This window comes from Gymnodraco acuticeps, unplaced genomic scaffold (genome assembly GCF_902827175.1).
Source record: "Gymnodraco acuticeps unplaced genomic scaffold, fGymAcu1.1, whole genome shotgun sequence".
Classification (NCBI taxonomy): Eukaryota; Metazoa; Chordata; class Actinopteri; order Perciformes; family Bathydraconidae; genus Gymnodraco; species Gymnodraco acuticeps.
In genome coordinates this window covers 384592-852453 of record NW_022991588.1, presented here as the reverse complement: position 1 = coordinate 852453, position 467862 = coordinate 384592, and the positions used below count along the sequence as shown (strand labels likewise).

Here is a 467862-nt window from a genome sequence, read left to right as displayed (position 1 = left end):
ACTACATGCTAAATAATAATATAAATTGCAATTAATGACCTTGACTATATTTATTTTTATGTATTAAAGGTTTAAAGATTAGTTATTGGTCCCTAATAAGAAACATAGTTTGGTTGCCAGTAGAGCAAAAACAAACTAGAGAATGCAATTCCTGAAGAAATTGCTGTGGGAATGCTTTATGCTGAAAAGCTGACGCTGAATTATTATGCTGAAATGTAATTTGTAAGAAGAAAGTGAAGAATTTAGATTGAAATGATACATGAACACTGGGGGCTTGAATGTGTGATGAGAGAAGAAAAGAAAGTAAAAAAGCTTGGAAAATCAGCAGAATATTTGAACTGCAAACTATTGAACTAACTTGATGGCGAATGAGTTGTCGCCATGGCAACTGTATTTGATGACACCCCATAATACGCTTAGATATGTTGATGCATCGTTACCAAACATGTGAAGTTTTTGGCTGTTTGGAGCATTAATTAATTAATAGTATTTGGTAACTTATTATTTTTATTATAAGTATTAATAGTAGTAGTCGTAGTATTAGTAGTATCAGTATTATCATTATAGCCATGATTACAAAGTTTATTTTTATTTAAGAGCTCCATTGTTTTTACCATTGTGTCCATAGCCAAGAGGTCATTGGTCATTTACCAATCATGTGTTGTGTTTTTCTTTAACTACTTATTAAAATACATTTGTAAAATGTTCCCTAAGAAAAATCAGTATTACCAAGTATTATTGCAATGTTTAATTTTAAGGCTGAATTACAGCAGTGTGTTGATTTTTTTGATAACAGACGGTTTTAGCAGGTATATTGTTTTTCAGTCATTTCATCCACAATACTTTTAATGATTTTCAGAAATTATTTTGTGAACGCAACAACTGTTTTTGAGGCATCTGGTCAAAAATGTTATGAGATTTTTGTCTTCTCGCCCAGCCTTAATGAATAACGTGATTATTCAAAAGAAGTTTCAAAGCTTTTATTAAGAGTCCTTGGAAACAGTTGTGTTGGAAAATCTATTTATTTAGTTTACTTTATTGATTCAATCTTTGTTTTTCCTAAATACAGTGAAAGTGGGGTGTGAATAATATTTAAATCAGCCTTCAAAAGCTATCAATTGTAATTTCTTTGTAACTGTAAAATGGACACTCCTCGAGGATAGTATGATGTGTCTTAATGATACATATAAAATGCTGATAAACTCAAATTGTAAATGCTTTTTACAATAAAAATCATTTTGCAATCATGAATTGTTAGGGGTTTTAGTTTTTTTCGTCATATTATATTTCCAGAAGATACAGATTACAGATAACAGACTTTAATACAGTTTAATTTGTAATTTTAAATACATACTTCTCATTTATCTTGTTAACATCAGTGTTGCCTTACAAAAGAACAGCTTGTTTTGCTTTTATCAAAATCATTCCAAAGAGATAACAACACGATAGCAAAAAGCCCAAAAAATGCTAAAGAAAACCCACAGTCATCAACTCTATACTTTAAAAAAATGCTGCTACAGTATGAGTCAAATACTCGGCCGAACTCCCTCGCCTCTCCAATGACCACAGAGAGCCTTATGCAACACACTTTTATTAAGGCTTTAAAGTGAATGGTGCCTGACAGAACAACAATGCAAAGTGAAGAGAAAGTTGTTTGCTCGAACAGGGTGGAACTGAAGCATCTGGCAGCCTGAGACGGCGGTCTGCCTTTGATTTTTTCACGGTTGGCCAGCATGCACATGCAAAGGGCCAAAATTAAGCAAACCCAAATCAATCTGCTGGCTGAAAATGCATTGTGGTCCAATCCTGCACATTTCCTGCAACCCATCCTTCTACAGCATTTCCTTCCACAAATACCACCTTAGGGTGTGTGGCCCCAAAAATGTTCAGACTTTCCTCCTTCCTCTTTTTTTTTTTAACACCCATCTACTAAGAATTGAATAACAGCGTAAGGGGGGTAGATGGGTTAATGGCACTGTCGGGGAGAGCAGGGAGGTCTGAGTGGCGTTTGTGCTTGGGCATCATAGATAGGCAGAGTGTGACTCAGCTAGTGACTCATGCATATAAATGGCCTCCAAAATATACGGTAGTGTTTTATTCAGTGTGCATTGGAGTTGAAAGCTGATGTAGCTTGTTTGTTTTTTTAACTTTAGGGTTATCTTTTTATTATAGCCTTACACTTAGTTCATTAATTAAAAAGCTTAACTTGAGATATCATTTTCAATTAGTCTGTAGAAAACTATACAATTATATACTTTTGAAAAATGTGTTGTGTTTTTTAACTTTGGGCTACAGTCCTATTTAAATTACTCTCGTCTTTTTCTCTTGCAGTGTAACATCGACATGCCTTAATCTTTTTCATAAAAAATGAATTTTCCTACTGATGGTGTCTCCTAAGAGCCTTCAACTCCATTTATGTTCAACTGAATCAGCTGTCAGTTTGTGGTAAAGCACACATAACATCCCCCTTTATCTACCTAAATCACCCATGAATCCCTTTAAAAAATGAATCAGTTACAGCTATAACACTAGTACACGTAGTAGAATGTACATACTGATGAATTCTATCAGATTGGATAAGCTTAGTTTAGATCAGATATGATTAAACATACTTTATTGAACCACAATATGGGATATATTTGTCACATGCAAAAGCATGTTAACAAGGTATTGCATGCAAGTTCAAAATTGAACAAACATTTAAAATAGAAGAAATTAAAATAAATATATTAAAAGCAAAAACATAAACACATATACAACCCTTAAGCTTAAAACACACGTTCCAGACACACCAATCCGTTTTGTGTTCCCCGTCACTCTGTTTCTCTTTACAGCTCATTTCTCCCCCTCTTTCTCCAGCCTCCTCTCATACTGTTTCAGCCATCACCACACATGAATACTCTTTCACGCCTACATGCACATACACACGTGAAGTACATTACCATGTATTTATGACAACATTACTACTACAGTATAATTCATCCTCTTTTCTCTATTAAGTCAGAATATAATTTCAGTTCAGAGTCTAATGTATACTGGCCATACTGTCAGCATAGTTCCTAGTGAGAGGATGCTTGTGGACATCCGCCACTGGAGGAGGTTTTTAAATAGCTCCTCTCCTCCTCCACTTCTCTAACAGAAGGCAACATACAGTACTATTATGTACATTGGTTTCCAGGTCATGGGAGAAAAAGTAGAGGTCATTTGTGCAGGGAAGGGTATGCATAATCATGTTCAGTGCATAGTAGTGTGACTCAGAGGTGAGCTAATGGTTAGCATTGCTGAGAAGACCCTCCCCCTCTCACTGACTCGTGCAGTGTATGTTACATAATGAATTATTGCAAAAGAAAAATCAAACAAAACACAATGTGGTGCATCAACTGGACAGTGGAAATGCAGCATCATGGTTTGAAAACCTGAATATTTAAATCTATATTTTGCATATCTCATTTTCTCTTTAAAAGATAAAAACAGAATATTGCTGTATTAATTCATTTATTTTTAAATGACCCCACTTAAATACAAAAGTCACAAGCAGAGCCACAAGTGTCAAAGAGACTTTGGTTCGATATCCTGCAGTCGAGATGAATGACTTGGTGACAAGCTTTGAGAAATCTTGGAGCACGGCACTCTCATTCAATTATCACCTTTGGTGTTGAAAGACTTAAGCTTTCTATAATCTCAGGACTAAGGGGTGCATATCAGTTAGCTTGAGGGGGAGATGGTGTTGTCAGACAGTGGTTTCATTGTCCTGAGAGTCTGTCCTGCAAGGCACACAGGGCTCCTTTGTAGACTGCAGATATTAATCTGCGTAGGCAGAGATCTGGAGGAGTCTGACTAAGCTCACATACAACCACACACATCAGCACACACAGAGACACACAGACTCCACCATATGCATATTCATTATGTAACAGCAAAAAGAGAGGGTGCAGTGTCCAATACATCATAAAGATGCATTCTTTTGCTGTGATTTATTCAGACAGGCTGTGGTTTGTTGTCACCGCTGTAAACGTAAGGTGTCATTGCCAGATGTCACTGTAATGCTCCACATTTCATTATAAGCACAAAGAAGGCTTAGTTCCACTGACAGTTCAGTGTATTCCTGCCAGACCAGTGACAACACTTCACCTCTGCCTCATCAGCATAACCCAGCACGCATGAAAACTGCTCTGTGACCACACAATTACAGAGTCAACAGAGTCACACAAAGAATTTAAATGAATATGGTAAAATGTAAAATACCGAAGCTATCTTGGTGGTAAAATGTTTGGACAGCAACCCCCACTGTTTGTTTCTTAATAATCTTCTTTTAACGAAGAACAAAGGTCAACCACACACAATTTCAGGACTGAACTGTAATTGCTTGATAAAATAAGGTAACCCAAAACAAGAAATTCACTAAAAACTCAAAGATTGAATTACGCTTGAATCAACACCACTCTCTGACACTGTCTTCACGTAATTCAAAACTACATTATTTCTTTTGTTAAATGAGTGCTTCGTAAATTCAATCAAATTATCCATCTGTATACTTGCCTGCAATAGCCAACACGTGTGTTTTTGTAATGCAATATGTCCTAATACAAACTGTACATTAGTTTACATGTAATTTGGGTGGTGCATTTATCCAAAGCACCTTACATGCACTTCATTACTATAAACCTACAGGAGTAGTAGGAGCATCTTGCCCAAGGACACTTCAAAATGTTGACTACAGAGGCTGAGGATTGGACTACTGACGCTCTGACGATGCCCATTTACCCCATAATCCATAGCGGAGTGTGTGCATTTATCCGTAAAAAGTTCATATTTAAAATTAAATTAATAGATGGATTGCATCAGGGAAGAATAACCATGGGCAAACCGAGTAACAAAACCAACCAAAGGATTTGATACTATAAAGATATCTTAAATATCTGCTGCCACCTAGTGATACAAAAGGTTTTACACTACAGCCTGGAAATGGAGCTTAAAATAAGATTTCAAAACATCCATAATAAGCACTTTGCATGTAATATGGTCTGTCCTACATGTGGGGGCAGCAAAACTCTTCTTTAAATAGGACGCGTTTCTCCTTGCTGTTTAATTCATGCATGGACAGTGTACAAATGTAATTAAGAATTTATAAGAACACATCTTGATCACTTTATACTGTAAAAGTGGTGTAATTTGGAAAATAGAGGGTAATAGATTCTCATCATGTGCCCATGGTGTCTGTTTGACTCTGACCCAACACTCCAGCTGGAGAGGAGGTTTAGCACACAGGCCAATGCAACAGCGGGGATATTTATTAAATCTGATTTGTTTTCTTCATTCTCTTATGTTGTTTTTAGGCAAATTAACTACATTTTTAAAACTCTCATCTAGAAAAAGCATCATTCACACATCATTTGCATCTTGGCTTTCACACTGTACAGAAACATACATCTCAACTGGCAGGAGTGTTCATAAGGCAGTTTACATTTATACAGTATATAATTGAGACTAAATCACTATATCAAATTAAAGTAGCTGTCTAATCCCAGTTCTTCAGGGAGTTGTTCTGTTCTTCTATCTGAATTACAATTAAATGTACCATTATCAATCACGGGTATGTCCTTCTCTTGTGTTTTAATTAGTTATTGTTATTAAATCCAAATTCCATTGCCAGAAAACAATGAAGCAATCTACTCTGATTGTGTTTTGTACTTTTGTTAAATAAATTATATTTGACAATGGTACCAGTAAATACAAATCCACTCTACTTTAAGTACCTTAGACATAATTTGATATGCCTTAAAACAGCCCTGATTGTCTTCACAATGACACAACTGATTGTTACTATGCCTTAAAAACAGACACATTAATGTAATTTATTCTTTCAAAAAATACTTAAATATTCTGATGATGACATGAAATGAGTTCAGATGTTACATCTGCACAGGTGGCAAGTGTTAAAAGGCATAACAATCAAACAACACAATCAAGCATCCTCCTCTCCAAATGCACTTGTAGTTATTTATAAAAGAGTATTTCCAATGAGAGTATCAGATTAATTGTAAGACTTTTACTGCAGACTACTCCAACACCCTATACACCAGGCTTAGTATGCCCCAGCTTCTGTAATGTGCACTGACAGTTCGCATCAGATCCTCGGTCTTTCAAGAAGCCTGTCACTTTGGATATCACTCAAAATGTATGACAGGCCTCTAACATACTCAAACCCCATTTCAAACCCTATGCAAAACAACACTCTGAGCCATCCAACTGCTTTCAACATACTCTCTGCAAAACTGAAACACCAAAGAGCATTAGAGCTAAAAAGACGGGATATGCATGAAATGTGAGATTGATCAAAAGGTTCATCCTTTACATCTATAGTATGAGAACAACAAAATGAACACACAAACTATGGCTGACTTAGTATATGCCAACAGGTCACAGGCTATATAAATGTATGACTTGAACTAATATAGGTCATTGATTTGATATGTGTTCCCTGCATTTTAGTGCTACACCTTCTAAGCAATGTGTTAGAAGGTGGAGCTACTTTGGGGCCATTGGTGTTATTGTCGCCCAGTAGGAGCCGACAAATAAAATCCAAGCTCAGTGTGTTTGTTCATTCAGTCTTACCGTAAAAGGTTTTTCAGTGCAGTGTTTATGTGAATAATGTTAAGGCCTCGACAAGCCTCTCGAGTCCAGTGGGGCTATTTTCCTGCAAGCCAACCTGGAAGTTAACTGCCACGGTTCGTTGGCTGCAGACCTCGATATAACTTCAGTGGGGGTTTGAATGTGCCTTTATATTAGTGGTGAAAATAAGGTGTGTCTGACTGGTAGAAATACAACTGATGATGCATTTGTATTGCGGAAACTCCAAGCAGAGAAACAGCACTATAAAAACCCTTTTTCTTATCAAAAATATATGAACATATTCAAATTTGGAGGTGTAACACAGAACATCCATTAAAAAGAGTTTACATTTTAAATTCAAAGGATTAAAAAAAATTATAATGTTGCACAACTTGCATTTGATTATAGCAACAAATAGTGATGTAACAAATTGCACAATAAGTCATATATATGTGTCATCCATACAAAAAACATTTAAAATGGTAAATGTGCTCTCATTCTTACTTGAAAGAATACAAATGAATCATTCTGAGACCCTAGATTAGAAGATACATTTATTTTATAACAATTGTTTTTCATGATAATTTAAAAGATAATTCCTTCATTCGCTAATACAATATTGCATTACTCTAGCTTCTAGTCCAACAGGAGCTAGGGGCATGAATATAATATAATATGCCCCCTCCGGCATTACGTAGATTTGAAAAATATATGGACTTCAAACAGCAGAAGATGGACTTTGAAGGGCAGGTATTCATTTTTTCTCCTCTTTTTACTTCTATTGATTTTGAGAGAGAGATAAGAACAAAGACATTTTGCCTGTTGCTCATTTCCTTTGACCCCACTTGCAATCCACAGGCTTTCAATCATGCCTTGGGTTTGCTTTTCATCTGAAAGTAAGTAACAACTCTGCTCCGACAATTCAGGTCAGAAATGTAATGTGTGTTTTCTTCATTTCTAACATCTTTGGAACCATGTTGGAAATGTGTGTTTTCACTTTAACATATTTGTCTATCTGATATTCCGTAAAATAAATAAATCGATGATTCGTTTGAGTTCAATAACACATTTTAACGTAGTGTTGCATTTTAAATTCACACTCAAACACTATGCAACTGGATTTCTTCTTTCATTTTATACTAGATGTTAAAAGGACTATGCAGGAAACATTTCGGTAACAACCAGAAAAAAGGGAAATCTGGCGTTTATGGAATAAAAAGGATGAAGTCCTACAAAGAAGATTCGACTTAAATGTTGATATATAGAAATCCCGTCGATCTAAGAAACTTTTGAAATCATGAAAGGACTTGCCATCTTTCAAGTGATTCCATGAATGTTTCATGCCATTCTTCATTTCACCCTCTATCATGTGGTAAGAGAGATGTCTGCTTGGCAAAAGCCTTTACTCTATTATTTATTTTGCACTTTGAAGTGATCATGTTATATTTTTCTCGATGTGTGAATGAGAGACAAGATCGTTAGCATCAATGTATTTCTGATTTTCAATTTAATCACAAGTGTCATGTGTTCAACGGCTGTTTTTGAGTGTCTGTGGGCCTGGCAATTTATCAGATTCTTTGTTAGTGTAAGTGTTACAAAAGCTATGCATATGATTTGGTATTACAGGGGTGATGGTGACTCATTGCAGACGCTGCGATAGGGAATGGGATAATCTGTGAAATCGAAATACCGAAAACTTCCAACCCAATATTGTGCAAAGAGAGGAATCTACACATATGAATATAGTAAGTAGAAGAGGATGGATGACATCAATCTCAGATAGAATGAGAAAGTCTTCATATATCCCCGACAGCCTGACCTTAGTTAAATGATAGCAGAGAAGGATCTTACAGTGCCTGTAGCAGAGATGGAAAAGGAGTGATCCCGAAGCAAACACTCGACCCAATCCTCCTCTGCTATGTGGAGATATAAATCATCCTCCCGTGGTGTTTCAATAGTGTGAAGCGAGATAGGATTTAATGAGTGGATGTGAGACTTTTCAAAACAGAGAATCATAGTGGGCAGTGGGGTGAAGAAGTGGTCAAGACTGGTAGTTGGTATTCAACAAGTCCACCAACTCATACGACCAAATAGGTTGATTGTTCAAGCGCTTAATACGACCTATAATCACGTTTTAAAGTTTTCGACCTCTAGTGCTCCTGTTGACTGCAAACGCTCCGGAGGGTCGTATTTCAGAAATAACCCTCTCTGGAAAATCCTAAATTGTAGAATAGTTTGGCCATTAAAATGCATTTTGATTAGATTTCTAGCGAGAAGTGTATATTGTACTTTTATAATCCACGTCCAGTGGATGTGTAGGATCTATAGTTTGATAGATATTACGAAGATGATTTGAGGTCTCGCCAGGAGAACGTGTAACGGCAGCGCCCATGTAAAGTTAGCGTCAACCCTCACGGGGTGAAAACAGTATTTCTGGTCTCGAAGTTTTCATAATAAAACCGTATTCCCCTCACTGTCAAATGATTTTAAAGCTATATCTGCAGTACTCATCCACTAAAAACATCGGTTTATCCTTACTTAATTACACGACATTCATTGGTTTAAATTGTGTACACTGCTTTTGTGTTTTTCCCATAGGTTATTCCCTTTAGATTCTGAGAGACACATTTCTTTTTTCAGAGGTTTTGAAAAACATCGAACTACCCATAATCCTCAGCTATCGTTGAAGCTCGGTGATTGGATGTTTTAGCCGCAATGCACGTTGGGATATGGTGTTTATGCGTTATGAAATCCGAAAACATTTTTAAAAAAAATGTATATTGAAATTCATCACATAACGGCATTGTAATACACGGTTCGGCTGCATTAAATATTACACATCTGCCGTAGTTCTCTATTTATAGAGCCCTGATTAGAAGACGTTTGGACAAACTGGAAGAAATGCCGCCGAAACTGAATACGTGACGTGGATCATAAATATATCAGCAATTAAACAACATCTTCAATTTCTCTTCACACAATACGTCTCCTTGCAGTATCAATACTAATTCGGCTGACTTTTATATTTGATCCAATTGGTAGATAGGCTGTATTTACACCATAACGGTGCACAGCTGATAGAAAAGGACTTGTAGTTTTTAAAGATATTAGATAGATTGAACTTATTGTCATTACACAGTACAGGTACCATGTAACGAAACGGTTTCTCTGCATTTGACCCATCCCAGTGTGCTGCCATTATGTACGGCACCCGGGGAGCAGTGTAAGGAACGGTGCCTTGCTCAGGGACACCTCGGTAGCACTTGGTCTTTCCGGGACTTGAACTGGTGACCTTCCAGTTGCCAAGCCAAGTCCCTATGGACTTTGCCACCACATATTACTGATTTTCTTTGAATTAAAGAGTGTAAATAGTGAGTTGAGAGAATAGTCAGGGGATTTGGATGATGGGAGACACATCTATGGAATCAGAATTTCAATAGCTTACCATTAAATGACGGATATACCTTTTTGTCTATGATGTTTTACAAATCAGATATTAACGTGTAGAACTACAATATGTGAAATATTATAGCAATATCCTGTACAATTATGTGAAAACATGAATAAAACTACACATCTTCAGATGTTATACATACATACATACAGTGCCCTATACTAATAATACAAAGTTATTATGGCATTGTATGCTGTGTGTTATTTGTAACATCTTCAGAAACTACCTTTCCAACTCCTCATGCAGTTGACTGTTACAGGTCTATACAGGTTCATGGTAAAATATATAAGCTTCACATTGAGAGACTGAAACTGTATTTTTCTTTACCGTTCTGTTTTAATTTCACAATAAAGTTAATAGTAATATTATGTTTGATATTATTATGTTTTATTAACTAGACCACTGGGTCATGTTTGGTGTTATAAATATCAAAACAATATATGTGTGGATAACTAAATAAATCTGTCATAAACTAAACTGGAAATCATACTGGAAAGTATAATTTATTGTGTTAACACTGTAAACTTGACAGTTTTTTAACCCGCACCGCCTAGTGGTTAAAGCACGTTATTGAATTTTTTTGTTGTTGAATATGTCATATTTGATGAAAAAATGGAAATATTAAGAGTAGCCTACATACAAAAGGTCAATGATATAAATATAGAATAGAAAATATCAAGAAGATACTGTGATCTCTACAATAAAACAGCTACTGTAGTGGAGGACGTCCAAAGATATTAATAGGAGGATGTGCAAAACAGACAAACTAATAAGGCTTTATTTAAACATTAAATAATACTTTAAGTTTAGGTCTTCTTTTGATTGAGAAAAAAACTTTGGGGGAATCTACAGATAAATATCAAGTCTGACATTATTTATTTATTTTGGCACTTGACAATCACCTTCCCTGAATTTTACTCAGGTGTAACTAAAGTCTGATTTAAGGGTTGTTTATATTTCACATCATTAATCAGAATCTAAATAAATGTAGTGGAGTAAAAATACCAGGTTAACCTCTAAATTGTAGTGGAGTAGAACAAAGTAGTATACTGCTGTAACAAAAACATTTCCCAACTTGGGATCAATAAAGTATATCTTATCTTATCTTATCTTATGATTGATAGCTACTGCCATATTTGCAAAATGTGCCTCCGAACAAGTGCATTTTTCAGGCTTATCAATTAACAACAGGAGGGGTCACAGACGTTAGACCAGCTGTTAAATAAAGCTGGGGGGCTGGGCTGGACAAGTTCGAGTCCAGTTTTGGATAGTCTGCCATGGATTCATTCCATTTCAAAGAGCTCGGCGTAACTTTGGCGCACTGCCACTCCAACATCCAATCACAGAGCTTGAGGAGTAATCACGGGGTTTGTCAATCAAGGCGGATGTTGTAGTCCCAAATGATAGTTGAGGATTATAGGTAGTGTAGTGTCTTCGGCCATCCTAAACTCCGAAAAAACGATTTGTTTCTCCGAATCGAAGGTTAAAAACACAAAAGCATTGTACACAATTTAAACCAATCAATATTGTGTAATTAACAAGGATAAACTGATGTTTTTAGTGGATGAGTAATGCAGATATCACTGTGTAATCATTTGATAGTGAGGGGAATACTTCCGCTTTTATTATGAAAACTTCGAGACCGGAAATACAGTTTTCACCCCGTGAGGGTTGACGCCAACTTTACATGGACGCTGCAGAAAGATGCACGTTCTCCTTGCGAGACCTCAAATCATCTAGGTCAGGGGTGGCCAACCAGTCAGAGGTTAAGAGCCACATTTGTTCTATGTTACTGCAAAGAGCCACATCAAACACACAGTCACTGATACCGCTTGTTTCAGTGTTTTGTTTTCTGGAGACAAGATTTCAACCACGTCACTGATGCATTTTTGTGGCATTGGGATATATTTTTTTTAAATCCTCTGGAGCAGAGAGGAGCTGTGGATTATTGTTATTGATTAATGCATCAGTGTTTCTTAGGGTCAAAAACACTAAACTCACAACTTCAAATGAAAGCGTTTAGTTTATTTAATAAAAGAGCACATGTTCAATGTGAAAAGTGACAGTAGTTATAGATTATTTGCAATTTGGTGCGATATATATATATATATTTTAATTATATATTTTTTTTAAACACCTTGAATTTCAGGGGGGGGGCGCGGGGCTCCGTTGGCGGGGTGCAGCGCCCTTCCAAGACAATGGTAGGGGAAACACTGGATAGTAGTGTTTAATCAACGATAGGTTTTCCCCCCCTCAAAAAGTGATTGGTTCACTGCATCGCAGGTATTATTGTGATTGGCTCTTGGGCCACATCAAAATGAGACGCGCTGTCATCCTCTCATACTGACACCTGACACCACACATACACACGTAGGGAGAGCCGGGACAAAAGTAACACGGGACGAAAGTAACACGGAACGAAAGTAACGGAGCAATTTTATCCGAGCCCAAACAACTTTGACCGGCCAAATTACGTCAGAATTATCAGCATTCAATACTTAACAGACCTACTAAATATCAGGTTTAACTGTCGTGTTGTCACGATACCAACATTTTGGTTTCGATACCAAGTCAAGAATTGCGATTCCGATTATTTTTCGATACTTTTCTTAAAAAAAGGGAAACAGTCTTAAATGTAATTATTGTGCTTTATTTCAGACCAGAACCAGAACCATAACACAACCTTTAAACAATGAGAACAATACATACAATAAATGACAATAATTCGTATTAAATAAAATTAATACATTTCTTACAGACAGGCCTCGTGGTGTCCGTAGGCTTGCCCTCACTGTCAGAGATATAGCTAAAATACTTCCACATTTCGCTTCTGGCGTCTTTTTTGTCAACAAGCCGAGGGGCAGCGGCAGTTGCACTCCCACTTGCAGCCATGCTTCTCGTTTTCTCACATGCTCTGGCAGCTAGCGCGTGCACGAGAGCGGGGAGGCACTTGAGCGTGCTTTAGAGGGGCGGGACTGCAGGCACGGCTGCAGTGCAGGGAGTGGAAGCAGAGCGCTGAACACACACAGCTCTTATTTAAACGGCGCTTTCTCACCGGAGTACTTTCCGCCGTCATTCTTAAACGGAGGAATCGTAACGTTTTTAACGGCAGGGTATCGCGGTATACCTTTCAAGTATCGGTACACCGTGCACCACTAGTCAGGAGTCAGTGTCTCTCCCCCGAACTCACACATATAAAATTCAATATGAACTGAAGAGCCGCATGAAACTAGGCAAAGAGCCGCATGCGGCTCGAGAGCCGCAGGTTGGCCACCCCTGATCTAGGTAATATCTATCAAACTATAGATCCTACACATTCACTGGACGTGGATTCTAAAAGTACAATACACTTCTCGCTAGAAATCAAATCAAAAAGCATTTTAATGGCCAAATTATCCTACAATTTAGGATTTTCCAGAGAGGGTTATTTCTGAAATACGACCCTCCGGAGCGTTTGCAATCAACGGGAGCATATGCCGCAAATCGTTGTTTCTTACACGACCACTAGAGGTGCTAAACTTTAAAACGTGGCTATACAGTAGGTCGTGATAAGCTGCTGAACAATCGACCTATTTGGTAGTTTTTGGAAGAGGACAGGCTGTTGGTATTTTAGGGAAATTAGGGTTAACATTCAAATAGGGAGTATCTGAGGAGGTGGCATTAGGGAAGACTAACCCATTTTAAAGGCTGGTAATAATACCACTAGCATGACAAGGCAGCTATAGTAAAACACATAAACTGGAAACAGGGAGAAACAACTAGCCAGGCTCTGTCAAACAGTTAACAAAATCAGTCTTCAAGCACCTCTAAAGCTCAATAATAACCACGTTAACTGCTACTTATTATTGTCTAGAACCATTACAATTATACCTGCTATAACATAACGATCATATTCCCTTATATTTGTACCTATTTCACAGAGCAAAATGTCCTTGTGAAGCGGTTAAACTCATGTTAGACAGAAAAGAAACGGCAATGCAAATGCTGTGAGATAATTAATTACACTGTGTGATACTGTAGCTCTGCTGCCCGGACATATACACCTGGCCCATTAACTTTTAATTCAGGGAGAATAATTTTCCACACCATTTACACAATTAAAAATGTCAGGAAATATAATTCTCAATTCATTATGCTGACAATTCTTCAACTTGATTACCCTCAAAGCTATGAATTTGTTTTCAACTAACAAACTTTAATAACCCCTGTAATATTTTGTCAATACTGTGTTTGTTTGCTAAGCTTGTTTGATGATGCTGTGAGTTGAAATTAGTCAACATCAATTCAATAATTTCCCCCAACTTCTATCTGAGCTGAAACTGTGCATGTCACTTCTGCCTAATTCAATTCATCACAAGTGGAAAAGACAGAACTATCACATTGGAAGCCTCCTGACGGATACACATATTTCAGTCATGGTTAAAACACAACCGAACAAATAGTGACATGAAATATGTCAAGTTGAAAATAGGCCCACTGACGGGACTACAGTTAGCCGTTGCATAGTTTTGTGCTGCCCATCACTCACACTGTTTCAAGAATGAAAAGGCCAACCTGATGTAGCCTTTGCAACATTACATGAGCTGTCATGTTAGGGTTGTGGGCAACATCCAATAGCAAGATCACCACCCACGTCAAAAATGTCCACTGTGCAAAGTGGTCAAACTGACATCCATTATAAATAGGAAGAAAACTAAAACAACTCTACTGTGTATTGCCCATACCGAGAAAATACAATAACACACTGGAAAAAATGCTGCTCCAAAAAGAAGTTGTTTTCACTTGAAATAAGTACAAACATCTGCCAATAGTGAACATTTGCTTGGTAAGATTTCTTGAAATAAGAAGGGATATTTAGATAAATCAGATCTTGTAATTAGCTGGGAGAACTTATTTTGAACTATATTTTACCAGGATTAGGAAATGCTCTAAAGTGTTCTGTTTCCTGATGTTAGGGATTTTCCAATAAATATGTAAAATAAAATAAATTAATCTGAGATGCAACTCAAAATAGGATTATTTGACTTTGGCATTGTCTAAAAACAAGACCCGATATCTCACTGCAGTGTTACCTCTGAAGTTATTATGTCTTTTAGCAAGTGTAAATACATATTCTGACTAGATATTAGACAAATAGACTGGGCAAGATTTCAAGTTGTTGTAGTGCAGTTGGTCATTGCTAGACCCAGTTTACGTTTGGAACTTCTCTGTTCATGTGTGTGCATCATGTCACCACATTTTGGGAGCACACATTCAATTTACCTTAATCACGTCCATGAGCCGTGAGTCACAGCCATTGCTGACCTTATTCCCAACTGCGAACCGGATCAGCGGTCCAGACGACAATAAATAACTTCCTGTTTGTGGAACATCTTCAACTGACCCTTTCACCTTTCGCCTTACAAGTATCCTAAGGATAAAGGGAACCACAATCTTTCTACCCACTCCTTTGGGTGGATGCTGTCATTTCCCATCAGCTACTGTTGTGTGAATAAGCCTTTAATGCACGAGAATGTCAGAGCATTGGGGCTACATAATAGATTGATCACAAGCCGATCGGCCTAAATCTTGGCATTTCATAGCTGATTTGACCCCTCAATGGCATTTTTTATTATTTCATTTAATTAATCCGTGTCTTCCCAACCTTGCATATTGTTTGGTTCTATTATCAGCTGTTCAATTATAGTATGTTGAAAATGTTTGTTTTGAAATTCTTATGAGCATTCCCTCTGTGAATTAGCAACCTAATGGTTTGTTGTAGTAACATGAACATTTCTAAATATACAGGAAAGAAATCCCAGATTTATTGAGCTCTTTATTACAGAAGGCTATGTAGTTGGTATGCAAGTCCATTCACCTTTAGCTAAGTGCAGTGAAGCTTAATTAGCATAAATGAACATTATGCAGCGTCTTGTTTTTTGCAAATGTTTCACCAACAGCCCCAGGACTTGAAGGGCTTTGAGTCAATTTTAGTATTTATTGCTTAGGATAACAAAACACAATAAGTAGAACATAAACACACAATTCAACCCCTAATTGTCTTTGTTATGCTTGTGCATGAGTAGTTATCAGTGCCCAGAGTTAGACAATGACTGGCAGCGCTATGCAAGCACAGACTTCTTCTTCATACATTTTCTGATTAATACAGACTGTGTTGTAATCTGGAAGAGCATCCTGGCATGAAGGATGAGGATTATATATTTTTCACCTCAGAAACTAATTGAAAAGGCCCTTGATTGTGCTGTTATCACTCATGTCCCCAGCTGAGTTATGGCCAGGGTGAGATATGACTGACAGAAAAAAGGGAGACTTAATGAACAGCATGTGATTGTTAAATAGGCAGGTGCTGGATTGTAGACCTGGACATGTTTTAATAAATATATCTGATCTGATTCACTATTCAGCCATTCTGATTAGGTGATAATACCTCTAGTCTCCTCCAAGCTCCTTTGTAATGGATGAATATGCAGACAATCATTCTTTTCTGATAATACATGAAATATAACTTCAGATCAGTTACCTGTGCAGCAGAAGGAAGTGTTATTTAAATAAATCATACATTCATGCTGGAAAAAGTTATTTAACCTAATATGACAATGAAGAATATAACAGTTTAAGTAATATTATTTGGATGGTGTGACATTTATCTAAGATAGTTCAATGATATGGTACAGGCAGCAATATCATTTATATATTGTTGATATGTTTTTTGTATGTGTAGATGGACTTGACATTTTGCCAGATCCCCCCTGCAATCACTGCCCATTGTGTTCAGAAAAAAAGAGAATATCGATACCCTCACATTGAAAATGAGCCAGCTCTTAGTGGTTAGTGGTTAGCTTAAACTTATTTTACACAAACAAGATATATTGTGTTGATTTATGAGATTGTGGGGTCCTCATAGTCAAAACATGTTTAACCTTTGGATAGCTGCAAGCTAGCTCTTTCTCCCCTTTTGTGCTTTTTGTGCTAAGATATGCTAAATGACTGGACTTCAGTATTGCTTACGGTTTTATTTACTCCATAGATAAGGATGGTGTGAAGTGTATACACTAGGGATGTGCATCTCCATCACTGAGGCCGATGCGATGCGCATCTCGATACGTTGCCACGATACGATACATTAACGATACATTTGAAACACCAGGCGATGCGATACGATACGATTTACCCCTGTTGCGATACAGTTCGATACGATTTGATTCAACATTATGCGATTCGGTGCGATACGATGCGATTCAACACGATGCAAAAATAATGATACTTCAATATGGTACGACAGAGGATTTTTGTTTTATTCCACAGCAGCAAATCATACATTAACAAAAAAGTGCTTTACATATTTGGTACTGCACATCCCTTCATGCCGTTTTTTTACCTTTAAAAGCTCTCCAGAGTACAATTGTATAACACCTCAAAACAATGTAAGGATGCATTGCTCATGATTAACAATATGCAAATAACAGCTACCATAGTGCAATGCCCATACAGCTGCCAGCCTGATGTGCTTAACACTCATTCATAGGCTAACTCACCAGTGAGCAGAAAGCAGTGGGTTCTATATGAACAATAAAGAATACAAATAATCTTTCACAAACAGGTATTTCATAACTGCTTACAGTAAGGAAGACATTTAAATTATTATTGGCCGTCACAGGCTGCTGTAAACTAAACACCACTCTCTCTGACAGAACACCTCACTGAGTGATTTAACTCATATGTCTAACTTTCAGGTTTCTCTTTTCAGCCGCAGACCCCATGTCGCCTCTTTATGTGCGTCGCTAAGTTCCTCGTACTACTTGTGTACTTTAAAGCGGCTCGGCATCGTTAACAATTTGCGAGAGATTTTTCAAGTTGACCGTCTCTAGTATATAGGGCCGCGCACATATACCATCAGGACGTTACTGATGGGGTGCGGCTGCGGAGTGATACTGTGTGTATGCAAGCCCGCATCTAGGACGGATCTATGTATCATGGCTGTAGACCTGTTAAGTAATAAAGATACCTCATACAAAGGTCTACGGATACCTTATTACTCTCCATGACCTGCGGTCAACTATATAGCCTAGCATAAAGGACTATTACACCGTCTTTCTTGAACAATCCGAAGTGTTGGCAAACGTTTGATTTGTAGGTATTTTTCGGTGCGCTGTGTTTCTCTTTCTCCTCAACTTCCGTGTGTGTTGATAGCTGACTCTCGGCCTCCGTAGTGGCGAAGCAAATATCAAAGATCTGAGCGCTGAGCTCACAAGATGAGGGGATTTTATATGAATGAATCGGTTTTTTACCGATGCAAAGACGCTACGCCATCGATGCATCGCGAGTTCAACCCGGTTCAACCCAAACTGTAGCCGATGTGCACTCTTTCAACCGGTGCACTCGCATCTTGAACGTTTATGCCGGTGCACCGATGCGAATCGGTGAATCTTAACATCTCTAGTATACACTCATAATTAATTCATTGCGCATAGAGCAATATAAACATTTAACTCTCACACCACAGCGTTTTCCCTTGATATGGACATGAGTTATCAGAAAGCTACCAGTATTTCTCAAGAAAAAGGAAGGAAATTAGGGAAAAGTTTATAGAAATAAGCATAATTGTGTGAAACAAAAATACTTATCTTTCTTTACTGTTACTCTTGGATTGATCTCATCTAATACAACTACAGCTTAATTGTAAACTAATTTGAAGTATTGAAGGTCACCTATTATGCAAAATCCAATTTTTCATGTCCTTTATAAACATTTATTACATGGCTTAGTTGAATACTCGATTCTGATTGGTCAGTTCAGAACACGTGACACGTTGTTAATCCAGAACAGACAGACCGCTGTCAAGAATTTATTGACCGTTGTTAAGGACGCTCACATCTGCACAAATAAGTCTGTTCGATTTAACTGTATACAGTTTGGTTGAAAAGCAAACTGCATGCAGCTTCATGCCGATCTAGATCCCTCCGCTTCGCGTTGGGCTCCTGATCAGCCTGTCGGTGTTCTTTTCCCCATAATCACCGCGTCGCTGCACATTATCCCTTACGTGTCCCCTCTGTGTAAAGAGATTCTGAAAGTTTCTGGAGAAAAGATTCACTCACTTTTTGTCCTGATCCATTTATATAAAAACCTGTCTGAAAATGAGCTGATCAGAATTTGGCCACTTTATGATGTCATAACGATTTTTTGTCTTGTTTAACCATTTGCCAATAAACATCTTTGACTTGATGCTGAGATCACTGCCACATAAATAGCTGCAGTGACTATTACACAGCAGTATTTAAATGTAAGATCTCAGGCAGGCATTTAGTATTCGGTGAATCAACACTGATGAGGAGACAGTACAGCAAGTGTTGGTTTCATCATTATTTCTCACAGTGACCTGTTATCGCACACTGAGGAAATATAAAGCAGAATGCATCCCCAGCTGAACATTCATTGATGGGGTGTGAGCTGCAGTGCTTGGTTTTATTAAGTTCCACTGATGAGGGAAGAGCATATTTAATTCAATTCCATTCTTCACTGAGTGTAGATTAGAGTAGGTTAGCTCATTAAGTCCTTGTCAGATAGAGAGGCATGAACCTCATAGGCCAATTGTTGGTTCAATAATGACAAGAACAAAGCTTCTGTCTTCATTTTGAATCTGAAGACCAGAAAAGACACTGTGCATGTGAACTTGTACACACTCTAAAAATTGTTACAATTTGAAATGTTAATGAAGTTGAGCACTGCTGTGTCAAAGAGGCTGTAGTATCTAAACAGCACATATTCCTTGTTTGCTTGTATTTTGCTTATAACTCTTACAAACAAAAAAACCTCAACATGTCAACCAATTCCTTTAAAATGAATTCTTAGTTGTGAGAAAGTATTCAGTATTTCTCAAGAAAAAGGCTAACAATTGCAGAAAACTATCATTATGTCGAATAAAATTACTTATTCTCCTTTCACTTCTTGCTACTAAATGGTAAATTCAACCCAAATAAGCATTATTTTTCTGGCAATTTAGAATACAGTTAAGGTCCTTACTTCTGGTCGGTTGTGATGTTCTTCTTTCAATACAGCAGCAGACGTCATACATAGATTTGAGATCATGGTGACTTACGTTGAGCCTAACCAAAACAGCATGTTGATGGAGTCTATCTTTGCACTTCATCAGTATTAACCTACTGAAGCAATTGATAAAGCCCAACCATGTGATATGTATTAATGGAATGACTGTGATAAACCTCGATCCTAGCATTGCAAGTAGAGCTTTAGAAGACCTAGTTTTCACAGAAAAAAGTCAATTAATGTCTGCCAGCCATGTCCAGTATTTTATCTCTCCTTTAAAGCCTGCCACTGGACATCCAGCTGCAAGACATCAAACCAAAGGTCAGGTCGAGGATGAGTACGGGAGTATCTGGAGGCCAGGCAGGGGAGGAGAGGGATGAGCAGAGGCCAGCGGGCTCCCCATATCAATCCTAAAGACCTCCACTGATTTTAACTTTTTATGTTCCGCAAGGAAACGTTTTGGAAAATATTCTACGGTAAATTGTCGCTCACAAACACAGAAAAAACATAAAGAGTTTAGCAGGTTAGATTGTTGTGTGTCAAAACTATGCAAAGATTAATATTGAGAGCAAAAAAACAACAACAAAGAAACATTTTTATGTTCGTGGATAACTTGTTTTACAAAGCAGAAATTAATATGAATTAGAGCCTGGTTTCATCCTTTTGAGCTGAAGTAATAATTGATAAAGTGAGCAGAATAATTATTTTGATATTGAAATTTGTAAAAGATTCAGGCTTGTTTTTGTGACAATTATGACCAACTTACAGTAGAAAAGGGTAGTTTTGTTTTCTGTAGTAACCAGAACAATTTGAAGTGAGGTGATTACTCCCAGGCAGATGTACTTTATCTCAAATTGATTCAAACTCTTGTTATATAAATACAAATGCACAATCTTTGCTATATAGAAGCATCTAAAAAAATATGGGTAAAGTATTTGTTAATACTGTGCAATATCTGTTTATTTAGCTAATTACTTACCTATTACATTTTACTTTTAGATAAATTGACCAACACATGTACATTATTTGTGATTGTGTTTAAGGTGAGAAGCGGGAGAGAAGAATATTCTTTGGAGGTTTAAAATATGTTATTATTCATGTTTTCATTATAGCCACATGATGTCTGCATACCAGGGGGATTATGCTCAAACTGCTGAGCTTTGGGATATATCCAAATATGTGAATGCAATTTTAAAATTCCTTAATTAATGTGTGCTCAGTCAAACACTACATGATGTTATTCTGATAGGCCTCACAAGTGTTAATTCTGCCGACATGACAGACATGATGAGGCCAACATACCAGGACAGGGCATGTTGCTAATGAAGTGTTTGATAATTAGGGTCACTGTATAAACACAAGCCATCATTCTCCCCTGCTTGTGATTTGAATAATGCAGTGTGCAAATTAGTTAATTAAACCAAATGCATTGTCTCATCATCCTGTATCTCATGGCCTCTTTTAATTTACAATGAGTAAATCATTCATAAGTAAAGGTAAACAAATATTTGTATCAAAATGTAATTAAAGTATTAAACGTAAAAGTCATCATTATGTAGAATGTCTCCTTAAACATTGTTGTTGTCAGATGATATACTGAATGTATGTTGTTTATCAGTAATGAGCACATAACACTATTTTAATGTTGTAGTTAATCAATATAGAGGCATTGGTATATACCACAATTCACACTGCCCAGTATACTGTATGAAATAATGGCAAACACTGCTCTAATGCCCTGTTGTTACACATTACAACAATAATACAGTCAGGTAGACTGTCTCAACATCGGGCTGTTCTCACTTTGAGCCGGTTACTTGTGTTTTTTTCTTTGCTTACAGTGTGTGTCAGCTGCCTTTTTGCAAAGTGTTACGGTGTGTGAAGCAGGCAGGACCCAAAACTAGGGCAACCAGGGTGGGTGGAGGGGTCTGGAGGACGGGTTTTGGGCTGACAGCCCAGGAGCACAGCGGAGGACCCGGAAGGGATCTCGGGCGGACGGCCCGACGGCAAGGCAGAAGCCGAGAAGGGGGACTCGGGCGGACGGCCCGGGGGCAAGGCAGAGTCCAAGGTGGGGCGAAGAACACAGCGGGCGAACTCAGGGGGCCGAGCATGAGGGCGAAGGCAGCGGCAGGAAGAGTCAGGGGGCCGGGCTCGAGGGCGAAGGCAGCGGCCGGAAGAGTCAGGGGGCCGGGCTCGAGGGCGAAGACCAGACAGCTCCAGAGGCGGGGCAGGAAAGCGTTGACGGGACAGCTCCGGAGGCCGGGCAGGACCCAGTGTCGGCCGGACAGGAACCGGAGCCGGTGGGACAGGCTTCGGCGGGATCCCCCACGGAAGAGGACCAGGAGTTGGCAGGACCCCCGGCGAGACAGGTGATGGCGGGGCCTCCAATGGAACAGGACAAGGGGTTGGCAGGACCCCCGGCAGAAGAGTTGACGGCGGGACCCCCAGAGGAACAGGACATAGGATTGGCAGGACCCCCGGCAGGAGAGTAGTCGGCGGGACCTCCAACGGCACAGGACATAGGGTTGGCAGGACCCCCGGCAGGAGAGTCGGCGGCGGGACCCCCAACGGGACAGGACATAGAGTTGGCAGGACCCCCAGCGGAACCTCCAACGGCACAGGACATAGGGTTGGCAGGACCTCCAGCGGAACCTCCAACGGCACGGACATAGGGTTGGCAGGACCTCCAGCGGAACCTCCAACGGCACAGACATAGGGTTGGCAAGACCCCCGGCAGAGGAGTAGTCGGCAGGGCCTCCAACGGGACAGGACATGGAGTTGGCAGGACCCCCAGCGGAACCTCCAACGGACCAGGACATTGGGTAGGGACTTGAGACGGGAACTCGAGAGGGGAACTCGAGGGTGGGACTAGAGGTGGGACTTGGGAAGGGACTTGGGAAGGGACTTGAGAGGGGACCCGAGAGGGGACTCGAGAAGGGACCCGAGAGGGGACTCGAGAGGGGACCCGAGAGGGGACTCGAGAGGTGACTCGAGAGGGGACTCGAGAGGGAACTCGAGAGGAGACTTGAGAGGGAACTGGAGAGATGACTCGAGAGGGGACTGGAGGGGTGACTTGAGAGGGGACTGGAGGGGTGACTTGAGAGGGGACTCTAGAGGGAACTCGAGAGGGAACTCAAGAGGGAACTTGCGAAGTGTCTTGAAAGGGGACTCGAGAGGGAACTTGAGAGGAGACTGGAGAGGGGACTGGAGAGGGGACTCGTAAGGGAACTCGAGAGGGGACTCGAGAGGGGACTGGAGAGGGGACTGGTACGCCGACAGGACACGGGGAGCTGGCGGCCGGAGACGAGGGGCTGGAGTCGAAACCATGGCTGCTGGGGCCAGGACTGAGGCTGAAACCATGGCTGCTGGGGCCAGAACTGGAGCCGGAACCATGGCTGCTGGGGCCTGTACTGGAGCTGGAACCATGGCTGCCGGGGCCTGAACTGGGGCCGGAATGGCTGCTGGGGCCTGTACTGGAGCCGGAAACTCGGCTGCTGGGGCCAGAACTGGGGCCTGAAACATGGCTGCTGGGGCCAGAACCGGGGCCGGAACCATGGCTGCTGGGGCTGGAACCATGGCCGCTGGGGCCAGACCCAGGGCCGGAACCATGGCTGCTGGGGCCGGGACCAGGGCCGGGGCCGGAACCATGGCCGCTGGGGCCAGAACTGGGGCCGGGACCATGGATCTTTGGGCTCGGGCTGCTAACCTGGCCTTGCGACTCCTTCCTTTAGGAGCCGTTTGGAGGCTCCGTGGACCTCCAAAGGCCAGACGAGTTCCAGAGAACGGCTCCTGGACAGGAGCAGGCAATGGGGCAGAAGCCAGGGTTGACTCCAAACGGACCACACCGATGCGTGTGGTGTCATAACGGGAGTTGGGATGCCTGGGGCTGTCAGGCAGGGAATAACACACCATGAGCAAAGCCAAAATCCCGCCCGGTAAGAATGTAACCAAGCCTGGTTTCTCCATCGTAATCTGGCGTGCTTCTGCCAGAACAGCCTCTCGCTGCTGAACCCTGGACGCTCCCAACCATCGACTAGAGCAGCCAGCCAAAGCAAAGGAAAACTCCAATATCTCCTGCTCAAAAGGATCTGCTGGGCCCATATCAGGGTTGGTTCGTTCTGTTACGGTGTGTGAAGCAGGCAGGACCCAAATGCAGATTTAAACTGAAAATTCCTTTATTTCAAGGCTACCGGATACTAATAAAGACAAAACAGAACACTCACCGGAGACTTAGTCACAAACAAAAGACGAACCAAAACTGAACACAGGACGAGACAAGACTAAATACAGGGAGGGGTAATCACAAGACGAGAAACAGCCAGGCAGGGGAGGAGAAACACAAGGGCAACAGGTGAACACAATCAGACAATTAGACACACCAGGGAAACTAACGACAGGGGAAAAACACAGGAAGAAGGACCAGACAATATACAAGGAGGACAATACCCATAACCAGACATACAAAACTATAAACGTGACATAACATGAAAATCCTGACACAAAGCACTGCAAGCCTTATGACACAGTGGACTGCTGAGATCTGCCTATAGAGAAGTTTTCTCCTTCATTCCTGCTCTGGTATTGTTTGGCTATGTTTAAACCTTTAGAGTGGACGCAAGCATTTGAATGAATTCATTATTATGAACCATGTCTGACACTGTCCATTGCATTTGCTATAAATGTATATTCACAATGAACTAGAGAAGATTTTAATTGAAGACACACCACCTCATATTGAATAGGTATGAAATGATGCGTAAGAATACAAATCCAACAAAGGTCTGGCCTTGGTGGAGGCCATGTAATTAAAAAACAATTATTTAGGCTGTGAAAAGGATTGATTAGTACACAGGCTTTGTATTGAGCATCTTTAAAAATGAACATGCCTACTTACATGATGCATACTCGCAAATGTTTTACTAAACTCAGTGAAACCTGCCTAATGTATCCTTTATCCCAAAAGAATAATAGAGCAAAATAAAATGAGACCCAATTAAACCTGGGTAAAACACTGCTTTTCACACCTGATGAATTCCTGTCTGTTTGTATCAAGATCCCCTTTCATTTATTAAATAAGGGAACTTTTTTAAACACAGGGGAGGAAAACTAATCTGTAATGCTAAGACTGTTGCTCGATGAGCTGTGTCCTCCACACAGCGGCTGATTTAAAAAGTGAATAACAGTAGACTTTTAGGACTGTGTGAATTACTGAAACTGGATGTATTGTTATTTTTCTTTTTTAGCAAATTTCCCAGGAATAATACAGACAAGGTTGGACAAACGGGAAAACAAATGCAACCATTGTCATTTATATAGGGCATCTAACTGAAGCTAATTTGATGCCCTGGTTAGGGTATGAAACTGACGGTAAATCAACATACTGTGAACATGTAAGGCGCATGTGTGCTTACGTGTTGTACATGACTCATAAAATATACAAGAACATTTACAGAAAAATCTCAATAAATATCTGTGCTATCTGTTTTGAAAAGCATAAGAGTTAATAGTCACACAAGCCACCCAATAGTCACATTCAAGACTGCAAGTTCAATAAAAAAAACAATATTCTCTCAAATAAAACAATATCCACACATTTCAACAGAAAAGCAAATACAATAGAGAATAATCCAGTAATTGTGGTTATCTTTTAGCCTGCTGGGCATAACAGAGAATGCACAAGACATTGTAGTGTAATATTAAAATAACAATGCATTTCTATATGGAAATTAGGACATTATAAAGCTGTTTACAGGCCAGTAACCGGGCCAGTATCTAATTAAACCTTCAAATTAAAGCTGAAATAAAAACTCATATAGGCCTATACTGCTTCTATAATGCCTACTTAGCAAGACATACAAAAAACAAGAAAGCAACAGGATTCAAGCTAATTTCATCAAGTGTTGTATTACAATTAGATATAGCATTATTGTTTTCTTGTCAGATGTTATCTTCAGTTAAGGGTACTGCCGTGCAAATGCTCCCATCACCTTTGTCTGTAATCTGAGCCGGAGATTTCCTGAGGGCTTTCTGGATCTGAGAGTTCAATTAAAGCTGTAATGTAATCTGGGGTCAAACAGTCAGTGCTTCAATAGCAATCAATGACATCTATTTGAAATCAACAACAGTGGAGAAGATAACATCATGGAATCCCTCTTATTAATTACAATTGAAGGCCTTTTGTTTCTTCAAGTGTACGATAGATAAGAGATATGCTCTGCTGAAAAACGATAGTTTCTTAGGAATGATGACTATCCAGGAGGTTTGGTCTGCTTTGAACATCTGTCTAGTAAACCGCCTCTCTAAAAGGGGTTGAAATATATTAACCTTTTAATTAACCTGTTTTTCAAAACATTTTCAGTCAGGGTTGAAAACAAATATTAAGAGGTGATTTGATAAGCCATATTATTGTGTCTTTGATTTCAGTCATTGTAATTTTGATGTGTGAAAGCATAGTCTTAGAGACTAATTTGTGTATCCAATTGGATTACAGAGGATTGCTGCATGCACTGTCAAGGTTAAATCATTTTTATTGGATTTTCTGAGGTTTGATTCCTACTCAGTTGGTCTTTGGTGTGTATTCTGCACTGTTTTCATTTCAATTAAACAGGACAGACCTGGGGGGAAATATGGGCTTAAGTTGTTCTGTACAAAGTGAAAACCAGTATATTAATGAATTAATAGTGATGTTTAGTGTTTTACAAGTTAAATGAACTACACAAGCAGATCAAGAATTGTAATCCGGATGTTGACATGGGTTTGACACGGTACTGTACTGCAGGTCTTCAGAATAAAGAGGCCTCTATAAGTGATAAGCTAATTTGGCACTGGTGTCAAATCATTCCTTTGGATTTTGGGAGATACATACTGAGTTTACGAGATCTTTCTGCCTAATTAGAATGAAACTGTGTCTTAGTCCTTACTTTGAGTTAACGCTATTCAAAGGAAGGGCAGTAATGACTTTAAACTGACATCTGGAACAGTGTCCGTGTCTGCTTTAGTGCTTTGGAGCACCGCTAGTTGGAAGTTCCCTTGTTTTGTCTGGTTTTTTATGTTGTCTTCAAATTAATGTGTGTTTAGCTATTTCTGAGCTTTAATTTCACTCTTAACCTTTTTTTATATTCGTTCACTAACTTGCACCATGTACACAATTTGACACTCAAAGCAACACCTATTGTTATTTATTTAGGAAACAGAAAATGTCACAGAAAGATAACAGGGGACAGCATGGGAAAATAAAAATAATTTAATGAAAAATAGTAATTCATTATTTTAAAAAAAAGCCAAAAGAAAAGGAGAAGGTGAAAAGAACAGGTTTCGTTTAGTATTGTTTCAAATGTCTGTTTATATAATACACACGTACACACTAATACACAAACATGGCTCATGCCTAAATGTACTTGTTATATTTATTTATATTTATTACACTCTTAACCTAATGTGGAACATTATGGGCAAGGTGTTGTTCATTAGGTAGCCACCAGCCGTTTTGCTCCCAGCTGTGAGAGTCATGGACAGTTTGATGCTAATGACCCTGACCCTGCATGATGCTGTTCTGTCTGCTGCATGTATTTTCTGCCAGGTGTTCCAACTGTGCTTATCATTCCAGTAAAGCGTGACAATTGCAATACATGTACTGGTTTTATTTTTCAATATGAAATCATAAAGCTCCGTCCTTTTATTATTCTCACAATTCCTGTTGAGACAATTCTTCATTGTGATTTTGAGTGTGTATCTGTATGTATGATGATAGGAGTATTTTATGTTAATGGTGTATCATCCCAGGTGGGAATGACCCGTTTAAAGGTCTGTAATACATCCTACAGAAACCTGCAGGTCCGCTACAACTCTGACTACTTTTAAATCCAGGCTGAAGACTTTTCTTTTTGTCGCTGCTTTTAATTGAACTATTCATATCTTAGACTGCACTGTAACTTTTATCCATGTACTTTTTTTCTTTTAATGTTTAATTGACTGCACTGTAACTTTTATCCATGTATTTTTTCTTTTAATGTTTATTTTATTAGCTTTTCTTTTTAATGACTGATTTTAAATGCCATTTTCTTAATCTCTTTCATTTTTTGTAAAGCACTTTGAATTGCCTTGTGTTGAAAAGTGCTATATAAATAAACTTGCCTTGCCTTGCCTTGCCTTGCCTTGCCTTGCCTTGCCTTGCCTTGCCTTGCCTTGCCTTGCCTTGCCTTGCCTTGCCTTGCCTTGCCTTGCCTTGCCTTGCCTTGCCTTGCCTTGCCTTGCCTTGCCTTGCCTTGCCTTGCCTTGCCTGATTGGCTGGTGATCTTGACGTCAACATCAGGGAATCCACCCACCATTTAAGTAGCTTGCGCTACGACGTAGCGCCATTCAAAATAAGCACCTCTTCTCACTTCGCCTTAGCAAGAAGGGCCGTCTGGTGAGACATCTCACTTCATGTTGCTCTGAGAACTGGGGTTACGTAAGTAACCTATAATTCTCATTCATAACACTCCGTTCGATGTCTCACTATGGGATATTGAAACTCCCGTATTGCTAGACATGCTTATCTCGAAAATCACCAAAAACAACCAGAACTTAACAGGTCGAACTCTGTCTCAACACGGGACCCAGCACTGCGCGGGCCACACTTGGAGCAGAGACATCTAGCCTGTAAAAGCCAACAAAAGTGAGCGGTGAGGACCAGCTCGCTGCTGCACAAATGTCTTGGATGGAAACACCCTTGAACAAAGCCCAGGATGTAGCCAGTCCACGAGTAGAATGAGCACGCAGGCCCGTTGGTGCCTGCAAACCGTGACTCGTATAAGCCAGAGCAATCGCTTCCACAATCCAGTGGGAGAGCCGTTGCCTGGTAACGGGCTTGCCCTTCTGAGGGTTAGCCCAGGATATAAAGAGTTGGTCATTACAACGAAACTCTTTTGACCTGTCCATATAGATGCGTAAAGCACAAACTGGACACAGCAAATTCGGCCGCTGTTCCTCAGAGGAACACAGCGGCGGAGGAAATGCCACAATGTCAATGGGGGTACATGAGCCAACCACCTTAGGTATAAAGGCAGGGTTGGGCTTCAGCAACACTCTCGTTTGCCCCGGGACAAACTGAGTGCATGAAGGATGTACAGAGAGCGCATGAATGTCACTGACTCGCTTGGCAGATGCCAGAGCCAGTAACAGCACTGTCTTCAGTGACAGGAGTTCTCATTCATAACACTCCGTTCGATGTCTCACTATGGGATGCGCCTCATCGCGGAGCAAACAGAAGCATCAATCTCATTACGCCAATCCTGATTGGCTGGTGATCTTGACGTCAGTGTCAGGGAATCACCCCCTATAAGTAGCTTGCGCCACGACGCATGCATCATTCAAACACCTCTTCTCGCTTCAGAGCACATCTCTATAGTAGCCGGACAAGCTTAACGGTCCACAGACTGAACCCAAATATAACCATTTCGGTCGACGGGCGCTCGCCGGTTACTCCTTCTGCTTCGCAAGAAGACGGTAATACTAACGCCAGTTAGTATTAAAATCGACCTCGCCGTTCTTTCCCCGGAAAGTAAGGTAAGGTTTTGATTTTTCTCAAGCTAGCTACGCACCCGTTGCTAGCTAGCTTCCCCTTACTACCGACACCACGGTAGCGAGGACGCTTTTCTTTTTCTCTCTCACCGAGGAGAAAAGGATTAGAAGTATATTGACACACCAGTCAATATTCTTTGAGAACAAAGGACCCACACCGTCCCCTTTTTTCTCCGGATTAAGGATGGGTTGGTAACACTTTTTCTCTCATCGACGTACCTGTTACGAGCGGGTCCTCTCCACGCCACGAGGCGAACAAGATGGACGCCTCTCCCCCTCACACCAGAGGAGTCAGGGACTCGAAGGCTCGGTCATGCGGCTGCGGGTTGAAGATAGCAGGCACAGACTCACACCAGGTCTGCCCGTCCTGCCTCGGGCTGAAACACGCCCAGGAGGCTATCGACAACCCCGGCTCGTGCGAGCATTGCGCCCTTTTCACCCGAAAGAGCCTCCACCGACGGCTAGCACACCAAGCTAGCTTGTTGGAACAGGACTCCCTCATGTCCACTGATTCGCCGTTTGGCAATCAAGACACGGGGGTGTCTGCTGCAGAGACTGAGCCCCTCACTATGTCGGTCTGGGGCTCACTAACAGCGGCAGCTGCGGAACCGGGATCCCACGCCGTGTCAGGCCGGGACCCGGTGGCGGCAAGAGACGCGGGAACGGAGCCCCACGCCTCACCAGGCGGGAGCTCCCGGCGAGACCTTACCATGGTCTCACCCGCGGGGAATGTCCTGGAATTAGACTACATGGGGGACAAAGAGGACACCTCTGAGTCCCTCCTGTCTGATTCGGATGAGCAAGAAGAATATATCTTCATGTCATCGGCTCAAACGGCAAAGCCGGGAGCGATGGCTGCTCTCCCGGGCGATAGCACACCAGCTTCGCCCTGTCTGAGCAGGGACCTGCAGGCCGCGTGTCAGCGCGCTGCGTCCAGGCTAGACATCCCGTGGCCCGAAGGGGCCAAGGAGACCGCCAGGTCCCGTTACGAGGGGAAACATTCTCCCCAAGCCACGAGGACAAGGAGGGAACTCCTCCCGGTCTTCCCGGAGATGTTGGATGAGGTGTCGGTCTCGTGGAGGGACCGACCCTTTACCAACAAGGCCCCAATCCAGGGTGCCTCCTCCCTAGACTGCGACGGTATGGAGAGGCTCGGCCTGCTCCGCATACTGCCGATGGAACTGCTGGTGGCAACCCACCTCCTACCGAGGATGGGCCCGTCACCAAGCAGGAACCCAACACTGCCAGCGAAGGTGGACCGTTTCCAGTCAACCATGACGGAACAGTCCTACAGAGCCGCAGCATTGTCCGCCAGGGCTCTGAACGTTTCCTCACTGCTAACCGCATACCAAGCGGAGCTCTGTGAGGATATGTCGAGTAATCCTGGACCGGCCATTCTGGACGAGTTGGCCGCGGTCACAGACATTTGTCTCTGTGTCCAACGCTGCGCCGTCCAGGCCACGGGCAAAACAATGGGGATCATGGTGGTGCAGGAAAGAGCTAGATGGCTCAACCTCACCAATCTCCCAGACCGGGAAAAGGGGGATGTGCTTGACATGCCCATCGTTCCCGAGGGGATTTTCGGCTCCGCTCTTGCCTCCATGCAAAGCAGATGCGAGTCAAAAAAGAAGGAGGACGAGGCCCTCCACCTCTGCCTCCCTCGAAGGGCCCAGCCGCTGCCTTCGCAGCGGCAGCCCTTCGTCCAAGCTGCGAACCCTGCTCGGTTAAAAATACCGAAAGCGCAGAGGTCGCAGTCCGCCCCGAGTCCCCAGCCCAGGCAGGGGACGAGGGCGAGCTGGCCTAGAAAATCTCCGGTTCCGGCTGCAGCCCAGGCGCAGCCAACCCAGAATTTCGGCCAGCAGTCGAGGAAGAAGAAGCGAGCGGCGCGACAGCCCCTCCTTCTCCCCTCTGTGACAGAGCTGGAAGTCTACGGTTCCCCAGCTCTAAATGTGTTCCCGCCGCCTCGAGAGATGCCTCAACACCATCCTCAAGTCCGCATAAACACATGTCACACACTTATTGATTTTTCTGTCACAAATCATTTTCCGCTGATGCATCCAGGCTTCGAGCCAAGGGCGCAGCTCGGAAAAATGAAAAGAAAAACAATAAACAGTCCGTCAACTGTTCCCCTTCTGAGAGCAGCTACGGCCTCTCTCAAAGGGCGGACAATTGACGGGTCTGTGAAGGCACCACCGTCACGCGCATGCGCAGTGCCGGCTGGGGCTGTAAAGGCACCACCGTCACGCGCATGCGCAGTGCCGACTGGGGTCGTGAAGACACCACCGTCACGCGCATGCACAGTCCCGGCTGGAGCTGTAAAGGCACCACCGTCACGCGCATGCGCAGTGCCGGCTGGGGTTGTGAAGGCACCATCGCCACGCGCATGCGCAGTGCCGGCTGGAGCCGTAAGGGCACCACCGCCACACGCATGCGCTGTGTCGGTGGGGATTGTCGAAATGGGGCACCACAGTGCTCAGACACTGGAGGGCCCCATAACACAACAAATAGAGACTCAGAGGGGAAGAGACGTGACATCTCAGCTGGCTCTAAGGAGCATACAGCGGGAGATGCTCACGACATCTGCTTGGGTTTCTCAAGACGGTTACACGGAGCTACAGACTCCAAGTCACCGTCACCCCCCCCTCGCCTCTCGGGCTATCTGTATTCACAAGCCCGGGGGGAGTCAACCCATATTCTGGAAAGAGAGATTCTCTCTCTCCTAGAAAGGAGGGTTTTATCTATAATGCCCGCCGAGCAGAGTCAGATTACGCAGACAAATGTCCTCGTAAAGCACCTGCTCAACATGGGTCTCATAATAAAACCAAACCCCGCGCGCCACGGCGTGCGGAGAGTATTGGTTATTATGAAATGCGTAGTGGCACTACGCCACTGGCCGCACCCGACTTTTCTAGTACGGGGCGCGCCTACGGGTGCCGTCCTTTCACGGAAGGTGGCCACCACGGACACATGTCTGACAGGCTGATAGGGTATTTACGAAGGTCGCCCGGTGAGGGGTCTCTGGAGCAGAGACCTCCAGCGGGCGCACGTAAATCACCCGGAGCTTTTAGCGGTGTTCCCCACCCTAAAACGCTCTCTGCCTTCTCTCAGAGGACACCATGTCCTCGTGAGGACAGACAACACGACCACAGTATCGTGTATGAACCGCCAAGGGAGGTTGCGTTGTCTCCAGTCACACACACTGGCACACAAACTTATCCCTTGGAGCGGCAGACGTCTCCTCTCTCTGAGAGTGACGCATGTACCAGGAGTGATGAACCTCGGGACAGAACTACTGTCCAGAGGGGCACCACTCTATGCAGACTGGACTCCACGTCCAAGGATCGTGAGTCCGCTGTGGGTGCGTTATGGCAGAGCCGCGTTAAATCTGTTCGCATAAAGAGAAAATGCTCAATGACAGCTGTTCTCTTTAATGCACGATTTAAATGCACCGTTAGGCGTGGACGCACTCGTACACGATTGACCTCCGGCTCTTCCGTACGCGTTCCCACCCCTGGCTCTGATACCCCCAACTCTGGCCAGAGTGAAGGAGCAACGCCACACACTTATCCTGATGGCTCCGCCTTAGCCTGCAACGTACGGGCTGGCGGAGGTATATCGGCTGTTGTGCGGGCAGCCATGGCAGCCCCCTCTACGCAGGGACAGATTGTCTCAGACGGGGGGGGCGATCCTTCATCCACGCCCAGAGTGCGGGGCACTATGGGCCTGACCCGTGAGTGGTACAATCTGAATACAGTGGGACTCCCTCAGAAGGTGATAAACACTATTCAGAGTGCGAGAGCTTCCTCCACCAGGTCTCTTTATGACTGTAAGTGGAGGGTGTTTGAGGAGTGGTGCCTTCAAGAAGGACACATTTCCTTTCAATGTCCTGTCGGGGTGATTTTATCATTTCTACAGGACTTGATCGATAAACACAGAGCTTTCTCCACGATCAAGGTGTACCTGGCTGCTATCGCTGCATGCCATGTGGGCTTTGAGGGTAAGACGGCTAGCCAACATCCTTTGGTCTGCCGTTTTATGAAGGGAGCTCGCAGGCTCCTCCCTGTCTCCAGGTCACTGGTGCCCTTATGGGACTTGGCAGTGGTTTTAAATGGGCTCAGAATGACCCCATTTGAACCCCTGGAAGGAGCTGACATGAAACATCTGTCACTCAAGACAGTGCTGTTACTGGCCCTGGCATCCGCCAAACGGGTCAGTGATATTCATGCGCTGTCTGTACATCCTTCATGCACTCAGTTCGCCCCAGGGCAAACGAGAGTGTTGTTGAAGCCCAACCCTGCCTTTACACCAAAGGTGGTTGGTTCGTGTACCCCAATTGACATTGAGGCATTTCCTCCGCCGCTGGTTTCCTCCGGGGAACAGCAGCAGGGTCTGTTGTGTCCAGTCCGTGCTTTACGCACATATATGGACAGATCAAAGGAGCTTCGTCTTAATGACCAACTCTTTGTGTCCTGGGCTAACCCTCATAAGGGCAAGCCTGTTACTAAGCAACGGCTCTCCCACTGGATTGTGGAAGCAATTGCTTTGGCCTATACGAGTCAGAGTTTGCAAGCACTGGTCTGCGGGCTCACTCGACTCGGGGCCTGGCTACATCCTGGGCTTTGTTCAAGGGTGTTTCCATCCAAGACATCTGTGCAGCGGCGAGCTGGTCCTCGCCGCTCACTTTTGTCCGCTTTTACAGGCTAGACGTCTCCGCTCCAAGCGTGGCCCGAGCAGTGCTGGGCACCTTGTTGAGTCGGGACTATACCTGTTAAGGTTCTGTTTGGTTGGTGATTTTCGAGATAAGCTCGTCTGGCAATACGGGAGCTACAATTTCCCATAGTGAGACATCAAACGGAGTGTTATGAATGAGAACTATAGGTTACTTACGTAACCCCAGTTCTCAGAGTAACATGAAGTGAGATGTCTCACCAGACGGCCCTCCTTGCTATGGTGAAGCGAGAAGAGGTGCTTATTTTGAATGATGCATGCGTCGTGGCGCAAGCTACTTATAGGGGGTGATTCCCTGACGCTGACGTCAAGATCACCAGCCAATCAGGATTGGCGTAATGAGATTGATGCTTCTGTTTGCTCCGCGATGAGGCGCATCCCATAGTGAGACATCTCACTTCATGTTACTCTGAGAACTGGGGTTACGTAAGTAACCTATAGTTTTATGTCAGCTTCTTCCAGGGGTTTAAATGGAGGTCTAGTGAGCCCATCTAAAACCACTGCCAAGTCCCATAAGGGCACCAGTGACCTGGAAAAAGGGAGGAGCCTGCGAGCCCCTTTCATAAAACGGCAGACCAAAGGATGTTGGCTAGCCGTCTTTCCCTCAAAGCCCACATGGCATAGCAATAGCAGCCAGGTACACTTTGATCGTAGAGAAAGCTCTGTGTTTATCAATTAAGTCCTGTAGAAATGATAAAATCACCCCGACAGGACATTGAAAAGAGATGTGTCCTTTTTTGAAGGCACCACTCCTCAAACACCCTCCACTTACAGTCATAGAGAGACCTGGTGGAGGAAGCTCTTGCACTCTGAATAGTGTTTATCACCTTCTGAGGGAGCCCCACTGTATTCAGATTGTACCACTCACGGGCCAGGACCATAGTGCCAAGCGCTCTGGGTGTGGGTGAAAGATCGTCCCCCCCGCCTGAGACAGTATGTCCCTGCGTAGTGGGAGCTGCCACGGCTGCCCGCACAGCAGCTGATATATCTCCGCCAGCCAGTACATTGCAGGCCAGTGCGGAGCTATCAGGATAAGTGTGTGGCGTTGTTCTCTCACTCTGGCCAGAGTTGGGGGTATCAGAGCCAGGGGTGGGAACGCGTACAGAAGAACCGGAGGCCAAACGTGCGCGAGCGCGTCCACGCCTAACTGTGCGTTTAAATCGCGCATTGAAAAGAACAGCTGACATTGAGCATTTTCTTTTGATGCGAACAGATCTACCGCGGCTCGGCCGTAACGCACCCACAGCTGACTCACAATTATTGGATGTAGAGTCCAGTCTACATATAGCCTAGTGGTGCACCTCTGGACAGCAGACTACTACTACTGCTTGACCTTTCATCTAGAACCCACCTCACCTCTGCCCACTTTGACAACCTAGGATGGCTTAGAGTAGACGACAGAGTACAGCTACTTGCAATGGGCCTGGTCTACAAGATCCACTACACCTCTATGGTACCCATGTACATGTCAAAATTCTTCCCAAAGGTCAAGGAATACCATGATCATAACACCAGAGGGAGCTCCACAAATCATGTGAAAACCCAGATTTGGCACAAAAAAGGGGGAATACACGTTTCGCAATTATGCCACATCAAGGTGGAACGCTCTTCCCACAACTGTAAAGGAAAGTAAAACTATACTTACCTTCAAAACCTCTCTTAAAGAGCACCTTCGGGGGAGAGCATTGCAAAACTGGCCCCGGTAATGGTACAAATCTCAACCTGTCGTTCAATGGACAGCTTCCCCCCCCCCCCCCCCCATCTATGTATATACTCGCATTTTAGATTCTGTTACTAACTGTATATCTGTAGACTTGGTATGTCTTAAATGTCAGGTTAGGATGTATTAGAACGAAATCTAAAATGAAAATTGTAAACAAGCAATCTGTATGTAAAAAAAAACACCTGTATGTAAATTGTAAATAAGCCATCTGTATGTCAAATATGTCTTATATGTCTTAAATGACATGATGAATTGGAAATGGACCCTGATGTAAACAAGACGAAAGTCTTTCTCTGGTCTGCATCCCCTTAACAATTGTATGTTTTGAGCTGTACTGTACTGTACCCAATATACAAGCTGTTAATACACTTTTCAATCAATCAATCAATCAAGATCTGCCCCGAGGTTCATCACTCCTGGTACGTGCGTCGCTCTCAGAGAGAGGAGACGTCCGCAGCTCCATAAAATCAGTTTGCGTGCCAGCATGTGTAACTGGAGAGAACGCAAACCCCCTTGGCGGTTTATATACGATATTGTGGTCGTGTTGTCAGTCCTCACGAGCACATGATGTCCTCTGAGAAAAGGCCGAAAGCGTTTCAGGGTGAGGAACACCGCTAAAAGCTCCAGATAATTTATGTGTGGCCGTTGGAGGTCTCTGCTCCAGAGACCCCTCACAGGTCGACCTTCGTATATACCCCCCCAGCCCGTCAGACATGCGTCTGTGGTGACCACTTTCCGCGATAGGACAGCACCCATAGGCACGCCCCGTACTAGAAAAGTCGGGTGTAGCCAGTGGCGCAGTGCCATTACGCATTTCATAGTGACCATCACTCTTCGCGCGCCATGAGGCGCGGGGAAGAGTACAGTCTGGGCTGGGGACAACATGCTATTTTCTGTGTTTATTACGAAAACCCAGGTCGAGCAGGTGTTTTACGAGGACATTCGTCTGCGTAATAGCCTCTTGCTCCGACTGTGCGAGAAGGAGCCAATCGTCCAGATAAGTTGCCAGGCGAATACCCTGTTGTCTTAACAGGGCTATCGCGGCTTCCGTACACCGTACAAACACTCGCGGGCTGAGAGACAGACCGAAGGGAAGTATATGGAAGCAAACAAGAGACAGAAGTATTTGAATTTTATTAGACACCGAATTTATAGCATTGAAAATAATTACTTTGAAAATCATGAATCTGAATTTTTTTTGCTCCGAATTTATCTATGTGAAATAAAAATGTAAAAATTCAAGTTAAAAAATTCGAATGTTCAAATTCAGATCCCAAAAATTCAAGTGAAAAAAATTCGACGTCAAATATTTCGGTGTTTAAAATTCGATGTAAAAAAATTCGGTGTGTAAAATTCGACATCAAAAATTGCGATGCAGCCTCATCCGGGCTACTCAGACAGGATAAGCAATCGAGCCCTAATGCAATCAAACCGACTTCTGGCCTATCAGAGCCAAGCGGCAAACCCCGGGACAGTGCGGTGAAGCCCAATGCTGCAAACTGTAGGCGATGGATGCAGATGGGAGCAATTCCCGTAGACCCTTTGTTAAAATGTCCAACTTAACATCAGAAAATGAACATGTTTCTAGCCTGGATCTACAAAAATATATTCTGTATATAGTTAGATTCCCCCTTCATGACAACGGGGCTGCTGCTCCTAGCTCCTCTCTGCTAGCTCCGTGATGCTACAGCGGCTCAGCTCATGAGGAGAACACTACTTGAACTCGGCAGTGTTTGTTGTGTTGGTTCCTGGTGGACTATTCGTCCTGCAAATATAGGATTTATCTGCCGTTGAAACAGACCGTCCATGAATGCAGTTTCTTCGGTAAGTCAACCCTGCGTACTTTATGTTATGTTACTGGTGTTTTTATTAAGCTAACGTTAATGAATGTTTAGAGTTGGGTTAGCATTTGAGCAATCGTAGCTCCATCTGTGCTAACGATGCTATGCGTAGCATCCAAGAGTGTAAAACATTAAGTGGGATGCTACTGTATACCAAAAGGCTTCTGTGCGAGGTTGCTAAAATAAGGTCATCTTTGTACGTTAGATAGTTAGTTTGCTATTTAGGTTACTGTATGCATTGTTAAGGTTCATTTAAATTCGCTATGCTCTACTATAGCATAACATAGACTAGCTAACGTCAACGTATTGTTGAAGAGAGGCTTAGTGTATATTAAATCAACCTCACAATGAAATGTGTGTATCTTTAAAATATGAACGTCACATTTCAAGATAATAACGCTCCCTTAGATATTGTAATATGGTTTGTTGAACTGGAGTTATTTATTGCAGCTAACCGCCTATCCGACGAACGACCCAAACATTGTTGTTTTTAATATTATTACCAATGCCTCTTTTAATTGTATTATCATCACACTTGAGAAACAGCCTCATCGTGGCTGTAGAACAGAACATGTAACTTAATTCCTGCATTTAAGGACGATGAATAGCGTAGTCAATGCTTTAGTGACAAGGAAATGATTTGTTTAAATATTATATATGACGTTATCTGTGACTTCAGTGGAAATTAAGCTTATCCATTGCATTGCATTTGTTCAATAGGTTTGTGTCTTACCCCTATGTGTGTGATACATATGAATATGGCATATGAAAACAAATTAATTTGACTGACTCATGAAAACCTCATCCAAAGTAACAGTAAAATAAAAAGGACCTACACAATAATACTCAATCAAACTGATACAGTATAAGGACTGTGATATCCAGCCATTTCTTAAGTATAACAATAAGATTATGACCTGTTTTTAAAAGAAGATAAAAAGTTGTTTGCATGGAAAGAAGTCTGTAACCCATGCATGTAACTTTACATCTGTTTGTTCAAAGTCTCCTTAAGGTGATCCAGACAGGCTGGACCAGAGGAGGAGAGACAGATCTGGACCAGAGGAGGAGAGACAGACCTGGACCAGAGGAGGAGAGACAGATCTGGACCAGAGGAGGAGAGACAGACCTGGACCAGAGGAGGAGAGACAGACCTGGACCAGAGGAGGAGAGACAGATCTGGAGTCCTAGCAGCAGAGAACTTCAGCACGGATTCCAAGGTACACCTTTTTCATGCTTTACAAAGAATGCATAAAGTAATGACTCCAATACACTGATAGACATGCCATTAAACATGACTGAAAACTAGATCTCCTACACATCAGTGATGTTGAGTGGACTTTCTTAGCAAAAGGTTACATTTACATTTTACCAAGCAACATCACATAGTGAGAGCTGCGACCCTTTGTCTTTCAGTGAGACAACCGGACAGAGCAAGCTTCTACAGTTGCACTAAGTTTTGATAACAGTTAAATATTATTTTAATAATACATTTATTTTAATGTTGATGAATTTAGAATGGTTTATTCATAATCTGATTATCTTTGTAGTACACTGTTGGATTTAAAAAACACATTCAAATAAGAAAATCATTATATTTATGAACAAACAAACAGACCTCTTTCTTAAATAACACACTTGCTCTGCAATAATATGTTTTTTGATATTTCTGTTAGGAAAGGACACGCCTGAGAGACAGGACTGCTTCACCATGTTCTCTTTCTCTGAGGGTCCAGAAGAACATCCAAGAGGGAAAGGAGAAGCTGATGTGATGAGATTTAAGAGCAGTACAGGACATTCACTAAGAGACACTTGTATTGTAACACAAAGACCTGCACACTGACTAGTTTTGTAGTCTAACAGGAACTTCATTTGTGTTGTTTTGTGTTTTACGTTGCACAGAGACAGTGTGATTACTGTCAGGCCTATAAAGTTTGGCAAAAAAAAAAGTCAGCTGATCAAATGCATTTGCACTTTGAGCTTCACATCACTTGTGCCGCCGAGTTTGGAACGTCATAAATAAATGGTACCAATCTTCAGTCAGATGTGAATGTGTAATCTAACATTTTCAGTAAGGATAACGGACAAAAGGAGTGCAAATACAATTTATTGAAATGTGAACTAAAAGTTATCAAGCATGAACCATCACCATTTAAAAAAAATAAATAAAAACGAAATAATATACATAAGTTACACTAAATGTTAATCTGTTAATTGACAGGCTAGGCCTGTGCAGGTGGTAACAGCTATGCCCAGCATGGGCTAAGTTCTGTAGGTGCAGCTGGTGTAAGTCCTCCTCCATCAGGCCTGGTCCTCCTCCCTCAGGCCTGCAGGGTCTTTCCCTGCGAGGAGGACTCCTCGCAGGGAAAGACCCTCAGCCCTCTCCGGTCAAAGCAACAGACAGGACGTTCATAAAGCTGAGGTCTCCCCCAAAGTCTCTAATCATCCATCCTGTGAATATGAGAGGGGAACAAATAGTGTAATAGATGCTTTGGACAATAAGAAATATAAAGTTAACTGTTGAGTTGCTCAGTTTTTTAGATTGACAGGGTTTAATAACACAAACAAAAGGAGAGAAATAAAGATTGGTCTTTCAATAAATTGTGTTGATTTTGTCTTTTGAATTGTTTGTGTGAAGTCAAGTAGCTAGAACTGTTACTTATAGTTTGAATGATACAGTCTGGTTATAATGTTTGGAGGAGGCATCACAGGTAAGAGCACCATGTGTTGTGTTCCATCCACAACAAATTGATGTGTGTGTATTTATTTATCTACTATTTCTTGAATCATTACTGTCAGTCCAAAACAAGAGATTTTGTTTTGGTAACATTTAAAAAAAAAAACATTATCTCTTTTCCACTACACTATCTTGAATACTTTAGTTTTTACGTCACTACATTTATCCAACAGCTTTAACATTGTAAAGGTGTCACTTCGGACTCTGGGTAATTATGACAGCATGTCCTACTCAGAGCCCTAGAGTCTCTCGGGCTCTGGTCCTACTATTTTGAGAGTTTGAACAAACCAGACCTTCATCTATTAATGTAGAAAATAGTCGGCACATTACACCATTATGAAAGTAATAATTAGTTAGCTCATTGTTCAAATGAGCTCCAACTACAACAGTTAAGTCAACTCGTGCATCGGTAATAACAATAAATCAAATGATATAATATAATAGAATAACTTGTGTCTACTTTAAATACTCTAACAACACTTGTTGCTAATTATACTAGCATACTTTTACTAAAGTAACATTAACATGTTTAAATGCAGGGCTTTTGTAAGAGAGTATTTCGTATAGTGTAGCAAGTGATCGTTACGTTACTTTGCAAACCGTCACCCCCCCCCCCCCCCCCCCCCCCCACCCACACACACAAAAGGACACGGTAACGTTGTGATTCACTTCAATTAATGATAACTACGGAGCTTGCTAACAGCAAGGCACAAGGCTACTTCACTCATTTAGCTAATGTAAGATACAAATGCTGTCGAGCCCTCACTGCTTGTAAGATAAAGAGCACAAACTGACTACTTACCCGAGCGGCGAGCCCCGCTGTTCTCCGTCATTTTTCTCCCGGGTTGTTTGTGATCACATGACTGACAAAGCCGTGCTCTGATAGGCCAAGTCAGTTTGATTGCATTAGGGCTCGATTGCTTATCCTGTCTGAGTAGCCCGGATGATGCTGCATCGCAATTTTTGACATCGAATTTTATACACCGAATTTTTGACATCGAATTTTTTGACGTCGAATTTTTGGGATCTGAATTTGAACATTCGAATTTTTTTCACTTGAATTTTTACATTTTTATTTCACATAGGTAAATTCGGAGCAAAAACATTCAGATACATGATTTTCAAAGTAATTATTTTCAATGCTATAAATTCGGTGTCTAATACAATTCGAATACTTCTGTCTCTTGTTTGCTTCCATAGAAGTACTCTGTATCGTACCAGACACCCTGAAAGGCGAACCTCAGATATTTCCTGTGTGGGTAATATACTGGGATGTGGAAATACGCATCTTTCAGGTCGACTGATGTGAACCAGTCGTTTTGGCGCACGAGACGCAACAGAGATGTGTGAGTGAGCATTCTGAATTTGTATCTTTTGAGATATTTGTTCAGAGCTCTCAAATCTAGTATGGGCCGAATTCCGTTCCCTCCCCGTTTGGGAACGAGGAAATACATGGAATAAAAGCCGCTCTGACTCTGTTCGGCGGGTATTATCAATATAGCCTTCTTTTCTAGTAGCGAGAAAATCTCTTGCTCCAGAATATGGGCCGACTCTCCCCGGGCCTGTGAATACAGAATGCCCGAGAGGGTGAGGGGGGGGGGGGGGGGTGACAGCGAATTGGAGCCGGTAGCCCCGTGTTACTGTCTTGAAAACCCAAACAGAATCTGTGAGCATCCTCCACTTTTCGCTTCTCAAAGCGAGCGGAGATGTCACAGCTCTGTCGTCTGCCCTCAGTGTCTTTATTTGTTGTGTTATGGGGCCCTCTAGTGTCTGAACACGGTGGTACCCCAGGTTGACAACCCCGGCCGACACTGCGCATGCGCGTGGTGGTGGTGGTGCCTTCACAATCCCGTCTATTGTCCGCCTTTTGAGAGAGGCCGTAGCGGCTCTCAAAAGAGGGGCAGACGACAGACTTGTTTTTCTTTTCATTTTTATTGACTGCGCCCTTGGCTTCAAGCCTGGAAACGACAGTGGAAAATGATTTATTAGGAAACAACAATGATGACATGTGTTTGTGTGACTTAAACAGGCAGCGGAACTTGCTGTCTTTGATGTTAAGTCCATTTCCCTGATGGCGCGAACTTGAGGATGACGTTCTGGCATCACTCGAGGCGGCGGGAAGATGGGGGCATGGTGGCACCCCGAAAACACATGAGCATCTAACACTGGAACGTGCTCTGGAGCTGGGGAACAGGGAACTTCCAGCTCCTTCGTCGAGGAGAGGAGAGGAGGCTGTCAGGCCGCCCGCTTCTTCTTCCTCGCCTGGTGGCTGAAAACCTGGGTCGGCTGCGCCTGAGCGGCAGCTGCCGGACCCGGAGATTTTCTTGGCCAGCTCCCCCTCGCCTCGTGCCTGGGCTGGGGACCCGGGACGGGCTGTGGTCTCTGCTGCTTCGGTATCTTGAACCGGGCAGGACGCGAGGCAGCTTGAGTGAAGGCCTGCCGCGGGACCATTGAAGGTGGCGGCTAGACCCTTCGGGGGAGACAGAGCAGGAGAGCCTCGTCTCCCTTCCTTTTTGATTGGCATCTCAGCTGCATCGAAGCTAGAGCGGAGCCAAATATGCCCTCGGGAACAATAGGCATGTCCAGAACATCCTCTTTTTCCCGGTCTGGAAGGTTCGTCAGGTTGAGCCACCTGGCTCTCTCCTGTACCACCATAATTCCCAGTGCTTTGCCCGTGGCTTGTGTAGATCAGTGGTTCCCAAACTTTTTGTGCCCAAGGCACACCAAAGGACAAGTAAAAATCTCAAGGCACACCTATTGTGCAAAAATAGTCCTTATAACACGTGTTATCACTCATATCATGTAAAATATCTGTAAATGTGCATAATTATTTACTAATGCCAAATAAAATGTGACAAAGACAACTATATTACTCATGAAATATTTATTAACGAAATATTTCAGAAATTAATTTGAAACGTTATCAAATTAGGTTTCATCAAAGCAGCAACCCACTCATTTAAACCAGACAGGTCACACAATTAACATTTCAGCAATCAGCATTGAAACATGTGCTATTGTAAATATTTTGCCGTCTTACAAATTAGTGAGATACATGTGCCTGTCGGGGCGTGCAGATTTTTTTTTATCCTTGGTGGCACTGAGGAGAGGGCCACTCGCAAGTCCTGTTCAACAGAGAGCCGTGAGTCCCGTGACTTCCTGTTGTTCTTCATGTAAATCAGAGTAGAGAACGCCAACTCCAGAGATGGGGCCGTTACTAATTTTTTTTAATATATTACATATTACTTTAAAAAAAGTAATATATTACACTACTTCGTTACTATCTACATAAAGTAACTCGTTACTTTACTCGCCGAGCACGTACGAACTTGCGCATGCCTGAGTGGCAATAACTTCCCTTACCAGCAGGCGGCGGTAGTGTGTATTTGTCATTCAAAACAGGCAACAACCGGAAAACAGAGAAGAAGAATAGACGGCGTGATATAAACAAACAACAAATAGCGTGTGCGGTAGCTTCACCTTAGCATGTGTTCTTTACAGGTGTTTGTTGAGGTTTGACGTGGTGTTTACAGCAGTGGATAACAGCTTCTGGCCTGGACACAGTTTGCACCTCACCGTCACATTCCTGTCTATTCTTCGGACGAACTCAAAAATAATGGGCATACCTCCACCCCTCGAAAGTTATCGCTGACTCAGCCATGTATATGCAGCACTGCACGTGGAGATGTGGACGCGCAAGTCGCGCAGATTACGTACATATAAACTTACAAAGTACTGATATTATAGTAAATAAAAAAATTATTATTTTTGTGTAGTTGTATATTGCAATAATAACGTATGGTTGTCACAAAATCCCACGGCACACCCGGACTTGCCTCACGGCACACCAGTGTGCCGCGGCACACCGTTTGGGAACCACTGGTGTAGATCATTCTCATATAATTAAGTTTGTTCTTTGCAGGCCACCGTAGCTGGTGCGCCACACGGTGACGTGTTAAGGTAATAGGCATTCAGTTGTTAGTCGGCATGCAACATAGGCCTACATGTTCACTGTACATGCTGTGGTCATAAATAAAGCCACCACTTGCCTATGCATTGTGTATTCCTTGTACATACACACATGCATGTATTAAGAAGTATTGACAACTTCTACATGGTGTCAGCATCTCTAACTGTAATAATTGCGGAGGCAGCCATGCAGTAATGCGAGAAAAGTGTCCAGCTTTCGGGCAAAAGTGCCATAACTGTGAAAAAGTGAATCACTACAAAAAATGCTGCAAGTCTAAACCACGCAGCTACAGTCATTCAAATAGAAATAATTGTAAACAGTCTGTACATGAAGTAACAGTGGAAGAGCCCACAACACACAGAGAAGACACGTTCTACGTGGATGGCGTAGATATCGAAAGACGTGTTGATAGTGTTAATCCTCAAGCTAAAGACAAAGAAGAAGGATTTGTTACAATTCACATTAATGGCATATCAACTGAAATGAAAGTTGACACAGGAGCTAAATGCAATGTGTTGTCTCAAGAAACGTTCACACAAGTGACCAATGGCGAGCAACTTGTGAAGCAAGAGACTGCTATAAACCTTGTGGCTTATGGAGGAAGCAGGATTGAGACCAAAGGCCTGGTCACACTGCCTTGCTGCTTAAAGGAGCAGCACCATTCGTTGCCTTTCTTCATAGTGAACAAAGATGTGCAGCCACTACTGGGATTTCGGGCATGCGTGGACATGGGAATTGTCACATTGAGCAAAGATGTCCACCAGATCACTACGGAAAGCAACACAGATTTCACCACACAGACACTCATGCAGTACAAAGACCTGTTTGATGATGAACTTGGAGAACTACCAATCACTTACTCCATGACAGTTGATCCTAGTGTACAACCTGTGGTGAGACCTGCCCACCGCATTCCTATTGCAATGCAAGACAGAGTTAAAGCTGAACTTAACCGCATGCAAAACATAGGTGTCATTATACCAGTTACTGAGCCCACAGATTGGTTCTCATCAATGGTGGCAGCACACAAAAAAGACAAGCAGGAAATAAGACTGTGTATCAATCCACAAGACCTCAACACAGCGCTGAAAATACCACATCACCCTATGAGAACAGTAGAAGAAGTTGCAGCACAGATGTCAGGAGCAAAAGTGTTTTCTGTGCTAGATGCTAAAAGCTCTTTCTGGCAGATACGTCTCGACAAGAAATCCTCCATGTTGACAACCTTCAGTACTCCATTTGGGCGGTACAGATTCCTACGGATGCCCTTCGGCATTAGCTCTGCTAGTGAGGTATTTCAACGCTCAATGGAACAGCTGTTTGCAGGTTACCCATGTTCTGTCATCGTTGACGACATCATCATTGGTGGCCGCAGAGTTGCTGAGCATGATGCCAACCTCAAGAAGGTGCTGGAACGAGTGAGAGAAGTCAACCTGAAGCTGAATCCAGCCAAGTGCAAGTTTCGCCTGGATCATGTAGGATATGTAGGTCACATTTTCACAAGTGAAGGCCTAAAGGCAGACCCTTCTAAGACAGATGCAATCACTAACATGCCAGTCCCCACAGACGTTGTCTCACTACAGCGTTTCCTCGGTATGGTTAACTACCTCGGCAAGTTCATCCCGAACTTCAGCGACATCGCAGCACCACTGAGAAAACTCATCCACAAGGACACTGCATGGTGTTGGTTCCAGCAGCATCAAGATGCATTTGACCTTCTTAGATCATGCTTATCAAGTCCACCTGTTCTGTCATACTATGATGTCAAAAGACCAGTCACGCTCACCTGTGTAATATGTTACGTCCCCAGCTCGCTTAGGGTAAAAGGGAAGCAACACGAAACCAGGTGTTCTTGGTAAGAGGTTGATTTTAATAATAAACTCAAAATAAAGATGATATAACAAAACTTCAGGCTCTTAAAACCAGCTGTCTGTTCAAAATAACGCTACACAAAACGAAGGCCACAGATTATCACAGTCATGGGCACTTACGGCTAAAATAGTGAGGCGCCTCGCACAAGTTCGACGCCGTCACAAATCACAGAATACACACATCCTAACTAACCACTATATCAGAACTAGCACAGAGCTACACAGAACATAAGGAGAGCACAGAGAGACGTCTGACACAGATTCAGACCTCTCCCGTCTAACTGAGATGCACACACTCTTGTAAGAGTCCCCGGAAGGTGTGGGCAGGGATTGGTGAGTCGGGCCCGACCTGCTCCAATCCAGATCTTCGGTCACGCCTACCGGAGGAGGGACAGGAAACTGGCATCCAATGGCGTCCGGGCAACGGCGCATCTCATATACATATTACATACACAGCTGAAAACAATCCTAGACAGGTTAACGAGCAGACAGCAGCAGCAGCCGTGACATGCGTCATGCTACGGACTTGGAGCAGCGTGCATGCAAGATGGCAGGCCAGTAGCGTTTGCATCACGCACCCTCACTGACACCGAGACGAGGTATGCACAAATTGAAAAATAACTGCTAGCTGTCGTGTTTGCCTGTACAAAATTCAAAGACTATGTGTATGGAAAGCCTGTAGTGGTGGAGACTGACCACCAACCTTTAGTGACTATCTTAAAAAAGCCCATCCCCCGTTAACAGGTCACTGTCTAGCACTGGCTTCGTAGTGCACTGTTCTCTACCGTCCACCAGGCGCCTTGGGGGACTTCTTGGAGGAATTAGATAATCTCCTCTCACTCATCCCTGAAACTGGCCCTCCCGCTGTACTTCTCGGAGACTTCAACCTCCAGACGGGGAAGATAGACGAACTAACATCTCTGTTAACCGCCTTTGCTTTCTCACTGTCTCCGTCCCCACCGACTCATAAAGCTGGCAATGTCCTTGATCTCATATTCTCAAGGAACTGCGCTACTTCTAACCTCTCTGTAAACCCGCTCCACACATCCGATCACTTCTTCATTTCATTCTCTCTATCCCTTTCCAAACATAACAAACTAATCTCTTCTCATCCTGCACTTGTCCGCCGTAACCTTCGCTCCCTCTCCCCCTCTAGCTTTGCCTCGTCGGTGCTCTCAGCCCTCCCTTCCTCTGATTCGTTCCATCTCCTGCCTCCAAACTCTGCTGCAGAAACTCTCCTCTCTACTCTCTCATCCACTCTGGACTCGCTCTGTCCTCTCACATCTCGGCAGGCTCGTCAGTCCCCTCCTGCTCCCTGGCTAAATGATGCACTGCGTGCTAATAGAACCGTCCTTAGGGCAGCAGAGCGGAAATGGTGGAAATCCAAACACCGTGACGACCTCCTAACCTGTCAGGCTCTCCTCTCCTCTTTCTCTGCTTCGATCTCTCAGGCAAAAAGCACTTTCTTTCAAGATAAGATCCAATCTTCCTATTCCAATCCTAAAAAACTATTTTCCATCTTCTCCACCCTCTTGGACCCTCCAAAAGCTCCTCCCCCCTCCTCACTTCTGTCAAGCGACTTTGTTACCCACTTTGAAAAAAAAGGTTGATGATATTCGCTCTTCTTTTTCTGACTCACCTTTACTCACCGCTGGGTCACCAGACCCTCCTTCCACCAACACACTTACCTCCTTTTCCCCTCTCTCTCCAAGTGAGGTTCTTACCCTCATTACCTCTGCCCGCCCTACCACCTGTCCTCTGGACCCTATCCCTTCAAACCTCCTTCAGACTATCGCTCCTGATATTCTACCGTTTCTCACCCATTTCATCAACACTTCTCTAACTTCTGGTCACTTTCCAAACAGTCTCAAGGAGGCAAGAGTAAACCCTCTCCTAAAGAAACCCACTCTCAACCCGTCTGATGTTATAAACTACAGGCCTGTCTCTCTCCTCCCGTTCCTGTCTAAATCACTTGAACGCGCTGTCTTTAAACAACTCTCCTGTTATCTCAATCAGAACAACCTTCTGGATCCGCACCAGTCTGGTTTCAAGGCAGGTCACTCCACAGAAACTGCTCTCATTGCTGTCACGGAGGAACTGCACACTGCCAAAACTGCATCCCTCTCCTCTGTCATTATCCTATTGGACCTGTCTGCTGCATTCGACACGGTGAATCATCAGATCCTCCTTCGCACTCTCCAAAAACTTGGAGTTTCAGGCTCTGCACTTTCCCTCCTCACCTCATACCTGAAAGACCGTACCTACAGGGTGACTTGGAGAGGGTCTGAGTCCGACCCTTGTCAATTAACTACGGGGGTCCCTCAGGGCTCTGTTCTTGGTCCCCTCCTCTTCTCCCTGTACACAAACTCGCTCGGATCAGTCATTAGCCCGCATGGTTTTTCTTACCACTGCTACGCTGATGACACCCAATTAATTCTGTCCTTTCCCCGCTCAGAGACCCAGGTCGTTGCACGCATCTCTGCGTGTCTAGCTGACATCTCTCAGTGGATGTCTGCTCACCACCTCAAGCTCAACCTTGACAAGACTGAGCTGCTCTTCCTCCCGGGAAAAGATTGTCCCACTCTTGACCTAACAATCAACATCGGCACCTCAGTTTTTTCCCCGACTCAGACTGCAAGGAATCTGGGTGTGACCCTAGATAACAACCTGTCCTTCACTGCAAACATCGCTGCTACAACCCGTTGCTGCAGATACACGCTTTACAACATCAGGAAGATACGTCCCCAGCTGACTCAGAAAGCGACTCAGGTTCTGGTCCAGGCTCTCGTCATCTCACGCCTAGACTACTGCAACTCCCTCCTGGCTGGTCTACCTGCATGTGCCATCCGACCTCTGCAGCTCATCCAGAATGCAGCGGCTCGTCTGGTCTTCAACCTTCCTAATTCTCCCACACCACTCCGCTCCTCCGCTCCCTTCACTGGCTTCCGGTAACTGCTAGAATCCACTTCAAGACACTGGTACTTGCTTACCATGCTGCGAATGGATCTGGCCCTTCCTACATCCAGGACATGGTTAAACCGTACACCCCCAGCGCGTGCACTACGCTCTGCATCAGCCAAACGGACTCGTTGCGCCCTCGCTGCGAGGGGGACCCAAGTTCCCATCGGCGAAAACACGTGGGTTTGCTGTCCTGGCTCCAAGATGGTGGAATGAGCTCCCCATTGACATCAGGACGGCAGATAGCTTGCACATCTTCCGGCGCAAACTGAAAACTCATCTCTTTCGACTCCACTTCGAGCGTTAGAACTATTAACGAAGCACTTATATACTAATAAAGGACTGGCTTACCTAAAGCCAGTTGAGTAGCACTTGAAATGTTTGGCTCTATGAAACCTGATGTACTTATATGATTCTGTTTTCTTCAAGGTTGTGTCTTCCTGGTCGAATGTACTTATTGTAAGTCGCTTTGGATAAAAGCGTCAGCTAAATGCAATGTAATGTAATCGATTAGGCTAAGCTAACCTGTAGCTGCTCCCTCCACACTCACAACAACTTCATACAGACATAAATAAAGCAGCTGTATTCGCCATACAGGAAACACACATTTAAAACGGTGTTGCCTGTCGTTTTTGTGTACACAAGCATTCATCAATGGTTTGGAAAGTGGCGCTGTACCTTAATAATATAAAGGCTTGTATTTGCGTGCATTTCCTGTTCGGAAAGTGGCGCTGTACTGAGAGTGGAGGGTGTCCTGAGATTAGCGCCTGCAGGCAGGCTCCATGGAGCTGTTAGCTCCGGACTGCGCAAAATGCGTACATGAAGCGCTACGTCATGAACGCAAGAAATCTACCCTCTTGGGGGTTGCTCATGTGATTAGCTTAGAATTGAGGAGACATCTGATTGGCTATAGATAGAAATAATTACAAGTACGAATTGGCTGACCGTCAGGGATTGATTGATTGATTGAAAAGTTTATTAACAGCTTGTATATGGGGTACAGTACAGTACAGCTCAAAACATACAATTGTTAAGGGGATGCAGACCAGAGAAAGACTTTCGTCTTGTTTACATCAGGGTCCCCCATTTCCAATTCATCATATCATTTAAGACATATTTGACATACAGATGGCTTATTTACAATTTACATACAGGTGGTTTTTTACATACAGATTGCTTATTTACAATTTTCATTTTAGATTTCGTTCTAATACATCCTAACCGGACATTTAAGACATACCAAGTCTACAGATATACAGTTAGTAACAGAGTCTAAAATGCGAGTATATACATAGATGGGGGGGGGAAGCTGTCCATTGAACGACAGGTTGAGATTTGTACCATTACCGGGGCCAGTTTTGCAATGCTCTCCCCCGAAGGTGCTCTTTAAGAGAGGTTTTGAAGGTAAGTATAGTTTTACTTTCCTTTACAGTTGTGGGAAGAGCGTTCCACCTTGATGTGGCATAATTGCGAAACGTGTATTCCCCCTTTTTTGTGCCAAATCTGGGTTTCACATGATTTGTGGAGCTCCCTCTGGTGTTATGATCATGGTATTCCTTGACCTTTGGGAAGAATTTTGACATGTACATGGGTACCATAGAGGTGTAGTGGATCTTGTAGACCAGGCCCATTGCAAGTAGCTGTACTCTGTCGTCTACTCTAAGCCATCCTAGGTTGTCAAAGTGGGCAGAGGTGAGGTGGGTTCTAGATGAAAGGTCAAGCAGTAGTCTGACCAGTTTATTTTGCGATGTTTGAAGTTTTATTTTTAGCGCCTTGGAGGTGCTATGGTACCATGACGTGCAAGCATAGTCATAGTACCCTTGAATGAGTGCTCCTGCCAGAGTTTTCAGGGTGTTTTTGTTTACCAGAGAGGAGATCCGGTATAGGAATCTAGTTCTTTGATTGACTTTTTTTATTACATTGGATGCCATTTTGTCACAGGAGAGGTTTGCCTCAAGAATAGATCCTAGGTATGTAATTTCCTTCTTACTTGTGACAATAATGTCACCCACTGCAACTGAGAAGTCGTCGGATTTGCTGAGATTATGTTTCGAACCGAATAGAATGGACTCTGTTTTACCCAGGTGTAATGATCATTTATTATCGGCGAGCCAGGTGCAGATTCTGCCGAGCTCGGAGCTGAGGGTTTTTTCAACATGCAATCTGCTCCTGTCAGAGACCAGCAGGGCTGAGTCGTCCGCGAACAGGAACAAGTTGCAGTCACATGCTGATGACATGTCATTTACATAAATTAGGAACAGTAACGGACCTAATATGCTTCCTTGTGGAACACCACAGCTCACTGGGAGGGGGGGGGACAGAGTACCGTTTACCTCCACCATCTGTTCTCTCCCCTCCAGGTAGGATTGCATCCAGCTCACCGATAGTTTATCAAAAACCAATTGCTTTTAGCTTGTCAATCAGAATGGGGTGATTGACAGTGTCGAAAGCCTTTTGTAGGTCCAGCATCACCATGCCGCAGTACTTGCCCTCGTCCACCTCTTGTTTGATGTGGTCGCTCAAATAAAGAAGGCATGTGTCAGTGGAGTGGGGAGTCTCAAAAAACCCACACACGAATGCACAGCGATCCGTGCACAGAAAGCTGTTTGTGTTTGCAGGTTCAGAGGTTTTAAACGGAAAACAAATATGTGAGGATCAAAAATACATATGTAAAACTTTTTTCTGTATTTGGATTTTATTTACATGTATATGAAACGGAATACATTTGTGTGTGCATTGAAAAACACAAGTGTGGATCCGGAAATACAAGTGTGAATCCTTTTGCGATCATGAAATACAAGTGTGAATCCTTCTGTGCGCATGTGTGTATTATGAGACTGTTCTGAGCCCATATCCAACAGCTTAGTTGGAATTGGGTCTAACATACACGTTGATGGTTTAGAAGAGAGAATCATTGAATTTAATTGTTCAAGGTTTATGGCTGAAAAGCATTCTAGTTTACTATCTAGTGTAATATTAGAACTTACGTTTCCGGGAGCTGTTGATAACACTATACTGGTCAAAGGCAAGAGGTCATTAATTTTGTTTCTAAGAGTAACAATTTTATCGTTAAAAAAGCACATAAAATCATTACTACTGAGTTCTATGGGAATAGAAGGCTCAATCGAGCTATGGCTCTCTGTCAGCCTGGCTACAGTGCTGAAAAGAAATCTTGCATTATTCTTATTCTCATCTATTAATGAAGAGTAGTAGGCTGCTCTCGCTTTACACAGTGCTTTCTTATATTCATTGAGAGTAATATGCAAAATTAAACGAGATTCTTCAAGTTTAGTGGAACGCCATATCCTTTCAAGTTGTCTCGACTTTTGCTTTAATTTGCGGGTTTCGGCATTATGCCATGGAGCTAATCTATGTTGTTTTATTTTCTTCTTTTTCAAAGGAGCAACATAGTCTAATTTTATTCACAGCGCATCTGTAGAACTATCAACAACATGATCAATTTGGGGTGGTGTACATTTTGTATAAGTTTCCTCCCTTACATGCAGACATGCTATCGAGTTAAGTATTGGTGGAATCTCTTCCTTAAATTTGGCTATAGCACTAACAGATAGGTTTCTGCTGCAGGAGCTTTTGACTAATGCTTTGTAGTCTCGTAACAGTACTTCAAAAGTTACTAAGAAATGGTCGGATAAAGCAGGATTATACGATTCGACTAATAGTTGCTCAATTTCAATACCATAAATCAGAACAAGGTCAAGAGTGTGATTATAGCAGTGGGTTGGTTTATTTACACTCTGACGAAAACCAACAGAATCTAATATAGACTTAAATGCAACAGTAATACATGCATACATGTTTACATATGTTAAATTAGAGACCTCTTGAAACAGATACAAGATGTAAGTAGGTCAATAACATCCTCTCAAGCTCTTGGGAGGGTTGAAGTGGCCACAACATTTAGTTAGCAACAAGTCCTCCAACTCATACGACCAAATGGGTCGATTGTTTAAGCCCTTATTACGACCAAATATGTCGTTTGTTCAAGCGCTTAATACGACCTATAATTACGTTTTAAAGTTGTCGGCCTCTAGTGCTCCCGTTGAATGCAAACGTTACAGATGGTCGTTTATTCACAAATAACCCTCTCTGTAAAATCCTAAATTGTAGGATAGTTTGGCCATTAAAACGCTTTATGATTAGATTTCTAGCGAGAAGTATATATTGTACCTTTAGAATCCACGTCCAGTCGTTATGTAGGATCTATAGTTTGATAGATATTACGAAGATGATTTGAGGTTTCGTCAGGAGAACGTGTATATGCGGCAAGCTTCCATGTAAAGTTACGAGTTGAAAACAGTATTTCCGGTCTCGACGTTTTCATAATAATACCAATGATCAAATGATTTAACAGTGATATCTGCAGTACTCATCCACTAAAAAACATCAGTTTATCCTAGTTAATTATACGACATTAATTGGTTTAAATTGTGTACAATGCTTTTGTGTTTTTCCCATAGGGTTTTCTCTTTCGATTCTGAGAGACACATTTCTTTTTTCAGAGGTTTTGATAGGCTAAAATCACGCCGCAATGCACGTCGGGATATGGTGTTTATGTGATATGAAATCGGAAAACATTTAAAAATAAATAAATAATACTTTATTCCGAGTGTTCTTGCTTTTCTCTTTGAAAGTCATCACATAACGGCATTGTAATACACGGTTCTGCTGCATTAAATATTACATATCTGCCGTAGATAGCCTATGTATTTATAGAGCCCTGATCAGAAGACCTTTTGACAAACTGGAAGAGATTCCGCCAAAACTGAATACGTGACGTGGACCATAAAATATCAACAATTAAACAACATCTTCCATTTCTTTTCACACAATACGTCTCCTTGCAGTATCAACACTAATTCGGCTGACTTTTATATTTGATCCAATAAGTAGATAGTCTGTATTTACACCATAACGGTGCACAGCTGATAGAAAGGGATTTTTTTGTAGTTTTTAAAGATATTACTGATTTTCTGAACTACCTTTCCAACTCCTCATGCAGTTGACTGTTACAGGTCTATACAAGTTTATGGTACAATGCATAAGCTTCACATTGAGAGACTGAAACTGTATTTTCCTTTACCGTTCTGTTTTAATTTCACAATAAAGTGAATAGTCATATTATGTTTGATATTATTATGTTTTATTAACTAGACCACTGGTCTAAACCGTACCTCCTAGTGGTTAAAGCACGTTATTGAATTTAGTTGTTGAATAAGTTTAATTTTTATGAAAACATTTAAATATTAAGAGTAGCCTACATACAAAATAGGGGTCAATGATAGAAATATAGAATAGAAAATATCAAGAAGATACTGTAGTGATCTCTACAATAAAACAGTTTAGTGCAGGACGTCCAAAGATATTAACAGGTGGATGTGCAAAACAGACAAACTGATAAGGCTGAATTTTACTCAGGTGTAACGAAAGTCTGATTTAAGGGTTGTTTATATTTCACATCATCAATCAGAATCTGCAAAGTAACAAAAATAAATGTAATAGAGTAAAAATACCAGGTTGACCTCTGAATTGTAGTGGAGTAGAACAAAGTAGTACATGCTGCTGTAACAAAAACATTTCCCAACTTGGGATCAATAAAGTATCTTATCTTAAGATGATCGATGGCTACTGCCATATTTGCTAAATGTGCATCTGAACCTTGACAAGTGCATGTTTCAGGCTTATCAATTAACAACAGGAGGGGTCACAGACATAAGACCAGCTGTTAAATAAAGCTCTTCTGACCTTAGCTGTCATGTGGGTATATTAATGCTGCCCATTATGGGCACAAGCAATTTTCACCCATGTATTAATTATATGTTTTAAATGTGATAACACCAATGTGTTTCGTATCCCCTAAACCTCCAGGGATGTATACAGTTTAATACTGGCAACTTCTAATTGTGGGAAATACGAAAACGTCTTATAAAACTACAATTCCCAGTAGAGACGTGGGATAGAACATATTGCGAAACACACAATAGCCAGCATGTGTAATTCTGGGGGGGAGGGCTGGGCTGGACCCGTCCAAGTCCAGTTTTGGATAGTCTGGCGTGGTTCCATTCCATTTCAAAGAGCTGTTTGACATTCGGTGTAACCTTGTCGCACTGCCACTCCAACATCCAATCACAGAGCTTGAGGGCTAATCACGGGGTTTGTAAAGCAAGGCGGATGTTGTAGTCCCAAACGATAGCTGGGGATTCTGGGTCTGATTCTGTCTTCGGAAACTCTGTAGTGTCTAAACTCCGAAAAAACTATTTGTTTCTCCGAATCGAAGGTTAAAAACACAAAAGCATTGTACACAATTTAAACCAATCAATATTGTGTAATTAACAAGGATAAACTGATGTTTTTTAGTGGATGAGTAATGGAGATCATTTGACAGTGTGGGGAATACTTCCGGTTTTATTATGAAAACTTCGAGACCGGAAATACTGTTTTCACCCATGCTAACTTTACATGGAAGCTGCCCCATATACAGTACATGTTCTCCTGGCGAGACCTCAAATGATCTTCGTATATCTATCAAACTGTAGATCCTACACATCCACTGGACGTAGATTATAAAAGTACAATATACACTTCTCGCTAGAAATCTAATAAAAAAGCATTTTAATGGCCAAACTATTCCACAATTTAGGATTTTCCAGAGGGTAATTTGTGAATAAACGACCCTCCGGAGCGTTTGCAATCGACAGGAGCATGTTGTTTCTTACACGACCACTAGAGGTGCTACACTTTAAAACGTGACTCTGGGTCGTATTTAGCTGCTGAACAATCGACCTATATGGTCGTTTTTTGTAGGAGGACAGGCTGTTAGTTAGACAGCTTTTCAGTGTACAGACCAATACAAATAGGAGGACTGAAACAATATGTATCTTCCACACATATAGAGACAAGAAAGGCACACGCAGGCCCATCCAGAAAACTTGACATACATTATACCCTGACAAATGTATTACCTTTAAGCCTCTGTAAGGTACCATGTGACTCATGATTTATTACAATCACCTGCTGTATGTCTCTGTATTTGGTCGGATGCAAAATTGCATCTGCATGCATTGGCTGATAAAATGTGAAGCATGTGTCTAACAATTAGGTATATGCGTGTTGTTTGCTGGGGAAAAGACGGAGAATGATGAAAGTCATTACAATATGCCAATTAAATACATTACATGTATTGATGTTTAAAAATAATCTTGTTGCTTCAAATAAACGGAGGCACAAAATGTATGGATGTGTGCATGCAGGTGTGTTTGCAGTTTACCCAAACAAGCTTTCTGAATTCACAATGAAATTATGGTTTTGATGACATATCATACACTCAATGTATTGTAACCTACTTTTAAAATTATTAACAAATATCATGTCAAAATTCTCCTGTACATTTTGCAAAAATAAGATTTCCTTTCTCAAGACATAATACATTAATGTGATTTACAAGTGGGTCCTTCATGTAACAAAAAACAACAACAATTGAGTGCACATGATTCATCCCTTGAAGGTATAAATAAATAATTGATGACATGTGGTGATATATTTGGAATATAATATCCTGTAATAATTTGCTAAGGGAGGGGAAAAAGGTATACATCTACGAGCACTATTCTTCTTTATAAATGCTGTTGTGCAAAAAATAATTCTTAAAAAAATCGGACTTTTGTGGATCTGGACAGGGCAGAGACTTGCTAACACACATTTCCGAATACATACAGTTCATTATACTGCACTCTGTTCTCTCCTTCTATATAACATTTCATACACGTGTGAGTCTGTGTACATATTATGTGTGGTAAATTGAATTTAACATACCTCTGCCTGTTCACTTGTGTGGTCTAAGGATAAGAGAATCTACATTTCATTTCAATAAGCCTTGTTCTTGCTCAGCTATTCAGGGTAACTTACAAGGGTCTGATTCAATTATTCTTTCGTTTACAACAGGAGGAAAACATTTTCATGGTGAATGGTTTGCCTAAGTAGATTACCATCTCAAATAATTCAATTTCCGTTAATTTGATTGATTTCATACCAAGGGAGAAAGAAATCTTAATTTAAAACCATCGCATTTCTAATTAAACATTAACTGAGAAAGAGGCCTTGGTGAAAATCTTTTACCACTTTCCCTACTAATTTAAATAAAAAAATACAGATGGCTGCCCTCTGAAATGGCACCACCAGTAGTCTGCTCATAGGCAACATTTTCAAAATAAACTACTTAACCTCTTGCAAGCTGCATGACCATTCCTTGCATGATACGCAGAGTGAGCATACACTCCGTACACATAACATGGGGGGAACTATGCATGGCATTACTACAGAGTATCCAAATGAAGCAGTTCAGTCATCGGATCCATTCCCATCCATTATTCATCCTGCTTGTGGAGACAGAGACGCTGGGCTTCTCTTCTCAGAAAGACCCAGGAACCCAATCTATTCTCATGAGCAAAGGAATCCCATGCAGACAAGTGGTGAATCACCAGAGAGTGAAAACAAAAGTTGGGAGTAGTGTGGGATGTCGTGGCTGCACATGAACTTATATGTAACATCAGGCGTACTGTAAACGAATTATTACAAATCCAAGAAAAATACAAAATGTGAAAATATAACTTAGTGAGCACATATCCACCAGGTGCAGACTGATACACCAATGATATGCTGTTGGAAAATAAAGCAGACCGGCCTAAGCTGTGAGCAGAAAACACCTTGTGGAGACGTAGTGTGAGTGGCAGGCAGAACTGGCAAGCTGCCACAGATAATAACATCTGAAATAAATTTGATGTGTGGAATTCAATCTGTAGTGATAGGGACGGCTGCAGCATTAGAGTGCAGCTCTAAATGCTATCTACTCATCCATGGAATGAGGACTGACACACAGTCTCAGAGAATAGATTGTGCAATTAGCAGCCTTTGTGCTGTCTTGACACAATGAAAAAGGGAAATGAAATTCAACGTTGTCATGCATGGTTTTCTGTAGCACCGTGATTCCCACAAGATATTCCAAATTTGCTGTTTCAGGTGAGAATGTGTTGGGGAGGGCTGAAACACTAAAGCACACAAACACACAGAGAGATGAGTTGAATTGGTCACACTTATTAATAATCTACTACAGAGTTTCATTTCCATTCAAGCAGTACCATTATAAATTGTGAAATGTGATTTTGTTATCCAATTTTGAGAAGTGTGCCACCTCTTCTGCACTAAGTATCAGTTTCAAGTATAAATGTGATAGGCAGTTTAAAGGAAGCCGGGAACTCTTTGAGTAAGAACTGGAAAGAGTGAAGTTTCACCATACAGTACATTACATTAAAACACATCATCTTGTTTATTTTTAAACTGTGAATCTGGCAGATCCCTTTCAATATTTTGCACATTTCTGTTCAAACACCTTGAAACACTTAAAAGTATTTTTTTACAATAGTACTATTTTCTCTTATTTTCCATTCCTACAACTTCATTCCTCTTACTGTGTTTATGCATGCACAGTTTACAGTAAAACAAATCCCTTATGTATATACCAACATGGCAATCAACCCAATTCTCATTCTCATTCTGATTTAATCTATATTGGTTTGTACATGAACGTGCATCAACATTGCTGTCCATTAAGCACACACACATGTTCATTTATTTATCTACACTTCAGTGAGTACATAAAACATTTACAAATACTAACTGTCAGGGACCAAACAGTAAGGCAACAGGACACAGGAGTTGCTTAAATAAACTGGGTTTTTTATTTACCCAAAAATCCACAGAAAACATTATACACCAAGAATCTCTAATAACCGGAGGCCTGTACGACGATTTTCGCTTAGCGAGCTAACTTCAGGGAAAACTCTGGGTTTCCGGTCCTACGACGCTGGTTCACTTCTTAGTGGGCTAGATCGCCATGGTAACTTATGCTGAACGGCTAGCCTGGTCCGGAGCAGGTTAGGTTCCAGGATAAGAGATCTACTCAGTGAAAGCACCTCCTGCTGACCAATCAGAGCTCCGTGTGCGGAGTTTAAAGCTATCAAGTCAAATTACAGGATAGAGGAAATTCAGAAAAACTGCCGTTGCAGGAAAGACGGTCAGCAAAAATCAACTGACTGTGTGACTGTGAACGTGAACATTTATAGAATTTCACCTCCCATCTTCAGAGCAATCTGACTATTATAACATTAGCGTTAAGAAAGCTTACTTAAATATCTGCCACAAGTTAACATAAGTAACCGGATCAAAGTAACATTACGTACAGTCCGCGGCACTGTGAGTGCAGATGTCGATGTGTCCCATTATCATTCATATCACATCATATCACATCATAATGTATCATATATTTCCTTATCTGTCAGCTTCTTGAGCCGTATCTGGCCGTGCAACACTTACAGCGTCACAGCCATACTGTATACAGTATGCAGAAGTATTATTTTAAGCAACACATTAAGTTGACGAAACACTCGAGTCAAATGTAATTAAAGTCAGATCGTGTTTTAGACGGGGCAGTGATATCATAAACCTGTTAATGTACGCATTCAAACACTTTTTCTTTTACCAGCTGTATTCACCTTGCAGGTGCAGCTATGTGGCTTTGATCCTGGATAAAGTGTTTAAGTCATGGATGTTTAAAGTTGAACGTCTTCATATTTGTCTAATTGCAGTTGACTTTTCATTCAGGAAGTATGACGCGCTGCTCTGTCAGTACGCTTGTCCATGTTTGTGATTGGTCGAATGCTCCAAATACAACCCCTTTTATGTGAAGGCGCACCTTACTAGATACAGTAGGGCCAAGCTGGCTTGAGTTAACGAGTTGATAACCAGCGTCGTAGGACAGTTTAGCGAGAGCGCGTTTGTTTTGGATTAGGTAAACCGGGTAACTCAAACATATCCAGGTTAGGTTGAACCGGCTTTGTAGTACAGGCCTCGGGCCTATAAAAGAGGTCAACAGAAAATACCTCAACTAAACATGACAACGACTTAACAGATGTTAACTCAACAAACTGACCTCCTAAAATTCTTCTTCTTCTTCTCTTGCTTTTGGCGGATTGCAAACAACTTAAAACTAGTGATGTTACGTATTGCGCCGAGGCTTCGGAGCGTGTGTCGAGTAATCCCCGAAGCTTTTTGTGAAGCATGTATCGAGGCTTGTATCGTTTTGGGCCAGTGACGTCATCGATGACAAACGAAGCCTCGCTGCCTGTCGATACCATGTGACTGCTTCAGGAAGCGATTCAGATCGGTTGAACCGTTGAACCACAACGCTCATAATACCCATGGATGTATAACAAGAACCATATTACCCCTCCTGTACCCGGCGGGCCCGGTGACACGATGGAATCAAGAGAGCTCAGACCCTCACTTATAGAGGTCAGAACACGTCATAATAAATAGATACAAGCATAAATAAATGTAGGAATAAAAACATCAATAAATACAGGAATACATATCTTGCAGTGTTTTCAGGGAGCTTTAGTGTGTGTGCTGTGGCTCAGCTGGAAAGCAGTTGACTCATGACCGCAGGGTCCCTGGTTCAACGACTGAACTATACGTCTTTTTTGTTGTTTATAAAAGCTACAGCTAAATGAGATAATGTAGTTAATAAATGTATTCTTTGATATGGTTTAGCCTTTCTCAGGCTACAACATGGTTAAGTTTATGAATATTATCAAGGAATACAAATCCCTCTTTGCAATGTTTACCAGCCTCCTTAGGCTTTTCAATCACAATCATTCAACTGGAATAAATACAATATTGTTAACATGAAAATATGATTTTATGTTCGTTGTTTAGAGGTATTCTAAGGCTTTACTCAATGGGAACTCGGTATGAGATGGTATGAGCACACTGTTGAGATGTCCAACCTGCCTGTTTTACACACTTTGACCAACAGGGGGGTTTGTGTTCAAATGAAGCCCATGATGAAGCCTCATGAGATGAACCCTTTTGCGAACCAATTGGCTGGAAAGCTTCAAAGCTTCATAAGGCTTCATCTCGCCATCACTACTAAAAGGTGCATACCGCCACCTACTGTACATGAGTATGAATCATCACATAATTCCAACTCTTTAACTTATGCTCTAATCAAAATAAAATTAAAATCAATCAATCAATCAAACCATGAAATAAATAAAACAAAAAACAAATCTATGTTCTTTCCTGCCACAGTTTCACTCAAGAATTTAAACAGTGCCTTTCTGGTAGCTCTTACTCCCTCTCCTTTTGTTCCCAAATACCTCCTAAAATGACCAACCAAGGAATATATATAGTGGCCAGGGGCGGATCTAGACAAATATTCATGGGGTGGCAAGAGGGTGGCAGGAGATTTTGAGGGGTGGCATCCCCTGGCAGAAGTATATGCTGATTTAAATCGCAATCATATCAATCAATTAGGGGTGTAACGGTACACGTACCCGTACTGAAATTATTCGGTACGGGCCCTTCGGTTTGGTACACGTGTGTACCGAACGAATATAGCGTTAAACGTAAAAAATTGACAACATGAACAACTTTCTGGAAGTAATCTCAGGTATATATCATAGAGCGACCAAGTCATTTCATTGGACGAGAGGCATACTATGAGAGCTGGTCACAGGGATGCGTTCAAATGTAGTCAGTAATTTGAGGAACTGTCGAAATGGCGAACGCAGATAAAGTTGAGCTCGAAAATCCTCCAGCATCATTGAAGTCTCCGGTTTGGGAACATTTTGGTTTCGCAGTTACGTACAAGGATGACGGACAAAGACAGGTGGACCGAACCAAAGCTGTTTGTCGGCATTGTTCAACTAACATTGGTTACGCGGCTGGCAATACATCAAACTTGCACTCATATGAAAAGGCATCACCCGAACGTGAATATCACCGGTACCAAAAGAAAAAAGACTGAAGTGCAAACCCAACTCCCACTAGCATTTAAGCCTCCACCACTCGCAAAAAGTTCAGACCGAGCCAAAGCTATTACAAACGCCAAATATCCTTATGTTGCCATGTTAGCAAAGCGCTACCTGGCTGTATCTGCTACCTCTGTCCCTAGCGAGGGTGTTCTCCACAGCAGGAGACATTATTAGTGCCAGCAGATCTGCCCTTTCGGCAAGCAATGTGGACAAGTTCATTTCTCTTTAAAAAAACATGAAAATACAATGACAAGCAAGTCCTAATGTCAAACTGGCTGCTTAGGTACTAGTACAGTTCAAATACAGATTATTTCAGTTCATCGAAATGCTGCACCTTAATGTTTATTTTATTATATTTTGTATTTATTTGAATACATTATTCACAGTTTAATAATAATTAACAAATATATATTTAATGTTTTGTGATAATTTTTTCTGCTGTACCGAAAACGTACCGAACCGAACCGTGACCTAAAAACCGAGGTACGTACCGAACCGAAATGTTTGTGAACCGTTACACCCCTACAATCAATATTAACTTGGAAAGGCACAATATTAATATTTTAACTCAATGACATAGGTGATATTATTGTGGCACATCAGTAAAGCCTTACATATGCATATATAAGGTGGCAGACGTAATTTAATGAATTTTAACTGAATGAGTTGGTTTCACTCTTAGACCAGCAGGGGTACCAAATCTATGAAGACTGCTGCAATAAGTATATTAATTAACTGTCTCATCGATGTTTGTCTGAATGAATATGATACTATTAACAATCATATTATTCCTATCAGCTGTCAATCACTGTTAATAAATAATAATAATAATAATAATAATAGATTTAATTTGTTAGCGCTTTTACAGGTGCTCAAAGACGCTTTACAGATATAGTGAAGAACTGTTATGATTCACATATTCACTTATTATTGAATAAACTATATTTTTTGGAGGAGTTAATGATGAATGTTCATCAAGATGCTTGCTCACCCTCCTTCAAATTTGAAAAAACAAGTAATTATATCATTATTGATATACAGTTACAACCTTGACTTTGCATCAGAAAGAACAAATATTAAAGAAGTGACTAACTGCATCAGTTGGGGTTAAAAAAACGTGTATTCAGCTAAAACATATACATCGCTGCAGTAAGTTATTGTCCAGTGGAAAGTTCTTACCTACTGGCCTAGTTAAATCAAAGTGGTTACTTTTTTTTGTCTGGGCAGTGTAGTTTTACACACCGTCTTATTTTACTTTCTCAGGACTTAAAACAGTTTTTTGGGGGCAGACCTCCACAAATAAAAAAATATATACACGCATACAATGTCATCATCTTAACAGTTTTTTATGCTCATCGAGTCATCCGTGAGCAGAGCATGAAGTTGGCATGCCTATTACAGCTGAATGCGGCGATTACCATGTTGTTCAGCAAAACGCCTCACAAACTTATTAAGATCTAAAGCTTTAGTGCGTTTTGATTCAATGCTGAGTGCAGCCAAACTTCACAGTCTCTTCTCTGTCATTGTAGACCGCAACTACCTCATTCCTTCCGTCTACTTGAGTCCGAAAGGCTTCTCGTTTTGCGCCGTCCCCCGTTCAAGTGAATTCGCCACCAATCATATTTCCACTCTCGCGCCAGGGACGGGGGAGGGGTTACAAGACTCGCGTCTTGTGCTGCATTCACTTGCACTCGGACATTAGAGATTTTCTCTCATAAATGTCCGATGAGCCACAACTTTTCTTTCAAAACAAAGATGCCAACTGGGGTGGCAGCTGGGGTGGCAAGGCTATTGTTTAGGGTGGCAGTTGCCACCCCATGCCACCCCGGTAGATCCGCCCCTGATAGTGGCTTGGCCCAACCAAATTGAAACTAGGGGGTAATTAAGATTAACAGAATACAAAAAGAACACTGACAAAACCCAAATCCCCCCTTCGACATGGAAGCAGATGGTTTGTCCCAATTTGTTCCAATTGGCTGCTTGCAGTATTTATGAGTGCTCAGCGCTCAGCCACGCCTTTTGCTGAACTAGGAAATAACCTCCCCCAACGGCCACGGTAACTCAAAGACAAAGAAAAGTAATCAATACAAACAAACACTTAGCTGTGCTAAAATGTTTGAAAATTAACTAAGAAATGTCAGATGGTAAAGAGTTTACCTAAATCAAATGTCTGGTGTTAATAATTGGCATGATTGACTGCATCTGAACTGAAGCAGAACTACTGATGGTGAAGTGTAATTGTTTCACCCTGTGGCTGTGGCCATCACAATAACATACACACAAATCTTCCCTTCCAAAAAAATGAAACTGGGCAGAAACTCGGCTGTGGATTCCTCTCGAAAGTGTTATTTCATCCATGGTATAGATTTGTTTATTACAAATATTAAAATAAGGTTGTTCTTTGAACATAACAAACATACAAAAGAGGATACATTGTCAAAGTTTTAAAGTTGTGGCCATGGAGATTGTTATAAGCATGTTTTGCCTTCAAATAATAAAGGAAATGCTTTAATTCATTGCTGAATTCATGAGGAAAAGCAAATGCATTAAAGAAAAATATGATAAAGGAATGAATACATTTTTAACTCAACATTTTAAAGTTGGTTTTAAATGATAATAAAAATGTCGCACAAATGTGTGTGTCAAATCTGCATCCTCAAAGTGTCCTCAAGCAGAGTAGAAGACACTTTGTTAAACAAACAGCAGCGTACACTGCTATTGAGCTGTCTACTGTACTGTATAAAAAACATAAACTAAATGCTGTTCTCCTTTTTTCTCATTTGTGCTTCAGCTATAAAACCTAGGCGCAGCCAGATGAGTAGGTTGCTCTTACTCACCCACGTGAAATAACAGACTATAACCGTAAAAGAAAATTACTATAATATTCCAATAAAGAGTCTGTGCTTCTCGGTGGTGAGTTTATAGTTACCTCACCACACTCCATTGTATTTCACACTTCCCATGGTATTACTTTAATATCCCTTCCATTTTCCTATTGGGAATTAGAGCAGTAATCTATACGCTGAGTTTTCATATTTTATTTAAGATATGACTGTAATATTCCTATATTATTGTATAGGCTTAGATGTCATTGCAACATAATGCAGCCCAATATGAGAGCAGGCTCCCTGCTTGAGCCCTCCCTCCGCCTCTCGTGTCTACATTTCCATCCCATGGCCGTCTCTAGGTGATTTAGCGCCGCCAGTCTCAAGCAGGTGTCCAACATGGCGATCACGGGAAGCGGATCTCTCCCTATTCCTCTCTTTGTTTTCGTGATTTCAGTGGCGTTTCTTTCAAAAGGTAAGTTTTGAGGTGTTTTGTGTGTCTGTGATGCAGAATCCCCCGCTTTACACAGCTAAAGACATAGGAGTACCGGGGAGAAGTTGTGGTGCGTTTGCGCGCAAGATGCGCACAAGCTTCCTCTGAAATCTCAGCATCACTTTATATCATTTTGATTCCGCCGTGGACTCCAACATATCCACGCTGTGTTGGGCTACTTATCTCGTAATTTGAGCGCTAATTGTACAGGGTGTTGTCCTGAGTTGTACTGCAATAGGCTACTACAGAGGAGTGCTGTAAAAAGTACTATAGTGCTGCACAATTACTAGACGGAGACAAAGTATGATAATCGGGTGAAATGCGTGTACAGTATTAAGTCCTGTAGGGCAAGTTGGAGGCAACGCACAGTGAATCGTGGCTCTTTTATTGTGGAATGAGAGCGATTCTCAGGCAAAAAACATGACTCAAACGCACTTGTATCTTAAGTCATACCGCATCATCCTCCATAGTCTCAACTCAACCTATACAAATCTCTCAAGTGTGTGCTTCAGGTGCGCTTTGGAAGAAAAACACGCATTGCAGCTCTGGTCTCGTACAGTGTCCTCTGGCCGCACAACTGCATCCTGATGCCAGCCTGTGTTCCCGCAGTCCTTACTTCTGCTGCTGGCAGGGAGGCTACAAATGTAAATATACTATGTCGCTGTAAGGGCTTTTTTATTTACATTCTTATTTTTTACAGCGTACAACCGCATGAACAGTGACTCCTAAATGTGGGCAACTAGTGTAGTCCCACAGTCCGATCATTTCCCCCGTTTTCCCACCGTGGTTGCATCAGAGATGCATGCGTCAGAGTTTTTTTTCCTGGAAAACCTATCTGCTGACAATACTGACTGCTTGAGAAGCGGTTAAAATGTCAGCCTACAGTCGCCTTATATCCCTCCCAGAGGTAGAATGGACATGTTGTGTTGTCAATCCGCGGGTTCTTAAAATGGCAAGCAACAGTTGCGAGATTTACACTTGAAGTCCACTTGAGAGACTTCTTATCGATTCCCTTAATGTGTCTGAAATTGCCATTAGTGGTTACATACATTCGTATCTGCATCACCCATCAACAGGTTTGCAGAAACTCATAAAAGCCTGTGTTGTTTGTGTGTGTATGCGTGAGAGAGACTGAGAGGGAGAGAGAGAGAGAGAGAGATTGGCAACCTGCTCCTAAATTGAGGTTACTAAAGGAAATGTCTTTAACAGTGGGATTTTCCCCCTCCCTCACTGCTTACAAGGCTTACATTTCACAGTTGTTGAATTTATTACGGCCAGTGTTGAATAGCAGTTGAATGTCATTTATAGCACTGTGTATCTTCTCCTTGTCACATTAAGTTAATTAACCTCTCAGTCAAATAAAATAATGCATCATGAATGAGCAATAACCTCGAGCTCAATACTCCGAAGGTTGCAGCAACAGGAAAATGATAGCACGGTCTCATGGTTCAGGTAAAATCCCGAGCCAGAGAAAGTCTGATCTGACCTCAGGTTTTTCATTTGTTTGATTGTCTTTGTGCCAGCTGCTGGGAGCAAAAATACCGCCCAAGCTTTTGCTTTGTGAAGTGCTGACAGTCTGCTTTTTTGACAGCTTCCAATTTTCCTTTGTTAATAATCCAGAATGAGTGGATTTGAACTTTGTCCTGATATGTGGTGAGAGGAGAACATGCCCGCTAACTGGATGCTGCTTGTCACAATAGGTGTTCAGTTTGTTAGAAAGAAACCATGGAAAGAGTGCTGATTAAAGAGAGGCTAGGGCACCATAACAGGAAGTTGTTCCCAGTACAGTGCGACTGGCAAATCTAAAAACATGCCACTGGTGAGCATCTGGTTAGGAAATGCTATAACAAGAAACCATTTTACCAGTATTTCTTCCCCTGCGACTCCTGGGCCTGTTGTAGCATATCAGATGGTTGAATTTCAGAAGGTTGCATAATCCCATTTATTGCCAGTTTAAAGTCATTCGTCAGGGCTGAGTGATGGTGAAGTGGATCAATACGAGCTGTCATAAAGCCTCAAGGCACCGCTGAGAGACGGGATCACAGAAAAACAAAAGGAAACATACAGTTGTTACAGTACTCTTGGTTGCCAGTTGGCACGTGACAGGGTGAGTAATTGAAGATGTCCGTCTCTTGCTGCTTATGGCGGGGTTTGGCTTTGAAACAGATCTGCTGAAAATCTGCTAGCAGTATGCTGCTCTGCCCTCAATCTGTGTTTGCTTACAGTGTGTGTGTGCTGGTGGTTTGCTAGTTTTTTTTGTTTTTCAGTTACCAAACAAGTGTTGATCTCCTTATGTGTTTTCTTCTTCTCTTTCAGTGGTACGTATTGCGGCTTACAGAGAGTACATCCATACCTGTTTGCATTTTCAAGGGTTATCTAGAGCCAGTAGAAGTATTCAGATCCTGAATTTAAGTAATAGTAAAAATACTTCAGTACAGCACAAATATAATAGAATAGAAAACTCCAAGGTGGTCTCTTTTTACACAAGTAGTGAATGCTTTTATGGAATATTTATGTTAGACGTAAAATAATTCTGATGTGTCAGTTTCTTTAAAGAGAGTGCCTTGGAGTATTTGTAAGGTTTTGCATCTAAATGTATACAATACATATCCAGAAAAAAACCCTCTACCAAGAATGTGTCCTACCCAACCATTAGTACACTTCAGCCCTTCATTCAACATTTAGCTTTATAATAATATCTAACTATAAAACATCAAAAATATACTTAGGGTATCAGAATACTATTTACGCAGAAACATTCACCCTATTTGTGTTGGCTAAATTCTCCTTTTTCACACAATAGGTTTAAAATACATTTTCTTCAATAGCCAGGGAATGGGTTTGGGTCTAAAGATGTTCTGTAAAGTGACTGCAGATATCAAATAAACATTCTGTATTTGCCTTGAATGAAGTAAAGAAGAATTAAAGTAACACAAAACAGAAATATTAAATTGCAAATACATTCAAATTGCACTTAAGTATAGCACTGGAGTAAGTACTTTAGTTAATAGACACCTCTAACTAGGACCATAACTAAATCATCTTCATTATAGATTTATCTGTCAATTACTTCCTCAATTATTTAATTTATCCTTCGATCTATAATAATTCAAACATTATAAAAAGCTTTTTAAAGCTGAGGTTATGCCTTCCAGTTACTTGTTAAGATGAAAAGCAGCAGAACTTCATTATTGTGAAGCTGAATCCTAAGAATGTTTGCTATTTTCACTAATTTAATCTTCTACTTGTTATGAATACAATATAACCGCCATACATCAGTGCTATCTCTGTAGCCAACTGAGGTCGCCTTCTCGTCACAAACGGTATGAAATAGCACTTACAGTATAGTACCATGTTTCAGGATGAATTTAATACCGCACTTAATGGCCCATTGATATGTGCCCGCTTGTGAAGTAGTTCATCGCCGGTACGTTCGAGATCACCACAGTACATCATTTGTAACAATAATAAACTCTTCTATTTAAAGAAATTGAATTTATTGCTCATTAAATTTACATTAAACTCTGCTTAATAAGCCTCACTCTAATTGCTAGATAATGCATGGCACTACTTTATGCAGTGGCAGCTAATCTTCCTGTTAGAAAGGGAGGGTCTGGCTGAGAATTGGCAGCAAATGCATGTAAGGAATTTAGCCACCGGTAACAAAGTATGTCTTGTGGGCTCAGCTGTTATCATTCAGAAAAGACATCCCACCTCCAGGCTGTGTTTCTCTGCTGTAGCTGCTTTGAATGTTGCTGCTGTGTGTGTGAAGTGAAGTTCCCCTCTGTAAATGGAATGTTTTTAACCACCTTGTCCAAGCATGGCAAGTGTGTGAATGTGCGTCGGTGATCGATCTTCGTGCTCCCTTTTGAGATTGCTTTTTTGAATAGGATCTTTAAAATTCACTTTAGTATTGGTCCTTCCAAGTCAGAGTTTGGAGAAAGTCAGCTACAGAATGAAGTTGGTTATGGAGGTGCATGTTAGAAGATAAAGAAGTCATCTTTTCCTATCCTTGGTTTTGTGGAGTTTCTGAAAGAACACGATCTCTTACTTAAAAACATAACCTTGGGTGCTGGGAACAAGGGTTTTTGAACACATGCGTAACAGTTGGAACTTCAAGTAAATACTGTATGAGGTTGTAATGTCAAGGTCACATAAGTGGCTCTAAAGACATTCTATCACTATGACTCATGCAGTAACTAGAAACTGGGGACATTTCTATGCAAGGGATTTGCACTGTGGTGTCAAATTGAATGACAAACTGAGGACGATGGAAAATATGTCTGTCTCTGTTGAAATGTAGTAAACAGTCAATTAGGAGAAACAGACAGATGACAGGTCCTTTCATGATTGTGGGGACAGAAGCTTCCATTCATGACTGTGCTGTGGTAATGAGGAGGAGAGCTGATGTCTCTGCTTATGAATATGACATTGTTCTTGCTGTTCCCTGGATCTGAGAGACCTCACTCTATTGGCTGCGATGCTCAGACAGTGACAATCAGGCCCACAATGAGAAATAAAGGAAATGCAATGTTTTTGTTTTGAAAGGGGCATAGAGTGCACATTAGTATGGGTGATGGAGCAATTACAAGCCACCATTAAGGCCGTGAAGCAGTCAAAGCACAGTAGGCTACTTTCTCTGGGCAAATATCCTCCATTAACCTGCACCGTTACTGTACCGTAATTCAAAACAAAATTATTAAGAAATACATTTCCAGTTCAGAATAATTATACTTAAAAAAAGGACATAATCTGTCCATTCATCTGTCTCTCACACATAACACCACAGAGGCCAGTAATTGTGTTTTCACAAAGGCTGGATGTGATTCAAACTTTCATAACTTTAAACCTTCCCTATTTTATTACAGTGTGCTGTATTGGCAAATACTTTTCAAATAAAGTTGTTCAGGGACTGCAGGAAGAAACCATCTGCTGTTAAAGGCTGAATTCACTATATTCAGTATTTGCTGGATTGTCTCTTGTCAAGTTATAATTTCAATAGATACACTTCATATACAGTATGTGCAATTAGGATAATCCCTCATGACTTTGTGGATTCTTTGACTTTCCCTCTTGCATCAAAATGAGGTATTGACAATGTTTAGACTCAACAACGATTGCATTGACGACTGTAGCACAACCAATTTGGTCCACACGTTATTTTCCCCTCAGGATCAATTGAAATATTTTTGAATGTTTTCTCAACCTCTAATGTAGAGCCACAATTATTATTGAAAAAAGGAGATACCTAAAGAATATACAAAAAAGAAAAATCCCATTCCCATCGACCTCAGTACTAAATGTTGAGTGCTACCTAGCAGCTATGCCAACATGGTAAACAGCTGAACAGGTTAACATTCTGATGCCAGCATTAAGCACACACTACAGACCCAGAGAGCTGCTCTCTAGTCTCTTTGTCTTGTGTATCTGTAACCATGAGTTTTTCTACATTCATGTCAATAACAGCCATTTGAAGTAGGCCCTGTTTTCATGAAAATCAAGATTTTCAACAATAGATTATGATAAGTGTTTATTTCTGTCATTTGACATTATGAAAAAAACCTCTATTAAAAAAAAGCTTAGTTAGTGTAAGACTTGAATGACTCTGATTCAGCGATCGTAGGCATTATATCTGTTATATTTTTGATTTTAAGTTTTCAATTGAACTCATTGCTCCGTTGTGGGATTAATCAGATTGCACTGACTGGGCTAAAGAGGGGTTTTGTTAAATTTTGTCAGAAGTTGGAAAAATACATCCTAAAAAATGTACACTGATCAACTCGAAAGGGCCCTTTACATATTTTGCTTACTCATCCTTGCGTCCTATGCAATATGTAAACACCACTGATCTGATTCTCACAAATATTACATAACATATTTCATCAGAGCAATACATCATATCAAATTACACTGCGCCTGAAAGAGAATCACAATTACAGCCAACAAAAAAAGAAAAGCTTATTTCTTATTGATGATGATTGCAAGCAGTGAACTTACCCTTTACTCACTGTGACCTTGTTTCTTTAACATATTGTGGACCATCCAAAGTCTATAGATTATTTTTTTAATAAACTATGCTGTGTTCAGATCAGTAACAGCTTAAGGGTATTCAAGAAAAAGAGAAGCCTCGAGAGTGGATGAGTCTTAGACCAGAAGTCACAACATTAGGACTAAATAACTGCTGATCAATGTGGAGGAGAAAGGACTTTGTGAGAGAGAGACTCTGATCAATACCTTCAGTTATCGAGCTCCCGCTAAGCCACTGCTTCAGTTGGAAGGAGAAAGGTTTGGGTGCTTTAATCACCAGCTGCAGAGTGTTGGGCTTTGTTGGGCCAGCCTTATCATCACATAGTTTACTATTTTTAGCGACAATTAGACATTAATAAATTCACAATGTACACTGTGTTATCACGCCAGGCCATTTGCTTCTATTGTAATCTGACGGCGACAGCTTTTGTCTATCTGGCAGAGCTCAGTTGCTGCACCTTGCATCTCAGACAACAGGAGAGGAGCAGCTCTGTCTCCTCTCTGTGTTTGTTTGGGCAGATCTGAGACTGATAAAAGAACCCACTGTGTACCTAGACTCCTCTGTAAGCAAGGAAGTCATGCAACTCCTCTGGAAAATAATCACAAGTTAACGTAAAGGTACTATGCAGTATGCACAAGTGAGTGCCAACAGAAAACTAATCAATAAAACTTGCATTGCTAATAGAAAAACAATGTGCTGCTGATGCCGTGCTTTATTCTGAGATAAGAGTAGAAACAAATCTAATTATTGCTTATATACGGAGATATTGCGACAGGCAGTTAACTCTCCTAACAGCATCCCCTGGAATCAGTCCCTCCCTTTATGTAGGAGTGCGGTTTGCAAAAATGCATTTATGCAGACTGAATGAAATATTATTCCCTGACACAGCAGGATGTAGCTAGACTTGGGGACAACAGTAGAAAAGTCAGGTCCTTCCAACTTCCTGGATTTCTTTCAGCAGTGCCTCCGTTACACCCTAATGTTCTAATTGTATTTGAACAACACACTCAGGGTTGCCAGCTGGAAAGAACAAATAAGTATTAAAAAATAACATTAAATATGCCTAAAACGAAAGCGAAACTGTAGTTTTTTTCAACTGTCTCATTATTTAGGATGCAAAATCTTCCTACTAGCGCCTACAACCCAGCAACATTCAATTTATACATTATAAAAGAGGCATATCTTCGCATTAGAGAACCTTTACTACAGAGTTGGTGATGTTTGACTAATTGGTTAATCTACAAATCATTTCAGCACTACTGCTACTGTACAGGTAGATGTGCAGATTTGAAGAAAGTTGATATGCTTTCTTAATGAGAGCGAGATGATAAGAATTATACCACTATTTTAAATAATTACCAGGAGCCTTTGAGCTTAAGTTAGCATTAAGACTGGAAACAGTAAGCAACTACTCTTCAGAGAGATAAACAAATGCTGATATCGACATCCCTAAACTCTAAATCCTTAACATGTCAATTCTTGTTTCTTTAATCTAAAATAAAATCAAGGTTGCTTGGACCAGTTGCTTAGCAACCATTAGAAACCAAGAAATAATTTGATAAATAACTCCATGTTAAATAGCAAATTGGATTTGCTAAACTACATCTTTCTTATATGAAAACAACCAAAACATTATTGGTTCATTTCATTTGATGTTATGGTTTGGAAACATCAGAGTGGTATCAACGTTCTTCTCTTTAACTATTGGCAAGAAAGAGAATGTTTGTATTTCCTATTCATTTGAGTCTGTTAAACAGTGATTATCATTAAAGGGTTGGGTAGATGTTATTAATATATAGACCATTTTGATGGCATTCATTATGATTTAAATAATTGTGTTTTTTACATCTTCATTGAGCATCTACAATGATGTTTAAAAACGGATAATCTTAAAAGAGTTTACAGTGAATGCCGCACGACTTCCTACCCCCTCTCAAGGTGATGCATAAGAAAATGTTGATGCTGTTTACACAGGAGAGCTGTTGTCTGACAGGTTGGTGCTGCATGCCTCGGGGGCATCATGCTCTTGAGTCATCAGCGTGACGATAGACCCATCTTAATTACTCTCAGATACAGCGCCATAATCTGTCATTGTCAAGCTGATCAAGACTGTGCAAACCAAGCACTGAGACTCATTCAGCCAAACCAGAAGCCTATTGATCACTTATCATACTTGAGTCATTGCACTGCGCAGAGACATGGTAGGCAATAGAGCTAATGGAAGAGGGAAACTCAAAGTCACATTGTTTACATCTGAGATGACAGGTAAATGTATTTGGAAGGAAATATGGGCTCAATCCATTGCTCTCAAATAGCAGTCGGCCTGTAGCTAACAAGCAAAGTAAAGCTGCCAAACAATCAACTGGCCAGCAGTTCAATACTGAGCACATCAAATCAAATCCAGCTTTGTGCTAAGCAAACTGAACATTTGGATTTGTGAGTCTTTATATTTATTTACAAAAGGCAACTCCACAGTCCTCACACATAAACCTTTCATCAAAATTATATGTCATGATGTTTCTATCTAAGCAAATCTTATGACTTGTGTTTCATAAGCTATTGCTCTTTTCTTATTCTCACTTACTGTAAACAGTGCTACAAAATAACATGTATTCTGTTTAGTATATATGAAAATCAGAATACTGAAATATTTTAACAATTAATATTTTTCAACTTCAGAATTTGCCAAATTGTATTATCCAAAACGGGATAGGATTTACAGTATAGCATTGTTTTTTAGTGATTTCATTCCATATTTGTTGTCATTTAAGAAGGACTTTGTGGACGTATTTGTCCACAAATATTCAATCAAACTAACAAAAGTAAACTGTAAATGCTGTGTTGTGTACACACTTCAAATACTTCAAACACCATACCAGTTCATATAGCGTAGCAAAGAAAAGCAAAAATGAATTAAATATATAACAATTAAATGTTTTGGTAATTTATTTGTAAATCCTTAAGAAATTTAGCAAATTACAATTAGATTTTTGGGTACCACTTTACAATAGGACTATATCCTTATAAAGGATTCATAAAGGGTTTATAATTAGGTTATTAATTAGGTTGTAAACACTTTTAATCATCAAGAACCATTTATAAACCAGTTCTCACAGTTTTCATACATCAACACAGGCTCACTATTTAGCAAGATGACTAAGCCTTACTGTATATTGGCTACCTAGCTTACTTCGTCTTCTTCATCAGCCAGCATCCTTGGTATCTGTTGTTCACCATGTTGATTCCCCCCTTCCATCTTGATGTTTCTTGGCATCTCTTTATGACCATTTATTTACGAGTTACTAACATTTATAGTTGCCAAAAGGGAGCCTTGTTGTAAAGTGTAAAACACATTCCCATTTATTAATGAGTTACTACCATTTCTAATAAGGCTTAGCAGTACAGATACATGTGGGCTCACTATTTGGCAAGCAACCGGTCACAGTTGCCCTGTTTATCTCATGTCTTTATATAAAGTGTTCACAACCTAATTAATAAATGAATTACAAACTATTCGTAAACCCTTTATAAGGGTAGTGTTATTGTAAAGCGGTTCCAATTTTTGCTTATATTGAAGTAGTTCACCTTTCGTCTTTAAAGCAAAATCAGATATTAGAACTTTTGCAACCAATTCAATTGCAAACCGTGTATCTTCTCTTAACACGTTTTATTCATTATACTCATTTATTTGTATTTACTGTTTTTGCTTTCATATGTGTAGATGTATTTTGTTTATGTTTGCTTCCATTTGGCTTTCATATGGGTGTTAAAGGCTGTTTTGTTTAGTTTCTGTTGAGTCTCCTTTAATGAGCTTCGGGCCTTTAATGGAGTAAACAGTGCACATTTTTTCTTTATCATTATGTGTAGATGTTTATTTTCTTTGGCTTCTTTTTCTTTTCAACACCTTATATAACTTTCTTATTAAAAGTATTGTACAACTTACATAGTACAAACTAGTTTTAGTGCTAAACCATGGATGGATGTGGCAGACCTTCATTAATGCTATTCATTTGTCAAGATAAGCCGATTCCACTTGTCAGATTTCCACTTCACAAGTTAATTCTTTCATCTGTCCTCTGTTCTTTGTTCCACCAGTGTCTGGAAAGAAACAAATAGAAGAGCAGTTGTACTTGCATATATAAATCTTCTCAAAAGTGTACTATTTTTAATGTTGCTTCGGGAAACTGCTCTGAAGTTTTGTGGCTTCTTTTGGGAGTACGCACCCATTGACACTCGACAAATGTACAACTCTAACAAATGATCTTCCTTTTTATTTACAAGTTAACAGACACAGTCAGGTTAACACATTCATGCATGCCAACCTCACATCCAGCTTCAACATAACTGTTAACTTAGCGCTGAAGGCCAAACCATTGTTTTCATATACACAAACAGGATGTAGGGAACTTACATATTTGAATGTAGACTGGAAGCTACAGAGCCACATTGTTTTTCACGACAAACTTGTACGAATACAGTAGGTAAGATGTGTTTAGTTCTCCGACAGAATGACAAGTGGCAGCTCAGCTCACTCGGGTACTTGGAGCAGGTGTGTGACAGCTCCTGAGAAAGAGGGACCTTTGTCTTTGTAGACGCCGTTGTAGCTCACAAGCAGAAATCCATGCTTTAGTGTGCAGTGAAACCTTGAGGGACAACCAACGTTCATCGCTCCTTATTGTTCTCCACACTCTTTCCTGCAATCGGTTTTGACAGTCCCTGATGCTCTCATACATTTAATTGGTCATTGTCAAATCTGTGCCTTCTCTAAAACTGGTTCAATTGGTTTTCTGCTATCCTCCGAGGCAGAACACATACCGGCACTCATTAGCACAGAGCTTAGTTTCACCTATTTTCTTTGACTTCTTTAAATGTGCTTTTATGTTGCTGCATATTAATGATGCGGTTTTAGAAGAAGGGGTTTAACAATAAATGGAGAAATGTATGGACACAACCTGAACCTTTATGCGCTGGGACTGAAATATGATAAATCCGTCATTTCTGGCTAAGAACTTATATGGATATTATTTTTCTTGGAAGCAGTCATTTTGTTTACATAAAAAGCTCCTGCTATTGTGAGAGCTGTCAGTCCATTTACAGTGGTATACGTTGCATGTATGTAAGCACCATTTACTTGCAAGGGCTATATTTTCATGCGAGGAAATGCCACAAAACACATTTTGCACTCTTATTTTCTTGAGGCGCAGCAGCTCAGTAACGGTATCATTATTTCTGAGTTGTAAACAGGATAATTACTGGAATTGTCAGTTAATGCAGCCATAGACACCGTTTCAGTTTTGGAAGTAGACACTTTCAAGTACATCTTATGAAATAGTCCATAATAAGAATTGAGTTTGAAAATGGAAATAAAACCAGACAATATATTTGTGCTCATTATTATTTAATTATATAACAATTATACAATTATTTATCGTGTTCAACTTTAAATCAAACTGAACATCTGGATAAAGTTTGCATCATGTCTCAGAGAAAATATTGCCTTTCAAATAAAAATGTAAAGGATATATAGATCTCATGTTATTAAATTGTATTCGGAATGGACATACAGAAACAGATGTTATCCGGCACTTTCAATAAAACTAATAAAACAAAACCATAAAGTGGTTCACAGTTGTCTTTTATCGGTTTTCAACTATAAAATAAATGTAGTCTTTAAATAAATGTAGTCTCTCCGAAAAACGGATCTCTGAGAAATATGTGAGCGAAACTCTGCGGTCTCAACTCTCCAAATGAAAAGTATTGTTTAGTCAGCATAAGTCAAACTTAGCTCTGTATAGGAAGACAAAGTGGCTTCTTTCTAAAAGTAGATATCAATAAATGTAAACAGCGCTGGCCTAGGGATGTCATTAAAAAGAATAGCATGTCTAAACCACATAAAACCAAAACATATTGTTATTTGGAAGCAGCAGGAGCTATTGCCTGTGAGCACTAAGTTGACATCCATCAATTTAGGGTTTTATTGGAAAATGTAGATAGGCTGCTTGGGATATGTAAATGATTTACTTAGCATAAAGCTTTGCTTGAACAGGCAGGGAGATAGTGTAGTTAGTGAGGGCAGGGAAGTATGTGTGTGACAAAAGCGATATTGAAGCAAAAGCTGATTTCCCAAGCCTGAAAGAACCACGATCTGTGCATGAATAAATAGGCTGGACCTGCACAATGCGGATTATTCTGCTTCAAATATTAGTAGACTTAAGGGTTGTCAAATGGCATACATTTGTAATAGGGTTGTTGTACATGATTTCATTTGTGTCACTTGTACCCAAATGTCACATCTTCTGAGGTCTGCGCTGATTGTTTCTCTCTCTGTGCACAAATTGGTGTTTTATTCCCTCTGCCTTTTTATATTGTACGTTCTGGCCAATTTAACTGAACCTCTTCACATTTAAAGCTTTTCTCATTGAATTTCTAATAATATGATGGCAAATGGAAACTTTGTCTGTGGTAACATAATAGATCTCATACAATTCACTATTATTACTTCCTGTCGGTGGAATATGACAATATGCAATATGCAGTGTGACAGCCACCAGAATAAAAGAAATTAACATTGAAAAACAATTTATATTTGCTACATGGAAGTTTGTAAAAATCCACCGCACATTTTTGAAATGTCACAGCTTCAAAGCAGCGAGCATTTGCATGCAGTTGTGTATCATTTTGACACGTTGGCCTCATCTTTCAGTAAATCTCAAATCTACATTTATTCAAATGTGTTCAGTGCGCTGAAGGTTGACACTGCATAATCCATCAAAATGTTTCATTTGAAGAGAGGGGCTGGAATTATTTGAATCATCAGAAAGCAGCCTTGCTTGTGGTGAAGCAATAGAAGCTCAAGAAAGTTTTTGCAGGTAACAAAAGATGATCTTAAAAGCCATTTATACACACAGCGTGGCATAGGAGCCTTTTCTCTCTGTCTGACCTCGTCTTCTCTTTTGTACTACTGTGTTCGAAAACATAAAACAATAAATAATGTCTTTCATGTGATTTGTAGTGTGATATAAAAAAGGGTTTAGGTTATAAATAATAAAGAGTTTATAATGACCATGTAGGAATTAACATTTTTGATGGTTTTGATTTGAGGACAGTCCTTGTGAATTAGTATAAACATCGTCAATATATTATTTGATTGTATTCTTTTTAAGGTTGCTAAGAGCTAGCTCCTCCCTGATCATGCTTTGACATTTTAAGTGACGAGAAGGCATGGTGATATCTTTGACAGTTATCACATTTCCTCAACTTTAAGATTCATAAACACCTTATTATCTATCACCTCTAGTGCCGCATGTATTTTCTGGTGGAAGTTGTTTGTAACTTAATGTTTGTGTTACTGTGAGATGTTCTCTCTCTTGATGTACTTTGTTTATAATTGAGGATTCATCTTCATAATTATTTCCTGATCCTCTCTGCCTTTACCTACGTCTTTGATTGGTGTTGTGGTTGTTTTAGTCATGATTTCTAGAAGGAAAAGGAACAACTCAAATCTAATATTGCTTTATCCAAATACCCGATACAAAGAAATGTCATGCCATTGCATGAGACATATAGGATAGTTTATTATTGCTTTTGATTTATAACGAGGAAGAATGGATGTGGATGAGGCTACTATCCTATTACTAACGTGCCTAAAGTGTCTTTTTTATATTTTTTATTCAATTATGCTGGTTTTAAATTCCGTACTTGTAGTAACATTCTATGTGTGATCTTTATTTGTCCTAGTGTGCAAGACTAGTGTAGAACCGAACAAAGATGTGTTTCAATAGATGTCTTTTCAGCGACTTCAGTCAAGGTTGCACTTCAGTCCAAGGTATTACGTGAGGCTTTCATTTACACTGATCTCGCCTCCCCGCTACATATGTGTATGGCTGAGCTGCAGCTTTTTGTCCCCTTTGTCCAGTCTCAAGGTTGGAATGTGTGTTAAGGGACCGATGTGTAGAAAAATGAATTTAGCAGCATCTTGCTGTGCCTCAATCACGGTTATAACTGTACGCTTAATACAAGACACATACAGTGTTTTTTTGTCAATCAAAAAGGAATAAGAGAAGAGAAGGCAAACTTACATGTCAAATATGGGATAAAGGTCATTTCAGCCTTTTATTCAGTATCTGGAGAGGGAATGTTGTGCATTTCTGTGTCAGAAACAGCAGGAAAGTTAACAATGAAAAAGTATAAAGAGCAGCATTAAAGTCCTTTATACATTCTGCAAACATCCATCCCGCAAAATGAAGAGATACTCGTTGTCTCTTCAAGTTGATAACTTGTTGATTAGCAGCACAGGAAGATAAAAAGAGAGCAGAGGGAACTTTCATGGTCGACACAAAGAGCCCATGGCTGAGGAAGTGTTGAATGACAGTTGCCTGGGCCTTCAGGGACGCACCCGTCAATCAAAAGATATTGTCAATGTAAGTGACATTATTAGGAAAATGCTGTCACCTGGTGCTTATGCACCACCTAAAGTTTGAAATGATGTATTCGTAGAAAACAAGCTGTTAGTGTGATGGGTGACATGTGTAATGATGTTTAATACTTCCCTAGACGCTCAAGCAGGCAAACTAACTGCATGTTTGTTTTTGTCTGCGGCCATCGCTCTTTGTGTTGAGTAGGTCACTTCGGAATATTCATCACCTCTTATGTCATCAACGCTGACGCAATATGCGGCAAAACATCTCACTCTTCACACCGTGGCCGCGTATTACCAACATGGACCAGACACGCCCTCAGGCATCCACAATGGCATAATTATGGAGTATTAAACCGTCACAATGACATATCAGTCAGACAAGATATGCAAAAAGCATAGTTCGTTTACCCTATCTCTTGTCAGAATGGCCTGCAAAATGGAGATTTGTTTGCTTGTGGATCATAATTACAACTGGTATTTATGAGACCCATCAAGCCTTCAAGAGGAGCTGCGTTTGAAGGTGACTCTGGGATGCGTCACATCAGACTGCGGACACAGTGAAACAAGGCTTTCAGACGTGCTGTCTCCTCTCACCAGGCCTTTTAAATCATCATCACTCTAGCCAGCTATATGATGGTTCACATGATATATCATCTGTTGGAGCTGCAGCATACGCACCACCAGCAGACAGTGACAATGAGTCTGGCAGCGAGCCGTCACCCGTCCAAACAGCCGCAGTCGTTTGATGCTTCTGTTTCCCGTTATTAAGTTATCGCTTCCATGCTGTTGTGTTAAGCGTCACTTAAACTGCCAATTGTGTTTAGGGGATGTTTCTTTAGGCCTTTTTTTGTCGTAGTTTCAGTTCAATTCTTCATTCATTCGATCAGCTCCAAGCAGCTTGTTAGACTGAAGATCCGGACAGCGCTGTCATTCTGCTGCTGTATGTCCAAATGGCTTCGGCTAAAGCTTAGCTGTCTACACTTGAACAGGCCGAGTCAACTGACTATTCTTCAAACTTAAGTTAAGCAAAAATCTAGGCCTTATTTACGTAGTTGTGGCTACCACTTATTTTATTTCTATTTGGAAACTTTATTTATAGGCATTATTGTAGATTAAAATGTACACAAAAACACTGATGTAGGATTGTATTCTTCTTTAATAGTCAACAAAAGAGAGATAGGAGGAGTCATGTTAAAGTAAAACTAAAGGTTAAATATTATCTTGTTATATTTGATTACATCTTAGTCATACTGTGTCTTAGTATTTAGCCACACGTTTATTTTCTCTGTTTATACCAAGGATCCTGAGGAGGCTAAAATATATTTTTTGCATCAAATATATAATTCTGTTTGCCAATCTAAGAAACGTAATTGTTTCCGTGGCAACATGGCAGTTTTGGATGTGTTCACAGTGGTTTTCACCTTTTTTAAAATACTTTTTGATGTGATTAAAAGAAGTTGAAAATAGCCTCCAACAAGTTAACAATGTACAAATGAAACAACATATTGGTGATCCGTTTCATTTAAGATTTACATTTTAAGTAGGAACAGATGGGCTTGTGGGTGAGAGCCACAGACAGGTTAGGATAAAGCGTTAAGTTGGGCAGTATTGACAGACTGAATGGAATGGTGTTATAAAGACTTGAATTTGGTTAAAAGATTTTGGATATATATCCAAGCGCTAAAGCCCCATACTTTGAGGCGGAATTCAGATTAAGCTTTTTACATTTGTCATTCCAACAATGACTATAACAGTAAGGATAAACCAATTAGTAGAAATCACATCCTGCCAATTGAATAAAACAAAAAACTATGAAAGCTATCGTTGCCACATGAAACAAAAATCTCAATAGTAACAGCTAAGAACTGCCAAATATTTCCTCTTTTTTTAAACTAAAAACAACACCTTGTTTCTCATTCTTGGAGTGTGAATTTAAGAAGGTTATTCTAAGAAAATTATGGCAGCTACATGATAAAGTACTACCAGAACAGTGGGATCTCCAGGTCCTGTAAAAGTAGCTGCTGTGTCCATGCAGGGATGTCCTTGTTTTTTTCCCTCTCCCCCATTCCTTTGTTTCCTCTCTCATTCCTCTTGATGCGCCACAGTCACTTATTACAGTTAGAGGGCAGGTGTGAGTCCGGCCTCAGCTGGGCATTATCCTGTCCCAGATTGTCCTTGGACCATGTCTGTTTTATAACCTCGGCTGCAGGCGAGGTTACATCACCGGCGATTCTCAAAGCATCCCTTAACCGTTGATTAATCCACTTTAATCTGAATCGGATATGATTAAAGGCAAAGCATCAAAGCATTTTATCGAGGTAATTACTCACTCATTAGCCATATGTTTGACAAGTATGCTCTCCTGGCATTAGAAGCGACTCTATTAATCATAAACACAGATCTGACAAAAGCCATTGATGAAATGATGAAATAAATATCCTGACTCAGAATCAGTAAGATTATATTGTTGATGGATTACAGAGTGCGCTGTCAGAAAAAAAAGCATAGTTTTTTCTTGGCAGAATTGATGTACGACTGCCCAGAATATATTTTGGGTCATCTTCAGCCGCCACCATATTTCTTCACACAGACCATGTCATCATTATCAGTCTGGCCTGCAATTTCTCTCCCCCCATCGAGACACAGATGTCAGCACATACAGCTTGTTATAACAGAAACAATCTAAACAAATGATCGCACCGGCCACCTAAACATGTTTTCCCCCACCTGATATGAAGATGATACTCCACTCCCATCTCTGAGCCACCCACTCTCCGTCTCCTGTCTTCCTGGGCGATCTCCCCAGGCAGCGAGGACACGACAGGACAGGAGAGGATAAATTACAGCCTCAGAGCCGCGGCTATCTCTCATGCTTTCATTTGCACCAGCAATTAATCAGCCATCACTGGAGAGCTCTTGCATGTCAGGCTGAGGATTTATTAGGGATGTCCTTTATGGGCCTTAATGAGACTTATGTCTTCCTTGAGTATTTAATTTGCTGCACATAGCCTGGCTGATAGTAACCTTGGGGTGAGGAGCTTTTTTCTCTTCCCACAACAGTAAAGCTTGGCAGAGCTTTGTTTCTCACCTCTCAATGATCTTGACTTGATTTGCTCTTTCATCCTGCCTCCCTCACTGTTACAAACCCTCCTGTCTTGCTGTTATCTAATTTTACATACAATTAGGCCTGATTTGTTTTGTTTATTCTGACATCTCTGACAATCCAGCACTAAGTGAGTTATTGGAAATGTGGCAAATCACCTCCTGTTCAGTGAAACGCAGACGTACACAGTTGTGCATCTCAATAACGGCTTCATCATGATTCAAAATCGTTTTTTAGAGCTTTAACACACAGATTTTTATAAATGTCTAAAAGCAGATTTAGGGCCACTAGTTTTTCTCTTCAAAACAAATATCACATAAATGACTCAAGTCTAATTACAAACCAGTGCTTATTCTGTATATTTTCTGAAGAACATACAGGGCAACAAATGCAAAATTATCCTTTTCTTTGGGCTTTTTTTTATCCTTTTATCCTTGTGTCATTGCATTTGAGGCTGGTTGCGCTGTTTAGTGTGTGCCCAAACTGCACCAGCTTCAATCACAGTGAAAATACTCGAGTGGGCGTTTCTCAGTTAACCCATAACCACAGACTCAGCCAGTAAGAGGATACGGAGGCCATCTGGTAGCATTTTTACAGTATGGTGTGGCGGTTTGCCCATGTGTGCTACAGGAAGGGTCGTATGACGGTCATGAAAGACAGAGTCTCTGGAGGAAGCAGACATGAATATTCTCAGTCCAATTTTCCTGGTTGGAAGTAAGCTGGACCAAAGTACACGACCTGATCACATCTGTCCTCAGTTTGTGCTGCGTGAATGATCAAACTGTATGACCTTAGAAAACTTAAATGATATCTTAGCAGTTCTTTAAGCTGCCTTAATATGTGGTGAAATCATTTGGGAAAAGAGTTTTTTTTAATTACAGTGACTGTCCACTGTTTTCCACTGACACCATATGCTAATAAGTAGAAGACTTTACTGCGCTGCTACAAACATCGGAAAGGGTTTCGAAGAACTGAACTAAAACTACAAAGTGAATATCATTACTATGTACATTTCAAGAAAAACAATCATTATAAGATCAAGGTTATTTTGAACAGCACTCAAGTACTGTATATAAGTACAATTTAGTTAATTGCATGGTAATTTTACTCAAGCAATTATTTTCTAAGCAGCATTTAAATTAAACTATTTCAGGGGAACATATTTTAGAGATCTACAGCTTTATTGTGAAATACTTTATCAGTACTGTTAATTAGAAAAACAATATTCCTATTTATTTATATTTAAAACCTCACTTTCTATTCCCAGCATAACCCAGATTCAGGAGGGTCAACTACAATGAAAATAGGTTTGGTTAGACAAGACAATTCTGAAGGAAAGTACAAAAGCAAAACTCCCACATGGAAATCAATATCAATGTTCTTCAACCCTATGCTTTCACTTAAGTATGCATTATAGAAATATATATATTTCAATGGAAAAAACACTTTGTTTTACATGCTGTGTACATTCCTTAATTTGAGGGAGGCTGTCTAGCATTTTCCAGTTCCTGAGAATAATTTACTGTCTAATAATTATCTCCATCTGATTGTGGAAATAGCAGATGTATTGTACTTTCTAACTAACCATTTTATATTTCAGCTGCAGTTTCTAGTAACTGAGAACATAAAGATTGTATTTACTCTTCATTGTGTCGTCTTTCCCCTTAACCAACAATACGTATTCCGCATGAAAATCATTTTTACTTCAGTCACATAAAGAGTGTTTTAATTACCTTTACTTCACTTTACTTATCTAGACATATCTAGAGATTCCTCCACCACAGACTTCCAAAAAATGTTGACATCCGTTTTCTTTCCTTTTTTGTTTAGTCATACTGTAGTTGCCTTAAATAATTTACATGCTCAGAAATAAACGGACAAGATAAAAAAACACATCAGGCCATGCACATATTTGTGTACTGACTTAATTTAGCATAATATGAATATTGTAACAAAAAGTAGTTACAATTCAGTCAAACCTATCACACACACACACCCACACACACACACCGGTGTCCAGCTGTGTTCTCAGTTGACAGCCAGGTGGTTTAGACTTTGCAGCGCAGCCGCTTCAGTTAATTAAGGTTACCCTTTTAGATCTTGTCAATGGCTAATTTGCAGATGAAAAATATTTGAAACTTTTTTTCTTATACAGCAGCCTAAGCATTTTTTCTTGTCGTGCCTAATGGCTCGGGCCTGTCAAGTGGAACAGGACCGAACAGTGCATGCAGCCAAGTGTTCAAATGCATACATGGATAAACTATACTCTGAGAACTGCTGTAGCCCAAAATCAATATTGAGCTGAGACAAGCTATGATGATGTTTGACAGAGGCTGATCCAGCGTGTGTGGTTTGAAGAAATCACTGCCCAAAGTATGCAACTTCCAAATGACTATAGCTGCATTGACAACACTTCAGATGATAAGTTATTGTTTAATGATTTTCTGATTTAAAGCTAAATAGCAAACCCTTCTCTGGTTCCAGTTTCTCCTATGTGAGAATACAGTGCTTTTTCTTAAACTTAAACATATTTGTGTGTTGATAGGAACAATTTGAAAAGATCCTCTCGACCTGTGGGAAATTAAAACAGGTATTTGACATAATAAAATATGTTGAAAATAAGTGTTATTTACAGCACTAGAGACTATACTGATCAGAATAATTTAATTTAATTAAAAATGATTCCCTTCTTTATGTTTACTTTGATAGTTGCTCCTTCGACCTGTTTCCCTCCTTACAGGGAATAATACTTAACAAAAAGAAAATATGCAGCTTCTCAGATAGAGAATGATTGAAATGGACAATTCTATCCATAGTTATGAAACGACAGAATATAATCACATTATTAAATCTGGACCTGTCTGTAAAGACTCTGTGAACCCATACTGTAGAATAATTTATATTCTCACACAAGCCTCTGTGATATGTATTGCAATGAACCAGTTAAATATTCCCTTACCCCTTGAGACTCTTCCTAAAATGCCCTCGCACATACAGAATATATTTCACAATTAATAATCCACGGAGAACAGCCACATTTCTGCTGCCTGGAGAATTTAAGTTTTAAGTACATGTAAATACACTCTTTAACAGGCCTGAGTATCAAACAGCTGTGGACTAACTAAACAAAGCAAGAGACACTTAAATTATGATTTTTGATTTACCAGGACTGAGTTTAAAGCATGGGCAAAATCTTGAGTGCAGCCTTTTTTGGTGTTGCATTTTCAACCCAATTAATTAGTAGTTTGAGGTGTGACAGCAGAAAGAAGCACAAGTGAAGGAGCAGAATAATCAAATGACTGGGATTTAATAAACCAGAAAGTGCTAATTTCACCTTTGATTGCGTGTAGTATTTAATGTCTAAAAAAAAGCATATCTAACTTCTTATCATACGCCCAGTGTGCCTACTGTTTTGTGCTGCATGCATTATACTGCACAGTGCCTTTGGCAGCAGAGAAAAGAGACAAACAATGGTGAGACATTGATCTTCACCACACAAAGCATGGAAGCCTCCGCAAATATTTCTGTTGTACAGGACACTAAAGACCATAGCGGTAAACTGTTTAATAGTTTAGTGATAAAAATTGATATTCTTCTCACAAGTTACACCTTTAGAGACTGAAGTAGCGTGTAGGGTGGGTGTACCTTATTAAAATATTTTAAATAAACATGAACAGTTGATATAAATGTTGCAATAATGCACCTCCTTTAAGTTGGCTAAGCCTCTCAAAAAGGTTTCAAATAGAGCATGAGCATGGCACTGAGCTTGTTTGCGACATGACAAAGGGAAATGTCTGCAGTGATTGAACAGCTACACACATTTTTGGGTGTGTTAAAATGCGAACATCTGAGTGTTTGACTCAGGTATTTAATTCCAACACATTTAAAGCAACACTCGGTGAGTAAAAAAGAGTAATTGGCTTTAAAGTGTCTCATTAATGTCAGCTACACACTGTTCACTCTTTTAAATTTGCTAACAACCCTGAGCTACTGGTCACACTGGAGCAAGCCTGTAGCAGCGAAAGTGTGTCTTGAATAGAGCAAGAGTGTGTTTATTGCACATGAGAGGAAAACTGTGTAGCTTTAAGCTATCGATGCAACAAACAATTATTTATTCAAGCAACTCATCAATTTTCTTGGTTAATCACAGTTTTCCTAATTGGTCTTTCAAATTGATTGTTTTGTCAGTTCAATAACTCAATTAATACAGTCTACTATTTGACAAAGATATCAGAAAATCCTCACATTTCAGAAAATGTAACCTCCAGATATTACTCAAATGATTCATCATCAAAATCATTGTCAATGATACTAATGAAATAATAGCCTAGTCATTAAGCTCGTATTTAAACACATCCTTTTCATCATGTTGCAGTCAGTAGCCCAACGTCTTATTGCTACATTGAACACTAACCATATAGCTACGACTGCACCAAACAATAAAGTCTATTGAAAATCCATTTACATGATTTTTTTCATTCACAGCTGCAAACAACTTGGAGCCATCACTCAACTTGTAAAAGGAATTTACATCTTAACGAACAGAGCCATACATATAAAACTGAAACGCACAGGGCCTTACAAGTTTCAGGGTGCAAATAGAGGAGGCAGACTGAGCGACTTTTCAGCAGAGCCGCCCACCAGCTGCCGGAACATAAATAGTAATGTATCATTATGGCTGCACTGAAGGAAAACACCCTGTGTTTTAGTTCTTTGCGGAGGTCATGTGGCAATTGGTGGGTGTGTTCATGCAGCTCTCGCTTAGAAAAACAAGCTAAATTAGACCTTTATGATGCAGCCACGTCGACCCTCAGAGACTCACAATGACAGTTATGGAGATTTCAGTTTTTACTTCTTCTTACTTTAACAGTGTTTCGCTGCCATTAATTGCACTGACACTGGAGGTTGATGGAATTGACCCTGAAATAAATTAGATTTGCCTACTTCTTATTTGTGTCCTATAAATATCATGCAGTAGACTTTTTTTCGTCTTTTTTGGTTTTAAATGAGGTGACGGGGGTGTTAAAAAAGATCAATACATCGTTTTGTTTCGCTGCACATGCTGCAGGAAGATGACACTGTGGTGTGCCCCCACATGATGCAATGCACCGCAAGTTCATATTCCTTTGAACTTTCATGGCTTTCATGGTATTCTGCCACATATACTTATTTTTGTTATTGTTTTGTTGCCTTTCTTTTGTACTGAAATTGGGCTATTGCCACAAATATACTGTCGATAGATCCAAGTTTGAGAAGTATCATTTTCCCCGCTTTGCTTTTCTTATTAGGATTCTTATGTTTTTCTGATATTAAGAGAAGATAAAATCCTACAAAATGTTTATATAAGTGCAGATAATTGTAATGCACTCAGAGACAACACAGTTTATTTTTATGTTATCTTGCTCGTTGTTCTTTATTCTTAACATCTAGGCGAGGAGAGAGCGGCTGATTATACAGCTTAACAAAGCAAAGAGAAGTGATATTAAAAAAAAAAGAACATTGCATTCATGGTGGTCTGGGGATTACGGGTTGTTGGTTTATTCTTTGAATATAACATTTGGATGAACTGCTCCACAACTTCTAAATGATTTTTTTCCAAGAATTATATTATTTTGATTCATCGTGTCACGAGCATAGAGTATCATCAGTGTGCCCTATTTCCATACAGCCTTTTTTTCCGGCCAGTGTATTTCTAAAGTAGAAAGAGTTGGTGCCATGTTCACTGACAGAGTGCTGATGAATTCCTGGAATGAGTTCCATGAAGTGGCCTGTTTTCCCCCAAGTGAGAGCATCTGTTAAATATGCATGGCTAAAAAATAAATGAAGCCGCCCTCTAAGGATATCTTGATGTTTGTGAGGGACGAACGTATGATTTATAAGTCTGTTTTATTTGGTACTTTCATTTTGATGAAGCGTGAGTGAGTCTCTGAGGTGTCAGCCTCTCACAAAATGGAAGCTTTGCCTGTGTGGGCAGATAGTTTTATCTTACCAGACTTTGGATGTGATAAAGTATAGATTTATGTATCGATGAGGCTGTTTCTGGTCGACAGAGGTGATGGGATGCAGACAGCGATTTGTCCTTGTTTCCCTGCCAGGGCTAGTGATTTTCTCTTTACACTTTTGATTTTCCAAAGAAGGTTGGAGCAGGTTTAATTACTTGTTTTGGCTCGTTCCTCAAATCTGTGTGATGTGGTGCACCACAGTTTTACTCAAAGTGACCCATTCGTTTAGCATATTCACAATGTGCATGTCATCTCTCTGCAGCTCTACAGTATCTATAAACCAACACAAACCTAAGCATTCAACATTTCCAAAGATATATTTCACTGCGATAGCAATAGGTTTTTGTGTTGTTAATTGCAGTGTAATTTTGTGGTAATCATTTTGATTTGAAAAGAAAAGAATCAAGCGCTCAATGGGTGATAATAGGGCTTAACAATTTCACACTCAATGTCCAGATCCTGGGTGAACTTCTGTCAGCGGTATCGTCTGATAAAGATCCAGATTGATAATCTGAGAGGTTAACATATCCAGTAATAACCCTCTCAAACAAGTGTGCACGTTTGCAGACTTATTGGGGAGCTTTAATACATTTTAAACATGTTTGTTATTAGGAGGTAAAATCTGGATGATTACATAGTACTTTCAGAGCGCTAACACAATAAACCATCAGTGAGACGAGCTGGAGTATCTGACAGTGTTGCCAAGCAACTGTTAACATTCTAATCTTTGTAATGTACCGTAATTGTGTTAGCATTATTATTTCATCATTCAGTTTGAACACTGTTGCTTCTTAGTTCATCCTCAGAAATGATGCCTTTTCTTTAGTGAGTGATTATAATGCTCTTTGTGATCATGTCTGCTTGCATCCACTTGGACATCAGACTCGTTTGGATTAAGTGTAATTTGGACCGAGCCCAACAAAAAAGAAAAGTCCAAAGTCTGTATGAGTAGGCAGTGACAAGGATCTAGGTAAAGGCAAATTGGACAATCTCAATGCTGGGTGCGCAGAGAGAATATCAAATCTGTTTTACAAGTGCTGCAAATGTACCCGGAGGATGGAGTCCACTTTTCTCCCCCTTTATTTTTGTAGGCAAGGGCCCCGTTCATTGCTCTTATTAAATGTTTTATTGATTCCCACCGACACTTTCAAAGGCTAACATTCAGTAGCTTGACAATTGTGATGAGAAATAGCAACATTAGTTTTTACACATTTCCATCCCAGTTCACAGCTGTCAGAAATAAAGACATCCAAAGAGCCATAGTTTTGGACATATTCACCCTTAAAGAATACTTGGAAGAGCTAAAGATCAACTCACACTCACTTTGCACCTTGACTATCCCACCGAGGGTAAAGTCTCTACATGGAAAGTGTTTTTGGATGTTTTTTTACAAGTAGTTTTTTTTTCTCCTCTGATATTCTGAGTGCTGTGTGTCCACAATGTAATTTACAAGAGACTAGATCTGATTTGTGCCTGCTTGGACATTATAATCATGTTCTGTTACAACGCCAACGTGTGTGTGTGTGTGTGTGTGTGTGTGTGTGTGTGTGTGTGTGTGTGTGTGTGTGTGTGTGTGTGTGTGTGTGTGTGTGTGTGTGTGTGTGTGTGTGTGTGTGTGTGTGTGTGTGTGTGTGTGGTGTGTGTGTGTGTGTGTGTGTGTGTGTGTGTGTGTGTGTGTGTGTGTGTGTGTGTGTGTGTGTGTGTGTGTGTGTGTGTGTGTGTGTGTGTGTGTGTGTGTGTGTGTGTGTGTGTGTGTGTGTGTGTGTGTGTGTGTGTGTGTGTGTGTGTGTGTGTGTGTGTGTGTGTGTGTGTGTGTATGTGTGTGTATGTGTGTGTGTGTGTGTGTGTGTGTGTGTGTGTGTGTGTGTGTGTGTGTGTGTGTGTGTGTGTGTGTGTGTGTGTGTGTGTGTGTGTGTGTGTGTGTGTGTGTGTGTGTGTGTGGTTTCTGACCACACATGCTGCTTTTTAAATATATAGGTGCTGCTCAAATGCAACATTAGGATGCACAAGTATACACTGAAGACATGAGCATACACATCACCATTCAATAACCTCGTAGCACAGTAATTATGACGGATTATTTGCATTAATCAAATATGCAACCTTTTGCACAGCTTGTTTATTTTTTTAGACTATAAGTGTCAGGCCTGTCCCTTATAGTTATCATTATAGTCATGTAGTTATTACAGTCTCCCAGAGCCAAAGGTGATAAAACAAGTTCCAAGATGCACTTAAAGTCCAAGTCTACTCAGTTTTCAGTTATAAAAGAGTGTGAAAACCAGCAAATGGTCAGGTTTAAGTAGATAGTTTAATAATTATCTAAATTGTTGCCGGTTAATTATATGCCAGTTGACCTTTTCATTCATTATTAATTCAGCAGCTCGTGTTGCCCTTTTAGAGAATTTGAACACTTGACAGACATTAAAACCTTAAATAAATATCTGTTGATCATTGATGGAATTCTATCATAACAAAATCTGACCATGGCGATGTCTATAATCACTCATTTATACCTTGCGTTATATTTACATCCACAAACTGTTATCTATGATATCAACATTTCCTATAAAGGACCAAAACAAGTTAGTGATATTGAGCAAAGCATATGACTTTTCAAAACTTTGAGCTGCCTTTAAGACCTGAAGAGTTCAAGTCAAAGTCAACTTTATTGTCAATCTTCTAGTTTGTGTGTAGACAGAGAGATCGAAATACCGTTTCCCACAATCCCGAATATAAAAACAAATGTATATAAAAATATGTGTGCAAATATGTGTATATAACTATATATATATATATATATATACTTTTTTTTACAGACCTAAATACAAACACAACAATCAATATATACAAAATAACATAATAACAGTCACTTCAATATTTTGAGAATGTACATTAGTTTGTACTGAAAACAAGGTTTGGATATAAGAGACCTGGATTTAACGGACCCTAATTGGAGACGATGCTTCCAAAATGAAGCCATAGAAAAATATGGGTGTTTTATTCCAAAATATATTAATATTCATTGTGTGTATGAAAATGTAAATGCAACATGTTATCAAGTTTTGAGGACCTCACACTGTGACAGATTTCTCGCAGCATGTGTTATCATTTATTTACACGGTGAGCCACAGTATCTCCATATGAGCATTTCTTCAGTGAGACGATTAAGAGTAATATTGAAATATTGCCTATTTTTATCTTAACGCTTTCATTTCATCTTATTTATTGTAGAACACCGTTTTTTTTGTATCTGGCGGTACAGGACACTGGTTGATGTTGACGAGAACGGACGCTCTGTGCCTTTTAAAAACGTTCTCTTTCTGAATCCTCTCATCTGATATTCTCCCTATTCCCTCCCTCCTGGATTATGAATAACATAATCATTGTTTGCTCTATGACATTTCTACCCCATTTCTCTCTGCTGATGATTATCTTGTTTAAAGTATATCAGCTGGAAAATATACTGTAATTTGAATGCCAATGATTCCAGCAAATATGTTTTGGGCAGAAACATAACATTGTGAGCTCTTATTGCTTTTTTATCTTTAGAAAAGCCTTTGCAGTTTCCATTCAGAGGCTCAAGATTGTATAAATGTGCAATTAGACAATCCTTGCACCAGTGAATATGACCTTTGTAGTGTGAGAATGGAATCTGACACTGAGCATATCCTATCATTGTTTCCTGTTAAAAAGAAAGAAAGGTGTGAGTTTGTGAATAAGTGTTTTGTATGTGAGCCTCACATGTGTGGTTAGCCTTGCTCTACTTGAGCACTGGCCTATAGCTCTCTTTGCTCTACCAGAGGCTTTAAAGAAGATGGCGAGGAGTGAGGGTCAGCCACCCCCTCTCCTCAGAGCTCACAAAAGCTTTTGCCAACCATTATGTTCCTCAAGGGCTCTATTTTGTAAACACATATTACTGTGCGTGTGTGTGTGTCGCTGGCAACATGTGTGTGTGAGGAGGGCTTCGGTTTAGGTGCAGCCGGGTCAATGGATATGTGAATTGAATGACTGTCAGGTTTCAAACTCCAGCCTCTCCTGCTAATGCTCTGCCATCTGGCCGTTAAGCAGGAGCGTGGTATTGAATTATTTTGAAATGTTTTTCTAGAGTTTTGCAGACATGTGAGAGAGAGAAAGAGAGATACTAACTGTAAACGCTCCCTCTTTTCTTCCTCGCCCATTAACAATGAGCTCTGCAAAATGCTCCGGCAAGCATTTCCATCAGCACAGTTTGGGCTGATATTCCCCCCTAAAGGATAATTAAGTAATATTAATATTCAATTGTGATAACGTTATGTCTATCTAGTTCCTGCTGCAAAGATATGCCTCATAACTACAGTGGCATAGGAGTGCAAATTAATAATATATCCCTTTTCCTGCTGGCTTGAATTTCTGGAGTGAGTTAGACAGATGGTTATAGCTGGGATTTCAAAGTGATGGAGTAAAACTAACGTTGCCTGCCTTCGCCAACTCTAATTCTTTCATCCCAGTGAGTTGCACTTAACGAAAGCAGTCCCTTGTTGCCTAAATGAAAGTGCACAACAAAGCAGATCTGCTGACTGTCACTACTCAGCACATCAGCCTGCTTGGGTGCCATACTGAGCGAAGCATAGCGAAGCAGCTTTCTGCACTCGACTGCTTCTTCCTTCAGGCTGGTGGAGCCCAGAGTCCTGAGAGGTAAATGGATGAATGGAGGCTTTATGGAGATGAGGAAGTGTAATGGTACTCTCTTCTCAATCCCGGCGGCTGGAACAGTAGCTCTCTGTGTCTTTTATCATAGACATGAAAGGAGGACAATAAGCCTCTCTGCTATCAACAATATGGTGTCATTTGAAGCAGATTATCCCTCTGTTGAAGTATAGGGAAATAAAAGACTAGGGGACAATGGACAGAGTTAGGAGCCAACGTTTCTCCTCCCATGTAGAAATCCTCCATGGTGCTTTGTTTTATTTCAAAAATCTAATCTCTCAAAGTGCCCACTCATTGTCATGTGTGAAAACGTTTCGCACTTATTCTCCTTGTATAAATGCCACATTTAAAGTTTTTTAGGCACACAGGAGGATTTAAGGCACTCTCATTTGTCTTCAATCTGAGTGAGTGTTAAATGGCTTTCTAATATCCAACTAATGTTATCCCTGTGCCTGCTGATACTACTGTCCTACATAATTTTGTTGCTTAGCTGTTGACAGATGGAATGCAGTAATGCAGGGAAGATAATGACTTGACTGGAGACTAAACAAAAAATCACACTCAACAAAATTCAAATTAGAGCAGCAACAGAGATAACTCGGCAACATGACTCGACTTACGGTGTGTGTTAGATTTGACCTAATTTGGCATCAAACAATATACACAACTTCTAAAGTGGTATACCAAGTTAAATAAGTCAATATTATATACTGTAGAATGTCCTCACAGATTTAGCCGGGAATGCCTTTTTTTAGGCTCTCTGAATCACTGCTTTACTAAAGTGTGTTATAAGAAAGCTCTAAAAACTTAAATTACCTTCTCATGTATGAACAACATTGAAACATGCAGACAATTTTGAATTAGGCACCATTCACATAATGAAACTCTTTTCTGTTATTGATGTGTTGTGATGAACTGCCAATGACTAATGAAAAAAGTGCTGCCTACTCTGTGACCGTGTGCCAAGAGTGCACTTTTTTGAGGGGGAGATTTTCTTCCATAATAGAGGGTTTAAGGGCGGTGGGTGTACATATTATAAAGCCCCTTGAGGCAAATTTGTGATATTGGGCTTTATAAATATAATTGAGTTGATATTCCCTTATCAATCAGAAATTAAAAGGAGTTTTAAAATTGTGTGTTTGACCCACGTGTTTGTGTAATGTTTATTTTCAGTATAACAGAAGTTCCTATTTAAAAAGTGAATGAAACACCAACACAGTATACCCTGCTGTGATATTATTTTTGCCAAATGCTTGTTTTTATGTCCTTTTTCTACTTGTTTTGTCTATTAAAACCTCTTACTATCTTTAATAATAGTAATAATAATTAGTTATTTCTTGTGAGCTCTTTGTGCAACCCAGTCTCACGGCATTTCGTGTTAAAGCCACGACATTGAATCTATTGATTCGTGTTCACCAACACGATTGTCCCCTTTTTTTCGTGTCACACAGAACGATTTTAACACTAGAACCGCCAACGGGTACATTTGACCCGCAGCTGTTTTTCGATTGTATGTAACTTTTTTTCAATAACATATTAAAGTCTCCCAGTCCGTGACTTTTCCTGAAAGTGTGTTATATAGCACCCTCAGTTGTTAACAATTGTCAATTTGAAGTCAGATTGAAAAAATCGCCAAAAAAATGCCATTATACCTATATCCGCCAGCGGGTCATATTTACCTCATAGAAAATGCAGCGTAAACATAATGTGTTGCTATAGCAACACCTTTTATCAACTGCGGTTCCTTATAGATAGAGAGATAGATTGAGAGAGAGAAATAGATAGATTGATAGATGAATAGAGAGAGATAGACAGATAGTTATAGATAGTGTAACATCTTGGAGAATATAAGATCTTGGATGACTGAGCTCACGTTGAGGATGTAATGCATGTGTGCAGGTTACATGCCAGTTGAATAAAGATGGACACTCGGAATGAGAGAAGTAGTCTGTCTCGTCTGTTTATGTAGACAATTATATGTCCATAGAACAGAACATTACAGATAGATCGATAGATAGTTATAGATAGATAGAGAGATAGAGAGATTTGTACCTAAACAAAACACAAGTCTAACACCAAGCGTTTAAATCAGCACTCTTAGCGATATTTTATACTTCATGCTATCTGCACAAACGATATCATATGAAGAGCTGAGAGTCTACAGCTTATATTGGTATAAATTTCATCCCTGTGCGATCAAAACTCACTGTTCTGTATGATAAATAAAAGAACATTGTACCTTGAAAATCAATAACGGGTACAATGTACCCGTTGGCGGTTTTAGGTATACAGCGACCTCTCGCGGTTCTAGTGTTAAAAGCAATGTATTTCTATTGGTAGTGTGTTTCGTGCCTGCAACACGTCTTTTTGTCCAGTCGTGTCTTGGAAGACCGGAAGCTGTGTGTTTCATAAAAACAAGTTCTTACTCAATATCAAGCCACGATTATTGTTTTTATTTTAAATCGTATAATATCAGACTTTTTTTGCTGTCCGCAAGGAAAATAAATGGGGCTCAGAGCCTCAGCATACTGAAATCTGTATTTTTTCAATATTTTTTTCCTTCTAATTTGTTATTCTTTTCTAAATAACACACTGTTATTTACTCACCAATAACACACAATTATCCTTTTTTAAATTTATTTGTTTAATTCCATAATCTCGGGCTTTTTTGGCATCCGTCAGGAACTGAATTTCAAAATAATTTAACCGGAAACAGACGTAGGCCTATATGGGACATTTCGAGCATCATTGCGATACACACCCACTGAACTGATTACCCAAGATCCTCAGCTAATCCGAAAAACATTTAGGAGTTCAGGATGGCCGAAGACACTACACTACCCATAATCCTCAGCTATCGTTTGGGACTACAGTCCCTTTGCTTGTAGGTTACGCCGAGCCTCAAACAGCTCTTTGAAATGGAACGAAACCACGGCAGACTATCCAAAACTGGACTCGAACGGGACCACCCCCCCCCCCCCCCCCCCCAGAACTACACATGGCTGGCTATTGTGTTTCGCAAAATGTTCTATGGGACGTCTCTACTGAACGTTTTCGTTTTTCCCACAATTAGAAGTTGCCAGTATTAAACACATGGTGTTATCAAATGTAAAACATATAATTAATAAATGGGTGAAAATTGCTTGTGTCCATAACGGTCAGCATTAATATATACCCACATGACAGCTCATTGTTACTTTGTTATTCTACTCCACTACAATTCAGAGGTTAACCTGGTATTTTTACTCCACTAGATTTATTTTAGTTACTTTGCAGATTCTGATTAATGATGTGAAATATAAACAACCCTTAAAGCAGACTTTAGTTACACCTGAGTAAAATTCAGGGAAGGTGATTGTCAAGTGCCAACAATCAGGAGAGATATTTGATAGGTGGTGCTTGAGAAGACGAAACATTTATCTGCAGATCCCTATAAAGTATATTCATTACTCGTTATTCTCTTCTAATAGTTCAATCAATCAATCAATCAATCAATCAATGTTTATTTATATAGCCCAATATCACAAATGTTACATTTGTCTCAGTGGACTTCACAGTTTGTACAGAATATCAGTATGACAATACGGCACCCTCTGACCTTAGACCCTCACATCGTACAAAGAAAAACTTCCAGAGAAAAACCCCACAGTTTAAAGGGGAAAATGGGAGAAACCTCAGGGAGAGCAACAGAGGAGGGATCTCTCTCCCAGGACAGACAGACGTGCAATAGATGCCGTGTGTAAATCGAAGAGATAATACATTTTACAGCGTAGGTAGACCAAATGTTTGGAAATGCATGTTAGCATGCATAATAGTTAATTAAAGACTGTATATAATGGCTATTTTGCACATCCGTTTCAAGATTTTCAAAGGTTTATTGACATATCATATACTGTACACAACTACGGTGTAGTTATGCAATTAATGAACAACTTGGGTCGCAGCTTCCTCAACAGTGCATTACAAGACATCTATCAATATGTGTACACCTCCACCATTAAACTGTCATATTCTGCACATTTCTTATACTATCTACATGCATCTTATAAGAGTATAATTCATATGTATAATATCAGTTAAAATAAGTGCTTCAACATAGTTAACATTGCAGGAAAGCAATATATTAGACGTTAAGTACTTTGTCAGGCTTAATATTTATCTTTTGATACCCCCAAAGCTTTTTTCTTATTTAAAAGAAGACCTTAACCTAAATTATTCTTTCATGTTTAAATAAAGGTTAATTCGTTTTTTCTGTTTTGCACCTCCTCCTATTAATATCTTTGTACATCCAGCACTGTAGAGATCACTTATAGTATCTTCTTGATTTTTTATATTCTATATTTCTATCATTGACCTTCTACTTTCCCCCTTTGAAAGTATGTACTCTTAATATTTTTTTCATCAAATCAGCTGTGCACCGTTATGGGGTGAATATAACCTATCTACTAATTGGATCAAATATAAAAGTCAGCTGAATTAGTGTTGATACTGCAAGGACGCATTGTATGAAGAGAAATTGAAAATGTTGTTTAATTGCTGATATATTTATGATCTAGGTCACGTATTCAGTTTTGGCGGCATTTCTTCCAGTTTGTCCAAAGGTCTTCTAATCAGGGCTCTATAAATAAATAACTACGGCAGATGTGTAATATTTAATGCGGCCGAACCGTGTATTACAATGCCGTTATGTATGTGATGACTTTCAAAGAGAAAAGCAAGCACACTCGGAATAAAGTATTTTCTTTTTTTAAAAATGTTTTTCGGATTTCATATCGCATTAACACCATATCCCAACGTGCATTGCGGCTAAACAATCCAATCACCGAGCTTCAACGATAGCTGAGGATTATGGGTAGGGTTGCAAAGGGGCGGAAGATTTCCGGTACATTTCCGGAAAGATTCCGGTATAAATAAATACATTTAAGTTTTCCGCACTCTCGCAGGAATATCTCCGCAAGCGAGCTTAAGTTTAACTTTTGAATGCATGATATAGCCCAGCGCAACACCTTCGTAACACATGTTGCCACTTGTTTGTACCATTTTCAGGCGATTTGTAATCTGTTCTAGAAAAACGATGTGTTATGGATATTTGGGGAGTTAGGTGGTCCGCGAGTGTTTTTTATTGGTTAAGTGGTCCTTGGTATGAAAAAGTTTGAGAAACACTGTACTAGGTGAATACATTTGTATGTGATATTTGCAATTTAAACATTAAATAAATATATTACCCCATAATATCATCAAAACTTACTTCACTTTGTGTAGTCCACAGGCTCAAATGTGTGGCTTCATTTGTCTTGTGCTTTGGGCTCAAAAGTGTCTCCATCCAGTCTTCTAGAAATCATCTGTGCATGTGATTAAGGAATGCGCAGTGCCTGTAGTGGTCTCAATAGCCATGCAGTAAGCAGTGTGCTATGTGCATGTGATTGAGGAATGGCATGGATATTCAAGTGTACTTGAATGGCATATGTTTGTTTTAGTCAAGATTATGCTAAAATATACTTTCCCCAACTATATGTAAGTTCCCTATGAAGAGCCAACCTTCAATTTAGAAAATGTCCAGTTTATTCCCGTTAATTCCCATGGAAAGTTTCCATCTTTGAAAATTCCCAGAATTTTTCAACCCTAATTATGGATAATCAGTTCAGTGGGTGTGTATCTGTTTCCGGTTATTTTATTTTGAAATTCAGTTCCTGACGGACGCCAAAAAAGCCAGAGATTATAGAATTATACAAATAATTAAAAACAAGGATAATTGTGTGTTATTGTTGAGTAAATAACATTGTGTTATTTAGAAAAGAATAACAAATTAGAAGGAAAAAAAGATTTAAAAAATACAGATTTCAGTATTCTGAGGCTCTGAGCCCCATTTATTTTCCTCACGGACGGCAAAAAAGGTCAGACATTATACGATTTAAAATAAAAACAATAATTGTGGCTTGATATTGAGTAAGAACATGTTTTTATTAACCACACAGCTTCCGGTCTTCCAAGACCCGACCGGACAAAAATACGTGTTGCAGGCACGAAACACACTACCAATAGAAATACATTGCTTTTAAAATCGTTCTGTGTGACACGGAAAAAAGGGGGAAATCGTGTTGGTGAACACGAATCAATAGATTAAATGTTGTGACTATAACACGAAATACCGTGAGACTGGGTTGCTTTGTGACACCAGAAAATATTAATGAACACTTTAACATTAAAGTGTTGCATCCCCTGCTGTCAGTAATTTAATTTGTCTTCCTCATGTGGCTCCATTAAGTGCTGATGATAGATAAACTGTCCAATCAATCAGTGGGCCATGTGACATCTTGCCTACAGATCTTTGTAAAAAGTCAATGTAAAGAGCTGGGCCAAGCTAAACGGCTACAATGGAAGTGTTTTCAAATAATCCAAACTAAAGGTTTGTCTAAGTGCCCTTAGACGTGTGTGTGTATTGCGTTTTGGTAATTTTCACGTGTGCAGTTTAAATGAACAATAACTGTGAAGCAGAGATGGGGACTCGAGTCTGTGACTCGGACTCGAATCGCACTTAAGTCGCACACACAGAGACTTCAGACTTGACTTGGACTCCTGCTCAAAAGACTTCGGACTCGACTTGGACTCGTGTTTTGGGACTCGTGAACAATCATTGTGTTTTCTATTTTTGGCGTAACATTAACATTAACATCATGGTAACACCATGGCGACCGGCGGCACACCTGCAGCTGTACCGCTTGTAATTAGGTTCAACTATAAAAACTTCGAACAAAACGCCGGCGGCACCAACAAAAGGAGCGCACACTGCAAAGTCTGCAATATTAAAATCAAGGATGCTGGTGCAACAACGTCAAATGTCATCAGGCACTTGAAAACTCACCCGGAGAGGTCAGTCACATTAACGCATATGGACGGTTAGCAAACATGTTTAGCTCAGCATCAGCTATGTAATGTGAACTTAGCTTGCAACTAGCTTTGTAATTGAATATTTGAAAAGATGAGTGAATGTTTGCTTGTCACACTTGTTTGCGTTGAGTGGCGTTGACATCCAACTCTTGACATGACATAAAAAAAGGTCGGTAACGTTAATCATTACGTTCCGCTGCCACCATCTACTGGCTAACGTTAAACGTAGAAAAATACATAGTTACACACATAAATACATCTGTCGGTTTATAGGCAGGTTACAGGTTTATTGTTGACCAGGTAACGTTAATGTTACAGGTTTATCAGGTTACCATTACACTGGGTTTGAGTGAGAGGATAGAGGAATATGTTTATTTATAGTAGACATAAAAGATGTAATTAGAGACCCAGTGTAATTAAACAATACGGTTGCAGAGGTCAAATTTTAACATTTTTGTCCACTGGCCAAATGGTTAGCCTAGTGAATGTTGAAATGTTACCAGCCACTCAATAGATTGCCATTGTTATTTTTGGCTGGTGCGTGCAACATACAGTACCAGCCACTTGCATGATTTACCAGCATTTGGCTGGTAAATGGTGTTAATGGTAGATATCTCTTTTGGAACAGGTCATGTTTTAATATCACCAGTTCAGTATATTTCAGATAATATTGCAGCAATAGTTTTTTAGTTGCAAATGGCACAGAACAAATGTTTACTTTTAAGTACTTTTAACACAGTTTCCCTGCGGGGGATTAATAAAGTATTTGTGATACTGATTTCTGATTCTGAAGTGTTTTGCTTATAAGTTGTTTGCATTTAGCTAAAGTGTGATGTTTTTCCTCACATTGCATTGCAATAGCCTGTTTAAAGTGATCATATAACAAACAACTAATCAGTACTGATACTGTATGCTAATAGATATAGGAGTGATAATAATACAGTACATGCTTTGAATTTCTTAGATATAGCTGTGCAGTATTCTTAACAGACTGGATAGCAGCAGACAATATAAGGCTTATTACAACCAGAAGAGATATGAGACTTTGATTTTTTAGAGACTTGAGACTTGATCAAGTCTCACCCCACAAAGACTTGAGACTTGACTTGGACTTGCAAAAAAAGACTTGTGAACATCTCTGCTGTGAAGGCAGCATGTGTTTAGATTATACCCTTGTTGAATAACAGGCCTGTTTTATGTGGAAGAATGTTGTTCATATAGACTTTAATCACTGATAGCTTGTGCTGCAGGAGAGGCCATTTAATCACTAAACAAACACTCATCTAGTTTAAAATGTCATAATATATAATACTTCACCCCTACACAAATCACAAACTCATCCCTCTCCCAAATTGACCATCAAAAAAAAGTACTCCAAAAGCACATCTGAACCTTCAAGTTGATAAGTGAACTTTAATCTTGCCTTCACATGAATGTCAGGACAGCCTGCCTTCGCACAGTTAACACTGTTCTGTTTTCCTTTGGTTCAAATATAAAGTTCAACCATCTATCATCCCATTCTTCTTCCTCCAAAAGATAAGCTGTAGAGAGGCTGCTACGACCTCTTCCTTCACTGCTTTGAAACAAGCCTCTGGCTTTCAAAGGTGTCGCTCTCTCACTGTCCAAATTGAGACTGAATGCTGTTGAGTGGCACAGTTAAAACTAGGTACCATTATTTATCCCGATGGTCACTTTCTAGCTTGGAAAACAGGTACCTTGATGATACTCTGATGTTTGCTTCACCCCCAGTAAACAGTTAAGCATATTACCCCATTTTTGAAAGTATCACATCAGTCAATTATCCAGTTTGTCAATTTCTCACATTAGTTTGACAAAAAAAGTCATCACACCAAGTGTTCTTGGTTCATTTATGTATTTGTTGTTTTTATCATGCACAATGGGAATTAATGAACCCTTTTGTGCGTTTAAACCTCTATATGTATGGGGACAGTCTCCTCTCCACTGCTGTATGTGTACAAATACTACTGACGGAAAAGGTTGTCCAAACATTTCTATTTCTGACCCCGACAAAAGCCCAAAACTATTAAAGTGAAAACCCTTACCTTTAACAATTATCATAGAGCATTGTTATTAAAGAAATAATGAAATATTTTATGGTATGTATTTTACAATATTAATTAACCAATGTAAATAACTTTGCTTAATCAAAACAGACATTACTGATATAAAACAACTTCTTTCACAGAAAGAAGATTTATATGGTATTTGGGAGTAAAATGCTGCGTAAAACTGTCAATACCGATCACAGATAAAGAGCAGCACGTCCATTAATTCACCTGTCTCTTACAGCTCAGGGTCAGGTTCTTAGCTGTCAAAACCGTGACATACCAAGGAAATATCACAATGTAAACTGTGTTATTTCAGCTGTTAAAGACGGTATCCAGGACCCCAAACAGAGCATTAGGGTTATAAGAAAACTTGAAATAATTTAACATGGATGAGATGAGTTGAATTGATGTGTGATTTTTAAAGTATGACAGCGATTGTAATCAAATAAGTTCTGTGCTGTCGAGGGAATATGTGCATGAGGAAAAGGGAGATTTTCTTCTGAAACTAGGAGAGGTAGAAAAAGAGATGAAGACTGCAGAGAACAAATTATTGGGATCAAGCCAGATGCTTCGGGTCTCCATAGAAACTCCCCACACTTCACACTCTTCTCTATTTTCCCTCCATTTCTTTATTTATTTTGTCGTCAGCAGTTCCAGAATAACTTAATTAAAGCCAAGGCAGGCTAGCATGCTGTGTGAGATGACGGGAGGTCTGAGATGATTAGTGATGGATTACTGCATTTGATCTTCCCTTTATTTACTCGGTAGAAACGCACTGAAGCTTGTTATAATTCCAAATGAATGTGTGATAAACTGTTTTTTTGTGTTTTCTCCGAATGATTTAACAAACACGTCCAAGCAAATATAGATCAGACTTTTTTTCTCCCTTTACTTTAAACAGTCACTGTTTTTCTTTTGAACTGCTGTCTGTGCAGATAAAAGAGGTGGCAGCAGCAGTTGGTACCTGTAACAAACTCTGCTTCAGAGCTCCAGTGATAAACACAACTCTTAATTGGACATCCTGGCGGGAGTAAAAACACACCATCTTTACTTGAACGGATTAACTTGCAAAGTTTGTTTTTCTGTTTATTTTCTGTTTATATAACGTTCCTGCCAATCACTTGTTACAAGGTCACAGAGATGTCTGGATACACAAATTAGCATCAGTGATACATTTCATGTTTGGCATAGAACGTTAGCATGGTTTTAATATGGATAAACAAGCGGTATACATCTTAAAACCTTCAAGGTTAGGTCCTCCAGGCAGAAAATATGATTTTCTTTTTAACCACCTACACATCTTTCTGAAATCCAAAATATAGACCTAGTTTCAGTCAGCTTTCATGAAAAAAATAAACTTTAACTTGACTGATATCAAATACTGACTGAGCTGTCACACACTGTCAATCAAGCTACTCTATCAAGAGCTCCGTCAATCACAGTTGAGAAGTTTTTATTTGCTATTTCGGGGCTAAACTATTGAACATGTCTTGGGTTTTCCGTGATTGAAGCTTCAAAATAAGGAGTAGAGAGGACACACTTTAGTCGACTCTTATTCTCTGATTGTTGCCCCAATGTCAGAATAATACTTCCACTGTTGAGTCTAGAGTTACTTTTCTTTAATGGCTGCTGAGCTGTGCGGCAGGAGAGAGGAAACTCTCTGCAGGCCTGGAGTTCAATAATCTGAACTATGAGAGCTACTGGGATGGTTAACCGGGGTGGACATTTGTTCCAAAACATTGTTTTTTTCTTCAGTAATGTAATATACAGAGCTGCCACAACCTCCACATTGCACTTAAGACAGTGGAACTGGGCTCTGGCTCTGTGGTTTTCTCTTCCTACTAATGGACTCTCTTCAGCCAGGGGTGCTATCCATCACATGCACTACCTGAAGTCTGGAGCCTCTATAAAGATTAGGATTGTTAAGAGAAGATGGATGGCCCTTGTCTCCGCCAAGCTTCATCCCCAAATGCCTAAATTAAATCTAGAAATTCTCATGGGGAGTTTAGATTAGCCCAGTAATATCAGACACAAGGCAGGGCTAGCCTCGCCCGGGCTATCATTACAGTAGCGAATCTTGAAATATTTATGAAAATCACCTTAAAGAGCCGTTTTAAGGTTAGTTAAAGAGCCGGGAGAGCATCTCACCCTGGTTAAATTCTCAGTGGGATCGTTGTTGTGTAAGACGTATTCTCAATAGGCAGGAAAAGCACCTAAATAGCTCTTTCCTCATTCCCTCCCTTCTTTTGCCGCTGGGAATTAGTCAAAGAGCAAAACAATCGTTAAAGGAGTCCATATTAGATTGACCTTTGTTGCTCAGCTTACACCTCTTTTGGTCTTTTTAAAAGGTGTGTTGGTCCTGTGGCCTTTTAAAGCCAATGGTTATGGATTTGTTTCCTCTCATTGAGATGGTTGACGTAGGTGGTACAGTTTTAATTCGACTTTGGAGGCCCTTTGAAAAATAACAAGGGCCCTACCTGGTTTTATCGACACAAAAGCTTCCTGCTCTGTAGCAGTATTTCAAAGAGGAGGCAGGTATATACATAAGTGTTGTGTCATCTGTTGATATTGATGCCTTTTTACCACAGGGCATACACTGCGAATCAGTAAATATATGAATGAACGAGTGAATTAACAAATGTTTTGATCCATGGTCATTTTTGAATGACATAACTTTTTCTGTGTTTATTTATAGGGTACAGTACATATAATAGAGGGTTATAAATCATGTATCTAAATCATAAGATCTTCCATAAAGACATTGATACTAGTGAGCATTAAGTATTCTTACAAAAGTATTCACATGCTGTTCTTTGTTCCTTCAGTCCTTAAATATCCCCATCGTATTTCAAAGTAATAGAAGTATCTTTTATTTAGATATTCTGCTATCTTTTATAGAAAAAATGAAACTGGCACTTTAGTTTCCCACCTGACTTCTGCAGACCCACTGTGCTAAATTGTGCTGAATAAGACCACAGGCTTCCAATTTAAGTGCATTTGTATTCTCTTTAACCCATTCACAGTGTATTCCCTTCATTTCGATAGTCCTACCTTTTCTTTATTAAAAGGAAACACTGGAGGCATGGTCAACTGATATGCTTTGTGTAAAAACCTTTTAAGTGGACATGTAAAAAATAAAGAAAACACATTGCTTCAGAATGTTTGTCTGGTTATTATTTTGGCCAACAGCATCTTTGATAGTCTCTCTTTAAAAAAGACAGTACTCCAGCTCTACTTGGCCAAGCGGGGAGTCGCTGCCAGTCATTTCCAGTTTGAAGTGTAATGAACTGCCACCAATCTTCTCTTCACAGATTCTACTCTAACATTTAAATCTAGCATCAAGGATATCACACTGCTGCCACTGCAGTTGATGGCAAGTGTCTCTCCTCCCCTTAAGACTTAAGTCAATGTATCATGAACGTTTTTTTGTAATTTTTCCACCTCCTGCTAGCAATGTGGAGCCCCATGTGTATCATGTCTAAGTGCTGCAAGGGTGGGAAAGAGTAGCTTTTCTCATTTCCTCTAACTGTTTTGGAACTGAATCACATTAGCACAGTGACAGGGAGTATGCCTAGACCATAAAACATCCCGCTTTGCCTCTGTCCAAATGAGAGATGTGTCTGCTCAACACTGCAGGTGCTCGCAGGAGCTGAATGATGCAACAAGAATATTGAAAATTACTCACTGTGGCATTTTTTTATTTTAGACCACCCTTACTGCTGCCTCTTACTCTCGGGTGGTTCCCATTTACCAGCTTTATCAGATTTCAAACCATCATTACGCACCGAGCACTTGCTGTTTTTAATGCTTGGTACGAGGCTGTAGTGCATCAACTCTTTGGGATATGAGACAGAGTTGAGCAGGCCCAGCAGACCTGGGCAGTGCCAGTTGTGGGTAACAGGCCAAGATGTGTCAGGGGAGCAGACTGTTATTATCTGCGATGAAAATCCATGCTATCCTGACGGCTCAAATTAGTGTCAGCTGGGGTATTGAGTCTTTAAAAAAGGACTCCTGGCCTTTTGGCTCCCAGCCTGTCTGGCTATAGATGTCTCTAATGAGTCATTAGCCGCATGGCCTCTCCTCTCATGAGTCCACCCCATAATGGCACACCTTTCATCTATTTAACAGAGGGGCTGTCGTCGGTCATTAGTACAGCTCTGAAGTCCTATTACCTTTACGTCCATGATGAATGAATAAAATGTGCCTGCCAAGAACAATATCTCTTCATATCCGGTGGTCAGCCATGACTCTTTTTTAATTCAATTTCTCCTCCAGCATTAAGTGTAATTGATAATTGATGTGATCTCATTGCCAGAAGATCTTGCATTTTTTAACTAAAAGCACAGGATGGTACTTCATTGCTGAACGTTTACTGGAGGAGCGTTTTGCCGTCTTACGGAGCGACAGATTTCTGTTGCAGATGATGACTTGACACTGATACAATCCACAGGGAGCTGCAGGTCTGGGAAAGAAGCCTTCTGAAATAATGAAGCTGCTTCTAGAGGTTTAAAATGCTGCACAATGACTCAAACACAGTCTTGCCTAGCCCTCTCGGTATTTGCTGCGTGCCCTCATCTCTGAATTATGCAGCTTCGGATTGTTATTTTCTCTTCATGTCTTTGTTTTTGACACCGGAGCAAATTGTAAGTGTGTGCTGTGGATTGACAACCCTGGGCGAGCTCAAAGTCTTGAGTTAAAAAATGAGGGCAGTATCGATAGGGTTCAGAGGAAGGATTTGCATAAACTGCCTGAGGAAAAATCCCAACAAGCACTTTTTTGTTTTTGTTTCAGTTACAGTGTATACAGATCTGCACGTGTGGTTTCACACAAACACAAACATATCGTATTAATTGAAGAGCACACGACTACCATTAAATGGAGCATGAACAGAGCTAGATGTTCTTTCTGAAGTAATTGCTTTAGACTAAAGGTTAATTTAATTTAATTAGCTGCTTTATTGGTAATCAATGGTCTAAGCTGACAAACCTGGCTGTTTAATCCAATAGTCATTCAGCGTTTTGCATTAATTATCTGGAGATGAAACTATTTACAAGTATCTGACACCACAGAATTGTTCATATTGATTTGTGGATGTCAGTGCAATTTGTAAATGTACGCAACTGCTTAACAACAGAACTGACTTTTATTTATCTTTGTTATTTCTAGAAAAATGTATTAAAATATGAATTATTAAGGGAATCTTCAAGCCTTTTTAACCAACCCTACCTTTCATTTTAAATTGTATAGATCTTCTATGTATGGATTAAACTGACTTTTCATCTCAATATGTTGACCTTTTATCTAATAATTGGTTTTTATTAGATTTTAAACCTTCCAATAATTAATAGTTTTTATGAATTGCAATCTCTCTCGAGGACATGATGACATTTTTGTAAACTTTTGTTAATGGCCCAGAGATATTAGATTGAAGGCTACCACAGTTTAAAAAGCTGACATTAGACAATAGCATTAGAAACTACTATCTAACATTATAAATGATCATATCACTGAACCCTATCACACATCATTAGTATATCAATTTTCCTTAGTATCCTGTATCGTAACAGCGTCTGCAGATAACATCTCTTTATCTGCACTTGTGTCACTTTTTAAAAGTTATAACCTTGGCTGTCAATTCAGCTCTGCAATTGCAAAATCATGGCCCAGAGCTCTTTGTGACGGAAACAATCTTTGCACTTAAGGCTGCTCAAGGCTGAAATATTTGAGTCCGTCCTTCTTTTTGGTTGTTTCACCAAGGCCACAGAACAACAGCGATGAAGCTGTGAGTTGTTGACATCAGAAAAATATAGTTGGAAGCACTGCATGAACAGTGAAGAGCGGAGATAACTTTACTGCTAAATAGAGAAAGGTTTTCGAGCCGAAGTCGCTGGATGGATATCCCATTATTTCTGGGTAAATGAAATGTGGAAAGCTGGCTTCCTCTGGAGATATAGGCTGTGTCTTTTCAGGGCTCACAGAAAGCCGATGCTAATTCTATCAAATGGGCAGTGACCAGCTCCCAACGAGGGAGACACACTCAGGTGGACAACCTTGAACTCTCCCCAACCATTGACCCACCGCTGCATTTTGACTGATTATCAGGAGCAGTCTAGACAGTGCGCTTTGGCCGAGTGTCTCCCAGGCATTGTGTAGGCCGGTCTGCGTGAGTCGATCTCTGTCCTGCTCTATGGGCTGTCACAGCTCAGCCAATTTAAAATAAGTAAAACAAACATCATCAATGAAGCACCTGCCGTCCACAGTCAAATATAAATAAGATTGGAGGCTTTTTTTAAATGATTAACTCGGCAAACTGGATTCCAGTTTAACTTGACTCTACTCCGACTCATAGAGCAGAGCTAACATCAATGTTTGTAACGTTTTGTTTTTCTGAGGTTTCTCTGTTAGTTTTGTTTTAAATGTTGGACTTTTGCTCGTAAGTCTTATGGCTACTTAAATCAAATTTGAATAGTTATTGCAGCATTGTTTATAACCCAATATAATGTAGAAAAGACAAATTGGACATTTAACAAATGCTGGTTGACATAAAATACAAAATAAAGGTAATCTATAAACAGAAGAGAATGCTAAAAACTGAGGGTAAAGGGAAATGTTCCCCCTTGTGTCAAAGGATTGCATAATTCATGGCCTCAAATGGCAAAATCCTGTTTCACAGTCATGTCTTTTAAGCATATTAACCACTTGTGCTTTCCTAGTTTATTTTGTCTCTACTTCAATATGTCAACAGCAGGTACTTGATTGATCAAGATCCCATTTACTTAAGTCCTCCACACACACCAGATGCATCTCCGTTTATTTTCTCTCAGTAGTCGTGTAGCATCATTCCTCCTATTGTTCATTAAGCCTCGTTTGTGAGGCTGCTTGGCTTGATGGAGAGGTTGTGAGGTCCTTGGACTTAAATGGGTACAAATAAGCCGAGAAATGGATGTGAGAGAGTGTAAAGAATCAAGCTGTGTGATGTAACATCCGGCATTGGAAGGCATCCTTGTCTTTTGATCAAGCCGAGTGAAAAACACTTCACACAGGAATGTGGACTGAATACAGGTCTCATTCCCCACAATCTGCTTTTATTCATTTGAATACCCCTCCTTTGTAGTTTCTGTCCTGTGCACAACAAGAAATAAAGGAACAGACCGACAATTTTTGTAAAAACTTTCATTATGTTTGAACTGTTGCATGAGAAACACACACGTGTTTATACATATATGTTTCTGCCTATCTTCCTAGCACCAGCATTCATAGAATAATCTCCCTTCTCATTTCAAGTGAAGCAAGAGAGGGTTAAATCTCGGTGGCAGTGCACAGTGCAGAGGAGAGATTGGCTAATCTGCGAAAGCGAGTCCGCAGCTCACTAGAATATTATGCTCACTGATTTAATGTCCTCTCTGTCTTTTTCTCCTAGGTAAGCACTTTCTCGCTGCTGTGTCGGGGATGGGGGTCGGGTCGGTAGTCGTGGCGACTGCCTACAAGGGCTGGGATGACTGATTGAGGTGATGTACTGCAGTGTGTCCGCTCACAACAGAATAGCTGGTAGCGTTGATTCCTCAACATACTGACAAGCGAGGACTCGGGGCCCTGGAAATGTAAAGCTCTGGGAAGGTCTACACTGCTCACAGCCAGCCAAATAATATATCCAGTAAGGGTTCTTAAAGGGACATTATAGTTTCTTATAACCTGGGTTTGAATTGTGCTATTTTGACAATAATTCAAAAGTCCAACATGAACATGAGCCATTGTCGAGACAAGTTTTAAACGAAACCACATAACGGACAAATTGTAAAACTATTACCCAAATGATTGCAGTAAGACCAAAGATAGAAATTAAACGGGCTGGAAAAAATAACAAAATAACAATAAAATACATTAATAAGTAAAACACATGGCTTCACCTAAGGCTGGGTTTCTTTAATCATATTATCATATTAAAAGTGGGTCATTACAGAGCATCTTATCGTTTTTTACCTCTATCATTGTCACCACTTTCCTTTGATGCATTTTCAGCTGTAGAAGTCATCTTTTTTCAGGGAAAATACTCTGATTAACCCACTGTACTTTACCTGACTGCCTGATGAACACAGCTGAGCAATTAGCAGCTAAAGAACAAGATATTTCTGTCAGCAGTTTGTGGAGACCAAAACCAGACCAGAGAGAGAGAGAGAGAATATATAACTTAGATCAATCAGGTGGACACAAACACAACCCCAATGAATCTCGCTCTGTATCGGCTGGATGTAAATATGCAAATGAAGCTAACTCCATGTTAACTTAAAAGGCGATATGTCAGTGTTATGCTGAGGGATTCCACAGCACTTGGCTGACTAGAACATTTCATATGATATATATTATTCAGTTTTAAAGTGTACAGACTGTCTTCCTTGCTCAACTTTGCCCTTCTGTAAATATTATGTGCAGTGAAGAATCATAATTTTGAGTGTGCAGCCTGTTACATTTATCTAAGCTGGATAACCTGTTGGCTTGTTTACAGCCTGTCTCACAATGTGACTCATGTTTCCTGCTTTGTTGGCCTTTGTTGTGGCATATTCTTAGAAATCATAGTTCCCTAGAGTATAATGCTAATATGAATGAGGGCAACAACTACAGTATGGAAACAAGACATCATTTGTTATAAACCAGAAGATATTTTGTTAAGACTGAGTCAAATAATAATCAATGGTCAAGTAACACTTTGAATGAATGGCTCTGTTTAATCACAGTCATATCAAATGCTGCTCATAGCACAATATAGTCCCTGAGCAGCTGCTAATATTCCAGTAACTCTGCAGTATTGACACTGTGATGGAACTCCTTCCACATCAGTGCAGCAGTCCGGTTGTGGTGTGGTCTGCCGAGCCTCCATTATGCATGAGGCCTGACCACCCTTCACCAGCTGTCACCGAGCTGACCACTGAATCCCATCTGGACCCTGGGGGACGTCACCGTGGTCCATCAGGGCGGCTGTAAGATGAGCCCACTGACACAGAAACTCCCATCCGGATCCCACTTACTGCAGCCCTGCCTCTCCCCTCGGTCAATACAAACCCCCCCGTCTCTCTGAGGCTCGGTTTCTCTCGCTCCGAGGTTCAAAGGTTGGACTGCTGCTCTGATCTAACAGCTCCAAAGCCATTTTTCTCTCTCCAGGCACCGGTTGTTTCTAGCTTGAGTTAATATGAGGCTGTGGCTTTAACCACATCATGGGTTTTCAATACTTTAATATATTCTTGTTAGGAAACAATGGTTTGAACTTTGACCTTTCCCTTGTACTATTAATTATAATAACAATAACCTTTTGCAGCTTGCAACTTTGCCAAAAAAAACGTAATCTTGAACATTTAACTAACAAATGAACACATTACAATGTTCCAAATAGAAACATTAAAATACAAATAAAGTGGAAGAATTATTGAAATGTAAAGTAACATGATTGCTAAACCATTCAAAGTCATGAGACAATGCAAACACGATGACATTAGGATGATGTGCTCTCACTGGCAGATCGATTTTGTAAAAGCAAAACTCTTTTCAATATTTTTTTGTTAAGCGGTAATCCATTCAAAAGAGCATTGTAGTAGTCCAGTGGATTGAAAAGCAAAATAGGAATCAAGATCTTTGCATCAGACAAAACAAGATGGTCTGACTTTGCAATATGTTTGAGGTTGAATACATTCACAGTGTTTCACTTGCTTTCTCACACATTTCCCCTATTTTTTAGCACAGTCTAGGTGTAAATGTATTTAATTTGATATGGACACTTTGCTATCAAATAAGTGTCGCTTGAAAAAGATTGAACCGAGTATTGAACCCTTTGGGAAACCATATAGAGAATAATGCTAATTTAAAGAATGCTAATTAAAATGTAAACAAAGTGTTCTCCCTGTTAAATATGGTATAATAAATGTGATGCCTATACTGTAGATAGGGGAGGAATGATATGAAGGCATTGCCAACATTAACATTGTGTCTGTGTCTTTTAGGACTTTTGCTGTAATACAAGTTTTTCACAATCCAGATGAAATTTGTCATGTATGCTAAACTGCTCCGGATTATAGTACAGAAGTTGTTTAAGGGTAGCCGTGAAAGACAGATCCTCATGTACTGTATAAGACAGGTTTGAGGTCAGTTATCTCTTAAACTGTTAATAGTCTGTCTGTACTGATGATGTCATGGCTCTGATAATCACGTATGTGTTTGCGAGAACAGTATATGTCGGTTCAGCATGTCTAAAAGTGGCCCTTTGGAGCAGATGGTGCTGGAGGCAGGGGATCAACCCTTCTCTCACCTCAATCTGAATAACAGGGCTCATCTCTCCCAGTCCGGATGGGAGGCAAAAGAGTTTGCTCAAGGCAAAACAAGAGGCAGCAACCTTGTGAGAACAGCAGGATTTTGTGAAACCATGCTTCCTTTGTGGATAAGTAAAACTGGAGAAAAAAAGTACACTTTACATAACCGTCATCTGTGGGTGGCCGTTATTCGAGAGGAAGTAAAGTGTTTCCCCCCTGGATATTTTTTCAGGGTGCCATATGCCAAATGAGACACCAATCTAATGTCCTCAGGAAGTCCATAGATTAGTGTTAATAAGCACATACCATACTGCAAATACACATTACGCACAGCCTGTCACCATTGAAACGTCTTAGGAATAATCCTTATCAGACTGCCTTTGTATTCTAACATCTGATTAAGGATAATTGAAGGGACTCTTTTATCTGTACTCCACTGCAGCTGTGCAGCTAATTAGAAATGTAACCAGAAAAAAAAACAGTCTCAATTACATTTTGAACGTTTAGCACCATAAAACTCTATTGTTGGGGAGGTTCGCTGATTAACAGGTAAAGTATTTAGGTAGTATTTATTTCACTTTGAAGCATTTCAGAAATACGGTCCTCTTTACACTTTTATCTGCATGCTGTGTTGTCCTGCCAGCTTACTTTGCAGAATAGGATTTTACATGCTGAGCGTTTGATGAGCTCATAAAATGTGATGCATTGTTAGAGTTTAAGCCAGCCAGGAGTGCATTGATTGGTGAGGCTACCTGCAAATGATCTGGGGCCTCATTTATAACGCCGTGCGTAGGATTCACGTGGGAAGGTTGCTTACGTAGTAGAAATCTGAAAAATAGGTACATACATTTTCCGACATTTTCCGATTCACCAAACATTGCGTACCGGCGAGGAAAGTGCGTACAGCACTTCCTACGCCGGTTTCCCTTTATAAATCACAATCGACTCGAAATGCGGTGCAGCTTTTGCGGGCTTCCCGTAACGCCCATATTTGCCTATAAATAGTCAAAGAAACGCCCATTCATTCATTCATTCTGACTGACTTTATGAAGAAGATCGCAGGAAATGACGACAGAACAGCTAAAAAATACATCTCACACCGTGTCAGATTTTAGTTATTTTGGGGAGGTCGAGATAAATCATATTGTTTGGTGGATGCCGTTTGAACCAGAGCAGCAGCATGGAGGTCGGATCGTCACCAAAATAAATAAATAAGTGGTCCGAAAAAGGTTCATGACAAAAAAAATACACATAGCCTTCCTCAGGCATTGTGTTTGTACCGGGGACAGGAGACACCCCCTTGATGAGAGACTGTAAGAAATGATCGGGGAATCCCTCCGGAGTGGAGTCATGACGACTGGATCTGAATTATGTTTTTGTATTTGGTGGTTTGTGTCCCAGCTGTCGATCAGCTGTGCTCAGCGTCTCCACTGCAGCAACTCTATATCCACCAGTTAAAGGAAATACAACTAATGTGTTGTGTTATATTAGCTGTACAATTTACCACATATGGTGTTCTTAGCTTCCATACCTCCTGTGTTTTATGAGCGACTTATCAAGTCTTAGCAAACGGCATAAAACATGATTAAACATGGTAGTATATAAAACCATGCTCGTACAACCTATAGAAATGCAAAACCGCATCATTTATGAGAAAACATTTCATAACATTAACACAACATATTCGAGGTGGTTTTAAATAACATATCCGTATTTATTTATTTCTCCAAGTTATGTTTTTGTGTGCACTGAGGAGTCTCAAACAGGCGTTTGTTTATTCATTTTAAGATTGGCTTTAATCAATGTTTGAAAATGAATTCTTCATATATGATAAATGAGAGGTAACATTTTGTTTATGGTATTATTTCCACATATTTCTCTCCATTCTTCCTTCTGCCAACGCGGTGTCGCAGTTTCTCGTCTCTCCCGTTTTTGTGCTTAGTGCGTACGCATGGGTTAGAGTTTGCGTGGAGGACCGCACGTTTTCCCGTCAAGTTAGTATTTTATATAAATCGCAAACATTGCGTAGAAACTGGCGTACGCCATTTTTTGAGCTTATATCCCTTTTATAAATGAGGCCCCTGAGCTTTAGACACCTCTGAATTGCAGGCAGAGTTAATGCAAAGAGCTCAGCTTAATGCAGATACAATATGTCAGAATATTTAGCACAATATACAGTAGGGGCAACACGTCTCAAAGTTAGGTTTAAGGTAAGCAAATCAATATTATATTAATACTATACCTATATAAACTTAAAATGACTTTTTTTATTTTAGCCCCTTTGTCACATTGATATATTTCAACAAGTCAGCATCAAACAATGTTAAAGTTCCAGTTAAAGGCCAAATGACTATTACTTTCAAAGCTGTTTCCAATGTCATTAAGAAATCTGATTACATCTACATGTAATCCTGAATCAAAATCTGCATCAATATCAAATAAGCTGTCACCCATAAATGTTGTTTTGCAAGGTTATGTTATTTTTTATATCAACCTTAATAAATGACATAGATAAAAACAACCATACTCAGTTTCCACTTCTGAAGAACCCTACATTATATCATCATTTCAAATGTTATGTACACATACTGTACCTGCCTGTATTGTTAGCAAAGCTCAAGCTTTCAGACTGTTTCTTTTCAGTTGTGGAATCAGTGAATCACTCTGTGAACTTTGCGCTAGAGTACTGTATATCTTTCACATTGTGTCTTTTGAGATGACATACAGTATGTGAACTCATTATCATCCCTCATCTCTACATTTGTCTTCCTTTGTTAAGTCAGCTACACGTCTTTGTTTCTCAAACATAATACTATCCATTAACCCTGTAGGTTATTGTCGAGGGAAAGACTATATCACGTGTTTGCCAGGTATTGAATTCAAATCTCATTTATAATTTTGTTTCTAATATTAAAGGTTACATTAGCATTTTTGCGTTGATAAGCAGTTGGTATGTGGGACCTGGAGCCCCCCGTGTCTCTGCTGTTGCCGGGTAAATCAAAGTGTGGTTTGTTGCTGAGGAGAGGAATAAGAGAATCACGTTGTAAATTATAGGAAAATGTGCTTGTGTTCAATTTAATACCATAATATGCTGTATGTAATATGTATTAGTTTAAACTCTACAAATAGGCCTGTGTGATTAATTTACAATTCACATCCGCAACAAAAATGTTACATGTTACTGATCCTAAAATTAATAAATCATTCAGTTGTATAGGTCCATTAAACATTAGTCGAAAAGGTCTTATTTTTGTATTACTGTTCCCAAATCCTGAAAAATAGTTTTCAGATGTACAGGTACATTTTAATTAAATCAATAACTTGGATAATGCATGGGGATGACAGATCTGCACCTCATACAGGTCAGTAGTCCATCACGGTGGTAAAACATATGAACAGATAAATCATTCATCACTTGTGTTTTTCATTTTATAGTTAGATGCGTGAGTAACATGAGACCTATGTAGGAGTTTAGTGTTTGGCAGTAATTATGTAGGCATGGTGTAGGTATAACTGTATGTAACTGGGTGGAAGAAAACATTTCAGTTATAGTACTGATAAAATGAAAGCAGTTTTTAAGAAAAAGCAATGAACCTATTCACATAAAAAATATACAATACGTAGTCTGATCCGCGTGTAAACTGTACAATGACAAAGCAGTTATTCACACAAAAAGCTTTTATTCTAGACATGTATGTTAATTACACAAGACTAATTAAAAACACAGAAACTCTGTGGGCAGTTTAAAGTCTCCAGTTTGCATCACCTGAATAGCCTTGTATTGTCGGAGGAAACCTTTGTTTGAGACGACAGTAAGTGCCACCCACAAAGACATTATAACCAATATATTAACACAACACAAAAGCTGATTTTTAGATTGACTGCCTAAAGTGGCCCACTGCACATCCTTCTTGCCGCTCAATGTTTCATACTTTGCCGGTTAGCACTTTATTGGAACAACTGTGCTGTGCATATCTAGTTTTACTGCAATAATGTCTCTGTGTTTTATTGAATGTGGGTGTTTGCACTCAAGAATTATGTGTCTGCAGTGTATGTACGTGTGCTTGTGTTCGTGTCAGCTTTCTCACTATTTTGTGTCAGTGCATCGAGCATCTGTGTTTTTTTCCATAAATCCATTTTCGTTGGTTGTCAGCACTAACACTACTGTCAGCATCATTTGATGGAGCTCCACTCTGCTGTAAGACTCTCTGATCTATCAGCTGTGACGTAATGCTCTACTCAATCACCAGCCCTGGGAACAGTAAATCAGAGTGCTGCTGCTCTGCATGGTGCTAATGTTGCATCCCTGCTCCCTGCTCAACCACTGAGCGTATCTACAGTCCAAACAGCGAGAGAACACCAGGATGATTGCTGGATATTCTAATCACTATAATGATCTCACTTATCAAGATCCTATTATAGGCATTAACAGTCAAGAACTGTTAAAAATCTACATAAAACAGAGACCTCCACTAAAGAACCTCCTGCGGTCCGTCTATAGAGCATTGATATAGCGGCAAACATCTGGTTTCTATGTAAAAATATAGTATAGAGTTATATTATACTGAACAGATAATGAGTCACATTTCGTCTGTCCACATTGTAATCTGAATTTCTCTGTTTGTTGTTCTGGAGCCGGGTTAAATCCATGTTAGTGCATGTCAGTGAGTGCATGTGGCTAGCTATAGCCGCGGCTCTGTACTGCGCTCACGCGGCTGTTACCATTTGTAACCGATCTGACACATTTCAGCGAAAACATTTTCCCTCCCATTCCCATCATGTTACAATTTATTTTAAGATATGCTCTGTAGTCCGTATAAAGAATCTTTCATTATACTTGTTGTTACCATTTTTGTCAAAGGCAAGGTTGAACTCCAAGCAAAGATGATGCAGCGGATGTAACCAAGACTGAAGAGCATCAAAATAAGGGTTGGACTTATGTCAGAGTATAGCGTTAATACAGGCCCGCCCCTCCCTACACGCAGATCACGCAGACTGCATGGGGCCTCACCTCGCGGAGGTAGCCTCATCTGATGCGCAAATGCGGCGCATTTAAGCGCGCCACAGTTTCGAGCTGCGCCACAGAGGGCCTCATCACATAACTTTGCGTGGGGCCACAAGTTGGCCAAGGCCAGCCCTGCGTTAATATTATAGGAAAATGTATGTCGCTGCAGATCCATGCATTATAGTGTTCAATTAAATAAACTGGAAATACGTCTTTAGTAACAGCAGGACCATTTGTCTTTGTCTTCCAAAAATATTAAATAATCACGTTTACCTTCTTACAAACAAAGACTTCTTTAAAAGAACATGTGCATTTGTTAAGTTACTACTTTGTCAAGTTTAACGGACCTCAACCATCATGTTAAACAGAGATGACTTGGTTGGGGAACAACTCCCTGTATGCATGCGGTGAGACATCAGCTGTCTCTGGTTTCTATATGTGACTTGTAGTTTCCCTCTTCAACCTCCCTGACCCCCAGGGTCTGTAGCCTTTGTGGCTTCTTGTGCTCCTGAGGGACAAGTCTCTGTTGAACAGTGTAAGCATGGAAACCATCAATCAGACAGACTGTGGTGGACAGTTTGAGTCATGGCAGTTTGTTCGATACATCTTAAAAAGTAAATTAAACAATGAATAAAGAGGCCAAACCTTTACCTTTTAACCATTTACATATGTACAACAATACCATGCTGCCCCCTCCTCTTTGTCAATAACAGGTAACGTTTTGTAACCAAGAAGCTAACCTTAAATCTGATTGTTTGGCTTTGGTTTAACGGTCCTTTTCAAAGGTGACATTAGGATGAAACTTGGAGACCCATTCAGTCACCTCCAGGATAGTTATTTCCCATCAGCAGGGGACAAAAAAGTAACAGACCCTTCAGAGATTGGTGATCATTGGCAGTAAAACACAGACAGAGGTCAGCAGATGTAACTTTGTAGGTCATGGTGGAACAAGCTGCATCATTTATTTCATGAAGAGAGGCGACCATCAGCATTGTCACGAGGAGTCTGAGTTAACAAAAGGACAAAGATTAGATTTAGAGAGTGTCCTCAATTGAGGAACAGAGAACAAACACGTTTGGAGGATTGTTGCAGGGGTCAGGTTTCCACATTTGTTTTTTTCAATAAAGGGCACCTCCCTGCCTCCTGACAGCTATCACAGTCAGGAGGCAGGGAGGTGACACCAGGCTGCTGGCCATAAAACAGAACTGACACTGCAAAGGCTGTGTTTGATAACTGCATGAAGAATTATATCCATCTGGCTTGACAAAAATTCAATTAAATATGCTGGATGCTGAATCCTTTAATTATCCATCCACATTTATAAAATGCTTTTTAAAAAATCTTATTCCATTCAGTGTCTCCCATCCAAGCAGCTATAGTTTGCCGTATTCATAGCCCCTATATGCTGATGGACATCAAGTGGAAGAACTTGGGACTAGGCTGGAGTTTTTCCTATATGGGTTTGCGCTTGCTCTTAACAGCAATATAAAGTGACGTGAAGTGAATTTGTATGGGCCCTGAGGAAGATCAATGCTTGAGCTCAAGTAACACTCTGCCATGGACGTCCAGGTGAATGATGGGGAGCAGGAAGGTTGAGAATTTGTTGAGAGAAATTGCAATACAATGAAAAACTTGAAGCAATGCTGCTACTACTGCTGTTGACCTGGACATGATCAATCTTAAGTGAGCTCTCAGGTTTGCTTTCAAAGAAAGATTTGTTCACATTGTTACAAACCCCTTTGTTCAGTTCAGCAACTGGACAGGCATTACAAGCTTGCTCATGCTATACGTGCTGTGTTATGTGACATGGGTTCATGCTAAAGTTATGATCCAGTCCTTTCCTGGAGACCCCATCTCCTTCAAATGAACCTTCTGATGTCCATATTTGGGAACACATTTGTTTAACATTTCAAAATATATAACCCAATCAGCATAGTCACTTTACAAAGCAATACGCCATGTGTAAGGAGGTGAGAATAAATATATGGAGATTTTTTTTTACTTCTTTCTCAAACTTCTTTTTTTTGGTCTTCACACTGCTACTGTACCTTTATCTATCTCGAGTGTGGCGGATTAAAACAAGTACACACATGTTTACTTTAAGACATTAGATGCCACTTGGTAGAGATTTTTCTTTTCATGCATTCCCTTAAACATCTCTGTGTGAAATAATAAAAGCAAGATGTTATATATATATATATATATATATATTGTATGTGCCAGGAAGGGACCAGCAGATGCAGAAAATTAGAGAAATATGGTACTGTATGAGCTGATAGGCAGTAGGAGAGCTGGATGTGCAGGTGCATTTCACTTTGTCCCTCAGTGAGATAACAAAGGGAGAAATGCAGGAACTATAGGAAAGAGGATGCAGAGAGAGACGGTATTCACACTTGTTATTCCAGAAATAATTTATATTGTTGCCTTCCTTTTGTCAGGCATGGCGTGTGTTACAACAGTCCCATTCTTGAATCGAAGCAGCTGAGGTGTGCATGATAGTGTGACCACGAATGTAGCCAACTACTGTATTGTCATGGTCATGACACTAGAACAGCCGTTGAACATTTCAGCAGCACCACATGTTATTATGTATTTAAATCATTTAAAGGTTAATTTAAGGGTTCTCGCAAAACACACCATTATATTGCCAGGCTACACAAAAGAGAATCATTACATTTCTAGCCACCACATATTGTACCATCCCCAGCACAGCACTCTGCACATGTTGGCTGATCTGTAACACAGAAGCTCCGGAGCAAAAGTTAATGCTATGAAGCACGATTCTGAGGTTTATCAACATTTCCTCAGGGCAGCAAGGTCAGATGAATCTTCACAATCCACAAGATAAATGGATCAGGTTTCCACGCCACATGCAGTTCAGGCCCCAGTCGGCCAGCAGCCATATAAACATAGGCTTTCGGCCTTAAACACAGGGTGCTCGGTCTAGTGAGGCTTGTCAAAACACAAAATGTCCCCTGGCTGAAGGAGTGGTTTGACATGATCGATGGACACTGAAGGGGATATTATTGTGGATTCACTCGAGTGACCTGCAGTTTTTCTCTTCCTTTGATTAGTTGGATAAATGAAACACTAAAATGCTGAGGATAAAGAATTAGAGTAAGTCGGATTAGATAAAAATGCAACATGTGGTAGTTCTGGTTTAAAAGGTAGCAGTATTTACACACAGAGGTGTTAACAGGGTGAAAAAGACTGTTTCCACTTACCAAGTTGCATATATTTGGACACCAGTGAGTGATTTCAAATGGGATAGGCTACCATATCAGACGGTTTATTTTCCCTGCCCCTGATCTAAAAGGATATTGGCAAGTGAATACCCCTCATGTGTCTGTATCTATTTGACTTGTTGTTATTGCAACAGGTGTTACCCACAGATAATATGTGGAGTGAGAAATATGATTTTCGGTTGAAGGATAGACATTTCTTATCTAAGATGTAACCACTTTACTTCTGTCATAACCTGTCTCTGCCCCGGAGTTCAGCTGGTAGAAAAAAGGTGTGTGTGTGTGTATATTTGTCAGAAATGCATATACTCTGGTTGCATTTGTGTGTGGATGATTTGTTTTGTGTTACACTGTGAATTCGGACTCCTCTTGTTTTATTTTTTTAACAACAGCTGTTGCCACCAATGGCTTGGATTCACAACTTTTCTGCGAACAGGTTAGCTTCGCAATCACTTTGTGCTCCAAGCCACCGAGGCTTGGAAGAGATTTGCTCACAAGATCTCAAAATCAAGCGAGGAGCAAAAGAGAACATAAAGACGAAGTAACCCCTCAGCAAGATATTTGTTGAGGCATGATCCTACAGGCTGGACTGTTGGTGCTACTTATAGAAATATTGGCATCGGTTCCTCTCTATTTAAAAAGCTGGCGGGCCTGGAGCATGGGGTAGGGACTGGAGATCTCAGATATTTGGCAAAGGCGACAGCAGTAACAGGAGGATACTTCATCATAGTCACAGTCACTGTCAGGTACCTGAGACCTTGCCAGCTTTTTCAATTTTTCCTGGCCTCCTAGCAATTTGCCAAGCAGAGAAATAGCAGTTGAATTGCAATCCGAGCGTAATTTTATTTGTATATCACAGATGAGGGAGTGACCTAAATGTGGCTGAAGGACACCCGTAGAGATATAACCAATAATACAGTCTGAGGCGCTATTTCGCTCGGCTGCCACTAAAGAAATGTCTCATAGCTGCTTTGAGGAGGTCACCAGATGGCATGAAAGTCACCAGCCTTTAGCCCTGACAAACTGGAGCCTATTTAGTGGAGACGGTTTCCTTTCTAGTGTGAAAGTGTTTGTATAAGTAAGCACAACTAACAAACCATCTGTATGGCACAATATCACCGGAGGCATTTTAAACAGGTTTAAACAGTTTTCTGATATGGTTTTAACTTGTTTCCCAAATTGTTCATCACCTCAGACTGACAATACAGTCGACTATCTCAGATGGAAGCATGACAGGATGAGTGCAGTTCAATCGGAGCATGTCAAACAGCAGCATTGGGCTAATGGATTTCCTGTGTGTCCATGTGGGATGTTTCACAATCGACTGGAGAGTGGCTCAGGTCCTGCCATTCACAAACCTTGAAGCTGATAACATGGGGAAGGAGAGCGGACAAACCTGTCACTCGGGCTCCCGTTCCAAATGGCTGCTGTTGATTTAACTGATTGGAGACAGGCCCACTTAAACAAAACAGAGCGCGTCCGTCCCGCTGAGAGTGTTACAGAGACAAAACACGTTGGTATAACGCACCTCTTGTTTACTCTAACACGGCAGACATGACCTTTCCTGAGCATTTCTAAAAACCAGTGGGACCTGACAGAGACGAAGTTGGGCTTGGGAGAGGAGGTATCTGCTAGCGCTGACATTACCGGCCATCTGCTTTTACAGGTCGCCTGGGAGAGCAGCTCAGAGGCAGATCCTTAAAACGGTGCAAGCAGCTTTACGATTTATATTTAGTCATATGGGCGTCACTGAAAATATATGAATAATCACTTAAAATGATTTAATTCTTAACTTTATTCATATGATACCACTGTTTTTTCTCAATTTAACTATTAACTGTTTGGTCTGTACAATGTCAGTAAATAGTAAAACTGTCCTAAAGCCTCTAATTTCTTAAACTCATCAGTCTGTGGTGCCAAAATAATAACACTGGTTAAAGGTTTGGTTCACCCAGACCGCAAAAGACACTTTTATAACAGAGTTGCTCAATCCAATCCAATCCACTTTATTTATATAGCACAGTTTAAAAACACAGGGTTTGCCAAAGTGCTTCACAATGAACATAACATTATAATAAAATATAATATTACACAAATAGATAAAAAGCACACATTAGAAAAGATAAAAAAGCACACATAAGAATAAATACAAGGCACATAAAGGCTATGGACAGACAGTAAAAGCATACAAATAGGTAAGACATAGCTCAGACTGACTGGTAAGCGAGGGAAAAGAGGTGGGTTTTTAGGCAGGACTTAAAAACTTCAAGAGTGGGCGACAATTTAACCTGAGGGGGCAGGTCGTTCCAGAGCCTGGGGGCTACCGATGAGAACGCTCGGTCTCCCCTGGTCTTTTGTTTTGTTTTTGGGACTACAAGCAGCAGCTGATCAGCCAACCTCAAAGCCCTTGAGGGGGTGTACACCTGTAAGAGGTCGGAGATGTACTCTGGGGCCAGCCCATTAAGAGATTTAAAAACAAACAATAAAATCTTAAAATGGACTCTAAAATGGACAGGAAGCCAGTGGAGCGAAGCCAGAACTGGTGTGATGTGGTCAAACTTGCGGGTTTCTGTAAGCAGCCGCGCCGCAGCGTTTTGTACAAGCTGCAGGCGGGCCAGCGAAATCTTATTTAGGCCGGCATAAAGTGCATTACAATAATCTAAACGAGTTGAAACAAAGGCATGAATTACACGCTCAAAGTTTAAAAAGGATAAAAACCGGTTTAATTTTGGACAGGAGCCTCAAGTGATAAAAACTGGATTTAACCACAGAGTTGATCTGTTTATCTAATTTAAAAGCACTGTCGATTTTGACACCCAGATTTGTGACCATGGGTTTTGCAAACTGTTGCAGGGAACCCAGGTCAATGGAAGGGACATCACCATTTGGTCCAAACACAATTACCTCCGTTTTGCTCTCATTTATATTTAAAAAGTTTAGCGCCATCCAGGCCTTTATGTCATTAAGACAGTCAACCAGGGGCATCAGAGAGCTAGTGTTTTTTCTTAGGGGTAGATATAATTGGGAGTCGTCCGCATAAAGGTGGTAGGAGACGCCATATTTTCTAAAAATCAGTCCAAGGGGGAGAAGGTATAAGGAAAATAAAATAGGCCCCAAAATAGAACCTTGGGGAATTCCACAGGATAAGGGGGCAGAAGAGGATGTAAAGTCACCAAGCGTAACAGAGAAAGATCTCTTGGACAGATAGGACCTGAACCACTCTAAGGCAGTGCCCCTGATACCCACACTGTGCTCTAGACGAGAGATAAGGATGGAGTGGTCAATCGTATCAAAAGCAGCTGTGAGGTCTAAAGGCCCTGACACACCAAGCAGTCACCAGAGGACTCGCCGACGCTGACGTCGGCTGTTGCCTGGCCGTGTTCTCCTGCGTCCTGGCCATGTGTCGCACGGGAACACACCGCAAAGACTTCAGTGCGTGAGTGGCAATAACTCTCCTTACCAGCAGGCGGCGGTAGTGTATATTCGTCATTCAAAAGAGGCAACAACCGGAAGACAGAGAAGAAGAACAGACCGTGATATAAACAACAACAAATAGCTTGTGCGTTCCATTTTCCCTCTCGTCCATCTAAAACATGTTTCGTGCGGCACTGGAGCTATCAGCCATTGCAGTGTTACTTGTGGAAGACATTCTCAAGCAACAGTCTCTCAAGAAGCGGAAGCGAAGAATTAGGAGAAACCGCACTAAATGGGTGAAGTCATGGATACTACAGCGAGAAGCTCACGGTGCTTTCCCGAACCTGTGTCGAGAGCTGGAATTCAATGAAGTGCCAGATTTCAGAAATTTCGCTCGGCTTTTTCCTGTGCAGTTCCACACGTTGGAGGAACTCATCACTCCAATCACCCAGAGGGAAAACACCAACTACCCGGATTGCATCTCCGTGGGGACACGTCTGATGGTTACGCTGCGATTTTTGGCAACAGGTATGCAAGCTAAAGATGTTGCTATATTTAAATATGAATAGCAGTCTGTGTGTGCCTTCTTCTTAAATCGTTTGTTTACGTCCCTCACTTCCGTATCGCTTCTCATGCACTGATTCGCTAGCTGAACAGCCAATCAGAGTGATTGTTTGGTCCGACTGCCAGACCCGATCCATGGCCGATTCAACATGTTGAATCGGCCATGGATCGGGTCAGGCAGTCCAAATAAGGCGTGTCACGGTCGACTGTTCGGGACACACCAAATTGAGTTTGGGCGACAGGACACGCTTCGTCTCCCGACTTACGAGAACAGCCGATATCGGCTTGGTGTGTCAGGGCCTTAAGAGCATAAGGATGGCAGAGTCACCAGAGTCTGTAGTGACCAGGAGGTCATTGAATACTCTTAGAAGGGCAGACTCAGTACTGTGAAGCGCTTTAAAACCGGATTGAAAAATATCGAAAATATTGTGTGCATGTATAAAAGACTGCAGCTGTAAGAGTACGGTTTTCTCCAATATCTTTGAAATAAAAGGAAGCTTCGAGATGGGTCTGTAATTTGAGAAGACAGAAGTGTCCAGATTAGTTTTCTTTATCAGGGGTGCCACAACCGCTTGTTTGAAATAAACTGGCACAGAACCGGACTCTAGGCTGCTATTTATAATGTTATGGACATTAGGTCCAATAGTGTCCCATACCTCTTTAAAAAGTCGAGGAGGGACTGGGTCTGTGGGACAAGATGAGGGTTTTAATTTAGCAACAATGTCACTGAGAGATGACAACGACACAGGTCCAAACTGCTGGAAGACAGCAGTGCATGTGAAGTCAAGTGCATAAGCGTCATAATGCGCACATCGCGGGTGTTGCAGAATTATTCTCTCCATGCTACTGCTCAGGACCCGCCCCCCCCGTCAACGCTTGCAACACATAAGGGGGGCCTCATGAAACACCTTTGCGTGGGGCCACAAGTTGGCCAGGGGCAGCCCTGCTACTGCTGTTAGTTGACTTTTTTTCTATATGACTATATTTTCCAGTGCAATGCTCAATGCGATGCTCAGTCACTTCTTCTTACATTAGCACTCTATCATCGAAGATTCGGTGACCCCTGCTCATTTGCCATGGTTTTTTTTCTAGGGCTACATCTTATAATTATTTTCATGATTGATTACTCTGCTAAATATGTTCTTAACATTGTTAGCTAAATGTCAGAGAATAGTGAAAAATGCCCATGAAACCCCCTTAAGCCAAAAGGGAAATCTTTGAATAATTGTTTGGGTCTGAAGAAAATTCAAAACCCCCAAATTATTTATCTTAATTTGACACAAGACAACTTACCATTGATTTGTATATTTTCTAATACAGCTCTAGTGTACATACAGGTGATTATATGTTCTTACGAATTCTTGGCACATTTTCCTTTATTTGATAGCAGACAGTAAACTAGGCAAGAGAGATAGACATCCACTGGCCTGGTATCTGTTATTCTGGCAGATATAGAATTCACTAATAAAGTTAAAATCAAGCATTTTGCATAGAATATTATTAGCTGTATGTGCGCTGCTGATTGTTCATGTTTGTCACATTTAACCTAAGACTCACCATCTCAGTAAACTATGTGTTCAATGTTCACTAACAACTACAAAAAAACAAATGCAGTTTTGTGACAGTCAGATAATCAGATGTGGTGTAACCTTTGCTGCTGTTTGAATGTGAGGAAAGACAGATTGCAGCTTTAAGATGTGTTTTTACGATTGCATTGGATTTCCCAGAGTTTAATTGCACATATTTGCTGTGTGTAATCAGACTGCTGTCCTTCTCTGGGTAAATAATAGATGTGATTTCACGAGGTGCTACTGTATCCTTGTGGCTTTGTTCTAATATGTCCTTTGGCCAGAGAGCATGAACCAGCGGCAGAATAAATGACTGCATATCCCATTACCCCCAGTGCTGGGTTTGCATTTTGTCCTCTCTCTTGGAGCTAAACTGAAGGGTATTTAGGGGGGAAAAAAGCCTGGAGTATCTTTAAAGAATGGAAGGAAGGAAATAGTGTGAAATGTCTTTCCCTTAACACCCTGCGGTTTTAGGCCTCTCCTTATTGTTAAACTAGAATGAAAGCTTGTAAAATGATGGTTATTGCATGTTGTTTAGCTGGCAGCAGGAATAATGCAACATTGTTAAGATTCAGAGTGAAGAATTGGGACCAGCAGGGTAGCAGATTGACCTCTGCCCGGCTAAGTGATGGTTTCAGCTCGGCTCCATCTGCCCATTGTGTTTGCCCTTGGCAACCCAACATAGTTGCTGGTGTTGGTGAGTTAATGAGGACTGCGGAAAGGTTAAGTAAACAGGAGGGGCCAGCCTAACAGGAAAATGACTACTGCCATCATCACAGACCGTAGCTGAGCCGAGCTCGGGCTGCTCTCATCATTATGTCATTTATCAACTCTGATTTTAATGAGGCGTGGGTAATATTGAACTGTAGATTACACTAGCATGCCAGTACTACATATTGGCACCCCTAGCAGCTCAAATGCTTTCAAATATAATTGAAGACTACATTGTCGAGAAAGGTGGGGAAGTCAGCCCTACTTTTTTTTTGTCTTTTGAAGAATACACTCTGTGCAGCAGAGTGAGGGGAAAGTGGCCATCTTCAGTCTTGCTATCCCTCATGGTTGGGAAGAGCTGCTTGGAGCTGCTCCTCTGGATGAACACAGCCTGCCGACTCCTACATACCATGATGGATGATGGGATTGTTATTCAGCATTCCTAGGCTCCGCTCGGCTGCCAAGCTGCTGTCTCCTCCGATGGCCATTGTTCTCCGGTCGGCTGGAAGAGTCACCTTTATCCGATTGAAATAAATGAGATATACTCAAACTGAGACATTAATTACAAAGTTTATCTCCCGGCTAAAGTACACTAATAAAGGTCTCTAATAAGGCATCCATCATAGCTAGACTGTGTGGATGTGGCTAAGGGCACCGGCCAGAGGTCACCCAATTTGATGAATGGCAGTCACGTTTGATGCAACAAAAGATATTAGAAATATGTCCCTCCACACCCATTACTAAAGTTGTACAAACAAGCAAACACATATGCTTTTTGTGGCTCCTTGACAGATATTTTGCTTCATGATTTCCGCAGACACAAACCATGAATTTCATTCAACCATTTCTTTTTAGGTCAAATACTGCACACCATGTTTCTCTAGCTTCTTGTATTCACGGTTCAGCTGTCCATTCCTGCCTAACTTAATACTTCTAGCATATCGTAGACCTGGTTGTGTTCAGCCAAGACATGTTTACTTGTCAATGCAGAAAACCTGCACAACCACTGTAAGTACTATTTTTGTGTGTTTGCTTTCAGACAATTATGACAAATGTGCAGTCTGCACTGCGGGCACTCTGCTGACGGCTGCAGGCCAGACATCACTTCTGCTGGCTCAAAGATAACCTCAAGGGAACATCTACCACCAACAACTGATTTAGCTTTTCTGTAGGCTAACCCTTTGGCATACCCGTCCAGTTCAGTTATTGAGTTGACTTTAATACCTGAGTCCAACCATAACATTATATCATTAAACATCACTTTTGATCACACGAACCATTACTGTCCACAACAGACTTTGAGCTATGATATCTCCGGCCATTAGTGACTAGACAAGATGGCCGAGAGATATCCAATTTTTTTTGCATCCTGTTTTGTATCATCTCACCCCCAAAGGAGGACCTTGTGAAAACCTGGGGCTGTGTTTGTACATCACTGCTTCCTGCCAGATGATGCATTTAATCCAAAGCCGGCAGACATTTTCTTTGTGTGTTTTCACACACGTACCACAAAGTGCCACTTTAAACATTTGCTAATGGCTGTTATTCATATACACCCTCCTGATGCCAAGAATAACACAGAGGTGGTGATCATTCAAGATAGCATCCAGTCATGCTTTAGTGCCTCTAAACCACATGTTTTTTAGATGAATGCATGAGTGGGACCTCATGTTCAGGAACTCGTATCACAGGTGAAGTTCAAGGTGATTGCAAGTTTACCACTAGAGTATGGGCTCAGAACAGTCTCATAATACACACATGCACACAGAAGGATTCACACTTGTACTTCATGATCCACAACAGGATTCACACTTGTATTTCCGGATCCACACTTGTGTTTTTCAATGCACACCATGTGTTCCGTTTCATATACATGTAAATAAAATCCAAACACAGAAAACAGTTTTACATATGTATTTTTGATCCTCACATATTTGTTTTCCATTTAAAACCTCTGCACCTGCAAACACAAACCGCTTTCTGTGCATGGATCGCTGTGCATTCGTGTGTGGGTTTTTTGAGACTCCCCTGACGGTCAGCCGATTCGTACTTGTAATTTCTCTCATCTATAGCCAATCAGATGTCTCCTCCAGTCTAAACCAATCACATGAGCGCGCCCCCACGAGGGTAGGATTTCTTGCGTTCATGACACTTCATATACGCATTTTGCGCTGTCCGGTCAGCTCGCTAAACCGAGGGCGGAGCATCAGGTGATCATGCAGAGCTGCGAGTCTCCGTCAGACTCAGCAGCTGATCTGATCTCTCTCTCACGTCCGGTTATACTTCACTCGCGTTTATGTCCATATCGATCAGATCCAGCTCTCCTGATCGGCCTTTATAGAGAGCACCGATCAAACTATTTAGAGTGAATATCGGCCGATAATGACCGGCGGGGCTCCCCCCGTTAACAGTTCACTGTCAAGCACTGGCTTCGTAGTGCACTGATCGATTCTAAGCTAACCTGTAGCTGCTCCCTCCACACTCACAACAACTTCATACAGACATAAATAAAGCATGCTGTATTCGCCATTCTTTCACACACACATACTGGTTTTGGGCCGAGGGCGACACCGTACTTCCGGTATCCACCATTTCACACGAGGTGCAAGCAGAATATCATAGTCTATTGCCTTAATCAATATCTAGTCAACTCTAAAATACCACATATATGCATTGGCATGATAATATTATTGTGACAAGTGGGGTATTCACCTGGTGTTTCTAGAAGATAGACGTAGATGCTGCCAAAATCGACCGAAGGCCACTTTCGAGAGTCGTTTTTCCATAGATCTGCAGGCAGTCTGTAAGGGCAATCCGACAACCCACACAGCTCTAGTTTACGCTGGTAACGACCTAGAGCACACCCCTCAAGTCCAGAGATGTAATCCGAAGACATGCAGCGATTTCTTCGGTCGTTAATTCAGAAAAAAAACCTAGTGCGCTCTGCCTGGCTACATTACCTAGCTGTTTATATTAGCACCTCCAGGATATTAGCACCTCCAGGAAAATGGCGTATTTCTATATAGATATATGGCGCGCGTTGCATTGTGGGTAGCTCGTGACGTCACTGTGTGTAAAAGAATACAGGAAACACACATTTAAAACGGTTTTGCCTGCCGTTTTTGCGTACACAAGCATTCATTAATGGTTCGGAAAGTGGCGCTATACCTTAATAATATAAAGGCTTGTATTTGCGTGCATTTCCTGTTCGAAAACTGAGGGTGGAGGTGTCCTGAGATTAGCGCCTGCAGTGCAGGCAGGCTCCATGGACCTGTCAGCTCCGGACTGCGCAAAATGCATACATGAAGCGCTACGTCATGAACGCAATAAATCTACCCTCGTGGGGGCGCGCTCATGTGATTGGCTTAGAATTGAGGAGACATTTGATTGGCTATAGATAGAAAAAATTACAAGTACGAATCGGCTGACCGTCAGGGGAGTCTCAAAAAACCCACACACGAATGCACAGAGATCCGTGCACAGAAAGCGGTTTGTGTTTGCAGGTGCAGCGGTTTTAAATGGAAAACAAATATGTGAGGATCAAAAATACATATGTAAAACTTTTTTCTGTATTTGGATTTGATTTACATGTATATGAAACGGAACACATTTGTGTGTGCATTGAAAAACACAAGTGTGGATCCGGAAATACAAGTTTGAATCCTTTTGCGGATCATGAAGTACAAGTGTGAATCCTTCTGTGTGCATGTGTGTATTATGAGACTGTTCTGAGCCCATAGTATGGGCTCTTGCACTAGAGCTCTTGATGCTGTTAAAATCTAAAAAAACTAAATAAAAACACACAAGGGTCATCCACTTAGCCAAGCTTAGGAAAATATATTTTTCAAATGCAAGGCTATTCAAATAACTGTTTTTACGCTCTACTAAGTTTTCAAGAACATTTTCTTTTCTTGTACAGAGAAGCAAATTGTCCATGCAGTGCAATTTTAGTGACCATATTGTGGCTTTTGGCAGCGACTCAGAATGACTGTCTGACATCTCCACTGCTGCTCTGCTCTGCTCTGCTCTGCTAAGATTGCACCAGCTGTCTCCCGTTTGCTTTCTAATGTCTTCTTTGTTAACATTTTATCAGCCGTCTGATGACGGCATAACTGGAGGGCAAACTCCCTCCAGCACTGGACTACAATGACACGAAGGATGCATGACAAATATCTACTGTATTCACGAGTCAAAGTAGAACAGTTAGGAGACAATAAAATGCTAATTCTACTGGTGATCAGTGCATTAATAGATACTCAACAATAGAACATTTGTTACATTTAATTCAGGTAACAGTATGTCAGCACAAGTACATACAGTATATTCCCATTGGTGTCTTTCTTGTCTAATACTAATTGATACAACATGAAATAATTACAGATGGGGCATGAAATGTTACTAAGTGACATAAGAACATCTTTTTAACACTGATCAAAGCAAAATGTTTGTGTCTTTTAATAATGAAACAGGTGTCCTCATGCACGTAGAATATCATACAAACATAAAAGTGCATTAATCAGTGAAAGAAAATGACCAGCATCCTCAAGTGTACTACTTACAATATGCAAAATAGCAGCTTCCCCTCATATGCAAAACAGCCCTTTTACTCCTCAAGATCTATTATTCACTTTCTTGCTTGCATATCCAATTACTAAATGAGCTTTGCCTCATTCCAACAACTCTAAAAGGGAAAAAAAGACCTTTGATATAGTAATTATTAACACCGGAGGGTGACATGGCTTGTATATTTGTTGCTCTCACTGTCTTTCTTTGGTGTCATTAATCAGTGAATCTGTGGACTGTGATGTGTGTTGATCATCCAGTAACATTTAAACATGTCTCCATCAACGAGCAGAACAAGGAACATATGCGTACAATTTACTATACAGGTGACAACTTCTTGCACAGGGAAATGTGTCCAATGCTTCTTGTGATAAACAGTTGCCAGTTAAGGTCTATGTTTTTGGGCAAAGAATCAGACAAGATGAGCTGCCTGTATCGTAATGATCTCATGCTGTTCAGTTGCACATAATGCAAGTTGTGGCTGGCGGTGGGTCTGAAAGTCCAGTGCCATATTGTAGAAAGGAAATGATGTTACAGGAGCTTGTTTCTCCCCCTCACTGCAGCAGAAGTTCAGCCCTGCAGGCTGACCAAAGCTCCGTGGTTTTCCCAGGGCAAGCTGTCTTGCTCCTGCCTCTGCGGCTCATCTGTCATTGGTCAGACCTCAAGCTGCTGGATCTTTGCCTGAAGACTTTTCAAACTCTCTGGCGAGAGGTCATACATTGAATTAGAAAATCAGTGGGGGGAAATATTGTGGTGCCCGAGCAAAAGCAAGTATTAAACTGCCTTTTTTTTGTGGCAGCAGTGCCTTAAGCGTTGCTCGCTCTGTCAGTCTGAGCCGGCCAGTCATGTGAAGCTGCGGTTTATTTTCAGGGAGAAGACATTTAAATATCAGGGTTGAGTTCACTGCAGTTGACCTAGCAAATTTGGTATTGATTTTGTGCTTTCAACAACTATTCTCATTCATTCTATATATACATGCATATAAACGGTAACTACTGTACATTATGTATTGTATGTTCATGTGCTGTTTAGTGTTGGATGAAGTATCCAGATGCTTTACTTTAAGATGTACTGAGGAGTATTCTTATAAACAAACATAAGTTATTTTTGCATTCGGCGTTTGCATACTTTTTTTTAAATCCAGCATTGTCTATATTCATGCTAAGATTCTTCTTCCTCCCAACCTTTACTGACTAATTGCTGTGTATATTATGATATTAAAACATCATACTATGGCATCAGAGTGCAAGGAGCATTTTGATGTTTATAACATTTTATATACTATTTAGTAATTAACCTATAACTCACCATCATACAGTATTTTAGTATGCACTTCATATGTTTATGTTAAGTTCATGATGTTCGAAAGGGCACAACAGAATAATAAAGACAACTAACCAGCAACTGAAATGTGGGAAAGCACAGACAGCTCTTCCCCAGCAGCATCGCTCCACTTCAAGAGCTCAAGTGTTAGTCATTGAGCTTTATAAGGTGGCCTCAGCTGGGAAAAACACACCAGCCACCTCAGGGATGGAGAGCTCGGGTCGGGATCCTGGAGGGTTCGTGACTTAATTTTTCACATCGACAGTAAATAGATAGGCACATGAGTGGAGTTGTTGGACAAAAGCTTTTCTGCAGAGGGTTGTGTGGACTTCCTCAGCGTGCTACTAAACAGACAGGAGATGTCAACAATTCTTGTGAGATATAAAGAATTAACATGTTCAGTAGATGCTCAGTACATACAAAATCTACAAGACTACAACTATAAATAAAACAAAGGACAAAAAGTGTGGTTACACTTCAGTAGCAGAGGAAAACTCCAATTGAATTATTCCTCTTTATCACTGAATTTAAGTTATGCTTGAATAAATCATTTGATAAAGGAGGACAATAAGTCAAAGGAAACTACTGTAAGTTCATCAATAATTAAAACAGATCTCCACTTAAAATTACGACAACGATGTGGGGGTCAGTAGAGTACATGGTTCAAACCTTCAGTTCTGTTGACTAAACCTGAAGTTCACCCTCTCTTTTGAATCGCCTGCAGAACACGTCAGAAATGAATTTCTCTCGCTGAGTTCAAAGCCTCTGTACGAGATGAATCCTGTGGGATGTATTGTTTTGCATAAGTTGTTATCTCCTAGGTTGTGGCACTGCGCTCCCCTCTCTCTCTGTCTCTCTCTGTGTTTTTGCGGCTATGAGATTGTTTATGTAATATATGATAATGCATTATTTGTCTGAAGCTTCATATGTGATGCCGTCTTGCCCACATCTGGCTCACAAAAATAATTTTTGATCTCATAAAAAATAAATGAAAGGATGTTAGGAAAAAATTAAGATATTTCCTGGTGATAGTCCAGTGAGGCTCTTAGTGCCAAACGTTCTATCCAGGAGCCCACACTGACAGCCAGTTGTTTCATGCTCTACCAGAATTCACAGGGTACGATCTGCACAGGCATCAGGATTCAGTTCACTTCAGATGAAAGGACCATATCAAGCTGATGTTGATATAGAGGGGCATTTCATACACATGACCCTCGATAGATGTATGTGGATCCCAGAACAAAGTAACAGTGCTGTCTCATGTGAGGGAACCGGCATAAGAGAAAACTCATCCTATGTGAAGGGAGGTCAAGTGAAAAAATAGTCACTACAAAGCAGGCATGCCATTATGGTATGGAAAATTATCATATGCTGGAAAATGTGTATTACACCGATTGAACACTGCTCCCCTATACAATTGTCCGACGTTTGATAGACAGTTTTAAAAGAAAAGGATCCACATTCAATGCAAAAAATGTTTGTTGCAACAGATATTGTTTTGGCGATATTGTTTTTTTTTGGATAAAGTTATGCCTTCTGGCCCACGCAATTTTGTTTTCAGACCATTAATGGTAAACTGGAATAACTGAGAATTCTGGCCAAAACAGGCTTGTTTGTAATATACTCACTGGAAAAACAATCAACACCTACAGTAGGAGTGTATTTTAGCACAACCACACGCTGAACCACGCCCTACTTCCCTTAGCAAGCCATGAATGGATGAGTAGGCAATTTACTAAGTAAACACCATTCTGAATTAAAGAAGACTTGAAATGAGTGATTGAAAACTTAAATCCATAAAAAATGTGTTAACTGAGGTACTACATTAAGTGAAATAAAGGGCAATTTTTTCATAGATTTCTATACAATATGGAACTTCCACTTCCACTCAACTTTTCAAACATGGAGGTTGCCTCTTTTTCAAAACGTGGTGTTTAATTTACGCCCAAATACATCTCTGACTGCATGGTACGGTCAGAGATTGGGTGTGTTGTGCCGCAGCAAATAAGGCCTTGTAGGAGTGAAATATCTGGTACCAATTACAATTAAATTGAGATAAATATTTAGTAAGTTGTGTTAAGCTATTAACATAACGTATTATAGATTTACATAAATATGTCCATACAAAACTGCTTTTTATTATAAATGTTCAATTTATGTTGAAAATTAAATCCTTCTCACTAGTGCTGGGGGGAAACGATTATTTTGAAAACGATTAATCGGGCGATTATTTGATCGATTAGTCGACTAATCTAACGATTATTTTTCTGTTGTTCAATTCATAAAAAACGTAATGTAAAAATTTTTTTTCACGATACTGTGTCTCAGGGGATCTTAATATTTAAGAACCTATTAATGTGTTATACCAGATTAACGGAAATAATCTCAGCTAATTGACGATACAAACCATGTTTACCAAAACAAAACACAAGTCTCATAAGAAGCATCTAAATGACCCCTGAGCGAAAAATGCTAACGGACATTGGCACAGAACTCAAGATAAAAGTACCCTTATTACTTATCGTAGCTGCACATACAATATATCCGATTAAAACTGAGACTCCACAGATTATGTCGGTATATAGTATCATCACTGAGTGACCCGGACTCGCGACAGGGGAAGCAAATACAGTCATCACAACACGTACCTTCACAGAGCTTCTAGGGAGATCGTCTCACCACCGTAGCTGTCAATATGATCAAAAGAGTGTTCAATGGCATTAAAATGAGAAAAAACGCGGCTGAATCGGTTAATCCATAGGTTTTTAACGTCTATGTATAAAAAAATGATTGAATTTATAATCCATAATTCCATTTTATGTAAAAATTCGGAGAGCAAATGCTAGCTGCTAATGGTAGCCACCACAGCTAGATGCTGCTTCTGCTAGGCTATGCAGCAGTCTCAGTGAGATATAAATATATAAATATCTTTGCGTTTTGGACTAACTTTAAAATATTCCCATGCTTTTGAAGACCTAGGGCGAGATGTTTTCGTTTGGGGGCTTCGTGCGCAATCCTGTGAGGAGGAGGTGGTAGCCGTTTCAGTCTCCATTGTGTTTGAAGTGCGATTGCGAACTGCTTGTTGCTTTGGGTGACCCACGTGTGTGTAGCGACGCGTCGACGCGGAAATATGTCGTCGACGATATTTTGAAGTCGTCGACGCGTCGCTACAGCACTACTTCTCACATGTATATTCCTCATTATAATGCATTTGCAAACTTCACAATACTACGAGTTTAGCGGATTAAAACATTCTATTTTTTTACAATACTTATTAACGGTTAATGATACCAAAAAAGTAAAAGGTTGATTTTCATTTAATGATCTAATAAAAGCACTTTCTCAAGACAGAATGTGTATGGCAGCCACATCCTTTTAGATCTCAACAGTTGCATCCGTCATTGAATGCTACTTAAATACATGTTGTGCCATTTGTTTTTCTTCTGAACAGTGGGAGGAGGAGGTTGACAGGACAAATATGGAAAGAGGGGAAGAGAGAGCAGGGAATGACATGCATAAAAGGTTTTATGAACCCGTGATGTTATGGTTAATGGTGTCTGTCTCCGACCGGGCCAGCAGAATGCCCTGTGAGCAGCTTATCTCACATCTGACGAGTAATGCAGAGTAACTTTTTGACATGAGAAATAGCATGCAGTGAAATTCGAATGGCATCACAATCACGAGAAAGTCGTTCATACTGGAGATGTTGACAAGACAAATGTTTGTTCATTGCAATAATCTGTAATCAGAGCACAGCAAATGTGTTTTCCATCAGACTGTTTTGTAGTGCAGATATATTTGACAAATTGCCTTAGGACTGTGATCAAACACTGGATTCACATCATCTTCAACAGCCAGTATTAGAACATTTTGTAAACAGTCTTTATCTGTAATCGCTGTCAGCATCGTAGCTTTTTATTTTCTTCCTGGGTGGAGGTTAGCATTTAAAGCAGAGATGAGTCAGTGCTACGTTTTATTAAAATACTGTTGACTTTAGAAATCAGACCTTTGAGAGGAAGTAGTTCCGTAGCTGTAGAGATGGGCAGTGTTTCCCCAGAGTGAAGGTGTGTCCTACTTTGCAAAAGAGTAAGAGAGGCAATATGAATTATCTGATGTGCAATGCAATCTCTGCTACTGAGAGTTGGAGCTAGATGAGTCCAGCATTGAATCTAGGAATTGCAAATTAAAGTTATATAAAAAACATGATTTATTTTATGTAATATTATTGGAAGACATTGTGAAATTAGTTGTATTTAATATTCAAATCTCTATCGTTTTAATGCCAACCAGTGTGTTTTTCCTCCAAATGGCTTTAAGTGTCAACAACACACAATCATGCATTCATGAACGTTCCCTACTAGTTTAGGGTGAAGTAACAAAACAGTAAATAACCGGGAGAAAAAACAAAGAGGAAACCGATTTGCCAAAAATTAAAGATATTGTTTAATTAATAAAAAATAAAGAGGGCTCAAAAGCCAAGTGACAAAATAAAACACATTTCTTACAAAAGAAAGTGAAAACAATAAACAGTATGAAAGACAATGGAGCATATCTCCTAACACTATACAACACACTACACAGGCTGCTCTGGCCCCACGCTGACGATCATGCTGCCCCGAGGAGAAGGACAACAGTCTGCAGTCTTCCTCAGGCCTTTTGTACAGGTCTTGACAGGGGATTGGGATCACCTTAGGGAGCTGCAGAGAGAGAGGGGGGGGAGGACACACACACACACACACACACACACACACACACACACACACACACACACACACACACAACACACACACACACACACACACACACACACACACACACACACACACACACACACACACACACACACACACACAGAGACACCCACTACGGCACATAACAGATAGTACAAATCTGTGAGCTTGGATCTATTAACAATGAAATTGAATGGATTAGAAATTGAATATTCATAACTATGTTTTCATTATTTTATATTCACGTGAAACTAAGTATGATTGTGTTTTGTTATCATACAATGAGCCATCAAATATATATCTTTTTATCTACAAAGGGATATCTTTCACTTACCTGAAGGCCACCATAGTTTTTTGCAACCTCTGGAAGGCAAACCTCACCGCTAGATGCGACTAAATCCTACTCACTAGACATTTATAGAAAGTTCACAATGTACCAACAGTATATATTATATGAAGATGTATCTTAAAATAGCTCCAACTCAACCAGCGTTATCAATCAAACGTTTACTTTTCATATTAAATGTGAAGCTGAGTGTGTTTTCTGTGCAACTGAAGTACTGAAAGTTATCTTTAACATCACCCTATACTTAAAAAATAAATACAAAATTAAAGTCTTTAGATAAAAGAAGAAGCCTTGAATTTTCTTGGTGATGTTTAGTTCTACAGCAAGACAGAGCTTGTTTGCAGGCGAACCATTTCCAGTGAGAAGAGAGTACATTACATTAATCTGACTAATGAGCTATCACATTGAATAAATAAATCTACAGGAACAATAATGTATTTTAATAAGAAATGCTAAAGGCCACTCCGATGAAAAATTACCTCTCAAAAGTCTAAGCCTATAGAATAAATCTGACTTCCCCATTTTGTTGACACGCACGGGCCATGTGAAGTTGATTTTAATAATTGATTACCAGAAAGTGCTGGGAGAGAGCTTTGCTGATAAGCAAAAGAAAAGGTTTTTGTGTTTGAATCACAACATCCTATCGATTCCTCTTTGAATAACGCTTAGTGGAAGAGTCACAGACTTAGGGATTATTTATGGATCCCTGTTGACCTTAGCAACACCCAGGGAGACTCTGTTTAAGGCTATGAAATTGACTGCCAAATCTGCACACATAAATCTAAAGCGACAGCAATAATCAGAGTGGAGAGATTAGTAGTTTTCAGCTTTATTTTTTAAGCCTACAAAGACATACATCATCATCATCAGCCTCACCTGCACTGAGGTCGCTTTTAGCCCGTGGTTTTCGAGGCACCATTCTAGTTTGTCACTTTTAATCTGTCAACAATTTGCTTAAAACAGAGACAACACTGGAATATTATGCAGATAGATTTTGTGATGTTACGGCCACCTCTGTGTCCTGAATGTAATGTTAAATAAAGTATTACATTTTAGTGCAGAAAACCAACCGTGCTGAAGCCTCAGGGCGTTTTAGAGGCTCTTAGCAAAATAAAACTAATTAAAAAGCAAAAATATTTTAGGCATCGACATATTTGTCCTCTGTTTTCCTGTATCTGGTCCACTAGGAAACTGACCATGTCGTTATTTTGTCTTTCCGTTGCTTGCTACACTTGTCTTTTCGCACGATCTGTTGATTTTAAGTGAAGATGCCCAGAAACGTAATGGTTTAAAGATTTGTTTTGTAGAGTGGACTCTATCTGCACAGTGCGGCTAACTAATACGCAGCAGTTTGAGAGAGCAATCAAATGGAAATGGACATTTGAGCTTATGAGTGTTCTGCCAAAATGTGTGATTCTCTTTTTAACTGCGACTGTTCGGAGAGTATGCTGGCTGATGTTCACAGCCTCCTTCTGTTTTACATTGTTTGCTCTTTACTGTGCCTGATGCCTGAGATTACTACAGAACAATAGTGCTAGTGTTTCTTTGCCGTTTATTCAAAACAACAACAAATATATTTGAATACATCTTTCAAATAAGTCATCCTGCTACAAAAGGTTTACAAGTTTCAATTAATATCTTACCATTTAATAAGTAACTTATTTAAGATGTATAGATGGTTACAAACAACAGACCATCCTCTCAACAATTATCTGATCATACATGATGACAAATTACGTTATGATTAAAAGCTGTTTATTAAAAAGTGCATATATGACAACTCTCATTAATGCTTAAGTAGATTAAGCTCAGTGGGGTAAAGTAACCAAGTACATTGACTATAAGTACTTTACTTGAGTATTTCCATTGTATGCTACTTTGTACTTCTACTCCACTACATTTAAGATGTACCTTTAGTTACTTTACAGACATTGATTCATGATAAACAGCATTATCAACACTTACATACAGTATGACTATAGTTAAACCTGGATTAATGCTACCCAGCAGTAAATGAAGTAATGAGAATGAGCTCCACCTTTAAAAACATACATGCATTAATAATTATAGTCAAAACATATAATACATATGATTGTGAAATGGGCCAATTTGCATAATGAGTACTTTTATTACTTTATTTTTATGCTTTTTATACTTTTACTTGAGTAGAATTTTGAAAGCAGGACTTTTAATTGTGACAAAGTATTCCTACACTCTGGTACTTTTACTCAAGTACAAGATCTGATTACTTCTCCCACCTCCGATTAAGCTTATACATCTAGAGCATTTAATAAGCCACCATTTTCTACATATCATACGTTACTTAACCTAAAGTTACTTTCAAAAGTCTAAGGTCTACTTTTACTTTGGTCATAAATACTTATTTAAGCTTGTTTGTGCTGCAATTCTGTTCTTTTAACATAACGTTCAACTTCTGTTCTGTGTGGGCAACCTTTGAAGGTACAGTTTCTTCCTTGGTTGATTTAGAAGTGAGGTAGTTTCCCCTTCTAAAACCATGGCATTCAACGGAACCGACTGAGGCAACCAATTCAAAGAATGTGGAGGCAGACACAAAGGGCTGAAGTGATGAAAGAACGTGACACAGGGAAGAAAAGAGACGTACGGGATAGTTGTCACTTTGAAACAGCCGCTGATCTGTAATGACACTGATATATTCACGAGATAATCCGCATATATGTGGAGATCCTTCTTCTTGACATGCTGAATCATTGCGGACTGAAGAAGCTATACAACTACACAAATATCCACGTGATACATTATTGCAGCTGCACATTTAGTTGGCGTTGAGTATTAATGAATTACGCAGTGCCAGTGTGTATAAGTGTGTATATTCATCCAGGGCGTGAATGTTAATATGCAGTTGCGAGGACCGAGTATTAGCAGTGGATTACAGGTGACTAGCAGCCTTTTGAATCTCTTTCCTGTGATACCCTTTGAATGTGTTCACTGCCTTTGAAGTGATGTCAGTTTTAAAATATCTCAACCCTTTTATGTTTAACTATGGGTGTTTGCGTTGAAGGATTCTTCTTCTTTTTTTTTGGAGGGAGGGAGGGAGGGGAGATGAAAGCATCACAACAGACAGCATCCATCAAAGAGCCAAAGAGTCTGGGAAAAGTCCCGCACATAACGAAGCATGACTTGTTAAAACACAACATGAGGCTGTTGTGTCTGCGCCGCTGGTTGGGGCGCAGCAGTGGGTTGAAGAGTCGAATGACAGGCAGATCCTGACAGAGCTCTGAATCTGATCAACTGATTGTGTGTTTTGTGGCAGTAACAAGCTTTACAGTATGTGTGTAATGTGCCAGGAGCTGATTCGTACGCTGGATGAGCTAGCTAATTGTTCACAGTGCACGTTCCCCCAGTCCCACAGCTCCTCTAATTTTGATTCATTTAGCCTTTATTTTACCTCATTATACAGGCCCATGTTATTGCCAGGTTGTATGTGAGGTATTTTGCAGTGACGAAATTGACTCTGGTAATTTAATTAAAAAAATCAACTGTAGAAACCTCTTAAATACAAAACAGAGTGGGAAGGGGAGCATTCACACTCATCTGTTTTGAAAGGTGAACTATATTTGAGTGTTTTTCGAACTTGAATTGCGAGAGAAAAACATCCTCTTTTCATTTTTATTTATTGCTCTCAACAAGCTGCAAAAAACAGCTTTATTAATTTCCTCATATTGCAACAAAAAGCAAAAGTCCCAGGCTGTAAACCATGCTTCTTTATACCCTGCACACATATCATATGTGAGCAGCCGTTGAGGGGCCGTTTTTTATTTCAAGGCGTAAGGCAGCTAAGAGCAGTAAGGCCAGGAAGAGGATACAGAGCTGCAGTTCAGTCAGTCTGTAAGCCAGGGGATGAAAATGTGCTCTGATGCTGATCCTGCGGTTGCTGCAGCACAGAGAACTGACAAAACCAGATATTTACTCTGGCATTGCATCGGCAGTCTCTTCTCTGCCGATACCCTATGCATGGCCATGATCTTACTTGAAAACAGTGTTTGGAGTTTTAGCACACAAACAAATAAAATTCCCTCAGATGCCATTTTCTGGATCATCAAAGCTCTGTCAGTCAAAGCTGCTGTATTCACACTATGGTTATATCATAGTTTGCATTTAAGTTTGAACGAAAGGAACTCCTGCTGTGGAGATTCCACAACGGTGTGGACGTTCAGACTCTTTGGGTTAAGATTTCCCTGAATTGTCCTTGTTAATTATCACAGTTGATTCGTCTCTAGCTCTCTCAGTGTGACTGTGGGAGTCCATTTATGTGTGTGTGTTTGAGTGTGTGTGTGTGTGTGCGTGTGCATGCGCAGCAGCTTGGCAGTCTACCATTGTGTGGGCAATGCACCCCTGAGGGTAGTACCCCACAAAGCAAGTAATGGCGCTAAGCATGCTGATAGAGGACTGATTTAGACTGAGAGGCGTCTCTAATCTTACGAGGTGTCAGCAGTAGTGCAATAGATTAGCCGACTCTTTCTCTTTTATTTCCTCTGCGATCATCATCTCCTCTGTGTTCAGCACCTCCTCCAGCAAGGACCGCTGTGAACCACCCTAAATTCAAATTGCATTATTGTTATTAATAGTCGTGATAACAGGCTGGATTTTGTTGTGTTTAGTAGCGGATGCATTCGAATATTTCTTGGGTGGCAGGATGCTGTATAAAACAAAGATAACTTGGTAAAGACTACCCAGCTAGAAATGTTTGGTTCGTTTAAAGGAACGTTTTATAAATAAACTTTCTGTCATCTCAGGCCTCAATAACATCCTCAAAACATCCTCTGAATGTTGCAGTTAAAACGTTATGTCTTACGGCCCGTCCACACTACAGCGTCGACAGTGTCGACAGCTTCAATCTGCCCATTCACTTTGAATGGGGTGACGTCACGTTGCCGCTTTTTTTCGCCGAACTGAATTGTGGGTAGCATAGTGGTCCGTCTCCGCCGTCTCCGGCGTCAGAAGTTGAACGAGTAGCCAGCGCCAGCCAATTAAATCCCGTTTCGGAAAATCTGACAGCTCAAGCCGTAGCCAATCAAACCGCGTCTAAGCTGGGAGAGATATCCCGCCGTTCATTTCTATATTTCAAAAAAAGATGGAGGAGAAACTAATTATCGCCGTAGCAAATCACCCGGTTTTGTATGACCAGACCCTCTTCACCTACCGGGATACAAACCGGAGGAACCAGGCATGGAGGGAGGTGGCAGAGACAGTGGGTGAAACTGGTAGGTTTTCGCCTGTTTGGGGATTTTATATCCAGTTTACTTCGTTTTAACATTGCTATTGCTTTGTATGTCGGGGGCGGGAGATTCATGTGATTGGTTGTTGGTCGCGTTGCTTGAATAACATCCCCAAGCTTCAGACACGCCCAGCTCCAAGCTTTTTTTGAAGCTGTAGTGTGGACGCTCCGTTAGTTAACCTTAAACCTTATAGGAACATTATTTGAAAAAATAAACATCCTAAAAAGGTTCTTTGAACATCAGATTAAAACGTTTCTTTAAAACCTTATTAGAACCAATAGGTAACGTTAGCCAAAGTTGTGAGAACGTTCCCCGCTAGCTGGGTATAGGCCACTACATCATTTTAATATTTGTGTTGGTAACAAACTAAATCTACAGTATATGTCCTACGGAGGTTTCAAAACGGTCAAGTACTTTAAACTGGCATCGAAAACCTGGTCAGATTAATAAGCTTGCTAACTCATTCTTTGGCCTGAGTTTTTGTTCACAATTTTAAAAAACTTTCCAATTACACATTATATATTCTTTTAGGCTAAATTCCTGTATGACTGCTGGTGTTGTTTCAACTACATACAAGGTATTTCTAAAACAATACCAAGCCCTAGCCTTTAATTGGACACATTCCTGCCGTGGCAGGAAGTTTCTTAGAGTTTTAACACTTCTAATACATTTCAAGTATTTTACTTCACTATAATTAATATTAAAGTCTAAAAAAAGCATTTCAATTTGATATATTGTCTTACATTGAATTAAATACAAATATGTAAAAAAGCATCCACAACCTCAATGAACCACAACATTACACTAACAGGGGTCTGGATAGATCCTCCTCCGCTGTGCACAACACGAATCATTGCATTATGTATTCAGATAAGGTGTTTGAATTTACATTCTTTATGTTAAATGATGTTCTAAATGTGCACTGATAAGTGAGGCAGTGACGGATACGTCTTCTTTATCTGAGGTGAGAAGTGCAGAGGGAGATAGCGCTGTGTGATGTGATCTTATTAGTATGTTTGCTGACTTGAAGGTACAGATGCAGTGTGCCGCACAGATGCAATAAGCTCCCGTGAATATGTGTGAGTCAGTTGGACTCTGGTTTGCTTGGCGTAAGGAGTCTTTGATGTTGTGCTGCGAGACCTGGCGCTCTGATCTGGAGCATGACATTATGTGCGACTGCATCAGGAGTTTTTGCATGATATACAATATAATGTGTTTCCACACAACATCAAAGCTTCTTGTTACCTCTGTCCTCATTTTCTCATTCTACTCTCCAAACAAGTTGACTCCTTCACATTAGAATAAGCTGCAAACATTAGTGTTCAATTGACAGTACAATATATGCTAATGGAGTCAGGGTTGTGGTTGCGCAGTGTATCCCCAAAGTAGTTACAGAGGTGTCTTAGCTGTTTCTGAGAAAGATGTGGAAAAGCCATTACAACTTTAACTGTGCAAATTGCTGCGACCAAATGTGACCACCCGTGGCTGGTAACAATGGACGCCTGAAATAGAAACACAGCCAACACGTATATAAATGTGTGTCCTGCTGCATTATATTGTGCATTGTTGACACTTTGTACCAGTTGGAGGCACATAAAGATTAAAGACGTAACTTTAACTTGTGAAATCAGTAAACAGCGGTGGCAGAAAAATAAAGTGTATAAAGGCAACAGGGATGGTGGTGAAAAAGCATCAAACGCAGCAGAGGGAATGAAAGGTTAGAACTGCTTTGATTAATCATTGAGGTGCAGATATCCCCCTAACAAGCTTAGCAAACTGAGCCTCTGAAGTCTTCCTTTTGAACCTGTTCACAAACTGTTCTTAACCCACACATACTGTACAAAGGCAAAACAGACAATAAGGATACACTGTATTAGCAAACATGTTGAAAGTCTAGCATCAGGAGTTGGTTCAAAAAGTTTCAGTCAGAAAAGCCAGCAGGTGTTCACATGATTGGAGGCTGAAGCCAGTGTTCCTGCAGTTCTTTGTAGAAGTAGCTTTAAAGGTGAGGTCGTCCAAATGACAAACAAATAAGCATTTTCTTACCTGTAGTGGTTTCTAGCCATTTAGTTAGTTTTAGTATTACAGATTTAAGGCCAGTGTCAAAGTCGATAACATCTTGTTTGTAGAGTAGTGTCAGTGATGAAAGATAATATTTACAACTCTCCGATGTTAAACTATTGTTTGGCCAATCATTTCATAGAAGTAATTCAAGTACACATTTCAGGATCTACTGTTAATTCAATCCATATTGGTCATGTTCAGAAAGTAGGGATCTTTTTTTGTATCAGGCGTTTCCAACCATATTCCTTCAGGGAGCCTTTTCTGTCATTGATTAAACTGAGCGTAACTTAGTGCCATGATTAATGGATATATTACATTAGATTTATTGACTCACAATTCCATAAAAGAACAACTGAACTGAATAAGCAAGATATTCCACAGAGCTCGCTGTGAACCGTTTCATGTAGAAACACCATCAACGATATCAAAGCACAGGCAGCGTGGATCTCCTCAGAGGCTCGTGCTCATGAAACCTCAGGAGGCTGTCCAAACATATTTTTCATGTTTCTAGACGTTTCACTTAGTTTTGGGATATCTACTGTTAGTCACACAAATACACTTGGAAAAGCTCATTTGATTTTGACTCACTTCTTCAAGAAACATGCTGAGTTCCTGCTTGCTTTCTCTAACATAAACTAAATGACTAAATTGCCTGTTATACAGTCTATGGTTGGTACATAATGCGGACCCCCAGCAAGCCTCACAGTCACTGGGGCTAATTGGAATCCAAATATAGAATATTAACCCCGTACTTTGCCCACACCACTGGTCGTCATTGTTACATCCCCTCTGGGACGAGTTTGAATGCTGGCACCATTCAAGCTCGTAGCTGTGCCGCCTTTTCTCTCGATATGTTTGAGTTTGCGAGTGTGTTTCTGGCCTGTCAGAGCAGCGCATCAGCAGTCGTAACAGGCAGTCCCTGTGGAGGGCAGACTGACAGGTAGGTAATGATCAAAGAGGCCGTTTCCTGTGTTTCATGTCGAGCTCCGAGAGAGGCACATCTGTACTGCCGGTGCCTTTTCCTTTTCATGGGCTCCGAATGCAGATAGCACTCACTCTGCTCGCATGTCCACGCATACATGTGCATTCAAAAACTTTAGTCATTTTGAGCATCCTCACATTAACAGCTACTAACGCATTTCTCAGATTCAGCCTCAGTCTCGACTGCGCCGAACTCCCTCCCTTCTAAAAAAATAACTGAACTCTTCCTGCCTGCAGTCATCTCAAACTGTCATCTGAACTGTATCGCACATCCATAAAATATTCACCTGAAGGGAAAACACAGGCAAAGCCAGCCACACAGTCTGACCTCCCCCCCTCCCTTTCCCAAGTAAGCAGGACTATCTCTCTGACTCAGGTGCCAGGCCACTCACAGATATCTTACCCTCAATCTTGTGTCCACAGTTGCCAGTGGCCGTGTGGACGGTTTATACTCGGCTCGGCTCTGTTCAGCCTGCCAGTTTCTGTTTAATCAATTGGAGCAATTCAGATTGTATTTGAGAAAGGCCAAATCTCATCTCAGGTTGGATGTTGTTGGAAATGAAGTGCATCCTTGAGGATGGGAGTAAAACCAGCTTCACTTTATCTTAAAGATTAAAACTTCAGGGTCACGGTAATCTGTCTTAATGAAACTGTCAAGCAATCCGAGAATCTGTAAACTGTGTGTCACCCTGGTTTTCCTGCACTTACTTGTTTGCACATGTGTTTTAGCTTACTGAATGTATACATGATTTTTATTATTTTTAAATGACTGATTGGCAGACGAGAGGGTTATGTGATTGCAATTAGAGGTAAATTAACCAGCAATTAACCAATGTTAAGCTAATTACGTAGCCAATCAAATACAACGACTCAAAGCAGGTAGGGGATGCATGAAAAGCTATTTTAATTGTCTATTATTTATCCCCAGAGCTCCATGCTGATAAAAAGCCCATGTTGGTCGCAATCTAAGCTTTCACTATTTCATCTAAAAGAACTTTTCCTTTACGCAGGTTTGATCTCTTAGCCTTTTGAATTTTGCAGGAAACATCATTTATACAGAAGGCCCTCTATTACTTTTCAATCTTCACACCTTTGCACCAGCGGCCTTGGCATGGCAAGACTCAATAGGCCTTTTCTTCATACAGACTTAACAACAACCTGAACTATGCCCCTTCCCCTGATAGTACACATGTACGTAGGCTGCTATTTGATGAGCACCTATTGATCTATGCTGAACAACATAGCTTTCATTAAAAGACATCTGCAGAACCTTTTATTTCTGGATTGATTTGAAGATAGATGATGTCGATGCATCAATACATCTCTTAAAAATGTTCTTGTTTCAACTATTCATTTAAACCACACTGATTAAAGGTTAATTTTATACATACAAAATATTCTTCACTTTGTGTGCATTATTGTATATTTGTTGCCGCCTAATCTTACCAGACTATTTGCCAGTATTTGGGGCATTTGGAACCTCTGGAACTGTTACACTTAGATTTTTAAAGTTTAGATTGCAATCTCTGTCAGACTGGTGTTTTTTAAGGCATTTTATATCATCATTATCATCATATCAGGTCAAAAGAAAACACAATCATTCATAATAAAATACATAAGTCACAGTCCTATCCATTTTAAATCTTGCAGTGAAAACTGACATCTTCTTATTATTAATGAGGTTAATTAGAGTTTAAAAATGCACTGTTGCCTCAAAAAAGTGTATTGTAATATGTAATAAACTATCATTTAAGCCTGCATTGGACATAATGATTGAAAAAGTTGAGGAAGTAAAACTTAAATAATAAAAATAATGAAAAAATAAGCAACAATATTTACTATACAAGCAGCATAGTGGCAGCAATGTCAGCAGTAAATGAATACACTATACTAATATAAAATGCTTCGTATGTGTTTCTCTTCCTCTTCCACAGAGGGCGTGTCAATAAACAGCAGTGAACTCGAGGCTGACCCTTTTTCTTACCTGAGGCAGGCAACTGATCCCTCTGGAAACCAACTGAAGCTCTGTAAAAGGGGAATGGGATATGTGTAGCTGGCAAGCAAGGAAGGCTTCAAATGATTGATAGCCATTTGTTTTGCCTGCTTAATACAACATAAACTCTCCAGCGATTCATCACCGGAGTGAGGGGTTTCAACAGTGCCTCTGCAGAGCCCACTGAAAATAATTCATTTTCTGCGAGCTACGAGCCAGGCACTAATGTTAAATATTCATGCGGGTCCAGTCTAAATGATGTGGCCATTGGCACACAGTTAGAGCACACTCTGCGGAAGGGAGGAAATGTCAAGCTGTGAATAAATGAAAGCAGTGAAGCCGTATATTACCCTGCCATTGTGAATTTACTATAGTTGCCATTTTCTATGGCCACTTCAGATAGACCTTTTTTCATAATCAATACACTCAGTGAAATATCGACCATATTGCTACGTTGGCAATAATCTGGAACTGTGTTTGCTCGTCCTTTATTCACCGTTTGTTGCCTAATTTGTGCCTCATGAATGTTAACAGGTGCTATTACTGTAGTAAGAGTGGGCATGTTCAGTGAAACACACCATCAAAGCGACAAAGTTGACTCTCTTCAAATATGTCGATGCACTGCGAGCGCTTCTTGTCACATGAGATCAATATGGCTTGTGCCTATGCAGCTGTTACGGTTTGATTCCTATTGACTGCCACATCAGTCAACCGCATTCATTTCTGAGACGTTTTCACAACATGGGCACGCTGATACGGAAAAGATGTTGTCATGTTTGCACATCAATTGTTTTTCAGACGTTATAGGTCATCTTCTGCAATGATATCAGTAAGCACAGTGGAGGTAAAGGGCAGAATATAATAGAACATACTGGGTTGAGTATCCATTTTGGGGAGAACTCAAATAGAGAGCATAATGTCCGCTGTGCATCATTTGGATGGAATGGGGGTTGTTAAATGACCTCATATTGACAGACACACTCTACCAGTATTCATTTCTATCACACACATATGCGTTCACATTCACACACACATTTCCTCCCGCAGTCTCTGACTAATGAGGCCTAGGGCTGGAGACGGTTCCATCAAGGAACTTCCCCCTCTGTCTCGCTCTCTAACACGTATACACACACACACACACACACGCACACACACGCTCTCTCTCCTCTCAAACATGCACCTGATTGATAGCAGTGATTTGACTGAGAAAAGGGAAATGGGAAATTGAAAAATGGTGGAAGAAGATTGGAAACAACGTGCTGATTATAAACTCTGTGAGGAAACAAAAGGCCTTCCCTCTCCTTTTTCCTTAGCACAGAGGTAGCAGGTGTGGTTCTGACAGGTGCCTGATTGAGGCGCACAAAAGACATTACATCTGCAAACAAATGGACGTGTTTAGCGTCCCCGGATGCAGTTAACGTTTTGGGCTGATAGATGTGATTATGAGTGTATGAGCAGTGGCAGCCAGAGCACAGGTGTTGGGAAGAGTGGGAAAGAAAAGAGGCGTGTTATTGTTGTGGTAATAATAATCCATCCATACAATTAATGGTATGCCATCACCAAGGTCATCAGCCTTTTGGAATGTATTTAATATGCCTCATATTGTGATAATAGAGCCTCCCTCTGCTGGGGACAGGCGAGACCATACCGATTCATCATCATGAGAGAAAAAAAACTGAGAGCACCAATCATACCGTTCTAAATTCGCTGATTTACAAAATAACCTCAATTACATCGATGCCATCGCTATCTATTTTGGTCTTTCCATGTTTATGCTCTCATGTTTCAGGCTAATAAACGATAATACTTTTATAACAGTGGGAATAAATTAGTCACTACCTCCTTGTTAAACAGCTTTGTGTATTCCATAAATGAGGGAGCTTCTTGGCCGAGGCCCCAGTGGTTTAATATTCTCTGAGAGCTTCCAGACAGTGAGTGGTGGTGCAGCAGCTGTCTCCTGACCCTGCCGGACCCCCACTTACCCCTCTGACCACCTCCTTTCCACTGGGCATGCTGTGGAGATGACAAGCCTGTCAGAAGCTTCTCCTAATGTCCTAATTACCCCTCACACACACACACACGCGCGCGCGCGCACACACACACACACACACACACTATTATATGCAAGTATTGTGCAGATGTATGTGCATTCACAGTGAGTAAGCAGATATGCTGGCAGACAGAGAGCACCCATACATTACATTACATTACATTACATTGCATTTAGCTGACGCTTTTATCCAAAGCTACTTACAATAAGTGCGTTCGACCAACAAAATACAAACTTGAAGAAAACAGAATCATATAAGTACATCAGGTTTCATAGAGCCAAACATTTCAAGTGCTACTCAACTGGCTTTAGGTAAGCCAGTCCTTTATTAGTATAAAAGTGCTTCGTTAATAGTTCTATCGCTCGAAGTGGAGTCGAAAGAGATGAGTTTTCAGTCTGCGCCGGAAGATGTGCAAGCTATCTGCTGTCCTGATGTCAATGGGGAGCTCATTCCACCATCCTGGAGCCAGGACAGCAAACCCACGTGTTTTCGCCGATGGGAACTTGGGTCCCCCTTGCAGCGAGGGTGCATCGAGTCGTTTGGCTGATGCAGAACGTAGTGCACGCGCTGGGGTGTACGGTTTAACCATGTCCTGGATGTAGGAAGGGCCAGATCCATTCGCAGCATGGTAAGCAAGTACCAGTGTCTTGAAGTGGATTCTAGCAGTTACCGGAAGCCAGTGAAGGGAGCGGAGGAGCGGCGTGGTGTGGGAGAATTTAGGAAGGTTGAAGACCAGACGAGCCGCTGCATTCTGGATGAGCTGCAGAGGTCGGATGGCACATGCAGGTAGACCAGCCAGGAGGGAGTTGCAGTAGTCTAGGCGTGAGATGACGAGAGCCTGGACCAGAACCTGAGTCGCTTTCTGAGTCAGCTGGGGACGTATCTTCCTGATGTTGTAAAGCGTGTATCTGCAGCAACGGGTTGTAGCAGCGATGTTTGCAGTGAAGGACAGGTTGTTATCTAGGGTCACACCCAGATTCCTAGCAGTCTGAGTCGGGGAAACAACTGAGGTGCCGATGTTGATTGTTAGGTCAAGAGTGGGACAATCTTTTCCCGGAAGGAAGAGCAGCTCAGTCTTGTCAAGGTTGAGCTTGAGGTGGTGAGCAGACATCCACTGAGAGATGTCAGCTAGACAAGCAGAGATGCGTGCAACGACCTGGGTCTCTGAGCGGGGAGAGGACAGAATTAATTGGGTGTCATCAGCGTAGCAGTGGTAAGAAAAACCATGCGGGCTAATGACTGATCCGAGCGAGTTTGTGTACAGGGAGAAGAGGAGGGGACCAAGAACAGAGCCCTGAGGGACCCCTGTAGTTAATTGACAAGGGTCGGACTCAGACCCTCTCCAAGTCACCCTGTAGGTACGGTCTTTGAGGTATGAGGTGAGGAGGGAAAGTGCAGAGCCTGAAACTCCCAAGTTTTTGGAGAGTGCGAAGGAGGATCTGATGATTCATACATACATACATGTATACATAGCTTCCGTGAAGATTGCTCATGTGAGCTTTGCTGGCAATAAATCATACTATAGGCAGTGGCGACGGGTCATTAGGGGCAGGTGGGGCACAGCCCCACCTAGTGTCAGCAGAAAGTATTAAAAGTAATGATTACAAAAAATGCAAAAAATAAATTATAAAATATATATTTTAAGATCATGTTTAATCATCTGATTCGTCTGTACATTGCTGTTTTAGTCTGTGTTCTTCTAATTAGTGTCTACAGTGTGTGCCTATTGAGCTGTTTAGAGCCATGTGGGACAAAACCCGATCCTGCCCCTCCCTCTCCCTGTTTAAGTCAATGGTGACTGTAAAAACTACACTGCGCATGCTCAGAGTATTGTCCTATTTAATGTGTGTGGCAAAAAAATAATGACCATAGGGGCATAGTGCTGCCATCCCCACCATACGTCATCTCACATAATTCAGAGCTGATTGGCTGTAAGTACGTGTGCCGCGAAAAGTGTGGTGTGTGAAGAGGAGGAGAGAGAGGTGCAGTGAGGCGTCCTAAAACCCGGAAATAAACTGCGCATGGCTTCCCTCCACAAAAAAGCAATGATATTTCTCCATAGGATTTTAGAAAATAGCTCCAAATAAGATCTGTGGGAAACAAACCTGTTAGATAAATGCACGTTTTGTTCAGCCGGATAATATCCACATGTCTACCCTACTTTTATAATTTTCGAATCATAAATCTATTGATTAGATCAGATTTATGATAGACTTTTGAAACTACAAGAACATAAGGAGGACTTTTACAAAAAAGTAATAGAGATGTTTTGTCCAGAAGGATAGGCAAATGGACTTCATCTTCATGTCAAGGTAAGACTGCAATTTGATTGAAAATGGGATCTTACTAAGAGAGAACAATTCAATATTTAAATGATAAAATTACATTTTTTGGGTATCCTTTTGTTGAACTGTCTGTTTAAAATTAATTGAAGCATCAGACAAAAAAAGCTTTTGAAAATAATATTATATTTTGATTTAGGTCAAAATATAATATTTGTAAACCTGAAGAGTCAGAGCCTCACCAGCCATGAACCTCAGAAGCTTATATATAGACATCTAAGTTTTTTGTGCCCCACCACTTTTGTACATATAAAAACGCCACTGACTATAGGTGAGGCATTACATTACACAATAGCAACAATCTCTCCCTCAAGACTCTTAGGAGGCTTTGATTCGAAAGTTCTGCGAGTGTTTTGATCCGGGCAGGGCTGCGCTTTGATTCAGAGCTCCGGTTTCTCTCCTGTGATAACGAATGAAACGCTCCTGCCACAACTGTCCTCTAAAAGAAAAATAAAGTCAGAACAGGGCTGGAAAGATGCTCTATAGCAGTGCCTGATCCTTCTGAGGAGAAGAACAGAAAAAGATGCAGTGTCACCCGAAATAGACAATCCAAATGAGATGTGATGTGTCACTTTGCCGGAGGTTAAGCTTTGCTTCGGCTTTAAGCGCGAGTGTCTCTGCTGCATTGGTTTTTGGGTGCAGAGCACACTGCCGCTGCTGCTCTTAAGTCCATGCTCAGTCAACCAGTCTTGTTAACATAACAGAGTGAATGATTGTGCCTCGTAGGAAAAGGGAACTCATTGTACCTCCCAGCGATTGCACTTGCTTTGTGATTTATCGACATCTGAAGTTACAGCATTTGTCAAAATCAGCATGACTTAATAGTCTGTTAGTATAATATTTCTCCTGCCTTATTTCATGTTGATTTGAGATATCGGGCCTCATAGAAGTCTTGTTTTATTATGCCAAATTACCTTTCGATAGATGTGTCACCGTGATATTAAGCAACCGCTGTCTTATTATATTTTTGCATTTTGAAGCCTGTTTATTTGAATAACAGAGAGAGCTTGGTGTTTGTCATGGGTGGCTGTGTGGCACTGCAGGCTGGCATCTACAGTAGTCAGAAATGTGTTAGCACTCTCTTTTTTCTTGACACGACTGTGAGAGCAGAACGCTACCTGAGTTGTCATTAAAGCGGCTCGTTGCTGTTTGGGGTTTCTTTTTATGTGCGTGTCAGCCGCAGAGACACTTTCATGTGTGATGTGAGTGACAGGACACACACCTTTGAGGTAACACTTTTTCTTTGGTGTTCAAAGACATTACTGATGCTGACATGTCTGATAATAAGCCTTTATTCATAGGAAACATGCAACTATCATTGTTTATGTGCTATTGTAGATGCCCCTTTACTAATAGGAGGCAGGGCACTTAATTGAATATATCTGCTTTTTATCTGCCAGCATTTCTGAAGGATTATCCCTTAATCTCTCAGAGTAAAAGCTGTCTTCAACAGTATGTGTCCTCTTGGCTTTCCATGAGAACAACATTCAGGTCATAGATTGGACATTTACAAAGCATATCCCATTAACAGTAAGCAATTAACAACCTCTGTGGGGATACAGGCAAAATCTCCTTATTACAGTTTATCGTGCAGGAACATGCTTTGCGTCTCCGGTAAACCAACCTGATTAATTTTTTTTGTTGACTCCGGAGAGAATTAATCTAAGTATTCCCCTAAGTCTTTGCAGGTGAGTGATTTTCAATATACTGACAGGTTGGGCTGGATTAAGTTGTACCTGAGAGCTGAAAATAATAGATGCAGGTTGCAGATACAAATAAATTACTGAATTATGCACACAATAAAATGTTTCTTACTGAATAATGTATGCTGTTTAAATTAAAGCGTCCTTAGCTGTACATTTGTGGGCTTTTTCTTTAGTCTAAACTCAAGTTCCCCTTCCAGAGCTTTTAATTGTATGACACCATTTTGAACTCTATGATTTCTTCACAAGCATAGGAAGTATGCGATACATATTAATTTTTATCCTCAATTAATCATCTTTCTCAATTACCCGTTATGTATTTAAATGTTAAATGGCTTAATCCCAAATGTTCACACGAAAAATTGCTTATTTTGTCAAATAAAACCCTAAGGTATTCTGTTTTCTCTCATAAAAAACAAGGAAATAGTTAAACGTAGTCATATCTTTTTCTATCCATAGATCAATCCTTTTAGCTCTTGTATGGAGTTTTCACAGTTGCCATGTAGCTGGATATGTTGAAATGTAATTATTGCATCTGCAGATAAAGATCAAGTGATGAGGTTGAAAGCTCTGTGAAATGATGCTATCAAATGAACCTTGAGATGAGATTGTTTTGTCAAATCTCCAGTAACAGTTTGCGTATACAAGGGCATTTATGTATCTACACAACCCAGTCTCATGGCATTTCGTGTTCACCAACACGATTTTTAATCTATTGATTCCAACACGATTTTCCCCTTTTTCCCCTTTTTTTCGTGTTGCACAGCACGATTTTAAAAGCAATGTATTTCTACTGGTAATGACGCAACCCAGTCTCACGGCATTTCGTGTTCACCAACACGATTTTTAATCTATTGATTCGTGTTCACCAACACGATTTGCCCCTTTTTTTCGAGTTGCACAGCACGATTTTAAAAGCAATGTATTTCTACTGCCTGCAGCACGTCTTTTTCTCCGGTCGGGTCGTGGGAGACCGGAAGCTGTGTGGTTCATAAAAACATGTTCTTACTCAATATCAAGCCACAATTATTGCTTTTATTTTAAATCGTATAATTTGGGACTTTTGTTGCCGTCTGTGAGGAAAATGAATGGGGCTCAGAGCCTCAGAATACGGAAATCTGTATTTTTAAATCTTTTTTTCCTTCTAATTTGTTATTCTTTTCAAAATAACACACTGTTATTTACTCACCAATAACACACAATTATCCTTGCTTTTATTTATTGGTTTAATTCCATAATCTCGGGCTTTTTTGGCGTCCGTCAGGAACTGAATTTCAAAATAAAAATAACCGGAAACAGACGTAGGCCTATAAGGGACATTTCGAGCATCATTGCGATTGTCAACGTTTCTGAGTTTAGAATGGCCGAAGACACTACACTACCCATAATCCCCAGCTATCGTTTAGGACTACAGTCCCCGTAAGGTTACGCAGAGCGTCAAACAGCTGTGTGAAATGGAACGAAACCACCCACGCCAGACTATCCAAAACTGGAATCGAACGCCCCCCCAGAACTACACATGCTGGCTATTGTGTTTCGCAAAATGTTCTATGGGACGTCTCTACTGAACGTTTTCGTTTTTCCCACAATTAGAAGTTGCCAGTATTAAACACATTGGTGTTATCAAATGTAAAACATATAATTAATAAATGGGTGAAAATCGCTTGTGTCCATAATGCGCAGCATTAATACCCACATGACAGCTCATTGTTACTTTGTAATTCTACTCCACTACAATTCAGAGGTTAACCTGGTATTTTTACTCCACTGCATTTATTTGAGTTACTTTGCAGATTCTGATTAATTATGTGAAATATGAACAACCCTTAAATCAGACTTTAGTTATACCTGAGTAAAATTCAGGTAAGGTGATTGTCAAGTGCCAACAATCAGGAGAGATATTTGATAGTTGGTGCTTGAGAAGACTAACCATTTATCTGCAATTGACATGAATGGAAACGAGTAATAAAGTATATTCATTACTCGTTATTCTCTACTAATAGTTAATTAAAGACTGTATATTATGGCTATTTTGCACATCCCTTTCAAGTTTTTCAAAGGTTTATTGACATATCATATACACAACTAAGGTGTAGTTATGCAATTAATGAAACACTTGGGTCACAGGTTCCTCAACAGTGCATTACAAGACATCTATCAATATGTGTGTACCTCCACCATTAAACTGTCATATTCTGCACATGTCTTATTCTATCTACATAAGAGTATAATTAATGTGTATAATATCAGTTAAAATAAGTGCTTCAACATAGTTAACATTGCAGGTAAGCTATATATTAGACGTTAAGTACTTTGTCAGGCTTGATATTTATCTGTAGATAGATACCCCCCAAAAAAAATTCTTATTTAAAAGAAGACCTTAATGTTTGTCTGTTATTTAATGTTTAAATAAAGGTTAATTCGTTTTTCTGTTTTGCACCTCCTCCTATTAATATCTTTGTACATTCTGCACTAAACTGTTTTATTGTAGAGATCACTTATAGTATCTTCTTGATTTTGTATATTCTATATTTATACTTTCCCCCTATGAAAGTATGTACTCTTAATATTTTTTTAATCAAATAAAACACAATAATTCAATAACGTGCTTTAACCACTAGGAGGTGCACACAAGGTACACACAGCCATAATAACTTTGTATTATTAGTGTAGGACACTTGTGTTTTCGTACAACATCTGAAGATGTGTAGTTTTATGCATGCTTTCACATAATTTTACAGCATATTGCTTTACTATTTCAGACTCAGTATTTACATTCTTACATTCAAAGAAAATCAGTAATATCTTTAAAAACTACAGTCCTTTTATATCAGCTGTGCACCGTTATGGTGTAAATATAACCTATCTGTGAATTAGATCAAATGTAAAAGTCAGCCGAATTAGTGTTGATACTGCAAGGAGACGTATTGTGTGAAGAGAAATTGAAGATGTTGTTTAATTGTTGAATATATTTATGATCCACGTCAAGTATTCAGTTTCGGCGGCATTTTCTCAGTTTTTCCAAAGGTCTTCTCATCAGGGCTCTATAAATAAAGAACTACGGCAGATCTGTAATATACAATGCAGCCGAACCGTGTATTACAATGCCGTTATGTGATGACTTTCAAAGAGAAAAGCAAGAGCGCTCGGAATTAAGTATTCTTTTAAAATGTTTTCCGGATTTCATATCATATAAACACCAAATCCCAGCATGCATTGCGGCTAAAACATCCAATAAGCGAGCTTAAAACCATAGCTGAGGATCTTGGGTAATCGCTCAAAATGCCTACGTCTGTTTCCGGTTATTTTTATTTTGAAATTCAGTTCCTGACGGACGCCAAAAAAGCCCGAGATTATGGAATTAAACCAATAAATAAAAGCAAGGATAATTGTGTGTTATTGGTGAGTAAATAACAGTGTGTTATTTTGAAAAGAATAACAAATTAGAAGGAAAAAAAGATTTTAAAAAATACAGATTTCAGTATCCTGAGGCTCTGAGCCCCATTTATTTTCCTCACAGACGGCAACAAAAGTCCGAAATTATACGATTTCAAATAAAAGCAATAACTGTGGCTTGATATTGAGTAAGAACATGTTTTTATGAACCACACAGCTTCCGGTCTTCCTCGACCCGACCGGAGAAAAATATGTGCTGCAGGCAGTAGAAATATATTGCTTTTAAAATCGTGCTGTGCAACACGAAAAAAAAGGGGCAAATCGTGTTGGTGAACACGAATCAATAGATTTAAAATCGTGTTGGTGAACACGAAATGCCGTGAGACTGGGTTGAATGACACTCATGGAAGCACGGCATTCGTTTGTGTCGGCTGCCCTTAAAGGAAATGTGAGCGTCCATTCTCATTGGATAACAGAGAATTGTACACCCGGAAGTAAGTATTCCCCTTAATGTCGATTGATTTTACAGTGATATCTGCACTACTCATCGACTAAAAAACACCAGATTATCCTTGTTAAAGGAATGCTCCACTCATTAGATAATTAATCAAAACTTCAGTATTTAGTGAAACATTATGTTTAAACCATACCCTGAAGAAATCAGCGATATTCCCTGGTAAATAATGATTTTATAGCTCTTTTTTATCAAAACCTGTATATTCCGTCAGGCCGCTGCCATTTTGCCCATTTTCAGTAGTCACGTGATGGTCGTGACGTCATCCATGCGTTCACTTTGTAAACACACGAAAACATGGAGTATTTGAGTTCGGACTCGTCAGCCGAGGAAGAAGTTTTGAGCAATATGAAGAGATTGGATGGGGGAATTCAGCCATACAGGTTCGAGCCTACTTAGTACTACTTAGTAGATACAATGATTTTGATTACTAGATATGTATGCATGTAGTACCACCCTTGCTAGCGATTCCCTCTCTAGTTTAGCATACTCAGCCTCGTTGTCTCTGGCCCTAGAACCACGATTTTATGGGGCCTGAAAAACTGGGGGAAAATACCCACTAGCCGGTACTACGCTATATGGAAAGGCCACCAAAAACTGGCCTGGCCTGGACGATAAAGGACGTTTAAACGGGGCTACCCGCTGCAATGGAAATGCGTTATAACATACCTTATTCTTACTCCGAGCACTACTTCTGGTCCTCCGTCGCTTCACACTTGCAGAGGGCGATTTCTCAACTGGCCGAACTGGTGTCCTGGTCGGTGATGACACCAGAAAGACCGATGGTACTGCATCTCCATTAAGTAATGGTTGTTCAATAAATCCCATGTTATGTTTTATCATACTCTCAGAGTAGTCGTCCGGAAACTTGAAATGTTCGCTGCATACATGCGCCTGTGGAGCTTTCGGTTCGGGCCGGCCACATTTCGCTAGCCACTGCCTCCGAACGTACTTCCTACGCTTACCTTTTGGCAACAGATGGAACCGAGCATTCCGTGGATTGTTCCTATCAGAATTGTGGCAATGTTTCGCGATACAATGAGGCATATTTGAAGAGAGTAACCACAGTAAATAACATGAACATCAACGTGTCCTCGAAACCAACGCATGGTTTACGTCACGTCCAGTAAAATGGCCCCGCCCACAGTGTTGATGTTATTTCGGTAATTAATCAGTTTAAAATCACTGATAATGTCATCGGATAAATACAAAAAAAAGAAAGACTGGCAGAGACTTGTCTGTTTTATCGGATGATAATTATTTAAAAATGAGTGTCATGAGCATACCATTCCTTTAATTACACAACATTGATTGGTTTAAATTGTGTGCAATGATTTTGTATTTTTCCCCTTCGATTCGGAGAAACAAATATTTTTTCGGAGTAAAGGATGGCAGAAGACACTACACTACCCAGAATCCCCAGCTATCGTTTGGACTACACCATGTGCTCTGTTTGACAAACCCGTTTTTTTTCACCATTCATTCCAATGGCTGGCGTCTATGTCACGTGATCTTAACATTTCTCCCTGCAGAAAAAAAAAACATGGCCGAACTTCGTTTTATTCTCGGTGGAAAATGCCTATTTTAATATGTTAGTTTGGCCATTAAAATGCGTTTTGATGTCATTTGATGCGAGAAATATGAGTTGTTATTTCAGATTATGTGTGCAGTGGATGTACATGATCTTTAGTTTTTTTCATTCATTTCATATCGACATTATTTCTGTTATGTTGTGTAACTGTTTAATGGTGTTATCTTTATTTCTACCCCCTTCCCCGTCAATGTATAGTGTTGGTCCACAGCGCAAACATATTAGTTTAACAAAATCCGCATCTAAAGATAGCCTACGTTAAAACTAAAAACGTGACGTGGATCATACATATATCAGCCATTAAACAACATCTTACATTTCTTTTCACACAATACGTCTCCTTGCAGTATCAACACTAATTCGGCTGACTTTTATATTTGATTCAATTGGTAGATAGGCTGTATTTACACCATAAAGGTGCACAGCTGATATAAAGGGACACCTAGTGGTTAAAGCATGTTATTGAATTTCATTATTTTATTATTAGATATTAATAGGATCCCTATAAAGTATATTCATTACTCGTTATTCTCTACTAATAGTTAATTAAAGACTGTATATAATGACTATTTTGCACATCCCTTTCAAGATTTTCTAAGGTTTATTGACATATCATATAGGCCCACACAACTATGGTGTAGTTCTGCATTGAATGAAAAACTTGGGTCGCAGGTTCCTCAATAGTGCATTACAAGACATCTATCAATATTTGTGCATACCTCCAGCAATGTTAACTATGTTGAAGCACTTATTTTAACTGATATTATACATAATGTATTATACTCTTATAAGATGTATGTAGATATTTCATCTCCGGCCTTGTCAGGTATTGAACAATCAATAAATAAAGAACACAGAATTGTTAAATATAAAACACAGAATTTGTGTGATTATACTAAATGATTTACAAATAAACACCACTGCATATTTAACTGTTACACATGCTGATGTAACGCAAATGTTCCAACTTGGGATCAATAAAGTACATATTATCTTAAGCTGATCGATGGCTACTGCCATATTTGCAAAATTTGCCTCTGAACCTTAACAAGTGCATGTTTCAGGCTTATCAATTAATGTAATGTAATGTTATCAATTAACAACAGGGGTCACAAACATAAGACCAGCTGTTAAATAAAGCTCTTCTGACCTTAGCTGGCATGTGTGTATATATATTAATGCTGCCCATTATGGGCACAAGCAATTTTTACCCATTTATTAATTATATGTTTTAAATGTGAGTGTTTCCTATCCCCTAAATCTCCAGGGATGTACACAGTTTAATACTGGCAACTTCTTATTATGGGAAATACGAAAACGTCTTTTAAAACTACAACTCCCAGTAGAGACGTGCCATAGATAGAGAACATGTTGCGAAACAGAATAGCCAGCATGTGTAGTTCTGGGGACGGGGTGGGGGAAGGGGGGACGCGGTGGACCCGTTCAAATCCAGTTTTGGACAGTCTGCCGTGGTTCCATCCCATTTCAAGTGCTGTTCGAGGCTCGGCGTAACCCTCGGAGCACACTCTCCAATCACAGAGCTTGAGGACTATCACGGGGTTTGTCAAACAGAGCACATGGTGTAGTCCTAAACGATAGCTGGGGATTCTGGGTAGTGTAGTGTCTTCTGCTATCCTTTACTCCGAAAAAATATTTGTTTCTCCGAATCGAAGGGGAAAAATACAAAAGCATTGCACACAATTTAAACCAATCAATGTTGTGTAATTAACAAGGATAATCTGGTGTTTTTTAGTCGATGAGTAGTGCAGATAACACTGTAAACTCAATCGACAGTAAGGGGAATACTTACTTCCGGGTGTACAATTCTCCGTTATCCAATGAGAATGGACGCTCACATTGCCTTTAAGGGCAGCCGACACAAACGAATGCCGTGCTTCCATGAGCGTCATTACCAGTAGAAATACATTGCTTTTAAAATCGTGCTGTGCAACACGAAAAAAAGGGGAAAATCGTGTTGGTGAACACGAATCAATAGATTAAAAATCGTGTTGGTGAACACGAAATGCCATGAGACTGGGTTGATCTACAGTATAGGTAATGAATGAATTATTTAATGTGCATTTACAACTGAATATGGAAACAACAAATTCCAGGGGGTATCGGGCACCATTTTTTATCTTTTTGCGAGGACAGCCGAAACTCTTTGATGGGTTTCTTTTGTGAAAATCCTGACCTTACAAGTCGTCCGTGTTTACTGGGTCCACTCTGCAGGAGCTCACTGCTTCATCCGATTTCCTTGAAGAGAAAAAAGTTTGAAGCCTACCTCTGAACCCTCTAATTAAATGAAAACACAGTGGGCTCCACACAGTGAGACAGCATCATTACACACACACACACACACACACACACACACACACACACACACACACACACACACACACACACACACACACACACACACACACACACACACACACACACACACACACACACACACACACACACAATGGCAGCCCATGTGGATCTCTACGGGGAAGTACACAGAGTTCCAGCACGCAGCTCTGTTATGTCCTCTTATGCAGTGCGATCACACACTAGTTTGACATGCAACACGCTGCAGATCATGAGCATAAATAAGCAAGGGAATGTTTTACCTGAAAGGAAGAACATTAATTCAAAGGCATCACACTAGTACCGAGAAGAAATGTTGCCTCATTAGTGTTACCCCACTGCTTTTACTGAGCAGCAGCCACAGAGAGAGAGACATGGGGGGAAGACTATATGCCACTTTTACCACACAGGCGGCCTGTCTCCTGAGATCTTAGTTTGCCTCAGTGACTCAAAAAGTGCAGTTTATTCTGAATTTGTTGGGGTGGCAACGGGTTAAACACAGATGCCTGAATGACGGAGCACCTGGATCCTGCGTCTTACAGAAAACATAATGTAGTGCAAAAATACACCCTTTCAAATGTTCACAATGAGAGTGTTTCCAGCAGGAAATGTAACATCAATCTAGGAGGAGAGCGGGGAAATGTTCCACTTTTTCTGTTTTCTAACATAACGCTCGGGATGAAAAGGAGAAGAGGCGAGGAGACAAGGACAGAGATTATTTGGAGGATGGTTGGCCTGCCTGCTCTGCTCCAGCGTGATTGACAGATTGGTGCAACGGCAGCACCCGCACGAATGCCATCACACGCATTTCTCTAGAAATCTGTCTATCAGCACTGTCTAAGCAGAGCGACAGCCATGACATCTAATCACAAGCGAGCTGGCACCTCATAACTTCTATCTAATGTGCTGCAGGTACAGAGGAGCGAAGGCGAGTGCGGCAGACACACCACAACGCTATGTATAGCCCCTTCAGAGGCCACCAGCAGGAAGTGGATCATCCTGAAGGGTTAGGAAGGTGTCACCGCACTACATCACAAGTCTCTCGGTTAAGATATAGGTCTCTGTTGACAGGGTGATGCATTTTTCTGGGTTACTCTCTTGTAAAGTAAAATGAGGGCAGATATACTACACATACAAGGTGATAATGAGTCATTTACATAATGTTGCTACAACATTATAATTACCTGGCAATTAAAGCAGCTCAAAAGCCTCATTATGGGCTGTCCTGAGGGCTGGTTAGACCGGGACGCATACGGTGTGCTCATTCAAGCTCGAGTTTGAGTCTGGCTATCACGCTCGCGGCCTCGTTTTGTTCAGATCACTCTCAGCTGAAGCAGAATTGCCCCAGAAGCCTCATTATGCTGAAGTATCGCATAATAAAGACAACATTTTGAATGACACCTGAAGTTTTTCACAGTGGCATGGCCTCCTGGACAATGTTCGCGAAAATGTCCTCATCATGTAAGATTTGTCACTCAAACCTCTTTTGTCCTGGGGGAATTGCTGACACATTGAGAATGCACAAAGGAGTATAATAAGGACATGTGTCATACCTTACACCCTTATTAAGCCGGCAATGACAAGTGAGACAAGTATTCACTTTAACATACTGTACGCTTTTCACCAGAGCCCCCATTGCTCAGAGTAAAGAAGCTGCAAAGTGTGTGTGAAATGTCAATAAAATAGAATATGGTGTGCAAACTATAATTCTTTTTTTTAGATATGGATGTACAGCAGAGGGCAAGGATGTGTGTGAACGAGAGAAAGAGAGAGGATGGGTGTTGCTTATGAATAGCAGACAATGAATGATGGAAGCTCTCCCGAGGGTGCAGGCCCTGAGCACTGCTGCGGGGACTTGGGAACACGCCAGTCTCCCATGCCCTGTGAGATGCCAGTTTGGGTGGGCACCGTTCCGAATGGGTGCTCTCTTCTCCAGGATACACGGCAGGGTCCTGGGGGAGCCAGTGGCTGCTCCAGGGAGGCATGGCTGGAATCTCAATAAGAGACACAAGGGGGGGGGGAGAAACAAAAGGTTCATATATCCCCTCTTTTCCTCCATATTAATATAGCGCTGGATGAATGGACGCAAAATCGCTCATTGTGTCTGGGATTGTTAACACCTGTGGAAAAATAGAACTTAAAATAAATACTCATTATGATCCCTTTTGTATTTCTCTTTACAGGTGATAAATAGAAAAAAAATGATATGAAGCTTTGATACAATTTAACAGCGGTATTTATCACCAATGAAAAAGTATTTTACCAGTGTAATATAACTCTCTGCTCACAACTTCTTTTCTGTTTTCTCCTCTTCTCTTCCACACTCATCCTCTTCCTGTGCTGCACCAGGAGCTGCTGAAACCGTGACAGGTACTCTTTCTTTTTACTGCTACCTGCTGTTCATTGGATGTGTGTGTGTGTGTGTGTGTGTGTGTGTGTGTGTGTGTGTGTGTGTGTGTGTGTGTGTGTGTGTGTGTGTGTGTGTGTGTGTGTGTGTGTGTGTGTGTGTGTGTGTGTGTGTGTGTGTGTGTGTGTGTGTGTGTGGTGTGTGTGTGTGTGTGTGTGTGTGTGTGTGTGTGTGTGTGTGTGTGGGTGTGTGTGTGTGTGTGTGTGTATTGGCTGTCCATTGCAGTCTGTTTGTCTGTGAATATTGACATGAGTGGTTTGTTATGGTCGTGTTTTCTTTTCAGGCGAGGAGGAGAGAGCCATGCACTCACAATGCAGATCCACTCCTTTTATTCTTAATTCTCAAATCAACATTTCGCCACATGTAACGGCAGATTTCCATTTGTTTCAGACCACTTGGTTGCCACTTAAGTTGGTCTGTTTTTTAATGAACTTTTTACTGAGATCTGCAATGCTCGGAGGTGCACTTTACCAAATGAAATTATATCAACACCGAAAATAAAACACAACTGGTGAAAACGATCTCGAAAACAAGACTTTCCATGTTAGCAGCTCTGTGAACATGAAATCAGAGCTTTGAGCTAAATGTTTATGCTAACACACAGTGACAATGTGTACAAGTAAGTTGCAGGTTTTATGTTTAATATATTCACTACCATAAGCATTTTCAATAAATATAGAGAAAATAAGTAAATATGTATAATAATAATAATTGTTCAGTAGAAAAAACGCTTGGACAAATGTAAGTACAGAAATGTAGACATGTTTGTCCATTAATATACATGTATACACTATACAGTATGTGCAACACATGTTTTCCTCCTCAGGAACATGAGTTGTGAGTTATGCAGCTCTCTCCTCTTTTCTGTGATTGTCCAGCTACAAACTAACTCCCTTGTAGAAGAGCTGGGCTAAGCCTTCAGCTTTTCATGTTATCTTGGTTCCAACATGATGTAAGGTATCAGTGAGTTATTGACAGCAGTTCCCTGGTTTAAGCTGGTTTCACTGAAGCCCAAAAAACACATAGCAACAACCATTTTCTAACAAATAATCAATGATAACAACACTTTATCTTACCTGTCCAGATGCTACAGTAAGTCCAACATGACACTTTTAACTGCCCTGCCCTGAAATATTTTTACTTTATTGATTAGGGGTTTGTAAGGTTAATTCATCTGTACCAGACAAATGTCAGCTTGAAACCTTTCCTAATGCAACTAAGTAAAACATTGAAAAGGGAGACCGTGTAGTGAGTCTGATACCAATTTCTAAAAGTCACAAACTTTAAATGTATCCTTTATTTTAGACCTCGGAAAGCAAAGTGAACATGGCTTTTAATTAATTCATGAAGCTTTAGAAAATGATTCAGTTAGGATTTGCAAACACTTGATAAAGGATGCCACAATATAAAGTGGTACTCAATAATTAAAGTGTATCAATACTTTCATTTACTTAGAACATTGACATATATACCTCTTCATATGTCACCACAGCCTTATTTTCAAGTCATGTTGCAGCATCATTATACAATCAGTTCCACTGAGCTTCTAAGAGATCTTTTCTTTGGTAATAAAATAAAGATGGTCAAATTAGTGGATTTGAAATTTCTGAAACCTTCCCATGCAAAGGGTCTAGGAGGAATGGCACAGCACTAATTATACACTGAGACTGAGTACTTCTCACTTGTGAATATTCTTAAAACAGCATTTCATCATGAGGATCAGGGTTTAATGACTGAGCTGGGTAAAGGCATGCTGCATCAGAGGAGCAGAGGCAGAACTTGTTATTGTTAATGACTGGCTATAGTTCTGGTTGTTCTTTGAAAGGTCACGACTGCTGCAGACAGCGGTGACTCAAGAGAGAGGAATTGGATGCTGGCTGTCCAGCTTTTTGCTACCCCTTTCATGTCTTTTGATGCGAAAACAAGAGAGAAAAGTTCAAAGAGGGAGCCAGCTTCATTCTAAGGTACCCTTCTCTGAACTTCTGCCGGTCTGCTAATATTTCCTGATTTTCGTGTACTTCATACATTTGGTTGGGGATAGTTGCTGTTTTGCATTTTGAGTGCGGCTGATGAGGTGAGCCTCCATGCCAGACTATTGATGCCAGATTGTACAGCCCCTCAGAGAGAGCAGAGACTTTTGAAGGTCTGTATTTCACTCTGACTGTTTCATTCAGTATGTTGTGATGCGGGAACAGGAGGGCAGCCATGTGTAGAGATACAGGCACTTTACTCTTCCAGACAGCTGCTGGAATGAGTGTGAATGTATCAGCCAGTCATCTGTGCCATGCCTCTGCCCACTCCCCTCCATCCCCACCCACTACCCAGAATTAATGACTGCCTCTCCTCATTTGTACCCAATCATGACCAGGATGCAGAGGCAATTGAAAATGTTTACTCCAATTGCAAAAACCCTCCATGTTCCACAAAGTGCCCCGTTTTCTCTTTGATGGGATTGCTAATCACAGCGACGTTATTTATGTGTGTTTTGAATTGGAGATGAGCCTAGGCCAGGATATTGGAGGGGGACCAACCTTGCTTGGGGCGGCTAAACCTTATGGAGAATTTATCTATTACATTCCCTTTCTCTCAGTCCAACAGATTGGTAGCAGAATAACCTTGCTTTGAGGCTGCTCAATGTTGCTGTTTTGACTGCCAAGTATATTACTTTTACAGCAATGAAATAAAATAGACATCAAAACACTTCACATTGCTTTCGCCTCATCCTCTGCAGCACTTAGCACATGAGCAGAGGAGCTCCAGCACACTTGATATCATTCCAAACTTACACACTTCAACTCTCCACATGAAAAATATTTTTATTTGAATTGATGCCCATGGTTAATCTCTATTTATTCATTCTTTTTATGAAGCAAGGAAGTAACTAATCACTCCCTCTTCTCATTCCTACATCCATTTACTAATTTGGTGTTTCATAAACAAGTTCTAGGCCATGCTAATACCTGACCATGAGGAAATGGTATGATTCGGAGAAAAAGCTGAACGACTAATATATGGTTTAAAAGCCTATACTATATGCATTTATAACATAGCAAAGTTTGTAAATTATTATGTTTGCTTCCCTCATTATTCCCTCTAAATCTCAGATGAACAGAAAACTGATTTTGAAGTCAAATGACTTACCATATTAAACGATACATCTTAAGATTTACAGTCAAACCCACAATCGGAAATATTGTGCCCCATATATCAATCTTAAAGTACGGTAATGTAACTTGAGTTCATGTCCTGTCACAGACCTCCAATTAATGTTCACCATTGTATTAACTGTAACTTCAATCTTTCCCTTAACCTTGAATGTTTTATTTTCAATCATTATTCTATTTATCGGGTATCCACAGTGCTCTGGCCAAATGGCATATTACCCTAGATGCAAGTACAGTGTCTATGAAAAGTAAATGAGGGTCACCCTCAATAATATTGAATTCAATAATTTACTAACTGTGACACTGATGAAGTCCGGATGGATGAAAACATGTTGTGGATTACCAGAAAGGTTATCAAGTAAACTTGCCTAATCCCAAAAAGGAAAAAAGTTTGATATTTTGGGAAGTTTTGCTCTCTTAAAAAGGGTTGGATAAATAAAAATGTGATATTGGTGTACATGTAGGCTACTGTAGCTACAGTGGAGCGAGCAGATGGTTAGATTAGCATAGGGGGATACAGTTAGCAGGCTCTGTTCAAAGGTATAACAAAGCTGCCCACCAGCTCATTTTACACATTATATGTTATTTGCCCTATTTGAACAAACACTGAAGTGTAAAAAGGAACAGCCGGCTGAAAAATAGGCTGAACACAAGGCTGCTTTGCCTATTTATGGGGGGCCAGCAGCCGTTAGCTTAGTCAAGTAGCTAAACCAACTGGCTGGTGGCTGTAGGCGACAAATATATTCAACAAAGAGATATGAAAGTGTTATTGCTCTTGTTATCCAACACTCTGCATTGAATGATGAATTAGTGTTTTAAAATAAATCAGCCATTATCATACTTTATCCCTAACCTTAACTATTGTTTGCCATAAACATTTGTTTTAAAAAGCAAGAAAAAGTTGTCATTGGAAGTATAATGAGTTTTATGAAATGACGAAGAATCAGTATTCTTAACTGGCATTAGTGATGCTGTAAGTCCGTCGTTTCAAAATTCTCAGAATGTATCTGGTACTGGTAAGATTTACAAGTATTGCCTTTTTCATGCACCAGCTCTATTTCATGCACCATCTCGCCATTGAATGGGTTGGTTGATTACAAAAATGGGTTGTTCTCCCCCAACCATACAATCATTCACCTTTAGAAGCTTAAAGTTTACTATAGCGTTCTGTAGTAGGCCTACTATTTAATTTGTTTTATGTCTGTATCCTATTTCACAATTAAACATTACATTATGTTAATGCCTATCGTAAATATAAACTGCATTACAATTGTTTAATGGACTTTTATAACATAATCTGTTTTAAATGACTTTACTCTTGTCCTGAACCTGATCCCTGTCAGCAGCGTGGAATACAATGGGTAGTTCATTACATCAGACAGGTCTGAGGAGCTTTTTCTCCACAGGAGGTTAATTTCTTATAGCTTGGCGTTCATTTTGAATCATATTAGTTTGCCTGTCTTTTCCAGTTATTTTTTCTCTTCCACTTTGTAAATGTCAGAATGCAATGCAGGTGTCTGACAAGTCGGGCATGCAAATGTGCTTTTGATGTTTTCTTGGGGTCGTGGCTGGGAGTGCTGTTCCTCCGCTGGTGGGAACCTGAGGCATCAAATCGTATTCACCGTTATACTTATGCTATTTTAGCTCCTGCGAGATAAATGTAAAACAAGGTGACTTTTGATTATGTCCCTGTTGAAAGCTGAGTGGGGATCAAAGCCAGGCTCTTTGTGTGAGGTATAAGTTACAACAACAAGGTCGAAGGACTGTCTGTGGTGTCTTGAGTGACTCAGATGCTTACAGCACTTTTATTCCTAGAGATACAGAACAGCTGAGCACACGGAGCACACATTGGTCACATAGATCCTCAGATGGAGGGCTCTGATAAAGCTCATCCATAAACAGCATCCAGCCCGGCTCCTCTCTCTCTCTCTCGCTCTCTCTTTAAGTCCCCCTCTCTTCCTCCCCTCCTCCTCTCGGCCCATATCTACAAGTTGCCACACTCTTTCTTTGTTTATTTTCCTTCCTACCCTCTCCTCTCTCGCTACCTTCGTGGGCAGCAGAGCTTACAGCCCATCTGGCACTGACTCACAGGGCGCACTCTGAGCTTGGGGAGATCAATAGTGACAAACATTGCACATGGCTCTTATATTAAAAGGATTAGACATGGCCGTAACCAAACAGTCTATGTGGCCTATTCACATATCTCAACAATTTGTGTTTGTGTGTACATCAATCCCTCAGCCTGTCCTCTGAGGGGTCTGCTGAACAATCGACCAAATAGGCAGCGTCCATGTAAAGTTGGCGACGTTGGTGAGGGTGACGCTAACTTTACATAGGGGGAAAGGCATACACGTTCTCCTGGCGAGACCTAAAATAATCTTCGTAATATCTATCAAACTATAGATCCTACACATCCACTGGACGTGGATTCTAAAAGTACAAAATACACTTCTCGCTAGAAATCTAATCAAAAAGCATTTTAATGGCCAAACTATTCTACGATTTAGGATTTTCCAGAGGGTTATTTGGGAATCAGCCTGTCCTCCTACAAAAAACGACCATATAGGTCGATTGTTCAGCAGCTAAATACGACCCAGAGTCACGTTTTAAAGTGTAGCACCTCTAGTGGTCGTGTAAGAAACAACATGCTCCTTCTCGATTGCAAACGCTCCGGAGGGTCGTTTATTCACAAATTACCCTCTGGAAAATCCTAAATTGTGGAATAGTTAGGCCATTAAAATGCTTTTTTATTAGATTTCTAGCGAGAAGTGTATATTGTACTTTTATAATCTACGTCCAGTGGATGTGTAGGATCTACAGTTTGATAGATATACGAAGATAATTTGAGGTCTCGCCAGGATAACGTGTACTGTATATGGGGCAGCTTCCATGTAAAGTTAGCATGGGTGAAAACAGTATTTCCGGTCTCGAAGTTTTCATAATAAAACCGGAAGTATTCCCCACACTGTCAAATGATCTCCATTACTCATCCACTTAAAAACATCAGTTTATCCTTGTTAATTACACAATATTGATTGGTTTAAATTGTGTACAATGCTTTTGTGTTTTTAACCTTCGATTCGGAGAAACAAATAGTTTTTTCGGAGTTTAGACACTACAGAGTTTCCGAAGACACTACACTACCCAGAATCCCCAGCTATCGTTTGGGACTACAACATCCGCCTTGCTTTACAAACCCCGTGATTAGCCCTCAAGCTCTGATGTTGGAGTGGCAGTGCGACAAGGTTACACCGAATGTCAAACAGCTCTTTGAAATGGAATGGAACCACGCCAGACTATCCAAAACTGGACTTGGACGGGTCCAGCCCAGCCCTCCCCCCCAGAATTACACATGCTGGCTATTGTGTGTTTCGCAATATGTTCTATGGCACGTCTCTACTGGGAATTGTAGTTTTATAAGACGTTTTCGTATTTCCCACAATTAGAAGTTGCCAGTATTAAACTGTATACATCCCTGGAGGTTTAGGGGATACGAAACACATTGGTGTTATCAAATTTAAAACATATAATTAATACATGGGTGAAAATTGCTTGTGCCCATAATGGGCAGCATTAATATACCCACATGACAGCTAAGGTCAGAAGAGCTTTATTTAACAGCTGGTCTTATGTCTGTGACCCCTCCTGTTGTTAATTGATAAGCCTGAAACATGCACTTGTCAAGGTTCAGATGCACATTTAGCAAATATGGCAGTAGCCATCGATCATCTTAAGATAAGATACTTTATTGATCCCAAGTTGGGAAATGTTTTTGTTACAGCAGCATGTACTACTTTGTTCTACTCCACTACAATTCAGAGGTCAACCTGGTATTTTTACTCTACTACATTTATTTTTGTTACTTTACAGATTCTGATTAATGATGTGAAATATAAACAACCCTTAAATCAGACTTTCGTTACACCTGAGTAAAATTCAGCCTTATCAGTTTGTCTGTTTTGCACATCCACCTGTTAATATCTTTGGACGTCCTGCACTAAACTGTTTTATTGTAGAGATCACTACAGTATCTTCTTGATATTTTCTATTCTATATTTCTATCATTGACCCCTATTTTGTATGTAGGCTACTCTTAATATTTAAATGTTTTCATAAAAATTAAACTTATTCAACAACTAAATTCAATAACGTGCTTTAACCACTAGGAGGTACGGTTTAGACCAGTGGTCTAGTTAATAAAACATAATAATATCAAACATAATATGACTATTCACTTTATTGTGAAATTAAAACAGAACGGTAAAGGAAAATACAGTTTCAGTCTCTCAATGTGAAGCTTATGCATTGTACCATAAACTTGTATAGACCTGTAACAGTCAACTGCATGAGGAGTTGGAAAGGTAGTTCAGAAAATCAGTAATATCTTTAAAAACTACAAAAAAAATCCCTTTCTATCAGCTGTGCACCGTTATGGTGTAAATACAGACTATCTACTTATTGGATCAAATATAAAAGTCAGCCGAATTAGTGTTGATACTGCAAGGAGACGTATTGTGTGAAAAGAAATGGAAGATGTTGTTTAATTGTTGATATTTTATGGTCCACGTCACGTATTCAGTTTTGGCGGCATCTCTTCCAGTTTGTCAAAAGGTCTTCTGATCAGGGCTCTATAATCAATCAATCAATGTTTATTTATATAGCCCAATATCACAAATGTTACATTTGTCTCAGTGGACTTTACAGTAAATAAATACATATCTACGGCAGATATGTAATATTTAATGCAGCCGAACCGTGTATTACAATGCCGTTATGTGATGACTTTCAAAGAGAAAAGCAAGAACACTCGGAATAAAGTATTATTTTATTTTTTTTAAATGTTTTCCGATTTCATATCACATAAACACCATATCCCGACGTGCATTGCGGCGTGATTTTAGCCTACCAAAACCTCTGAAAAAAGAAATGTGTCTCTCAGAATCGAATGAGAAAACCCTATGGGAAAAACACAAAAGCATTGTACACAATTTAAACCAATTAATGTCGTATAATTAACTAGGATAAACTGATGTTTTTTAGTGGATGAGTACTGCAGATATCACTGTTAAATCATTTGATCATTGGTTTTATTATGAAAACGTCGAGACCGGAAATACTGTTTTCAACCCGTAACTTTACATGGAAGCTTGCCGCATATACACGTTCTCCTGACGAAACCTCAAATCATCTTCGTAATATCTATCAAACTATAGATCCTACATAACGACTGGACGTGGATTCTAAAAGTACAATATATACTTCTCGCTAGAAATCTAATCATAAAGCGTTTTAATGGCCAAACTATCCTACAATTTAGGATTTTACAGAGAGGGTTATTTGTGAATAAACGAACATCTGTAACGTTTGCATTCAACGGGAGCACTAGAGGCCGACAACTTTCAAACGTAATTATAGGTCGTATTAAGCGCTTGAACAAACGACATATTTGGTCGTAATAAGGGCTTAAACAATCGACCCATTTGGTCGTATGAGTTGGAGGACTTGTTGCAGCGAATATACGACCCTCGGGAGCGTTTGCAATTGCTGCAAATTGTTGTTTCTAACACTAAGCTGCTGAACAATCAACCTATTTGGTCGTTTGAGTTGGAGGACATGTTGCGATCCCTGTTGTAAGAACTGTAAATATTTGATAGGATATTCATATGCAAAAAGGAACGTTTGCCTCATCTGAAATAACATTTTTCTGTCTGTGTTGTGAAGTCGATGGTCAGAACCTGGCAACCGACAACGTGTCGGTGATCGAGGGGGAAACAGCCACTATAAGCTGCAGAGTGAAGAACAACGACGACTCCGTTATCCAGCTGCTCAATCCCAACAGACAAACCATCTACTTCAGAGAAGTTCGACGTAAGTGCTGCTGCCTCAGACACAATGTTAACCATGTCTTCTGGAATCTGTGAAGTCAGCATGAATTATGCAAACACACTGGGATTGCTTAAGAAGAAAAGCATTTGGCTCTAATTCTTACTACTTATTTTTGTATTCTGCTTCACACCAATAATTCTGCAGCCGCAGTTGAATGCATATTGTAGACATTGTTTCTTTCACTTCCTCATACACACTGTCATTTAAGGTATAATTTTATTTGTATTTAACCTTTATTTAACCAGATAAAAAGCATTGAGATAAAATCTCATTTACAATGCTGACCTGGTCAACAAGGCAGCAACGTTACACATTATTACACATAACACAGACATATAAAATACAGAGAACACAACTAAGTAAACAAAAAGACAAAAAGCAGGAAACAAATAGATGACATGTGATGACCAACATTTAAAAATAATAGAGAAAATCAAGTAATTAACCGAAGTGCATGTCAAAGTCTTGTTGACGTTGTAGAGCCATTTAATCATTAACGGTATACATAGAACAAGTTTGCACAAACATGTAATTTATTTGTTCATATTTATAAAATAATCAGTCGCCATTAAAGCTACATGCACTGCCTTTTATGCATATACACTAAATCTATACTGACAATTACATTTCAATATTCATTGTTCTTATATTAGTTTGAATTTTAAATAAAACTTCTCCGCCCATTGACCGCAAAAATACTCGACTATATTAGTAGTTTTCCTTTAAGTCCCTTGAGGAGACAAAAAGACAGTTTCTGTCCTCAGATTCGTGTTTTTGTCAGTTACCCATTTCAGGACATCCTGTATACTAACCTCTTTTGACATTTGAAGTGAAGGTATCTGACATCACAAGGAGATCAGCTTTTGCTTTAAGTATCACGTGATTCCATCTGTCCTTGACTTCTTGGCTTTTACACAAGTCATTAAGCTCAGAAAGTGGCAAGATTAACATGAGATAATACACTGTGCTACCATAATGGGAATACTTTTGTGTCCTTGTCAGTGTTCGATTGTACGATAATCTCTTAGATTAGGATATTGAATATTATGATTATGCATGAGCATATGGGCTACTCCTACTTCTACCAAGTTTTGTCTCTGCTTTTTTACGTGTTTATATCTGGGATGTGAGCCAAGATTCAAGGTGAATGAGAAACACTCTTCATTTCAGTCTATATTGCATCCCAGCTGTTATTTCACAAGTCTAGGTAGCGAGACGTGTGTTCCTTTCTCTCTTGTGAAGAGCATCAGGGGAGACAGGGTAAACATTTGTTGTCATATTTGTACAAAATACCCAAAGCTACTTGAGAATATGACGATAAAGAATGGATTTATATAAAGCATAGGTCATGTTGCGCTCTACATCTTAGACATATTTGTATTCTGACACGACTGAGTAGAAAGACACTTGTAACGTTTACAAAACCAACAATGAATAATAAGCTCTGGGTAACAATCAATATTAACTCTGTACTGTTAAGGAAATATTTCCCAAGGTTAAGACAACCCTTTTCCTCTCTGCTGGTAAGCTGCTTGACATGTAGTTTTCTCCGACTTAGTCAATGTTGTTCTATTCACAATTTCACGACATAAAAGGTTTCGTAAAGGTGCTAATTAGATCTGAAAATATGTGAGATCTATAACGGACGGCGGTGTTGTTAGGTGGCTGCTGTGTGTTTGTGTTCCTCATAAAGAGGTCTAATAAACCCCATAGCAGCACTACTCGACTCCGCTCCTAAAGGACTGCCGGTCCTGTGTGGACCCCCCTCAGCCTGTGGCTTTGTTACCTGTCAACAGGGCCGCTCGAAACAGTGGCAGATCTTTAAATACAGCAAAGTAAACGGCAGCGACATAAAGACACAACAGGCGCTACAAGAACAGCAGCGGCAAGCGAAGAGGCAGAAACAGATGCATAAGTGCCGTACAAAATAATAACAGCTTTACAATGTCGGTGAAGGCCAAATAAACACATTTCTATTGCAGCAAATAAAGATGAATTATGCCAGGTATATAGGCTGAGCGAGTATTGTTGGTATGAGAAATGTATTCTGCATGATATTCATTCAAAATGACAAGCAATTTTGCAGAATTGTCATCTGAAATGGGAAAAATTAGCTTTTATCAGCCATGGTGGACCTCTATGGATTGTGATGCAATATTACACCATTATTTATTCACTGCATCCTTTCACAGAAGATGCCTTGTGTTTCAAAGGTTTAATGTTTAAACCTTTTTTCCAGCATCAGACAATAAAGGCAACAAATTCCTATAAACAGGTTTTTGAATATTTATTATTTCTCAAAAACATTAATCGTCACGACTAATTAAGCAACACCAAAGTTAAAAATCAATCTTCAGTGTTATTTAGTAAGAGTTAACCCAAAACTCATCTGAGCGGATATAATTGACAGTGGCGCTGCAATATAAACAACGGGAACCAATACAAAAAGAAAAACACTGAAATAAACCCGTAATTGCAATGAGATGCTGATTGAGAAAATAGCTTTTCAGGGTCTTCAGTTTATTCTGAAAACTTCCTTTATGAATAAAGTTAAAAGCTTCTCCATGGAAGAATAGCTGTTCAGTCCATGTTGAATTGATTTGGTTATAATGGACTCCCATAATGACAAGTTTAAAGAGTTATTACTTCTCCCCTTTAAGATGAACAATATTTTTCAGTCGTTCTTTTACATACATATAAATCACAAGACTATCTATGCAGTCAAATAAGTGTTGTTTCCATAAATGTGTTTAGATACAGTATATTTCTTGCATGGTATTTTCATAGCTTGGTTTTCAACACAAAAACTGTTGAAAAATGTTGTCGATTTAACAATTACTGGACATTTAAGAACAATTTGAATTCAATTTTAACTAATCAATTAATTTTGTATGTTTTTTTTTTTAATTAAAAAGTACCAGATTCACTAATTTCTGAAATTTTTATTGACTGAATTGTTAATAACAATCCAAAGAATATCCCTAAAGGCACGGACACACCAGGCCGATTATCAGCGTCAGGCCGACGATAAGTGTCGACACGCCCTACTCAGATTGGTGTGTCCCGCACCGTCGGGGCTTTTCAACCTTGCCGACGCCTTTTCGGCCAAAGGCAGTCGGCAAAACAAATCACTCTGATTGGCTGTTCAGCTAGTGAATCAGTGCATGAGAAGTGAAATGGAAGTGAGGGACCCAAACAAACTATTAAGAAGGCAAATTTGAGATTTCATTTAACTCCAGCTCTCGACACAGGGTCGGGAAAGCCCCATGAGCTTCTCGTTGTAGAGTGAAAATGGAACGCACATACTATTGTTTGTTTATATCACGCAGTCTGTTCTTCTTCTCTCGGTTATCACGCAGTCTGTCTTCCGGTTGTTGCCTCTTTTGAATGATGAGTACACACTACCGCCGCCTGCTGGTAAGGAGAGTTATTGCCACTCACGCATGCGCAGTTCGTATGTGCTTCTTGGCCAACGGCTGAAGTCTTTGCGGTGTGTTCCAGTGCGACACATGGCCAAAATGCAGAGACGCGAGGCGACACAACAGTCGGTGTCCGTCTGTGTCAGTTCTTTGTTGTCAGATTGGTGTGTCCGGGCCTTAATATAAGTAATCACTACATTTGGTTGCAACCCTTATATGTATAAATATCTTGAACAATATGCCTTAACCCTGACTAATGAATACCAGACTATGCTCTTATGTAAGCATTCAGCCGATTATAAAACTGCCACGTATAAACTTGATCGAGCGTCCCCGAAGTGAAGGGTTTCCCTCCTTAGCAGGTGCTCTGGCTCTCAAAGTGCATCAGTGTCATTGTTTCCCTTTGAGGAGAGACTTCCAAAGAGCTCTCAAATTATACCGGGATGAGGTTTCATGTTGACACTGGCCCGATACCTTGGGTAATGATGATGATGATGCTAAGTGTAAAGCCTTAGGGGAATAACAACCTCCCTGTGCTTTAAACAGGGCCTGAATACAGTTTGTTAGCTTAAAGATGTGACGAGGACTTGATAAAGAAGGCAGGTCAAAACATCAAAAGAGCTCCAAATCAAATCAACCAGAGCTGTTTATGTAAAAGAGTGCTTGGAGATGAAGGCTGACTCAATTGAAAAGCAGAGTAAAATATCTGAAAGAGATGGCTAACCTAGTTTTACCACATTACAATACAATTCAGCCAATCTATATCGGCATTAGTATACAGATTCCCAGCTACTTCTGATTTAAAGTTTCAAGCATCCAACCCTCTCTACCTCGGCTCTGTGATTTAATTCATTATGTATGTTTGAATGCTCCCTGTTTTCTGGAATATGTGAGTTTGCTGCATTCATCCATGACCAGCAGCAGCCCACTTTAAGAGATCCTAGCTTGTTAGGAGTCCTCATGAGCACTCTTCACACTTTCCTGTCTTAGCGAGTGCTCTGTGAACTGTAAAGCTTCTTTATAAATCAACTTGTATGAATCATTTTGAAGTTCACTTTTCTTTTACTCAATTAAAGAGAAAGCCCACAAAAGGCTCTCTTGCCCCCTTCTCCCCCCTCTCCATATCTCATTCTCCTCTTTCATCTCCTTTGTCTCTCTCCATCCAATCTTTCATTCTCACCCCCTCTTCCTTTCTCACCACATGTCTCACGTCTGTGTCCCTGTACTCTGTATCCTCACTGTCTCTGTCTCACATGTATCCCCACAGCTCTGAAGGACAGCCGGTTCCAGCTGGTGAATTTCTCTGACAATGAACTGCGGGTGTCTCTGTCCAATGTGTCACTCTCGGATGAGGGACGCTATGTGTGCCAGCTCTACACAGATCCTCCTCAGGAAGCCTACGCAGACATCACTGTCCTGGGTAGGTGTGAGGTTTCATAAGTGAACCTCACAAGCACCCATCACCCAGCTCATCACACACATTTGTAATGTATTTCGCTATGCTACTGTATAGAGCGGGGACATGAAATAATAGTAATCTTTTATCCTGTTATCTTTAGCAACTGAAACAAAATGTCAGCCAATTAGGCTCTTGCGGGGCTCAACAGCATAACGAAAAGGAGCAGATGCTGAAACCGATGGCTCAGACCACGTTGGTTTTGGCAGCTGTGTTGACTCTGTGAATCCCGGTGAATGTTGACTTGGCTGCTCCAAACGAGTCCCTATTGAGAGTCAGCTGTGCCACACTTTGATGCTTTGGAGTGAAAATACTCTAGTTAAGCTTTATTATACATGCAGACATCCTGGGGGATTGAAAGGAATTAAAAGCACTTTAAAGTAATTACTCTAGTTGTACAATTGAAGCCTAGCTACATTTTGTGAACCAAGGGTTGCATTAAAGAGTCCTTGAAATGAGCACCCCGCTGACTTTTTGCTTTCAAGTAACTGGAGTTCAGCTAGTTTGTTGCAATGACTGATGTAAGGGACAATTGTGCCTTATCCTACTTTCTGTATATTTAATATTGAACCCTTGCAGGATGTAATCACATGTACTTACACAAAATAACTTTGGCTCAGAGTGTTGGGTAACAGATTCTAATAAGGGTTCAACTCATATTGATTAAATCTATTGATTGAATGTTTGTATTATGAATTTGTTTAGCTCAACAATGAGAAAGTGAGTTTGTCATAATTGTGAGATGTGGTCTGTCGATCCACCACTTTGATCCAAACTGAGTTAGAGAGCTTCTTTGCCTTTTTCTTGGATGGACAGCTGAAGATAGACAGGAAAACAGCAGAAAAGAGAAGGGACGACATGCAGCAAAAAGGCCAAAGTCGGGACCAGAACTCAGCTAACTTAACTCTTGAGTTAACTAAATGTTGAGACAGGAAAATAATTGCAAAGTCACTTCATTACACTTTGAATTGATCCTGGTCCGGTAGGAAATTACAATTCCAGACGACCCATGCATCTGATCAGTCTCTCTGAAATCAGAACAGTACTCTCAAAGATACATGTTGCGTTACCCAGCGCCAGCGGCCCTTGTTTGTGTCTCAAGAAAATCCAGCAGTAGCCAGTTCACACTAACTATCCAATACTTTTACTGTTTAGCGTAATTAAGACAAACATGAGATCACCAATTCTCGCAAGTTACCTGCACTTGTGTTTCTTCAAGCAATGTCATATCATTCATGAAAATTACCATTATTATTTGTAAAACTCAGTAAAGGTATTTCTCAAAGAGGTGTTGAGAGTTCGTTGTGAGTTCATCATTTGTTGATGCAGGAATCCACACATTACTTAAACAATCATCAAAAGCCACCAAATGTGTGTGTCTATAAATGTTGTCCTGCTGTTTGTAATTCTGACTTTTGCCGTGGGTCAGTCCCTCCAGGCAACCCAATCATCGAGAGCCGGGAAGATGTGGTCAGCGAGGGGAACGAGACGGAGCTCACCTGCACAGCCATGGGCAGCAAGCCAGCTGCCTCCATCAGATGGATGAAAGGGGAGGAAGAACTGACAGGTCAGTAGAATAACAGCCTCCCCCAGTTTGCTTCACAAGCTCCAGGCCTGTCCACTTCCCTCCATGTCCCGTTCTCTTGAGACGCTTCCTCTGTGAACAAAATGGAGTTTTCCTCTAAAACATTAATGTGTGTTGTACTGATTGTATTACCGGTTTGTGTAGGAAATACCTCGGAAACTAATCATGCTTGGCATGTACTGCTTTCTCTCTCTCTTTATTTACTTTTACCCATGTGTACCTTGCTACTTGCTCAGCTATGGTCTGTACAGTAATGATCAAACTCTGCATCCACAACTGCAGAAGCTGCAATCCAGGCCTATATTATGTTTCATATACATTTTACAAACATGTTTTCCCAAAAGGCACTCATTTTGATTTCAAAGTTTTTAGCTTGGATTTAAATATGCTTGAATATTTCTAGTAAACATTTGGTATTGATTGCTGATTTATTTATATGTTTAAAGACAACCCTAAGTCCTTCCTATTTAAAATGTTCATTTAATATAAACGGAAAAGATGGTTGTGAAGTATTTTGTGTATTTTGTGAAGTATTTAATCTTCATTTCAGAGCCGTCAGTCGGCTGTAAACTGTTACAAAGAGTGGTATATAATCTGGGGTGGTAAAAAAATCCTTATTATCTCTCAGTTATGATTAGGGAGTCATCAATAATTCATCATATACTTATTGTACAGTAATGGGGGATATTCATTTTAGTCCTATCGTATTTACACAGAGTGGATGTATCTGGGCTTGTTGTCAAATTATATATGTATTAGAATGGAGTGGATTCATTTGGCTTGTTGAGAGATGAAATATTTATACAAGAGTGAATCTGAAGCTAAATGCCATCTGTGCCTCCAGTGTTCCCTACAGCAGTCGAAGTCAATTTCTGTTTATGAGTTGTCGAGTGTTGTGCGGGAGGAGGGAGAGACAACAGGATGGTTAGATCCGTGAAATGCCACTGACATGCTGAGCGGGGCTAATCCATAGTGGCAGTGGATACATAAAGAGAGCCAGAGAGTCACGTCCTCCTGTACCCCAGGAAACACAAATCACTACTCATTATAGACGTGCTAAACAATTCATTAGCTCCAACACGCATTGAGATTAAAAGGAATACATCACACTGGTTTTATAGAAACTTTGAGGTCAAGTTTGTCTTACGTCCGTGTGCCGGCAAGACAGCCATAATAGCATTAAAGACATTTGCAGGCTGATTTAAACACACTTTCAAATTGAGTGAATTGGTTTTGCAACCATTTGTCATGCTGGCAGGTAGGGGACTTTTGGGCTCCAGCCTGAGAGAGACCCAACACAGAAGGTGGCAAAATGCTTGTTAGCATATTTGACAGCTGCAATATTATTTAAATGTAGTGGAGCCTGGTGCTCTGCGGCTACTGCTGCTCCAGAGCATGAGGAGGTTGCTTCAAATCTGTACACGTGGAACTGCATGCAGGAGATTATTAAATCAGAATTTTTTATTTTAACTTAGTTTTTACGTAGTGAAAATGTCACTTTTACAAATGTCCATTAATAAAATGCACTCCACATTTTAAGTTGCCTAAAATTCGATGCACATACTGTACTCTATAATTTAAGTTTTATTTTACACTCAATTATAAGAAACATATTTTACATATTGAAACAATTGTGGTCACAGACCGAGGGGCGAGTTTAGCATCTACACCGATATTTCTTGATGTTGAAGCTAATTTTAAGTAGCTTGATCAGTGGCTGCTTTACGGTGCGTTGGCAGGCAGATGAGTCGATATGAAACTGACTGAAAGAAAATGTCACCCTGACAAGAGGCTACGCTTGATTGCGCTGGGATTGATCACTGGTTGATGCTCACAAGAGCGTTTGATTTGACATCTCTGCTGCACCACTCAAATCTCCTCTGCATTCAGATTCGAGTCCTTGCGCGACCTGATCCACAGTTGTTTTCCTCATCTTGGCTTGGATGACACTGATAATTGACAAGTGTTGGTTAGCCTGAACACTGTAAATGGCTCTGTCCGTATGAGTCTGATCTTCGAAACAATACTTAGGACTTTCAAAGGTTTTCAAAAGTTTTTTATATTCAAAAAAAAGAATCATGACCCAAAATAATTGACACTAGAGGAAGTCAAATTGAAGAATCCTTTTTCATAGCACCGCGGAGACGAGTGGAGGCTTTTCCTGACCTTGAAATGTGTTTTGTCAGTCCCTTTGGTATTTTGCACGATGCCACAACATCATGGGACCGTTCTACCTTATCATGCAGACAAGGTACTCCAAGGCAGGATGGTGCAATTTTGAGAAAAAAAATTCTCCTTGTAATAATCCATGATATGGCGTTTCATCAAGGCAGTATTTAGTTTAGACAGTAGCTGCCGGGTCCCGCATGAGCTCAGCCCCCTCCTTTTATATTTGTTATCAATTTTTCTTTTCTTAAAGCTTTATACCCAAAATCAGCACTTTTGAAACAGGAAGTGAAATAGAGGGATATGAAGCATGGCTAGAATGGGTGATCTGTTTGGTATTTTGAACACATAGACATGTTTTTTATATATTTTTATATATCTGAGACCTACAAATAGCATGATAGGTCCACTTTCAATCAAACAATCATAAAACAGCTCTCATCTAATGAGAACTTAAAGATAATGCTGACAAATCTAGCTTTTGTTGGATATATAAAGATATTGCTTTCTTATTTTTATTCATAACAGTTTATTGTTTGAATATCACTTTGATTATTTTTGATTTGCCATATAATGACAAAACATGGAGCTTTCCAAAAATATAAATATTGAAAATATCCATGCTAGTATTGTGATAATGATTTCCACATTTCATCCAAGCCTACCACATGTTCTCTTTACCGTCTGTTCCCGAGCCATTTTTAGTAAAGTAGCACTCGGATTAATATGAGACAATTACTGTGAATGTGTGAGAGGATAATGACTCATTATCTCACTCTTCTAAATCATTCTTCTCTTCACACAGTTCATTGGCGCAGGTGCTTTTGGAAACGCCCCCATTGACCTTACTAATGTGACCTAGTGCAGCGTTTAGTCTTTGTGATTGCATGATGACAATAGAGCTCTTATTGTGAAATGTGTGTTGTTTTTTGGCAAGGAACAAGAGGCCATTGTTCTGTGATCACCGCTCTCCACTTTAACTAAAGATGGTAGGGATTAACTCACTGTAGTGAAGTGAAATCACCTAAAAAGCTTTAGTTAACAACTCACATGGGGCAAAGCAATATATATCACTCGATTTTTAGACCTACAGTACGTCCTATAGCCTGTGTTTATAAACAGGGCTGCACATAACTGGTGCGCAGGTGCGCATGCGGACCTCCGCCAAAAAAAGAGCACCGGGTCATTTGAAAAAAGGCGCATTTGCGTACCAACATTGAGAGAGAGAGAGGAGAGAGAGAAGAGAGGAGAGAGAGAAAGATAAAGATATTTGCGAGTTGCATATATATACAGTCTATATGATATGAACTCAGGGCCGGCCCGTAGCACTGGCGTTATAGATGTTCGCCTAGGGCGCCAGATCTGGGGAGGCGCTGCTCTGGGAGGGAAAAAAACATTTTTGACCGTTGGGGCTCATCCTAATTTTCGGCCTTGATGTAACAATATTCATAATTAAGTAAATTTAACACCCTTTTCACCCCGGTTACACGTTTCATTTGCCCTGTACGATGGGCGCTGTAAGTGATGAAAATGGGGGATGTTGTCTTTTCTGGCACTCACAGCCAAAGTGCGAGTGAGCGGGGAGCGAGGGAGGGTGCACCGGTTCCGGCGCTGTTGTTATTAGAATCTGATGCTAGCTGCTCTAACGGATATAAGAAGAAGATGTTTCTACAATGATGTGGAGGGAGAGTCCTCTCCAGTCAGACTGAGAGGCTGATAACTACAGCTCAGTGAGGTAAAGGACTCAGAGTGTTTAGATAGTTCACTTTAGTCTAAGTTCAAACGGTTTGGTCACAATTTATGTAAACACACATTTTCAAGGCACTCCTTTATAATTATTGGGATAAACAGGTTTGAAATCATTCCAATGTATACTATAGGACAGTAACCAAAAATATCCTTTAAAACTGGAAAGATAAAAAAAAATGCATAAATAAATAAATGTTAAGGTAAAATAAGATATGAATGAACAACACAAATAAAATAAGTTACATTCATTTGTTATTGGCTATGGTAGGTTATTGGTTATGTTCACATACTTATTTGATTACATCCACTTGTCTAAGATGACAACAGAGACTTTCGACCCAAACCCAGCTGTTGACTTGTGGATGCAAGCAGCTAATCGCAGACTCAACCAGAGAGAAAGTAGGCCTACATCATCAGCTACCATGTCTGACAGAGAGGAAGACAGTGAGGAGAACAGTCAGGAGGGTAGTGATGCTTGTAGGATTACTGGTCGTGCTAATGTTGTCTTGTGTTCACCTCTGCATGTGTGTTCTGTGTTCACCTCTGCATGTGTGTTTAGTGCCGTGTGTCTGGCAAATAAAGTCAAGACCCCCTCCAAAGTTACGGTTTATTTCATTTTAAGGATGAGCACCAAGCAACATCTCCAGGTGCTCCTTTGAGAACCAGGGCAAAAAAGTTATGTGCACCCCTGTTTATAAATGTACTGTTTGCCAGTCAGTTGCCATTCGTTTTCATGTATTACAATCACTGTCAGAATGTATATTACCGCTGTTTCCTGATTACAGAAAAATTACTTTTTATGAAAGTTAGTGGATGAGGTGAAATGGGTGAAATAATAATTATTTTTCCACTAGAAACGGCCTTGATGGAGGTCTGCACTCTCCAAGTACTCCTCTAGTAATGATAATGTTGCTTTCTCTCCTCTAACAGTCAGAGTGCTCTTCAAACAGCCTGTTTTCTCACCACAGTTGGCAGTATGTAATGCTAGTACTTTACATTTTATAGAGGCTGGTCTTGGGTGGCTGGGCTTATGTTACACCGGGTTAATATGCATCAAGAGGCCACATATGTGTGTATTGGTGATCATCAACCGTGGAACAACAGTGCTCTGCCCTCTCTGAGTCCAGCCAGGCTCCCTTGTGACAAGGCTGAAATGGAAGTGTGCTGCAGGTCAGAGTGGGGCTGTAATTATTTCCTCACTTCATTAAGTGCGAGTAAACCATCACACTCAGCACTGCAGCTAATGTGATGCCCCTGTGGCATTGTAATGCTCTCTAAATGAATGCCCCTCTGACAGCCTGAGGCCTAGTGGGCAGCAGATTACTGCAGGGTTAGCCCCAACAATGCTCAACCCTCGAGCTGCAGAGGCATTCATTATCAGGCTTATATGACCCAGCCACTCCTCACTGCTCTCATCAAAATCACAGGCCTTGGGCCAGTCAGAATCCTAAAGTATCGTTCGGGCGCTGCATTACTGAATCATAAATTAAATGTAAATGCCATCTGAAAACACTCCACTTTGACAGGTCATGTGCTCTTAATAGCTATGAGTATTTGCTCATTATGGTCACTGCGAGTTTGTGCAGCTGCAGGATCTGATATTTGTTTTTGAGCTGTTAAGCCATTAACTTTTTTCCCCATCTTGTGCTCATTTCTCTAGGTGAGACAACAGTTGAGGAGACGTATGACAGGATGTTTACTGTCACCAGCCGGGTGAGATTTTCTGTCACAAAAGAGGATGATGGAGTGCCAGTGGACTGCATCATTGACCATCCAGCTGTAAAGGACCTCCTGGCTCAACGACATTTGGAAGTGCTATGTGAGTGACCTAAATGTGTTTTCAAGCCCAAAACACCTACAGTGTAGGCCCCATAGACTACATACTTTCTCTATCTTTCTATGGGCTGTTTGGGGGATAAAGTACTTATTGTCAGGGCTCAAAAGCCTACTACAAACATTCAAATAGGTGCCAATCACTAGCAATAATAAACAGAATTAGGTTAAATACTTATACAATTATTAAAACATTTACAGAAATGTATAACTTTCTGCAGTCAAATTAGGAAAACTTGGGCGACACAGTTAACATAACTTCAACATCCTTTGACGGTTATTAGCACCTTTATGCTGCTTAGACAGTCAAAAATATTTAGCTTTTAAAGACGAAAAACGTAATAGCTATGAACTTGTTTCCAGCAGAAAATTGCATTTTTTATTAATACGGGAACAAGAATGTGATGATCTGTTTTGTGATTATCAAAAAAGATCTCCTTTGAAGTTCATCTTTAAGTCAGGGGGCTAAGACAGTTTAAGTTTTTCTTGAAGACAAACACATGTTTTTCAAATAAATAATTTCTTAAGCTTCATTTAAAGTAAATATGAAAAGTATTCACCTGGAATCGTGAATATGGCCACAAATACCTTAGCCCACGATACAGTCACCACGAGGGATACACACTTTTGCTCAGGTGTCAGATGATGTTTATGTATTCTTTAAATGGTGAATCGATTGGATAGTTAATACAGGCAGCCTTACATTGTTAAACATCAAAGAAAGGTTATGGTACCCTTTTGTAGTCTTTGTAGAATATTAATTTATTTTCAGACAGACCACTGTTTCGTCTGACCTTTCATAGAAAAAGAAAAAGCTTGACTGAAACGTCTTGACATTTTGGTCATCTTTGGCTAGCATTGATAAGAAGAGAGAAAACAGTTACTGTATACTCATTGGATGTCTACTGAGCATGTAGGATAATCATTTCATCATCCTTTGTGTGTACCTTCGGCTGGTAACTTTAGCTTTGACTGTATTGCAGGAAAAGCCGGTTTTATAACTTGATACTAATTGAGTATTGTGAATGCTCATCTTTTATTTTCAGATAAACCAGAAGTGAAGATTGTGGTGTCATATCCTGACGGCTTAACCAGAGAGGGTGATAATCTAGATTTGACATGTATTGCTGAAGGAAAACCACAGTGAGTGTTCACCCAGATGGACGCACCTCAACACTTCAAGAAAAACTCTTGTCCTTTCTGCAAGTCTGGTTATGGACCTTAACCTTCACATTTCCTTGAGCCATTTAAATGTTAGCAGTTGTATGCATGCTGTTTCAAATACATCATTAAACAGGGCCCGTCGATGGCCTTCTTCTTAGCATATCTCAGATTTGACCTTTATTGCCGTTTTCTAGCATGGATTGACAGCGTCTGAGTGATGTCTGTGGTATTTGTGCTCTCCAGTCCCCATCAGATCAACTGGCTGAGAGTAGACGACGATGTGCCGCCTCATGCTGTGGTCACCGGCTCTGATCTGTACATCGAAAACCTCAACAAGTCTTACAACGGCACCTATCGCTGCGTGGCGTCCAATGCTGTGGGAGAGGCCTACGATGACTACATCCTCTACGTATATGGTATGTGTTAAGCTTTATCGCACTTGATGTCTAAATGCCATCATCACTCTTTTACACTAGGATTCAATCTGTATTGCTGATATAGAAAGGTTTATATACCTAACTGCCTACAGTAGCTTTGGCAGTCGAGGGATTGCATTGGAACTACACTATCAGGATTTACTACAGCGTTTGTGCAACAAACAGAATCACATTTGAAATGTAATAAGATGCAAGGCATTATTGAGAGGAACAGGAAGCTTGAAGTCACAGTAGGTGCTGTTGACAAATCCAGAGAGCTCCAAATGTACGTTGAAGATTTGAGCTGCTGCTTTACTTTTAATGTTTGATGAGTTTGAACCGTATACAATACAAAGTCATGGATAAAGTGGATTTTAACTTTTGACAGCATGTTAAAACCCAGCAGATTTGATTTTGTATGCTGATATTGTCATATTGTATGCTGTCATTCAGCAGAACCAATTTGTGCCCAAGAAACCATTAAACAAACAACATATTTATAAATGTGTTTTTTAGAGGTGTCATGCTAGATGTTTCCCAATGGTTTTTTACACTTTATGCTAAGCTAAGCCACTTTTGCCTGCTGGCTGCAGCTTTATATTTCAAGTCCAGACATGAGAGCAGTGTCAATCTTCTCATGTAACTCTTGGCAAGAAAGGACCCAAATCTCAAACCATTCCTGAACATAGCAACACAAATGCGTTTGACTATTTGGTCTCATATAAAAAATTGAACACTAGATGTCTGCCGTAAAAATGTGGTTTGGTTCTGTTGACATAATCGAGGTGGGTAGAATTCCAATGTGTTCTGCAGCCAACCAGTAAAGGGCAATAAAGGGACCATCTCCCCCAGGACTTGACTTTAAATGCAGCAGACAGTATATTCCCCTCAGTTTGAACCTCAAATGCAGCGACTACTATGAATGTCTCCTCACTTATCTTATTTCTTGTTTTACTCTAACATGACTGTCAGTCATGACTCATGACACAGCATGTCTTTGTTGTGATTTCCTTGTTTGTGTTCAACACATCAGAATCCTTTAAACCAGGGGTTTTCAAAGTGTGGGAAGGTGAGCCTCCTCTTAGAGAACAGCCGTGGCCCCCCTCCCAATTATTGTAAATTATTGTTGCTATAATGCAGGGGTATTCAATTGCATTTCAAAGAGGTCCAGTAAGAGAACATTTAATTAAATGCTCTGTTTTCGCTGTCTACCTTTCTCTTTTTTGAGCATGTCATTTAAATGACTCACTGCTGTTTCTCTCTTCTTGTCTCGTCTCTGTGTGTGTTTGAATCTATCGTGCTGACTCACTGACTACACCGATTTGATTGGCTGAGTAGCGTCACCTCCTTAAAACATTAAACAATAACTTTTTTAAACCTTTTTTTTTTTACATTTTCAACATCGTGGATAAATCCTTATATGCTCAGTGTGTTGCTCCCGGCAACACGCCTCGCTGTGTGGAAACGGCCCGCTGAACGGACTTCTGTCGCCTGTCAGCGCAACTTAAATGATGCCGTTTAAAAACATAAAAAATAAAGGGCTGTGCCGGCCGTCAGCGAACCGAGCCGGCCGTTCTGTGATTCTCCAGAACACACAGATGGCCAGTCTGCCCCTGGGTGGAGGTGAATGGAATGAGCACTTTTACAGCCTTTTTGGCGAGGTGGGGGAACTCGGTCTCCACAGACAGCTAAAAGTGTGAAAGTGACACTTTACACGTCTTTTTCTCGTTATTTTTTTTCTCCCGCTGCGCCTCCCCTGAAGCTCTCTGGCGCCCCCCCAGGGAGGCGCGCCTCACACTTTGAAAACCGCTGCTTTAAACAACATTAATTTAACGCACAACACAACTAAAAAGTGAGTGTAATCACTTCGACTGCAATCACATAATCTGAAATATGTATAACTTTTTTGAAAGTAAACCTGACTGTTTAAAGATGCAACAGGCATCTTTTCACTTCAATCCCCAGGGGGGAACAGCAGGGGGGGACTGTTTGAAGTTTTGAAATCATCAGTGACGTCAGTGAAGTACACACTCCTTGGACCTTAATTTCCTGTTTTTGGTGGCTGGCAGGGGTGATGAGAAGTAGGGGGAAATAAATTGCAGCAGGTGCAGCCATTGTTGTGGAGCAGAATACTCTCCTTGAAGCGCTTGCTCCCTGCTGTTTAGAAGAATATTTTGTATTTTGCTCCCAAGTATCAATTTGTCTCTGCTTGTGTGCCAAGAACATTGTTTGACAGTGACCATACCAAAACCAGGAAGGGTGAATCTGCTGTAAAGACTGTCAAGTAATATGAAAAAAATACATTTCTATGCTACAAATTGTTTTACTTCAAAGTATTTGTTACTTGCCAAGCCTCATGTAAAATAAAGTCAAGACAAGTCATTTAAAAAAAATAGTGTTTATCTCTAATAGTCTTTTCAATCATGGCAACTCCAAGGTGCTCAAAAATGTGTTTGTCAAAAACACATCATCCACTTGTAATTACTCAAAGCAGTGTTATTCAGTGTTTTTACACGTCTAAATTAAATATTGAATTAGTCATTATTACAAATACAACAATAATTGTTTCTATTTTGCATGTTCCCCAATCAGCAAGGATTGATTAAGCTGGCTAACAGCTCATTGTTCTCATTTATGTGATCCCATGCAACAAACCTGAACTGTTGGAAGAAAATAAATTAACATTTTATTTTTGTTTGACAGGCAAATGTATGGCAGTTACTGAAACATCTTTACTTGTGGAAATGAATGCATTCATAATAGTCTAAACCTTAATTCAATTTCACAGGCAGTAAATCTAATTTAAACGGAGGGGCATGGTTGAAAGCAGAGGTGTCTGAAAACATGTCAGAAGAAAAATAAGGAAGGGAGTGTTGTTGCAGGACTAATGCAGTTTTTATTTTACTCTGTAAGAGTTACCTAGGACTGCATTTCTACACTTGAAGACTTACAAAAACGTGCCTCCTAAGATTTAGTGGAAAGGCATTAAAACTATCCCTGGAGTCCAGAATTTTCATAGCCACATTTTTTTCTATTTCATGGAAAAAGTCAAACGCATGAATATATTTTCACACTGTCATATGTCTGATGTTTATGTGTTTATTACACCAGCTGACATGTGTGACTTTGTGCCTGTGACATAGGGTTCCTGTGACTCTCTGCCACCACATGGTTATTCATCATTGTGCTTTGCCAGGCAGATGATGGCATCTGCTTGTTCCCAATGGACCCATAATAATCACTTCCAAACAAAAGGACGGCATATGCCGAAAAATAGCTCACTCAAGGCAGACTTAATAGCCATCTCTTAAAGACTTAAATCGCAATTGTTGTGTAAAGATTATTTTGAAACTGAGATTGAACATGGTGTTTTTATAAATTAATTTTGTGTTACTATCACAAATCATTTAAATTATAATATAATATTTAATAGTTTTTAACAAATTGCCTATGGGCATTTGAGAGCATGAATGATGTGGCTACTGCTGTTAAATTAATGCATAACTTGATTCATGGTGTGCCCCTAACACTTGCATACAATAATGAAAAACAATGGGAGGCATACAGTATGTTATCTGGTTAAGAATTAAACACCAACTATTCATTCTACCTACATTATATTTGCTTTAAGTGTTTGTGCCTTTGGCTATGACATCTTCAATTAGTAACTTCCTATACACATATTTAAAAATGTCCATTAAACACGTTTTCTCTGGTGTACGAACGCGATGACTTCAGCTCGCTGTAATGAGACACAGGAGATTGGTAAAAGGTGCTCATAACCATGTATAATTATGTCTGCGACTCCCACTCCTCTTTTCTGGAGGATTTAATGCCAGACAAAATCATGTTGTGGTCCATGTGAGGGTTTGTAGCCCCAGACTAATCATGCCTGCTACAGTAGTTTAATTAGTGTGCGTTTGTGCAGGATAATTTGGTCAGCAATAGAAACTTGTACTATTTCTCATGACTTCAAACCGTTCAACACTGCTACCCAACCAACTAATAATTACAAAGTAACACATTTCTTCTCTTATCTAGCTTTTTTACTGTTTGTCTTGCTCCTGCTAAAACTATCACACTCCTGTCAACAGAAAGCATTTTGTCTAACCAACTGCACGCCACAGATACCTTTATTTTAATAAGTTGTTTTTGTTCTTGATAAATATGCTTGTGACCATTATTGATAGAGCCAAGCTGAATCGTCCATCAATTCTCCTTCAGCTTTCTGCCAACCTCCACTGCTGCTAGTCCTTCAGGCTCTTCCTATTTCAAAAGGACTAATGACCTTTCACTGTCTGACAGCCCGGACAGGTGGGCAGCCGATGTAAATCCACATCAAATCAGGTCCTTTTGTGGTGTGTGTATTGTATGTGGCCGGTCGAAAGGCTGAGAAAGAGGCTTGTCATGCTGTTTTCCACGTGGGTGTGTCTGCATCAGGCTGTGAATTGTTCCCCCCCCCGGCTGGTGTGTGGTGTGGGAGAGAGCTGACCGGAGAGAGGCCTGTCTCTCTCAGAGGTGACTATGTGCGATAACTCATATGCTGCCTGTTGGCGGGAGAGCATTGTGCTTTTACTACCACAGTTTAGCCCACAGTTGACTTTTCGTCCCATAAACCTTCCATGAACGTGAAGTCAGAGATCCCAAAGCACTTGAAATTAGAGATTGATCTGGGTTTTTATAAGGGCTGTTTATTTAATTTTACAATAACACCACTATCAAGATTCAGTGGTTACAATTTAATATGTTGCGATAAATTGCTGTTCTTAAATCTTATTTTAGAGAAACTGGATTATATATTTATCGGTTTGATAATATATCATTTATTTATATATTTCACTTTTTTGTGCAATCAGAACAGTAGGATGTGCATTCTCATCTATCAAACATTAAACTGAAGCACTACTTTACAATACATTGAGTGCTTACAGTACATTTGCTATATAAATAGTACTGACTCAGCTAATCTTTACATGTAAATTATTCATTTAAAATCAATGGCTTATGAGAATGTATACAATATCACAAAAGATAACATTGATATTCACTATTTCAGATTTACACTTAAACCCTTAGTTTTGACATAACATGAGCAGAATGAATGGGTCTCCATGTTCTCATGAAAGCTGTTGTGAAGCTGTACTTGTGAATCACACTGTAGCATCTAATGTGCATCGTAGTGGGCAATGACTATTAACACATCAGCTTGTAGATTATTCTTTCATAAATGCAATCTACAACAATCTCTTAAACAGAAATGTTTATTTTTGTTTTGGAAGACAACCTCTGAGAATCCCCATTTAAAGTGAAACTTTTAAGCAAGAGACAACAAATAGACAAAAGCAAAAACAAATATCTTCCCTGCTGTCGTGTTGGCATGTTTAAGCAGGCGTAGATAAACAATTTCTACTACATTGTTTCACTTTATGGTTACATTTTCTCTTATCAAATTTCTCTCTGATACAAATGCTCCCTGAAAATATGGCTTCTCCAAAATACACTCATATTTCAGCCCTCATGATGCCGAGCCCAGAGTCATTCGGGCTGGAAATTGCCCATGGAGAATTCTTGTTCGCCTGGATATTATATGTGCCACATCCTATCCCGGCCTTTGTGAAGACCCTCTTTCCTGAATGGCCAATTTTCCTTTTTTCCAGACACTGACATTTCAGCTATCAGACTGCTTTTGGTCACAGGGAAAGAAATCTAACCCCCCCCCCTCTTCAAATACTGTCAGAGGAGAATCTCTGCCTGATACCCCGATACCCCCCTACCGCCATTAACACCACCTCCGCCATACACTCCATCCCCAGCGGCAACATTATGCTGTCCTTGATGTTTTATCATTAGTTTGGGAGTGTGTGGTCCCCCACTGCTGTCTTTTGATGGAGTGCAGACAGTAAAGGCATGGAGACAGCCAGCCAATTCCCCTGCTGCGACTCTCCCACAGCAAGGGGTCGTGCTATCTTTCCCCTGCACCACAGCCAGGCATATATTCCCCTGATGAGAAAGCTTTCAGCCCTCCTTAGTACCGTAGCATACCTGTATTGCCCTCCATTTTGTCTTTCCGATTATTTTGTTTGGGGTTTAGTAACAGGTCTAATCAGTACAGTGTGGGGCGGAGGATGCTGCTTGGGGCTCTGATGTGCTGCAGCGGGAGACCACCAGAGTGGTTTAATTTGCAGTTTGACTTAATTATTGCGAGAGACTGGAAAATAGTAATACCGTTCCATAATTGCCAGATATTTGTTCTCATAGTTAATTAGAAATGTATGACAAAAAGCTCTTCATAATAACATATAATAAACCCTAAGCACAATATAGTCTGAGTGTTTGTATTAATTGGGTTGTTAGCCAAGCTACTGTATAGTGTGTGCAGGATGGTGGATGCCAACAACCGCAACTATTGAACGGCTGGCTATGACATTTAACACACACAGATGTTTCCAGAGAATCAAGGCTAATACCTTTGGTGATCCCCATGCTCTCCCTCTAGCACCACCATGAGGTAGACATTTCTGGTATTGAGCTAGAAACCTTGTCAACTATTCAATTTATAGCGTTGAAAATTGGTTCACACATTTATCTTGCCCTCAGGATGAATTGTAATAACTTGGTGATCCCCTGACTTTTACTTAAGTGGCACCATCAGGTCATATTTTTTTAATTTGTCCAATATATGGGTCATTACAAATACCTGCAAAACGAATGACATTCCCATCAGCCTCAGCTTTTACTTTACTTTCGTGCAGATTAGCAAATGTTACCATGCTAATTTATTAAGCTAACATGGTGGCAAAGACAAACATTACACCTGCCAAATATCAGCATGTTAGCATTGACATTGTTAGCATGTAGCATGCTGACATTAGTGTTAGCTCAAAGCTTTGTCGTGCTAGCAGTCTTAAATTATCTCACCCGAGAAGCCAAAACTTCTGCATGTCACATCGTTTTTCATCTTCAATGACTTTTGTCTATTTCTTTACAATTGTCTTCCTTTATTTCTTATACATGTTCTTTATTTGTTACTCTTTTCATCTAGATGCTCCCACTACTATCCCCACACCCACCACCAACCCAGTCAACACACAAGGTACTGTATGCCCCCACTACTGTCCCTCTCAGCAATCATGTCTGTTTTTATGAGTGTGTGTGTGAGCTGGCATGCATGTGTGATCAGGTGTCCGTGGAGAGAAAGAACGAGGTCTTATACCTGGGTCTAAGAGAGACTGTGGATGGCCAGTTTTAATCAGATAGTGCTGATAGGTGACATTGAGGACAGGCAGCGCGGGGCTGTCAGAGACACCTGTCATAGACCTTTTCAGTCACATGTTTGATCTGAGAAAATGTAAGGACTCTGCTCTGCTGTTCTGCTATCTTATCAGCATCTGCAGCCATATCTCAATCGGCCCATCCATCATATTATAATGCAACCCAGTCTCACGGCATTTCGTGTTATAGTCACGACATTTAATCTATTGATTCGTGTTCACCAACACGATTTTCCGCTTTTTTTCGTGTCACACAGAACGATTTTAAAATGTATTTCTATTGGTAGTATGTTTCGTGCCTGCAGCACGTCTTTTTGTCCGTTTGGGTCTTGGAAGACCGGAAGCTGTGGGGTTCATAAAAACATGTTCTTACTCAATATCAAGCCACGATTATTGTTTTTATTTTAAATCGCATAATGTCGAACTTTTTTTGTCGTCTGTGAGGAAAATAAATGGGGCTCAGAGCCTCAGAATACTGACATTTATTTATTTATGTATTTTTTAAAATATTTTTTTCCTTCTCATTTGTTATTCTTTTCTAAATAACACACTGTTATTTACTCACCAATAACACACAATTATCCTTGCTTTTATTTATTTGTTTAATTCCATAATCTCAGGCTTTTTTGGCGTCCGTCAGGAACTGAATTTCAAAATAAAAATAACCGGAAACAGACGTAGGCCTATAAGGGACATTTCGAGCATCATTGCGATACACAGCCTGAACTGATTACCCAAGATCCTCAGCTATGGTTTAAGCTCGCTGATTGGATGTTTTAGCCGCAATGCATGTAGGGATATGGTGTTAATGCCATATCAAATCCGAAAAACATTTCTGAGTTTAGGATGGCCGAAGACACTACACTACCTAGTACCTATAATCACCAGCTATCGTTTAGGACTACTGTCCCCGTGATTAATCTTCAAGCTCTGGGATTGGATGTTGGAGTGGCAGTGCGCCAAGGTTACGCCAAGCGTCAAACAGCTGTTTGAAATGGAACGAAACCACGCCAGACTATCCAAAGCTGGAATCGAACGTCCCCCCAGAACTACACATGCTGGCTATTGTGTTTCGCAAAATGTTCTATTCTCGTTTTTCCCACAATTAGAAGTTGCCAGTATTAAACACATGGTGTTATCAAATGTAAAACATATAATTAATAAATAGGTGAAAATCGTTTGTGTCCATAATGCGCAGCATTAATATATACCCACATGACAGCTCATTGTTACTTTGTAATTCTACTCCACTACAATTCAGAGGTTAACCTGGTATTTTTACTCCACTACATTTATTTGAGTTACTTTGCAGATTCTGATTAATTATGTGAAATATAAACAACCCTTAAAGCAGACTTTAGTTACACCTGAGTAAAATTCAGGGAAGGTGATTGTCAAGTGCCAACAATCAGGAGAGATATTTGATAGTTGGTGCTTGAGAAGACTAAACATTTACCTGCAATTGACATGACACGCGGCAATACATCAAACTTGCACACTCATTTGAAAAGGCATCACCGAACGTGAATATCACCGGTAACAAAAGAAAAAAGACTGAAGTGCAAACCCAACTCCCGCTAGCATTTAAGCCTCCACCACTCGCAAAAAGTTCAGACCGAGCCAAAGCTATTACAAACGCCAAATATCAAATCAAATCAAATCAAGTTTTATTTGTAGAGCACATTTAAAAACGATTGTGGTCGAGCCAAAGTGCTGTACATGTAATTTAAACACATAAAAACACATTACATCACAATAAATCACAACAGATAAAAACAACACATGGAACAGTCAGGAGTCGTAACCCCACTCTAACTAGAAGGCCAGAGAGAAGTAGTGTGTCTTCAGTGTGGATTTAAAAGCCCCTAGGGTCTGGGCCGACCTCACATGGAGGGGAAGAGTGTTCCAGAGCCTGGGGCCAGCTGCTGCGAAGGCTCGGTGCCCTCGGGTTTTGAGCCTGGTCTTAGGTACTACCAGCAGCAGCTGGTCAGCAGATCTTAAAGCTCTGGCTGGGGTGTAGCGATGGAGGAGTTCAGCTATATAGGCCGGAGCCAACCCATTTAGTGCTTTAAATACAAATAAAAGGATTTTAAAATCAATTCTGAACCGGACTGGAAGCCAGTGTAGTGAGGCCAGAATTGGGGTGATGTGGTCACGCTTTTTGTGGCCAGTCAGGAGACGTGCAGCTGCGTTTTGGACTAGCTGCAGGCGTTTAATTGATGCCTGGTCCATACCCACATACAAAGCGTTACAATAGTCCAGTCTTGAGGTCACAAAGGCGTTAATAACCCTTTCCAGGTCTTTAAAAGATAAATACGACTTGGTTTTGGCCAATAGTCTTATTTTAAAAAAGCAGGATTTTACTACGGTGCTGACCTGCTTGTCGAATTTAAAAGTGCTATTAAAGGTCACTCCAAGGTTCAAGACAGAGGGGAGGATGTTTTTACTTAGGGAGCCCAGAATATCAACCGGAGAAGCTAGAGGTTGGGGTCCAAAAAAGATTACCTCGGTCTTGCTCTCATTGAGGTTGAGGAAGTTTTTGCTCAGCCAGGATTTAAACTCTGTTAAGCAGTCCATCAACTGCTGTAGTGAGTTGACATTTGCTTTGAGAGGCAGATAGATCTGTACATCGTCCGCGTAGCAGTGGAAGGGGATATTGTGTTTCGTGAGGATTGAACCTAGGGGCAGTATGTACAGTAAAAAGAGGATGGGGCCCAGAATTGAGCCTTGGGGGACCCCACAGGTAAGAGGGGCTTTGGCAGAGGAGAAGGCACCTAGCTGCACTAAAAAGCTACGGTCTGTCAGGTAAGACCTGAACCATGCAAGGGCAGAGCCTGTGATGCCTGCGGACTGTTCAAGCCGTGACAACAGGATGCTATGGTCCACAGTGTCAAAGGCAGCGGTCAGGTCTAACAGCACCAAGACAGCTGGGCTGCCTGAGTCGGTGGCTAGGAGCAGATCATTAAAAACTCTTAAAAGGGCTGTTTCAGTACTATGCATGGGTTTAAAGCCAGACTGAAACTTTTCATGGATGCCATGCGTGGTTAAGAAAGACTGCAGCTGGGCGTAGACTACTCGCTCCAGGGCTTTTGATAAAAAAGGTAGCTGGGAAATGGGCCTAAAATTTGCGAGAATGGAGGGGTCAAGATTTTTCTTTTTAAGTAGTGGCTTGACCACGGCATGTTTGAAGGCAGCTGGGACACATCCTGTTGCCATGTTAGCAAAGTGCTATCTGGCTGTATCTGCTACCTCTGTCCCTAGCGAGAGGGTGTTCTCCACAGCAGGAGACATTGTTAGTGCCAGCAGATCTGCCTTTTCGGCAAGCAACAAGTTAAAATACAATGACAAGCCTAATGTCAAACTGGCTGCTTAGGTACTAGTACAGTGCAGTTCAAATACATTATTTCAGTTCATCGAAATGCTGCAACTTAATGTTTATTTTATTATATTTTGTATTTATTTGAGTGAATATTCAGTTTAATAATAATTAAAAACCCAAAACTAATAGTTTATGTTTTGTGATAATTTTTTCTGCTGTACCGAAAACGTAGCGAACCGAACCGTGACCTAAAAACCGAGGTACGTACCGAACCGAAATGTTTGTGAACCGTTACACCCCTACTACCAATAGAAATACATTGCGTTTAAAATCGTTCTGTGTGACACGAATACAAAGGGGAAAATTGCGTTGGTGAACACGAATCAATAGATTAAATGTCGTGACTATAACACAAAATCCCGTGAGACTGGGTTGTATAATGCCCTTTAAATCTCCCCTACAAATGCCAGTCTCGTCTTTTGGAGGCCGAAAAACATCAATAACCATTTTTTCATAGACAAGTGAATGAATGGCGGTTAATTTGGGGCATTTATAGAGCAACCTTTTCGCATCTTCTGTAAACAGTATTTTAAACTTCGATTAATCTGTTTTCCAAAAATGTATTTTATTATTAACCATTTAACAACAAAAAGTAGGGCTGTCAAACGATTAAAATGTTTAATCAGATTAATCACAGCTTTAAAATTAATTAATCATGATTAATCACCATTCGAATATGTCCATATGTCCAAAATATGTCATTTCGTTATGTATATTGTTGTGGGAATGGAAAGATAAATGAAAGAAGGCGGATATATCTATTTAACATGTTTATTGTAAAAAAATTATGTGTGTCAAAATGAAAGAGAGCACCTATCAATCATCAAACCGTGGGGTCTTAATTCATTACGTGTTGATTTCTATCAACGGGGGAGTACTTCAGGAAAGTCGACGGGGGGGCGGCTAGTGGAGTACTTCGTGACCACAGAGTGTGAACGTTGTGATCAGCTGTTTTAGCGCAGTTCTCCAGTGAAGGGGGGGAGTCTCCCTCGGCAGCCGGTTGGCATAGTTTTGGCACAATTCCTTTGTACAGACCGACGTTAACAGCAGCCCTGTCTGTGCACACGGAGACCGACTCTGTCGTCCGGTGATCTAACCGCCTTCTGGAAAAGCTTCACAAGTACGTCGGTACGCAAATGCGCTTTGTGACACAAGTGACGGTACGCATTTTAGATTACGCACATAACCTGCGTACCAGTTATGTGTTACCTGTAGGCTACCCTGTACTACAGCAAAAGTATTCTCTGTCGGCACGTCCTGCAACAACACCACGCCGTTATCTTGATTCTGATTGGCCAGAAGACATTATCAAAGATGTTCTATTGAGAAGACGATCACTACGTGACAAACGTTTTCAAAACCGTTTCTGGTCTTCGGTATTTCCAGACAAGTGGCTACTGAAATCAATCTTACTAACTTCTGTCTGTGCAATTCTCGGCGCGAGTTGGCGCACTTTATTTAGCTTACTTTAACATCATTTTTCATGGTGGGGCTATGCCATTTCTTGGTATGGGTGTAGCCTACCCCAGCCAAACCCTGGCGCTGCCACTGGTGGGACGTATGGGGCGGGCCATTCTGCACAGCGTTAAATGTGTTAAATATTTTAATGCAATTAATTAAAAAAATTAATTACCGCCGTTAACGCGATAATTTTGACAGCATTAAAAAAAAAGCTCTAATTTCAAAAGCAGTGCTAAAGCTAGACAGATGGCGAGGCTACCTTGGGAGTTCACATTTGGATATGCCACAATGTGACATTTCAATACAAAAAACTATCCTTAAAGAATAGATTGGTTTATCAATAGCTTTAGAGATAGAGCAATGTTGACCCTTTTGTCATAACCACTCTGCATTTCATACAAATATGGAGAGCCAATACAAACATACAAAGTTTGAAGCTCAGTGTGAGACTACATCAAAAGCTCTGTGGTTTGCATGCGACAGCTTTCACGTAGTATCCTTCATTTTTACATTTATTTGGTAAAGTATTTGGCTTTTAAATCATTTGCATGTGCATTATGTATTTATTGAAAACTACATGGTCAACTTAAAATTATACTGCTTTTACACCTGGCTTGTTTTTATTTTACTGCGGACAGTCCTTCTTCTACATGTATGTTTTATAATTGAAATATTGAAACTCATTTTTTGTTGTCTCTCTCCTTCTCAAATGAAGTCATCAGCAGTAAGCCAGTGATCATGCTGCATGGATACAGCTTAATTTCAGCTCTCTGACTCTGGGTGTGGCAAACAGGATGTTGCTTTTTTGCCAAAGTGTGCATCACTCTGCAGTTTGTTGCCTAAACTCTGTTCTGAATTTCACTGGTGCAGCCGTCTCCGTGTTTTCTGCTCAAACATTCCAGTAATTTCCGAAAGACAGGCTTGAAAGAGGATTTACGGTGATTTATGCAGTACATGCTAGGAGGATGTAATAGAGCTTTCTTGCCGTTCACTACTCTTCTAAATACCCTGTCACAGGGGCAATGGTAAGCTGACTTGTGGTAGATTGCTTTGCACTACCTTAATCAGCATAACAGCACAGTATAGCATTTTCTTCAATAGAAAAGTATACAGTACAATTTCTTATTCATTGACCAGAGTTTGATTTGGCACTGCCACCTCTACCACTAGCTGCAAAACTCTGTTGTAATCAGGGACCACTGAAATGCTTCTGTATCCTTATTTTAAAAGGTCGAATCTGTAGATTTCTGGATGAATACATTTCAGTGAAACATAAATATTTTAGAGTATTAGTTATTTGTATTTGCTAATCAAGTGGTTGTCAACGGATCATGACAAAAATAGAAAGAAACAACTTTGAAAGATCAGGTGATAGACATCACAGTTTCTTTTCTGACTGTAATTGAAGGTTGGGTGCTTAAACCTGGTTTTAATGTTATATTTTAAGCATTAGCCCTGTATATTTTCTTTGGAGCATTTTATCTATTTGTTTTTACCCTTGACCTTATTTCTATTGTTGTTGTGATGAACATTTGAAATGTCTATGGCTGAAGCTAGTGGGGATCTAAAAAACAAATGGATTTAGTTCTTTACTGTTGAAGGGGTTTGAATTCTGACGGTAGGGATACCTTTTATGTATTTATTGGATCACAAGTTGTAGCTTTTAAATGTTTTTTTTAAACCTGTACTTTGATAACCTCACCAATGTCTGAGTTAAAACCTAAACTTATTACAGGGATAAACTTCCTGAATGAACACACTAAGCTCAAAATGCTATAAGCAGGTCCTTTGTAGTATGAAAATAAACTTGAATTCTGATCCTTGTTAGCCCACTGTCTCTCCGGTTTGTGGTTTATTATATATTTCAAAAACTTGGTTTAATTTCCAAAATGCTTTGATTTCACTTGCTTGATTTTCTTCTACTTGCCGAGTTGTTTTTTCCTTTTGTTGCTTTGCGAAACTGAAGCCTACGTTCAAGGCCTAAAAATGTCTTTGTTCAGTGAGGGGGGCGTTAAAGCACTGAATCTCAGTTGTTTGTGTTCTTTGCTGTTTTATGTTCAGAAGGTTTCACAAAAGTTCATATTGTCAGGTCTTTCAGTGTCTTAAAGGATGCAGAGAGCTGTTGTTTGTGTGTGTAGACCTCATGGGACAGATAAGTCACCCGTTTAGAGGAACATTTTTCATTTGTTTGAAAGTTTCCAGACCTTGTTTATCTTCATGTGTTCTTATTGCATATTTACACTTAAAGCTTTTACTTGACGTCTGAGTCGCTAGATATAAGCAACCTTCTATCTTACTGATCCAAATACTTTTGACACACCATTCTTATTCTGACATACCACACAATACAGTAGTAGCTTTCTGAACAAAACATCAATCCTATAATTAATGGAGCATAATATTGTCGGTTCCAGGCTCAGAGAAAAAAAAAAATAGTGGTCCACAAGTTCTTTGTTGGTGGCTGTATTTCTTTTTGAGAAAGAGTGTATAATTTACCCAGAATCCCCAGCTCTGAAGGAATAAAGAGAGTCTGTGGCGATAATGCTCCAGCTCGTCATATGCTCAGAGATGATCCAAGGCAGGGACATGATATCCCGGCTAAGCCTTCAGTAACCCCCCCTCTCCCCCAGCTTGTCGAGAGGAGCCAGAGGCCAGACTTGTAGACTTGATTAAAAAGACCCCATGTTTCTGCCGTTCTGCAGTGCAGCGTAAACTGTTGTAGCATGCTACAGTAGGACCTCTGATGAATAATCTAAAAGGAATATAAAAACTAAACATCAGAGAGGCTTTTGGTTGAGATGAGTTAAAGGGGGCTTTCAGAGGGTAACAGCCCTCTGCTTTGTGGGTAATACAAGTTGTAAATTAACTGCTAATAAGAGCTTTGCAAACAAACATTACACTGCACATGAACCTGAGTTTGGCCCATATACTGCACCCTTGATAACATTGCAAACCATAACATAGTGTTTTATGGTTTGTTTGGTTAAGCCGACAGCGATTTGTAGATCTATATTGCTTTAACATGCAGTGTACAGAATACATACATGACTTTAGGGATATTCCTTTTGTTCTAATGGATTACTTTTCGAAAACTGAGTAAATCATGTGATATTATCACCAGATGGTATTTTAGGAATCAATTTCTGGCAGGTTTTCATACATGTTTGATTTACTGTTCCCTCCCTTAGCACTGATACATGTGAGGTGTTGGAAGATTTCCACTGCTGTTTGGTCTTGTGATTCAAGCCTTAATCCCACACACACTATATTGCCTTCAACAAAGACGTGTTTTGAGTGGATTTAGTATTCAACATAATTAGCCATTACACATTTAATAGCGTTGTTTTAACTCTCACATGAGCCATCTTTTTTTCAAGTGTTTCATTAGAAAGATTAAAGAATCATTTAGAAATGCTAATTACTTTTATTCCCTTCATATTTGTTTACTCTGATTCCCAATTGAAATTGTGTTTTTTCTGACCCGAGGTGTTCCTTTCTTTCCTTTAAACAGTTAGTAAAGAAAGAAAATATTGCAATGGTCCATTTTAATTGGTCTCCGGGGTATAGGTTAGTAATGCCTGCCCACCCTACAGTTATAAGTGTGTTTCACTGCAGTAATATTGTTTTTAATAGAGCAGTAATAAATGATTATTAGAGTAGGGTAGGGTTTGGAGATTGAATGTGCCATTGAACTAGCCTTGTATCCTCATTTTGTGTTTTGTTACTGCAAGAAACTGAGCAGTGATTTCTATTATATTGTCAACCTTTCTCTAGCCTTGATCTCCGCTGTGGGGAGGACACGTTGAAGAACAAGTATGAAGTGGAGATGAATGCTAAAGTATTTTGTGAAAGGAAGTTTTGCCAATTTCAAAAGATACAATTAACTGACATTTAGGAGTTCAAGTTTGCGGTCACAATTTACATTTATTTGCCATTTTATCAGTTGTCGGACCTTCACTTCGATTTCAGCACATCCTCTAAAAGTCATAGCTGTATTTGCACATCATTCTTCGGTTATTACAAAAGGACTCAGGGAATCTATTTAGCGAGCAGCATTGGAATTCAACTGAGGACAATGCGCTCTGTTGATGTTCTGCTATAACAGCAACACAAAAATGATTTGGTGAAATTGCCCATGTATGCTCATCTTGTTACGTTCATTTCCTTTTTTCGTACAGCAACGAATACAAAAGCCACGGATGTCTGTGGTTCAATGTTGCAAAATGGCCATTGATGGTCCTTCAGTTGATTCTGCAGGCAGGCCTGATTGTCCTGCCCCTGTCCTGATGAAGGTTACTGTGGGAGTCTATTCAGTGCTTGTGACGGCTTTGCTCTTTCAATGCAAGAGTCATTGTTTCAATTACATCCATGTTATTACATCTATAAATTGTAAAGTGTTTGTTAGTGGGTAAGTGCTGGTGTATGTGTGTGTGACATGCCTCGTTATGTGAGCAGAAAACTATTTTCAAAAAAAGGAAAAACTGAAATGATGTTCCATTTTATCCAGTGACAAGCTCGCAGCTCTGATTTCCACGCAGACAGATCGGCTGATAGGATGCTCTGTTACTGACCAGATCGGCAATTAGTCATCCCACTACAGAGACAGAAAGGTGCGACTGTAAAGAATATGCTACTGGCAGCTCAGCGGAGCAGATTCCACCGCCATGCATACACAGGCATCAGTTGGAAATCCTCTTAATTCACCCATAAATCCCCACGGCTGTGCACATCATGTCAGGACGTTGGGGTGGGTATGTTAGCACTCCCCCATCGAGCCGTAAGCAGAGCTGCACTGGTGGTATGGACACCAGTCACATTACAGGCATAATCAAATTCTACTTATTTCAAGTGTGAGGCCAGAAAGGCTGCTGTTGTATTAAGAATATTTAGACATGGAGTGCCTAAGGGAGTCATACTTTTGATCTTTGGTGCGTTAAAGCAATGAATGAAAAACTAATCTACAAAGGAAAAGGCAGGCATGAAAAAAATGATACTTTCTGAAAAAAATGTGTTCTTGTTGAGGTCAGAGATTAGAATCGGTAGTAGTGTTAGAAATTAAAATCAATGTTTTGATAGCATAATGTACCCTAAACATACCGTCAGTTTAAATGCTGTTTTATACTGAAAAACCAGAAGTTCTTGTGCGTCCAGTTAAGCTTTTATTCTGAAAATCCTTCATGACGACATCCGGGACTACCGCCCATTAGTATCATTAAAGTGGCTATTGACGCCGTTAACATGTATTACATATAAAGTTATGAAAGAGATAAGGAGGAGAAAAGGCATGTGGAAGTAAGCAATGAATGTAAAATGTCGAAATCCTCTGTTTAACGCGATATCGGACACAGACGAACGAGAGGGGGAAGTCCCTTACGTCACTACAGCTCACAGAGAAGAGGAGCGAACAGCGAGGAAGCGGGAAGGACGAATGCTTGTACGCTCTCTTCTGCACGGCCGGCAACTGGAGAGGAAGCTGCAGACTTTCTCTCCAACGGACAAATATCCTGTTTGTGACTTTACCGCGCCTTTTTTATTAATTAAAGTACCAATTTGAAAACATCTCAGAGACTCCATTTAGTCTCCTTTTTAAGCTTCTCTTTCCTGGACGCGAGAATAACCATCACAGTTAACAGTAGCAGTGCTTTGGGAGTCATAACGTTCCTTTTCCCACTGTTACAAAAATGCAGCAAGTGAACAAACTAACATGCAAAATAACAACACCTGCTACAACAATCGTGAGGTTTTGTTTCAATCTACTGGGACTCTATTGGTCCCTATGGTCAATGTGTTTGAATTCTAAAGCATTTTGGTAGTAGCATAAAAAATTCAGCCCATTAAAAAAAAAAAAAGATAACCTTGATCTCAATTGTTACCCCCTAATCGCACCAGGAGCGTCTGCGCTGCGGCTGCGCCGCGCTGCGACCTCCTCCTGCGTCCTAACCCACCAGGCGCGTTTCAAAACGTTGCGGAAGCGGAGCGTCGTGTGTGCAGCCTCGCAGTTTGTGTGTGCAGCCTCGCAGTTGTTGGATGAACATTCCACTTCCTGCCTGCGCCGCGCTGCGCCGCGTCAAAAATAGGATTCATCCTATATTTTAGAAATTCCTTGCGGCGAGGAGCTTCTGGGACGCTTCGAGCCGCGGCGCAGCGTGTCTGGTGGAATAGCACCCATTGACTAGAGTGGCCGCGATCGCTAAAAACGCCAGCGCAGACGCTCCTGGTGGGATTAGGGGGTTAGTGTCTAGTCGGACGATTTACAGATATTATTTCTTGAAGAGAATATATTAATGGAGGATGTACATGTCTTTTATGGTTTTGTAATCCCATTTGGGAATGCATACTGTAGCTGCTTGTCATTACACAGAAAATAATAAAAATAGAATGGTTTTATAAATAATAAAGTAGCCTGATTTGTTGTACTAAAAACTCCAAACAGGCATTGTAGAAAGAGTAGATTCTCCAACGGCCCTCAAAAACACATTTCTATCTGTATCTTCCCAAACAATACATCCAGTCGGCAACAGAGGCTTTTTTATTTCTTAATATGTGTAAATCTGATATCTAATGACATTTTCTCAGAAGATCTTGCTTCAGAGCCTCTGAATATATTACACATCTGTTTTCACAGGCGGAGTAGTACACCTCATGACCAGTGACCTTTATGTTCTAAATCAGCTTACAATACGCTTTAGACCTCTGTATTGCATTGCATTATGTAACATGTCTCATAATCCCTTTACGATGTAGTGCCGGCTGCAGCAACACCACAAGATTAATGAAAATGAGCACAACAGTAATGTTTATATTGAATTTGTGGCACTCCCTTGTAATACATACGGTACTAGCAAACAGAAAACTGGTGTTCTGTAGTCGACTTAATGCCTCCAACATGATATGCAACCAACCATAACAGTTGATAATGTAGGTGTTAGGGGATTCTTCACTTTGACATTTTAGTGATTGAATCCTGATGCTTACCCTGGGTGAATTTTTTCTTCCAGTTAAATACAATTATTTCTCGGTGTGCAGGGGCGGCCGAGACCTCGCATGTTTTCTTGCAGATGTGTCAAATGGAGGACAGCGGGGAGCAAGGCAAGGGCAGAGAGTTGTGGGGGAAGAGACTGGGAGGAGACTGGACTCTTCAAAGGCCATTTATGAATGTTCATTAGCATGGAGCATAGGCCGTTCCCTCTCCACAGGGAATGAGTGGTGTTATCTGACATTAGCGATACCTAGTAAACAAATAGCGCCTTGCACATCTCTGCTTCACAAACGCAGACACACAGAAACTGCTCAATCCGTGAAGACAAGTCCATTTAGAGTGGTTGCTCAACTGTAACAACACTTTTCCATTAATCGGTTTTAATGCACTTCCAAGACGCCCTTGTGCTGCACTGAACGCAACTTGAATAACATAGTTTTTTTTTAGGTTGAGATGTGAATGTGTCACTTGTCTTGGACCCCTCAACTTGACTTATTACTACACCCTCAGTGTTGAGAAATGCTGCACTCTCCGCTCGTCTTTTATCAAAATAATTCAAGTTCAGAGCATGACTAGTGAGATTGATGGGAAATTGAGCTGCTCTCTCATGCAGTAAAGAACAGTGCAGCCATTCCCTCGCCTGCCACTCCTCCATCAGTCCAAATGTGCACAGATATAGACTATTGATAAATGCGTCTGAACTATTCTGAGACTGGAAATTTAGAGGCTTGAATTTTGCCTTGTTCTACTGCGGTGCACGGATAAATCTGGCTAAATGCTAGACAGTGATACTCTCTGACACCTGAGGCAGCCACGTATTTCTCTGCATGGGGACACCAGGCCTCCAATTTATCTCCAGACTTGTGTCTATTTCTGATGATTGAGTTCTATAATTTCCAGAAATGGCCTCTTAAATCACAATGTATTTTACAGTGTGTGAACTCTCGATTAAATTGCAGACAGTGTCTACCGTTTCATGGAGAAATAACTGTCTTGAAACGATTTTAAACATTGTTCACTCAAGGGGCTCGATTGGAGATTTCAGCTGTATGAAGCACTGAAAAAACTTTTGTACCAGATGGATACAGGTACACTTTGGTTTGGTATGGATAACACACATTTAAGGTGGTGCTAGCAGTGCTGCTCCTAGTACTAGGATGGGTTAAATACAGAGAACACATTTCACTATGTGTGCTGTGTGCTCAGCATTGATGACCATTAACGAGGGTTTCATCCCTCCCAATTCAGTGGGATTTTGTTAGCTTAAAGGACATATCCCAGGCTAGCAGGTTCCCTATTTCTTGTCTTTATGCTCAGTGAACCGGCCCCAGCTCCATATTTGCTGCACAGACTGAAGAGTGGTATTGGTCATCTCATTTAACTGAGAGAAATTGAATTTCCCAAACATGTTAAATCATTAACTTAAATGCAACTTGATTAGATTTGGCAGATATGAATTTAATTCTAATGATTCAAGGATAATTGGATGATGACTCTTTACAAAGAAAGTAATTAGGAATTAGTTTGGATAATGTTTATAATGTTAAGATTCTCATTCTGGGTATTTTCAAGCTGAAATATTGAGAGCAATTCGTAGGATATATCAGCTAATAAATAATAGTTTTAATTGCCTTTGGGACAATCAGTTACACATTGTGAAAAATGTACCTTCCTCCACGGACCCACATGTACCATGGTATCACCGATCAGCATGTTCCTATGAGAAAATGGTCTGCCCGGTCAAAGTGTGCACCTTGGTTGAATGATGAGATGAGAAGTTTAATGGTCCAACGAGATGATGCTAAAAAAACTGCAGACAGAACAGGTTCTCTATGTGACAAACAACATTACTGTAAACTAAGAAATGCGGTAACCAAATTGAATAAATGTAGAAAGAGGGAATACTACATGCAGGAAATCAGTGATTCTACGAATGATGGAAAGAAATGATGGAAAATATTGAATAACATAATGGGGAGGAACTCAATCATGCATCCCTCCTTTATAGAAACCGAGGGTACATTCATTACCAAGCCAGCAGATATTGCAAATCATTTTAATGATTATTTTACAAATAAAGTAGATAAGCTGAGGAATGCCATGGGTGCAGTCAAGGACACAGTGTCACATCACATCATTAAAGATTGTATCATGAGGGAAAAGCAGTGCATGTTTAAATTCCACAATGTTACAGAAGAATATGTTGAAAATATGCTTTTACATCTGTCCGATGATAAATCTCCTGGGATTGACAACTTGGATGGTAAACTGCTCAAAATGACGGCCAAATACATATCCAAGCCATTGAGTCACATTTTTAATAAAAGATTAGAGCAAGGCGTGTGCCCCGAGATCTGGAAGGAAGCCAAGGTCATCCCATTACCCAAGGATAAAAGAAAATCCTTTGCTGGTTCCAATAGTCGACCTATAAGTCTCCTCCCAGTGTTAAGTCAATTAATAGAAAAAATAGTATATACCCAAATTCAATCCTACTTTTCAAGTAACAATCTGACAACGAACTACCAACATGCCTATAGAGATGGTCACTCTACAAGTACAGCACTTGCACAAATGACCGACGACTGGTTAAAGAGCATGGATGATAGGAGGCTTGTAGGAGCTGTCATGTTAGACTTTAGCGCAGCTTTCGATGTAATCGATCATAGTCTGCTGCTGAACAAACTCAAATGCTATGGCTTAGATTCTGTTGCTATGTGTTGGATGGAGAGCTACCTGACTAGGAGAAGGCAGCGAGTCTTTTTCAATGGGAGCTTTTCTGAAAGTAAGGTGTTGCAGTGTGGGGTCCCACAGGGGAGTTCGCTTGGGCCTTTGTTGTACTCTATATTCACAAATGACCTTCCTTACGTATTAAATAAGTCCAGTGTAATAATGTATGCTGATAATTCCACAATGTACAGTACAGCATCAACATGCAGTGAGTTAAACTACTTTAATCTACTTAAAATAGAGATTAAAGCCATAGCAGACTGGGTCAACAATAACAAACTGGTACTCAACATTGCAAAAACAAAAGCAATGGTGTTCGGATCCAGACATATGTTAAGCAGCAATCCTCAATGAAGCGTGACACTGGCTGGTCAGCCGGTGGAACAGGTAAACGAGACTAAGTTGCTTGGCATTGTTCTTGATTCTGGTTTACGGTGGACAAAGCAAATTGACAGTATCGTAACTAAAATGGGAAGGAGCATACTGTGGCGAGAAAATGTACAAAGTATGTAACACCAACCACTTTGAAACAAGTCATTCAGTCTCTGGTTTTGTCACATCTTGAGTACTGTCCGGTCATATGGTCATCAGCAGCAAAAACACATTTACAGAAATTACAAATAGCTCAAAACAAGGCTGCCAGACTAGCTCTCCACTGTTCGAAGCGCACTCATATTGGAGTTATGCATAGAAGCCTATCATGGCTTCCAGTTGAGAAATGTCTGCAATCTCGTGTTATCACTTTTTAAAAAAAATGTAATTTAGCAAAAAACCACTGTATTTTTATGATCAAATAGTTTACACAAGAGACGAGCATGACCTTAAGACTAGACAAGCTACATCAGGCCATCTACGGGCACCTAAACCCAGGACACATCTTCTGAAATCTTCTGTGTCTTATAGAGCTATAATGGAATGGAACTCATTGCCAAACTACCTTGCTGAAATAGAGTCCAGAGCCTCTTTCAAGAAGAGATTGAAGGGCCATCTACTAATGACCATGTACCCTTGTGAGCTGTGAACCCTAACTTAATTGAATTTGATCGCATGTTGTTGATGATATTGGTGATGTTTTTAATGTTGTTAATGATGTCAGGACTTATGTCCTAAATGTTGCTGTATTATTGTTGTATTGTTTTAAGTGTCGGACCCCAGGAAGAGTAGCTTTTGTCGAGAGCAAAAGCTAATGGGGATCCTTAATAAACATAAACAAACATAAACATCGCATTTTTTGTACGGAAACAACATCAGCACTTTTCTTAAACAATGACAGGTGCAAAGAATATGTAGTATTTTCTCAATTTCAAGATTGGTTAATGCTAGAGAAAGAAGAAAACTAGTAAATACTATTATGTAGATTTCGGCTGCCTGATTATTTGATCGCCACAGTTTCCAATGGGATCCACATCTGCGTACAAATATTATTGACTGGCTAAAAATGGGTTACTGCTGGTGAAATTATTTACAGTTATTGTCTTGTTTTTCAGACTCCAGAGCCAGCGATGGGGCACCGCAGAAAATTGACCATGCTGTCATCGGCGGAGTGGTTGCCGTGGTGATGTTTGCCATCCTCTGTGCACTCATTGTTCTTGGTCGATACTTTGCCAGACACAAAGGTAAGGCATTGGCGGCGCAATCGTACTTGATCATGAACACATCTTAGAGTTAAGTGTTTGTTGGTTGCAAGTGGAATGCAATAGGATTGAGGAGCACAAGTGGAGGAAGAGATTTGTTGCTAATTCGTCTGTACTTTTCCCAGGAACTTACTTCACACATGAGGCCAAAGGGGCGGACGACGCAGCCGACGCAGACACGGCCATCATCAACGCGGAGGGTGGACACAACAACTCAGACGAGAAGAAGGAGTACTATATCTAAATCGAGCAGGCCAGGAGAGACGGGTGGGGGTGCTGGTGGTGGTGGAGGTGCTTTGAGAGTCTAACTCTGATTTCTTACAAGAAGGCTTGAGGCAGGGAGTGTGAGATTTAAAGAGGAAGAAAAGAAAACGTGGAAAGTAGGACTGGCATGGCCAAGTGGTAAGAAGAGGCTTTGCTGAATCTCCTATCCGACCCTTCCTGGACTGCTGGGGCCTATTCTGTACAGTTCAATTATTTTACAGACAATTTTGTGCCTTGTTCTATTTCTTTTCTTTTCTTTTTTTTTATTGTTCCCCCCCCCCCCCCCCCTTCACATTTTTCTTTGGATTGTATTGTTGTCATTATACCTAACCTAATCCTTTGATACATTTGGGTTTTGGAGAGTAAATAGTCCTGGTATTTGTGTTCTGCTTTTAGCTCATGTACCCAGATCAGAGGAGCCAGCTCACAGACACTTTTATTATTATTTGTTTGAGTAATCTCAAGACTTCAGTGTCAATACTGTCCTCCCTGCTGGGTCAAAGTTCAACAGTCCTTGCAAATTCCTACCATACTTGTTTTGACATACTTAAGTGCATATTTTATTGACTCCCCTTTGAGGTCAGGTTCACTGTGTTGATTACTAATGTAACAGTTGTGAGTAATCATGCTCATCTTAGAATGTATTTGTTCTTGAAAGTGAAGTAGCAGTGCCGTTTAGTATCATTTCACACCAAACCGCAGTGTACAACTGGCCCCTCGCTGGTTTCAAGACAACATCTGAAATAGATGTGAGGTCAGTTTAGTATTGTTTAGGGTATTGTGGAGTTAGACAGTAAGACATCTTGAATGCTGTAATGTGCCATGAACTAGAGTTCAAATTTCTATAGAGAAAAATCAGAACCAACATATTTAACAACATATAACATGAACTGTCATCTGCTTTCTTTGTTTTTGGAGTCAAGAGCTGAAAAATGGGGTCAGAAAAAACATGAATGGCGTAGTTGGACATTTGAGAAATTGTGCTTTTTTGCATTATTGGCTTGAGTAAAATGGATTCCTCCATCGTGTCTATTAGCTACATGCAAGCTAACAACAAGCAGCCAGTTAGCTTGGCCAAGCATTAAGACTGAAAACAGGAAGAAACCGTTCTGTCAATAAGTATAAAAAAAAGACAACAAACACCCAAGCTGTCATTCCCACACTTTGTTTTTTGTAACGGTTTAACAAACAAGTTGATACATGAGCTTTAGAGGCGGATTAGTTACATTTGGCCAGTGTCAGGCTAGCTGTTTCTGTTTCCAGCCTTTGTGCTAAGCTAAGCGAACAGTCGGCTCATGTTCATTCTGCCGACATGGTTTCAATGGTTTTGATCTTTGCAAGTATAGGAGAGAACAAATACATGTATTTCCCAAAATGTCAAACTACTCTTCAAAAGCATGTGATCGCTTTCAGAATATCTTTGTTTGTAATTATTTTTGTCGGATTGGACTTAAAACATGGTAAAAAAAAGTGGCTAATAAGTACAGAGCCAAGAATGAAATGCATTTTAAGGTCAGACTTTACTTTTAGTATGTACACATAAACTCTGCAGTACCTCAAAGAGTGACGATTCCTGCTGCATAGATAATGAAATCTAATTAACATGTATTATTGCTGGATATTGGTACAGCCTGCTGTGCGTGCTTTTGGTTTGAAATTGAAATTCTTCATATTTCCATACCACCCACACGGTCGACCCCGGACCAAATATAATAATAATGCGAGTGTGCATACAAACAGTGAATATCACTTGTATGAGGCAAAGGCTAAACGTCCACTGTGCAGAGAGCTCCTCTCTAAATATTTGATTTAAAAAAGAAAATGATACAGTATATTAACCATTTAATTGGATACATTTCCAGGGCAATGGTTTATTTTATTTGTTTAAGTTTTATATTTAAATTTGATAATACTGTTCAAACAAAGAGGAATTGTTACACTTTCAATAACAAAGTTTCCTTTCAGTGAGAGTAACTGTATGTCCCTGTGAATACCTGAAGAAAAACAAATATTTTCACTTAATTCCTGGCTTAGAAATCCTTGCCACACAATACACTGTTTTGCCCTTGCCCATACACAAGTGTAAAAAGTAATTGAACATGTGAATCAGTTATATTTCCTTTCTGTCTGCAAAGACATTTTACCTTGGGGCTTTGATAACTTGTAAGGACTGAGGGCCTCACAAGTTATCAAAGATTTGCGTTGAGCTTTAGACTTGGTTTGCGGAAAGATCCTTTTCTTACTGTCATCCTGCAGCCTCAAACCTTTACAAAGGAGCCATCTACTGTCACAAATGTATTTGTTTCCCCCACTAACACAAATCAGAAGATCCTGCACTTGCTCACAGATACGCAGTGTGCACACCGTGCAAGCTTCATGCCTCCGAGTCTGTCACAGCTAGAAGCCTGTTTGGTAATTAGAAAGGGATTTCATTGTGTTACCTGAATAAGACAAAAAAAGAAAACTGTAAATGTATTGTGAAAAAGGATAACCACTGCCTTAAAGCTATCTCTTGATACTCATTAAAAGAAATGACTGAAGGACTTTATTTAGTGCCTTCTATTATTTTGAGGCATATGGTTAGTATCTCACAGTATCCTCATGTACACTCTTACAGTATATATTGTATAGTTATCTCCTTTCTAACTTACAGGGCCAATTCTCATCCAGGTTGTATGTATTCAACCAGACTTGCATCACAATTACCGCCTGGAGCATAAAAAAGCTAAAATGAGTTAAAAAAAAAAATATTTCTTTGTTTATCAGGGTGGTGTGGCAGCTTCCACTAACTACAATGTCGTAAGCCAGGGTGTAGTATTTATTTTCTTAATGAGTGATCGCAAAACAAATTCAATTTGGTCATAATTATTTACTCTGCTCAACTTCACTTGTTATTTATTTGGATATCTTCAAGGACACAGCTTGCTATTAATGTCAGACAGGAATATGTTACAAAAAGCTATAATAAGCTACAATAAAAGTTCATTTTTCAAGATTTTAATGGAGTTTTGGTGTCATGGAAACAGCTATGTGCATGACATTTTAATTTGAGGGTTGATATTTATCTTAAATGGTTTTGAAGTGACTTATTTTAAATCAAGGAACATAAAAAATATTGTCGAAATCATTTTAATCCAATGTTTTATTTGTTTTAAATATTTGATATCTAGAATGTTTGTTTTCACTCTCTCAGGTTCATGAGTGTTAATAGTTGTGTTTTGTGTTTTTGCATCTCAGGTAGAATGCAAATTAAAGGCCCTCCCAGTATATACTGTAGTACCACAGCTATTCAAACAGTGACGAAATCACAAGATGTACATGTTTATTCCCATTTCTACATGTTTGTCTTCTTAATATGGTGCACTGTTACAGTAAACGTTAAATATTATTTTGCATAGACCTAGTTCACAAAGAAATAAACCTAGATTTGTTAAGCAGCCGAAAATGATGTACAGTCAGTGTCAACAAAATCACAACGATGTTCATGAAACTTCTTCTTCTTCCACCTTAACACTTTGCTCATACAGTATTGGTTATTTAGTCATTATAGGGTGTGACCACAGACAGTCAATCAAGCATCTGTTTGTATTCATTCAGTTCAGGCATCATTTTGATAGATGAAAAGATGGTGTATTTACTGTGACATTACGTTAGATGAATGATCTGTAACATGTCTTGGATATTTGGATTAAACTCATGTTTAAGGCCCTGACTGGGGAGGGGAGTGTGTGGGGGGGTGGGGGTTGTTGGTTGTTTTATTACACCCAAAAATTGTTGTTTTTCTTGTTAAATCCTACATTTCTCTCATTTTTTTCCTTTGTGTAGTGAAGAGGATGTTTCTCATACGACCATGCATATTTTGTATTGGTTCACACCAACATTTTTACAAAAGAAAAAAAAAATCCGAGGAGTACTTGTCTTAATAAAAGATATCAATGTTTAAATGTGCGGTGTTGTTGTGAATTGATCAAAAACGTGCATTTTCACTTTGTAGTCCCGTGTTGCTCGGAGATGCAAGCATCAGCATTTATTAACTGGTATTTGTTGTGAAATTCACTCTCTCCCTGTTTTAACGTCCTGAATACATTAGCTGGATTAAACCTGTTCACTTCACCTTGAGCTGCTGATACTTGTCAAACTCCCAAAGAGGAAGATCTCAAGCAGAGGCAAACATTCTGTACCGACTTATATTTAATGTACAACAGCAGCAATCTGAACTCCCATCAGAGTCTGACACATGCACTGTGGTACAGATGGAGGGGAGAAACGTTTTAAATGACACAATGACTGACACGATAGGCTCAGGGGCCCCTGTTAAGATTTCCAGCTGAACACGTAGATGCTAGTGATTTGACAAATTGATAGGTATATCGAGGAGCAAGGCTTAGTTCATAACCATAAGCATTTCTGTCATCATAATTCCGTCAGTGCCACCATTTCCCATTACTTTAAGTGATTCATCCCGGGGAAAGGTCAATAAAATTATTCAAACTTTAATGGGAATAGTTTAACCTTAGAAATCAGGCGCTTGTCCGTCTACTCGTACAATCATTGAAATATAATGCTTCCCCAAGGGTCTTTAAATACCTGCCTATTGCATTTTCGAACATGACAAATAATGTGATTTTCTCTGTATTTTGTAATCTTTTAGAGGTTAAACTCTTGAAAACGCTGATTAAAAGCGGTAAGAAGGCGTTTGCTGCTCATCTGAACCAGCTGTCGGTGCATCCTGAATGCATGAACGTGAAAAGGTGATGTTTCAGTTAAATAATACTAATCACATTTAAATGTTCAGTTTTAATTTGGAATGACATGTTTAAATGTAATTAGCACAATGGGGAAATTGAGAGAGAACGAATGTCTGAGCATGGCTTGTTTAGTTAGCTAATTGATTGATTGAGATTGATGGCATGTAGCACTTGGCTTGCTGAGGTATAATTAAATGATGTGGAAATAAATAGTGAGTGAACAAAGGCAAACACAACAAGCTCCGTCTGAACATACATCTCCCTCTACAGTGTGTTCACTCCTATCTAGCATACTTATTGGATTTCCTATTTTGTTTGATGATCCAGTTGTAAAGAAGAGATCAAATACCTCTAATTTGTCGGTTTTTAAACTACATATTTATTCCTCACAGAGAACAGTTTGCTGGCTTTTTGTACAGAAGATTTAGACCATATATATATATATATATAAACACAATTGTTTTATCAGGTCAGCGAAACACAACATCATACATTCTTAACGTAAAATGCTCATTAATACAGAAAATACTGCTGTTTTCTGGGATGTACAACACCCAGGTACGCTCAATTCCCATTTATATCTGCCATTGAGTCATGTTTTATTTGAATTTATTTTAAATATCAACACTATTGACTTCATAAAAGTTGATATTGTTACAGCCTCATTCAACTGTCACTGCTTTGTCTGGTGAAGTTTTAGTAAACATTTTAACTTCAACAACAAGCCATACATTTCATCTTTTAATTTAAGCTGGCCTGTTCCTCTCTTATAACCCCACCACCACCGGCACCAATACTTAGACCACAGCAATCTTTAAACTACGCCTTGATCTTAATTTGAACAACAAAACTGTGAAGTTTCATGATTGTTTCTTGCACTCAAAATCTGTTTGCATACAAACACACTGGTACACACACTGACCAACACTGTGAGTGTTCACACCATAGCAGTCACAGTCGGTTACAAACTCAGGCCATGCCAATCTAAGTGTTCTATATGTAACTATATTATTGTTTGGTGGTAAATGCCGAGTTATTTTCTGTGAAACGGATGATCTGCAGTAGGCATCTCAAACAATGAGATGAAGGACAAGCACCCGAAGCTTGTGATAACCACAAGACAATTATCTTAGACTGCTACTGTATGACTGAGATAAATCTGCATTAATTAAAGCACACACAACCAGCCAGTTAATCCTGTCTGAAAGTGTCAGGGAGAAGAGACGTGTGTTTGTGAGGTGATTAACTCTAAACCTGAAATATGCTGTGAACAGCACTATAGGCTCTAATGTCAGCGATGTTGCTGCTTGATGTTTAATACTCTGATGCTTAATCAGAGATGGATGTTTACCAGAGGGAGGAAATGTGCAGGATGTTGATGTTGAAGTTTTAGGTGTGATTAATTAGAGAAAGCTATAAAAAAAACAACGGCCCACCCCCACCCACTCAAAAAAAGGAGGTTGCGTGTTTCAGACAGGAAATCGGTAATTATCTGCTGAGCCTGAGCTTCAAGCAGCATCCTCTGAAGTTCCCTCAACTGAATTTCAAGGTGACTCCTCTTTTCTGCAGAAGCAAAGACAACTTTTATTTTTCCAAATTGACATTGATGTTCCGCTTCATAGCCACCGACCAGATACAATAGGCAAACATTTCCCAATCTTCCCTCATCTTTTATTCTGCCACGTCTGCATGTAATCTTTCTATCATATTTAGCATTGTTGATGCATAATTAATTTACATTTAAAGTCATTTTTAATTTGAGATAGCTGTTCCCGATTATCTTCTCGTGATGGTCGTGAAAATGCTTTTGTTGCTTTACAAGTTCATTGAGACACCCAGCTTCTCTCTGCAACGCCTCGAAGGATGTTTTTCCACTTATGTTTTGTGTGTGTTTCTGTTCTCAGCATATGAAAGTGTTCTAGTTTTGTGGGACAGCCCGTTACAGTTTTACAAAAAGGTCTGTACACAGCAGTGAAGTCAGTCACAGTGAGCTGCCGCAGAAACATTGCCACCTCAATAATGTATCACTCTGATTCTATTTTCACTTATTAAATTAATTAGCAAGGTAATTCAAAGCTACATGCTTTAATTAAATGTGCATTGAATTCAAACACAGGGCTTTCACCTGGAATGAAAGGCATCATGAAGTTTATCAGCTTGAGCTTGACTTTAAAATCCAATTCCATTTGGGAAGATGTGGATAAGTTCAAAAGATTATCTGTTTCATGGTCTGTGACCATTGCAGTCACTCTCTTTTGAAATAAGAGGTGGAGATATACAAAGACAGGAAATTATCTAGAGAAACAATTAAAACTAAAAGGTGTGAAGGTTCTTCAAAGTTTGACCCTATAGTAAGTATTCATAATTCTCAGACTTTAAAATGACGGCTGATTATCTGCTGTATTCAGCATGTTCATTTTCAATATTTGTATTCTGAACAAGACCTACAGCCTACATTAAAGACAAAGCATTTTAATACATCTCTGAATTATTTGTATATGATTACCTGTGAATAAAAACATAAAATAAAATGTGCTACTTTAGCTTAGATCTGTTTCTGTAGTCTCAGTCAAGTCTCAGCACTATCTGATAGGTTACACATCACAAGTAATAGCCTATCAACACTGAATGCTATTGTGTCACAGATGGGCAAAGACAAACGCTGAGTGAGCATGGCTGTATTTCCATGTGTGTCATATTCTAGCCACTTAAACTCCTGCTTCCATTCACTCCTAAATCTTGGTTGACACCTTCATTTTTTATAGTCCGCCACATATTACCTACCTATCAGCTGTAGGCTTGATATCAGACTGGAGACTTACCCACTTCAAAGATGGCTTTTAGCTCGGGATGCACAGACACATCGGCCAGACGTTGGCATCGGCCCATGTTTTAGCCCTTGTTTGTTTGTTTATGTTTTGCTCGCTGACTGGAAGAGGTTGCGTCAGCATGACTTTTTGGATTTATGACAGACAAAATCTGAAGTCCATCCTTCATTTTAAAGGATTGGAACACTGACTGAGGCGATCTGCTGTATCTACATACCTCCTGTCCTCTGAGTTAGGGGCTGCTCCTGAGGGTAGTGCATGCTGCGGGATTTCCACCTTGTGTAGTGAGTGTCTTTAGGATTGGTTAAATGTCTAATATCCAAAGTTCAGAGAGTGTTTTGACTTCTGCTCCCTTTGCTGGCGGAAATGTTCACAACTTCTCAACTTTGTCTAAACTGCTCATTGAGTCTGCAGAGTGTCAGTTAACAGGGACCCAAGAAGTCGTCTTTCTGTGGCTAACACACGGTCACAGCCTTGAACAATTAAATATCAACAATGCAATTTTACAAGGGACACTGACCGCAGTGTAAACATATATAGCGAAACATAGGCATTGTTATCGGCAGAAATGTTCCTTTAAACATCGACATTGCACTGGATATACAATTTGACATTGGTGCATATATACTTAGTTTTTGCCTTTTTACTATATTCCTACTATTTAAATAGAAAATGGACTTCATTAACGCTTCTCTAGTCATTGTGATAACTCAAAGCGCTTTACAACAAAAGTCACCAACTCTGAGGCAAAGGCTGCATGCCATACAAGGTGCTCCCTGCTTATCAGGAGAAATATGTACACGTTGACAACTTGACACACTGCTGGCTATTGCATCAGGAGCAATTAGGGAATCAGTACCTTGCTCCAGTAGAAGACTGCTCTTCTGAGCCACAGAAAATACATTTTAGTATACAATATTGCCAAAACATAGTAATGGGCATTTACCTTACCAGCTGATGGGAGGAAAGGGAAGGCTTGACCTGCACTTTTCACTCTCTTCACTGTTGAAAATCCTCACTCTCACACTGTTGTGTTGCCTGAAGGAATTAAGTACAACTCCATGAGGATTCCAAGTTTTTAAATTGTTCTCGCTTTTTCTCTCAAAACACAGAAAGGAGAATTTCATAATAATTAAAAAGCGAAAAGAACATCTAAAAAACCCAGCAGATTTATATAAAACCATATTCTGCACACCTGACTCATTTAAAACGCCTGCTGCTCGTCCCTGGGCAAACATCTTGTGCTGGTTGTACCGATAGAACCTCATCAAGGAGAATGCCAGATCCTCCCAATGGCGCCAGCTGTTAATCTGTTGGGTAATGAGGGTTTATAGGATTCTCACGTTTTAACTTTTAAAATACTATCCCCCTTGTACTAACCACAAAAGGTTAAAATATTCATTTAGGTCACACTAATGCGGTTTCTAACATCCATTATAAGCACTTCAATTTAAATCAATGGTTATGCCATTGTCGAGTCTTTAATTATAAAATATCAACCAGATTGATCTACAGTAACATGGAACAAACTTTAGACTACAAAACGGGGGGTTACGTATTGTAACCCTAGTTATATAAGCACAGGCGGAGCCCTCTACTGGACTCAATAGCCGCGTTCACAACAGAGTACTTTTCCCCGTATTTTTCCCCTTTAGTTCCGTTAGTACCCCTTATGTTGCCTTCACACCAAAAAGAGTACTTAGTGCCGAGAACTTTTACCCCCATTTTTAGTGCCTGCTAGAGAGGTGGTACTATCCTGGGGGGAAAAAGTGCCCCAGTTCTGATTGGCTGGGCGAATTGCAAACCACGCCCCGTAAAACTCTGAAATGTTTTGTGAAGCCGCCATTGTATTTATGGCATTAGCATTAGCCCCGCGGAGAGAGAATAACTTATGGCAACAAAAAAAAAACATGGGAGCGGTGGAGTGATGAGGGGGTGTCGGCGTTCTGGCGATTTACTCGGAAGGCTTCAGTAGAGGCTGCTGGGAGTCCCAGCAGCTTCTACTGAAGCCAGTCCCCAACTCCGGGGACTTCCGGCCGGGAATTCGGGCGGCAGTATAAGCCGTGAAGTTGTTTGCAGCCTGCCAGTAAACCCAAAGCAGAAGAAGACGAAGTGACGTCAGCGGCTCATTTGCGTAATCTTCCCTCAGAGAAAAGTACTCCGGTGTGAACGCGATTGGTACTTAGTTGCCCTGGGGTAAGAAGTACCGGCACTAAGTACTGCAAAGTATGCGGTGTGAACGCGGCTTATTGGTACTACCTCTAAACCATACTATGCGAGCATTCACCTACTGAGACAACACAGTCTCACTCCCTGATAGTCCAATAGCGACGCTTGGTCAGGGTCCTATGGCATGCAGTTGTGACGCGCAGAGTCTGCTTCAGCTTCATAAACGGACGCAAAGAGCTTTCAACTGATTGCAATGTATTCCCATCGGCGGCGGTATTTGACGCTCAGGGAAGCACCGCATCGGTCCATGTCGGCGGCAGTTAAAGGCAATGTGAGCGTCCATTCCCATTGGATAACGGAAGATTTTACACCCGAGTGATATCTGCACTACTCATCAACTCAAAAACATCAGGTTATCCTTGTCCATCGACGGCACACTATCCAAAACAGGAATCAAACGTGTCCAACACCCCCCCTTAGGTCACAGGCTCCGCCAACAGTGCAACACAATAAAACTACACAGAACAAATAGTGCAAGTAAATACAAAAAGAAAAATAGTAAGATAGTAAAAAGTGAAATTGTGCAATAAGAGTCTATATACAAGTGATTGGAATATGATATATTAGATACATAATTTAACGTTTAATAGTCTTGGGATGAAACGTTGGGTTACATATTGTAACCCTTGTTATATTAGCACAGGCGGAGCCCTCTACTGGACTCTATGGGTACTACCCTCTATGCAAGCATTCTCCCACTGAGACTTCTATAGACGTAGCCGGCCTTGCACCGTATAAAAGGAGGCCTCGCCTCCTGACTATCATCCTACACCTCTCTTCAGCGAGCGGAATAGGACAGACAGTGCCCTGAGTAGAGGGCTCCGCCTGTGCTAATATAACAAGGGTTACAATACGTAACCCAACTGACCCACAACCCCCCCCCCCCCCCTACCAGTCCTGTGTTGCCCCCACAAGCACAGACGAGGAGAAAGAGCCCGACATGTCCAAGAGATAAAACCTTATGAAGGGGCCTGGCGTCGACCAAGACAGGCAGTAAACAGCTCGGGTGCACCGATAGAGCAGTTAAATCGGACACCCTTTTGGCTGACGTTAAGGCAAGAAGCAAAGCTGTTTTCCACGACAATGCTTTCAGAGAGGAGAGCTCCAGAGGCTCAAACGGCCCCGAGGCCAGAGCCTCGAGCACTAGGGGCAGGTCCCACTGTGGGGTGGAGGCGTGCACTACTGGGAGCAGCCTCCTGACCCCCTGTAAAAACCGCGACATCAGTGGTTGACTAAAGGCTGACCTGCCGCCAAATCCCTCATGGCAGGACGAGATGGCTGCTGTATACACTTTTATAGTAGAATGAGCTAGTCCTCTGTCCACCAGTAACTGTAAGAAGGAAAAATTAGAGCCTAACTCACAAGATAGGGGCTCTATTCTCCGCTCCTCACACCATCGCTGGAATCCTAGCCACCTTGGCCTGTAACAGGCTGTGGTGGATCCAGCTCTAGTTGCCTGGATAGACTGAATAACACTGTCAGACAATCCACCCTGTCTCAGCCTGTCCCTCTCAGGAGCCAAGCCTGGAGAGGACGGCCCAGAGTGGGTAACGCCCCGATTGCACCTGCCTCTTGAGACATCGCCCCCCAGAACTGGGGAACCGCCCAGGGCTGGCCCACCTTCATCTGTGTCATCTCTGAGTACCACGGCGCCCCGACGCGGTCCGGAGCCACTAGGATGACTGACAGACGTTCTCGCCTCACTCTCTCCAGGAGAGGGAGAATGAGAAGCAGCGGTGGAAAGGCGTATAGCAGCTTCCTTGGCCATGGCTCGTGTGCAAACGCGTCCACCCCCAAGGGCGGGTCGTCACCCAGGGCCATGGAGAACCACAGGGCACAGTGGTTGTTGCGCCGGCATGGCGAACAGATCCACTTCCGCTCTCCCAAACTGGGCCATTTTCAACGCAAGAGGGGGGCCCTTAGCGTCCATTTTCAGCTTTCCGGGATGTCCATATGCTTCTATGGACGCTCATGGAAGCACGGCATTTGTTTGTGTCGGCTGCCCTTAAAGGCAATGTGAGCGTCCATTCTCATTGGATAACGGAGAATTGTACACCCGGAAGTAAGTATTCCCCTTACTGTCGATTGAGTTTACAGTGATATCTGCACTACTCATCGACTAAAAAACACCAGATTATCCTTGTTAATTACACCACATTGATTGGTTTAAATTGTGTGCAATGCTTTTGTATTTTTCCCCTTCGATTCGGAGAAACAAATATTTTTTCGGAGTAAAGGATGGCAGAAGACACTACACTACCCAGAATCCCCAGCTATCGTTTGGACTACACCATGTGCTCTGTTTGACGTCACCATGTGCTCTGTTTGACGTCACGTGATCTTCAAATTTCTCCCTGCAGAAAAAAAAAAACATGGCCGAACTTCGTTTTATTCTCGGTGGAAAATGCCTATTTTAAAGTTAGTTTGGGCATTAAAATGCGTTTTGATGTCATTTGATGCGAGAAATATGAGTTGTTATTTCAGATTATGTGTGCAGTGGATGTACATGATCTTTAGTTTGCTAGTTATTACGAAGATTACTTCAGGAAATTGCGTCCATAACGTTTTCATTGTTACCAAGGTGGTTGCTAGGGACGCTGCTATCGATATTATTTCTGTTATGTTGTGTAACTGTTTAATGGTGTTATCTTTATTGCTACCCCCTTCCCCGTCAATGTATAGTGTTGGTCCACAGCGCAAACATATTAGTTTAACAAAATCCGCATCTAAAGATACGTTATTTTTCCCTGTGCAATTCCAGTCTCACATCTCAGAGCACATCGTCATTAACAAATACCGGAAACAGACCGAAAACATTTAAAAAAAAAAAAAATAATACTTTATTCCGAGTGTGCTTGCTTTTCTCTTTGAAAGTCATCACATAACGGCATTGTAATACACGGTTCGGCTGCATTAAATATTACATATCTGCCGTAGTTCTGTATTTATAGAGCCCTGATGAGAAGACTTCTAGACAAACATGAGGAACTGAAAACGTGACGTGGATCATAAATATATCAGCCATTAAACAACATCTTACATTTCTTTTCACACAATACGTCTCCTTGCAGTATCAACACTAATTCGGCTGACTTTTATATTTGATCCAATTGGTAGATAGGCTGTATTTACACCATAAAGGTGCACAGCTGATATAAAGGGACACTTAGTGGTTAAAGCATGTTATTGAATTTCATTATTTTTATTATTAGATATGAATAGGATCCCTATAAAGTATATTAATTACTCGTTATTCTCTACTAATAGTTAATTAAAGACTGTATATAATGACTATTTTGCACATCCCTTTCAAGATTTCAAGATTTTCTAAGGTTTATTGACATATCATATAGGCCTACACAACTATGGTGTAGTTATGCATTGAATGAAAAACTTGGGTCGCAGGTTCCTCAATAGTGCATTACAAGACATCTATCAATATTTGTGCATACCTCCAGCAATGTTAACTATGTTGAAGCACTTATTTTAACTGATATTATACATAATGTATTATACTCTTATAAGATGTATGTAGATATTTCATCTCCGGCCTTGTCAGGTATTGAACAATCAATAAATAAAGAACACAGAATTGTTGAATATAAAACACAGAATTTGTGTGATTATACTAAATGATTTACAAATAAACACCACTGCATATTTAACTGTTACACATGCTGATGTAACGCAAATGTTCCAACTTGGGATCAATAAAGTATATCTTATCTTAAGCTGATCGATGGCTACTGCCATATTTGCAAAATGTGCCTCTGAACCTTGACAAGTGCATGTTTCAGGCTTATCAATTAATGTAATGTAATGTAATGTTATCAATTAACAACAGGGGTCACAAACATAAGACCAGCTGTTAAATAAAGCTCTTCTGACCTTAGCTGGCATGTGTGTATATATATTAATGCTGCCCATTATGGGCACAAGCAATTTTCACCCATTTATTAAATATGTTTTAAATGTGAGTGTTTCCTATCCCCTAAATCTCCAGGGATGTACACAGTTGAATACTGGCAACTTCTTATTATGGGAAATACGAAAACGTCTTTTAAAACTACAACTCCCAGTAGAGACGTGCCATAGATAGAGAACATGTTGCGAAACAGAATAGCCAGCACATGTAGTTCTGGGGACGGGGTGGGGGAGGGGGGGGGGGCGGGGTGGGGGAGGGGGGGGACGCGGTGGTCCCGTTCGAATCCAGTTTTGGACAGTCTGCCGTTCGAGGCTTGGCGTAACCCTCGGAGCACACTCTCCAATCACAGAGCTTGAGGACTATCACGGGGTTTGTCAAACAGAGCACATGGTGTAGTCCAAACGATAGCTGGGGATTCTGGGTAGTGTAGTGTCTTCTGCCATCCTTTACTCCGAAAAAATATTTGTTTCTCCGAATCGAAGGGGAAAAATACAAAAGCATTGCACACAATTTAAACCAATCAATGTTGTGTAATTAACAAGGATAATCTGGTGTTTTTTAGTCGATGAGTAGTGCAGATAACACTGTAAAATCAATCGACAGTAAGGGGAATACTTACTTCCGGGTGTACAATTCTCCGTTATCCAATGAGAATGGACGCTCACATTGCCTTTAAGGGCAGCCGACACAAACGAATGCCGTGCTTCCATGAGCGTCCATAGAAGCATATGGACATCCCGGAAAGCTGAAAATGGACGCTAAGGGCCCCCCCCTTGTGTTGAAAATGGACGCTAAGGCCCCCCCCCCTTGCCTTGGAAAAAGCCGACACAGGACTTGACATAACGTCAACATAGGCCGACCTGGGAGTGAGGATGTGTTGCAGTAGTAGTACTATAAGGAAGTGAGTTTTGTACCAAGTTGCAGGAAATGTGGGAAACAGCTGTCCCAATGAAAAGTTAGAGAATGTGAGTGTATGTCTGCATGTGATCAGTGCAACTGCATGATTTAAAACAATGACTAATCAAGCATGCTTTTGGACCAACACATTATTCTGGGGCTCTGTGGGAAATGAGAGGTTTCCTAAAATTTGTGACCCGTTTCTAATCTACTTGATGATATTTCACTCCCACAGGAGGTGGCAGTTTGCAGAATGTGAAACTCAAACTAAAACATGAAGATTCTGTTTCTTTTAGGACTGAAAGATGGAGAGAAACACTTCATGTCACTGGAGTGTTTACTGTGGAAAATGATGGATGTACATTTGTGAATAATGTTTGGTATTTTCTTATCAATTATTACCTGAAGGTTTTCTTCCCATACAGGATTTTGTTACACATGGGTTCATGTGTAAAAAGGGGGAGTGTAAACTTCACAATCTACATTGTTCAATCTGACCATTGATTGACAGTTTTAGAATTGACCTGCTCCATATCTGGGGATAAGATACTGTTTTATGAATGTTGACATGTTTCTAATATTGATTGAGTTATAACAGGTAACACAGATGCAGAATCAGTGGCCAAGGGGCTACTGTGAGAGATGTAATTCCAGAATGGAATACTGAAGAAGTTGACCTGTGAGTAATGTTTCAACAGGTATAAAAGTAACTGAGGTTTGAAATGTAGAAAGAACATATTACAGTTAAAGCTAAAACATAGTAATGTAATGAGACAGAATTTAATTTAGACAACATCATGTAATTAGCCTGGTAAAGAAGTAAAAGCCATAGACTTTATTGTTTAGGTCATTATGGGGATATACATTTCATCTAAATTCATAATGGAAAGACATTTGATGACAGTTTGTTGGAATTCTGTATTCATTTTTTCAGCGTGATAATATCTAAGCACTGACAGGTAAAAGCAGTATCATCAGGAAATCATTCACTTTGTCAGTATCATGATTTTGGTTGTTTTTGAATCCATAACATTAGTGTGTTTCTTTACCAGAAACATTAGCAGTTCATATTATATTTAGATTTTAAATGGGATCTCAAGGATTTCATTTAAGAATAGCACAGATGCTTGTCAAAAATTCAGAGCTATTGAAATATGTTATTTAGTTCACCTAAAGATGTTTTATTTAGGTTTATTTAGTTGGCACAGTCCAAGTATTACGTTTCTGAAGCTGCACTGGCAGATAGGAGGTCTATAATTAATTTAGAAAACCTGTTCCCAGACGGCTGTTGTTTTAAGACACCCCACTAACAGGCTCCAAGCGGCCTACGCAGTGGTGGGTCAAACAGCTGAGGGCCCCAGAGCCCTGAGCGTAGGCTTGAGGGATTTGTATCAGATTTCTCCACACAGGTTGGTGATGCCAAAAGGGGGACCTGAGGAGCAGAACGCCGACACAGCGGAGTTCGTCTGGCTGAAGGTCATCAGGACAAAGTGGCTCAACCCCAGGCTCTCCGGCCCCGACCGAGTGACCCAGCGGATCTCTCATGCCGTCCGTCTAGGAGGAAAAGGGGGACAGCTGGAGCCAGTGTGCGGCGGGGAAACCACCTGCTAGGACCGTGGACGACATCAGGATGGACTTGGCCCTCGACGAGGCGGTCGACTCGGAAACATCATCAGCGGGCCGGAGGATCGGGAGGACATCATCAGCGGGCCGGAGGATCGGGAGGACATCATCAGCGGGCCGGAGGAGGAGGATCCAGAATACATCTCTCTAGCAGGCAGCCCAGAAGCCGCCGTCAGCGGATCGGGGGGACAAAGACAATTTTTAACATATTTTGGTCTCCCTCCACTGTCATAAGAAGTTGTTATGATGGACTGTTCCTAAAGGTTTAAAGTGCTCTAAATCCCAGCTTCTGATGGATTTATATAAATGTTGGGGAACAGACAGTAGAAAATAATGACAGTAGGTTATGTTTCAAATGCTGTGTATAAGTTGATCTCTGAAGGAGAGCTCAAAAGAGGGATTAAAGCAAACAGATATTGTTCTAAACTGTATTAAAGTAAACAGGTATTATCTTGAACTGTATTGAAGTGAACATGTATTATTTGGGACTGTTTTTGAAGTAATCCATCCATCCATCCATCTTCTCCCGCTTATCCGTGGTCGGGTCGCGGGGGTAGCAGTTCCAGCAGAGAGCCCCAAACTTTCTTTTCCCTGGAGACATCAACCAGCTCTGACTGGGGGATTCCAAGGCGCTCCCAGGCCAGCGAAGAGATATAATCCCTCCACCTGGTCCTAGGTCTACCCCTTGGTCTCTTCCCAGCTGGACATGCCTGGAACACCTCCCTAGGGAGGCGCCCAGGTGGCATCCTAACTAGGTGCCCGAACCACCTCAACTGGCTCCTTTCGACGCGAAGGAGGAGCGGCTCAACTCCGAGTCCCTCCCTGATGACCGAACTTCTCACCTTATCCCTAAGGGAGACGCCAGCCACCCTGCGGAGAAAACCCATCTCGGCCGCTTGTATCCGCGATCTCGTTCTTTCGGTCATGACCCATCCTTCATGACCATAGGTGAGGGTAGGAACGAAAATGGCCCGGTAGACAGAGAGCTTTGCCTTCTGGCTCAGCTCCCTTTTCGTCACAACGGTGCGGTAAAGCGACTGCAGTACCGCTCCCGCTGCTCCGATTCTCCGGCCCATCTCACGCTCCATTGTTCCCTCACTCGAGAACAAGACCCCGAGATACTTGAACTCCTTCACTTGGGGTAAGGACTCATTCCCTACTTGAAGTGGACAGTCCATCGGTTTCCTGCTGAGAACCATGGCCTCAGATTTGTAGGTGCTGATCCTCATCCCAGCCGCTTCACACTCGGTTGCGAACCGATCCAGTGAGTGCTGAAGGTCGCAGACCGATGAAGCCATTAGAACCACATCATCTGCAAAAAGCAGTGGTGCAATCCTTAGTCCACCGAACTGCAGACCCCCTCCCCCATGACTACGCCTTGAAATCCGATCCATGTATATTACAAACAGGATTGGTGACAAAGCGCAGCCCTGGCGGAGGCCAACCCTCACCGGAAATGGGTCCGACTTACTGCCGAGGACCCGGACACAGCTCTCGCTTTGGGAGTACAGAGATTGGATGGCACTGAGTAGAGACCCCCTCACCCCATACTCCCGCAGCACCTCCCACAGTAACTCCCTGGGAACTCGGTCATACGCCTTCTCCAAGTCTACAAAACACATGTAGACCGGATAAGCGTACTCCCAGGCCCCCTCCAGGATCCTTGCGAGAGTAAAAAGCTGATCCGTCGTTCCACGACCAGGACGGAATCCGCATTGTTCCTCCTCAATCTGAGGTTTGAAGTAATCCTATATATATAAACTTTCTTACTTACACTCCATGACCCAGAGACCCTGACACACACACATACACTTCCTCCCATCAGCACACACACACACACATACACTTCCTGACCCAGATATCAGCACACACACACACACACACCTCCTCACACACACACACATGTTCTTTTCAAGGTTCTTTCTGGGGGCCAATATAATCTCAAGCAATATATCTGTGTACAATGTTTGATACCAATATATCTGTGTACAATGTTTGATTGTTTGGGAAGGAATAGTTTGTGTGAAATCTTTCTTGGGAAAGTAAAGGAGTTAACCCAGGTATAAGATAAAAAGTGATTCTGATCTTGTATAGTTCCGAGGCTGTCACGCTCTGTTCAGAAGAAAAATACTTTTTCCCAGAACTCTGATTCGCTGTATTGGGCCCGACCCAAAGTGAATCCAACCAGTAAGAACACCTTAGGAGTAAAATGGGACGGAAGAGCCGACACACATCTCCGCCCCAAATATGTCCATATATACTGTTGTTTCTTCATGCAAAATGCTCCCCGTTTCTGACTGGCTGGTCCCGATATCTGTATTGCACGGCAGTAGAGCGGGGAGCCCGGAGTGCTCTGTTTCAGGGCACTCTGTATTTCGTATTGTGTTTTTTACTGTATTAAAATCAGATTATTGTTATAACTTTTATGCCGGTGTTTTGAACTCCTTCTTTTATTAAATCTGACCAGGCTCATCTAAAGGACGGCGCGGAGCAGAGGTGGGCCTTAAGCCACCACTATTGTGTTTGCTCCTACAGAATGCCATAAAAACTAATAATCGAGCATCCCTCACTGACCAGCATCTGCATCACTGTATGCGTATTGCCATGACAACGTATACTCCCGACTTCCCTGCTCTTGCTAAATCGAAAAAATGCCATTTCTCTCATTAGATGGCACATATCTGCCAAGTTGGTTGCATACTGTATGTCAGTTATCACTATGTTAATCAAAAAAGGTTTGAGTTTTAAAAGGCTGTGTGTTGTGGTTTGGTAATTAATACAAGTCTTTTGATAATTGTTTTTGCTTTTAATTAAGCAATTTATGTGGTATGGCTCACTTGTCTTTATTGTTATTATACCATAATATGCACTGTTGTTTGTGTATGGCCCTAAATTGCTATTTTGTGTGAATTATTAGATCATTTAATCTAAATCTAATGATGTTGATGGTTATATTAGCTTCACATGTACTGAGTTCTGAACTTGCCATTTATAAAGGCCTTGGGGCTGTGTTTGATTTAATTAAACAAAAATATATGCACTCCACTATGCTGTTGTAGTCATTTCATTTCAAACCTTTATTTATGCAGGTGAATCCCATTGAGATCATTGATCTCTTTTTCAAGGGTGACCTGCTGTAGTATTTACTGTATCTGAAGCTCTTAATATGATTGCTCATATTTCAAGCCATTTTTTTCCCGGCCCCTTGCTTTGGATCATTTTCATCAACCGGCCCCCATTCCAAACTAATTAAATAGCCCTGCTCTAGACTGAATTACAAGATGAACCACCACAATATTATATTGTACAATTTCAATGTTATTCTTCATTTCACTTGTTTGTTTGTGTTTGCTCGCTTGCATGCCCTGCATAGCTATAAGAAATACTTAAGTTGTTGGTCAAGACACTTTCCATCTGATGAAGGCAAATGCCTTCCCAGATGTAAAAAAGTAGAAAACATTACATTCAGTTATAACTGCCAAAACAAACATTATTTACACTATTATGGCCCCTGTTAAAAATGTTTGTAATGTTATCCTGTAAGTTGGTCGAACGAATGCCTCCTCATCCGGAAGCTGACCGAGCAGACCCGAGCAGCAGTCGAGAGGAGCCAAGCGCATCCGCGAAGCACACAAAATGGCGACGTCAGAGTTCCCGTTAGCCGGCAAATCTAAATCTCTTCGGTCAAAATGTCCGGTCAAAATAATTTCCCTTTAGCGCAATACCGCTTCAGTTGTGACAGACAATAAGAGTATGTGACAGACAAGAATAGTCAATTATAATGTCTAACACTTAATGTGGAGAAAGAGATGTCCTGTATGGGTTGATTGTGCGTTCATCTGTTGGTAGTGACTCGGGGTTCCGGTGGGCATGTAAACAAATGCATAATGCTGCGCTATACTTTGTGGCCTCACCCAGTTGCATAGCGACACTTATTGTTTAGGTGTCTTTTAATAAGCAGGCTAATATCATTAGCTAGAACTAGCTGGATCTGATCGATATGGACATAAACACGAGTTTAGTCTAATCTGATGGGAGAGAGAGATCAGCTGCTGCTGACGAGTCGACACGCAGCTCTGCATGATCACATGCAGCGGTGAGCGGACAAAACACACACCAGGTAAGAATATCACACGTAGCTATTTTAATTACCTCTCAAACTACCTAAACTTTATAGATATGTTTAGTTTTACTTTCGGGTCACTCATTACTGGATCCGCGAGCTGCATGATACTGGCATAATAGATTCCCCGATCGGGCAACCAGCAGGTGAGGCTTCATTGCCCAAGCTAAATACTAGATGGCCCCGGGCCATCGGGCAGTCATTAATGTCGAGCCCTGCTGTTGTTTTGAACATTGCAGACTGAAGCTCAGCGCTAACTTTTATACGTTCAGTGTAATTTCAACGCGTCATAGAGCGACCAAGTCATTTAATTGGACGAGAGGCATACTATGAGAGCTGATCACAGGGATGCGTTCAAATTTAGTCAGTTGTTTGAGGAACTGTCGAAATGGTGAACGCAGATAAAGTTGAGCTCGAAAATCCTCCAGCATCATTGAAGTCTCCGGTTTGAGAACATTTTGGTTTCGCAGTTACGTACAAGCTGTTTGTTGGCATTGTTCAACTAAAATTGGTTACGCGGCTGGCAATACATAAAACTTGCACAGTCATTTCAAAAGGCATCACCCAAACGTGAATATCACCGGTACCAAAAGAAAAATGACTGAAGTGCAAACCCAACTCCCACTAGCATTTAAGCCTCCAACACTCGCAAAAAGTTCACTATCACTGCCATGTTAGCAAAGCGCTACCTGGCTGTATCTGCTACCTCTGTCCCTAGCGAGAGGGTGTTCTCCACAGCAGGAGACATTGTTAGTGCCAGCAGATCTGCCCTTTCGGCAAGCAATGTGGACAAGTACATTTTTCTTAAAAAAAACATGAAAATACAATGACAAGCAAGTCATAATGTCAAACTGGCTGCTTAGTTGAGTACTAGTATACTATACATTTCAAGTACAGATTATTTCAGTTCATCGAAATGCTGCACCTTAAATTTTAATTTTTTATTATTATATTTTGTATTTATTTGAGTGAATATTCACAGTTTAATAATAATTAAAAACCCAAAACAAATATTTTATGTTTTGTGATAATTTTTTCTGCTGTACCGAACCGTGACCTAAAAACCGAGATACGTACCGAACCGAAATGTTTGTGAACCGTTACGGCCCGTCTACACTACAGGCATCGAAAAAGCTTGAAGCAGGGCGTGTCTGAAGCTTGGCGATTTTTTGCGACCAACAACCAATCACATGAATCTCCCGCCCCCGACATACAAAGCAATAGCAATGTTAAAACGAAGTAAACTGGATATAAAATCCCCAAACAGGCGAAAACCTACCAGTTTCACCCACTGTCTCTGCCACCTCCCTCCATGCCTGGTTCCTCCGGTTTGTATCCCGGTAAATAGTTCTGGTCGGAAAGAACCGGGTGATTTGCTACCGTAATTTCTCGTTTGGAATATGAGGAAATGAACTGCGGTCTGGCTCTCCCAGCTTGCACTGGCGGGAATTGCAAAAACGGGATTTGATTGGCTGACGCCAGCTTCGAGCAAGCATCGAGCCTCAAAAGTTGAACATTGTTCAACTTTTGACGCCGATAGACGCTCGCGATGCTTGCAACGCCTTGCCATGCTACCCACAATGCAGTTCGGCGAAGTTTGAAAATATCCTACGTCACCCCATTCAAATGAATGGGCGAAGCGTTGAAAGCATTTTTTGACGCCTGTAGTGTAGACGGGCCGTTACACCCCTAATTATTAGTCATTATAATTTTGTTATTGAACCGGGTTTAACTTATATTAAAGCATTAATCATATAAAGTTAAGTTTAATGAAATAAAGCAAAAGAAAAGTATACAGTATGCACTTGCACTGCTTTCACCTTACAAAGATTTTTTTTTAATATTTCCTCTTATAAAAAAAAAGGCATGTCAGAGACACAGATTATATCCGAGCATGGATAATGCAGAAATGAAATCCTTAAATGCCCGGCTAAATTAAGCACTTTTGAAATTACGGAAGGTAGTGCCTGAAGCAAGTCATGCTCCCTGTTTCGTTAAATAACTGCTTTTTAATAATTTTCAGCTTAGCGATAGGTTTCCTTTATAATATACAATCTTCACGCCCTGACTATTTTACCAGTCTTCCTTCAGTGTCACTGAACACCACAACTTAATATCCACCTGCAGGAGTGGCAACAACATTAGCAACAGTGAATGCTGTGGGTCTGCACAGCAACTGAGCGTGAGCTTGTTTACTCTGGCCTCTCATCTGATGGTTACCCTAAATGCTCAGTGATCCAGATGGGGAGCTTTTTATTTTCTATGCATAAAACCATCTGTTGCCTGGAACTGTTTGAATGATGTGGCTTTTGTTCTCATTTCCTCATTAGTAATGCCTTATAGTTTTAAATGTTTGTGAAATTCCAAATAATCAAACTGTATTAAGCACCGTAAAGCCATGCCCCAAAAATAACAGATGTATCATTTACAAGTAAATGTCCCAGATGGATTCACATGGGTAAAGCTTATTCAACTGGGTGTTACCTTTTGAACCAACTGTAATGCCTTGGATAATTGCATTCTCTGTCTCTGGTTATTATTCATCAGTTAAAGGTCAAGAGCATTATTTTGCAACACAAACCGAGCATTTCATTGTGTGGGCCAGAACCCAGTCTTCTGGTTGCTTAGTCACTTTGACATGCATTTTAATGTCAAATAAAAAAAACTGAGCCCTGACAGACAGCCATTACTGCAAGTGAGGAGCCTTTGTGTAAACCTGGGGTCTAATCACTTATTCAATCACCAAGCATTACATCCCTGCTTTCCTCCACTCGCTAACACCCCCTCCTCTAAAAAGCAGCTGATTTTCGAATTCAAACCATGGATACACTTGAATAAATTAAAATATATACTTCTGGCCATAGACAAGGGCTAATTGGTTCTCTTGGTGGCTGTAATTTAATTAGAACCCATTGTCATGTTAACTAGGAATTTCAGTGAACCATAGAATATCCCTATGGCTACATCCAATACAGTTCCATTTAAAAATGCTAAACTTTTGCTACTGTGACGGCCCCAGAGCCTGGGGCCTGTGAGGGTGTGAATGTTGTTGCAGGTCCAATCAGCGTGATCGGGGACACCTGGCTGGATGTGCTACTTAAGCCCAGCTGCCCGGAGTTACAGTTTTCTGGTCCATATTCGGTGGTGAAGAACGTTTCAGAACTGAATTATGTGATAGCTACCCCTGATCGTAGGTCTGCTACTCAGCTCTGTCATGTAAATTTGTTGAAGCCATACTTCAATCGAACAGCTCAGTCAGCCAACCAGGAAGGGCTGTTGCCCGGTGCCCACACGACGTGTTTGTCGGTCTCTGCGTCCCACCAGGCTGTGGCAGAGCAGGACAAACAGACTTTGTCGGGCCCCGATGATGCTATCCTTTATGGCCGGCTTAAGAATTCAGAGTCTCTGCAAAATGTGGATGGTTTGTTTAAGCATTTGGACGTCGCCAAGCGCAAGCAACTAACTGATTTGGTTAGCTGTTATCCGTGTTTGTTCAGTGATACGCCGACTCGCACGCATTTGGTAGAGCATGATATAGAGGTGGGAGATGCTGAACCCATTAAGCAGAGGTTTTATCGTGTGCACCCAGAGAAACGCAAGTATCTTGATGCAGAGGTCAAATACATGCTTGACAATAGGATTGCTGAGCCATCCTGTTCTAGCTGGGCCTCACCATGTCTGCTGGTGCCGAAAGCAGACAACACTCCAAGATTTTGTTCAGACTTTTGTAAGGTCAATAAGGTTACAAAATCTGATTATTTCCCGCTTCCCCGCATGGAGGATTGTATTGACCAGGTGGGATCGGCTAAGTTTGTCAGTAAATTTGACCTCTTGAAAGGCTACTGGTAGGTTCCTTTGTCTAAGAGAGCACGGGAGATTGCCGCGTTTATTACACCCACAGGGTTGTACTCTTATTGTGTGATGCCCTTTGGTTTACGAAATGCACCAGCAACGTTTCAACGCCTGATGAACAAGGTTGTTGGAGATCTGGAGGGATGCTCGGTATATCTGGACGACGTGGTCGTCTATTCGGATGACTGGGGGTCCATCTTGATCGCATGAAAAAATTGTTTGACCGCCTGGCTAATGCTAATCTGACAGTTAACCTCGCCAAGTGTCAGTTCGCAAAGGCCACAGTTACTTACTTGGGTCGTAAAGTGGGGCAAGGCAAAGTGTGTGCGGTGCGCGCAAAGGTGCAAGCTGTTGATAACTTTGCTCCACCCACAACTAAGAAGGAGCTGATGCGGTTTTTGGGGATGATGGGGTTTTATCGTTGTTTTTGCAGAAATGTCTCTGCTGTGGTTGCGCCACTCACCGATCTGCTAAAGGGTAAAGCTAAATATGTTTGGTCCTCTGAGTGTCAAAAAAGTTTTGAGAGCGTTAAGTCACTGGTATCTAATGCTCCTGTGTTGGCAGCTCCAGTGGGAGAAACCAGTAAAACTTGAAGTGGATGCAAGTTATGTCGGTGCAGGGGTGGTGCTGTTGCAGCCTTATGATTTGGGTGTGGATAAGCCAGTTAGTTTATTTTCAAAAAAGTATCACTAGGCCACCAGGGTGGGTGGAGGGGGTCAGGAGGACGGGACTGAGCTGACCGCCCAGAGGCACAGCAGAGGACCAGGAGCGGACGGCCCGGGGACAAGGCAGAGTTAAAAAAGGGGGATTCGGTCGGATGGCCCGAGGGCAAGGCAGAGTCTAAGGTGGGGGACTCGGGCGGCCGAGCATGAGGGTGAAGGCAGCGGCAGGAAGAGTCAGGGGGCCGGGCTCGAGGACGAGGGCAGCGGCAGGAAGAGTCAGGGGGCCGGGATCGCGGGCGAAGACCACGGCTCACAGAGGGCCGGGATCGAGGGCGAAGACCAGAGAGCTCCGGAGGCCGGGCAGGAAGGCGCTGACGGGCCAGCGCCGGAGGCCGGGCAGGACCCGGTGTCGGCCGGACAGGAACCGGAGCTGGTGGGACAGGCCTCGGCAGGATCCCCCACGGAAGAGGACCAGGACACGGGATTGGCAGGACCCCCGGCGAGACAGAGGATGGCGGGGCCTCCAACGGAACAGGACAAGGGGTTGGTAGGACCCCCGGCAGGAGAGTAGTCGGCGGGGCCTCCAATGGCACAGGACAAAGGGTTGGCAGGACCCCCGGCAGGAGAGTAGTCGGTGGGGCCTCCAACGGCACAGGACAAAGGGTTGGCAGGACCCCCGGCAGGAGAGTAGACGGCGGGACCTCCAACGAGACAGGACAAAGGGTTGGCAGGACCCCCGGCAGGAGAGTAGTCGGCGGGGCCTCCAATGGCACAGGACAAAGGGTTGGCAGGACCCCCGGCAGGAGAGTAGACGGCGGGACCTCCAACGAGACAGGACAAAGTGTTGGCAGGACCCCCGGCAGGAGAGTAGACGGTGGGACCTCCAACGGGACAGGACAATGGGTTGACAGGACCCCCGGCAGGAGAGTAGTCGGCGGGGCCTCCAACGGCACAGGACAAAGGGTTGGCAGGACCCCCGGCAGGAGAGTAGACGGCGGGACCTCCAACGGGACAGACATACGATTGGTAGGACCCCCGGCAGAGGAGTAGTCGACGGGGCCTCCAACGGGACAGGACATGGAGTTGGCAGGACCCCCAGCGGAACCTCCAACGGACCAGGACATTGGGTAGGGACTTGAGACGTGACTCGAGAGGGGACTCGAGAGGAGACTCGAGAGGGGAACCAAGGGGGAACTCGAGAGGGGACTCAAGAGGAGACTCGAGAGGGGAACTAGAGAGGGGACTTGAGAGGGGACTAGAGGAGGGATTAGAGGAGGGACTAGAGGAGGAACTAGAGAAGGGAACTCGAGAGGGGACTCGCGAGGGGAACTAGAGGAGGGACTAAAGGAGGAAACTGGAGAGGGAACTGGAGAGGGAACTCGAGAGGGGACTCGAGAGGGGACTCGGGTAGGAACTTGAGAGGTGAATAGAGAGGGGACTCGAGAAGGGACTCGAGAGGGGACCTGAGAGGGAACTGGAGAGGGAACTGGAGAGGGAACTGGAGAGGAGACTGGAGAGGGGACTCCAGAGGGGACTCGAGAGGGGACTCGAGAGGAGACTGGAGAGGGAACTGGAGAGGGGACTCCAGAGGGGACTCGAGAGGGGACTCGAGAGGGGACTGGAGAGGGGACTCGAGAGGGGACTGGAGAGGGGACTCGAGAGGGGACCGGAGAGGGGACTCGAGAGGGGACTCGGGTAGGAACTGGAGAGGGGACTCGGGTAGGAACTGGAGAGGGGACTCGGGTAGGAACTTGAGAGGGGACTTGAGAGGGAACTTGTGTCGGTCGGTACGCCGACAGGACACGGGGAGCTGGCGTCGTCTGGGGAGCCAGCAGGAGACGAGGTGCTGGAGTCGGGCCGGTACGCCGACAAGACTCGGGGAGCTGGTGTTGGCTGGAGAGCCAACAGGAGACGAGGTGCTGGAGTCGGCCGGTACGCCGACAAGACTCGGGGAGCTGGCGTCGGCTGGGGAGCCAGCAGGAGACGAGGTGCTGGAGTCGGGACCATGACTGCTGGAGCCGGTACTTGAGCCGGAACCATGGCTGGAACTGGGGCCGGAACCATGGCTGTATGGGCCAGCTCTGGTGCAGGGACCACGGTTGTAAGATCCAGTTCTGGAGCCGGAAACATGGCTTTAAGGTCCGGAGCTGAAGCCTGGATCATGGCTGTGTGGGCCGGTTTTGGAGCCGGAAACATGGCTACTGGGCAAGGATCCGGAACACGGATCCATGGCTGTGTGGGGTGGTAATGGAGCACGGTACCATGGCTATGTGGGATGGTACTGGAGCACGGAACCATGGCTGCTGGGGCTCGGGCTGCTAGCCTGGCCTTGCGACGACTCCTCTTAGCAGCCTCCTGAATACTCCGTGGACCTCCATAAGCCTGACGAGTTCCAGAATACGACTCCTGGACAGGAGCAGGAACTGGGGCAGAAGCACAGGTTGACTTCAGGCGGAACCCACCAAGGCGTATGGTGCCAGGTTGGGAATTGGGAGACAGGGAGCTAGCATGCCTGGAATCACATGCTTGAAGGAAGTCCATAATCCAGTCAGGTAAAAACTCAACAAAACATGGTTTCTCTGCTGCCAACCGGAGCGCCTCTACCAGAGCGGCCCTCTTCTGCCGAACACTGGACGCTCCCTTCCACCAATCGAAGCAGCAAGCCAGATAGAAGGTTAAATGCTGTAATTCAACCTCCCATGGATCATCTGCTGGGTCCATTTTGTGGTCGGTTCGTTCTGTCATGGTGTGTGAAGCAGGTAGGACCCAAATGCAGATCAAAGTTAAACTTCCTTTATTTCAAGGCTAGGTGAACAACAAAGACAAAACAGAACACTCACCGACGAACTAGTCATGACAAAAGACGAACCGACAAAGACAGACAGAAAAACCAGAACTTAAATACACACAAGACTAATCACAGAAACAAGACACAGGTGAGGAGGGAGGAGAAAACACAGGGACACCAGGTGAACACAATCGGGTAAATTAGACACACCAGGGAAACTAACGATTTAAACAAGACACAACGCAGACAGAAACAGGCAAGACAGGAAGTGAAGACCCTTCAACATAAAACATGAAACAAGACAAGACAAAACACCATAAAGACAGATCGTGACACATTCGCCATATCAAGGGGAGGGACAATGTGGTGGCGGATGCATTGTCTCGGGCCCCTGGTGAGTAATGCCATGTTAGTGTGGGTTAAATAGTCGCAGCATTCCAGTGTCCTGTTGTTTTCTCTCATTGTGGTGGGCACTATGTTTTTGGTAAAGTGGTTGATTTGGGTGCCAGGGTTCTGTTGGGGACCCTGACTTTATGGGGGGGGCTGTGACGGCCCCAGAGCCTGGGGCCCTGTGAGGGTGTGAATGTTGTTGCAGGTCCAATCAGCGTGATCGGGGACACCTGGCCGGAGGTGCTACTTAAGCCCAGCTGCCCGGAGTTACAGGCCCCCATCATGACTCTCTCCAAGCCTGCTGCGGAGGGACTCACCGTGATCCTTTCCCCTCGTCCACCCTCTGTTGTTGTTGGTGTTGCCGAATAAAGTGCCGAGATTATTGGAAACTTTGAGCGTCTCTCCTGGTTTTTCTGTTGTGGCCAACGGGCCGGTCATAACACTACTCTAATGCCTAGTGTCCACACTACTCTGGGGGTTTTGAGCTCGTACAACTATCTGGCTTTTGTTATAGTCAGGACAGTCTGAAATGAGGACGTTTTTTAAAAAACAGTGACAGACACCCACGTTAGTTTCTTCTTCAGTCATGATGTATCCTTCCGTGATTCGTCATGTCCCTACTACCTGACCTCGAAGAATACAAACTGAAATGTCTGTGTTTACGGAGATTGATTTTGTTTTAAAGCGCTCTTTTAAACACTTCTTACAAACAAGCATGGAATGAGAGAAAATCTAAAAAACATGGAAGGCTGTGCTTCTTCTAACTAAATAATCAGTACGATGTAGACAAGATAACAGGAACGTGCCTAAAAGTTAAAAACGGCAGACTACTTGTTTAGCTCTTGTGAAACTAATCTTGTAACCGTCAACACTGAGGACAGTGTGCTCAAAGCCAGATTGTACAGAGTGAGGATCAGACTTCCCTTAGTCACACAGAACAAGGGTTGTACTTTTGTACTACTTAAATACACTCTGCACATAGTCAAGATCTATCAAAGGAACAATGAGAAAGTGTACAGTCATATAGTTCCAATAATGTTTTGTAATGGAACATTAGACTATAATGAACAACCAAAAAGTATTCTTTATGGAGCCACTAAAGTGCAGTGAACCAGAGAAACACAGCTCCGGCCATGTGCTATATTACCACTAGATCTGCAGACTGCACAGAAAGAACCATTAGGGTTTTTAAATTGTTACTCCAGAATGTAAAGAGTCTATAATGCCCAATTCTGTGCAATTCTAAAGAGTAATCTTCTAAGGTGTATAGGGCAACCATTATCCCGCAGCTCACCTGCCCCTGGAGATATGGCAGTCCTCTCACCTTGCACCTGCTGATGTTTGGCCCCACAAGCTTCACACATTTCATCCCTGCATCTGGACGCCACCAGATGTTCTTGAATAATTTCTCATACAGGTGAACGTTTTTTCCCTTTGCAGCTGAACCTGAACTATTTCTCTCAATTCAGACACATCAAGACCTACAACATTTCTTCTCAGTTATTTCTTACTTTAAAACCTTCACTGCAGTGAGGGGGATGTAAAAACCTATAGGGAGGGACACTGAAGAACCATTTTTCCACTCATTTAATGTGTCCCCTGCTGAAAATAAAGACCTTAACCATATGCTGAAAAGTATAGCATATCTCAAATGCATCACAATGTCCAAAAAGCAGATGGCTGTCTAGCAGGACAACCATTCTTCATCTGAAAAGCTGAATAATACATGCATATCTTGCTGTGATCCAGCGAATTCAATAGCCTATAGAAAATACCAACGTAAACCATTTTGCTCGAGGCCGTTCTCTTTTCTCAGGTCCAGTCTCCCATAAATAATTTGCCTTCAACCTTCACATGCATAAAAATTGCAACTTGTTGGTTATCAGAGAGAACAGTGAGGATGCACTTTGAATGCCAATGCGGCGATGAATAAACAATGGCTCACTGCTCCAGGAGCAATGCAGAGCTGCCAGGAGACATTGCTTTGAGTCCACAGGCTCTGTTAATGTTTTTTTCACCACAGACCAAGCCTTTCAGTCAGCTGTGAATGGGAGGCTGTTTTGATCTGGGAGGGCGGGAAGAGGGGCACTTTAATAATTTCTAACAAAGCAACAATTCCCAAGGCACTTTGGACAACCTTGGATGCTTCCTTCTGATTATCCTTCAGCCTCTCAAGCACACTTTAAACCATGATTGCATGGTGTTTCTAAAGCAACAAGCTTATGGTAGTCTAGGAGTATACAGGCGCATACTCGTCTTCAGAGCAAGTCATCCACAGCCAAGGTAACTACTGTAGTCAACCAGAGGGATCTTTCACACTCAATAACTGAGTATTCAAAATCACTATTAAGAAAAAAAAGGATCCTCTGCAATGTGTTTGAATAGATATGACCTGTCACAAAAGCAAATCAAAGCCTGTGATTTCCGAGACTAGGAGATTTATCATTCCTGCAGTGCTACAGTGCCTCCTTGTGGTGAGTAGAAGGCACTGGGGAGCACGTGTATTCTTAATATAGTAGCTCCTGAATTGGGGGTCAGGTGGCAATATTTTTAACAGGAATAATACGAATTGAATTAATTATCTAACCTTTTTCCTGGTTCAAAACACTAACCATTGTTCTGGCATTTCATTATTTTAGTTTATTTTAGCAAGTTTAAAATACTCTTTCAAACATGTGGGTGAAAATACATTTGTTGTTGGTTGAACATAACCCTTTTCCCAAAATCCCACCGTATTTGAGTCGAAACTTGGAAAACATGTAATGATAAAAAGTTTCAATCAGAAGAAGAAATATATTTTATGCAGCTTTATACAACACAACACTAATTTTTTTTCTCAATCCTGGCTGGCTAGCTTAAATATAGCCTATTTTACCTCCTTGACCAAAATGTATGCTTGCAAATACAGCCAAAACTAACTAACTGTGTGTAACTGTGGTTTGGAGCCCAGATTGAAATTCAACACTTAGGATTGTCAAGTAAGTAAGAAGAGAGCTTACCAGACCTCTGTAGAGTAGACTGCTCCTGTTGCTACTAGTATATTAGCAGCTACTAGCAACACATGTGCGTTATGCTATTAGCATAACACACCTGAACCTCTGACGCAACTTTTGGCATTAATATTGCATTGTAGGTAATGTAGGCGGTATGTTGTAAGGAAATATAAATGTGTAAAATATATTTAAATAAATAAGCAGATATTATCTCTGTTTCCTCTGCAATTATTGTGGTCTTTTTTTCTATCTATTGTGAGTCTGACTGTTATTTCAGTGCAATACCAAACCTGGTAAGTAACCTCACTCTTAGGGGTGATACTGCGGCAAAAATATATGAGACAAGAATTCAAACTATAATTGATATGATAAAGTATCTTTATTTGTTTAAGACTCACTAAAATAACGTATTTAACATATCTTAACAGAATATCCTCTTCTACATGATTGGATCTGAAACAGCTTCTTTATTGAAATAAACATAATATTTTATGTAAAACACCACATTGTTAAAAGTTCCCTAAAAGAGGAAAGAAATGTTCATGTTTGTGACAAAACCACAATGCCATACAAATACACTTTTTCACTGAGCTGAATGAGTTAATTTGCATTTACAGTATGTGTAGAATATGTTGCCATGTTAGCTTTGACCTTAACAGAAATCATAGCACTCATTGCTATTTAAAGGTTGCATTATACAATGTGTGCTAAAGAAAAAAGATGAGGTTATCTTCCATTTTACCCCCCAAAAGTGCTAATTTGTTATTTATAAATGATTAAGAGCAAGCCGTTTTTTTACAGAAAAAAATATATAGGCTACTGTATATCAAGAGGATTCATGTACACCACGAAAAGACAATGTGTTTCATACACAGTTATCCTCAAAAGTGCTTGTTGAAGTCTGAGCAGACTGGGATATAAAAGAAAATGTACAGTACATTGGCCACATGTTAGCGGTGTGTTATTATACAAATATAATACATTTAAAATGAATGTTGTTGAGTACACATTCCTATACTGAAATCATATTAATAAAACCAGTTACTTTAGTTTAGCATCTCTTGTTGTTTAAACATTAAATAAAATATATAAGCCATACATGCCTCTCTTAATGTTACTTCCAAATACATTTAAGACAATATCTGCATACTAGTTCCCTTTGAGCTCCCTCAAAATCCATTGCTAAATATGAAACTACCAGTGACGGAGACAGTATGACCCCAAGCAGTAATCTCACTTCACACATTTTAGCAGCTCCTGACGGTTTAAACAAACACACTTTCAACAGTCTGTTGGTCTGGCAGAGAATAAAGTGCTGTTCTCCTTTGGCCCCGATGTGATATTGGATAAAACCAGTGGTCAGAATCAGTCATAGACCCCGGCCTCTGATCTCAGTGCAGCATGATAAAAAGCCTCCTGACCCAGAGCCTTGGACAGCAGTCTGTGCCCACGGGGAGACATGCAGCCCTGGCTGGGCAAATATCCTGCCACGGCTTTACTCGATCTTGTGGGTTTTGGTCTGGGCGCTGCATAATACTCCTCCTTGTGGTCATATTGTGTGGGCCGGACTTTAGTGCTCTGAGTCCTTCTGTTGGACTGAGTGGAAAAAGATCCCAGATGTTCAGGATCTAGGGGGGATTTGGCGTTGTAATGATAGTAGTGACGATTTTCTCTGGTGCTCTGCGACCTCCCTGGCCTCCTGAGGATGCCAGGTTTCACAATACCGGAGTAGCTGTTAACAGCGTTAGAACTCGTGAAACGATCCTGGTCATGGCCTCGTGTGTGGCTTCTGTTATTCTGCTCCACATTCTTGATGTTAGTACAGCCCCTTTCTGGAAGTGAAGGGACTTTACGAAGAGGTGGCTGGCGCGAGGAGCTCTCTTTGATCGGAAACTGCCTGGATGATCCCGGCTCGGCACTCGACTGGCGACTATACTGCTGTCTGGTGACTTCACTGCCTGCCTGTTGAGACCTCGAAGAAGATGGGGATGTAGCAACCGCAATATTTTGAGTTTCTGTCCTGCTGGCAGAGAGGAGGCATGCGTTCCCGGGGTCAGACTTGCTTCTTGTGTGCACAATGTCTCTGTTTCTCGTGTCAGTCGGCGAGACAGGAATCTCATAAAGTGGCACATCTGGACATGTATTTTTAAGTCTGGAATGACTCTCCTGCTTGACTGGTTGATATACAACTCTTTCGATAACATCAGCATCTCTAGCCTCGTAAACGACAGTGTCCCTTTTTTCTATGTAGAGCTCCCTGTTCACAGGAGGAGCATGGTGTTGAGCGTAGTTGTAGTAATCCATTTGTCCACTTTCTCTCGTGGAGCGCATGGTGTAAGATTGACTGTGTCGGATACCTCTTTGCCTACAGGGCTCTACATAATAGCTGGAGCCATCAACTGGATTTATATCAGAATAGGGGTTTTGAGGATAGTCAGCATGTAAGTTCTCAAAATGCTGCCGTACAGGATATATTCCAGTCTGAACCAGACTCTGATAGGGCGGCTCTTGGCTCGACGACTGCTCGACATAAAACATGGTGTCAGGGGGCAGGAAGTCTGTCTCTGCCAGCTCGTAGTGACTAATGTGAGGGGAGTGAAAGGAGCGGGCTCTCCGAATGGCTGGGTGCCCAACTGCTCTATCTTCTGACCTCTGCCATTGGCCTGGATGCCTGTGGCCCCCACTGATAAGGTGCTCATCTCTGGGGAAACGTCTGTATTGAGGTGACAAAGGTTGCCTTAAACCTAAAGTGCTGTAGCGGCCTTCAGAGGACTGCCTGTACATGTTTCTTGGCCCGAAAAGGTGACGTGGCAGGGCATCGGGCCGAGGGCAGTGAGGTGCAGGCATTCGTTCTGTTTGAATGGGCCGGTGATGGCGATGATGTTTGCTGTAGCCATCCTCAACCAGGCCGAGAGGTCTGTCCCCCTCTGGGCTGTAGTGATGGGTTGAGGAGGGCTGTGAAGGACGTGGAATGACCTCCTCGATTGAGGTAGGCATGGAGGTCTCCGCCAGCACAGCACGGAAATTAAAAACATTTATAGAGTCGGTGTTCACGTATATAGGAGAAGTTGATGGGCTCTGAGCGGAGCAGACAGGCTGGGTGGGTGTTGAAACCCCAACGCTCTGATAGGTTGGTTCTCCTTGTGTGGCATCTCTGAGCTTTTTTTCCTCCCTGCAGTCCCTCCTCTCTGCACTGCCTTCATCCAAGCTGCCTGACCCGAGCGGGCTGACGTTAGGTGTGTAATTGCACATGCTTTCTGGTCCGTCGATGACCTGCAACGGCTCCAAGTCGAGGTGCGCAGGTAGAAACTGCACAGGATGAGGGCAGTGGTGCCTTTCTACAGGGCTGTGTCCTGATGTTTGCCACTGGGAACCAGAGGAGGCTTGAGGGCCACTGTACTCCTGGGGGTGCGCTTTAAGATCGAGAACAGAGGGCCTGGGTGGTCTGTCCTGGGTGTGAGGAGCTTCCCGTCTCTGAGGGGGGTGCGATGGGGCGTTGTTTCGTCTCTGGGAGGCACTGCTGGCCTTCTGGGCAGATTCAGCTAGAGCCAAAGCCAGCTTTCGCGCAGCACTCGTCAGGGGAGGGTGAGGAGGGAGAACAAACACTGAACTCATAAGTCTATCTGTTCCTGGGGAGGGATAAGACAAACAACGCTACAGTATGACAGGACAAACAAAGCTATGGTAACACATGATGGGACAAGACACAAAAGCTTTCATAAGAAACTACAGAATGCATTAATATTTAAATAGATAATACTATACGTGTTTAATATTATGTATTATGTTAAAGAGGAGTGGTACTAACCTGGATCAGGGAGGTTCTGTGCATGCTGACTGAGGTCGGTCAGGGCTGACGCCTGGCTGCAGTGTGGGTAGGCGGCTCTCAGCTCCTTGCCATCTACCAGAGGAGCTTCACGCTTTTTTTTTTCCACTGGGGGAGAAGAAGAAGGAAGAGGTGGAGGAGAGGAGGAGGCCTTCTGAACATCTGCCTGGGTCTTAAATGATTTCTTTTTGAGTTTAGGAGAGAGCTGCTTGGAGGTAACCTTCTTCCTACCTTTACCAATAACCGGGCTAATATCTGGAGAATGATAGCCCCTAATGTTGTTGTTAGGAGAAGAGATGTGTTCTTCACTGGAACACACTGCGCTCTTCCTCAATTTATTTCCGTCTTTGTTGCGTTGCAGCCCAGGCGTTGCAGAGGCTGGACTGCACTGAAAAGACATGGGGTCAAAGTCCAAACTATAGATGCCGGCAGCTGGCGGGCAAAGATCGAGATCGTCCTCCTGTTGTGAAGGTGAAACACACGCTGCAGTGCGGACATAATCAGCACCATTATAACTCCCATTCAGGGGGTGGGGCCTGTAGTCGTCTTTAGTTTTGGGGTTTTGTACATTGTCTCTACAGTCACCGGAAAGGGCCTCACTAGTAGAACGAGGTCTGCGAGGGCGGTAACTCGGGGGATCCCCTGGGATGGAAACAAGCACATAAACATTTTTGACTGAATCTGATTTGATCACGTACATACAGATTATATAAACAGCTTGTAGTTTGCAAAGTGTAAAAGTTACCTTCCACAGTGTGCAAAGAGGTGAGAGATTCCTCACTTTTGGTTGAGCGCAATGTGCCGCAGTCTCCTCTTCCACCTGCAAATGTATCAGAGCAATAAAAATGAATACTTACCAGCTCTAAAAATAACATTTTCAACACATTAAAGTGTCAAGATTAACTTGGTACAGGGAGGGGTAACTAACCTGGCAGTGCAAGGCTCTTTATCTCGTTAGGCTCGCTGGGGTGTCGCTTCAGTTTACGTTTGGACACAGAGTGGGACTTGCCCAGGTGGAAAAATGAAAGCCAGTTCCCCACAGGAGACTTCTTAGCCTTAACAGGAGGTCGCTTGAAGCTACACAAAAAGAAAATCATCTTCAACACTTGCGGTTTTGTCTGAAAGAGTGCAACCTTACACACATCCATGAATAACGACAATCTAAAAACACTAAACATTAGGTGCTCATTCTAACAATTAATTTGTACGCATCTTCAAATACTGTAAATTATACACACCATTAAAAAAACAGATAAAAGCAGCAAAAACACAACATCGGTCTTGTGCATGGGCTTTTGGTTAAAGTGGACCTATCATGCTATATTTGAATAATATATTGTAGGGCCATACCTATATAAAACATATCTGTGAAGTTTTTTTTTCAAAATACCAAACAGATCATGCATTTTAGCCATGCCTCATTTCGCTCTATTTGCTCTATTCCAGCCCTGTCTTCACAAGGGCTGATTCTGTGGCAAATGAGCTGCAGCTGACCACGCCCCCCTGCAAAGGGTTACCATGCTGTTACCATGCCACGCAACCTCTCATTCCCCTGATAGGTGGAGAGTTGCACCCCGTTTCTGACGTCAGAACAATTTCAAATCTGTATCAGTCTGTATCCGTTGCAGCCCCGTTTTTAGAGATTTGGGTATGGAGGAAAATAGAGAGGGTTGTGTTTTCTGACACTTGGTGAGTTCCCTGACACCCCGGGGACACATATTCATGTATAAAAGAAGTACAAAAGTGCATTTTGCATGATAGGTCCCCTTTAAGCAATGACTTACATGATTAATAAAGTTAAACAGAAATCTTTAAAAAAAAATCTTTACAGGTTTACCTGATATACTAATCAATTCATTGACTAATTAAGCATCCAGTCACATGCTCTACACCAAACATCACCATACATAATTAAAATCACAAATGATGTTTACTAATTGATATGATCAATAAAAAGGGGGGACGGTTCAGGCGTGTCATTGATTACCTCTCCATCGGGAGGTCGATGACTGTGTGGAACTTGCCGAGCAGAGCTCCGGGTCCCTCCCCGACCTCGATGTAGTCACTCTGGGTGAGGGAGGGGGTGGTGGCCGGGGACCCCAGCTGTGACTGATTGCGAGCCTGGGCCTCCTCCAGAGACAGTAGCTTTGTGGATGGGGAGCATACCATCAGGGACTTGGGTCTGGCTAAAGTGTTGTTACCTGAAAGAAAAGGTGTTTAAAGTGTGTCAGAGGAACTTTTAACCTCAGAACAGATGCCACATGTCACTTTGTTTCTGATTTGCCCTACCTGTGCTTTCACGTATTATGGAGTTGAGTTTAGCGCTGAAGAGAGCCTCAGTGTTGTTGAGAATGAACTCCACCACAACAGATTGGATTCGCACCTCCATGAACGCAGCTGTGCCGCTAAAACAGGCAGACTCGATCTGTCTGGACCTAAAACACAGTGACAGAACATGACAACCTATTTCACAGCTCTGGACCATTGGAGACATGCCCCAGTTTACTGTCACAGAAACATGAGAATAAAACGGCACTCTGGGCGTGATCAGAGCCAGTTTAACAGTTTGCATGCAGCCATTTATCTGGAATAATAGTTCAAAAGTCACCTGAGAAGGTTAGGCGCCCAGACTATAGCCAGGTTTTTAGTGTGCATGTTAGTGATGGGGCTGAATGTTGCCAAGCGGGAGAGGTGTCGCATAAGGTACTCCAGAGTCCTGTAGGCAATACAATGCAAATGTTCATATTTGGGTCATAGGGTAAATAAATCCATAGCCCCCATCATACATGTTAAGTGCTTTACAGATGCCTGACAAACTACAAATAGGAACAAGGGTGGACAATAATAAAATGAACAATGCACAAAAGTTAAGTAAAAATACAAATAAAACAGCCTGGAATAAAAACGAAATCATTAAGATAGAATAAATATACAAAACTTAAGGACTAGAAAATAACAGTTGATGAGAAAAGAGTAAACAAATAATACAGTTTTACGATTAAAATACAATAAACCATCATTAACACTGTTATCCTGCATAGCATCAGCAGGTTACGTTTAGTGCATCTTATAATAAGCAGGATACAAATACTTTTTAAGTAATGCCAATGCACAGCAGGGATGTCATGCTGGACTGATCAGACTTGCATTATATTTATTCAAAGCCAACTTTCACATCTCTGAGCAGAATATTTGTTTGGGTTCAGGCATAAAAATAAACTGTTTGAGTGGCAGATCAACACAATGTAAATGTGCATCACAGCATTGACAGTTCTAAAAAAGGGAACGCTTTATCAAAACATACAATAACACTTCAGGCCACCAGGGCGCATCTGTGAGCTTCAAACCTGACCTGTAGTGGGGAGGAGGCAGCTGCTGGATGACATTGTGGATTTTAACCAGCCTCTCTTCATCTGTGGCTGCAGACACGGCCTCCTGTGAAGATAAAACGCACATCACTGAGGCTGATAAGCACAGCTGTTCTAACAGTCCCACACTGGTTTTCCCTTTTATATTCAGAGCAGCCAGTGTTTGGCCTCACTTTATCTACTATTCTGTTTTAACATGCACATCCCCTGCTGTTCCTAGAAAGCTAAGCATAATGCAATGACCTCATTTTTAGCAGCACTTCAAACTGAAACTAAAAAATTGTCATTGTTTCTCCGGCTCTTTGATCATAACTGAGTAAATGGATATCTGTCCCCAGCAGCTTTTTCTCTCCTTCCATTGTCATATCTATCCCAAGCATAAGTCCCTGCCCCAGTTTCACAGCTCTGGGCCTTACTGAGAATCTTTCGTAGAGCTGGTAGGTGAGCAGAGGGTTGGGCAGCTCTCTGAAGTACAGCTTGCAGAGGGAGCCCACTGAGTGAATATCCTGCCTGTAGGCTTCCTTGCTCAGGTCTGGGATCTGTTCTGAGTCAAACTCATGCCTAGACAGAGACAGAAATAAAATTAATACATAGGACAACGTGGGAGTCATCTCAGTGACCATCTGTCAGTATGAAAGCACAAAAACAAAATAAATAATATCAGCTACTTTCGACAAGGTTTGTGCTTGAAATGTTCAGGCACAAACTGTTTCTGATATTCACCAGCTCAATTTGATGTTGCCCAAAGCGAAAAACGTTCCTCCACAAACAAAACATAAATTAAATGTAACACTGAGGCGGAGCATGTAAGAAACCACTTCCTTGAATACCCTTAAAAAAAAAAAAGCAATTTATTTGGTGAGAAAATTGCCTTGATTGGCTGTCAACAACACACTCGTTTTCGAGCCTCCCATTTGATCAACTAATCTGAGCTGGTTTCATGAATTCCTTCTGGCAAACATAAAATAAATGAGAAAATCATTTCAACCTTCAAAGCTGCACAACTTGAATCAAATTGTATTTTAGAACAAGCAACTCCAAAACAACACTTGGAAAACGGTGTATTTCATGTTGATTGTGAACTTGCAGAAGTTAACACTATTTTATTGATACCTTCTGCACATTTGGCTACAATTTCTAATCAATACAAAGTACAAAATGGGGACCAACCTCAGTTTCTGGATGTTGGAGGAGATCCCAGACAGTCTGTAGATTCCATCCACGACTCCATGTTTCTCTATGAATTCAGCACAGCTCTTCACCACCTGCGGGACTACAGGAGACAGAAGAGAGTCTGCAACATGAACCAATGTTAAAATGAATTCATCATTCAATACACCTGGGTAAAAGCAAACTTTGATAGTTAAGAACTTGTTGCATCTAGAGTTGATTTACCTTATTTTTCCTCTTAACAGGAAGAAGGGTGAAAATATGAGAGAAATGAGAATGTTGCTGCATGTTGTATGAAAGTGTCAGAGGAACGCATGTAGCTTTAATCCAATATTCTGTTTATCATGACAACATTAATGATTGAACTTGACGGGGCTTCTGCTCTAACAGGCAGTTCAACAGAGGTTTGAAAATACAGAGATACTGTAAAGACACAGCTTTTGGCCAATCTACAAGGATCTATGCAAAAGACAGCACTTCTTGCTGGCAGGTTTTTCCCACCACCGACTCATTTCACATCAAACATCCCAGCAATGTATCACAAATCCCTTATACAGGCAGCAGACTCACTGGGTAATCCCTTCTCCGGATATTTAAGAGTGTGAACTGCCGGCAGGTAAGAATTACACGATAGAGTAGGGGGGGAAAGAGGAGCCATTGTAGGAATAATTTACCCTCATGTCCGGAGTTGTGGAGATATTCCCCCAGGTCGCAGCCGAACACTCTCTCTCTGAGGATACCGCGCTGCCGCAGCTTCTGGGGCGTCGGGCGAGACTTCATAAAAGTCCTCAGAAACGTGACCAGCTTCCCATGCTTCTTACACACTGATTAAGAAGACACACAAACATATAACAGCCACTTTAAATCAATCTGTCTCACATCCTCAATGCAAGTGTTGAATAAATCATCATACAGAGGGTGGGACACACAGTGAAGAGTACCTGGCTTCGGCACGGAGCTTTGAACACCGGGGGGAATCTTGTCATTTATCAGCTCCACACAGTCGCAGGGGAAGAAACCAACCTGCAGGTAGAGAGAAGGGGATAAGCAGGGTAAAGACAGGAGGCAGAGCTGGGGAGAAACTATACATTTAAAAGGACCAGTGGGGGTGTTTGGTGCTGAGGCAGACTGTAGCAGGGTGAAGGTTCAGAAATAGGTCAGTAGGCATGAGGGTACAAGCGGCCTCAGGCTGAGAACAGCTGGTTTACGTTCCAATTGTTCAAAGTATCTCAAGGGGGTGGTCACATAAATGTATGCTACTAGCTTACCCTGCCTATAATATATGAAATAACTTGACCATAAGCTGATGCTTAATAATGTGGTTCAGATCTAATATGTCAGCTTAATCCTCCTCTTCCTCCTTATCTAACAACAGAGGATCAGGGAGGTGTAAAGGCCAACAGCTTTTAGCAGATCCTTAGCTCAATTTTTCTATAAAGTTTCCCATCAGGCTGTATTTGCCCCCATATTACCATTCCAATCAAATCTATAGGATTTCAATCAACCCCTCTCATACCCAAAGCCCATCCACACATTGATTCATTGGGAAACACGTCACAAGTGAGGCTTAAGATGCCCGATCTCTGTTTCACTGACTTTAATCACTATGGGCAGTGGGTTGTGCGTTTGTGTTTGGATCAGGGGGTCACAGGTTCAAACCCCACTGCAGTCAGCATGTCGCTGTGTCCCTGGGCAAGACACTTCACCCCAAATTGCTCCTGTGGGGATTGCCCACAGTATTGAGTATGTAAGTCGCTTTGGATAAAAGCGTCTAACAAGTAACATGTAATGTGTGGTTTCATCACAGGAAGAGCAGAAAAAGTTGTTCTCTCAATGCACTCATAAAACCTAATTGTGAATGCAGCACAGCAGATGATTTACCTGGAATCCATGTTTCCCTCTCCACCAGCCTGTGTCTTCTTTGGGAGGCATATCTATGACAGACACAATGTCCCCCACCTGGGTCACAAAGAGTTTGGTCAGGATCAGACATATACATACTGAAAGCAAAACATCTAGTACAAATATGTATGCTCGTAGATGAAAAAACTATTGATTAATGCAAGATTATGTTGTTTTATATAAGAGAGGTTACCTCAAAGGTCAACTCGTCCGTGGCCTGGGCGGTGTAGCGTTTGGTGACGTGGGCGGCAGCGATGGCAGGGACATTGATTGAGGCTTCTTCAGACACTAACAAATGGTTCCCCTTGTTTTCGATCTGTAAAAAACAACATAAGCAACATTTAAAGTAATACATTTTTTCAAGAGTTAGACATGTTGGCTAAACTTAGCGGAGGGAGAAGCGGCTGCTCTTGCTCTATTTTAATGGAAGGAGGGATATACTGTAAGTATCACGTGTAGCAAAAGTATATTTTACAGAAGTATGTTTTTTTTGGGTGTATTTTACCTGGTACTTACTTCTGGCTTGCCTAACCCATGATACAATCATATTGGGTTGGATTTTGTAAGTAAAAAACACTGATGCAGCAGTAATTTCCCCAAAGAACAGACAAAAACATTCACATACTAGTCAAATTGTATAAATTGCATCACAGCATATCACATGGCACCTTTCAAGCCAACTTCCTTCCACCTATGACTACATGTTTTACACTTAGTTTCTGAGCTCATTTACATGCACACAAACCTATAAAACATATTATTACAGGAAAGGGAAAAACCCAAAGCATAATAGGGCTCCTTTCAGTAGTAAAGTCAAGTCCTTCAATCTTTGATAATTTCCTTTACATAGCCCCTGAAATTCATACACTATTTTACCAGCTGAAAATGGGCAAACAACTTTCTTCCCAAAAATGTGCAAATGTTGCTTTAACCAATCCGTTTAAATATTAAAGTAAATATTAAATATTGATGTCACTTAATGGGGTTATAATGTAGAGAGTGAATAACTGATAGGAAGATCAAACAGCTGATCAGAAGATACCTCCATCCATGTTAGCACTGGTCCACAGTTTATCTTGTTGTCAGCAATGGCGGAGAATCTGGACAGGTAGGTGGCCAGCATCTTGGTTACAGACTGAATAAAGACACAAGATTATCAAGATGTAATAAAAGTCTGGCAATTTAAGAGCAATTTTCCACACTTCATGCAACAGAACAGACTAATTTCATGAGAGATCAGAGATACTGGAGTTAAACTCTGTGATACCTCAACAGTTTCCTTTAATGTGTCGTATCGTGGCAGCTCTGTGAGCTGGGAGTAACGCCGATCATAGATACACAAGTGCAGATGTTTGTCCAGCACCCGAAAGTCTTCATAGGACCTGGTTACCAGCCAGTTACGACCCTGACAAACAGAGACAAGAAGAAACGTTTGTAAGATTGAGTGGAGAAAGCTAGTTTCAGTTATTTTCCGATATTAGTCCAGTGATACTAAACTTGTCCTCTCGATAGGGTGCATTCCAAAAGTTTTTCAAATTCACATCAAAATAAATTGATTCCCATGGGATTTTTTGTTATTACTGTAAATGTAAAAGTAGTTTTCTGCTGTAAAATATCTGGCTAGACTGTCATACAGGACAAGTGTCAATAGTTGTACCAAGTTTTATGTTAAGTTATTAAGTGAGTTAATATTAAAATAAAGATTTAAGGAAAGATGGGCCTTAAAATGCTTATTTATTTTATCTGAAACATTATATTTGTTTGTTTGACAACTGGCCCCTGACTTCCTGACGTTTGCAAAAAGGCCCACCAGGCAGAGCAAGTTGTGTGTCTCTGTTGGAGTCTATAATTCAAATGCAGTATATAATACCTGGCAAGTGACCTGGACCAGAAACACAGGCTCTTTGGAGTCCTGACCAGCCTTTGGTCCTTCAATCTGCCCCTCTGCGAAGGCCAACTGGGACCGGAGAAAAAAAAGAGAGACAGAGGCGTCAGTAGTGAGAGGGCCTACACTTTAAATAATGGATGCTTATAATACAACAACCTCTTAGCATGTGACTTGCTATACAAGAGGAACACCGTGTCCAAACCCCATTTTCCATTAAATAGTAAAAACACTTTTATACTGAGCAGCACAACTAGAGTAATAAAGAACTACGGGAAGTAATGCCTGAAAAAAGAACATTGATTGTTTTTGTTTAAAATATCATGAATGTGCCAGCCTTCATAATAGCGTTTATTTGGGAAATATTCTGGTATTTCATCTGCAACCAACATAGCTATGATTTATATTATCACCTCGTCAAAAATCCTCCAGTATGACATATATAATGCATAAACTGCTAGCTAAACATCAGCGCTGGGTGGCAGTGTAGATTTAGCACAGATTTCTATAGTCTATATATGACCCAAAATTGAGAAGATCAAAGCCTTGCAGGAGTTTGGGAATAAATTGATAGACATTACTGTAGAAGAGACTTCAAAGCCCTTGGATGCTAAGGGAAGTTTTGGTTATTTATAACTCTAAGAAACTCATTCACATAGTCTGTTACACAACAGTGACCTAGTTACTGCTCAACAGTAATACAGCAAACCAGACTGACAAACACAGAATGAGACATTTGTTCTGAAAAAGGTCATGTTGGAAGAGCTCTAATTCTCTGCAAGGATTTGTATAAAATGATAGCATGAGCTAAGCGCTTGAATTAAGTACTGAAGGGGGTCAGGAGGGCAAAGGCATGATTGGTAGCAGGATCACACAGAGAACTACAGATCAGCAAAGATCCTTTTTGCATAGAAAAAACATTAGCTTGATACAAATGAAAATAATAAAAGCAGAAATCGGAAAGTTTTCACTGAAAGCATGCCGAGCATAATTTCCTCTGCGCACACTTTCAAGAGTACACCTTTCAAAATAAGACATGCCAACACAGCTCAGATATCAGCCGGTGCCTGCATTAGCTCATATATTTACATACAATCTGGCCCCAGAAGGACAAATGAATACGCAAAAATCCCCCACATTTGGGTTACCTGCCACTAAGGCATCTCAGATATCCATCCGCGGCTGGAGGAAGTGTCTCTCTCTTTGTGTGCAGCCGCAGTCCTGGACCTCAGTGAGCTCCTCCAACAACAGAAAGGTTGGCTGAGGGGCAGCAGAGTTTAAATGCTGCTCCTTACTCGCCTGTGTGCCGTCCCCTGCCACCTTAAATTACTCATTCACAGAGCGTTGGATCACCATGTGCTTACTGCTCTATTCAAAGCAGAAAATATTTAAAAGAGGATGCTTGCCACAGTGTGTCTTACCCCCCTTCCTACCCCCCTTCCTGCCTCCCTCTTTCCATCTCTTCCCCCTCCTCCCTCTCCTGTACTCTGCCTCCGTCGTCCTCCCCCCTCTCTAACCAGTCTCATCTCTCCAGTGACAAAGGTGTGGGGGGGGGGGGCGTTAAATGGGCTCGACCGGCACACATAAATGCACATGCTCGTCCATCATAAGGAGGGGAAGCTGCACGAGATAGATAGACAACCCTCTTTCATTTCAAATCATTCATTCCACTCTCAAGGCGAGACTGGAGCTAATCTGGAGAGAAATCAGTCGGGAGGCATTCTGCTGTCCTTGTGCTACTCTGCGATTAAGAAACATGAGACTGATCACTACCCTCCCTTTCGTCCGCCACAGTCTGTGAACCCAGATGCAGGCAAATGCATCATGGGATATGCACCAAGAAAAAAAAACTCATCCCTTGCTTAGACCAAGTAGAAACATTTAACAATAATAACAGAGATAGATGTGATCGCAGAGTCCACTGAGTAAATGTGTGTGCAGACAGCTCTCAGTGTCAGTGAGTCCCCAGACTAATATTTATCTTCCAGTTCGGCTTCTCTTCTCCCTGTGGATCTACTCTGCTGATGGAGCCATCACATCATGGCATGGCAACCACAGCAGGACGTTTACACAACAGAGACAGCTTCCCGGGACTTAAGTCCCATCCAGTCCGCCACACTGTCCATTAACCCTGCATGTGGGGTTTCAGCCCCTCTGCGTGCATGCACTGCTCATGCTCTCTTTCTGTGTTAATCTCCATTGGCAGCTTTTGCTTTTGCTTTTGCTGCACTCTGCTGGCAACCAACCTGAACAGCACTGATGTTTAACCAGGCATTAACAGCCACTTCCACAAACACACAAGTGAACAACTACTAGTGCTTCACTGTGTCTAATAAACTTAAATATTGTTCTTAGACTACAAGTCCAAATCATGTGTTGGCTGGTGAGAGTAGTTATATATAATTAATCCAAATTTGTAAAGTAACTAAAGGTATTAAATAAATGTAGTGGAGTAAAGGTACACCATTTACCTCTGAACTGTAATGGAGTAGAAGTACGAAGTAGCATCAGATAGAAATACTCAAGTAAAGTACAAGAATCTCAAAATTGTACCCAAGTACAGTACTTGAATAACTGTACTTAGTTACTTCCCACATCTGAAATCAGATATGATTTCAAGTCATGTGATAATTTCTCAGTATTTGATCCTTCAACTTGGCCTCAGGAAATGCAAGGACTTCACAGTTTTGGCAACACGTTTTGGAGAAAGCAAAATGGAGGCTTAAACAGAGACAGGGAGGTGCATCTGCAGCATCTTCATCATCTATCATGCAAGAAGAGGAACTAGATAGACCCTCCAGAAAAACGTGATTCTGCGATTGTAGAATTTACCGCATAATCAGCAAAATGGCGCAGATTTTTAAAAGGCCGCATATTTATCAAAAGGCCGCATAATCCCCGCATTTTTCCACACAAAGTTGAGAAAAAAAAAAGTTAACTCGTCTTGACGTGAAGTGATGCTGATGATGACGGGACGTCATCAGCTCGCGCATCACAGAAGGTAAACAACACCGTAGAGTGAACGTGTGGAGCTCACACGCGAGAGAAAACACCAAGATGAAAAAATCTAATCCATCTCATTTACCGACGAACATTTATGCTAAAGACCGGGCAAAGCAGTACCCCGATGTCTTTAAAGTGGGGGGAAACTATTCTGCACCCCGTGCAACTGTGTGTTGGAGCATAAGAGAACATCGACGGTGACGACCCACTTTGATACATTCGAACATGCTTTCTGCTGCTGCGGACAAGAAAGCCAAACAACTCACGTTCACCGAGGCATCAACCTCCAAAACCCTTTCGAGGGCTACAAGAAACGAGGTGAGAAGCCTACAAGATTGAAGCTGGTCAGATAACGAACATGAAATGAAATGAAAACAGAATGAGGCGGAGAAGTGTGTGCGAGAGAGAGAGAGAGAGAGAGAGAGAGAGAGAGAGAGAGAGAGAGAGAGAGAGAGAGAGAGAGAGAGAGAGAGAGAGAGAGAGAGAGAGAGAGATTAAAATATCCCAATTGCTTTTACAATAAATAAACATTGAATATGTTTAATTGTATAGTAAAGGGGTTTAACGTTAGTGGCAGGTTGTGTGTGAGAGAGAATAAATAAATAAGACATCCCAATATTATTATTTTTTGCATATTTAGCAACTTTCCGCATATTTCACAACTTCCCGCAATTTCACCGCATAAAATCACATAAAACCCCGCATGTTTGATCGCATAATCAAGGATTTTTGCCCGCTTTTTTCTGGAGGGTCTAACTAGAGGACAGTGAGGAAGACTGCACTTTGTGTGGGGTGAGTACCAAACGCTGTCTCCTGGTACTCAGAGTAACTCACTAAAAAAAGTGATGTGCACCCCTGGTTATATCCATAATACATTAAGTGCATGAACACAAAAACATTTAGCTTTCTCAATTTACTAGAGTTAAAAAAAAAAGAAACAGATACAAAGTCGGCAACCATGCTAATGGCACTGTGATACATGCTAATTCAGTATGCTAACCTGCTAACAATGACTGACATGCTGGTGTTTAACAGGTATGATGTTACCCATGTTTACCAACTTAGTTTAGCATGGATGTGTGCTAACAGTTGCTAATAACACCAAAAATACAGATAAAGGGTGATCGGACTGTTTCTTGTTTTACAGCTCTCTCCAAAAAAATTAACACAACTCATCCAGAGGAGAACATCGGTAACCAAACTTCATGACAATCCAATCAAATAGTTATGGATACATTTTACTATGAACCACACCTCATGGTGGAGCTAAAGGAACAGCCATTGGATCTTCTGGTATCTATCCAATGGTTGTTGGGATATTTCCAAGTGCACAATAGTGTAGGACCAAATCACACACAGACAGAGTGGCATTGACATTCCAAGAGCTCTGTCTCTTTCAGAGCTAAAATATCCCCAAAAAGTTTGCATACAGTTAAGTATTATGCAAGTAGTTTTGAATGTCTAATTTACCTCCAACTGCATGTAAGTGTAAGCACACATTCTCACAATCCTTTTGGTGTTACCTGAACATGTTTTGATTTTCAAAATGAGTCATCGTCACCAGCTGACATCATGACTAAATATGATGTCATGTTGAGTCAGACTAATAAGGCTGGATCCCAGGTTTACAGGTCTGACGAGTCTGACATTAATATACTGTAATGCGAAGGATTAACACGCTGATCATGGCTTTAATAGGAATGGGACTTATTACGTCTGTCACATTGAAAACATAATGATTTATCCATGATTGGGGATTATTCTTGACAAATGAATATGTCATAGATCTCCTGATTAAACTGACAAACTAAGCTGTGATGTGGCATGTCAGGGCAAATAAGGAAAATGCAATAAACAGGGTCTAAGAAAAGAGAAACAGGCATATTGATTTGACTGCCACATTGCATTTCAAGAGTGATGCATTTCAGGAGCAATTCACCAAAGTGGCCACTGTACTTGGGCCAAAAACTCAATTACTAAACAAAGTAATTCTCTGCTGAAGAAGTCACAGTGTAAGTATTTTTTCTCACCTGAATGTTGCCAAAGTCAACAGTCTCATAGTGGAAATGAGCACACTCTGCCAACGTGGGGAAGTGGCCTCTGGGGAACGTAAGCCTAAAAACACACAGCACAACAGTCCCTCATCAGTATTCAACACAGTGACACCATGGTGGAGAGAAAAGCAAAGCTAAGCAAAAGAGGGAGAAGAAAGAGAGATTAGGCCAATATGTGAGGGAACGGGGTTAGAGAGGCAGCGGGCTGACTCGTCTGTCTCTGCCGCGCCCGTCATTTATTAGGTCCTCATTTCACTGGCCTGGATAACAGCCCTGTTTTACAGCCCATAATAGCTTTGACACTGTCACAGGGAGCACCTACTTCTTCATGTTCTTGACCTTCATGCTAGCTGTGCTAACACAGGAGCGCAGGAGGGGCTCGGCTGGGTGCTCTTTGATGTCATCAGTCCTCACCTGCCAAACAGAGAGAGAACACGTCAAAGAGATTCAGTCAGTCACTGTACACATGATGGAGATGGGTAGTCACAACTGATGATGGTGATCACTTTGAAACATATGTTGTGCTGCAAAAAACACAAACTTAGAAGCCTGACATGACAAAACAACATGTGTAAATGAGTTGTACACCTTTGCCTTTGTGATGCTAATGCTATTATGCTTATGTTACCTTCTTACCATGTTATGCTAATGCTATCTTTTGCTTAGTTAAGCTGTAATAAAAGGTTGTACTTATGTTTGTTTACGTCATCCATTGCAACTATAATGTAAGCTACGCTTTTATTTTACGCTAATATTATGCCAGGTTTTTTTCATATTATGCTATTGGTTTAATGCAATTTTTTGCTTTTGTATACTCATTTTGAGTTATGCTAAGCAATGCAACTGTTCAATATACTTGTTTCCATTATTCCAATATATTAATGCCATGATCATTTATGTTGGGCTATTTCATGCTTATGTCATACTGGATTGTAAAGCTATTATTATGGTATACATGTTATGTTAGATATTATTCATGCTCTATTATGCAATGTTATAGTATATAAGGTCAGGTCATTATTCGATAGAAATTGTAATAATGGTATTATTATTAATAGTATACATGATTCAATTATAACTGTATAAATGTTATTTATGGTTGTGTTTTTTTTTGTTACTGTTTTTTGTTTTGACTGTTTTTGATGGATGGGGAGGATGATATATAATTAGAAAATTAAAGCGTACATGCATAACAACTAATATCTGGAGTGCTGAACGTACACTCGTCCAAGAGACTTGAATTCTAAAAGCTGGAGGGTAATGCCTTTGCAGAGAAGAAGATATAAAGAAAGAGCGCTGTGCAGGATATTAACATTAAACTGGAGTAAGAAGTAAACTGAAGGGAAGGGGAGATGATATGACTGGTCTGTTATAATATTTTCATATCGCATTTGCCTTTAGCACTTCTCCCAAACATCACCTCCATCTCAACCTGAAGGTGGGACATCCTTTAATGTTACACCTGTTTTCACCCTCATAAATGTGACTACTGACTCTCACATGAGTGCCATGTGACCAACTGTAAGTAACATCATGGTGTGAATCACCTACACAAATTACACAGCTTCAAGGAGATAAATCAAGGGTGAATGTGTGTCTGATGAGTCAGTGTGTGTGTGTGTGTGTGTGTGTGTGTGTGTGTGTGTGTGTGTGTGTGTGTGTGTGTGTGTGTGTGTGTGTGTGTGTGTGTGTGTGTGTGTGTGTGTGTGTGTGTGTGTGTGTGTGTGTGTGTGTGTGTGTGTGTGTGTGTGTGTACCATGGCAGTGGATGTCTCTTGTGGCTGTTTATCCTCTGGAGGATTATTGTTGGTGGCTGTAGGTAAGGCATCATCTTTGTCCTGGTCAGCAGACGGTGGGCCGTCTCTGCAGAAACATACAATAGTTAAAAAAAGAAAGGTGGCATGACGTAATGCTAACATCCATGTACTCTGGGATCTTCATATAAGATTTGCAGTTTTTAAATAAATACACCAGAGGGAGCAAGTGAGGGAGATGATTTCAAAATCTCTGGCCAGTGCTCAAATCATGACATCGCACAGGCATGGCCAAAACAACATGTTGTATTAGGTCGTTGGTGTATGCACCTTTAATACTGAGAGAAAAAGACACCTATAAAACACAGTACATTCTTTACAATCAGAACTAGATGGGAACATTTCCTTCATACAGAGGGAAATGTGTGGCATCTCTCACTACTGAAGGGTCAACAGAAAGCCTTGGTGTCTTTTGTATTCGCTCAAAAAAAGAAAAGCTCATCTATTCATCTATTCAGAGAGCCATAATGGCAATCCACCCACAAGGGAGTGCTACACAAAAACCTCACTTGAAATGTGACTCAATGCATACAGGATAGGAGGGTAAGGTTCATTTAGCTAAACTTTTATGAGCAACAAAGAGGGAAAAGAGACAGGCCTTGGATTAGTCACAGTGATTCAGTGTGATGAGATCAGGACATGAGACACTGTCATTTATGAAATCCACAGTGACAGAGCTAATAACAGAGTTTCAATTTTAAATAATAGGTAATGCTTTGGATGTAATGTAACGTTAGGCACACACAGTTTTCCTCCCTTTCTGTTTTACTCTGCAAAGCAGGGTCAGGTTTAAGGCTCATCAGACTGATCCTACTTGTATTCATCTCATTCAAAGGCAAAAACACTCACACAAACATACACTTCATGGTTTTAAATATATATCTGTTAGAGCAGGGATCGGCAACCTGCGGCTCTTTAAGCCCTCTACTCTGGTTCCCTTGAGCTTAGACAAAAATAAGAAGGAAATAAAATACAAATATTTGTAGGACTATTTATATTTTGTTCCATGGTTGAAAATGTTTCGTATCTTGTATTTTGAGGTGAGACTGTGACACATAAAAAATTAAAAAACGGTTTTAATTAGGTCAACTAAAATATGCGTCACATCCTGCTACAGTCCCGCGCCAGCACCTTTTCTTGCAGGTGAATACCCTGACCCCCGGCTTGATGAGCGAACTATGGATAAATCAAAGAAAATAAAAAAAGTATCGGAGGAACACAGAGGGTTTAATTCTGCGTGGTTAGAGTTATGCTTTCACAGCAAACGATGCTGGCTTACCGGTATGTTTGATATGTAGAGAGAAGTTGTCAAAGGTGCTGCAGCCTTTACGTATTGGAGGAAAAACACGGAAGAGGAAGACAGCTAACGATGTTCAGTTATAATTACATCACAACTATTGTTAGGGTGCAGCTATAGGTTTTATTTATTTTAAAGTAGGCCTGTGTATGTTTTTTTTATTCTCCTTATACGAGTTCTTTGTTTATTATTAGAGGTAAACAGTTTTCTATAATGTAATAAATAATACATGCAAACAAACTAGTTTTTGTCTATGATACAACAATATATACAACGTTATAGGCTATCAAGCTATCAAATGTGTTTTGCAGCTCCAGACTAAAAAAATGTGTGGAACAAAATGGCTCTTTTGGTCAAAAAGGTTGCAGACCCCTGTGTTAGGGTATGAAACGCAGCTACTCACACTTCAAGGACGTCACCACTTCCTGGTTCACCCTGGGGCCCTGAGGCAGCATTCTCAATCACCGCGGCAACCACACATCCTGCTTCCATGATGCTGCCTGACTGCAACAGTGCGCTGTACAGAGACAAGTAGGAAGGAGAGGAGAGAGTAAGGGAGGGTGGGCATTAGAGAATATGGGAGGATGGGAGGAAGAGTCCGATGCAATGAATTCGCCAGACGACAACCCCACTTGGGGATGCAGCGTGTGTGACTCTCAAGGCTACAATCCACTGAGCCCAGACTGTAATCTGCGATGACATCATACTAGAGTGCCGGGAGTTGCTACAATGATAATGCATTTCAGACTGCAAATTCATAGGATGGTTTCACAAGAACATCAGATTTATTTTAGCGTAGATGGCACTGACATGTTTTAGCTTGAAACCAAACAGACTCATATCTTACTCCGCAAGGAAATGTCAAGATTGTCATTGCAACTCCAGGACATGTCCAGGTTTAGGGTGCTTATTATTTTAATTTGGACATATTTATTCTGGTGCTTTTTCAGATTTTTTTCCAGTCTATATATATGTGCACTACATATGTGTATATTAATTTAAGAACAGGACATCTGAGTTAGCACCCCTCAGTCCAGTCAGGCGTTCTCCCAAAGAATACAAGGCAAAGATGTACATTCCTTACCCATGTAACGCTAGCTAAAATGTTTCTATAGAAATGGAACAATCCAAAATGGGTCAAAAAATCTAGGATCTGTTATTTTTGCTCTTTGGTAGAAGTCACAAGCTTGAAATATGCAAAGATAAAAAAGATCATATTTATTTAGCAGGTCTCCCTTGAAAAATATATCAATGATCTCAAGGGATACACCTGGGTAAATAAAGTTTTTTAGGTATTTAGTTAGACATAAGACAAGTGTTTCCAGCCAGACAAAAAACAGCTTAATTTATGAGAGCTGCTTGCGCCTCATCCTCCTCAGTGAGTGGGAGACGGAGAGAGAAGAGAGAGTACTCAGAGAAAAAATAAATACTCAAGCTATTTTTAGACATCTGTAAAATATATAATTATTTTGTATTCTAAGAATTAAAGAAAGTATTTAAAGTGAACATTTGATTGCCATGTTTTTATCATTTTGTTTCATTATTTAGAATTGACCAGAATGCAGGAAACATAGTTCCTCAAATTGTTTGAGGGGAGGGCCTTCAAACCACTGACGCTGTTTTACAAAAATACTCCCTACTTTTGTTGTCTCAAGTTTGGCAAGTATGCCCACATAGAGAGAGCATTCAACCTAACCTGAGCATGGTGTACTTGTACTTTTTACTAGTCCTTTTATTAGAGATGTGTTTGTTTTTAGAGTGTGTCAGGATGGATCCCTTGTCTTTGTCTCTGCAAACAAAATCTACCTACGGGTACAAATAAAGAACCTGAACCTGACCTGAACCTGAACCTATAGTACATGCTGTTGAACTGTGAAAGTAAACTGGAGACACCATCAGGAAAGAAAAAACATGTTAGCTCCTCACAGAAGGCTCAGATTTCAACAGTAGTGCTACCACTGAGCACATGGGGCAAATTCCTAAATATGGTTGCATTTAATAAATTGCTGCAATCTAACTGGCATAAATAAAACCAGGGGGCATGTAGTTCTATTTCACATGAAGTACTACATATATAGACTAACACATTTTGTTTTGTTTTGAACAGACAACTTTGTCAAGTCAGCCACATTACCATATTCCTTGATATACCACCACAGTCTACATATTACACAAAAAAAGTATTCAGATATTGCCTCCCCTTGTGTTTTTGGAAACACATTTCTACATTTCCTTGAATCCATGAGAATACTGAGACAACCCCTATCACTTCCACTCTTTACACATCTCTATTATCACTACGCCTGTATTTATGTAGTGTAAACAAAGCAAACGAATATCCTGATGAAGTGAAACTAGACTCTTCCTAACGTCAACAATCATTGGGGCATGTAGGCAGAAAAAGGGCCTCTCCTATCACCTCTAAGGTTTTACCACATCATTAAAATAATCCCTCCAATTAACAGGAGGCTGTTTTAACTCTTCCCTAAGCAGGTCTTAACTAGTAGATTCATGGCCACTGCTGTAGTGGCAGTTTCCCACCAGCCCCTCTGGCTCGTAGCCTCACTGAGTTGCTGTTGACTGACTTCCACAAAACCTCCTGACTCAGCAGAATGTGAGCAGGCAGGAACACAAGGCAGACCGGTCTCTACTCTATCTCTCTCATGCTGTATCTCCTCTATAGTAGACACCATAACCTTGCCAAAGGAGAGCCAACATATTACACAGAGAGCAATTTAATTTATTGTTGAGAAGAGTTACATTGAGTGCTGTTTTAAACAGTGAGGGTCATTAGGGTGGAGCGGTATTTGGCAAGTCATATTTCAATGAGAGGTGTGTCACCAAATGATACAGAACTGGAAGCATTAGGAGTCAAATGAAGTGTGCCTAGGACACCAGAAAAACAAAGCTGTGCCGAATAGTCATCCAATAATTGTGTAAAAAGTATGTATTTTAAAATACTTTGGCTATGTGGTGCTTAAGGAGGGCAGAGATTCCTAGCAGCAAATCATAAAAATGTTTTACATGGTACACAGTACAATGCCTGACCTTGCTGATTGTTCCACATCAGACATCAGTGAGTCTTTCAAGTGAAGGGACATGATGTACTTCACTTTGCAGAGGAGGCTGGCTAGCTGCGAGCATTAAAAGCCGCCTGCCTGCCTGGAATGAGTTTCTGTTTTCATCTGAAAGACTTTGTGTGAAAAGAGCTGAAGACAACTGAGATCAACAAATGGTGAAGTGTTCTTATAGCAAGCACTATTTTGAAAATACCCTAAATAGCTATAAAAAGACAAGACAAAAAAAGGGTAATGATTTTAAGAAAGCTCTGTGTGTGTCATTGTCCATGGCAGAGACAAATTGGTTGAACCTACAGTACTGACACTTTGTGCTGCATCATAGGCGGTAAAAATAGAACAATGTCAAACCAGGACACAAAAAAAGATACCGGTTTAATGTTATACATGTAGAATAAACTGCGAATAGGGTAGAAATCATCCTTACACAACCTCCCTAACAGTCACATCCAAACACATTAAGAAAAAACTGTTCATCTACCTGTCACACTTTAAGGGAGAGGCGTTGTTCTGAAGTCAGGAGACAGAAGCAGCACAGAAGGATGTTGCCCTGGTATCCAATGGCCTACATGGCGCTTTTCAAGAAAATAGGGCAGCCTACACAATCTCGCACACTGTTTATGAAACTGTTATCAGCAAGTTTCTTGACATGAAGAATGGCTGCCTACATATTTGGAGCTATAAACCCACAGCAGATGCATCTTAGTGAGTCACTACCTCCCTCACATAATGAGGAGGGAGGAAGTAACACTGAGAAGAAGGACATCTGCCATTTCACATCTTTTTGTATTGGTGTTAAACAACATGTCCAATCCAAACAGAAATCAACATATAACACATGCAGTAAAAGTATACTATTTCGGAGATTTAGGACACACATGTTGTTTAAGCTGTAATTGACACACATTACCGAGCCACATTAGTTAGCTGATTAAAGACATAATTGTGTCAAATAAAGATGAGAGTCATAATAAAGCTGTTTTGTCATTATCTCATAACGAAATACCAAACGCAGGTATGTGGAAAAAGATGAGGAATTTAGTTGCAAACTTGTCTACAGTATGAGCCCAAACTGCTGTACCTTGAAGTGTTAAAGGTCCCCTATTATACTGTTTTTCATCAATATATTATAGGTCTCAGATATATACAAAACATGTCTCTGAAGTGTTTGGCTCCAAACATCAAACAGATCAGTGTAGCATCCCATAATCCCCTCTGTTTCAGCCCTGTTTCAAAAGTGCTGATTCTCTGTCTGTTACTTTAGATAAAAATAAGGAGCCCCTCCCCACGCCCCTCTGAGAGATATTTGGTTAAAAAGAACACAATGGAGCTCTAGGAGGAGATTCAGGTGATAAGGTGGGGGGGGGGGGGGTTACCTTGGTTGGTTATTGGCTAAAGGTTACACAAGCCAGAACATCGTTATGTCATCATAAAGTGGCCAAAATCTGATCAGCTCATTTTCAGACAGGTTTTTATATAAATGGATCAGGACAAAAAGTGAGAGAATCTTTTTTCATGAAACTTTCAGAATCTCTTTACACAGAGGGGACACATGTTTATATATAAAAGACATGAAAAAGTGGATTTTGCATGATAGGTCCCCTTTAAATCCTTATTTAAAAAAAGAACTAAACCTGCAATTACTGATGTTTTGGCCACTTTTGAAACAAACAGTAGACACTTGTTAGGAAACAGATTCTTATTATCACATACAGCAGTTACAGAGTATACGACATTATCATTTATTTACCATATTTGTGTCTAAATGAAGAAGTAGGTCTAATATTCACTTTTTGTGTAGCTTTGTTTGTTCTCGAATGAAACATCTGATGGAAATCCCTATGTCTTTAGATGCAAAATAGTGAACAACTATAATACGCTACATTTAGAAGCTTCTTTCTAACTTTGTCAATCTGCTGTTTGGTGATAGGAAGTTAGCGTCCAGGAGGTGTCTAAGCTTAATTGCTGATATTACAAATGAAAGCTATGAGGGGGAACAAATACAGTAAAGTTGTGCACTGGAAAACCCAAACCATGGGCTGAAAGACACTACGAAGCTCAAACAACTGTAGGGAACTGCGGTTTAGTTCAGTTTAATTTATTTGTTTATAGTGTCGTGGACAGTCCCCATAGATCAACTGTCACAAAAAACAGTAAATGGGGCAGCTTTAGCAAACATTGCTAATTTCCAGCTGTTGTCCCCGGCCAGATGATAATGGACACTCTTAACATCACAATACATCAACAGGTCCAATGATAATTATCAAAACAACAAGTAATCCCTTTGAGTACACTAAGTCATGTGGTCATTTACCAATATAAAAATAAGAATAGCAGCAGCTTTAACTGCATCCTCATGTCTGGATTTTGATGCAGCTTAACCATACTGTAAACAAACATCGTGTCCCTCGGGGATGAGATAGGCCAGTGTAAAGTTGGTTTCATGCTCTCATTCTTAGCTCTGGAATGCAGACAACACAAGCCAGAGAGGCGCAGTGGAGAAAGGCTCTTGGTTGCCATGGTAACCTCTATCCGGTCCATCGTGACCAAGCTCCATCCAGACTGAGGATGAGTTGACAAGACGAGGGAAAATCAAGCCTGTGAGGAACCTTTGACCATAAGCTTCGACACATCCGCTCCATCGTCATCGTCACCAACCACAATCTGCCCGAGCCAATGACATCGCTGCCAGCACAATGATGCTGCCACTCCCTCAGGAAGAGCACACTGCAACCATTTTTTTTTTTTTTAAATAAACCTCTGATAAAGCTTTGTCACTCATTTGACTTTTTGAAGGTGGAGTAAGAGGGAGAGGTGGTGGGCAGGGGGGGGGTCATATGATCCTATAATCTTCTTGAAGTCTAACAGGGTGAGATTAACTTTATTTCATCTCACACTCGGTGTCACGGCTCTATCTTTGTCCTTCTGCAACCACCAGCATCACAAATAAAGGGTAGAAAGCGGGGTGAACAGCAGGGCGATTAATTTGTAGACAACAGAGACCCAAATATTTAATCGACAAGCTGATCTGCCACCTAAGCCTAACAGTGACATAATACAGGCCTTTCTGTTTCAAGCACATATTCACTTCCTCAAAATAAGCAAATGACAGTCAAATAAAGGATTAAGAGGGTATTTACTGAGTGGGACACATATTTAGGGAATATGACATTCATTCTAGAGGATAAAGCTATGTGACCATGCTGCTGGCTCACTAACCCAATATTAGGTGTCACAGAAACGCAGAGATATGACACGTGATATGTCACCTGCCCAATATAGTGCAATCCAATACAACATCCCTGCAACAATAACTACCTTCACTCATGTTCAACTGTGGCTGTACATGTTGAGGCCATGATTGTGTTATGAGTGTTTTGCACTGCATTACATAATACAATACCAAACATACGCACTCCTACACACATACAAGGATGGCACAGTGTAGCCACAGGCTTCACAATACAGTGTAAGGCAGCATTACTATCTTTAAACGTATTATTTCCCTAATTTATTCATGAATCACTCGATCTATAAATAGTCAAAAGAAAATAATGACAAAAGCCAATGACGAAAAGATGAAATAACACTCAAAAACATAAATTCAGTTTACTTTTACATAAAATTGGCAGCCAGTCCCCAAACCTGATAAATTGGAACTTGTGCATTTTTGAGAATATGTTTAAAGAAAGAATGGTTAATCTGTTACTTCTCTCTCAGTCCCAATAATTTGTTAGATATTACACGTTTTATCAATTCCCTTTGTATTTTCCCCAATTACATCACTGATGATTTATTTTATAAACTGTATACAATATTATAAAATATATTTAGGCTCCTTTATTGAATTATCTGCTGTATGTGTTTCTCGTTGTCCTATGTGTCCTTCTTGATGCTGCAAATGAAGCTGCTGTGATGCAAGAAACATTTAACAATACAACATTATCTTATGGTATTGTATGATTATTTTCTCGATAAAAGTTACTTAAATCGTGCCTATTATTTTCCCTCTAACCTACCAACAAACATCGTAAAACGGGTTTCAAAATAAACAGTCTAATTCAATAGAGCAACCAGACAATGTGGGCTACAGGGGGACAAGTTAACCACGGTGTACTATGACCTGTTGGGCCTGACAGATCACCGGTGGACTCCACACACACACACACACACACACACACACACACACACACACACACACACACACACACACACACACACACACACACACACACACACACACACACACACACACACACACACACACACACACACACACACACACACACACACACACACACACACACACACACACACACACACACACACACACACACACACACACACACACACACACACACACACACACACACACACACACACACACACACACACACACACACACACACACACACACACACACACACACACACACACACACAGTAATTGTACCAAATTGATCGGCTGATCGATTCGTAAAACAGCGTGAATCAGGTTTCAAAATGACACATCAGGGCAGTGACAGCGGTTCAATAATGTGTGTGGTATTGACTCCCTGATCGAACAGCCTACCTGCACGTTGCTCCACTCCTCTATGCTGCACAGCGCTGAGCTTCTCGACGAGGAAACATGCTGTCAGCATCGCACTGCAGAAACGCTCATCGCGGACACACACGCAGGCTTACAGCGGATCATCGGAGGTAGATGTTTTCTGTGGTGAAAGCTGTGCTCGGATGCGACATCTCTGAGGCTGAGGCAGTGTGGGAGTGATTCCGAGGAGCTGGCTCGCTCTGTGAATCTGCACTCGCCAGCGGGAGCGCGCACAACTGATCTCGTGCTCGCGCGCCTGGGATGTTTTAGCCCTAGGGGTTCCCAGACCTTTTCAATGTCAAGGACCTGAATATGCAGCAGGCGTGAGAGTATGCATCCCCCCTCCCCCCTTCATCCTTTTTGAAAATATTCACCAGCCTGAGGAGCCCCATCTGGCAAATTGTGTGGTGTTAGGTAATGCTTGATACAGAATTACATAACCATCTAGTGGGTGGTAACAGTGAGAGGAGTAAAACCTGCAAACCACCATCCATCATCTTATTGTGCCCGTCCACTAAAGGAGAAGATTTCAAATACTTATTTTTGCTGTGGAGGCACTGGGACACCATTAAGATCCCTGATCCTGCAAGAACTGCAAGATGCAACAAAAAGATGAATCTCTAAGTCTGTTGATTTATATCTGACAATTGTACTACTGTTATTATTGATATTATTCCTCTAGCAAATACCTAACATCAGTCAACATTTTTTAGAGCAATAGTTCTACATTTTAGCAGTGGTGGAAAGTATTTAAGCAGGCCATTATTTACACTGAAGAGACATAAAGTAACGGGTAAATACAGCATGGTCCAAAGTAATAAATATATATAATTACAATTATAGAACGCTAAGCAGCATCTCAAAGTTAACTAATTACCTGTTTTTTCTCAATTTCTTGTTTACTTTAGTTATACTCAGATCTATAATACAATGTGTAAGATAAGCATAAATATGTTCCCTATGTATTGTTTTATACTGTATTCATTATGTTCAACAGATAGGTTGCATTAGCTTCCACAAGTCTCAACTGGTTGCCTGGCAACTCCATAGTGAACAGGAAGTTATAAGAAATATATGTAAAATATATATTTGTATTAGCTCTATGATTAAAGCTCAACTACTGTAAAGTGTAATATTTGTGAGCTTACAATGTGCTGTATATATTACCTCGAATAAGCCAAAATCACTTAAAGGAACAACTATGTTTTTACATTTTATATAATAGCTGAAGAAAAATGTTAAACAATTAGACTTTTTTTGTCAAAAGAGTTGGTGACGCCTCCAAAGGTTGGTGTGTTTGCCCAGCAGTGGATTAACTGCTCTCCAGGTGTATGCAGATCGCTGCTCATTTGTTTGTGTGCCTGCCGGGGGTAAGCACAAAGGTCATTCTGATAGGACTCATCCTCTTTCAAGTTATTTGGTTTTCTTGTTCCTCCACACAAATCATTCCTTAATGTTTGAATGGCCAAGAAAGCCAAGCTGGGGTCAAAATATTAATCATTTAACAAACTTGTGTGCATTTAAACATAGACTTTGATCTCAATAGCACCATTCTAAATAAAGTCATATATCCGACATGTTACAAATCAAAGGAAAACACTTTTTTTTAAGATAAAAATATGATATAAAACCTTGCAGTTAAACTCATGGGATGCTGCTAGTGTGTCCTAGGATTAAAGAACAAAAAAAACCTGGCCTGATTAAACCGCTCAATCCCCACCCTATCTCCATCTGCCCAACACCTACACCCTGTGTGCAGGATATGTATTACACCTTCTTGAGAGATACGAACAGAGGAGCTCAAGTCTAGGAAAAATAAATCCACAAGGAAAAATAAAACCTCTTTTGATTTTTTTTATTATATCAAAATACAAAAATTTGAGAGGAAAATTTCGTATGGGACTAAGCATTTTGAAATGATATGGTGACATGAATACAACACTGTTTTCATATTCTCATAGACATGCCATATATAGAGCATAGATCATGTGCTAGGCCCATGTCTACGTCACAATGAGCCACTAGCAGTGAGCCTGTGTGTTTCTCCTTACAAAGGCTTTTGATGGCGACTGTCATATCCAGGCCAGTTGGTTACAGGCCAGAGTTTTTACATCATAGTTCGTTCAGGTTTCTGTTTACTCAATAAAGAAATGAGATCCATGGCAGTTGAACATGAAGAGTGAGTAAGACATGATCTCAGATGATACATAATTCAATGGACAGCAGTGGCAAACAAGAGATAAAGTAATACAAATATTATACATAAGGCTTTGGTACAGCACCATACAGTATGAGTTAATTGCTCACAAAAAGTTAAGTGAAGCGTTATACCTGATGTGGTGACATAACGGAAATATAAGTCTAAAAACTGAACACAAAAAAAGGGACATCAGGTTATCATTTTAAAACAGAGAATAGTAAAAAGAAATGCTTGGGAAATATTTACATATGAACAGTGTTGAATACAACTTAAAGACCATTATGGAGACAAACTATGTACAAAAAAAACAATAAACAACATATAATACAGAATGTAAACATGTGATGAACAGCACAGAGTTCAGTGGATGAAAATGAAATTAAATGTAGTAAATTTTCTTCCTTTTTAAGCACTACTTGGTTTGCTTGAGTATGAGCAATAGCTAAAACAGTCAACGATGTAGTGCTTATTGTAGCCTACGATAATAATACATTCTAGTTTCTCAGTGCTGGTACACATGAAAAAACAGAGAATATAGAAAATACTACATATTTCTATTTTCCGTCCAATAACAACCAGCTCGGATGTCCATGAATGATTGCTAAATACAGTAGGCGTTTTCTTGTATTGTCTCTACATGCAAGATTAATACAATAAAAAATCAAATCGGTTCTAAGTATCATCCTACCAGCACCTAGTGATGCACTAAAAGCTGTAAGCAGAAAAATCGAAAAGGAAACAAAAAAATCGAGCTAACAGTACGTCCAAAGCAGCCCTCTTAAACGCTGTAGGCTACATGTTTCTGTTGAATATGCAAAAAAGAGCCCGGAAGACAACATCCATTCGTTTTAAACCCACAGAGAGGATGTATGAGCTTTCCCAACACCTTTCAACCAGGAGAATCAGCATTACATACAAATGTGGTCTGATGGTTACTCGTGGCCATACTGTACAGTACTAGTAGTATTTCTACGGTCAGAAAAGTGGTGATGACATGAGACGGTTACGCCCCTGCAGATAGTGTGCTTGAAAAACAGTGCTGTTAACCAAAGATGGCGGACCTACAGGAACTGTGTAGAAAAGATCCCCTCGCGACCTGACATTGCTCTCAGATTCCCTCTCATGTGTCCTGGCTGTGTACTAATTTAAACCAGGTTCTCTTTTTAGGCTTGGTTAATATTGTCAATATCATCACAAATATACTTTAGAGAGGGTACCTTGGAAGCACAGACAGACATTGCAAACACACAATAGAAAACAGGAGTTCATTTGAATGTCACAAGTCTCTATTACTCGAGGTTATACTACTATTTTTCCAGTATTGTCTATCACTGTCATCACACCATGATACTGTTATAAGGACCTATAGAGTCTACCGGAGCTAGTTTAGTTACTCAAACACACAGAGCCTACTTGTGGAAACAGAACAAAAAATCTTTAGACCTCTATTCTACAGCACCACAAAGTTAAACATAGCACCAAGTCGTAATGTTCAAAGCAACTATGCCCTAACACACTTTTCTTCATCAAACTAATGTAAACACAGTTTCCTCCACAGCACGTATTGTACATGACGAGAGCATGTCTGTGACGCCTAGAAAAAAGTTTCCTTCCGTTTATTTGCTTTGGACACCTGAAGGCGAAATATCTGGATAAATCTAAGAGTATTACTTTGTACCAAGAATATTGTTATAGAGGGCAACACACGTCTGCTTCTAAAGCTTTTTCCAAAGGGCATTCACGTACTATACATCAGAGAAAATACTACTTAACTTGTGCAGCCAGCGGGCTATGGCAAAAATACATCGTACGGTACTAACATTAAGGTTTTCTTTTCTTCTCAGATAAAATAATGTCTGCTAAATTATGACAAATGAGGCACCTTAAAATGTTTTAGAAACATTATCCACTTAAAGCCGTACTGTAAGCAAATACTTTTATATATATATATATATATATAATCTAATTTATTTGTCCTAGGGATCCTTCCCGTCTTTTCATACATCCTCATACAAGAACGTCTTCCTGTAAAACATGGTTTGATTCATCTTTACAAATACAATACATACCATGTACAGTACATAACAAATATAGATCTTTTTTTGTTTTACTCGCATCTTACATGAAACCAATTTGTTAAAGTAGAATATGCACTTTCACTTTCGGGCAATCATCACTCTCTCACTTGTCAAAAGAGATTTCAATAAGCAGACATTGAGTCGATTCATTCATGTGGATATTTGTCGGAAACCTCTGATTTGTTTGTAGCAGATGGAAATATAGCTGATATGTTTTTGAGTGATTGAACTAGCATTAGCAGTAAAAAGGAAATGGGTTTTTTGTAGCCATCAGAAGAAAGGGAGCTTGGCTCAGGACTTGTGTGGGGCTGTTAGTTATTACCTTATGCAGCAATAACACAGAGAAGTTAAACAATTTGGACTTAATTTTCCAACTGGACATCTCACCAATGGCAGCTGCTCTATAAACAACGTAATGGGTCATTCAATGTACTGTGACATCGGGACATTCATTTTCTGTACAGCAAAACATACATTCATTATCGGTTAGTGACGAAAAACTAACAAACATACAGAGAAGTAGCTAGCAAGTAATATACAGTTGTTAAAGATAAACAGTCAGGGTGGCCATTGTTAGAGTGTTTCTCATTGCTTGTTAACAGCTTCATGAATAAATCACATTCTCCTCTAACAGCTGTCGTTAAACATTAACATCCTACTAGTTACGCATGAAAACTCATGCACAATGCTCTTGAACATAAAGTGGTATTTATTAGATTTACTTGTCTTTTTTTATTTTAATTGGTATTTTTTTGTTTTATTTGTATGGGTAATCTGGTTCTGTACTATTACTTGGATACACAAAGTTGAAGCAGGTACCCATTTAAAATATAAATGTAAAAAACAACAAAGAAGTTATGCATTCTCTGTAGCATTTTCTCTAATGTGTCCTTGGCAGAGAAAGTAAAAACACACATACTATTAAAGTCTCTCACTTCCAACCTCCAGAAGAGACAAATATGAGAAGGCGAAGGAAAAGGCAGTTTATGTTAGAAAAAACAAGAGAAAAGGCAAAAAAAAAGGCACCTAGAGACGTGCCACGTTCCACAAATGATTTTCTTAATAATGAAATACATACTACAGTACACTTCACAATTCATCACCCTGTTCTTCTAAACCTAAAGTCCAACCTCTGTTGATCGTGTAAGCCCCAAATTATTTTGAGAGCTCTCATGAAGGCTATGATCTTGATCTTAATTTGGTGCTTTAATGATAAGTGTAAACACACTCAGCCATCAAGCACAACAATTAAGACAGTCCTCTAATGGTTGGCATTGAATCATACATGAAAATAAACACAAGATTCCAGATATTATCGATAGTAAAAAGCTAAATTAGATCAAGTTAGGCCATATTATCTGTCTGAATGAGTGTGACGTGTGATATAAACCTTTTAATCAACATATGTAAAAAGGTCAAGTACTTACAGTATACCCAAAGATTTACAGCAACTCTGCGTTTACTCTGAGGTATATTTTGTGGTAAGAACCCTGTGTTTTAATATTGACGCTATTTGTATTGTAGGAAAGGTAGACCCATGTCCATGTCCGAGGACGCACCAGGTTTCACAGTACACTGTATCACTGGAAAACCTAAAGATATGGACCTATCAATGACCAGTGAGTGAAAAATCTTTTACGTGTTGTGACATACTCAACCAACACATTTTTATTACTGTAGAAGGAAGCTTAATTCCCTTGTTTTTACTATTTATATACATTATATATGTTTGAAATGTTTTCAAGTGAAATTCCTCAGAGACAAGTGGTGGTGCCAAGTCAGAAAAGCCATTGTTCTTGACTTCAAATGAGATTTTCAACCCCCGGAGTTTTCAGCTGGATGTTTCTCGCTGCCCAGCCCTGATGAACTTTTAGAATGTATAAGAAATGTGTTAGCTAGAGCCCGGGGTGGAGCAGGGAGGGCTGGGTTCAGTCTAGTCCAATGGCTTGGGGGCACACGGGTCAGCGTAGAGTGCCGTAATTTGGGCCCTCAGAGTCTGCACTGGCCAGTATGCCTGTCTGGTCCTCCTCAGACTGCCTGCGGTGCAGGAAGGAGGTCAAATAGACATAGGGGTTCTTCTTGTTTTGCCTTTTCCTCTTTCTGTGGAGATCCTCTCCCTCTTGGGGGGTCTGAGATTGCTGCTGGGTCTGAGAGGGACACACACCTGAAAAGGGGGGCAGAGAGAAGCAAAGGAGTAACACACCATCCACCACAGGTATTGTGTTACCAGTCAGTCTGCATCTGGGTCTGCTCTGCTCTAAACTCGTGAAACAATATTGTTGGATTTTCAAGTTTCCAGCGGCCCTTGAACACATTGTGATTAAAGCAACCAAACCAAGCTTAACGTTGTGATATTTCAGCAAAATCTATTTATTTTACATGTCTCAATTAAAGTTCTAACCAGATCCTGTAAAAAACAAATATTCTGCACCCCTGAGCACATCTTGAGTCTTTAGGTAGACACTGACTGTCATGTGTCAAAAACTCAATGAAACTTTACACTGTTTAAACAGAGCAGAGAGGAAAGGACAAGAGAGATTGTAGTCAGAGGTTACAAAAAACATTTCGAGTTCAATTTGCAGCCTGTCCAACAAAAACTACCAAATGGGTCGATTGCTCAGCAGCTTATTACGACCCATAGTCAAGTTTTAAAGTGTAGCACCTCTAGTGGTCGTGTAAGAAACAACATGCTCCCGTTGATTGCAAACGCTCCGGAGGGTCGTTTATTCACAAATAACCCTCTCTGAAAAATCCTAAATTGTAGGATAGTTTGGCCGTTAAAATGCTTTTTGATTAGATTTCTAGCGAGAAGTGTATATTGTACATTCAGAATCCACGTCCAGTGGATGTGTAGGATCTATAGTTTATATTACGAAGATGATTTGAGGTCTCGCCAGGAGAACGTGTACTACGTCTTTACGCAGCGTCCATGTAAAGTTAGGGTCAACCCTCACAGGGTGAAAACAGTATTTCCGGTCTCGAAGTTTTCATAATAAAACCGTAAGTATTCCCCTCACTGTCAAATGATCACACAGTGATATCTGCATTACTCATCCACTAAAAAACATCAGTTTATCCTTGTTAATTACACAATATTGATTGGTTTAAATTGTGTACAATGCTTTTGTGTTTTTAACCTTCGATTCGGAAAAACAAATAGTTTCCGAAGACAGTAGACCTACACTACTCAGAATCCTCAGCTATCGTTTGGGACTACAACATCCGCTTTCCTTTACAAACCTGTGATTAGTCCTCAAGCTCTGTGATTGGATGTTGGAGTGGCAGTGCGACAAGGTTACGCCGAGCGTCAAACAGCTCTATGAAATGGAATGTAACCATGGCAGACTATCCAAAACTGGACTCGGACGGGTCCAGCCCAGCTTCCCCCCCCCCCAGAACTACACATGCTGGCTATTGTGTTTCGCAACATGTTCTATGGCACGTCTCTACTGGGAATTGTAGTTTTAAAAGACCTTTCGTATTTCCCATAATTAGAAGTTGCCAGTATTAAACTGTGTACATCCCTGGAGGTTTAGGGGGTACGAAACACATTGGTGTTATCAAATTTAAAACCATATAATTAATAAATGGGTGAAAATGGCTTGTGTCCATAATGGGCAGCATTAATATGACAGCTAAGGTCAGAAGAGCTTTAACAGCTGGTCTTATGTCTGTGACCCCTCCTGTTGTTAATTGATAAGCCTGAAACATGCACTTGTCAAGGTTCAGAGGCAAATTTTGCAAATATGGCATTAGCCATCGATCATCATAAGATAAGATAGACTTTATTGATCCCAAGTTGGGAAATGTTTTTGTTACAGCAGCATGTACTACTTTGTTCTACTCCACTACAATTCCGAGGTTAACCTGGTATTTGTACTCCACTACATTTATTTTAGTTACTTTGCAGATTCTGATTAATGATTTGAAATATATACAACCCTTAAATCAGACTTTAGTTACACCCGAGTAAAATTCAGGGAAAGTGATTGTCAAGTGCCAAAATAAACTATGCAATATATTAGACGTTAAGTACTTTGTCAGACTTACTATTTATCTGTTGATACCCCCACAGTTTTGTTCTTATTGAAAAGAAGACCAAAACGTAAATAATTATTTATTAGTTTGTCTGTTTTGCACATCCTCCTATTAATATCTTTGGACATCCTCCACTAGCTGTTTTATTGTAGAGATCACTACAGTATCTTCTTGATATTTTCTATTCTATATATCTATCATTGACCTTCTACTTTCCCCCTATGCAGGCTACTCTTAATATTTAAATGTGTTCATAAAATATAACATATTCAACAACAAAATTCAATAGCGTGCATTAACTTTAACCACTAGGTGGTGCGGGTTAAAAAACCAGTGATCTAGTTAATAAAACATAAGTGTATCAAACATAATTACTATTAACTTTATTGTGAAATTAAAAAAGGAAAATACAGTTTCAGTCTCTCGATTTGAAGCTTATGCATTGTACCATGAACCTGTATAGACCTGTAACAGTCAACTGCATGAGGAGTTGGAAAGGTAGTTTCTTATGTTACAAATAACACACAGCATACAATGCCATAATACATTTGTATTATTAATGTAGGACACTTATGTATAACATCTGAAGATGTGTAGTTTTATTTATGTTTTCACATAATTGTACAGGATATTGCTATAATATTTCACATATTGTAGTTCTATAGAAGGAAATATTATAGCTGATAATGTATATATATATATTTATAAAACGGACAAGTCAAATCAAGCAATCTGATTGGTTCTTAGCCGTGATATACTGAGCGTATACCACGGGTAGAATTGTAGTTACAAGTCAGTATCCCTCCGCGTCTGAGAAAAACTGTATACTGTTGGGCTGAAAAGCAAACTGCCTGCAGTTAAGGGGGTATACTTTCAGGGCGTGCTTCGCGTCGGGCCGAACCACGCCCCTTAGCTGTGATATACTGAGCATATACCACGGCCTGTCGTGAGCTATTGCTTAAATATATCATATATAATATATATATATATATATATTATATATGATATATATAGTGTAACATCACAGACAGAAAGGTATATCCGTCATTTAATGGTAAGCTATTGCAATTGTGATTCCATAGATGTGTCTCCCATCACCCTTAACCCCTGACTATTCTCTCAACTCAGTATTTACATTCTTATATTCAAAGAAAATCAGTAATATCTTTAAAAACTACAAGTCCCTTTCTATCAGCTGCGCACCGTTATGGGGTAAATATAACCTATCTACCAATTGGATCAAATATAAAAGTCAGCCGAATTAGTGTTGATACTGCAAGGAGACGTATTGTGTGAAAAGAAATGGAAGATGTTGTTTAATTGCTGATATATTTATGATCCACCTCACGTATTCAGTTTTGGCGGCATTTCTTCCAGTTTGTCCAAAGGTCTTCTAATCAGGGCTCTATAAATAAAGAACTACGGCAGATATGTAATATTTTTTGCAGCCGAACCGTGTATTACAATGCCGTTATGTGATAACTTTCAAAGAGAAAAGCAAGCACACTCGGAATAAAGTATTATTTTTTTTTCTATAAATGTTTTTGGATTTCATGTCGCATAAACAGTAACACCATATCCGAACGTGCATTGCGGCTAAAACATCCAATCACCAAGCTTGAACGGTAGCTGAGGATTATATAGGTAGATGTTTTAGCCTATCAAAACCTCTGAAAAAAGAAATGTGTCTCTCAGAATCGAGAGGGAAAAGCCTATGGGAAAAACACAAAAGCGGTGTACACAATTTAAACTAATTAATGTTGTGTAATTAACTAGGATAAACTGATTTGTTTTAGTGGATGAGTACTGCAAATATCATTGTGAAATCATTTGACAGTGAGGGGAATACGGTTTTATTATGAAAACTTAGGAGACAAGGAGTTTACCGGAGAAAACACACAGAGTTTACCGGAGAAAAGTCAAGGAGTTTACCGGAGAAAGAGACAGGCATTACATCGTTGTCCCTGCAGCCACTCAAATATACTGCCACAGACTCAGACAAGTGTGAGAGTGGAGATACATTTGCATCAGTTTCCCGGTGAGTGGGTTGAGGAGAGCTAGCTGCTAACGGAGCTAACAGCTGTCCGATTGTCAGCTCCGGGAAGAGCCACAAATCAGACAAATCTCTAGTGACAACAACAACAAAACATGCCGGGAAATAATCCAAAACAGAAGAAAGACGAGCAAGAGAATGAAGAAGATAAAGGGAAGATGAGGCTCGTAAGTCAAACAGCTATACAGCTTGCCGGAAATGAGCCACCTGACAATAAAAAAGAGAGAGGTAACGATGTAACAAATGTCAATAAAACAGAAGATGAAGACTCCTGGGTATGTAATATCTGCCAAGTCATATTCAGTGAGGTCACCACAAAGATACTAGAATGTGAAAATTGCAATCAACACACATGTGCAAAATGTCTGAAACTAACGTATGCAGTCACACAGCGTGATGACTTGATGTGGCTGTGTAGTAAGCAATGCCAGGATAAAACCCGCAAGGCTCTGAAGGATTCAAAATCAGAGGAACTGTTGGAAAACAATAAACAACAAGAAACAATTTCATCACCTGAATTAGTAAAAATATTGGACGCACTAGAGGAGATGATAATTAAGCAAGCAGAGAAACAACAAAACTACACCAGAGAGCTTATCGCACAGCTCATCTCCCAAGACATACCGGTGAGCCCACCTAAGGAGGGAGACAGTGACTCTGTAACTGAGGATGATACTTCACCTACGTGGTCAGATGTTGTCAGGAAGAAAACAATACACGATAAGGTACTAGTCAAATCGTCAATCAGGGAGTTTACGAGAGAACAACAGTCAGAAGAGAGCAGAGAGAAAAACATTGTTATACACAGATTACAAGAAAGTGAGGACGAAAATATAGATAAGATGAAAATACGATAAACGATCTGATAAAAAACGAGTTGGGAATCGAAGGGGTTTTGGCATCAAAGGTGATACGCCTCGGGACTCGAGAACCGGAAAAAAACAGACCAATGCTGATTACCACAAATTCCACTTTCGAGAAACGAAAAATAATGTCAAGTCTCCACAAATTGAAGAACGCATCAGCAAAGTTCAAGTCAATAAGTGTGGCAAAGACCTCTCCAAAGAAGAACGGGAACAGAGGAACGACCTTGTCAAGAAAGCAAAAATCTAAATGGAAGAGGACGGAACGAACATGTGGCGCTTCAAAATACAAGGACCAGTGTGGGATGAAAGTTGTTTGGCAAAAAATCAAACCAAATTCAAACAAGACAGAACCCACAAATACATACATAATAACAACTCAGAGAGTAGTAGAGGACTTTCTAAGGGTCTTCAATGTCTTTACACTAATGCAGATTATGTTATGAATAAGATAAATGAACTGGTAGCAAACATTGATAAATATGACCCAGATATTATAGCTATTAGTGAAGCACTTCCAAAAAACCCACAAGTACCAATCCAGTTATGTGAATTGAACATCAGTGGATATGACATTTTCAGCAATCTAGATGAGGGTAGAAGAGGTGTCTGTATCTACACTAAATCCTACCTCAGAGCAGTACCTAAGAACTTGAAGGGCTGTACATCTACAGAATCTGTGTGGTGTGAAATACAACTCCACAATACGGACCGTCTTCTGGTTGGATGTGTCTACCGGTCACCAAACTGTCAAAAATATCGGCAACTTTGAAACTAGAAGTTTAGTTGAAGAACCGCAGCCACGTTTTTATTATGGGAGACTTTAACTATCCTGAAATTGGTTGACAACCCATATGGGCACCAGAGAGACTGCTACGTATTTCAACATGTAACAAAACCAACTCATGCATGAGGAAACCAAACCCCACACGTGCTTGACCTAATTATCACAAATGAGGAGGGAATGGTTGAGGATCTAAGCCATGAAGCACCACTAGGAAAAAGTTACCATGACTGCCTGTCTTTCAAATTTCTATGCTACCATGAGATATGTGATAATCCAAACCGCAAGTTCATCCTTGATAAAGGAAATTATGAAGGCCTGAAACAGGAAATTATTGGGACAGACTGGGCACAGACATTTGGATAAATGATAGAATAAAAACATCAAATCAAATCAAAAAGTGCAGCTTACACCTTACAAAGGTTATCTGGTACAGAGAGTGACCGTTGTTCCTATGCAAAATTGGGCGACCAAGTTAAATGGGAGTGTTGGAAAGCTAAAAGAGAGCATGAAATAAAAATTGCAAAGGAAGTCAAAGAGAATCCGAAAGCTTTTTATAAATATGCCAGAAGCAAGCTAAAAGTCAATGCCACAGTCGGAGATCTGAAAAAAGCTAATGGCAGCCTGGCTCAAAATGACAAGGACAAAGCCAATACACTAAATTCTTTCTTTGCTAGTGTGTTCACAAAGGAGGATACCTCATCAATACCAGACTTCCAGGACAGACCATTTAATACTACACTCAATAAATTGGACTTCACATCAAAGGACATCCATACAAAACGAACTTAGATGCCTCAAAAGCATCAGGACTGGATGGCATCTATCCCAGGATTCTCAAAGAACTGTGTGACGAACTAGATAAACCCTTACTTACTATATTTAAAAAATCGCTTGATGAAGGTGTGGTACCACAGCCTTGGAAGGATGGTCATGTAACTCCTATATTCAAAAAAGGTGACCGAAGCAATCCTGGAAACTATAGGCCTGTCAGCCTTACAGCAGTAGTATGCAAACTCCTTGAATCATTGGTGCGTGATGCCGTCATAGAACATCTTGACTCAAACAACCTATTATCAGACCGCCAACATGGCTTCGTCCAGGGCAGATCCTGTTCAACCCAACTCCTGGCCTGCCTTGACATATGGTCTCGTACCCTGGACCAGAGAGGAAGTCTCAATGCCATTTATTTGGATTTCGAGAAAGCATTTGATACTGTACCTCACAAAAGATTACTGAAGAAGCTCTATGGGTATGGTATCCGTGGAGACATACTCACCTGGATCTCAGACTCTCAAAAACAGGCGACAGAGAGTCTTTGTTAATGGGAAACCATCTGGATGGTGCCCAGTTCTCAGTGGAATTCCACAAGGTAGTGTCCTGGGTCCTTCACTGTTTGTCCACTATCAACGACCTACCGGATAATGTGAGCTCCAGGGTCCAGATGTTTGCAGATGATACTAAAGTCTTCAAGGAAATTAAGTGTAAAGAGGATGCAGAAAAACTCCAGTCAGATCTCAGAAAAATGCAATGATGGTCCGAGTGTTGGCAGCTCAAATTCAATGCAGCAAAGTGCAAAGTAATGCACTTAGGTTTTCTGAATCAAAAATAGTATAATATGGGTGATAATTCAAACACTATAAACCTATCCGAGACTCTGGTGTGAATGTTGATAATACCCTGACATTTAGTGACCATATCTGTCGGGCAAGTAACAAAGTGAATGGTATCCTAGAAATGATCCGCAGATCATACACTTATTTGGACTCTGACGTAGTATGTAGTTTATACATCTCTCTTGTACGGCCACTCCTCGAGTATGGGAATGTCGCTTGGTCCCCCATGTACAAAAAGGATGCTGAGCTCATCGAGAAAATACAGAGAAGGGCAACGAAGCTGGTTCCAGAACTAAAGGACCTACCATATCAAGAACGACTGCAAAGTCTTAAAATCCCGAGTATGTATTATAGAAGGGCGAGGGGAGATATGATCGAAGTTTTCAAATATCTCCACAACATCTACAAAACATCATGCCCACTTCAACGGGATTATAACACCAGGATTCGTGGACTCTGCCTCAAGTTGAAGAAACAGTACTCCGCCGCAACTTTTTCAGCCTGCGTGTGGTTGACTTGTGGAATGATCTGCCAGAAAGCGTGGTCACATCCAAGACGGTTAACTGTCTCAAGTCCCGCCTCGACCACTACTGGTCAAACATCACCTTCACTTTGGACTATGTGACTGTTGCTAGCATCCATAGTAAATAAAGAATCAGTGATCTACTCATTTATTTATGAGCGACTAAATGGCCTTAGGCCTATTACAGCCGTATCCTATTGATTGATATTTGGTCGTAATAAGGGCTTGAACAATCAACCTATTTGGTCGTATGAGTTGGAGGACTTGTTGTCAATTTTTATTGCAATTGGAGATGCCATGTTTTATACCAATATTGGTAAGACTCGCAGGTACTTGGAAAATGTTTTATATTGTAAATAATGCAATTGTATTTTTTTTTTGGAAAATACATTAAAGAAATTCAATTTTCTTTAAAGTTCCAAACTTAAAAATGTTTTACACAAATATTGTAATGATCATTATGCCTGTGTTGTTACAATTTTTGAAGAGTCTTTATAGCCATGGTTGTTTTCATAGAGGTGAAGGACTTGGTGCAGTGAAAAAAGAGCTTGCAGTGAGTAAAATGTGACGGGAAAAAGAGCCCTGAAAGTGCTTCAGAGACACTTTTTCTAAGCGTCAGACGAACCTGTTCTTCTTACGGAGGTTGTGTTGTTATTGTTGTTGGCAGCCCCTCCCTTGGCTTTCGTAATACAGTGGTGTAGCAGTGCTGGTAAGCTCTCAGACCCGGCAGGATCACTAGACACACCTAGAAGTTCTCTGAGAAGAAGAGAGACAGCACAGCACACGTTGCTCCGTTAATCCAACAGTCATGTGCGGGCCCGTCCACATGTCAACAGCAGAAATACACTTTGCATAGCTATTTTCATTATGTTATGGTTCGATGAGCTCTTGTACTTCTACTGAGAGCCCTTTAACTAAGATGATGAATGTCCACTTTCTATCTGCAATGATGGATGATCAAAGTTAGATTTAAAGAAAGAAGGATGAGACAGAAATGAGAAAGTGAGAGAAAGAAAGAAAGATAAATTGACATAATGTAGAGATGGTGAATTTATTATGTCTGAAACAATCATTACATTAAAGACCCAGTCCAGGATTTATTGGGATAACATAATTGTATACCACACATTACTCCTAAAAGGTAAAGTGTTACAAATGTACTTATTTTTGGTCCCATGTTGTAATTTTAAATAAGGGACTTGTAGTCTTGGAATAACGGTTTAGACAATTATTGAAATTGCTGTGCTCACTACTTGGGGGTCTTTAAAAAGTGACTGCTTCAGAAATGCGGACAATATATTGTTCTCTTTGCTGTATACAACTCATAAAATGAAAATAATTTCAGCAACTTTAAAATGACTGTTCCCGTATCAATCAAGCCTAAATGTACTTTTGAAATATCTTCCAACATCACTCAGTTTACTTAACAGTAGAGCAAAAGAGATATCTAAGTCGTAATATGAAGTGTGCTCAGATGTGTTCTATAAATACTGTTCTATGAACTATTTTCATTTCATGAGTGATACATGCAAGTTAAATCATAACAATCAATGTTAAAAAATGACATCAAGGTAAGGTCTTTGTCTTAGAATACCAGTTTACCTCACACAGAATACTCTGGTTTTGTTGGTCATCTCTCATAGAAAGATGTAATTAAATGAAATTTGATTAACCTCACAAACTCTAAAGTTCAGAGTCTCAGTATCTGCTTAATGTCTTAGCACTTCAATTAACTGAAAAACAAACAGCTTCAAAACTTGACTTAATGTCAAATTAAGTCAAGTTGTTGGGCGAAAAATAGATTGTTTCAAAAGGCATAGGGAACACAAAACTTTAGAGATGCTTGTCCTTCATTTGTCACTGTGGAGAGAGAGAGTGAGAGCCATTAGCAGAGAGGGGGAGACAAATGTTTGAAACAGTCCTGGACAGATAGAGAACAATTTAATTATCACATACACTGTGTGCTGGGGCCACAGTGTGTTAAACTAAGTACATTTCCATAGACATGAACACTGTACAGCACACTTTCATAAACATGAACACTGCGTACAGAGGCTTCACCATGCTGACGGGAGGAGATGGCAGGAAGAGGAAATGGCCGTTAAAGAACAAGTCACATGACAGGAAGAGGAAATGGCCATTAAAAAACAGTCACATGACAGAAAAACGAAAGCACTTAGGACAACAAATGTGACAAAGAATTTAGTTTGAGAATTGTTGTTATTTGTTTGGTCGTAGAGAGAAGTTTAGAGAATGCATGCATGGCATTTTGCACATGGAACAAAACTTTAAAGGGGAATACTCCAGTCTATCAGTCATGTGCGTCCTCTATTGATTCAAGGCTTATTTGTTTTGGTTGCAGGGAAACATGTCTGTATTCAAAATACAATCCAAAGACAAAAATGCTTCTCCACAGTCCAAAACCGCTCCTCGTGCTTGCTCACAAGCCTAAAAACTGCAGCCTATGCCGCAGCAGGCTTACTGTGCCTGGGAAGAGTATTGACGAATGTGTCCTGCAGTAATTTTTACCATTAGTTGTACTTCACTTGAATCCAGCACAGAGGCACAACCCAAAGCGATTCCCCTTTAAAGGAGAGAGTGATTAGAGCCCTCCCCCTGCTGACCCCTCCCTCTCAGACATGGGTCCGACCCTTACCTATTGCGGCGTAGGGGACCGGGTCACAACGCTGCCCAGATAGCTGAGATCAATCAAAAACAAATCACGTAAGACCCTTACCCTCTATAAAGCAGCAGCCCTATAAGCTACCTTCCCTTAGAGGCCAGTGATGGTGCTGGAGTGAGGGCTCTGCCTCATGGCTTTAGCTACTGTATGGTTGTAGTGACTAGGGGTGTGAGGTGGGTGTGAGGGGCACAGGAATGTGTGCAGTAAAGACATGACATGACTGTGGGCCATAAAAGTATATGAGTCTCAGCTATATTGTTATATAGGTGTATATAAAACAAAACCTCCTGGGTGATGACTGCTAATCTGTGTACGGGGCTCTGATCTATCAGACTGTCGCTTCTAATGAGATTTAATAGTTTTATTTATTTAGGAAACTGTATCTATATATCTATATACTTATACAGAATGTTGCAATTTCTAACCTTTTCTAACTGCTTTATTAATTGTTGATAAATCACTTACTAATACATTATAACACATCACTTATTTAGGGTAGCTATCTTGTGGCTTTTTTGGCTGCAGAGCTTTTTGTCTAAAACGTATATACATCACAAATGTACAGTAAAGTAAATGGGTAAGTTTAATAGTGCTAGGGCACTAGATAATTCAAATCCTTTGCTGCTTTATGCTCCATTGCATGGAATATATTTGATAAGGATACGTACCATTTACACTACCAATTGAGATAATAATGTAATATATAATCATCAACAAATAAATGCTGATGTATTATTTTACACAAATATATTGATTTCAGGAGTTTTATTGACTGGATACCTAGAGGTGTAATTACCTAAAGTTAGTCCTGCCAACAATGAATAGATGCACAAATATTTAGAATCCGATAGCATACCATTTTTAAAGTACTTGTAATGTTGGTATTTTTGTATTTAAGGCTACTACTTTAGTGCTTTTAAGTATAATCTTTGGTATTGCTCTAGACTAGAATTACTGCAATATATTAATGACATATTAACATTTATAAACACTGTCCAGATGACTTACTAAGTTTGTATGTTTGCCTATTAGAAAATGGGACACCAAGTTTTAGTTTTAAAAAAAAACTGAGACCTGGTGGTTTCCTTATATAAGGATTATAACGTTTAAATTAAAGATACTTTAACAGTTTAAAAAACATGAATAAAGCCTTTAGTTGTGGCTTATAATTTTAAAGAAAGTGGATTTATCAGAAAGTGAACATTTTCTTTGTATTATAGTGTAATACAATGTATGTAACTGTAAAAACAGATACAGTTAAGTTAACTGTTAAAGTTGAGCAAGAACATAACTTTTGATTCGTTCCAATCTTTAAGGGGGAAAGAAAGAAATGGCACAGTTTTTAAAACAGTAAACTTTAGAGTAAAAATAGCATCTAGTGTGTCGTCTAAATGTTCCTGCAGTAATTATGTTTTACCTACATTTTCATTGTGACAATTGTTTTATGAGATAATTTAAGAGCTATCAAATGATAAAGACAATAATTCGTTATATCAAAATCAAATTGAGTTTTCACATGCCAACAGGTTTAGGAAATGTCATTTTTATGAATTGGTACATTGTGTGTTAAATGCAATTACATGACTTCTGCATATCAAAGTACAATATGCATCTTAATTATTCCTTAATGGAAACATTAAATTAAAACTGTGGATAAATACCGAGGAAATTTGGAAAAGAGAGCAGACGAGAAGAGAAGTCTCCCCTTTAAATAAATATGTGACTATTCTCTACTGGAATGGATCACCTACCCTGAGGCTGATATCTGGAGCTGAGAGGGCTCTGAGGGCAGCATCTCCTCCTCCGTCCTTCTCTGGGACGGCCTCTGCCCGAATACATCCCTGCCCTCCAGAGGGGGAGAGGGGGACTGGGAGGGGTAACTGGCTGCAGTGGAGGCATAGGACATGTGGGCGTGGTAACTGGGGCTGGGTTGCCTGGTGGCATGGCTCTGAGTGGGAGAGGCGGACGGGGAAGACCTCCGGGAGAAACTGACAGTGGGCTGCAGGGAGATTTCATGCATCTCCAGAGACCGAGAGGTGCGGAGGATGCTGGGGCGGGGAGGGGGCCGCACTAGGATATCTGGAGAACCTGGCTGGGTGCTAAGGGGGCTTTGGGAAAGTGGAGAGAGGCGGGAGGGCTGGAGTACTAATGGGGGTAGGCTGGGGTCTGCCCGGCGATGCGCTCTCGGGCTGAGCCATGACTGAGGGCTACTACTGGGGGCTGTGCTTGGGCTCCCTGCACGGGCTGCCGGGTCAGGGTAAGGCAACACTGGTACACCCACACCGTGGGCCGTGTGTCTGAGATGGCCGAGACTCTGGGCCTGTTGCATAGTTAAACGCCTAACCGGGGGCCCCATGGGCCGGTCTCTGCCTTGGGGAGCCATAGGGACCTCCAGCTGCAGGAGGCCAGGGCTTGATGGGTCCTTTAGGGAAGAGAGGTGCAGGCGACCGTGGGGGTGAGAGTGAGGAGGGTATGGGGGTGGATCAGGGAGGTCCTGGGAATGATGCAAGGGATGGTGAGGCGGGTATATGAACCGTGGGCCCTCTAGACCCAGGAAGGGTAACTCATGAGGCTGCCAGCTGTCAGGAGAGCACGGAGGGCTGTGTGTGTGCGACAGAGAATGGCCAGAGGCAGTGTACTGATGGTGCTCCATCTCGCCACTCTCCTCAGGGATGGAGGGGTAACCAAAGGGCCCCTCGGCGGTGCCTGGGGGGGAGGACAGAGCAGAGCTGCGCGGGCTGATGTCAGGCATGTAGAATGGTGGTGGAATCCCTGATTCAATGCGGCTGCCTAGATACCCATAGAACGGGCCCTGGGGAAAGCCCCTGTAGCGGGAGGCCGGGGCCTGCCCTGAGGCGTGAAGTGCACTGCCCTCTGCAAAGCTCATACCTTCCATGGCCCTGTGGAGGCGGGGGCTGTAGTTGGGGGGCTGCGTTGACTCCAGGCTGGAGGACGTTGGGGAGAGCTGGGGCCGCAGCGTGGGCATGATGGGCGGCAGAGGCCCGGGGTCAAAATCATTCTCCTCATCAGACTGCCGGAACTCGGGGTACATGTCAGACTCCTCTGCGAAGGGGAAGCCGTGGATGCGGCGGGCCGGTGGGCTTTCCATGGTGAAGCGGCCATCAGGGCCGCGGCTTATCAGCTCAATAGGCGTGGTGACCTCTGACTCATACTTTGACACACTGTATTTCTTGCTGGCTATGGCACGCTTGGTTTTCTTGTAGAAGGAGAGCTCTTTGTCTCGATCCCTCAGAGGGCTGGGCAGCTTCCTGACGTACAGCCCCGGGCCCTGGGACCCGTCTGAAGAAAGAGAGCGGGGCCTAGATGGAGGAGAGCTCTCTGGACTTATTTTCCCAGATGATAACCTGATCAAAAAAATGCAGACAAAAGGCACTGTCTTAGTTTAACACATGAAACCTAAAGGGTAGGTGAATGAAGTGTCTTAAACAAAAGAAAACTGTCTGATGCAGTAAATGAATAGGCATGATTGTGGTTTCATTTCCAAGCTCAACAGATGACACAAGACATAGCCAAAGCACTCTATTAAGGCAGTCATAATGAACCACATTATGATAATGACCAGTTTATGACGGCGGCATCATCCTGACAGCTAATGAAGCGAGAATGACTGGATGAGAGGAGAACCAGTGACGCAACCATGACAACCGTATCACAAATCTATTGAATCTAAATCTTCGTGAGCAGACATGAGAGCAATTTCCATATGCTGCACCAAATGGTGATGTGAGGAAAGCAGATGACATCTAACCAGGCCTCATTTGCCCACACCAGGAGCAGCATAGTCAACACTTACTGGGTCAGTGAATGCATCAGATAGACATACAGAGTAAAGAGTGCATATACACAGTACTGAACTGTACTGTACATGCATGGAGCTAATGCAAAGTAATCCCTGTATGGTGCGTGAGAGTTAGTGCATGCAAATAGGCCAACGGTAGGCTTCACTACAACAAATAGTCAGTTGATAATTTCTATGCAATGCTTTAACCATGCAGCCAAGCCAGTGCAGTGCAGCACACTCTGTATTTTGGTGCAGGCAGGCACTCACAGGGGGCTGGCGGGCGGGGGCAAGAAACTGCTCCTGGCAGGCTCATCCCAGCAGGGCTCTACCCCTGGCAAGGGGGTGAGAGGAGGCCTGCGATTGGAGACAAATGACATGGGCCTGGTTCATCTTTGACTATGCCACTTCAGGAAGGACTAAGGTTGAACTTCCTGACCTACCATTTCATAAAAAAATAAACAAGGTATCTGATACTGACGGTTTATCTTAAGTCTCAGGCAGACACACATTTATTCTTGAATGTGATTTTACATAGATTATATCCACAAATGAAATTGAAATGCAGTCATAAATGTAACAAGATTTACAGACGGACAGACAAATACACACATGTAGCGGACTGTACATTAAATGTGCAGCTAAACATAAAATAGCATTATTACACGATTTGAATCATGCAGAATGCAGACAGCGTTTAAGATTACAGATGGATCAAAAATCAATACACATACTGCAGCTTGGGCACTCTGGGTAATGTGCCTAAAATGCTGACTTTGCTGCTTTAACTTTCTTTAATCTGCCACTGATCCGCTAGAGGCTGCTACTGTTCATGTTCTTCCAAACCCTTCAAGTTGCCCAAACATATAATCATGGTGTTTTTATATCATCCATTTTGGGTTTTGCTTATTCTGTGTGCCTATACTGTCCGGATATTTTTACTTAAATGCGATAGAGAAGGCAATGATGTGCATTATAATCAGTTCTACAAACAAGGCTCGAAAAAGAGTATTTCCAGTTGCCAGATGTTTAAAGTAAATGTAATAATTTTTTAGTTTTAACTGTTATTATTGTCAAAATGTAGTGTATGCCTCGTCTCAGAATACATAGGAAGAGGCATTTTGGTAAAGGTGCATTAGAAGTTGGACAGTAGTAGCGTCCCGCAGGATCTTTGGCATTTAGTCTTACTTACGGTGACTCAATGCTTTTCCTGTAGTGTGTCACCGACAAGGGAGGATCTGAGAGGACAAAAACATTTGAATTCAGCATTTCCCTCTGTTTAAAACCATAAGACATAGTCAGACACATGGGTGTATTGTGAGACAATGGACCCCTTGGACATGTACAAGGCACCTTATCCATCCTAAATAAGAGTAACTCAAAACAACCATTGTGTTGTTTCTCTTTCTGTTTGTTTTGCATCCCGTTGTAGTCATTTAATTTATTATCTTGCACTTTCACCCAATGGTCGTGGTAGGCTCAGAAGTCATTCATCCATGGTCAAACATCTACTATATTTATTAAATGTGGGTTAAAGTAGAGTGGGAGGCGGACCTGGTTTACGCTTCAGTTTACGACGGTGTTGCTTATTGACAAAGCAAGCTGCTAGAGTGCTGAACAGTACTGCTGCTGCCAGAAAACAGATAGTTGCCACGACACCCGCCACCACCGGCCGCGCCAGCCCCTCATCAGGCAACTCCGCAGGAGGGAAGGGATCTGATGGGGCAGACAGGAGGGTCAAACGGGACTTAACACAAAACTCACATATCTATTTAAGGACTCCAGTTTGTAATACATCATAAAAAAAAACTGACCGGTGCTCGACACTCCCACTACGTTGCTGCTTTCACTGATCAGGTCATCCATGACAGCCATCACCCGAAACTCATACCAGGACTCCTGTGAGAGAGAGACAACATACACACTGTCCCGTGACCGTCTCATGCACTGATTCGTGTCAAAGTTACTGGATCCTGTTCAAAAAGCACTTTGTGACTCTGAAAACTGACCTGTGTATACAGTAGGTGACATTTAGATAATAAAAGGATGTTTACTTTATTTATTATTGTTACGCGTACTAAAAGGAGATTATACCTTGTAACGAGCATGTTTGAATTTCTTTTTTTGTGATGTAGGTTACACAAACTCACTTTTTGTAATTTATAAATATAATCATTTTTCAAAATGCACTATACTGCAGTGAGGCGAAAAAAAAGACACCATTTCTTGAACATTTAAGCTGAACGTTAAATCATGTGCATACAAATGTGAACTGTGTAGAAATGTTATAATTATTTAAAAATGAAATGATAACTAGATTACTGTGGCTAAGTGGATACAGTGCTGGACTTCGAATCAGGGGTCGCAAGTTCGAGTCCCACTGCAGTCAGCATGTCGTTGTGTCTCTGGGCAAGACACTTCACCCCAAATTGCTCCTGTGGGGATTGTCCACAGTACTGCATCTATGTAAATCGCTTTTGATAAAAGCAAATCACATTTAATGTAGATTATGCTCGTCACCATGAAATAGGGATATTGTTTACAATATTCTCTCTTAATTAACTTTCCAGTCAATTACCCCTTTGCCACACCTTACACAGCCATGTTTCTGTATGGACTGCATGTATTTGTAACTGACCTGAACGAGGTCTCTGGCTATGAGCTCGGTCTCGGTGGACGGGATCAGGTCATCCAGAACCTCCCACCTCTCCCCGAGGCGGAACTCCATGATATATCGGTCGATGGGCGAGGAGTGGTTGCCTGGAGGGAGCCATGTGAGGAGGACACCGTGCTGCGTGCGATTGGCTGTTAGGCACCGTGGTGGAGTAAGAAGCACCAGTGGTTCTGGGGTACCCAGAGGAGAGCCTGTGGACAACACATGTTGGACAAGAAAGTTAACATGAGGGAAAGTTATTCAGACAATGATTTCCATATGTAAGGAAATACAGCAGCCTCCATACTCTCTACTGTATGTTAGAAAAAACAGCAATGCACATTTCTGCCTTCATGCCTTTTTTTGCTGAGACATTGATTTTATTTACCATTCACTTTTAATTCAGTTCAGACATTGGGACACTAAGACTGGATATTGGCAACATGCCCTTGAGGCATGAGTTGGATTACAACACACAAAATGTGAAAAAAATACAAAATGTTAATCTGCTCCTTTTTCTACATCAGAAACAGCTACAGCGGCTACATTCTCTGAGTAACAACATTAATAGATATTTCTCTCTGAACATGTTGACTTGTTAAACACAAGTGGAACTAATAACATTAATAATGACTGTGGTATTTTGCACGCAGGCTTATTGGCACACCTAAATGGAACAGTGCCATCATTACTGTCATTAGTTACACCTCTGCTCTCCTGCTATGACAAGTACATTCACTCAGCACATGAGAACAAATTCACTATTTAAGGAATGTCAGCTGGTCTCAGCTCATGTGCATTGTTTTTTTATAAAAATTGGAATGTTTTTTTTTATCCAACGGGCACACAGTCCTTTTTTATTACATTTTAAAATTAGGCACATTCATTAAATTGCAGAATAATCTTTTTTGTTGAAAAAGAACAATGTTTAGAGATATTTTATTCTGATAATCAACATAAAACAATAAAAGTGAAGAGGTACAGGATTTAGGAAGTAAAGGATGACATGTCTGCCCCATCCCTAGTATTATGTACACATTCATTTAAAAACAACTACAGCGCAGAATCTCATGAATGGCATCTGAAGACATTCTGGAAAATAGAAATAGTGCAAGTCGCTGATTTAATTCTGCAGTCAAGTTTCCTTTAATTGAGAACCCACCTAAAGTGTTGACTGTCACAACTTGGCTGAATGGGCCCGTGCCCAGTTTGTTCTGCGCCAACACACTGAACTGGTACTCTGTCCCGGCCTCCAGCCCTGTCACCACCAACCACGTCTGAGCCCCAGAAACTGGCATGGAGTGCCAGTCGTGAGGCCCAAAGTCTGTTCTTTTTGACCTGAGAACAGAAATAGGGCAGAACAGAAAAAAAATATTCATAATTTTAATGGTAAACTTAAAACAATAGTGAAAGATATGCTCATTAGTCTCAAGAAAGTGTTGTTCTCTAATTACCTGCTGAAGCTTTGCAGTTTATTGAACCTATATGGTGCATGTGACTTATGTATATTGCTGAGTGTGACTGCATTGCAACAACATCTACTGAAAACCCCAATAAATATACTGTCCAAAGAAATACTTAGGGTTGAATTTCTAACATATTGTATGATCATAAAGGCAGGAGAAACATGTTTGTTAAACTAGGCCTTTAACCCACAGGAAGCGTTTCCACATCTGCATGCTGCAGACAGTGATTTGAAGTTAAATATAAGAGCACTCACACTGGACCGTACCACACAGAAAATGTCTGTTCGAAGCCGCCATCATATCCTGGTTCCCAGGACACATTAGCAGAGGTTGTGGAGGGCAATACGTGGATGTTGCCAGGAGCGTGTGGGCTGGTGCCTGAAAGATCAGGACAGAGAGAGGGAAGAACGGAATACATTTAAAAGACCACAGTCTACCAATTTACTTGTGTGTGTGTGTATATATATATATATATATATATATATATATATTTCAGCTTACGATTAGCATTTAATATAGCTTGCAGTGAGATAATATAGATATTATATTAACATGGGTGGTGTATTACTGATTTATTCACATAATGTGGGCTCACAATGCACCTCAAGTAAAACGATGAGCATTTTGTTGATGTTTGCACCTCTAAAATGCTGTGCTGTATCATGCGCCCGCCCGTTCTCGGTGTAATAATGCGACTCTGGCTGAGGTGGTGACCAGCGTAAGGTCTAGTTAAAGAGCAGTAGCGCTGTCTGCAGCTCTGCTCATCCCACCCACGCAACAGATGTGCTGTGTGGCCCGAAGCCAGTTACTTCTCATAAAGGAGAGACCTGAGCACAGCTGCCTCCTCTGCCCTGCGACACCTGTCAGCTGAGAGCCGGTCACACGGAGAGGCCGGCTGAACGCTGCCAGCTGGGCCACAGTGAAACCCCTCCTCATGCTGCGGGGCACGGGTTACTGGGGCAGACTGAGTGACCTGCTCATATGTCGAAGACCAGCAGACAATACTTAAAGATCCCATGACATGGCCATTTCTACTGATCATAATTCCATTGTTGAGGTCTACTAGAATAGATTTACATTGTTCAATGTTCAGCTCACCCACTCTGTTCCGATGAGTCCACCACCGTTACAGCGGAACATCAGTGATTATGTGTTACAATGGCGTTTATTAGCAACCAGAAAATGACAAACAGATGAGAATGCTGCGTGGGGTCTGGGTGCCGTGTTGGCGGGACGTTGCGGGGCTCGCTGCTCCGCCTTTTGAGGCTCGAGGAGCGGACAATGTGAGCTGGATTACTGGTGTCATTTCCTGGTTGCTGCGTGGGGTCTGCGAGACAGTGAGACACAGCTGAACTCAGCCTGCACACACACACACACACACACACACACACACACACACACACACACACACACACACACACACACACACACACCACACACACACACACACACACACACACACCACACACACACACAACACACACACACACACACACACACACACACACACACACACACACACCACACACACACACACACACACACACACACACACACACACACACACACACACACACACACACACACACACACACCCACACACACACACACACACACACACACGGCTGATAAGGCTGAGTGAGTATGTGTGTGCGGATATCCGCGGAGCCGCGGCTGAAAAAAGATAAGGCTGAGTGAGTGTGTGTGTGCTACGTCACTATACTCGTTACGTCACTTTACTCAGGAAGAAAAAAATGGAAAAAGAAAAATCTCCAACGAGGCGTTCTGGGGCAGCATAGACAGGTATTTTCCATGTTAGAGTTTTACTCGCTACAGGGTGTACTTTGAGGGTTTGTGACTTTACAGACCGTTTACTGTACATGCATAAAAAAAAGATTTAAAGGAATAATTCTCAGTCCGAGAAACAAGCTTACTAATATTTTTAAAAGGAGGCTACAGCCAGAAGACAATTACTTAGCTGAGTAAAAAGTAAGCATAAAGTATTTTTGTTTTGTTCAGATTAAATAAAAATAATCCTTGTGTATTACTTAGGGCTGGTAATCTTTTTTTAACTTTTGGATTGAGCCAGGATAACCTTTCCCTGTTTCCAGTCTTAAGGCTAAGCTAGGCTAACTAGCTGCAGGCTGTAAATCTTCTTGTCTAAAAAAGCTTATTTACCAAAATGTTGAACTATTCCTTCAACAAGGAATACACATTTACATGTCTTCTATTTAAGCACTAATGTAGTAAAAGAAACAATTGTGCTCTTTCCAGTGAAAACATTTTGAGTCATTGAGAAAATGAGTCCTGATTTTGCAAATATTAAATAAATTGAGTATATGAATATATCTTTCTAGCCTTAAGATAAATGTTTCCACAAGAATAAAAAGAAAATGTTGGCCTCCGATTATTATATGTATATTTTATATCCTTTAGTTTCCATGATAACCACAAGTTAGTAAGGCTGTTACACAACTTTGTGTAAGACATTTATATTTTCAGAATGCCTTCCATTACTGCTACTTAAAAGTATTACAACTAGTTATCTAATTCTAACCCCAAGAATTTGCATTAAAACTGATTACATTTCTACAATGCTTGACATGAGGGGCTTGTAGTTTTAACATTTGGGTATCTGGAAATTCACAGTACAGTTATGCTTGCCTTTGTCGACACTTAAAAAATGTCATAAAAGTTCATAAAGATGTCCTTGGTCCATGACTCAAAAAGACAAAGGGTGTAGTTACCATTTTGAGCAGAGGGAAGGATATCACACTGTAATTACAGAGTCAGGCTTTAAATTAACTTTATAAAGCTATTTCAGATAGGATCTAATGCAATTTTAATGATGCCCAAGGGGAAATTGGGCAGACTCAAGGTGTTTGAAGAATGAGGGTCTTATCATGCAAATCACTCAGACCACACACAGCAAAGTGAGGTCACGATGAACTCAAAATAACTGAGAAAGGTCATATGTTCGAGGAAGTTGAGAGCCATGTGCAGATTTTCATACCGATGACTAGGATTCGCGTGCTGGCAGTGATGCTTGTGACCACATTGGTGGCTACACACTCCCATTCTCCGTGGTCCTCCTTGCTGAGGGACAGAAACTGTAAGCTGCCACTGGGTAGGATGTTGTGCTTACTCTTGCTCGGCTTCCCCACCTTTAATGGACATGGAAACTACAGTTACATGGTTAAAAAATGTAAATGCACATTTGCTGACAAGATTCAATGGGAGTGAATTCATGCTGTTATTGTGAATTGTACCTTTCTCCAGGTAATGGATGGTATGTCAGGGTCTCCAGAAGCAGCACAGGGGATAGTAAGCTCTCTCCCAGCCTCCTGGCGATACTCCCCCCCAGGCCTCACATTAAAGTAAGGGGGATCCTGGAGAAAACATACAAACACAAGACCTATTATGCAGTCTTCTGGGCACATCAGTGTAACATGACGCAAACAGAACAAATAGGAGCAGTGATGTACCTTTAGCACCAAAGTGGCAGGGGGGGACATGCCCATGGTACCCAGGGCGTTGTAAGGCACACAGGTGTAGGTGCCCAGGGAGTCTTCTGTTGCCTCTGCCACCCTGATACTGCCATCCTGCATCAGGCTCCAACCGGGGTACTGAAAGACAAGCGGACATCATGATTACAGGCCCCTTTTTTTTTTTTAAAGTGGATGCTTATGTAATGCAGGCCTGCTGTCAACAGCGGGGCAACATATTGTGTGACCTCAGTGACAGTAGATTAAATCAAAAGAGCAGCAGATGGAGCGCTCTGAGCAGAGAGATACTTTATCTACTTGACACTTGTTTGAAAATGAAGGAATTCTTCTTAAGAAAAGGACAGCTTCAATTATCTGTTACACTGAAATCTAAGGACAGTGGTAAAAGCAGTATATTGATCCATTACAATCATCTAAAAAAACTCACTATATGCTTTAAAGGTGACATATTATGCACATTTCTGGTTTATTTAAAGTGTGACAGTAAATGTATTGTAACACCAAGAGGAGACTAATGAGCACTAACCTTCTCTACTCTGAGGGGATAGCCGTCTTTCTCCCATTTCACTGATGTCACAGGCGGGTTGGCGTCCACCGGGCAGCGGATGACGCCTGGCAGTTTCCGTGGGACATAGATGACAGGCGGCATGTTGATCACACGGGCAGGGTCTGCAGGGAAAGTAAATATCTGTGTCAGGGATCCGAGATGCATCATCAATTTAGTTTGATGTAATACAGAAAACAACAAACGGGTTCATTGCTAGGAATAAAGAGGTGAAGTTGAAAAGGTAAGTACTAAAGGTTGTACAAGGATGTAGTGTTAGATTCAAATGACCTCTTATCTTCACATTTGCATTTACACATATTACATTTACTCTATGTATGTTGGCTTATCAATGTTTTATTCTCTTAATGTGTTTTTTGTAAATATAATTTTGACTGATTGTTTTCATCATTTATACTCTTTAAAATAATTTTTGGGAAAATTGTACTTTACAAATATGTTATAGTATGAAAGTATTTGACCTTAACACATCAAACCAACATATTAAAAACTGGTTATATTTTCAGCTTTTTATTATTGGTTCATATTACAACATGGAATCGAGATTTTCAATGAATTGGTCCTGTCCCTGGCTAAAAGTTATTGAAAGACCCTTAATAAATTACTCTCAAGTGATTTTTAGCCAAACAGTAGGATAACCTTTTATCTCTGAGATGCTTCATATAAACAGAGCTAAATAATGTTCTTTTTGCCGCATCCTGGCCACTGCTTTAATCCTTGTCGGCTGTATTTCAGTGTAGTGATGAAATCAGTGGCTGCAGTGCCTCTGAATCCCCTGCTCTCTCTCATACTGTAGCACAGTAATCATTGAGCAGCGGAAACTTGGGAGAAAATTGGCTCATCACCCGAGGATTTGACAGAACCTCAGATGGGCAGCAGTGACGTTTCTCTGTCTCACCCCAGCGCTGATGAGCAGAGAGGTCACCATTTTATTTTTGGGGTAACCAGATTCAAAAGAGACGATGGAAAAAAATGGAGTCTGAGGTCGAGGCTGTCTCCATCTTTGTATTCAGGATTGAAGCTGGAGGCGGGATAGATAATAATTGTATCATTAAAATCCACTCAGAATATGGAAATGTTTAAGAGGCTGGGTCCAAACAAACTATGTGACTCTCTGTCATGTCTGACCTTGAAATCCAAGAAGGTTACTTTGCATTACAGTGGCAGAGCAGCGCTGCCAAATACAGCAGCCTCCATACTACTGTTCCCTCACACTCCTCTTCACACAGCTCGCTGTACCGTCTCCCCGCCCCTCCCCCATCCACTTTGTTGCCAGGGTAACACTCACACTGAACAATCAGGTAGGCTGATGCCGAGGGGGAGATACCGAGGCTGTTGCTCGGACTGCAGGTGTATTTCCCAGCATCCTCTGGCTTGACCCGGAAGATGATAAGTGTGCCGTCGATTAGGATGCGCACTCGGAGCTTCAGATCACTGCAACGAGACACACACACATCGTGTTACAGAAACACACCATCAGGACAGGGCACACATCTATTTGCTCCTTGTGCTGAATTACATGAAGGAGCCATAAGGGAGCAGCAGAGAGTCAAACAGCAGCTGTCTCTCATAGAAAGAACACAGAGTACAGAGCAAGACGTTCAAATAAATCTGCTAATTGCCATAATCGCCAAATACTACAGCCCTCATGGTTCGCCCTTTACGGCATTTAAAATGACTGTGATGATGGAGCACATTTTCTGTTTTTTGTTGTTGTTTTTGTTTTAAATGGAGCTGCTTTCCTTTTCATGCCACGCAATTCAAGCTCAAACTGAATATGTCCAGAAATAAAACAAAACCACTTTTAAGAAGATCCTGATTTATAAAGGTTCGTAATGGTAATTAATAAGAACAATAGTTCTGTAACCAGGTTGTGAGAAATCCCTTTAACCGATTGGACCTTACAAAATCCAAACAACAATTTATTAAGCATGATTTATGGATTACGAACACTTATACAACTGCATTACAACCTAATACAGTAAATATGTGTTACAAATCAGAAACCCAACTGTTGCTCCTAATGGCTTATAACGGATCTGCAGAGTATAAGTTAATTAATTTTTAATTCAAATGAAATTTCCCAGTTGGGAACTCGTTTTTTACAGATTATTATGAATTATTTTGAATGCACCACTGATAACCTATTCTGCTATGGTAACTAAACATAATTTATATGTTCCATATCTGTTCCAAAAATATAATTATTTCTTGGCCTGTGCTCCTATCCACCAAGTTTCATTAAATCGCAAATATATATATATATATATATATATATATATTTTTTGTAATCCTGCTGAAAGACAAACCAAGCCAAAAATATAACCTCCTTGGCAGAGTTAAAAAATACTAAATAAAGTAATAAAACTCACAGATACTGTTACTACTTTTGAACTCCTACACCCACAGATAGGCCTTAAACCTGCCTCCTCACATAACAAGAAGAATTAGATCTGTCATTTCAGTGCCTGCTTTTGTGGTAGTCCTTTGAACACTTGTTTTCGCTGCCTGTCAAACTCCTGTTCACTTGTTCTTCCTTTTCACTTGTTCTGTCACTTGTCCGCTGTAAAGCAGACTCTAAAGGCCTGCCTGTGGAGGTCCTGGCTGCGCTTCAGAGCATCGCTGCATGAGAGGCATATGATGACACAAGGCCTGAGTCATGTGATATTATCATCAGAGCTCACTGGCACTGTCCAGACTGTCCCCCCCCCGCCCGGCGACCTCTTACTGCCTCTGGGGCTGCAGGAGGACAGGACACCAGCACACACACACATGCATATTGACACACAAACTCAAAAACACATCACAGAGACACATGATGTCACTCACATCACAAAGGTTTGAAATAAATGCAGCCTGTGTGGTGATTTAAGTGCCAGTAAAAAAGCCATATATTCTTAACTAAGATGTTTCCCTGAGCTTCAACACAAAAGTGAACTTGAGCATAACTTTACTTCTTAAAGTAGACGTTATCCTCTTCCCAGAACCAGGTGTAGGTCAGGTTGCCAGGATACGCCTCCGCTTGGCAGGTGAAGAGTGCATTCTGGGATATGTTGACAGTGACGTTTTCTGGTGGAGAGACGATGTATGGAGGCCCTGAGAGAATGAGAAACAATGTGTATTAGTTTTAGTTGTCTACTAGTTTTGTTGTAAAGCTAGTAGACAGTTTTTTGGGGGAATAAGCTTTACACAGTGGCTAATTTACAACTTGACTGCTAATTTGGCTAACATGGAGCCATATTAGCATTTATTCAGAGTTATGTATCTGGTGTCTTGATGAATGAAAGTCAAATATTTACTTTAAGGCTTCTGTTTTGGTCTTCATGAATTCCTGAGGAAAATATGCTCCACAATGTTCAGCTGCTAATGGCTAACTGTATCTGTCTGTCGTCTGGTTTTGAGCATGAAGTGTACACAGTGGTCGAGTCAACCAAAACAATTCAAATTCAGACGGTAAAATCAAAACATTTATAAATGAATACATATATTTAGAAAAAACCTAATGACCATTTGAAAAACAGTTATATACAGTGTTATGCAGTGCATTCTTCATAAAACATCCAATACACAATACATATGCAACTGGACTGCAACTGAAATATCACTTGGGAGTTAGCTCATCACTGACTTCAATTGAAAAAATGTCGGAAAAATAAACAAAAATAACCATTTCAACAAACATACAATAAAATAACATCAGATTTTACCGTTTTGACAGTTGACTTTAACAGATTGACGGTAGAGAAGGTCGCTGAAGGGATGAAAAGTATTGTTAAATCTTAAAAATCATATTGAACTATATGCAGGCCTTTTCTGCTTTCACTTTGGATGGGATTATGGACATTTCTTCCAGGAACAAAGTGAGAAAGAACACACACTATGTATTATTTACAATACATCACCACAGTCTGATGTGAAATACAGTGTGTAGGCAGCTTCTGTGACCTTAATAGTAGTCGGAGTTGGAGCTTTATGCATGCTTCACATTGTAACCTTTTCATCGCAGAGGTGCTCTAGGTTCACTCTTAACTCTATAAAACTGCAGAAGCCATGAAAGGTAAGCTGTCTGATATGAGTGGGCCCAGATACAAGCCTTCTGGTTATTTTCCTCTCATCGTGCACAGCTTTAATGCATCAGGTGGGACCGCTGACGGCACTGTGCGAGTGTCTCACATAACAATTAAAAACAGCTCACAAGAGGGAGAATCATGACTCCTCAGATATCTGCTTGTTATTGCTCTGAGTCTAAATCGTATCCCACAATTTATTCCACGGCGCTTTTCATGCCAAATGTTCATCCAAACTCTAAAACAAAAAAGATTTTATGAGGTGAAATAAAACACTGTTTTGGTGCATGTTCGTCGGTTGTGTATAATACACCCCACTGACATTATTCAAGTTGTTGCTGCATGGCAGAAAACGAAATATCTTACAACATGGTGTAATCAAATCAAGGAGCCCTATGAGATCTTCTTTAATAAGTTCCAATATTCAAAAGTCTTCTTCCGATATATTATCCCGCTCAATTTGAGGAGCACTGTAGCATATGTTGTCCAATGTATCTGTTATCCAATTCATAAACAAACTATTCCTCCCCACAGAGACTGATGAACAATCCATCATTAACAATGTACTTTGATGATAGGAACACTCTTCTTTCTGTTTTGCGTTTGAAAAAACTGAATCATCAAAATCTGTCCATATGGGAAAAATCCTCAACAACATCTTAGATAAAAGAAAGGTTTACAATCTGGAAAAAAATTGGACCGTAATTGATTGGTTGTTGAACCAAAAAAAAAAAACAGAAACCAAAAACAAAAGTGTTTTTTTGAAAAGTTACGGGAATCATCTTTTTTTTTTCAGACGGATTTAAAAGTATATTTTTTGAATAAAGTTGAACATTTATTTAAAAAAATACTTTATTTCTCAGGAGCGTTACAGTTTATATAACCAATCACAGCCTTTTAGTGTGCTCATCACAATATTATCATAATATACATTCAAACAAAACCTGTTTCTTGTTATACTTTTGGTTCATTCTGATAATGTGAGGACTCTTTTCTCACATAATGTCACGACCTAATTTTTTTATTATAATATATATATATATATATATATATATATATATATATATATATATAGTAGAATTCCCACTTGATTAGTACATGAGTACATTATGTCCTGTGATACTATTCACCAAATTGTTTGTTGTCCAAAAGGCCAAGAATGTTCAAGTTAAGATCTAATAAAAAATAACCCCCGTTGTTTTAGACTTATCTCTACAAAATTACTTTTTAGTGTATTAGTTAATTACGGGGCACTTGCGTTATCCGCTTAACATTGCAATGCAGTATATACATGTAGTATTGTCCAGTTTTGATATGATGGAAGAACATGGAGAGCCATAAGTCCACATGCTCACCACTGCTGCAGAGTGTGGTGGTTTAAAAGAGGGCGGCTGGCTGGAGGCCTGCAGACTTTATGCAGTTGCATCACACGCACCACTGGTTACACTATCTACTGGGTTACAACACAATGATTTTTTTAATGTGTGTTTGCAGTGAGTGTGTGCACATGCATTTACTATACGGGGCACAAAGAGTAGAGTAATACCTCCTATCCGTTTGCACCTAGAAGTCAAGCATTAAAATACTTACTTAGGCCAACTCTACCATAGGAGTGAGATGCTCGGTTGCTTATTAAATACACAGTGTTAACTCCCTGCTTTATCAGGAGGCAGAGAGATAGAGAGAAATAGCACTGGAGGCTGATATCACAACCATCCATCTGATCTGTGTCTAGCAGAGAGCCTAGTTAATGGACCGGAGACAGACTGTGACGCTCTCACAGACAGACCCTGCACACATGGATGTATTGTACACACATGCACACACAAGCTCCAGACTGAGCTATTGACTGACTGAAACAGACTCAGAAGGTGTGTTACATACATCAGTGCACCAGAGAGTTGCAAGGCTGTGCTTTTGAATGCTGCTACACTAAATGCCTTCAAGTATAAATAATAAAACTACTTCAGCGATGCAAATGCAATATTTGGCCTGAGGTAGATAGTAGGGAACATTTTAATTTCAGAATCTTGTCATCCGTTCAGATACATTTGTCAACAACTCTTATGAATAAACCCTAATGCAAGCGCCTTGCTGCAGTGTGTTTCATCTCTACATACAGTACCTTGAACCAGCAGACGGGTGGTGTGCAGCACCTCTCCCTGGTCACTGTAGGCCCGGCACGTGTACGCCCCTCTGTCATCCCTAGTGATGCCCAGGATGGTGACACTGCCATCATGTATCTGTGGTGACATGGAGGAGAAACAGATATAAACCCAAACTCTGATGCAAAACATTCACATAATGTTGCAAAGGGCAAGTAGTGGAATATTCAGATTAGATGTCCAATGATAAATCAATTGACAGATAATCTGCTTTATATTTGGTAATTAAATAATCCTTTGATTTTCTCTGGGCAATAGTGTTCAAACTTCAATGACTCGAGTTTCTAGAATGTGAATATTTTTTCTGGTGATGGATTCCTCAAGGGAACCAGTGGCAGATTAATTGATCTTGAAAAAAATGGTTAGATGCAGCCATAATTCAGATCATTCAAGGTCAAGGTACCCATACCACACTGTTAAAACACACTGAATAGTAAATAAACATGTATTAGAAATGTGTGCTTACATACCTAAAATAATCAAAAGCACTTGATGAGGATATTGTGTCCCTTTCAGAGTTTTGCTAACAGACTGCTGTTAGTTCATATATTTTTTTATATGTACAATCTTGATTGTAGTGGACCAAAAAGCACAATATTTGTAATAAAATTGTATAAAAGCAGTACCATGGGAGCAGTCTCCCACTGACCATGACAACACATAAGAACACCCATGTTCTTAAATTAAGTTTGTGGTGTGTCTCTACTCCAGGGGTGTCAAACTCAATTTCATCGCGGGCCACATTCGCATAAAGGTTGCACTCAAAGGGCCGGTTGTAACTATATAAATATATAATATATATATAAAATAATGTATTATATTACATTATTGCCTCTGAATTGGATTATTATCAGATAGGATAATAACTTAGTAATTAACTAAGTCTGAAAGCAGAAGTCCAGGGCAAATAATTGCAAGTCTCTTCAGTGCGCATGTCACAAAACGAGATGCATTGTGGGACATGTCGTTTTTGGGCAACCTGCTTCTGTAAAGTGGCATGTAACCGTATAATAAACGTATTATATTCTTTGCAAGCTCTTGCGGGGCCACATAAAATGAAGTCGCGGGCCGGATTTGGCCCCTGGGCCTTGAGTTTGACACCCCTGCTCTACTCCAACACATCAAACACATACAAGTCATGAATGCTTTAATTAACTCCAGGTCTGATTCCTGCATGTTGTAACCATGGAAACGTCTAACTCCATGTTGCTGCGGGTCCCTGTTTGCAGCTACTGATGAGAACCAATAAGTGGTGAAGAAACACATTAACCAAACCTAATAGAAAAACCCTCATAAATTATGCAACAGGTTGCGAGAGACTCTGTCCATTCAAGTAACACACACAGCTGTAGTCTGTCCATTCATGCAGCTGGGGGGGAATCGGCTGCGCCTGCAGAATTATTCCTATTCATCTGTCTTTCAAATGGTTTACAGCCGAGAAGTGCTGCGTGTAGATCAACACGAGCAACTCTTAACTTCTGTCAGTCTGTTGGCAAACTGTGTCATCACCATCACAAGATAACACTTGGTGCATCACTGCTGCGTAACATAGCATGCTGGGAGCGCGAGAGGAGTGTAAACCAAACACTGGTGAGCTGTGAGGCATCCGATGGAGGCTTGGAAATCACTTTGTATCGATTCCAAAAAGTTGAAAGGGATTCAAATTGATTACTTTTTTTCTTTGATTTTGCATGTTTTCTGTTCCTTCACATACAGTACCTGTACGTTTTACTGAGCTGCTGTTGTTTAAAGCTCATGTTGTTTCTCACACTGAGAAATCCTTCTGTGCTGTGGACTCACAGGTGTGTTAAAGGTGTGTTCTTACTATAAAAACTAACCGAAAGCGAACTAATGGCATTGCTCGCTCATTGTGTCATTTTTATCTGTAATTATTGAAGCCATTCATCCATGAAAATACATACAAAGTACATTTTCTGAACCAGCAGTGTTCCTTTTTTGGTTGCATTTATTGGGAAACCACTGCACAGCCGGCGGGAAAATGCTGCCTTCATTTGCATAAACTAGATTTGTTTTCAAATGTTTACCATTGATGGTCCATCCCAAATCGCCTTGAATGCCACAATGCCTTGCAGACAGTTTACTCAAAATTGTTTGCAGAAGCCATGTTGATTTGGCCTGAACATCCAATGTACAGATACATGTGTGCTAGTTTGCAACAAACAGGCCATGGTGAAAGGGGAGGTGTTTTTGTTTCTACTCAGTTCTGTCTGTTCATTTCTTTCAGTCTTTCTCTTCTTTCTTCTCATCTCTGCATGTTTATGAAGCAGATTGAGCCCAAAGATACACGTACATGTTCTTCTCAATACGAATCAGGTTGCGCCGCCCTTGGAATGTTTGCATAATGGCATTTTTCCATCAACTTTGCAATCACGCCTCCTTTAAAATTCTGGGATTTCATATTGTATGGGATTAGTTTTGTATCATAAAGATAAAGCAACACTTTCTCAGAATAAAGCAAAACTATGAGTTTAAAATAAAAAATAAATGAGTCAAGCAAAATAAAATTAATTTAAAAAATAAAACTATAAGTTGCAAACAAATCATTTGTGTAATCATGTAAACTATAAGTATTTTTTCTTTATTTTAACATAGGTTTTTGTTTGCAGTTCTTGTTTCTTCTTTCTCAATGATCAGACTTTTGTTCTCGCTGCAGCTTTCTCTTTTGCGCTCCTTCACTTTTTGTTTGAGATTCTGACACAAACCTCCCAGGTGGGCGGGACTTTGAGGGGTGGCGGAGGGGTGGCTGAGAGTGGCCACGGCCACCCCCCAGCTGAATCCTGGCCACCCTATTGGCCACCCCAAACACCCTCACCACGGGGGCCCAAATAATTTTAGAACATTAAAAAAAAAATGTTTAAGTCATCATTCATCAAGAATTAACATTAATAGGACGTTATATTGATAATATACTCACTAAACTTACAATTCATTTAACTTATTTTCTTCCAAAAGTTAATTATCCAAAGCCTCTGTACACCCCCCTCTATTTACATGTAATGGTTTGGTCCTGCCTCCAAACGCGGTGCAGCACCGCCGGCACTTTATAGCAGAGAGTGAGAGCATGTTAGGAGCAGGGATGCTAGTACTTACGTGTGTACGATGTCTCAACGACTAACAAAGTCAGGCTTTCAAAAGAGAAAAGAAAGGAGAGAAAGAGAGAGGGACTAAAGGGCGACAGTATGTCACCCAGTTTTTCAAAGAAAAGGTGGGTGTGGTCTATGAGTGGTGGAAATGTGTCTGTTAGCTACGCCTAGTCCATTGTAAATAATATATATATATTTTGTTTTACTAAGCTGACATTAAGTACTGTTAATATCTATACAAGTTTTTGATTTCACTCCTCTTTCAGCTGACATTTAGTAAATGCAGGTACATTTTTAGCAGCTATTCACTAAATCAGTTGTCCCTCCCTCTGGTGCCGCAGGACCAACAGATCCATCTCTAGACTTAGCAGCCCTGTCCCTCCATAAGCGTTATATTTTCACAGCTCAGTGTCAGTAAATATTGTGCAGTTAGTATTGGACTACAAGATAGATGCAAGCCTGTATTTAAAGCATAAATGACTAAACTAATCCCATAATATTGAATCTATCAAAAATCAAATCCTTACACACATGCAGCAGTGACTGTAGCTGACTAGAATAGGCAGAGACTTAACAGGATCTGATGATACGCGGTCATCAGTCCACTCCAGTACTTTGAGATCAACTCAGGAAAGAGGAGGAGGAGGAGGAGGAATGAATAAGCAGTAGATAAAGTGAGGCATGAGATGAAGGCAGAATCTCAATTTATGTTCCACTTCATTGATGCATCCAGAAGGACTGATATTGGCTTGTGGAACAGCAGGAGGCTGCTGTTGTTTTTCTGCATGCCTATTGTTTGAGTACACTATGGGGAAGACGGTTTATAATCCCACCTCAGTTTATATCCTCTCCTGCACAACTGTTTTGTGAAGTATCTTTGTTTTACGGCACTCTTTTGTCCTCGCAAATAAATAAAGTAAAGTAAAGAAAGGAGGACCCTGTCCGTGACATTCCTGCCTTTCTCCATGGATCTGATCATGTGGGACACACACACACACACACACACACACACACACACACACACACACACACACACACACACACACACACACACACACACACACACACACACACACACACACACACACACACACACACACACACACACACACACACACACACACACACACACACGTTTGAGCTTTTGGCTCTGGCTTGTACTGAGCAGCCAAATGGAAGACGACAGCTCTGCTTTTTATATTTCTCAGTGTATCACGGCGCAGAAAGTGAAGTATGGCATTTGGCTCTCACTAGCTATTTTCATTTATAGTCTAACATTCATATTAGGACTAATGTAATATTGATGCAGGAGAAGGAGATTAATTATGCATCAGAATTTTGTCTAATCATTTACTGAGGGGATGGTGTTAAAAAGAAGCGACTAGAGGAAGACGAAAAAGGGGGAATAAGCGAGTAAAGGAAGATGAGGCCTTTAACAGACGCTCCAGTATGCTTCTGTCACTTCCTGTATCACGCAGACAGCTGGAAACAGTTCATAGCAGCAGACTGCAATATCAGGGACATGAGAAAAGGAAAAGGAGTTATCCATCTTTCAAAAACAATTCAAACCTACCAAAAAAGCCCTTTATTCATATTGCTGCTAATTTTTTGTTCTCCTGATCACATTTAAATATTCCTTATTGCTGCTTTTTCAAGAATACCAATCTTCAGAAGAATTATTTGAAGATATTGCATTCATAGTCTCTACAGCTACACATGTAGGTGGAAAGAGTACTTGTGGTTGTATAGTAAGAGCAAGAGAGCAAAAGATTTTCCACTTGAGACAAAGTGACATTTGCACCTTTTATTCAAGATGTGGCTGCGATGCATCATCGTCTGCTGAAGCTGTTGGTGTTTCTGCATCATTTATAATAAAACAGTGTGTTAAATGTCTTTGATTCTGTGCGACTCACACCACAATCCACCACCTGATGTTCTGTTATTGAAGGTTTATGCTACTTGCAACAACATTTCGCTGTTATCTAACCACAGTGAGGCTGAGCCAGACATATATTGTCATGACATCAGACTGTCTTCTTTTGGGAGTTTATCCACAGGAATAAAAATCATGCATCACCAGACAACAGTGTAGCCGCTACAATCATTGACTGCTATCTTTAAACAGTCAAAGGCTCAACACGACTTCATATAGATATCATAAAGACATCTGTGTTAAAAGCGCAACAAACCATCTAATTCACGAAGGCTTCATTCCTGTAACCTGAGACATATCAACACATTCACTTAAATAATAATGCTTGTACAGATATCGTATTCCAAAACAATGTGAATTGTGTGGTGCCCAACAACAGGACAGGATAATAATAGCGAGTGAGGCGATCCTCCATAACATACTTCCAGTACAGATGGACTTAGAAAATGACACCATATGTGCGTGAACCCTGATTCTATATTTATAATAAACATAAATCACAATTAATAGAATGAATTATCATGGGTCTTACTGAATATTTTGCGTTGGTTGCAAGCTCCTCCCCCTCCCTCAGCCAGCTGATTATTGGTTTTGGATTTCCCTGGGCAGAGCAGCTCAGCTGAGTGCTTCCCCCTTCCTTCGCCTCCACATACTGTGGCGGCGTCGCTGTAAAGGACGGTGGGGCTGTGGAGAAAGTGAAAGCAGGAATCATTACAACAGTATAATTATCATTTTCAACAATCATGAAATTAAGGAGATTTCTTCAGTTGGAGATATTGTCTGTTTTTTACGTAGCTTAACATATATTATTAGTCGAGCAAGCTGATCTACAGAAGGCAGTGTGGAGCAGCTTCATACTTTGATCCTGGCTGAAATATTTCTCAACTATTGGATCGATTGCACACAAATAACTACTTTTTTCGGTGTTATTTTTTTATTAAATGGACCAACCCTTCTCTACAGTATATGGTGCTAAAATGTGTAACTTTATTGATACATTTGCTTTGGTTTGTACTTCATAATCACATGAACAAAAATCTACGATATCCTATATCACTAAAACTACACATAAAAAAGGATGTTCTAAGCTCTACTAAAGTTTAAAAAACATTCTTCTATGGTTATGAAAAGTAAAACACAAACAGTAAAAGTTGACCTTATAAGTGGTTTGAGGTGTTGGGTTATATTTTTGCATTGTTTTTTCGAGCAGTATATCTAAATAATACTTTGTTGTTGTACAGTATCATTGTTAGCCAGTAGGACAAACTAGGAACAATATGACTGGCAGTGGCGCCATTCAACTATCATCACGTGCATGATTCTGGCCTACAGATGTTTCTAGTATAGCAGGTGGTGAACAGTTTTCTAAATCAGCTGTTCCCCCACGCAGGAACAAGCATCCTGGTGACATTAATCCCTTCATCTTGCCATTCATTCCTAAAAACCTTAAAGCCCACTTAGCAGCTTCACTGAGTTTCCATCTGATGTTTCTGAGTTTCTCTTAGAACCACCAGGGATCTCTCTTCCCCACCTACAGCACTGCAGGCCAATAACCTGTAGTTTCCTCCACCAGCTGCTTTCAGTGTTGCAACATAATATTTTGATTATAAATAGTGGCACAGTGTTTTGTTAAAGAGGAAAAAGGCACAGATATACAAGTGGGTCACCGCTTGCCGCTGGGAGTGCTGCCATGCCTCAGACTGCACACAACCACCTGGCATGGAGTAAATAAATCGCCCAATTAGCACGTTTAGACATCTGCCTGTCCATACTGCCCTCTCACTCTCCAGCACTCATTACATTAGATGATACAGTAGATTAATGGAGATAAAATGCCTGACTGGTTTATGCATCGCTTGCTCATGCAGTTGACGGGTCAACAGCTACAATAAACGGATCAGTATGCATCATTATCAACCGGCAACCTGCCTCACTGTGAGTTTGTGCTTTTATTTTGAAGATACTTGATTTATTCTAAGGTAGATTTGACAAGTCTTAATTAACACACCTACAAGTGCAGTTTAGGATTTCATTCATGAAAACATATTAATTCATTATAATTACTGTTTTAAGTGCCTGTGATGGTCCCACATGGTGCTACCAAAAAAATACTTTGGGAAGTTTACGCTAACACTTTGTTAGTGTTATGAACATTACATTGAGAAACCCACCAGGAAGCAGATACATTATAAGCTTTTCTTTTATACATTAGCCTAGTATTATCATTTAGTGTTGTTTTCAGAACATTTGTAAACTTTTGTAAACTTTTTGTAGCATGCACATTTAGTTATGTGCCGAAAAACTTGAGCGTGTTTCTTATTTGAGATGGTCTTGAGTCATTCTTTAATTTTCCTTTGAGTTAGCAGTGCGGCTGCTGCTTGTTGGTTGCTGCTTGAGGAAAATGCATGGGTCATATTTAGGAAATACCCCAGAATCATACGCTGACTTTTACTTTTAATACTTTAAGCACTAAGTCAGCTGTAAGTAATGTAAGTGTAAGTAATGAGTGGACTTTTTACACAGTGCTATTTGTACTTTGTTGCCTGACTAAAGTACTTAAGTCCACCACTGTGCTGTTATTCATTCTAAACCTAGTTTAGTGTTTCTCAAGGGATTAAGCATCACTTAATAGGACATTTTAGCATACGTGGTGGTGACAACAGCAGGTACATCCTGGGACTTTGTTTCCCACCTTCAGGTACAGCTTGTTACAGAGAAAGTGTCAACGTGGCAGAGAAACCTGGGAGTTGCTCTACAAAATAAAACATTGCATTCTCGCCCTACTTACTTACTTACTGCAGCGATCTTCATCAATGATATACATGACAAGATGCTGGAAGTTCCTGCACTCCCACTGTTCTTCTTGGTAGACCACACAGCTCATCAGCAGGTGGCCTGGATGCTACTCTAAGACGCAGGGTTCGGACAGTTCTCTCAACACGATCAGTCAGAAGGTATTTGCTCAACAAAACTGTGTCTGCATCATTTGCTTTGTCTATCTTTTATTGTCTCTACTCCTATGAGTATATGGCTACATAACGTGCACATGTTTAATTGATTTCACATCGTAAACCTCAAACATACTGTATGGTGTGTCTCCGTAAACTGTTGAAGAGAGAAGGAAGACGCTCTCAAGGAGACTTTCCACCCCTTTTTTAATTTTAGCACACTCAAGGTACTCACCTTTACTTTATGGTGGGATTAGACTACATTACATTTTTGTGTTTTGAAATGGTCACAGTGTCACAGATGATGACACTTGAGCCATACATTTTTGCCGCCATTTAGCTGACAGACATGGAAAATTACAAATTGGATGCCAACCAATCATTTTGGACAAGTATAATATATTATATATAAGTATAAATACTGGATTTGACCATTTGTCCAATACATGGTTCTCTATTTGGCTGACACTTGGGTCCATTTGAGCACTTTGGTCACTATTGTGAAAAAAAACAACAACTATAAATTAAATCTGAATCGTTGGATCCCATATCTGCCTGAGGATGGTTTATCACATGGTCACCATTTGTGGCCATGCCGGGGCTATTAGTGACTGACAAGGACTGACACACATGGGGAATATATGGAGCTGGTGCACAGATGAGCTGGCATTTAGGCCCCAATTGGGTCAACCAAATGGGTTCTAAATGCCAGTCCATCACTAAACAGAACAGGGTTTTCTTATGTTTCATTGTTAAATTATTTGAAAACGCTGCGCTGATGTTTTTTCTAATCCTAAAAAGCTTGCTGATGCTTGAAAGAGAAAGGAAGGACAGAGGAGACACGACTACAGAGAGGAGCTAAGGAAGAGATGGGGGGCGGTGAGAGAGAAAGAGAGTGGCCTTAGTGTCTTTTTTCGGGCACAAGGCCTTGCCATCTGACACCTGCCACTGAGTGGGCACCAATTCCCTGTCCGCTTGGCAGGAAGTTAAGGCCAGCAGCAACAGGAACTCAAAGGAGGAGTGTATGCAAATACCAACAGCCAAAGGAAATGGGTGTCCTTAGTGTCTGTGTGTTGAGGCCAGACGAAAATGGCACCTGCTTCCCTCACAGACACCCATTTAGCTTACAGCAGGAACATAAAGTCTTCATATGAAATCCCTTTTTGGATATCTAAACTGCTGTTCTTGATGTCTCCATAAATGTCTGTGTTTAACATCAAATATGATCCCAAGAGAAACTAAACATTTGTACCAGTGAAACACCTTGAAGTATGCTGTGCATGCTAACTGCAACTCTACAGTTAGACACATGAGATCATGTAAAATGGCATCACTTAATATGCCACATTATAATATGACATTTAGGAATATTAATTATTAGTTCTGCTACAGCCCAAAGAGCTCAGTTTCTGTTGAAAAGCCTGACAGTAGAGCAACGCAGGAGAAGAGGGAGGGAGCAGTCAAAGTCAAGAATGAATACTGATGAGGAAAGCTACAGAGATTCAGTATACCTACACAACAAGACATTGATACACACACACACACACACGCACACCCATGCACGCCCACAGACGTTCCTAAACACCAAACATCATGAGTGTGCAGGTGACGGCAGAGTGTGAACTATTCACTCTTCAACTACAACTTCAACAGACAGAGATCTCATTTAGCTGCATACAAACACACACAATGAGACGCTCTCATGTCAATGTTGATCTAATGCGCTGCACACAGAACACTGTGCTGAAAGTAATCTGCAGTGTGTGTGCTGTACTAACACAAACACATACAAAAGAAAATATTATGTTCTGCATTGATAATAACCATTTATACACGTCAGCATTTTTCCTTCTAAAGTGATTATGCAGTGCATCGGACTTTACAAATGTTTTTTTTACCCACTATTTAGCATAAAGTAAGTTGTAATCATTATTCAGGTATAAGAATTGCAACCATTGTAAAACATATGCATGCCTAATTGAATATGCATGAGTTTCGCACAGTGCCAAAAATATACATGTGAAAGACTTTGACAGTCTCTCTCTAATAACACAGAGGATTACAGCTCTCTGAAGTTAGAGACCTGTGAAGATTAATTAACACAAGGAATCACCGCTTTTGGCTTGAACAGTTTTTGCCTGTTTAGCCAATATTAACACATTCATTTTAACCAGAAAATGCCAACTAAGAAATCCAAGTAATACATTGAGACAACGTGTACTTCCTGCATTTACTTTACTGCACCTTTGCTGCATCATGCATTTACTCATCTTCTGCAAAACAGCTTAATATCTGTTTTAAATGCATTCCTCACATGAAGCAGATACAGGCATAAAAAAAGAAACACAAGGTTGCTTGTCTCTGTAGTCTCTGGTGCTCTGCAACCATGTGAGGACACACTTCACAAAGGATTCTCTGAGCCACTACGGTATTCCTGGGAAATGCAAAGGTGCAGATTTTTTTTCTGCCTGGTCATCAGTTTGATAGCTCTCAGACTATCACAGACGATCCCTGCCTGAACCGCCTTAAACAGGCCACAATCAATTCTCCTCTAACCAGCCTCTCATTCCTTCTTTACACCAAGGCCTTTTGATAAGGAGCAGCAGGGATGATCTAAAACAGTCTGTAATGGTGTTTTCTTTTTATGTGACTGCTAAAAAAACTGAGCAAATACTAATCTGTGTCCAGCAGTAAACGGGACCAGTGAGTCAAGAAGTGTGAATTCATGATTAGTTTTTTTTATTTTAAGAAAGACTAGAAAGTTGTGCATTATTGTGCATGAAGCTTTAGTAAAAATCCAGTTGTTCTAGAGGAATTTGTATTTATAAAAGGATACACTAAATATTCATCACTCAATCATCAACATGCGAGTACTTTCCTGACGGCCGATTAATGGATATATATATATATAATAATCATTTGACATAACATTTTTAAGAAGCAGTACACTTTCAAAAACTGAATACAAAAAATTACTACATTTAACAATTAAATGTTACATAATGCAACAAAGACAACATAAAAATAAGTACATTTTCAGTATGTACTGAACATATGTATACAATATTCATCATGATTCATGCAATGGCTGGATAGATATAATATTCATAAGCTCATCAGAGTGTTGACTACTTTTACCTGTGCTTGTACTTTTCAACTAAAAAAGATTCAGGCGAAAATGTCCTCGATAAAATAGAACCATATTTTCTAAAGAAAATCTGATGTTCTTTTTTATATACAGCATGAAGCCTGAATGTATGACGCAGGTTTTCGATTTTTTCCGTTGAAATGTACAAACACATACGTTAACAGTTCAGAGAGTGTGTAGGTGACTCACCATTGACTGTGAGGTGCACCCAGCTGCCGTTGTGGAAGGTGTCGTACTGTTGCTCCAGCATCAGGACCCTGCACTCGTACCAGCCCTGGTCATCGGAGCGCACTGGGTCGATCTGTAGGGAGGCCTTCCCATGCAGAGAGGCTCTACCTGGAGACGGAAAAGAAACATAATTCATGTTTTTATGCTTTTTAAAAACATCTGCACGCTCTCAACGAGGGTATGCTTCTCCATTTGAACTCCCAGCTTTAAGCATTGCTTCTTACAGCATGAAATTGATTTCTGATGCAATGGTTTGCATTAAAAGTAGAGTCTAAGTTATGGTGTGAAAGAACACTTTAGATTTGTACATGGATAGAAGGATAAATAAATATGTTCCACTGACTGTACTGAACGTTATTAGGATTAAGTGCAACATTGTATAATCTCTGCTACTCGCTTTTCCTTTTTTCTCTGCAAGGACTCTAAAAACTCAGACTTTGAACTCCCCTTTATTATAATAAGCACATTCACAAGCCTATTTTCCAGGCCTCAGAGAAGTTCAAGTCGGGTGGGATAAAGACATTTGTTCTCATTCCTGCTCAGGGAGTACAGCAGTCTGGAGCCTTTCCAAGCACTCGATGGAAGGCATGAGTTAACAGAGACGGACAACCCTATCACCATATTATACCTAAAGGGCAATTTACCGCCTTCCATCAGCTTGATTGTTACAGGAAACGGATATAAAGACCATGAAGACTCTTTAAACATCAAACTCAAAGGATTATTAACACAAACAATCAAATCAGTTGATATTTTGGGAAATTATTTGCTTCTTTGCCATGAGTGGATAGAGAAAATCAATACCACTCTTATATTTATATGGTATATATGAAACAAGGCTACAGCCAGGAGATTGGTTAGCTCAGATATATGTTTTTAGTGGAAAATAACTAACACGGCTCTATCCAAAAGTCAGAATTAGAATAAAAAAATGAATTGCCAGGAGACTGTTACTTTCATCTTAGCTCGGCAAAAATCAAATTTTATTAACATTAAGTTGATGTACCTCATTTGGCCTTAGTGGTACTAAAAACCATCTACTGGCCTCAGCTACTTCATATTTAACTACTGTAACAGACTTAAAAGTGCTATTGATCTTCTCATCAATCTAACAGCAAGTAAGTGAATAAATGTATTCCTCAAAATGTTTGATCTTTAACCAATTCAATATTTCCTTATTTAAACCTAAATGTATAAAACTTTTTAGGTTATAGCTCCAGCTAAAAAAATGTAAATTATTTGACACAAAATACCAGATTTCCACCTCAAAGAAATCATCTATTTCTTATAAAACTTCTCCATCCCGGCCGCTTTTACTCTTCAAGGCTGAGGATAAATTGGAATTCTAAAAGGATGAAATCACAAGGGATGAGAGAAGTTCAGGAAACCAGGCATGGTGAAATCTTCAGCTGCTAAGCTGTCTTTCTTCAAGCCTCCAGCCCGCTGCTCACATGGCTGCCTCTGACAGCCCGACACACTAAAACACTCTCTTCTGCCATCTGACGAGTGTTCGCAGATAGAGCATTTTTCCAAACTTTGATGTGTAGATGTTCTGTAAGCACTGTTTCCTGATACTTCCAACTGTCAGGCCGATGTATTGACAGTGAGGATGGGCTGAATTGCTCTACCAGCACTGTATGTAAATGCAATAAATGAATAGCCCAACCCTGGGATAGGTGGCATAGTTGGGGTAGAAAACTGATGGGAGTTTTTGTTAGCAGAAAATCGATGCAGCAAAGAGGAAGAGAGAAGAGTTTGCAGTCTTGCATTAAAAAGGTAGCTTGTCTTGAAAAAAGTCTATTTTTGCTTGGGCATTGAAGTGCTGAGTGGGGAGGGTGATGGCGTGAATGGTAGGGATCAACCTCAGCTCCCATTTGTCAAACAGTGATATAGGGTGCTGCTGTAAACAGAGTTAACAGTGTATTCACGTCAGGACGGCCCCTCCGGTCATACACCACTTACACAGGGTTCTGTCTACTGTGAAAACACACAATATCACATCACAAGCTCTGTCAGGAAACTTTGAAGAGGAAACACAAAAGATCCAAAGAGACACAGTCTGGAGGACAACAAAATACAACTTTAAATCCCAAAGAGCAGTGATAAAATAATAGCAATGAGCAGAGCAAAGTGGGTTGCTGGTATTATTTTCACGAGTCTGTGTGTTTTGAATACCGTCTATCTGTCTGTGGACAATCGGGCAATATGCGGTCAGTCACACATTTCAGAGGTGTGTAGATGAGAAACATATTTGAAGATTGCCGTGGGCAAGACAAAATGTTGGACTCTTATGAAACATGAGCATAATACCTTATTTGGGACAGGTGTTGCATTTTGGGATTGTAATTATCATATTGGAAAAATGTCATTGCGGGATTGTTAGTAGAAATTAAGCATATGCTGTTAACACTACTTCTTCTGTTCCATTGTGTGGGTTTGTTAATGCACTATAAAGCCCCATACATTTCAGATGGGAAAGAACAATCTTCCATTGTTCCGGCTTGGGAGCTCTCCTGCATTATTCAAACATTTTAAATGCAAAGCTAGCCTTTACTGTACTCACAACAAATTAATGGCCTGAATACGCTTTTTGATGTCATTACATTTCTTTAGTGTAAGGTATTTTTTAAATCAGTTAATTTAAGTGAATAACAGATAATATTGGGTTTTTCTCTGTTAGTGATGAGTGATTGAGGCAGTATCTTGTACATGCAGGAAAAGGTGTTTAATTTATAAATCCATATTATCGTTGTAGAGAGATATGATTTAGTTGTCAGCTTGTCCCAAAGCGGGCCAATCCGACACTAACATTTCACATGCTTCACATCTGAATTATTGATTGTGTTATTGCACGAGAGGGCACAAATAAAGATGTTTTTTAATGCTGTTATTTCGGTATAGCTGCGGGACAAACTGGCAGTATAGATTTTTGTCTAGAAGGATATCTGCACATGTTCTCATGTTAGCAGCAAATCACATGGAAAATACATAGTTGTAATGATTAATCTAAAATAAAAAAGAATATGAATATACTGTTGGTTTATCAATCATTTGCAAGAACATAAAGTGATGTAAATGCTTACTGACCCAGACAAAACGATTGACCCATAGATGGATTAAATGACACTACAATCAAAGGGAAATATATATATAATATATATATATATATATATACACACTCTGTTTTGGTAGCAGCCTACCCACCAATTGTATTTATATTATGTGATAAGAGTTCATGAAAATAGCTGAAATGAACTCTGAGACTGCACAGACCCAAAAAGCATCTCATCATGTCCAGTGTTATTATCACACTGTTGCCGTGCACATGCAATCCCCAGACCCAACTTTAATCTATGTAATGAGACTGGCCATATTCATGTTGCATCTGTTCACTGGTAATTCCTCAGCAGTGGACTTGACGCCACATGGCAGAGTCCCTTTAGAGCCAGAGCGAGCACAGTAGAGTGAGATGCTGTCTGAAAAGTTGCCGGCCGTTCATACCCTGCCGCTGGTCAGGAGGTTAAAGTAAGCAATGAAACGCTCCAGCGGCTGCAAGATCTACAGTAGCCACCACAAAACAGAAAGGAGGGTTCCCCAGACAGTGAGTCACTGCCATTAGTCTTCTCTGCACTGATGACCCTGCTTTAAGAAAATCCCACAGGGAGGAGTTTCAATCAACCTAATGTTATTCACACTGTTTTCTAACCCAGCTGAAAAATCTGTAATGTCCGTATTTAGGACACTCACAGAAGAGAGATTAATCCTTCTGCCTTTCAACAAGCCATGACTTGCCTTTGATTCACAGCATATTACCAGGTCAGGCACTTGGTAAAGAGGTGGGAACAGGAGGGGATGATTCTGACCCCATTGTGACAGCTGGCCATCTTGTCAAAGATGCAGAAGCAACATCAGGATGTAGAACCAATTTCCTAATACAAGTAGTGCGGCAGATATAATGTTTAAACCAGGAGAGGAGCATTTTAAGGTTCTATGATGGGATGAAATAACTATTGTTATGCTAATTTTAAAACTGCTGTTATCAATATTTCTAGATAAATAATGGATTGAATGTGAAAGGGTTTACTCATATCAACAACTAAGAAAGTTCCCTTCAGCTCAGCAAGACAGTTTATAGCATCTTTTATATCATTATTTTGGTTTACACAGAAAATGTTGCACCATGTGTAGCCTTTTTAAATAGGGACACAGTACATTATGATATATTCAGTTGCATATTTATTAGGTACATTCAGATAAAACTAATGCCATCTAAAACAAAAAATGTGCCTGTTGAGAAGGCTATAATGATCAGTTTTTGTTAAACCTGTTTAAAAGAGGTATTGATGCAGTTTAACGATAATTTTGGAGGCTGCATTCATTTGTCGGTTATAGCTTCTTTGATAACCCCTGTACTGGACATACAGTTATTCGTTTTCATATACTGTATGTATGCGCTGTGCTGCATTGTCACTAGAGTGTGATAATGTATGTGGGCTACAATGCAGTCGTAAATTGCTGAGACAGTTATTTCCCCCTATGCACTCAGAGACAGCAGATGCCCCTGCACAGCCCCGAATGCTGTGTTAGAACAGAACGAATTGCACTTCAAGAACCAGAGCGCTTTACAAAGGGGGCCAAGTCTTTGTTTTAGTACGTAAAGGCCTCAGTGTACTGCACCATGCCTTAAACTTAGAGCTAAAGTATCATTCTGAGGGAAAATACACTGCAATTGTAGGTCAGTCTTCGGAGGATTTGGAGGTACATTCATAGAACGCATTTGCACTGTAATATATTTAACTGGTTGTCAGAAAGGCTCTGCTCTCAGCCAGCTTATAATTGGATCTGCAGCAGCTAAAACTATATGCTCTATCATCATAGAAATGTTTCCATAATTATTGTATATTAAAGCAAAAGCTTATAATATCTTTCGAGTTGTATATCACTATATCCATCAGTGTGATGGACTCACAAAGGCAGATTGTTTAATGTGTTGAGACTTCATACTCTACTACTACAATATAACTACTCAAAACTATGGGAGACGTTTTCAGGTTACACACCAATGACCACATTTTACCTAACCCACCATAAAACTATCAGATGTCTCGTTTACACTTAGATTTTTGTATGGATTTAACAAAAAGATCTCCAAGCCAGGCTAGATTGTTCCAACTGTTTCCAAATGTAATATCAAACTTCTCAGAGCGAAAATGAAAAAGCATATTTCCCAAAATGTCAAATTATTCCTTTAAATCCGTAAAGTATATCTGCAAGCCATCATCTTTCACTAATGGTGAAATGCACTTCAGAATATTACAATGACCTATGGTCTCTGCTTAACAGTGTGTATCATGAAACTGTAGCACTTGACGATTGGGCAAACAACTCAAATATCTCTGACATTGCTGGGTTTGGCAACTAAAGAGATTGTGATCCTGATGCTGCCTAATTTAAAAGTTTTAAACTGAATCTGTTACAGATAGAACTTTTCATAATGTCTCAAGATGACTTTGCTTTATCTTTACCATGTCAACAGTTGTCTTACCAGTGTACTCTGGATCCACATGAGGAGGGTAGAAGCGGAAGTTGATGAAGAAGGGAATAGGCACTCCAAACTTGAACCACTCCACCACATAGGGGGGCTGCTGGCCGTCCAGGGGAGGGGACACGTCACACCCCAGGATCACGCTCTCTCCGGCGCGCGCCGTCACAAACCGGGGCTCCTCTCTCACTCCGTGGGCACCTGGGACGAACGAGAAGTTTACCACAAACAAGAAAATTAGAGGTCATCTCATCAGGGCTGTGGTCTGACGTGCTAGAGAGCAAGAGGCCAGCATATTCTTCTGCACACTAAGCAGCAACATCTCATTGCACCTGAGTCATTCAAGACTAATTGACAAGCAATGATTGGGTGTCATTCAAAGGCTATTGAGACAACTACTGCACAATGGATTACAACTGCATTTTGCTTCAGAAACTTTGAACATGCACATGGTAGACCCCATGGTCATCTGTCACCTTCATCTGTTGGTGAACTTTGTGGCTGTGCCATACTGTACTATAAATGAGCTGCCGACGGGTCCCATTGATCATCACTGGCTGCTGCTCAGATAAGCTTTACTATGAGCAGCACCAGGCCTGGCGATTAGCCACCGATGTCCAGGCACACTGCCGAGCATTGACCTATCAGATGACTGAAAGGTCGGCATACCTGCCTCAGCAGAACTCTCACTCTGGGAATGGATTTTCTCCAGCTGCCACCCCCGCTTTCATTGAACCGGCTGTATCTCCACCGTCAGAGCAAGCATGGCTTCAGCTCACGCCCAGGGGGGAAGAAAAAAAAATCGCTTCGGGGATCAAGAGACATGCTGACGTATCACTCCGGAGAAACACCAGCTGAATAACTTAACGCTTTCATTAGCAGCATCATTTGCATTAGCAGGGTACATTTTTACAAGAAGAGCACACGTTGGGACCTGGAGGTATTATTGGCTCAAGCAGCACTAGTCTGTAATGATGTTTTGCTACTGTCGTATGGAAATGGTATGATCTGCGCTTTTTCAGCTGTGTACACTGCAATTAAAACCCAAACATGTTAACCCAGTTCTTCTGGCTGAAAAATAAAGCTTTAACTCCACCCCTGCAGGCCATATGCATCACTTAGCGATTGTGTTTACCAGTTTAATCTGCATTATCCTGCGATAAAGTTAATCCACTTCATTCATTTCAGCAAGCACAGATTTTGGATGGAAACAGAGCAATTTTAATCAAATGCCGCTTTTTAAGTGGAGATGTGGTCTGCCAGTTAAGGCCCTCAGACCTGGAATATACCTTGCTATTTTGCCTCTTTGCCTAGAAATGACAAAGTTAGGCTATGCCACTCTGAGCTCTAATGAGCGAAACCTAGCAAATGAAGCTGATGTGCATGACTCATTGAACCTGAGCCTGATTACCATACTATATAAAACTAAATAACCACAAATATTAAAATAACAAATGCATCAACAAATACGATGTAAATGCTGTACATGTAAGATATCTCATAAGGGAGCTGATTGACAACTACAAGCCACAGAGGCTGTGCCTCTAACGTCATGTACTAATTTTGAGTGTCTAAATCATGGTGGTAATAAAGCAGCATTTTTCATTAAGATGAAACTGAGGGGGAGGCAGTGTTGATGAAGCACAGTGTAGGGTGTCAACAAGCATAAAGACTGCTGAGACTGAACGAGAGGGGAGTTGATTGTTGCAGAAAGAGATGATGCTCTGCCCTGCAGATTTTTAATACACTTCTGAGGAAACCTGTCCCGTACAGTAATAAGCCAAAAATAATCAAGAATCTGCTACACCTTTCAGGCTTGCAAAAACACTCAAAACTCACCCCTGAGCACATTTATAACGCCTTTCAAAAAGATTATTATAACCACCTATGAAAAGACATAAGCTCTTTTATTGATAAATGTCTTTGGACAAGTTCACTTAAGTTAAATTATCATCAGTGAATCCTCATTGTGGGTGTCTTAAAACAATGTTTGAACACAGTCAGACAACTATTGTAAATGTTCAGGGAAACACATGTATGTGCGTACCTGACCAAAGGTGTTGAATAAGACATCATGGCAAAGCCTTTACGAGTGTCTTTTGTCTTTACTCATGCTCAAAGGCTTTCAGAAGCAAGCAGAGATCAGGCTCCCATCTATAATGAAACACACTGGACACATTGTTTGGTAGAGTAAGTAGAGTCACTTGACATGTGGCACAGGGTCACACCATGTGGCACAACTGTGCATTAATCCATTGTGTTTTTCTGCAGACGGTTCAGGTTGCAGAAGTTTAGAGGCTCAGGTTCCTGGCTGGCATTATATTTAGATCTGGGTGGCAGTGGGAGCACGTCTTTAACAGAGAACAGACTTTTAAGACTTGAGATAATATATTGGAGGTGCTAATAATTCTCCAATTCCTTTATAGGATCTTCATGAGTAGACAATCAGCAGAGGTCTGGTCACCGCTTTTGCCTTTCTAATTTCCTAAATGGAGACACGGTGACCCCGAAGGGCTTATGGGGGATTTTTCAAGGGAATTATTTATGCTCTCAACAACTCATAAACGTGATACAAGCGTCCATGCTTAAGATGTTCTAACTAAACAGGACTGTAGATATAAAAGGGATCAATACAGTAAAGAGATGATAGCAATTAATGATTGCTTTGGCACTGTAAATGTCATCTGAAGCCCTCCAAATACAGAGGTGGAAATCTGTTGAGTAAGATCTGCATAAATCAGACAGCTAATAAATCCAGGAGAGCAATATGTTTTATGTATCTATACTCTGCACAGAGTGGATTTACTGCTATGATCATGAATTCCTGAAGGCTAACAATTCAGTTAGCTGTCAGATAAATCTTCCTCGCGGCAGCCAGTTCATGTACAAAAGCAAAATACATTCTTCATTGTTTAATAGGTTAACCAGCCAGTGCCACTGCGAGTTTGATTATTATAGTGTGATTATTTTCTAGATTTATAGTTTAGTCTAAAGGATGTCAGAAAAGGCTGACAAATGCCTGTAAATGCAGGTTTGGTCACACAAACAGTCTGAAATCAAAAGATCTATAATCTTCTGTCATAAAAGTTTGTTAAAAATGTCTCATATTTTAAATTATATTTTGAGAAGTGAAACTATCAGGTAGTTTACCAAAAGAAATAAGTCTAAAAAAGCAAATAATTCCAATTAGTGTAACATACATTTGTCTTCATACTATATCAATTCAGCATCTTATGAATATCTTTCATTTTATAAATATTACTGTCTTATATATAACTTTTCCCAGCCCTCATGGGTCTATAAGAAACCATAAATAAGTGTTCAAGAAAGTCAAAGTATAAAGAAGTTACTTAAACATCTCTGATAGTAAAAACCTTCAGACCAAATAGTAATTGAGAAATCATAAGGAATAATCCATCTAACCTCCACCTCAGTTCCCATAAATCTAAAGGCACGCAAATCTTTATTAATCCACTCAAAAGTCAAAGGTCAACTAAACATTCAAATTGGATTGGCCTTTGTCAAATCTAGTTCTTATATTAGATTGATCATGGTTGTTTTATTTCTAAATCAATTATTCGTCTCAACCAGAAGGTGTGCTTTAAAGTACAATAATGAGACAATACATTTAACCAAAAGGAAATGGAGATAAAAAAAGAAAACTAGCAAATCTTTGCATTAGAGGCTGGAAAAAAAAGAGTATTGGGTGGGTTGTTTTTAAAAAATTTATTATATATATTATATATGATTATCAAAGCTGTCACCAATGAATCCACTTAACATTACAGTTCCAGTGAAAGCTTTGCTTTTGTAACTGCTCACTTGGTGAATATTAATAATAATCTTTATTTATAGAGCACATAACCAACAGGGGTTTTGCTTTACAAGATAAATCTTAAATATTAGCAGAGCCCAAATGTCAAAAGAAAGCAAAAGTCAGAGTAGCAGCCAAGACAAATGTACTGATACACACAATGTGACGAAAGTTATAAACAAATGAGATATATCTGTTTGAGGTCAATCAATATCTGTGCAGACATGAATCATCGCAGCAGAACAGAGAAGGGACACAAGCAGCAGGAGACTCAACTCTGAGCTTTCACCTTGTAACATTGAATAAAGATGGCTCTCCTACTTTCCCCTTTCAGTAATGATCACAGGTCAATACAGTCAAAAAGACCCTGAAGGACATTTTGGGCGATAATCAAGCGGATCCTAGCAACAATATTGCGAAAACATAAAAAGCAAGGGAGATCAATGGAAAAACTATTTCAGACGAGCAGTGCTAGATTTTTCTGGGCTAGGGTTTCTTTTTTTTACACCAACACAATATCTCACTCGATAAAAACTTAAATCTAATATTTACTTCCTGCTCGGATTTGATTCAGAGTATGAGCGAGAATAACCATTGCTCACTGCAGTTAGAGATTTTGAAAAGGATACATCATGCGGTGTGTGTGCCCTCACAGTGTTGAGGATGTGAGCGCTGCTTTATGCCGGACAGAGCTCCCAATGTGGAGGATGTAATGGAATATAGACTGGACGGAGGCTGGAGAGAGACTCTCAAGGACGTGCAGCCACTGGATGGGCCACTGACAGGGCGGTAATTGAATGCCAGCCTGCATGTGCTGAAGGTCACATCAGAGAAAAGCCTGTGTGTGTGTGTGTGTGTGTGTGTGTGTGTGTGTGTGTGGTGTGTGTGTGTGTGTGTGTGTGTGTGTGTGGTGTGTGTGTGTGGTGTGTGTGTGTGTGTGTGTGAGTGGTATTCAGATCCTTTACTGAAGTATAAGAAGCAATACCACACAGTCAGAATAAGTAAAAGTGGAGTATTGCAACATTCGATGTTTGAGGTTGTGCTAAGTCAAACTGCTTATGCTAGTTTGATCTACAGCAATGGATAATCTTCTATAGGATCAAGTGGTGGCAGAAGTAATCATAGTACTGAGAACAGTGTATAAATACTCTGTTAGTAAACTAAAGTAAAAGCACTACATTCAAAACGTTTGCAGAAAAGCTCAACATTTGTTATCAAAATATACTTAAAAGTACAAAAATGGTTGCACAATGGCTCATTTTAAAACTATATAATTTGATTATGGATGCATTCATTTGTACATCACAATCATTGTGAATTTCACCAAGGGTTTATTAAGTCTCACCTTTATTCATAATAAAACATGTGATTGTAATTTGTTGATTATATTAAGTGTTTTTATCTCTATTGAATGATGACAACAATAACATAGTGGTTATGGAGGAGACACAAATGCATGTCTGTGTGTCTATGTGTGTGTATATTTATAACTGAAAGGGCCTCAGGGCAGCTTCCGCGACACCGCAGGGTTCCTAATGCTCAGGCAGAGGTCAGCCGGGCTCAGCCTGCTGGTCACACAATTATATATTGTTGTGCTCTCTTCATGAATCCTTAAACTCACCAGGCCTTTGCTGGTTTATAGAGTGTTATTGTTGCAATCCTATATAGTGAACCTTTGGGGAGATCTTTTCTCTCACATTCTGCTTTTATTAACTTGCTCACAATGATTTCTCTTTATAATAATCTATGTATTGGTTGTCCAGATATTCAGACAGGCTACAGGTTCAAGAGTATGTCTTCACTACTCTTCTCCAAAGGAACGCCGTCTCTAAACTTGCAAAATGGTATTTTTCCAGTCCATAGGCTTGTTTTCAGCAGACAAGAAAACGAGTGTCTCTACTTTGACATTTGTATAGGGACAATCCAAGATGGATTTGATCTCTTCATTATCGAGTTCTATTTAATGGAAAAGTTCCCCCTTTCAGACAAGCAATGCTCAGTCAGGGATGCAATGGATGTGCTGACACCTGCTCCAACACACCGAAGAGAGAGAGATGTGTGAAACGGGCTTGGCTTGCCAAAGACACAAAGGGCGAACCAACATTGTTGAGCGCTGCACTGCCAGACATGCTTGTTATGGGACATTTTTGGCAACAGCTGTAAGTCAAAAGAAGTCTTCAGTGCAACCATGATTCAGTCATTTTTCAGATGAGTTATAAACGCATAAGCCAAGGTGTTTTATAATAATTACACAGAGGCATGCTGCTGCTAACAACACTTATTAGTGCGTTTCTTAACCAATTACAGTGGGTTATGAGACCGTGATGGATTCAGCATCAACAAATCATGTGTAATAGTGAGAGTAAATACATCCATAGAAACGCTGAGCTCCTATATTGTATGTGAGCTGCTCCATATAAGTTATAATAAACGTATCCACTTCCATATAATTCCCGTTCGCTCACTCCCCCTCTCTCACTTCCTCTCTCTGTGACTCTCATACAAACACTCGAGCTGCAGTTCTGAGCCACATGAGTGTGCTCAGTGTGGATTCAACACTTATCTCTAGAAATAAGTGCTTCTTGGGAAGATGCATGGATGTGTTTCCTCCAAAACAGATGAAAGACATGCTTTATTCAGAAGTGAAAAATTCCTTTCAGATGCTTTAAATGTGTTCTTAATTGAAGATGGAATTGGTCTAGCAAACGTTGTGGTTTTTTTTAAGAAAAACTAAACGAGTACATATACGTTCTGAATACAGTACTACATCACTATGATATAATACATCATGATTTGGAATATGGAGCATCTCTGTATATCACTTCTTATTGTGTTATATTTAACTTCAAAGTGTTTTCAAATATGTGTACCCTATAAATTACAGAAGAGTGGAAATTATAATTTAATTTCTATTAATCCATGTGGGATCAGTTGAGTCAATTACACCACACAGGGAGAAATTAAAATAGTACTGAAAATGTCTAATACATGCCATGAATGAAAAATAATATTTGTAGTGTAAACTTCAAAAGAAAACTTCATCGTTTGAATCATGATCTCTGGAAATTGAATATTACTTGAATTACATTATGCTGGACCATTGACTATTGTTTTTTCTCTGAGTTAAAATCAATGGAATTCCCTCTTTAGTCATGAAGTTCATTTATCGCTTGACTTCCTGATTAATCGCAGGTCTACACACATTCATTTTTTCCAGCTGCATGTTTCGACAAATAGACTTTACTTTAGAGAACACATGTGAGCAACAACCCATCATTATATTTACTTATATTCTCATCATCAGCACTAGATACTTTCAGAGAAATTATGATATAGTGGCTGGGAGAGCCGTTTGTCCAACCAGAACCACAAGATCTAAAATAAACTGGCTTTCCCAGAATGCTGCAGGCTTTGTTTGAAAGAAGACTCCACTGGGACTGGACTGGCTGAGGGAGGAAGCAAGGGGGGGGAGGGGGCAGCACCAGAAAGAGCTGGCACATGCCCAGTTCTGAGTGTCTGCCATCCACAGCTTGAGCACAGGCCCTCTCCTAAGCTCATTACTAAGCTTTACGCTTATGATTGTGAGCAAGAAAGTACAGCAGTGAAAAAATATGAATAGGAAAGATGAAGTTGTGGGAAAATTATGAACTGGTTGGATTAAATAAGAAGGACATAATTTATGAGCGGCTTTGCAGACATGTAAAGCATTGGTCAGGCACATACTTCGATGGCAAAAACAACTAGATAGGTGAAAACAGAAACATCACCGAAATACTTTGTTAACATCCGACAGACAAAAGCTATCCGTCTCCATCTCTTTGCTAAGCTAAGCTACATTTTTTACAGCTAATAACTATATTTTGATATTAAACCAGTCCTTTTATATACATCTGGGGTCAGGGCAAACAGTAATGTTATACGAAATACAATCATTTATTAAATGTTTTTCTCACTTTATAGTTGGTTTATTGTCAGTGAGTAGATATCGTCTTGTTTGTTTGACAAACAGTCCTTAAATGAAAATCATAATCTGTGTCACGAATTTAAATGACAGAGTCGGCGATATCGCTCTGTCTGTGCAGATTCAAATCTCGGTCTTGATGGTTGCAGCTCAAGTGACCTAAACACTTCACAGTGACCTTGAGTTTTATCTTTTGGGATGTTTCGGTGTAGAAAATACTTGAGTACGCTACTTTTTAAAGCCATGACTATATTTTATGCCTGATTTACAATTACTTTGTTCGATATACCTATAATTACAATTCTTACAATTAATTAATTCTTATAGATGCTCAGGGCCAAACGACTTGACATGTATTGACACTGAAAGCAACTTTAATTGACCTTGAAGCAGGCCGCTGTGTCTGTAAATGCTTTGGCTAAACTTGGTGTATGACTGTGATTGTGTGTTTTTTTTAATTGTTTGTAACTGTAACGGCCCGTCCACACAGCGGCGTGCGTTGAAGCTTCCAACGCTTCTGCCCATTCACTTTGAATGGGGTGACGTCACTTTTAGCCAAACTGCATTTTGGGAAGCGACGTGGAGCGTTGCTGGCGTTGCTCGCTTCAAAAGTTGAGCAATGTTCAACTTTTGACGCCTCGACGGAGGCGTCAGCCAATCGAATCATATGGCAGTACAAGCTCTAGCCAATCAAACCGCGTGCTTGTGTGTCTGGGGCGGGAGATTCATGTGATTGGTTGTTGGTCGAGTGTCAGACACGCCCGCCGGCAAGCGTCAACGCACGCCGCTGTGTGGACGGGCCGTAAGACTGTCTGAAACTGTGCTGTTACCATTCTTGGGCCAGGACTCTCTTGAAAAAGAGATTTTTAATCTCAATGAGACCTATCCTGGTTAAATAAAGGTAAAATAAAAATAAATAAATTGAAAGATTTTAAACTTCATTCAATTCACATACATCACTTAATATTGCTCTTCACAAAGAGTGCATCTAATCCAAAGATTATATTGTAAAATGGCAGTTCCAATAGACTCATATTAGGATTTTAACAAATACAGCAAAGCCTTCACATAGTATAACATCACCAAATTTGCCGATATTATTAAAACTCTTCAATGCACTTTAGATGTTAAACAAATTAAAACACTGCCGTCAAAACATTTCATGAGCTATCTCATGAAAAGCAGCCTCACACAGCGTCCCAGACAACTCCAACATACAGACAGGAAGTGAAGACTGCACTAGTCTATCTGAACCACCATCTGAATCTGGACTCCAGAGACAGTAGGAGGGCTTTCAGACACCGCCTGGCGCTACTGGGAGGCTTCAGAATTGAGTGGCAGGTTTGACACTTTCACAAATGCTGCCTGCTTCTATATACCTCTGTCATTGTAGAACCTCACCTTCAAAAGAATCCAAGCAACAAGAACAAGTGTGCCAAGCAACGGTTCATGAGGGAGCTCCTGTGAAAAATCAAGGAGCGTGCTCACGAGAAGGGAATTACAGATGAATACCGTCTGGCCAGAAGCCAGTTCAACAAACGCTTAAAACATACCAAGTCCCAGCACAGGACCTAAGAGAAGTCAGGCTGCCATCAGTGACTCAAGCTGAAAATAGTCCTTCAAATAAACCACTCCCCGACACTTGCCAATGACATTTAATAACTTCAACATTGCCATCAGCGTCCCTCTTGCCTCACCTTGATTTGTTGCCAAGTCATCGTTGACTTCTACCTCGAGTCTCCCTGACCATATGCTGCCTCCCCTATGGGAACTTGATAAAAATAAAACTTCTGTGACCGTCCATTTACCTGAACTCTTCTGTGTTATTCAGTGGTTTTAAATAGATTCCCAGAAAAAAAAAAGTAAACTACTCAACTTATCAAAATAAATACATTTTCTGGAGCCATTTGTTAGGTTTGTTTTTTCTCTATGCACAATGTTAATCAATTGTTCAATTTTATTTATTTATTAAATTGTGGACTGCATTTCTATGATTTATTTTTAAAAGTTTGTGAAGCTGGATTAATTTGTGTATGTTATTAATATTCAATTTCAAGTTGTTAATTATTTTTCCAAGTTTAATTACATTTGTATTCAAACAGCCCATCTATAGGCTAATACAACAGCTCACTGCAAAGCCCAACACTCCAAACAATCGCCAATAACAGAAATAATTCCAAATTCATGAGACTGTTGACAAGCTTCAGGCGAGTTTATTTGGTGCAGGGAATAATACTGTTCACCAGATGTTTGGTCTGAAAATAGCCCACATTGATGATTACATAAGATCCAGAAAGGCTAGTGTAATATAAATTATGGTTATCAAAGAAGGACAATTATTTGACTATCATTGCAATCATTTCCAGCACACTAGTTTGAGTAGAAGATCGATGAGTTTAAAGCTTTCCAGGTGCAAAACACTGCACATGTTATAGTACTACGATATAAGGAACAACCCTTGAAAAGGTTTTATAGAAGAAAGTAATCCTCTAAGAATGTGTACCTGCCTTTATTCGATTAGCAAATGTAGCATTTAACCAGCAGACATTGCATTGTGTAATTAAAAAGGTTGAGCTAGGATAGTGTTGGAGGACCCTGCATTTTGGGGGCTAGGCCCTCTGTATTGGTACACCAACCAAAGCAGAGCATTTATACATTTTATTAGGGGGCTGCCTTTTATCACACAGTGCTGTTTTCTGTGTGACCAACTATATGTGTACTGTAAAAATCAATTAAATATATTCTTCTACTGCAAATCTGCATTTTATTTATAATATACCAGCAGAAAACAACAAAAAGACACAAAGCTGTCTTCATTTTAGTCATAGTCTGACATATTTTAAAGAGATATTTTTACGCTTCAGGTCCATTTTCTACAAATGTAAATATCTAATTTCAATTGTTTTTCAAAAACGTGAGTGACCTGCACTCAATACTGTGCTTGAATGCATCATGTTTAGACTCAGACAAAGCACTGCTGCTTTTCAGACACCGTGTCTACACAGCAACCTTAGTAACACAAATTCAGGCCAATAATCATTTACACCTTTGGCAATATCTTACTTTTCAAATGATATACTCACTGCTTGACTCTCGCTTCAGTCTCCTTTATGGCTGATGAGTCAATGAGGGATACAGTCAACACAGTTAACACTCTGTATCTTAAAATCTTGACACTCCACTTTCTACAACATCTTGCCAGCCTTAAATAATTCTAACTAAACTTGACCCATTTAGGCTTTCACTTTCCCTTAAAGATGAAAACATTTCATGCATCTGGGACTCTACTCGTCAGACAGCCTCTCTATGAACACATCTCAGTACAACTCAAAATGCACACCACAGCTTACAGCACCAAAGTAAAACGGATGCTTTAAAACATACAAATCTATTGGAATAAATGTAATAAATGAAATAGAAAGAGCAAGCACATTTCCAACAATAATGTTCCATGTCACTCTGAAAAAGCAAGAGCCAAGTTATCAATTGCAGATTGAAATCCATCAAACTACCTTTGTTTGCAGACAAGACTAGCTTCATTACCACCATTTCCCTGTTTGGTAAGAACACAATCTCACATTGTGCGACAAACAAAACTAATCTCCAGTAAAGTATGCGTGGTTGTCTCTTCTATTCTAACCATTCAGACTACGTCCAATATCTCGCTGCAACACATAATCCTGCTTGTGCCATGTGTGTCAGCATATAGTTCACCGCAGGGTTTTGTGATACAAGAGAAATATCACATGTATATTTTAATATACATTTATGTACAAGATAGTATTATATGATGGCCTTTTAGGATAAAATAATTGTAATATGACATCTTATTAAAGACTTTCTTTTCAGTAAAAGAAAAACACAATTTTTAGAGATGGTACAATTTTAGAGATTTTGGCCATTTAATCATTCGAAATAATGTGTGAAGTGCAAATACTGTAACAAAATGCCATTCAAGATAAAGGAGCCAAGTCTAAGCTCAGCTTTTTTGGAGCAGGTTATCTTGTGACCATCTGCTTCGTTTTATGTTCATTGGTACCTTCAAATCTGGGAGTATCTCTTCTACATGACATGAGGCAGTGAACACATTAATTAAATAATGCCATCAGTGATATTACATATTTAACAATGAACAAACTCGATACACTTTGTTCTTCCTAGTATTAGGGTAGATCTTTACCACCATTTTGTTGGTTTGTCATGCCATCCAACCGCAAGAGATCATATACTGACTCTCAATGGAGGGGGTAGGTGCTAAAACAGCTGACATGCAGATCACTAGCAGGTGTATAAAGATGGCACCTTATTTGACCACCACTACTTTAAGGAAGAGTTCAACATTTGCTTGATGAAAGTTGGAGGATGAACTTAATATTGAAAGCCAATCTCATGCCTGTTTCAGGCAGCAGCTGAATAACTTAGCACATGTGAACACGGGGAAACATGTAGCATGGCTCTGTCCCAAAGTAAGTCACCTTCTGGCGCTCTGCTTGTTAACTGTATTGTCATGGTGACATCATGAATCCAGGAAGTCACATCAGCCGGCCAATAAATAACTTTTTTAAGCCTTTATGCTATGCTAAGCTAAATGTATCGGCTGCTTGTTAAGCTAATCGACTGCGGTAATAATAATCTAAAACGGAATGAGCTTATTTCCCAGAGCTTCTAAAAACAAGCTCAAGGATACAATGCCACCTCAGTTAATAGTTGCGGTTATTGTTTATTTTGTTGCAGAAAATACTGTATAACTATTATAATTGATGACATTAAACTGCACTATATTGTCAAGAAGCCTTTAATTATGATGACAGGTTGATGAAAAATAAGTCATAGTTGGTGTGAACATGCACTTCAGGGGTTCTGTGTAGCATCAGACTGGGTCCAGACCATAGGTCCAGACACTATAATGTGTGACACAGAAGAAATACCTCTATGTATCATAACTGGTAGATTTGTGACTCTCTAGTGCAGCCTGTAAACCTTTTAAACGTAAATCAACGCCAGTGCACTGATTCCGAACAACACCTTTGAGTCGATATTATTAGGGCACATCTTTGCCTTCATAAAATGGAGACTTTCTCCTTTAAACAATCACACCCATGAGAGATTCACTGTTCCTAAATCAAATGCATTATAAGAGGAGGTTTTCAAATGTGTACTCGGCTTGGACCTGGCTGTTATCACAAGAGGAGCCAGACCTGTGAGCAGACCAGTTTTGACTGGGTATATGGGGTCATTGGGATCAGTTACCAGGCGACAGCTTGGCACATGTCTCCCTCATCTGGACACGAGTGGAAGAACAAGGTTAAGTAAGTACATGGGTCAATACAGAGTGCTCAGGAAAAATATGAACAAAAGGGATATTGTGCAGTTTGTTGCTATGACTAGTTTACGAGCCACTTAGATCAGCACTAGGCGAGCCTTGCAGCATGTGTGCTCAGTGCATCATACACAGCACTGTGGCCATATCCATGTGCAGTGTGGAATCCAGCATGTGAATCCCATGCATGAAGCAATGGGCTCTATCAATTCAGGAGTGCATTTTATCTGACACGTAATGCATTATTTAGTTACTTTTCCATCTTGAAGGCTGATACGGTCACACCCCTCTCTAGAGAACTCAAATGGGACTGCTTGCTATGATACAATGCACACAATTCCAGACGTTATTTCCTATTTACTCGTTGTTCTCTCATACAAATGAGCCTATTGGATATCACAATACACACAGCCATATCAGTCAACCCATCTTTGTCATGGTCAATCATTATAGAGCATTTGTAGCATGCATGTGAATGATCCCCCCTTACATATCATGCATATGAGCCGGGCCATTTCAAGACAATTGTTATTTCCTATGATACGATTTAAACAGGGTTGAACTTTCACGTGACATATGAGATAAGCAGCCATTTGTTAGGATGAATTAGCCCCACACTTCATATCACCTAACGTGCACAAAAAATATCATGCGATTGCAAAAAAGCAGCACCAAGCCAAGCGCATACGGAGACAGCAGAAATCATGTGTGCGGCACAACATATATTGCACTTCAACTCACCTTGAGCGGCCGTTCCTCTGGTGCTGAATACACTTGCTATCAGAGTGGCCACATACCAAATCATAGTACTATTGCCGACCAGCTATTACCACGCAAAGTGCCCCGCTCAACCAATCTCTCATATTCGACCTTGCACTTCACGGTCTCTTAGCAAAAGCCCCTTTATCATATCCTATTTTCTTTCCTCGTGGCGTTTCCCTTCATCCCTTCCCTCCCCCGTCCTTCCATCCGCATCCTCTCCCGAAGAGACAGAGCACCTGCACCGCCGCGTTTGTAGTAGACGGAGCCGTTTTACGAGCGCATAGTGAAACCAAGTGTGAGAATGCCTCCACAGGTCCGCCTCTTCTGTCATTGGATTGGCTGCTGATTGAGGCTTTGGGGCGTGTATTGGTTCTCCGTACGCCCCGCACCCGAATGACAGGAGAGCGGCCGTGCGCCGATTCAAGGTGAGTTGGAGCGTGCCATAGTAGTGGAACCGCAGTATCATGCGCATTGACAGAGAGACGTGTCCACATCTTTAAATACCTCTCCTTAACTGGCCCCCACGTGCACCATCATCCATTCATTCAAACAGCCTTTTGTGCATTATTCGTAACATCAATATTCGCACCAGACAGTTATATATATCGCGAAGGTTTACTGTGTTTTCGATGAAAAGGGGGGACGCTGGTGAATGTGTGTAACTCATCTGCCGCTCAGCCCATAGCCCTCGGCTGTTGTCATGTCGCTGTCACCGACATAAAATGCTCTCTTTCCTCTCTACCGTGCCGTGTCTGGCTTTATGATGGGTGTGGCGACAGATACAGTACCGTGTTGTTTTTTCCTCGATGGCCACGAGCGCGAGGATGCAGCTCCATCACGCTGCCCACTGCGCACACATGCTTAACACTGATAAGGCTGCCTCACTTTCACTCCCTCTGTTTTCTACATGCATGACCATATAGGGATATGACGGTTCAGGCTGCTCGATATCAGCTCGGATCTCACCTAAATAATGCTCAATCCAGCTGCTGTGAAATAACTGGAGGATAAACATGTGGGGGGGATCTATGATGGGAGAGAAACTCGGTGGAGACTAGTCTTGCAAATCGTGGTCTTTCAGCTGAATTTGTCACAGATTTGTCTCGGCATTTCCCTCTGTCTGTCTCTCCCTCCCTTCCTTTTTGTTGGAGACTGGCATATTCCAGTCTGAAATCCAAGACAATCTCAAAAAGGTGACTCAAAATCAAATACATTCTCCATTTTGTCTGAAGATCTTTGTAGCCATGCAAAACAATCCTGCCAAGTAATAGTAACGCATTTGAAAATGTGAAACACTATTTTATAACTAGTTTTCAATTTGATTACACATCTCTCATAGCACAAACTAAAACTATACAGTATCAATATTAACATTAACAATAGCACATTTGCTTGTAATCTCATAACCATCACATCAGGCCCATGCATGTTAAATAAAGATGCAGTGATACGAATAAACAGCATTGAGTGTCCGGATTTGGGCCACCATGAGTACAGCATCTCTCCATCCCTCTGAAACTCTGCTGGAGGTATAAACGCTGTTCCTCTGATATTCACCCATGTTTCTAGGTCTTGTGATGGTGACTATGTAGGCTGCATCATGTTATTCACAACATTCTCCTACTCCTTAAACCACCCACTGACCACCGCTTGTGCGCTGTATGGAAGCATTTGCAATTGTTCAGCCTTTTCTTTAATTTGTGTAACAATTTCTCTGAAATATTGTTCCAAAGGTCAGAACCCCCAAAGGAGACACATTTGGATCAATCTGAGGGTTCAACAGATGACTAGCAGGCTTAGAAATAAGAAAAATAGCTAAAGTCACATTTGTGTTTTTTTATGACAATCATTTTGAAAACCTGGATATTTTATGCCTCTAAAAATGGTTAAAATGAATGTCTCTGAGAAGGTAACATTACTCAGTGGTTGAATGTCAATGTGTAATGGATTCTCTTCAAAGGTTTCAGGTCTAATGTTGGGAAGGCCTACTCTAAAACAACGACAGCTTTTTACAGAGGGGGTGATGATCAGATTTGGAGCCTAGCATCTTAGTGATGCTCTCAGCTCCTCCCTCACAGCTGGCCACACACATACTGTACTGCACATGTTACAGTGTAAGAAGGTATACTGTATGGGAGCTCCAGTGTTGAAAGCTGAAGAAACCTCTGTAACATTTACATGACTTCAACTGGAAGGGAACTCAGCAGAAGACTTGATGGCATCCACAACTGAAGCTATGAGTCATAAATTATAAATCCCAATTATCAAAAGCTCCGTGTCAGGGAGCTTTCTCTAGTTGTACAGCCGTGTCACTGAAGGTGAGAAATGAAGGGTTTCACATTTAAAGCTCCACAGTGGGCTGCACGGAGGAATTGTTACCGCCAATGACCAAGCCATTTTGAAGGCGCAGCGTCCGTCAGATTCTCACAATTACTGTCAGGGGAGGTGTGCAGGACTGTGCTGTGACTGCTGCATGGCAAAACAAGGTCACATTACCTCCAACCCTCACCTAAAGTTACAGAAGTGCTGACACAACATGTCGGCCTATACCTTTTTCAGCCTGAGCCTTGATGAGCCTGTTTCCACAGCGACACACACGACATAATGGCATTTGCTTCATATAGGCAGCAGCAGAGATTGTTTCTCTGTTTTTCTCCATAATAAAATTACCTAGAAGCCAGAGCAGAGGAAAGATAAGAGCCGTTAAGATAATCTCTTATGCAACAAATCTATTAGTTTTTGAGGCCTGTCAAGGGAGATTAGCTGGCTGTGTTACCAAAGGGCAGCAAGGGAACAAGAATGTTTCGAAATGTTGAATACAGCAGGGACTGTTTTTTTCTGCACAGAAAAAACAGGATTATTTTCTGCAGAAAACGGTCATATCCCTTGCATGATGCATCAGATTCCTCTTTTATTGAGTTCCTCATGTGGATCTTTAAGCATGTTGGCAGTTATCAGAATAATGGATGTTTCAATTACGTTTTTCAGGGTTGCACTGTAAAAAAAGGATTGAAAACTAAAAACATAATGGGTTAACTTTTTCAGCAATAGCCCTCTTTTGAGCAGCAATGAATAAAGAGAAAAACATATATTATTAGATGCTGGAACAAGGCAAGATCAGAGTCTCTCCATCTGCAGTTTGTCAGGTGTCCTGCCAACAATAAAAGAATGAAAAATGTATATTTGTCCTCAAGAACAGAATATTCTGTTTATTTTTAGGGTCACTTTCCAGTGGGATTTTCTCACCACTGTGAGCAGGCAACTCTTTGATGTTCGAAAACGTCGGTTTTGTCCACTAAATTGTGTTTTTAAGAGAGATAATGGTATCACTCATCCAAAATATACAATTATGACATTCCTAATCCTTAAGGTCCAAGTGAAAACAAAGTAAATGCTTGCACTGCTCCTTTATTCTCATACTCTGTATCTGTCCAATGGTGTGACTGAGCATGGACCCAAAAGCTTCAGTGACAGAGACATATGGATGTGTACACTGAGGGTCCAGCAGCCTGCAGCTGACTAACCTGCCCAACAGATGTTTGGCTGCATGTCTGTTTATGGTGTTTTCAAGCTCTCCATGTCCTTACAGTCACATGCTGCTTTCAAGTATAGTTCATGCTTTTAACCAGTAGTGGTCAGTAGTGTCTTGCACAAGAGACCAGCTTCATTTTTGTGTGTATTTATGTTTGTTAAAATGTAATTCAGGACAACCTAGAGTAATGTAACATCCCTTTTCATCTTTTAAAACCTCAATCAACAAGACTTGAACAAGTACTAATCCTTATTTATCATTAAAAGATGTCAAACATTTGTTTTAGGAATAATACATTCACTGTGCACATAAGGCAAGAGGAGGGGAAATTATATTGGTGTAGTGAGAATAACTTATCTGAGGGTGACAGGCCAGAGTAGATCACCGGATTGCAGGTTTTAACTGGGAAGGGGAAAGTTAAATGTTTCCCCAACAGCTCCTGGGTTCAGTGGCAAAACTCCCAAAAATAGCCTGATTTCTCTGATGAAGTCCATAAGAAACCACTTTCTTCCTGGTTAGATCCGACTTCCTCTTGGTTCTTTCTCTTCTCTTTTTGAATGACATGCTGTCCTCCTTTTAACAGCCAATCATTTCCTTGATTGGTTTCCTCCAGCGTCTCTCAGGGGTGGCTTTTTCTCAGGGAATCTGTAGGAGTCATGGATGTATAGGCAGTACTCAAGTTGTAAAAAAAAATCAGGGGGGATGGTGGATTTTATCATATGGGGACATAATTTGTGCTGATAACCCACCGAGGGTGGGAGACCAACCAGCATAAAGATAATTATTATACTCCTAAAACAACATGCATGTTATGGATGTTCAGATACTCCTTTCATTGCTCTTGACCAAGGCACCTCAGAATTAGAGTCGGTCCCCCGGCTGCCATGGCACCACTAACATTTAGGGTCAAATGCAGAGGACAATTAGTGCAAAATCTTTTTTTCACTTTAATTTAAAGGGGGGGAGGGGATACAAAAATGTGGTTATGGATGGTGGTTATGGATCAACTGATTATACTAATAATAAAGTCAAATTTGTTTTTAGAATATTGAATTATAGTGTATTTTTTCAAAAAAGCAGTTACTGGTATACGATCAAAACTGGTATCTAAAGGGTTACATTTGTATCGTAATTAATTAAATCATTACGTAAATTAAACACTTCATGAAAAATTAGAGGAAAAAAATTAGAAAAATATTGATCCGTCATCATTTTATTGCAGTTCAAATACAAATATTTTATGTTAACATTCCCAATGTTTTTTTAACAGGGCATTAAGTGCAAATTGAAATTGTTTACAAAATATGAAAATATATTAAAAGATTATACAGATAATACAAAATAGGACCAATGTTGTCAATGGCTGCCTACTCCACTCTCCCCCATCTCATAGAAGTGTCCAAAGATTTTCATAATCATGCTTTTTGGTCTCAATTTTTCTGGCTCTTGCTTTCGGATTGTTAGCTAAGCAATGGCTTTGAAGCCAAGTCTTGACATATACCTCTGGTCTGAACTTGTTCAGTGGAGGGCCAACACACTTGATAAAAAGCAAGGCTGACATGCTTTTTACCTCTAGGGAGCTTCTAGTTGTGGTTAAAATGTTCATCTGACTAAACCCACGTTCACACTCAGCTGTGGAGATGACCAGAGTGTTCACTGCTTGAAGGAGGAGTTTCAGCTTTTCTGATGCTGGTGGTATCATTTCATCAACAGTTTTGAGTCTTACCAGCTAGCTAACACGAGAGAAAAACGTAGCTAAACTCCAAACTAAGTTGTTATTGCTGCTTATGTCCATAGATTCCACCTTTGGTGAGTAAAGTAATGACTAAGATTACTGACTCTTGACTTACCTGAAATGTTATTTTTAGTATTTTTAAATATGAAGTCAGATCAGATCGCGTTGTCCTCCTGGTCGCTTGGCCATTGTGATGACCGTTACCTGCGCTTCTGGCATCGATCGATCGATATGTTTTGAGCTGTACTGTACTGTACCCAATATACAAGCTGTTAATAAACTTTTCAATCAATCAATCAGGCACATCACAGCGCTCTTGCGCCCTCTAGGGCACTCGCATAGTATAGCGTCAGTGACTTGGTAAAAATGTCATTGCGTGTGTGTGCTCCCTCGCTCACAGTATTTTACTCAAAATGCGCAAAATTAATGTTGAAATAGCAGTAATACCAGTGCCACGTTCATTGATAAAATTACATAAGGGATGGAAAGGGGGAATGGCAGTTTTAGAAGGGGGATGATTTTTGACCGTTTTTATTTCAGGGGGGATGCCATCCCCCCTCAACTCGAGTACTGTGTATAGGAGTGTGTTTACTATTCCCCCTTGAAGAAACACACTCCTCAATGTCAGTTTCGGTACTTTAATGACAAGGATGACGACACCCTGAAACAGAGCAATGCAGCAAGATAAGCTGACAAAGTACATCCATGCATGTCATGACCAATACACATATATTCAACGACACAGAGTATAGACACACCAAACAATAGTGGAAACAATCTTACATGAATGAGTGGATGAACGTCTCAACTCGAGGCGGAGTGAATGAACAATGTTTGAACTAAAATGGAGAGCAGAGCATGGCATATCCGGACAGCGACAGCAGTGACGTTGCCCTCTAGTGGCCGGCGATAAACTCTTCATCCCCCCCAGACCGGAAAACTATGGGCCGGAATAGATTAACGGTCTAAATCCAGCTGCCGGACTCGGGCTCGTAACGTGCAGGCGGCCTGGCCGAGTAGTCTGGGGCAGCGTCGCCGGCGACTGCGGCACCGGGAGCGGTGCGCCCAGGAAGGCACCCGTAGGAACGGTGAGGTCAGAGGACGCCTCACCAGCAGGCGCCGGTGGGGAAGCGCCTATAGCCGAGTCGCGGGGTCCAACAGCCGGCCGCTGAGCAATCCGCTGGGGTGTCGCCCAGCCCGGGTGGATAGGTGGGGGCTGATGGCCCAGGGCAGAGGGCGGCGGCAATGGCGCAGGCGACTGCTCACGGGCGCAGGGTGTGGCCGGCGTGTAGGCACGGAGGATCCGCCGGTTGCGCAGTGTCAGACGTCCCGAACCGTCAACCCTGACCCGATACTGGTCGTGGCCCGGCGACTCCACCACGATCCCTGACCTGTCCCATTTGTGGGCTCTGGCCTTGCTGGTTTTGGAGGAATACCCTTTCGCCGAGTGCCAATGGGCGGAGCGGTCTTGAGTGAGTCCCCAGAGACTCGGTGGTACGGGACATACGGATCCGAAGGGCGTCCTCCTTCGCCGCCCATACCTCTCGCCATAGCAGGCGGATATGCGGGTTTGAGAACTTCTCGAGGCGGTTCACGAAGGAGAGCGAGCCACGAAGGAGAGCGAGCCACGAAGGGGGCGGCCGAAGATGATCTGCGCTGGCGAGAGGTTGCAGTCGGGGTCAGGCGTGTTTCGCAACTGCAGCATAGCATGCAGGAAGCGGTCCTGATCAAGGCCGCCAGACGGGCCGGTGTTGGATATCAGGAGGCGCTTAGCAGTCTTAACCGCAACTTCGCCCTCCCATTCGACTGCGGAAAGCTAACGGAAGACACACGGTGTTTGTGTGGCTCGCCTTGGATTCCGGACCACCGTCGCTCGAGAGCTCCTCCGGTACGCCGAAGGTGGCGAAGAACGAATGGAGGTGTTGGACCAGGCCTGCTGAGCCCGCCAGGGCAGTACCCGCTTTAGAGCTCAGGACCTCTACCCAGCCCGAGAGCCGGTCCCCGACAACTAGGTAGTGGCGGCCCCCATAGTCGAAGAAGTCAGCAAACACCGCCTCGAATGGCGTGGACGGGGGTGAGGACGGCCGGGGGGGTGTAGCCGCCTGTGACGGAGCATTGCGGTTGCAGTCTGCACACCCGTCCCTGGTGGCCTGAATGTCCCCGGACATCCCGGGCCAGTAAACTATGGCTCGGGCATGCTGCCCCAATGAGAGGCCGTTCGCTGAGCCCGAGGGGGAAGGATGCCTCGACGTGGCATCAGCGGCATAGTTGCTCTTGACAGGCAGATGCACAATGTCAAAGCGCCATGGGAGGGTGCACTGCTTGAGTCTAAACAGACGCGAGTTTGTTATCTCATCCAGCGTACGGTCGCCAAGATCTTCACCAATGGCTTATGGTCGGTGACCACGACGAGGTTGTCGGACCCCTGCGTGAAGTACCGCGTCTGTTCCAGACCCCAGGCCACAGCTAGGGCCTCTCCCTCGACGGCCGCATAGCACTGCTCCGCAGGGGATAGGAAACGCGAACCCGCGAGGGTGATCCTCCATCCACCTGGACAGCAGTCCGGTATGCCCGAGGCACAGTGACAATGTTGCTGGAGCAGGAAGTAGCCAATGCCACGCATGGACCAGTCATGGCGGAGGCAGGTACGCTTCTGCATGTCGCAGATCTCCACGCCCTCGCGGATGGCCTCCATTATGGCTTGCTTGGACGCCTGGAAGGCCTCCTCCAGAACGGGGGACCATAGGAACCCACAGCGTGGGCTGGGGAACGGCTTAAATGGAGCCATCGTGTCACGCAACTGGGCGTAGTTAGCCACCTGGTTGACAAGGCCGAACCAACTCCTGATGTCCGTCGTGGAGCCTGGGGTGGGGAAGTCCCGGATGGAGTCCAAGTATTTCGGGAGTGGTTCGATGGTAGATTCCGACACCCTGAAGCCAGCGAAATCGACGCACCTCTCCGCGAACTGCAGCTTGTCCGGGTTCAACACGATGCCCGACCGGCCGACACGCGTCAGGAAGTCGATGGTCCTCCACCAGTGTTGCTCCAGGTCGGTGTCATAGTGGATGGTGTCATCCACACAACGTTCCTTGCGTTCATATTCCGAGAGGACGGCGTCAAACCGACGGTTGTAGCCATCCCCTGATGACAGGAAACCCTGTGGTGCCCTGGTGTAGCGCCAACGGCCGAAGGGTGTGATGAAGGTAGTGAGGTGGCGATCCGACTCACGCACGGGGACACTGTGGTAGCCGTTCCAGGCTTCCGTGAAGGTCTTCCAGGTGCCCTTCGGGACGCGGCGTGCAAGGTGGAACGGGGACTCAGTGGCGAAGGTCTCACGTTGGCATAACTTATTGAGGGGGGAGAGGTCCACGGCCCTGCGGGGGGAACTGTCGTGCTTCCGAGTGACTACCATACGATGGCACCACGCCACTGGCTCGCCGTATGGCACGCGTTCAATGACCCCAAGGGCTTCGTCCCGCAGGAGGTCATCGTGGACCCTCCGCTGCCAGTGTAGAGGCACTGTAGCCGCGGTGTGACATGCCCTAGGCGTAGCTGCGGGGTCCACGTGCATCTCGATAGGTGGCCCCTCCATGCATGGTAGTGCCCGATGGGGGCAAGTATTGAATGTCGACGAGGCATATCTCCCGAGTAGCCAACCTTTCATCCGGTTGTTGTTCTCTGGTGTACAAGGGAACGGCAGTGCTGCGGGGCGCGCCGGGGGGACCGTGCGCTGAGGCCATGAGCACTGGGCGTCCCGGGGGTCACCTGGCCCCACGCAGCCGCCGTTGGCTGACCTCGTCGCATTGACGGACAAGGGCTGGTCTGGCGTGTCAGCCGTGTCAGGGCTACGCCTGTCCTTGGGCCCCCCTGCAACGTCGTCCGATGGGAAGTTCACGGGCAAGAGGCCGAGGTTGAGCAACGACTCGTAGGAGAGGTACATGGCCCGGACCGAGCTGCTCACATATACCATGGAACAGCAGGATGTAACACGCCCCCCGCTGCAGGTCGTCGAGAGCCTAGCGAAGAACGCTCCCTCGTTGGTTATAGGGGAGCGGTTGGCGGCCGACAGGCTGAGGCTGACGGGTCGCAGGTCGTCCCGCGAGAAACCGCAGGCCAGGAACTCCTCCAGAGACCAAAGGTCCGACTGCGCGCCAGTGTCCGCGACGGCGGATATCCGAGCTCCGTCGGCCGAGCCCCGGTTGCTGGTGCCATCCCTCAGCCCGACTGGAATGTCCATCGAGATGGTGATTCATGCTCGGGGGTGGTCTCTCAGCCTGGCTCGTCTCCATTCGCCCTTGGAGAAGATGTGGTGCTCGAGTCTGATAGGTGCATGCCTGTTGACACAGCCGTGCGACGTAGGGGCGCGGCGTCGGCGATGGCTCCTGTGACGTCGGCCAGGGCGGGCCCCAGCTTGCACCGACGAGACCTGGGAGACCAGCTCCGACCCCATGGCGGCCTGTTGACTGTCGGATGACGGCTGTTGACGCCTACTATCACCTAAAGAATATATCTAGGATTAAAAGACTAATGTCACAGCAGGATTTGGAAAAACTTGTCCATGCTTTTATCTTCAGTAGACTCGACTACTGCAATGGTGTCTTCACAGTTCTCACTAAAAAATCTATTAGGAAGCTGCAGCTGATTCAGAACGCCGCTGCTCGAGTCCTCACTAACACTAAGAAAGTGGATCACATCACTCCTGTTCTGAAGTCTTTACACTGGCTTCCTGTGTGTCAAAGAATATATTTCAAAAATACTGCTGCTGGTTTATAAAGCACTGAATGGTTTAGGCCCAAAATACATTTCTGACCTCCTGCTAAATTATGAACCATCCAGATCTCTCAGGTCTTCAGGGACTGGTCAGCTTTCTGTCCCCAGAGTCAGAACTAAACATGGTAAAGCAGCGTTCAGTTATTATGCTCCAAATATCTGGAACAAACTCCCAGAAACCTGCAGGTCTGCTGCAACTCTGACTACTTTTAAATCCAGGCTGAAGACTTTTCTTTTTGTCGCTGCTTTTAATTGAACTATTCATATCTTAGACTGCACTGTAACTTTTATCCATGTACTTTTTCTTTTAATGTTTAATTGAACTATTCATATCTTAGACTGCACTGTAACTTTTATCCATGTATTTTTTCTTTTAATGTTTATATTATTAGCTTTTCTTTTAATGACTGATTTTAAATGCCTTTTTCTTAATGTCTTTCATTTTTTGTAAAGCACTTTGAATTGCCTTGTGTTGAAAAGTGCTATATAAATAAACTTGCCTTGCCTTGCCTCTGTCGTCGGCGGGCCCTGTAGCAGCCGATGCACACCTGGTGAGGCTTAGGATTCCACCCGCGAGGCCCCTCCGTGAAGACGTTAAAGACGTTCTTACATTTCGGGCACGAGGCACGTTTAGCCCCGTCCGCAGGGCTCGGGGCGGGGCTCGTCTGTGGAGTCGTCTTCAGGCGCCGGAATGACGACATGGCTGATAGGGAGGACGACGGGAGAGCGTTACGGGCCATCTCTCTGTTCTCGACGAGTGCAATTACGTCGTTAACTGGCTTGACCAGGACGTCAGGTGTCCCCAGCGTCTCGCGGCGTATGTCCGAGTCATAAATGCCATTAAGCAGAACATCACGGATAATGTGGTCGGTATAGTCCACGTCCTTACCACACTCGCATACCGAATTATATGCGCATGTCTCTGCTTTACCCCGCACTCTGGCAGCGAATGCGCGGAATGTCTCATCGCGTAACTGAAGTAGCTCGGTGCGCAGGACGCATGTAGCGACTGGGATGACAGCTAGGGAACACATGACGGTGATTAGGTCTGGCAAGGGTCCGGAAGCGGCGTCGGGGGCGGCTTTCAACAGGCTGTCTCCAAGTACAGGTCCAGCGCACTGAAACAGCTGGAAGGGGGCCTGGGCATCCTCTATGCCTGAGCCGGCGCGGAATACGTCCCAACGGCGGATGAACACGTTCCATTCCTTTATCGACACGCCCACATCAACTTTGGGCCGATCGAGTCTCGGGCCGCAAGGGGCTGGGGCCTGGGCTGGCGCGGCCATGACAGGCGCTGCGTGCTGGTGGCTAAATCCATGAATCGTCAATATAGCAATGACGAGTGCTTCAGACAAGTCTTCGGATTCGAACTCGCAGCCGGGGACAGGGCATCCAACAACGACCATGGTGTCGTCATGAAGAAACACACTCCTCAATGTCAGTTTCGGTACTTTAATGACAAGGATGACGACACCCTGAAACAGAGCAATGCAGCAAGATAAACTGACAAAGTACTACATCCATGCATGTCATGACCAATACACATATATTCAACGACACAGAGTATAGACACACCAAACAATAGTGGAAACAATTTTACATGAATGAGTGGATGAACGTCTCAACTCGAGGCGGAGTGAATGAACAATGTTTGAACTAAAATGGCCGCTCGACACTACCGGGTCAGAGCATGGCATATCCGGACAGCAACAGCAGTGACGCTGCCCTCTAGTGGCCGGCGATAAACTCTTCACCCCTGTCCTGCTACAGTTGGGTTATTCATATCGGAGTGGATCGGTGGCTCAGGGTGTATTTCGTTTTTACTGTCATTAGTACTGTAGAACTGCAATCATGTGTTGATTAAAGGCCATGGTTAGAAAGGAAATTAATATTTTTCCAAACAAAAATGATTTTCATTTTGTGGTTCCAATTTCTCAAATAAAAAGATTACATGCTTGCTGTGTCATTTACTGTATGAAAACAAACTTAATATTGTCAAGATTTTGATTTTGATTTTTGACTATATGACATTTTAAAACCTTTTGGTACATTTTCTGAAATGTAATAATGAATAATTGATAATAGTTAACCGTAGCTCATTATGCAAGCTAAAAACAGCTAAGATAGTTGTCATGGCTTGGCTCTCAGCCACAACAAACGCGCGACAGAAACGAGAGCGTGAATAGAAAAAAAAGAGTTTATTTGGCTGCTGCTGAAGTACACAAACAGGCGAAACAAAAGGTCAGCTGGTCGTGACTGCTCTTCACGTTGCGTCCTCCTGCCAGAGAGAGAGAGAGAGCGAGATCCGGTCCAGTCCTTTATCCGGCTAGCTCCAGCCGCCAGGTGTCCTCAATTCCCGTGAGCACACACAGAGGGAGAGTCATTAAAGGGCCACACACACGCATACCCACCACCAGAGATAGTGAGGCAGGGGTCGTCACACCCCCCCCCTTAAAGTCGGTGTCCCCAGGGCCACCGGCACCACACACCAACCCCATCCCAAAGGAAAAAGTCATGGAAAACAAAACCACACATATGGCACTCCCCCAGAACCCCCATGAAATACACCACCTTCACACAGCAATCCTCGCCTTCAGCACCCTGCCACACCTTTAGCAACACCAGTATCTGAGAAGCACTTTAAAAAACATGGGCAGAGCGAGAAAGATTTATCACAGACAGTCCATATATATACACATCAAGGTCAAACTAATAACTGCTTAGTGCCATGGAGCACGTGACAGCGCGTCAGCAATAACATTGTCGGATCCCCCAATGTGCCTAACATCAAGGTTGTAAGCCTGAAGAAACAAAGACCACCTCGTCAGCCTTTGGTTGGGACACTTCATTGAATGCAAAAAGGTCAGGGGATTGTGATCTGTGTAAACCAAAATTGGTCCTCCTGCTCCCACATATACAGTGAAATGCTGCAACGCCCAAATGAGTGCTAACGCTTCCTTCTCAATCACCGAATAATTCCTTTGGTAACTGTTAAGTTTCTTTGAAAAGAAACTGACGGGTCTCTCCACCCCCCCCTTGTCAACCTGGAGCAGAACCGCACCGATTCCCACCTGGCTTGCATCTACTTGGAGACTAAAAGGACGATCAAAACATGGAGCCGCTAACGCCTGAGAGGAGCACAATAGAGACTTAACACTATCAAACGCTCTCTGACAGTCGACCGACCAAGCATATTTTACCTTAGCCCTAAGAAGTTCCGTCAGAGGAAACACTGTAGTGGAAAAATGTTCACAGAACCTCCTGTAGTAACCCACCATACCCAAAAATCTCTGGAGTTCCTTTTTGGTTGTGGGCATTCAGATATTGCCCTGACCTTGGCCAGAACTGGAGCCACACAACCCTGACCCACCACATGACCAAGGTATGTCACTGTGGCCTTTGCAAAGGCACATTTGGCCAAATTAATAGTCAGATGTGCCTCTGTCAACCGTTCAAACAACCTCTCGATGCGCTGAACATGAGCCGTCCAAGTATCACTGCAAATTACCAAATCGTCTAGATACACCGTACAGCCCTCTAAACCCGACACCACGCGATTCATCAAACGTTGGAATGTAGCAGGAGCATTTTTTAACCCAAACGGCATTACCTTATATGAATAAAGTCCAGATGGTGTGATAAATGCTGCTATTTCCTGTGCCCGCTTAGACAAGGGGACCTGCCAATACCCTTTAAGCAAATCGAATTTGCTAACATACTTTGCAGACCCCACCTGATCTATACAGTCATCCATCCGTGGCAAAGGAAAAGAGTCTGATTTTGTCACCGCATTCACTTTTCTTAGATCAGTACAGAATCTAGGTGTCCCATCCTGCTTTGGCACCAAAATACATGGAGACGCCCAACTAGATGCTGATGGGACAGCAATTTTATTCTCCACCATGTAATTAATCTCTGCATCCAACCGATTGCGCTTAACTGGTGGCATGCGATAAAAATGTTGCTTAATCGGCTGAGCGTCCCCAACATCAATATCATGCTCAGCCCAGTCAGTTTGCGAAGGAGTGTCTCCAAACAGACACAGATATTTGTGTACCAATGCTGATAATTCCTCACGTCTTGATGCCGTCAAATGAGACAACAACCCGTCTAAATTATCTAGCGATTCCGAATTTCTCAAACGACCACAGAGCAAACTATCATCAGGTTCGGGCACTATATCTCCCTCATGCGTCAAACCATGTGTCACCACCACAGCCGGCTGCACTTTATCCTTCTCCACCTCTGTGTCTGTGTTAACCTCCCGCTTGTGGTAGGGTTTCAGAAGATTTACATGACAGAGGCGTTTGGTCTTCCTTCGTTCTGGTGTTGCCACAACATAATTTAGGTCAGAAGTTTTCTCAATGATAGTGTACGGACCTGAATACTTGGCCTGAAATGGGGAACCAACAATAGGCATAAGTGATAGAACCTGGTCACCTGGATTAAACTCCTGTCGTGCCGAACAGCGGTCATAGAACTTCTTCATGTTACTTTGAGACACTGACAGCTTTTCCCGTGCCATACTCAAAGCAACACCCAAACGACGTCTGAAGCCATTCACATAATCCACCAAGCTCCGTGGTGGCTCAGTGTCAACACAACCCTCTTTCAGCACTGCCAAGGGACCCCGTACAGCATGTCCGAAAACCAACTCATTAGGGCTAAACCCCGTACCTTCATGTACCGCCTCCCTTGCAGCCAACATCAACCAAGGAAGACCTTCCTCCCAGTCTCCATCTAGCTCAGTACAGTAAGCACGCAACAAGGATTTCAATGTCTGGTGAAACCTTTCCAAGGCACCCTGGCTTTGAGCGTGGTAAGCTGTTGACTGGTTCTTCTTAATCTTCAAAAGCTTCAACACCTGAGCAAACATGTGAGATGAAAAATTGGAGCCTTGATCACTCTGGACGACCTTAGGAATACCAAATATTGAAATAAACTGTGACAAAGCCTTAACCACAGCCTTAGTTGTAATCGACCTCAAAGGATAAGCCGCTGGATACCTAGTGGTTTGACACATCACAGTCAGCAGATATTTGCAACCAGACTTTGAACACGGTAAAGGGCCCACACAATCCACAATGAGATGTGTAAACGGTTCACTTACCACTTGTATCGGCTGTAGTGGTGCTGGTTTGATCTTCTGGTTTGGTTTCCCTGTTAGCTGACACACATGACATGTTCTAATATACTGCGACACATCTCTCTTTAGACGTGGCCAAAAGTAGTGTCTCAGGATGTTCAAATATGTTTTCCGAACCCCAAAGTGTCCACACTCATCATGTGCGACTTTCAGGACCAGAGGACGAAACTTAGTTGGCACCACCAGCTGGAAAACCTCAGTTCCCCCACCATCAACAGCCACAGGAACCCATCTTCTAAACAACAAGTCATTATGCAACATGTATCCACTTGAAGTGTTTTCCCCCTGTGCAACTGGCGCAACACAGTCAAAAAGGTCTTTCAACGAAGAATCCTGACGTTGCTCCTCTCCCACCTCATGGTGTGTAAGTAATACCGAAAAGTCAGACAAAGATGGAACCTCCACTGTGTCAGTTGACTTTCCATCTGGTAGCAAGTCATGATCCCTTTTCGCCCTAGCACGTGTGATCACACACGAGGCCGTGACGTCTGGCATAACTGTAGAGCACTTCTCAGATCCTGACTCAATCAGACCACCAGTGACTAACAACACAGAGGGAACATCAGCCCAGACTCTACCACCTGCCAAACCGTTACCCAGAATGAAATGTATCCCCTTGATTGGAAAAGCTGGGCGTACACCAATAGCTACCTCCCCTTTAACAAGGTCACAGTCAAGATACATCTTATGAACAGGAACAGGGAAAACCGTTAATCCCATCCCCCGACTCCGAACCGTGTCACCAGTGTCACTTTCCTCAGACAAAGGCAGAACAGAGTCAACGATAAAGGAGTCAAATGCACCGGTATCCCTCAAAATTTTAATTGGAACTCTGACATTGCTACCTACCAATGACACCAAGCCCTCTCTTATAAAAGGATCATAAGACGCCAAAACCTCTGATCCCCATAAGTGGTCCGTAAGCACCTCGTTAACACAGCAGCTTTTCACAGGAACAGCTAATGCAACTGGTTTACCCACAAATCTTCCTCCCTTGGATTTTGCTCTAAGCGCCGGACATTCTGGTTTCCAATGGCCTTTCTCACGACAATAGTTACAAGTATCCTCAGATTTTTCCCAAGCCACTTTCTTTGGATCCATCCCCAATGAACCAACATCAACAGCCCTTCTACTTCCTTCAAAAACGGGTAGAGCGATAGACTTCCGGTTGGACGAACATGTGAGGGCTGCGTTGTCTCGTTCTCCCACGATTTGACTTTCTACATTTAATTTAAAACCACCGAAGTTGAGTTAAACCCGTATTGTGTGAACATAATTTGGACTATAAATCAGAACAAGCCGATGTGATGCCGAAACCTGCGTTGAAAACGGAGACGAAACAGGCAAAAAAGACCGAAACTGCTGTCTCAAGTGCAAGTGAAGTTGCTGGCGCGGACATGGCTAGCATAATTAGCCTGCTTGAAGAGCACAGAGCTAGCATTTCAGCTGATTTCAAAGCTGCCTTTGCGGTACTGGAGGCGAAGCTGAACCAAACGCAGACCACAGTAGCAGAACATGGGGAACAAATAGACTCTCTTGAGACCAATGCCAATCTGCAAGATCAGCGACTCCGTATACTCGAGGAGAAGTGTGCGGTATTAGCAGATAGCAATGCTAAGCTAGCTGCGAAGACCGCAGATCTGGAAGGTCGGAGCCGCAGAAATAACATTAGAATCATTGGACTTCCTGAGTCTATTGAGGGACCCCGGCCTACAACCTTCTTTTCTGAATTTTTGGTGGAGCTGCTAGGCAATGAAACTCTCTCATCCCCTCCCGAGCTGGACCGTGCACACAGAGCGCCGGCTGCTAGGCCGCAGCCAGGGACGAGACCGCGACCTGTGATATTGCGACTGCATCGCTACCAAGTAAAGGACCTGATTGTCCGGGAGGCCCGCAAGAGACGAGGGGATCTCCGCTACCGTGGGACACCAGTGCAGATCTACGAGGACTTCACACAGGAGGTTCTCGAACAGCGGGCGAAATACCGAGACATCATGTCAAAGCTGTACAACCTAGGCCTCAGACCGGCTCTTCTGTTCCCTGCTCGCCTGCAGATCACACTTGGAAGTGGGGCTAAGAAAAGGTTCCCCTCGCCCCTGGAGGCTGTAGCCTTTGCAGCTGGCTATGAACGCGAGCCGGCTAACTAACCACTGATGTTGTGCTAGGCTAGTGGTGGCTGAGCTAAGCTAGGCTAGGCTAAACCGCGCTGGCGCTGCATTGATGGTGGACTGGGTACGTTACAACCGTTATGTTGGGACACAATTGATTGTATAATCTAACGTTACCTAGCCATGACAGCGCACAATGCGACATGTTGTCTACATTTATTTTTTGTATGATTACATTTGTATATTTACACTATATACCCGGGGTGTTTTTTGCACTTTTTCGAATGTCCTTGTTAACTCATGCTGTTCACAATTGTTTCTGGGCACTTTACAGCCGTCGTTCTGTTGGGACGTCATTTCTTTTATAACTAACGTTGCTCGGCCAAGTCAGCAGACGATGTGACATGTTTACATCTATTTTAATTTAATTTAATTGTTTTCATTTTTGTATTTACACTATACCCGGGATGTTCTTGCACTTTTGCAATGTTCTTGTTAACATTTGCTGTTCACAATTGTTACACTTACTAAGGAGGTTGTATCTGCATGATGTGGGTACTGAGACACCTTGAAGAAGGAGAGATGATTCAGGTAGGGAAGTTATTGCCAATTTCATTGGCAGATGGAGCTCAGGGGTGGGGAGGGAGGGGGTCTAGGGCATGGGAGGAGGTGGGAAAGAGTAGAGGATGGGAGGGAGAGGGTGGGGCATTTATCTTGATGGGGCTACAGGTTTCCATTTGTTTGAGGCAGCTGTTTCAATTACATTCTGTTTTGTCATCTTTATGTACACTGTTCTCTTCATTTTTAGTTGTGGATGTTCTAAGGCTGATCTTACACCTTCGATGCTGTATGCAGTGTCATGGCTAATATAACTGGTACAGGGACTGGTGGTGGACAGGCGGTCAGGATACTCTCTTTGAACACTGGTGGGTTGAATGCTTCGGTGAAACGCACAAAGATTATGACACATCTTAAAAACCTGAAGGCGGATATAATGTTTATACAAGAGACACATCTCTGTAAATCTGATCAGCGAAAGCTGAATAGGCCGTGGATTGGACAAATGTTTCATTCACAATTTAACCTAAAGACAAGGGGCACAGCCATTTTAATTCGGAAAAAAGTAAATTTCACCCCTACTAATACAATTTTAGATCCAAATGGACGTTATGTCATCATTTCTGGTACTCTCTATCAGAAGCCGGTCATCTTAGTTTCTGTGTATGCTCCCAATTGGGATGATCATAATTTTGTGAAATCGCTATTCTCCACCATCCCCAATTTGAATTCCCATCTATTGATACTGGGAGGAGATATGAATTGTGTTATAGACCCAACACTAGACAGATCTAGTTCCAGAACTGTGGCGCCCTCTAAAACGGCACAGACTCTCTCTGCTTTTATGGACCACTATGGCTACGTCGACCCGTGGAGATTTTTACACCCCTCGGCTAGGCAATACTCTTTCTTTTCCCATGCACATCGTTCATACTCTTGCATAGATTATTTTATTGTTGATAAAACATTTATTTCGTCGATTGTCTCCGTTCAATACTCACCGATAACTGTATCAGATCATTCAACTGTGATCCTGGACCTTCACTTTGATCATAAGCCTAAGGAATTTAGATTCTGGCGTCTTGACCCTCTTTTACTTTCTGATGCAGCCTTTTGTGAGTGTATTTCGGAATCAATTGCATTCTTCTGTGAGACCAACCAAAATGAAGAGACCTCTGCGTCCCTACTCTGGGAAACCCTTAAAGCTTTTCTTAGGGGTAAGATCATCTCGCATACGTCTCATGTTAATAAACTTCGTAGAGCACGCCAAAGAGAACTGGAAGAATCTATCATTAATCTAGACAACCAACTATTTTCCACTCAATCACCTGATCTATCTAAAGAACGGATGGGGCTCCAAACAGAACTTGACCTTCTCCTAACAAGAGAGGCTGAACGACTCCTTCTACACTCACGAGGGTCTATATATGAACATGGCGATAAAGCTGGCCGTCTCCTGGCCCACCAACTAAAGGCTAGGGTGGCCTCGAACCAAATCACCCAGATACGGGACGGGTTGGGCTCTCTCACTTCTGACCCGGGAGAGATTAATAACATCTTTAAAACCTACTACTCTCGTCTCTACACGTCTGAATCCCCTGATAACGAAGATCAGCTACATACATTTTTGGATAAATTGGATATGCCCAAGATTTCGACTAACGACCAACAGACACTAGATGCCAACCTGCAGCTTGCTGAGATTAAAGAGGCAATACAGTCCATGAATAGTGGCAAATCACCGGGACCTGACGGATACCCGGTAGAATTCTACAAAAAATTCTCAAATCAACTTTCCCCATTATTATTAGATATGTTTAATTCGTCGTACGTCCAAGGCTCACTGCCGCCTACCCTTATGCAAGCCTCTATCTCTCTGATCTTTAAGAAGGGTAAGGACCCGTTGAGCTGTGCATCATATCGCCCAATCTCGCTCCTGTCTGTAGATGTGAAAATACTTGCGAAGATTTTTGCTCGCCGGTTGGAATCTATTATACCCTCCATCATTTCGGAAGATCAGACAGGATTCATAGGGGGGAGGCACTCCTTCACAAATGTCCGAAGACTTCTCAGCGTCATCCACAGCCCGCCTTCTCCTGCTGAACCGGAGGTTGTCATATCTCTTGATGCTGAGAAGGCCTTCGACAGGGTTGAGTGGGCCTATCTGTTTTCTGTCCTTCAACAGCTGGGCTTTGGTCCAGGCCTCGTCTCCTGGGTTAGACTTCTGTACTCTTCTCCTCACTCCTCTGTATGTACGAACACCCAGCGCTCCAAATTCTTTCCTCTTTTTCGCGGGATGCGTCAGGGGTGTCCGCTCTCCCCACTACTATTTGCAATTGCTATCGAGCCATTGTCGATTGCTCTAAAAGCAGAGAGAGGAATTAAGGGGATTCAGAGAGGGGATATCGAACACAGGGTCTCGTTATATGCTGACGACCTCCTTCTGTATGTGCGCGATCCTATAGCTAGTACTCCACACATTCTCTCACTTTTGACCACTTTTGGTTCATTTTCAGGATACAAATTAAACATCCAAAAGAGTGAATGTTTCCCTATCAACCAATTGGCTACAGAATTACCTCCGTTGTCGTTGCCTTTTAGAATATCCAACTCAGGGTTTAAATATCTGGGCATTGCAATCACGCAGTCTTTTAGTGCGCTACGGGAACAAAATCTTACTGTCCTGACGGCAACAGTCAAATCTGACCTGCAGAGGTGGGGCCATCTGGCACTCTCTTTAGCAGGAAGAGTTCAGACAATAAAAATGAATGTACTGCCCAGATATCTATACATGTTCCAATGCCTACCTATTTTTTTGCCTAAATCTTTTTTCACTGCTATTGATAATATTATTTCCTCATTTATTTGGGCTGGTAAACATGCAAGAGCTAGTAGACCATTACTGCAGAGGGACAGGTTCCTGGGTGGGCTTGGTTTACCTAACCTTATGGGTTACTACTGGGCCACAAACACACACAAGATCATGCTCTGGTTCACTTCACCCCAGAGTGACTGGTGTCTTGTGGAGGCCAACTCATGTCGATCCACGTCACTTCAAGCCCTCGCGTGTAGCACTCTGCCCCTTTCCCCCTCACAATTCACATCTAACCCCGTTGTAATTGGCACTTTAAAGATCTGGGCACAAGTTAGACGTCACTTTGGTTGGCTTACTCTTCCTCAAGCAACTCCTGTCTGTAACAACCATCTATTTTTACCAGCCACAATTGACCCCCGATTTTCTCACTTGAAGAGGGAAGGCCTCCGCTGCATAGGGGAGTTATACATTGATAGCCTGTTTGCCAGTTTTGACCAACTACGGGTTGCCTTTAATCTAAGAGGATCTGATTTCTTTAGATACTTTCAACTAAGGGATTTTGCTAAGACCCACTCTCCACAATTCCCTCAATCCCTGCCTCCCAGTGGAGTGGATCTTGTACTTAGAGCAAGAACTTTGTCTAGGCGCCATGTCTCTTACTTTTATGATCTTTTTTCTCCGGTTGATGAATCTGCCATTAACAAGATTAGAACTAATTGGGAAAAGGAACTACAGTTCACCTTCTCTGATGACTTTTGGAAGAAGGCCCTGAGAGCCGTTAACTCATCCTCCAGTTGCGCTAGACTCAGCCTAATACAGTTTAAAGTTCTCCATAGACTACATTATAGCAAGGCTAAGCTCTCCAGGATTTATCCAGATAGATTGGATGACCGGTGTGATAGATGCTCCCAGGCCCCCTGCGACCTGACTCACATGTTCTGGTCGTGCCCTAAATTATCTAGCTTCTGGCAATCTTTCTTCGAATGTATTTCTGAAATTGTAGGTCTAAAAATCTCTCCATCCCCTCATGTAGCTATTTTCGGTAGGCCCCCAGATGGAATCAACATTACAAACACTCAAACCAATGTCATGGCCTTTACCTCCTTGATTGCTCGTAGGAAAATCCTTCTTTTGTGGAAATCTCCTTTACCTCCCTCTTTTCAAATGTGGCTGAGTGATACTATGTCTCTTCTAAAGTTGGAAAAAATTAAGTTTACTCTCCGGGGTTCCTCAGATAAGTTTTACGCTCATTGGAGGCCACTGATCAGCTATGTAGACCGTCTTCCCCCTGATATGGTGTCGCTGTAGGGATTCTCCCTTTATTTATCCGTCTATAATTCTGATATGATTACTCCCCTGTCCACCACATAGGCAGCCCATGTGACATCCCTGGATATGTGTTAGTATGTATGTATGTATGTATGTATATGTATATTATTGTATCTATCATTTTGTATTGTATTGATGTACTGTTGCCTCAGTGCTCCGGGAGAGGGGTGGTTGGGATGGGGCGGGGTTAAGGGAAAGTGAGTAAGGGTTCTTTTGGGAGGGAAAAAATGAAAATGCCTTAATTGCTGTAATACAATTCACTGTTACACTTTATTTTCTTTTTTTACATGTGAATAAAAATATTAAAAAAAACAACAAAAAAACGGGTAGAGCTCCAGCGCTCCCTCCGAACCTGCCTTTATGAAGTAACACAAACTCATCCGCTGCCACCGCAGCTTCGGACACCGAAGTAACCCTGTGTTCTATTATATAAGTAGCAATGTTGTCAGGAAGAATGTTTTTGAACTGTTCCAAAATCATGAGTTCACCCAAATTGTCAAAAGAAGTGATGTCCAGAGCAGCTAACCAACGTTTAAAATGAACCGACAAATCCCTAGCCATTTCCACATATGTTTGACCCTGTTTTTTCTCCAAGGACCTAAAACGCTGTCGATAAGCCTCAGGAACGAGTTCATATGCTCTAAGCACCGCCAATTTTATTTTAACATAGCTAGAGCTATCCTCCAGACATAACGCGGAATATGCAGACTGTGCTCTTCCTGTGAGCACACACTGAAGCATCAGGGCACAGTCTGCATCCAGCCAATCCCTAGCCTTAGCTACCCGTTCAAAAAGCAAAAAAAAAGTGTCAGGGTCACTTTCATTAAATTGCGGTAACAAGCGCAAATTGTTAGCATCGAACCGATTATGGGACCTGGGCACCTGTTCACCATGCCGCTCCCCCAACGCCGCACCATCTCTGACCATAGAAAGACGTTGTCCTTCCATATCCAGTTTGGCTCTCTCAGTCTCCTGCCGTATCCGCTCCACTGCAATTTCCTTTTCAACCTCCATCTCATGCTTCATTTTGTCATGATTCAGCTGCAACAATAACATCTCCTTCTGCTGTTCAAAGGACAGTGAACTAGCCTGAAACAGTGGTTTTAACAACACACCTATTTTCTCTGCCGGAAACACTCCCGTTTCACCTAATGCCGACACAATAGAGTCTTTTATAGTGCTTTTTAGCCTCTTATCGCCGACGATTTCAACCGAGAAATGTTCAGCAATTACGAGTAGCTGCTCCATTGAGAAATTGTCAAGGGCTTCCTGAGATGGAGCCCTGATAAATGCGTCTACATCTGCCATACTATCACAGAACACCGGAGCTTACACTGAGACGAATAGCAAAACAATAAATGATTGGAGTTCCCCCACTAACTGCGGCACCCACTAACTAATCTCCTCCCTAGTCTTCATGTAGTTACTTGCGGCGGGTACTTATGCACTGGAGACCGCTGGCCCAGCAAAGCGACTAGCAAGCTAGCAACAATACTGCGACCACGGCCATGCCCCCAAGCCGAGGCTTCAGCCACTTTCACCACAACATTAAACACCCTGCCCAACGATCCCAAGGGAACCGTCGCTATAACCTACCAGGGGAAACTCCGCACAAATAATGAACTAACTCCCAACACCAGCTTACCTTACCGGAATGGACGAGCCCCCAGCTGTCATGGCTTGGCTCTCAGCCACAACAAACGCGCGACAGAAACGAGAGCGTGAATAGAAAAAAAAGAGTTTATTTGGCTGCTGCTGAAGTACACAAACAGGCGAAACAAAAGGTCAGCTGGTCGTGACTGCTCTTCACGTTGCGTCCTCCTGCCAGAGAGAGAGAGAGAGCGAGATCCGGTCCAGTCCTTTATCCGGCTAGCTCCAGCCGCCAGGTGTCCTCAATTCCCGTGAGCACACACAGAGGGAGAGTCATTAAAGGGCCACACACACGCATACCCACCACCAGAGATAGTGAGGCAGGGGTCGTCACATAGTAAATACTTCTTTGATGTGGGAATTGTAAATTGGCTGCATTGTGAGAATCCAGTATGCTGTCTGCTGAAACTTATAATTAATAGATAACAGTATCCAATTTGGCTGATTTTAAATAGACTTGAGATAGGAACTTACAACTGAGGGCAGTATAAAAGACCGGTGAAGAATAAAGAGAAAAAAGTCTATACACTGAATTATGCAGTTTGTTATTCAACACCTTCTTTAATGTGCAGTGTTTGGTTATAAGAAAAATGTGATTTGAATTGAAGTATCAGGATTGAAACAACTCAACTGCTCTGCTCTTACAGTTTATTTTTGTCTCTATAAGTCTATGGAGCAGCCCATGTGAATGACACATGCGTTGTGTTGCGTTGGCAGCAGGGTTTAGGGCCTCAAAGTCACTTTCATTCTCTGCACTGCTCCTCACATCAGAATCACTTGTCATGTTCAGTGTGGAGTCTGTGAACAGCCCACTTAAATGGGGGATCTGTGAGTAAAATACGGGAGGAATGAAGCGCCACCGTTCGTCTTGTTAGATGTACTGAACCCCGTCAGTAGCTGCTGTTTCACTGCAGAAAATGAAATAATGCAATGATATGTTTTCCAAGGTCTAAGTTACATTCTGGTTATTTTCTTTACATTTTTTTCATGCACTACCATTCAAAGACACTTAACTGTGATTGTCACGATTAAACATCATGTTGTTGAACCTTATTCAGATGGAGGTAACCTGTATGGTTGCCATGGTTTCTTATCACTCTCTACAGGTGAACTGCCAGGAATATAACTTATTGGTTAGTCTAATTATAATACAATCAGTTAATTTATATTCCAAACAAAATGTCAGTGTTAAAGAAATGTGAAAATCATATTTAAAGCTGCCAGCCAACACTCATCACACTGAAATCTTTAAGTTTCTAAACTTTTTTCCCCCCAAGTGCATCTTTCAGCAAACTTGTGAAAGCTATTTTTACCACAGTGATAATTGAGCTGTAGATGCAGTGTTGATAATTTCTGATTCTTGTTCTGTATAGTATCACAGCACCATTTAGCCTCTCTCAATGTGATGAAATGTGTGAAACTCTTTTGACCGCATCCCTTTAGCAAGAACGAACAAGCATTTCAATTACTGTGTCCGAGGGGAGAATCTGTTTGTGATTGAAAAAGAAAGAGGGCATAATAATCCAACCCAGTCTCACAAAAAAACGTGTAATAACTACGTTGGTCCACAACGTAGGATGTAGTATTTCTACAAAAACGCCTCTGAAATTGTAGGATCCCTACGTTTTTTTACACCATTCATTGCTAGTTATTACGAAGATTACTTCAGGAAATTGTGTCCATACAACGTTTTCATTGTTCCCAAGGTGGTTGCTAGGGACGCTGCTATCGATATTATTTCTGTTATGTTGTGTAACTGTTTAATGGTGTTATCTTTATTGCTACCCCCTTCCCCATCAATGTATAGTGTTGGTCCACAGCGCAAATGTATTAGTTTAACAAAATCTGCATCTAAAATTGTGGCATAGATAGCCTACGTTATTTTCCCCTGTGCAATTCCAGTCTCACATCTCACATCACATCGTCATAAACAAATACCGGAAACAGACCGAAAACATTTAAAAAAAAAAAAATAATACTTTATTCCGAGTGTGCTTGCTTTTCTCTTTGAAAGTCATCACATAATGGCATTGTAATACAGGGTTTGGCTGCATTAAATATGACATATCTGCTGTAGTTCTCTATTTATAGAGCCCTGATGAGAAGACTTCTAGACAAACAGGAGGAACTGCCGCCAACACTGAAAACGTGACGTGGATCATAAATATATCAGCAATTAAACAACATCTTACATTTCTTTTCACACAATACGTCTCCTTGCAGTATCAACACTAATTCGGCTGACTTTTATATTTGATCCAATTGGTAGATAGGCTGTATTTACACCATAAAGGTGCACAGCTGATATAAAGGGACACCTAGTGGTTAAAGCATGTTATTGAATTTCATTATTTTTATTATTAGATATTAATAGGATCCCTATAAAGTATATTCATTACTCGTTATTCTCTACTAATAGTTAATTAAAGACTGTATATAATGACTATTTTGCACATCCCTTTCAAGATTTTCTAAGGTTTATTGACATATCATACACAAACGGTGTAGTTATGCAATGAATGAAAAACTTAGATCGCAGGTTCCTCAATAGTGCATTACAAGACATCCATCAATATTTGTGCATACCTCCAGCAATGTTAACTATGTTGAAGCACTTATTTTAACTGATATTATACATGTATTATACTCTTATGAGATGTATATAGATATTTCATCTCCGGCCTTGTCAGGTATTGAACAATCAATAAATAACGAACACAGAATTATTAAATATAAAACATAGAATTTGTGTGATTATACTAAATGATTTACAAATAAACACCACTGCATATTTACAACTGTTACACATGCTGATGTAACGCAAATGTTTCCAACTTGGGATCAATAAAGTATATCTTATCTTAAGATGATCGATGGCTACTGCCATATTTGCAAAATTTGCCTCGGAACCTTGACAAGTGCATGTTTCAGGCTTATCAATTAACAACAGGAGGGGTCACAGACATAAGACCAGCTGTTAAATAAAGCTCTTCTGACCTTAGCTGTCATGTGGGTATATATTAATGCTGCCCATTATGGGCACAAGCAATTTTCACCCATTTATTAATTATATGTTTTAAATGTGAGTGTTTCCTATCCCCTAAACCTCCAGGGATTTACACAGTTTAATACTGGCAACTTCTTATTATGGGAAATACGAAAACGTCTTTTAAAACTACAACTCCCAGTAGAGACGTGCCATAGATAGAGAACATGTTGCTAAACACAATAGCCAGCATGTGTAGTTCTGGGGACAGGGTGGGGGAGGGGGGGACGGGGTGGACCCGTTCAAATCCAGTTTTGGACAGTTTGCCGTGGTTCCATCCCATTTCAAGTGCTGTTCGACGCTCGGCGTAACCCTCGGAGCACACTCTCCAATCACAGAGCTTGAGGACTATCACAGGGTTTGTCGGTTTGTCAAGCGAAGCGGAGAGAATACTTACTTCCGGATGTAATATTCTCTAAAGCAAATGAGCTGCTCCGACCCTCGGTCCTGACGGACTCCAACTTGTGTTTATTAATCAAACAAATAAATAAACACAAGGATAATTATGTGTTGTTGAGTAAATGGAGAATTGCACAGGGGAAAATAACGTATCCATGCCACAATTTTAGATGCGGATTTTGTTAAACTAATATACGTTTGCGCTATGGACCAACACTATAAATTGACAACCCAGTCTCATGGCATTTCGTGTTCACCAACACCATTTTTAATCTATTGATTCGTGTTCACCAACACGATTTTCCCCTTTTTTTCGTGTTGCACAGCACAATTTTAAAAGCAATGTATTTCTACAGGTAATGTGTTTCGTGCCTGCAGCACGTCTTTTTCTCTGGTCGGGTCGTGGAAGACCGAAAGCTGTGTGGTTCATAAAAACATGTTCTTACTCAATATCAAGCCACAATTATTGCTTTTATTTTAAATCGTATAATTTCGGACTTTTGTTGAGGTCTGTGAGGAAAATAAATGGGGCTCAGAGCCTCAGCATACTGAAATCTGTATTTTTTAAATATTTTGTTCCTTCTAATTTGTTATTCTTTTCAAAATAACACACTGTTATTTACTCACCAATAACACACAATTATCCTTGCTTTTATTTATTGGTTTAATTCCATAATCTCTGGCTTTTTTGGCGTCCGTCAGGAACTGAATTTCAAAATAAAAATAACCGGAAACAGATGCAGGCCTCTAGGAGTTTAGGATGGCCGAAGACACTACACTACCCATAATCCCCAGCTATCGTTTAGGACTACAGTCCCCATGATTAATCTTCAAGCTCTGGGATTGGATGTTGGAGTGGCAGTGTGCCAAGGTTACGCCGAGCGTCAAACAGCTGTTTGAAATGGAACGAAACCACGCCAGTCTTTTCCAAAACTGGAATCGAACGCGCCCCCAGAACTACACATGCTGGTTATTGTGTTTCGCAAAATGTTCTATGGGACGTCTCTACTGAACGTTTTCGTTTTTCCCACAATTAGAAGTTACCAGTATTAAACACAATGGTGTTATCAAATGTAAAACATATAATTAATAAATGGGTGAAAATCGCTTGTGTCCATAATGCGCAGCATTAATATATACCCACATGACAGCTCATTGTTACTTTGTAATTCTACTCCACTACACTTATTTGAGTTACTTTGCAGATTCTGATTAATGATGTGAAATATAAACAACCCTTAAATCAGACTTTAGTTACACCTGAGTAAAATTCAGGTGGTGATTGTCAAGTGCCAACAATCAGGAGAGATATTTGATAGTTGGTGCTTGAGTAAACATGTATCTGCAATTGACATGAATGGAAACGTAAATAATAAAGTATATTCATTACTTGTTATTCTCTACTAATAGTTCATTAAAAACTGTATATAATTGCTATTTTGCACATCCCTTTCAAGATTTCAAGATTTTCAAAGGTTTATTGACATATCATATACACAACTACGGTGTATGCAATGAATACAAATCTTGGGTCACAGGTACCTCAACAGCGCATTACAAGACATCTATCAATATGTGTGTACCTCCACCATTAAACTGTCATATTCTGCACATTTCTTATACTATCTACATACATAAGAGTATAATTCACATGTATAATATCAGTTAAAATAAGTGCTTCAACATAGTTAACATTGCAGGAAAGCAATATATTAGACGTTAAGTACTTTGTCAGGCTTAATATTTATCTGTAGAGATACCCCCAAAGTTTTTTTCTTATTTAAAAGAAGACCTTAATCTAAAGTATTATTTAATGTTTAAATAAATGTTAATTCGTTTTTCTGTTTTGCACCTCCTCCTATTAATATATTTGTACATCCTGCACTAAACTGTTTTATTGTAGAGATCACTTATAGTATCTTCTTGATTTTTTATATTCTATATTTAATAACAATAATAATAATGGGTTCCATTTATAAAGCACTTCATATTTGATTTCAAATCCCGAAGTGCTACAAGTAGTGAGCATGAACAGTATAAATAAACATTACACAACACGGTAGAATTAATAAAAAGCAATAAAAAAAATAAAAAAAATAAAAGGGTGATAAAAAGGTCTAGGCAAAGGCTCTTTTGAAGAGATGGGTTTTGAGGCCTTTTTTAAAAGCCTCCACGGTCTGTGGTGCTCTCATTTGGTCGGGGAGAGCATTCCAAAGACTGGGAGCAGCCGAGCAGAAGGCCCGGTCTCCCATAGTACGGAGCTTAGTCCTGGGGGGTTTGAGGAATTTGGAGTTGCTGGAGCGGGTGGTCCGCAAGGAGGTATGCGGGGTGAGGAATTCCTTGAGGTAGGGAGGGGCAGTTCCATGGACACACTGGTGGGTGAGGACGGAGACCTTGAATTCGATCCTCAGTTCCACGGGTAGCCAGTGTAGTGCTTTAAGGATGGGGGTGATGTGATCATATTTGCGCACCCTCATCAGGATCCTAGCAGCGCTGTTCTGAATGTATTGGAGCTTCTGGATGCTTTTGTTGGGGATCCCGATGAGGAGTGCATTGTAGTAGTCCAGCCTGGAGGAGACAAAGGCGTGGACTAGCTTTATATTTCTATCACAGACCTTCTACTTTCCCCCTATGAAAGTATGTTAATATTGTTTTAATCAAATATAACACATAAAAACAATAATTCAATAACGTGCTTTACTAGGCGGTGCACACAAGGTACACACAGCCATAATAACTTTGTATTATTAGTGTAGGACACTTATGTATATACAACATCTGAAGATGTGTAGTTTTATTCATGCTTTCACATAATGTTACAGCATATTGCTTTACTATTTCAGACTTAGTATTTACATTATTATATTCAAAGAAAATCAGTAATATCTTTAAAAATTACAAGTCCTATCAGCTGTGCACCGTTATGGTGTAAATATAACCTAGGAATTAGATCAAATGTAAAAGTCAGCCGAATTAGTGTTGATACTGCAAGGAGACGTATTATGTGAAGAGAAATTGAAGATGTTGTTTAATTGTTGATATATTTATGATCCACGTCAGGTATTCAGTTTCGGCGGCATTTCTTCCAGTTTTTCCAAAGGTCTTCTCATCAGGGCTCTATAAATAAAGAACTACGGCAGATCTGTAATATGTAATGCAGCCGAACCGTGTATTACAATGCCGTTATGTGATGACTTCCAAAGAGAAAAGCAAGAACACTCGGGATTAAGTATTATTTTATTCTTTTAAAATGTTTTCAGTATTCTGAGGCTCTGAGCCCCATTTATTTTCCTCACAGACAGAAATAAAAGTCCGAAATTATACGATTTAAAATAAAAGCAATAATTGTGGCTTGATATTGAGTAAGAACATGTTTTTATGAACCACACAGCTTCCGGTCTTCCACGACCCGACCGGAGAAAAATACGTGCTGCAGGCACGAAACACATTACCAGTAGAAATACATTGCTTTTAAAATCGTGCTGTGCAACATGAAAAAAAGGGGAAAATTGTGTTGGTGAACACGAATCAATAGATTAAAAATCGTGTTGGTGAACACGAAATGCCATGAGACTGGGTTGAAATTGATGGGGAAGGGGGTAACAATAAAGATAACACCATTAAACAGTTACACAACATAACAGAAATAATATCGATAGCAGCGTCCAACCACCTTGGTAACAATAAAAACGTTGTATAGACACAATTTCCTGAAGTAATCTTCGTTAATAACTAGCTAACTAAAGATCATGTACATCCACTGCACACATCATCTGAAATAACAACTCATATTTCTCGCATCAAATGAATCAAAACGCATTTTAATGCCCAAACTAACCTTAAAATAGGCATTTCCACCGAGAATAAAACGAAGTTCGGCCATGTTTTTTTTCTGCATGGAGAAATTTGAAGATCACATGACATAGACGCCAGCCATTGGAATGAATGGTGTAAAAAAACGTAGGGATCCTTCAATTTCAGAGGCGTTTTTGTAGAAATACTACGTCCCAAATGGTGGACCAACGTAGTTATTACACGTTTTTTTTATGAGACTGGGTTGAATAATCCCATTGCGACCAATCTAAAAAACGTTCTAAGTGCTTGTCAACACAAATTGATTCAGCTTGCTATCTATGTTCCCAAATGATTAATACAACTATAGCTATTGAAGTTTGACTGTTCCTTAGAGAGAGCTGAAATAAAAGCTCTCTCTAAAAGTACAATGGGAGCCAGAGCCTTTTCTTATCAAGCTCCACATTTTGTGGAATCAGCTTCCAGTTTGTGTTCGGGCGGCAGACACCCTATCCGTTTTTAAGAGTGCGCTTAAGACCTTCCTTTTTGATAAAGCTTATTGTTAGGGCTGATTAGATTCAGCCCCTAGTTTTGCTGATATAGGCTTAGTTTGTCGAGGGACATCTTACTTCTTCCTTCTCTCTGTCTATACCTGTGTACTCTCATGTTCCGATTAACCCAGCTTCCCCAAATTTCTTTCTTTTTGGTGTCTATATACGCTGGGATCCGGAGACATGGATGATCCTGCGCTCTTGTGTCCTGGATCACGAGCCCTGGATCTTGAGTCGTGGCTGTGGTCTAGGATCATAGGTCCTGGATGGATATCCTCGTAGATTCATCTTCCTATTATACACACATGCATTTCCAAACATTTGGACTACCTATGTTGCAAATGTATTATCTTTTCAATTTACACACGGCATCTATTGCACGTCTGTCCGTCCTGGGAGAGGGATCCCTCCTCTGTTGCTCTCCCTGAGGTTTCTCCCATGTTTCCCTTTAAACTGTGGGTTTTCTCCGGAAGTTTTTCCTTGTACGATGTGAGGGTCTAAGGACAGAGGGTGTCGTATTGTCATACTGATATTCTGTACAAACTGTGAAGTCCACTGAGACAAATGTAACATTTGTGATATTGGGCTATATAAATAAACATTGATTGATTGATTGATTGATTGATTGATTGAATAAAACTACCAACAATTACATGCTGACATTTGTAATCAGTGATTCAATTTATTAATTTAGTCAAAAATAGATACGCTATCATAATCACATTTAAATGTATTTCAGTAAACACAAATGATGGCCAATGTGAACTATTGGCCGACGCAAAAAGTGACATTTAAATATCAGTGATATTCTCTTTTTTGGACCAACTGTTGAGACTTTACACAATGCACCTTTAATAATCCACAAACGTATGACTACACTTATTCAATGCACATTATCATTCCTACAAGATTGTCGAGGTGAGTATCGGTAGCGTTAATGATTTACCAAACGGAAAGCAAAAGGCTTACTACCAACGTATGGCTTACATGACAGATGTAGTATTGAGCAAATTACCTATTTGAACTTTTGGGTATGTTTGAGGAAGAGTCTGCAAAGGTTTTCTTCCAGCTACATATAATCCAAATTACGTAATTATGACTAAGATTTCACCTAAACCATTATAAAATCTAATACACTTTTGTCCAACACTAGATAGAGAACTTTACATTTTTCATATTGACCAACTAAGTTAAACATACAAATGTATTCATCAATCATGATCCCATATAATATAACACATTCAGGTTCCATTCTGCATAACTTACTTTGATACTTGAGTACAAGTTGCTGCCAATAATTCAGTACTTTTAGGTGTACTTTTGAATGAATTACTTAATACGTAATGGCGTATCTTATTGACAAATTGTTATAATGTAGTAGTATTTGAGTTGAATAATTATTCCACAACTGAATGCAGGTCATGATATTATAACTTAGGTAATAATGTAGCTCTCCTGATCTCTGAAATATTGATACTGCTTCATACTGAGCATAATACAACACAGAGTTAAGTTGAACACAGGCTGCATCTTATAAATAAATAAAATGAACGAGACAGTTTCAGTAGATATTTAATTATCGTGGAGTGTCTGGGAACTTGGCTCTTGCCAAAGCTTGACCTATTCAATTAAAAAAAGATAAGACAGCATTTAAAATTAGGTTATTGCAGGGGTGAGCTTTTTCTTAGGAGAAACTTGCAATCGATGTTCCAACCAGAAGGCAATAATCTCTGTAGAATACTTAATAAAAAAATTGCGCAATGGAAATAGCCCGGTCATATACTAAAAGGTAAAAATAGAACAATTAAAAAACATACTCTGTTGCAACTTGCAAGTGAAATCCTACATTTAAATATAGGACAGCTTTTATGATTATTTTTTAGGGATCATCGGTTTTCTTTGTATGGAAAATTTTAGAAATGTGTTTTTAGTGGAAATATTTGTTTGGGATAATTGAGAAATAATACCTCAAATGCAAAACGAGTCATGCATTAAATGTATAGAAACTGTAAGCACCAGTAAAGAAGAAACCCCCAGAATCCAACATTTAAAAGTCACTCCTGCCCCCTTCACTCAGCCACCATGATGTGAGACCTTGTCCTCTCCTGCTCTGTTCGAGCCTTTCCCTTCTGATTGTCATTTCTGGCAGATTTAAACCGCCTTCCTATCTGAACCTCGGGCTGCCTTTTAGAAGTCCCACTCCTGCTTCAGGGAGACACTTTCTGGCTACAGCTTTTTAATGAAAGCTTTAGCCGAATGTGTGTCAGATGCAATCTTCAATATGGAAAATCCAACTGAAAAGAGCAGAGACCAAAAATAGTACTCACATATCCCAGGGATTCTCAACAGTTTGTCGACTACAGATTAAAGAGTTATTAAATTAGAGAGTTAGTGTAAAAAGAACAATAAGCAGCAGAAATATCAGCAGCAAATGTCTTGCTTTAATGCACAGCAATAATGGTAGCAAGAATGGGGTTGGGAGCTCTATGGTAACTTTCAAAGGGCAGGGATTTGACACTCACAGGAGGTTACTTAGAGATAGGAATATCCATCAAGGAAATGGACACTAATGACCAGTATACAGCCATATGTAGTATACATTAGCGTTTCTTTGAATCACTTAAGACTAGGAGTTCCATTATCATTGCCACCAGTCATTTATCATAAAGCATAGGGAACTGTACTACAATGAAAGACATTAACATGCCCCAATATGAGCCTATGCTATTGTGTAGCGCCTTACCTTTGAACAGAGATAAAAAATGTCAAGAAAAGTTAACATTTGGCCTTTTAAGTGTTAGCATTAGGCTGTAGTTTTGGAATTTGCGGTTCTTTTATTCTCTGAATGGGTTTCTAATTGAGCAGTTTAGCACAATACTTTTATGTCTTACAGGTCCAACATATGTCCTAATGTTTTAATTGAGTTACACTTTAAATACTTTTTGGTGGTGCATTTCAGAACCCCGCAATAAAACAAACAAAAGTACTTTTTCCAATAACCTCAATTTTGCACAACAAAAGTTAGTGTCAGAATCAGAGCATGACTGAGGCCTGGGCTAAGCATAAGAGGCCTGTCCTTTAACTTGATTGTTTTCACAACATTAAACATTGAAGTAAATATATTTAACAACTTTTCAAAAGAAACAAATTTAAAAGCGTTTACCATCAGGGGGCGGTTGTGTGGCAAGTCCAAGCAGAGGTGACTCGGAGTCAGAGGAGAGAGAGACGGAATGACGCAGGAGCAGGTTGCAGCTACAGGCCAAGACAGAGGCTGCATGCTACATACAAGCTACAGAGGGTTACAAGGTACAGGCTACATACAGAAGGCTACAAACTACAGGCTAAAGGCTGAACTTATTATTAAAGGGTTACAAGGTAGGCTACCCAGGGGGGCTGGGGCTAACCAGGGGCTACCCAGGGTATGGCCTATAAAAGCAAAAGAGACAATCTGGTATGCTGAGTAATTGAGATATGAGACACAGGTGAGCAGGATGATGTGGGAGTCAAGTGACCAGGATGAGGAAGCTGTGAGGGCATCTAGTGGACATGGTTGAGAATGACAAAGCCCAATAGGGGTTTGGGGAAGTGGGAATGTGGCTGAAAGGAGGGACACAGAGGCAGAATGGGCAAAATTAAACACAATTGAGAAAGTTGTTGTGGCATTTACGTCTTGAAATTAAAAATGTAAAACAGACAGGCATTGGTATATGTAAAATATAAAGATTTATGTAAATCGGAAGTGTTGAATACTGTAACGCAGTGGCAATTGTTATATTGTGTTCCTTAGTATGTAGTACATGTCAATGCTTATTGGAAATAATGTAAAATATAAATGTATTTTATTCATACAGCACTTGAGTGTTATAAAATGTGCAGGTTCATTTCACAGTAGATTTTTGCATAATAATGCAGGCTGATATGCTTTCATATTGTGTACTTATTTCAACACAGTGCACACCTTAAATAGCTTGGTTAGTGTTAGACCTGTCTGTCAAGCTTAAATAAACAGGGCTCACGGGTTTGAGAACGGATAGAAAAGTGAAAATGAAATCCCAAACAAACAGGGTTGCATATCATTAAAGATATATATCTGCAGTGCTAAATGTGACACTGAAGTACAAAAAAAAGCATACTGCAGGAAACTAAGGAATATATAAGCAACAACTGCAATATTGTTTTTTAGTTGGCTGAGAATGAGATTCACCTTAATTTACTAAAGTATACGCAAGTCGAACATTACCATTTCCTCCTCAGAATTTCCCCAGTTTGATGCAAATGTTACATTGAAATTACAGTATAATTAAGGCCCTGGAGTCTGTTATATGAGATGCAATAAAGGGCAGCCAGTAGGGGCAACGGAGGATGGATTGCTTAGCAACATACATTACCAACACTGCACAGTGGACGGTGGACACCAGGATGGTTTAGAGGTGCAGGAAGATTCAAATGGTGCAGAAAGATTTATTTTATATTGTTTTAGTAGGAGGACTAGAGTTGGTTTCAAAGGGAACACATATCTTGTTTACTGTAACTTGTTTTTTTTATTTTGGCTTATGTTTTTAATAAGTAAGAATAGCCATTTGTTATATTTCCTTCAACATAACAGTTTTTTTTAAAGAACCATATAATGAAAAAAATGAATATGAACGTTTTTATTGTTCAAATGCTCAAATAAGGTGCAATTAAGTGAATTTGACTGAAGTACAGTGCTGACAGCTGCAATAATGTCTGGTTTTACACTGCCACCTGCTGTTTGCAGGTATCTAAGCAGCTGCTTTGTCTAAAGGCAATAGAAATACATATATTTACATTATTTGAATATCATCAGGATCAACAATACTTTTAGATCAGGGGTGTCAAACTAAATGTAATCGCAGGCCACATCAGCATTATGGCTGCACCCAAAGGGCCGGTTGTAACTTATATAAATATATATATAAAATCATGTATTATATTACATTATCGCCTCTGCATTGGATTATTATCTGATAGGGTAATAACTTCATAATTAACTACGTCTGAAAGCAGAAGTCTGGGGCAAATAATTGTAAGTGTCGGCCCGAGCCCGTCCTCCGGACCCCCTCCACCCACCCTTTTGGCCCTGGTTTTGTGTCTCTCCTCCGGTACCCCTCCACCCACCCTGTTGGACGTTTTTTGGACTTTTTAGGGACGTCTGGGATCTGTCCCTTGAGGGGGGGAGGTAATGTTTTTAAAAAAGGAAGTGACATTTAAAAAATGGAAGTGACGTTTAAAAAAAGGAAGTGACTGTTACGATCTGTCTGTGTTGTGTTTTTGTCATGTCTGGTTCTGTCTTTGGTTTCCTGTCTCTGTGTTTCCCCTCCCGTCTTGTCTGTTACTGCTGATTGTGTGCACCTGGTGCCCGGTGTTGTCTCCTCCCCTCTCACCTGTGTCCTGTTCAGTTGATTAGTTTGTGTGCATTTAGGTTCTGGTTTTTCTGTTGGTCTTTGTGGGATTATTTGATGTTGTTGGAAGGTTTTTTGTGTTTTTTGCCTTGCCTTATTTTTACTTTGTTGCTAGTTTTTGCAATAAAAGTATTTTTGAATTTGGATATTCTGCTTTTGGGTCCTGTGTACCTTGCCCTCCAGCTGTGACAGTGACATTTAAATAAAAAAAGAGTCAAATTCTGAGAAAAAAGGCACATTTAGAAGAAAACAAGTCAAATTCTGAGAAAAAGGTCTAGTTTGAGATGCATTGTGGGACATGTAGTTTATGGGCAACGTGCTTCTGTAAATCATCATGTTACCGTATAATAAACATATTATATTATTTGCAAGCTCTTGTGGGGCCACAGAAAATGAAGTCACAGGCCGGATTTGGCCCCCGGGCCTTGAGTTTGACACCCCTGTTCTAGATGCTTATGAACATTCTGCTATCACAACACTATTCTGCTCATCTTTCAAATTACATTTAATATTTTGCATAAACACTGATTTTGGTCGTTTTTGTTTAATGATTGCACATGAGTACTGGTCGAAATTAGTAAATGGTGTTGACTCTAGAGATCAATTCCTGGCACTTCCTGCCTGAGAACCCTCCATCTTCCGCCCTGATGCCCTTGTACTGAGTGTTATTGCTGTTGTCCCCCTCAATAGTGTCTTACAGGCACCAACACTTTGACACTGATAGATAGTGCTTTGTACATGTACTTGACTACTTTCAGGAAATTGTATTTAAGTCATTGAATCTCTTATTCCTCGTATACTTCTACTCCACAACATTTCAGAGGAAAAATACTCCTTTGTTTTGTCAGTTGTTACTAACTCCAGAAACCAAGATGTTTTGAACACACACTATCAGCAAATCTGACAATAGAGCTAAGGCTGACATAATTAGTCGATCATCACCAACTGTTTGATAATCATTCAACCATTTTTCCTGGGAAATATCTTACGGTTCAAGCTTCTCAAATTTGATAACTTGCTCTTTTGCCCAAAATGAGACCTTTTCAATGCTCTGTGTGGTTCAAACAAATGACCAAACCTCAACATTATACAATTTGTTTTAATACATGAATAATTATTATTATCATAAAGGTTGAAGCATTGACTGATAGAGAAATGTCTCATTTATCTATATTGAACTTTAACAGAAAAGGAGGAGAGTACATTTCTGGCTCCACCTACCGCCTGTAAGGCATCGTTGAGGGCTTTTTCCCCTCTACGCTTGTAGCTATGGAAACTCGTCGATGGCAACATCCACCAGTCTGTTCTGCCCCCCATCCTCATAACGTGAACATCACCTCTCAGAGGTGCTGACTGTGTGCTACTGTCACCGACAAATGAGACTCTGCAAGATGGCGATTCCGCGACTCATCGCATGTTTTGTTATTTACACCAGCTTAGGTAAGTTATTCTTCTTTCCCCACAATGCTATCATGATAACGTTGTTGCGCTGTACGAGGTGCGGCGACGCTGTAACGGAGTTGTCAATGCCAACGTTCCGACACATACGTTAGCTTGACAAAAACATATTGCATTGTAAGGAAGATGTATCGGTATGTATTGCTTTTTTTTTTACGTTTACGTATTCATTGGGGTATTTTCCCGTTTACGGTATCAGTACGTTATTGTAATGCAAGTGCAACGGAAAAAATACGTAGTTGTAAGAGCATCTGTCATGTTTTAACGGTTACATGTATGTGACTGTTGGCTGACCAGAGCCGTTCGAAACCAGCGTTGTAGAAGCGAGTTACTCTCAGGACATTTCCAGGACAAAAAAATAAAGTAAAACGTTAACTTACGGTCGGAAAAATACATGGTGACATATAAGGAGACCTGTCGTGTCAGCCCCTAGATAAAGGCTAACATAAATCACATCATCTGCAAGAGAGTTTCAAATAAAAATACGTCTAATGTAGGCTACTCTGTGCACAGACAGTGCTTAATAACAGACAATCACATGCGAGTTCATATTGTTAAATCCACTTGTCCAATGCCGTCTCTCTATCCAGATTGAATCCCACCCCAGTGTGTGTATGACCTTTAGTGGTCACATGCTGATTGATGATGGTGAGGGTGGTGTTATTAGTGTGCTGAATATGAAGAATCAGACATGTAGGAGGTTGGAGAGTATGACATGCCTCCTCATCATCATCCCTGCCCAACAACAACAGCTGGAGCTGATCAATGCAGTTGATGCTGGCCTGGGTGATGTGTTGCATCTACCCCTGGTGTTTGCTGCTGGTGCGAGGTCACCCAGCTGCAGAGTAACAATTGGGCCATTTCGTCAGTTAGTGGTGAACCTTTGACCCAGCTCCTCTGCATGCGTAAATCAAATGACAACGCACGTGACAAGGCAAGGCTTCATTTATTATGTTCTTGTCAGTATGTTTTGGTTCTGAAACTGAGTCTGCAAATGTAGCTCACTGAATCTTTTATACTGCTGCTACGGTGGTGACTCTCTACAACATAATTAAAGTATTTAGATTAATGTTAACAGTCTACAATTCTGCCCTCCAGTTTTAGACTGCCCTTAGGTTTAGATAATTAATTAATATATATTTGTTAAATGTATGCTTCATTTAACTTGCACACATTGGTGCATAGTTTAAACTTTTTAGAGAAAAATAATCCTTTCACATCCAGTTGATTTTAACTCTAATCCTGGATAAATCATTCTACCTTAACAAATTACTATTGTTGTCATTTTTTCAAAACATTTGTGAAAAGTGCAAGGAATCTCTATATCTATTTTTTTAAATACCAAACCCCAAATATTTCCAGGTTACATAACCTTAAATTAATTAATTAGCAAAATAGTGTTCATTTCCTTTCATTAAAATGTGTTCTTGAAGGTAACAGCAGTCCATCAAATGAAAAAAATGTAACGGTAAATTAACATCTCCCACTAATTCATCCTTAAAAATGTGGTATCTTGTCAAATGTGGGATCTGCACTGGATGTAGTATTAAGATTAGTTAATGAAGCATGGCACATACAATGCTAAGATGAAACCTACTGGAGCAGTCCTCTGGGGTCCTAGTGTCAGTACTTATTCCTAATCAGTGTCATATGTGTTGCCTACAATGTATTCAGATGACAAAACAACAGTTTTCAAGTCCCTCTTACATTTTCCTCATGTTCTTAGGACAACATGGATGCCTCATAGTTTTCTAATGGAGTGATTAGTTGTTTTGAAACAGTCCCTCCAATATGTTGTGCATCCCAATGGTCCTTGGTCCCTACACCTCTCTGTGCTGCTCTCCGCCCTCAGAATATTTGCATTGACTTCACTGGAATGTCTTGGGAAAAAGCTTTTTATAGATGCATGGTTCAACTATTTTTTTCTTGTTTCAGTAATAGGCATGTTGTTTTCATCTATAGTGCATAATAGGATTTCCGAATGTGGCCATTTAATAGCACATTTCTCTCAGAACAGACTGCAGACCTACTTTGTCTATTCATTACAAAACAACAGGGATTAAAATTGAGTCTGTGTTTGCTTTCCAGCAAGCGCTGAGATTATTTTCGTAATTCAAAAATATTGTTTTCTCTTAAACCTACATTGTGTCACTGGGGGACCAACCATTGTTGTGCGAATGCTTTTATTCTAAGCTCGTATTAGTAATTAGCTCACCATTGTCATGTTAATTAACGGTGGTTATACTTTCCCACGGCCTACTTTTTTGAGAAAATTAATTATGTCTACAACGTGCCTGATTGTGCAGTTGGTACACACATTTTGTTTTGTAACGCTAGTTTGCATGCACCATACTCCAACTTCTCAGTATCAGTTATTTTGGACTGTAACAATGAAGGATTTCTATGGAACATGTTGTCGTTTGTTTTGGTAATGTTTGGCCAAAGAGAGAAGAGATTACGATGACATTCAACAAACCTCTAAGGAGGTTTTGTTACACAGTGCTTCAGCAGAACAGCATTATTAAAAACGAATTTCCTGTAAACTTAGAATAACACATTACACACCTCGATGTTGTAATCATTTAAATGATCACTGTTTGTTGTTGTAATGTAATGATTCTGCAGTGTGCTCGTAGCAGCTTCTATCAAACGATTGAGTTTACAAAAGCGCTGAGGTTCTGTTTTCGTCTCCTTTTTTTTGGTCATGTAAACTTGCAGTATAAGGACAGCTTCTGCCGCCATTGTAGATTCAGCCCACAACTCTTCTGTCTGTCTCACATATGCCAAGGGAGCATTTGTTGGACGAGCTCTCCGTGTGTCTCCCGGGATGTCCAGTCACAGCTGGGCTAAATATAGCTTCTTGATGTACAGGGTGGGAAAGTCAGCAACAGAGACGGAAGCTGAGACCTGGGAGTCACATCTCCTCAGTCAGTGTCCGCAGCTGTGAGCGGATGCTTTGGCAGGACACACATTTTCATCAATTTCATCGTCTAACTTGCTAACTATACATCACAGGGTCACTGGTGCGGTAATGGTTGGCTGATCTGAATAAATAGATAGTTAGTCAGAATGCACAGTGCCTCGTGCAAACAGGAGGGGATGTCTGTACAAGGCCTGCATGGATAATTATTGTTATCTAATTCCAGCCATCGTTTAAAACCCCTTACTCCACTGGGAGCCATAACGCTTTCATTACTCAGCATGGTTGCTGTTAGTCGCATGTGTACCCAGTAATTATTGCTTTAGGAAGTGGCATGGACACACTAGGTTGAGTACGGGGTACCAGTTGAATGCGGAAACCTGCTTTTTTATCATCAGCATTTAAAATCAGACACGTGGAATTATGTGTACACTATAAATTGTAATTTTCACATTTTCTTAATTCGTTGTTGCACACTCTTTGCTCCGCTCTCGTTCATTTTCCCCTTAAATCGGCTTTCGGCTGGCCCATGTTTGACACAACTTGTGAATAATGCCCCTTGCCATTAAACTGGCATTTAGAAAATAACACTGATTGCTCAAAGCCGTGCACTCAAGCATTGACCTTAAAATAAGTATATCTCATGTGTTGTTTGTGCCGGGGGGAAACATGACGGTTGATTAAATATGCTTCCAATTGAAACACTTTCCCACTGACAAGTTATGTTCGTGCTCCTGATTTGTTTTGTTCAGGGATTTTGATACATTATTTATCCTGTAAACCTCAGTGTAAATTAGTGTCACCATTTAGGGAAGAAGTGCTTTCACTAAACCTGAAATAAAATTAAATAAAACCAATATCTTGTAATGTTTCACAATGTTCTAATCTAATGAGTGGCTCATCATTGACCAATTACAGCTATTCCTCAGAGGCACATAGTCATCCAAATACTAGTGATATCGAACTAGCATTGCACATGCTCATACACTTCAATTCAGATTTGAATCAGACAACCATATCCACTTAGTTTCTGAGAGAAATGTCTCTATTTTACTTCAATTGACTATTACGCAGATCCATTTTGAGACTTGACTTGTGTTTTCAGGAGCTTTTTGCCTTTGGTCTTCAGAAATTGAAACAAATGCTCAGTTAGACTGGGTCAGATGATTTACTTCAGCATTTAAAAACTCTTCTGAATGATGGTGCTTATTCTCCTGCTGCATTGTTCCCAAACTGTAGAGACTGTGTCTAACATTCCTCCCACACTGGCTCTCCAGGGTGCGTCAAAGAGCGTAAAAGCTGAGAGTCAGCACTTTGACTTTAGCCATGGTTTCATTAAATATGAATTTCATAAGAGTAAAGCAAGAAAAGAAGAAAAAACAACAACATATTTGTATTGCGTTGATTCATCATTAAAAACGTGCTCTCTCCTTCCATGTTTCATCACCACCAAATTGTTATCCAATTTAGCCCTGAGTCAGTTTATGCCTTAAATCTTAATTTAAAAAAAAATCTTAGTCATTTTGGCCCCAGGTGTTTGTCTTCTTAACCAGAATGTTTACTCCAGCTCTCTGAGAGGTTCTATATTTATCATTCTAATCCACTGGTTATTAGGCAACACGCCCAGTTGATAATGTCTGCTAATGAAAACGCATGTATGGGCCATCAGGGTTACTCAGCATTAAGTGACTTCTTTTTTTATTCTACAGGTCTCATCCCATCATCACTCGGGGTAATCCTCCGAACCATGGACAAGATTGTGTGGGCGAATGAGTTTGAGCGTGAGTTGCTAAAAAAACACTAACCTATTTAGCGAAAATAGCTTTTCTTTTCCTGATGCATTCTGTTTTCCCCACAGCAATCGAGCTGACCTGTTTAATAGAGTCCATCTCAACAAACAACCCGAGGATTGAATGGAAAAAGATTAAGAACGGTGTCCCCAGCTACGTATACTTTCAAAACAGGATAGCAGGTAAACCGCTTGAAAGAAAACCCATCCACCATTCGACCGCAGCATTTCAAAGTAATGTCTCAGGACTCAAGCTAAGCTGAATGAATGGCACCTTGAAAGAACTTGGCATTGAATTCTGTTTTCCCAACTGTGAAGTCAGGCTGTGTATATGAATGAGCAATTGTAAAGTGTTTTTTCCCTCTTTTAAAAGGGGACTTGGACCAGAGAGCTCAGCTCAGAGAGCCAGCCAACATCCTGATCTTCAACGCCACCCGCTCTGACACTGCAGAGTACCGCTGTGAGGTGGCCGCCATCGAAGATCAGAGAGACTTTGATGAGATACTGATTAGTCTCGCAGTGAGAGGTATTGTGAGCGGGAACCATACATCACTGAAAGGGGCTATTATTGACTTACAATACATCTAAATGTACCTTGTTGCACATTCATACATTTACAGAAAATTGCATTTCAGTGTTTATATTAAAACCATCATCTCATTTGTAGTTTTTTTTAAAGGAACAGTTTGACCGATTATTTGCTTCCTTGTCAACTGTAGATGAAAACTTGTAAATATGAAACTTCAGCCAGCAGTATGTTCCACTAATTCAGTCGATCAGTGCTTGTGCCTTATCAGCAAGGATTATTTGACATACTTAATGCTTCAAGTGAGTGTTACATGAATAGATGTGTGTGTGTGTGTGTGTGTGTGTGTGTGTGTGTGTGTGTGTGTGTGTGTGTGTGTGTGTGTGTGTGTGTGTGTGTGTGTGTGTGTGTGTGTGTGTGTGTGTGTGTGTGTGTGTGTGTGTGTGCAGTGAAACCTGTTGTTCCGCGCTGCAGCGTGCCTGAGGCGGTCACAGTTGGAACATCCACCGAACTGCGATGCCTGGAGAACGAGGGCTTCCCCGCTCCTCTGTACCGCTGGTTCCACAACAACGAGGAGCTCGCTCAGGACCCCAAAAACACCCCCAAGCCGGTCAACACTTCCTATAGCATCAACCCTGACACTGGAGGCCTGGTGAGAAACACAGGGATTAAGATTAGCAATATTTAACATTACGTTCACTACAATATTAGAACCATCTCTTTAATAGTATCTATGTAAGTTCAGTGTTGAACAAGTAGTTTCAAGTTTTTTTTTTAATATTCTATTTGTGGATGGGACTCTTTAGTATCAGGGATAAATGGAAGCTTATCTAATGTAAATGTGAAAAGCTTAATCTGAATAAAACCTTACCCATCGTATGACTAATGGCAGGATTACTCCATGCATGAAAAGAAAGCCAGAGTGGAAACTAAACCTAAAACTGGCAAATGAAAGAAAGATAATATTGCATCCCAAGCTGAGGTTATGTGTTTACTTCAAAGACATAATAAAATAACAAGCATGTAACTGACCATCATAAAATGTACAAACATGTATAAAATGTAATGTAACAACCCGATATGTAAGACTAGCAAGTGTTTACAAAATATCATAAAAATGTATCCTCAGCCAAAGGAACAGTAGAAATGTGTTGACAATGCAGCTGTCTGTCATTGCGCTGAAAAAATGCTGAAATTGTCTTTTTAGAAATTTCGAATAGTGAAAAAGGAGGACGCAGGGGAGTACTACTGCCAGGCGAAGAATGATGCCGGATATGCACAGTGTCCCTCACAAATGATGGAAGTCTGTGAGTGTCTAAACGTCACTATTTTCAATCCAACACAAGATATCAGAGTTTATTTGAAGTTTTCTAGGGATCAGCAGCAAAGGTCCGATAGCTTCCAGCACCGTGTTAAATACATGTAAACAACATTTACAGGAACACAGATCATAATAGTTGACACATCTTCGGCAACTTAACTCTGTGTCCTCTTTCAGATGACGTCGACATCCTGGGGATTTTCCTCAAGTCCTTTGGTGGAGTGGTCGTTTTCTTCGGTTTGGCTGGCACCATTTGTCATTCCCTAAAGCGTGGATGCTTCTCTAATAAAGGGCATAACGAAAAGTGAGTGTAAACTTTGAAGAAGGAAAGAGGCAATATGTTATTCTGTCTTTAATGCCACAATACGTTAAGAATGTGCTATTTTATTATGTGTTTTTATCCTCTTTATTTTAGCTACAATTGGCCAGCACAGAACGAGGGTGTTGAATATGGCGATGCAGATGAGGTATACAGAACAAACACAGCAAATGATACTCTCAGGATCAGTTGTGCATACTCAATTTATAATTACTGTTCTTCACAGGGCCATTTTCGCCACAAGTCTTCATTCATAATTTGACGGCTGAGACGGAGGAAGCAGGACTTAAGTACAACTGTCGAGGTTAGCTTGCTCCAACGATGCTCCAGATGGTAAAGTTTGAGGTGTGAAATGGCACATTATTCTCTAATGCACATCAAATCCAAGTCAACTGATTGCCAAAGTATTATAATATCATTTTGTTGCCCTACTTCTTGTTTTTTATAATTGGGTAGCATTTTTTATTTTCGTCTCTGTCTGATTTAAAAGCTTAGTTTTTTACTAGTTTAGTTTATTTTTGACACATTTGCAACTTTGTGGAGTTTGATAATTGGCCCACGGTGTCATCGCAGAAGTAGCTGGGAGCTACATTCCTTCACAGTTTTTGGAACAAATCCTATTTTATAATTCTTAAACTTTTTACTGAGTACATAGAAATTGTTTTACAATAAACACAACAAACTCCTTTACATTATCTTTGTTCTTAAGATAAATCTGTTACGTTTACTTCACGTTGGGAAGAGGTGAAACCTTTTTTTGTATATACTGTCGTTATACAGGCAATAGGCAGCAGACTGTAAAAGGCTGATAAGATCAAATTCAGAAGGCACAATTTATCAGCCTTTCTTATATTCACAGATGATAACAAGTTAAACAAGTACATAGTAACCCGTGAGTTTGAATACCATATATCCCAGTATGCTGCAAAGTCAATATGTACTATAAAGGTGGTGAAGTATGATTTATGGAGTGCTGTTTCTGTGTATAAGTGACCTTCTGTGCTTTACTAATTATTTGGTTGAGTATTGGACATATTGTCCAGTTTTGACTCAGTATTTAATGTAAATAAATGCATACATTTTCTTTTGATTTGAATACATTGCACTCCATACCTTATTGTAAATACTGCATCAAAACTGTTTGTTGGAAATACATTTACAGTATTTACTATTCAGCGTGTTAACAGTGTTGAGCCTGTCATTTCAAACATTAGTGTCAATGATTTGTGTAACAACTCAGGAAATGTTGTATAATGTCCACTGTTTTTTGTTGTTATTAATGCTTTATGTTCATGTTATTTTGGTACTATTAAATACATTTGAACCATACATGTTGTGAAGACTCAAATGTTTCATGCATATTGTCAAATTGATTTTGAGAAAGCTAAGAAACATTCATACATTGGCGGGTGTCAAGAAAAACATAGGGGAACATATTACCAACATCCAACTATTTGAAAAAGGCTAATGAAAGAATAAAGTAGTTCGTCAAATGTAAAGAGACAGAAATATGTTGCCAAGTAGGTTTCTGTTTTATTCACATACAAATAATTTGCTTTGCTGTGTTAGTGCATGATGTAAACATAGAATGAGAAAAGAAATGAAGCAATCACAATAATCAAGAAAATGGCCACACTATACAAATATATACAATTATCTGAATTAAAATGAAAGAGCTGTGCAGTTTTTTGAGTTGCAATTGGCAGAGAAATGAACTAATTGTCCAAGGATAGTGTTAAGGTAAACAGCATGCGCTTTAAACAAATATGCAATGTAATAGACAGATGAGAAGATATTAATGTAACATGTCATGTTCATGGTAGAGGATATAGGTCCATGGCTTTATATACATAGTCTCCATATAGAAATATGAAAACATGTATTCACAATAAATGAATGCACAGAAACGTTGTTATTACAGTGTGTCTTATTAGAGGTAAACATATGTACTCAAAAAAGTTAAAGTTAAACAATATGAATTTATGACTTTCAGTGTGGGACTGCTACTTTTATTAACAAAACGGGTCTGAATACTTATTTTTTCACCACTAACAATGCATTTATAATACATATAATAATATATAGAAGGCCTTATTTCCGGTTTCAGAAACCATCATTAGGTTTTATTTTGAAAAACATCCACCCGGAAGTAGTTAACCTAATGCAGGTGGCGTACATCCTGATCATTTGACAACATTCAACGTATTTTCTTACAGAAAACAAACATGTAATATAACATTCACACCGCGAAACTTGCCATCACTACGGAGCAGACTAGTGTGTGGCCTATGTGGACCGTGCACTGAAGATATTCAGGTCAACAGAAGAAAAAGGGAAGCGGCTAATTTGCTGATGGACGTGTTATTGTGCGTTTTCCTTGTACCGTCGTATTGCTATTTTGCTTCGTCGGTATGGACATGTAGCTAAGGTGGAGTTTTCTGTCAAATATCGTCGACTTTTTCCATGTTGAATAGTGTGTTTTGTGCTCCGATAGGGAACTGAGGTCGCACACAGGCCTTATTGTGTGTTTGGTGTTTTTCTAGTTCAAAACATTGGAAGGGTTTTTGTATTAGTTTGCTAACAAGGCGTTACGATAAGCAAGATGAGTTTCTTTAGTTTTGGGCAAAGTGCAGAAATAGATGTTGTCCTGAATGACGCTGAAACGCGGAAGAAAGCTGAACACAAAAGTGAAGATGGAAAGAAAGATAAATACTTTCTTTTCTATGATGGCGAGACTGTCAGTGGAAAGGTGAATGTGACACTGAAGAACCCCGGAAAGAGGCTGGAGCACCAGGGCATCAAAATTGAATTTGTTGGCCAAATAGGTAGGTTAAAAAAAACTAAGATATTTGTATACATATTTTGACCAATGATTTCATACAGTTCATGTAAACAACACAGTCAATCCTGTGGCAACACCCATGTTATGGAATATAAATATAAAAAGCATTTAGATTAGGAAGTAAGGAGAGTACACATTATTGTTATGGGGAGTGGAAACTGAACAGCATTTCAATGACATATGAATACACATTGCTTATCTCTTTATGCATGTAGTTATAAAAATGAACTGTTTCTGTGTAATAGGGTTAGCTAACTTTTAGATGTTGTTAAGAGTTGTGTTTTTCAAGTTGTCAATCATCATAACATTAGAGTCACAGAGCTTAGCATCCGAAACACAAAGTTAAAACATGGGGAACGTATTTTAATTACAACTACCACTTTACTAAAGATATGTCCAGAAGACTGTTCTAACCAACTTTTTTTGTTAAACGCAAGACATATGCTACTAACTTGTGTAAACTCTTATTTTATTGTTTAGCTAGCAGAATAGCTAGAAAAATGAATGGATTATGTTTAATAATCTTCTGGGTTTTACAAATGTTGCACGCTTATCCTTAAGACTGGTATGAGAGGCAGAAGCTGGGGCCAGGCCCTCTCTGGCATCATCAATATGATCCTTGGACCTTTGCCATGACTGTGACAGAAATATAGCAACACCCTCCCAACAATATCTCCAAGCAATAGAACATTATAGATAGGGGCCAATAAATAACTTAAAATGCAACAACAAATGAAGGTGATATTGAAGTTTAATCTCAAACTGTTGATGGAATAATAATTTCAACATGGGCACAAATGAAAAAGGGGAATTGGCAATTGCAAGGATCACAGCAAACATAACATTAAGATAGAAAGACAAAATGGCCCATTGTATCATATCTGCCCAAAACTCTTATCACAACATCAGAGCCTTTTGAAAGTTTCCAATGTAAGGGGTAAATGAATCTTAAAGTTTGTTTCTCTTATATTGTGTTTGTTGATAACTTCTTTCTGTTCTAGAGCTGTATTACGACAGAGGAAACCATCATGAGTTTGTTTCCCTGGTGAAAGATCTTGCAAGACCGGGTGAAATAACTCAATCGCAAACCTTCGACTTTGAGTTCACTCATGTGGAAAAACCGTACGAGTCCTACACAGGCCAGAACGTCAAACTAAGGTGTGTTTGATGATTGACTCTGGTTTATAGGCTGTAATGGATGATTGTAAGTGTCACTCTCTAACCTTTCATATGCAAACAGAGCATTTGAACTAACACCTGGGGCCTGTACTACGAAGCTGGTTCAACCTAACCTGGATATGTTTGAGTTAGCCGGTTGGCCTAATCCAAAACATACGCGCTCTCGCTAAACTGTACTACGACGCTGGTTATCAAGTGGATCGCTCAAGCCAGCCGTGCCCTATCTAGTTAGGTGCGCGTTCACATGAAAGGGGTGGTATTTGGAGCATTCGACCAATCGCAAACATGGAGAAGCGTACTGACAGCGCAGCGCATCATACTTCCTGAATGAAAAGTGAACTTTAATACTAGTCAAAAATGAAGAAGATAAACTTTAAACATCCATGACTTAAACACTTTATCCAGGATAAAAGCCACAGAGCTGCACCTGCAAGGTGAATACAGCTGGTAAAAGAAAAAGTGTTTGAATGCGTACATTAACAGGTTTATGATATCACTGCCCCGTCTAAAACACGATCTGACTTTAATTACATTTGACTCGAGTGTTTCGTCAACTTAATGTGTTGCTTAAAATAATACTTCTGCATACAGTATGTGACACTGTGAGTGTTGCACGGCCAGATACGGCTCAGCTGACTCAGATAAGGAAATATATGATACATTATGATGTGATATGCCGCGGACTGTACTTAATGTTACTTTGATCCGGTTACTTATGTTGTGGCAGATATTTAAGTAAGCTTTCTTAACGCTAATGTTATAATAGTCAGATTACTCTGAAGATGGAGGTGATATTCTATTAATGTTCACGTTCACACAGTCGGTGATTTTTGCCGGCCGTCTTTCCTGCGACGGCAGTTTCTCCTGTAATATGACTTGATCGCTTTAAACTCCGCACACTGAGCTCTGATTGGTCAGCAGGCAGTGCTTTCACTGAGTTGAGCTCTTAGCCTGCAACCTAACCTGGTCCCGACCAGGTTAGCCGCAAAGCATAAGTTACCATGGAGATCTAGCCTGCTAAAAAGATATCCAGCTTCGTAGGACCGGAAAGCCGGAGTTTTCCCTGAATTTAGCCGGCTAAGCGAAAATCCTGCTTCGTAGTACAGGCCTCTGGTGTTGTCTAAGTGTATTGTTCCTCAGAAATGATTGGTTATATGTGGAACAGTATTGTTTAAAGGCTTTGTGTTTTCCATGTTCAGATATTTTCTTCGTGCCACAGTGACCAGACGACTAAATGACATCAGTAAAGAGATGGACATTGTGGTCCACACACTGAGCACCTACCCTGAACTCAACTCCTCCATTAAAATGGAAGTTGGCATTGAGGACTGTCTGCACATTGAGTTTGAGTACAACAAATCCAAGTAAGAATTATAGGGATGAAACACACCATTACTGAATAATCTGTTGCCATTTATTTACATGAACCGACTTTTAAGTTTAACGTTTTTGTTTATATTAAGTGTCTTTTCTAGAAAGAACATTTTTAAACCCAAAGTTTGAAATCATTGCAAATTCAGTTCAGAAAATAATCCCACACTCGGAAGACAAAATAAACACAGTGTTCCTAAATGGCTTTCAGCAAACACAAGTGTAAGAGTGTACAATAGTGGTTTAGTGTGTTTCAGAGTGTATAACCACATCAGTCATGGAGTTTAGGGCTGCAACTAACTATTATTTTCATTATTCCTAATATATTGAATTAACTATTTGCTTTGTCTATAAACTTTTAGCAGATTGCAAGTTCCAGAGGCCAAGTGTTTAAAGCAAACGTTAGTACGCAGTTACTAAACTACTTGTTATTAAGCGCCCTCTGTCTAATTTCTGCTTGTCTTCTTTTGACCCCTACTGTAGGTACCATCTGAAAGATGTAATTGTGGGGAAGATCTATTTCCTGCTGGTGAGGATTAAGATTAAGCACATGGAGATTGACATCATCAAGCGTGAGACAACAGGCACTGGCCCCAGTGTGTACCACGAGAACGACACCATCGCCAAATACGAGATCATGGACGGTGCTCCGGTCAGAGGTAAACGGCACTTATTAGTCATTTTACTAAAGTGAATATTCATATTATCCAACCTGCTCTAACAATGTATTTCGTATTTCAGGAGAGTCCATTCCCATCCGGTTATTTCTGGCTGGTTATGATCTGACTCCCACGATGCGAGACATCAACAAGAAGTTCTCTGTGCGCTACTACCTGAACCTGGTGCTGATCGACGAGGAGGAGAGACGCTACTTCAAACAGCAGGTAGGTTTCTGATGTTTCATAATAATTTCAATAATGCCTACTTCTAAAGAATATAAAAAGCATTCTTGGAAAATACTAGCTGTGTCCCAATTATACTGCTGTACATACTACTTGTAAGAAGCTGAGTATGTAGTCTTAGGTTATTAGGTTGTTAGGAAAAAATACATTTAGGGTTAGATCTCAGCCACATAAGGAGGACACATTGAATCTTGAGGTTTGATTAATGTCTGTCAGCACATTAAATGTATCACGTTCTGTCTGCACAAAATAGCACAACAGGTAGATGTTTGTATACTTACTGCAAAAACAGTAATAGTTGCGAAAACTGTAAATTGATTGTCAAAGATGTGTCATTTGGGTTGTTTGTCAAGCCAAAGAGAAACATGTCTTGTTCCTGCTGCTGTTCTGTTTTATATGAAATATGTTAGTTTTGGTCTGTTGCTTGAGTAAAGTAGCAATTTTAAAGAATTCATTTTAGCTGTGAAGAAGTGCTACTTGTTTTTTTTGCTTTAAAATTGTTCTTATTTTTTGTTTACACACAATCGTAGTCAGTATAGCATTTCATTTAGCTATACATTGTACATGTGTTATTTATTTAATGTATAGCAAATCACAAAAAGTTTAATAGATCAATTCAATTGTTTTAAATATACAACACTGACTAGATAACAGTAATCCACTCTAGTTAATAATGGCATGTGTGTTGACAGTAGATAGACACATGTAAATAATAATATGATAAAATAAAGTCAAATCACTGATGAGAGCAACACGAGGATTACTGACATTGTTTTTACCTTTCTATGGATAAGGAGTCAATAAACATTGAAATGTAATATTAACTGAAAAACATCCAAAACCCTGTGCTCCCCTAACCTATGCAGGAAATCACACTGTGGAGGAAGGGTGACGTGGTGAGGAAGAGCATGTCCCATCAGGCGGCCATCGCCTCTCAGAGGTTCGAGGGCTCGGCCGCCTCGGAGAGCGCTCTGGAGCAGGCTGCGAGGGAGGAGAGCGGGTAGGGGGCCGCAGACCTCCAGTCTTCGTCCACTAGACTCGGAGGTTGCCGTCAACTATACTACACCTGGTGAAGCAGCCGTTTTATTAGTAGCCGCTGCTAGTGAAGGGAGACCGACATACAGTAACACATGCAGTATGTGAACAATGAAACAGTTTGCATGAGGCATTTGAAGCAGCTTCGGGCTGCTGGTCTTGTCCTTCAATAATGCATTTTTCTTTTCTTTATGGGAATCAAACTAATCATCTGTTGCAATATCCACTGTTAAAACCTTTCATGTGATATTATGGCATTTTTAAGCTGTCTGTTACGTTAAATAATGCTTTTTTGAGTAAACTCATTTCTAATCTCTTAATCAATGCAACTGAATTTTTCATGCATTTTCTGAAATGTATCTCCAACATTCCACCTTTTAATAAATGCATTCCTAACACTGTTATAAGGTCAAGAAATCTGAGATAACTTTGCACTGCTTTATCTTGCTGAACACATTTGTCTTGATTTGTAAATACGACCAGCTAAAACCTTTTATCCTGTTCCAGCTTGTGTACTTTGATTATACATTACACGGTGCCACAGAGTGACCATTCATGTGCTTTGCGTCAGCATTCCAGTGGTGTTAGGAAAGAGTGTTTGTATTAAGGTCTGATAGTATTAAATCCTCTGTAACATCTTCATTAGACTTGAAAGTTGTGCCTATGTGTACCAAGCAAATGAAATCCTCCTGCCTCTTTAACATAAGTTTAGTCTTTTAACCAGAGAAAGAGTTACAGTAGAACTATCTGTCTTTTGCAAAATGCTAATCAAGTATTCCTTGTCCCTGAAGTGAAATAAACTGATGCCAAATGGAAGAAAAAACAGATCTCAGACTTTGTTGTTTTCCAGGAATTGAAGTGTTTGCGACATGATAAACCTTAACAGACAGGGTGGGAAATGATGGACCATAGTGCAGACTGTGAAATAAAACTTTGCTTCTATACACAAATTGAATAATGGCAATACAAGAAGGCTTGGACCCCTTCTGTGAGCAAAGGGCAACCCTAAGAAACATTACAAGCTTATATACTGCTGCTGTTTTCTTTCAATTCAAAGGCTGTGTCTAAGCAAGTATCACCCAGAGGTTTCGCTACAATCTCGATAAAAGCCATCATCTGACAACAACACATTTATTACTTCAGAACAAAAGAGATGTATGTTTATGCTGCTTCATGATTTCACTGCATCCTCACATCATCTGGTCCAAATCCTCACAAAGGCTCCGTATCCTCCAAAGTCAGGATAAACTCAAACTCCTCTGCAGAGAAAAAGCAGAATGAGGGTTCATAAGCAGCCCAATGCACACTGAAAGATGCATTCACTTACCAGTGGTTAGGGGCTGCACAGAGAGCCTGGCTCTGGTGAAAAGTCCCACGTCCTTCAGAGGCCCTCCCTTGGCTCGGTGCTGCAGGTGGTACTTCTTCAGCTCAGACAGAGGAATATAACGCTTTACCATTCTTTGATATTGGACGTCTACCTAAAAGAGAAGAAAACAAGGTTAACCTTTATGTTCAATTATTTTATGAATGTATATTGTTTCCTTCTTAAATGGGGGTTTACCATGCTCCATTTGGGGTTGTCTGCTTTACTGTTAGCATCAAAATGGATATCTTTCTTGTCAAACTGAGTGTGGTCCACATAAGCTTCCTTTACAATCTAGAAAAGATAAATCCAGCTAAATATCATGTTTGTAGGTTTGTTTAAATCATTATAATATAATCAGAAGGGGGAGAGAGTGACTTACTTTCATGATTCCTGCTATCCCCGGCTCCTTGCAGTTGCTGTGATAAAAGAAAGCCAACTGCCCGTCTTTCATCTGCCTCATAAAGTTGCGTGCCTGCAGATGACGGAAAAGTCCATGAACAGAGAGAAGAATAAAATCAAAAAAATATCAAAAATACTTTATAGATTGGTGTGTTATTTCAGGTAAACAGCTTTTCATAGCGGTAGCCAGTTGTGTGGATTTACCTGATAATTGCGCACTCCGTCCCAGCAGCCAGTCTGATCAGGCAAAGCCTTCAGTTCCTCGATCCCAAACTGAAGGATGAAACAACAAGCATCAAAGGAGTGCAGCCCACTCACATTTTTAGGAAAACAGGCTGTGCTGATGAGGCTCTGTACCTTCAGGTCAATCTCCTTCTCAAAGCGGCTCTCGGGCTCAGATTTCATCAGCCAGCGACTGTACTGCGGAGGTTCTGAGCTCTCTTTAGTTTTTAACGGCTCAACAGAAGCTGCAGCTTTCTTCTTGCCTCCAACCATTTCGTCCTCATTGACTTTGCCTATTGTTGCAGCAATAATTGTCAATCATTAAAAAATAATGTACCAGAAAATAAGTTTGACTCCCACTTCCTTTGCTTACCTGAATCTGCTGTTCTTTTACTCACTCTGGACCTCGTCTTTGGTGGCATCTCTCACTGTCTATAAAGACACAGGTTTCAAACATAGAGCAGCGTCCATAACAGGGTTGATATGACAATACAATATGCCTTAACAATAGCATCACGTTTTCTAACATTCTTACAATTTGTATACCATAGCTGTGCATAGTGTTTTGTATGAATGTAAGGGATCTGTGGTAAAGTTTGATTTAGTTTGGATATTTAAAGACAGTTATAAAAAATACTCTGATCTTTTTATTCAGTTTCACAGTGACAACATTCAAAGTATGGTTGGCTCACAACTAAACCCTTTGCTTAGGGATGATGAATACTTTTTTTTTTTTATTGGATTTTGGTCCCATTTTTAGAGTCTTATAAAACAACTGCTAAGTTTTTGAACCACTAATTATTTAAAGTAGAAAACACACAACGATCCTGTAAACAGACACTAATCTTCAAACGTTGTTCAATCCTCAATTTAGTCAATAACATGATATCGAAGCAGTTGAAAATATCCAAGAGTTTTCCATTTAAAAAGCTTCGGATTTGATAAAAGATGCACTAAAACCTAATAAAAAGAGGTTTGTACTACTTGTCCACTGTATTTGCATAAGCATGCATTGGTCTGGAGTCGCACTACATGGAAAGTATTGGAAAAAAACTCTCCTAAAAAAAAAAAAACTTATATAATATAATAGAAGAAGCATTAAGTTCAAAGTTTTTTGTCCAATGTGGTAATAATATTTGGGTTTCATGGAAGCTATTGGTAAGTAATGGAAAAACGGTGTGCCATATAACACAGTTACTATATTTTTACCCATAATGTTCACTAATATAAGCAAGTTGGAACGGAAGCACTGAACATAATATTGGTGTTGTGTCATTGAAACAGTACTTTAATGGTGGACTGGACTCTAAGGGAATACCTGCAGTAAAGAAAGAGGGCTCGGAATGTAGAATACATAGTGAATTCCCAATGTAAAACTAACTTCACCCGTACATGGATGGCAGAGACTAGCTAGCTTCAAGAACTATTGGCAACACGTGTAAACTAAACGCGCCAGGCATTTGAAAGTAATACAGATTATAATGCAGCTCTGTCAGTAGTGCAACATCTCTGATTAAACACTGATAAATCATACCTGTAGCTGAGCAATGTTCCAGGTAAGCAGCGGTAAGCAGTCAACCATCAAAACCCGCGGTGAAAGCAGCAGCACGTGACGTCAACAAACGTATTGGTGCACTTCATTTATTGCCAGCTTCTCCCGTTTGTGTTGTAAGAGATAGATGTCCTTTGGAGTCCTTACCCTCCAAAGTTCCTCAAAGGGAGCAACTAATGAACACTTTCACGAGCGACATGAAACTATATTTCTCAGCAGATGTGAGCATCAGTATAATTGTATGTGATTTTATCAGAGAAAAACAGGAATAATATGTTACCCGCACCCCAAAGATGGCGGTATTGCGCTTTAAACGCTGAATGACTTCCGCCTTTAAAGCTCCAGAAGAAGAAGCGGCAGAGTGACATAACGAACACATCCCATAACATTGTGGAGGTAAACATGGCGACCGTCGGACCTCTAGCAAGGATTGCCAGATTGAGCTCCAGCATCTGCAGGAACCATCGTTTATCTTTTAACAGAAGCACACAGAGACGAGGAATAGCTTCTTGTGTCGACCGTAAGTCCCAGACAAGTAAAACTGTGAGCAAACTGTGTGTTATTGTGAAAGAAAGCCTGAATGGCACTGAACTTCGTTAGCTACCAGACCGGTGTTTATTATTGACTGTGAATAAAACACATTAAAGTAAAATCACACATCCCATTCAGGGCTTTAATGTTACAGTTACCGGTACCTAGCTGTCATTGGTTAGTTTTGCACCGCCCCACTCCTAGACAGGTCTTGTCAGGGAATTTGCTAGTTTCCAATGCTTTCTTATTGCTGCATCCTATGCTGCTTGAAGATATACACGACAGTTGAAGTGTAAAATATATTATGTTACCTTTATCATGTAATACAAAAAGCCCACACATAATACTCCCGTATTTGTGCATGATGGAATATTTTCCCTTCCATATTGATCACCATGGTATATATACAGTGGTGCAAAAAAGTATTTAGTCAGCCACCAATTGTGCAAGTTCTCCCACTTAAAAAGATGAGAGGCCTGTAATTTTCATCCTAGGTACACTTCAACTATGAGAGACAGAATGGGGGGAAATAATCCAGGAAATCACATTGTAGGATTTTTAATGAATTAATTGGTAAAATAAGTATTTGGTCACCTACAAACAAGCAAGATTTCTGGCTCTCACAGACCTGTAACTTCTTCCTTAAGAGCCTCCTCTGTCCTCCACTTGTTAACTGTATTAATGGCACCTGTTTGAACTCGTTATCAGTATAAAAGACACCTGTCCACAACCTCAAACAGTCACACTCCAAACTCCACTATGGCCAAGACCAAAGAGCTGTCAAAGGACACCAGAAACAAAATCGTAGACCTGCACCAGGCTGGGAAGACTGAATCTGCAATAGGTAAGCAGCTTCGTGTGAAGAAATCCACTGAGAGCAATTATTAGAAAATGGAAGACCTACAAGACCACTGATAATCTCCCTCGATCTGGGGCTCCACGCAAGATCTCACCCCGTGGGGTCAAAATGATCACAAGAACGGTGAGCAAAAATCCCAGAACCACACGGGGGGACCTAGTCAATGACCTGCAGAGAGCTGGGACCAAAGTAACAAAGGCTACCATCAGTAACACACTACGCCGCCAGGGACTCAAATCCTGCAGTGCCAGACGTGTCCCCCTGCTTAAGCCAGTACATGTCCAGGCCCGTCTGAAGTTTGATAGAGAGCATTTAGATGATCCAGAAGAGGATTGGGAGAATGTCATATGGTCAGATGAAACCAAAATAGAACTTTTTGGTAAAAACTCAACTAGACGTGTTTGGAGGAGAAAGAATGCTGAGTTACATCCAAAGAACACCATACCTACTGTGAAACATGGGGGTGGAAACATCATGCTTTGGGGCTGTGTTTCTGCAAAGGGACCAGGACGACTGATCCGTGTAAAGGAAAGAATGAATGGGGCCATGTATCGGGAGATTTTGAGTGACAACCTCCTTCCATCAGCAAGGGCATTGAAGATGAAACGTGGCTGGGTCTTTCAGCATGACAATGATCCCAAACACACCGCCCGGGCAACGAAGGAGTGGCTTCGTAAGAAGCATTTCAAGGTCCTGGAGTGGCCTAGCCAGTCTCCAGATCTCAACCCCATAGAAAATCTTTGGAGGGAGTTGAAAGTCCGTGTTGCCCAGCGACAGCCCCAAAACATCACTGCTCTAGAGGAGATCTGCATGGAGGAATGGGCCAAAATACCAGCAACAGTGTGTGAAAACCTTTGACCTCTGTCATTGCCAACAAAGGGTATATAACAAAGTATTGAGATGAACTTTTGTTATTGACCAAATACTTATTTTCCACCATAATTTGCAAATAACTTCTTCAATCAGACAATGTGATGTTCTGGATTTTTTTTTTCTTCACATTTTGTCTCTCATAGTTGAGGTATACCTAGGATGAAAATTACAGGCCTCTCGTCTTTTTAAGTGGGAGAACTTGCACAATTGGTGGCTGACTAAATACTTTTTTGCCCCACTCTCTGCTCTTTGTTGACAGCTTCTCATGGACTCACAGATGAACAGAAGGAATTTCAAAAAATGGCCTTTGACTTTGCGACCAATGAAATGGCTCCACACATGTCAGAGTGGGACCAAAAGGTATGTTTGAGAAAGCCATACAGTCTATTAGTCAGCTGATGTCAAGGCATAACACTTGACCATCCCACAGGAAACTCTTGGTGAAATATCCCACCTGTAAACTATCTGGTTTACATATGGAGACAATCCTAAAATTGAGCTCTCATTACTGTCTTTCTGGAATTTTTCGCCTTTTAAAAGTGACTTCAGCTCATACCTAACTGGAGAACCTGCATGTCTCAGCAGCTTTTCTTTTACTGCCAAAAATATTGTTTAATCCAATGCAAATACATGATGTAACAGATAATTATTTTTCCAATGTGCACAGTTATAATTTAACATAAACATTTATGGGTATTATTTATTTCCCCCCCAGGAAATCTTTCCAGTAGAGACGATGCGAAAGGCAGCCCAGTTGGGGTTTGGTGGGATCTACGTCCAGCCGGAAGTCGGAGGATCGGGTCTTTCTCGGCTGGACACATCGATCATCTTTGAGGCCTTGTCCACAGGATGTGTCAGCACTACAGCTTACATCAGCATCCACAAGTAAAAACCCCCCCTTATGCCATACATTACTTAGACCTGTAATTAAGAAAACGTTGACTTATTTGTGTGTATAATGTAAGGAGGACAAAGGTTGACTTGAGGCTGGTTGTTTTGGGTCCAAATAACCACATTTACTGACTCAATAGAAAGTGTTGTAACTTAAAGGACACTTTTGTTTGGTAAATTATCAGAACTGAGAATCATTACATCATCTCAAAACAAATCAATTAGACTTTTTTCCCAGATTAATTTCATGTATTTGCCTCCCAATTCAATCCAAGCTGTTTTCTTTGCAGCATGTGTGCCTGGATGATAGACACTTTTGGCAATAATGAGCAGAGGGAGAGGTTCTGTCCTGATCTCTGTTTGATGGACAAGTTTGCTTCGTATTGTCTCACTGAACCAGGTCAGTCCATTGTATATTATGTACAAAACAAAGTATATTTAGAAATGTGTCAGTTATCATCACAATAAACCTGTGATCTTTGACTTCAGGCAGCGGCAGTGATGCTGCTTCACTTCTGACCACTGCTCAGCTGAAAGGGGACCATTACATCGTCAATGGTTCGAAGGTAATTCCACAGCTGCCTATTCCCTATCTGGTGTTTAGGCCTTCATAATGGTTAAATGTTTTGTCTAAAAAGCAAAGCAGTAAGCAAGAGACATGTCTGACTTTCAGGCCTTCATCAGTGGTGGGGGAGACACAGACGTCTATATTGTGATGTGCAGAACAGGAGGTAAAGGACCTAAAGGCATCTCTTGTCTAGTGGTAGAGAAAGGAACCCCAGGCCTCAGTTTTGGCAAAAAGGAAAAAAAGGTAAAGTCCTTTGATTGCTGACTTTAATGATTTTGCTCTGGAGTGTTTGCTGGTAGCCACTAGAGGGCAGGAGTCAGTCACAGTAACCGTTCTACTCGCTGCTCTCAGGTGGGTTGGAACTCCCAGCCGACCCGGGCGGTGATATTTGAGGATTGTGCCGTTCCAGTGATCAATCGGCTGGGTGAGGAAGGACAAGGATTCAACATGGCCATGAGAGGCCTGAATGGAGGAAGAATTAATATTGGTGAGGAGGAGAACACTATCAAAGTACAGTAGTTACCAGTGTGTAGTGATGCCCAAATATGTAATGTATACCCATAGCTAGATAAAATGACAGTAATCATCTTGATATTTGAAATGCAAAGGTCCAAAAACAAATTTTCTGCATAAGGTTTAAAAAAAAAGTGGAGATTCTTGGTGGTTGGCTTTAATTCAAGATTATTACACTTTTCCAAGAAGAAATAACACCGTATTCCTTAAAAAGAAAATCAATAGTCAAATGGAAGCAAACTCTAAACACTTTTTTTCTGTTATCTTAACAGCAGCTTCTTAATCTACAGTTTCCATATAAACTCTTCCAACAGCCTCCTGTTCTCTTGGGGCGGCACATGCCTCGGTTCAGCTCGCGAGGGATCATCTGTTAGTACGCAAGCAGTTTGGAGAGACACTCTCCAACAACCAGGTTAGAAGATCCCTCATCCAAATAAAATCAAGTTTTATTTATATAGCACATTTATAAACGATTTTTGGTCGAGCCAAAGTGCTGTACATATAATAAAAATAGCCTACAGTAGAGACACTTTACAGCTAATGCAACAACACAGATTGTTCAGAATATCAGTATGAGAAAAAACGACACCCTCTATCCTTAGACCCTCACATCGTACAATCCATCCACAGTATTAGGTCACATTCCTGCCAGTGATAACAAGTTTGTCTTGAATTTTCCACTGTGTTTCACCCTGTGTTTTTTCATTTGTGCAGTATCTTCAATTCAAACTGGCAGAAATGGCCACCAAGCTGGTTGCATCCCGCCTCATGGTGCGTGAAGCTGCCACAGCGCTGCAGGAGAACCGGTCTGATGCCGTTTCTCTCTGCTCTATGGCCAAACTCTTCGCCACAGACGAGTGTTTTAATGTAAGTAACACTCAGTAATACTAGAGGAATTGTTCAATAAAAAAACTCATTTTTTTACTTTTTATTCATTTCACAGATCTGCAACGATGCTCTCCAAATGCACGGTGGGTACGGTTACCTGAAAGACTACGCAGTGCAGCAGTTTGTCCGAGACATCAGAGTGCATCAGATCCTCGAGGGTGAGCCTTTTTAAGTCGCCTTAGTCTGGTTTTTCATGTGTATCAGATTGTAATCTCACAGATTTCCTCTTATTTAAGATAGTTGATGTGCTTGTTTTGTTTGTGTGACTCATACCCTTTGTTTTTTTTCTCCTAAAGGCACAAACGAAGTGATGAGGATGATCATTTCCCGTAATCTGCTGACAGAATCATGATAAACCTTTTTCCCTGGATATGTGTGATTTGAACAGTGACCATATTGTTATGGTCTTTCTTCCTGTTACTGTGTGACTGGTTTCCTAAAGTGTAAAAGGTCATTTTAAGGACGTGTGGTAAGCCAGTCAGTAAGACATAGGTTTTTCTAGTATGATATTAGTTATTATCTTCAAATGTTTAACTACTCTGTTGCAGCAAGGCTCAAGGGATGATCATTTAACAATGTACACAGATTTCCAATAACAGCTGTCATTTAAAGAGGACGAATCCCAATGACATTGGCAATCCTTAGCTTACTTTACATGTAGTGCCACCTGCAGGTCAACATTTCCTCAGGTCCAACACTTCCTCTAAAAGCAATAAATAAATTACAGTCTATCATTTTAAAGAAATGCTTATACAGCATATAAAAAATGCTGAATAATGGCATATTACACTAACATACAAACCTTAGCATTCAACTCAAAAGCTGAAGTTATGTACAATTTTTAAAAAGAAAAAGCATATTTTATTTAAGTACAGACCGCAACTAATGAACAATAACAATGTTTGACAGAAAGAACACTCAGGATGTGCTGCCATGCAGTGATGCTGCTGTTTTGCAGGTTTGTGGTTTAGCCCGTTCACCATCTTAGCTTAGCCTGTTAGCATGCTAACATGTGTTACTTATAGGAATCCCACACAAACTGCAAGTATTTGGTCATAGAAAAAAGTAAAAACTTGACCTGATGGTGGTGCTGGGTGAAAATGTAAGGGATCACCAGTTGTTTCAGACCCGAAGGGAGCATGAAATACTTTACCAAAAAGTTCAACCTGATGGCAGTGCTAGATAAATCATTGGATCACCAAATTCAGTAGCATTGATCCTGTTCGGCTCATGTATAAAATATCCTGTCAATCCCTTTAATAATTGGTGGATTGATATTGGCATCACCGTGCTGGTAACTGCACCACCTCTAGTAGATGTAATGTTCTAAGAATAGTTAAAAAAATTGTTTTGTTTTGATTTTTAACCGAAATATTTTCTGCTAGTGTGGATATATTGTAATCTTGTTTTTCTTTAATATAAAAAAAAAAAAAAACTGCTCCTTACTACAGATTCACACAATTTGTGACGAGATGTTTTGATTTGTGTTTTTTTTCCACTGTATATCACTTGCAGTCTCAGCATCTCTGTGCCTTAAGTGGCCTTTTAGATCTCCTTTATAGTCAAGGTTACTGAATTGTTACCCATCCATGACGTTTGAAATGCCACTGTGGGTTGGGTATTATGGGTTATGTATTTGTCACATTTCAAATTATGTCTGATTACACTCCAAATAAAATAATCTCAGTTTACAGAAAAAGGAATCAGCCTTTTTATTGGCACACTTAACTAGGAATTATTTACATTTCCTATCCTTAAACGTGATTTATTTTGCTTGAGTAAAAATATATTTATAGGTAAAGTGATAATGAGTCATGCTGAAATGAAACACTCCAGAACACTTTATTGAAAAAAAATGACCAACAATCAAAACTGCAGTAAAAGTGCTACATGTAACCCTCAGCATAGCTTAGTGCCACATCTTTTTTCAGAGCTACATTATACTTACAAGAAAACAAACAAGAACAACAGCCGGAAGTTTGGTCATATTATCTCACTGACTGATGGCCTTGTGTGTTTACAGTAATTATATCAAGTTAAAACAAACACCTTTGAACAGAATAGTAAGAAACCATCAACATGTTGTACTCACTATTTTGGTAACATTCCAACTACCATAACAGGCAAATAAAAAAATGTCCTCCCAGCAGACATCAGTGTCATTGAACCATACTGATATTGCAGTAGGTTAAATAAAACAACACTTACGTGAACACTTAACACGTACATGTGGTTCAAAGAAAGCAAGAATGATACATTTGAAATACCTGAATTGTGATTTTGACATAGTGCCTTTAGCCTGAGAGAAGGGACTGAAAATGCATCTTTACACAGCTGTAGAAATGAAATCATACACTTGTATGGCTACAGTTATTACACAAATTTGGCCAGCATATATTTAGCAAGAACTGCAAAACTAAGCAAACTGCCAAATGAACTGAAACATGGTTTACAGTATCCATAAACTGTAGTAAGTCAACAACTCTTGAAAACATTGACCTTTTATGTTCACTGCCTACAAATCCTAATGCTACTGGGTATCATTAAAGTTCTCTTAATAAGAGTAAATAAAAAATATATTTCTTACAAAAAGAAATGAACAACCAAAGGGACGTTTTCTTCTCTCACATCCTTATAAGTCTTCACAGAGAAAGTGCTTTTGAGTTTCAAGGCATACTTTCTCTCCCCCCTAACCCCTGTCCTCCGGCCGGCCTACACCAGCGACCCGGCCTGGCTCTGCGGGGGCACCATGATGGCTACAGAGCCCAGGCGTGTCAGAGTGGAGCAGCTCATTTGTGGGGACACAGCGAGGGGAGGGGGCACCTGAGGCTGAGCCCCCTCAGTCCTGTTGGCGACCGCAGGGCTCCTCAGAAGCTGCGCAGGGTCCCCATTTGTGCTGCAGGGTCTCTTATGTTTGCGTGGGGTTCCTCCATTGTTGTACCCCGGGAGACCCTGCAGTGTGTTGGCTTCTCCAGGTCGCAGCTGGTAGGCGTGGATAACTGAGCCGGTGTCTGATGTGGACGCCGGGGAGTATGGGTAGTTGTAGTTAGGATGGCGGGGGTCTCGGGGGCGAGGACTGGTGGCTATGGAGGACAGCGTGCCGTTCTTGGATATGATGTCAGAGCCGGTGTTACTCTTCGCCCATGATACTCTCTTTGGTGCCTGAGCATCCTCCCTGTAACAGGAAGAAAGAAGAGAGGAACGCAGAGAAAGCAAAAACTCATAATTATTAGAATTACTAGTATCAAAAATGACAGGCAGGAAATAGGGCAACACACATTCAGCTTCACTGTTTTCTGAGTACTGGCAAAACTGTGTGTATTGCGAAAATATAGATGACCTATATCTTCTGAGACAGCATTTATTGCAAATACAAACATTGAGTGAAATTTCACTTTTAATAATATTAAAGTAACAAAATATACATTTAATTGTAAATGCATTGATATCAAAATGAGCTATTAGAAGCAAAGTACTTATTAGGAGGCTTTAGTGTTATAATATTATAAACCTATAGTGTAAAAATGATTAACATGGTATTTTATGTTTAGCTGGTCATGGTGGAGCAACTTATATAAGCACTTTTTGTACATTAAATCTTATTTGATGATATGACTGTAGATTCCAGATTAGAATAGTCGTGTCAAATATTTGATCATATCCTTTTGAAACACAGTGCAATAGAAATTCAAGTAGAATCCAGAATAAAGCATTGCATTTACTCACATAAACTCAATGTCATAATTATTAAGATGCAGAGGCATAGACTGATGTTGCTTTTGGAAAAAGGCAAGGAAAAGGAAGTGCTCGCCCTACTTAATTATTTAGTGGTTAAATTAATAAAAATATTGAATATGAGTACAGCCTCTTCCTTCCTTATTGCATGTAAAAAAAAGTATAGTACAAAGCATATACACTTTCTGTATGAGGAATGTATAAAGGGGGTGTTGTAATGGATAGCTTCAGCTTGTACATGTGAACCACTACATGCTGTATTAAATGTCTCACTTGATCTCGTTGGCCATCTCCTCCTCAGTGTCCTTTCTCCTTTTCAGTATGAATATGAGGAAGAGCACCATGGCCACCAGTCCCACTATGGACCCCAGTGTAGCAGCTGCAATCATTCCTGCATTGGAAGCTGGGAAACAGATGACAGATCAGTGTTCAGACACACAGTGCCTGGTGTGTGGTGTAGTAGGCATACTGTGTTCTGTACGTACAGGTGATAACCTCCAGGTTAATGGAGCAGCTGTCGGAGCCCGCCGTGTTGATGGCTCTGCAGATGTATTTCCCTGACATGCTTTTAGTGAGGTTGCTCAGCCTGAGGGTGCCGTGTCTCTCATCTGCAAAGATGGGTTACATACACGTAGCGATCATATATTTATGTAATCCGTGCAAGTAGGCTTGGTACAACTAGAAAACTATACAGGTCGACATGAAATTGTTATACCACAGTATCACACACTAGGGAACTACAATTATAGAGTAACAAACACAACTTTACTGCGAGAACGAACTGTATAGGGACATGTCCTTATTAAAATCTATCATAGATCATGTACATAAGGGACATAAACCTTCCATCATTGACCATAAATACATGGATAACGTGATATAAATGTGGCTGTGAACTGTGTTTTACAATGCATGAAATACATACACTGATTCCAGATTCACTTATTGAAAAAGTGTTATATTTTCCTCTTAATTTACGACCGAATTATGTATTGTTTAACAGAGATATGCTGACAATGTGTGATACCCTCTCTGTGCAACAACATATCATGGTGGTGTTGAATCATTATTTACTGATTCCATTCACAACGCAACATTGAATCCACTATTGGCCCACTTCCAGTCCCTACAGCATATGGTTTATTTATGTTGTATCACTCAGCAGAGAGCTCTGCAGAGGATAATGCAGTGTTGCTACATGATGATGTTTTTTTCAGCAGATTTTTAGGTTTAGTAAGTTCTCACACTGAGGTTATCACACAGCTGTAAGCGTGTGTGTATCCCTCTCAGTGCTTTCATAACTGGGTATTTCCTTTCAACACAATCTGTTCTTCTTCACACATCTGGCTTAAAGCGCTGTGTTGTAGCAAACATGGACTGTAAGAAAATAAACACGCTTTATGAGGGACTTATCACATAAAATCCTCTGAAATCCAATCTTATACGTCACATTCTTTATCTGATGCTTTTTTGCTTTCGTGTGGAACGTGAGGAAATGACAGTGGGTGTTAGTCCTAAAGTGTTGTTCCGGTGGGTGTTTTATAAGTGTTCCGGAATGCTCGTCAATCCCCACAGAGAGGAAGCAATGCAACACAGGGACTCTGAACGTCAAGGTTCCGCATTATGCCAGCAAGCAGCATTTTAATGTGAGAGAAACCAGAAAATCCTTAATTTTCAGTCATCAATCTAAACAGCTGCCTTCCTCCTAAAGTTTGGGCGTCCTGAATGAGCTTTGTGTTATTTTTGCACCATCTGCCACTGCACCACCAGGAGGTGAATGCAGGCAGGTGCACGCAAACCACTGCCAACAGTAGAAGCACAGAAAATCCCTCCCCAAGTGTAACTGAATGAAAAAGACAGACATGTTGTACTGCTGCTTGTAAGTAGTTTGCTGAATTGTGAGTTCCCTGAAATCACACAACATAGCTTTATTGGTAACTTTATTAAATGTGATATGCACTTATCCCTCTCTGATTATTGAATCCGCTGGCTTGGAAACCAGCTGCGGAGAACCAGACCCAATTGTGACAGATAAGCAGAACACCAGCTGACCTGGAGTTTGGATCGAGTTCAAGCCTGCAGCGTGATCACATCCCAGCGGCAGATCTGAGAGGTGGTGCCTCATATCAAGACAAGGGCATTACTCATATTGCACAGCCGTCACTGCAAGGTCACCGGGCCGCATTTGTCAAAGCCCCGACACATGACAAGTGATTAATGTATAATGAGGCTCATCATGGTACAGTACAGCCGGCCACTACACATGACAAGCTGCAGAGGATTAGTTCACAATTGATGTGAGAGACCATACACAAAAATCTAAATAAATCATAAAGCTAATGCACAACCAATTATTGTAATTTACTCTCTGCTATTTATTAAGCTAGCTGCATATTTACTGTACAAACATGACGTGATATTCTCAACCCAGTTCAGCCTCAGCAAGAAATTATCCTATTTTTCAAAATGTCATACCACTCCTTGAAATTTATATTTTCTCTCACAGATCATCTTATTATTTTCCTCCTACTTTGGACTCAGGGATATGTTCATAAAACATGGTAAAGAATCTCAATGAGTGCAACAGGATGACAGCTACATATTAAACATCATACACACTGCAAAGATTTAAAGAACAAATTCAACCCTTATTTTACAAATAAGTAAATAGATAACAATGGAAATATATGCAAAAAGTCTCATGAAAACCCTCATCATGGATATATTCAGGAACATATTCCAATATGAAACAGCTGCTTATATCACAACAAACATATTCACTGACATCCAAATATTTAGATGATTTAATCAAAAATTCGATTTTTTAAAGGTTAAGTGGGATTATTACTGGCTAGACACCTACATGAATGCTAAGCCTTTTACTTTTTGATGGTTTCCATTTACTACAAATAATCATATAAGCATTTATACAAACTGGGTTGATTTGTTTTACTTTAAAGCTTCTCCTACAGCTTAAGGGCTGGGATTTGAGGAGAGACATGTTGACACGGTTTGCAGGTGAGGATGTGGATGGGAGCTCGGGAAATAAATGGAACATGTATGAGTGATAACCCTTACCAATGAACCCAAGGACAAATATGGGCTGGGGACAGACTCTCCATTCTGTTTTTTGTGTGGTTTTTTTTTTTTGCAGAAAGAAAGATGGCAGAAAGAGAGAGTGAGCAATGAGAGGTCGGGAGGGAATGGTACAAACTGATGGGGAGGGGACGGGAGTGCAGTCCCAAATCCAACTTATGCCTCTTAGAGGGGTGGATCAAGTAATGACATGGGGCTTGTTAGATTAGGCACCAAGGTTAACAGGAAATGAGGAGGATCAGCAGAGAGAGAAAACACAGACAGAGAGAGAGAGAAAGAGATTGCTGAAAGAGATAAGCAGTGATGATAGCAGAGTTCAAGAGTCATGGAGAGTCATAGAGAGAGCATACATCAGCGCAGATACAAAGATGGGTTTCTGTGTTGATGTAAGAGGGTGCGGACAAACATGTGATGCCGGCACGCTGATCTACAAAACCATTAGTCTATGCACAATCGGACAGAGTAGTTTTTCATTTTTCCAGTCTGAGGACCTTTGTTCTATAAAGAGATGAGGGCCGAAGATCAAAGCAGTTAAGTCAATACTCAATCAATCAGCCTAAGTCAGAAACAGATGGTGCTCTTTCTGTAGCATATCTACAAATGCATTTTTTATTCTTGCATGGACAGAGCTGCGAGAGGAATATGTTTATATCGGTTAAGAGGATTCATGCTGCATGTTATTGTGCGATTGAAAGATCTTAGCTACATCTTTAGCACCTACGCGTTATCCTACAATCTGCACCTGGACTTATGATGCTGTATGTGACCTGCTGCATGCAAGGTGTTAGGGGCAGCAGGAGGGGGATTCAGATTTGTACTTCAATGATTCCTTTACCATTTTTGCATCTGTGTGACACAAGCACATAAACAGTATATCTATTTATATATACAATGTATTCCCTCCAAAATAACAGGTGGTTTTTTACAAGGATGTCTAAATATGACGTGATAAGCGAGTGTAAGATTTGTCTCAGTTGTGTGAAAGCTTTCCTTTAACCAAAAAATAGATGATAAAAATGTGTATCTTCATACTTTTTATCATTGCTTAATGCTCAACTCTAGCATTTTCCAAATAAAATCTAAATGAAATATTAGCTTAAATGAACTGTGTTCCTGTTCCTGTGTTCTTCAACTAAATATAACCCCAAATCCTTCACCGAAAAGAAAGCCTCTCCTTTTTACTCGTTTAGCTTAATTGCTGTTAAAGTCTGGTAATGTTGCGATTGAGGCGAGACATTTTTGTGTTTCTATCATAGAACCCATAAGAAAGTTGTTGAATTACCTTTTTGAAAGCTGCAATCGGCAACAAAATAAAACTATCTGTCAAAAGATTCTACATGAGGTACAGTACAGTTTGTAAATGTGTTTTCTTTCAAATGAACTGACAGTTAAAGTATAGTCATTAAAATCCTTGTTATGTGCCGAGAGAATACTCACTCTGCATGGGGGAAAAAAACACCTCGGACGTGGGTGCAGCTTTGGTCCATTTGTACTGAGGGACAGGTTTTCCCTGACTGGACTGACAGCTCAGAGTCACGTTGCCCTTCATCACTGGGTTCCCCATCAGGGTGCACAGCGGGGGGGAAGGAGGGACTGCAGACAGACACACAGATGTAGTGCAAGAGGTTAAGCTAGGAATACGGTAACAATGACCTTATATTGAACTTGTACGTTAGGCTTTAATCCACAGCCAACAAAGTGGAGGTTTCACAGGGAGTAGCATTATTGCATAAATTAAGTAAATGTTTTAATCCCTGTTGTTTCAATCTGCTGCTGGAGGATGACATCATGGCCTCAGAGGCAAGTGGCAGATGATTTCCATTTGGACAGTGCTTTCACATAAATATAGGACTTATTAGACACCGGTCAGATCTGAAATCCTTCAAAACGTGTTCAGCATTTGATTTCCGAGGAAATGTGTGAGCTGTGTGGCAGAGCGATTAAATCTAACCTTTGATATTCTCCTTTGATGCTGCGGTTCATTACCTTTGACATTAAGGCGCACCTTTCCCAAAATGACAGCACTTCCAGGGATGATGACAGTGCAGGCGTAGGACCCGGAGTCAGTCTCCTGGGTGTTGTTGATGTAGATGGAGAGGTTGGCGGAGGGCATGGGCGCACTGAAGCCCACTCTCTTGGTGAACTCGTTCTGACCGTACCCTATCTCGCCTGAGCTAAAGGTTATTACCTTAACCGGAAGAAAAACAAAGCAACACTGAACAATGCAGCATTTTGTACATTCTTAGAATACAATTCTGAGTCTGCTACTTTTTTTCCTGAAATACAATCCTTTTTTGAAAATGAGTTACTATGGTCACTTTTATTTCTGGTCATCGGGGTGAAACTTTATAATTGTATTGGCTCTGGCCATATATATATATATATATATATATCTATATATATATATATATATATATATATATATATATATATATATATATATATATATATATATATCTATATGTGCAGATTAACTATATAACACAAATCAACATCCTTCATAAAGATAATCCTGACATGTACAGATGGTTGGTGTCGAATTTTAGGCAGATTTTCTGTTAGAGATAAGCTCGCAGGCACCGGACACTGTTTAGATTATATTAATCATGCAAAGATCGTGCACAGACACATACACACAGAGGACAGCTATGAGCTATTTGAAATGCGGTTCGTGCCATATATAGGAGGTGCAGCAAAAAAGTAGAGATAAAATGTCATTAGTGGCATCCTTTCGTAATAACAGCCATCTTTCCTTCCACTACACATCCGCAGTGGTGTTGGCAATAATCCTAATCTCTATAGATCATATTACATATTACTGGATGGATTTCCCAACATATAATATAAATGTCATGCAGTACAAAACAGGCAATGTTCCTGTCACATAATATTCTGAGGTGACAGAAGCCAAGTACTGACAATGCCAGATATTCATTTTGTATTTGTATAATAATAACATGAACAAAAACCATAATTACGTTTGTCGTCTTCATGTTTTATCTAAACTGTTAATATTTCAAAAATAAATGTATAGGAAACAGAACAAATCTGAAATTTCACAAATTGGAAAATCTGGAACCAGAGAGCTAATGCAACTTGCTGGAATAAAAGGAGTAGCATCGGCAATCAGACTGAATTTAATGTAATCCATTTTAAGAAGTTCTACTTTGTATACACAAGGAGAGGTCAGAGCACGGTCAACTATACGTCAGATCATTGCAGATTGCATTTTGACCTTCTCACCGGCTTTGATTCTTTCCCCTCTAAGAGCCACACGACAGAGTTTTTGTTGATGTCTGAGAGGGGGCTGTACCAGGCCTCTAACATCACCATATGGCCCCTGACCACCTCCAGGTCTCTTCTGGGGATCTCCACATCCTTGGTGTCACCTGGAACAATAACACAGGAAACACTTTGTCACTTGTGACATTTAGCAGAGGCTCAGCAGATGATGTTGTTTTTATGATTTGGGGCAGCTAGCAAATCTAAAATAGGTGTTAATATCTATTTTCATCCTGTTTCATGCTTCAATCCCATGAATAAAAAGGCTTCTTTGTGTTATGTGATATTGATAGTTTGTTTTATTTCATCAATCAATCAATCAATCAATGTTTATTTATATAGCCCAATATCACATGTTACATTTGTCTCAGTGGTCTTCACAGTTTATACAGAATATCAGTATGACAATACGACACCCTCTGTCCTTAGACCCTCACATCGTACAAGGAAAAACTTCCAGAGAAAACCCACAGTTTAAAGGGAAAAATGGGAGAAACCGTGTGTCAATCGAAGAGATAATACATTGTACAGCATAGGTAGACCAAATATTTGGAAAGACCAAATGTTTGGAAATGCATGTGTCTATAATAAGAAGATGAAATCATCCTTCTTGTTTCCTGTCTTTGCATGCCTAGCGTTATTTGGATTATTAAATAATCAGATGATAATTTTCTCAGTGTAAAATCCCTGAAAATAGCAAGATAGAAAAGGCCTAAAACAATTTCCTAAAGCCTGATTTGATGTTTTCAAACATCTGGTTTTGTCCGAAAAAGACATTAAGTTTGAAATGATATAAAACAGAGAAAGGCAACAAATTCTCACGGTTGAGAAATTAGAACGACAGGATGTTTTTGGTTATTTTGCTGGGAAAACAATTAATTCAATTAGTTATTTGATTTTTCACATTACAAATTGCATAATACATTTTGATAACCTTGCAGATATTGAATCACTTAGCCAGCTAACTTTGCTGCTGGGATTTAACAATTAAAAAACTGTGACCTCAGCAGATATAATCTTTTAGGCTCCTTTATAATCAGCAACAACCTCGTTGTGTGTTTTCCTTGTAGATTCTGTACATCAAGCTACCTGAACGAAGACAAGGCAAAAATCACATATGGAATCAGACAAAAGCAGAGTGAAAACATTTTCTTCAGAATTAAAGGTAAATATCATATTATATGATTCTCCTCCTGATTCCCCAGTTTAAAAAACAGCACTGTTTACAGCTGTATGCCCATGCATTAGAAGTTTAAGTTTCTTAACTGCATCCTTCTGAGGAGTTGAAATTCACCAATAAGGAGATACAGTACTTATTAGCAGGTTTCATATAGGCATCATTGCACATGTTGTGCTGTATCTTATAATACTCCTATGATGACTTTATACAAAGTTCAACCACTAAAAATTACAATGTTGCTTTTCCATAATACATTACCGGTCTGCATTAAACATGGAATTTCCCAGAAAAAAAAACGAGTTATCAACAATGTTTCTCCAGACACAAGTTCAGCAATACAACAACAATTGTTTTCACATCGACTAGATGGGCAAAAAGAGAGGGTTGATAAAATAACATATTAAAGAAAACAAAATGATGATGTCCAACTCACAGGGTGCCCAGTCACCCGAACCCGACAGCTGAAGCTGGATCACCTGATCCCAGCAGTCGGTGTCTACTAGTGTCTCCAGTTTGAAGCTTGGTTTAAAAAAAACTCATAAGAAAAAAAGAAAATTCTTTCCAATAAAATCCTCCTATGGTAGAGAAAACCATGAAAAGTGTCCCTCATGTGCTCCAATGATAGACAGAGTGGATGTTTGGATAGAGGGGAATACACCGAGAGAGGGAGAGTTGTGATCCATAAACAGGCAGCTGAAATCTCCACATCTGCTCCGCCAGACACGCCTTCCTTCTTTTCCTGACTGAAAGCGTGCAGAGGCAGCAGAATGAAGTGATTCGCTGTGCCGGTGGGGCAGACGAACAGATGAAGAGAAAAGTGCATGTGTGGGAGATATTAAGCCAGATAGATGAACATACACTTATTTTTTTACTTTTATAATTGCTGCAGTGTTTTCTTATTTCTTCTTGGAACTAAATGACCCTGCAGCTGTGAGACTCCTGTCCCTTAGATTCTGAATCTCTAAATCTAAGTCCTGCTGACTAATCCCCGTACAATCCCAGGCTCAATCCTCTCACCTCACGTGAGCAAAAAAGCTCAGCTGGACATGGATATGATCTAACACATGGTCACTACCCCAACAACGGCTTCTGGTGATACCATCATCATCATCATCATCATCATGGTAACAGCATTTACATTCTCTGAATTACTATTAGCAAATCACTTTGCTCGATATTTAAATCATTCGTGTCATGTGACGTCTGTGGGGTCCACATGTTGTGAGGCATCCAGCATGCGAGCAAAACATCCGGCCAGGAACATGTGTATGGCTCAAAAGTAACCAACAGTTACATTTACAAATCATACAGAAGATACAGACTTATAGACTTGAGTTCTATTTCTATTAATATTAAAAGTTTATTGCATCTTCCCGCAAAATATACTCTATCACAAGCGAAAGTGATGTTACAGTTGAACTGTGCAATAACGACACGTTCACAGAGCCTAAAAACACTGTATTTGTAGTCTATTTCTGTTATATTGCACAAATCAAGGTGATGACAAACCAAGTAGGCTACCAAACATTTACATAGCACAACAGAAACAAGACACACATTTTTGAATTGCTACAGTAAGTTGTTGGTCTCCGAAAATGTATGAATAAATATATAAGTAATGATTGTTCACACAGAGTGCTCATGCTACTCTTAAAGGTGGGGTATGTCATTTTGGAGAAACCAGCTCGAGTGCGCTAGAATTTGAAAGTACACAACCAGAAAACATTTGCCTCTTCCTTCAGACTTCCTTACAGAGCCCCTCCTCCAACACACACAAACGCGCACATGACCAATGAGGGCACGAGATAAGTGTGTGCACAGATGGAAGGCTGACAGGCAGGTAGGCCATCCGGCTAAAATGATTGGTCGTGCTTTTTACAGCACCACGGCTTCCACAGATGACATTTCTTTATGTATTTATTGTCAAAGCATTTAATATATTCATTGCTATCGGGATGTTAAGAGCATTCCATGGAATATCACAAAAAGTGTTTCTGAAATAAATTACATACCCCACCTTTAAGTGTTTAATAAATAGCAAATGTTTACATATCAGTTTTTACTTACGCCTTCTTATTTTACTATTATGCTAGCAGCTGTATATGTTATCAATAGCTACACATTCTAATGACTTATTTCTGGATGGCGATGGACCGTCATTGATAATTATAGAGTCCACTCACAGAAGAATCCAGGGCATAGCTTTAATCAGCAACACATAATGTGTATTGTGCAACATACAGTGGGGCAAAAAAGTATTTAGTCAGCCACCAATTGTGCAAGTTCTCCCACTTAAAAAGATGAGAGGCCTGTCATTTTCATCCTAGGTACACTTCAACTATGAGAGACAGAATGGGGGGAAATAATCCAGGAAATCACATTGTAGGATTTTTAATGAATTAATTGGTCAATTCCTCTGTAAAATAAGTATTTGGTCACCTACAAACAAACAAGATTTCTGGCTCTCACAGACCTGTAACTTCTTCTTTAAGAGCCTCCTCTGTCCTCCACTTGTTAACTGTATTAATGGCACCTGTTTGAACTCGTTATCAGTATAAAAGACACCTGTCCACAACCTCAAACAGTCACACTCCAAACTTCACTATGGCCAAGACCAAAAGAGCTGTCAAAGGACACCAGAAACAAAATTGTAGACCTGCACCAGGCTGGGAAGACTGCATCTGCAATAGGTAAGCAGCTTGAAATCAACTGTGGGAGCAATTATTAGAAAATGGAAGACATACAAGACCACTGATAATCTCCCTCGATCTGGGGCTCCACGCAAGATCTCACCCCGTGGGGTCAAAATGATCACAAGAACGGTGAGCAAAAATCCCAGAACCACACGGGGGGACCTAGTCAATGACCTGCAGAGAGCTGGGACCAAAGTAACAAAGGCTACCATCAGTAACACATTACTTTGCCAGGGACTCAAATCCTGCAGTGCCAGACGTGTCCCCCTGCTTAAGACAGTACATGTCCAGGCCCGTCTGAAGTTTGCTAGAGAGCATTTAGATGATCCAGAAGAGGATTGGGAGAATGTCATATGGTCAGATGAAACCAAAATAGAACTTTTTGGTAAAAACTCAACTAGACGTGTTTGGAGGAGAAAGAATGCTGCGTTGCATCCAAAGAACACCATACTGTGAAACATGGGGGTGGAAACATCATGCTTTGGGGCTGTTTTTCTGCAAAGGGACCAGGACGACTGATCTGTGTAAAGGAAAGAATGAATGGGGCCATGTATCGTGAGATTTTGAGTGACAACCTCCTTCCATCAGCAAGGGCATTGAAGATGAAACGTGGCTGGGTCTTTCAGCATGACAATGATCCCAAACACACCACCCGGGCAACAAAGGAGTGGCTTCGTAAGAAGCATTTCAGGGTCCTGGAGTGGCCTAGCCAGTCTCCAGATCTCAACCCCATAGAAAATCTTTGGAGGGAGTTGAAAGTCCGTGTTGCCCAGCGACAGCCCCAAAACATCACTGCTCTAGAGGAGATCTGCATGGAGTAATGGGCCAAAATACAAGCAACAGTGTGTGAAAACCTTGTGAAGACTTACAGAACACGTTTGACCTCTGTCATTGCCAACAAAGGGTATATAACAAAGTATTGAGATGAACTTTTGTTATTGACCAAATACTTATTTTCCACCATAATTTGCAAATAAATTCTTTAAAAGTCAGACAATGTGATTTTCTGGATTTTTTGTCTCATTCTGTCTCTCATAGTTGAGGTATACCTAGGATGAAAATTACAGGCCTCTCTCATCTTTTTAAGTGGGAGAACTTGCACAATTGGTGGCTGACTAAATACTTTTTTCCCCCACTGTACATGCACAAATCTCTAATCGTAAAGCATGTCGGCATATCCAGCATTACCTCATGTCAGTGTCGAGCAGTAAAGCCATCTATTGGACATGCGTGCAGTAGATTAATATCTTTATCATCAACATCGCTCCTACAGATGTCAACCTATCAGCCTGTTTTTGATCAGAATGTATAGCAGCCCCATCTCTTATTTTTCCCCCCACAAATCCTGTTGCTCTGATTTCATTTTCAGCAGCCATTGTGTTAGCTGTGACCGACATGTGTGCCCTGTAACAATATTTTAAGAACACTGAGAAAAAGGCTGTGTCTGAGTTAAAGCCAAGATCGAAATGAAATCTCTCCTGTATAATACCGTGAAGTGCGTTTACACGTAGATTAATAAATATATATATATATATATATATATATATTATATATGGTGGACTGGAGACACAATCAGAAGGGATTAGGTTCTCTGTTGTTAGATGAGACTCCTTCATGTAAACGCAGCAATCGATGAAGACTAATTCTGAACGATATTCCATGATGAAGTAGGATAATGCCCTGTAGTCTCCGCACTCCAGACTATGCTTCTGCTTCTTAGAGCGGGTTTATCCTCAAAACTGTGTCATTCAATTGTTTATTAAATGAAGGAAAATCTTCCTTAATCCAAGGCTGTCTCCATCTGGGATGTGTGTGTGTTTGGCTGCAGAAACATACAGATAGATCAAGATGAGGATATGGGTATGATGTCAATCTAAGTCCTAAAAGAAAAAAAATGAAAAGCTGCCAATAAAGGGGATGAAATAATGATGTGAAGTCTCAGTAAATTTTGTCCTAATTACATTTGGCTAAGGGCAATCGTTCAGCCTAGCCACGCTTTATATCTGCTAATTGGATTCTTTCCTTTAGAATAAACTGTTTTTTTGTTTTTGTTTTCTTACTCTGCAGGGCATTTTGGCTATGGGACATTGGCGGAGTCAACAGCAATTAAAAAGGCAGGGACGCCTGAATGCAAACCTGCAGATACTAATCAAAGAAGAGTCCGCCCCGTCATGCATGTCTGAGCAGGGGCACAATTAACAGATTAAATGTGACTATGTTGTGGGACCATGACTCATCCATAGAGGGCAGCACACGCACAGTATAAAAGAGATCCTCTGATTGTAGAAAAAACCACAGAGGAAATCTTGATTTCACTCAAATCTCTGAATGTTAGACTCAACAAATACATAAATGACAAGTATTCATAAGCAATATAGGTAAACTGTGTGTACGTATGGATGAACAGGTGTTCAGTTTGTTACTGAAATACATGGGATTTGCATGTCTAACAAGGCAACCTAATTCTGCTGTGATGTTGTGATCAAATGAAGGATAACAAGTCAGTTCCTCTCCCAAAGCCCTCAGGGAGCCACGGAGAGGCCTGTGTGAAGATTAACTGATCTTCTTTAACCAGCCCCACTTTATCTCCCCCAGTAATCTCTGCTTCCACCCATGTCTTTCTCCCATGTGAGTCCCTCTCTACTGCTTAAGCTTTAGCTCAGGCTCAGATTTACCCTCCATCTACACCTCTAGACATCGATTGAACGGGGTGGCCCTTCCGACTTAAAAATATGTCCTGATAATCTGAAGCAGCAACATGGTTTGAAGGTCAAAGGTCCTGGACATGATTTTTCAGATTCCAAGTGGTGCTGTAAACAACGTTGAAGTAACAGAAAATGTTTCAAGTTTTTAATACCTCTTTATACATTTATTTCAGATTTGTTTTTATTAAGATGTCAATCACCCATCATCTCTTGAAATAGGTCAAATTCTTCATTTCAAGCTCGGCACAGCAGGGAGTCTTCTCCACTACGGAGAGGTCGATTCGGAGCCTTCTGCTGGATGCTCGGGGGAGGGGGGGCTTTTTAAAATACTATTTGGACAGAATCAGCAGCAGCTACACAAGTGCCAGTATCAGCATGGCTTTCAGGTGAGCTGTGTAGCAACAGGCGTGCAGCAAGTGTACACACAGTACTGAAGGCCCAAGTAAATTGTCATGATTTAAAAAGTGTGTTGCATATACGCTGCAGTGAGTGGAGTACTCCATGGGGATGGAGTAGCTGCCTTGAGTTGACTGCCTTCACTAGATCGCTTAACCTCTATTTTACAACTGATCTCTTTTTATTTGGAAGGAAATTAAAAAGAAAGACATAACTAGAAACAAACGTGTAACTGTTAAGACTTTTAATTGCACAACAATGCCTCATCCTTTACCCTATGCTACATTAAAAGGTGAACTGTGTGAGTCTATAATGTGATGAAGTCTTGCCAGACCACAAAATGATGTTTTGTGAACACATGAATTGGTACTATGGGATTGGACTTAAAGAAGCCCTATTATGTTTTTCGTGTTTTCCCTTTCCTGGAGTGTGTTATAAAAAGTCTAAAATCCTGCCTGAAACGCCTCCATTTGCCTTCGTTTTTTACTTCCATAACATAGAGACATCAATATATAACTCTTGTGCTTCGATCGGTTAGCGCTCCAACACATTGTACTTGACAGTCTAAGTGGCGGTTGACGGATCACAACAGAGCCGGCCAGCTAACCAATCAGAGCAGACTGGGCTCTGGTTTCAGACAGAGGGTGAAAATAGGTGCTGCAGCACAGGATGTACGAGACAAATAAATAACTTTTTAAACATAAACATGGAAAGATGCCACAGAAGAGGCACAAAATATAAATATAAACCTGAAAGTTAGTTAGGATTAATAAGTGTTGTAAAAAAGCACAATGTAAATTGTGCTCGATTAACATAAGGACGCATCCATTAAAAAAAAAAAAATGATAGTCAATTATTTCCATTAGTCAATGGAAATAATAATAATTGTTGCATATCAGCATGCATCTCTGTAAATCCAATACTGGCATTAAGCAGTTCTGTGCAATGACTCACTTGCTGCAATGGCCAACTTGAACCAGAAATATTTTAGAAAGATGTACCTTGTAGATACAGGGTAGAAATGACGGAACAATGTCTTTATTCTCATGGAATAAAATACGGTTTAGTCCAACTTTGTGCTACATTATTAATTGAGGGTTGTTTTGTTATCTGTACAGCATGTTTTGTCTGTGCTGAGCAGAAATCTGTGTCAGAGCAGTGATAACAAAGTCTTAAAATGAACCCTTAAACGCCTAGCCATGCAAGAACAGACAACATAATAATAAATTATGTAAGCGTCAGATTATTTTTCCCTCATTATAATCGTTCATTATTCTTGACGAAATCTGGATGACCTTCAGTTTTACTTTTATAAAAGGCATTTGACAAGTGAGGAACAGAATTGCACATTGTTAAATATTAGTTGATGGCAAATGAGGACAAACATGAACAAAGATTAGGACTGAGCCAAAAAAAAGGGGGTTATTCCCTGACTTATTGACAGACAGCAAAGAGAGGAATGTAGGACAACGAAATAGCTTTGTTGGTGTAAAACCGCCTTTTGTACTGACCCTACAGGCTCGAACAGATGGTGCTTTAATAATAAATATTAGGAAAGGCTCCTTTAAATTGGATTACATTAATTTAATCTCTGCAGCTATTTTAAACAATTTTGAGTGTGCTATCTCATCAAAGTAGCTTTAATCCCTCTTAACTTTTGATTGTGTTTAAATTGATTCTCCACGCGCACATGGCTCCAAACTCCCACAACATCCCTCTGGTTCTCACTGCTACCTTAGTCCCTTCAACTCTTACACGCACAATTAATATTAAGGCACATGAACAAAAAACACAACTAACTAATTAGTATTAATTGTTTGCAATATCTCCACTTCGAGAACTCCGCAGATGTACAAGCCCACTCACGACAACATTGAAATTATTTCACTGAACTGAGTGGAAGAATTACTATGCTTTGTGTTTGGGGTTAATTTGTGTGTCATCTGTCAGTCTTTCCCCAATTTTTTTAAAGGTTAAAAACAGACAAAAGACTTCCCTTGCCCTTTCCTTTGTTAAGAAATATTGTTTTATTACTGCCAATGGGTTACTATAAGTGTTTAATATAGGGCTGCTCAATTAATCGTATTTTAATCGCGATTACGGCTTGCAACGATTACGAAAACAACGTAATCGAAATAAAACGATTATTTTTATTTTTTTATTTTTTGGTTTTTCCGTTGAATTATACTTAAAGTTCAGGGTAATCAACTGTTAAAAACATACTGTTCAAATGTTTTTCTCCAATAAATGGATGTTTTCAAATTCAATGAATAATCCTATTTAATAATCGCAATTACAATTATTGACCCAAATAATCGAGATTATGATTTTTGCCATAAACGAGCAGCCCTAGTTTAATAGGCATCATTGTATCTGTATGTACAGTATGTTATGTAGCGTTACGTTATTTGTGTGGTCTTGCAGTCCAGCACCACAGAAATACTTAATTTTAATGCAAATCTAAAGGGCAATCTGACTATAAAAATACCATTGTGAGTGAAAAAAAGAGATTGTCATATAATTCATGGTTCAGCAGGCGTCTTTTTAAACACATCCACATACTCAGAGAATGTCTTCATTGTCACAAGCAGCACAGAACAAAAAATAGTGCATTGAAAAAAAAAAAAACGTTAACAATCTATAATATTTATTTTACTGTCAACAAACATAATGTTGATATATTCTTTATTTTACACTTGACATTTTGTCAATATTATTGCTTGATGACATCGACAAAGTTGGTGATTATTGACATTGGTGTTATAATCGTGTTGTCTTAGTCATGACATTTTTTTATTGACGATCATATTTAGTCAAAGTTTTCATTAAAAAAAAATAGCACAGTAACACGTAAAATAAGAGAAATGGGACCTATCAAAGCTCTTGCAGCCTTCAATGTACTTGACATATGAGCCCAATTATCACCAACAAAATGATGCTATCGTACTTCAGATGGCTTCCGAGTTGCTGCCCCTAATCCACATTTTGAAAGGAGGTTATTATCATAACTAATAATCATAGCCACTTAAAAACAAAGCCTTATTACACTTGCCCTTCAATACATAAAAGACCTGAGCAGACCCTTGGGTAAAAGCAAATATAATTGAAAGAAATCCACACAACCCGAACCATAGAAAACAATGAAATAAAATCTAAAAATATTGTTAATTTCCTCACAGCCAGACACTTAGATCTTGTCTGCCAACACTAAAGTGGAAGGATGAGACTCCAGAGAACTATAAAGGATTGAGGCATTTCTCATTGCAGAAACTATTAATAACCTTAATTTCCTGAACATTAAATCATCCAAATACGATTACTACCGTGCCAAGCTCGAATAATAAGACATTTACTGATCACTTAATCACTGAAAAACAAAGCAAATGTATCCACTGCATAATTGTGAGTATGCATGTCATTTTGTGCTTTCCCTCTGGTCTTACGAGCCAACTAAAGTTCCATGACCTTTTGAAACTTTTCACACACTTGCCGTTTGTTCTCACGTTACAATGTTTTCCTTCGTGCATGATTATGTAGTAAAAGCGTCAGAGCATGCATGCTTGTGTTTATGCCGAATGCCTTACATGTCTTCTTAGAGCTCTGGCATCCAACACATTTAACCGCAATGCCCTCTGAGCTACCAGAGAAATAGGAAATGGAGAAACAGCTTTATAAAGTCAGCCAAGGAAGGAGGGCGCGGGGGGGCTTTGATCACATCCAAATACCACACGTACACACAGGGTTACAGAAGGTGTTTATGGGAGAACTAAGGCTCTTATTGTGGAGCAATGTTGTGGATCACGTACATTACATGTTAGACGCTTTTATCCAAAGCAACTTACATACTCAATACTGTGGGAAATCCCCACAGGAACAATTTGGGGTGAAGTGTCTTGCCCAGGGACACAACGACATGCTGACTGCAGTGGGGTTTGAACCTGTGCTCCCCAGATCCAAACACCAACGTACTAGTCCACCACGCCACAGCCTCCGTACGTTGGGTGAAAGGTTTACATCTGTAACCTCACCACACGTAGCTGATAGGGTTGTGTTGGTCAGTCTGACTCAAACTGCTGGATGCCATTGGCCTTTTCATCCCAGCTGTCCATCACAAAATGCCCCTTCCTTACACTCTCCCCTCCTTTTCCAACCCGCTCCTGGTGGCAGGGAATGAAAGGCAAACTGAGAGCTTAAATGGGTCTGCAATGTTGCGCAATAACAGAGCCCATAACAACCCTGCCACCCCTCACTTGGGTCTTTGAAGAAGATATTTATAAACCATTAGTGTGGCAGCAGGGGCGAGTGTTGGCTGTTTTATCTCCCAGATCTGTCATGTGTTACCATGCACGAGGCGAGCTGTGCTGACAGAGTGACAGAGTGAGGGCTGATATGTCCGCCGCGGCACGTGTCCAGGGTCAAGCTTGGCGGCTGAGGGCCCGACTGCATCGCCACTTCACTGCCGGTGGGAGCCAGGGAGGGCTCAATGCAGAGAGACTGTAATTAAGAAGCTGAGTGATCTGATTTCAGATTTCCACTGAGCTCTCATCAGAGAGGAGGCTTATAATCGGTGTACAATATCAGATACTCAAATGCTTCTCAAGTTCATCATGGGAGAAGAGTAGGGGACGGTGGTTTAGCATCATCATCATCAACATCTGGAGAGTGAAACAGTTCCCTCTCTTATGTTTTGAAAAGACTGGAAACAGGGGGAAATACCTATAACTGGATTTTAAAAAGGACAGTACCAAGAAAGATATTTGGAAATGTAGAAAGTATTATATTCATAGATGTTTTGTCACTTGTCTTTGCTCTTTGTTGGAGTCACTATAAAACCCTTTCTAACTAACCTTAAATACAATACATGATCTTAACCCTTTGATACACAAGCTATGGAAACCCCCTCTAAGACACAACATGGGTCAAAAATGACCCGTATTGACTTACAGTGTTATTTAATGCATGGTTGAGTGTTTCTTTGCTATATTTTTGGAAATCAACTTATTTCATCATTAAATATTCAAAATATTCATTAAATATCTTGTTTTTAAAAACCCTAAATCATTACTTGTGTTTCTCCTTTGTTAATTACTAAACTAAAATAGTTGTTATAATATTACATCAAGTTTACAGACATGGGTCGAAAATGACCCATGTATGCAAGTGTGGTATTTAAAAAAAAAAAAAAAGACATACTATAATAATTTATAATAAACATTTTAGCAGTGATTTGGACCAAAGAATAACACAATTAATATTTGAAATGTTTATTTGTCACTTTGTCACACTCACACATAGCATACACCATACAACTGATACAATTAATTTTGAACTTTTTGAACTGTTAGTGAATCTGTATTGTTACTGCAGTGAACGCTGAATGTTTAAAATGAACTCATGACACTCATGAAACAAACTCATGAAATGAACTCATATGAGTAAGTTGCAATCTAGTGCATACATGCCTCACAAATCACAACAACATGTTTGTGCTCCTTGCACACAGGGCTGGTGCACTTGGAACACCAGCTGCTGGCTTTTCGATCTTTGGCAGTTGGGCAGATCTTGCACCTCTTCCTCTTCACTTGGCCCTCCTGTGGCTGGGTGGTGGCTGCGCTTACTTTTTTTAACCCACATCTTTCCATTGCCTTTGTAATATGGGTTTGGAGGTGGGACGTGCCCTCCATGCGTCTCCTCATGTGTGGCATGACCAGCTCTTTGCCCAGCTCCTATATGAAGAGCCGCCGTGCATTAGTCACACCACCCATGTAACCAGGGTGTTGTGCAGTGTAGCTGGTGAAGGCGTTGAGGGTGGCAACATCCAGCACATTGTGCCAGAGCACCATGGGCCACCTCCGTGTTCTCCGCTTGCTTGTACGTGCGAACCATTTGATCCATTGTGTCCACTCCTGATTTTGTGTGGTTGTAATATTGGATCACTTCTGGCTTCCTCTTAACACTCTGGTCATCCACTGCTGTGTCATCATGCATTGTGCTTAGCAGCACAACAGCCTTCCCCTTTTTCGGGACATAGCTCACCATTGACATGTTGCCACAGAATCCAAATTTGGAGCTGTACTTCTCTCTCAGTTTGTTTGGCTTCATGACAGGTGGTATGTCTGGCTTGTTCTGGCGAAGAGTCCCCACAAGCGTAAGGTTCTTCTCTAGGAGCTTCTCAGCCAAAGGAATGCTGGTAAAGAAGTTATCCATGGTTATGTTGCGACCTATGAACAGAACAAAAAAAATGAATGGTCAATTTAGTCAACATGTAATTCTCTAAATTCTAACATTAAAATAAACCTGATGGAATATTGATTATTATTATTATGGAGTACTGCATTGTATTTTATTCCATTCTATGCTTATAAATTAATCAATTTCTCACAATGGTAATACAAAATGAAATAGACACTATGAGAGAGTGGAAAAGTGATCTAGGTATTGTGCTAGAACTTCAAGAGTATATTCACTGTATGTATACTCTGTATTCTATATTCACCTGTGTGTCTTATTCCACTGGACAACTGTTGGACAATATTCTCGCCAAGTTTCCTCTGAACATCCTCTCCTGGCTGTCGCCCTGTATAGATCATGCCATTGAATGCATAATGGAACCTTGCATCACACATCCAAAAGATTTTGATCCCATATTTTGCTGGCTTGCTTGGCATGTATTGTAAGAACTTGCACCTTCCACGGAATGGCACAAGCTGCTCATCTATAGTGACACAATCACTGGGGACGAACACTTTCTTGCAATTGGCCAGGAAACAGTCCCACACATATCTGAATGCAGCCATGTGGTCTGTTTCCAGTCTAACAGCCCTAGTCCTCTTATCATCAAACCGTATGAGGCGGCGGATATCCTCATATCTGTGGAACCCCATGGTGGCCTTATACATCGGATTTTGCAGGGGATCCAGAAAGAGCTCCCGCAAGGCCACATTCCAGCTCTTGTCCCCCCCTGCAAGGAGGGTCAAACCAATAAATGCCATGAATTCCACTTTGTCGAGGCATCTCCACTCTTTTCCTTTTGCTGCTGCGGCTCTGCGTCCCTCTAAGTTAGTGCATCTTAAAACCTCCTCTATGATGTTATCACTAATGAACAACTCCCAGGCATCTTTTGGTGAAATGATTGTTGAACCAGGATTGCTCCATCATCCTTATCCTGTTCTTGATGTAACATCTCGATGATAATTTCAGCCGTGAAACGTGAATGAGTGTGACGAGCCATACTGTGGATGAAGAAAATCAAAATAATATTTACAACATCAGTTGATAAATTATACAGTACACTTTTCTAATTCAAGTTTTATTTTGTTGCCCTAGCTGACATTAGCTTATACCTTTATATGACTGTATTTAAATGTATTTATTTATTATTATGTATGTATTTCCAGATTGACAAATGGGTTGAAAATAGTATAGCGTATTTATTGTGTAAGACATGATTACATTTCATAGATGATCTGGCAAGAGAGTTGGCATGTATGCATTAGCGAATATTAGCGACCGCGATCTATAATTGACCTAGCTAACACAAGCTAACATTAGCTAGCTAGAATAGAATATGCTAATGTGTGCTAGCTAGAATAGAATATGCTAATGTCATATTTCTCTTTTCCAACAGGTAAGGATAATGTTCAAATGTTATGTGCAGTTATCTTAGGTAAAACAATTGTAAAACAAGACTTACATGAATCAGATCTGAAGACGCAGCCTGTTTCCTTCTGACAAGAGTGGAATGTGAAATGTTGTCCAGTTGTTTAGTTCTGACCAGCGTCATATTCTGACAAGTGAAAAGTTGTCCACAGTAAAAATGTTCCTAACTGCACACATTTTATAAATCAAAGATTCCTATCAAATTCACACTTGCACGGGTCATTTCTGACCCATGTGTGGAAACTTGATGTAGTGATACAAAACCTATTTTAGTTCCAAAATATAGACAGAGAAAATGAAAAAAAAATGATTTATGGTCATCAAAAACAAGATATTTAATGAATACTTTGCAATATTAAATGATGAAATGAATAGATTTTAAAAGATATAGCAAAGAAACACAGCCATGCATGAAATAACATAGGAAATGAATGCGGGTCATTTTCGACCCATGTGTGTACATTTGATGTAGTAATATAACCAGGGCTGCACATAACTGGTGCGCAGGTGCGCATGCGCACCTCCGCCAAAAAAAGAGCACCGGGTCATTTGAAAAAAGGCGCTTTGCGCACCAACATTGAGAGAGAGGGAGAGAGAGAAGGGAGAAGAGAGGAGAAAGGAGATAGAAGAGAGGAGAGAAGAGAGAGAGAGAGAGAGAGAGAGAGAGAGAGAGAAAGATATTTGCGAGCTGCATATTAACTGAGGGCCGGCCCGTAGCGCTGGCGTTATAGATGTTCGCCTATAGGGCGCCAGATCTGTGGAGGCGCTGCGCTGACAGCTCTGGGAGGGAAAACAAATGTTTTAACCGTTGGCGCTCATCCTAATTTTCGGCCTTGATGTAACAACATTCATCATTAAGTAAATGTAACACCCTTTTCACCCCGGTTACACGTTTCATTTGCCCTGTACGATGGGCGCTGTAAGTGATGAAAATGGGGGATGTTGGCTTATCTGGCGCCCGCAGCTCACAGCCAAAATGTGAGTGAGCGAGGGAGAGAGGGAGGGTTGTTAGGGCTGTTGTTATTAGAATCTGGTGCTAGCTGCTCTAACGGATATAAGAAGAAGATGTTTCTACAATGATGTGGAGGGAGAGTCCTCTCCAGTCAAACTGAGAGGCTGATAACTACAGTTCAGTGAGGTAAAGGACTCTAAGTGTTTAGATAGTTCACTTTAGTCTAAGTTCAAACGGTTTGGTCACAATTTATGTAAACACACATTTCCAAGGCACTCCTTTATAATTATTGGGATACACAGGTTTGAAATCATTCCAATGTATACTATAGGACAGTAACCAAAAATATCCTTTAAAACAGGAGATAAAAAAAAGATCCATAAATAAATAAATGTTAAGGTAAAATAAGATATGAATGAACAACACAAATAAAATAAGTTTAATTTGTTATTGGCTATGGTAGGTTATTGGTTATGTTCACATACTTATTGGATTACATCCACTTGTCTAAGATGACAACAGAGACTTTCGACCCAAAACCAGCTGTTGACTTGTGGATGCAAGCAGCTAATCACAGACTCAACCAGAGAGAAAGTAGGCCTACATCATCAGCTACCATGTCTGACAGAGAGGAAGACAGTGAGGAGAACAGTCAGGAGGGTAGTGATGACAGCTTGTAGGATTACTGGTCGTGCTAATGTTGTCTTGTGTTCACCTCTGCATGTGTGTTCTGTGTGCACCTCTGCATGTGTGTTCAGTGCCGTGTGTCTGGCAAATAAAGTCAAGACCCCCTCAAAGTTACGGTTTATTTCATTTTAAGGATGAGCACCAAGCAACATCTCCAGGTGCTCCTTTGAGAACCAGGGCAAAAAAGTTATGTGCACCCCTGAATATAAAAACTATGTTAGTTCCAAAATGTAGACAGAGAAAATGAAAATAATGATTTATGATAATCAAAAACAAGATATGTAAGAAATACTTTGTAATATTAAATGGTTAAATACATAGATTTTAAAAGATATAGCAAAGAAACACAGCCATGCATGAAATAACATAGGAAATGAATGCGGGTCATTTTTGACCCATGTTGTGTTTTAGAGCGGTAGTCGTACAAAAATGATTTTTATTAAAAAAGTAAAAATGAAAATAAGAATTTGTGATGATCAAAAACAAGTTACTTGAGGAATTCCTGGAATTCTGAATGGTGAAATGAATTTATTGCAAAGATATTTACAATTAAAACCCTGTCGGGTCACTTTTGACCCATGTTGTGTATCAAAGGGTTAAAAGACAAAAAAGAAATGGCCCAGGATACAGTATGACCCAATATATATATGTCGTTTTTAACCTTTGGTTTTGTCATATAAATTAAACCGTACACAACATATAAGTTGGAGGTGTTTTTAGGCAGATTTAGTTCTGAATTTAGCTTTCACCAGACACTCGGAGGTTAAGTCTTGGTCCATGAGCCCCCCGTGTAAAAATCAAAAGCAGACAATATCATTGGTTTCCACAGGCAGAGCTACTCCCACAGCCAAGGTATAGATTTTATAAAGTGAAATCCAATCCATATAACTGACTTTGAGGGAGCTAATCAATATGTTCATCCGGGGTCTTTTAATTGATTGAGCTTTTGTTTTGCTGGGAAAAACATTTAGCCAAACCTACATGTGCTATTTTACTGTTTCAGAAAATGTACCCAAACATTTTTAACTTAAATTAGATTTTCTGATTGAACAGCTTCCATTCTGCAGCTGAAAATGGCTGATGAGAGCGGTGGGTATGAACCAAAAAATGTAAGTTGTGGGAACCAAACAGTGGGTTGAAAGGCAATAAAGCTGTGAAGGAGTCTGGCAATGATTCTGTGGGTTTGTCACTAAAGATTACACAGTCATCTGATCCATTGTTAATACATTTGATGGGTTCAAGTTTCTTATAAAAGTTATATCATCAGAACCAAAGTAAAACTGTATGATTAATGAATGTTCTGTTTCATGTCCCATATAATTATACTTCAATTGTGGACTTGAAAGAGCTCTGAGTATTTTATTTTCCTTAGCCAAACTTACTTTATTCACATAATTTCCAATCTCCAACCAGTTTAGATAAAGAAAAAATGAATCTGTCTAAATAAACATTTGAGTTAAAGAATCTGCATTCAATTTAAGTTCAGAAAAGAAAAACACAGCATTTAAAAAATCTATTTTTTGTAATAAATGCCCTTTAGAAGTTCACTACGATGCCTCAGATGGTGTTTAAATTTAAAGGGATCCGACATACTCACCGGAACCTACATCTTTACTTTAAGCAGTGAAATTAGGTGATTAATATTTCACATCACCTGGTGCAGGAACCATTACATAGGCAAAATCTATATTTAAAAAAATCCTAATTATAGCATGCCATTTAAACATTTAGAACATGGTAGCCAACAGATATCCAAATAGCTCAGAAAAAAGGAGCCTTCAGGGTATGTTACATCTTTAGAGAGACAAAAGCCTAAAACCTTTTAAAAGTAAAAAGATGCTATGATGTATCGCTCTCAAATGGTTAATGGTGATAGTGTTGCCTTCTTTTGTACTGGAAAGTCAGTAGAACCTCACGAACCCTGCACCAAAAATCCTGACACACAGGAGAGTCAGGGCCCAGATGGTCAGTAGAGACCGACTGGCCCCCCCATCTCCCCTGAATATAATATCTACACATCAGAAACTAGCATGTCCACCTACAGTGCGGCTGAGGGGCCACTGGCCAAAGGTGACAGCTGTAGCTCAGAGCCAATAAAAGGAGCAGAAGAAAAACGTAGCCGATGTAGCTCCACCTGAGCCCAGATCACATCCTGCTGCTCGTTCTCCTCCAACATGTTAAAGGGGTCAGTGAACCCAAATCCGTCGGTGAGAAAATGAAATATAATCCAGGAAGTCTATTTTGACTATTCATGACACTAAATTACATAATATTATGATACTGGATACTGCTCTGGAAATTTTAATTATTTTATGTTTTGACTGGTAGCCTTTACCCTAATGATATAATAATAATAATAATAATAATAATGCATTACATGTTTTATTAGAGCGCATTTAATGCACCTTTAGGTGCTCAAAGCGCTACACATTACACATATTAGACATTACTGCGGACATTACCCACAGGAGCAAAGTGTCTTGCCCAAGGACACAACGGCCTGACGCAGTGGCAGCCGAGGCGGGATTCGAACTGGAGTTCACCAACGCCCCTTGATCTGATGACCAACGCTCTAACCACTGCGCCAAAACCGCCCCAATATCCATATCCAATATCCAATATCCAGCAATAGTTTGGGTTTACCTCACAAAACATCTGCTGTAACATGTGCCATTGATACAATGCAGGTGTAATGGAGCTCAAATATATGAATTAAATATTATGTCTGAAATCTAAACAGAAATCCAGACAAAATATCCCAGGTACATTGAATCAATCTCAAGACCCCACTGTGGGGATGTTTTATTTTTTTTTAAAAGTATTATTTTTTGTATAAAAACTTTTCAACTTTCATCTAAAATAGTCTTCTTAAATTTGACCCGTTTAACAGTAACCTTTCCTTTCCCCCAAATGACTGCAGATCTACTTCACCACAATAAGCTACACACTGTACAGTATTGAAAACTGCAGCTGCACGCTTACATATTGAAGATGTGACATGAACAGATATTATTAGTTTACCCCTGAAATGTTTAGTCTTGGCTGTCACAAACATCTCATTCTGCAGCTGAAGATGTCGTAGGAGGCTCTAAGAGCGATGGTTTGTTTAAACTAACATTAAGTGTATGCATTACAACATATGTATAAAATGAGTTGGTCCATTAACCCTGCAGGTCCAAGCAGCAGTTCTGTAGCACCCAGCAGTGTGACATTTTACCGCTGAGCCAAGTAGCTTGAAGTCTTCCGTTTGGCACGCTCGCAAATCACAGACATGATTAATGTGGCGCAGTGATTTGTACAGGTAATTTCGCTCTTGCTCTACTTCCCTGCTGTGCATTACCGTGCTAATGTGACACTTTATTGATCCCTGTGGGGAAATTTTCTTTTCACAGCAAGGTCTATGTGCAGGGTCAGTAACAGGAGAACAACCCTCAGCTGGTAAAGATTCAGTGTCCTGCTGAAGGATGTTTGCAGACATGGTGGCTTAAACTGGAGGCTTGTGGTTGAAGAACGGTCCGTAAATTCAATGAGTGGCCAAAAGCTGCCTGAGGTCTATTGTTTCCATTTCAGCATGTTTAAAGTAAGAGCATGTTGCTATTTTGACTGCTGGATGTATGCCTTTGCCCATCATTCTTGTTAGTTATGATCATATTTGATTTGCCACATTAATTGTTAAAGTAAAAGTACAATTGTGAAAAAGGTCTACATGGCCACAAGCAGCCCTTTTTGATTTTGCAAACAGATTCCTGATGTAGGTAAAGGTTAGGCTTCAATTACAAGGAGGTGCCTTAGATCAGGGGATTCATAACCAAAAATGGTGTATATTATGTTAATCAAATTTCATCTTCCCTTGCATCTCCTGACTTAACTCTCAAACTGTCTTTCTGACAGGTCAACTATAGCAAGCTATATCTAATTGAGCAAATGCGACTTAAAGTGGATGAAAATTGACATTTCCTATGAATTACTTTCTTTACTTTAGTCATGAGTAAAGATACTATATAGCACTGACAGATTGCACCTCATCTTAAGGTAAAACTGCGAGCTGGATATCCTGTGCAAACAAACAATTCAGTGTCCTCACAGCTCATGGCTCACGGATTATATCTAAAGCAAAAAAAATAAGAGTAAAGATGTAAAAAAACAAAATGTCCTTTAAATTGACAGCAGACTGAAGAGCAGATTGCTCTGACAGAGCGATTAGCAGAGAGTGAGAAAGAGGCCGATTGCGCGATTAACTTGATTTCTCTTTTACAACCACTGACAGATTCCCAATAAACACCAAATGGATTCCTAAAACACACAATCAAGATGAATTGTTGCAACGTGATGGTCCCTATAATTTGTTTGTATAGACTTTAATCTTTCTCACATTCTTTTTCCAAGAAGTTAAATATAAATGATCCCTGATATACATATGTACACACAGTTAAAGAGAAATAGACATGACACACAACAGAGAAAACAAGTTAATTTGCAGTCAACACATTAAGCAGCTGTAACTCAGGAGAGGTGAGAGGATTGTAGTCAACATGGATTATATCAAAGTGTAAAAAGGATTCGTTGCCTTCCCCCCCCCTGCAACCGACATGATGGATTAAGCAGGAGAGGTTATTAAGGCCTCTCGAGGGTCTGCCTGCGAATGCATTATAAACCGTGCTTTTGTAAAAGTGCTCCCTTCAGTGTTTAGAGGGAGACCAGTTGCTCCCCTGAGACTTAAGAAAGAGATTTATTTTGTGCAATCCTCTTGAGCTACTTTACTTTTCTCCACATTAAGAAAAAAAGCTGGTGTCTTAATGACCTGAGGTTTATGCTCAAGACTTAATCGGAGAAATGCAGGAAATTAGTGTACTTCAGTTTGATTATCGTTAATGAAAGTGAAAATCTGATGTAGCATTTACAGATGAGAATCAAACTTTTAACGTGTAAGTACCACAGAGTATGAAATACTGGTGCAAAGTAATGATCTTAAAACTAATGATCATTTCCATATCAATTCATTGGCTAATTATTTTCTCCTTCAATTAATTTATTATGTCTTTTAAAAAAGTCTCATATTTTCTTGAGCCCTGATGATGTTGAAATTGGTCTTTTTTATTTTGTCCAAACTTCTACGATATTCAGTTTACAAAAAAAAAGGGACCTCTGGCAAGGCCCAATTTATGCTAACAAAAACTACAAATATAATGTATCTGCCACTTGATTTGTAATTTCATTAGCTCTTTCTTGGCCCACGCGACAACCTTAAAACCAAATTTTCGGAGAATCGGGCCAGTAGTTATTCCATAATCCTGCTCACAAACAAACCGGACCGAAGACATAACATAATGAAGTGCAGCAACATCTTGGGGCTATTTTGGGTATTATCTTATTAATCCTGATATGTTATAACAAATTGAAAACTCATGAATGATAAGCTTTTTATGAAACATGACAGAGTCATAGTCTAAACCCCAGAGGCTCAATGATCCCAGTGTTTTAATGCTTCCGAGTGTGGCTGATGCTCCACAAAACGCGTTGAATCTCGGTTTCTGTCAAGATCTGTGCGGACAGTAGGGGTGTAACGGTACATGTACCGAAATTATTCGGTACGGGCCCTTCGGTTCGGTACAGGTGTGTACCGAAGTGTACCGAACGAATATAACGTTAAACGTAAAAAATTGAGAACGTGAATAACTTTTTGGAAGTAATCTCAGGTGCTGCGTCGCAGCATTCAGAGTAATTTGCTCACATTGGGTTCAACGTGTCATAGAGCGAGCAAGTCATTTCATTGGATGAGAGGCATACTATGAGAGCTGGTCAGAGGGATGCGTTCAAATGTAATCAGTAATTTGAGGAACTGTCGAAAATTAATGGCGAACGCAGATAAAGTTGAGCTCGAAAATCCTCCAGCATCATTGAAGTCTCCGGTTTGGGAACATTTTGGTTTCGCAGTTACGTACAAGGATGACGGACAAAGACAGGTGGACCGAACCAAAGCTGTTTGTCGGCATTGTTCAACTAAAATTGGTTACGCGGCTGGCAATACATCAAACTTGCACACTCTTGAAAAGGCATCACCCGAACGTGAATATCACCGGTACCAAAAGACTGAAGTGCAAACCCAACTCCCACTAGCATTTAAGCCTCCACCACTCGCAAAAAGTTCAGACCGAGCCAAAGCTATTACAAACACCAAATATCCTTATATTGCCATGTTAGCAAAGTGCTACCTGGCTGTATCTGCTACCTCTGTCCCTAGCGAGAGGGTGTTCTCCACATCAGGAGACATTGTTAGTGCCAGCAGATCTGCCCTTTCGGCAAGCAATGTGGACAAGTTAATCTTTCTTTAAAAAAACATGAAAATACAATGACAAGCAAGTCCTAATGTCAAGCTGGCTGCTTAGGTGCTAGTACAGTACAGTTCAAATAAAGATTATTTCAGTTCATCGAAATGCTGCACCTTAATGTTCATTTTATTTTGTATTTATTTGAGTGAATATTCACAGTTTAATAATAATTAAAAACCCAAAACTAATAGTTTATGTTTTGTGAGTACTAGTACAGTAAAGTTCAAATACAGATTATTTCAGTTCATCGAAATGCTGCACCTTAATGTTTATTTTATTATATTTTGTATTTATTTGAGTGAATACATTATTCACAGTTTAATAATAATAATAAAAAAATATATATATATATGTTTTGTTTTGTGAAAAAAAATTCTGCTGTACCGAAAACGTACCGAACCGAACCGTGACCAAAAAACCGAGGTACGTACCGAACCGAAATGTTTGTGAACCGTTACACCCCTAGCGGACAGGTAATAGCCTAAAGGGGGTTAAGCCTATAAATCGGCCACAGTTCAACATAGCATTCATAGCATTGATTAGCTTGGATGGATGAGTCCACTGATAGCTGCAAAAGTTGGGTTTGTGGTAGAGGAGGTGATTATGGATTGACAGGTAAACAACTGCTTTTTGTGCAAAAAAACACTTTAATTTGTGCATCTTATGTTATGTGCATTTGTGTGCTGTGAGGATTAATATCATCATGAGTGTTTTATGCAGAAGCAATTAGAGCGAGGCACATAGGGAATTTACAGGCACATTGAGACTAAATGGAGCCTTCCGCCCTTTCACCTCAGCAGCCTCACACCCACTCTTCGCTCTGAAACTCGTTTCCTCCGTCATGTCGTTCTGCAGGAGCCTCGCAGATAACCGAACACTGTTTCTTAGGTCAGGTGGCTGAGCTGCCTCTCTGCACTCTAATCTCATTATCGGCCCAAGCTGGCTTTGTCATGAAGGAAGAGAGAATATAAAGAAGTCACACACAACAACACATCATGACCACTGTCCTTTGAGTCTGGAGACTATCGCATTATAGAACAGAGACAAACCTGGTAGTAAGAAGAGCGGTGAGTCTGTGACTAAAGAAGAGGAAAACAATCTGTACTGTATTAAATCACAGCGTTCCCCTGTATAATTATTGCTCTGCAAACACAAATCAATACATTTCTGTATAAATCGATTGTTTTCTTTCAAATTGACAGTTTTATATTTTTTACATAAAAGTTGTAGGTGTGGCTTTATTTTCATTGGAATACATTTGCTACATAATGTATAATTTATTTCTGCTTTTTACATTTTCCAAATTACAAACATTGCAAAAATGTATTAAAAGTTATTGAAATGAGTGTGAAGGATATAAGAATTCATGAGATTGTTTTATTGTATAACTATTCTTTTAGATTTCCATTTCAGTTGACTTTAGGTTATGTATCTTTATCTGTACACAAAAGCATGATGAGCATAAATGGTAAGAAACTAGGGCTGTGCGATTATGGCAAAAATCATAATCACGATTATTTGGGTCAATAATTGATATCACGATTATTTTGACGATTATTCATTGACCATTTATTGAACTTTAAAACAAATAATATTTTACCAATAAACAAGATCAACAAATATGTTGGAGCGCACTTCCAAAACCATACTAAACATATATTATTAATATGATAAATAAAAATAAATTAGACCAAAATAAATGAAATCAAACATGTTGCAGTGCACTGTCACAACCTACTGAAAACTCCTTAACATATAGCCAACATTTTGGTAAAACATATTCAACATATTCCACTCAGTTAAACGTTGAAGGCTGGCCAACCGTCATGGTCCAGAAGTAACAGGAAATAAATGTTGAACTACAATTTAAGACCAAATAAAAATGTTTAGGCCACCATGGCAAATGCTGGTAGGGCTGCTCATGTCATCTCTTAAAGATTGTTCGCAAGAAACACCAGCCTGTTTACATGGTCTGGTTTCAGAGATGAGCGCAGGCAGGTGACGATATTGCCACCTGTACTGAAGACCCTCAGCCACGCCCCGACACATGGGGTGACGCCGGCCAATCACAAAGCTTTGATGCGTTCAAGTGCATTATTCTGGCACAGGAAGATTATGTTACAGGACATTAACGATAAAACAGAATATTGTTGTTCTATTTTTAGACACATCTCGCGATCGACTGGTTGGGCACCCCTGGGCTAGACCATAGGTCTGTTGTGGTAGCAAAGTAGTCAGCTGAAGCCACATCTCTCTCAACTTCCCCACGGCATTTGTCATATAGTGCAGGCAGCGCAGACCTGCTGAAATAATACCGAGACGGCATCGCGTAACGCTTGTCCAACGTGTTGACAAGTTGCTTAAAGCCCTGGTTGCTAACAGTGCTAACTGGGCACATAACTTTAGCGATGTGAAATGTAATGGCACCTGTAATATCTCTGTGTCTCTGCGAGCTCGTCGCGTAGGCCGTTGCTCTGTACAATGCTTCCAGAATCGATGACTGTGATGATGTGGTGGATGAAGTCGAGCGGGCATCTGCTTTTTGTTGTATTACTGCCTGGTCGTATTGCACTTTGTGGTTGTATTTCAGTTGATTAAAGAGATTGGTTGTGTTGGCGTGTGGTGCCAACACAACCTGGTAACAAATCCTGCACTGTACTTTGTTTTGCTCCACGTCGGACTCCTGAAAGCCAAAGTACTTCCAAATAGTGGAAATAGTTTGACCCTTCTTTTTAACGAGTTGCTGCTCTTGATCTGACATCTTCGCTCGCGCTGAACACTCACAACACATGTCACTCCCACGTGGCCGAGTGGGCTTTTAGGGAGGGGCGAAAGCGCACCCAGCAAAATAATCGTATTTTGTCAATTATGCTGTTTTCATAATCGTCGCAAACCATAATCGTAATCGCGATTAAAATACGATTAATTGCACAGCCCTATAAGAAACGTTTGGATTATGGCTTGCAACTAGAGATGTCCCGATCCGATCACGTGATCGGGGATCGGAGCCGATCACGTGATTTTCAAAAGATCGGAATCGGGAGAAAAAAAATCGGGGATCGGGAATTTTAATTGTTTTTATTTTTATTATTTAATTTAATGTTACAAAACAAAAATGACCATGTTCACGTCTTAAAGTTATCCTGAGGACTTAGTTTTGGTTTAAAATTACACAACATCATGTATGTGTTGCTTTCTTTGGGCTTGTTTTCATGGTTGCTTATTTCTCTCAAATCTAGCAACAGAGTGGGCGCAGTGTCTAATAGTAGCAGTAAGCTAACGAGAGTCTTCGTTCAGCTGGTGACTCGGGAGTCGGGACAGAGAAAATAAGCAACCATGAAAACAAGCCCAAAGAAAGCAACACATACATGATGTTGTGTCATTTTAAACCAAAACTACCAATCTAATACGCCACCTGAGAAACAAACACAAACAACAACACGACGAGTACACAGCGGCCACTCAGGGAACGGCACTGAAACAACCGACACTTTCAGAGGCTTTTAAAAGGAAAGAGAAACTGCCCCAGAACAGTGAAAAGGCCAAAAAAATAACAGCCAAGATAGCTGAATTCATCGCGTTAGATGACCAGCCGTTATCTGTTACCTTTTTTTCTCTTAATGCATTGCATAAAGATCGGAAAAAATCGGTATCGGCAGATTGTCAAAATCAAATGATCGGTATCGGATCGGGAGCAAAAAAAGGTGATCGGGACATCCCTACTTGCAACGATTATGAAAACAACGTAATCGAAATGAAACGATTATACTTTTATTACTCTTTTTTTTTTAAAATTATACTTAAAGTTCCGGGTAATCAACTGTTAAAAACATACTGTTCACATTTTTTTTTTTTCTCCAATAAATGGATGTTTTCAAAGTCAATGAATAATCGCATTTAATAATCGCAATTACAATTATTGACCCAAATAATCGAGATTATGATTTTTGCCATAATCGAGCAGCCCTAGACTCTAGTATATAAAGTTTCTAATGGTTAATTTGAAGAGGAATCAAAAAGTACAAAGAAACTACATCTCCCAGTAAAAATACCAAAATGATTTCAGTCCCTGCACAGCATGCAAACAGCTAACAACCCATTCATTCTCAAGTAAATTATGTTTTACTGACAACCAACACTTTGTTGTCCCTTTAAGGCCTTGACACACCAAACTGACACCAAAGAACACTTCCCGACAGACCCGATTGTTGTGTCGCCTCACGTCTCCTGTGTCTTGGCCAAACAGTCGCACTGGAACACACCGCAAATACTTCAGCCGACGGCCAAGCAGCACGTACGCACTGCGCATGCATGAGTGGCAATAACTCTCCTTACCAGCAAGCGGCGGTAGTGTGTATTTGTCATTCAAAAGAGGCAGCCGGAAGACAGACTGCTTGATAAATACAAACAGCGTGCGTTCCATTTTCACTCTCGTCCATCACAGACTGTTTCACATAATTACTTATAATCGAAAACATGTTTAGTGCGGTACTGGAAAATTAAAAATAATAGCCGTCTGTGTGTGCCTTCTTCACTTACTTTTTGCTTCTCATGCACTGATTCGCTAAGCTGAACAGCCAATCAGAGTGATTTCTTTTGCCGACAGCAAGGTGTTGGCACGGCTGAAAAGACACGACGGTGCGGGACACACCAATCTGAGTAGGGCGACAGGATGCTCATCGATGACCGAAATCGGCTCGTGTATCAGGGCCTTTAAGGCCGCTACACACCAACCTGAGACCAAAGAACGCGTACCGAAGGCGTCCCGACTTTTACGTCCGCTACGCCGCCCGCCTACGCCACCCGCCTACGAACACACCGCAAAGACTTCAGTCCACGAGTGGCAATAACTGTCCTTACCAGCAGGCAGCTGTGTATTCGTCATTCAAAAGAGGCAACAACCGGAAGACAGACTGCGTTATACACCGAGAGAAGAAGAACAGACTGCGTGATATAAACAAACAACAAATAGCGTCTGGGTTCCATTTTCACTCTCTCGTCGATCGAAAACATGTATCGTACGGTACTGGCGTTATCAGCAATTTGAGTGTTGCTTGCGGCTGCAGAGATTAAGAAGCGGAAGCGAAAAATCAGGAGAAACCGCACTGAATGGGTGATAACATGGATACTACAGCAAGAAGCTCAGGGGGCTTTCCCGAACCTGTGTCGAGAGCTGTCCCAGGAAGATGGAGACAAGACCCTGAACTACGGCAGGCCAACCTGCCACACGGCACCAATATTCCAGCTCGAGCCAAGCAGTACAGGGATGAACTATGCCAATATTTTAACGGTGTCGGTGCAGTGCCTTTTCAGTGGGATAAGATATAGCAAATAATGTCTAAAGAACTGTACAATGTAAACAATCGACAAAAATACAATACGATAAAAATAGTGTGTAATACAATAAAAAAAAGAGTTTGCCAAATATGTCTAATGCTGTGTTATCAATGGCTGTAGTATCAAGGTACAAAATAAAGTTTTGTATTGCCTATCCTGCTATTTGTGTTTATTCTTTTAATCACACAGCGTTAATAACAAATAAAAAATGTGCCTACATAACTGTCAGTTGCAGCCGTACATTATTATTGGTTTAACTACTGACAGTATATTTTTAAACACATTTTAAAATGACCATCTTGAACAGCTACAACGTTAAAATACTTCTAGGCAGATTGTGGAGGATAATGGGAGAAAGAATAGAGGGGCAGACAGAAACACCCATCTGAATAATGGCCACTTCTTGCAAAATGTACATTTCCATGTGATGCTCACAATAGGTAAATTAACAATGAACAGTGGTAGACAGTAGCTCTGTCTGTGTGTGCCTTCTTAATCGTTTGTTTTGGTCCCTCACTTCCGCTTCGCTTCTCATGCACTGATTCGCTAAGCTGAACAGCCAATCAGAGGGATTTCTGTCTACCGATTCAACTACGGGAGGCCGCGGGAGGTGTGAAAATTTGCCGCAAAGAGACGACGGTGCGGGACACACCAACCTGAGTAGGGCGCCGCGAATGCCCGACTGCCTCTGACAGCCACGGACTCCCAAAATGGGGTTGGTGTGTCAGGGCCTTTAGATGTGAAACATAAAGCGGCCACCCGACTCTGGCTTTGTGCCAGAAAACACTAACCTGGTGGAAATTGCCCATCTAACCTTTGTTTTAAAGCCATTTCAAAGAAAACAGTCTTCTGGGAAGAGAGGCAGGATCATGAGGGCACAAACCATTGTCTCGGCCTTCAGCTAAACCAATTAAGCCCGAGTGTTGTTGAACTGCTGCTGTTCCAAAACCACAAACGACTCTCAGGAAACACATGCCTGAAACTGGGTAAAAGCATTAATTGTTATGTATACATTTTAAAAACGTATGTGTAAAGAACAAATATTAATATGATCGATTAATATAATTTTTAAATGGACAGTCTTCTATTCAGATTATACAACAACTGCATCAGGTTTCTTACTCTAAATGAACAAAACCATACACTGCTCTCTATAAGATAAACGTGTTTTCTTGTGATTGAAGGAAGGTCACCATGTGTTTGCCATGTTAGTAAGAACAAAAAGGCAGGAAACTGGTGGGCACCAAAGCAATGACAGACAAAGTGATAGAAGTGTGAAAATAGAATCACCTCTAGTATTGCAATTAAGCTTTACATCCTTTACCATTGCAGATTCATACTGTCTGTGACTCAGCAGTTACAGTAATTATCTCATTTGAAATCAGTGAGAAAATATGAATTCTCTGATTAGCAGATATTAATGCACCACAGTCATCTCCACTCAAGGATTTCACAGAAATCTCCAGCACAATATATGTCCAGACTTTGAAACCAATTACACAAAAAGAAGGACAGTTAGGAGAACAGGAATAATGAGGTGCGGTCTTAAATGCTAAGTTTTGGGCTGAATCAATAATTAATCATCAACTGACTTGCTACATAAAAATGAAGCATTGGTAAATTTAAGGGCATAAAGAGCTATGTTTTGCCTTAGCGATGAATAATAATATATCTCAGTAGTTATTTGTAGCAACTTTATTCTTTAAAAGCACTTTAAAGCAGCGTTTAACCTCTGCTTTGTTGTAGGTCAATATTTTAGATGTGACACTCATTTTTAAACAGAGGGTGTGAAAAATGTTTCCCTCTTATCTTCTCTCGTCTGCAGGCCTTTTTTATATTAACTGTTAGAACGACAAGCATGCAATCTATCTTTACAACAATATTGAGGCGTATATCTATAGTTCCATATTTCACACCGTACCATCAGAAATCCCTATATTATGAGCTAATCATACAATAAACAGGATACCACTCACAACAACTAAGGTCTAAAAAAAACTAAAAACAATAAGACTGTGAAAACAGGGGTACATAATCAGATTGAACAAAACATCACTTTTAATCAATTACATTGAAAGCAGGGCTTAGAAAATTTCTGAAAAATCTAATTTGCCACCTTTTATGTGGATGTCTAATCAGTGTGGATGGTAAATGTACTCGATTGAAGTAATACAATTCTCAGTGTGTGCCATTGACCCAGAAAGCAATGCAAATAGAAAAGCAATCATTCTGCGGCATTTCAGCGTGGGCAGTTTTTGCTCACAGAAGTCTGCTGGAGACCGACATACGGCCCCTACACACGGCGGCGTGCGTTGTCGCTTGCCGGCGGGGGGGGGCTGAAACTCGACCAATAACCAATCACATGAATCTCCCGCCCCACACACACACACACACACACACACACACAAGCACGCAGTTTGATTGGCTAGAGCTTATACTGGCATATGATTCGATTGGCTGACGCCTCCGTCGAGGCGTCAAAAGTAGAACATTGCTCTACTTTTGCAGCGAGCACCGCGAGAGAAGCTATGCTTTGCTCCCACAATGCAGTTTGGCGAATTGTGACGTCACCCCATTCAAAGTGAATGGGAAGAAGCGTTGAAGCGGCAACGCACGCCGCCGTGTGTAGGGGCCGTTAGGGGTCCACAAGATGAACTGTAAGAGACAACCAAGACCAGCAAGGATGAGAGGGCTGTTGAACACAAGAGAAGGTTATTGTCATGCTCCGTGAAACCATGTATGGCCGACAAAGTAAACGCTACAGCTTGGGTGGCTATACACGGCGATGTTGGACTAGTGGTATTGTACTCATTGAATGAGTGGGACTACACTTATAGGCCTGTGACAAACAGCCAAAAAGGGCTTTAGTTTTCGAGATACCGCTCCCGGAGTTAGGACAAAACACAACTTACTTTTTCCTCATCTCTAAGGCCTCCCATACATGAAATGGATTGTTGTATACAAATATTTTACTGCAAAAGTGGTGAAATTGATATATAAAGTTAGACACCCCAAACAAAAAATAAAGCCTGGCCGTCTGGGGGTTGAGGCATATAAACTCATGTAGATTCACAATGGAAGGTCTGATAGATTTAAAACTTGGCATACCTGAGGTCAGGACATCCCTCTGCATTATAGAAAAGACTGAATGTCAATATCTTACTGTAAATTGGAGATACAGACATTTGAACACATACCTACAATAGGCGGAAATGTAAATCTATGTAGAATGTTCTCTTTACTTTGTAGTGACTCTGACATGGATTGCCATAGCAACACATATGAGGGCTTGTTGGAAATGTGTGGTTCTACTGAATCCAGCAATACTAATTGTGTAAATGTAGCTTACATACTCATGGAGTTATGTCACTAAACGTATAAGGTGTCCCAAATGGGGAAAATATGAAATAGTCCTAATTAAATCTATAGTATCACCAATTAGTTTTATTTTGACTTCACTTATCAGGGGTGGAACATAATAACAAATTATCTTGAGTAGAAGTCCCTAAAAGGTATGACAACTTGAGAATTGTTATTTTTTTAAGTAAAATATTGCAACTTCAACATTAGTGCATAGAAAATGCAGGCCTAAAATGCAATACAACTACTAACAAAGTAGTAGTTGGACATCAGCTCGTCGCGGGCGATGTTGGTGGTCAGAAACTGATCCACTAAGAACTGCAACACCTTGATTTTACAACTCAAGCTTATGCTCCTCATAACAGCAAGTCATTCAGCTCTGTAGAGAATCAAGAAGTTATACTACAGTATTTGACTCCACCTGCTTTATCTGCATCTCATTGCCTACGTGGGTTTCTTCACAAACTGACAGGTAAATCATTGCAAATATTTTTGGACTGTGAAAAGATGGGACCTTGTCAAATAAAATGGCTAATTAGCTAACTGGAAAGTGACCTAGCTTAATGTTTCATTAATGTAACAGAGCCTGTCCAGTAGCCTATATTCACAATAGACTCTGTTTCTCCTGGCTTAATTAGTATCACTGGTAACAATACTGTAAATAGAGCCTAACAAAAACAGTACAACATAGATACTGTACAAATTCTGAAGTGTATCTTTTTTTTCAATTTTACCAGAATGGAGAGTGATGTACAAACAGTGGATCCAAATCGTTGTATCATCTGTGGTAAACATTTTGAAAAAGGGAAGAAACAAGATCCATATGTCAAAAATCCCACAGCAGAAGGCCTCCAACGTATACGAAATGTTGCTCAACAGAGAGATGATGATGTTCATAAAACTCTCTCTCCATATACAGATGATATACTTTTGTTTAAAATAAAGGTATCATATCATTGATCATGTAGAGCAAACTACTCCAGTAAGACCAATATCAGTGAGCAACAAGCTGCAAATGTTGAAAGTGAGAGCATATCTGCAGCAGTCTCTTCAAGAAGACTGAGTAGGGTTGATACATTATCGTTTGACATACGAAGAGATTGTTTCATTTGTGGGAGGGCCAGATCAAGACCAGAACATCTGACAGCCATTATGACTGGTACAGGTAAGAGTACCCGAGACAAGGTCCTTCATGCAGCATGAAGTTGTACATCTTCGGCTGCTCTCATATCCGGATCTCTTTGCATATGATGCCAAATATCATAGAAGCTGCCTTAAACACTATATCTCTAAACTAAATATAGCAGCTGCCAGACGAAATAAAGAATCGGAACAGCAGACCAGTATCTATGACAAAGCTTTTATTAAGCTCACTGAACTCATTGACAAAACTATTTTCTCAAAATAAATGAAAGTGACGACCCTCAACTGCTTGGCTGGGAGGTTTGATGACATACTGAAGACACTGAGGTCTGGGGAAGAAGATGAGACGGTCCAACACACTAAATACAGCTCCTGGAAACTGAAGGAAAAGCTCTTACTGCATTACAAGCACAGGCTGGTATTTGTAGAACGAGCTGGAAAGTCTGATTTGGTATGCTCTGAAAGTGTGCACATGGGATTGGCAATGAGAGCTGTACAACTCGAAGACAAGCCAGAAGAGACAACAGCTTCTACAGCAGACTGTGATACACAACAGCAAAGTCAAGGTCTCTCTGACAGGCAAATACTACATAGAGCTGCAGACATATTGAGAAAGAGCATGGAGCAGGTTGACCATGACCATAAATCATATGTCAGCAGTGATCGACTATCACGTCTACATTGCAGCAACTATGTACCAAACAATGTTTATGACTTTGTGAACTGGTGTGTTGATTCAAATGCTCACAGAAATTGTGAGACCTGTGATGAGGAACCAGCTTTGAAGGACAATCTGCGTGTCATTGCAATCTGCCATGATCTCATTGCACAGTGCCGTCACATCCATACGCCAATCACACTGGGACTTGCCATTTTGATTCATCATCAATTTGGCAGTAAGTCACTCATCAATGAGCTCAGTGCAATGGGGCACTGTGTTTCCTATACAGAGGTTCGACAGTTCCTCACATCTGTGGCAGCAGACCAGATATCAAGGACAGAGAGTGGTGTCTACATCCCAACTGGCCTCACTGGAGTCACTGAACATGGAATTGTTGATGCAGCCATCGATAACTTTGATCAGAATGAGGATACTCTGGACGGGAAGCAAACAACTCATGCTATGGCATCTGTTGTGTACCGAAGAGGCCATGTCTCCACTGCATATGAATGTCTAGCACGAGTCCCAGAGAGGTCTCTCTCAACCTTGAACACAGCTGACTTGAATGGAGAGAAACTTCACAGATATGTTTGGATTATTTGAATTTGTATTCATTCCGTTTTCATGTGTATAGTCACAGTACAAATTAATTGGTGGGGGTGTTCAATATGAATACTTGGTGAGGTTTAGTGTTCTGAGTTGATATTTAATGCATATGATAACAAGCTTATCTTATTATTTCTGGATACAGATATATCAAACCTCCAAAGCGACCAGAACCGCCCGAACTTCCCAAACCTGAGATACTACACATAAACACAGCAGTCTCCAAAGCAGCAGAAGGCAGAGACCTGGTATGGAAGCTGGCCGAAACCAGAGCGAGAATCAACAGCATATTCCTGCGTGGTCTGCATTCAATGCCTTCACATCAGACACACCTTGTCCAGTAGCCAGTGTACTATACATGCCCTTCATAAGAGAATCGCCCTCAGATTTGGTCACCATCTATGCAGCTATGATACAGCTTGTACAGCTGAAGAACTGGGACAACACCATGTGCTTGTGACTGCAGACCTTGCAATTTATAGCAAAGTGCAACAGATATTGTGGAACAAACCAGAGCTCTTAAAAGGGAAGATCACAATGAGACTAGGAGGTATGCATATCACAATGGCTTACCTTGCAAGCATTGGAAAGCTCTATGGTGATGGCGGACTGTTTGACATACTCACTGAGTCAGAGTGTATGCAGAGGGCACAGCCCGACAGTTGCTTCAGGGGAAGCAGCTGGCAAGAGGAATAAGGAGCATAAAGCTAGCCTCTGAGGCTCTGTTCAGGCTCTTCTGGAAAGCCATGCAATCATGGCTTGAAAAGAAAGGCAAATGTGCAATAACTGGAGCACAAGAGCAACTCCTACGAGATGTACAGCAAGCATTTCATGGTAATGACAAGGCCACTGCTCAACAGCTTATCGGTGAGGTGGAGACGGAACTTACTGGGATCCAGAACATTATCAAGACTTTCATAGTTGAAGGGGCTAAGCAATCAGCAACTTTTGGATATTGGTTAATGTTCCTCAAGGGTGCTGATCTGTTGCTAAGGATCCTTCGTTCAGAACGTGAAGCAGACTTTCAACTTCACCTGAATAGCATGTGTGAAGTCATCCCTTGGTTCAGAGCTGCTGGAAGAACCAATTATGCCAAGTACATGCCAGTCTACGTTGCAGAAATGAAAGCTCTTGAACATGAACAACCAGAAGCATACACATTCATCCAAGAAGGCGGATTTGTTGTCCGCCGGTCAGAGGATCACAGCTTCAACTGTGTGGCGACTGATCAGGCACTGGAGCAAACCATTAACCGAGAAGGCAAGAGTCAGGGTGGAGTTGTTGGCTTCACATTGCGAAAGGCAGCTCTCACAAGATGGTTGATGACAAGGCATGTGAACAGCATACGTGGATGCCATGAAAGACCTTTGTGACACTGATGCAAAGGGCCCAAAAGCACACAAAGAACATGGAGCCTCTAGAATGCACAGAGATTAGGGAGACATACAAAAGATAATGGAAGCTGTGGAGCAGAAGCAGAACCCCTTTGACCTTGATAGTATCCCTGAGAAACTGATCAATATTGCAAGTGGTCAGGTTGCATCTGAGAAAGTTGCAAAAGAGCTGTCAAGTTTCCTCCAAGATGGTGCTGAGCAGAATGCCATCTTTATTGAACAACGCCTGGCAAAATCCAAAAAAACTAAGAGCTTCTGGGATCCTGAGAAAAGAAAACAGTGTGCAACCTTCAAAGACATAAAAACATCAGGTGGAGTCAGTACTAGAAAGGTTCACATGGACTCAGATGTGCTCTTTCGAAGATTACTTGCTGTATCCAAGCAAAGAGAGGTATCCATGGAGACTGTGATGTCTCATGAACTTGCTGCTGTCCCCCCCTCTTTGTTTTATGATGATGGAAGCATGAGAAAGACAACAAAAGCCGACCTTGCTAAAAAATGTGAGTCAGTAGTTGAAGAGACACAGCAGTTGCCTAATGTTGCTGAACCATCTGCATACATCATCGATGACATGGCTCTTCTACAGAGTCTCCCTGACTCAGGCTTTCAGACATTCAATGACCTGGGTGAGTGTGTCTGGAAGAAGATCACAACACTAATGGAAAAGGAAAACAACAACTGTGTTGCTCTAGTGTTTGATAGGTATGATCATCCACACTCAATCAAAGACCTGGAAAGGCAAAGAAGAGGCACCATCCAAGCAAGCAGATCTACACATGTCATCACAGGCAAAGCCAAAGTTCCTAACTACAGGAAATACCTCAAGGTCAGTGGTAACAAGGCTGCTTTATTCAGCTTTGTAAGCAACTACATAGCCAATACAGGGCCCAAGAGAATCTCCTCAGAGAACACAGTCATTTTGGCAGGTGGCTTTGAAAATGGTGAGGAGGTCAAAGTGGTCAGCAAGTCAGGTGTTGACAACTTGACAGATCTGTATAGTGACCAGGAGGAGGCTGACACCAGATTGGTATTACATGCAATACATCTAGCAGAGTCTCATTCTCGGGTCGTCATCAGATGTGATGATACCGACGTACTGGTTTTGCTTGTGTATTATTCCAGCAAAGGAATGTTTGGATCCTCAACGGTGTTCATGCACTCTGGATATGGCCCAAGGGAGAGGTTTGTCCCAGTCTGTCCCATCGCAAAGAAGCTTGGTGCAGCATGTTGTGCATGTCTACCTGCATGCCACGCCCTCACAGGTTGTGATACCACAAGCAGCTTGTACATAATTGGGAAGGCTACTGTGTTTACAAGACTTAAGACCCATCTGAGTGACTTAAATGAGATGGCCAGTTTTGGACTTTCTGGAAGTCTGGAGGAGGCTATTCCTGTGGCAAGAAAGTATGCCCTCCTTCTGTATGGCCAAAAGAAAAGGGAGGATGGCCGTCCTTGCACCACCTTGGATGAGCTGAGGTACACACTAGCATCTACAACAGATTAATCAGCTGCAAATCTACCCCCAACAGAAGATGCCTTCCAGCAACATGTATTAAGAGCCATGTACCAGACCGCAGTGTGGTGTCACAGCCATGTGGCCAAGCCTCATCTCTGGAACCCAGTTGGTAGAGGGTGGAGGCTCAGAGACGATGGGTCTATTGAACCAGTGATGTTCGTCAAAGAACCTGCACCTAAATAAGTCAGAGACATCACCCACCAAACTGTAAGGCCGGAAAGTGCAATGATAGCAGCAAATGCCAATGTCTTTCAGTAGGCTTGACCTGCACAGAGTTTTGCTCTTGCTCTGACTGCCCAAATGTGAGCCATGTTGTTTTTGATGACAATGTGGATGAGTGATAGAGATGTGTTTATATGCATGTATCCCCCGGCTCCCACTAGCTTAGGTTTACTTAAGTTTAGATAAGAACATTTAATTTGAATACTAAAGTTTGTTAATCCAAAAACCTGTTTCCTTGTCTCTGTGTCTCACCTTCTAGTCCCTGGCACATTTTGGCTGCAGTTGGGCATAACAGTGTATAAAGACACCATAAACGTTGAGTGACATAACTCGATGAGTATGTAAGCTACCTTTACACAATTGGTATTGCTGGATTCAGTAGAACCACACCTTTTCAACAAGCCCTTGTGTGTGTTGCTATGGCAATCCATGTCAGGGTCACTACAAAGTAAAGAGATCATTCTACATAGATACATTTCTGCCTATTGTAGGTATGTGTTCAAATGACTGTATCTCCAATTTACATTCAGTCTTTTCTATAATGCAGAGGGATGTCCTGACCTTAGGTATGCCAAGTTTTAAACCTATCAGACCTTCCATTGTGAATCTACATGAGTTGTTATGCCTCAATCCCCAGACGGCCAACCTTTATTTTTAGTGTGGGGTGTCTAACTTTATATATCAATTTCACAACTTTTGCAGTAAAATATTTGTATACAACAATCCATTTCATGTATGGGAGGCCTTAGAGATGAGGAAAAAGTAAGTTGTGGTTTGTCCTAACTCCGGGAGGGGTATCTCAAAATGTTGGGACCATTGTCACTAGCCTATTAGACTATAATAAGCTTGATGTGATTTCCTGTTCCTTGGAGCAGCAAACCTCACGTGTGTGAGTTGAACCATATTCCTGTATGTGAGTTAACTCTGCTCCTTCTTGCAAAAATGTGTTCCTGACTATTGATTCTCAAACCGGTGTTGAGTGATATTTTTCTAACAAAATAAAACATTGGTAGTTTTCATTACATTGATGCAATTCCCCCATCTCTCACAGAGTTTAACCAATAGTAGCAGCGACAGGAAGCTGATTGGTCAGCTCTCTGGTTGTCCCGACGCAAACGCATCACTTGAGCACCAATGTTTCCTGGCCTGGCTCTGCGAGAGGAGAACGAAGGAAAGAAAGCAGCTTGCGGAATTGATTGCTTCAATCGACTGAAGTTCCCATCAATACTATTCTGTTTTCTTCAAGTTGTATTTTGTTGGTCGAACGCATTTATTGTAAGTCGCTTTGGATAAAAGCGTCAGCTAAATGCAATGTAATGTAATGTAATACTAGGGCTGAACGATTAATCGATTTTAAATCGAAATCGCAATTTTAAATGATGCAATTATCAAATCGCAAAGCCTGCGATTTTCTATTTTTGTTTTCTTTCTTTTTTTTGTTCTTCTTGTGTGTCAGTCATCCACACCAATCAGAAGTGCTGTGCTCCACATGTACCAGTCATTGTTAACCAATCAGAAGTGGCCCAAGAACGACTGCAAAGTCTTAAAATCCCGAGTATGTATTATAGAAGGGCGAGGGGAGATATGATCGAAGTTTTCAAATATCTCCACAACATCTACAAAACATCATGCCCACTACAACGGGATTATAACACCAGGACTCGTGGACACTGCCTCAAGTTGAAGAAACAGTACTCAAGACTGGCTATCCGCCGCAACTTTTTCAGCCTGCGTGTGGTTGACTTGTGGAAGGATCTGCCAGAAAGCGTTGTCACATTCAAGACGGTTAACTGTCTCAAGTCCCGCCTCGACCATTACTGGTCAAACATCACCTTCACTTTGGACTATGTGACTGTTGCCAGCATCCATAGTATATAAAGAACAGTGATTTACTTATTTATGAGCGACTAAAAGGCCTTAGGCCTATTACAGCCATATCCTATTGATTGATGATAGTAGGTGATAGACAGATTGATCCAATCACCAGCCAAGTATTTTTGAAATACTTTTCCAAATGGCTTCCAATGGAGCTTTCCTAGATGGTTTGGTGAAACAAACCATCGGAGTCAGGTTAGTAATGCTCCATCCCATGTTTTACATCTATTACAGGGTGAATCTTAAACTGAAGCTTGACTTTAAAGCAACCCAACGGAAGTTTATTGTAAGTTTAGTTCGTTCACTCGTAGCTCGGGCTGCGGGGGTGCTAGAGACGGGAGCACGTTGATACGACCTTCCTAGCCGGAGATATGGCCGCATTTTACAATACACTTCCGTTGGGTCGCTTAAAAACAAATATCGCAAATCAAATCGCAATATCTGTCAGAAAAATCGCAATTAGATTTCCCCAAATCGTGCAGCCCTAATCAATACTGATCTGACATCCTAATCAAAAGGTGCAAAATTAGATTATGATTTTGTTGAGTTACATCTTATACAAACTTTACATGCATATAGCGTTTGCAGGTTCATTTCAAGCCATCAAAGTCTGTGGTTTTCCACAAGAATCAAACATTTGTTGGAGTAGATTTTATCAAGAATGGCTGAGGGTGCTTAGCAAACATCTGGTCAGAAATAACTTGGTACACATAATCAGTAAACCATCTAGGTCTATTTCACCTTGAAAACCTCAGTAGCTCTGCCATGTAATAAAGTCTGTGAGAGAACTTGTTTTTTAAAGTTTGTTTTAGAGACTTTCTCATTCACCCTCTTATGCCTGAGACCTCATTCCCTCATCACCTGAAAATATCCTTACATGGAGTGTACTTTACTTTAATTGGTTTGAATCCTACTTAAAGGACAGAAACAACTTTGTTTCTATAGGTAAATACACATCCGAGTTGACAAATATGACATGTGGGGTTCCTCAAGGCTCCATCTTGGGGCCTCTTCTCTTTAACATCTACATGCTACCACTGGCTCAGATAATGAAAAACAACAAAATAAGTTACCATAGCTATGCAGATGACACACAAATGTACGTAACAATTTCACCAGGAGACTATGCTCCAATTCAAACACTGAGTAAGTGCATTGAACAAATCAATGACTGGATGTGTCAGAACTTTCTCCAATTAAACAAAGATAAAACTGAGGTAATGGTTTTTGGAGCCAAGGCAGAACGTATAAAAGTTAGCGCTGAGCTTCAGTCTGCAATGTTCAAAACAACAGATAAAGCCAGAAATCTAGGTGTAGTCATGGACTCTGACCTGAGTTTCAACATTCACATTAAAACAGTTACTAAATCAGCCTACTATCACCTAAAGAATATATCTAGGATTAAAAGACTAATGTCACAGCAGGATTTGGAAAAACTTGTCCATGCTTTTATCTTCAGTAGACTCGACTACTGTAATGGTGTCTTCACAGGTCTCACTAAAAAAATATATTAGGAAGCTGCAGCTGATTCAGAACGCCGCTGCTCGAGTCCTCACTAACACTAAGAAAGTGGATCACATCACTCCTGTTCTGAAGTCTGTACACTGGCTTCCTGTGTGTCAAAGAATAGATTTCAAAATACTGCTGCTGGTTTATAAAGCACTGAATGGTTTAGGCCCAAAATACATTTCTGACCTCCTGCTAAATTATGAACCATCCAGATCTCTCAGGTCTTCAGGGACTGGTCAGCTTTCTGTCCCCAGAGTCAGAACTAAACATGGTAAAGCAGCGTTCAGTTATTATGCTCCAAATATCTGGAACAAACTCCCAGAAACCTGCAGGTCCGCTGCAACTCTGACTACTTTTAAATCCAGGCTGAAGACTTTTCTTTTTGTCGCTGCTTTTAATTGAACTATTCATATCTTAGACTGCACTGTAACTTTTATCCATGTATTTTTTCTTTTAATGTTTATTTTATTAGTTTTTCTTTTTAATGACTGATTTTAGATGCCATTTTCTTAATGTCTTTCATTTTTTGTAAAGCACTTTGAATGGCCTTGTGTTGTAAAGTGCTATATAAATAAACTTTACATTTATAAATTTGAAACAGGAAAGATGTTGTGGAGACGGACACTTTGCCTAGTAATGCTTATTTTCCCTGTCTATACACTATATATATATATATATATATATTTATATATATATATATATATATATATATATATATATATTTATATATATTAGGGATGCACGATAATTATCGGCCCGATCATTATCGGTCCCGATATTAGGAATTATGACGTCATCCCGATAAACCCGATACCAGTATTAATAGTCCCGATAATATAAAATATATTTTTTGGGTAAAAAAAAAGAAAAAAATACTGCGGTGTGGGTGGATTGGGATGAGGGGCGCTTGTTTTTCACTCGGCTCCTCCCGTTTTGCCAGTACTGTGGTATTAGTGGTTTAGGAAGAGGGGTGTTCTTCACAAATCCAGCGCTCCCTAACTCATGCCTGGCTGTGACGTAAATGGTGTGCGGCCTTGAAGCCAGGACAGTAAACAAACATGTCGTCGGTGGTATGGGCGTTGGAGCCATGTGCAACTCAAGGCATATGCTCGAACCGGAGCTGCCTGGACGCTGCAATCATGTTGAGCACTATCCGTGCTGAGTGTGCTGACTTTTCGTACAATGTCCCACTGTCTGGCTTCCTCCATAAAGTCAAGTGCTCGGCGCAGTTGTGGCGAAATGTCGCTCCTCTGTTTTCATTTAAACAGCTCCTTATATCCGTTAGCGCAGCTAGCTAGCACCAGATGCTAACAACAACAATGCACGTAAGGTCTCTCTCTCGCTCGCTCGGGCCACACATACACACACCCTCCCGGTCCTCCAGATGGCCAGTCGGTGCCTGCCGGTGAACGTGGAAGTGTGGTCTGCCACAAGCGGGCGGCAGGAGCGGGGCTGTCAGTATCAGCTTGTAGATGGTATTTTAAACTCGATGCGCTCTGAAACTACGGGGCGGCCAAGGAAAAAAAATACACATGCGTTAATCACGTTAAAATAATTAGTGGCGTAACATTTTTTTATTATCGGTATCGGTCTTGAGAAGCAGGAAGTTATCGGTATCGGTTTCAAAAAACCAATATCGTGCATCCCTAATATATATATATTCAGAGTAAAGAAAGGCGGAATTCAATATATTATGTTCATGCCGTTTTCAGGGCTGAATCAGTTCTCATACAACTCAACCGTTTCAGAATAGATTCTGTAGACTTAATGCAAGAGAAACTTTATGACTTCCACCGGAAATGAAGCATATTTGATGTCTAAGCCATGCAGGTAAAGGTGCCATGGTTACTGAGCTTATCAGGGGTGAGCAGGTTTCTAAGAAGCAGCTGTGTTCGCCAGATCAATTTAGAGGACCAACGAACCTCTGGGCTTGAAATAGAAATAGCAAATTCCCTCCTGAAAAAAAACGATGTGAAGGTAATTCTCGCTCTATAGATCGTAATTTGACCAAATGCATGACTGGCGGCTGGCATGTATGACAGAGATACAGGAGAGTGCTTCAAAAGCAGTTCATGTTTTTTGGCCAATTACATTTCAGGATATCTATATCTGTTTCTTAAAAAGCTATTTGTCAGAACTCTTGTGATTTTTTTTATTTTTTTTAAGAGTGGTTTATAAAATGACAGCTTTGCCATCCAGTGACTGTGTAAGAAAATCTGTCTGTTAATACACTTTCTTTACATTATTCTTTACTTTCAAATGATTCTTTGTGAGTTTAAAATGGAGCCGTGCTTGTTAAACCTAAATATTTATGTTCTCAGTTATACACAATGGTACAGATTTTTATGTAAGACATTATGAAATACAAAAAGACTTTAGAAAAAACAACAATATCTATAGTATTTATGCTGATTGTAGATATATTGGCCTGCATATATGTTAAATTATTTGAATAAATCTCGTTAATGGTTAATCAAGTCAATGACAAACTAATTAAGAATTGAACAATTGTTGCAGAAAGTAGGAAAGCTGCTGGACTAATCTTTGTAAATGCCACACCACAAACAATTAAGAAACAACAGATAATTTCAGCAGAAATAAATACTGTCCTTAAGAGGAGCCTGCTTTGAACAAAGCAGTTATTGAGCTGAATATTATGGTTTATGTTAAAATTACAAGAAACGTGTTTTACCAAACCTGTAATTACTAATCCTATTAAAATGTTTGCATCTTGACCTATGCATTTCTGGGCAATTACTAAATGGAAGTAAGCCCCAGACTGAGTAATATTTCAGAGTCAGTGTCAATATGAGTAACATTTGCAGGATAATAACGAAATATATTTCATTGAATTTCTACATAATCTGTAAACTGGAGTTTCATTTAGAAAAACTACAAATCCTCTTTTATTTGATCTAAATAGTTCTCATTTCAACTCTTGGAGAGCAGCCTCTTTTTTGATTTGTGTGTTTTGATCTAATTTCTGCTTGAAAATATTTGTGTGTGGTATAGTTCTGTTCCTCACCAACTGGGGAATCATTATACAGTAAATGTATGGGGAGGTTGTTGGTTTGCATAGTCAAAATAATAATAAAAATCTCAAGACTAAAGTCATTGCTCAAAGGCTAACATTGGGGGGGATGCTGAGGAGCAATTCCTCTTATCAAACCCTGCATGGTCGTACTAATGACATCTAGAGAGGCTTACTGAAACCTCAAGTGACGGTAAGGTAATTACTCGGCTTCAATTCAGTCATCCCAAAGAGCCAATTATTACAGGATTTGACAGATCACTAAGATTATAAAATACTGTTGGGCCATATATTCTGCTTAGTATGTTGTTTCTATTTTGAGCGTCAACACTCCCAGAGGTATTAGTTCTAATGGCCATTGCCTAACCACCAGCAGGGCCAAACAGCGTTAGAATTTGATCCACAAAGTAAATTGATGTTACAGCTGCAATAAACACTTGAGGGCTGGAGAATGAAGTAAGGGGATTTAGGGAAACCACAAAGGGCTCTGGAGCTTTTACAGTTTACAGAAAATTGTGACCTTAAATTATAATCTGACCGTTTACATCTTACATTTGAAAAAAAAGAGCAATAATTGTTTAGACAGTAATATATGCTAACACACCCTTTGCACTCTGCAACATTGCTACAAATCGTATTGTTTATTTTCCATATGTTTAATTCTGTGTATGTACATTGTTTGTCTGAACCAATTAACTAATGTACATTGCCATAGATACCAATGTTTAGTATATAGATATTTTGTACTAAGGATGTACTCTATGCATGCCACTAAAAAATAACTATCCTATGAAAGATGTGTTAACCTTAATATCTCAAAACCTCTCATTGATACAGCCTTATAGTAACAATGTCAAGAATCAATTAGTTATGTTTTAGCTAAAGTCAATTAAAAGATTTGTATTAATAGTGCAAAAAATGAGAGGGAGTAACATTCCAGAGCTGCAGCCTGTGTAGGTGAGTTACCACCATAGGATTGACCTGAGGGACCTTCTTTAGCTTAGCATTCCCAGGCCTGAAGATTGTAAGGCTAGGTTACACCTCAAACCAGATGACAGGATTAATCTGGCCTCAGCAACCCTCCCCTCCATCTGGCGCGACAATCAAGCAACAGCAGAAAGGAGCAAGGATGCCTCTCACTCCTCAATGAATACTAATCTCATCTCTGATTCCAACCCATTTCTGTCCTTTTACACGTTAAAAGAAAAAGAATAATAATCACCTGTATCCCAGGGCTATCACCTACCATTTTAGAACTAACCTATCACCAATAAGGCATGGAAGAAAACCCATCCAACTGGATGACACTACAGAGAAAAAGCCATCTTCTCATATTGCTTCACCATAACAGGACCATAATCTTCTAGCGTGCAAAACTCATCTGCCGCCACCAGACAGCTTGGTTTCTACCTGCACTCAAAAAAAACACAACATACATTTTATACAGACAAGCAGTTTTCACACATTTTAGACTGAAAATCAATCTTCCTCTTTGGATAAAAGCAAACATTTTAAAATGCCAATGAAACAGTGTTTTGCATTCATAGGGATTTAAAAAAATAAAAATCCTCCGTAAGAGTAGCATCCTCTTGCAATTAAAGTTTTGATGCCGAAGAACAGCACAAATGTCTGAAATATATTTAAGCATTAATTTGTCTCAAACCTTAAGATAAATTCTTCGTCAATCGTTTGTTGCTGGAGACAATAGTATGCCCATTGCAGAGCACGTGTGTGTGTGTGTGTGTGTGTGTGTGTGTGTGTGTGTGTGTGTGTGCACGTGTGCCTTGTCTCTGAAGTTCACACACTGGTTTCTACCCACAGCTATGGTCTCATTTAAAGAGCGAATGTACCTCATTACTGTGTGCCATTTCCCTGGGTGCACCTGGTCTAAATCATCAAGACCCTCGCCCACGCCTGGGGTGTCAATGACACATTGCTGGTGGATGCCTCGTTTACATAACACAATTAACGGGGATATCTGCCTACAGGTAGTACAAATGTAAACACAGTTGATTTTAATGCTTCTTCCTTTCGTATTTTTCAGACACAGCTAAGATGAGGCTAAACTGCAACATGACAATCTAATTGGGCGAGTGGGAAGATTTTTTTAAAGTGTCTGGATATTCTCATCTCCCCAGTGAACAAACCGGACTGGTCACCAGTAGCCACATCATTAGCTACATGAAGATGGAACGTAGGTGGAGAGGTGAAAATGGGTCACAAGATGTCACAAAGTCTGCTTGATATTCATACATGCATACCACCAATGAAGTACATTGTGGTTGCAGCTTTAGGTTTACTAATGATTCATGCTGAGCTTATCTATCTCTTGTGTTTCTGTGAATATATTTTCCCCTTGGACTACAAAGGATACATATAATTACATGCATTTCCTAACAGATTGTTAGCACTTAGACGCTAGAAGTTGATCTCTGAGGGTTTATGAACTTTTAATTTATTGTGTCTCCTCATTTACAGTTCTTGTTCAATTTTAAAAAGAGAGGAAGAATGCAAACCAGATGGACAATACATGTTCTAATACAAACTACATACACTGTACATCTGATCAGCTTGCATGTCTCAATACAGTATTTCAAAAAGGTGTTTGTTTTGGCAAACAATATATTTTTTACAACCTGTCAAGATCTTCATTCATTTGAAGAGACATGGCAATCTTCATGTTACAGCTGAATAAAGACAGGGAAATTCATCCTCTAAGTGTATACGTATTATCAAGACTGTACGTTTTCTTTAATTGGAGTAGAGGTGATTGGAATTTTTTATTCTGCTAATAGAAATAATACAAGAAAAGGTCAGTTCTAAACATCACTATACTGCTCAATGACAGAAATATAACTGCTACTATAGAAAATATCTGTAGTTTTCTGTGGGGTTTGAAATTGTTCTCCTTGTCCCCGCGTTGGTTTCTTCTAGTTATCTCCCACAAAGACACAAAGGATAGGTTAATAGGTGCCTCTAAATTGCCTGTAGGTGTGAATAATTGTCGAAGTGTTTGGTGAGCCCTATAATTGACTGGCCACCTGTCCAGGGTGTACTCCGCTGATTGCCCAATGTCAGCCGATATTGGCTCCATCCCCCACTATGACCCCCTGAGGCAGGGGTATCTAACACCATGCCCTTGAGCACCTGGTCACCCGCAGGGAGGCAATGAGTCGCCCGCAGGGCACGTTCTAAAAATAGCACGAGTCACACTTAAACTTAGGGGCCGTTTCCGCCAAAGTCTTCTCTCCTGAGGCCAACATATTTTGTGCAATTGGAGTGCGTCACATATTGTTAAGTGAGGGGCTGAGTTCTGCACATCTGGCTATTTATGTGGCTGCTGAAAGATGTTTAGGTCACACGCTGTCCTCCTCATTGTCTCTTATTTCTATGATTAACGAAGCACTTTTATACTAATAAAGGACTGGATTACCTAAAGCCAGTTGAGTAGCACTTGAAATGTTTGGCTCTATGCAACCTGATGTACTTATATGATTCTGTTTTCTTCAAGGTTGTGTCTTCCTGGTCGAATGCACTTATTGTAAGTCGCTTTGGATAAAAGCGTCAGCTAAATGTAATGTAATGTAATGTAATTTCCTTTCACTTTATAAAGATGAACAAGGACACTAGACATTCATGGTGAAGGCCTATTCTTTTGAATGTGCATCATGCTCATAGTCAGAATTGTAGTTAATGCTGTAAAGTTTCCTTACTGAAAAAGCATGGTGATGAGTGTTGCTGGACTGTGTGCTGCAGAAAGCAAATCACTAATGCAGTACAGAGGCAAACATCAAAGAGAGCCATTCAGAAAGCAAAATGCTGATGAGTTGTGTGAACACAACGGTTAACATTGTGTGCCATAGTTTTCTGTTTGATGTGAGCGGAACATGGACGGTTATTTGAATGTGCACCAGCTAAAATGTGCAAAATAATATTACCTGCGTAAGAGCAAAGAAAACACAATCTGCTGACTGTAACAAGACCAAGGGAAAACAATGATAGCACACATTATATAAAAACTCATAATTTTGTTCACTGCTAGAATTATGATGGGAAATGCAGGCCAAATACTTTCCCCTCCACTGCTGCTTAATACTGTCAACTCTTAGGAGTTTATATAGCTGAGAGTACAAATCTGTACCGTGTCAGTACTGATATGATTGCAGTCACACATCTATCAAAGTTGGCACATTCAGATTGTTTTGATCACCTGCCTTAGAGTCACATTAGCTCAGTGAGCCGGCACGCAAAGCTCCGATCAACACCTGACAACCTCAACTACTGTAACTGTCACTGGTTATTGAGTTAAACATACAGCAGCAGTTGTGTGTGGAAACACAAATATCTGAGCACCGCCGTCCTCATTATTGTATGGCGAGCATGAGCCAATTAAATTGACCCAGTTTTACATGAGAGAATCCTTTAGGTAGCACGGTTCTCTCTGCCTCTGTACCCTCTGCAGGGGTCTTTCTGCGTGTTTGTGGCAAACAGAGTGGACCGGATCAATTAGGCTCCCACACATTATAGGTATCCGTCAGCCTAACAAATTAAACCGTTCAGAATACTGGGGGCAATTCACCAGTTTGAGTCAGAGAAGATAAATGCAGGCTCTGGGAGGTTTCTCAGCACCAGAGTTCCGGTGACGCGGAAGAACGACGGCTAACGTTTTTACTAGAGGTGCACCGAATGGGAAATTCTTGGCCGAAACCGATACCGAAAATAGGAAACAGTTGGCCGAAAACCGAATGCCGAAAGGCCGAAAATGATTAATAGAAATATATATATATGATGTATACATTTTTTACCAATGTTGTTCAGCTACCTGATTATGGAAATAGACATGATTATGGCAAAACTTAACTTAAATAATAATCACTATTATGGGTCCATAAAACATTTATTCAGCACTTTTGAATGCATACAGTACATTTATATATGTCATGTATTATTGCTAAAAAACATGATATCGCAGTCTTAGTGTCGCCAACTCGTTTCTAATATGCAAAGACAACAAATCCGTCTATGATGTATTTTCGATCAGACGAGATCTCTCTCCCCCGTCTGTGTGCGAGGGGGCGGGGCAGTTTACACACACGCAGCTGCTACATGCAGCGGAGCACACTGCGGAGATGGCGGAGAGAACGCGCTCCGAGGTGTGGTTAAACGTTACCCGTCTCGATGTGGACAATACTTGTTACCATAAGTGCAATAAGAGTTTAGCATGTAAGCACGAGCAATTTGTCTAAACATTTAGCAAGTGCACCGCATGCAGACGGAGGAATGTACCGGGTTCGACCGTCTTTCTAGCAGCTCTGTAGCCCCATCACGAGTAACGTTTCCACGTCAGGTGTTATGTATGCTAGCAGCAACACACGGAGTTAACTACATGATACAAACGTGGGTTAATGATTAGAGGAAACTGAGTTATTTAGTTTGTTAAAATTTCAGCTATTCTGTTTACAGTCTGTCATCAGATTATTTAATACGATTTGTTAAAGGCTCAGGGCAATCTCGATGACAAAGGTCAATGTCCCCCCCCCCCCCCTGTGAGCCAGCCGCGAGCATGGTCGCCGCGTCTTTATTACGTCATCACAACAACACGTTCGGTGATATTTTTTCGGTGCTAAAACCGAAAGGGCCTTTTTAACCATTTTCGGCCGATAATTTTCGGTGGCCGAATATTCGGTGCATCCCTAGTTTTTACTTTGAATATTATGTAGCCTTTTTTAGCCTGCAGGAGGAAATAAAACATTGTCACTTATAGAACAATACAAATGTGGATTATAACTTTCTTTACAACTGTGTGTGAAAACAGACTTTTTTAGTTCTCAGAGTGTCATTCAGTTGATGACAACCTATTTTTCTAAAAACAAATAAAAAAACAATATAAGAAAAGCTCCTTCAAAACAACTCTATTAACACACAACTTTGCTATTGAGAAATACGTCAAAGGCACTGGATTGATGGTTTAAGTCTTTGACTTTGATTTGTGCTCTTCCAGATATCTCACAGATCTCTAGATGACGGAGACTCTTTAGAGCATCTGCTGAATCTTTGCACTAATAGTTCATTCTCATGCAGCTCTCTGCCTTAAATGCTGTTTGCTCCAAAGCTGGACGACGACAAGCAATTTCTTGTTATGTTAATCGTGCGGCACATAATCAGAATTACACTAAGCTCTGTGAGTTATTCTGTGAAAATGGATACAGCTGACTCACAAACATCAGCTTACACCAGAGTCAAGTGGCACCTGTCTCATTACAAACCAGCCGTCACTGAACACTATCAGCTGAGGACATGGCAATATTTTAATAGCCTATGGCCAAAGAGAAAGGCACGCCAACAAGAGGGTAATGCAGTCGGTGCTAACCAACGTCCGACTGCAGGGAGTCAAGACACCTTGTTGCTCAGTGTCCTCAGGCCAGTTTGAGCTATCTGATGGGCAGCGGTAATGCCTTTTCAACTCAAATGTGATTTATTGCTTTCAGTGGTTATAAATTGTACATCTGTGTCAGTGTTATCAATATTTAAGAGATTCTGCACGGTGTTAAGTATTAACAGATCTATTTTAGCGTGTAAAGCCAATGAATTGATGTGCTTTATTAATACCAGATGGGTTTACTTTGCACATGTGGAGTCGAACAGACTAGCGATACGGTTTTGTGCTGCAGTTTATTTATTGTCACCTATAAGGACATTTCTGACGGGTAGGATTGTTGCTGTTTTTTTAATAGGCTTAGCTGCTGTCAGAAATGTGAAAATCTATCAAGTTGCTCGTCAGTGAGATGCAAACTGAATTCCTTCATTTGTTTCATTCCATTAAGCAGTGGCACCCAATCAAAGGACGGCAGATGTAATGTTACAGCAGAGTGGTTTCTGTCCAGAAGTCTATGAAAACAGCACCTATTTTAAGGCAGATGTCCTCTGCATTGTTCATGGACAGCAAACATCCTTTCTAAGTAATTTCAGCACTCAAAAGTAAGTTGGATATAAAATCCCATTTCCTGTCTTCTCCAATGTTGTTCCTTAGCGAAACCTCAGTTTGAACCAAACAAACCCTGACATAAAAGACACAAGCTGTACCAATCTCTGGTTTCCACAATGGATGAAAGCCAACATCTGGTAAGAAATGATGCAGAAGCAGTTGACAGAAACAAGGTAGGCTAAGTCAGAAAATACCTTAAGGGCTTCTTTCACTATAAAGATTAGGAGGAAAACGTAATGAATCTTGTAAATCTGTATATGTTTTTGGGATTATGTAAAGTAATAGCCTCTGGCTGGCTCTAATTTTGGCTCCAAATAATGTTGTTATACTTTACACCAAAAAAAAACCTCTCTTATTATCCAACAACTGTCACTTGATGAGCCATTATGTGATTTTTTTTGGGTTATCAATGCATTAATTGCCATTGAGAGGCACATACAAGCTATACAAGTAAATGACCAACAATGGGTGCAGATGTTGAAACCATGAGCCATAAGTGACCCTAAATGTGACAGCAGAGATGTCTCCTCCAGAATTGTTTTAAATGACATCCTTCTGCTTCAGGTTGACTGATGCTTTAAATGTTATTTCCAACCTCACAAGGGACAATAGCCATCAAATAAGCAAATCACTTCCTTAACATTTATTTCAGAGCATTCAACAACAACATTATTCCCTTTTAAGATGACGAGTAGAGTAGCATTGTGTGCTCAAAGGGGACCTCTGGTAAAACAGCAAGTCACAACAATAAAAATTACATATTTCATGAATTGTCCGCATGCTTGTTCCTGCACTTGAATATAAAATGTGGCTGCAGAAATAATGGAGAAGGAGAAAGTGAAGCTTTTATTAGCCATTTCAGATGCCAATGTGTCAATCTGAAAAGGCTAACACATTTCCACTTTCCAATTTAAATCTGGTGTCAATGTGTTAAAGGCATAGACTGTATATATAAAAAAGGTTAAGGTTAAAGGTCATACCGCTACTGTACACAGTACTTTGTCTTGTATTGTAATGCTGACTTAATTGATAACAAGTATCCCTACAAATGACAGCCAGTTAAATAAGCTTCCATTTTAGACTTGTTGATGTTTTTTGACTTGCCAATTGGTTCAAAAGTTTGAGAACAGGAAAAAGCTTAAAATAGGTCAAAAAACACTTTGTCGTTTGAAATATACCCGTTTCACTTTATGTGAAAGGCTACTTACACACTGTCACTCACAGGCAGCCACTTTCAGCAGCACGTGGCTTAATATCCTTCGAGAGAATTAATTAGCTTACCTTGAAATATCCATATTAACATCAGCGTAGCTCGAAGTCTTGTCTTTATCTCCATGGCACAACATCCACCGGCTGCTCCAGCACACAGGAGCTTCTTCAAAGTTGGTACCAAAAACTGCTTTCGCTCTTAAACGGCTGCTTAATTTCTCTTCTGGTTACAATTAAGCGCGCGCTGCAAGAACCAGTGAGGTAACGTGTGTAAGTGAAGCTTCGTCTCCTTACAATCCCGCCTGCAAACTGCGTCTGACATCGCGGGCGGAACCGGTGGCCCCTGTCACCTTCACTTTACAAACCACTAGAACATTTTCGAGGTTTCTTTCTCTTTCCCTGTTGAATCCAACCTGCCCCACTTTCTCAGATTGAGAGCGTTTCGCTTGTGCCGCTCACTCAGTAAACTGTAGGGGCTTATCCACCTGCCAGTCTCCAGCCGCTCGGTGACGCCCCCTGGTAAAAAAAACTCAACTGCAGCTCATCAATGGACAAATGTGTGTCCTTTGGGAAAGAGTTAACATGTTGAATTGTTTTTTTTTTTTACTTGACAGAGTTAAACAATTATAGCAGTTAACATTGGCAGTGTGAGTGTTTGTGCCTATAAACTTTCTGCAAAGTGCATTGGGCTTAGAGTACACTATTTAATGACAAATATATGAAAAATAATGCATAGTTTTTCACATCAGTCAAACAGTCAAATAGAAAAAGTTTAACATTGAAAAGCTGTTGTTTTTTATCCCTCATACTGACCATGTTGTTTTGTATGTTTTTATTGTCTTGGCTATAATCCAGTTTGCTCTTGCCTTGTGTGCGAAACACTCATAAGGTACTTTTCCTGAAGCTGAGAGTGCTTTAGTAGGCTATGACTGAAATTATATAATTTATAGTGGAAAATGCAGAAAACCCACCATAAAGGGATATATATAAAAATACACTGTTGAGTTGCATCTTTTAACAAATTGATTTACATATTTAAAGTAAGCTTTACAATATAAAACACTTTTAACTTAAACTAAACACATTTACTGAAATAAATCACTTGATCTAATACAAAAATATACCCATGATATCACTCAATCCAATCGACCAATCAAATGACTCCAAAGGGCAGTTTTATTTGATGTCTTACACCAGCTCTGCTAGAGAAGAGGAGCAATATCCTTCATATTATTTGAGTCAGCAACAGCTCAATATGTGTAATTGGATTTAACGGTATTTAACGGGCAAATGTTGCATTCTATTTTATCTGCAAACATTAATACAATACAAACTCCCTTTACAATGTGCCTATACTTAGGTCCATATAATGTCAACTCAATTATCCTGCATTGCCTGATATATTACAGAGTCTAATTTAGAGCATAATGAAGAGTCAGGTATAAGTCTCCCAGGAACACGCTGTGCAGCCACTTAAACAAGAGCTGCCATGGGATTTTAAATTGTAATGTAAGGCTGAGGTCCCTGCCAGGCTCACAATAAATGGGATGTCAGGTGAAATATTAATGCAGGTGGGTTGATGTGTTGTATTTTTAATGGAATATAATGGATTTATTACGCGATATTAAAGCTTAACATGTTTCTAAAAAGCACAGGCTGCACCTCTGCGTGCATTGGAGTTTGCAAATAAACACGTATGAAGCCACAAGCCTTCATTCAAACACACAAGAGAAGATCCTGTGTTGTTCTTTGTAACTGTTAGTCTTTGACAGGAAGTTATACTCATAACTTATGTATGTTGCTCTCATATTATGGAACCTGCCGTCTTCTTCTATTGTCTACTTGAAACTGTGTACATTGTTTAAATCAAATATGACAGTATTTCTCAGTCTAATGACCAGTTTAATCTTTTATAAACTATACTGCAAGCTGTAAACATACTTGTAATGTGAAGTCAAACATTGCTTTGGTGACTTTAGAAACAGCAAATTAGATTGTTATTATTTAGCAAATAGGGATATTCATAACATGTACTGGGTTTCTATACTTTAACAAGGAATTACACTGTGCTATACGTTTTTTAAACGTTTTTGATTACCTATGTAATAGTTATGGAGTAAATTAATAACATCTGGGAACCAAGATGCATGGGAAAGTAGGGAAAAGGACATCTCCAGTGTTGATGTTGAAATTACATTTTCTAACAGTATTCTGTCATTTTGAATTAGTAAGTGTTTTAAAAAACAATCCTTTGGGATATTACAATTTAAAAAGCTTACATTCATGTTGTGTGACGTTGTTATTTGCAGTCATATGCATGGAAATAATATTGAAAATTAAGACCTATATTCTATTGTATGTCTGGTGGAAGTACTTCCAAGCTGTGAGTAAAACTATATCATTCTTTAGTCCCTATCTTGAATGTTTTTAGAGCAGTATTTGTGTGTAGCAAAAAAACTAAAACATATGTTACCGTCAAAAGCTTAAGGTGTTTTTCTGTGAAGAGGTTTAGATCTTGGACACTTGTACATAAAAAAAAACGTGATGTCACTGCTACAGTATGTGTGAATAATTGATTGCTTAAGTGTAAAGGAAGCAGGGTTATGAAACTGCAAAGCTTGCATGTTCTAGCTTTTCCAACCAGATTTCACATTCAATAAACTACAGTTTCAGTAGGTCAGAGGTTGCAAAAGGAATTCAGAAAAAAAGGTTAGAGACTCCTTCACCGTCTGTCCTTTCATGCAATTGTGCCCATGACTCAACACTGGACAAAGAGATGAGAAATGACTCTGTGGCCAATTTCTTCAGTATCTCTCCTATTTGTGTCCCTTTCAGGTGCTATCTTTATGAGGAAAAACACTCCCAGAAGTCTTCCTGAATACATTCATTGTTAAAGTTGGCGGATATGCTGTTATCTCGCTGCCAGCCGGTGGAAGATGAGCTTAGCCTTGACAGTCTACTGCTCTGACTGGACGTATTTGTAGAGACCATTTCTCCCTCTTTGCTCCACTATATTTGCCAGTGTCTGAAGAAAACACAATAACGGATTACCGGAATTCAAATGCTAAAATGTATTCAACTCTTTTGTGCCATCTAGTGGTGTATAAGTGAAGCACTGGTTCCCTACCTGCTTTTTGATTTGTAGTTGTTGTTGGGCTGCAGGTAAGAAGACTGTAAACAGGTCAGCAGTCCCTCACAGGGCTGATTCAGAATGACAGGCACTCATTCACACTCGTGCTTGTGAACCTGATGGCAGCGCTTCAGTCTTCATGTTTGACCTGCGTGGGTCTGGACAGACAGAGGAAACATCCAGAGGAAATCCTTGTTAGAACATAGGAACATGTGATGTCCTCTTAGCAGGGAATCAAACGTGTCACTGGCTGCTGTTAATTGATTTACAGCATTTTACCAGGGGGCATTACTTTTTTCAAAATGAAAGGTTTGCTTGGTCTAAACCACAACAAATGATCCTAAAATGTAAACAAATGTCAATGTTATTCTACTACTAATGATCTCTCTTAATAAACCCTGTCTTTTCCACCCATTTTTAACAGAAAATCGAAAAAAAGGAAAGCACAGTTTAATGTCACCTGCAGTAGCCTATAGATGTATTTTCTGTAAACATCTGTTGTTTCTGTAAGGCATTATATTCTGTTCTTCATGTCCTTGCCAAATAAAATGATGGCACCACTTGTATTTTAAAGGTCCCATATGTCATGGCCATTTCCACTGATCATAATTCCATTGTTGAGGTCTACTAGCATATATTTATATTGTGCAATTTAATTTCCAAACTCATATTGGTTTCTCATACAGCATCTCTGTAAACTACGTGTATTCACTGAATTTCACTCTCTGCCTTTAACCGCTCGTTGTAGCTCCAATAGCTCCAGCCCCCACTCCGTGGAGGTGTGGTTTCCTTGTTTAGCGATACACATCGAAACACAGCCAAACTCATCCTGACCACACACAAAGTCACGGCCGAAGTAAAAACAATAAGTGTGGCTTGATATTGAGTAAGAAAAAGGTTGATAAACGCTGTGAGAATGGGTCTGCAGAGAGAATTTCGCCGCGATCCCAACTGTTGCCAACTCCATAGTAAGGAAAGTAGCTATTGGCTGTCCGAAAAGTCGCCAGAAGTCCCTAAATGACGTCATCGCCTAATTTGCATATCATGTTATCGCGGTAAAAAAACGTTCTTCCACCCCCTTCAAGGATCAAAACTTGAAACCACCAGAGTAAATCCAGAGGACAGTAGATCAGAAATGTCTCTATTAGAGAAAGTAGAAATAGTTTTAGTAGTTTTTAATAGAAATCTCCCTTACAATAAAGGCAGTATAGATAAGAGTAACAAATGCGTCACTTCCGGGCACAAATAACGTCTCCGCCCACTTTTGGGGGAAAACAACGCTGTCAGTTGAACGGCGGTCAATACAAATTCTGAAGTTTTTGCCAATCCGATCAGAAATGTAAGAAAACTGGAGATTTTTGGATCATCAAAGAGCCCGATTCCAATGGCCAGACAGGCAAGCAATTGCATTAAGCCATTAGAAATCGACGATCGGGCTCGATATATGGTTAAATATAGCAGTAGGCTATCGATTTTCATAGATGAGAGTAACATCTACGTTACTTTACGGCCCCGCCCACTTTTGGGGGAAACAACGCTGAAATCGATCGAGCCTGAAGCCACAGAGCTCTTCTTTTACTGTCCTTTCTTCTTAGAGGAAGTACAGAAACACTGAACTCTGGATTATTTGTAATGTTTGATGTGCAATAAACGACACGGCAGCTTGTTGGCATGATACAACTATTATGTTCCGCCTTGCTCATGAGAGTAACAGCTGGAGAAATTACAGCCTCGCCTACTGATTTTAATTTAACCATATATCAAGACCGATTGTCGATTGCCAATGATCAAATGTAATTGTTTGCCTGTCTGGCCATCGTAATCGGGCTCTTTGAAGATCCAAAAATCGACGGTTTTCAAAAAAATTGGATCGGATTGGCAAAAACTTCAGAATTTGTATTGACCGCCATTCAAATGACAGCGTTGTTTTCCCCCAAAAGTGGGTGGGGCCGTAATTTTTGCCCGGAAGTGACGTAGGTGTTACTCTCATCTATAGTATGCCCGTGTGTCATCTCCAATAAATGGCTTCAACCATCCTTTAAACTCAGGGTTTGATTCCCACTCCTTTCTGTACTTTTGTGAATACAGTTTAGACTGTGACATGATGACCTACGTGGATGTTTAGCTTGTCACAGAGAGGCACACACACAGTGGACGAGGTGATTAAGTGGCTGAAGCTGTCTCGACGCGGGAGTGTGGCTGTCTCCTCTCTGCTTTGACTACAGCTGAGCTGCTGCGGGAGGCAACTGTGAGTCTGCGCGCCTGTGAGTACTATGGGAGGGCTAAGGGGCTCACGGCAGCTCGTTAAATGCAGAACAATACGTGAGTCTCCAAACACCAGAAAAGTCCCTAATAAGCCGCCACATTTAACGACAAAGTCGCCAAGTTGGCAACACTGGTTATCAGCCTGCAGCCAGGGAGGAGAAATCAGCAGAGCTGCCTGCACTGAGTGTGTGAGAGGAAGTCGGTGGATTGGTCAATTTGGACCAATCAGCGTGGGCTTAACGTAACGGCTCCACGGATTGGTCCATTTGGTTCCGGGTAACGCATGACCGTATCGCGTCATAGCTCTGGGCGCGCCTACTGGCCATTCCTACGTCACAATACTCAGGAAGTAAACAATGGACAATGACGTATCTTCAACGAGGCGTTTTGGGGAGGTATTTTCTGTGTTAGAGTTTTATTCACTACAGGGTGTACTTTGAGGGTTTTGACTCTGCACACTGTTTACATGCATAAAAACCTTCATAACACACAAGGGGACGGGTAATAACCGGAAAAGCATGACATGGGACCTTTAAGATGTTTTTTTTTCTAGATGAAAGAATGAGAAGATACATTTTCCTTGTACATTTTTGTGAAAAAGCATTAGGTATATGCAGATTTTAAAATAGTTTTTCATTAATACGTTTTTTCAAACGTAGATCGTAGTTACTTCAGTGACCACCTTAATAAATCATGTCTCGAGGTGAATACAGCAGCCAGGCCTGACATTTGTCCTCCACGTGAGATATTTGATGACATTTCCCCTTGCTTGGACCCCAGCCGTCTTCAATGCCTTCATTTCGATCTCGACTACACACCTTAGGTTTTTTCACCAGTGGCATGAGAGTAACACTTACATTATTCACAAAGTTACGAACTATCAGAACACGTTAGTTAAGATTTTGAAATGCAATAAATATTAAAGCATAAATCATTTATTCCCTCAGTAAATGACATTGGAAATAAATCCCAAAGGTATCTTTTCTTACAAATAATCCATCCATCCATCCATCTTCTCCCGCTTATCCGTGGTCGGGTCGCGGGGGTAGCAGTTCCAGCAGAGAGCTCCAAACTTTATTTTCCCTGGCGACATCAACCAGCTCTGACTGGGGGATCCCAAGGCGCTCCCAGGCCAGCGAATAGATATAATCCCTCCACCTGGTCCTAGGTCTACCCCTTGGTCTCTTCCCAGCTGGACATGCCTGGAACACCTCCCTAGGGAGGCGCCCAGGTGGCATCCTAACTAGGTGCCCGAACCACCTCAACTGGCTCCTTTCGACGCGAAGGAGGAGTGGCTCAACTCTGAGTCCCTCCCGGATGACCGAACTTCTCACCTTATCCCTAACGGCCCCTACACACGGCGGCGTGCGTTGCCGCTTCAACGCTTCTGCCCATTCACTTTGAATGGGGTGACGTCACGATTCGCCGAACTGCATTGTGGGAGCAAAGCGTAGCTTCTCTCGCGGTGCTCGCTGCAAAAGTAGAGCAATGTTCTACTTTTGCCGCCTCGACGGAGGCGTCAGCCAATCAAATCCCGCGTATGCAAATCTGACAGCACAAGCGCTAGCCAATCAAACCGCGTGTATGTTGGGAGAGCCAGACCGCAGTTATTTCCCATATGTCAAAAAATGGAGGAGAAATTATCGTGGCGGTAGGGAATCACCCGGTACTATATGACCAGTCCCTCTTTACATACAGGGATACAAACCGGAGGAGCCAGGCATGGGGGGAGGTGGCAGAGACAGTGGGTAAAACTGGTAGGTTTTCGCCTGTTTGGGGAGTTTATAGCCAGTGTACTTCGTTTGAATGGACAGCTAGCAAGCATAGACACTATATTTAGCCAGCATGGATGTAGCATGAATGCTTTGCTTTGTATTTCCGGGGCGGGACATTCATGTGATTGATTGTTGGTCGCGTTGCTCGGGTTGACTCCCCAAGCTCAAGACACGCCCACCGCCAAGCGGCAACGCATGCCGCCGTGTGTAGGCTCCGTAAGGGAGACACCAGCCACCCTGCGGAGAAAACCCATCTCGGCCGCTTGTATCCGCAATCTCGTTCTTTCGGTCATGACCCATCCTTCATGACCATAGGTGAGGGTAGGAACGAAAATGGCCCGGTAGACAGAGAGCTTTGCCTTCTGGCTCAGCTCCCTTTTCGTCACAACGGTGCGGTAAAGCGACTGCAGTACCGCTCCCGCTGCTCCGATTCTTCGGCCCATCTCACGCTCCATTGTTCCCTCACTCGAGAACAAGACCCCGAGATACTTGAACTCCTTCACTTGGGGTAAGGACTCATTCCCTACTTGGAGTGGACAGTCCATCGGTTTCCTGCTGAGAACCATGGCCTCAGATTTGGAGGTGCTGATCCTCATCCCAGCCGCTTCACACTCGGTTGCGAACCGATCCAGTGAGTGCTGAAGGTCGCAGACCGATGAAGCCATTAGAACCACATCATCTGCAAAAAGCAGTGGTGCAATCCTTAGTCCATCGAACTGCAGACCCCCTCCCCCATGACTACGACTCGAAATCCGATCCATGTATATTACAAACAGGATTGGTGACAAAGCGCAGCCCTGGCGGAGGCCAACCCTCACCGGAAATGGGTCCGACTTACTGCCGAGGACTCGGACACAGCTCTCGCTTTGGGAGTACAGAGATTGAATGGCCCTGACTAGAGACCACCTCACCCCATACTCCCGCAGCACCTCCCACAGTAACTCCCTGGGAACTCGGTCATACGCCTTCTCCAAGTCTACAAAACACATGTAGACCGGATAAGCGTACTCCCAGGCCCCCTCCAGGATCCTTGCGAGAGTAAAAAGCTGATCCGTCGTAACACGACCAGGACGGAATCCGCATTGTTCCTCCTCAATCTGAGGTTCGACAATCGGCCTGACCCTCCTTTTGAGTACCTTAGAGTAAACTTTCCCGGGGAGGCTGAGTAGTGTGATGCCTCTGTAATTGGCACACACCCTCTGATCCCCCTTTTTAAAAAGGGGAACCA

The 467862-nt window shown here is 40.7% G+C and overlaps 8 protein-coding genes across 21 annotated transcripts; 4 read left to right on the top strand and 4 right to left on the bottom strand.

Moving 5' to 3' along the window:
- The first annotated feature begins 65550 nt into the window (after positions 1–65550).
- cadm1b (cell adhesion molecule 1b) lies at positions 65551–215806 on the top strand. Of its 3 annotated transcripts, none has more exons than XM_034197922.1 (11): positions 65551–65683; positions 165252–165272; positions 174195–174341; positions 179046–179198; positions 180673–180801; positions 186395–186553; positions 187614–187710; positions 187975–188147; positions 195190–195240; positions 211452–211580; positions 211724–215806. In XM_034197922.1, exons 1-11 carry the CDS (start codon positions 65608–65610, stop codon positions 211840–211842), a joined length of 1254 nt encoding a protein of 417 aa, XP_034053813.1. In that variant the 5' UTR covers positions 65551–65607; the 3' UTR covers positions 211843–215806. The 3 variants fall into 3 exon arrangements, with proteins under 3 accessions (XP_034053813.1, XP_034053812.1, XP_034053814.1); XM_034197921.1 differs by having other exon boundaries at positions 180664–180801; XM_034197923.1 differs by lacking the exon at positions 195190–195240 and having other exon boundaries at positions 180664–180801.
- Positions 215807–243280: 27474 nt separating this feature from the next.
- On the bottom strand, positions 243281–271262 carry arhgap32a (Rho GTPase activating protein 32a). 2 transcript variants are annotated; one of them, XM_034197919.1, is made up of 22 exons: positions 270888–271262; positions 263642–263755; positions 261885–261990; positions 260451–260542; positions 260105–260189; positions 255057–255143; positions 254454–254591; positions 254229–254321; positions 253380–253502; positions 253166–253243; positions 252226–252307; positions 251959–252108; positions 251285–251387; positions 250531–250675; positions 250099–250181; positions 249355–249462; positions 249036–249181; positions 248734–248947; positions 247675–247823; positions 247492–247566; positions 246729–247388; positions 243281–246549 (listed from the first exon to the last, which is right to left on the bottom strand). In XM_034197919.1, the coding sequence occupies exons 2-22, from the start codon at positions 263728–263730 to the stop codon at positions 244286–244288; spliced, it is 5070 nt and encodes a 1689-aa protein (XP_034053810.1). In that variant the 5' UTR covers positions 263731–263755; positions 270888–271262; the 3' UTR covers positions 243281–244285. The 2 variants fall into 2 exon arrangements, with proteins under 2 accessions (XP_034053810.1, XP_034053811.1); XM_034197920.1 differs by lacking the exons at positions 260105–260189; positions 260451–260542; positions 261885–261990; positions 263642–263755; positions 270888–271262 and adding an exon at positions 256220–256453.
- Positions 271263–272744: 1482 nt separating this feature from the next.
- Positions 272745–338064, bottom strand: igsf9ba (immunoglobulin superfamily, member 9Ba). Of its 7 annotated transcripts, none has more exons than XR_004567122.1 (22): positions 336704–338064; positions 322871–323068; positions 317287–317433; positions 311534–311685; positions 305925–306042; positions 302687–302828; positions 301021–301166; positions 299694–299836; positions 299147–299287; positions 298931–299050; positions 298675–298843; positions 295916–296039; positions 295358–295533; positions 294181–294407; positions 293357–293441; positions 293097–293258; positions 292735–292780; positions 291813–291899; positions 289495–291108; positions 287717–287759; positions 285686–286920; positions 277228–277347 (listed from the first exon to the last, which is right to left on the bottom strand). XR_004567122.1 is itself a non-coding variant. In XM_034197862.1 (21 exons), the coding sequence occupies exons 1-21, from the start codon at positions 336765–336767 to the stop codon at positions 277145–277147; spliced, it is 4395 nt and encodes a 1464-aa protein (XP_034053753.1). In that variant the 5' UTR covers positions 336768–338063; the 3' UTR covers positions 272745–277144. The 7 variants fall into 7 exon arrangements, 5 of the variants coding, with proteins under 5 accessions (XP_034053753.1, XP_034053754.1, XP_034053755.1 ...); XR_004567123.1 differs by lacking the exon at positions 277228–277347 and having other exon boundaries at positions 285715–285816; positions 286663–286920; XM_034197862.1 differs by lacking the exon at positions 287717–287759 and having other exon boundaries at positions 272745–277347; positions 285686–285816; positions 336704–338063.
- Positions 338065–374810: 36746 nt separating this feature from the next.
- Positions 374811–383240, top strand: jam3a (junctional adhesion molecule 3a). Its single transcript, XM_034197924.1, has 9 exons — positions 374811–375018; positions 379666–379737; positions 379815–379928; positions 380119–380271; positions 380721–380923; positions 381479–381578; positions 381770–381896; positions 382008–382059; positions 382138–383240. The coding sequence occupies exons 1-9, from the start codon at positions 374955–374957 to the stop codon at positions 382171–382173; spliced, it is 921 nt and encodes a 306-aa protein (XP_034053815.1). The 5' UTR covers positions 374811–374954; the 3' UTR covers positions 382174–383240.
- An 819-nt stretch (positions 383241–384059) lies between these two features.
- vps26b (VPS26, retromer complex component B) lies at positions 384060–390063 on the top strand. Of its 2 annotated transcripts, none has more exons than XM_034197870.1 (6): positions 384060–384736; positions 385755–385911; positions 387132–387296; positions 387787–387962; positions 388045–388187; positions 389072–390063. In XM_034197870.1, the coding sequence occupies exons 1-6, from the start codon at positions 384514–384516 to the stop codon at positions 389207–389209; spliced, it is 1002 nt and encodes a 333-aa protein (XP_034053761.1). In that variant the 5' UTR covers positions 384060–384513; the 3' UTR covers positions 389210–390063. The 2 variants fall into 2 exon arrangements, with proteins under 2 accessions (XP_034053761.1, XP_034053760.1); XM_034197869.1 differs by having other exon boundaries at positions 387784–387962.
- thyn1 (thymocyte nuclear protein 1) lies at positions 388747–393050 on the bottom strand. Of its 3 annotated transcripts, XM_034197872.1 has the most exons (9): positions 392762–393050; positions 391601–391659; positions 391363–391520; positions 391210–391278; positions 390986–391078; positions 390802–390897; positions 390568–390718; positions 390435–390499; positions 388747–389271 (listed from the first exon to the last, which is right to left on the bottom strand). In XM_034197872.1, exons 2-8 carry the CDS (start codon positions 391647–391649, stop codon positions 390453–390455), a joined length of 663 nt encoding a protein of 220 aa, XP_034053763.1. In that variant the 5' UTR covers positions 391650–391659; positions 392762–393050; the 3' UTR covers positions 388747–389271; positions 390435–390452. The 3 variants fall into 3 exon arrangements, with proteins under 3 accessions (XP_034053763.1, XP_034053762.1, XP_034053765.1); XM_034197871.1 differs by lacking the exon at positions 388747–389271 and having other exon boundaries at positions 390355–390499; XM_034197874.1 differs by lacking the exons at positions 388747–389271; positions 390802–390897 and having other exon boundaries at positions 390355–390499.
- acad8 (acyl-CoA dehydrogenase family, member 8) lies at positions 392986–399601 on the top strand. Its single transcript, XM_034197868.1, has 11 exons — positions 392986–393299; positions 395302–395402; positions 395758–395927; positions 396224–396333; positions 396423–396499; positions 396607–396744; positions 396853–396988; positions 397329–397426; positions 397729–397881; positions 397958–398060; positions 398199–399601. Exons 1-11 carry the CDS (start codon positions 393182–393184, stop codon positions 398252–398254), a joined length of 1260 nt encoding a protein of 419 aa, XP_034053759.1. The 5' UTR covers positions 392986–393181; the 3' UTR covers positions 398255–399601.
- A 119-nt stretch (positions 399602–399720) lies between these two features.
- On the bottom strand, positions 399721–459907 carry esamb (endothelial cell adhesion molecule b). Of its 2 annotated transcripts, none has more exons than XM_034197845.1 (7): positions 459537–459907; positions 407977–408122; positions 406720–406921; positions 406171–406326; positions 402123–402245; positions 401911–402040; positions 399721–401077 (listed from the first exon to the last, which is right to left on the bottom strand). In XM_034197845.1, exons 1-7 carry the CDS (start codon positions 459589–459591, stop codon positions 400615–400617), a joined length of 1275 nt encoding a protein of 424 aa, XP_034053736.1. In that variant the 5' UTR covers positions 459592–459907; the 3' UTR covers positions 399721–400614. The 2 variants fall into 2 exon arrangements, with proteins under 2 accessions (XP_034053736.1, XP_034053737.1); XM_034197846.1 differs by lacking the exon at positions 459537–459907 and adding an exon at positions 409629–409843.
- Positions 459908–467862: the final 7955 nt, after the last annotated feature.

Bases quoted from the DNA above. Each gene is read 5' to 3' on its own strand.
- cadm1b (XM_034197921.1), top strand. From the start codon at position 65,608: ATGGCGATCACGGGAAGCGGATCTCTCCCTATTCCTCTCTTTGTTTTC. The intron at 165,273-174,194 runs GTACTCTTTCTT...TGTGTTGTGAAG, and splicing joins AGCTGCTGAAACCGTGACAG to TCGATGGTCAGAACCTGGCA. The intron at 211,581-211,723 runs GTAAGGCATTGG...TACTTTTCCCAG, and splicing joins ATACTTTGCCAGACACAAAG to GAACTTACTTCACACATGAG.
- arhgap32a (XM_034197919.1), bottom strand. From the start codon at position 263,730: ATGGAAGCAGGATGTGTGGTTGCCGCGGTGATTGAGAATGCTGCCTCA. The intron at 261,991-263,641 runs GTGAGTAGCTGC...ATGTTTCTGCAG, and splicing joins AGTGGTGACGTCCTTGAAGT to AGACGGCCCACCGTCTGCTG. The intron at 249,463-250,098 runs GTCAGGTTTGAA...TATTGCCTACAG, and splicing joins CTGCCTCCTCCCCACTACAG to GACTCTGGAGTACCTTATGC.
- igsf9ba (XM_034197862.1), bottom strand. From the start codon at position 336,767: ATGATTTGGTATGTGGCCACTCTGATAGCAAGTGTATTCAGCACCAGA. The intron at 299,837-301,020 runs GTGAGTGTTACC...CTTTCCCTGCAG, and splicing joins AGCCTACCTGATTGTTCAGT to ACCCTGCCCGTGTGATCAAC. The intron at 294,408-295,357 runs GTGGGTTCTCAA...TGTTGTCCACAG, and splicing joins TGTGACAGTCAACACTTTAG to GCTCTCCTCTGGGTACCCCA.
- jam3a (XM_034197924.1), top strand. From the start codon at position 374,955: ATGAGACTCTGCAAGATGGCGATTCCGCGACTCATCGCATGTTTTGTT. The intron at 381,579-381,769 runs GTGAGTGTCTAA...GTCCTCTTTCAG, and splicing joins CTCACAAATGATGGAAGTCT to ATGACGTCGACATCCTGGGG. The intron at 382,060-382,137 runs GTATACAGAACA...TGTTCTTCACAG, and splicing joins AATATGGCGATGCAGATGAG to GGCCATTTTCGCCACAAGTC.
- vps26b (XM_034197869.1), top strand. From the start codon at position 384,514: ATGAGTTTCTTTAGTTTTGGGCAAAGTGCAGAAATAGATGTTGTCCTG. The intron at 385,912-387,131 runs GTGTGTTTGATG...TTCCATGTTCAG, and splicing joins GGCCAGAACGTCAAACTAAG to ATATTTTCTTCGTGCCACAG. The intron at 387,963-388,044 runs GTAAACGGCACT...TTCGTATTTCAG, and splicing joins GGACGGTGCTCCGGTCAGAG to GAGAGTCCATTCCCATCCGG.
- thyn1 (XM_034197872.1), bottom strand. From the start codon at position 391,649: ATGCCACCAAAGACGAGGTCCAGAGTGAGTAAAAGAACAGCAGATTCA. The intron at 391,079-391,209 runs GTAAATCCACAC...CGTCATCTGCAG, and splicing joins ACGGAGTGCGCAATTATCAG to GCACGCAACTTTATGAGGCA. The intron at 390,898-390,985 runs GTAAGTCACTCT...TATCTTTTCTAG, and splicing joins GGATAGCAGGAATCATGAAA to ATTGTAAAGGAAGCTTATGT.
- acad8 (XM_034197868.1), top strand. From the start codon at position 393,182: ATGGCGACCGTCGGACCTCTAGCAAGGATTGCCAGATTGAGCTCCAGC. The intron at 396,989-397,328 runs GTGAGGAGGAGA...CTCTTCCAACAG, and splicing joins TGGAGGAAGAATTAATATTG to CCTCCTGTTCTCTTGGGGCG. The intron at 397,427-397,728 runs GTTAGAAGATCC...TCATTTGTGCAG, and splicing joins AGACACTCTCCAACAACCAG to TATCTTCAATTCAAACTGGC.
- esamb (XM_034197845.1), bottom strand. From the start codon at position 459,591: ATGGAGATAAAGACAAGACTTCGAGCTACGCTGATGTTAATATGGATA. The intron at 408,123-459,536 runs GTAAGCTAATTA...TTATTGTTCCAG, and splicing joins GTTAATATGGATATTTCAAG to GTGACACCAAGGATGTGGAG. The intron at 402,246-406,170 runs GTGAGTATTCTC...CCATCTTTGCAG, and splicing joins GTTTTTTTCCCCCATGCAGA to ATGAGAGACACGGCACCCTC.